A 576,716-nucleotide genomic window follows, 5' to 3' on the forward strand; every position below is an offset into this window, starting at 1 on the left:
ATCATTTTGGAGTTTTTTCACAATTATTGCACTGAGAATAATTAAACTATGGGAAATTACAGTTAAAGACCTTCAGTTTGTGATACCTAGGTACCAAAAAAAAAAAAAAGAAAAAAAAAAAAAAAAAATCACTGATCATCTAAGGAGCTCTAAGTTTTAGATGCTCTTGCAAATTTTCCATGATCACATAGTCCGACTTCAGGCCTGTGTTGCCCTAGAACACATTGGTTGTGGATCATTAAGCCGATCATGAGTCATGGTTAGTACCGTTGGCTCAGCTCAGACAAAGCTTGTTAACCCTGACACCAAAGCATTACACCAGGGTAAACTCAGCCACAAGCAGAGCAGGCCAATGTGTCACTAAGAAGAAAGCGGTTTACTTGTAAGACCAATATCTAATCTAATTACGTGTTCGTCATTTTTAATTAGGAAAGGGAACAGCTAGTAGCCTAAATGGTTGAGATAATGAGGTCAGATGAAAGTCAGGAAGAAGTAGTTATACTGGAAAGCTGAACCAAAAAGCAAAAAAAGCTCAAATGGGATAAAGAGATGAGAGGAGCTCTTAGTATTGTATTCCATAACGCCATGTTTTCTTGCCCTTCTTTAGTGATTCAGGACGTATGAGCTATGGGATTTGACAGGAATTTGTTATTTTCAGCTTTATTTTGTTGTTAGTAGAAGAAAATAGTCAAGTGTGTGAGTGATGGGAATGACGGAGGATGTAATGCAGAGATAACACTACGGAAGCACAGATAGGAGATAGAGATGAGAGTAAAGCTCTCGCCACTCCACAGTGCCCTGTTTTCTTGGCCTTATTTAGTGATTGAGGATGTATGAGCTAGCGGACTGACAGGCATTGTGGGTAATGAACTGTCTCCGCTCCACAGAACCATTATTTTGAAGGTCAATGGACGGGTCAAGACAACCATCGCTACCAAGTGATACCTTCCAAAGTCTGGTAATGAGTGCTCGGCTTTAGCGTCTCACTTGACTGAACTGCTCGAAGCAGAGAACGGTTCTGCACAGTCACACTGGGGACGTCTTACTGAACGATAACAAGGGGTCCCAGGAAGGTTTTACTTACTGTACAAAGCCATTAAAAGGAAATGCACATTTATTTAGATCTTTCTCAGATTTATTTCACAAACCAGCATCGATTTCCTATCCTTTTCCCATATTTCTTTCTGCCGGCGTTGCACTTCAGTATCACTTACAGGACAAAGTGTTCAGTACATGAGTCTTAAGAGTCAGACTGTGAAAATGAGCCGCAACATCCAGCTAATGAGCATGACACCACCTTGTGGAGACAACACAGAAGTCTAACAATGGAAGAGACATATTGAGAGGCTGTGCTCAGACTGTGTTTAAGCCACACCATTCATGAACACCAGAAACTCCGGCTGGGAAATTTTTAATTAGAGAGGAAATGCTTATCTGTCAAATGTAAAAATATGCTTGTGCCATCCTGAAAACTTCAACACCTCATATTAATCTTTTTTGCCTCGTGGTCACAGTCTATCCCACTTCTTTTCCCATATTCTCTGTATCAAGGACATAAGTTTTGAAATGTGCTTCGCTTCACTGTTCAAGAGACAACACCAAATCAAACTGAACCACCTCTCTTTTCTCCCCCCCCATCCCCCAAAATCCAATCAGGACTGATGAATCTGAAATTGATAGCAAATCTTTATGAGCGCAGGCACTTACTCAGGTGATGAGGGCCACTGAAAAATGAGAAATGATAGGAGGAGGAGTTGGAAGGAGAGATAGCGAGGGGGAGACAGCTCAACAGAGAGAGCGAGAGAAGAGCGGCGACGATACACTGGTAGATTTATGACTTCTTGTTTAGAGCATACTGCTGCAACAGACTCATAAATGTTTTTGATGGGCCGCAGATAAATAACTTGCAGCATGTCTGCTCAGCACACAATAAATAATCCTAAAAACTTTAATCATTTTCTATGCTTTCGATTTATTTTTTGGGGAAATTTATGCGAACTCGTTTATATAGTACATACAGCCGAGGCGGACGTTTAAGTTGTCTTTCCATCCTACCCTATGTGTCACCTTCAAATATGAGATTTTAGTGAAGTTGTATATTAAAGTAAAAATGTTGTGCCAGCAAGATTGCGAGAAACCAGCAGTGGAAAAGCTTTTGTTGCCGCATCTAAATCTCTATTCACTGTCTCTTCTGTGCAATAATTTCAGTGTGTTTGCTGAGAGCTGTGTTCACCCTTGAACCTCTTCCTCTCCCACAGCAAACAGCTTCCCACATGCACAGGTCAAGAGCCTCACTGTAAAGGTGCCCTTTTTATAACTCAGCACTCATTATAACACACTGGGCTCTAAAAAGTATTGCAAAGGAGACTGTATGGATTCGTTTCTGCATCTCATCTTCATAGGTGCACACGCAAGTGGCATGCATGAGTGAAACTGTACATGATGTGCTGTGGGTAAATGTGCTCGCTCTTATGAGATGCATTTCTGTGTGGGAAGACATTTGCAGTGATGCATGTGTTAGTGGGGTGCCAATGATTGACCAGTGTGTGGGTCTGCATGTGCATATGTGTGTGTGTGTGTGTGTGTGTGTGTGTGTGTGTGTGTGTGAGCTCATATGTGTTGGCGGAGGTTTCCCTGGAGAAGCCAAGCAGCAGAGCTGACCTTGCAGTAATAAAAAAAAAAAAAAGACAATAATTTATTCATTGGCATTGCACAGATTTCTCTCTATCTTCTTTTAGGTGTTCAGCTGTTATCTCAGCTGTTTTAAAGCATCTCTTCCTGCACTCTGCGGATTATTGATTTCTCCAAACCCTCTGTCTTTATGTTGGGACAGCGTGATTGCGATCATAATTTATCTTCTAATCAGTTTGCTTTCAGTAGCTTCTCCTTCATAGTTGGAATCAGTATTATACCTGTCGTAATTTTAAAAGGTCCTCACTTACTAACCCCACTGGCTTGTGTATTTTTAAACCCTGAAGCTTAACCTCGCTGTAAAAATGTCTCTTATCGGACAGGGTCCAGCTGGCAATGTCAAACAGATGGCTTTATACCCTCTAGGGTTTCCATTCAGAATAAATTAGTTCAATAAAATACCAAGAGGGCACTTAGAGAGCAGACAATTAAACACCTTGCATAGAACGCAGTCCAGCTGTATTTCAAATGACTGAAAGCTTATACTGATGAATGCAGTCATTAAAAAAGACAGCACTCAATACCATTTCAACAATGGTCAGTAAACACACAGCCAGTACAACCTTGAGGCCAAATGGACCAGAGTAAAGAAAGCTCCAAAACTCACTGCTTTAATGTATGATCAGGATTATAGAAAACACTACAGCTGAAAAGTGCCTGTTTGCTTTTTTAATGTGATCATACTTATCATCTTTGAAGCTCTCAATTTGTGCATAATGTATGATTACAAAATGTGTTGCCGGTGTTCTCGACAGCATCGTCTCTGCGGTGCGTAAATGCTGTAATTCAGTACAGTAATGGGACTCATCAGTCGTCACACCATGAAGGAAGATGGCTTTTAAATTGCTTTGACTAAATCAAACCGCTGCATTTTGAAGCATTATTTAAGGATTTGAGAAAATGTAAAATGAACCACAACACAACAAAGACAGTACAACAATTTTTTTTTTTTTTAATTGCGACTAATGGTGTGCTACTAGCGGCACTGAAATATGAAGAGACGCAACGCATTTTATTGTCCCATATGTTAACAGTTTGAGAAGGATTTTGGGAACATAAAGGTGTAAACAGACTATCACATAAAACCATAGAACAGGGGTGTCAAACTCATTTTCTTACAGGGGCCACATTCAGCCCAATTTAATCTGAAGTGGGCCGGACCAGTAAAATAATAGCATAATAGCCAATAAATAATGACAACTCCAAATTGTTTTAGTACAAAAAATAACTTTAAATTATGCCAATATTTACATTTACAAACTATTCAAACAAAAAGGATGTGAATAACCTGAAAAAAAATAATTTTTTTAAGAAATATAAGTAAAATTTTATCAATATTATGCCTTGACTTATCATTTATATTTATATACATGTGCATAACAGATCAGATCAACAAAGACACAAAACATTTAGTAATAGGCAGAATCTTGTTAAAATTGCACTTAATTTTCTTTAAGCATTTCAGGTTGTTCATATTTGTTCAGGTTATTCACTTTTTATTGTCAAAGGATAGTTTGTTAATGTAAATATTTTCATAATTTAATGTTTTTTGCACTAAATCAAAGAGGAGAAAATTGGTGTTGTCATTATTTATAGGTTATTATGATCTTGTTTTGGAGTTTGAGGCCCTAACTTGCACTTTGCAAATTCATCCCGCGAGCCGGTTTTGGCCCCCGGGCTGCATGTTTGACCCCTGTGCCATAGAAGTAATACAACTTTAAACTAGACTAGACTAGACTAGACTAGAATAGAATAGAATAGAATAGAATAGAATAGAATAGAATAGAATAGAATAGAATACAAAAGACTTTATTATCATTGCACGGTCAATGAAATTAGGTTGCACAGACAAATAATATGAAAGAGAACTAGTAGGGTAATGTTCTTTGTTTTTATTTTTTTTAATAATAGGGTAATGTTATGTTCCCTTCCTTCCTCAGGCTGAGTGGAGGAGGTTGCTAACTGCCAAGCCCCGCCCACCAGCTGGTCCTACTTCCTCAGCTCCAGGTGACTGTTCTGGGGCTGCAGTGTGCTTTTGCTCAGTTGCCCTTGGATACGTTTGGGTATGGTTGTGCTGCTTTTTGCTCCCTTGTGAACTCTGATTGTTCTGTATTGTTACCTTTAGCCTTTGTAAAAATTCAGCCTGTGTTAACTTAGTGACTTTGTCCAGTTCCAGCACCTGCAATGTATTCACAGGCTGCTGTGATTTCCAGTTAATTAGCACCTCTTCTTTGCCCTTTTGGTTCATTTGTTTAATCTTTAGAACATTGTTCAGTGTAACACTGATAGGAGTGGCCTTCTAGTGTAGAAGTAGCCTTTTGATGTATATTTAAACATTTAACTTAGCCACCAGGTACTGCCCCCCCACCTTGTGTTTGACATTGTTAGTTAGACGTGCTTCCTTTTTGTTGAGTCTTCTTTTGGGCTCCTCCTCTAGCCCTTGGCAGATTAGTTTTTACCTTTTTTTTTTTTTTCTTGGCAGTACCTGTTTGGCCCTCCTTTAGTTTTGTCATTTGTGCTATTAATTTGTAAATACTCGTACTGAGAGCTACAGTTAAATTGTTCTTCACACAAACTACCATTTTTCCACCTGGTTTTGTTACTTCCTTTACTTGCTTTTTCCCCTAGCAGAGTTTGGTTGTAACAGGTAAAAGGAATAAATGCACAGCTGCAAAAGATAGAGTGTATATTATAAGTATAATAAGTATAATTAAGTATAATGTATATTTTAAAAAAATGGTGCAATAATAAAGTGACAAGGTGCATTTTTATTTGATATTGTGTTCAGCGTCTTTTTATGATTATTCTATTTACTTAGCATGTCAGTTGGTACCCTGCAGAAGATCTTACCTGTAACATGCATAATGTGGTGTTCTTTTTTTGTGTGTGTAATTTTGTGTTACATCAAGGACCAAGCAGTGAGGTTCAGGACACGTGGATTAAGTCTTCAACAAAAATGGGTTAATTTCTAAATATACAGGGTGGGGAAGCAAAATTTACAATATTTTGAGGCAGGGATTGAAAGACTGTGTATGACCAATTAGTTTATTGAAAGTCATGAGAATTTATTTGCCACAAGAAAATTTACATAATAGAAAATGTTTTTATTCTATGTGTCCTCCTTCTTTCTCAATAACTGCCTTCACACGCTTCCTGAAACTTGCGCAAGTGTTCCTCAAATATTCGGGTGACAGCTTCTCCCATTCTTCTTTAATAGTATCTTCCAGACTTTCTCGTAATGGTTTTGCTCATAGTCATTCTCTTCTTTCCATTATAAACAGTCTTTATGGACACTCCAACTATTTTTGAAATCTCCTTTGGTGTGACGAGTGCATTCAGCAAATCACACACTCTTTGACGTTTGCTTTCCTGATTACTCATATGGGCAAAAGTTTCTGAAAAGGTATGGATAATAGTGTTAGGTATGATTATGACTTCAATATATGTTTGGTTTCAAAACAACTGACGTAGTGCCTGCTGAGAAAAAAACAACTAAATGTTCATTGTAAATTTTGCTTCCCCACCCTGTATATATATATTGAAAAAGAAGACTAAAATAAAAAGATACAATTAGATTATATGACATTCTTTTAAGGCCTAAAACATAGCACTAATCAAAAAGATTATATCTCAAATAACAGACCAAAGCAGGAACTTATGAACTACCTGACCACACCAATAAAGATAAATAGGGCTACATAACGGAGGCAATATCTGTAACTCAACAGAAAGAAAACCTAAATTTCCCCATAAAAGCAGACCAGTCATGGTCATGAGCCTCAGCATAAATTCAGGCTCCTCCCTCTGCGTCAACTTTTGTCAGACAAGGAAGGGCCACCACGTAACTCAAGACTAAGAAAAATGTGATTCGGTTGTAACTTCATCCTCGTTTCACCTGCTGCATGATTCTAAAAACTGATACAGAGTCAGAAAGACGCAGGAATGAAGGTGATCTGTTTCTGAATGTGCAGGTGTGGATGTGAGACAAGAGTAGTTCAGGGACATCTGTAAAACAGAGAATCACACAACACTTATGTGGAAGCATATGAGGCTCTGATATGGTTTTTATACTGGTCTAACCACCTGATAAAGGCCGCCTAAATATCAGTATCTGTTTACATTTATGCTATATTTTCATCACTTCTTCTCATTATTATCATACTGTCTTTTCTTGCATGGAAATGAATGCCTGAAGTGATCTTATACCTACCAAATTTCCCAAACAAAAAGTGTACTTTTGAAGCCTGTGTTTTGTCACATTGATGTTTTAATACCTTATTTCAGACTCAAAACCACAAACAAATCAACTGATCAAGGTAATGGTTTTACAAGGCCTGTGACTCAGGGCAGAGCGATAAATCAGTTTCAGTTCAACCTCTCAGAAAATTAATGAGGTTTGGGAGAATCTGACTGAAGAACAGGTGGAGTGAGCACTTCTAATTAACACTGCTTTGTTTAATATAGAACATTCATGATGTTGAGTTGTACTATAACAGTATTAAAAGTATGACTCTTTATGAAATGGATGGGGAGGCACAAATTGGTGAGTTGAGCCATTTTCATCCACAAAATATCACTTATTTCATATTTGGGGATTTTTATTTGGATTAATTCCAGCATTGATGTATTTATTTGTAACTGAGTCATATGATTGTTTAAATCTCAAAAACACATTTTAGTGTTTGTCATTTTAATAAAACTGAATCAAATCAGGTACCATATGTGACAAAAAAAAGTAAACTGTCACACTAACATCTAACATGGATATTGTTCTAAACAGATAGTCTTCCTTTAAAAAAAAAAAAAAAAAAAATCAGATTAGTTCGAGTCTTTTTTTTTTTCGTCTGTTTTTCTGTATTTGTGTATATTTGTTTTCTTCTTTTGGTGTTCTGTTTGCCCGTTTTGATACATGAGTGTTTATGTGGATGTTTGTGTTTGTGGAGATGCCACCTGAATGGGGTGGGGGGCAAGTTCACAACTTTTGGAAGAAATGCTTTAATGATATCAATGTTGTTATGGAAAAATGATAAATAATGTTATTAAAAAAAATAAAAATCTGTCCACACTGTCAGATAAATTTTAACATAACTTGATTTAAATCGTCTTAGTTCTGAGGTCAGTCTGCAGGTCATGGCGTGCTGCTGTCTGTACACTCTGTCCTTCATCTGCAGGCTGTAGCCCACACCCTGAGGTTCATAAACATATTTTCCCTAAACTGTCTGCTTCTGTCTCCTTTAGGAAGGTGCATACATGAGTCAGTTGCTGTGCTGTCCTTGAGGTTGGGCGAACAACTAGGTTATAGGTGTATGTACACTATAGACACTCTCTCTAGATCTGATATTGTACTACAGTCGAGAAAAAAATTATTAGACCATCAAAAGTCATCAAAGACAATGGTTTTACAATCAAGTACTAACTCCTGTGTGTATCATGTGACTAAAACAGACAAAAGAAAACATGGGATGCCTAAAAATACTGTTTTTGTCAGTACAATGTCATATTGATGTAAGAACTTAAGTGATGTTTGGTTATTATCTAGAAAACATGGAAAATGGCTGGATATCAGCTCTGAAATTAAACTCTTATGAGCTGTTTTTGTTGTTATCATTATATTTGTCCAAACAAATGTACCTTTAGTTGTACCAGGCATTAAAATGAACAAGAAATTGAAGAAAACAAGGGTGGTCTAGTAATTTTTTTCTGCAACTGTATATATCTTTGTACAATGGGAAGCGCATTCAGATGTAAATTTGTCAATCTCTTGTGAGTAATCTGTTCACATGAACTCATTCCAATAAATTTCTCCAGGGAAATGCATCCAGAGAGTCTTCTGAGTACTCCTCGGTCTTCACACATAACTTTCATCTCAGAAAATATGTGTCCATAAGAACCACTGCAAACTGGTACCAACACTTGGACAAACAAATCTTTTTTTTTTTTTTTTTTTTTTTTCTGTTGGACTTAAAACAGCGGACACTGATAATATTAGATGTGACAGACCCAGAGGCTTTAGCCTGTTGTGACGGTTGGCCACAATGACAAGTTATCAACTTGTTTTCTCAAATGCTGTTGTTGAAGTGAATCCTTTTTTTTTAAGGAGGATTTCATTATAAAAATGGTCAGGTCCGTTTTATAGAAATGAGTTATCAGTGTTGACCTTGATCTACTGTGGGTCATATACTGATTTATACAAATGGATTTGATGTGTAGGTTCATTACACAAAACAACAATGGACATGTGCAAAATGGGGTGTGACGCAATTGTTTTCCAATGTCTGTTTTCCCTGTTTACGCAGATACACACAAGCCAGAGTTTTTTTTGTTTTTTTTTTAATCTTCCCTTTGGGAAGAAAAGTCTGTTTTAGTGAATTAAAACACTGTTTACATGTAGTCGAGAGGCTGTGGAAACATAGAAAAAATGTCCATACATGTACTGTGTGTTTTATGAAACAAAGTGCTGATGTAGGTGATGATGACCTTTATATATATATATATATATATATATAAAAACATGTGTTAATTGATTTTCATTCATTTTCAGAACCCTCATTAGGGTCACGGGGGTCGCTGGAGCCTATCCCAGCTCCTTGTGGGTAAAGGTGGGGTACACCCTGGACATGTCGCCAGTTCATCGCAGGGCTGACATATAGAGACAAACAATCACTCTCACATTGACACCTATGGGCAATTTAGATTAACCAATTAACCTATCAGTGCATGTCTTTGGATGGTGGGAAGAAGCCAGAGTACCTGGAGAGACAGACATGGAGAGAACATGCAAACTGCAGACAGAAAGGTCCCACCACCATGGATTGGTGTTGGAATCAAACCCAGGACCTTTTTGCTGTGAGGTACAAATGCTATCCACTGCACCACCGTGTCACCCATTTATTGATTTTGTTTTAACAAGTCACGTCATAATACGTTTTAACAACGCATAATATAGTCAAATTTAAGTAAAGCTTAACCCCCCACCCCATAAACAAAACACAAACAGGGTAATGATATTACATAAATGGGATCTTAGAATAGCTTAGCATCATATAGTTAACATAAAAATTACACCAGCATTCCTTATGAATAAATCACCTTCAAATTTCCAGAGTCTCCTCAAGTTCCCACTTCTCCAAGAATGAAAGAAAGAGGATGCTGACCTTTTGACCTTTAATGTGTTGCTCTGGTCTCACATGTCAGACAAGTCAAAATGGAAGACCACTGTTGTATTAGTACATTGTCCCACATGAACATAGGAATGCAGCAGTGGTCCTTATATCTTAAATATGTTAGTAGGATGGAGGTTAAGGACTGTTTTCTTCCTTGACTATTGGGTTGTCTTCATTAAATAACCATGAATGGCTGTAACCATCATACAGCGCTACTTGTTGGCGGTGTGGCTATTTCACACTGCACTGCTCTGCCAGTGACCAGGGATAAGAATGAAACATTCATTGAATCCTACTCAACATAATTAAACAGTATTAACTTAATTACCTCTGCCTCTGTCACCATAATCAAATGGATTGAGTTCAGCTGTGTTCTAACCTGTCCCTCAGGTGTGAATTACACAGCACCCGAGGGATTGCATTACCATCACTGCCAAAGGCCCGTCTGTCGTTCTTTTGATGGCTTCATTCTTTTTTGTCTATTCTGCAGGCCCAGAAGGATTTTTCTGCCACAAGAATTACTGAATGCAAGTCTTTATCACTGCCCTCCAAAAACCAGAAAGAGGTATATTCTTAGAACAATGACCCAACTCCCCTGTGAAAGTAAGCCTGTACCTGATCCCTGCACATGAAGGTTAATGTGGGTGCAATGATCCAAGGACTGCCATCTGTCCGCGGGGGTTCTCCTTTATGCTGACAGCAATAGCTCATTGTGATACTTCTCATCATGACTCTGCTTTTGGACAAGGGCTTGAACCTGCGTGTTGCATAGAGGGCGTGTTGAGCTGAGTACTGTTTCCAGGCACAGCAAATGATGGATAAGGGGGAGGAAGTCTCAGTCCTAACACGATCTGTTCTGCTCGCCTTGCCAGTGGGGATTTGGAAGTGTGGGACTTCAGTAACATTTTCAAGTCCAGCAAAATCAATCAAGGTATGTTTCCTAAAAGTACCCTGAGGTGAGGATGATCTTAGGCTGTAAACTTAACAGTGGGGGGAAAAAGGGAATTTTGGCCTTAAGATGCTTTTGGACAACGATACCTTGTCTTTTACCCTTGAACAACTTTGGTACTTATCTGGCTGTCATCACCTCTCTGCTACAGAAAAGATCCACTGAGTATTGCTGAAGGAATCTATCACCGTGTTTTCTTTCTTGGCTCAGTGAGTTAACCCAATAGGTAAAGTGGCTAAAGTTTACTTTGACTGTCTTTATAGTTTATAACAGTATTTGGCCTCTGCCTCCAAATGGTTTCAGGTGGTCAAAGGGGGGTGGGGGGGGTGATGACACCTAAGAGGCTTTTCACAGATTTACAGTTTTAAGAAAGAACAGCACTGACCCCAACTAATTCAACATTCATTTTATTGCCATTGTATACACAGAACATACACAACAAAATTCTGATGCATTTGTAGAAACGGTACCACTTGAGTAAAAATAGGAAAAATATTTAAATTGTATTAACCCTTTAACTCCTGGTGTGTCTGTGGTGATCATTCTGAATGTATGGTTTATAGTCATAAAATAGTCATAAAAATTCAACAAAATAAAAATTTGCTCAAAAAAATTCAATGGACCTTGTGCTTTTCATAGACATCTGAGCATGCTCAGTTCAACCACCACCACCGGTGCAATGGGGGGTGAGTAACAGAGCAGCAAGTGAGACTGACTCACTATAAAAATGGAGGGTTTGGGCTTTTTTTTGTTGTTTTTTTACACATTTTTCCTTGTGTTTTTTTGTTTTGTTTTTACTGTTGTTTGCAGTGTTGTGGTGATTTTCCTTTTTTTTTTTTTTTTTCGTCTGTGTTTTTACTGAGTTTTGACCGTGTAACTGCTTTTTGGAGTTCAACCAAGTGCCAAAAACCATTTGGACTGATTTAGAAAAAAAAGAGCCAAAAACAAAAACAACTGGGCCAAAATTCAAATACTTGTTGTCGAGTGTGTTCCAGTTCACAGTTCATGTTCAACATCCTAAATCTCGATATTCTCTGAGTGCTTTATTTAGTAAAAACCTGTCAAACTTCAATTCCTGTCTTTGTCTTTTTCTGTTATTCCACCCTGTTTTGACCCTAAAACACACACTGAAACAAACGACAATTCACAGTAGAAATAATATCGTAGGGGTTAAAGGGTTAAATAGTTAAAAACAGTAAAAATTTAAAAAATAAATAAATAAAAAAGATACCCCCACCCCTCTCCCATTCTGTCAACTCACATATTCATACCTAGTTATGGTGCAGAGGACAGTGAGAGGGAAGTACAGTGGATATTGTACATTTTAGATTTTTGCGTTATTGCATATTGTTAATTATTATTATTGCACATTAGTGTACTGACTCTGACTGGTGCTTAAGAACTGGGCCATAAAACACCATGTGTAAAACTCATGACATGCACAAAACAAGCAGACCATTTTCTAAAATCATCCCACGAGACACATGCACACTTCAAAGCCTTATCTCTCCGTACGAAAAAGGCATGTCTACGGACATTCAGATAAAAGAGAGTCAAACACGATTTAATTAGATTGGATTTCTCCTAGTGAGGCAACTGACATTGATGTTAGGAAATGAATCACAATGCACCTTTTCCTCGACCGCCAGCCTAGAAACAAGTGCATGGTCATATTGATGGAGCAACTTGTGTGATATGAACAGAAAGGTGTGATAACTTTTCACACACTGGTGCTGAGGTAAACAATGCACTTCCACTGAAAAGAATTACCTGGCATCTTTGCTGCCCTGCCAACCTTTTGACTGTTGTTGCTGTCCCCATTTCTGAACTGTAACATTTAATACAATGCAACAGTGTGTGTTTGTCCACCACACATCGTTCTAATGTATTGAATGGGAAAGCATCTTTATGTTTGTACAGTATGTATCATGAGTGTGCAGAGGGAATGAGAATAAATACAGGGCTGTGGTATCTAAAGTATTAAAACGCTTGCGCAAGGGGAACACGGTGTACAAAAAATGAAGAGAAGAGGAGGAAACTGACAGCGGCAGAATCACTTGGTGCAGTTGATGTATAATGGCTCCTTACTGCCCGTCTGGCACAATGCCCCGACTGATGGTTCTCTTTTTTTCGGTAATGATTTTACTCCTCTACTCTAGGTTGCATCAAATTTCTATAGGCCCCATATTTTTCCAATTTTCTGAGTGTACAGCTTATTGTAAAAACTGTCAAACAACTGGCAACAGATCAAATTAATTTGATTAATTAAAACATTAAAACTTGTTTAGGACAAAAGAATCTCACTGGTACTCCTTAAAGCATCATGGTTAAGCTTTAGGGGGATCTAATAGCAGAATTAAATGTAATCACTACTCTGTTGTTATCCTCTTTAGTGTATTTTGACCTGAGAGTAAGTATTAGTATGTATTTTATTTACCTTAAAATGAAAATCTACAGTAGTTCACATCAAATTTCATCATCTTTTTTTATTACCTCCACCAAGGAGGTTATGTTTTTGCTGGCGTTGGTTTGCCTGTCTGTCTGTCCGTGTGCAAGATAACTCAAAAATTTATGGACGGATTTGGATGAAAATTTCAGGAAATGTTGATACTGGCATAAGGAACAAATGATTAAATTTTGGTGTGTGTGTGTGTGTGGGTGGGGTGGGGTGGGGCACTGTTCTACCTTGGCAGAAGTCTGCGCCAAGTTTTCTAGTTTAATAGTAGATAGCGTCCAGTGTTAACGTGCATGACGTCTCACTTTTTATGTTCATGATTTATTATCTCCAAAAAGCCAGAACAGACAAACTAAACACTAAAAAGCCAACATAAAGGCCAATGTTGGCTTTTTGGCTTTTTTGTGACCACTGTGGGAGCATTTGTGAGGTGTATTCAACTGGTTTTAATCTCTGATCCATGCACTAAATGCAGTTGCATATTAGATGCTTAACCTTTAACCCATAAATACCCATACAGTTACCTGTGTCCAAAAGCATCGACTGATATAAAATGTTTAATACCCACTGACCCACTAATCTTATCAATACATGTAAATATTTGGTGTAAAATGCAGTTTATCATCTTTTCATGGTCATCAGATATGACTCATTTGGACGTTCAGAGGCTTCATAGTGAACGTGGAAACACCGTCATCTTCTACAACAGGGGTTCCCAAGGTAGGGGTCGCAACCCCCCAGGGAGTCATGGGACACCAGCGGGGGGTTGTGAGATGATTTTCAGAAACTTCCTGATGTGATCCCTAAGGTGGTTATGACTGACTATGGGCAGTATTGTTACACTTGCACTTTGAAGGAAAGGTATTGATATTATAAATTTCAATGTGTGTAAGACATGTTTCTACTTCTTTATTTCTTTTTTTAAGAGCAACAACTTCATCATTACAGCATGAACAACAGCTTGATAGCCACAAACAGGCACAGCATTTTTCAGCCTACAAGTTTGACTAATGGTGTCACATCAATAAAAATAAAAATAGACATAAAAAGGCCAATAAACGTTGTAAAACAGACACATTATTGCAAATAAACATTAACATAAACTCCCCCTTGAACCCCTGCACATAAAACAGAACACAATGAGTAAAATATCAAGTACCCACCCACAATGCAATGCAGCAAATATAGTATCATTGTGTGACTCCTGTGAGCACATTTTTCTTTTTTTTTTTATGTTTCAGTCATTTCAGGGATAGTGGGGGTCGCCATGTCTTTGGCACTGTTATTTTGGGGGTTGCAAGTTTAAAAGTTTGGGAACCCCTGTTCTACAACAATGATTCATCAGTAAAAAATAAACATTTAGTTGGACAGTGGATGGAGACACTTGGTTTATCCTCAGTTATTGATATATTTATTGAAAAACTCACTTTTACTTCAGTTTTCTCCATTTCTGATATAAAAACCCTCAACTTTAATCTGAACATTTATGAGCATCTACATGAAAATGTAAATTAAATATCAGAAAATACATGATTTTTACTGAAAAAAAAGCAAAACACAGAGGATAATATAGTAAATGGGGATAAATCACTTAAGAATGGGTACATTTAGGCAAAAATGCATTTGGGAACTGCCACAAATGTAGCATTGGGTCTTTATGGGTTAATTTCTTTAAAAACCCCTTATCATGACACTTGATATCATGCTTTTGGGGAAGATATTTCTAATCACATTTTTAAATAAACGAGCTTTGACAGGTTAATTTGAGGTTGTTCCTGATTTGCCTGGTTGATGATTCGTGCTGTGCTGACAGTCCCATATGTTCCATCTTCCTGAACCCTGATGCTGCTGTAGGTCAATCATTGTGCATCTTAGGGGATCTGTGGGCGTCAAGGACAGAAGTCAAGATCGACACGTGTGACCTCTTTAATAGACTGGTTTAAATTAGACGCGAGGGTGTACCAGAGTCCATCAACTGCCCTGACACCTCCAAGCAGTTTGCATTATCTTTAAAGACCAATATGTGTAACCTTGAAGGACAAGAGTAAGATGAAATGATATCATATCACCACTGGAGGCTGATAGTTAGCGTACATATCAATTGTGTACACTGGATTGCTGTGCGTCTGTAACTTGATGAATTGGATAATGCAAATATCCCAAGGTTATCACTCACTCACTCACATGCACACACACACACACACACACACGGTCCAGTTGGCTGTGAGGATAGGTGGATTGAATGTCAGTGCAATGCCATCTCCAATATCTAAAGCCCAAAAGCATCACGCTGTTGCCCAATCTCCTCAGCGTGACCATGTCAGGAGATAAACAACAGTCTTAACGTGGAAATAAGATACTGAAACATCACCTGCTTCAGTTTGACCTCAACCCAGACAATGTATGTCACCAGACAATGTATGTCACCACACCATTACGTATAGGTGGCCCTATTTGTAAGCATTTGTCACCATTTTGTCTGTTCCCAGTAGAGTGCAGTGTGTAGACATAGGGATATTAACCAAGTAAATAACATCAAACATAATTTAAGCTATAAAAAGTAACATATTTGAAAATCATGTGAGTACTTTGGGATGTAAATGTTAAGGACAGGCAGTCTTTTAGCTGTTTCTCATTAAACTAAACCCCAATATGGACACACAGTACACAAAGTCCTGCTAGTCAGGCCATTTAAGACAGTGTCCACCTACCAAAGGCTAATTGGACCAGGAACACATCAGCAGTTAAGTAAGGTATTGATAGAACAGAAGGCTCTAACACCTTAGTTCAGTGTGTTACAGTGGTGTAGTGGTCCCAGGAGAAGTGGGTATACTCTCAATTTTTGCCTTTTTTCTTTTTAAGTAGTCCAGAAATATACCATTTTAGAAACAGTGACATGTAAGACTACTCTATTTAGTACACACAAAAGCCATTAGTGGTATTTACTCACTATAATAAAATATTCATGACTTGATCAGGAGAAGTATGTAGGTATTACTGGTCACACAAGCAGCTGCATGAATGTAAATGTATTCAACATGAGGAAAACATAGGATAACGTTAGCCTTTCATAACGTTAGCCTACTCGTGCAGTTTAACCATTGGCAGCAAAATCTCTTCTCCTCTAAATGTGCAGTCATATGGGCAGTAGTTTAAAATAGTGACTCATTCTGAAACCACCTTAAAACTTACCTCAGAATTATATTTTCCATGAAAGTAGGTTCTCTCGATATGTGTCACTCATTTGAAAGACGTTTATTCTGCCTTTCTCATTCACATTTCCAATAATCGCACATCTTTCAACGAGACGTGCAGTGACCTGTCAATCAACTGGGGCAGCACTGTCGCGTGAGATGTCCAATCAGGTTCCAGAGGTGGCCAGCGTTTAAGTTAGCAATATTTTCCTTGCCATGACCCACCTTACTCCATCTCTGATTGGCTCATCACTCCACATACCTAAAGTTAACCAATCTGATCAGTGACGATACCGAGTACTAGCCAATTAGAGGCAGAGTAGGGTGGGTCATGGCTTCACCATCCCAGGAGAAAAAATGGGCAATTTAGCTCAGATACTATTGAATGGTGCACATCAGGGGGGATTTAGAAGTGGATATACGCAATACTAACTGAAAAATAAGTAGATATACGCCGTATACTGCTGTATACCCTGGACTACACCACTAGTGTGTTACCAGCAGATTACAGAATCTTTTCCTGTGTTCATTTCCTAATTATTACCTTATTTCTTCACTGTAGATTTTATAATTCAAAGCTCAATTCCATTTCACCCCTTGGTCCTCCCCCTTACCCCTACCCCTTCATTTTGTGTGTTCATGTGAAGGGATAGGGGTGTCCCGATTCTCAGTGAGTTGGAGGGGAAGGGCTAAAGGGAAGGGCTGTTTGGACCTCGAAACTGAGATTTTTCAGGACAACACTACCAACGGAGGGGTATGAGAAATCTCCCATAATTCTGTTCAAATCATCAGCAAGATGGAGGTAAATACAGCAAAAAACTGCAGCAGTGTGATGAAAGAAATGCATAAATGTATGTATTTTCTTCATAAACAACTTAATCATTTGATCGACTGTTTAATGCTGTTTCAATGTGTAATAGACAGCAAAAAGATGACCAAAGCCCATGCAACAGAGACAGTTGCAGCTGCTGACGGCATGGTGAATACTTTCAGAAACAAAGTTGTCGCATCTGTTTATAGCGGCATTGATGACTGCTGATCATCATAATAGGTCTCGAAGGGTTGTCTCATTTCATATGGGAATGTTTCAACCCCTACCCCTTGCAATTCCGTTTCAAGGGGTGCCAAGTGCAAGGGCAAAGAGGTAGAGGTAAGGTGGAGGGGCAAGGGGTGAATTGGGATTGGGCCTAAATAATGTAATTATTTTCATTTCAGAAAACAGATTTGTGAAAACAGAAAGCGTAAAAAAATCCAAACTCATTATTACACAGAACCTGCTCGCCTTTCACTTGTGTTCATTTGTGAGAAGAGGAAAGAATTTCCCCATCACAGTATCCCTCCCAGGAGTGGAAAGTTTTGGTTTCCTGTCCAAATGATTAATCTTTCACATTATTTTGTGGAGGGACTCATAAAACCATAACACTACCTGTGGACCCAATTACACAACTGACAACAGTATCAATGCAATTCTCTGACTTATGGCGGCATAAACATGGCGCCCTTATGCTACATCAGCTTAAGTGATTTACAGAAATGATTTGCATCGATTAGCAGCCCAACACCAATGCATAAAGATGTATTTTTGTAATTTAAGCTTTTTTGTGTTGAAAATGCAAAACAGTATTCAGACTTAATGTGATACCAGTGTTAGACTCTAGTGTGGTTCACTGTCTTTACTCTGCAGGAATAATAGAGCCCAAGTCCTTCCCCTCTGGTTGTACCCTATGGAAAAAAAACATTACATTGCAGTCAATGGTGAGAGGCAAGTCAGTTTTTTGATCCCTTTGAATTATGCCACTATGTACACACGATGTTTGTCAAGCTGTGGAGGTGATGTCATTAAAATTGTCTCCATCCATCACTGTTCGCAGCCGCTGAAGGTGTGTTTGCAGCTTCCACATATCAAAACCTGTAGATATTTTCAGCTTACTCCTAAGATTGAGGTGACATACTCCAAGGCATCAGTAGCTTTGAGAACACCTAAGTGAGATACTCAGGTGTTTTATAGAAAAACAGACTTTTCTTTACCATCCTTGCCACAACCTGTGACTTTCTTGACTTGTAAAATTATCTTTTTAACCCATAAAGACCCAGTGCTACTTTTGTGGCCATTCCCAAATGGATTTTTCTCTCTTTTTAACCTTTCTTAAGTGATTTATCACCATTTATTATAATGTTATCCTCTGTATTCTCCATTTTTTCAGTGAAAATCAGGTATTTTTCTATATTTAATTTACTGATTGTAGCTGTTCATTAAAGGTCAGATTAAAGTTGAGAGTTATTATATCAGAAACAGAGAAAACTGAAGAAAAAGGGACTTTTTCAGCAAAAATGTCAATTACTGAATATCAAAACAAGTGTCTCCATCCACTGTCTTTGATCCAACTCTATGGGTTTTACTGGTGAATCAATGTTGTAGAAGATGACGGTGTTTCCATGTTCACTATGGAGCCTCTTAACGTCCAAATGGGTCATATCTGATGACCATGGAAAGACGACAAACTGCATTTTACACCTATTATTTACATGTATCAGTAGGATTAGTGGATTAACAGCTCTTAAATATTTTAGATCAGTAGATGCTTTTGGTCGCCAGTGGCTGTTTGGGTCTTTATGGTTTAAACTGCCAAATGTCATCAAACATCAAATGTGATAACAGTGGCACAGTTCAAACAGGATCAAAACATTATTTGTCTCTGCTGACCACTGTTCATATTTTTTCCAAAGTTCGGACCCATGGGGCAGGACTTCAGCTCTCTATAAGGGTGACTCATATGAGCAGTGTGGTGGTGTAACGTTAGCACTTCTGCCTCTCAGTTAACACTAGAAGGTCCTGTGTTGATACCCTGTTGGACTGGGTCTGTGGTGAGCTTACCTGTTCTCTTGTTCTCTCTGTGCTGTGTTGGTTTCCTCAGGGTCCTCCAAATTCCCCTCCCATCAAAACCAGGTATATATGTAAAAGTTAATTGTCTGGTTGGTGTGCTTGATCAGGGTACTTTTTAATATCGCTGTGCGATAAATTATTATTGTATGCTGTGCATACTTAGGTGTGTTAGGTGTTTTCAGGTTATTGTATTATATACAGTACTTGTATTGTACATATATATATAGATATATATAGATATATATATATCTTCTATTCTGTTTATTATTTATTTGTTCCATTGATGACTGTTTGTGGGATGTTCATGCGATGGGTCAGAGTGTTTTTCTTCTTGTACTGCTGCTGTTGTAACAAAGCAATTTCCTGCAAAGGATCAATAAAGTATCTATCTATCTATCTATCTAAAGATCTGGAGCTGGTCCCAAAGTGCCTTCATAAAAGAGCTGATGCCAGTTACTAATGCTAATGCTAAACACTGTGTGTATGAAGATGGTTAAAATGCAAAAACAGAATGTATTTATTTTTAGGCATTTTTAAAGACTTTTATTGAACAGGGACAAATGTATTAAACATTATTTCATATAAATACAAAACCGATGTCATGTATATGAGCTACTAGCCTTTAATAAAGTTTAACCTTTAAATATCTGTCACGTAAACTTCCGTCCACTGTCTTTGAAAGTCCTCCTGATACATGATAGAATAAACTCTGAGCTACAAATAAATGAAATGAAAATGGTACATTTTGATAGACTTGGTTTTCATTGGGTATTTTCTTTTGTAGGGGTTTCCACATGCACACATCTCACTTAAACAACTAGTCTCCCGACTCTATTTTACATGCACTGACACAGGATCCTGCACTTAGTGCTACCCAAGAACAAGCCAAACAACCCAGATAACTTTAACCCCTATTCCAGGATCATGGTAGAAGGTGCCAAACTGATCTACAGCGTTGGCACAGTGCTAATGAAGTGTGAAGAAGGGGAGGTTTGGCAATGCAAGACTAGTCAGTCCCTACACCTTAGTCAGAGGATCATGTTGTATATGTCACTCACTACAATTAATAAAACAAAGTAAATGTAAGGTTAGTTTGTTCAATAAACCTTTAAGATCCCCGTTAAATTCACCTGCACTGAACTGACAAACGTCGTGAATCCATGTCAGCCACAGACTGAGTGAACTGAATGGTCCACTCCAAGCCTGGTTAATATGACAGCTCCACCATAAGTGACTTCATTGCTATTCACACCATGGCCTCTCCTCCTCGTCTTTCATTTGTACAACACACAGTGATGAGTAGAACACACTTGAGGTGCCACACCTGCCCAGATTACATAAATGCTTACTCACATAAGACGCCTCTTGACAGTAGTTGCAGGTCAAATTGCCAGTCTGGGTGTTTTTCCTGCAATTAGACCAAGTGCATTATATTCACATTAACTTGCTGCCAAAAGCACTTTGGGTTAAGGTGCAGCACTGAGCATCTTGTCTACCCTGCAAGGCAGCATTATTCACACTGATGAATGCTGATGAGTATGGTGCAAACTACTGAAATTTGGAGGTTACACTGATGTCGTGCTGCAAAAGATGTAACGTTGTGTATCTGATCTACAAGGATGCTGAGGTGTCTGAGTCAAAGTACACTTCGGCATTTCTGTGTTTGCTTCCATTTGCTCATGGGAGAATGTGCGTGCTTTGCCGTGCTAGACAACGTGATTGAACCGGCAATTGACCAGCATTCGCAGCACAGATATCCAATAAAAATATAAATACAAAACAACACCCATTCAATTAGCGATCTGTGGCCCGGGCTGTATTATGCAAACATAACCAGTAGGACGGAATAGTAATCAATCATGTTTGTTTGTCTCCTGCTAACAGCTGCAGAGTCCTGTGACCACAGCACCATGGACTACACATATTGTATACAAAAGACCATGGGTGTGTGTTTTTCCTCTTTTTTTTTTTTTTTTTCTTTTTTTAAGAAATTGGTTTTAAGGCAATGCCTCTCTTTGCTATCAATCAAAGCGAGCCAACAATGTGTGTTTTGTCCTTCTCTGTGTTTATTGTAGAAAAGGACAGCAAACACACAGAGATACAGAGGGAGATGACATACAACAAAGGTCCATGTTGGATTTGAAGCAGGATTTTGTCGTCGCATGGTTACATGGCACATACTTAGACAGTTAAGCCCTCCGGACACACCGCTCACTATAGTTGTCTTTTGTACGCGCACATACCAAGGCATGTGGTCATTGTGTTGTGTATATTTTTGACACATTGGGGTTGTTGGCAGCATCAGAAGTGAACAGGTGTATTTCGTGGGATGAATGAAGAGATGACATAGATTAATGACTCGGGTCTGCAGCAGACCATTATATCGAAGGCCACTGCTGCCCACTGTGGGTGAGTGGTTGTGTGGACCTTGACACGGACTGCATCTAAAAATAGACAAAGAGAATAAACAGGCTGCCGCTATGGCGTGTTTCCTCCCCCTTATTGACAAAAACACACCCACAGATTCAGCCACACACATTAGTACACATTGTACCAGTGTGTACCTCCAAAGTCTTGAGACTCACAGTTGATGGCCTTTCACTGAGCCTGAACCAGGTCTTCCCCAACAGAGCATAATAAATGAGCACTTTGAAAATTATACTATTCCCTAGCCCTCAAAATATCTCACAGTGAGCAGCAATGAGAGAAATAGAGTGGGACAGAAGGCATGCCTGCAGTTTTTTTAACCTTACCCACCCACATTGTTTTTTTCCTTTGCAAGCAGTGAAATCTACTGCAGCATGAGATTGATTAAATGCTTAATATTGTCGTTCCATTCAATGTGACTTCTGCCCTCCCGATTCTTCACAAACTCACAGTAAATTTATGCATCCACATCTTTCTTCTCTTTGTCTTTACACCACACAAGTGCCACACCAAGGCAGCGTGACTGGAAGCTTATCACCTATCAACATATTTTAAGGTAAATAACTGTTTATATCCTGTAGGTGTATTCTGACACAGAAGTACATTTCATCAACATTTCTAGATATGTGTTATCTGTGGCAAATTATGTATGAAATAAGATGGATATTAGGCTGTATATATGAGTGTTAAAACCACTCATGGCACTTTTCAACCGTGTCTGTTTACCAAGCAGGAATAGAGCCACACTGAAGATTTAAAGAAATATGATATGTAAGGAATAAAGTTGTTGTATTTCAAGAAAAGAACTCTTCAAAAAATGTAAAAAGTAACAAAATATTAGCGCAACAGCTTGTGTTAAAATGAAGACTATAAGGCTCTCCTTAAATGACACTTAAATAAAGGTTTAGTGAAAAGCTGAAAAGATACTGACAGGATCAAACTTCTGTGTTCTGGTCATTTTGACAAGCTTATTTTTTCACATTAAATTTTTTGACTTTTTAATAGTAAAATTCTAACTACATCATAAAATTCTGGCTTTTTTCATAACATATTATGACTTCATTCTCAAAATATCTTACTCTTTTTCTTTTTTTTGCAGTGTGATCCTAATCTCTAATTCACAGTACACTGTTGCCCATAGAGTTGGAATCATTTTGTTTTCAGACACATTCCTCTTTTTACTTCTATTTCTACACATCACTTTTGACCAGATGCAATGAATGCATACAGTTACACTTTATCTATCCAAATAACACATTATCACAATAATTTTATGAGAAGAGGTAAACATATTTAATTCCATATTTAAGGACAACAGAGTATTTAACCATATATATGGTTAGGTTTGGTCAGTAGAAGGAAAGCCAGCTCTTATTGATGTGAAAAATCGCTTATTTCTTCATATTTAAGCCAACTCATCAATATTTAATCATTGTCTTGATCCTAATCAAAGCACTTTTACTGCAGCGACCTAACAAGCTACAAGAGCTGGGACACAAACTTTAGCCTCTAGTGACAAATGCTTGGATTGCCATCAGGCTGAACCACCTCCAGTCTGTTGATGAAGACAAAAAAAAGAAGCTGATCTAGCAAATAACAATTGCAGTTTATTTTATCACAGAAACACACAATGGGCAACATTTTGGATTTGTTTGCTAAAGAAAACATTTGGTTAATAGTACTTTTCTGTGTGATTATCTTCATAATATTAGTTATATAGATAGTAGTTATTATTATTATTATTATTATTATTTTTTTTTTTTTTTTTTTTTTTAACACATTAAAGTTAAAAGAAGCCTCAAAATATTTGTTTACTATTGCTGGTCTTAAGAATGAGCCTTGGAGTGTGCATAATGAACAGATGATGATGCGTCTCTTATGCGATGACACCATCAGAGGCAAAGAGCTGTGGGGTGCAAGTGTATCCTGGTGTTGTTTGGGATGATGGAATAGACACATTCTATGACAAATTGGAAAGAGAAAATACGGCCGGCAGTAGCAGCTCAAGGATGGGGCAGCTGATGTAGTCAGTCATCTCTTTTTGGTCTAAAATTGATGAGAATACACTTACAAAGAGGAAGGCCGTGACACATCCAGTAGTGGTATTCTATTCACATACTTCACAAGTTGTACTTTGTTCTTAAAAAGTATGAGACATCCAACAGAACAGTCAGTTTTCTTCGTCACCTCAGATTATATTGTGAGGATGTGTAATATATTTTGATTAATACAACACCAAAGGTTAATTGACCAAACGCTTTAAACAGTCACTGTCATGAAGATCAACTACGTTAGCTTGCAGGTCTTTCTGCCTCCATGGCCCAAAGTGTTTCTTCAGCATGATGCTACAATTTGGGTTGCTATGACAACAACCCACGCAAGCACACATGCCCACATACTGTAGTACAGCAGAATTAAAGAACCTCATCTCTATGAAAATGCCCTAGGAAAAAAAAAAAGGACTCTTTGTAACCTACAGTGCATGTAGACATTTCAATGTGGAAAGTTAGTAATTACAGATATCAAGCTGATAACTAGAGTTATTCCGCCCACATGCAATGGGATACAGGCTGGATTCAACTCCCCAGAGTGCCCGTGCATGCAGGTGGTGTTTGCAAAGAGCACACAGCACATTTTTCTGCTGTAAAGACTGTGATAGCACACTCTTACTCTCTTGATTATTTGGGGGCCACCATCACTGCTACCTCACACATTTTGACTCATTGGATAGCTGATTGGCTGCCAGTTTGACAATAATTAATGAGAGGGGACACGGTCAATTGCCCTTAATCATTTTTTTCTGTACCCTAAGTAATTAACAACTGTGTCATCAGCAGTTTTGTTGTCATCTGAAGAATAATTTATGTCTGTCAATTAGGAGTCAGTAGGATGCTTAACTATAGATCCGTCAAATGGCATTAAGTGATAAAAAAGAAAAAAAAAAGTAAAGCAAAAATATTCACTGTGGTGCCAGAACTAACCTTAAAACATTAATCTGTGCACCTTATATGCTTTTATGCCACTCCCATAACCATCTGCCATATTCATATAAAAAATGCATGGCAAAGAAATATAAGCTGCCTATGGGCTAGACAGCCAGAGTGCTGAAGACACATTCAAATAATTAATCAGATCCATATGCGATCGCCCTAAGTGCATTGGAACTATATCGGGAGCCCCATATGTGACATCTGGACATTACCAAAGCCTTTGACCTTCAAACTACAGTGCCTACAGAATTAAGACATAGTATACTGGCACACAAAGGCTCCGTTTAGTCAATGCAGCCCTATTGATCACTTGTCACTGGAAGGAAGGAACATGGCAGGGGAATCAATTACACATATGCAGTGTATAATCAAATTTCTGGAAAACGCTTGGCTAAGGGGAAATGTTCAACTGACACATAAGCTATAGTGGGGAAATATCATTGCTGTATTGAACACCATTCATATGAACTGAGAGTGAGGGATAGAGAGGAGAGAGGGAGCTAGAGAGAGCAGAGAACACTCCAGCAGTGTAGGTAACGATCTGGAGGATAATAAGGGATACATAATTTAATATCTCTATTTATTCATTTAAGACCAGGGAGTGGGGAGATCATTACATATTGATGGCTAATAGATAAGATGGGTTTGATTACTTGGAAGAAGGTGCAGTGGACTGACTTTATCACTGCCGACGGCTCTGTCAAGTGGTCAGAAAAAGACTCAGGCCATCTTGTTGTCTTCAGAGGGTTAGGTTACCGACTGTGGGTCAAATGCAGCGACTCAAATGGTTGGTTAGTTTACCTTTCAGGGTGTTTTCACTTGTAAATAGGTGGCAATCTTGTTAGTGAGTGTGATAGTGGGAGAATAGGGTTGCAAGAAAAAGCAATTTGCTGCTCTCCCTCTTTAACCCATAAAGACCCAAACGTCCAAAAGCATCTACTGATCTAAAATGTTTAATACCTGTTGATCCATTAATCCTATCAATACATGTAAATTTTTGGTGTAAAATGCAGTTTGTCATCTTTTTATGAGACATTTGGACGCTTAGGGGCTCCGTAGTTACCGTGGAAACACTGTCATCTCCTACAACATTGATTCACAAGTAAAACCAATGGAGTTAGGTCAATGACAGTGGATGGAGACAATGGGTTTATGTTCAGTTTGTGAGAGGTTTTGCTGTAAAAGTCTGTTTTCTTCAGTTTTCACATAATCGTTGAATTTACTTTGGAACATCTACATCAGGGGTGTCAAACTTATTTCAGTTCAGCTGAATTTGATCTGAAGTGGGCCGAACCAGTAAAATAATAACATAATAATATATAAATAATGTCAACTCCAAACTTTTCTCTATGTTTTAGAGTGAAAAAAAGTAAATTTACATTATGAAAAGGTTTATATCTACAAACTGTCCTTTCAAAAGATGTGAATAACATGAACAAACTGAAATAATAAGTGTCATTTTAACAATATTATGCCTCAGTTTTTGTTATTTACACATGTACATTATGACTTACAGATCACAGTGGATCTACAAATACACAAAAGATTTAATAACAGGCAGAATCTTGTTAAAATCGTACTTACTTCTCTTAAGACATTTCAGGTTGTTCATATTTGTTCAGGTTATTCACAATTTTTTGCAAAAAATTATATTTTGTTTTAGTGTAAATGCATGAAAATATTTACATTTACAAAGAGAAAAATTTAGAGTTGTCATTATTTATATGTTATTATGATAGTATTTCACTGAATCCTGCACACTTGAGATTGAATTAGTCTGAATGTGGAACCTGATCTAAATGGATTGTTAATATCAGTGTAATTTTTGCATTTCACAAATTCATCCCAAGGGCCAGACTGGAGCCTTTGGCGGGCCGAATTTGGCCCCCGGACCACATGTTTGACGCCTGTGATCTACATGATCAGTAAATTAAATATAAGAACAACACATGATTTTGACCGAAAAAACACAAAACAAAGTAAATGATATTACAATAAATGGTGATAATCACTTAGGAAAGGTTACTTATAGAGAAATATTAATTTTGGAATTGCCACAAAAGTCACACTGGGTCTTTATGGGTTAAAAAAAAAAAACACGCTTTAGTGTGCATTAGCACTTCGTGATCATTTCACCAAAATTATTGCAAAAGTGTTCACCTATTATCTGCCACCAACGCATTAAGACCAGCCTTTATGGCGCTGCTCATGAATGTTTTCAGTCATATGAATGCAAACGACTTGTGTGCATTTGTGTGTGTATATGTGTGTGTGTGTGTGTGTTTCCTAGAGCAGAATAAATACAATTCAAACTCTTTTTTTTTTTTTGGGTTGCATCATTCTCCTGCTCTTGGCAGAAGAACTGTCAAGGATGACTTGGGTTTATTTGGTTTAGTTTAAGTGTCTAATCTGCAGCCTCCATGCATTTAGGTTTTCACCTCTAGGATGTGGTGCAGCCCTTGTGCGCCCCTCTGCTCCTCCTTATGTAGTATACAGTGGGACACTCTGCAGTTCGCTTATCCCGTTCCTTCCCGTTGCCTTTTACGCGCACGACGTCTGCAGCCCCAGTGATTCAGTCAGCCCGTCTTCTCCGCACACTGCGAGCTTTTGGATGAAAGCAGGACTCTTTTCCATAGTGTTCCGATGGCGAAACACCACCGGTCCTATCCCGGCGATCCTATTTAAAGCCAGACATTTACGCTTTTTTCCTTTTTCTTTTCGACTAATTTCTAACACAATGTGGGACGCGCGTTTTCGCCGCGTCCCCGGAGTGCTCTCAGTGGTGGCCGCTTGACTAAAGGGGGATCCCGGCTCCCTTTTCATCCTCTGCTCCCTTAGGAAAAAGAGGAGTTTGCATGCAAAAGGTGGTTTATCTCGGCAAGGTGAGACACACTGTTTGCTTTTATTCTTATTATGACACTTTTGGAAGATTTGTAAGCAGGTTTTGTGCGTTTTAATCTAGGTTGTTTAGGCTTATTTACATGGAAGGTGTTGGATTATGCAGGCATCAAACCTCACTGAACACAAAATCCCTATGCAGTGATGATTTTTTTTAAATTTAATTTATAGGACTGCAGAACAAACCGTTTCCTATAGATGTCAAAATGATGTTGCTTTACATCCTTAGCTACTCACATCATATTATTATTTAGTAAAATTAGAATTGTGTGTCCATGCATTAGGCTATGGGCATAAAACAGACTGTCAAATATAATTAAAAACTGTTGCATGCAGGAACATATTTCACTTGTCTACATGGATAATATAACCATCTATCTAAATGGATGATTGAAGCTTGTAATATGAATAACTTTTTTCCTTTTTTCTTCTAAGAGCAGGGATTTTAAGACTAAATGTTAAAAAAAAAAAAAAAAAGAGAAAAGGCTGTGTTAAATTACACTTTCTGTGCAGTACTTTCTTTGATATGCAGGGAATTGTGTCACAAAGTGTGATTAACCTACAATTATTAAATGTGACAGGCGCAAAATATGTGAAAATGACAGAAAATGAAATTGTAGTATATATTAAAAAAAAAAAAAAAAAAAAACTGTCGCTCACTCCATCCATGAATGAATTTGAGGTCTGCTTTCATTTCATTTGTTTCCTGACCTACCACCGAGCCCCATTCTGACCGATGAGCTGCATAGAAAGTGGTGCTTCAGCAGGAGTTCATTGCCTCACTACAGCCATAACAATACTGGAGTAGAGTGAAAAGCAAAGCAGCCATATTGACTGTTAAAACAAAAGCATTGATTCTGCTTAATACCTTCTTAGAAATGTAATGGAAGGGATCGATGGTGTTGTGCAACTGATACTATTTTTACTGACAATATGAAGTAACAGGTGACACTTTGGCAACACTGTGTCTTTGATAGAAACAATTTAGATTCTGATCTTTTAATAGACAAACTAGTATTGTTGTACTTGTTTAGCTGTTACCACATTATGAATTCATGTTGTCAGTATTTAATCATCTCACCAACTGTTGTCTCTTTCTTTTACTCAGCCATGGAGGGACTTGCCTAAAGTGGATCCAACCTAGCAAAGACAATTTGTTAGACTTTTTCAGTTTGGTTCATTTGCTTCATCACAACTTCATCCCCCAGTAAAGCTCCTTCCCTCTGGCCTTTTCCACTTTTGCGTTAACATGGCTGAAAGGCTTGGACCAGCAGGGCTCAAGCCCACCAACATTAGAACCACTCCTTCCTTACCCCCTGAACCCATCGACATCATCCGCACCAAAGCCCGTTCCCGCAGAGTACGCCTTAACGTCGGGGGTCTGAACCACGAGGTCTTGTGGCGAACCCTGGACCGGCTACCCAGGACCCGGCTCGGCAAGCTTCGAGACTGCAACACCCATGAGTCACTGATGGAAGTTTGTGATGACTACAGTCTGAATGAAAACGAGTACTTCTTTGACCGGCACCCGGGGGCTTTCACCTCCATCCTGAACTTTTACCGCACAGGAAAGTTACACATGATGGAGGAAATGTGTGCTCTCTCGTTCGGCCAGGAGTTAGACTACTGGGGAATTGATGAGATTTACCTGGAGTCCTGCTGCCAGGCCCGATACCATCAGAAAAAAGAGCAGATGAATGAGGAGCTGAGGAGGGAGGCAGAGACAATGAGGGAGAGGGAGGGAGAGGGAGAGTTTGATAACACCTGCTGCCCAGACAAGAGAAAGAAGCTATGGGATCTCCTGGAGAAGCCCAGCTCCTCAGTGGCTGCCAAGGTAGGGAACTGAAACTAGAAGTGTGATCACACCGCCCCCATCTCACATTTCCTCTTCGCATTCACAGCCGAACACTGTGCCTGGATCATAACACAGTACAGAAACACATATTAAAGCCTTAATCCCACTTCTAAAAAATAATCACGAGTTCATCGATTTGAATGTTAAACAGGCCTGTACTGTACTCTCATCAGGTGTTTTCTAAACCCATCTGTCTGTTTTCTATCTTTATAAATAGCCACTCAGTTTAGTGGACAGAATACAGGAATAGCTTTGTTGTTTGTGGAAGTGTTCTATGAGGCTGTCATTGTAATATTAAAGGGAAAACGAGCAGTGCAGGTCATCGTGGTGTTTGTGTGAGAGGTTATTGAGATGCGTACGGTAAAAGGAGATGAGTTACAGTATGCAGCTCTTGTTACATTCGTGTGCAGTTTGAGACTTTCAATGATCACGATGAAAGTTTCAAGTTTATAACTGAATAACTAAATAACTGCAAGTCGGCACTTTTTGAGAAAAAAGGACAACATCGGCCCTTTGACAGAATCTGTGACACGATCTGGACAGATTGATGAATAACACAGTGGTATATTACCACAGAGCAGGAACATGTCCCAGATGACCATAGGTGTCACTGCATGAAGGCTGATGTCGTCCATTTTGTCACCGTGTGCTGATGTTTTAATCAATCTGACACAGAAAACCCACAAAAGTTTGAAAAAAAAAACAAACTGTTGATCTGCATACAAATTTAACAAAAGCTGCACAATTCACCTCTTTTCACCTTCAGTTCATGAACTTATCAATCATCCCATGAATTGCAAGAGAAAATATCAGGGTGAAGTAAAATTCACAGTATTTTCACAATTGATAAGCAAGTAGTGGAATCACTGCAGGAGCTACATTTAGAGCTCCATTTGCTTTGACAAAATAATTGGTAGGTACGTCAGTTTTGAACGTTGTATTCCTCACAAGGCTAAAATATAGCGGTGCAGATCTGTCACTGCCTTGTGACAGGGCACATCTCTGGGTGGGAATAGCATAAGTCTTCTGTTTTCCTTCAGTACTCTGATGTGTTAGCGTTAGGTTCGCTTCTTTCTGGATCTCTGTATGACTCAGAGAAATGATAGTTCAATATCAAAACTTTGTCTGCTGCAGGTGTACGGATGAGCAGCAGGTTTCTGAAGTGTTTACTATATCTAGCTGAGCACATTTAATGGTTTTGATTGAGAATGTCATCAGCACCTCTCCCGTCCTACGCACCACTGTTGTGTCAATCACATACATTCGATCATAATAAATCACATGACTGCGTACCAATGTCAAGGCCATACCTGGTAAAATGATGACATTTCTTTTTAACTCCTCCCCTGACTCTGACTCAGTCCTAAATTAGGTAGGTCAACCTTGATGAAATCCAATCACTGGTAATTTACGTTGGGTCTCCAGTATCCTGATCTCATCATGAAGCCGAGCGGGGCAGGGCTGGACAGGATTATATTCCATGTCAGAGGATCATAAACACAGGGTCCTGCGTGTGTGATCCTCACAGATTCATCCCCTTGTGTAATAAATGCAGCTGCTGTGTTGTTGTACGTGCAGTGTGGTTGGTTCATTGTTGTGAGCTCATGCTAAATTCAATTTTAGACCCTGGTGACGTGCTAAATTTGTTTTGTGGTACTCAAATTAGAAAATACCAAAGATATGGTAATTACACTGAACACACAAAGTTCACAGTCTAAAGTATGTGATTAAATATGTTTTGGTTTGCAGTTCTTTTATTTTTCTTCTTCTGTTTTTTTCTTCTAGAAGCAACTAGTGATTTGTGCTTTCCAAAGACTCCCCCTCCCCAGCTAAATAATTGTATTCAGACTCTATAGGGGAAGCGATATATCACACAACTCACTTATAAGGAGGCTGCCGATATCTAATTTAATGCAAACTCAGGTGACAGCGGTGGAGTAATTTGATACACTGTGCGATATTTAAAGTGATTTACATCCTTAGTTCAATCCCTCATTATCCAGACGCATCTCGGTGCTCCTGGCTTGCCTCGCTAAAGGTGTGGGGGAAGCCTGTGAAATCTAAAAGGGAAATCCCACCCAAAATCAAATTGCATCGACTGTTTTCTGCTGAGTGCTCCAAGAGGAGAGCTTGAATGCGATTTTAATGGTTCAGTCTTGTGATAGCATGAAGGTTATGCAGAGCTGAAAGTACATTTGGAAATAGACCACGAGGGCTGCTCGACTGTCAGATGGCAGTTCCCCGAGGTTAGGGAAGCCTTTTAAGGGGCATGCACCGTTCAGTAAGAATGCATGAAAGCCCTTGACCAAGAAAATGCCATTACTAAGGCAGTACATAGCTGTGTGCTTTTATACAACGCAACCTGAGCTCTTTGTCAAATGAAATCTCAGTCATATGGTATAGTCTTCTCTCCTTCTAAGTGTTTTTTTTTCCCTTTCTTGGCTTCTTTCTCACTCTGCCTAAATCGCATATTAGAGACCATTGTATGAATTTATGGCTCCTATGGCCTTCTCCGACCTTAAATAAAGGTTAAGCAGAGAAAGCTGACCTTTAACGCTGCAGGGTCAATCAAGTTGGGATTTCATTCACAAGTAGTGCTGTGGGCTTTTAGAGAATGGGTAGGCACTTACAGAACAGAAACCCAGAGACACAGCAGTGATTGCAGGAAGTAGTAGAGATGTTCAGAAAAGGGCCACAGTTGAGGTGATGCGGAGAAAAAGATAGCAGCCGAGGAAAGCCCTGAGAGAGAGTGATGTAAGAGGTTCAGTCATGTATGTTACGCCTCAGGATGCTGAGCTGGATCTTTGCAAACCTTTCCCGATGAATAATGAATGAAATGGTCAAAACAAAGAGGACACAAGCTAATGCAGTGGCCTTTCTGTACTACTGTATGACTTTTGGTTGAGTGCACGTCCTGTGAGGAACAAGAGCGCGGGAGGTATTTTGTGTTTGGTTTTCTCTGGTGTTGCTTCATTGCTGGTGAGCATCCAGGGGATAAAGTGAGAAGTTCATGTCAAAACAAGATCTTACAAGCTGTCGTTATATATGTGCGCCTTCAGTCGTTTCCAGCTCGCACCCGCAATGTGATTAGTTTGAATGTCTATTACAGAAGTGTGTTGCAAATATCATTCAACATATGTAATGGCAAAGATTTTAAAACATGTTTCTGGGTACTGCTCCATTTTAGCTACAATATAGATCACTCTGACATATCGTATAACAGGGGCAATCATGTTATGAAATAAATCTCAGATAGATATTTTCATTGTTTTGTTACTGTAGGCTATAATTTCCATTAATCCAGGAGAACGTGTCATCCTTGATACTGAGCCAGAAGGATTTGTGCTGCTCTGACCCTCTTTTGTTTACAATGAGTCATGGCTGCAGTTGTACAGCAAATACACTTATGACAAGCTAATACAAGTAAGCCATATCCAAACTGCAGTATCTCTTTAAAGAGTCTTACAGCCACAGAGATTGAATTTGGTGCATATTCTTTCTACCTGTAAGTGCAAAATCCAACTGGAATTTTTCATTGTCACTGTGAGTATTATAAATGCAGTCAGATGTCATACACATTGTTTTCTGGGTTCAGATGAACATAACGATATGCAGAAGACTGTAATAAATAATATTAGGACCCCCACCAACCATTAGCTGTAAAACTAGTGATTTAGTAGGAGCCTCAGCATTAACATATGAGTCTGGCTATTTGCTGGTGTCATAAATTAATGTTATTAGCTGTTGCATGAATGCTTGCAGTGTTCGGTTTGAATAAATGTGCAGTGTACTTGCAAGAACAGCATCTTCCTCTTTTGACTTGTGCAAAGCTCCCTTATAATATTTCAGAATATTAATGAAATCTAAACTACACCAATCATCCTTCCCGGGGAGAAAACATGTCACCTTTTTCTTCACCTCAGAGTCCATTCAGTCTGGGCAGCCCTGGAAAATAATAGCCAAGCATTCAGAGCATTTTAAAGAGATCAATGTCTCTACTTGCCAGACATCTCAAGTCGGCTTTTCTATCTCCCCCTCCCTATATCTGCCATGTCTAGCTCTGTGCTTGCTCTTAATGTGGATGTGCACCATTACTCTCTCCTTTATCTAATAAGCTAGTCTAGCTAGTGGGAACGCTAAGCAAGGCCTGCACGGCACAGACTACTGCTGTTTGGTCCTCCTACGCCTGGAAGCCGCCAAAGTCAGTCCACCACAGACACTGTTGATGATGATGACACAATGTGAGGAAGCTGTAGCATAACAAAGTACTGTAACAGACACCTCCGATGTCAATCTTCGTAAATGTCAGTGCTGTCATGTTCATCTGTTTTAATGCAGTGCACAAACTGGTGGAAGCTGTTGATTTTTTTTAATCATCGGTCTCTTTATAGAACGCTCCTTTGACAGTAGAAATTACAGTAATGATGTGAAGCATAACCTGCGACACAGGAAAATTCACTTAGCATACGGTTGTATTGTAACTCCACGGTGCTCTGAGGCAGTTGTTTCAAATCACCGCAGACAGGCTCTCATTCCCCATCTATCCATTTCCTCCCAGGCTTTTACAGCAGTGAGGGAAGTGTTCGGCCTTGTGCACATATTGATGTACTTTCTGATGCGAAGATGAAGAGAAGTGGAGATAGGAGGAGTGCGTGAGAGACCTTTAGTCAGCATTAAGTCATATGTTTTCCCTGGGTCAAAGTCAAGCACCAGGTCTGTTATCCCACGTTTCATTATCATCCTTTCATCTCTGCGTATATTGTGGTCACTCTGCAGAAGGTGGAATCAATAGGGGCTGGCATTTTATGGAAGACATGTTCTGATAGCTTGTTGGGTAAATAGATTTGAGTTACTTTTTGCTTATTCTGTGAAAAGCCTGCCCACTAGATGCTGACCTTGTGGTAGTTGGAAATGAGATTTTAGTGCTTGTTGATCTCATATAATAATAATCAAGCGTATGCTTTCCAGGCCAGTTCTCTCAAGGTGATGCCTCTGCACAGGGAGTGGACTGACTGATTATAACTGTAGCCTGTAGGAGTTATTATTGTACAACATTATCTTATTTGGCCTTTGACTATTATCAGGATGTATTACAGGAGTTGAGTTTGTCATTTAAGGAGAGCACACCTTCTCCTCTCCTTTAGACTCCTGGTTACATAAGCCTCCGACCAGGCTTCTAATCAGTGTAGCCTAGCATTTAGGCACCAGCACCTAAATCCTCTTTACCCCGCAATCATAATCAGATAAGTGAGAACCTCCTAGATTATTGGTGACATGAGTTCTTATAGTTCGTGCACGAGCAGAGGTTGCAGCATTTATCATCTGGATGTTCCAGGATGCACTTGAACCAAGTCTTCCTGTCCACCTCTGTCTCCTCTCCATAAGTCACTTGATAATTATATGAAAGTAAATTCATCCTTGCAGTTATTTGGTTGAAAAAGCACAGATACTTAGTAAGTCACAAGAAGCTCTTCGCTGTTAAAAGTGCACTTAAGTCTCACTGGCAGTCTCATCCCCAAACTGCAACTGCTATTACTTTTCAGTCTTAAATAATTTGCATCTATTCTGTATTTTTTTTAATAAAAAGGTGATTTGTTGTGTATACAGCAAATACTACTTGGATTTTACTAACATTTACTCACTCTAAACGTGGCTTTCCTCATATGGACAGCAAACTGCACTCATGTTGTAAGCAGTCGATATGACTCTTTCCACTCTCTGGTTATGTTAGTGCTGCCTGAATTTATAGTCATGTTACTAAGCAGCAAATATCAACTTTCAAAACAGCAGCACTGCATGTGTAGTGGAGTCATATGATAAAGTATTTAGAGCAAATCTGCCTATATAGTCTACAATTAATCTGAAACATAAAATTATGTTTTGTAGCAGTGCGTTTCTTTACACCACACGAGTTTGCGACCATGCTGTGGATACATTTAAAAGAGTTGATGGACTGCTTTATGTACAAAAATAGAAATGTATGTGGCAAATGAACATTAATCCACACATTATAAAGTATTTTTATAGCTAAAGCTCTTTTTTGTTTCGGATAATCTCACACTTGTCGACAGCCAACCAGATCCCATTTGGTTTTCCGGCAGTGTTATCCCGGGGTCAGACTGAAAATGAAAAGGGGGTTAAGAAACTGCAACCCTTTATCAATGTAAATAAAGCTTTGTTTTTGGTTTGAAGCATTTGAAGAAAAACAGAAGAAGTAGTTGAAGATATGAGCGGGGAGCTATCGATGCTCTTTACCCTTAAAATTGATCCATCTCAGTGTTGAAATCACACTGTTGTACATTTTTAATTATTTCAGAAATATTCATTGATCACTGGGTGGAGTAATTGCAAAAGTAGACATCCATCCTTCTCTCTTTTTGCTTTACTCTGCACAAATAAGCCCCTGCTGCTTTTTTCCATTTTCATGATTACCAGCGGGAACTCAGATGCAGAGGAAATGCAGTGTGGATGCAGTGACAGTGATGTCCCAGGAGACCCCAGTGGTCCGTCTGAGCGCTTATTATGCTTGACTAAGTACATAGTGATTCATGCGTGACGACATCATTAAATAAAAGTCATATGTGCTGTGATTTCCGCAAACTTTGAGGAATACAGATGGAAGACAGCAACAGGCTAAACTGTATTCAGTGGAACTACAGCAGAGCAAACAAAACTCATTTCAACACAAGTCTAGTGTAAACAACATGGCTGCTTCAACTCAAGGCTAATGGTTGGCCAGATGGTGTGAGAAACCCTATCGCTGAAGTTGTAATTCTACTGTCATCCCCCAGAATGTACCCTACATATGTTTTCCAAATGGTGCAAAAACAAGATTCACTGAATACGTAATGATGGGAAAACAGAGGAAAACTGAATATTTTGACATTTTTACGCCTGCTAAGGAGGTCATGTGATCACATCCATTTGTCCATCCATTCTTCATTTGGCTCATTAGTGTTCATGAAATTTGGCAAAAGGGTGCAGCGTGGGCCATTGTAGGGCGATTTTAAAACAAAATCGTATTTTTTAATTAGGACAATTTTTAAAAAAGGGAAATTGTCAAATCGATTTCATCTCTCTCGTGCCCCTGGGCTGTGAGAGCGGTTTTTCACTGAAGTCCGTGTAATGACCGCGGACGTTAAATCTGTGATGGGCCCGCAGCAGTGATACCAATGTAAGCCGTGGTTTCCTCCAATTCAAATATATGTGCATGGGGATCACTCATCTTATGTTGTTCCGCACGCCTCCATACCGCACTGTCTTTTTCTGATCTGGGTCTGGGTTGCGGGGGCAGCAGCCTCAACAGAGTAGCCTAGACAGCCCTCTCCTCAGCCACATCCACCAGCTCCGGGGGAATCTCGCAGCGTTCCCACACCAGTCCAGAGATATAATCCCTCCAGCATGTCCTGGGTCGGTCTCTTCCATGCACAGATCCCCCAGTATAAATACAAATTTACCCAAAGTCGAAACCAAAAATTAAGTTTTTAGAGGAAAAAATTGGGATTTTATTTTTGGCCAAAATCATGCAGCCCTAGGCCATTGAAAAACCTTTTCTATTTTGTGGTGCAACCATTAAAAATGACACATTTTGGACTTCTTTTTCACTTCACACTGGCATCAAATTAGAAGTATGTTAATTCCCAGTTACACCAACCAGTGGCTCCAGTACAAATCATGTCGTAATATTCACTAACTGACAAAAAGAAGGAAAACATCATCAAAGTCATCGAGTGCACTTTAACAAATTACTTCTTACACATATTTAAAATTTGGCTATATGTCTCAGAATTAGCATAAATGATTCATTATTTATTCATTCATTCATTTATTTTCTGAACCCACTTTATCCTCACTAGGGACACAGGGGTCACTGGAGCCTATCCCAGCTACTTATGGGCGAAGGCGGGGTACACCCTGGACATGTCGCCATGTTATCGCAGGGCTGACATATAGAGACAAACAATCACTCTCACATTCACACCTTTAGATTAACCGATTAACCTAGCAGTGCATGTCTTTGGGTGGTGGGAGGAAGCTGGAGTACCCAGAGAGAACCCATGCAGACACAGGGCGAACATGAAAACTCCTCATTATTTCTATATTTAAAAAATATATGTGGTAATTTTATGTGAATAATTCCATATATTTTGTAGCGGTGGACTAATGCCGCGTTTCCGCTACGTGGTACCAGTTCAACTCGACTTGACTCGACTCGGCCTTTTTGCAACCTGGAATCTAGTACCTGGTACTAGTTTTTTAGCATCACCTCCGCCGAGATTCCAAGACTGGGGAACAGATACTAAAACGTGACGTGTAAACACTGCAGACCACTGATTGGTCAGAGAGCTGTCTCTGTGACCCGCTGTTTTACAAAAAACAGATGCAGAAGTTGACAGTAAATATAGCGGCAGGTTAATCCGCAGGATGACAGCCTGTAAAACTACACCATGGTCGGTCAAGGAGATTAGGTGGCCAGCGTAAAAATTCAGCATGAGCTTGACGAGACAACACGCAATGAGCAACTTTATCAGCAACTCTCTGAGCAGATGATGCAGAAGTAACACGCCACATCGCTATGACGTCCAGGTACTGTTAAGTCAGTAGTGTCCTGTAATGGAAACGGTCTCCAGGAGTAGGACCTGGTACCCAAGTCGAACCGAGCTGAGTCAAGTTGAGCTGGTTCCACATAGAGGAAACGTGGCATAAGTGGCCAAAGAAATTAAGTCTTTTTTTTTTTTTTTTTTTTTTTCAAGGTTATGGATGATTTACGATTTTAAGATTAATTTCTGGCTACAAGAGCTGAAGACAAAACATGACTGAAAAATACATTCTACTGAAAGTATATACCATATGTGACTAGAGAAACATTATCACATTCAATATATTACAAGAAGCAAACAGGTTGGATTTTTATTTTTTTTATTTAGGAAGAAAGGTCCCCAGAGGAATTATCATTGATTTTTTCCATTATGGCTTTTTTCCATGATTTTCAGAAAGCAAAACCTTGATTCACTGAATTAGTGTGATACATTGCCCAGGCCTACATACATGAGAACTTCTTTTTTTTGCCACCACCTTTTTCTTATAAGGGTGCTTCTATGATACTGGGTTCATTTTGGTACCTGGCACTTTGCCTGCTTTTTAGACCCAATAATAAGAGAGAAATTTAGACTTATTTCCCCCCAGGATGTACCTAATGAATTAAAAAAAAAATTATACTATTGCTCTAAGCCATCCCAAAACTAATGATTTTTTAGTTAATATTAGGGCCAAAAATTGGACCAAAATTGGGACATGAAAAGCTACCTAGGTGTCAGTGCATTTTATCTTAAAAACATGGCTTGAAATGGTCTTATATACCACTATAAATAAAGACACTGTGTTAAATTTGATGATTCTACTGGTTTTTCTAATCCAGACATGCAGGTTTTTCATGAATCAGCAGTGTCACTCCAGGTTTTGTTTGTAACCCATCGTGTCCACTGGTGTTACATGCGGAACCTGCCCATTTAAACACAAATTAATCATGAGTGATTTTACAACAGCGGCCATTTTTGTCAACCACTCTCACTTGCATAATTAGTTTGATTACCAAAACGTACCTTCGAGAGAATAAAAAGATATTAAAAAAAAATAGTAGTGCATAATATTTGTGTCTTTTTTACCGTGTTACATGCAAATTTTTGTATAAAAAATAATATAAAAAAAGATAAAAATGTGTTTCATCTGAAAAACAGTTTCTCTTTTATATCAGTAAGTATACTAAGGGGCATTAGAAACGCAACAAAGTACAATATAGAGTAAAACTGCATGCAACTGCTTTGTACACAAAACCTAATTTGTTGGCAATCACTGGTGACTGTTGAAACAATGGAACCACATTTTTCAGCTCAGGCATTAAAATCACGTGGTGGACGGTGCCAATCCCTGATTTTTCAGGAGTGGTTCGATCTGACATTATTTGAACATTTTTAATGAGTTCTTTTGATTAATATTGCTCAACTAGCCAAGGCTATAAAAACCCGGAGGAAAAATGCAAGCTGTCACAGATGGTCACCATGCCACGCTTAGGTGCAACGGCGGACAGACCACGACCCGGCCAACCACATGTTACTGCCCGTGCACAGGATGGGCACCTACAAGTCATGCACCTGCGTGACCATTTTCTGCCAGTGACTCGTGCTGCTGCAGAGACAATAGGACATCACCAAAGGCCTATCAGCTCCAGGACAGTGCGACGTTGGCTATGAGAGGATGGCATCCGGTCATACCGTGCCAATGTGGGTTTGGTGCTGATGGACGTCTGTAGGGAAAATAGGCGCACATGGGGTCAGCGTTATTCCAACAGAATGATACAGAATATGATACAAATTGATGTTGCCCAATAAATTATGAAAAATTCAAATTAATATCACAAAAACACAATGTTGCGTTTCTATTGCCTCTTAGTATATTTATTTTTAAATTAGACCTTAAGTGCTTCCAAACTTGCTTCATAACATTAGTCTACATCCGGTTTGAATATTTAGCCCTGATGTCCTGCTTTTAGGGACCAGTTTCATAGAAGCACCCATAAGCATTATTAACTTTCCTTCTTCTTATATCATTTCTCGTGACATTTTTTAATATTAAAAGAACACATCATGCTGGTTCATTCAGCAAAAAAGGAAATGTAAATTGGCAAAAAGCCTCAGGTCTAAGCACCGTCAATGCTAGGCATAAATCCCACTCAGGGCTGGGAGTGGCTGGGAACTAGCGGTGAGCAGTAGCACCGGTTGGCACTGCCAGCTTGAGTGACACTCTGGGTAAGAGGCTAATGTGTTCCTTCCTCCTCCTGCCTTTCGTGTCTCCTTCTCGTCCTACTGCTCATTGCCTCCACTGTTGCCTCTGGTAAGGTTTGCTCACCCTGTCTTTTTGTGGTTTCCTTATCCCAGAAGGCCTCAGAAATAGGGGGAGATGGAGAGAGGACAGAGGCTAGAAGAGAGTCATCATTCTAAATGCTATGAACACCAGGTCTCTATTACGTGCTTCACTGATCCCCTTACACACACAAAGACGCACAAACAAACACTTACACACTATGTACTCATAGCTCACAGGCACTCTTCCACATCCCTGCACATACAAGCACACAATAATACACACATTATACCCTTGGTAAGTACTGCACACAAGCAGGATATGCAGACACACACACGCACACGTCGTATATATGCGCACACACTTCTTTATCTGAAAACCTTCAAATACTGCTGAGCCAGCTTTTCCTGGGCGCCACAACACAGTCCATGTCGTTGTCTCCCTCACTCTCTCCATGCCATCTCTCTTCCAATATCCTTCATCTCCTCTCTTTTCCTAGTTTACCACTCAGGCTGCTGTCATAGCCTCCCTTTACACTACTTTTTTAATCACTGCCTTCAACCCCCTATTTCCTCTTACACCTTTAACTTCCTGTACCCTTCATCTCTGCGCTTTCCTTCACTTTTCTTGTCTTTATTTCCTTCAGGTGAAAGCTGAATTGTAGTCCTGCTCACTGCTCCATCTCAGGCGCAGTGACATGAGAGTGCATTGATATTCACTGTGGTGTTTTTTACATTTGGCACTTTATCGATTCAGCACCACCGGTCAGAGAAGTACTTCTATAGGTGTCTCCACTTCCTGTGTATAGCAAAGAAGAAGCAAAGAGTCGCTCTAGCAGTTCGAGCAAAAAGAAATGAATGGCTTATCTGTCCAGGCACCTTGAACAATGACTTATGAGGAAACAAAATTCAGTGATGCATACACAGAATTGAGGACGCATAGAAATGAGGGATATCCTTCAGAGGCAGAGTCCTGGAAAGCTCCTCTGAGGAGCTCTTGAAAGCAAAAAAACAGAACGTGTAATCAACTTCATTTTACTTGTTTCCTCTGAAATGCTGTGTTTGCGTAGTTTCCATGGTGACTGTGGTGTGCCATGGTGACTTATCGACACCCAGGGAGCAATTCATCTCTATACAGGCTGTGTGAGAGGCAGAGCAGCTGGTACCTCAGCCCCCACAACAAAACCCTAATGCAAATCTAAGGGAAGTGCTTCTGGCTTCTCGTCTACACCACCAGCACAGTTCAGGCCTCAGTGTCATCTTATTGAGGACAGGTGGATCCGGGTGTTGTCTGTGAAGCAGCAGGCTTTAAACTTTTCATCGGATTGCGTGCTTTTTCAGCAACTTTTCTGTTTTTTAATCAAATGCTGCTACTAGCTGACGATTGCAGCAAAATATTTCAACGCTTCTCACTGACACCGAAAAGATCCCCTATCATGCTACGAGCATTTAAAGAATATGTAAATTAATTCAGGCGTACTCATAAAGTCAAATTCGATGCAGTAACCGCTGTGATGCGATCAGAATACCTTTAATTTAACTGCGCTAACATATAATAATCACTCCCCCTACGTCTGAGAGTGTCTGAGGAGAAGAAGAATAATGTATCTCCTTGTGGCCCTGGCTCTCCAGGCCAGTCATGGGGTCTCTAGAGTATTTGCAGTATAGCAGGGACTTGAGTTTTAGCAGGATAGCAGAGATTAATTAAAAACCTTGGCTCTCTGGAGGAGCCTCTGAGGATGTATAAAAGAAAAGAGACAGATAGTACAGACCAAAGGGCGGTGTAAAGGGTTGGGGCCACTTGTTAGCTATCGCCTGGTGGATTGTGTTTGTCAAAGCAGAATGCATTGTGATTGGGCAAACACGTTCCCTTCTCATCACCACCAACTCATTCTCCCTCTCTCTAGTCTCAGGCTTTTTCTGTCTCTTTCCAATTTTAGCTCCTCTGTTGGACAGCCTCCATTTTCATACACCGTCTTCCCCTCTTTCTCACTTTCCTTTCCTCTTGTGTCATCATGCTGTTGGCGTCACTGTGGGCTGTGCTACCAGCTGTTTGCTGTCTCCCCACACCCCAGGAAGTGACAGAAGAAATTATTATATCTTCACCTCTTTGTTGTGTATGCGTACCTCCCACATGCTTTGCTAAACCATAATAACTCTCCTTACTTAAAATGTTTCAATGCTCATTAAAATTTTCCATCATTTGCACATTTTGCCTCAATAAAAATAAAAATAAAAATTCTTTTGACTTCACTTTTGGGAAATAAATAAACATGTCATTTTTAATACTGTATTTGATTGTCTTTTAGCTTAACTTTTTCAGATAAAGTGATTTATTGTGTTCCTTCCCTACATTCTTTTGTTATTTAAAAAAAGAAACATTATTTTGCACAATCTCATAATGAACTTCTGCTGAAAAATGAGAACTGCAAACAATGGGGACTGATGACAAAATCCACCCACCAAACCTATTTTTTACTGACCAAGATGTATGCACATTGGGTGTGAAGTTAATATTTCACAATTTTAAAAAAAGCTGCAGTTAAAACAACATGATTTAAGACCTACTGTGCAAGAATATCGAGCGGTTTCTTCATAATTCTTATATACATGTAGCATCTTAAAGGTTAACTTCACTTGATATTGTGATGTTTTTTTTTTTTTTTTTACATATACACTCACAAAAAACTGATTGGATTATGGTCAAAGGTCAAGATCCTTTGTGTCAGTGGTGATGCAAGGATAGTGGGTGCATCTAATCGGATTTATGGCTCCTGTCAACATCCGTGTACATAAAAATGAGTGAGACATGGTTGACTTTGGCATCACATAGTCCAAAAGACTGTATTGAAAGAACATAAGGTACTAAAATGAAGGACAATAAATAAATAGTAAACTTTTCTGTTTTAAAGGGGTCATATTTTGCTAAACCCACTTTTGCTAAAACCTACTTTTATTAGTCTTTGGTGCATTTATTTGTGTATTTGGACCCTAATAGTTCAAAAAGTTTGAATTTGAACCCTCCAGGTGCTGCAAAGCGATCTTTATATTCATTTTGGCAAAATTCGAGTGGATTTCTACAACCCATTTCAATTCCTGCTTAATTTATTACGTTTTGTAACTAGTTACATCATGACACTTGCACAAAACTTCTGACCAACATTTCTCCAAGTACGCCATAATTGTTTGTCAGCAGCAGCGGTTGTAGTTAAAACTGAAAATATGTCCAAACTTCAAGCCGATTAACTAAAATATTCAGTTGTTGGTTGTATTAATGAACACAAGTGGCTGAATGGGATAGAAAGTGCGGTCTACGACCTGGAAGGGGTGGGGCGTGAAGTGGCTCATTTGCATTTAAAAGGCCAACGCTGAAAACGACCTTTCTGGTGTCATTACTCAGAAATAGGGTTGAAGATGGACCTGTGGAGTTGAATTAATGAAGAATTCAGACCCAAGCATAGCATTTACAGTTTATGTAGACCACAGAGAAATGTTTTAAAATGCATAATTCCATTTAAAAAAGCAAAATATCACTCCTTTAAATAATCGCTGTGGCAGTTTGAGCATATATATAGTATGTACCGGTTTTAAAAAGCACTTGAATGCACCATATTCCTGCCAATGCCCACATGCTTCGCCATACAATGCACTGTAGATTTCTGAAGTGGACATGAACGCACCATGAAGTCCCTGACCCTCTAAGATAGATGGAGGACACAAACAACAGAAAATGTACTCACATTTAGTGCTGGTTGGGTGTTCATTTTGGTCCATTCAGATTCAGTTTATATTGTTATGAGTGTTACTCTGCCAATAAAACTACCCTAAATCTGGTTAAACCACAACATGTATGGTCTGTGTTAATAATTGGACAGAAATACTGGCTAATTAGAGTATATTTTACTTATTTTTTTGATTCAGAAAAGTAGGCTGTTAACCCTTTATCAGGCAAGTGACTATTTTTGCTCATTTCTACACACATTGCAAGACAGTGACAGCAACAGTTAAAGTGAGGACAGTGAGGCAACAATCTCAGGTCCAATGTGGTCTACAGGGTCTGTAAGGTCCACCTCTGCATGAACAGTGAGTGTACCTGCTTTGTTAGGTACCATGAAGTAATGGTACTAATGTAAGGAATGATGTTCAAAGGGATAATGTGTATGTGGACAGGTGTCTGGACCAGCATTTATGCTGTTTTAATGTTCTAAAATACATGTTTCTTTCACGTTACATGTGTTTTCTCTTTTATTTTTTATAGTTACTTCTTGGATTTAATTTTTTTTTTTTTTGTCACTTATGGGTAAGGAACCAAATATGGTAACTTCCTTGACCTTGATTTTTTTATATGACAATAAAATATTTTGAAAAAAATTACAAAAGTAATAAAGTCCTGTTATGTCCTCCAATAACACACTAAGGTTGAGTATCTTTATGAGTGCCCTATAAGGGTTAACTGGAAATGTGCATCTATGTCTGTCCTTACAAGGTGGAATACACTGGCAGTCAAGGGCCTAACTCAGTGGTTCCCAAACTTTTTTGGCTCGTGACCCCATTTTTGATATCACAGATTTTTGGCAACCCCAGACATTCAAAATGGAGACTTTTTTTTCTGCTAAAATTAATTTGTTTTTGATTATGTAATAGTTTGCTATACTATGTTGCAAATAAACATTAATTTTAGACGACATTTAGTCTATATAATGTATATTATTATGGATGGAGGCAGAAAAGCCTGGTGTAGATTACTGCACAAAGTGAGAATTTTATTTTCCTTTCCATGTACAGTCAGTCCAGCTTGTATTTACAAGGCTCAAACTATGAATTATGAAAGAGCTGCAGCATCTGAATGAACATTTGACAGATAAACAGAACCACAGTGCTTCAGTTTCAGTGTTTTATGTATGTAATTGTCTCTCAACACATTATATATATTTTTATTAGTGCGTTTTTTTTTGTTTTGTTTTGTTTTTTTTTTTTATCAATTACTAGAAATCGCAGGTGACCCCATTTGAATTCCAGGCGAGCCCACATGGGGTCCCGACCCCTAGGTTGAAAAACACTGGCCTAACTGAACAGAGGGCACACAGGGACAAATGCCCAGCTTGACCATGTGATCTGTGTCAAAGTCATGGAACCAAGCGGCCAAACGGTGTGCCAGAGGATCAGGTTGTGACACGTGAAAGGTCACGCAAGGGATTAGCTGCTTCCTGTGCATATTCAGGTGAACTTGCACAGTGTGTTTTGAAGATCAGAGTCATCAGAAACATCACAAAACAAATGATGGGGTCAGGGGGGATTTTGGTCGGTAGGGTTTTGACATTTAGGTGGCTCGTAGGTGCTGATCAGTGTTCTGGAAGGCCCTCTGTCTTATTTGAATTCACAGCACAGGTCTACAAAGTGGTTTCATTCTGTCAACCAAAAAAAGAAAAAAAATGATAATAATACTGCTGCAGAAACGGTGTGTTTATTATTCTGAACTTGGTGCTGTATTTACAGTACCTCAGGTCTTTGTGCCCACACTGTCTCACTGTAAAGTTGATTCTCTTTATGCACTTTTTCATTATTCACATCTCATGTGTGAAATTTGCTTCTTTTCCTCCCCTTTTTGCCCTTTATTTTACTCTTGTGTCTTCCAGTAACTCCGCCCCCCCCAGCTCAATACATGCCAGTCAGCACCCCTCCTCCTTTATAGCTACGCTTTCATGGAAACCTATTAAAAACTGTAGGGATACTCAGTCTCTTTTTGTTAAATTTATCATATATGCTTCACTATGGTTCAGCCCTAACTCACAGATACACTGGCACTGGCTGTTTCTGGCTTAGAACCAACTAAAGATTTTTAAAGTATACTTGTTTTGCAATAAATCCCCCTTAAATAGTGTGACAGTATCTAAAGGCCACCTAGCACTCTTAAGCATCCCCAGTTTTCACCTACTGTTCCGAGGTAATGAATAAGGTGTCTGAGAGTGAATAACAATACTAATGTTGATGGATGACTGTTGATACAAGGCAAAGTAGCACCGGCCTTTGTCACGTTTCCAGTGTTTGCTGCTCTCACCTTTTTGAGCGGTTGCTTTCTCCCACTACTCTTAGCTGCATTACACTAATACCCTAAGACCACTTTAAAACTGCATTAATATTACAGTAAAGGTCATCTTATGCCAACAGATAGATATTGTAAAGCTTAGTATTAATAAAAAATGCGTAACAGTACATACTTGTAGTAGCAGATGTGTAGGAAAGCTCACCTCTAAAATACCAACATATATGGTGATATGAGCGTAATCACGCATAAAGAGTAAAACCTGAAATCTGATTCTAGATTTTCTCATTTCTGGTTAGTCTCGGGGTATATGAGTAGAGATTAGGAGGTCTCATTTAAACATATAGCCGCATTGTGAATGGTTAAAGACTAATGCGGATTATAATGGGAAGCATTAAATCGGGCAAGGCAGTAGATCATCTATCCTTTGATGCATGATTCATACTCTTGTGTTATTACTTCAATATGGATTTATTCCCTTTCTTCACATGTCACAGCTGATGAAACCCTGGTCTTTAATCATGTGGCGCTATGTGGGAATGTAAAAAGTCAGGTGCTTAATAAGGCACCTGGTAGCTCTGTGTATGTACTGCATGTATTTCTGCATGTATTAGTATGCGTATCTTTTAAGTAGTATTGCACAAATTTCATTTCAAAGTATTTTTAAGCATGTTTTACACTCACAGATACATCTGCATCATTGATGGGGGGAATATATTATTCAAAGAAGACAGGAAGATAGAATGCTGCTAGTTTCATTTCACTTCTTTTACAGTTTTGATCCCATGAAATATCACTTCTGTAGTTCTCATGCAGAGGTTAAAGGCATGTACAAGATAACAGATTAACATTAATCTGTATTTTCTTGGACATGTCAGTTTATTTAACATTAAAACGCTTTATTTATTTTTTGTTTTTGTTCCACTTGAGATTCTCCATCTAGCTCTGCTCTTATGTGGGGGTTTACCACTAGATTTACAAGTTTATCCCGTTGATGGATCTCACAGAGTTAGTGGAATGTGTCTGTAGAAACAACGCACACTTTAGCGGTGGAAAGTCGTGACAGAGGAATGTTGTTTATATTTAATAGTTTAAAAGTGTAATAAATATTAATTTAAAAATGTTTACCATTTCAGTGTGTTTAAGAGGCGCACTGGTTTAATCAAGGCAGTGTAATTTGTCTTGCTGAACACAAAAAAAAATTCTACAAATTACTCTTTCCTAATTGAAAGCCCAAGTCTGTCTTCGTTGGGATTAACTCTGGTGTCGAGAGGTATAAATCCAACCTCCTGTCTGTCTGACTGACAGGGAGACACACCCCCAACCTGATCTGCTGCTGTCCTAATCCCCTGTGACGACACCAGAGACTGAGAACAGAAATTAACATCCCTGTAACATAGTGTCAGCTGTGATGTCCTGCCTGCACGTCATTACAACAGTCATGCGTTCATGATGAGGGTGAATCAATTAACACTGCTGGCATATATCAGATTAAGGCTAAACAGGGTCAAAAGAAGGCTCATTAAAACAGTTGTCAGTGTGGCTTATCGAAACAAAGGCAAACCAGAAGCTAAATGGGGGAGGGTTGAAGTCATTAAAGGATACTGTGGATTGTTGGGGTTCACAGTTTAATCCGGAGTGATTGGCTTCACTCTGTCCCCTGCCTCAAGAAAAATCAGCAAAGAGAAGGGAAATGTAGACGTGGGCATCCTGTAAATGTAGCAAACAGTTTGTTCAAGTTTAAAGTTGTTAGACATTATTGTACCATTCGTGTAAACAAAAAAAAATGTTGAAGTGTTGCTTATTGGACCATGTTTCAGTTGTGCAGATATAAAGGTACTTAAAGATACAAAAATAAACATCTGTGAGCATCCCTTAATTTTTGATACTGCTTATTTATATAGCATATATATGATATCTATGTTTTGATCCAGAAAAAATGGAAGCAGGGGGGCACAGGAGAATGACTTCCAGGGTTGGAGCCCCAGTGGGGGTTTAAGGGAATGAAGCAAAGCAAAAAATACTTCAAATCACATAAAACTGTATTTTTTTATTATCATAAACTAATAAAATGAATACAGTTAAACCGCACTAATGTGGAACTGGGGGAGGGTTGAAGTCATTAAAGGATACTGTGGATTGTTGGGGTTCACAGTTTAATCCGGAGTGATTGGCTTCACTCTGTCCCCTGCCTCAAGAAAAATCAGCAAAGAGAAGGGAAATGTAGACGTGGGCATCCTGTAAATGTAGCAAACAGTTTGTTCAAGTTTAAAGTTGTTAGACATTATTGTACCATTCGTGCAAACAAAAAAAAAAAAAAAGTTGAAGTGTTGCTTATTGGACCATGTTTCAGTTGTGCAGATATAAAGGTACTTAAAGATACAAAAATAAACATCTGTGAGCATCCCTTAATTTTTGATACTGCTTATTTATATAGCATATATATGATATCTATGTTTTGATCCAGAAAAAATGGAAGCAGGGGGGCACAGGAGAATGACTTCCAGGGTTGGAGCCCCAGTGGGGGTTTAAGGGAATGAAGCAAAGCAAAAAATACTTCAAATCACATAAAACTGTATTTTTTTATTATCATAAACTAATAAAATGAATACAGTTAAACCGCACTAATGTGGAACTGGGGGAGGGTTGAAGTCATTAAAGGATACTGTGGATTGTCAGGGTTCACAGGTTAATCCGGAGTGATTGGCTTCACTCTGTCCCCCACCTCAAGAAAAATCAGCAAAGAGAAGGGAAATGTAGATGTGGGCATCCTGTAAATGTAGCAAACAGTTTGTTCAAGTTTAAAGTTGTTAGACATTATTGTAGCATTCGTGCAAACAAAAAAAAAAAAGTTGATGTGTTGCTTATTGGACCATGTTTCAGTTGTGCAGATATAAAGCTGCTTAAAGATACAAAAATCAACATCAGTGAGCATCCCTTAATTTTTGATACTGCTTATTTATATAGCATATATATGATATCTATGTTTTGATCCAGAAAAACGGGGGCACAGGACAATGGTTTCCAGGGTTGGAGCCCCATTGGGGGTTTAAGGGAATGAAGCAAAGCAAAAAATACTTCAAATCACATAAAACTGTATTTTTTTATTATCATAAACTAATAAAATGAATACAATTAAACCTCACTAATGTGGAACTAGCTTTAATGAGGTTGGCCTGAGTTATGACATTGAATTCCATTACATTCCAAGTCATTTAAAATTAGAAACAACAGGATACAGTAGAGGTATAGGCCTATGTTTGACAACTTTGTGTGATTCACTCAATCACTGGCTGTGTTCAAACATATTTAATATTCAGTCCATGCAGTTCTATAGTTCCCACTGCATAATAATACCTTACATACCTTCTGTGGCTGCCCGACTGTTTTTCATGCAGGTTTTTCATGCAGTAGATCCCCTCCAATCCGAGTGATAGGAGAGGGTCAGGACACATACATTTGCACAGCACTGGCACATGTGGATGGATAACTCAGTAGGTAATGCAATGGTTTATGAAGCAGGAGAACCAGGTTAACCCTTTCATGCATGAATTATGACAACCTTAATCAAGTTTTTTTTCCTGAGTGTCTTTATTTCTCTTTAGGCATGAAAAAAACAACGCGATTGAAAATTTTTTATGAACTTTTTTTTCATGGAGTTCCAAAAATGTCCACTGAGCTGGACACAATGCGTTTAATTTTGAAGCAAAGAAATATATATTTACTGATATATTGTGTGAAAACTATGAAATAAAAACATTTTTTAATGCTGCTAATCAGATGTTTTCTCACATTTTAACATACTCTACTACTAGTCATTACTCACTTCATGGAGATAATATGCAAAAAAACCCTTTTTGTTTAAAAAAAAACTGTTAATTGTAGTCTAATAACAATAACTAGCAATTGATTTGCACTCAAACATGTAAGTGCAGATCAGGTTTATGAAGAGCAGAAAAGTTACAGTAACGGTATGAATGTCAGTGTATTATGGGATGGTGCATAAGCGTCCACTGTGTTGGCTGATATGGAACTAAAACAATCAAATCCATGAATATACAAGAGAACAGCCGTGGAATAACTGTCCACTGTAGTGACCACTATGCATGAAAGGGTGAAAACCCACTGAGAGCACATATATTGTTTTCAACGTTTTACATGTTCAAACGGGGGGGGGGGGGGGGGGCACCAATAGGTAAATCCACCATTGGCCTCTATATCAACATAACACATGTTGCATGAATAATTTCAATCGGAAAAATCTGCTCAACACACAAGTGATTATACGAAGAAGATGAAAGCTATCACTTTGTGCTGGCTTTGCCTCAGATTTGTAAAATATTCCTTCTTGGCAAGTGTCGATCATGTACTGATGATGAAGCGTAGTTTAAAAGCTGTTAACCTTGAAATATTTTCATTTTCCTCTTACACCAGTCTTCAAATGAAAAACATTGTTTTTACATTTATCTCATTTATCAGCATTTTTTCATGATAAAATGTTCAACTGTATTTCCTTAATCCAATGCCAGTTTCCCTGTGAGTGAAATGTTTGTGGATGTGTTTGTGTCTATATGTGTTTCCATATTTGTCTGTTTTCATATGGGATAGCCTGCATGCCTGCAGCACCCGCCTGGGCCCTGTACTAAAAGAGGCAATGTACACAGCCTGCAGATTACATTAGAGCACACTGCATGCATGTGTGTAGATCACATATATACGTGCATGTGTCTGTGGTTGTGTAGGAGTGCAAATGCAGCAAACTGTAGCCACCCATGTAGAACATTGCACGGCCAGCAACATGCAAAGCACATTCAAGCTTCAAGTCTTCTGCAGTGAATGTAAAACTCCACTAATGTGAATATGTTGTGCTTCAACAGGGAGTGTCAAACAAATTTAGCTTTAATACCGTTCCTTTAAAATTAAGCATGAGCTAACATTTTGCTGAGGCTCTTTTCCTTTAGTCAATATGAGTAGTATGATAATGTAATCTCAATCTTATCATCCGTAGATATCTGCTCTGCTCTCTGACAGAGCATTCATTTGTATCTGGTTGCATCAAGAAAGCGCTATTCCAAAGCAGGAGTTAGAATAGGAGATGTACAGTGATATGAAATATTGATAGCTAGGACATTTACTTGAATTGCAACAAAGTGCTCACAGACAGACACGTGGAGTTTTTGCAGAAAATGAAAAAAAAAAAAAAAGATGGAGAAAGAACAGGGAAGTATCACAGTCAGAGGAAGAGGTGAACTAGGGTATGTGAATGAAACAGACTCCAGCAGTTAGAGGGATAAAAGCCTATTATGAAGAAGTATTGTAGACACAACTTCACAGGTTGTGACTCTGTGACCATAACAGGGAGGTGGTTCCTCTCTGCAAGATTTTACTGATGGCTCCGAGGCTCGTCTCCTCCTGCTTATGACTGCAGCCAGACTGTTTCACAGTGTGTTTGTTGCTAGGCCACATAGAAGACTGAATATGAAGGAGAAAAAAAAAAACACTACAGAGGTGCAATCAATAGCTTCTAAATAATTTCCTAACTCTATTTATTTGATGTTTGGTTCGACCCAAGAGTTTAATCAATTTTACTGTCAAATGAAATAATACTGTATTTGGAGATGTTAGATGGCGCCTCCCTCTCTCTCTCCCTCTCCCTCTCCCTCTCCCTCTCTCTCTCCCTCTCTTCGCTACTGCAGATGGAGGTAAATGTTTAATGACCATGTGTGTTCATTCCGCGCCTCAAAATGTACCACTCTTTGCAAAGCACATGTGCCACTCCTGATTTGTATTGTAGCTCAACAGAAAGCTGTGAGTGGACGCCATGAGAGTCCATAATCCCACAGTTTACCTGGCTCTCCTTTCTCTCTTGCACCTGTTATTTCAGAGCTCAAAGCCTGGGTTGTTCCTTGTCTTTCTGTTTATACATATTTGCATTTAGCTGACTAGGCTGAAAGTGTGATAGAGTTTAATGTGTAGTGGTAACAAGTACATGCAGAGCCAAGTAAAAGTGTCAGGTTTGATTTGGGACTGGGATACTGAGCCGTCTACACATCACAGACTATGTAAACATGAATATGGAGGAGTGATCCATCATACATTACCTTTATTATCAAAGATTCTTGAAATCACACTCTTTTATTTCACTCATTCCCTTTCATCTCCCTCCATCTTCTACTTTATCTCCTCTGTTTTTCTCTTTTCCTTCTCCTGATGTCAGTCGCTTTTTCTGGCCTCTGTTTGCTTCCACCCACATGCCCACCCACCATCCTCAGCTCCTCTATCCAACAGAGAAAACTGCCCTGCATTTCACTTCTCCCCTGTGGTGGACACTGCATGTAACCTCTATCATCCCAAATAGTATTTTATGTTTGCAGAGCGACTGAATATGTGATGCAGTTGTTTCGGAATTTTATTTTATTTTTTTTTGGACAAAAAATATTCATAAATTGCCTGATTTTGCTGTACTCTTTTGTGTACTCACACGCATCTGCCTTTTTGGGAAGATTGCAAGTCATCACACAGCACATAATCTTATGTCGCTGTGTAATACAACTTAGGCAAATTAGCAAGTGAGCCATGCGTGCGTGGTACTAATCTGGCATAAACACTGAGTGGGCTATTTAAAGTTTAGTTTCCACTGCAACGAGTCAAATTTAGCATAGAAGTGTATGGATATCACTTTATCATCCTGATAACTTAATCCCTTCTTTGTGCAGTCACGCAAGAGGCAGAGATGGAGGTGGAGGTGGAGGTTGGATGGGTGTGAGTGTGAGTGTGTATTAATCCATGGAACTCCGTTTGGAGCAGAGCGAAGGAAAATACCACATACTTCTCAAGATTTTGAAAGGTGATGGAGAGAGAATGATCGTGATGAGCTTTGATAATGACGGATGGCGACTTGTGTTTATACTTCTGTTAAAAATGTTCAGAGAGAATGTGAAACTTGTCTGGGGTTAAAGTTGAAACAGCTTCAAAGCAGGCAGCGGGAGTGCTTGCCTCACATAGTGGGGTGTTTAAACACAACGCACTCCCACACAACTGCTTCCAAGAAACTGCACAACCCAGTGAAAGTGATGTTTACTTTCCAAAATACACTCACAGGCTACAGGGGATGTGTGTGTGTGTGTGAGTGAGTGTGTGTTTATGTGTTAGCGCATATGTGCACTTTTCTCTAAGCTCCGTCACTCTCATACTGCAGCTGATTAGCATTTAATCAAGACTTTTTGCTAATATAATTATGCTTATGTTATCACGCAGGATCGTATCATTTGTAATTGAAGCGCATTTGCTGTAAAACTCGATAGGTGAGGTGGAGTGTAGGGATGTAATGTGGTGAAGAAAACAAAATATAAATGTGGAGGTGTACGATATGGAATGAGGAAAGTGTTCAGAGGAAGATCAGAGGAAGCAGCAGGAAGTGAAAAAGAGATGGAAGAAAGAGTGAAAGAAATGAGAGACGGAGGGGTGGGGTGGGAGGGGAGAGGGAGGGGCAGGGGGACTAATGTGTCCTTCATGGGGTGATGCTGGACAGAAATGGCTCAGCGTGGAGCTAAATTGACTCCATTACAGGAGCAGCGCACCGGAAAGCATCAGTGACATCACCCACCCATCCCAGATAGGCAGTTAGAACTCTCAGAGGGAATGATGGGAACAGCCTATCTGCAGGATGCAGCAACCGCCGTGGTTTACTGCTGCTTTGCATGGTTTACACACAGGAAGAACAACATGTAAGATGATTTCCTACATGTTTGTCAGCCGAGAGACACAGTAAACAATAAACTGACAAAGACAGCAGTCAGGACACACACGTTTTGGTGTACACTTGTTCACACTGGTGGAGTGTAATCAGCAGTAAAACACACAGACACTATTTAAATATTTGTTGTGCTTGTTGGACTGCAGACATGTATTTGTTAATTTAACTTGATATTGTTCTGCTAAACAATACGAAGAAAATGTTTTCTCCACTTGGATCAAAATTTTCTCAAATATTTGAATTCAGCTGCAGTTATTCTTATTATCCCAAGTCAGTATGGTTTTTTTGTTTTTGTTTTTTTAAATACTGGAATGGACATATTGGGTGGCATTTGTTATCCTATTAAACAAAACTAGAAAAACAGTTGGAGAGCACAGACCAAGACAGATCAGTCGTCTCCCCCCCATCACCACCAAAATTATATCATTTGTTCCTTGTGCCAGTATCAACATTTCCTGAAAATTTCATCAAAATTCTTCCATAACTTTTTGAGTTATGTTGCTAACAGACACACAAACAAACAAACAAACCCTGATGAAAACATAATGGCGGAGGTAAAAAAGATGTATGTAAATGAACTTGTGACACCACTGAATTAATGAACAGTTTCATAAGTTTCATAATAATTAAACTTGAAATGCACTTGGAGAGTGCAGACCTCCACCAAGGCAGATCAGCCCCCCCCCATCACCACCAAAATGTAATCGTTTGTTCCTTGTGCCAGTATCAACATTTCCTGAAAATTTCATCAAAATCCTTCCTTCTTGCCAACAGACAAACAAACAAACAAACAAACCCAGATGAAAACATAACCTCCTTGGCGGAGGTAATAAATGTAATACATTTTCATAAACAATCTTCACAACAATGGCTGACTCTTCACATAAAACAACTGAAGCTTTCCCATAAAACTGGAATACAAGGTTCATTATCGCATAGGCCTGAGAAATTTATCAAAATAATCTATTTAATCAAGGTTTTGCTTTCTGAGAATCATAAAAAAAACAAACTTAAATTGCTAAATTATGATTGTTTCCCTGGAGACATTTCTTGCGACATGTTTGTCTCATAATATATTTGTTGTGATTCTCCTCTTCTATATGACTTACAGATTTAGTATAGAAAGCGTTTTTTAATCATATTTTATCTTCAGTTCATTGAGCCAGAAAATCATAACATCAAAGAAAACTTAGACTCAATGTTTTGGCCATATTGCTCATCTCTATTATTACAAATTAATTATGTGCTCTTCCCTCATATGTAATTTTGCACATTGTATGAACCACTGTTGGATACACATATAAAAGATGTTACATAATGTGACATAAAAGTGACTTAAAAGATAATGTCCAAGCCTCATTTGTTGGATCACAGTCTACCTTTGTGTATTTGCGTGTGGGCGTAGCTTTATCTCCAAGCACACACAGTAGATAACTGATGACTCTGTATTAGTTTCACAGTAGTTTCACAGAAAACAGGTGCTGTAACACATTCAACCATCAACACCTACGCTAAAAGCAGAGTGACTAAATACAAAATGCAGTTAAAATTCTGCACTAAATCCTACCTGCCAGCCAGGATCAACAGCAACACACTAGAATTCACATCGGCTCTGTTCCAGTGTCGTATTGCTCATGCTCAGGCTTAAGAGAAGGTCACGCAACCACAAGTATGAGAATCACATGCCATTGTGTCACGTCGCTTTGTGTATTTGATGTCTAATGAGCTGCGTTATATGTTTATGTTCATTAAGCTTCATTATTGACACAGTGACAGACTGTCTTGTTTTAATAATCTCTAGTCCCACCTGACCCTTTAATCTGGATCAATACAGTTTATATTGTGTTGCATGAGCGTCAAGTGTCATTTATTATATTCTGCCATTCAGTTTTGCTACTTGATGCTTCACACTTTGTTCCAACTGTTGACTCATACCACTGGGGCTTCCTCTGAGTTCAGACCCCTCAGCATTATTTATAGCAGCAGAAAAGACAAGAAGGAAGATGTAACCAAGACAACAGTGGATACTTTCACTCTGGATTGAACTGAATGGAAAAGAAAGCATACAATTATGTCTTTTCTCTCACTGTGATACAGCTGCTTGATTATAGAGACAGAACATGCACAACCGGGTGGATACATCCAAACAGAAGCGACTGTAGAACAGAGTGTGCAGCATGTAAACAGCTTTCAGACAATAACACCTCGTAAAATAGTTCAGTCCGTGTTTGGCTCAGTTCTCGAAGCTGCTCTTGTATCAAGTTTGTGCCAAATTTATCGAAGCGACACTAGCATTAGCTTAGCCTAGTTATCAAAATCAGCTGACCCTGGTTTGTCCGTTGGATTTGCATCACAGATGAGCAATAGTCAGGTAATGAACAATGTACAAGGGCAGAAAAATATGGAATGCACCAGCGAGCCACTGATTATGGGAGGTTAGAGGAGTAATTATGCAGCTGTATGGAGTAGTTAATTAAAAGGAGCACTTGGCAGATCAAGCGTGTTAGACACACAGAGCACAAGATGGAGGCGCCTCGACACAGCCCTGGCCAGGACAGTGGGAACTGTGCAGCTGTGTTCTTTCTGGCCACTGGCCCAGGCCTTGGTTAGTGCCTATGGTCTCTCCTCCATTACCCCGATCAATCCTCAGCCATTCTACAAAGCCAGAGCACCTGCCGCCTGTTCTTTCCATCTGCTCATTTTGCATTTTCTATGAAAAGTAAGTGAAAGACAAACCAGGGGGACCTTCTCATGCTTAATGCAACAGAACTACGTTGTCTACAAGTCTCGTCTCTCTTTCCATTCTATTATTGATGGAATTGCATGACTCCTGATTTCAGCCAGCTGGTTTTGATCCACGAGTGACAGTCATAGATCATATATCTCCTTAAGAAAGAAGCTTTGCACGAAAGGTCCACCTATCCTTCATAGCAGAATGCATGTCCTGTAATATCATATTTCAGATTTCATCCAGCCTTTTCTTCTCCAATCTCTTGTTTCTGCATGACATTTGATACCTGCATCTACATTCAAAGCCTCCTGTTTGTCTCTGCTGTCATTTATATTGTGCCGGACAGACCAACAACAAAAGAGATCAGAATATGGGATTATATTTATCATTTTCTATTGTAATTATTCCATGCACTGCAAAAATCAAGATCTTACCGAGTGTATTTTTCTCATTTGTAGTCAAAATATTTCATCACACATAACCTCCTAAGACCCAGGAAATGTCAGCAAAGTACAAGCTTCTTTTGTTTTTATTAAATAAGTGCCTATATTGGAAACATCATGATGCAACAGTTTTTTCAGATGCAGTTTTTAAAATTTTTATGGAATGTCCTTTTGTGGTGGACAGTTTTCTTTTCTTTTTTTTTGTATAAAGTTATGAAACTCTTGTCCACAAATGTGGACAGAAAACCCATAGCTGGGTCTTAGGAGGTTAAAATGAGTAAGAAAGTAAGTAAGTAAAGCTTTATTTATATAGCACTTTTTAAAACAACATGTTACAAAGTGCTTTACATAAAGGAGAGATAGATAAGAACAAATAGGAAAGCCAAGAATAAGAAAACAGTTTCAACATGCAGATACAGACTTTCTGGCACAAGCAACACACACTAAACGAACACCATGGCCACATATGTCACAAACAACCCCTAAGACAGACCCATAACCCACACTTAATACACCAATACACAGACACAATGCAGATGTAAACAAACCTTCATACACAAATATATGCATATGCACACACACACACATTACACTGTCCTGATTTAATGAAATGCTTGTTTATAAAAGTGAGTTTTTAAGAGTTGCTTGAAGGTGTCTATGGAATCTGATGATCTGATGTAATGGGGAAGACTATTCCAGAGGGTTGGGGCCAGAATTGCAAAAGCACGGTCACCTTTTGTCGAGAAGTTGGAGCGGGGGATGGATAGGAGGTTAAGGTTTGATGAACGGAGTGGTCGTGAGGGTGAGTAGGAAACTAGGAGGTCAGAAATGTAACTGGGGCGAGGTTGTGCAGGTCTTTAAAAGTAATTAGGATAATACATAGTCACAGGTGCTCAACATCACTGGGAACGTCCTTCAAGACTTTTGGAAAACATCTCAGGTGACTACCTCATGAAGCTCACTGAGAGAATGCGAAGAATGTGCAAAGCAGTAATAAAAGCAAAATGTGGCTATTTCGAAGAATCTAAAATATAAAACATGCTTTGAGTTATGTCACACCTTTTAAGTACATGATTCCATATGTGTTCATTGATAGTTTTGATGCCTTCAGTGAGAATCTACAATGTAAATAGTCAGGAAAATAACGAAAAACCAGGTGAGTCCAAACTTTTGACTGGTAACGTATAAGAATTTATTTTTAGACAATAGATCTTGAAAATCTCATTTCAAGAAATCTTACCAAGATCATTTTCACTTGTTCCATTGGCAGATTTTTTTTTTTTGCTTAGTTCAAGCAAAAAATCTGTCAATGGAACAAGTGAAAATGATCTTGGTGAGATTTCTTGAAATAAGATATTCAAGTTCTATTGTCTTAAAATAAGTTCTTATATCTCACAAGTTACTCTTTTGGTGGTTATGTCTTATTTTAAGTGTGATGAGACATTTTGACTAGAAATGAGAAAAATACACTTGGTAAGATTTTGATTTTTTGCAGTGTGAAAGGAAGACAGAGGGACATTCTAGTCTTGACAATTCAGTTAACCTCCATTATATGCACTAATTTGATCTGGTCCCCTCCCCTCCCCTCCTTACATTCATTAGCAGCATAATTATCAAACAGAGCCTGAAGACACGGAATTGGAATGCAACATTTGGTGGAACAGGATAGAACCGTCATTGTACCTCCTTTAATTAGACACATCCACACTCAGCCGTCATTAGTAGGTTTGGTATGGTATACGACTGGAAAACCTCTCACACCTGCATCACTGTATCTGTGTTATAGTGCTATCAGTGTCCCTGCATCTCCTCATTTGCTAATAACACAGTGACCCTGCTGCAAGAGTGATTCCTGTGGCCCCTATCATCACAGGGCACCGCTCCATCACCACAATTAAAGCTTTATGTTTCAGGTCGCCAGGTCTCCCGCTTCAGAGGAGGTGAAATGAAAGACACTGCATGTTAAAGGGGGCTCATGGGAAGGCAGGCATTGAGGGGGAATGGACAGAGGGTAGTGTGGAAAAGAAAAGGTAGGGGGATTATCTGTCCTTGCATTTATGCTAATAAAGAAGTTTCCTATTTCACAGTATTTCACAGAGAGGGGAGGAGGTTATATTTCATCAGTGAAGAAAGTAAAAAGTGGCTGATGGTGGAAAAAGGAAGAGAGCAAGAAGTTTTTACAGACAAAAGGAAGAAAAAGTGGAAATGAAAGGCAGGGGACAGGACAGAGGTCTTTTGATGTAAAGTTGGCTTTGCTCCGGTGAGAGGCCCACCTTTATTGTTCAGGTGCACTTTGGCCAGATCTGAAACAGGAATGACTTGGATGGGTCTTTGGAGTTCTCACAGCCTTATTTCCTTATCAAAGAGCACAACCTCTTAGAAACCACCTCTGCAGGTCTGGTGTACTATCTGTCCTGTCAGTTTATTTAAATGAATCCAGCTTTTATGCATGCTAATCAGCAGAACGGGGCGGGCGTCTCATACAGTACATTTCCATTTCTGTCAAAGCAAAAGAGAACCCCTTTACTCTAAAGTTGATTTGTTGACATGCCTGACGGTTCTTTGTTTGCATTTAAAAGATTCAATTACATAGCTTAATACCCTTTTTAAGTTTTTTTTTTTTTTTGTAAAGCTGATAAGCCTCACCTTTTTAGTACTTTATCTAGCTAATTACAGGCTTGTGCCTTCTCAGAGACACCGTGTTTGTTAAGCCATTCACTGTTTAAAGCAGAAATAAAACAAGAGAGAACAAGGCTTTTTGGTCTAAATATATCCAGCTGAAGGTTTAGTGTATTCTAAGGTGGAAACAGACACGGCTGTCCCAGTGGGCGCTCCGTCCCAGGCTTTATTTTTATGTCTCGACAGCAGGACTGACTTTACTGTGCTCTACCTGTCCTATGAATGTGGCAGACTCCCCATCATCCTTCTGTGATCTCGCCCACACAACAGCAAGCCAACATGGCCATTGGCAAAGTTAGCTTTTCAGCTTCCATAAGAAAGAGAGTGTGCACAGTGATGAGGAATGAACGGCGTGAAGCATAACCTGCAACGTTAATAAAAGAGAAGAAAAGCTAAGAACGCAGAGGGAGAAAAGAGACGAAGTGGAGCAAAAAGGGAGAAAAAAAGGGAAGAATGGAAGGAAGAGATGAGATGTTAGAATACAGTAGAGACAGCTGAGTCACTTGGCTTCTGTCTGAATAATCAGATATTGTTATTCATGTGGAGCAAGCTGCTCCACACTGCCACGGGCCATGTGCAAAAGCTGAATGACTGTAAAGAAAGCGAATGACAAGCTAATGGACTTCTGTGGGAGTGTGAGGAAGCACTCTCACGGAAGATATGCGGATGTGTACACTGTTTACTTAGTGACATTTGCAAAATCACTGTGGCACATTATTGGGTTGTTTTGATGTTGAATTTCTTTTTTTTTTTTGCATGTGGATCAGTGGGTCTGTCTAAATAGCAAAGGAGTAATGAAAGAGAAAGTGAAAGGGGCGCTGTGCTTTTTGTCTGTTCTTCACCGGACTGGGAGTATTAACCTGTTTTCAGTAAGATGGAGTCGGCGGTTCAAAAAAGCAATCTCTTACCGATTATTCTCTTCTCTTGTATTTACTTCTCACAGAACAATAACTCTATATTACATGACCTGAACAAAGCTGGAGCACACACAGACGTGTCCAGAAAAAAAAAAAAAAAAACCAACAACTCCCACATCTCCATGTAGAAACACATGAAAGGTCCACAGTGCTATATTTAAGCAGATCATATAACTGTACTCTACGCATAAATGCACATGGCCCTATTACCTTAGGTCTTTTCTCTTTCATGTGCATACAGCAAAGTAAAGACACACATACAGTATACACACACACACACACACACACACACACACACACACATATATGTCTTTTCTCACCTCATCAGACCTCATAATATCCTGGCATTTCAACTAAAGCCCCCAGGAAAGGCAAGACCAGGAGCCATGAGCAGTGTGTGAAGCTAGAGTAATATCTCCCACTTTCTCATCCAATACAAACTCCTATCTATCCACAGTTTGTCTGTCGTTGCTCCACTCATCTTTCTACCACGGCAAACACTCTGCAGTCATACTTTAACTAAACAATGAAGCGCTACTGGATCCTCCTCATCAGGTCCCACGATGCTGCAGATTATCAATTATGAACCAACTCAGAGGTTTGATGTGTTGCTGAACAGCTTGAAGTGATACGTAGAGAGAGGAGCGCTGGCAAATTTGTTATTCTTTGTGTAGTGCGAATGAGCGCCGTTTCATCAGTCTCCTCTGAATTTCTTGTTTTAGCGCATACAGGTGTGGAGGAGAACCAAATATTGGAGCTTTTCATGAGTGTCGTCAGAGTAAAAAAGGAATGCAAGCGGTGGTTACATGTTGTTTTAGCTCAGATTTCATATGTATCACTGTAAAAGAAAAAAAAAAAAAAAGACGAACACTGCAAAAATCAAAATCTTACCAAGTTTATTTTTCTCATGTGTGGTCAAAATATCTCATCACACTTAAAATAAGACATAATCACCTAAAGCAGGGGTGTCAAACTCATTTTAGTTCAGGGGCCACATTCAGCCTAATATGTTCTAAAGTGGGCCGGACCAATCAACTAATATAAATAATAGGATAATAACTTATAAAATAATGTTAACTCCAAAGTTTTCTCTGTGTTTGAGTGAAAAAAGTAAAATTCCATTATGAAAATGTTTACACCTACAAACCGTATTTGAACATAACATGAACAAATATGAACCTGAAAATTCTGAAGAAAAAAATGGGCAATTTTAATAATATTATGCCGAAGTTGATCATTTATACATGTGCTTCACAACTTAAAGATTTAATAACAGGCAGAATATTGTTAAAATTCCACATACTTCTCTTGAGACATTTCAGATTGTTCATGTTTGTTCAGGATATTCATATTTTTTTGTAAAAGGATAGTCTGTAAATGTAACTTTCTTTTCTAATTTTACTTTTTTTTTAACACTAAAACAAAGACGAAAATTTGCAGTTTTCATTGTTTATAGGTTATTGTGATAATATTTTACTAGTCTGATCCACTTCAGATTGAACTGATCTAAAATGATTTCAATATCCTTGATTATTAATATCTTCAGTGTTATTTTTGCATTTCACAAATTCATCCCAGGGGCCGGATTGGACCCTTTTGGCGGGCCGGTTTTGGCCCCCGGGCTGCATGTTTGACACCTGTGACCTAAAGAGTAACTTGTAAGTGAGATGTAAGAAATTATTTTTAGACAATAGATCTTGAAAATCTGTTTTCAAGAAATCGTACCAAGATAATTTTCACTTGTTCCATTGGCAGATTTTTTTTTGCTTAATTCAAGTAAAAGTTATTCTTAAGGTGATTATGTCATATTTTAAGTGTGATGAGATATTTTGACTAGAAATGAGGAAAAATACACTTGGTAAAATTTTGATTTTTGCAGTGATTAAGAGCCCAACTTTACTTTTTTAACTTCAATAGTAAAGTTCAGAGGTAGTGCATGTCGTCAAACAGTCTTTACACCCTCTTGTGCCTTGCTAGATTTAGATTTAGACTTGAAACCTTTCAAATCAATTTGTACTTCAGTGTGGATTTTTGTTTGTTTCTTGCCTAAGGGCATAACATCATTAAAGCTGAGATCCACTGTGTATCTCCTGGGACCTCTCACAACTCATTGAATTGCCATTGGAAAAAAAAAAAAAAAAGTACAACCTGTATCTCTTTTGCCATAATAGTTTTTTTTTTTTTTTTTTTGTTACAAATCCCTCTGCAATATTCAGGTGCATGTGCTAAGTGATTTGTTATTGTCATTGCACTCAAAAAATGACTGGTGTTTGGGGAGCAGATGCAGCCATCAGTGGAGGCTGAAAAAAACTTTGTTCTCTTTTATTAATGTTGCAGAAAATTGGCAAATGAGTTGAGATAAATTCTCACATGTACTGCAGTTGTCTAATCCATTAAGAAAGGCCCAAAGTATACGGCAAAGAAGGACGAACTCTAAGTAGGCTCCTATATAGTGAGTATTAATTTGATATCCGGGTATAGAGGAAGGGTGTGTGCGTGTGATGGTGGGGGGGGGTGATCGTTACGGTATGAAGCCCCTATTTTCCTCCTCACAGAAACCATTATTCTGTTTCATTTGTCACATGAGGCGTACAGGACAGCCCCGTGATTAATGGGGGCTTTATGTTGGTGTGCACATCTCCTTCTTTTCTCCTTACATTCCTGTCTTCATTTCATCCTTCTCCTCTTTCCCATTTCCATACGGTCCTCGCCTCCTTCCATTTGTCTAATCCCTGTTGTGTGTGACAGTAACAGCCGAGCATTTGGTGAATGATTTGTCTTTCCCTCATTTTGGATGACACATAATAGTCATAATGCCCGGAGAACTTGAGCGATTATAATCAGTGTGTGTGAGAGAGAGAACAGACAGACAGGTGTCATTCCCCCCTAGAAAAAAGGAAGATAGATAGATAGATAGATAGATAGATAGATAGATAGATAGATAGATAGATAGATAGATAGATAGATAGATAGATAGATAGATAGATAGATAGATAGATAGATAGATAGATAGATAGATAGATAGATAGATAGATAGATAGATAGATAGATAGATAGATGGGACATTGCATGCCTGTCATGACCCTCCTTGAGCGTTCTCATCACTAGGGGATGAGAGGATAGTGACAGGGTGGCAGTAATTAGCCACCCTGTTGAGACTGAGGTGACATTATCCTCAGTCTAATTTAACGCGAGCTGATTATATGACAAACTGACACACCTGAAGGGTTTCATTGCGAGATTAAAGGATATGAGTGGAGTCTGTGAGATCTGCCTGGTCCTTTTTCTGATGAAAGCACTCACTGACTCTCTCATGACAAATGCCCATAAACAGTTTCTGAGGCTGAGGGTTATTAGCAATTTTGTCAGTGAACAAGAGGTTCAGAGAGGTAATGAGGTGCAGTATAGAGCGCAATATAACCTACACATTATAGAACATTCCCAAACCCACACCCCATCAAATTGCTTGCTGTTAAGAGAAGTAACCTCCTCTATAGATTTTAAATATGTGTGATATGTGTTCAGCCGGCTTTTTAATGGTCAAGAGGCCCTGCTGAGACCTTTATTACTATTGAATGTTGTAATCTGCGGTGTTTCCCTGCATGAAAGCTCTCATTAATGTGAGCGTCTAAAGGATACTTTCTTCCTGATTGCAGGAAGTACTGCGGAATAATGCAGTTATGCGAGTCCTCACTTTGAAGACCTTTTATAGACTAACATGCAAACCACACATGTATGTGTTCATTAGGTCATTATCACACTGGATTATCACATTACACACACACATAGAGCATAAACAACACTTATAAAAAGAGATTGTGATAGATAATGTGCAAGTACATAAGTGAGGCTCATTGCTGTCCCAGCAGTCTGTCCTAGGAAATATTGACTTTATTACTGCACCACTGATGGTTCCACCTACTGATAACCATCAGCTGCATCAGCTGCTGGTCACAAGCACGTCTCACTTCATTAACAAGCCCATTATCAGTGATGATGCTTATCGGAATGGGACAGACACAGAGCAAGGATGTGTATGCTACAGTCTATAGGGAAAATTATTATTGCAACTGTCAAGGACTTGATGACTTCCAGAGCCAAGGTGTCTGAGATGTGTGTACACTCCTGTCATGGTCTGACATATAGGTTGTGCCACCCCATTCAACACAGCGCAGCAGGTGTGACACTGCATGAAAGGCTCCGTTAACTGAGACAAAGAGTTTGCCTGTGTCCCATGATGAGACCCATTCCACAAAGTTAGAGAAACAAGCCATCTTCATAACATCACACCATTGTCCATCTCCACAGCAATTTTCTGATGCAGTCTAGTAAGTAGCACCAGCGCGTGACTCAGTGCAAGCCAATTGTGATTTATCCATGGCTTTTGCCATGTGAAAATGATTCATGACTCTACTTTATCCAAAGCCATGCAGCATGCATGGAGTCTGGCACACTCCCTCTACCTCCCTGCATTCATAAATCACCGTCTGAATATGTATTGATTTACCTTTATGGCAGAACTTCACATTGTTTATATATTTATATATCACCCAATGTAGAGTAACGTCCGCTGGTGTGCCACTACTGCCAGCAACTCCTTTTTTGTGGCATGCCATTTTTTAATGCCTAATTTGAAAAGGTTTGAAATAAAGGAAAATGTAATAACAGATATCCTTTTAGGTCTCGTGTCAGGACACAGCATCCCATTAGGATGTGCAGTACTGGAGAATGTACATCAACATCAGCTTACAAGAAGTGGCTGACCAAAATGTTTTTGTACACATTAATAATACACTCTGGTATCCATATGAGGGAGCGGCTAATTGTTAGATATTGGAGCCTCCCTAAAGTGTGTTCTGGGAAATAGAGATGGTAAAAGCTCTTAGAAATCCCTGCCATCACATATAGGCTCTTACCACACAAGGCCATATTCGCACACCAGTATAACTGTGCAACGTGTTGTTATGTAAACAAATGAAAAACTCGACAGTGCAGAAGTGGAGTCTTGCATCTAGGACATGGCTGGAGCTTTTATGTTGAGTATAAATATGTCAGGTCAATAAAGATAAAAAGTGATATAATAACATAACTTTCTTCTCCATACTTGTTCCATGTAGCTTCTTACCTTTATATCTATTCTTAGCGATTGTCTGTCAGAAATGTATGGGATTTTTATACATAAACCCTTGACTTATTAAGTAAACACATGAGCGTGATGATGGGGAAAAAATCATACTGCATTATTAAGTCTATTATCTGTTTATAACTGTGCTGTTACTGAGCTGTTTGAGGCAGGAGCAGTGAAGCATGCTTTCCAAGACTTCAAGTTCATCATGTCTTTTATGTGCACCATCACAGTGCCCTCCTGGAAAAGACAACAATGACAGTTAATAAGAGAATGGCTGTTGGCATCCAGCCTACCTGTCACTTTACTGAGGTTTGATGTAAAGTGACACCCAACACATACACGTTGTGGGACATCAAAGTCATCAAGCCATCAAAAGATGTTAAATTCAGTCATATTCACACTAAAACACCGATCATGTGTAGATGTGTACAGTACTGCATACGTATACCTGTGAAAGGATGAAACTAGATATGTTCATTTCCATATTCAGGAGCCCTCTGGGACCCATCTGTCATATATTTCTAGAATATGACACATACATCAGTTGGTGCTGCTTTGCTTTTTCAACCTTCACTACCGACAATAATGTGGGGCATCCATATTTTATAACGTATCTACACACGGTATTGAAGAATAATCACCCTAATTTCTGTGTGAGAGGAAGGGTTGTGTCATGTTTAACAGACATCATGGTCAGAGTTGCTGTACATCCCATCTGAGTCAGCATTGCATGCTCACTAAGTGCTTGACTGAGGTTAATCTAGTTAAACAGGATTGCACAGCGCAGTGTATACATGTGTATGGGTGGGGTACAGCAGTGTTTGTTGCAGCATTTTGTATAAAAGTTGTCAGAGAAATAAGGGCATAGCCAGAAAGTGCTAAATGTGTCGAACAAGAAGCCCAGTACACAACAGAGGGGGCTGATTTATAGACGCTCAACTGTATAACATCTATAAATCTAGGTTTATAGATGTTATACAGCACAAAAAAGGGACTTGAAACATGAACTGGGAAAAAATACTTGAGAGAGTTTTAGCTGAATCACTATCTCAAATGTCTTTATGCTCGAACAGGCGTTTCGTGTTTGATTGAGGAGTAATTTTGTTTGATCTTTTCAAGGGATGCACCGATGCCAATACCCGTATCGGGTATCGGTCCAGTAGTGAATGCGTGTACTTGTACTCATACACATAAAAGTACTCCGATACAACTGCACTGATACGACTTAAAGCAGCGTGACTTCGCAGTTAAGTGCAGCATATACGCGGCAGAGGAGTAATGTCAGCAGTGTGGAGATTTTTCAAAATAAATGACGGTGACAAAAGTAACACTGACTGCAAGTAACGTTAAAAACACAGATGGATACGAATGGACGTTCTGTCCATCCTCTGTGTACATTCCATCCGTTTTCCAGTGCTCACAGGTGCATACCCATACAGAATACCACCGGGAACCGTGGAGGTATCGGATCTTTTCAAAGAGCGACTGTGTGAGTTAGCGAAAGACTACTGACAGATTTATGCTATTAGAACTACCCTCATCAATATCAACATTAGTCTCCACATTAGTGTTGCATCCTCTGTCGTTTCTATGTTTGTTATTACTGACTTTCTTTTTCTTCTCAAAAAACATTGCTTTTCTTCGAGGTATTTGTCCAGTATGGTCAATTAAGAGCAGCGCCCCCTGGTGGATTGATTGAGAAACGCTCATACTAACGCATTAAATGTCAGTAGCAGCACTTTGTTCCAGTCAGACTAGTGATGACAGTAAAGCACATATTCAAAAGTAACTAAGAACTGTAATAGTATTATTAAGTACTCATGTCGGTACTTGGTATCAGCAAGTACTCAAATGTAAGTACTTGTACTTGTACTTGGTCTGGAAAAAAGTCGTATTGGTGCATCCCATCTTTTCATACTGTTTCATGCTCATTAAAGAAACTTCAGTTGCAACTTCATCCATTAAACAGGTCTGCATCTCCTTCCTTGTGTGGAACAACACCTCAGATGAGACTGTCTCTAATTATAGTAGCCAAAAGCCACAAAGGGGACTGATCTCAGGTGTCCCCTGAACCTCCTGACTGGCAGTGTATGCTTGGTTGGAACGCCGCAAAGCCCTTCTTGGAGCTGACTTTGATATCCTAGCGCTTCTTCAACATTTACAGAATGCTTCAGCTCACTGGGCTGAATGTGTCAGTGCTGCTTTGACACTTTGCCACCTAATAAACCTTCTCTTATGACAACCAAAATATGACCTGTGCACTATGACCTATACAGAGAAAACATGAATGACCTCTGAGTGTACCTGTTCTCACTCTTCACTTAACAATTCATGTTACTCTTTTATTAGCAAGGTGCTGATTTATTTGCGTACTATAGAAGTTACATGTCATCAAAAAGGGTTTCATTGACATAAAAAGATATTAAAAACACAGGTTAGTTTGATCAACAGGCAGCAAAGAAGTGTCACGTCAGCACAGAAAGAACTAATGCTTATGTTTTTCTTCATAAAATAAGTTTAAGAACAAAAAATGCTAGTGTTTTCTCTTAAACTTAAAGCTTTTTCTCACTGTCTCGCTTTCTCTCCTCGTGCCTCGGAGCTCATACACAACTCTAATCTTGTGTTCCAGTGGGGATTAGCCCAAAACTCAGAGTGTTCTTAAACCTCAGCCTCAACAGGCAGCACCACGCACATTATGCCTCAAGATTAACATGTGGCCTATATGCCTTATTCTCACAGTCAGCTAAGCCCGAAAACCCAATTCAATTAAAGAACAACTGCAGCCCTGATTGCATTCTAATTGCTATTGCATCACTGGCTTGTTGGCAGAGTCACTAAGATGTCTTGGTGTGTTTTTCCGGAAAGCTGCCCACCCGCATAACAAGGAGGGATTGTACCGGACGTTTTGAGTGGATAGACAAAGACCCACTCGGATTGAATTACTTTGCCATTACTGACCACTTAACAGTGGACACTTTGGCTTTCCCCCCCACACACAGTTGCATCAAGTTTATGAAAGTCTAGATGATAGGCACTCCATTTCACTTCCTGGAGACAGTGGTTGGAGACAGAAAAATAAGAAATACACATCAAGTTGCCAGAGGCTGCTGTTGGGATTTGAAACTCTCTAATGTAAGATAAAAGTCAGAACTACAGGAAACATTGAAAAGGAAAGTATTGAGGTCTGAGCCATATCTGACTTAATTGCTCTTGAATAACTTATTAAGAAGCATCAGTTCATCTTTAGGTTAATTTCCTTTTTAATGTCAGTACGTCAGAAGCGTCACATCAAGTACAGCATTACAGCAAAACCACTTGTCTTATATCACCTTTTTCTGCTCTGGAACCAATGACTTCTGCAAAGGACGGTGTAGATTTCTGTCAAGACCCAAAAAAAAAAAAAAAAAAAAAAAAAAAGATCCCCTTCAGTGAGCTTGTGACTTGTCGCCAGCAGGAATGATCTGCAGAAAGAGTGTCTTTCATATAATTTGGCAGATTAAATGCTGTAATAGCCGGGCTCTTGTACACCTCAGGTCAAACCCATGAGGAGAACTGAAGACACTTACAAATAAAAGGTGGTCAGCGGTGTCCAAAGATAAAACTGGTTCCCATGGTGACAAAGTCTAATAACCTTGGAGTTGTTCAAAGATGAGACCTGACATTGTTGCAGTGATTAGGATATATGATGAGATTAAACCAGTTATATTTTAAGGGGAATAGTCTATGCAGTACACAGAAAATAACAGTATATGACGACACATCTAAATATTGACATTGACTTTCTAACTAAACAATGAACCGCTTCAGATGTTGCAGCTTTTACACAAAAAAAACATGTAATGTTTCATTGTTATTATGGACAATTTTGCATAATTTTACAATATATAGCTGTAAATTTTTGGTATACTTGTCAATACCCAACAAACAGAAAAATTAGTTTGTTAAAGTTGTTGAAGTTTATGCTTTAAAGTAGGATTTACACCATTTGGTTTAGATTCTGAGGCTTTTAGTTTGATCTGAACTCAAGTTGCATGGTTTGGAGAAAAAAGACTTATCCCACTCTTGCCTTGCTGGTCATAAAAAATAAAAAATCCAATTCAGACATGCAAACTCCACTTCCACTTCAATTCCAATACAAACTAAAATTGTAAAATGTTAAAAAAAAAAAAAAAAAAAAAAAAAAAAAAAAGAAAGGAAAGGAAAAAAGAAGTGTGCTTTATTTTTCATTATACCTCTCAATACTTCTCTGCTCAGTGTCGCTGTCTCAAAATATCATCGTGTACAGACCTTTAAATTGCAGCCTCTTGCCATTATATATTGTCTGGGTTGACATTTCAGTTAAGATTGTGATTAACTGCAGCTCTAATCTGAACCATCATCCTCTGGACCACAGTCCAAATCAAAGTCAGACAAAAAGAGATTGTCCCAGTCATAAGGAAACTGTTGTTTGGGTGGTTTTGAGTGTGAAAATATTTTTTGCATAGTTTAAGATTAATTACAGTAATAGAGAGCTTTTAAGGAAATCAAAAAGGAAAAATTAGGAAGAGAGGAGAAGAAATGGCAAATTTTTAATTAAACTATTCTCTTGAGTTACACAAAAATGTAAATAAAATTCATTTCTTTGTTCATTCAACACCATTCAAACTGTAAGGAGGACTCACCAACATGACAATGCATCGACGTCAGACATACGTCTTATCAGTGGTGATTCTAGGATCAGAGGTGTAGGAGGCCTGAGCACCCAGAGTGCTGCCTGGCCAGGCAAGAAAAATTTCATTGTTTTGTACATTTTAACGCAATTTCGGACCATCGACCCACATTTGTGAAAGAAAAGCGTAACATTTTTTGGGTATGAGAAACTCTGTGACTAAACCATCAAATCTGATAAGTTATTTAAATGATGAGCCACAGTAAAAGAGGAATGGATTGGAATCATAAAAGAAATATTCCCTAACTCTAATTTCTGGTGGAAGACAATCTTCCATTTTGATAGAGCAGCTCCACAACATATACATATACGAGAGAATGGGTTTAACTCCAGAGGAATATTAGTGTCAGATCTACCAAATCTACGTCAAACACTGTCTGCACATGACAATACATGGACTGTACAGGTTCTATCAGTGGAATATTTAGACATCTGTTGTATTAATGGACACAAACCAACATATATGTGGAAGAACACTTTATCATATACTGTCAAAACATCAGCAAACCAGTTTTGATCATTTGTTTTCCTAATAATCTGATTAAAATACGTAACATTTAGCACATTTAATCTCTGACGCAGATCATTTGTAAAAAAAAAAAAAAAAAGTTGTAGACCAGTGTATATGTTAAATGTCTCTTTGCTCTCCTCTCTCTCTTTGTGCTTTAACCAAAAGGCAAATAACCAACCAATGTGTTTTATATCTAATAAGAGATATAAACTGGTACATTTATCCAACTGACAACATCAGTGTAATAGAACATTTGGTTGCTGTGGAAAATGTGGTTACACGAGTTGATCTTACAATCTTACCTGAATCTGGCTCTTTTTTTTTTTTAGTTTTAGAAAAAAAACAAAACAAACAAGACACTCACAGTAGGAGTTAATGGGCATCCAGTCAGTTATCCAGTCAGATAAAGTCAGTATCCCCTTGTGTTTAATCTGAACACATGCACAGACACAACAGCAGCTTCTGTCAGTCCAGGTCAAACAGAGGACAGAGATGGACTGAACCACATGGAACATTTCCTAGCTGGAAAAAACATCAGCTAACTCCCACCTAACAGCATAAACAGTGATCTATGTTTCAATGCAGCAAAAATTGGGACTGGTGATGATAATAATGTGTTGGTATTAAGTGGTTGAAGTAAAGAAATGTGTCACGTGTCCTGGTTTAAACCAAGTACTTACACCACTACCATATCCCAACTCTGGAAGGCAGCGCCTGTGTGCACTGCTCTATACAGGTGGAGCGCTCAGACTCTGAATCGAGGAAAGGAGGGAGGGATGGGGAGCATCAAACCATTTTCGAGACAAGGTGGGGGGGTGTTGTGTTTTTGTTGTTAAAATATTATGTTTCAGCCATGTACTGCGTATGGTTTTGACATTTTTCTACTATGTTAAGAATGGACATATAATAAACAAGAAAAAAGAAAAATTTCAGCAATTTTAAAATATTTTAGCAGTGCTGGGAATCATTTTAGGGGTGCATTAGCACCCCCCAAAATGGGCTAAAAACGGCCATGCGTTATCATACATGGGAACGGAAACCGCGTATGACAATGGGATGTCGGTACGTCATGCTAAGTTTAGTGTACTGAAAATATTGCAATGTAAAACCAAAACTTACAGATCCAATGTGTATACAATGGAACATCAGTTCAAACCTCAGTAAATAAAACAAAATCTTCTCTTTTAGAATCAAAAAGTGAACCACTTCTACTTTCCAAGTGTCCAAAACATGCGCACTTTTCTTTCTATTTATTTATTTAGAGATCTATGATGACTACGGAAAATAAGAGCATCCTGGGCACCTCGAGTCTTGCCTATTACTCGGTTTTGTGAACCTTCTACTCTGCCTCTGAAGTGATTTATTCATTAATTATCTGCAGCAGAGCAGTCTAGAGGCAGAACTTGTTAGCTGCTCTGCAGAATATCATCCACTCTGAGTGGGCCAGCTCTGCTGACCCTTTGCTTGCTGTGCAGATGATTGTTTGCTCCTTTCTTGGTGTAACACATTGTTCTATTCAGTCAGGTCAGCATGAAGACATACTTGTTGTATCGGTTATATAAGTGCTGGTTTTGGAGAATGAATATTTGATTGGGGCCCTTAATGCAGAGTGAGCGTTCAGATGAGGAGGCGGTCAGTAGGCGGAGAGCAGCGAGCTGCATCTCTGTCCAGGGCCTGGCACCATGCCAACACAGAGGAGAGCTTTTACTGTACCCACACTTCTACTCTGCTCTCCAATATTTCTCTCCAGTCCTCCTCTCCTCTCCTCTCCTCTCCTCTCCTCTCCTCTCCTCTCCTCTCCTCTCCTCTCCTCTCCTCTCCTCTCCTCTCCTCTCCTCTCCTCTCCTCTCCTCTCCTCTCCTCTCCTCTCCTCTACCCTCCCCTATTCTCTTCTCCTCTCCTCCTCTCTCCTCCTCTCCTCTCACCATCTGTTTTCACTCTTTGTGCTTTTAGTTTTCTCTTTATTGCTGATTTCTGTCTTTTTTACCTGCTCTAAAATTGTAGCACCGTCAACACAAAGTCAGGGAGCATTTGAATGTTTTCTAAAACAGTGAAGAAGAGTCTTTGCCTAGAGAGGGTGTGAAATCTGTATGGTGGGATGTGAGATGTGTGTATGGGTATGACTGCACAGTGCTCATGTTTATGTATAAGACTACATGTGCATCACAGCTGAAGAGCGGGATGGGGGAGTTCAGTCACATGTATGACTCGTGAAGTTTATGCATGTCATTTAAGGTTGTGCATGAGTAAGCTGAAGCTAATTACAATAATAGAATTAAATAAATTAACAAATTATATTCTGTACATGGGAATGGGTTATTGAGTGGTGCAAATAGAAAGCGAGTATTAGATAAGAATCATTCTTATACTAACAATACACAGAGGAGAGCTCAGTCTGGTGGTGCAGGGAAATCCCTGCAGGTCATAACTTCCGCTGAAAAAAGTGGCGAAGGATTGGCTCAGAAGAGGTGTGCTGCTGTAGTAATCTTTTGATGCTGTCCAAATCCTGGCCAAATAATGGAGGGGTAAGCCATGCGGGGAAGGAGAATGCGCCTCAGGGTAACATTCGGTTGTAGAATAATAAATAACTTCTCACCTGATCTTGAAAGAATGCTCTCCACAGATACCCTTCCTCTCAGCAAGGTAAAATCGCTCTGGAATAAGAGCTGAAATGATTTCTTTCACTAATTATTTATCAATTAATGAACAAGAAGATAACTCTTGGAAATAAAATGCACACCATTTTGACCTTTTTTTTTTTAAAATTTCATTCTACCTTTCAGAAAAGCAAGAAAAGCCTCAGAGTGATGACATAAAGATCACTTCTTTGAAACCACACAGTTTAGGTTATGGTCAGGTTTTCTGCAGCCGCTGCACTCGAAAACAAGCGAGATACAGCTATGAAATATTTAATTATTCTTTAATAAGTTATTTTGTCTCTGACTTCCCCATGGATACAGTTTGACAATTAGACAACCACAATGTCAAGGATCTCTTCCTTTTTTCCAGCTCTATGTTCACTTTTAGAGGTTACAGACTTTGTGGAAAGGTGTGTCAGTCTTTCAGCTCCCCTCTTTCGGTTCTCTCCTGGCTCGCCCGCCTTCCCCATGGGGGAGGTCGGGGAAAGAGCCAGTTTGGCGTGCTCATCTAATGCCTCCCTAATTGTCGCTCCCAGGTGGGTGAGTGTGGGTGATAGGAAAGCAAGGAGGAGGGAGGGGTGGGGATGGGACAGGGCGATGTGAGGGTCAGTTCTCTGAGAAAGGCACAGGCTAATGATAGCAGCCAGATGCCCAGGGAGAGCCAGGTATACGGCTGTGTGGCCAAATAGTCTGCTCTAACCGGTGGTTTTCAGACAAAATGGGTGCAAAGGGACCTTGAGTACCGCCCCACTGAGCAGACAGCAGGGAGACATATGGAGAGTCAGCACAACAACGGATGACCATGCATGGACAAGGAAAAACTAGTGTATGACAGGGAAAGAGGGGACAGAATGGGACAGATGGTGAAAGGTCATCGGCATCAAATCGTATATGGATTTATGGTTTTCATAGCACATCGGTTTACAATACTTGTTGTAATGTGCCTTGAATCATCAGTGACATCTCCAGTATTTCCAGCTTCACACGGCCTCATGTTGATCTCCTTTCCCCTCATGATGAGACCCTCCAAATCAATTTTCTCACAATCCAGATTTGTTAAAAACAGCTCAAAATGACACCGGTGTTTGTTTTATTTCCCTGGAGTTACAAGATACTTTATTTGAATATTCTTTTGACATTTAGTTGGATTTGTGGTGTGAGTTCCCAGTGGGTAAAATGTGCTCCACTTGTGCTGTGGCATTTAGCCGTTGCCATGGTCGTGTACCGTATTTACCGACTGCAAGCACAGTGAGTTTTTGACAGCTGTTTGTGTGTGTGTGTGTGTGTGTGTGTGTGTGTGTGTGTGTGTGTGTGTGTGTGTGTATGCACATAGAGGGTTGGGCTAGTGTATATTCAATTTACCCCTCACTGAAATATTGCTTTTCTTACAGGAAACGGCCCTTCTATGCCCTTTATATTCTATGTTTCTCAACCAGGCCATGTGCTACATGAATAACAATATTTACATAAAGATAAGGAGTCAAATTACTTTTAGATATTGTAATTAGGAGTGATTGATTCTCTGCATCGTTGTTGTGAAAGGATCATTATGCAAATTTAAAGGACTGCATTTCATTAAAATTAACTGTCAGCATGAGAGGGGAGACTCATTAACTGGAACTGCAAAGGTTTCTTGTGAATGATTTTTCTTTATCCCTTGGTCCAAAAATGAGTTATTCTTAGCTTTGGTAGCTCCAGGCAACTGTTGCCATGCATACATATCCATAGATACACTTAGTGGTGCAGGCTTTTCTTTTTTTTTTTTTCTTTTTTTTTTTCTCAGCAATGGGGAAGCACAGTGGTAAAGAGGGCGAATAGAAGGTGATTGGTGAAACGAACCCAGGGGATCATTGATTTCCGAAGACTGGAAGATATAGCAGTTTGTTTCCACAGTAGTTTATGGAACCATGAAATGTCCATTGTTTAACAGTAATGCTTGGATTGTCGGTGGGTCGATGTAGAAGGTCCCTTGTGGTGTGCAAAGCGAGAAACGAAGTCAGAAATAAAATTGTGAGACGTGGCGAAAAAAAAAAAAAAATACGGGAGTGGTGGCAGATTGTGCAGGCTGTGGGGCTGTGCAAAAGCAAGTACCTATGCTTGTGTTTGTGCATTTGTGTGTGTATTTGTGTGTGCACGCCTAGTCCACATGTGACTATATCAAGCAACAGCTTAGTTGTTCCTCCTGGCCTGGTGTGGGCAGATGTTTGTGGAAAGCTGCCCAGAAAAGAAAGCTCTCCCATGTAAACATTCAACAATACCTTAAGCTTCTTATAGACTTAAAGGCCATAGCTGTTTTTGACCCGCATGGCCTTAATTTACTTTCATTCATTTGCCATACGAAAGTCGATCATCTCTATTTCCACATTTCAGTGATGCAGTTGGAAGAGCAACGAGTGTCACAGAAGATGTAAAGGATGCTGCATGTACTTTGTAATACACTCCTCTGTACATTTACGTTTCCTGTAATAGAAAGTGGTTAGATTACTTTGTTTGTGTCCTTTTCGATCTGAAACTGGACACGTGTATCATAAATCTGACACCGGTGCCCATATACAGTCTATTCTGTTCTACCTGTCATCCAATTACAGCAACCTGAATGCAATAAAATCTTCCCTTTGAATCCTATGCGTTTTAGTGTCAGCATTTTATGACTGACAAAGACAGAAACTATACTATTCACTATTCAGTCGCGTACTCCAAAAGTGCTCGCTAACTACTCGTTCTCCTGCAAGTGCAAATCGATGTTGGACTTTTTGACTCCTGACAACATGGCACTTACATAAGTCCTCGCTATGCAGCTGACCTGAAGTGTGCTTGAAATATAGCAGTGAATACAAAAAGGCTGGAAGAGTCTCTCTTTTAAGTCTTTCTCTGTCTCATTGGCAACTCACACACTTGAAACTCTAATGGTGTTATTACTATTAGAGTGATGATGAAGAGGGGTGTTTCCAGTATAAGCCTCAGCGAGCCCGTCTAAAGATATTCAGATGAGGTTTTCTGTACTTTTTTGGTTGGTTGCTCTCTATATAACTATAGTGCAGTTGATAGATTGAAGCTGTATTGACTAAACCCTCCAATGCCTGATGGCCAGTGATCACTAATGGAAAGGGGAGGAGAGTAAAGCCAGTGTGTTAGCCTTTGTCTTAAAGGTTAGGACAGCAGATTGAATTTCCTCAGCTTTGCTTTATCTATACATGGATTTATCCCAGGCAAGCCTTAAGCCTGCATTCTTACCTCATTAATTTTGGTGTGTGTGTGCGTGTATATGTGTACGCTAGTGTTTGCTGATGTGACGTTCTACTCCCATCTTTACGTCAAAGTACAGGAGTGGACTTTGACGGAAGGCGGCAGCATGGGAAGTGAAGGCCACTTTTTAACTCATTGATTGCCTTCAAATCAATTTAATTTATTTTAGCCTAATCAATTTTTCAATTTCAATGAGGGTTAGCAAAGAGGAGCCAGAGTTCTGTCTGTGCAAAGAGGTGCCAGGGAGGAGGATGAGCAGCCCAGTTTCCCATTTCTGACAGATTTATTGCTTACTGTACATACCACAAGTACAGACAGATAAACCCAGGTTGCAGTGCTATTTGCAGATATCAGTGAGACAATTTGTTAAATGCGTCTTCCTTTTGCTATCTTTCTGAAGCAAATGACAATATTGTCACTTCCACAATGTTAAAACCATCTTCCTTTTTCCTACAAAGCAAAACACACTCAGCCAATCTCCCACAGGCTGTTAGATCAGTGTCTCTTGGGATACCACGTGGAAGTTCAGCAAGAACAAAGCTGGAGTGACAGTAGCCGCATTCGACTCTTAATTTAATCACATACATGAGAGGCTGTAATGTAGGCGCATGTTACGGAGGAGAAGATTTGCTGAGTGTCACAGCAGATTATGGTTTGTTTGTGTCAGGCCCTGTCCTGGTTGTGCTTTTTTTTTACATTTTATGGAGTTTTTACTCAGGGAAGCAGAATGAAAACATTTATCTTCTGACCTACATCAAGGGAAGAGTTGGTGTTTCCTCTTTTGTGCAAAATCTACCAGATCTTTCTGTGACCATGCCACTTAGGCTACATTCAGACTGTAGGCAAATGTGGCCCAAATCCAATTTTTTCGCCCATATGTGGCCTATATCCGATCTGTTAAGGTGAAGACACACCAACCCAATTTTTGGCGGTCGGAAGTTGTCGGGCAGTCTGGCGAGTTTGGTGACGAGTCTGGTTGGTGTGTTCTCTGCGATCGGCCGTCGTTAATACCATCGCCATTCTTTTCAGCCGATTCAGCATGTATAATCGGCCACTACCTATCGTTTTATCGGACCAATCTGATTGGTGGAGGGATAGCCCTTGACTAGTGAATCAGTGAACGAGAAGTTTCCGTGTGAATACAGCTATGCCAAGGTCCTTCACACTATTATTGTCTTCTATAAAAGGCCTTGAACTGCTCATATGAGTGCCAGTCAGTGTAGCATATGGACTTAATTCATTCCATGAAGTGAACACTGTTAGCATTGTTAGCATAATGCGATTTCATCTTAGTTTTTGCCTGCAACATCTTTCTTCTTCCACAAGAAGAAGCCCGAGAGCTGACAACGCCAGTATCTTCTTATTACTATCCATCCGTTCAACAAGTACAACAACAACCCTTCTTGACTACTCAACACTCTATGCTGACAACAACGACTGACGATAGCGAGCTCTGTGTTTAGAGAGATTTTCCCTCATTTTCCAGTTTTATGTCTCATCAAGCGCAGAACGTACACTGAAGTCGGTAGTTGATTTGGTGTGTTCTTCACATTTTTTTGACCCTGTCAGGGAGACGGGAGCCAACTAATTAGTCTGGCTACCTTTTCTGGTGGTGATCAGCAGTCGGGTTGGTGTGTCTTCGCCGTTAAAGACAGTTTGAACAGCACAAATCTGATTTTTTCAAATCCGACCCAGGCCACTTTCATATGTGTTCCTAAATCCAATAATGCGACTTCAGTCTGAACAGCCATGTCGCATTTATCCTACCTTTACTTCGTTGAAATACGACAAACATCACAATTCTGCATCCCAGGTGTGTTACTTCCATAAAACACAGCATGCCTCCGTGGTCACGTATTACATTAGGACCTCTTTTGCACATGTGGGTCACTTCAGGGTCGCATTCAGTTCAGACTCAAAGTTGATAGAAGTCGCATTTAATGTGTAATATGAACGAGCACACAAAAAAATTGGATTTCACCAAAAGATCTGAATTGTGCATCAAGACCTGCTGTCTGAATGTACTCTTATTTCCAACTTCTCTCCTTTGCTTTTCACCTCTTCGTTACTCTCACCTCACTTAAAGACACTGTCCAGAGCAGTTGAACATCTGCTAATCCTACCATTTCCATACTGCTGACTGTCTCTTCTTAATCACCACCCTGCAGTCTCGTCCCAGACTATGTAACCTGCCACGACCTCCTACCTTGTCAAGTACTCTTTAGCCTGAGGGTTGATTTCACCTCTAAGTTACTAAGTCTACTTCCATTCGTCTTCCATAATTCTCCATATCTGTCTTTTGCTATCACGAGTTTGAGAAACGGTTACATACATGTGATAGTGCTGGTAAGTTAGTACTAATGGTGCATTTGGAGTTCACACATACGACCTACACAATCATATCAAAGAGCTGGAGCCAAACACACCGAGCCACTAACATGCTTTTCCTTTGTATTAAACACCCACAACCTGAAAATGAAATGCCTCTGCTGCTTTCATCCACCCAACTTCAAAGTTCTGTTTTGAACTGGAAATGTGTTTTGTGCAGAAAGAACTCATGTTAATCTTCTTTTCATTTTCCGGCTGCTTCTGACAAGCTTATCATCATAAAACAAGACAGTTTTATGCAGCATTTTATGCAAATCAGGCTGGCATGAAGAGTCATAACTGTGTCTACTCATTATATTTATACTGCTGGTCGAGTGTGTAATATTTATAACCTATCACTTTTGATTTAAAGCATTGAAACCTAGTGCCAAAAGAAGAGGTACAATGTATGCAAATCCTGTAGACTTCCCAAGATGTACAATAAGACCCGTTTGTCTGCTGTGTTTGGTGTTATGGTGCCTTATGAGTTAAATACTGATACGGGCAAGTGCTATCCGGGGAGTAACTAACATTGATGCTGCAAATCTGTATTTATGACCGTTATCACTACTGTATAATGTTATGAGCATGCAGGGCTGCGGTTTGAGCTACGTTTGACTGTCTATGTCCAGCTGTCCTCTACTCTGAAACTGACAAACCCTGGATGGATTATGTGTCTTGGCACCCTGTACAGACACTTAAAGCTGTGTTATTTCTGAATCAACGCTGAATCAAATTACTCTCTAAAAATCAACAAACCAAGTCGGTGTCAGTCATAAAAATCTGGGCAGCCCCAAGCTCATATAAGGTGGTAAAATTCTACTTAAGTTCATCTTTATTTTACTCAATTCTTGGAGTTTTTTCTGACTGTAGTGGACCGTGCTGCAGCTGTAAAAGTTTAACAATAGGATAAATTGCTTTAAATTACATTATCTGGACTGAGGTAATTTGATGTGGTTGCTTTTTTTTTTTTTTTTTTTTTTTTTTTTTTTTTACAAAAATTACACTGATTTGACAAACAACGATATGATATAATTAGAGCCGGATGTGCCTGAGTAATGAGCCATAACAGTGCAGTGCAGTGAAGATTATTTAGTCAAATCTTCACTAAAGCTTCACTTGCAGGAGGTTTTTCCAGGAGTTGTCAACTTCACGAATGGTATTTTAACTACTGCTGGGTGATACGGGCAAAAAAAATAAATCTGGATTTTGTTTTTCAATGCAACATTTTTGGTTATAATCAAATGTTTTTTTAGCTATGTGAGGAGGATTCAGAAATATTCTTTCTTTGCTAAAATATGGCATATACACGTTGGAGAAACATTTTCACAATTCATGTATTACTGCACTACTTTTGTATCAGTTCTCAAATGAATTTTCTCTATATCGAACCTTTCTTAAGTGATTTATCACCATTTATTATAATATTATCTCCTGTACTTTATATTTTATCAGTATAAATCAGGTATCTTCCTATATTTAATTAACTGATCATGAAGATGTTCATAAAAGATCAGATTAAGGTTGGGGGTATTATATCAAAAACAAAGAAAACTGCAGAAAAAGTGACTTTTTCAGTAAAATCTATCATTAACTGAACATAAAACAAGCATTTCCATCCACGCTGTTTCCACATTCAATACAGAGCCTCTGAACGTCTAAATGGGTCATATCTGATGACCATGAAAATATGACGAACTACATTTTACACCAATAATTTACATGTATTGATAGGGTTAGTGGATCAACAGGTATTAAACAGTTTAGATCAGTAGATGGTTTTGGTTTATGATAGATGTATGGGTCTTTATGGGTTAAATAAGTTGCATTTTTAATTTTTCTTGGACAAGGAATATGATATACAGTTTTTTTAGAATGCAAAACCTCGATTAATTGAATCCATTTAATATATTCCCCAGCCCTAACTGTTACATTCTATTCATCTTTAATTCACAATTTTTAAAAAAAAAAAAAAAGCAAATTTTTATTGTTACTTTTATCATTATCAATTTGATTTGTCCTACAATGATATCAAATGAGACAATATTTGCATGATTTCAGCTACAACATACAGAACTTAACACTTTTTCAGAGAGAAAACATGCATATTTCATTACAACTGCATGATTAGCAGGATAAAACTGGTTCAACCTGTAAAAACTGACATTGCAGTATTTTTTTCCTATATGTACTGCAATGTAAAAAAAAACAAAAAAACAAAAAAACACTTTTTGCCAGATAATGTAAATGTGATTATTGAGGGATGATGATACTGAAACCTTAGATAAAATCCTTTTCCATTAGCAGATATCAGCAAAATTTAAATATTACTGGTAGAAGACACAGCTATGTTGCATATTTCCTGTCAACAACAGACTAAAGTAGGATTTGATATGTGTGTGAGATAAAACTCAATGAGGCAGGGGAAATAGAAGGCTGCCACCTCTTTTCCTCCTCTGAAACTATGAGCAAACACTCCAGTACCCCTGCAAATGGAGGACCCCGCTTGGCTAAACCTCACCTTAAACTGGAATTGACATATTTTACTTTAATTTCATTCTGTTTAAATGATAGCTGTAAGAGTATAAGGAGGGGAAGGCAGCCAAGCTTCCAGCCCAGTAGTACAGTCCCCTTACAGATACCCTGCCAGCAGGATAATATCGGAAAAAGCAATAGAAACCTGACTATATAAAGAAATATGAGCGTCACAGCCCATATTCCAGATACTTGGTCATCCTCATAGGCTGTAATACCCGACAGTAGCCACCAGTTCATAAGGTGCGATGGATTATACTGTTTTACTATGGACACCTTATCCATCCTTTGGCACAGGGAGCCGGAGAACAGCGTAACCATGGTCACCTCGTTAAAAGGAAGAAAGTGCAGGAAGAGAAAGGAAATCATAGCAGCGGAGACAGCGTTATAGCCCCACAGTATCACACACATGTGCACAAACACACACGTGAATACTCCTACACATTCACAGTTTTTCTCCGTGTTCTTAATCTGCCAAAGTAGTCAGCATGAGTTATTTTAAGGAAGTAGCTACAGGTATTGAAAGCAGTGATGTCAGTGCTATAAAATGTTACGAGACTTAAGGTCAGGGATATTTCTGCCTCTTGAATGGTGAAGTATTCAATCTTTGACTACATTAGAGATGAAGTTACAGAGGCAGTCCTGTTGCATTGCAGAACTGCTATAGTTATATCAGAATATCAGCAGCAAAGTTTGTTGAAATGTTAATGGGAAACCCTTTGGATCTTTCTCCAACAGTATCATCTCTCTTGGACCAAAATGTGGAAAATTCAATACGCCCACTTTGTCATTGTTCCTGGAATAGCTGTGCCAGTATCGATCATGGTATTCTTCGTTGTTTTGGCAAGGTTTACCTCACGAACTCCCTCGCTCTGGAGGACAGAGCACTCAAAAAAGTATTCCCCCAAAATACACCACGCTTCATCCTCACCCTCTTCAAGCGGTCTGGCTAAAATAAGTCCACAGCCAAATAATGAGATACATTTTCAGGGCCTTGACATTAGTAATGGATGTGAATCCTATTATCTATAACCATGTCAGCTGAGTAATATTTTAGTTACCCAGCATTTTATGTCTGAGCTGCTCTGTTGCTTCTATAAAGAATAAATAATGTAAGTGCCTGGAAAAATCAAGATGGATTAAAGTTGAAGAAACATCTGTAATAGAAATGTCTGTTAGATGTAAATTTTATAAACCCCTCAAGGGAAATTAGGAAATTGAAAACTTTGTAACATTTTCCTAAAGTCATGTGGGAAAAATCTTAAATTAGATTAGAAAACTGAGCAGTTAAGACTCTCAAGTAATACGCCTGAAAGTATTTCAACTCTGTTACAAATTGGTAGCAGCTCAATTCCATTTATACTAATGCGTGTAATTTAATATAATGTATTTGTAACAGTACATTAGTCTGTGCACAGGTTTTCTTTACTGTATGTCCTGAATTCCTAGTAACAACCATATGTCTCTTAATTAGTCATTGTGCTTTCAGGTAAGTTGAAGGATTTAACATGTGCTATGTGACTTCATTAACATTTTCTTGTGTTATATTGCTTTTGTTGCTGCTACACAATTTTAAGAACATTTGGAAAGCTGTAATGTAGCAGAGTGCTGCTTCTGACAAACTGTATGATGTGATATTTATGTAGAAACGTGTAAGGAATAAGAAAACATTAAAAAAAAAAAAAAAATCCATAAAATCCTTCAAGCCTCCCATAGCAACGCGGGTTATTTATCACTGCAGTCCCCTGACAAAATGTTGACTTCTGAGGACCCCTCAGATTTGTTATTTCACAATGAAGGATTATAAAGTGACATGGATGTAAACCCCTGTGACAGCACGGGTCAAGGAGAGAGATGTGCTCCTCCTCCACATATTTCCTTTCATCTGGAAAAGGGCGCTTGTCTATCATGACGAAGATGCACAGATATGGTGCAAAGGATTTTTATATTTTCAATATTTTTGTGGTCCTGTTTGTCAGTGTTATCCGCCACTTGGCATTGCATTTATTTGGAGGAAACCATACCCCGTGCATTTTGCATGAAAAGTCGCTGGTTGAATATGTCGAAACAGCTTGTTCCACACTCTGTACCTCACAGTGCAGGGAGGAAACAAGATTACTTTGCAGGAGTGATAAATTCAAAATTATGCATAAGCCATATGGTCATTTGGAAATACAAGAGAGGAGGGGGCTAAGTAAAAACGTCCATCCCCCTGCAGTAGCTGGCTAATGATCCTATTTTATGCTGTTTGTTGTACAAGGATGTTGCATGGACAAGCTGTTCAGAGCAGTCTGTGTGTGATGCCAGGGCACAGCACGGCACTGTGCTGAGATGCTGGATGTTCAAAGTGTATGTTTACAGTATTTGTGTGTGTCAAGGCTGCCGGCTTGTTAAAAGAGCTATAATCTACCATGTGCACACCTATTGCACCTGCCACCGTTATATAAGGCAGGCAACCAATTCACATAAATGGAAGCAGTTTGCATCTACAGTTGCGGAAAAAATTATTAGACCATCAAAAGTCATCAAAAACAATGGTTATGCAATCAAGTACAAACTCCTGTGTGTATCATGTGACTAAAACAGACAGAAAAGAAAACATGGAATACCTAAAAGCACTGTTTTTGTCAGTACAATGTCGTAGATATTGATGTAAGAACTTAAGTGATTTTGGTTATTATCAAGAAAACCATGGAGAGTGGCTTGGTATCAGCTCTGAAATTAAACTCTTATGAGCTATTTTTGTCGTTATCATTATATTTGTCCAAACAAATGTACCTTTAGTTTTACCAGGCATTAAAATGACCTAGAAACTGAAATAAACAAGGATGGTTTAATAATTTTGGTGCCAGAGGAGCACCAAGATAGCCAAATCATCATAATTGTAATCATAATGATGAGGTGCTTAAATTTAACAACAAGCACAACTACAATAGATGCCATTACCGTTATACATAATACAACATACATTACGCTCCTGTTGCTTCATTTTACAAATATTTTAAATCTCTGTAAACACAATTCCTGCACATGGCAAATGGTCTTTTTTATTTCAGTTCACAGATGCATTTTTTTAGACACCAAAACTATTATTGCTATTATATTATTATTGTTGTTGTTACTTATTGTACATCATTTAGCTAAGGTTTTGTCGATCATACTGAAAAAAAAAAAAAAAGTCCAGATTGCTTTTTTTTTTTTTTTTTTTTTTAACTATACTGCCCATTAATAAATGGAACACACCATCATGGTCAGGGGTGTAAGAAAATATTGTTTCTGCAATATATCATGATATTTCATTTCACAATACTGTATCGATATTAAAAAAATACCGTATCAATATTTTTAGGTATTTATTCAAATGCAGGTATTGTGGAGGTTCATTTTTGTTTTTCTTTTTTGTTTATATTGTATGTATTATTATTTAACATTCTTATTAAACAATGTTAGTTCCTATGTTGGGATTGCACAAAAACAATGTTATGATGTTAGTTATGAACTAATAGAATATGAACATTTGAGCAGGATCTTAATCTGTATTGTCTATAAAATGTAATTTAAGTTTTAACACAGGAAAATTTTGTGATATAGCATTAGATCCTGTTCTGATCAAATAAAAATATGTTTAGTATTTGTGCATATTTCTAGTGTAATTCAATTCTTCAATGAAATAATCATTTAAAAAAAGAAAGAAACAAAAAATGTCCTTTTTAACAGTATCACAATATATCATGATATATTGTATTGTGATCCTACTATTGCGATTTGTATCGTACCGCCAGATTCTTGCTAATACACACCCCTAATCACAGCGCACTTCACTACATATATACAGTCATGGAAAAAATATTAGACCATCAAAAGTCATCAGAAAGAATGGTTAAAAAATCAAGTACTAACTCCTGTGTGTATCATGTGACTAAAACAGACAGAAAAGAAAACACGGAATGCCTAAAAGCACTGTTTTTGGCAGTACAATGTCGTAGATATTGATGTAAGAACTGAAGTGATTTTGGTTTTTATCAAGAAAACCATGGAAAGTGACTAGATATCAGCTCTGAAATTAAACTCTTATGAGCTATTTTTGTTGTTATCATTATATTTGTCCAAATAAATGTACCTTTAGTTGTACCAGGGATTAAAATTAACAAGAAATTGAAGAAAACAAGGGGTGGTCTAATGATTTTTTTGGTGACTATATTTGTGCTGAATCTTGCTCTGTGAAATTTTGACAGAAGATACAAGATATAAAAGGTCGGATGGTGTAACGTGACAAGTCAGGATGTAGATTTTAGATTCGGTATCTAACACTGCAGAGGTGGGGCATATCGTATTGCTTTCTGTTGCGATGTTTTCTCAATACACTGGTGCCTAATATCAATATTTTTATTAAAACATGCAGGCGCTGTGCTGTAAATGAATGCTCCTGCCAATTTTGAGTTCATTCCATCTTGGAATGGAGACGCTGCAGTCTGTGTTAAAGAAATACTGAGCTAAGATTTTATGTCAAATTCTTACACCATAATCCTGCCTGGAACATGTAATTCAAGCTTTTTTGCCTTTTTAGGGGTATTTTATCATCTTGAGTTGTAAGAACATGGTAATGTATTATAGATGATTGTCCTGCAATTGCTGTATGAGACCGTTATCTTCAGTAAATGTGATTTTATCATGTTTTGAGTGGGGATGCGCATGGAATATTGATTAGTCACTTAGTCAAAACAGTAAGCAGTGTGGACAAGGAGATTTATGTTTTACTTCTTAGAGACATGCAACAACTGTTTACAGCACTGTTTCTGCCCAGAGCTGCATATGTTCAGTAAAACCTGAAATAGTTTTAAAAAGAATAAAATTATATCCTTGTGGTTCTCACTCCTTGACTGATTAGTTTTTTTATTGTTATTCTGGATTGGTAGGAGGGCATTTGTTAAAACAAGACGTTGGCCACTAATCAATTGATGAACTTAAATTGGCTTGATTATTTGACTGCAAAAAGTACTTAAAATGCCCATCCTCATTTGAATGGCTCTGTGATTCCCATCCCTAGTATATAAGTGTTAACCCTATAATGCCAAATGTATCATATTTGATGCATGAGTTTTTAAGCCCTCTACATGATCAGTGTCATATTTTTTTTTGCTTGAAAAACCTGATGTATACAATTAGATACATGTAATACATGTATAATCCACCAGGGGGGAGGAATTTGTTCACCAGAGGCCTTTCCAGTGACACTACAAGTCTGTCTTTAATGAGGAGGGAGGCAGAACTTTACCAATTTTAAAAAGGAATTACCAATTTTTTAGACGTGTTTGTGTTATTTTGTATTTTTGTTTGTTCAAAAATAATATATGAGCATTGAGACCTGACATATCAAATATGATATAAAATTGAAACTCACACAGAAAATGATATTTGAAAAAGCTTTTTTTTTTTTTTTTTTTTTTTTTTTTTTGGTTGTTCAGAAGGATCAATAAAGGCTCCAGTTTCAAATACTGGAATTTTCTGTCAGTGATTTAATGGTTCAGGCTTTACAGGGTTAAAGTGTGTTTATGCATTTGTTTCCTGGGGAAATGAGGGCTGTCTTTTGTAGCTTCATACATGTTAATATGTGTGAACCAAGGGGCCAACTTCAAAATTCAGTCTCTTTGATTTTTAAAATCATTTATGCATGAGATGTGGAAAATAACCCGTTTTTTTTGTTGTTGTTGTTTTTTAGACAAAACTGCGAGTGCAAAAACCACATTAAAAAACATTTAGTGGAAGAAAAGCATAGAAATATGATGCCATCCAAGACGATGGACTGTCCATGTTTGTCAAAGATACTGACAATATTTGGAAGTTTATCACTCAGATCTTTATTTAGGGTTTATTTATTTAAGACCCTGGTCCCAGAAATACCCTAAATCAGGGGTGTCAAACATGCAAACGTGCCAGAACTGGCCCACCAGAGGGTCCAATCTGGCCATGGGATGAATTTGTGAAATGCAAAAATTACACAGAAGATATTTAACGGTCAAGGGTGTCAAAATTATTTTAGTTCAGAGGCCACATTCAGACCAATTCACTCTCAAGTGGATTGGACAAATAAAAAATAGCGTAATAACCTACAAATAATATTAGCTCCAAATTTTTATCTTTGTTTAAGTGAAGAAAGTAAAATTACATAATGAAAATGTTTACAATTACAAACTATCTTTGCACAAAAATTTGAATCATCTAAACAACCATGAACAACCTAAAAATAAGCGGAATTTTAACAATATTTTGCCTCTTACTGAATGTTTTTGTACTTTTGTGGGTCCACTGTGACCTATAAGATGTAATGCACATGTGTAAATGAAAAGCTGAGACATAATATTGGTAAAACAGCTTTTTTACATTTTTGCACTAAAATAAAGAGAAAAATTTGTTGTTTTTATTTGTAGGTTATTACACGGTTGTTGTAGTGGTCCAGCCCACTTTAGATCATTTTGGGCTACATGTGTCCCCTGAACTAAAATAAGTTTGACACCCCTGCCCTAAATTCATGTATGGAAATGTACTTAAATGCAATACACTGGAGGTTTTGCATCCTATCTGGTCACATATTCAATGCATTTTTGAGATATGTCATTTTAAGATATTGGATGCAATTTAATTTACCTTTATTTTACATGTATTTTTTTTTATATCCTGAAAATGTAAACATACACTTAGCTAGCAATTAGCCATTCATTAAAAACACAAACTTAGTGTCATTTCTGCAGTTACTATATGTTAACTATATGGTGCATTAACTGCAAAACAGTGTCCTGAATTTAGGTTTTCATGTGTCTCTTAACCTACTCAACGGCAAATCCTTTTTGTCTCTCCGGCATTTTTTTTTTTTTTTTTAACTTTACAAACCGGATTTAGTTTGGTTTAGTTAATCTGCAAGATTAAACCTCTGCTTCTTATATATTGGAACTATTTTATAGGATTTATTTATTTATCACCATGGACCAAAACCCATGATAACAATAATGACTTTCAAAAGCATGCAGACAAAACGGATAATTTTGTAAATAGTTTTGTCTTGTTTTATGCTATTTTTAAGACACTTTCTGTCTTTTTTGTCTTTTTCACTGTTCTTCACATGGATGCACACATAGACCCTATACACACAGAGAAATACTGGAACACACTTATCTCTCCACCCATGCCACTAATTGTAACCGGCTGCACTATGAGGCAGTAAAGGGAAGGTCACCTTGTGTTTGGCCCCTGCTGATAAGCTGTAATGTTGTCTTTTATGTGATGCCACGCTCTCCAAGGACCCTCTGCAGCTTACAACGGCTGATCAATACACTAAATCAGACAGCCTCATTATGGCACCCATGGGCATGTGTGTGTGCGTGTGTTTGTGTGGCTCAGTACATGAGTGCCATGCGGAATTCAATTTTGTGCAGGATGTGGTTTATGCATTGTGTGTGTACATATGAGCCTTTTGCATATTATCATTCCAGTTTTGCATGTGTGTGTGCTTGCATATGAATGGTGATTCTGCTTGGGTAATGCAATTATTTGCTCAGCCTTTATCTTGTGAAGAACATACCAAATGAAGGCAATTTAAGGTTGCTGAGCTGGATTTGTCTCAGTTGACATTTCAAGATGTTCACGGCTGTTAAGATCAAACGAAATTAGGATTTTTGGGTAAAATGTCATTTTTATAAGCCATAACATTTGACATTCTTTAAAACCGTTCTTCAGTTCATCAGCAAATTTTATAGACCCCCTAATGCTGAATGGATGTTGAGTCTGAAATGGTAGCAAGCAACTTGACCTTTTCATGGCAACTGAAAAGTAGCTGTGTATAGGTGTGATTTTGTTTCTCTGTGTATGTTTATGTGTACATACGCTTGTAGCTCTACATGCACTTGAACGTATATGTATGTGTGCAACACACTCAGAGTCACGTGTTAGCTGGAAGAATAGAGTTCAGCCAAGTGCCCAGAGCCAGTAATAACTACCTTGAAGGTTCACCTTCAAAACTCCAGATTACAAGTTGTACCTACCTCTTTCTCTCCTTTGATTTCTTTGGCTCTTTTTATTCCCTTCTTCCCCAGGTTTTTCCATTTACCTTTGCTGCATGTCCTTAAACCCATTGCTTTGCTGTCTGGGAATATTACAGCAATGAAAACAGGAAATACTCCTAAGAGTCACATCACTGGACACTGTGCATGTCGGAAGAGCCATAAAGACATGAATTGTAATGTTTTGCAACCTCAGTATCACAGGTAGAGCCTATATTATAAAATCAGTACTACCGTTGTATAAGATCTCATTAGCACACTGGCGCTAGCATTTCATTGAACTGCAGGGACAGAAGGATTGATCATAAGTTTATGTCCCTGCTGACTGATTTTTATTTAGCTCATTGTGTCCTCATCTCACACACCCAGACACAGGCCTGTAATTTCTCCTGCCAGCTTGTTTTTATCTCCTCCATGAACGATAAACATAATTCTCCACTTCTAGTGCAGAAGCAGAGGAGGACTTCCAAATCTGCAGCCGGATATTTTGCTATAAACAATCATACGACAATATTTTATTTTTTCTTACATCTTGGTCTGAGCAGTGATACGTGCAGCCGGGGGCAGTGGCGGGGGCTGCGTGAGCGATCGTGAGCAAGAGGAGGAAGAGGGGGGGGGGGGGGGGGGGAGTCTCGTCGTCAGCCAGGCTAAATGAAAAGAAATCCAAATCTTTCAATTAATCTGCTTAGCTCCCCTGTGGGCAGATGTTGGAGAGACTGCAGCAGGGCACAGGTCAGAGAAATAAATAGAAAAGGGGAATAAAGAGTGAAAAGGAGAAATCTGGACTGCATTGCTGCCCAACAGTTCTTATATACCACTAATAGACCTCTACATAATCTTTTTCGCCCTTCCAGCCACCTTGTCTAAATCTTTTCTTGTGTTTATATTTTTCTATCCACACCCACCATCTGGGTAGTAAGGGGTAACTCACCAGTGTTGCCAATATTGCTGAGAATCTGTCTTTATGTCCTAGAAAATTACTCATCCTTGACTGCTTACAGTCTGTTGACCAAGGAGACAACCTAATGCAGACCATTAGGCTTACCAGATAATAGTGCATGTGCATTATGGCTGTAAAGTTGCACAATAAACTGACATTTCAATGTGGTGTTATGAAATCCATTATGATAATGTGCATTTAAGTGTTGCAATGATTTGGTAATTTAAAGAATCATTAAAATAAGCAGTAATCATCCTAAATATTGGATTTTTATACGTTTACCTCCAAAGACTGAAAGAGCTGCTGGCAACCAAAGGCATCTACTGGTCTAAAATATGTATAACTGTTGAACCACTAACCCTGTCAATACATTCAAATAATTAAGTAAATAATTCTCCATTTTTCACTGGCATCAGAATCATTATGGGGTTCTATAGAGAACATGGAAAGACCTTAATTTTCTGTTGATTAAAAAAAAAACATGACAGTGCTTGCAGATGCTTGTTTTTACTTTCAGTAGATAATATATTTTCCTGAATTCTTGCATTGTTTTTTTCTGTTTTTATATAATAATCTTTGAATTTACTCTGATCTATTATGAACATTTACATTGTTCAGTACATTGGATATAGGACAATTCCTAATTTTCACAGAAAAAATGAAAAATACACAGGATAATATAATAAACACTCATAAATCACTTATGAAAGGTTAGATGTAGAGAAAACTCCATTTGGAAATTGTGTTAGAAGTACAGGGTGTCCCATAAGTCTCCATACATAGGAAAAATAAACGTTTCTTGACATAAACCATTTTTCTTTATATAATATGCTCTATATGACTGCCATTTTGTCGGGAACACATTTCAATGCGTGTCTGCTGAAAAACTATAAAGAAGAAATATAAAGAAATACATGTTAGAACCATGTATGTATGGAATGTATTATGTCTCCTATGTATGGAGACTTATGGGACACCCTGTAGTTCTAGGTTAAAAGGGTTAAGGGTTGAAATCAGTTTTCATTTATCCTTTAGTTTAACTATTCATGGAGGTGACGACCTCATTTTCAATATAGCAGAGTAAAATATGCAATATGCAGACAAAAGACAAAGGCCATCCAGTAAGATAACAGGAAGGAAGATGAAAATGTAAGACATGAATAAACTAAAAAAAAAAAAAAAAACAGCTTGAAGTACAATGTGATGCCCAGTTATACATTTTTTATGAAGTATATGTTTTGATAAACACATAGAGCTATTTCTTGCATTTTTTTGCAGTGGGACATTGGGATATACATTGTCACTGCATTATTATATAGGTCATATGTTTAAATGTCTACAGCTATAGACAGAGTTTAGCATGAGGGGCGCTGAGACTTCAACTTTGGGAATTTTACAATGTATGCAACAAGTAAAAAACAAAAAGCCCTGTCTTTTCTTTTTCTTTTTGTGTAACCAAGAGACACTGAGCGGCACTCTGCCTTCCAATTAGCCACATGGTTCAGACAAAGAGCCTGTTCCCTCACCTAGCAAAGATCATCTCAGACTTTAATCAGCAGGAGGAAACTAAAAATGTGCATGTAATGATGAATACCAGATGATTAGCCACACTGTGTGTCGACGTGGGAAACTCCTATATTCATTATATTCCAATGCACAGTGTAATTTAACAAACAGCGGTAGTCTTTCATATTTTTAGGAGCCCTCCCCCACCCCACCCCTTACCCTCACGCAGCGGGGCTGGCTGTAATCTATGGTTCAATTTGTGTTTGCACAGAATATAGATTGTTCAGCAGCACTTTAATCAGCCCTGACACATGCACCGCTATCTGATAAACTGGATAACTTTATTTCAGGTGGACAGTACTGACAGGGACATCAGATAGGGAAGGAGGGAGGGAGGGAGGACAGGAGGGAGAAGTGGGTGGGATGAAATGAAGCAAAAAGAATAGACAATCAACCCTAATAGTCAGTGAGCATATAGACTTTGAGAACATTGACGAATTGTATGAATATCCTGTTATTTACTTTAATGAGGCTTGTGAATGATAGTAATTGAGTTATTTCAACCAACACGCTTTTAAAGACGCTCCTCACTCATCGCACTTGATTTTCTCAGTTATGAATTATGTTCATTTCCCTCGGCATAAGGTGAATTAAGCTGTTCAAACACTGTTGCTTTTGCTCAATTGAGCACACAGGAGTTTACCTAATACTGCAAGCATTTTAGTTCTTTCATAAGCAGTAAAATTGTGATAGGTGTATGAAATGGCTTTTCCTAAGGCATATATCTGCTGAGAGCTCACAGTGTATGGATTATCTCTTTGTGAATACGGCGGAGTAATACCCCCTTTGATAACGCACCACTGTGAAAGAACCTAGGTGTGACATTGGTATCGCTTCTGCTGGAAATATTTTCATGCGGGAAAAACTATTTAGAGGGTGTGGAAAGAGTGTCTTGAGTATATGAGCTTATGGTTCTAAATTGAGATAGATCAGGCCTGCAGTTGTCCTCTCACAGCAAATGGAAATGATTGATTTAGCTATTACATCTTATAGGAAATAAAATTATGTTTTTCTGACCCAGACTGTAAAACGTTCTCCTGTTAGGGTTTCCATTAACATTGTCTGGTTCCAGACAGCCAGTGTACAACATGCCCATTGTGGATCACTGTATGGATTAGAGAAAATCTGAGTGTACATAAATCTTTTCATCGTGGATTTCCTGTTGGCGTCACAGTATAATCTCACGTTAAGTAAATCGAGCATATATACCTTATCCCAAACTATCATAAGCATCACTTGGTTTGTATTATTTGAACTTTTTGTATGATATTCAATAAGTGTCCCCAAACAGATCTATTTTTGTCTCAGGGGACTTAAAGTCTACATGGGTGCTTCTATGAAACTGGGTTTATTTTGGTATCTGGCACTTGGCCAGCTTTTTAGACCCAATAATAAAAGATAAATTTAGATATATTCCCCCCTAGGATGTGCCTAAAAATGACCTCAGATAAATGCAAAAAAATTATACTCTTGCTCTGAGCCATCCCAAAATGAATTCATTCAGTTTAGTTTATTTCGAATATGCAACAAAACAAAGTAATCTTACTTTGTCCTTAGAAATAAAACAGATAGTAAGAAATCATGGAAAAAACAAAAAACAACTACTATATATACATGAAAGCAAAGTTTGACTTCATTTGCACATTTAAAAAGGAATGGAAGGAAATATAACTTATTTAATCCAACCCCTTCTCCACACAACAGTCTATCCTTTAACTTCCTATCAGCATAATATATGAAAATCAAGTCCCTTAGATCTCTTATGAGTAATTAACCTCACTAATCATCCTCACATACACTTACATACACATACACATAATGATTTTTTAATAAAATATTGGGGCCAAAAATAGGACCAAATATACCAATTATATGCAGCTATAAATAAAGACACTGTGTTAAATTTGATGTTTCTAGTGGTTTTCCTAATCCAGACATGTGGGTTTTTCATGAATCGGCAGTCTCATTCCAGGTTTCGCGTGTAACCCATTGTGTCTACTTGTGTTACATGCGGACCCTGCCCATTTAAACACAAATAAATCGCAAGTGATTTTGCAACAGTGGCCATTTTTGTGAAACACGCTACCTTGCATAATTAGTTTGATTCCCAAAATGTGCCTGTGAGAGAATAAAAAGATATTTGAATAAATAGTAGCACGTAATTTTTGTGTCTTTTTCACAGTGTTACATGCAGATTCTTATATAAAATTAATATAAAATGTGTTTTATCTGAAAAATAGTTCTTTATCTCAGTAAATATTTCTTTTTAAAATAGACCCAAAGTGCTTCCAAACTTGCTTCATTACATTAGTCTACATCTGGTTTGAATTTTTACCCCGTGTGTCCTGTTTTTAAGTTCCAGTTTCATAGAAGCACCCATATGCTTGTAATAAAACTGTTGCACTGTATTTGTATTTTAAATAGGGTAACCAGTAATCTGTAACCTGTTACATACTCCTTCTCCACACTTCTTGTTGTAATTAGTACATGCTGCACATTTACTACTGACTTGTGTGAAATAAGGTATTACCTTTAAAACCCTCTGTAGTGTAAGGTACTTCCTCAAATATAGCTCCCCAGCCTACTCTATCTATCAGCCAGCGGTAGCTACATCTGCTCCCTCGGCTTGGTGTGTAGCCATGTTGTGCTTGCTAGCACCACAGCTTGCAGCCTTATTAGCACCAACAAATTTGTTCTTGACACTAATTACAGCTTCGCAGTAAGCAGTGCAGTGGGCTAGACAAATGAAAGGCAGCAATCTCCTCATCACAGAGGCCTTTTTGTAAGCAGGAACAGTGACAGGTGTGGGGGAAGAGAGAGGAAAACAATAGATACTTCTCTGGGTGGTGGGTTAAAGGTGGCCTCTTTACAGGAGGAGGGGGGGCAGAAGATAAGAGGCAAATCTCTCCCAATCTCACCTTGAGGATAAAACACTAAACCCTCACACACTTTACTGATGTCATCTATTTTTATCGCTGGAGGTCTTGATTGTACAAGTTCATAAGGGCTTGAAATGATACGAAAATGTGTGGACAAAGGCGAACTGGATTATGCAACATATGGAGAGGACACAAACCTTCAACATCTACTTGTTGTGTTTTTAGGCTGTGTTTTAAGGCTGGAGATGATCTACAATGATACAGACTGTAGTGTGCCACCATAGTCTATTTTGCTTCGCTATGGTCGTAAAATTATCCAAAACTAGAAGCACTCGGAGAGCGCAGACCTCCGCCAAGGCTGATCAGTGCCCCCCCCCCCCGTGGGCCCCCCCACCCCCGATCACCACCAAAATTTTATCACTTCTTCCTTATCCCATTTCCAACAAACCCTGAAAATTTCATCAAAATCTGTCCATAACTTTTTGAGTTATGTTGCACACTAACGGACAGACAAACAAACAAACCCTGGCAAAAACATAACCTCCTTGGCAGAGGTAAATATTGACGTTTTGCAGAGTCCCACTTTGCTATGTTGCAGATGTTACAATGCATAGCGATGAAAATGAAACCGCATTTTACAATATACATATGTAGGTGGATACAGAGCCAGACCCTGAACCAGCAGCCTCCAAAACCATGACAGTCACTGTTATACTGGAGAAATCAGCCCAACTCAAGTAAATAAGCACAGTATAAATGCTAATGTCAACTGTACTGTAGTTTGATTTAGTTATCTTTGACCTGTAGCATCTAGGGATGCAAAGGTACAGGTTGTCCACGGTTCAGCACGTATTGTGGATCTTGAGTCATGGTTCATAATGTGGTACAGTTCAGATGCAGAGGTCACAGAGAGCCTTAAGACTCATTTTTGTTCGCTTTACATATGTAAATAGGTTTGTCCATTTCTAATGTTGTCATGCATCACTGTCGTCATACTTCCATGCACCATGTACGTTGGAATGGGCGTTTCTCAATCAATCCACCAGAGGGAGCCGCTCTTAATTACCATACTGGCCGATTACCATGAAGAAGAGTAATGTTTTTTGAGACGGAGAAGAAGAAGAAGAGGAAAGTCAATAATAACAAACATGATGACAACAGAGGAGGTTTTACTAATGTGGATACTAGGCCTGTAACGGTACACAAAATTTTCGGTTCAGTACGTTTTCGGTTTTCAAAGCCACGGTTCGGTTTTTTCCGTTCGGTACGGGAAGAAAGAAAACCCCTCAAAATGTTTATTAATGCATTTAGGAATTTTTAAAACATTTTCCCCAAATTTTTGGAGACAATAGAATATAGAAAAACAGGAATAATATAATTCTGCTGCTACAAATCAAATAGAAAATAAAATAAATTATTAATATTACTAAATGTATTTTAAACATTAGTATTGCACTTTTCCCTGAAAGGTAGTTTTGAACAAACAAGAAAAATCTAATCACAGTTCTGTCAGTTCACATTCTGCACAAAAATGACAAAAAAATTCCACATGAAGTGCAACATTAACAAGAGGACAAACTGGTATTCTGTTTAAACAAACTGAAGAGAAACACTGACAACACAATGAACCAAATTATTTATTTTAGGACAGAGAACAAACTGTGCTGTGTGCCTGTGTGCACAGGGGATTTTTTTTTTTTTTTTTTTTTTTTGTCGGAGCTGGGGGGCGGGGGGGTGCAGTTATATACCTGGGGGTGCGGTCCATAACTAACGTAACGAACGCTGTCGTGAAACGAAAGTGAAACTTTACATACTTTCAGCGTTCTATTTATTCCTCTATTATACAGCGTGTGTGACAGACAGACAGACAGACAGAGCTAGTGTCAGTGTTTCAGAACTACCGTAGTTCCTAGGGGCCGAACAACGTCCGTCTTATTAACGTCTCTTTCCTCGTTGTTGTCTTTCACCTGAACCTGAACTGATCCAAACAGGACTGTACTGATGGTGGAGGGTCTTCAGTCTCTTCCTTCCAGGTTCACATCATATTTGTAGTTTTTTTTAACCTTATATCATCTGCTATTTCATATTTTGGGTCAATGTGTGTGTCCTTCCATATGTCCGTGTGAAACTTGCGCGGATTTAAAGTTCCGCATCGAACGACGTCTTTCATTCCTTTTCTTTTTTTTCATCATACTGTGCCATTTTGGTACAGCTGTGTACCGAACCGAACAGGTGTGTACCGAAATGATTTGGTTCGGTACGGTACGTGTACCGTTGCAGGCTTAGTGGATACTAAAGTTAATATTGAGAAGAGTAGTTGGAAGTAGGAGGGCTGTGCTCCGCGTCCGGCACATAATGCTAAGACAGGCTCCGCATCTGGCTCCAACCAATGACAGTATAATTCCATAAGTCAGTCATCTTACAAAGCTCTAATATAAACACAAGTTGTCTGGAAATGTCATTTGAAAATGACAAATGAGCCATACCATGGTAGATGCTCATACCGAACCGTGAGGGGTGTACCTTTTGATACGACGGTACAACGTGTACCGTTGCACCCTTAGTAGCATCAGTAATGTATGACTTTTGCAAAACGTACACAGACAAATCTGACATCGGATAATTAGCGAATAAGTTATGAAGTCAACAGTTACTGTGTGTTTATTCCATTTGCAGAACCTAGTCTGCTCTAATATCCATTTGCTCACAAGGTAACAAATAACTAAATCAAAACTGCACACAAAGTAAGAAGTGAAGGTTAATTACCATGGTAACGGGGACATGCTACAGTTGTTTGTCTCTGTGCCTGTGCAAAAATTATGAATACCTCAATAGTGAAATGTAACAATGAAACAGCTACACAATAATTAAACGTATTTGTTACTATGACAAATGACGTGAAAAAATACTTAAAGTGACTCACAGAATTCATATTAGTGCTTCTTCTTGTGACCTTTTTTCAGTGCCATTAAGTGTCATTATGTGCTTCACACACCATGGGACCAAGTGCCAGAGGGGCACCAAAATAGCCTAATCATCATTATTGTAATCATAATGATGAAGTACTTAAATTTAACAACAAGCACAACTACAATAGACGCCATTACCGTTATACATAATACAACATACATTACACTCCTGTTGCTTCATTTCATAAATATTGTAAATCTCTGTAAACACAATTCCTGCACATGGCAAATAGTCTGTTTTATTTCAGTTCACAGATGCATGTTTTAGACACCAAAACTATTATTGCTATTATATTATTGTTGTTGTTGTTGTTGCTTATTTTACATCATTTAGCTAAGGTTTTTTCGATAATACTGAGAAAAAAAATATCCAGATTGATTTTTTTTTTTTTTTTTTTTTTTTATCATACTGCCCAAGCCTAAATGGAACACACCATGACAGCACACTTCACTACACATATACTGAAAAAATTATTAGACCATCAAAAGTCATCAAAAACAATGGTTATGCAATCAAGTACTAACTCCTGTGTGTATCATGTGACTAAAACAGGCAGAAAAGAAAACATGGAATGCCTAAAAGCACCGTTTTTGGCAGTACAATGTCATAGATATTGATGTAAGAACTTAAGTGATTTTGGTTATTTTCAAGAAAACCATGGAAAATGGCTAGATATCAGCTCTGAAATTAAACTCTCATGAGCTATTCTTGTTGCTATCATTATATTTGTCCAAACAAATGTACCTTTAGTTGTACCAGGCATTAAAATGAACAAGAAATTGAAGAAAACAAGGGTGGTCTAATAATTTTTTCCGTGACTGTACATTGTAAAAGTACCAAATCTGAGGAAAAATAAGAACTTATGTGGAAGTTTCACTGACCATTCAAGCAACTCAACAAATCATTAGCCTAATAGCTTAATTGTTTAGATCATATTTTTAGCCAATTGTGATATCTGTAGGCAGTGAGCAGTGATGAAATGAAGCAGCAGTGTTAGAAGAATAAAGTTATGCAGATATCACAATTTGGCCAAAAATATGACCCAAACAATTATGCTATGAGGCTAACGATTTGTAAAATTGATTGAATGGTCAGTCAAACTTCAACATAAGTTCATGTTTTTTCTCAGATTTGGTACTTTTTTAATATGTGTAGTGAAGTGTGCTGTTATGGTGAGTTCCATTTAGAATAGAATAGAATAGAATAGAATAGAATAGAATAGAATAGAATAGAATAGAATAGAATATATCTTTATTGTCATTGTACATTGTACAACGAAATTAAAAAGTGCAATCCTAAAGGGTAAAAAAATGATTAAAAAAAAAAAAAAGTAAACAAAAAAAAAATGTTATGAGGCTAATGAAATGTTCAACAAATAACACAACAAGCAAGTGGCTAGATATATGATATGTGTACAATTTGCAGGGCACATTACAATCGTATTCGTATATATTCAGTTTCATTATGAACCACATGCAAATCCCCATGGAAAGGACTCAGAAAAGGTGTAAAATAGCATCGAAAAGTTCACATCCGAGCACTTGATGACTTGAGACGACAGCCCTAAGCTCTGAGACTTAGCGGGAACATTCCTCAAAGTGTCTGTGAGTGTGAACACTGGGCCTGAGCCTAACAGTGGCAGAGGTCACCCAGAGCATCTTTTCATCTATATGGAGGTTTAAAGGAAGCGAATAGCAGGTTTCTTCAGTTTAAGTACTCCATGCATCACTGGAGATGTAATATATCTGTGTCAGGATCTGTCCTCCTTCTGCAAGTATGGGCGTCTAGGTTCACCTTTAATTTCATGCTCTCCATCTAACAGCCTTTTACAACCCACAGGAACAGAAGCTTAGCTAGTGGAAACAGTCTCAGGATGGCTCTGATTGTTGTTGTGTTAGATCAGTCTTCATTTCCTATTCGAGGTTTCGGTTCCACTCTGTGTAGGTATATCCCCATGTGAAGAGATAGTTCCCTCACAGACCACGCGCTTCAGTACATTCTGAGAGTCAGCAACGGTCTGTGACTATGCAAGTATCTAAAAATGGAACAGTTCCCCGATGTCAAGTTACTCTCAACCCTCCAAACATCCACTGTGAAGGCTTACGGTGGCAAAATGTTGGCATCTGTAATGGGCTCACTCACAGGACTTACTACTTTAGAGGAGTCAGGATGCAACTGATGATGAGGAAGGTGTGTGGGCGGACCCACCAACGCCGCTGCAGATCAGTGGAGAGAGCATCACGCAGGAAGAGCTGCAGTATACACACAGATACACTCAGCTATGGCTCCAAAGAGAAAACACTGGGAGATGGAGAGAAGAGGGTGTGCGAGTGTGAATGTGTGTCTTGGGGAGTTTAGATCATAAAGCAGATACCGGGGATTGTCCTGGTTTCTGGTCGGTGATCACAAGCCAGGCTGCTGGACGCCTGGAGCATTCTTTTAAAGCAGCTGGGAGGTCAGTGGCTCTTTTAGGAGGGCCGGCAAGCTTGGACAAGCCTGTTATTTACAGCTGAAACTGTAGTTTAATGTCACACAAGGGTTGTTATGGTTTGTTTGAGCTGACTTTGTTATATTTTCGTTGCCAAATGGGTTGATTTGTCACATCTAGCACCAGCCTGAGTCTCACAAAGTTTAGGCAATCTGTGGAAAGTATTTTAAAGTATCTTTATCATACTTGTGCGTGAACGGTGCATCAGAATAGTGCTGATACCATAAATGCCAACCCTCGGGTAGTCCAAACAGGGTAAAACAAACACTAGAAATTATTTGGAAAGGCTTTTTATCCAAGGTCTGCTGGATGTACACACTGTACTCGAAACTTGGCTTGACTGACAGCGGTACTCTGAAGCACCAAATATGGCGTGGATGCGGCACAGACTCTTGGGGAGATTCTATGGTCCTCCCACTTATTCTCCCACCTACAGCATTTTGTGGTAATGTGTGACTCCCCACTCCTCTCAACCACTATACACAGTGAAACTCATATACGGGAGTGTATGCACTTATGCAAACACACAGCACTGTAAACGCATCCAGTTTAAAGTTTCACAGCTGCTGTAGCCATAAGCATGTACTCTGCCATACAGCTGTACTCTATGAATTTTATAATGAATGACCGTGATAAAACAGGCAGAAGAAATGTTCTTAAAGACTAGTCCCTATTTCTGTCTGACTGCGTAGAGCAATGTGTGTTTGAGCTTATTAGTCACGAAAGAGGGAGTGGTCATGGATATTTATAGATTATTTTCTCATATGGTTGTGCACCTGACCTCTAGCCTTTCTTCACCAGTCTTATTTTCTCTCTTTTATACCCACCTTTCTTAATCTTTATAACTTGAAGATGCATTCCAGAGGTCAGAAATGATTTACCCACTTACGGGATTATTTCCAAATATCAAATAAACACTGCATTTAAATTCTGTATGCTTTTTTTTTTTATCCCATTCCATTCAGAGCTTTTCTAATGTGTCTGTTTTGCAGTTTTACAGTAAACAAACAACTAATGGTCAGACTGTGTGTGACCCATCTGCCGGCATCCACCTGAGCAGCGTCCGCAGCCTCCCAGTGGAATCCATGAAAAGTCTTTGAACATTTGCACTCCTGTAAATAGCCTACCTGTCCAAAATGCTGACCCAGAACAGGCAGCACCAAATAAAGATAAAACCAGCAAGGTGTATTTGTACCATTTCCTTGCAGACAGATCAGCATTATATGTCCATGTATCCATTAAGACCAAAGTAATGGCACACTTGGGAGGGACAAACAGAGAAAGTTGCATCTATTTCTTCTCAAATTAATAATTGAGAGAGATTGATTATTGAGTAAGGAATGCAATCTGTGCTGTGCGTTCCATTTTAATTGGTCATTTGTCTCCAATAATCACTGTCTGGTCGCAGAAAGGTCCATGAGGGTTAATTTTAGGATCATTAAAAGAAGGCACAAAAGGCACAGTTTACTTAATTAGAAAGAATAGAGCGGGAGAAATGCATGTTTCAGCACATTTATGGGGCAAGAGTGTGTTGTATGTGTGTATGTGTGCATGGCTGTACGCTTATTTGTATGTTTTTGTGCCCACATGCAGTACATTATATAGGCGTTTGAGTGTCTCATATGCTGCAACCCCCTTTGCCCCAAAGGCATCCACATGTTACATGTTTTCTGGCTTGCCTCATTTCCCAGCATAGCCTCACACATCATCACACAGACATGAGAGAAAAGAATATTTATACTTTATCAGCGCCCCAGAGTAAAGCCACATGCTTACATCCAGTGAAGCATATTTGAGGGGCCACTTCTTATCATTAATATCTGCCTTGTTCGTGTTAATAAACTTGACTTTGGCACACATGCATTCATTAAGAGGATTGCGTGTTAGGCAGCATTATTCATCCACTTGTCTTTTGTGTCGTCCTGGACAGAGGTCTTGTCACACTCTGTTGAGTCTTCATTTACTCAGTCCCATACAGATGATGATCTGTTAGTTTCTCTTAAAAGTAGGGTAGGAGATTTTTTCCTGGAGCCTTTTTAGTATATTGCTTGAAATCACCTTCACACCCCGATTACAACCAATCCATTCCAATCCAATCTATTTTTATTTATAAAGCACAAATTTAAACAAACACAAAGATTTCCAAAGTGCTGTACAGTAAAATAAATACAATAAAACATAATAAAAAGATAAAATAGTAAGATAAAAATGCAATGAAACATAATAAATAAATAAATAAATAAGTAAATATAATATAATATAATATAATATAATAAATAAGTAAATAAATAAATAGACTGTCCACCCCAGATAAAATATCCATTCACATAAAATCAACATCCTCTGTGGTGTGAAAAAGCCAAAGAAAAGAGGTGGGTTTTAAGAAGAGTTTTAAAATTAGATAGTTAGGAGGCCTGTCTAACGTGCAGCGGCAGTTCTTTCCATAGTTTTGGAGCTGCAACCAAAAACGCTCGGTCCCCTCTGAGTTTCAGCCTCGTTTTTGGAACCCTCAGGAGCAGCTGGTCAGCTGACCTGACAGATTGGCTGGGTGTGTAAAGGTGCAGAAGCTCACAGAGGTATGCTGGGGAAAGGCCATACAGACATTTAAAAGCAAATAAAATAATTTTTTACCAATTCAACCAATTAATTAAATGCTCTAACATAAAAATAAAAAATTTTAGTCACCTGTGCAACGGACAGGACTGAAAAAACACCATCCACTCATTTCAACCAGCTCATTGAAATGATGGAATGGTGATATGTCAGTCAAACTAAACTGCCATTTGTCCTTCCCCCCTCTGTGAGTTTAATCTCTGGAGGCTTGGCTTCAGGGGGAAGTCTGAAGAAAGGGGTTTGGACTTTTGAATTGTGTATTTTCTAAATGTAGCTTGGTCGAACCATTTTTCCAAGATCTTCTACCCTACCTTTAAGGAGGTAGAATGAAATCTGGAGAGGAATAGGGAGGAGGGGAGATAGAGGTGAAGGATGGAGGACAGATGGATAGGAATTGCCGTTAACAGCTTTTATTCCTACATGGAGCTCATAGTTAAAAAAAAAAAAAAAGAAAAAGAAAAACTTTCCAATTCCAATTGTTTTTTGAGAAATCAATTTCACCTCTTCAGACCTGTGAAACTAAAATTACTACTACACTCATATGCATATTGTAAATGTCAAAGAGCTCGTAAATAGACACGGGGTCTTTTTAATCTGTAATTGTAGTTAAACTGTGCAAACTCCCTCGGCTGTCATCTTGTTTTGTAATGTTTGAGTAGCTGGTGGGTATTTTTCACATTTAACATGGCACATTGTTTTAACCAGCGTTGATGATGAATAATGTACCGACTAACAATGACATTTTCTGAGAGCTTTGCTGAAATGTGATACCCCTGGCTGGGTTGATAAAGCCTGAAACAACCTCCTGTGTCCTCTTGTTCTTGCAAAGTAAGATTTAAAAGTGCAGTTTTTTTCAGAACATTGCTGTAAAGTTTGTAAATTGTGGGCTGTTTGTTGCTGTGTGCTAAGGCAAAAGGAAAAGGCGGAGAGGGTTGATGAATCAGGGAGACAGAGTGTTTTTTTCATTAAAGTTGTATCAGACACAGAGTGGAATGAGGATGGAAATTGAGCAGATAGTTCGAGAGGGAAGTGGTGGAGGAATGCAATGCAATCTGGGTGCCAAGGTTAAAGCCACTGTTCTTCATGTGGCAACTGTTCTTAGACCCCAGTGACATCAGAGTGTGGTCTGCTGTCCCCAAGCCTATTTTAGCCTGAAGCGTTGGCAGCCTTTTGCATCCTCTGTTCCTGTTTGTCAAGCAGGAATCATTGATGCCAGCGGTGACGTCATGACTTGAATGCACAGGAAATCTTTTAAACCAAAGACACGCACACACACACACACACACATATGCAGGACAGTGGTATCCAGTAGCCCCACAGGAATATTATCTTCACATACTACAAGTGGAGTTGGTGTTATTTGTGTTACAGTGGTGTCACGTGACAGTCAAACATGTTCTCACTTTTTTCAGACTGAAAACTTTCCAAAAAATATAAGAATCCAAAGACATGTACTGACAGGTTAATCCAGTGGTTCCCAACCTTTTTTGGCTCGTGATTCCATTTTAACATCACAAATTTCTGGCGACCCCAGACATTCAAAACAGAGACTTTTTTTTTTCTAAAATTAATTTGTTTTTGATCATGTAATAGTTTGCTATACTATGTTGTAAATAAGTGTTAATTTTAGACATTTAGTCTATATAATGTATATTATTATGGACAGAGGCAGAAAAGCCAGGTGTAGATTACTGCACAAAGTGAGAATTTTATTTTCCTTGGTCAGGATATGTACAGTCAGTCCAACTTGGATTTACAAGGCTGACAATTAATACTGAACAAACAAGAACTCAAACTATGAATTATGAAAGAGCTGCAGCATCTGAAACTGACCACAATGAACATTTGATAGATGAACAGTACCACAGTGCTTCAGTTTCAGCTTCAGAGTTTGTCATGTCTTTTATGTATTGTGATCGTCTCTCTCAACTCACCATATATTTTTTGTTTGTAAGTTTTTTTATTTTATTTTTATCAATTGCTAGAAATTTCAGGTGACCCCATTTGAATTCCAGGTGACTCCATGTGGGGTCCCAACCACAAGGTTGAAAAACACTGGGTTAATCGGTTAATCTAAAATTGCCCATAGGTGTGAATATGAGAGTGATTGTCTGTCTCTATATGTCAGCCCTGCGATGAACTGGCGACATGTCCAGGGTGTACCCCGCCTTCGCCCATAAGTAGCTGGGATAGGCTCCAGTGACCCCCATGACCCTAGTGAGGAAAATGAATGAATGAATATAAGGATAAATAATTTAGCTCTTTATAAAGAAAGCAATCTTAAGAAGATCTAAGGTATGATTTGTGAAACTAAAACAAGTAACTTGTCCGACCAATAATCCCCGTAGTGCCTCGTAGTTTAATTCTAATGAAAATTTCAGATAGGATTTACAGAGTGAAAGCTGTAGGCTTGTGAAAAAGAATCAATATTTGACATTGATTGTGGTATTTTTCTGAGAGTATGGTGTGGCTCACTGGGCTGTTCTGGGAGCATAATTTTTTTTTTTATAACTGGAGAATGAAGCAGAAAACAGTAAGGGGAGGTCAGCACAGGAAGTAAGTGCTCATTAGCACCGGCTGCTAATGGGCCAGTTACTAAAAGCTGAGTGATTTACATCCAGTCACACACTAGCACATGTCATTCACTCCTCCAGAAAAACATGCATACAGTACTCTACATTATTCTAAATCTTCCAGTAAAGCTGAATTTAAATCATTACAGATCCAGTGATAAATATCCGGTAAAAGTATGTGTTACAATACAACGACTACAGTAATTTTGGTGCTAAGCTATTTTCTGGTAATGAAATGTGAGTGTGAATGTGAATGTATTCAACCTTGTAAGCCAGGGGCATAAGTTTACACTCATTATGTGGTACATTATTCAGTTTTTTTGTGTGTGTGTGTCTAGAAAAGACAGAGTCTGCTGTTTCCTAAGACTCGCCCCAAGCGTATCAATCGAGTTAAGCTAAGTGTTGTTGAGAGTGGTTATGTTTGTTTGCTCAGCGAGGAATCATTTTGTGGTGTTAGCCCGATGTGCATCACTAGCGGGGCACGACGGAGGGGACTTATGTTCCTGTATCCTGGCTTAAATTATGAAGAGGAAGCGATCCCCGTGCTTTTAGGGGGATAACTGTTGTAAAGTGTTTACCTGCTGCTACACGGCTGAGGCGCTGTAGCGGAGAAAAGAATCTGTGACACCAGAATAGACTTGGCCAATTATTTTGACCTTGAGTTTCTCCAGCGAAGGCCGCCAAGTAGCATCACAGTATGAAGTGTTGTTCAACTGTTTTCAGAATCGCAGAGCCAGGGCAAAAGAGTAAATATAAAAAATAAATAAAACTTCAAAAAGGAGGCCAATTACTGTGAGCCTGAGTCTGAAAACTTTTAGTAAAAATCCTCGACTTTTTCCACATGCTTAGTCAGAGCTAAAACCACACTTATAAATTATACATACAAGAATTCACTAAACTTAACCATTAAACTTGGATAAGAGCACCAAGAGTTCTGCTGCCCAAAAGAATGAATGACCAGTTTCCCAGCAACCTTAACTTCTTTATATCATACAGTGTCATGTTTTTTCATCTGAGTTACTTCAACAGGCAGCTCTATAGAGGCTCACCTGCCTTTGTATCCTCGTCTCTTTGTGACTCTGCCTGGTTCTGATCTCTTTTTGATGTTCAGGATGGATGTTTTCATAAGGAAGACTGGGTCACTGAGAATGTCTGTTTTACAACTTTTGTGCAAGCCAAGAAAAGACTGTCTCCTATCTCCTACCTAATCATGATATAATTTAGCGTCAATCCCACATTAGCCCATTTTATGATGTTTTTTCTCTGTGCTACATAGGAATTATTGGGCTTTTAAAAATGTAATAGTTCCTTACAAGGCTTCCTTTTATTAGTCTGTGTAATAAGAATGATTAATAGACACTTAAAATCCTGGCAGCGCTTTGTTACATCAACAAAATTTATTTGATCCGACAGTGACAATAGATTTCCGCTGATCATGACATTACAGAGCGTTATACTATAAAAAGCATGTCGTCTGATCACTTCTATGGAAACATTCTTCAAGTGTCTTTGTTAAAGTCAAAGTAAGAACTAGTCCATAAAGTGAGGGGTTTTAGAGAGTTTAACCACTATGTTTGAGCCTCTGTAAAGCCATTACTCAGAAAGTTGTAGACAACTCGGCGTGACATACTGTACTTTGAGGCCGTTTTGGTTTAGCGGCGGGGTCATAGTGATCCCTGATTGCATTAGGTTCTCAGGAAGTGATTGGCAGCATTAGAAAAGAGTGGAGCTCATGTGCAGTTTTCATTTTTTCAGAACAGCCACGGGTGGTATTCTGTCTTATCCATCTCTGCCGGTTGTGATGAATGCATTCTTTCAGTAAATGATGGGATTGCAGCTTAAATATTGCTTTAACACCACCTTAGTTAACGTTGCTGATCCACTTCTTAGGTGTTAATGTAGCACAGGAGTCGAAGCTCTAATAGGATTACATGTCTGAGAATGCCAGTGTAAAGGTTTGTTTGTTCACATTTTATTGGATTTTGTATGAGTGCAATATGCCACCTATCAACAACATCTTAAGATAGAAATGCTGTTATTCAACTTCATTTTTCTACTGTATCCCGCTTTGCCAGCTGCTGGGCTGCATTATGGTAAGACGTCTTCACTCTGCAACGGCTCGCTGATAAATTTACAAAGAAAAAAAAAAATGATAAGAGCTGTAAATTCAGCATACCCACATTAACACTGTCTGAATTATCTCAACATTTTAAAAGGGTCTGTATTATTAGTCCACATCACAGCGCTAATATAACACTTTTTGTAAAGTTAGCATTTCAAAAGTAGTGACAAATGCTCCCAGAAGTAGTGAAACTTTACCAAATTTGGCTCATTAACCCTTTAATGCACAATGGTCCCTAGAGTGAATGATTATTCAAAGCTGTTCTCTTGTATATTCATGGATTTTGTTGTTTTAGTTCCATATCTGCCAACACAGATATGTGGACGCTTATGCATCATCCCATAAAATTCAATTCATACCATTACTGTAACTTTACTGTTCTTGATAAACCTGATCTGCAATAACATGTTTTAGTGTAAATCAGTTGTTAATTGTCAGACTGCAATTAACTGTTTTTTTTGTTGTTGTTTTTTTTTGCATATAATCTCCATGAAGAGAGTAATAACTAGTATTAGAATATGTTAAAATGTGTGAAAACATCAGATTAGCAGCATTAAAAACATTTTTATTTCATTGTTTTCATATCACTTTCTGATATTGGGTTTTAAATACATGTGTTTTTTTTTACTTCAAAAATTAATTGCATGGTGTAGCTGAGTGGACATTTTTGTAACTCCATGAAAAAAAAAAAAAAAAAAAACTTGATCACAATGTTTTTTTTATGCCTAAGGAGGAATAAAAACACTCAAGAAAAATCTTGACTAAGGTTCTCATAGTTCATGCATGAAAAGGCTAATAAAGAAAAACTAAGTCAAAAGTGTGAGTTGGCTATTGCTTTATTTGTTTATTTATTTTGTTTGTTTGAGAGTGACATTGTGCAGTCACATGATTGCACCATTAAACTGAATGAAACTTCTTCATAATTAGAGACTTTTTTTTTTCTATGTTAGCGTTCACTCACTAAGGTGTGAATTATATGTGAACCGTAAAATACATATATATATATATATATAGAGAGAGAGAAGACATGGAAAAATAAAAGGACAAAAAGGACTGTTGCACCTATAGGGACACCATCATGAGGGCGTCCCCATACCATCACGATGTCACCTTTTTTAGGGACACCATAACTTTTTGTTGTCCTTAATAAAGGACTTTTATTTTAGTATCAAAGTGCCTCTGACTTCTTTCTGACTGTTGTATTGTTGCACTTCATACTTTTTGAACTTTGATGAATGTTTTTTTTTTTTTTTTTTTTATGCAACAGTCCTTTGTGTCCTTCTGTTTTTCATGGATTCTGCTCCTGTCCTTGATGAGCACCTGTTTCTTCATTCACCTGTGCATTTGTATGTTTTTGGACTTAGTGAAGCACTTTCTGCCATTTATTTTAATACACATTCAACCATTTCTTTTTAAAATGCAGTAATTTGTGAGAAAAAGTTCATTACCTACTGCAAAAGTATGAAGTATGAGATATCTATATTAGGATCTAAAGATGTATTAAGTTAAAAAGTTAAAAGTTAAGTTACAAGTCAAACTATGGCTGCTGTATGAACCTCAAAACTGGACTGAAAACTGCAGTGCTATAATTAAGCAAATGTATCCTGTTCAGTTCCCCCCACTGGGAGCATCTGCATCAACTCTCTACAGACCTCAACTTGCACCGATATCCCCTGTGGGAGTGGGAGAGGGGTAGCTAGAGTTCTGTAAGATGCAGTAAATAACCTCTATACATAGTGAAGTCAATCTACTCAAAATGAGCCAAATAAGAAATAAAATCCAAAAAGAGTGAGATAAGATAAGATAAGATAAGATAAGATAAGATAAGATAAGACTTTATTTATCCCATGTGGGGAAATTTCACACTTAACAGCAGCAACATACAACAAACAAGTGCAGAGAACAGACAGGTAGAAAAACCACAAATGAGTAAAAAAAAAATGAAATGGAATTAATTTAGAATTAGAATTAAAATAAAAAATTATCTCTCCTTCTTGCACGGGGGGATGTACAAGTCTATATCCCAGAGTTGAATGGCCCTAACACTGCCAGCAGAGTTACATTTACCTTTAAGTTCTCCTAAAACGTCAGTGACACTTTACTTTATTATTAAATATTATGCACAAAAGCCTCGGTCTCATAGGAGAATAGTCAGAACAGTAGTAAATACAACATAGTTTGGCTGTGGGACATTTTTAATCAACTGATTGGTATTCTGAACGTTAGTTTATACATATATATTAGTGTTGTCTTATGCTTATTTTACAGGCTTTAAGACTGTGTTGCATTTCATCTTGATTAATGTTGTATTCCACAGAGACGCAGTAGCCTCTATAGTACGGTCAGTCACAGAGCTGGTTGGGATTTTTTTTGTTATCAAGCATGCTCAGCAGGGCCACAGTCTTGCCAACATGTGGGCTTAAAATGGGTCTTCTGTTTGAAGGGCAGGATCTCTACTTACTAAACCATTTCATGCCCCCACATGTGAATTTTTTTATGTATTCTGATTCGAGAATCTGCAAGCGAATCAGCCCTGGGGCACAATGACTATATTATTATCAGCGAATGCTCGGCTGTAATTTTTGTCTCTTGCTGTGTCTGCTTGTGTATGTTCAACCCTTCAATTCTCTCATCTTCCACCCTCAGCCCACACACTGGGGTGTAATAACTGCTCAGCAGTGTACTTAACCCACGTTGTGAAAAGAAAACGTCTTGAGTGTAGAGGATTCTTCATCCTTGTGTTGGTGCAACACCGGAGGCTCTCCTCACCCTCCTGCAGGGACCTGTGGTTTTGGATGCTGCTATACATGGACAGTCATATCATTCAATCTGAGGATGATTCAGGATAATTGTAATAGGATTTGAGATCTATCTTTAGTAAGGATATAAAGCTGTTGTAAGCAGTTAGTCACTCTTTCCCTCACATGAGGTGTAACAGACTAGTAATCTGGTAGCACACCTAGCTTTTCATCTTTACCCCCCCGCACACACACACACACACACACACACACACGCACGCATTTGTTCCTCCTCACTTGCACTGAGACACTCTTGGTGTTTGTGGAAATGTTGTGGGAGCTTATCTTCTTATACGTACAGATTTGTTAATCCCATACCTGCTCCGATGCAGCTAACCTGATTTGTCTGAGCTATGATGGCCACATAACACGTAAAAGTTGCATGAGGCGCAAACACTAAATGTGTTACAACTTCAAGCATATGATTGACAGTTTTATTTTGGTTAACATTTAGATGAATTAAAGTAAATCTGTTGTGAATTGTGAGTATATCCCAACCTGACCTGCTTAAAGACAGGTACCAGCCTTAACCCAGACTTACACAATGCTACCACCCACTCAGATGAACACACACACTTACACAGGCATACCTCATTCTAATACCATGGAAACAGTCACCCTTTGCCGCTCCCAAGCCTAGTGATCATCACTCTCATTTTCTGTGGAACAAAGGCAGTGAAATTCTGTCCGTTATTACAGCTCCCTTATCAGCGCTCCCTGCTTGCCTCCACCATGAAACAGCACTCAGCTCAATTGCCCAGTCATTCATACCACTTTTTCCAAAGTCACATTTCCATTGTGGTCTGCTGGCTGTTCTTTTGTTGCTGACGACCACTGAGTATGATCCAGCATGAGTCATTACTAAAGTAAACATCACGGTGCATTGCGAGGGAGAGAGCAGCATGTGTTGTTCTGTGTGAGGGGTAGCCCCAGCTAAGATAATTGCTCAAATCACCCAGCTGATCCATGGCTTTATTAAACCCTCCGGTTCTGCTTCTGTGCTTTTGTGTGATTATACATACCAGTGACAATGTGTTTTAGAAACCTTCAGTGATAAATCTAAATATCTGAGGCTTTTTTGCATTCAAAATTGCTTCTAATGTTGCATTTTTTTCTGTGATGACAGCAGCCTTTCAGACATGAAAACTAGGGATTCCATTCACAAGTTTCTATGGTTACAGAGACAAGCGTCAGAAGGTTGTTGACACCATATTTGCTAAGCCTATTCTTTTCGCAGGAGCAGATGGCAATGTCAAGGTGTTGCTTGCTAATTGGAATGAAGAGGACAAAACGGAAATTGATATAAAATAGGATCGAAATCTTGCATCTACAGTCATGTACAGTAGAAGCGCCTGCGTGATAGTTTTATCAAAAGACCAAACATCTTACTGCAAGGAATATTTAATCCGTTTTTTCTCTCTTAATTTTCTTGGACTTCTGTTTGTTGGTTTTTGCTGTTTGTTGTTTGACTATTCATTAACGTATTCACTTACTTGGCTGTTCTTGTGCCTGCCTTGTTTCTCCTCCTGCATTGGTCTCACTCATGCATATATTCATGCAAACATTATCAGGGTGAATCTCATTAAAAAAGGAAACCATGTTGTCAGTTCCTCATGGTAAACAGAGTTTGGTTCATATTCTTTCCTACCCTACTTTCCCAGAGGAGAGACAGAAAAAGACACAAAAAGATAGAGAATCCCCCCCCAAAAAAGTATAAGAATGTATGTGTGTGAACTTCTGTTTTGCATGGAAGATGTGTCAATGCAATAAACAGAAGGTGGAGGTCTGTCCTTGGAAATGTACCTGAATAACAAGAAATCTGCCATAATAATGAGTTTTGTACAGTCAGAACATGACTTGAAAGAGGCTTTGTTAAAGGTACAATTGAGATTGACACAATGCACATGTCTGAAACCAGTAGTCAAAACTGCCGCACTGTGCAATAGGCGACACTTTGTAATGATTGTAGTGGGGTGGATGCTGACTGCTGATGTCATGGGGAATATAAATTAGAGTCCTATAGGGTTCAGGGTTGTGCTTTCTTCTTCTTTATACTTGATTAGGATTAGCTGACTCCTCAGTGGCCAATAGCCTTCCTGCAGTCCCAAATGCAACACAAAGAAGGAGACAGCGAAAGAAACAAAATGCATATACAGAGGGTAGATAGGATAGTGGAAGTAGCCAAGGGATTATCTCAGCTCCTCCTTTGTGCATCTAAACCAGAGTTTTCCCCTCTACCTCCAACCGACCCTTTTGGAAAAAAGGAGAAAAAGTTAATTACAAAGTCAGAAAAAGACATTGGCACTAACTGGATGCAGATACAAAGGGAAGGAGGAGCTCCCTCTTGTGGTCTCGCTGTGTCCACATTAAAGTCCAGACCCCCATTGCCTTGAAGTTATGTGACCATTAGAGTAGTAATGCCAAGCTTTTGGGTTTTCCTCGACATGTAGCACTTGAAGCCACTTTAAACAAAAGTTTTCTGTAAATGTAATGGCAAGTGTATCTCATGTTGTTGGAATTCACTGAAGCATGCAATGGAGCTGACAGATTTTGCTTTGAATTCCAATATGCCAAGTAACCTCTCTTTACTCTGAAATCTCTCTCTGTCATCCTGGAGCTCAAAGGACTTCTGTGAATCGCTCAGCTGAATGGTAAAGGCTCTGCATCACAGAAAAAAACAGTGTTTCAGGCGCAAAGCTGCTTTCTGCTCGACTTGCGTTAGTAGTGCTGTGAGAGATCTCCATGGTTACAGAGTTTGACTCAGACAGCAAGGTGACGCGTAGTCATTGAGGATAACAGATAGAAGTACGAAAGGAGAGGGAGGGCGAGAGGGGGGAATTCTCTTTTTTTTGTGTGACGAAGTAGTGCCAAGAACTATAGGAGCCTGCTGAGTGTGGCTGAATGTAAGTGTGTTTTTTGGAAATGTAAAAAAAAAAAAAAAAAAAGATTATGAGAGAGCAAGGGCAGGGGATTTTATATATTTGTATGTGTGGATATGTTTGTATCTGCAGTTGCCATGTGTGTATGTTGCATATGTGGGAGCTGAAGGCGAGTTTTTCCTGTGAGGTTTTTCCCAGTCTTATCTGTGAAGGAGAGTGCCCAGGAGAGATGGTGGAAAAGTAATTCTTATTCTGAGAAAATTTCTGGAAAAGCCCCACAGACACTTCACGCTCTACCACTGCTACCCAACCATCCCATTCTTTCTCAGCCTCCAACGTTAGATGAATGATGTTATCAGGAGACTCAGGAGTAGAAGGTGAGCCGAGAGCGTGTAAGAGATCCTTCCCGTGTTGTTATCTGCATACGTACAGACAAGCTTAGGAGCAGCCAAGCACCCAGCCAGTTATTTGCAGCACTCAGCACATCATTAATATTAACTGTTACATAGTCCGACGGCCTGCGTGTTTGTTTCTGCTCCTTCCTCTGGTCTGTAGCTTGAGGAAGTGTTGATTATGGTGCCTTGGCCGTGTGATTAACACAGTGATCTATTCAGGCACAGCGTGCTAGCACACTTAGCAGTAATTACACTCAGCTCTGTTGACTGCTCTCTCTGGCACTCTTTCTCTGTCACACATGAAGACACACCCCTGCGGGAACAGTGAGCTGCTCAGCTGAAATTGACTCAAAACATAAGAAAGTTATCTGTTGTAATTAAACTCTTTGCTTTTCACTCCTTTTTAAAACCTTTATCTGTATGCAGCACTTCATTAGTAGTACCATGTAGCATGTAGACCGGACATATGAATAGAATAGAAAAACCCTGCAGCATTTTCATGTGCATCAGTGTGTGTGAAAGTACAGTAGAGGGTAATGACTGTATCTTTGGTCTGCCTGCTGTTCTCTTTTCTCAGGGGAGATGTCGGAGGCATATAGGTTAATAACGTTGTCACGCCATAAGGGCCAAAGGCAGTTCTTACTACGCTCAGAAACACATGCACACACCATGCAGTATACACACAACATATGCACACACTTCTTCAATGTCTACCACCATCTTACCCTCCAGTAAAAGGACATTGAGGAAGGACACAGTCTGAATTTAATCCAACTGTAAATATATATCATAAGGATTTATTTTCATGGTTTGACAGTGCCAAAACTGCAAAAATAATGGTTAAGGCACAACTTAAGGCAACCAAACAAACCTTAGCTCCAGATGTCACATTATGACAGCTTTTTACATATTTTTACCACTTAACAGAATAACTTTGTTGGATTTTCCTCCACCAGCAGCACTGTAGGTTTAATAACTTGTTGTAAATTCCCTTCATGTCAGGGAAGGATTTTTGCCCCCGTATATTTGTAATTTTGGCAATGTAAATACAGCTGAGTTATCACAACCTCCTCTCCAGGACACCGCAGATCTGCTTGTGAGTACACAGACTTTTTCAATGTTTTTCCTGATGTTTGTGTTGTGAAAGTCACAGTGCCTGATTGGCTTCAAGGTGTCTAAAAGGGCAATAGTGATGGACAGATTACATCAGAAGGACAGAGATAAAGAGAGTTGCAGAGATTGGTGCGATTAGAGCAGTGGTTCCCAATCTTTTTTGGCTCGTGACCCCATTTTAACATCACAAATTTCTGGCAACCATAGACATTCAAAATGGAGAAATGTTTTGTTACAATTAATTTATTTTTGATCGTGTAATATTTTGTGATACTATGTTTCAAATAGACGTTAACCCTATAACACCAAACGTATCATATTTGATGCATTGATGATGAGTTTTGAAGCCCTCTACATGATCAGTATGATATTTTTTATTCTTTGAAAAACCTGATTTATACAATTAGATACATGCAATACACAGATAATCCACCAGGGGGGAGGAATTTGTGCACTTGAGGCCTTTCCAGTGACACTACAAGATTGTCATTAATGGCCAAGGAGGCAGAACTTTACCAGTTTTGAAAAGGAATTACCAATTTGTTAGACATGTTTGTGTTATGTTATGTTTTTGTTTGTTCAAAAATAATAATATTTGAGCATTGAGACCAGATGTATGAAATATGATACAAAATTGAAACTCATACATGGAAATGTATGTATGGGTTGTGCAGAAGGACCGATAATGGCTCCAGCTTCAAAGAACTGGAATTTTCTGTCAATGATTTAATGGTTCAGGCTTTACAGGGTTAATTTTAGATGACATTTAGGCTATATAATGTATATTATTATGGACGGAGGCAGAAAAGCCAGGTGTAGATTACTGCACAAAGTGAGGATTTTATTTTCCTTGGTCAGGATATGTACAGTCAGTCCAGCTTGGATTTACATGGCTGACAAACCAACCTAAGAAGTGTAAATCTAAAATCACATGGGGGGGGGGGGGGGGGGGGGTCACCACTGAGTGAACGCAGGGACAATCTCTGCATTTACTCTGCTATTTAACAAAAAAGAAAAAAGAAATAACTAAAAAATCGGTCTGACTCCTTGTGTGTTACACTCACCACTTACAGTAAGTCTATCTGTTTTTCTATTAATAGCCCATCTGTAATTAAATCATTGAATGATCGAATTAAAGGTAAGCTCACTGAGCAAGTAACAAGGGGGGGGGGGGGGGTTATTATGGGCTCATTTTAGACCAGTGGTTCCCAACTTTTTTTGGCTCGTGACCCCATTTTAACATCACAAATTTCTGGCAACCCCAGACATTCAAAACAAAGACTTTTCTTTTTTTTTTGCTAAAATTAATTTGTTTTTGGTCATGTAATAGTTTGCTATGCTATGTTGCAAATAAACATTAATTTTAGACGACATTTATTCTATATAATGTATATTATTGTGGACGGAGGCCAAAAAGCCAGGTGTAGATTACTGCACAAAGTGAGAATTTTATTTTCCTTGGTCAGGATATGTACAGTCAGTCCAGCTTGCTTTACAAGGCTGACAATTAATACTGAACAAACAAGAACTCAAACTATGAATTATGAAAGAGCTGCAGCATCTGAAACCGACCACTTTGAACATTTGAAAGATAAACAGTACCACAGTGCTTCAGTTTCAGCTTCAGAGTTTGTCATGTCATTTATGTATTGTGATTGTCTCTCTCAACTCCCCATATATTTTTTTATTAGTAATTTTTTTTTTTTTTTAATTTCTATCAATTACTAGAAATTTCAGGCAACCCCATTTGAATTCCAGGTGACCCCACGTGGGGTTGTGACCCCAAGGTTGAAAAACACTGGATTAGAGGTTTGAAAGTGTGTGATTCACTAAGGCTAACCAAGTCATTTTTCTTCAAATTCAGTGTGTTCTTCGTATTAAATGCTTTATGGCGCAGTGTGCATGACTTTGCTCACTGCCCTTCCTGGGAGGCTTGGTCTCAGCGGGAAACACTTTTACATCCAACACTTAATTCGCAAAACTGCTGAGTCGGCCCCGGAAATAGCATCCCCACACAGAGCGATATCTTTTAATAGACTGATGAAGCATTGTTCAACCCCAGTCATATCTGTCCTAAAGACTACACTGTAAGAAGAAATCTGAGACAGAGGGCTATGTTACAGGATATACAGTCGAGGGAGCAAGCATTAGGTATCTATTTCAGTAAGCGGATGGCTCAAGGATCTTATCAGAGCTTTAAATAATTTCATCAATACACTGATTGAGGCGAAGACTTGCAGAATGTCTCTCAAGGTTGAGCTCTGAAATATCCCCCTGAGTCTGTGGCTGCAAGTGTGGCATTAAAACACTTCTAATGCAAGCATGACTCTGAATTTATTGTGTGGCAGTACTTTCATAAATGTTTAAGACTGCGCCCTAAAAAGCTAGTCAGTGTTACTCGATGTCGCTCACCAAGGCAAGTCTTCCTTCTGCTTGTTCAAATGGATAGATACAAAGTTTATTAAATCACTGAATATTGAGTGACCTAATCCAATGGATTAACTTTATCCAAATGATCACCCTTTTAGTATTCCATCCTGATCTTTATAATATCCCTGGAAGATGACTGTAGGGGTAAACAGATGTTGAGAACCTCTGTCTATGCTGGACCAAACAACATCCAACGAACACCTACATATTTATAGACAGTGCAGATTTTGTAACATGTTTCATCCTCCCATTGGTGTTTGATGTAGACTTATTTGTACCAAGCAAATTTCTGACTATCGCATCAATTGTTTCTTGAAAACACCAACTATCTATTTTGCTGCAGAATCATAAATAAAATCAAGCTGTCTGCTGCTGCCTTCTGTTTACTGTTTGCCAACTCTTGGGAGTCTCAGGAATTCATGCACTGGCACATTTCCCTTGCAATGTTATAATCAAAATGAATTAGCAGTATTCGTAATGGGATGCATTTATTGTGTCACCACATTAAATGTCACTACAGTCTATCTGCTAGGCTCTTGTTTTTGTATGTACAGGGGTTGGACAAAATAATGGAAACACCTTCACCTCAAGATGATAATGCCCCAATCCATACAGCTAGAATTGTTAAAGAATGGCATGAGGAACATTCTAATGAAGTTGAGCATCTCGTATGGCCGGCACAGTCCCCAGACCTCAACATTATTGAGCATTTATGGTCAGTTTTAGAGATTCAAGTAAGACATCAATTTCCACCGCCATCGTCTCTAAAAGAGTTGGAGGGTATTCTAACTGAAGAATGGCTTAAAATTCCTTTGGAAACAATTCACAAGTTGTATGAATCAATACCTCGGAGAATTGAGGCTGTAATTGCCGCAAAAGGCGGACCTACACCATATTAAATTATATTTTGTTGATTTTTTAAGGTGTTTCCATTATTTTGTCCAACCCCTGTATATCAGTTTACGAATCAGACTGACATCACTCAGTCCAAACTCCTCTGAGCTCACTGCCACATGCTGACAGACATGACTGTGCTGCCTGTTCTGTGCAGGCATGTTTGTCTGACTTCCCCAATGCAAGAGCACGCTTTATTAATATTTCATACAACCCCATTTTTCTCCTTAGCTCTACAACAAAGAAAACAACAGTCAAACATATGTAAGTCCGGTGTAAATAAGCTTAAGGTGTTAAGAAACAGAGGGAAAGAGCATTGAGTAGAAGGCTGAGATGGAGATGCAGTGCATGAATATTACAAGAATGTAAGGACGGAGGAGACAATAAGTCTGGCAATGAGGTCAGATTATAGTACAATATCCAGGAGAATACAGCCTGGCTCCAGAAACGCTAATACTTTCTTTGAAACATTGCTGTTTTGATCAAAAGTAATTTCAGATTTTTTGACTTGTGTATACTCATGTTTAGGAAGAAGCCTCATGAGTACCGTGAAAAAATTATTAGAATTTATATATTATTATTTATTTAAAGATTTCTCATTTGCTTTCCACTCTGAAATATTGAGGCTAAAAGTAACTCCTGCTCCCCAGAAAGTAAAAGGTGTAACATGCAAGCAGAAGATAACTGGATATTGATTAAAGTTTTCCTCATGAATCAGTGTGCTCAGTTTATGCCGAAAGGAAATCCAACCCTGCGGTGAACAACATGGGCAGAAACCCTCGACACACCTTCTGTTTCGTGCCTCTAGCAAGAATTTTATGATAGCGAATGTATAAGTTCTGCAGTATCCTCTTAAGGATTTCTCACCTGAGGCCTTCTGCACTTTAAAAATCAACAAGAAAAATAATTTACATGCAAAGTTTGTCTCTCATACTGATTGTAAGGCACCTCACTGAGTGTGACCCTGGAACTGTGACTTTAATCACATCATGCCTACACTCTTGACAAAGGTTGCCAAGCACAGAGGGACACATAATATAGTCTCACTGATTGATGCCAAATTAAATTGTAAGTGACACACGATGGCAATGCTGTGTTATGCCAAGACAAATGGGTTATATCCACTTGCAATTATTGACTACACTGAGAGCTGTCAAAAGTATATGAACAGCTCAATAGTTTTTCCTCTGAATAATAAGCCACCATTATTATTCACTAAACTCCCACTGGAGTTGCCAGAGACAGCCAGATGGACACTGGAGTAGTTTCGTTTATCTGATTTTTTTTTTTTTTTTTTTAATAAAGTTTGGGAAAACAATGCTTGCACATATTTGCACACATATTGTTCTAGTTACAAGGAATTGAGTTGGATCAGTTTTGTCATTTTTCTCCAAACCTTTATGAACTGAATTATCTTGTCCACAGACTAATGGCATTAGAATTGAGGCTGAAATTGTAATAACTGTGGCATTCCTCCAAACTTCTCTGAACCTTGGAGGAGCGATGGGACTAAACAGTGGACGGCCACCAAATAACACAATCATTGTTTGTTTTTTCTCCATCTTTCTCTATGAAGTCAAATTGGCGATAGAAAAGGCGTACAGCATGGGAGGGAATACGTCTGTCCTATTTTGTTGATTAATGTTGAGTTTTTCACAGTGTACGGATTCAAGTCCTAACTATCTATGCCTTATAAATCTCTTTTAACCTCCTGAGACCCAGGAAAGTAAAAGTTTTGTTTTTTTATATTAAATAATTGTCTCAATTGGAGACAGCATAATGCAACAGTTTTTTTTATGGAATGTCCTTTGCAGGGTTTTTTTCAATAGAGGACAAAAATGCATTGCTTGCTCTTAGGAATTTAAAATGCTTGTGGCAGGTTTCTTAACAATCCTTTATTCACTCAGTACCATCATTAATTGATGATTATGGCTCACTAACTAAATTTGTGCACATATAAGAGTCAGTTCTTTCCACTTGGGTCTTCTCAGTTGGTCTGAATAATAATAAGAAGTTCCCCACGGACACATGCAAGCCAAGTAGCAATTTATTAAAGTATAAAAATAATGTAGTCTAAACATATGCACAAAGCTGTGTAACCATAAGAACACTCGTGCATACTTTGACAGGTCATCATGCTGGAAGAGATACGGTCTCAGTAGATAAAATACCACGCAAGTCCTGGGATCAATCCGCATTACCATACCCATAATCGCCTGAATTGATTCAGCAGCAAAAAATTATCATACCTGAGGAATGGCTCAATTTGTCCAGAATAAATTGATGACATAAAAGAGGGAGGGGGTCAGCAAGGACCTTGGAGGTGGATCATGGTCCATAAGAGCACTGAGCAAGTGAGATCAATAGGGGCTCACTGGGCTCGGCTCAGTGTCCATAATGTGATGTGTACACAATCAATAGCCTCCCCCAAGCTGGCAGATGGACCACTGGTGTGGTTATTTTACTTCCCCACAGGATTTTTCCTCACTCAAAATAAGGGATGATGGGATGTTATGGAGGGGTGGGGTAGGTGAGAAGTGGTGTGGAACTGTTAGCGACCGCAGGGCTGTCACCGATGACAGGATATTTAGAAAGGAGTTAGTGTTCCTATTGACTGCTTTCAGTGGAAAAAGGTGCTTGGGTAATTTTAAAGATACCTGTGGAGATGACAGGTGACTGAAGGTGGAAATCAAAAGACATTCAGAGGCTCAAGAGAGCTTTTAACACAGTTTCCTCCTCTGGATCAACTTAACACTTCCTGCTCAGGTGTCCTAGAGGATTTAATAGTACTATAAAAGAGCTGTGGACTAAAGTTTTGAGTGGATGTATGTGTGCGTTGGTGGCTAAAGTAACTTCTGCTGACACTATTTTCCAAAGTGTCCCTTGTGAAATGGTTGTGAGGACATTTGTCAGGTTATTTTTATGATGTATTTAAAAATATGCCCAGGAGTAAATAGCTAAGTATCAACACAAATCCTCCGAGTACTGTATAAAAATAAAAGTTATGTGTCATTTAATAATTCTATTTCCCACTCCATCTGTCTTTCCTCTCATTGTAAAATTTCAAAACCAAGCAGCTCTCCAGTTTAGTCATGCGCTGTAGTGTCTTTGGCAGAGGTGGCATGGAGACACTAGCGCAGCCAGAATAGCCTCAGATAACCAAACCATGTCACACATCACCTAATCATCTGAAGACGGTACCTTCCTCTCTAAGCCACTCATGTCTTATGGCTGGAAGGGTCATGCCCTGATGGAGTCATCTTGAGGTCAAATCCGTAACAAGTACCGAGCAGCAGACAGAGCCACAAAGATACGGATTACATACAGTACAGTAAAACATATTAATCTAAGAAAAAAAGACTAGATTACTATGTATCGGGTAATACTGCTTTGAAGATTTGTGTTTGATCAGCAGGTATCATTGATTTCTTTAGTAAAATCATCCGGGTATGAATAATACTCCAATTGCAGCCCTTAACTCATTCAGCATCCCCAGATTTTAATGCTTCCAATATATTGTTTCATTTGCTGCCAGTTTTACCATTTACTTCCAGGTCAGCTATCGTGGCTGCACCCATTTCCGCGTTTCTAATCCGCAGTTCACAGCATTTCACACCGCACTCATCGCCACCACAGATATCAGGGGTCAGTGAAGACGGAGTCAAAGTAATTGATCTTCTTAACGTCTCATACTGAATTACAGTGGGTTAATACAGCCACCTCAGGATTGCTCATCTTGCTCAAATGACATTTACCGGTGTTCATCAGCAAGGGGTGCGCAGATGTGTGGGAGGTGAGCCTGCATAGGTGTGGGTCAGTGAAAACATTAATCACAGTTGCTCTCTGTCTGCGTCTGTGAACTTAAGTGTCTGTTTGTGTGCGTACCCCCAGGTCCGTTCATTCAACTGTTCATAGTACAGTTTTAAAGAGCTCGCGGAACGTTCAAAGATTAACTGTCTCCTCCGAGGCAGTTAATGTGAATCCAAACATAGAATAGCTGACCTCGGAACAACGAGTTACCTTTTGCTTGTAATATTGTCATATTTATTCTTTGAGCGTCCTGGTAAGCCTCAGCTGAGCAAAACCATTATGTCATGGTCTTATCTACTCTTTTACATTGAGCGCTGACTTAGTGCCAGGGCGTCCAGCATGAGAACACAAGCAAAGGTCCTCTGATTGAGTGGCCTTGCAGCAGGGGATGAGCTTCACGTCAGCTTGCCAAAAACTTTGGAGAAATCGAAGCAATCTGTGTCCTTACTGTGACTCCATAGTCTTTCAGCTCTGGGGCAGGTCAGGCCCAGGTTGCCTCACTTAGCTGCTAATAGGTTTAACCTAATCAGCACCAGCATTCACTTAGTGATAACACTTCCTTTGCTGAGCCATGACACCCTTTATCTCTATTCCTCTCCGTCTCTGTTCCCATCTTTCTAAATTAAAACAAGAGGTTTAATATTTGGAGTATATCTTCATACTGCCATCCTATTTGCACCCATTCTTGTGATCTTACATCAGAATGAGCTATCCTCAATACTAGCCTTTGTCCAGAAACCAAACTATGGAAATCTCTGACCTTTTAACTGCATCTCCTTCAGCTGCATCCCTCTCCTCATCCTGATGTTTACTTACTGTATATGTGATATTTGCTAAATTATTAGACAAGCCTCTACAGAGTGTCTCCAGACTGCACTGTGTAAATTAATGTAAGATGATGCGTTCTGAAACCCAATGTGGCTTGTGATTAGTATTCAGTGTGCCTCGTTTTCCTATATTGACTGAGACTCTTCAATCTTTGTTCATTAGATTTTAATAGGTTTTATATTGCACAGGTCATAGAGGACTCCACAAAAGATTGGAGATTTTTTCCATGCACTGGATTTTAAATGAAAGTTTGTACTGCAGTGTTATAGAAAGCAGGGAAGGGGACTTTTTACTTGTGTCCGCAGAGACACTGAGTTGAGCTGTGGAAATAAAGACACTGGCAATCCTAACGGCATCATAAGAAATTTTAGCTACGTTCTGTATACATTGTAGAGATAAAATATTGACAGGTAGAAGAATAATGAGGCATATGATGAGAGAGCTGTGTAATAACTCTTAGACTAGATTTAGTTTATGTCATTGTCTAACAAAACGCTTCATTCAAGAGTGGGTTCAGCTTATACTGCTGATGTAGTCATTTAATAAGTACCAAACCTCAGTCAGAATATCTAAGGCCTGCTTTAATCTACTGAGGTCAATAAATCCTAGTCACGGTATATAGAGCTGCAGTTGAAACACAGTCTCATGCCGTGCTGACTTTATAGGATTATGCAGGATGTTCTTGAGCATCTCCTTACTGAACAGAGGCAGATAAAATTATTTGAGTCCCTTACACGTACACTGGACGTTTTACAATAACGACAATTAGTTAAAAATGTTCTCCTCTTTTATTCAGTTGATTAGTGCAATGAACAGTATTTTAAGAAAATCTGACTTTCATACTGTTGCCAACAGGTGGAGCTAAAATCCCTCTATCCTTAAATGTGTACACACACGAACACAAACACTCTGTTCCAAATTAAATGAGATGTCTGTCATAGCTATTTGTCTTCATCTAGTTTCATTTAGTTCACCGGGCACCATTTTGATGGTTTACATCACATACTACTATTTTTTTCCCCTTGCTGCTGTGAAATGATTATATCTATACACATAAGAAAGGCTCATTTTCATTCAAAAACACACCCACACACACTTTTAAGCAAATACAGGCACTCAGTTTGATTCGCATCACTTTATCTCATCCCCGTCAGTATTCATTTATGCCTGTTTTGCTGGCTTAAACCAGACATCCATCATTATTCGCCGTCCCATGTTTGCCATAAACAACAATGCCATAGCACGCTGAATGAGTCACAGACTGACAGAGGCATAAATGATGTATATATTTTCCTTTTAAAGCTCATTCATTCATTCACGCTTCGGAGAACTTGCATTTGAGTAAATTTATTGCCTTTTTCTGTCTTTTTTTATTTTCATATGGTTTCCCTCTAATGGTTTTACCTCTTTTCCTTTCTTTCTAGATTCTGGCCATCATATCAATCTTGTTCATCGTCCTCTCCACCATCGCTCTGTCTCTTAACACCTTACCAGAGCTTCAGGTCACAGATGAGTTCGGCCATGCCAATGACAACCCCCAGTTGGCCCATGTGGAGGCTGTGTGCATTGCCTGGTTCACCATGGAATACCTCCTTCGCTTCCTCTCCTCTCCTAACAAGTGGAAGTTCTTCAAAGGCCCACTAAATGTCATAGACTTGCTTGCTATTCTGCCCTATTATGTTACCATCTTCCTGACTGAATCCAACAAAAGCGTGCTACAGTTCCAGAATGTGCGCCGTGTGGTGCAGATATTCAGGATCATGAGAATATTGAGGATCCTGAAGTTGGCCAGGCACTCCACAGGTCTCCAGTCTCTAGGTTTTACTTTGAGAAGGAGCTACAATGAACTGGGGCTCCTTATTTTATTTCTTGCCATGGGCATCATGATATTTTCCAGCTTGGTCTTCTTTGCTGAGAAAGATGAGGATGCTACTAAGTTCACCAGTATCCCTGCATCATTCTGGTGGGCCACAATTACGATGACGACAGTGGGCTACGGTGACATTTACCCACAGACTTTACTTGGGAAAATTGTGGGTGGGCTCTGTTGTATTGCGGGGGTGCTGGTAATTGCCCTTCCTATCCCCATTATTGTCAACAACTTCTCTGAATTCTATAAAGAGCAGAAGAGGCAGGAGAAGGCAATCAAGAGGAGGGAGGCACTGGAGAGAGCCAAGAGGAATGGCAGTATCGTGTCAATGAATCTAAAAGATGCCTTCGCCCGTAGCATGGAACTGATGGATGTGGTGGTGGAGAAGGGAGATGATAAAACTTCCATTGACAACCACCTGTCTCCAAGTCGCTGGGGTGGCTCAACCAGGCACGCCTCATCAGAAACCAACCTGAAGTCCCCAGATAGAAGAAACCCAGAGTCTCTGTTGAGAAGCTCACCTCATCACATAACTATCACGACCACTGGAAGTCCACAGCTGATGAACAAGACCCCACAGCACCTTAACGCTCAGAAACTAGAAGAAATGTACAATCAGATGACTAAGTCACAGTCCTTTACCAATCTCAACACTACAAGCTCCATGAGCACTGTGAGCACAACTATGACCGGCCCTGCCTCGCCTAAGAAAACTCACAGCCCTGAATCCACATTAAAAGAGGAGGTGGAGCTGGAGATGAAGGAGGTTCAACCTTCAGCCCATAACTCAGCTGGCTCATCAACGGACTTTAACAAACAGGGCTGCAACTCAGGTGAGGAGGACGATGGGCTGTGTTATTTGAGACATCCCAGGGCCCCACCCTTTCTGGATTTAAGCCAACTGAATGCCAGTGATCAGAGCTCTCCTAACGTACTCAAAGAAAACCTCTATGAATCTGTCAACCCAGGAGATGAGTCAGAGCTCCATATAGAGGAAGGAGAGAGCTTTAACAGTGCAGTAGAGAATATCCACAGCTCTCCGAGAGGAAACAACCCCCTTCAAATAAAGGGGTTAAAGGTCAACTTCAACAGAACCTCAGCTGAAGGCCCGCTTACACCGCCCAGCACTACCTCCCCTGGAGACATCAGCTCCAGCATTCTGGAAGACGAGTCCCCAGAGGGAGAGACATCACCCCTCATCCCCAGTTCAGAGAAGCTGGTCCCAACCACAGAGGAAGAGTCCTGTCCTTTGTCCCCAAAACGGCTGGTGGTGGACACCCCGCCTGGTGACGAGGATCAGTCTACGGACGACCATGAGGAGAAGCATCTAATGGAGGTGGCGGGTGCTGCAGTCGGGCCCTTATCACCCAAGATAGCAGCACAAAACTGCACCCAAGGTGTGGTTGGAGCAGGTGAGGACGTCAAGGCTGACAGCAACCAAAGTGGACACAAAGTAGAGAACCACATGTTTACATCCGATATCCATCTGATACCAGGGGATGGCAGCCTCTCTCCGACCTGTGAAACCAGCATGTGACTGTAAGGGAGGTGTGAACGGACAATAAACCCACTGCAACCTCAGCCTGGTGTGGGGGGGAGAGAGCAGAAAGCAAGACAAGGATGCAGTTGTAGTGAAAGATATTTTTGCATGGCATGACAAGTCCCTTTTACTTGTGTTGTTGTGTTTTGCTGAAAAAGAAACTGTGGTGCTTCATGCAGGATTGAGAATGACTTTGGGACAAACTGTAGGCTCTGAAGTGGAGGCCAGAGGGAATTCATCAACTACTACAGACTTTGAGTCCTCCATATGTATATAATGAGGTTTTTTTTTCTAGTAAAAGAAGGAAATGCATAGAGGGACTTATCTGTAAAAAGCATGCATTTAAAAAAGACAGATATTTTACGGTGCTTAGTTTGCTGAAAGCGCTCACTGTAAATACCAGGACATCTAAGGCAATGACAATGCACAGGATGACAAAGGAAGACACTCAAGTCACTGAAGGTACAAATATTTGCAATGTGAAAAGGGAGGGGTGGGGGTAGAATCGAGAGCCCTCAGACCGGGTGTTGCATCGTAGCGACCTATTAAAAAAAAACATATCATTACCTTTTGTGGAAATGCAATGTTCCCATGACGACCTTGTAATGTTTTTTGTGTGACAAGTGGTGTACGGAATTGTAATGTTAACATTATTGCTTTGGGTTTTCATAACAACTGTTTAACTTTCAGTTGTGCGTCCAATATTCAGTCTTTGAGTCGTTGGCCATGAGCAAGAAGGACAAAACAAAAACACCTTGATTCCTTTACAACCGCATACACCTGTAGTTGCCAAATATCTATGTAACCAGTAAGGGCAGGAAAAAAAATCACATACTACAGCTTTTAAATGTGGTTTCATAGGCCAGGATAAGGTTTAACATTTCACAGTTTATACCTTGTTCTGCTTTTTGATCCCATTGAAATCATAACAATAAATCTTATGTATTCTTCAACATCAGATATAATCATCCAAAAGTAGTTTTAAGTGTAAAATATGAAATAAGTAGGTCTAGATTGGTTGTAGGAGAATTCTACTGTAGGTAAGTGAGGTTCCATAAAACAAAATAAGACTATTAATAAATTCAGCACAGTAGATCTGGTCATTAATATTCTGGATTAATACTCTTAGAGGCTTTTGATTATCTATTTTGGCAATTGAAAAGAAAGTGATAGATTACCACAAAAAATGACAATATTCCTTGTGACATCAGTGGACCAAATCAAGCACACTGTCAAGCTTTTGTCTATCTCAGCTGCATAGTAACATATATTGTAACAACATGTATTATGACAGTAGTTATGTATTTTGTTTTCCTTAGAGTTTGTTTACCTGCATTGTGTTCATTGTCATATCCTCCACGCCCTGATGTCGTTGTTGACATTTGTTACATACTACTGCAAGTTTAACTGATCCTGCTGATGAAGTTAAGGCATCTTTTTTGTATATCTGTAGTGTCTTGGACTGTAATTTATTGTGTTTTATTGTGAACAAATCTATTTTCAGTCAACCTTAAACCCAAAGGATTTTTTTTTTTTGTCTTCTTTTTGCTTTTGTTTTACACTGACTGAAAATATCTGTTTGTATGTTGCCTTTTATTCCAATTTATTGCTGGAATTTTCTTTATTGTTTCAGCACGACACTTGGCTGAGTGTCCTAGTAGTGTGTTTGTGACAGCCACACAAACCAGAATGGTACTGACAGGAAGTAAGTGGGTGAATTCTTGTTTGTTTGATTGTTTTTCTTTTTTCTTATTCTTATTATTATCATGTTTTTCGTTCTCACAGAGAGGTGTGGAATGTGCAATACCGCATACTGCAATCTATGCAGGCCAAGAATTGTGGCACTTTATTTTCTGTCTATGGGATTTGTAAGTGTACAGGCAGAAATTACTTGTATTTTTCAAATGTTATATCTTTAATATGAGGCAAACAGTATTACAACTACCAGAATCTCACAAACAATGCAAATGGAAATCTGAATTTTACTTTTTCATATTGTACTCACTGGCATATGCTGTCATGCACCTTAATGCCAGATATCAGTGGACCTCAGATTTGATTATCTATGGGAATAGGGATCCAAATTGACCACTAGGGCCTTTTATATCACTGTTAGATTTACATAATAAATCTAACTAATGTCTGTGGGAGATATAATCTAATTTTAATGGCCACACACAAAGGATTTTATGTTTTTTGTGAATTAACGTTGAGAATGATTCTATTTTTTCTAAACCAAAATGGAGCACGACCACAATTTCCTGCCATATGGTGGTTGAAATGATGCGTGCCTTTTCATAACACCGCTGTTTATGAGAAGGTAGCAAGTCATTTTGCTTTGTTCATATAGCACTGTACAGAAAATTCTAATTTTATAGGAGAAATCAGGTCTTTATGTAATAGATACAAGTAATGTTATTGAGTTCTCAGGTTTTCTATAACTCTCTGATGTTCCGATTGGATAGATTCTCTGTTTTTTCTTTAACAGCTAATGTCAACTAGTTACTTCTGTACTTTTTGAAAGGTGATGTTGTCAAATCCACATTGATGTCTTGGCTCCCAGAATAAGGAGCGGCAACATTTCTCCCTCCTCCTGGGCAATCTATGTACCACATTCAGTATCCACCCCCATCAGTCTTCAATGAGGCAGGAAAGAGCACAAACAAAGGGACAGAGTTTTGACCATAAGGAGTTAAAGAAGTGAAAAATAGACAGTAGCGGACATAAGGGAGTGAGATAAATCTGATAAACGCCGGGCAGGAAAAGATCTCTACTGTCACTGGACTGATCCATCTGATTATTTCCCATGCTGATACCACTGAGTGCTCTGATCCCTACAGCTTCAGAGACCTCTAACCCCACGGTGTCAAGAACAGTGACAAATGGGTAAAAGAAAAGCCAGCAGAAGGAAACTATGAGAGTTAGGAAAGACCTCCCAGATGATTGCATCATTGCATCACATCAGTTGTGGTCCATATTTCCTTTTATCTGTGTACATACTGTAATCCCAAATCAGCATAATTTGATATTCATGTGAGAGCTCTAGGAGTTTTCAGTCCCTCATCAGAAACTCAGATTCTTTGGTAGCCTCCAAAGTAAACTGCGGCGTCAGAGGTGGTTATCATTTGGGGTTCTCATCTGTCTTTAACTTCACATTTTCAAAAGAAGGCTTAAAGATGACCTTCTAACTGAAGCTATATTTCCGTACCTGTATGTTCAGTTGAACGTTCTTCCTTCATCCCTTGTTTGTAGTTATCATGTCCCCATGTAAGCCTCAAGTAATCCTTCATTTTGACAGGTAGGGTAGAGAAACAAGGGATATGGATTGATCAGCTATACTCCCTTCGGATGATGTTTGTGTGGATACTGAAATTAATTCTGTGAGCTGACAGCAAAAGGACTGCACTCTGTCTTACTGTCTCACAATGGCATTATCATCTGTGATACTGTGCGGAGTAGAAAGGTTGTGTCTTTATTCTCCCTGAGAGAATGAGTATTGTCCGTGTCACTCATGCGTGCTTACCAAACCTTACTCCCTAAAATGCATCAAGCTACATTGTTTCTTCTTATTTCTGTGTGTTCTGCCTCTTACATTTCTTTGTTTTGATTTTTTTTTTTTTTTTTTTTTTTTCGGCTCAGCTTTGGAGAACATTATCATTAGACTCATTGAGCTACAGACTGTTTCTGTACAAAGCAACATCTTTGTATGCATGTAGTAGTCTGAACAATTATGTGACCACAGAACACTTTGTTATGGTACATGTATGTCAAACATTTCTGTAGAGCATTGTTCCCCATTACGTCTATTAGCATATGCAGAATAACAAATAAATGTGTATATAACTCGTGTGTGTGTTTTTAGTATTCTCCACAAATGATCTGGTGTTTAGAGGTCATATCTGCATTTTCTGGCCTGAAATGCTTATTAGGAATCCATTATTACAAATATACATTCATTTATGAATAATTTCTACTTTGCTCTATAAAACGGATATTGCATTTGCTTTGGGAGGGTATGCGGAGTTGTTTTTCATATAGAAAAGTGCAGACAACTCAGCAATCTGCCAAGACTGATAAATGTTTTATTACGGAAGGGAAATGTATTAGATTCCATTAGATATGTGTAATGGATCTTCACTTTCTGTTGTGTACTCTCACTAAACACTGATGCTCAACATAAACACCACTCCCAAACCTCAAAAGTGGAGGCATTAGCATGCTGGAACTTTTACACTTTCAGAGAGAACTTCAGTCACAGTGTTTATATAATATAAGGAGTGTACTGTATACCATGTAGGATTTTGGCGAATTACTTATGTTTACATTAATTATGTTCTGCAGAGTTTTGTAGCTTATTTTGGGGGAAATTTATACAGACTTAGATAAATGGAGAATTCAAACATATGTAGTAGAAATGTTATCCCACAGGGTGGTGTGTGCAGCCTACTGTGATTTAATATATAGATTCATAAAAAGTTGTTCAGTACATGGGAAAGTCACATAATGCACATTTTGCCCTCTGGGTTAAAGTCTAGAGTATTTATGAAATGGAATGCAGGAAGCAATGGAAAAAGTGGAATAATGGAGAAATGAATGAAAATACAACCTGTTTTTGTAACAAAATCACAAGTTGTATGCTTGTCTAAATGCAATAAAGCCAGGAAAATAAATGGGCAAGCACTAAAACAAGTTAAAGTTACTTGAAGTTCTTGTAATGTTTGACCTGATGTCAGAACACCGACAAAGTGAAAAATAATGCAAAAATGGACTGCAAAGTGCGTTAGAGCAAGTTTGGGAAACAAACATATATGTACTAAATATTTATTGAGCTTACAATAGAGAAATCCTAGGACGTTGGTCCATAATTTATATGCCTGGAGCAGAAACCAGCTTTTAAACGCTTGTTGGACAGCTTCATTCTCTCCAAATTTGTAGCAGACCATTTAAAACATCACTAGTGTCTGGAATGTCAGCAGAAGTGGGATAAATAATTCTGAGAATTAGAGGGGTAAAGAGAGGTTATACAAGACTGTTTGAAGCCCAATACATCTGTTTTGTTTTGAGGTAAATAGTGAACACGAAACTGCTAAGTGTAGGATATGGGATCTAAAACTACTGTTCCATTTTCAATTATACTTCCTTGGAAATATACCCACCCATGTTTGCAGCAAAATTACGAGAATTAAGATAAGGAGTTCCAAATACTATATTGGCTATGAGTGCACAGCTCATACTGATGTAGCAAGGAAAAAGAGAATATCACAGAATAACTTGGAAGAAAACAACTAACACTAAAGTATCATCATCAGTCCAGATAGCAAACATTATATCTGGAAAGTCATCATACAGACAGGATAGTGTTAAATCTTTCATGTGTATCTGAGGCTATCTAGCTCATCTCAGTTGGACTCTATGTATGAGGTCCAGCAACTTGGCGTGAGTTTTGTGGACTGCTGATTCCAACATCTATATTGGCAACACTACTGATGATGGGTCCCAAAATTTACATCCTTCCCATGTCTGAGATACAGCTCCCATCCCCCTCTCAACATCAAGTCTAACCTCATGTGCATATCATCTATTGGCACAATGGACGGTTTAACATCATGTCCCATGTTTCATGATTCTGGGAGGAAATGAGACAGCGAATTGGCTTAAAGATATATTAAAAGTATAGCTAATGGACACATATCATGAAAAACAGTAGTGGTTAAGATTATCAGTAATTATCATGTGTGTACAACCTGGCAGGAAAACTGATATATATATATATATATATATATATATATATATATATATATATATATATATATATATTCAGAAACAGGCAGTTATGGCAGTTATGGGCAGAATATGAGATGGGATCCTAAAGACATTGTCCCATCTGACATTATTTATGTACACACTGGAAAATCTCAAAAAGTACAAAAAGTAGTCTGAAATATTACAACAGGTGTGATGTTTATTATGCTTAATTTCCAGTTGTTAAACAATATTGCAATGGGGAACCTGTTAAGAAAAACACCATGGAAGAGAAAGTTTGTTTGTTTTTTGTTTTTTGTCACAGAATCCCATAGAGAAACACTTTTTTTCCAGACTGAGCATCAACATCAAACTTATGCTGAACAGTATTTATATAGAACATTACGTATAAAAATAATAATTAAAAACAATTTTTTAATTAAATTTAAATAAATAACAAAAATAAAGTCTGAGGTCGGTATCAGTGTTTTGTTTTGTTTTTTTAGTTTGTTATTTCATTCATGCAAATTGAGAGCAGTGGGTGGTTCTTAATATATCTTTTTTTTTTATTGAACTTGTGAAAAAAATACAGAACTCTCACTGAGGACAATAACATAGTAATATAAATGAAAATAAATACAATAAAGTACAAAAATCATGGGGATATGGAAGGCAAGAACAGAAAAATACATTCAAATACAATACAGTGTAAATAATCAGGCAGTTTAAATTAAAGTAAAGGAGCAGAAATGCAACATAGAATACTTTTTTTAAAAAATGAAAATAATAAGTAATGATCAAAGTTCTGGTTTATTTTCATTGCAATTTTGTTTTTTTCCAATTTTCTTAGGGCCAAGAAAATTTTTTTAAATTTGTTTGTAAAACCAGAAAAGGAGGGCTTGTTATTTTTCCATTTTGCACAGTGGATATGATATTTTCCTAATAATAAAATTATATTAATAATATCTGAAATAGATGAGGCCAAATTATCCAAATAAAAAATAATATGATATAATTCAAAACATGGAATATCATTAATTTTTAGTGAAATCCATTTTTTTTATGTCTGACCCAAAACCGTGTGAGGTTCTTAATAAATGTACACTACGGAAGGGAAAGTTACGTTTTTTCCAGCTGATCTGCTTTTCTACACTTCCATCCATCAGGTGGCGCTACTGCGCATGTAGCTTTGCAAACTGCATGTAAACACCAACGAAGAAGAGTTAGCGGAAGCGCGCCAAAATAATAAAGACGAAGAAGAGCTTTATGAAGCAAACGCCTAACAACAAACATGGATCCAGAAGTTAACTGTGAGCCTCCGGAAGATGTTGATAATACAGACACAAACGTAGACTTTTCACAAGTTAAAACAGTTGCTACAGGGTGGATGTTGGACTTTTTGTTTGTAAGTCTATGTCGCAGTTTTAAGGAAAATAATCTTGATGAGTTCAAGGACACCATTTCTGCTATCGAGGGTAAGAAACACTCTTAAAACTAAAAGTTATTTGCATTTAAGTGCCACATATAACGTATATAGTGAGTTAAATGATCCATTAGTCTGAGATAATGTATTGAAGTGTTCTTATTATTGTGGATTAACATTACTACATAACTAGGCCAAGTTTGAAAATGTAAACAATGTTGTATCGTACGACAATACAGAATAACCCTGTTGATATTTACCTTTGCTCACTGAAGCCATCACACCATTTGAACTTTATTCATAATTTGCCTGAAACTTTGCCACTAGCTTCATCAGAGGTCCTGGCATGAAGTCAATTAAAGAGCATACATTCTGTGACTTATTGCACAAACAAAATTATCACTCCACAAACTAAACAAAAGTATAAGTAAGTGAGATTTTAGAAACGAAATGGCTACGGATACGGAAATGTAGCAAACAACGGAAACACAAAACTAAGGCGGAAGTGATTAGCGTTTACTCTGGCATCTAGGAGTTCTGTGAAGTTAAAACCGCTGGTAAAACAATCCGGAAATTCTATAATAAGATTTCTTACCCCTTACTATTTTACAGGAACTCAATTTCACACATATTCTCAAAGGATACTATACACTCAATATGATCCAAATTTCAAAAATGCCCCATTAATCCAAAAGCCAAAGAAATTTACTAAAATAAAAAAATAACCAGTGTGTGTTTTTGTGAGGATATTGAGACTTGTGATATATATATATTTTTTTTTACTATGAATTTTCTGAAACTCTATGGTTTGATATTCATGACTGGTTTCATACAAAGATTAACCTGGAACCCTTCTAAAAAAAAAAAGTCAACAATTCATTTACAAGATACATTTTGTAATAGGACACCCCAGAGGCAGTCCTCAGCTGATGAGAGACACAATTTACATTATAATCTTTAATTAATTAAAATGTTCTAAATAACTACAGACATATTTTAAAATATTTACCTATCTACCCTCAGACATGTGATGAGAAACACAATTTACATTATAATCTTTAATAAATTAGGATGTTCTAAATCAGTGTTTCCCAACCTTTCTGAGCTGCGGCACATATTTTACATTAGAAAAATCACGAGGCACACCACCAAACAAAAATGTTACAAAAAGTATATTTATTAAAATATAATGCAAATCTAGTTTCACTTGACTTAGTGTGAAACCTGGGCCTGTTTACTTGAACACAAAGCTGATATTCTTGCAGGAATTGAAGAAAGACGTGGGGCGTTTGGAATGAGAAAGCTGAGAGGGGTGCGTCAGCCACCCCTAGGATGGACCCCCATCTTACAGATTGAGATCCATATAATAGAGGCATACCCCCCGCTCTAACCCAATCTGCAGGTCCTGCAGGTAACCCGCTGATCTGCGCATCACTAGTGAGGGGGGCTTTATCAACAGAATGCACCGCATCGGGGCCGGTTCACTTTCATTTTCACTTTGCAAAGGGAAACTGTTGTTGTAGAGAGGATCACTGGCGTGTGCAGTCATACATATCTATATCACACCACTCGCTTAGAGTACCAATCAGGTGAAAGTGGATAATCTTCCATGGCACACCTGATGATTTCTCATGGCATACTTATGTGCCACAGCACAGTGGTTGGGAAACACTGTTCTAAATAACTACAAACATATTTTAAAATATTTACCTATCTGTCTAATGATGTTTTTCTCGTGAAGACCTCATATTCGGACTGATCACAGACAATAAGGAAAAGGACTTTCTGATAAACAATATTATCAGTCTTGCTAAATTCCATATACACAAATGCAAATAATTAAAAACAAAACCCAGATTTCCATTCATTTCATTTATTTATTCATTCTAATCTAAATGACTGGAAATGAGCAGGATGAAGAAAACTTATAATACCTGCCCCTTTCTTAAAACATCTGCTTACATCAAATAAGTTGCCATTACAGCTATTACAGTAAACAGTTTACACAATAGTCAATGAAAATAAACAAATCCAAAAATCCATAAGTAAAATTATTTCATTACATGTTTTCATAAAGCTTCTCTATTCTCTCCTTATACAACTTCTTAAAATGAAAAATATTTGTACAGCTCTACTCTTCCATTGCTAAAGAAAGAGATTTTACATTTTTCATATTGAGTTACCTCATTTCTTAAAATCCCTGAAACTCTTAAAAATGAAAAATGCAAGCAAACTTTATAATATTGGAAAATATGACTTACAATATATGACTACAAAATATGACTTCTGTTTAACTTTATTTGTGTTATGATTTTTTTTTTTAAAATATTTTATTTATTTTTTTATCTCTTCTATGCCCCTTCCTCCTTTTCACCACTTCCTGTTCTGATTTGTTAAACAATGAATGTTTTGTACATTAAACTTGATGAATAAACAATCTGAATAAAGTAAAAAAAAAAAAAAAAGAAAATGCATACTCTGTACAGAATTTGTGCTGTACAAGTAGATTTCGTCCTTAATCATACGGAATTTAAAAGCATGCCGTATTCTTTGTCTTTCCATACGGTTCCGTATCCATAGGGAACTGCCTTTCAGAAAACAGTGACTCCAAATGTGAATACACCCTGTCAGTACCAGTCAATTATAATATGTAACTATGTCAATATTTTGTGTGAGATCCATTGTATTTTAAAATAGACTGGGTTTCTGAGGAGTTGTGGTGGTCTTTGCAGGTACTCACTAGTGTCCTCTAGTAGCTGCCAGATGTTGGCTGTAAGCACAACACAGTTTTCTTACCACTGCTCATCAGGTTGTTTCCATGCAGACATGATCAAGCTAATCTTTTCATTTCACCACAAGATATCTACTGTCTTGAACGCCCATGCAAAGTAACCAGGTGACATCTGCAAAATATAGTCTGCTTACTCAAAGTCTGACCAGATGTTGAGGAAATCTCACCAGTTATACTGGCAGCACTTTTTTGCCTGTCCTGAAAAGCCAACCTGAGGTGTGGTGAAAAGTACACACTGACATTTTTTCAGTTCTCTCTGGGCTGAATCACTGAAAATTTCTGCATTTTCTTGGCTAGAGTGTTCAAAGATGCATCATTGGAAATGTTTGTAAAGGGTATTAATGCTGTTGTTAAGATCTGTAGAGTAGTCGTGGCTATGAGATGTCATGCTGACTATTCATTAACTCCTTGTATAGTACTTCTGAGGTATATAATTCTTCTTTCATCTGGGTGAATATATCTTTTATAGCAGTACATTCTAGCTCTTAACAGCTATCTTTCCATGGTGGGTCATTTTCAAACCAAACCAAAGAATCCATTATGTAGCCTACTCACTTTTGTATTCACTGTTTTCACAAATCTCAATTGTATCTTTGTTTTGTGGAAAAGCAGAGGACCCCCGCTGCATATTACATTTCAACCCGGTGCCTCTAATACATCTACATCAAATGTGAATGTGAAAAATTTCCAAAAAGCAAAAGGTGTTCTTACTTTTGTGTGATACTACATATATGTAAGTGCAAGAAGAAACAAAAAGCTGATAGACAGTCACAGAGCTACAAGAAGTAATAGAGTAATGAAATAAATATGATAATGAAACTACTGATCAAAGGGGGAATCAGTCATTCAAAGAGGAGGGTGAACACTTACTGTAATTCTTTGTAAGGTGTTACAATAGAAGTACTATTTTAGTGTCTTGCAGGCATTTCTGAAGACTTTTGGTAAATAGTATCTTTCTTTGCTTTTTCAGCAATTTCTCAGAGTCCAGCTCTTAAAGGAAATCTTCACAATGAAAAAGTAATGATTTGTGGTTTCCTCGCCAGAGTTATGCATGGAAAGCAGTTGGGTAAGTTGTTGCTTTTGGGTAGATATGCAAACCTACTGTATAAGCTCCAGCAAAGCCCTAACAATAGAAAGTACTGCATTGTGGAGCTGCAGCTTTCTAGAAGATGCTGAAAACACACGGACTTGAAGTCTGCTTTCAGTTTATCCCTGGGGATGTGTACCAGTTTAATTTGATGCCAGTTAAGATGAAAGCCTGTGTTAAAACGGAGCTTATTGGCAACATTTCATCATGCATCCTGAAAACAGCTGTAATATCTGAAAATTAACTGACCAAAAATGTAAACAGTCCTACACCTTTTCATTTTACCTTGACCTTTTGTGAAAGCCTGTACATTTATTATAAGGTGTGAGTGTGACGTTTGTAGTGTGCAATATGTTTTTTTGTCTAGATGTCAGGTTTGACGATGACAACAAGGTGATGCCTCTGATGTCTGCTGCAAAGCTATGGACTACACTTAAAGACACTGTTGCAGATGAAGCTTTATTTAAAAACATCACCGTTCTTTTACTTGTTCAGGTAATCTTGCAAACTATTTTTTGCCCTTAATTATAATAATTGAATATAACAAACTTGAAGTAATAACCAAAATTAAAGCCCCGATGTCATATAACTCTTGAACTGATGTTTTTATTTGGATTGTAAAGTTAATGTCTGATGGCCTTGTTCCTAGTCTGTCGCTGTGTGCTTGGAAAAAGGCCAAAAATCATCTGCCTCCTCTGTCCTCAAGTGGTTTGAGGCACACCATGAATTCCCACAGGTCTGTATTCTTTCTGTCTTTGTTGTCTCCTGTCTAACAATTCAGGAACAATCCTATAATAGTTGGTGTTTTTAAAATGGTTGTATTATTTAATGATTGCCTTCTTCAGCAGAACCTGAAAACTAAACTTTCAACAGTCTTGAGCAAGAGTGACAGTTACCACCCGTTCATAATGAGCTTCAGCTTCAGCCGCCTGCTAGAGACAGTCCAGTCCTACTTGGATGCTTATCTGGAAAAGAATCCCTCAGACTACCTTCTCAAGGTAAAAATAAAACCATGACACAACCATGAAAATGACAAGTACTGTCAGGACATTGACATTTGAAATGATGTTCAATTGGCATAGAAATAACTGCAGTTAACAGTATTATTGCTTATTTTGTTAACTTTATTTCACCACAGTCATATAAAGGTCTTTACACACTGGGGTGATTTTTCATATGATTAAACCCATACAAATCCAAACAGCCACTGACAGCCTAAACCATCTACTGATCTAAAATGTTTAATAACTTCTGATCTACTAATCCTATCAATCCATGTAAACAATTGGTATAAAATGCAGTTTGTCATCTTTTTATGGTCATCAGATATGACCCATTTGGACATTCAGAGGCTCCATAGTGAACCTGGAAACACTGTCATCTTCTACAGCATTGATTCACCAGTAAAATCCATAGAGTTTGATAAATGACAGTGGATGGAGACACTTGGATTATGTTCAGTTAATGATATATTTTGCTGAAAAAGACACTTTTTCTTCAGTTTTCTCTTTTTTTTTTTTTGATATAATAACCCTCAACCTTAAACTGAGCTTTTATGAACATCTACATGATCAGTAAATGAAATATAGGAAAATACCTGATGTCCCGCACACTGTCTATTCAACTTGCAAAAAACTTTAATATTAAAGTTGAATGGACAGAGTGCGGGATACGTTTTTTTTTCTTCTTCACATGTCTAGTATTAAAATTTCAGGGACATAAGGAGGTAAGGTCCTCAATAGATTGTTTGCTCTTTAATCAGGAAATACATTAAGGTGTTCAGAGTTTAGGGCCAGATCGCAGCAAGGTTTAAACAAACAAGTTTTATCTTTCAGTAAATGGACTTAACACGCTCATCTTTGTGAATAATGGCGCTCCGACAAACTGAAGGTGCTGATGTGACACTATCAGTCATAGTTAATGAACTATTTGTCTTCAGATTAGTTGGAAGGGCAAACTGCTACGTTCAGCAGGGGCCTCCTCAGGTCTGGTTTATTCATGAAAGTCTCCAGAATGATTTACATAGTGGCTGTTGACCAAGGTGAGACTTGGAAGGGTACTGTAATGACAGGCTTCATTAATTTTTCTTTCTCATTACAGCAATACTTGAACCTGAAAGTTAATTGTTTTAAGGAGATTACGTTGGGTCATGTTTGGAAAGATGATTTATATTGGCGCTTTTGTTTACCTTTCTGATCACCAGGCAGCCGCGAAGAACGTCCGGTCATCAAAGAATCCGGAGCCTTTAAAGGACAGTGAAGGGCCACTAAGTGCAGATGAACCACCGGCAAAAGACAAACAGTAGGAAATAACTTTTGACCCTATTGCTACCTTTGCTTTGGTTTACACACAAAGGTGGGGTAATATTCCTAAGCATCATGATAAAATGTTATATCAGTAATCGTTATTTTCAGGGTTTCTGCAGCTCATTAAAAAGCATTAAAAGTCATTAAACAGAGTTTGTGAAATTTAAGGCCTTAAATGGCATTAAAAAGCATTAAAGTCAATGTCCAGAGGCATTAAAAATTAAATACACGTGATCAAAAAAAAGGCATTGTTAGTCATGATTTATTTTGATTACATAAACATTTAATAATTTTGATCAGAAGTATAGTGTGATGATTGACAGGCCGAACCCTTTCATTGGCTATTGTTTATGGCCGGTGCATGAAGTCATCAACACCGGATGTTTGGAATGCAATGTGATGTGAGCGTGCTCATGCTGTGGCGAAAGAGTGGAGGGAATATTAGCAGATGTTGGAAAAATAGGGAAATGCAAGTTTCAGCAGAAGTGATTGGAGGAGGAACCGTTCAGACCCTGGTTAAAGCCTGTCGACAAGTAAACTGTCATAAAACTATATATAAAACTGTATCTGCTGTTTGACAGGGGCATTAAATTTGTTTAAAGTGGCATTAAAAAGCATTAAATTAGATTTGCTGATACCTGCAGAAACTCTGATTTTATGATAAATAATATTCAAAGGCTGATTTTTGCACCTGTAGTTGTCAACTCTTATGTATTACTACTTTGAACATGACAAATATTCAGCAGAAAATACCACAAATGTAAAATGTGTTAATATTCCATTTTGTATGTTGTATTTTTTTTTTTTTAATCCTAACAGGAAAAGTAAGAATGGGTCATGCATGAGGTTAGTAAAATAAATCTCTGTTCAATTACTCTGAACCTCTGAATAAAGAGCATTACACGTGACTGAAAAACACACAATTTTGCCATATTTCCTCAGGACTAAACGAAAACTACTCTCAACTAGAAGTCCTGAAGTGTGGATGCCAGAGTCATGCAAGAAGGTTAAAGTTTGCCTCACAAAAATCCCCAAGAGTGGTAAGTTTTGTTTTGTTTTTTTAATCTCTGAATCACTCAACATCCTGTTCCACAGAATGTTTCTGTGGTGTGATTTATTAAATCACAGGGATTTGATCTTTTATTCTTTCTCATTATACACAGTCTGGCCATAGAAGAAGTCCCACACTACTATTTCATTTGACGGCCTTTAGCTTTGATTATGGCATCATTTCGTTTAACATATGCAACATCACAACATATATTTCCATCATTTTATGGACAGATGATGATGTTGCTCGACCTAAACCTGACCAACTGAACCAACCCCAGACCATAACACTGCTCCCACGTGCTTGTACTGTAGGCACTAGGCATGATGGGTAATCTGTTCATCTGTCCCTCTTGTCACCTTGATGCACCATCACTGTGGAACAGGGTCAGTCTGGACTCATCAGACCACATGACCATTGAAACACAGTCCAGTCTTTATGCTCCCTAGCAAATTCATAGTTGTGTAAGGGCAAAGACACACCAACCTGACTGCCGATCGTTGCCAGAATAGGTAGTGCAACTGATCGGTCAGCTCCCGTCTCCCCGACATGTTCAAAAAAGTGTGAAGAATATTAGGTGATCCTCAAGTGCTGTCTGCAATTCCCAAACCACTGAAAGACTGGATACAGACTGTTCTAATGACTGGACGACAAATTATTATGAGGAACTGAAAGAAATATGGAGACGGAAGTTGAAGAAGTAGCGGCGTATGAAAGAATGTCATATAGGATGCAGGACAAGACAGAAAAATATCATTTGAAATAGAGCAAATGCTTGAAATCTTTAGATCTCAAAGACTAAAGGCCAAGAGGATTCACACTGAAAAGACAATGATCACATACCTTATGTATGCATGTGTGTATATTATGATTAGACACCTCTGTGTTGATATTTAACTCTTTCGGTGCCAGACAGCTAAGGGGCTAATAAGCCTTAAAAGTGCCACAGAATTTGGCCGTTTTTCAGTATTTCGCGTCGTTTTTATAATCGAAGTCTGAATCGTCATCAGAACTCATTTTCTAGCAGATGGGACTGTTTTGACAGATCGCTGTGTTTACGATATTACTACAAAATGGCCATCTAATTTGCATATGATTTCATTCATAAATTCATTCATAAAATTTCCCAAGCAGAAAACGAAACGCGAGCTCCTCCTTGGTCAAAAACCGCTCGGTAACATCCGACCGATTGCTACTTAATTCAAAATGCACCGGACGCAGCCGATTCATTATTGATCGTAATTTGCAAGAAGATTTGAAAGAATGTCATCGAAATGTGAGAAAGAAATGGGGGTGGATGGTTTGTTTGTACACAAATATGGCGTGTTTTCCAAAGCTGATCTGATCGGCCCGTGGCACTTTAAAGGTTGTATTCGTAAAGCCGATTTAATCGGCCCATGGCATTGAAAGAGTTAAGGCGTGTGTATATATTATATACATGGATACTCTAAGTTGATGTGTATGGAATAAAAGCCACAATATCGATATCAAGACCCCTTCTGGATACGGGTGGGTAATTTACCAATGCTCTACTGTTAGTATTTGATATGTGATTATGTGATATGTTTGGAAAAAGTTAGTGAAAAATGAAAGTCATAAAAAAAGTGTGAAGAACACACCAAATCGACTACCAACTTGAGCGTACGTTCTGCGCTTGCACAAGACCAGGGGTGTCAAACATGCGGCCCAGGGGCCAAATCCGGCCCACCAAAGATTCCAGTCCGGCCCGCGGGATGAATTTGCAAGGCGCAAAAATTACACTTAATATATTAACAATCAAGGATGTCGAACTCGTTTAAGTTGAGGTTCCACATACAGAACAATGTGATCTCAACTAAAATAATAGCATAATAACCTATAAATAATGACTCCAAATGTTCTTAGTTTAATGTGAAAAACATATTACATTACACCTATATATAATGACGTCCAAATTTTCCTCTTAGTTTTAGTATAAAAACTTACATTAAATTCTGAAAATAAGGACATACAAACTATCCTTTAACAATAAAATGTTAAAAACCTGAACTTTTGAAAGTGAAATTTTTACAGTATTCTTCCTGTTGTTAGATATTTTGTGCCTTTGTAGATCCAATCCGTAATATGCATGTATAAATGGTAAGTTGAGGTGTAATATTGTTAAAGTTGTACTTATTTTTCCTCAAGAAATTTCAGTTTTTGCAGGTTATTCACATCATTTTGTTTGGATAGTTTGTAAATGTACATATTTTCATAATTTAATTTTGATTGCAGTAAAACAAAATGAAAAATTTGGAGTCGTCATTATGTACAGGTAATTATGCTGCTGTTTTCCTGGTCCGGCCCACTTGAGGTCAATTTGAGCTAAATGTGGCCCCTGAACTAAAATGAGTTTGACACCTCTGCACAAGACGTAAAACTGGAAATGCCGGATCATCTCTCTAGACCACAGGTGTCAAACTCCGGTCCTTGAGGGCCGCTGTCCTGCAGGTTTTAGAGATTTCCCTCTTCCAGCACACCTGGTTCAATTAATGATCAGCTCATCATCATGCTCTGCAGAAGCCTGATAAATGTAATGGCCTCCAGGTGTGATGGAAGAGGGAAATATCGAAAACATGCAGGATGCCAACCCTCGAGGACCGGAGTTTGACACCCCTGCTCGAGACCAAAACAGAGCTCCCTGTCATCAGTCATTGTTGTCAGCAGAGAGTTTTGAGTAGTCATGAAGGGTTGTTGTTGTACTTGTTGAACGGATGGATAGTGATAAGAAGATACTGGCATTGTCAGCTCTTGAACTTTTTCTTGTGGAAGAATAAAGAAGTCACAGGTGAAAACTAAGGCGAAATCTCACAATGCTAACAATGTTCACTTCATGGAATGAATGAAGTCCATATGCAACACTGACCTGCACTCATTCAGATACGATATGAGCAGTGAATGGCCTTTTATAGAAGACAATAATAGTGTGAAGTACCTTGGCAAAGCTGTGTTCACATGGAAACTTCTCGTTCACTGATTCACTAGTCAAGGGCTATCCTTCCACCAATCAGATTGGTCCGACTGAACGACTTGGTAGTGGCCGATTATACACGTTTAATCGGATGAAAAGACTGGTGACGGCATTAACGACAGTCGATTGCAGAGAACACACCAACCAGACTCATGTCACCAAATCTCGCCTGACTGCCTGAGGAAGCCCGACTGCCGAAAATCGGATTGGTGTGTCTTCGCCTTAAGAAATGACAAGCTACTGCATTAGTTAAAGAACTTGTTGCAGCTCAAACATATTTCCTCTGAACTATACAGGGTGGGGAAGCAAAATTTACAATATTTTGAGGCAGGGATTGAAAGACAGTGAATGACCACTTAGTTTATTGAAAGTCATGAGAATTTATTTGCCACAAGAAAATTTACATAATAGAAAATGTTTTTATTCTATGTGTCCTCCTTTCTCAGTAACTGCCTTCACACACTTCCTGAAACTTGCGCAAGTGTTCCTCATATATTTGGGTGACAACTTCTCCCATTCTTCTTTAATAGTACCTTCCAGACTTTCTGGTAATAGTTTTGCTCATAGTCATTCTCTTCTTTCCATTATAAACAGTCTTTATGGACACTCCAACTATTTTTGAAATCTCCTTTGATGTGACGAGTGCATTCAGCAAATCACACACTCTTTGACGTTTGCTTTCCTGATTACTCATATGGGCAAAAGTTTCTGAAAAGGTATGGATAATAGTGTTAGGTATGATTATGACATCAATATATGTTTGGTTTCAAAACAATTGACGTAGTGCCTGCTGAGAAAAAACAACTAAATGTTCATTGTAAATTTTGCTTCCCCACCCTGTACATTTGGTCAAATCCATGTAGGGACTTCCTTTTGGTCAAGCTGTGTATTTCCGCTTAAAAATCAAGTTCTTTGGATTTAATGTAGTCAACCTTTCATTTGGAGAATATAATACCTGCGCATCGTCTCATGTTTTTTATTTTTAAAACTTCCCCACTGGCAGAGTTATGTGAGATGACATCTGAGACAGTAACAGATAGCTCGAACAACAGAAGAGCAAGGAAGGTACGTTTCACTGCACAGCTCATTTAATAGAACATCCATCTAAATTAATCCAAATGAAGCCATTACATAAAGGGTCAGTCAAACACTGTCCTTTTTATTTTGACATTGTTGCTGAGTTTACTTTTATTTCTGTGTTTGTTTGTTTTTTTGTTTGTTTTTTTTAAGAAATGGACAGCCCAGTTGGACAAATACCTCAAAGATGGCGTCAGACGTCACGGGCTGGGGAAGTGGTCTCGCATCCTACAGGACTATGACTTTGAAGGACGCACTGGTGTCATGCTCAAAGACCGCTGGAGGATTCTCATGAAGGCACATAAAGTCAGCTGAAGAGGCATAGTGTCACTCTGAGTTGTACATATACCATATGTAGGAGCTTAATTGTAGTTTTACCATTATGTTATTATTATTATTATATTAATTGTGCTTGCTTTGTTGCTGCTTTTTGTACCAAGATAGTTTGCCACTAGAGGGCGCATAAGGCAGCTTTATTCATTTGGTTTGCGCTCATTGTCTTCTAAGAGGGAATGATTGTTTTATTTGTACATTTGACAAATGAATTGTATTTCCTTATTAAGTGCATACTAGACACTTAAATATTAGTATACAGTATTTTATTTTTTTTTACTGAAAACTGTTGAACTACTACAAAATTATTTGTTTTTAATAAAAAGTTGATTTGTGTTTAATGTGGACATGAACTAACCACAGGACTCAGTTTAAATACACAAGCAAAAAACATGTTAGAAAATTGTCCTAGAGTACAGTATATCTGTTAGAATTTCGACATACAACAGAAAAGGACTGATCTGGTGGAAAAATGCATTTATTTAGAATCACATGGTGCTTTTTCATTCATTTACATTGCAGAAAATAGTATAAATTCAGATATTTGAAAATATTTTTCAATGTCAGTTTTGTGAATAAATTTTTACATGGTCAAAATACATAATTATAATTAAAAGGTTCTATTTTCTCAGTTTTTTTGTGCACAAACTTGGAATAAAGTTGGAATTTTTTTTTTTTTTTTCAGACACATTCCTCCTTTTATTTCTCTTAATATGCATCAGTAATGCATAAGTGATAATTTACTTGCAAATCTTTTCCAGTGTGGACTGATATGGATGTAACCTCTGCATCAGATGTTATCCTATGTACATTATTTACATTTATAAATAGATGTTTACACAACTGGTTCCGAAGTTAAATACAAATGTAAAATCAACAGTTAAGCTTTATAGCTGAAAATTCACGAATAAGAATGCTTGTGCAAGTATTTATTTTGTCTTGGATCATGACAGTGATGAAATAGATTAAACCTCTCATAAATCATAAATGATGTACCAATATATGGCCCACATTCACATCCATAACGAAGACTTTATTTCCTAGCCATAGTTTACCTTGAAAAAATATATTTTTTATCCAACTTACTATCTATTCAGGTGAATGTTTTTTGTACATTTTCTCTGCAACATAAAATGATTATAAGTCACAAACTTTTGTAAGTTTTTGTTTTTCACTTAAATTACAATTGAGAAATACATTCACAAATTGAATACAAAAGTGAATTACATTTTATTTTTTAGTATGAAAATACTGATTAGCTTAAAAACAGTTTGTGCTGTGTCAATATTCCATAAGATGTAATAATAGGTCACAAAGTAATTTTAATAGTTTCCATTATGTTAAGTTACATTTTAGAAATGCATTTACAAGGTGAATACAACAGTGACTCTTAAATGAAAATTACACAAGTCAAGTGCAATGTTTGTATAATGTACATCAGAAAGCATTGTTGAAAAAGTATCTTGACTCAAAACAGGTCAAATATGTATACAGCTCTGGAAAAAAATAAGAGACCACTGCAAAATGATCATTTTCTCTGATTTTTACCATTTATAGGTATGTGTTTGAGTAAAATGAAGTTTTAGTCTCCAAACTACCAACATTTCTTTCAAATTCCAAAAAAAATATTATTTAGAGCATGTATTTGCAGAACATGCCCCATTATCGAAATAACAAAAAATGCAAAGAAAACAAGTTCATACTCATTTCTAAACAACACAATACTAATGTTGTAATTTGGGAAAAGTTCATACATCAATATTTGGTGGAATAACCCTGATTTTCAATGACAGCTTTCATGTGTTTTGGCTCCCCACCATTACTGTTGGATGACTTTATGCAGAGAAATTCAAGAAGCTTAGAAATGCAACATGTCTTGTGATCATCCATCTTCCTCCAGAAGTTTTCAAAGTGGGTTCAGGTCTGGAGATTGGGCTGGTCACGACAGGGTCTTCATCTGGTGGTTCGTCATCCACACCTTTATTGACCTTCCTCGGAGTTTGGGAACATTGTCAGAGCAGAAGTCCAGTAGTTTTCAATAGTTATTTTTGATTCCAATTACTTTTGCGGTACTAATAGCACTGTTTGTAGTCCTATTGCAAGAAGATTGGGATGGGCACAGTAGTGGTTTTTATACTTCTTCTTAAATAAGACATGGAACAGGTGTTTATTCAGTAGCATAAGGTGTGCTTGTGTTGGTATTCAACAGACACAGGAATAAAATGGCTGTTATAAAGGCAGACATGCTGATTTTAGAGGAAATTACAGTGGTCTCAATTTTTTTCCAGAGCTGTATGTCAAATGACCAAGATAATGGTCGTATGTTGTACTTGCAGAAGTTTGCATCAAACCTCTGTGTCATATTTTAAAACATGCTGTCAGAGGATCTGATGTGACCACATTCTTTTAGTGTCATTACTGAGAAGAGGTTAAAAATGTAAGATGTTATGGACACCAGACCAAACCGCAGATTAAGTATATGGTTCTCAGAGCCGTTCAGATGAAAACAAAGCTGTGTTGTGGTGGACAGTTGCACTGCTGGGTTTTTTGGATCTTCTTCCACGTTCCACTGCACTGAGGGTTCCCCACCGCCTGCCAGCGGAGCACAGCGTCTCTGCAACACAGTCACAGTGTGTGTGGTTTTTACATGCACTTTCCCAGAATTCTGTGCAGTACAATATGTCACACTGCAAAAAATGCCCTCTAGAAATAAGCCTAATATACCTAAATCTGGTTAAATTGGCTTCTATTGAGCAAAAGAATCTGCTGGTGAGGTAAGAAAAACATCCTGGCTAGAATTCTTAAAACAAGCAAAACAAAACAAAACACAAAATGTACCTTTTTTAAGCAAACAGTGCTCAGTACAAGAAATAAAATCACACTCATTTAAGACAGACTTACTTTAAATGAGGAATTTTAGTCTGACTGAGCTCGCTTTAACAATTTGAGGCCATAGGAATTTTTCAGTCATTTTTTTTAAAAATTAGTCAAGGGTCATGCTCAACTGTGTTATCATTTTTGTCATGTTTGAAGCCTGTAAATAATAAATGGTTAAAAAAAAAGTTAGCTGTAATTTCTTAAGATTCTTAAATTGAGAAGTTGTGTAAGTGGTTTCAGTCTTCAACTAAGGAAAACAATCTGGATCTATTGCTGGGATAATTTACAAATATTGCCATACCTTGTCACTAGTAAAATACGGCTTGATATTAGGTAGAAAATCTTATTAGGAAAATGTTAGATTTTTTTTTTTGTTTGTTTGTTTAAATAATATTTTTTTTCTTACGTTAAAAATTCTTGGCAAGTTTTTTTTTTTCTATTTAGATGAAAAATAAGACAAGGCTTTTTCCACATTCTTAGAAACATTTTTTGCAGTGCAATGCTGCTTTATTGATTTATGATAATTTATTGTCAATATAAGATGCTGTTTGTCACATTATTCTAAGCCAGACGTTTTAGAGGAACCTGACATTTACAAATCTGCCACCTTTGATGAAACGGCTTAAGGAGCACGCATGGAAAGGTTTAGAACTTCATACTTGTCTGATTCTTGACCGTCTCCTTGGCAGCTGCCACTATTGTTCCGCATGGCAGGAGGCTCACATGCCACACACACTTTGAAGCCCTCGGTTATGTAGCGCATCCAGTGTGTGTGTGGCCGGTTCTCCACCGTACAGTGGGGTGTCCGGGACTCCAGCGTAAATTCCACACAGAACCTGAGGGGAGCAGGAACAGGGTCACCAGGTCATGTCATTCCTGGGATATTTAGACTAATGAGTCAAAAAAGAGCTGCAGCAGACGATCAGTGAAGAACATGTATGTGCTCAAGTAATGCAGATATTTGAGGTACTTTACATGGGTGTTTAGATTTTTGAATTCCCTGCATCTTGTGACTGAATTTAGACCTCAGTGCTTTAGTGTAGACCAGGGGTGTCAAACTTATTTTAGTTCAGGGGCCATATTCAGCTAAATTTGATCTCCAGAGGGCCGGACCAGAAAAATAATAACATAATAACCTATAAATGATGACAACTCCAAATTTTTGTCTTTGTTTTAGTGTTAAAAAAAACAACATTAAATTATGAAAATACTTACTTTTATAAACTATCCAAAAAAAAAAAAACTGAAAAAACTGAAATTTAAATTAAAAAGCATAAGAAAATTTAGTGCAATTTTAACAATATTATTCCTCAACTTATTATTTCTACATGTGCATTATGGATCAGATCGACAAAGACACTAAACACTTAGTAACAGGCAGAAAAATTGTTAAAATTGTGCTTAATTTTCTTTAGACATTTCAGGTTCTTCATATTTGTTCAGGTAATTCACATTTTTGTGTTACAGGATAGTTTGTAAATGTAAATATTTTCGTAATTTAATGTTATTTTATGCACTAAAACAAAGGAAAAAAAAATTAAGTTGTTAATTCTAGATTTTATTTGGCTTAATTGAAGATTTTTTTTAACTTAACTGAAGATTTTATTTGGTTTAATTCAAGATTTTTTTTAACTTAATTGAAGATTTTTTTTTTTTGCTTTATTCAAGAGTTTTTTTTTAACTTAATTGATTTTTTTTGGCTTAATTCAAGATTTTTTGCTAAATTTCAGATTTTTTTTGGCTTACTTGAAGATTTTTTTACTTAATTGAAGATGTTTGGGGTTATTTTGCTTAATTGAAGATTTTTTTTTTTTTTACTTAATTGAATATTTTTTTTTGGCTTAATTCAAGATTTTTTTCCTTAACTCAAGCTAAAAATTTTTTGCGTAATTCAATTCAAGACTGTGGAATTTTTGCACTTGGCAAAAACATCCCAGGGGCCAAACTGGACCCTTTGGCGGTCCGCATTTGGCCCCCGGGCTGCATGTTTGACACCCCTGCTGTAGACAAAAGTCAGGGCTAGATCACTTTATTTATTATGTTGCTGTCCTCCAGCAGGTGCCAGTCAATCCAAAAACATACTGATAAGTCAGCAGACTGAGCCACAGAACATGGCATTTGTCGCCTGTTGTAACCGGTTAATATGAATCAGCTTTAACATAACAGAGTTAGAACAATTGTTTAGGATTCAGTACCAAGTGGGATCATCACACATGGATTCACCCCAGTTCTGAATTCATAGTAATGATAGATTATTGTGGTAATAGTAGTGAAGTAATGACAACAGCAGGGGCATTCAGAATTGGACTCGGCAATCACTGTATTGCTCACAAGTTTGCTCCATTTCCAAACTCTCAGAGGCAAATATTGTACTTTTTGTTCCACTGCCTCTGTCTAACATGTTTACTTACTAGTTTCTTTTCATATCGCAAGTTTTCATACCCTTCCTATCTAGTGAAAATCCCTAAATGTGGTGATTTTTGAATGTTTGCGATAAACTTTTTTTGTGTCGTTTAAGTTTTTATTGGTTTTATCATATTTTTTAGTCATTTACAAAAAGGAAAAAACAAAACAAAACAACCAACTTAAAAAGGCAGCCGCAAAAATCCTCCCCAGCACCCCCACAATTCTTATACACATGTATACACACACATACAGCATGTAAATTAACACAAACATACGCACATACTATCCACCAGCCCCCCTCCTGTACCCTCTCTAAGATGTTGCCCCCACAATATGACGTTATAAATAAACGTTTGCCATATTTGACTATTTTTATTTTCACCCTGGCAATCCTATTTTCAAAGGCAGCAGTCTCTGTCATGAGTTTAAGCCACTCTGTAAACTCTGGCCTATGTGCGCTCTTCCAATTATCCTCCTGAGACCCAGTAATGCATTTTGTCCTCTGTAGGGGACAAGATTTTCACAGTTTTACTTAGAAAAAAAAAAAAAAAACACCACTGCCCACTGCAAATGACATTCTATGAAAAAAACAACAAAAGAAAAAATGATCTGAAAAAATTGTTGCATTATGACATTTCCAATCCAGGCATTTATTTAATTCGAAAAAGCCAAAACTTTTACTTTCCCTGGGTCTCAGGAGGATATGCAGAATAACCCTGGCAGCTCCAATAGGACCCGCTACTATCAATCCGACTCTGTTTGCAATAAACTTAAAGATTAACTCTTTCTTTATTACCTGAGAAATTACCCTCTATCTTAAAGCTAAATAACAACACCCTCCTGTGATGACGCCAAGCAGAAAATAAGGTTCTCATTGGACATCGATGCTGCAAACATATGATGATCTGCTGTAATACAGTAATTTACAAAAAGTGGGTAAAATGAGTTCAACCTTACACATCTACAGCAGTAAAATATTAACAAACACACTGATACTTCAGTAAAAGTCAGTCTAAAAGCCTCATAGGCTAAAATTTACTCAGGGGGTCAGATGAGTGGCCATTTTTGTCAAATGTTGTGTTGTTGAAATCTCCTTTGGTGTGACGAGTGCATTCAGCAAATCACACACTCTTTGAAGCAAAATTTACAATATTTTGAGGCAGGGATTGAAAGACAGTGTATGACCAATTAGTTTATTGAAAGTCATGAGAATTTCTTTGCCACAAGAAAACTGACATAATAGAAAATGTTTTTATTCTATGTGTCCTCCTTCTTTCTCAATAACTGCCTTCACACGCTTCCTGAAACTTGCGCAAGTGTTCCTCAAATATTCGGGTGACAACTTCTCCCATTCTTCTTTAATAGTATCTTCTGGACTTTCTGGTAATAGTTTTGCTCATAGTCATTCTCTTCTTTACATTATAAACAGTCTTTATGGACACTCCAACTATTTTTGAAATCTCCTTTGGTGTGATGAGTGCATTCAGCAAATCACACACTCTTTGACGTTTGCTTTCCTGATTACTTATATGGGCAAAAGTTTCTGAAAAGGTATGGACAATAGTGTTAGGTATGATTATGACATCAATATATGTTTGTTTTCAAAACAATTGACGTAGTGCCTGCTGAGAAAAAACAACTAAATGTTCATTGTAAATTTTGCTTCCCCACCCTGTATATCGGCAAAAATTTACTTAGGTAGTCAAATGAGTGGCCATTTTTGTCAAAAAAAAAAAGTTGTAAGAAATGCATAGAACTGTGTTGAAATAATGCTAATACATTTGTGCACTGACTACTGATATTATTTGACAGTGGAAGCTATATTTCCAGAAATATTGGATTTGGAATAGCACGTGTATGTGAAAACTTTTGCTGGTGGACGGACGTGATATTACCCATGATGATCTGGTCAGTACCAGTACTTTATTAGTAATAAACTTATAGACTTACTATTGCTAATTCTCCTCTTATTCATAAATGTTAGTATTGTGGATCTAAAACAATAACAGCTGACACAAAAACACAAAATCCATCATACTGATGCTCGGCAGCCATGTCACCATTTCCACAAATGATCCCTGTGCAAAAACTAGTATTATAAATATTTATTGTATAGTTTATCATCACACTAAAGAGTAAATAACAATATAGAATTGTTATTTCTTTATAAAAATGCTTATTATTAGAAAACTGTTGATTTAAAAAGTGATGTGTGACATTCTTAATGTATGTGTTGGCGTAACATAAACAGGATGGATCAGCACCGTACTCCATATTGAACCTGTAAAAATAAAACATGTGATATGTGGTATATAATCTTGTAAGAAAAACTGGGGAATCTAAAAGAATAGAATATTTGTTTTTCAGGTAAATTCAGTTCAAATATAACTTGTCCATTTGTGACATGAAAATATAGCATTAATTGTGATGAAATTGGACATTTTTGACCTGAAAACATAGTTCATATGACCATCAACATGTTGCAACAGAACTGAAATCCTGTAAATTTGCATAACTTGCATTTACCAGCTCAAAGTTCTTTTGGGGATTCACTTATATTGATTTCTTATGCACAAAGACATAAATAAGACCTCTAAGCAAATTTTAGCCGTTATGTATAATAGTAAAACACTGACTTTCTTGACAAACTCCATTTTGCTGATAACAGTCACATAGATTTACTTAGATAAGGTTTAAATGCAAAACTTTACCAGTAGTGGAGCCTTTTCAGTGTGATATTGGTATCTTTACTTAACTTAAGTGAAACTTAAGTGAAGCTAATATACCTGCTTCTCTTTCTAATTGTCACAGAACTGAATCCACCATGAAAGGACTATGTGACCCCTAATAATTTGTTCCTGCAGTGCGTCGTGTACACACCCACTTATGTGATAGGAATAATGGAAATAGCAGAACAATGCCAGATCATACCTCACCTACTGCCATCCAGACCTTTGTGTGCATGTGCTTTTGATGTGACAGTCCTTATTAAAGTCAGAGTATTTAATTTCAAAGGCTTATGGGCTGGCCTTCAGCATTTCTGTATTTAACGCTCTGTGGACAGACATCCAGGTGAGCAAACACCTCATGGTAGTTGACGCAGATGGAGCAAAAGCTTGGACCGCTTTGTTCCACAAAAATAGGTTTGGATTACACAACATAACTCTAAAATGTTGTTAACCCCTAGCAGTACTCATGAACCTTTCAACTCGTGAGTTTAAAGATACCTGAGGTCATGTGTAGTTTCAGAGTACTTAGGAAGGCTTTATAAGAGCATGATATGAAACCTACCCGGGGTGCAGGGGGTTTCCATAGCTGTCATGTTTGGGCCTTCCATTGCCAAACTCCATGCTGGTGATAAACGCAGGACCTGTGAGGGAGCCCAACATAGTGTTTCTGAAAGTTAGTCCAGATTTTCTCAGTTTAACAATGTTGTCTTCACTTCACCAACACAATAAAACTGAAACAAAACTCATTAACCTATAAAGACCCAGAGCTACTATTGTGGCACTTCCCAAATTAAGTACTTAAGTGATTTATCACCATTTATTATAGTATTATCCTCTGCATTTTTTCAGAGAAAATAGATAGATAGATAGATAGATAGATAGATAGATAGATAGATAGATAGATAGATAGATAGATAGATAGATAGATAGATAGATAGATAGATAGATAGATAGATAGATAGATAGATAGATAGATAGATAGATAGATAGATAGATAGATAGATAGATAGATAGATAGATAGATAGATAGATAGATAGATTTACAGTCTGATACTTATATAGTTTTATCAAAAATTGTGACTTTATTGAAATTATTAAAATTATCTCTTGTTTATATATATATATATATATATATATATATATATATATATATATATATATATATATATATATATATATATATATATATATATATATATATATATCAGGTATTTTCCTATATTTAATTCACTGATTCACTGGCACACACAACTTTAAATTAAAAAATAGAATATAAATCTAACACAGTTAAGTAATAAAGATAATGCAAGTGTAAAAAAAACAGTCAAGTAAACAATGGCTGTAAAAAAAACATTTTACATCACCATTTATTGTAATATTATCCTCTTTAATTATTGTTTTTTTTCTGTAAAAAAATCAGGTATTTTTCTATATTTAATTCACTGATCATGTAGATGTTCATAAAAGCTCATATTAATGTTGAGGGGAAACTGATGAAAAAGTGACTTTTTCAGCAATATCAATAAGTGAATGTAAAAACAAGTATGTCCATCCACTGTCATTGATCCAACTTCATGGGTTTTACTGGTGAATCAATGTTGTGATAGATGACGGTGTTTCCACGTTCACTATGGAGCCTCTGAATGTCCAAATGGGTCATATCTGATGGCCATGAAAAGATGACAAACTGCATTTTACACCAATTATTTCAAACTATTTGTATGTTTAATGGCTCAGAAGTTTTAGATCAGTAGATGATTTTAATTGCCAGTGGCTGTTTGAGTCTTGATGGGTTAAACATCTAGTCAAAACCATGAAAACAATAAAACCAGGTAAAATGGATGTGTGTGTTTGCACCTGCATTAAGTCCACAGTGGTTGCCCTGGTGGTCTCTGTATTCTCTGCAGCCGGCACGTTGCTCCAGGCTTGGACAGGGCTCTCCACTGTTACTGGGCTGCTGCTCTGTATGACGAACACGGACTCGCACTGAGGGCTGGCAGGGCTTGGCACAGCCGCTCCAAAAGCTCCACTCACTCACAGCACAGTCCTGAGCTAGATGTTGGCAGATGTTGGGGTAAGGATCATTACTAAAACATATTCTCGGTGGTGGCGAACAGATTATTTAACTGAAAAAAACCTCACAGTGGGAACAACAGTGACAGTTTCCTGCTAACAGTATTGTTAACAGGCTGCATTAATTATAATTTTACTGTGAAACTGTATTCTTGCTGAATCTCCAGGAAATAACTTAAGATCAATGAAGCATTGATTGTGACTTGTAGAATTAGTGTTTTCTGCTTTACTGCAAGTGGTCTGAGAGCATGCCAAATGAACAACCCATTCAATCAGCAAGTCCTGTGATTTCCTCTTCTGTTACTCCTTGTGCTTGATAATCAAGCTTTGATGTATTAAGCATGCAGATTTACTGACTACCGGCCTATCTCACATATTATACGCTCGGCCTGTTTGACTGGAACTGTAATTGCTACAACTGATTGAGAGAATCACATTCCTCAAATATTTGTACTAATTCTATTATGTGGGCCAGACCTTCAAAATGAGGTTAGGCACCATGTCCCTAAGGTATTTGGTGAGCTGATTATTATTGTACTATGATGCCAAGACAAAAACTAGAGAAGAAAAATAAATGTTGGCATTGTTTCACTGCACCAGATAGAGGAGGTAGGATAGAATGCTTGCCAAGCACTGGAGTTTGACAGCACATATCTGTGAAGATGAATGTGCACAAAAAATTCCACATGTATGAGAAATTTTGGAACACATCCACCCTTGTCAGCTCGGTGTCATCGGAGATACAAGCACCCTTAGCAAACAGGTACAGAGAAGTATTTTTACCTCAGTTTTCTTCCTCTTCTCCATAAAAAGGCAAGAGCTATAGGTTATCTCATGCAACAGCTTATCTCAGGTTGTTATCCTAAAGTTGAGGTGTGTAAACAGTACCTCCTCTTCAGATTCACACTGTTCATCCCTCACCTGGACACTCTGTGAAGTAGTCAAAGCAGCAGTCCTTGGTCCTGACGCAGCCCTTGTCGCAGTAGCATGTGCCATACACTCTGTCCATCCTCCAGTCTGTGGACACACAACTCAAGTCTCTGCCCCGGCAGCATTTACCTGCACACCCTCCTGACACCAAGTGGTTCTTTCCCAAAGACGAAAACACCAGCAACAAGCAGGCAAACTCCACAGAAGATCCCATCATGTCATGTCAGGTTCAGGCCAAAAAGCGGCCACTGAAGCAGAACACTTGCCTTGTGTTTGCCCCAATTTGGGACTTTCCTCTGTGTGCTTTTCTTAATGTGTTTATTAGAACTCTGATCCTACTCTACCTCTGTCATGACCGAGAGAGGGAGAGGTTGGAATCCCAGCCCAGCCCAACCCAGCCAAGACTGTGCTCTGCCACAGGAGCCCTTGTGACCTGGAATTCCTGTGTCCGTCTCCTGTGTCCAGCCCCTCTGTTTCCCTTCCAGGAACAGGTTTGCAGAGCGACCTACAGTGCAGAACACCCCATTCCAGCTCTGATCAGACTCCCATGTCTCTCATGTTCTGTCTGAGACTGAGTTTGCGTCTCTCTGCCTGTTTCCAGCTGAGCACCTCCCTCCAGTCGATCCCTCACGGGAGGAGACAATGAGCACAAGGGAGGGGTCCACTGGTGTGGTGGTGTGTGTTTTCTTTCGTGCTCCTGTTCTAGTTCCCTTACCTCTTTCTCACCTGTCTTCATCTGTGTATTCCTTTATGGGTTTTTTTCTTTTTCACAGATTATATATGACCCTGATGCCAGTCTTGCCCAGTAAGCTCTCTGCCATCCCAGACCTCCGAGTCCTGAAAGAAAAGCAGGAATGTGAGCAGTTGGCAGGTCTCCAGACAATTGTGCCAGGGGGCCCGCTGAGAATTGTAAAGCCATCCTTTGGCTCTCACCTCTCTGGCTTTTCCCAATTTTCTATGCGTTTTCTGCAATCTGTCAGATTTTACATGATTTTCTCTGATCCCTCTTACATATATTTGGCTGCGTATTTAAATATTCAGTCATTTATCTCCTTTAATCCACTTTAATGCATAATGGTTGCTGAGAGTGGGATGGTTTGCATTCCACAGGTGAATATTTTCAGTGTCTCTCCTGTCACAGGGGTGTCAAGTAGTGGGACTTTACACTGCAGCTCCAGTGTATTTTACAATATTTGCAGACCAGGGTGAGGACTTAATTTATTACTCTTAGCCTAGACACAGGGAAATGAAAGATGATAGATTCATTGAACGTAGGATATACTGCTGCAAATTGTCTGTGACATGTCATACCAAGGCTAATCATGTTATGTCATTAGGATAGGGCTTATCACTGTTAGTTGATTGATGAACAGCACTATCAGACTATGTCCTACAAGAGAATATAAGGCCTAGTCAGAGTAAAATAGAGCTAAGGGGTTGTCAAATAACTGATAAAAAACAGATAGGCAAAACTACAAATGATTTCACAGGACACACATAAAAAACAATCACTGTTCCATTTATTTTAAGGGACTATAAAAAGTCCAAAGAGGGTCATCTCAGTTCCTCATCCATGTCAAGTGAAACAAAGGAGGCCTCTGCAGGGAGCAGTGGCATGTAGGGAGGCCTGCCTGTGCTCACTGCCACAGAAGGAGCTGATATTTGTGATAATCTGGATACTTTGCCTCCGCCGCCTTGCAAAACAGCTTGCAAAGAGCAGAGGGGAGTCTGTTTGGGTCCTTTGATTCTTCCTCTCACTATGGAGTAGGTAGGTCAAGCGGCAATAATAGTCTTCATCTTCACCATAATCATCAGCAGCAGCATCACTGGGCAGCTTGAGGAGCATGTGTCTGAATTAGTGCATATATAAGCTTGATGGACTGAACCCATACTGACCTCAAAAGAGAAGCTACTGCACTTTGTTCTTTGGATTTTAATCTATACGCAGTCCATTTTCATGTGAAAGATCATGTTTAGCAGGTCTTATCTGGTATTGAAATACCAGTAACATGATTATTATTTTAAGAATATTTACACTTGTGCCCATAAAGTTGGAAAAAAAATTTAATTCTGACCTGTTCTCATGAAATGAATATGAGAATGTCATTTATTCTTGATAGTTAAAGTGTAACTCAGTATGTGATCATTGCACCAGGTCAAAGGTGATTACTGACAAGTTCAAACAGGAATTAAAAGAGTATTGTGTCTGAAAACAAAATGATTCCAACTTTATATGCAACAGTGTGTGTCATTACCCCTCAGCCAACCTCTGGCCGAAGGGGTATTGTAATCGTTTTGTCATCTGTCTGTCTGTCCATCCGTTTGTCTGTCTGTCCATTCAACGACATAATTGCATTATCTGAAGAATGCAGTGAGATATCTGCACCAATTTATGCTGTGGATGCATCTTGGCACGGAGCAGAAGCCTATTGAAAATAGGAAAATAGGTCACCTTGACCTACTTTTTCTCGGTCTGACGGCCTTGTGCAGTTATAATATCTGAGTACTTTCAAATATAAATATGTATGTAATAAGTTATACACAAAGACAATCTAATCTAAATTATAGGGCAGTAACTTTCAACAGAATCTTACACTATATTTGGCCGAGGGGTATTAAAAGTGCTCAACACGTTATGTTTTTAGTGTATGTCATTCACACTTTAAATTGTAAACATGGAACGTTTTCATGCTATCACGTGGCACTTCTTTGTGAACAGCTGAAATCTGATCTGTGCACTGATTTGATCTGTCTATTGATGCAAGACTTAACAGCTGCATCAGTTTGCTATGTTTTCAGCAAGTTGAAAGTACACATCAAAGCATGTGTGTTTTACATCTGAGAGGCTCCCCACCCTGAACCTCCTGCCCTTACTGCGCACTTGTCAAAAATGATCAGCCGTCCCATCTCAACACACACTTCTGTAATATTCTTAGTGTACATGAAGGAAGGGAGATTAAGTCTGTGTTAATAGGCAGAGATGGTTAACTACCACACTTATCGTATACGGCAACAATTTGCGACTTCACATTCTAAATTCATCACAGCCACATTAACATAACAAAACACTGCTGACTAATACAAGGCAGATATAGTGAAAGATACAGAATATTTAGTAATCACTGTGTGCATGCCACCACCCCTTGCACTGGGTGTCATGGAGACGGCAGTGTGAATCCTAGCTCCATCTCGCCTATATGGGGAATGCAAACTGTGGCTGTCCCCATGGTAACCACTGACCTGGGTTTCGTTTCAGATGTTTTGTTGACCAAGGCTCAAATTCACCTTTTCATCTTCCCACTTGTTGTAAGGTGCTGTCGTGATGTCACCTCTGATCAAGATACCACCCTGTCAGTGTTACAAGCATGTCTCCATAAATGATTTACATAAGTAATACACAGACACAAGCACACACACGTAATTCTGTTTTATACATAGAAAAACATATCGTTAAAGGCTTCATTAAGCTAATAAGACCCAGTTTGTGTATTCCTGATGAGGAAGTTACTCTCTGAATGGAACCTTTTGTCTACTATCGCCTTAATTTACTGTTCAGCTGACTCCTATTTCCTCTCTCAGTGTGTACATGTGTATGTTTTGTGTGTGTGTGTCTGTTTAAGAAAGACACTGTGCAAATATTAACTGCTGTAAGTGTGTTTATTGTATCTGTACCAGTCCACGTCCCAGTTTCAGCGCCCTGTGTTGACATTCCCTGTAGGTGTGTATTTCTGTGTACTGGCATTTAAGCATATTTTTATCTCATTTTTTATGAATGATGTACCTGGCTATGACAAGGTGTATGAGTCATTATTTAAAGAGTTAAGATGGTGGATGTTTGACTTAGCTTGTGTCATCAGAACACAGATTTCAGACAGAGGCTGAGCTTAGACGCAAAAAAATACAGAGATTTGACCTAGAATGTGTAGAATTAGGTAGTAGTAAACAGTTTACAGTCACGGAAAAAATTATCAGACCATCAAAAACAATGGTTATGCATTCAGGTACTAACTCCTGTGTGTATCATGTGACTGAAAACAGACAGAAAAGAAAACGTGGAATGCCTAAAAGCACTGTTTTTGGAAGTACAACGCCATACACTGCAAAAAAAATCAAAATCTTGCCAAGTGTATTTTTCTCATTTCTCGTCAAAATATCTCATCACACTTAAAATAAGACAATCACCTAAAGAGTAACTTTTCAGTGAGATATAAGAACTTATTTTCAGACAATAGATCTTGAAAATCTTATTTCAAGAAATCTTAACAAGATAATTTTCACTTGTTCCATTGACAGATTTTTTGCTTGAATTAAGCAAAAAAAAAAAATAAAAAAAAAATCATGAATTAAGCACAAAAAAAAAATAAAAAATCTGCTAATGGAACAAGTGAAAATGATCTTGGTAAGATTTCTTGAAATACAATTTTCAAGATCTATTGTCTAAAAATAAGTTCTTATATCTCACTGAAAAGTTACTCTTTAGGTGATTATGTCTTAATTTAAGTGTGATGAGATATTTTGACTAGAAATGAGAAAAAATACACTTGGTAAGCTTTAGATTTTTGCAGTGTAGCTATTGATGTAAGAACTTGAGTGATTTTGGTTTTTATCAAGAAAAGCATGAAACATGTCTAGATATCAGCTCTTAAATTAAACTCTTACGAGCTATTTTTGTTGTTATCATTATATTTGTCCAAACAAATCTACCTTTAGTTGTACCAGGCATTAAAATGAACAAGAAATAGAAGAAAACACAGGTGGGTGGTCTAATATTTTTTTTCCACAACTGTATATATGATGTTTATGGCACTACCTGCCCTGTATCCAAATACACCGCAGCCCTAAGTAAGTGTCTCCCTCTTCACAGTTTTTTTTTTTTTTACATCGCATTTACAACAGATATATTATGATGAGCCATCTAGTAGATCCCAGTAATGATGCTCCATTCATTACAGTTCATTACAGTTTAATAGTTAATAGATGATACAGGAACCAAAGCAGCAAAATGGACTGATAACACTGTGACTCTGCAGGATGATGGCCTTGAAGGAGCGCCAATGTAATGACAACATAGACAGCGATATTGATGAAGGTTTTTCCCCCTGCCCGAACCTGACATCATCGCTGATAATTGTCCCCTCATCAGTCACCTATGTTGGCATATAGTTCCATATGTATGTAAATCAATGCGGACATTAGAAGTAACGACAGGCAGCTGAGGCAAGATGTGTGGGCGGGAAGTGGGGCTGACCTCTGTCTCTGAGAGGGATGAAACTTCAGGTAATGATAATGACTTGGAGAGAGGGTGCATCTATCACTGTGGATTTCATAAATCACACTGTGAAATGTCAGAGAGCAATGGAAAGGTTAGGCCCTTAAACTTGTGTGTAAACCAGGTGTGCTGCTCTGCAAGGGCAAAATATGTATATCCCACAATGCTAATTCTTTAGGGCTAACACTAAAAATTTTTTTTTTTTTTTTGCTTTTTATTTAGATATTTTCATTTTTCCACAAAACAGAACATTCTCTGACATAGGACCCTATGAATTAACCCTTTCATGCATGAATTACGAGAACCTTAGTTGAGATTTTTTTCCCTGAGTTTTTTAAATTCCTCTTTAGGCATAAAAAAAAAAAAAAAAAAATGCGACTGAATTTTTTTTTTTTTTTAATGAATTTAGTTTTCATGAAGTTACAAAAATGTCCACTCAGCTGGACACCATGCATTTAATTTTTGAAGCAAAAAAAAACCAAAAAAAAACCCCATGTATTTAAAACTCATCAGAAAATGAGATATTGTGTGAAAACTATGAAGTAAAAACATTTTTCATGCAGCTAACCTGATGTTTTCTCACATTTTAACATACTCTACTAGTATTATAATATATAATGCTATACTAGTTATTACTAACTTCATGCAGATAATATGCAAAAAGACAGTAATGGTATGAATTGCAGTGTATGGGATGATACATAAGTGTCCACTGTTGGCTGATATGCAACGAAAACAACAACACCTATGAATATATGAGAAAACAGCTGTAGAATAACTATCCAGTGTAGTGACCACTATGCATGAAAGGGTTAAAGCGCAAGTAAATGGAATACAACAGAAATACCATAAAGAGAAATCACATGGAAAATACATATTCAAAGTGGCTACTGACACAGTGCTGTGGCACAAAATATTGGTTTGTCTATTACCACAGAGCCAATCAGCACCCTCGTTATATCATGTCTAGACTGGTAACTTGTTGCATCTCGAAAAGTACCAAGAATAGGTCAGACAATGTCACAGTGGAGATTTAGCTCAGTTGGACTGCACTGTGGAAGACTCAGGTTCAGTTGGTCAAAGTAGCATTTTTTTTTTTTTTTTTCTGAAGATTTTCAAGCAGGGAGAGGCGGGGCATGGTAGGTAAATCCGACTTTAATATAAATTCACTACTGGAACAACATTCAAAGTGCAGAATTCAGGCCACAGCACTCAATACACAACTGACACAGCACAACTAACATGTAGCTCCACCCACCTTCTCCAGCTTCACTGACTGCACAGAGCAAAGAACACCATAAACAACATATAGAGCAGGGGTGTCCAATCCTGGTCCTCGAGGGCTGGTATCCTGCATGTTTTAGATGTATCCCTCTTCCAACACCTAATTCAAATGATAAGCCTATCATCAAGCTCTGCAGAAGCCTGATAACGACCGTCAGGTGTGCTGGGAGAGAGAAACATCTAAAACATGTAGGATACTGGCCCTTGAGGACCAGGACTGGACACCAAGGTTATAATAGTTTTGGATTTTTAATTATAGTTTAGTTTTATTTAGTTTTGACTTTTTTTTTCTCTAATTCAGTTAGTTTTAATTAGTTTTTAGAGCAGGTTTGCTAGTTTTTGTTAGTTGTCGTTTTTTCCTGAATGCTTACTTTTAGTTTAGTTTAGTTTAGTTTAGTTTAGTTTAGTTTAGTTTAGTTTAGTTTTAGTTTTTAGTTTTTTCATATATTTCCTCTTCCTCGCCATCGTATTCAAAGAAATAAGTGAGGTTACCCTGAACACTTTATTTGGGGGTTAGGGTTAGGGCGGCTCTGACTGAGCAGACACACAATCATATGTAAAGTACCATGGATAAATTCCCTATAGCAGGTTGGAGGGGGAAATGTAGGTGGGGGTGCAATCCATACACAATGTCACTTACGTGAAAGCGAAGCTGAAAATTTCCAAACTTTCACCATTGGCCTCCTGACTTCCATACCTCTCTTATACCGCTGATCTTAGACGAAATGTTGACATATTCTATCTTATATCAACATTGACAAAGACGAAAACTAAGGGAATTTTATACATAATTTCTATGCGTTTTAGTTCGTTTTGTAAGCACACAATACAGTTTCAGTTAGTCATCATTTTTTCCTTTTAATTTGAGTTTTTATTTATTTCAGTTAACGAAAATGTTTTTTCAGTTTTAGTTTTTGTCATTTCATTCGTTTTTGTTAACGATAATAACCTTGCTGGACACTCCTGATATAGAGTATTTACAACAATAATTCCTCTACTATACTCTTTACTATCACTAATTTGTTGTTTCTTCCATCAATTGCCACAGTACTGTGGTAGCAAAATGCACAAAAGAATGCACTGAAGTATACTCCGTATATCCCCACAGTACTGTTGTAACAAGAGGATAATGAGTTCATGTAACAGTATCTATGACTGGCTGTAGTACATACAGTATGCTAACATTTGATTGGATCTGTGGTAATAGACAAACTAATATTTCATGCCACAGTACTGTGTAAGCAGCCATTGCCATAAATATTTGTTTGTACCAAGAAAAATTACAGCTGTACAATATCAGTCATAGAGAGAGACATAACAATCTTATAATAGCTCCCATTCCTTCATCAGTCACCCAAATACAGAGTAATACAGTTCCATCTTTGTTCATAAGTGTCCATCTTTAATTGTAGACTTGTGGTCATTCTCTCCATAGTGTAGACCACAGGTGTCAAACATGCAGCCTGGGGGCCAAATCCGGCCCACCAAAGGGTCCAGTCCGGCCCTTGGGATGAATTTGTGAAATGCAAAAATTACAGTAAGATATTAACAATCCTTTTAGTTCAGGTTCCACATGCAGACCAATTCAATCTCAAGTGGGTCAGAACCAGTTCAATACTATCATAATAACATATAAATAATGACAACTCCAAATGTTTCTCTTTGTAAATGTAAATATTTTCATGTATTTACACTAAAACAAAGTATAATTTTGCAAAAAAATGTGAATAACCTGAAATGTCTAAAGAGAAGTAAGTACAATTCTAACAAGATTCTGCCTGTTACTAAATGTTTTGTGTGTTTGTAGATCCACTGTGATCTGTAAGTTATGTACATGTGAAAATAATACACTGAAGCAGAATATTGTTAAAATTACATTTATTTTTTTTAGTTTGTTCATGTTATTCACATCTTTTGAAAGGATAGTTTGTAGATGTAAACCTGTTCATAATGTAAATTTACTTTTTTCGCTCTAAAACAGAGAAAAGTTTGGAGTTGACATTATTTACATATTATTCTGTTATTATTTTACTGGTTCGGCCCACTTCAGATCAAATTTAGCTGAATCTGGCTCGTGAACTAAAATGAGTTTGACACCCCTGGTGTAGACCCTTTTCAGTCTCTGTACCCACTTTGATATGGTCGATGGTTTTGGATCCTTCCAGTTGACAGTTATCATTTTCTTAACAATCACTAAAAGTATCCATAACATGTGTCTTTGATCTGAACTAAACGTCTCCCAGTAGGAATATCAGTGGGTCTAATGGGGATTTCACTTGTAAGATTTTGTCTCCTTCTTCCTTGACTCTTCCAGAATCCTTGGATTACTAGGCAGTCACACTAAAAAAATTTACTTGCAGTTTTTTTTTTTTTTTTTCCCATTCCTCTTCATTGTCTGTTTATTCTCTTGGGTTTTGAGACTCACACATTGTTGGCAAAAGTCAAGTCTGAGCCATACCTTGCAGTAACAAATAGCTTTGAGGTTATGGAGTGAAACCTCACCTGGCAGCTGTAAAAACTTGTAAGCAAACATTCCCTGATGATAAAAATTTATCTCGCTGTCGTATTATCTTTATGTTCTTGACAGACGGTACAAGCAGAGAGGTCAGCGGATATTTGTGGCATAGTAAGCTCCATAGCTTTAGCTTTGACATATTTTGGGGCTTCGCTGTGTTTATAAGATGGTAAAGACAAAAATTTGACCTCTGGCTGCCCTTCTTGAATACACACACACACATAGATTAGTAATAGACCTGGGGTTTCTGTTGACACATGCCGATTGTTTGCTCCATCACAGTGTTTTTGATCACTGTGTAACTATCTTCAGGATCTTTTAACAAGCTTTTTTTTTTTTTTTTTTTAGCCTATAACCTGGTTTCACAACAAAGGGAGCAAAATATATCAGTAAGAGCTGTAGCCTCTAGAAAGAAGCTCTATTTATTGGTTGGCTGGAGGTGTTTTATGGTAATTTATTTCTTAGGAAATGGAGGATAAAATCTGTGAGGAGGCTGCGACCCACTTGATAAATTCTACATCTATCAGTATTAAATAGTACATTAAATGATGGTGTAATAAAATTCTGACCCGTACCCCCCCACACAGACTCAAGCTGGCTCTTTTCCTCTCATACTGACCCAAACATTTTAAGGCATTTTTTATTTGAGGCTATAATTTGGCAGAGTAGCTACATTCTCTGATCCCTGCTGATAGAGTAAACTGGCACATCATGAAGTCGGGTGAAACAGTAATACAGTTTGGCTTTTATTGGTGTACTGGTCTCACTGGGAATCAGCACCCAAATGTCCAAACCACTCAACCCATAAGGACCCAGTGTGACTTTTGTGTCAGTTCCCAAATGAATTTTTCTCTCGATTTAACCTTTCCTAAGAAATTTATCACCATACAATTGCGGAAAAAAATTATTAGACCATCAAAAGTCATCAAAAACAATGGTTATGCAATCAAGTACTAACTCCTGTGTGTATCATGTGACTAAAACAGACAAAAAAGAAAACATGGAATGACTAAAAGCACTGTTTTTGGCAGTACAATACCATAGATATTGATGTAAGAACTGAAGTGATTTTGGTTATTATCAAGAAAATCATGGAAAATGACTAGATATCAGCTCTGAAATTAAACTCTTATGAGATATTTTTGTTGTTATCGTTATATTTGTCCAAACAAATGTACCTTTAGTTGTATTAAAATGAACAAGAAAATGAAGAAAACAAGGGTGGTCTAATATTTTTTTCTGTGAGTATATATTATAATATTTATTCTCTGAATTTTGGATTTTTCCAGTGAAAATCATCTCTTTTCCTATGTTTAATTCACTGATCATGTAGATGTTCATAAAAGCTCAGAGTAAAGTCAAAGGTTATTGTATCAAAACAGAAAAAACTGAGGAAAAAGTGACTTAAAAGTACAATATATCATTAACTGAACATAAACCATCCACTGTCATTGATCCAACTCTATGTGTTTTACTGGTGAATCAATGTTGTGGAAGATAACGGTGTTTCCATGTTCACTACGGAGCCTCTGAACGTCCAAGAGGGTCATATCTGATGACCATGAAAAGATGACAAACTGTATTGTACACCAATTATTTACAAGTATTGATAGGAGCAGTGGCTCAACAGTTTAGATCAGTAGATGCTTTTGGTCAGCAGTGGCTCTTTGGGTCTTAATGAGTTAAAAAAGAAAAAAAAAAAAAAACACACATCCTGTACTCTTAGTCTGATGTTGTCCTGCGGTTAAAGAGTTCAGCCCGAGCTACAGTGAAATGATAAACCACTTGTGGGCAGGTCTCAGTGCAGCTCTTATTAAAGACCTGATTGTCGACTGTTTGTTCCAGGTCATTTTGTTTCACTACACTTGAAAGGGACAGTAAAAACCCTGCAAGAAGAGGGAGACCCGGCCCCGTTTGAGAGTGAATACAGCCCCTTCACGTAGGATGAATAAGGGGATGGCTCTGTGTTTCTAGGTCACTGTGTGTCCCTGAAATGCACACCTCACTATCCAAAGGGAGGGAGGGACACAAACAGAGCACAGCGTTTGACAACATTACATTTGTGTTTAACAGGAAGCTTAAGAAAACAGTTCAAATCCTTCATCTTATGCTCCGTCTGCTGTTGTTCAACTTTGGCTTCTGTTCTCTGTTGACTATCCTCTTCTTCACTCTGTGGACTTTTGTATCTCCACTTAATCTAATATGAATAATTAATAAAAACGACTCTGGAATGAGATAAAAGAAAAACAAGAAGTACTGATTTATTTGTTACTCTTAAGCCCATCAACAACAGAATATTATCCCTAAAATAGCTGTCGGCCCTATTTTTCTGTCCTCTCTGTGTTTAATATTATTTAATGATTCACCAAATGACACATACATTTTGTGTGGGTGATAAAAAGAACAGTGGATATGTGACCCCTCTATTTTTATTCTGTTTGGTGGTTTTAACACCTCAGGTCATGTCTTTGGCTGCAGCTGTGGCATCTTCACTCTAGTTTTGATCTTTAAAACACAAGAGGCTCATTTTGCTTTGTTTTTATCACCTATATAGATATCTATTGGCTGTTAAGTCTTTGCTAAGAATAGTTTTTGTCCAAATTAAATGTATTTTGGAGCTTTTTGAGAGAGAGAATGTGGTCGACTCCCAAAAGAAAACAACATGGAAGATTTAGAATAACAAGATCATTTGGTGCAAATCATATTAATGATCGTAAATTATAAAAGGACACAGATGACTCTGGTTGCTACATCTTCAGATAATGATGACTATTGCTTATTGCACTCAAACCACTTACAATGACTACTTTCTTTGTCAAAAGCAATGAACAACACTATTCAGAGACATGAGCTGTCCCCCATACAGCAACAAAACAATGTATTATGTGGGAAAGTACCACATTCTGGCATCTGGGGGCACAGTTTTGTGTCTGTTTGGTAGATATGGAATGCAGATTATGTTTCATTGCAACCTTTCAGACATTTGAATTACAGCACGGGTTCATACTATGCACAGCAAGACGACGACGCTCTGTTTAACTCTTAATGTTCTGACAAAAACCACACTCCACAATAATAAAAAAGCACTCAGGCTAATAAAAATAAATTTATTTACTTTCAGGAAGACCTTTAACAAGGCACAATAATGGCTATGCTAAACAAATTAATATATATACCATATATGCCAGACTGGTATTTGGTACTGATATTTTAATTTATGCAGCAGAAGGTTTCAGTAAATTTTAATTGGGAGATAACTGCAATGTTTGAAACGCTGTTGTAATAAGAGCTACACAAGGGCTGCAATAACTAACAGCATCTGTAACATATTGGTGATACATCAAGAATTATGGCAGTATTACATACAAGCCATTTCAAGTTATTAGGAAAACAAAATTATAATATTTTCATGCAGATGTTAACTGGGAGTCTAGGAACTACAAATTACTCATCATCTGCATACACTGTTCTGGCAAATGTCATAATTTAACACAGGAGACCTGTTTGTAATGTCAAACCACCACCGCAGGAGAGTACAGCTCAAGAAAATGTGAAGATCAGCCATGTTAAACAGCAAACTAATATCACTGTCGACAAACAAGCAGTTAAAACGAGCCACTGAAATGAACATGGTACCCATAGTGTTTGACTTTGTTCAGACAGCCTTGGCACAGAGCTAGAAGTTTTGACCCTGGAGTGCTGTGATGGGGAATGCGGTGATTGTCAGGAGGGAGGTTTTTTAGGTTTCCTCATTTTCTTGAGCTTTTCTTGTCTGACTGTCTCCCCCTCCAAAGACGACAGCTCAGATATCCTGTGGATAAATGAACGGGAGGCTCCGACCATTGGGTCTTGATAAGACTGAACTGTATGAGACAAAACACAGAAGAAGAAAGAAGAAGAAGAGGGAGAAAAATGAGACCTGTATTAAGAGAAATATGGATCACTAGTGCGTTGACCCCTGGGGAACCATCAGTCATATTAATACCGATATCTAGTAGGGACAGAAGTTAGTAAATGTGTCGTTCCTGTTTTTAACTTTATTTCCCATCATGCAGCGTGGTACTGCGCTTCTGATCAACTGAGCAATGTGACTGTAAAGCTACTGTATTCCAAAATGACTAATATCGCCCAAAATATTGGTCCTATCAACTTGCCGAGATATTTAATGTGGAGATAGGACTATTCCTCAACTGTAGGTACCAAACTGGCCAGTTAAAAACGTCTCAGTTTCTCAGAACTGCGCAAATACACACACACACACACACACAAAGAGATGCTCTGACACCTTGATTATTATGATAGAGATTATAAATAAACTAAATGATCTAATGTTCAGGTGATCTAAAGCCCTATTCGCATAAGACTAGTATAACCTGTGGACCTCTGTTGATTTTGAAATCAACCCTCCATGTATGTTTATTTATTAAGTTTATTTGACAGGGACAATGTAAATTACATAGTACAACTTCTACCTGTTACAAACAAACTATAGTAACTGATGATTCACATAAAGAGATTATAGCTATTGCTACTTTCCATCTCCAGTCCCTGGTCAGGCATGTGTTTCATTTGACGCATTCAAACAGGAAAAATCTAAAGATAAAGACAGACAAGTGTTTCTTGCTGTAGCTGTCATGGTTGTCATCCATCTACTTGTACACTTTCAGTGAATATCCATGCCATATCATGTCATGAGCCTCTTAAATGACCATGAAAACACCTTTAAAACTTTCATTTGTGATCACCGGTGCAGACTCTTTTGTCCTTGACCTGTAAATAGGCCGGATAAATCCACAGAGGAAACAAAAAATGCTGCAATACCGCTGTATTTGCTGAAATAGTCTAGGTAATTGTGGTGGGATTTGTACTTTACAAACTACAAACATGGCAGATTCACACAGAATTCAGATCACAGATTACCGCTGTGATTATTACAAGTCAGATGTGGATCACAGGTAGTACTAGTCCGGTATCAGTATGTGTTAAGAAGTCAAAACTTTACATATAATAACAGGCTAATTCTGTGTCATAGTGGTCAGGAGACACTTACTTTCTCCTTCTGGCCCCTTGTCCCACTTTGTTACGAATCACTTACAACATATTGCCCAGGAACAGACAATACTAAGGCACGGAATCCATGCTTTTTGTTTGAAGAAGGAAAATCCATAAAAATGACATGTTTGCTGGCTATAAATCAATGCCATAAACACCTGTACAGGTTGAAGGTTGGATTCTGTTGTTCACTGGCCACAAAGGCTGTCCTGACCTGACATGTTTGGGCCGCAAAAGCAAATACCTGAGTTTGGACAAACCATGTATTTAGAAGTCCTTTGGTTCACAGAAGTCAAAAGCATAAAAATGACTCACTCTTTTGATTGTCTTTAACAATCTGGAGGCTGTAGGTTGGGTAGGTCACCTTAGGCCTGCAGGACAGAGGGACAGAAGAAGAAACACACACCTGAGAAATAACTGACAGAACTATTGATAAGCTTGGTCAGATTTACTTTATAAGGTCAAAAATACCTGCTGATCTTGCAGTTCTCAACTGAGAAGGTGTTTCTGCCATTGAGGACTAAAGTAGAGGGTAAGAGGATGGCTGGACTTGTAGCCAGTTCATATCTCTCAGGGTAGCTGGAATAAAAATATAATAATTGGACTGCTAAATCATACATCACCATAGCTTGGAAAGAGTGTGCATATACAGTTGCAGAAAAAAATTATTAGACCATCAAAAGTCATTGAAAAACATGGCTATGCAATCAAGTACTAACTCCTGTGTGTACCATGGGACTAAAAGAGACAGAAAAGAAAACATGGAATACCTAAAAGCACTGTTTTTGGCAGTACAATGCCATACACTGGAAAAAAATCAAAATCTTTCCAGTGTATTTTTTTTCCATTTCTAGTCAAAATATCTCATCACACTTAAAATAAGACATAATCACAAGAAGAGTAACTTTTCAGTGAGATATAAGAACTTATTTTTAGACAATAGATCTTGAAAATCTTATTTCAAGAACTCTTACCAAGGTAATTTCCACTTGTTACATTTGCAGAATTTTTGCTTGAATTAAGCAAATAAATCTGGAATTAAGCAAAACAAATCTGCCAGTGAAAATTATCTTGGTAAGATTTCTTGAAATAAGATTTTCAGAATCTATTGTCTAAAAATGAGTTCTTATATCTCACTGAAAAGTTACTCGTTAGGTGATTATGTCTTATTTTAAGTGTGATGAGATATTTTGACTAGAAATGAGAAATATACACTTGGTAAGATTCAGATTTTTGCAGTGTAGCTATTGATGTAAGAACTTAAGTGATTTTGGTTATTATCAAGAAAACCATGGATTATGGCTAAATATCAGCTCTTTAATTAAACTCCTATGAGCTATTTTTGTTGTTATCATTATATTTGTCCAAACAAATGTACCTTTAATTGTACCAGGCATTAAAAATGAACACGAAATTTAAGAAAACAAGGATGATCTAATAAATTTTTCCATGACTGTACAATACAAGTGTAGGTTCAGCAACAAATGTAAACTATTATCTGACTTCTTGTAATGTTGTGTGTCCTAAGATCAACCCCTCTGTTCCACAATAACATGTACAGCTGCAAAACAGTATTCTTCTACCAACAGATGCCATGCGATGAATTAACATTTTTCTCCCTCGTGACTGAAGCCTTGCTGTTTGTGTTACCCCATTTGATATATACTTGTCTTAAACTGTAAAAGCAATCAGTCTGAAATCGTCTGTTTGTGACAGATAAATTGTGCGTGTCAAAATATTAATTGCATCTTCCTGCTGTTTTTGTATTTCAAACACTTTAATTTGCTGTGTATGGGAAAATGACATTATAATTGCTATAATATGCGCAGCTGTCTCTTCAGTTATGCGAACAGTAGAGATACAAGTACTAGATGTAGTGACATTAATCCAGAGCTTACCCTAGGGTGAAGGGCCGCACTGCATGGCTGTGGGAAAGCTCCTTGGAGAGACTGAAAGGATGCAGGTTGCCAGGTCTGTGCACATTATAGTCTCTTGGCAGCGGAGGAATCACAGTTCTAGTCCTCTCTAATCTCTCACCTGAACAAATTATATTTATCCGTTTAGTTACATTTGTGGTTTGTGCAATACCTATTTTTTTTTAATGTTTCAATGTCACACTTGCAGCAGGCACTGACGCTGTGTTCATTTTAGAGGATACAGCAACATCTACTGGTTGTTATAAAATGTTACAACTGCAGCAAGAGCTTCATTTTTACTGTGTGTCAATAAATAGTGGATTTAATTCAAAATGTTCATAAAAATCATATCTAATCTTCATTCAGCTATAGTGTATGTGTTAAGTATATGAAGCATTTGTGATTAATTTTCAAACATTTATATCAAAATACATTCATCTTATCATTACCCTGTCTGTGATGTGAGGAATAACACACGGCAAATCTGATTTCTTACATTTTTTATCAAAAAGAAAATGCCTCCCACAGACGTCCTTCTCTGGGTCGCTGTTCTCTGGCTCTAGTTTGTCATCTTTGGCTAAATGTGGAGACCTAAACCCACCGCAAAGTGGAGAAATAGAAAAACGGTTAATGTATCTTCACTCCAAGTTTCCATAAAGATATTCACCACTGAACACAATGAGAAAAAAAAAAAGATCTAGTATTTAGTGTGACCTCTCTTTGTACGTAATGTCTTGAACTCTTCTGTGCAGACATTAGGAAATCTACTGAACTAATCTTCTGGTTTTACACCAGATTCCATTCAAAACAATGTCAAATGTTTTTTACTATTCGTTATTATCAGAACAGACATCACTCTAAATACTGTTTCCTGTCGAAGCCATGTATTTTATATTTTTAGTGAGCTTTAATGTTGAGCTCAATATCCCCCTCTATTTTTCTATTTTAATAAAGAGACTGAGAAATAGATATTATACTCGTTATAGCTAAGGGTGGCCTGAGACTTCTGCACAGTACTGTAGCTTGTACTCTATTTTACTTGTTAAATGAAGCTAAAAGACTGTACTGATAGTTTTGAGGTTATTCTAAAACAGGGGTGTCAAACTCATTTTAGTTCAGGGACCACATTAAGCCACATTTGATCTGAAATGGGCTGGATCAGTGAAATAATAACATAATATTTCCTCTAACATAATATTTCCAAAACTTTCCTCTATGTTTTAGAGCCAAAAAAGTAAAATTATGCAATGAAAATGTTTACATCTACCCACTATCCCTTAAAACAATGTGAATAACATGAACAAACTGAAATTTCTTAAGAAAACTGAGTGCAATTTTAACAATATTATGTCTCAGTTTATCATTTTCAAATGTAAATTACAACTTACAGATCACAGTGGATCAACAAATACACAAAACATTAATAACAGGCAGAATACTGGTAAACTGGTACTTCAGACATTTCAAAATGTTCATATTTGTTCAGGTTATTCGCATTTTTGTGGAATGATAGTTTGTTTAAGTGTAAATAAAGTAAAATGACATAAGAAAAATTTGGAGTTGTGAGTTTTTATAGGTTATTAAGATAGTATTTTATGGATCAGACCCACTTGAGATTAAATTGGTCTGTATGTGGAACCTGAACTAAAATTATTAATATCTCCAGTGTAATTTTTGCATTTCACAAATTCGTCCCAGGGGTCAGACTGGACTCTTTGATGGGCCGGATTTGGCCACCTCCTAGACCTCTGCTCTAAATGCTGTTTTCTGTCAAAGCCATGTATTTTATAGTTTTAGTGGGCTTTAATGCTGTACTCAATATTCCCCTTTATTTTTGTATTTTAATAAAGAGACTGAGAAACAGATATTATACTCGTTATAGCTAAGGGTGGCCTGAGACTTCTGCACAGTCCTGTAGGTTGTACTCTATTTTACTTGTTAAATGAGGCTAAAAGACAGAACTGTTTGCATTTGGAATTGTACCTACAGTTGGATGATGGTTTGGAGGTTGTTCTAAGACAGGGGTGTCAAACTCATTTGAGTTCAGGGGCCAAATTTGATCTGAAGTGGGCTGGACCAGTGAAATAATAACATAATAATAATATAGGAATAAGGTGAACTCCTAACTGTCCTCTATGTTTTAGAGTGAAAAAGTAAAATTAAAAGACTGAACTGCTTGTGCTTGGAATTGTATCTACAGTTGGATGATGGTTTGGAGGTTATTCTAAGAGCATAACATGACAAAACTAACATATGCCTTCCAGAGGAAAGAGACAGCTTGACATTCTTGAAAGTGAAACATTTTTGCAAGATGAAAAAAGCTGTAATGTACATGATTGTGTTTTTTGTCATCTTATGTCTGTGTGAACCTGAGAGTGTTGTATTATGATTTATCAAGAGATTGCAGAGATTGGGGGTAGGAGTATAAAAGTTTTTACTACTTCCTACTCCTTTTTGAGCATGTTTAATTACCTCTGCCAAGAAGGTTGTGTTTTCATCAGGGTTTGTTTGTTTGACTGTTAGCAAGATAACTCAAAAAGTTATGGAAGGATTTTGATGAAATTTTCAAGAAATGTTGATACTGGCACAAGGAACAAATAATTAAATTTTGGTGGTGATCATGAGGGGGTTGTTTGTTTGTCTGTTAGCAAGATAACTCAAAAAGTTATAGAATGATTTTGATGACATTTTAAAGAAATGTTGATACTGGTACAAAGACCAAATGATTAAATTTTGGTGGTGATCATGGGGGGGGGGGGGGGGGGGGTTTGTCTGTTAGCAAGATAACTCAAAAAGTTATGGAATGATTTTGATGAAATTTTCAGGAAATGTTGATACTGGCACAAGGAACAAATGATTAAATTTTGGTGATGATCATGGGGGGGTTGTTTGTTTGTCTGTTAGCAAGATAACTCAAAAAGTTATGGAATGATTTTGATGAAATTTTCAAGAAATGTTGATACTGGCATAAGGAGCAAATGATTAATTTTGGTGGTGATTGCTGCCTTGGCGGAGGTCTCCACTCTCTGAGTGCTTTTCTAGTTTTTATATATATATATATATATATATATATATATATATATATATATATATATATATATTATTTTCTTTTTTCTCTTTTGTTTACTTATCAGCCTTTTATGTATCATTACTGATATTTTGTTGGTTGGTTTTGTTCTGATTTCACTGTCTACATGTTCAAAATAAAGATATCAATCAAACAGTCAATCAGTCTAATAAAACTACATGCTATTATCATTGAAACATGTATAAATACTAAGGAAAATGCAGTATTTGTTGGTAAATACTGCATGTGGCTGCCTGATCACAACAGAAGATTCTAAATTATGGGATGATGGAGATAAAAAAAAAAAAACCTTGAGCTCAAAAAATTCTATTGAATGGTGGATATTATTATTATTGTTATTATTAGGTTCATGCTAACACAGAGAAACAAACAGGGCTACAGTTACCATGACAGCCTGTCCTGGTGCGTGTATGCAGGTTCAGAGATGATACAGGCAGAAATCATGTGGTATATACACATTTTTATATATTTACTGAGCCAAATGTTAAAGATTTCTTACCCTTCGACTATGACACTGCTCAACATGGCTTTCCCATCCCGTGACTCTACAGAGGAGAATATTAGACATACCGTTAGCTAGCTGCATGTGGGTAACACTAACTGTGCTAAATGACTCCATAAACGCTTGTCACTGAGCTTACTCACTGCTCAGGGGTTGAATCACAGGATATTTTCTTCTCAGATGAATGTTATGTCTAATAGCTGCTTGTCTTCTACCTGCACCCATCCCGAAGTCCCTGTAGGTCGGATATTCAGGCACATCCGGGCCGCGGTGGCTGTAATTCGAGCTTCCCTCTGATAGCAGTGTCCTAGCTGCAGGAATCGACGTTTTAACCTTAAAAGTCATCATGTTGGTGTTGCCATACGAGCTCCGTTCTGCCTAAGCTGACTTCAGATCAGACGGAACACCTGAGCATCATAGAAGTTCATTAGTTCAACCTCCTAATGCTAGGCTGCGGCTCACGATGGTAAAATGCTACCGACTCACTGTGTCACCATGGAAACAGGTCTTGGACCATTGGAGCACTTACTCATGTAACTACATCATGGCATGTGGATGAGGAGCACAGCCTTCACACACTGGACACACACACACACACACACACACACACACTCTAAACTGCAGCTGCACACTTATGTATGGCACACTTTTCTAGTTGGATATGTTTTACAGATTATTTTGTGAGGCAGTGGTTTGGAGTGGAAAGTGTTTACCCTTAGGGGATTGAGTTGTTTTTGTTTTGTTTTTTAAGAACTATTTCACCAATAGGATTTGATCATTCTTTTACACTTTACCTTACTTTATCAATATATTGGACCAAAAATATACAAAACAAGTGGTGCCAGGCATAACAAACCCTACCCCTCCTTCCTAAATAGAAGGAAGGAAGGAAGGAAGGAAGGAAGGAAGGAAGGAAGGAAGGAAGGAAAAGTTTCATTGTATCCTGTCAGTGACTTTCCTGTTTTTATCTTACTGTGTTCTTTCCTTCCTTCCTTCCCTCCTTTCTTTCTTTCTTTCTTTCTTTCTTTCTTTCTTCTTCCTTCCTCCCACATTCCTTAAATCCTTTCTTTCTTAAAAAAGGAAGGAAGAAAGGAAGGAAGGAAAAAGTTTCACTGTCTATGTTTCATGTCAGTGACTGTCCTGTTTTTACCTTACTGTGTTCTTTCCTTTCTTCCTTCCTTCCCTCCTTCTTTTTTTCTATCTTCTTGCTTCCTCCCATTTTCCTTAAATTCTTTTTCTTCTAAAAAAAAAAAAAAAAGGAAGGAAAAAGTTTCATTGTCTATGTCTCATGTCAGTGACTGTCCTGTATTTTTATTTTACTGTGTTTTTTCCTTTCTTCCTTCCTTCCCTCCTTCCTTTCTTTCTATCTTCTTCCATCCTTCCTCCCATATTCCTTAAATCCTTTCTTTCTTAAAAAAGGAAGGAAGAAAGGAAAAAGTTTCATTGTCTATGTCTCATGTCAGTGACTGTCCTGTTTTTACCTTACTGTGTTCTTTCCTTTCTTCCTTCCTTCCCTCCTTCTTTTTTTCTATCTTCTTGCTTCCTCCCATTTTCCTTAAATTCTTTTTCTTCTAAAAAAAAAAAAAAAGGAAGGAAAAAGTTTCATTGTCTATGTCTCATGTCAGTGACTGTCCTGTATTTTTATTTTACTGTGTTTTTTCCTTTCTTCCTTCCTTCCCTCCTTCCTTTCTTTCTATCTTCTTCCATCCTTCCTCCCATATTCCTTAAATCCTTTCTTTCTTAAAAAAGGAAGGAAGAAAGGAAAAAGTTTCATTGTCTATGTCTCATGTCAGTGACTGTCTTGTGTTTTTACCTTACTGTGTTCTTTCCTTTCTTCCTTCCTTCCCTCCTTTCTATCTTATTCCTTCCTCCCTTATTCCTTAAATTCTTTCTTTCTTCTCAAAAAAAGGAAGGAAAAAGTTTCATTGTCTATGTCTCATGTCAGTGACTGTCCTGTGTGTTTATCTTACTGTTTTTTCCTTTCTTCCTTCCTCCCATATTCCCTAAATCCTTTCTTTCTTCCTAAAAAAAGGAAAGTTTCATTGTCTGTCTCATGTCAGTGACTGTCCTGTGTTTTTATCTTACCGTGTTCTTACTTTCCTTCCCTTCATCTTTCTTTCTATCTTCTTCCTTCTTTCTTTCCTTCCTTCCATCTTTCTAAGAGGGAGAAAGAAAGATGGAAGGAAGGAAAGAAAGAAGATAAATGGAAGGAAGGAAACAGTTCCATTGTCATGTCCCCTGTCAGTGACTGTCCTGTTTTTATCTTACAGTGTTCCTTCCTTCCTTCCCTTCTTTCTTTCTATCTTCTTCCTTCCTTCCTTGGAAGATGGAAGGAACAAAAATGCCATGAAACTGATGTCTAAGTATTGTTTTTCACGATCACACACCCCTTATGATAAGATGACAATTGACTTACATTCATTCCTTCATTTCTGCTGACCAGGTGTAACAGCATAACGTCCCCCCTGGACAACCCCCACCCCCCTTGGGGAACTCATCATAGTTTCATTGCTTGTTGTCTCCATGTTTGTTGCTGCTGTAGCTGTGTGGAATTCCCATTCCCACAATGCACTTCATGACAAAATTTCAGAAAACACCCTAGTGACTTATCGGTTTGGTATATAACCAAACGGACTGCTTGTGATTTAGGTGCATAAACACGGAAAGACTAATGGATTAGTGATAATTAGGCTATCACTCAAGTTTTACACATTTGAAGAAAAAATAGTGATGAAAGTCATGTGCTGCTTTAAATAGTGCCTTTAATGTTTATCCAGCTCCATATAATGACCAAACATGACCTTTGACCTGAACTCATTTGAATATCACATTGGAAAGTACAGCAGACTCTTTAGGTTTGACTTTTAAAATCTAAACTATTCTTGCCCACCTTGTACATTCTACTGCTTGAAATGTTACACTTTATTTATACTGACAATATATCAAGCTTTAGAATCTACCACAGTAAAATGTTAAATTGTAAGGCAATCTAAGGTCTAAAAATGACATATTATATGCAGAAATGAATGTAACATCCCAACTGATCACCTAAACAGGTCTTATTTACAAATGTTTATTATGATCATAAGTGTTAGTTGCTTTAATGGAACTCCTTCCCAGTTGAGTAAATCATGTCACTATTTATAGGGAAAAGAGTTCCATACTTAATATTACAGACATCACGCTAGAAGGGATCGATTTTGGAGATGTTTAATATTGTTTTGCTTCAGCAGCTGAGTCATACATCACTGACCATGGTCCAAAATTATTTTCTAAACATAATGGGCTCTATGCACAGCCCCACTACTTCCTGAAGTTCAGGATGCTCCTTTATTTCCTGTCTTTCATTATTGGACACACTGATTAATCCAGGTGTGTCTGCTACTTCTTGTTGTGACTGATTAATTAGGCACACCTGGATTAATCAGTGTGATCAATAATGAAAGACAAGAAATAAAGGAGCTACCTGAACTTCAGGAAGTAGTGGGGCTGTGCATAGAATTTATGTGTTTTACTGAGCTGGACACAGCCATTTTTAAAATACACTGAACAAAAATATAAACGCACCACTTTTGTTTTTACTCCCATTTTTCATGAGCTGAACTCAAAGATCTAAAACTTTTTCTATGTACACAAAAGGCCTATTTCTCTCAAATATTGTTCATAAATTTGTCTAAATCTGCATTAGTGAGCACTTCTCCTTTGTCCTTTGCTGAGATAATCCATCCACCTCACAGGTGTGGCATATCAAGATGCTGATTAGACAGCATGATTATTGCACAGGTGTGCCTTAGGCTGGCCACAATAAAAGGCCACTCTAAAATGTGCACTTTTACTGTATTGGGTGGTCCAGGGGGGTCAGAAAACCAGTCAGTATTTGGTGTGACCACCATTTTCCTCACAGTCTTCTTCATGAATTCTCTGAAACAGCTTTGGAGATGGCTTATGGTAGAGAAATGAACATTCAATTCACAGGCAAAAGCTCTGGTGGAGATTCCTGAAGTCAGCATGCCAATTGCATATTCCCTCAAAACTTGTGACATCTGTGGTATTGTGCTGTGTGATAAAACTGCACATTTTGGAGTGGCCTTTTATTGTGGCCAGCCTAAGGCACACCTGTGCAAAAATCATGCTGTCTAATCAGCATCTTGATATGCCACACCTGTGAGGTGGATGGATTATTTCAGCAAATAAGTGTTCACAAACACAAATTTAGACAGATTTGTGAACAATATTTGAGAGAAATAAACCTTGTGTGTACACAGAAAAAGTTTTAGATCTTTGAGTTCAGCTCATGAAAAATGGGAGCAAAAACAAAAGTGGTGCGTTTATATTTTTGTTCAGTGTAAATCCAAAGTGGGCAGACCAGATAGGATACCAGAACATGTCCTTTCAGGCTGATAGGAATTGACCTGACAAAATTAATTAGAAGTCATTGTGTAGCCTCTCTAGGAGTACCACAGAAAGTACATTTCAAACATTGACTACTTTCTGCACGCAGTTTTATAGTGTTCATAGTGGTTTAATTAATAGAATCCTTTCACAGGTTACAAGTGATGGAAATCTCAAGAGCAGCAGCTCTGAAGGCACTTTGCATTTACCTTGGTGAGGATGATGGCCATGTAGTTCAGAGTATATGCAAGTACATGGTTCTATGACTTTTATTAAAGGTTTTGCTATTCACTTTCACAAATGTCATGTTTGTGCAGAGGTTACTGCACAGAACAGGGCACCAACACTATAGAGTGACATTTTCAGTCAAAATAATTGTTTAAATCAGCTTCTATAAATCAATGCATTAAGTGGAATTTGAGCATCTCAGGGGTGAGCGTCAGGTTTAATCTAGATATAGAGGGTGTTTACAAAAAGCAACTGAATTAAATGACACATTAAAAACACAGGATGAAGACGTTTTTTTTTTTCCATGTTTTATTGTACAACTTGAGTCCTTTGAAAACCTGAAAATAGAAACAAAATAAAAATGTTATCCTTGTGTTTTACAAGTACAACCATTACAATTTGGCTAACAATTCTGTGATATGCCTGCACCACTAATTTAGACATTCATTGTAAAATAAATAGGTTAGATGTGGTTTCAGACATAACTGGCTTAGTTTGAGTTTGTTCTCACCATAGTCGATAAGACGGGGAAAAAAGATTATGCATCATTAACCACATCCAGCAGGTTATGTCTACTCTTAAAGCCACTGTAACAAACTCACCATAACTTCAGTTCATCCTCCTGATCATTCTGTTGATCTGATCCTCCCTGTTGCCAGCGTCTCCTCCCTCCACAAAGTGTGTGGTCTTCTTGTTCATACCACCACGGGGTGATGACAGCTTGAAGGGCCACAGGAAGTTGTTGGCAGGCTTGAAGTTTTTTCCAACTGTGTAAATCTCATGGATGAGGTCCTCAACACAGATGATGCCATATTTGCCTGGAGAATTAAAAGTAATGTGTTAACGAGTTGACCGCAATCACAGATCACGCACTGGAAGAATGAACAGAAAAGCAAAGATATGATCATCATCTGCAACAAGTTTTAACCCAGATTGTTAGGTAAAAAAAAACAAAAAAGTTTGATCAGAAATACTGTAACAGTTCAAGAATAGTGCGATGATTCAAAAATAAGTCAACATTTGACGGGCATGTGGTTTCAGACCAAACTGGCTTAGTTTTTGTTTTCTTTTCACCAGTGTCGATAAGACGGGGAAAAAAATTGGCATCATTAACCACAACACCCCACTGCTCCCTTTGAGTAGTGAGTGGTACTTCCCTTCATTTACCAAGTGTAGCTGCACATTATTATACCCCATCATCCTTGATAAATACTACTACATTCAACTGGTTTAAGCATGATTTTCTTCACATTCACCTGTAAGATATATTACATAATACTGGACATACCAAGAGCCTTCTCCACCAATGCGTTGTCTGTGAGGGCAATGCGCTGTTTCCTCATCCTGCCGTGGCCACGTTTGTAGATGAGCTCACGCACAGACTTCAGGTTGGGGTATCTGGGGGAAGAGTGGGTTTTCAGATTGAGTTAGGATATAGTTAATTTCATGTCATTGTGGGTACAGATCAGCATCTAGTTTTCTATTCTTTACATATTTGTGTACAGAAAGTCAAAAAGTATTGCTATAGTTCCTCAATGTCCTCTAAAGCAAACAAACTAGCAAAGGAAACATAGATGGACATGTTCAATAAACTGCACTGTGCATTTCATCCAACAATAAAGACAATCAAACACTTTTACCTTACAAAGACAGAACTGAACTCATTTAATATTTCAATCATGTACATGTTGACAATCCATTACCTGGCTGTCACTGTCAATGTCCAATTGATAATGTACATTAACTTGTTATGGAATGTGGTTTCAGACAAAACTGGCTTAGTTTCATTTGATTCACCATGGTCGATATGACGGGGAAAAAAATCAGCATCATTAACCACAGTCCAGTTTGAACCCTAACCCATCAACACAATGACTGAACAGTCTCATATCTGAGAACTGACCATACTGTTTCTATGCAGTTTGATCACATTTATTCTGAATATATTTATTTAATTGCAGTTAGTCAAAAGACTCACCCCCAGGCAATGTAAGGCTCAGCAATCCTAAGCATGTTGATTGATGCCTTATTCAGCTTGACGAACACACCATTGAAGATCTGACGGAGACGGAGCAGCTGCAGAACTTTGCGGACCTTAGGGCTGACGCCATTGATACTGGAAAATAAATGAGGATTGTGATTAGTATGAGAACTGTCCATTGGGTTACACACTTCTAAATGCAGTGTTGATTGTGGTTTCAGAAATGTTTGGCTTATTTTGAACATCTGTTTCAGCATAGTCGATAAGTCGGGGAAAGAATGTGCATCATCAACCACATAGCTGTATTTGCAGAGCCGGTGATTTTTCAACATGGATATATTGAGTAGTTTAAGTCACTCAGCTTTAATTCAACCACTTTTTAGAGCCACTCTTACACAGTATAAATGGCATTATACTGACACAAGCAAAGAAGTTCCAAAATGGATGTTTAAACCACAGGCACAAATTAACAGCTTACAAGTCAAACACTTAGCCGGCAGCAACATGGATTTATAGGTGGTTCTTTAAACCCATTCAATGTGTTGTGCTATTACACATCATAGCTGCGTTTACATTTTCCAGAGGCATTTCCTAGATCTGCTGGACAATGAAGTCTATTTACAGTGGCTGTATATTTTCAACAATCCATGTCAAAAATCAGATGTCACATCTTACAATTCATGCAGATGTTAGCACAGCTGTATCAAAACATTTTGCTGGGTATATAACCGTACTCACCCTCTGATCCTGATGACAAAAGCCAATTTAGGCTCAGATGGCACGTAGTAGTTTCCCACCTTGCGAGCAGTACGGCCCAGGCGAACCTCACGCCTGTACATCTGCCTGTACTCCTTGTGGTACTTCTCGGCCCTCTTGTAGATCAATTTCCTTGTAATTTTACGGGCCTAACAAAACGTCAGGTAGAGATGGGTTGATTAACATAGGAATGTAGTATCTAATGACAATTACACGCACCAATAACCGCCCATTATGACAAGCATATGAAGGAGGAGGATGATGATACCAGCATCCATTCAAGTCATCAGTTCCTCACCTTTTTTTCAGCCAGCAGCTTCTTGACGCGCATGGCCTTCATGGTGGCGTAGGCCTTTCGCCTTTTCAAAAGGCTCTCAGGGACCGCCGGTACTTTTTTTCTGTATACAAGACATAACAACATATATTAACTTCATCGCGTTACTAATGTGAACCCCTGCATAACTTGGAACTTCAAGGTAAGATAGGAACCTGAAGCCTGAAGCTGCCGTGCTAACCTAACACTAGCCGGCTTCCACAGCAGCAGCCATTCTTATTTTAATAGCTTGCTTACATGTCCAGGGCAAAATACTTAAGGTATAAACACAGGGCCCATCTCTGTGCTGCAGCCATACATTAGCTTATCACCAAATAGTTGAACTAGCTAGCTCCTGTATGCTTGAAGACTTTAGAGACAGCCATGTTTTACTTGTAGCTGTATGACTACCGGCAGTGTCTACAAACAGATCACAACAACCACAGGTACGATATCTAACGGCAATACAGCTACCATTGTGCTATATGTCAACTAAAGAACGAATCTAGATTGAAAAAATAACAAAGATGGCTATTTTAACACTAGATGTGACTAGATTGTAACACGGGAGTAGACACTCACTCTGCGTCCGCCATTGCGTCCACCGAGAAAGAGAAATTTTTCATTGCGCATGTGCGCATTAAAGGAACAAGGGCCCCATGGGTTGTCTTTCAAACTGCCTGACTTAAAAGTTTCACTAATATGAGCTTAAAACATCGTTGCGTCTTAACATCAACATAGCATTACTTTAAATTGTATTAATTGTGGCTATAGTGATCTAACATAGCGCATAGTGATGTTTGTGTGCGCGAGTTGTTTTGTTTTGTTTTGTTTTTTTTTTGGTCAATTTTGATTTCATCAGATTTTTTTTATTCCTTTCAATAATTCTGACATTTTTTTAAATAATTGATTAAATAGTCTCTTGTAGTACTGACGAGATAAGATTTTTTTTTTTTGTTTGTTTGTTTGAGAAGCTTTATGCCGTTCAATGATTGTCATGCGCTCAGTCCACCGGTAGAGGGAGGCAACACTACATTTTGCAGGAAAAAATGTTTCTCATGCTCATCAGACACTAGAGGGGTCACCAACCCTGGTCCTCGAGAGCTCCTATCCTGCATGTTTTAGATGTATCCCTCTTCCAACAACACCTGAGTCAGATGTAAGCCTATCATCAAGCTCTGCAGAAGCCTGATAACGACCCATCAGGTGTGCTGGAAGAGGGAAACATCTAAAACATGCAGGATAGCAGATCTGGAGGACCAGGGTTAGTGACCCCTGTTTAGATTCTTCATCTTAGTTTGACGGAGGACACTACCCTTTCTGATGGTAGAATACAGCTTTGTAGTGTGATACAAAGCAAGGGCTGAGTGATAATAATAATAATTTGTTGGATCTTCATCTGTATTCTCTTTAATTAATAAAGTTGATTATATTTTGTCTTTTTTGGTTTGTTTATTTATTTATTTATTCTTGTAGTTTCTATGTCTTCTTATTATGAGTTTATATTTATTGTGTCTTGGAATGTCTGATCTTTTGTATATTCTTGTTATATTCATATGTTTTGTATGTTGAATAATACATGCATTCTTCAATTTAAAAATAATAATAATACAGTCAATCTGCAGTATTACAGTACATTAGATTTACATTTCAAGTTCTTTTTTTTTTTTTTTTTTTACTTACTTATATAGGCTACAGGGACTTCAAATGTAATCTGTAAGATGTCAACAGTGGCTACATTAATGAGACTCATTAGTCCTTTTTGAACATTACTCTAAAATATTTTCTCGTCATAGCCACAATAACGATCTGACCAGTAAGTAAGAGCTTTGATTCCCTGACACGCCCCATCAGGAACTGCAACACATTCTCCTGCAAAACGTTACAAAACACCGACAACGTGATGTAACAGGAAAACGCACCCCAGTATCTCCTATGAAGCACCCAGGGGCGCTGTGTCTGTCTGTATAGGTATTTTTGACTGACTCTCACATGGTTGTGCATAAAAACAATATGTAATCTGATGTTCTTTTAGCGCATACATTACAGTTATGCCACATCTTCTTAATTGTAATTAATATTGAGTCCAAATCAGATAGATAGATAGATAGATAGATAGATAGATAGATAGATAGATAGATAGATAGATAGATAGATAGATAGATAGATAGATAGATAGATAGATAGATAGATAGATAGATAGATACTTTATTCATCCCATAGGGAAATTTCCTTTTTTTTTTTTTTTTTTTTTTTTTCTTAGATAGTCATTGTCAAATCATTGTCTGTATGTAATTATCAAAATCCAAACCATGTACTTAAAACTCAATAAATGCATGGATGAACTGGGTTTCTGTGGGTCTGAATGAATCATTATATGGATATTTATTGGACTTAATCACCATTCATATCAACACTTGTAAAAGTAGATGAGTATTTGACTGTTACTGTCCGTTACATCTGTTATTATGAATAACTAAGAAAATTAAAAAGAAAAAAAAAGAAAAAAAGAAAAGTCCAACTGAAAAACCGGTGGCTTTTTAAGGATATGATACAATCTATGATCTAAATTTTCCCCGGGGATGTTAAATTGGTCAAAGAAAATCGCCGCAGATTAGTGTTGAGTGAAATGTTTCAGGTTACATCACCTTTTAATGTAATGTGTGGAGTCGGCGTTTCATTGTGACAGGCGCTCCAGCCTCAGTCCTATTGGGTCCAGCATTGATGGGTGGATTGAATAAATAGCGAGTGAGATGCGGTGAGGATGAGTTGAGTGGAGGAGCGGCAGAGGAAGTAGGAGGCACGGGCTGTAGTAGGAGCTGCTCACAATTCATTGCAGGTCTGTGTTGCAGTGGCACCTGGACTCTGACTTGAGTTGCATCTTGATTCCTCTCCACTTCCATCCACTCATAAGCTGCGCTCATTCTTGCGTTTTGTCGCCACTTTTGTGCGTTGTTGGCATTTCCTGTCTTTCTAAGTTTTTCGCTGTTGCCCTGCCTATCTGCTGCAAACAGGTTGCAAAAGAAAAACCTTCCCTTGCGCTCCTGTTTTTTTTTTTTTTTTTTCCTTTTTTTTTTTTTTTTTTTTTTTGACTTAAAGAGTTGATTCAATCTTGGGCAAGATGATGATAATCATTGCGGAGTTCTTCGTGGTTATTCTGAAGGTGCTGTGGGCTTTTGTAACAGCCGGGGCTAAGTGGGTTGTGCGGCCAAAGGAGAAGAGCGTGGCGGGACAGGTGTGTGTGATCACCGGGGCTGGAAGCGGCCTCGGTCGTTTGTTCGCAAAGGAGTTCGCTCGGAGAAGGGCGATCTTAGTGTTATGGGACATAAACAGCCAAAGCAACGAAGAAACGGCGGAGATGGTGCGTCAGATTTACCACGAACTGGACGCTCCCGTAACTAAAGACGGTAAGTGTGGTTTGTTCTTATCAGTTCTGGCCATATTTTTACGCGTGGTCAGCGGAAACGCATGGGCTGTTTGTGCTGTATCTGCAGGAATAAACTGTATTCCACAAACACATGCGCAGAAAATATGTAAGAATGCGTATAAAGGATACGCTGATGTCTTAACTCATACCTTTAAATTGTCATTTCTGACTTCTGAGACCTCAATCAGGTGATCTTTTAATATTCCCCTGAGAGGAAACTTCTCCAGGTAGCCAAGATTACGCACAGCAAATACAAAATCATCCGTTGTTGTTTTTAATTTATTTGTTTAAAAACTTGGATCACAGCTTCCATCTGGGACATATTCTGATCTGTCTCCACCTCCACAGGTCCTGTTGGAGGAGTCGAGGAAGTGCCTCCTTTCCAGCCGCAGGTCTACACCTACGTGTGTGATGTGGGAAAACGCGAGAGTGTGTATTCCACAGCTGAGAAGGTGCGCCGTGAAGTGGGAGAAGTGGACATACTGATCAACAACGCCGGTGTCGTGTCTGGCCATCATCTACTGGAGTGTCCCGATGAACTGATCGAGCGCACCATGGTGGTCAACTGCCATGCACACTTCTGGGTGAGTTGAATCACAACCTACTCAGACTGCCTACTTTGGCTGAAAAGAGTAATTTGAGTGATGTTTTGATTTTATAAGGACTTCCAATATGATGATGATGATGTCCTTATGAAACAGGCCTATGCTTCAGTTTCCATGAACACATAGCTATCAAATGTGTTTACAGTAATGCCAGGTTTGTAGGAATGTTTCCACTCTGACTTGCATGCCTATCCATAATCTTATCCTTTCATGTGTCAAACTTAATAAGATAAGTGTGTGTCTAAGTATGCGTGTGTGCCTGCCTGTATCTGTGTATCAGAAATGAGTGAAGTATGACCATAAATAGTTGAATCTTCATATTTCAGCTTGACATGGTTTCATTTCGTCAGAGGAAAGTCACTGTTTTTGTCTTCCACGTCCTATCTTTTGCACTTTCTGGCAGCCTTAATCTGTGATGATTCCTATGGTATTTCAGCCCATCTTTGCAGTGATGTTTTGCACAAATCTGACTCTTGTGATGGAAGCGGGGTGCTCCGTACATGGGTTGAGTCTGTCTCAGATCGGCTCACCACATTTTGTTGGCAGGCAGTGTTTTGTTGTGTATTAGATTTTACCCTGGCTCTGTTCCTTGGACCTTTCAGCATGAATACTTATCTGAAAGGTTCGGTGGGTGATGGAGGGAATATGTTGTACTATAGATAAAGCACAAGCATTGAAAGGGCCAGGTGTTATTATGGGTTTTCGCATGTTTGTAAAATGACAGAAATTGAACTCTATCACAGGAATTACATTTTCATTCAAGGGGGGGGAAATCTTACAGATAAGACTGAGTTGTTTTACCTTTTTAAAGCCCCCCTCCCCTCTTGCATTCACAAATTAACCACTAATGAGAACAGACTGTATTGCTTAGCTATAGTTTCCTTTGTTAGACAACTTTAGATATGTTGCACAAATTAGTTTATAGACCTGCTGTGGCATAAATTGCAAGGATTGGGAATGTGCCTGATGGTACAGTTCTGAATGTACCATTTAATCTTTTGATTGTATTTGCCATGATGTACTAAATAATGTGTCAAATGAAGGAAGATGAAAGATGTTCATTTATGAGACTTTGGCTGCAGGCTCTTCTTTTTACGCAGAACTGAATTCTCAGTGATACCATGAAACCAAAGTGATTTGAAGCTCTCTAATTGAGCATGAAAATCTCTTGTTGTCAGTCAGGCAGGTTGTGTTTTTCCTCTTTAATGGATGATCCATTCAACTATTCATGCGCCTCTCCGCTGTCCATCTCCACATCCTTTTAGATCCAGGATTTGGAGTCAGGATCCAGTGGTTGGGTGGTAGATTTGGTGTTCTTAATGGGGGTCTGTATTTGTGTTCTCCCATATTCTGCAGAGAGGGTGGTTTCTTTAGGGTAGGAGGGGCAGATGAAAGAAGGACTTAATGAATGGCGACAGCCAGAATGGAGGATGTGGTTCATTAAAGACACAAGCTAGATGAATGGAGATTAGACTAACAGGGACCTGTCTGCTTTCCTCTAACACAAACACTGTACAGTTGGTTAATGCATGCAGGTGGTACAATAAACAAATGTTTTTTTTGTTTTGTTTTTTTCTTTCTAGTTTTTAAAATGGCTTAATTGTGGTTTATGACTTGAGCAAATGCCCCCATTTTAGGACTTAATCATACAAAGTGGATGTTAAATGAGCCTTTTTTTTATAGAATGTTTACACATAAGGGATATCACTGAGCAGCATGTTTTTAATGAGTAAAAAATTAGATTAGTGAGCCATTTAGCTCTAGTTATTTTGATTTACACAGATGTTTGCTTTGCCCCACTATTCTCCACTCTGCTTTTGTGATTTTCTTATTCTTGTGACACTTTAGCAAGGGATGTTAATGACTAAAGGTGTCCTCATTATTTAAATATGCAGCAGTGTTAATATGATTTTAATCAATCTGACGACAGAAATAACTGACAATCCAAAAACTTCATCCCAGCTCTCACCACATACAGATAATGAGCAAAGAGAAGGTAATTATTTTAACTGAACATGTGCATTCTCATCTTTTGGTAGTGTGACAGACTTAAGACAGGGATGGAAATGTGTGTGTAATACCTCGGCCCAGCTCAGACTTTATCCATCCTCCTTCCACAGCCCCCCCTTGACTCCTCCCAACCTGATCTGGAGGCAGTGGGTGCAGCTGCATGGGAGTCATGGAGGCCACACAACGGACTAACAGTGATGACTCAGTCCTTCTTTCTCTTTATGTTTTTATGAGGCAGGGGGGCATCACATTTAATTTGTCTGATGATGCTGTGATTAGTCCAGCTGGCAATTTTGTGATGTTCAATCCTTAGTTTGTAGTCATGCCAGGATGGGAAATGTGTAATTTCACCCAGTGTTACCAGAGTTTTTTGGTGCTTAGTGTGTGTGGTGGAATGACATGAAAGGAAGTCATCCTCAGCATCTTGAACCGGTTATCCAACAGGTGGTTTATGAACAATAAGCAGGCATTCCCCCTCTCATAGAAATCCTACCTCTCTTATTCGATGACATGAAAGCACAGAGCGCTCAGGAGTGACATGGCGGGAAAAGAGCAGGGGAAAGAAAAGAGGAAGGAAGGCAGTGTCGTCCCATCCACAGGCGAGGCGAGAGGGTAATGGTAAGCTGCTGCTGACCCACTTTATCTGACAATTGGTTTCTTGTCTGTGGATCAGCTTGACAAGATGCCAGGCGACAGGAGCCAAGTTCCGCAGGCCGCATTCCTGCTGTAGCCAGAGAAAGGAGGCAGCCAGGCAGAAGGGTCCTACTTGACTGGTTTTATATGGGCCCCCCCTTAGGCCTGGTGCACCTGTACCCCTCGGCTCACCATGACTAATCCGTGTTGGGTCTCTCGGTGTGCATGTACCTGTTTATAGGGATGGGAGCTAAAAATGAAACCCAAAATGTGTCCTTATTAATACAGCTGCGGGGTGAGACATCAGTATAGCGATGAATCATATTACTTCCTTCTGCGATAAGATATTGACACACAGGCACCAAATACTGAGGCCATTTAAACTCACGGCACATGTGGACATGAAGTTTCAGTCAATATATGATAAGACGCTAAGCGAAGACTCGATGCACTTGTATGTACATCATTTCATCTCAGTTGTCAATCTGTGAAACTGATACCGCAATACAATGAGCGAATACATGGTTCCTGCTTTTACATTATAGAGGGAGTTTTTTTGTTTCTTGTTCAGTTACAGACATAGATGTATCGCAGATCATTGTCTCGCGCTGTATCAAGTGTCTCAGAATCTGTGTCGTGATGCCATCATTGTGGGGAACATGCCGTGAGTTACTCCCCTATTGACAACAAAACTTAAAAAACATCAGTTTAATCTTAATTGAAAATTTAGTCTGCTGTCTTTTCCCAGAGCCAGAAGTCACATCTAAAAAGTACATTATTTGTTTGAGAAGGCGCTTAAGATCAAATGCTTAATACTGTGAGATCTGCACACTTTTGTAGTGTGGTCATAGCGCTTCCTTCCTGGCTTATTGATGTGTTTTCTTTTCAGGTAAATTGGACTGTGCAGTCCGCAGGGGGGGTGAGATTTAGTCAACAATAGCAGGGAGCAATCGACTGACCATAGCCACCACAACCTGACCAGTCTGCATCCCCGCTGGCCACAAAACCCAGCCCACTCAAATTCCATGATCTGTTGTAGCATCAGACGAGTTCCACACAGGCGTTTCTCTCCCTTTCCTTCATTCTTTCGTTGAGGAAGAAGTCAGCCCAATTAAATGGCCATCTGGTCCGACGCAAAGGCCAATATTTTGTTCATATTCCTGTTGGTCAGGCGTTAGCACTAATGCAGCCTGACACCCCAGCTGCAAGAAGCTTTGTGTGGCTTAAATGCTCCTGGGGGCACACACCAATTAGGGGGTGCAGCAGCAGGGCACCCCCACATAGGCCAAGGAGGCCCGGCTGTGTCAGTGGGTAATTTAGCGGAACAAGGGAGCGTTGAGACCCAATTACGGCTGCTCTGATGTAAGACACGAGTCCCTGGTCGCCTTCACACATTTTGTGTCTGAGAGGTCAGCGGGGGTCATACCCACATGCCAGAGCTGCCATGAGAAGCAGGACATCATGGGAGGGCGGGAGAGAGACGGGACACTTTGTCACGTTTTGCCCCGTCCTCCAGCTGAGGGAATCGGCCCGTTCTCCATCAGTTCCAGTAATTTTCAGACCACTCAGCAAAATTGTCCAGTTGTATCTGAATGTTGGCTTTGGTTGTGGGGTATTGTGCCAGATCAAGTCATTCCCTACTCTCTGAAAGTTGCTGTGGGAGTGGGAAACTTTGGCTCAAGTCAGGTATGGGCATATCTTAAGTTAATGCTTCATTTGCACGCAACTCCCTCCCTCATCCACTGCCATTCTGGCTCGCAGAGGCCTTTCTCAGCTTTTGCCCAGGCTTCATGTTCTCTCTCTCCCCCCTTTCTTTGGGCCTCAGCATACGATGAGCTGATTATTGCAGCAACTTGAAAATATATGTCCTGGAAAAGTGCAGATGTTTGGAGCCGAGTCAGATCAGTTATACCAAGGTATAGAGTCAACTCCCAAACAGTGAGGTCATCTTTACACCAGCCTTCCTCAGCTTACATATGACTTATTACTTCCAGTTTTATTTGCCGGAATAATGAGAAGAAAGATGTCTTCGAGCTGCTTCTTGTCAGAGACAGATGTGGAGCCTAAAACAGATATTACACTAGAAGTCAGTAGGTCTAATGCAGTTAATCTCTGGGTGCAGCTTTAATGAGGCCTTTCCTCCCCCTGCCAGTGGTTTCATGGCTGTACTACCTGGTACCATGCTCTTTCTGGCTCTGTGCTTCCCTCCAGCAAATATTCACAAAGGAGGTTGAATCACTTCATTGGCCAGGCTCTCGTACTGTACCAAGCAGCAAGCAACTGTTACCTTTTAAATTATATGACCACAAAATGATTGGAAACTTGAGCTGAAAATGTGAAAAATAATAAGCATTTTTTAGTCATGATAAGCTGGTAAGTTCTGCTGAGAATCCCTCAACAACCAGAGGTATTAATTTTTAGAGGCCACATTACATATTGGAAGCAGCAAATGGTAAAATTGACTTGGTGATAAATTTATCAAACCTAGGAAAATGATTAACGTCTGTTTTTTTTCAGCGTAACCTCAGTGACATTAAGGGGGCAGGCTCCACATTGTTCTTCACTATGGCAGCGCACATCTGACGTGAATGGCTCCAGTACTCCTTAATAACAAAAGGCCTGCTGGTTGTTTGCGGACCTCCTATTGGGAGAGTGATTGGTCAGTTCCTATCATTGCTGTCACATGTCACACCTGCTGATTGGCTCATGCTGTGTGCAGGGAAGCTCTACAGTCGTCAGACAGCCAGACTGGGGAATGGATCCATAGGTTAATCAACTGTAACTGTCGGCTTTTTTTTTTTTTTTTTTCTCCCCCTGAATCTCCTCCCCAGTGTTGCTCTTCTCACCACCTCACTAACCCTCATTGGATCAGCCAGTAGAACCACTCAGGCTCTCACGTGGCACCGGGGTGAAAGTCTTTCATCTCGCTGCTCATCTCACAAGCGATTGTTCTGCTGACTGCTGCTCAGGCAGGCTGCAAGCCTGTGTGGGAAGACGGAGAGGCTGAATTGCATTGTTGGACGTGTTGAGTGAACGGAAGCCCATGATTGGTGTTGTCACCAACTCTTTAGAGCCAGGCAACGCTGGGTATCAGATCTGTGTGGGAAAAGGACAGACTTGTAGAGTAGCGCACACTTGCACACCTCATACCTGACCGCTCAGTGAATACACACCTCAGAAGGGGAAATCCCTCCTACTTCTCTCCTTTCAGCGTCTAATTTACACCTACCACTTGAGATATTTTGTATTTTTTAATGCTGCCCTTCCAGTAGTCAGTCTGATTTTTTTTTTTTTTTTGTGCCCGTTATGAATTCTCATTCAGACGCCTCTCTCTGCATCACCATGGAGAAGAAGGAGAAACAGATAGAGAAGGGGAATGAAAGGGAGGCAGAGAGGATCAAAGGGCTTTGGCACAGACAAACTGCACAAGTGAACTAACCTTCTTTTTTTGTCTCTTGCCCTTCTGTCTCTTCTGTCCTTCCTCCAGACCACCAAGGCGTTTCTCCCCAAGATGCTGGAGCTGAATCATGGTCACATTGTGACAGTTGCCAGCTCCCTGGGTTTATTCAGCACAGCTGGAGTGGAGGTTAGTATCATATACAACAACTCACACATTCATCGTTCCCACCATCCAGAACCAGTGCTTTTCTCTACAGCCCTCCATGTGCCAGCTAGCACACTGAGATGGGGGAGGTTAGGCCCCCTTTCTCTAGTTGTCCCTCCACCTGTTAAATTAAGGGACACAGATGAGCATTGGGGAGCCTCTTACAGATTCCTCTATGTACAGCAGTGGGGGTGTGGGGCCCCTATTGGGCTCTGGCCCTGGGGCCAGAATGAGCTGACAGCTCCCCAAGGGACAGAGACATCTTCATCACTGCTTTGTGAACAACTTGGTACTCACTCAGTATTCAGCTCACAGCAGCCTTCAATGGACGAGGTTTTGGTTTTCCTCCTATAGCTTTTTTTTTTTTTTTTTTTTTTTAAAGTCTCCTCCTCCTGCAGTACAGATTCCTGTTATTTTAATGGATAAATGAGGTCATTTCATCTCTTTCCTAGCAAAGAGTAAATCAGTATCTTGAAGTTTTTATTTTGATATTCTTAGAGAATAGCGTTCCCTTTTTATCCGTATATGGTTGAGATTAGTGTCATTTTCAGATAGTCTGTGGGGAGTACTAGTCCATTTGCCTTTGTTTTTATAGCTGTGCATTTGCTTTTATTGTACAAGCATTCATTCATAATGACTAAGTGCTCCTTCAAAGGGACTCAAGTGTAGTCAGTTTTTATACCTATTATGCTTTTGGGAAATGCCTCCAATGTGATTTCAAACGTTCGTTTAAATTTCAGGAAACCAAAGCCTTGTCTATTATGTGGGCACAGTCAAATCTCTTTATCCTCCTCATTTTTATCGACGTGCATCTGTGTTTGCCCAAGCCTTTTTCTTTTTTTTTTTTTTTTTTTTTTTTTTTTAAAGTTTACTTCACGGCGAACCACATCAAACCCTTCCTGCCAAGCTGAGCAGTCTCCTGATGCACTGAAGAAGAATGCTAATGAAACTGTAGAACAGCGGACAGGCTTGCTCGGGTTTTGTGGCTGTATCATTAGAGCCCTGTTTGCCCTAGGGGCATGTTTGATAATGTTCTCTGTGGTCTCTGGGTGCAAGCAGGAGCTGAGTTTTACAGGGCTAACCTGTTCTGTCTTTATTCCCTCAGGATTACTGTGCCAGCAAGTTTGGTGCCATTGGGTTCCACGAATCACTGAGCCATGAGCTAAAGGCCTCGGAGAAGGACGGCATCAACATGACTCTGGTGTGCCCTTACCTGGTCGACACGGGAATGTTCAAAGGCTGTAGAATAAGGTTAGTGTCAGTAAGCTCTTTTTTTTTTTTTTTTTTTTTTAAAGCTGGCGTTCCCATGTGTTGAGTTTGTCATCTGATTTTCACTATATAAAATTGCCACACAAACACTATTTTGTACTTCAAAGCAGCCACTGATGTTTTGTGGTGTGTTCGAGGTATAAAGTCATTTTTATGCCATTGGTCAGCACTTTGCCTAAACAAAGACAGCAACTTTCCCAGGGAAACTTTACCAACAGGTGCACCTGGGCTAACCCCCCCCCTCCCTCTGCCGCTCTAATAGTCCTCACTTTGTTTGATGGTTACAGTCAGCAGGTGGCATGTTCTTTCGGTTTTACAGCTCCGACACTTAGGAGAAATGTCTCTGCCCAAACACGGAACCCAATACACAAGTTCTAAAAAAAAATCGTCTTCCAACCAGCGTTATTTAATTGTAGATAACTCGATCATGATTATTTGGTCTTTTCTAAATGTTCTAATTGGTGACATTTTGTGTGTTTGCTTATTTTCAGGAAAGAGATCGAGCCTTTTCTGCCTCCTCTGAAGCCAGAGTTCTGTGTGAAACAGGCCATGAGGGCCATCCTCACCGACCAGCCCATGATCTGCACACCTCGCATCGTCTATATGGTTAACTTCATGAAAAGGTGAACAGTCTTTATTTCAACACTTTTAGCTTTATTAAACTCTACATGAGTATTTTCTGTCATATACCTTACCTCTGCCCGCTCTTTTTCTTTCTTCCACAGCATCCTGCCCTTTGAGGCCATTGTGTGCATGTACCGATTCCTCGGTGCCGACAAATGCATGTACCCCTTCTTAGCTCAAAGAAAGGAGGCCATGAACAACAATGAGGCTAAGAATGGGATCTAGCGGGCGCTGTTTGCAACCCAAACAGGGGCACATAAAACCTGCAAGCATGAGGAAACAACCACTGAGGATGAAAATGGGGAAGAGGGAAGGAAGAAAAGACTGAATCTAGACTGGTGCACTTGCATTGAGCAAATGCAAAGGTTTACCATATTGTTCCTCTGGAACAAAGAAAGCTGTGTACTACACAAAGGATTTATTTGACTTTATTTTGTCTTTTTTTTATTTTAATTTGTTTAAAGAAACTGTCTATATTCTGTGTCACTAGTTTTTTGAAATCATACAAAAAAGGTATCCAATAATTAACTATTTACGTAATGTAGTCACCAGCCTTATCTAGTGTCATTGTGAAATATACAGTATGTTACTGTACAAACAGTAAAAATCTTTTTCACTTTTTTTTTTGTTTTTGTAGACATGCACTGTAATTTCTGATTTTTCTCTACACTGCCAGCATTCTCTGTGTAGGAATGGTTCAACACAGTATTTAACTACCCCTCTCCCCACACAGAGGCTCTCTGTCAGGCAGGAAGTCAGTCTGCATACTACAGATATACGCCATTTCAAATAAAATAATATCTTGCATTTAAGTTAATCATATTTTGTTATTGTTTAAAAAAAAGTTACAGACATGTAGCATGTTGATAATGAAGTCTACGCATTCCAAATGGGACATTTGATGGCTGCATTGTGGCTGGCTCTAATCGTCAAAGGAGCTTCCAGAGTAATGGGACTCGGTGTCCCTTAATGGTCCTGTTATTTCAAGTCTGAATTGATTAAGTTCTCAAATTAAAAGTGAACAAGGGAGTCAGTGTCCTGGGTTGAACCAGCATGTGTGACACATTCAGAATGTACTGCTTTGGGAGAAATCAAGAGGAAATAAATTTTTATTTCTCTCACTTGTCTTTATTTTCAAGATCTGTGGTGTTTATATTGTAAATGTATCTGTTACCATTATTATTTGTTAAAATAAAATAACCCTGCATAGGCTGTAACTACAGGCAAAACCGCTGTCGCAGCACCAATGTGTTGATGAGGGAAATGTATTAAGGCAGTAGCTTTCCGTACTTTTTTCCAAAGTAACACATTAACTCTCCTGTCCATTGTCCACCTTGTCCAGTCCAAGTGAAATGTAAATGTTTTAATGTAACTGTTGTGAATACCCCAAAATGATGTATGTCTTCACCATCAGATGTATGGATATTTTATATACCTTTGGGACAACTAGTTTTTGACTTTCAACTACATTCCAATAGGCGTCATTCCTTCAGTCACAGAGATGAGCCTAAATTCTCTACCTCTTAATTTTTGCCTTTTTTTTTTGACAGTATGACATAAGCCTTTTTTTTTTTTTTTTTTGTAATTTCTGAAGACTGCTCCAAAGCAGAGCAAATGTGGTTCCAATGTTTAGTGTCTCTACCTAACTTAAATTAATAAAGTGATTTAGATTATTAAAGGGTGTGTTGTCATTACCTATCAGTCAGCAGGTGAACAACCTGAAACCAGAATCCAGAATCTGAGGCTAATATCAAAACTGAAAGCACGCTGGTGCTCAGGAGAAAGCACCTCTTTGTCCAACGTCATTATCCCGAACGTCTGTCTACATGTGTTTTTCAGTGAATCACCGCAGTGAGTGACAGTAAAGAGGATCTTTGAAATGCTGATGAACTTCGTAGACTAAGTTTCCATTGTCAGGATGACACCCACCCAGCTCTTTCTCCTCTTTAGGACTAGTATCAGTATCACCGTCCTCCCACATTGTGCCACACTGTGAGTCAGGCAGCCTTTCGATATGGGTGTTGGCTAAAGGAGATGAGAACTGTTTGCCTTTGTAAGTAAATATCACACTGTAGGTACAACAGAAACAGACATGTGATTTTTAAAAGGAAACAGACTCGTATCCAGAGTCTGATAAAGTAAATGTCATAAAAAGTCGAGGCGCGTCAGACTGTAATCCAGTAAAAATGAAAGAGGATTTAAATGTGTCATGCTTTAAATGACGGAACTGTGGGAAGTGGGTCATGGTGAGCAGCACCGAATGTAGAGTCTCCTAATGACACAATATTAGTAAAAACAACATTCTCAAGAAGCTGAACAATGAATCCTTTTTGGGTCTTTTTTACAACTGACCCAGACATTTTACTTCCTCAAATGAGGACAAGAAAAAACTCAGTTTCCTGACTGGTATGACCAAGGAATCACATTAAGATATCATGAGCCAGAATTGGACTCACATGCTAAACCTGCTGAGTTGTTTGTCCTCTGCACAGGAAAACAGTTGAGTTTGAGGCCACTGACCTTTATATTTTTCAGAAGAATTTAGTAATTTAGTGCATAACTGATGGTTGAGCAGCATTTATTATAGTATGGAGGTTCATAGAGAAGGTTTGAAGTGTAATGAAAATGATCGTTTAATATGAAATAGTGGAGCAATGCAATTTTTTTTTTTTTTGAGAAAAACTAAGAAATTACAATATTCAGTAGAAAGAAACTCTTTTTTACAACCAGTATTTGTAGATTGTTATTTATAGATATTATATAGCCAAATATACAGTCGTGGAAAAAATTATTAGCCATCAAACATCATCAAAAACAGTGGTTATGCAATTAAGTACTAACTCCTGTGTGTATCATGTGACTAAAAGAGACAGAAAAGAAAACATAGAATGCCAAAAAAGCACTGTTTTTGGCAGTACAATGTCATAGATATTGAGAGTCTGGTTTTGACCGGCTTAATATGTAAAGTGTCATGAGATAACTTTTGTTATGATTTGGCACTTTATAAGTAAAATTTGACTGAGTGACTGATTGATTGATTGATTGATTCACCCATAAATAGCTGGGATAGGCTCCAAGTGAGCCCCGTGACCCTAGTGAGGATAAAGCAGGTTCAGATAATGAATAAATGAACGAATGAATGATTGATGTAAGAATTTAAGTGATTTTGGTTATTGTCAAGAAATCTACGGAAAATGTCTAGATATCAGCTCTTAAATTAAACACTTATGAGCTATTTTTGTTGTTATCATTATATTTGTTCAAACAAATGTACCTTTAGTTGTACCAGGCATTAAAATGAACAAGAAAACTGAACAAAACAAGGGGATAGTAATTTTTTACGTGATTGTATATATATATATATTTATAGCCAAAAAAATTGACTTAAAATCCAACAGCTAAATCTAAATATACTTCTGTCATCACTACCTTTAATCTGCAGTTAGTCACCATCAGATGAGTTCTCGGTTACTCTTACAAATAACATGATTCATGAGATCAAGCACTGATGTCACGCAAGATGAAAAAACCTAATGGGAGTATTCTCGTCAGGATGATAACATTGCATTCATAGAACTCACTGAATGGTTTGATAATGATGAAAATGGATTTATCATTCACACCTATGAGAGATTTGAGACTCTACATTCATCACCAAAACACCAAAGAACGGAATATATTGAAGCTGTACATGTGTTCTTAGGGCATGTGATGGACTAAGACCTTACAAGACACTTTAAGAAAAGATACTTTATTTATTTATTTTCTTGTTTTGTTTTGTTTTTTCCTTTGATCCTAGAAGACCCAGCCACTGGCAACCAAAATTATCTACTGATATAAAATGTCTAATAACTTCTGAACCACTAAGCCTATCAATGTGTTGAGATAATTCAGGTAAAATACAGTTTGTCGTCTTCTCATGCTTGTCAGATATGACCCGTTTGGATGTTCGGAGACTCTGTAGTTACCGTGGAAACACCATCATCTTCTACAACATTGATTCACCAGTAAAACCCATAAAGTTGGATCAATAACAGTGGATGGACACACTTGGTTTATGTTCAGTTAATGATAGATTTTGCTGAAAAAGTCCCTTTTTCTTCAGTTTTTTCCTATTTTTGATATAGTAATCCTTAACTTTACTCTGAGCCTTTATGAACATCTACATCACAGGTGTCAAACATGCGACCCAGGGGCCAAATCTGGCCCGCCAAAGGGTCCAATCCGGCCCGTGGGATGAATTTGTGAAAAATTGCAAAAATTACACTGAAGATATTAATAATCAATGGTGTCAAAATCATTTTAATTCAGGTTCCGCATACAGACACATACAGTCCAATTAGATTTTAAGTGGGTCAGAACCAGTAAAATATTATCATAATAACCTATAAATAATGACAACCCCAAATTTTCTTTGTTTTTTGGTGTAAAAAAAGTAAAATTACATGAAAATGTTCACATTACCAAAAAAAGTGAATAACCTGAACAAATATGAACAAATGGAAATGTCTTAAGGAAAATAAATGCAGTTTTACCAATATTCTGCCTGTTACTAAATGTTTTGTGCGATTGTAATGCACATGTGTAAATGATAAACTGATAAACTGAGGCAGAATATTGTTAAAATTGCATTTGTTTTTCTTAAGACAATTCAAATTGTTCATGTTATTCAGATTTTTAAGGAAACTTTGTAGACGTAAACCTGATCATCATATAATTTTACTTTTTTCACTGTTATTATTTTACTGGTCTGGCCCACTGGAGATCAAATCGGGCTGAATGTGGCCCCTGAACTAAAATGAGTTTGACACCCCTGATCTACATGATCAGTAAATTAAATATAGAAAAATACCTTTTTTTTTGTTTTTTAACAGAAAAAACAATAATTACAGAGGATAATATTACAATAAATGGTGATGTAAAAATGTTTTTTACAGCCATTTTTTACTTCACCTTTTTTTTTTACACTTGCATTATCTTTATTACTTAAATGTTTAAGATTTATATTTTATTTTTTAATTTACAGTTGTGTGTGTCTTACTTGAGCACCTTGCAGAATGTAAAACAACATTTCGTTGCACAGCAGAAAGATATTTTGCAATGACAGTAAAGCCTATTCTATTCTATTCTATTCTATTCTATTCTATTCTATTCTGTTTATGTTCAGTTAGTGACAGATTTTTCTGAAAAAGTCCATTTATTCTTCATTTTTTTCTATTTTTGATATAATAATCGTCGACTTTGTGCTTTTATGAACATCTACATGATCAGTAAATTAAATGTAGAAAAATGCATGATTTTCACTGAAAAAAAACACAAAATACAGAATAATATTACAATAAATGGTGATAAATCACTTAAGGATGGTTACATATAGAGAAAACTTCCTATTTGGGAGCTGCCACATAAATACCACTGGGTCTTTATGGGTTAATTAACTTCATATCTGTTGTTTAAGTACATGATGGTCTTCTGTACAACAAAGTAATCAAACAACTGTCATTTTACATTCAAAGATTCTCAAGCTGCTGATTTCTGAATTGGAGAACACACTAGTCTGGCAGTTGAAGCAATCTTCCACTCATCTATTAGTTAGTAATCACTCGTCTCTCCACAGAACAAATTGATTTCTTAGTTAGAGCCAGAGAAAGCACCACTTATCCATACTCTGTGATTGCTCACTTCACTGCACCGTTCTTCTAGACCCTCCTCGGTGCATTACAGAGAAATGCAGAAAGACGTCAGAGCTTCAGCCTCCAGCTCCGTGGTGCTCCTCTGCCGTGACTAATCGGGCCTGGATAAAGTTGCTCAGTGGCAGATTAGTTCTAATATGAGGGAGAGTTGCACTGACAGTTTAGATTCCTCTGTGTGCAGGAACAGTGTGCACCACCACAGCCACTTGGAGCTACTGTTAAGACCTGAAATGAGCTCACAAAAGGCTCTGTGGACCGAAACAGCTCCTTATCTTGGGTCTGCTTATGACAGTGTTTTTCAACCTTGGGGTCGGCTGGATTTCAAATGGAGTTGCCTGAAATTTCAAGTAATTGATAAAACAAGAAAAAAAAACATACTAATAAAAAATATATGGTGAGTTGAGAGAGACAATCACAATACATAAAAGACATGACAAAGTCTGAAGCTGAAACTGAAACATTGTGGTACTGTTTATCTTTCAAATGTTCATTGTGGTCGGTTTCAGATGCTGCAGCTCTTTCATAATTCATAGTTTGAGTTATTGTTTTTTCAGTGTTAATTGTCAGCCTTGTAAATCCAAGCTGGACTGACTGTACATATCCTGACCAAGGAAAATAAAATTCTCACTTTGTACAGTAATCTACACCTGACTTTTCTGCTTCCATCCATAATAATATACAGGGTGGGGAAGCAAAATTTACAATGAACATTTAGGTGTTTTTTCTCAGCAGGTCATAATCATACCTAACACTATTATCCATACCTTTTCAGAAACTTTTGCCCATATGAGTAATCAGGAAAGCAAACGTCAAAGAGTGTGTGATTTGCTGAATGCACTCGTCACACCAAAGGAGATTTCAAAAATAGTCGGAGTGTCCATAAAGACTGTTTATAATGGAAAGAAGAGAATGACTATGAGCAAAACTATTACGAGAAAGTCCGGAAGATACTATTAAAGAAGAATGGGAGAAGTTGTCACCCGAATATTTGAGGAACACTTGCGCAAGTTTCAGGAAGCGTGTGAAGGCAGTTATTGAGAAAGAAGGAGGACACATAGAATAAAAACATTTTCTATTACGTACATTTTCTTGTGGCAAAGAAATTCTCATGACTTTCAATAAACTAATTGGTCATACACTGTCTTTCAATCCCTGCCTCAAAATATTGTAAATTTTGCTTCCCCACCCTGTACATTATATAGACTAAATGTCGTCTAAATTAATGTTTATTTGTAACATAGTATAGCAAACTATTACATGATGAAAAACAAATTAACCCTTTCATGCATAGTGGTCACTACAGTGGACAGCTATTCCATAGCTGTTCTCTTATATATTCATGGATTTTGTTGTTTTAGTTCCATATCAGCCAACACAGTGGACAGCTATGCATCATCCCATACATTGTAATTCATGCCATTACTGTAACTTTGCTGTTCTTGATAAATCGGATCTGCAGTAACAGGTTTGAGTGTAAATCAATTGCTTGTTATTGTTAATAGACTGTAATTAACCATTTTTCTTAAACAAAAAGGTTTTTGTTTTTTTTTGTTTTTGCATATTATCTCCATAAAGTGAGTAATAACTAATATTAGAGTATGTTAAAATGTGACAAAACATCAGATTAGCAGCAGTAAAAAAATATTTCATAGTTTTCATTCAGCATGTCAGTAAATACATGTTTCTTTGCTTCAAAAATTAAATGCATGATGTCCAGCTGAGTGGATATTTTTGCAACTCCATGAAAAATAGGTTCATAAAAAAAAATTTCAATCGCATTGTTTTTTTCATGCATAAAGAGGAATAAAAACAGGAAAAATAACTTGATTAGGGTCAAAACATGATATTCAAAATCTCTCTGACGGGACATTTTAGAAACAATTTGACCCATATTTTTTACTATTAAATTAATTTTTGCTTTAGTTATACCAAAAGGGATCATCCAAAACAAGGTGCTACTTTTTATTGAAACAAATATTGGAATGGCAGTCAATTAAAGTTTGCTCTCTGATGGGACATAACTGTGTTTTGACCCATTAAGGTTCTTATAATTCATGCATGAAAGAGTTAATTTGAGCAAAAAGCAAAATGTCTCCGTTTTGAATGTCTGGGGTCGCCAGAAATTTGTGATGTTGAAATGGGGTCACGAACCAAAAAAGGTTGGAAACTACTGGCTTATGAAAGTACACACACAAATGCTAGTGACTCATCCAGGAGAGACAACTATTAGAATTTTGGCTTGAATCGTGTTATGGACATTTATCAACATCTATAGGATCCCCCCTCACTCTTTTATCCTCCTGTTAATACACCACTAATTTAGAGGACTTCAAGGGGGTCGATGGGATATAATTCAGATGGAAAAATCAATGGCTCTGGCATTTGCTTTTGCATAGTAGGGACAAGCTCCACAGTCGCATTGATTTTGTTCTATTTTGGGCAGTAAGGTTCACTTCCCATATTGGCTGGTCAGAGCAGAGCAATTCATCTTTGGTGTAACACAGCCTCAAGCTGGTCTGCCACTACCTGAACAAGCTTCTGGAATAGAGATCTGCTGCTAATGTGTGTGAACAGCCTTAGCGCTTCCCAATGGCTAGCAGATGTAGCTGCCAGCTGAGTCCATTAGTCAGTGAGGTTGAATTAGAGCGCCGCTGTCCCATTCGCTCATTCATCTCGCTAATGGGAGCGCAAAGAGAGCGTTTGGTGATGTGGAGGCGGTGTGTGTGTGTGTGTGTGTGTGTGTGCTGATGGGCAGCACAAGGAGATTGGGAAAACAAGTAAAGGTGATGGACTGATGCAACAAAGGTATGGCTCTGACAGGTCTATGTTTGTGCTACCTGCTGGGTTAAAAATTGCCTATTGGGAAATTTCCTTTTCCTCTGTAATGAGTAGTGCAGTAAATGTTTCATGCAGTATAAATTAACAGAATGTCATGACATCAGAAATTCCTTAGTTGGTCATTTAATCTGCCAATAACACAAAGGACAGCAACAGGGGATGATCTAATTTTTGGGTTGTACTTGTTACATATTAAACTGTGAAATATTTTTGGAGCCAACAGAACATCCTGGAAATGCCGCAGGGGAAGAAAAATACAGCTGTTGAATAAAAATTAACACGGATTTCACCCTCATGGACTCTCACAAGTCATCAAACAAAGTCAAACTGTTTGCATGCTAGCACCAGGAGTGGGATAAAGCACCCAGGGACATCAGGGACGTTTCACTAAATATTAAAGGAGAGGTAGGAGATGTTTTCCTGGAGCATTTTTTTTTACTATATTGCTTAAAATCCCCTTCACACCCCAATTACAACCAATTAATTAAATGCTCTAACACAAAAAAAAAAAAAATCTAGTCACCTGTGGAATGGACAGGACTTAAAAACCACCATCCAATCATTTTAACCGGCCCATCGAAATGATTGAATGGTGATATGTCTATCAAACTCAACTGCCATTTGCCCCCCCCCCCCCCCCTCTATGCGTACCCCTCTTCGTGCATGAATCGTGCGTTCTCCGAGGCTTGGAGCACTTGTACAGGAAACGAAGCCAGAGCCAGAGCTTGGCTACATTAGTTATACAGTGGTCCCTTGTTTATTGCGGGGGTTACGTTCTAAAAATAATCCGCAATAGGCGAAATCCACGAAGTAGTCAGCTTTATTTTTTACAATTATTATATATGTTTTAAGGCTGTAAAAGCCCTCACCACACACTTTATACACTTTTCGCAGACAGGCATTAACATTTTCTCACATTTCTCTCTTGTTTAAACACTCTCAAAGTTCAAACCTTCGTAGATTTTAAAAAATAAGTACAGCATTATAGAATGAAACCAAAGATCAAAACCGGTTTTCAGGCCCAAATATTCGTTTGAGAAATAAAAATATAAATGTTTTCCTATAAATAAATATGATAGCTTTTAGAAATAACAAATTTAATTTTAATGATCAAACTACGAGATTGGACACATAAGAAATTATTAATAGTGACTCACACGTATTTCACAGCATCTTCCTCTGCCTTTTGGGTGCGACCGCAGGTGCTTTTGTTGGTGCAGAACGTTTCGTTGACATTGTGGGTTTTGTCAGGGGAGAAAACTCGCAAACATACAGCACTTCAGAGTCACACTACTGCTAGCGATCGAACATTTGTGTAAATTTGGCAAGCCGAAGTATTCTGTACTGCATAGGAGACACGGCACGGAGGAAACTGATTGACAATGGTCTACAGTCCCTTAGCCAATCAGGACGCAGAACACAATACGCATTCATACGCTGTAAAAAAAGCATACAAAATTGCACAAAAAAAATCTGCGAAACAGCGAGGCTACGAAAGGTGAACCGCGTTGTAGTGAGGGACAACTGTATTAGGATGGAAAGTTCACCAGCAAACTGTTTTGTCACTAACATAAATCAGTAGGAAATGTAACGTTAGCCAGATAGGTTTGAACTGGGGCTGTTCTGTAAGAGTGGGGGTGTTGGAGGAGACTGGATGAGGTATGCATGGATCTGCAAACCGGGGCCGGAGCCGGAGCTGGAGCCGGGCAAATTGTTGCTGTGCAGCACTCGTGAACCCTCGGGAACAAGCATTGCACGTGCCAGTATTCTGGAGGCGTGGCTTTGGGGGGAAGTCTGAAGACATGGGTTTGGACTTTTGAATTGTGAATTTTCAAAATGTAGCTTGCTTGAACTGTTTTTCCAAGATCTCCTACCCCACCTTTAATTTCTGACCTCTTCTTAAGTTAACCCTTTCATGCACAAATTATGAGAATCTTATTCAATATTTTTTTCTTGAGTGTTTTTGTTCCTCTTTAGGCATGAAAAAACAATGCAATTTATTTATTTATTTATTTTTTTTATGAATGCGTTTTTCATGGAGTTACAAAAATGTCCACTCAGCTGGACACCATGCATTTATGTTTCAAAGCAAAGAAACATTTATTTAAAAATCATCATCAGAAAGTGATATACTGTGTGAAAACTATGAAACAAAAGCTTTTTTACTGCCACTAATTGCTAAATTGCTACTGTTTTCTCACATTTTCTCACACTCTAATATTAGTTATTACTCATTTCATGGAGATAATATCCTCCTGAGACCCAGGAAATGGACAGTTTTAGCTTTTTTACATTAAAAAATTGTCTTGATTGGAAACTGCATAATGCACCAGTTTTTTCAGATACATTTTTAAAATTATTTTTATTATTGATTGATTTTTTTAATGGAATATCCTTTGTAATGGACAGCATTTTTAAAGTAAAACTGTCAAACTTTTGTCGCCTATAGAGGACAAAATACATTGCTGGGTCTCAGGAGGATATGCAAAAAAAAAAAAAAAAGAAAAATTCTTTGTTAATTACAGTCTAATAACAATTAGCAATTGATTTACACTAAAACATGTTACTGCAGATCAGGTTTATCAAGAACAGCAAAGTTACAGTAACTGTATGAATTGCGGTGTTTTGGATGATGCATAAGAGTCCTGATATGGAACTAAAACATCAAAACCCATGAATAAACAATAGAACAGCCGTAGAATAGCTGTCCACTGGAGTGTCCAGTATGCATGAAAGGGTTAAAATATCAGCATTGTGTTTAAAAAAGATGGTTTTTTTTGTTTTTTTCCACAATTAGAGTTCTTTCAGCAAATAAACACTCTAAATGATAATATTTTATTCAGAATTATCCCTTTATCAGGCAAGTGACTATTTTTAGTCATTTCCGCACATATTCACATTACAAGACAGTGACAGTTCCAGTGAGGACAGTGAGGCAAGAATCTCAGGTCCAATGTGGTCTACAGGGTCTATAAGGTCCACGTCTGCATGAACAGTGAGTGTACCTGCTTTGTTAGGAAGTAATGGTACTAATGTAAGGAATGATGTTCAACTTACATGTGTTTTTTTTTTTTTTTTTTTTTTTTTTTGCCACTTACGGGTAAGGAGCCAAATATGATAACTTCACCTTGATTTTCCACATAATAAAATTTTTTGAAAAATTTCACAAAAGCAATAAAGTCCTATTATGTCCTCCAACAGCATACTAAAGTTGAAATGTTGAATTTCAGAGTATTTCTGTGAGTGTCCTATAAAGGGTTAAAGGGAGATGTGAATAGTTAACCCACCAAGTCCTAAAGTCACCAGCAACCAAAAGCACCTACTGATACTGATGTTTAATAACTTTTGAACCACTAATCCTATCAACAGAGTTCCATAATTCAGGTATAATGCATTTTTACAGCTTTTTAATAGCATCAGATTTGACTCAGTTGGACGTTCATCTTCTGGGGCATTGATTCACCAATAAAACCCATGTGTTTTGACAAGGGAAAGTGGTTGTAGATGCTTGTTTTTATGTTCAGTTAATGATAGATTTGCTGAAAAAGTCAACATTTCTTCAGTTTTCTCAGTTTTGATATAATAACCTTTGAATTTACTCTGAGTTTTCATGAACATCTACATCATCAGCTACTTAAATATAAGGGGAGATACATGATTTACACTGAAAAAATGCCCAATACAGAAGATAATACTACAATAAATGGTGATGAATCTCTTTAGGAAGGTTAAAGAGAGAGAAACATTCATTTGGAAACTGACATAAAAGTAACACTGGGTCTTTATGGGTTAAATAGGAAAATACCTGATTATTTAGCATTTTTCAGTGACAGGATAATATAACTGGGGATAATTTCCTTAAGAAAAGTTAAATGTTCGTATCAGTTTTAAGTTTGTTTTTAGTACTGACTTTCATTGTGTTTATGTGTGTTAGTGTGGATGTATGGCTGTGATTTCCATTTTGTGTAACTTCTGCTGCTGCTGCTGTCTTGGCCAGGACACTCTTGAAAAAGAGATTTTTAATCTCAATGAGTTTTTTTTTTTTTTTTCCTGGTTAAATAAAGGTTATAAAATGTAGGAAAAAATCATTTGGAAGTTCTCTCTCTATAAGGGCTGAATAGAATAGCTATAAATACAATGAAGTCAAATCAGTTTACTATAAGATATACCTAAAAATAGTGGTATTTTATTTTTTTAGGATTTAAGTCATCATGTATCATGACTTAAACCTAAAACAAACACACTATTATACACTGGAGTCTTTATGGCAGGAGTAATTTTATCTCTCGCAGGTTTTTATTTTTGTTTCACTACTGTTAAGAATCAATTGTTCATATCTTTTTACTCGAATATTTATCTGTTACTTATGGGCTAATTTTAAACGTACTGCTCACTCAGTCAGAGTTGCTTTTAACAATGCATTCCGTATTATACATGGTTTTTATCGTAGCTGTAGTGCTAGTGGTATGTTCTGTTTTAATAATGCTCGCTCTTATTATGACATGTTACGGAAAGCAATTTTGAATTTTATATTGCGTTTAAGTCACTGTAGAAATGTTGTGATTTTTACAATTGTTAACTCTGACTTTTATGCTGATTCTACACTTGTTAAATACTGGCACCAGCATCTTTATACTTGTTATTGAAGATAGGGTGTGTGCATGCATGCATGTTGTTTTTATATTTATAACCCTTTTTATTATTATTTTTTTTTAATGTTTATAATACTCTGTGGACTGTAACTTTTTACACGTCTGATACAAATAAATGAAATGAAAAATGAAAAAAATGTATTTTGGGCATTGGGTTGTAATTTTCTCTTAAAATACCCTTCTTTTTGTTATTATTTTTTTAATGTTTATAATACTCTATGGACTGTAACTATTTACATGTCTGATACAAATAAATAAATGAAAAATGACAAAAAAAAGTATTTTGGGCATTGGGTTGTAATTTTCTCTTAAAATACCCTTCTTTTTATTTATTTTTTTTAATGTTTATAATACTCTATGGACTGTAACTATTTACATGTCTGATACAAATAAATAAATGAAAAATGAAAAAAAAGTATTTTGGGCATTGGGTTGTAATTTTCTCTTAAAATACCCTTCTTTTTATTATTATTATTATTTTTAATGTTTATAATACTCTATGGACTGTAACTATTTACATGTCTGATACAAATAAATAAATGAAATGAAAAATGAAAAAAAAAAGTATTTTGGGCATTGGGTTGTAATTTTCTCTTAAAATACCCTTCATGACTGTAGTAGCATAGACATTTAAAAAGAAAACAAGATGCAATAAATATTCATTATATCCTTGTAAGTGTATGAGTCAAACACATTTTGTAGAAGGTGCAGAAAAACTGCCTTTAGAGTGAAAGTCAAGTTCCATTTTGCTCTTGGAAAATGTGCTGAGTGATAAAAACAGTTATGGTTATTTATACGTTGTTTTTTTTTGCAGAATAAAAAAAAGACACAAAGACACACATCTCTTTTCCACATGAACTGAGGTGTTTTTACTGCATTTCAGTAACAGAAACAGCCTTATTACACTTTGCACTCACAGCGAAGACGACACATCCTCAATGTCAGTGAACAAGTAACTCAAAGTGGCCTTTAGTGGAGGGAGTCTGCGACCCTAGCGCAGGCCCCCTCCACTTAAAAGATGCACTACAGACTGCAGGCATTAAAGCACCCAGTTGATGCCTTGGCGGGTCAATACAACACACACAATGGGTGTAGATGTGATCGACAAAACTGTGGGGGGAGAGGGGGGACGATCCACTGACACAAAATCACTGGAATGGAGAGGATTTTTTCATTCACTGGAGGACATGCGTTTGGCATGACGCCCCGTACAAAGCTCTCTGGAGGGTGGACTCTTTAAGTTTACTGGCATTACAGAATGTGCGCAATAAAAATTACCACCGTTAAATGTAACTGGCCAAATTTTCTGGATTAAAAAGTACGAGTGTGGCGGCGCCTTTGCCTCCGCTGTTGGTCAAAAGATGCTCCAGTGATGCTATGCCAGTGTGGGGTCATGTTAAAATGGGACAAGTCGACCCTTGAGGAAGTAAAGGTTCGCTTAACCTTCACTCCTGGGTGGTCACACTTCTACTGATTACTGCTAACACCAGTTTTGTCCTTTTTGTCCACATGAAAAAAACTTTTGTGTTATTTTTCGGAATATGATACTCTTGCAAGTCATACACATCCATATAGATAGATGAACTCTTTTTTTTTTTTTAATGTCAGCATACAAGGTAAGCTGGGTGACTATATATGAAGACAACAACTACAACTTTCACAGCACTGGCATTGGTTAATTTTAAATACAGTACTCAAGCATTGTTAGATTAATAAAATAACAAAAGAAAAAAAAAAAAAAAAACAGAAACATAATACCCCCGAAAATAAGCTACTGTACGCAAGTTGGTTTCTCCCCTTAAATGTTTCTTTTGTATTTCAATGGCATGATGTACATATTTGTTTTAACCATACCAACAGACGTTTATCCAAAGGGAAATTATCTATGCAGTGTATCACTTTGGATTTCCCTTAATTTCATACAGTACCATGCATTTATCTCATTAGCTTGTATTTCTTTTTTTTTTTTTTTGTTGTCCAATAAATTTGAGACTGAAATCATCAATAAATGTGTTAAAATAGCGTTGTCTTCACATAGACTCAGGTAATGGTGTTTTAGTCGGTCATTTCTCGGTGCACATCCACCCTATTGCATGTTGACAGGTTTTGCAGGATACAGTGGCAATCGTGGGGTGGGATCGGGTTGGGTTGAGGGAGATTCTGGGTAGTGGGGACACTATGAGGTTGTGGGGTTATTGAGGATTGGAGTGGTGGGTTTGTCAGGTTTGTGTTTGCCGAGGAGGGGTTCAGGGTTGTCAGCTCCTAGACGACAGCCTTTGAATCCTTGCAGACCTGAGTGGTGGTGCCTGAGTTAGTCTGTTTAATGTCCGTCCTCCCTCCCACAGGCTTCGCTGCTCTGTAAAACCAAAACAAAAACACTGTGTTAAAACAGATACTGTACAAGGCCATGAGCAACCTTTTATATTCCCTCCCCATCCTTCTATAAAATGCGATAAGCGATTCTTGTAAATGAAGACTTTCAGCGAAACAGAGCGCGCTCCGATTACGATCACAGACATTTACCAAGTCCCTGACCTTGATCTGTTTTAACACAAACTGATCTGTGCTAACTCGGCCGTGGCTCCAAACACGAGTGATTAACTGCTCAGGTGAAAGTCTAACTGCTACCATGTTTATCCCAGATCTCTATGCTGGTGTAAAAAAAACACAGCTGGGGGAGGGGGGTATTTTGAGAAAACGCAGAATTTCCGAGAATACGCACGTACATGCATGTAAAATATGAGAATAAAGTGATGCATAAACACATTAAGTGAACAATTTACAAATACAGGGTTTCTGCAGGTATCAGCAAATATAATTTAATGCTTTTTTTGTACTTTTTTTTTTTTATTGTTTTAGTATAAGGCACAAAACAAACAGAAATGGTCACAGGTACATTCAGACATTTATATATTGTTTACTGTCCACAGATTGAAAAAAAAAGTCCCATTTTTTCCAATACTTTACACCCTTGTATTGTTGTATTTGGTGATTATAGGTCATCATTTTCATTAAATGGTTAGATGTTGACAATTGGCAATTTTTATCACCAAGGAGATTGAGGGAGGGTTCTCTTTCAGCCAATATTTGGTGATGGCTTTTTTGCCTGCAGCACGCAGTATTGCTGCAGCAAGCAGTATTCTAAACAGATATACGTCACTTTTACATACTAAAAAACAAAGTAGCCAATGACATATCAAAATGAACACCAAAAACTGAATACATCAGTTTGATCATATCTCCCTAAAAGCCAACAATACCAGGACAGGACCAGAACACATGTGCTTGATCTGCCTCAAGTGTAATTTAATGCTCTTTAATGCCCTTTTTAATGTCACTTTAAACAAATTTAATGCCCACGTCCAACTGCAGATACAGTTTTATGATGGTTTACTGTCGACAGGCTTTAACCAGGTTCTGAACAGTTCCTCCTCCAATCACTACAGAGGCAATTTCTCATAGACTGCAAGGGAAGCCCGGCTTCCCCTAAAATTACGAAAATTAAATGGTTAAATATGTACGGTTGTGTTGACATTTCATTGACTACAAATGTGTTAGAACACGTTCATATCAAAGACAAGTTCGTTCAGAATCAGCTTTATCACAAATCAGCGGACTCGATGTTGTTCACTTCTCATACATTCCTGTTGCGCTGTTTTCTCATACGATCTCTGCTCAGTGCATTTGCCCGTAGACGCTCAGCGTCCATGCACTTCAATGGGACTGAGTGGAACTGTTTTTTTCATTGTCTCAAAACTGGACAGTAATTGGATAAATGCCACGATGTTGTCCCGCCCCCGGACGCTCAGCGTCTCTGGGGGTGAATGGAGCTGTGGGCGGACCTCGGCCGGGCTGGACGCTGGGGTTCCACATGCTGATTGGAGGATCAGTCGAAAGGCTGAATCCCATTTGATTGACAGCTATTTTGAGATCTGCTCCTTCACTGACACAGTTCAGTTTAATACCGTCGTGCTTTCTGCTGTGAAATCGAGAGAGAAACCACTACGAAATTACTTGTTCATTTCTTGCACTATAAATAAAACACATTCACTGTACTTCCTTGTTTCAATTTAACATAATTTCAATGTTTTCTTGTTTACTTGGTACGATAAGGTCACTGACCATAATCTTAAAAAGGAATGGAGGGCCGAATTTATGTTTAAATAACGACTTTTTTTTAATGTAAGCCGACAATGAGCTTCCCCTGTTTGAAAGACGAGCAGCCGCCACTGAATCACTTCTGCTGAAACTTGTATTTTCCCATTTTTTCGACATTTGCTAATATTCCCTCCACACGCATTCCAAGTATCTGGTGTTGTGACTTCGTGTATCGGCCATAAACAATAGCCAATAAAAGAGTTCAGCCTGTCAATCGTCACACTATACTTCTGATCAAAATTATCAAATGTTTATATAATCAAAATAAATCATGACTAGCAATGCTTTTTTTCGATCACGTGTATTTAATTTTTTTAATACCTCTGGACATTGAATTTAATGCTTTTTAATGCCATTTAAGGCCTTAAATTTCACAAACTCTGTTTAATGACTTTTAATACTTTTTAATGACCCACAGAAACCCTGAAAAAAGAACTGATGCATGGTGAAGCACAATTTATGAAAATCTATAGTGATTTATTGCATCTTCTCTACTATATGTTGGCATTCTGTGCTTTACTTCAGCTTTTCCCCATTTTAACTTCAATGCAGAGAAACTAAAAGTAAACTCAGATTTAACTAGCATGCACTCATACATTATTCATTTGCTATAATGTTCAGCATTACTGACGATAAGAAGTTCAGTTCTCACTTGTAAATGTATTCAATATTCAGTGTGCAAAAAGAAGATGTTCTCTTTCCTCAGTGGAGGAGATGAAAAGAGAAGAAGGTTAATGCCCGTAGAAAGCCAAATGAGAATACAGCCTGTGCTGTGACCACATGCTACGAATATCAAATCATGGGTTATTATAACACAAATAACTGTTGTTAACCCACATGGTTTTACATATTGTTGAATTTCTTGGTTTTATAAAACAGTAGTACCGTCTGTTTAAGGGACACTTCCCCTTGGATGATAAAAGTCTATTTCTTTTAACTTTTTTCTCTTAATTATAACAGGGTTCCAACAGGTTTCTACAAGTTAAATTTAATTATGGACAATTTAATTGTGGTTTCATACAGAACAGTTTTTTTTTTTTTTTTTTTTTTTTTACTATATATTGTAATGTACTGTAGTAGTGCTGTAGAAAAGCCCAACCAGGGACAGGAGTTGAAAATTACCACGAGGTATAAGCTCTATATGTATCACATCAGCTGTAAGCCTGTAACTATGTTTAACTGCACTGTCCCTGTCAAATAATTACATAAAATAAAATAAAATAAAATAAATAAACAAGACTTTTTAAGACTACTACTCCTAGAATTTAGGACAATGTATTTATTTATTCCAACGCCCTGACTCCCACTCTTCCAAGTTATTTCTCACCGGGGCTACGAAGTTAGCGAAAAATGGTTCCTAATTTTAATATAAATTGTCGGGTTGGAACGGGTGGAACTGAGTCAACTAACGTTACTTTCTTTGCATCTTGGACACATTAAACACAATACAGTAAACAAGTTTATGGCAACATAACTTAACATCTACCATTTCAAATTTAATACCTTTTAAAGATGTTTTTAAGGTATTAAATGCAGATTTGTAAATTCAAGGCTTTTAAGACTTTTTAGGACCCTGCAGGAACCCTGTATAACATCACAGAATGTTTACTTTCCTGTAAATTTGCCACTTCAATCTCAGAGAATATCTTATTTTTTTCCCATAAATGTACGGCTCTCTAAACCTAACTTTCCCTCTGCCACAGCTCCACGATCGTGTCTGTTTTCTACCTACAATGACTCTAATCTGCTGTTGCACATCTCGGCTGTAATAATGGTGCAGCTTTCCTGCACAGCTTGCTCTGAAGAAGACACATAAAAACAATGCTAGCTAAACTTTTCCTAGCACACACCTACTAAGAAAATACTCCAGAATATTGATAGACGTTTCCTCCCTGTTTCAGAAAACCCCCATGGCGACTTTCCTACTTCATTCTTCGCCGTCGACCTTCCTCCTTCCTCCCCTCCCTCCCTGTCTCATCACGGTCGAGATAGGAAATGAGGGGAAGGGAAGGGAGGTTCCAGTGGCTACGTGGGAGCAGTGAAGAAAGCCCTTTTTTTTTTTTTTTTTTGACTGAGCCTTGATGGTGATAGCCATCATGCAAAGTATCAGGTGCTGACAAGATGGTAGTGCATGTAAATATATACGCCTACTGTTGATTTCCTATGGAAGAAAAATGTCGAGAGGAAATGTTGGACGTGTGTGTGGGTGGGGATGGAGCTGATGAGGGGCTAGCCTGCAGCACAGACGATTTGCAAAAAGCCAGACTGACACACACTCATCACACATCGTGTATCTCTGCATCCTGGCGCTGCGATTGGCTATAGGTGCTAAAACATCACGCACCGGGTGAGCGTACGGTTTCAGCATGATCTTACCGTACCTTGATGGGGCCATCCACCGGGTCCAGTCCCTGTTCCGACAGCTGTTTCAAGGCACTTAGAGCAGCCTGAGAAGAGAGAGGACAACAGATGGTCGAGTGAGTGAGGAAGAGGGAGGGAGACGGGAGATTGAGTGGGAGGATAGTGAGTGTCACCCTTCAGCTGCTTTTCAAATAACACTTACTCTGGGAAACCTGATGCCAGCAGGACACTTTCCCTTCAGCTCCGTGTTGTCTTTGGCTCCTCTCCTCTGACTGTTTATCTGGCGTTATTGGGTTAACATTTCCACTTTATGTTTTGGCTACTCTGCATTTTCCTACATCAAGTGACAACTGTATTCTCAATGCCCACAGCTAAACAAACAGCATCAGGCCTAAACACATGTAAATACAAAATATTTATAAACACCATGAGATTGATTTGAACCCATAAAGACCCAAACATCCACTGGTGACCACAAGCATCTACTGATCTAAACTGTTTAATACCTGTTGATCCACTAATCCTTTCAATCCATGTAAATAATTGGTATAAAATGCAGTTTATCATCTTTTCATGGTCATCAGATATGACCCATTTGAATGTTCAGAGGCTCCGTAGTCAATGTGGAAACACTGTCATCTTCTACAACACTGATTCACCAGTAAAACTCGGATGGAGTTCGATTAATGACAATGGATGAAGACACTTTGTTTATGTTCAGTTATTGATAGATTTGAGTGAAAAAGTCACTTATATTCAGTTTTCTCAGTTTCTGATATAATAACCTGCAACTTTAACCCATAAAGACCCAGAGCAAATTTTTTGTCAGTTCCCAAATGAACTTTTCTCAATTTTTTTAACCTTGAAGGTTTTTTTTTTCCCTAGTATTACCCTCTGTATTTTGCATTTTAAGTGAAAATCAGATATTTTCTTATATTTAATTCACTGATCATGTAGACATTTATAAAAGCTCAGACTTAAGTTATGGGTTTTTATATCAAAAACACTGAGAAAAGTGAGGAAAAGGTGACTTTTTCAGTAAAATATATCATTAAGTGAACATAAACCAAGTGTCTCCATCCACTGTCATTGATCCAACTCCATGGGTTTTTACTGGTGAATCAGTGTTGTAGAAGATGACGTTGTTTCCACGGTAACTATGAAGCCTCTGAACGTCCAAATGAGTCACATCTGATGACCATGAAAAGATGATAACCTGCATTTTACACCATCAGTAAGTAATCGTATCAGTAAATAATATTGGTCACCAGTGGATGTTTGGGTCCTTTTGGGTTAATCTGAATTTTTATGAATATCTACATGAACAGTAAATTAAAAATAGGAAAATACTTGATCTTCACTAGACAAAACTTCAAAATACAGAGGAGAATATTGTAATAAGTGATGATAAATCACGTAAGAAAGGTTAAAGAGAAAGAAAAGCAAATTTGGGAACTGCCACAAAAGTAGCGGTGGGTCTTTATGTGACCATGGTTGCCTAAAAGCTTGACTGCGGCAATGTTTTTGTAGCATAGTAATCTGTGTCATCAGTGTATGTTTAATTAAATCTGCAGAAGACGCTGAGAGGATGATGTTCTGTCAAGGGAATTGTAAGTTTCAAATGTCACATTTTATTTCCTCCGTTCTTGTGGAGCAATGCAGCAGTCATTAAAACTATATCCGATCTGCATGTTCATGTTGTCACGCTGCAAAGCTTCAATAAGTCACTGTTTCCTTGTGCCAAGCTTGAAACAAAAATGCCATGATGTCATTTCCTTCCTGCTCATCTCCTGCGTGTCTGTGCCAGCTAAAGGGGTTGGTGGTAATGTGAGGGGGGTCCAAACCGGCTATAAAATAATATAAGCACCATGTGTGGGGATGAAGTATAGACTGACAACGCTGCATGTGAAGTGGGACTGGAGGCAAAAAAAAAAAAAAAAAAAAAAGAGGAAGTGGCTTTAACCGCATTATATTGACATAGTGCTGCTTGTTAAGTAACCGCTGATCGAAACCACCGTTACCCACACACAATTAATGTCACAAACACAAACCACTTGTGGGCCACTTCTGGAAAACAGGGGGTTCAAGTGTGCCGAGATGAACTGGTTGATGTGATCTTAACCAGGTTGCCAGTCCCGTCCTGACACAGATCCTGCCTCCATTGTAAAGATTGGCTCCAGATGTGCTCGTCCTCGCTCCCTTTCTGCCTCTCAGTGTGGGCTGAGATGGAGCAGAGGGGGGTCACTAGGGAATATATATCTCCCACCAGACCTGACAACTGTGGGTCTGGTTGTGCATAGTGGAACACATTTAATAATTCTACTCCTGCCCCTCGTCCTTCCGTGCTAATCACAGCTGCACGCACATGAGCCGCTATTCCAATGCTGTAGCCGTTAAATGTTACCATCTCAAGAAAACACGTCAGCCAGAGGGTAAAATCTCCTTTACTTCTATACGTTTGTCATTCAATACCTGCGTAAATACAGTCTAATATGCTATGGTGTTTACATGCTGTGCTACAAAGCTTTAAAGTGCTGCCAATGTTTGACTATTTGACTTGTGGCCAGTTTAAAGTGAAAACATTTAATATGTCGAATAAAATATTTTGACTTTAAATACATCGAATCTATTGGGCCCAGCTGGTGGCCCGATTTGTGGTTTGTTTCTGAAACACAGAACGTCAGACTCATTCATTTCAACACAGCTTTTAGATTTTGAGAAAAAACAAAGCAAAGTATAATCAAGTATATTAAATAAAGGAACTCCTTTCTGGCCTGGAAATGTCTCGATCGGATGAATGTTTCCTATTGAGGATGTTCTAAGTTAGTAACAGTTTACAGTCCATCTTTGATGTTGTAAATGCAATCCATTAGCATCTGTCCGTTGCGGTTGTCTCAGATAAATACTACTGTTTACATCGACTATAACCTACATCCTCTATACATGAGGAATAACAAGTACAGACACATATTTCTGTAACATTGTTTTGTAAAAATGTGTTCCGTCATTCATCACATTTGCAGTTCATTTTTCCACACATCTGGTTCTGGGGTCTGCGGTCGAATCGAGTCTGAATCCTTTACACTCCATCACTGGTTAATCAGAGCGAAGATAAAGCATAAGCGACACTGATCAGTAGAAGAGTGAGTGTGACATCTGGCGGAGTTTATCTCATCAGGAAGCCCACCAACGTTGTATGTACTTTATTCATATTCTTATTGTTTTGACAAATTCACACAGAGAAATCTCAACATATATAATGATTTATATTAAGAGAAGCCTCCATGTGAATGATGATTTATATTTAAGTCCCAAAACATGCAACGGACACATTCATCATGCTTTAATCCTAAGGAATAGAATTTGTCTGCATGCTATATCAGTGTGTCTCTATGGAATGCATATGCAGAGGAGGATGTTACAAACTACTGTGAGCTTGCGTCCAAAATCGTTTTCAGAGCGTTTAACTACAGATTATGAGAAACATAAACCAGGAATCATAATTTATGACTGGCAGGTGCAAGGGTCAAAATCTGGTTTGTATCCATCAAACTGAGAACCAAAAACATGATGCTTGCAGGTAGTGAAAATTTTGCAACAATATAATGAGACTTTTGAAAAATTGTGTCTGTTGGGTTAATACTTAAAACTTTCCTCCAGAGACTCAGAAATCAACTGAAGCCCATGTAAGTCTGTAACAGACAATTTATGGCACAATTTGTTTTTTTTTTTTTTTTTTTTCTTCTCCTTCTACTGAGAAGATGTGACAGCCGGTGAGATTTAGAGCTTGAATATACTTGCAGAGATTTAAGGTGACAACCCTGTAGAACATGACAGATAAGAAATGTTTTCACAATTACACTGTTAATAAACGTAAATCATTTCAGGGGACGCTTAAAGTACCCAACGCTTTTAAAGGTATATGGTAATAGGATTCCATTTGAGAATGACCAGGGCTATCTGCACATCACGAAGCGGAAAAAAGTAATTAAGATAAGCAGGAAACCTACCGAAAGAAGCCAGATTAATCTAGAGCGTTGGATCCGTGTCACACCTGATAACCAAAAGGGATGCCACGTTTTCTCTGGTGGCCAATAAATTGCAATCACAACCAACTTAAGCATAATCACCTCTTGTTTGTTGTATTTATTTAATCGGTTTGGGACCTTTCTCTCCCTGAGTAAATAGTCAGGGCCCATCTGTTAAAAGAAGGGGGTGAGATAAACAGCCATAAATCAGGGGCTTGACGGTGGCAGCGCTGGTGATATACGACAGGCAGGCACACAGACCAAAGCGGCCAATCCCTGAGTCCTGCAGCTCTGCAAAGGACACAGAGCCTAACACAAATACTGGGCCTATCTGTGAGAATGGCAGCCAGTTTAACCATTATTTTTCTAATGAGATAAGTTGGCCATAGTTAGGGGCTGATGCATCAACACCAGAAGAGTATGTTTAGTCTGAGGCCGTGACATGTAAGTTGGAGGTGCTCCATCTCTGTCATAGAATAAAGGCAGAGGCAGAAGTGGAATAAGCGTGGGTAAGAAAACAGAATCGAAAGGATGCGGCGCACACGAGAGAAGAATGGAAGTCAGAAAGTTGATCAGTATTATACACCTAACAGTCATTATGTGCATGTCTGAAAAGGATTTAAGACTAGGATAAATAACACTGCACAGGCCACAAAATATCAGTAATACACAGTGGATTAGGGAAGCCATTTCATTAAAATGTATGTAGAAGATAGTTATAATAACACAGATGTATTTGAAGACACACACTGACTCTGAATATTATTACATCTACAAGGTAGTATAGGTCATGGGAACGTATTGTGCTCGGATATTCCAAATTAGCCCTTAAATTGAATAATATATGTAAGACATGGGACTTCGCTTCACTAATCTAGGGTTGAGGAACATTCTTTGGACATGCATATTTGTATTCAGAATATGAGTTCTGCCTTTTTCATGTTTACCTGTAAGCTGGCAGCTCGCAAGTCTGGGGTAGAGGTGTGTACTAGGGCTGCATAATACTGGAAAAAACTGACATTGTGCTTTTTTTTTTAACCCTGCGATATATATTGCGATATGAAATAGCTGTGTGGTGCCGACGTAAATGGTCGAACAAATTAGCAGTGTTACCTGTCGTTGTGGCAACAATTGCAAGGCACTGTTGACTAGGGCTGTTAGAAAATATTGGTTCTGCAATATATCGCGATATTTCATTTCACAATACTGTATCGATATTAAAAAAGTACTGTATCGATATTTTTAGGTATTTATTCAAATGCAGATATGGCGGAGGTTTTAATTTTGTTTTTTCTTTATTGGTTATATTTTATTTATTATTGTTTAACACTGTTTTATTAAATAATGGTTATTTGAAGCATCTTAAAAGCACTTTTTACTGTCTGAGAGAGGCAGATCTTAGTTCCTTTGTTGGAATCGCACAAAAATAATGTTCTGATGTTACTTCTGAACTAACAGAATATGAATATTTGAGCAGGATCTTAATCTGTAATGTCTGTAAAACATAATTTAAGTTTGAACACAGGAAAATTTTGTGATATAGCATTAGATCTTGTTATGAGCAAAAAAATGTGTTTAGTATTTGTGCATATTTCGAGTGTAGTTCAATTCCTCTAGGATATAATCATTTAAAAAAAAGAAACCAACAAAAATTGCCTTTTTAACAGTATCATGATATATCGTGATATACCGTATCGTGATCCTAGTATTGTGATTTGTATCGTATCGTGAGATTCTTGCCAATACACAGCCCTACTGTCGACACAGAACACGTGTTTCACTATCATCCTTCCTGTAGCCGAAATAATTCCAGATAACTGACATTGTTTTTCTTTTTGGCACCAAGTCTTCATTTTCAATGTTATTCTCTTGTTTGTTGCTCATTTTTCAATGTTGTTACCAGCGTCTCACTTTGTGTGCAGGGGCGTGGTCTGCTTCGGCAAACTGATTAAGAACGACTGTGATTGGTGGATCGCTGTGCGCAGTGTGTGTCAGGTACCCAGGTTGAAATTACTTGAGAACACGTTAAGTTCATTTGCCTCCTACATTGCAGGACCTGCGATGTGACTTTTGCACACACGTACATCACAATAACAAAGCTCAAACGATATATTGTGCAGCTCTAGTGTGTACTCAAATAAAAAGTCCAAATTTCTAGATAGAAGCAAAACCACATCAACTCTTATTATTATGAAAGATTTATGTAAACATTCTTTTAGACATGAATGAGTATTGCATGTCCATCTTATCAAGACAAGGGGTTTAAAAGATGAGGCTGTGTTCATACAGTTCAACAAGTGTCCAGCTGCTGGATAATATTTTGTATATTAATCTGAGACTGCAAGGCTGCATGTAAATTGGACTGTTAGTTTTATGTTTATTTTCATTAGCCATGAACATTTTGGTAGCATTATTGCCCTTTTCAGAAAAGTAGTCACAAGCAAAAATTTGTATGTGGCCCAGAGGTGCATGTTTATTAAATCTTAAAAGAAAAAAAAAAAAACAAACAAAAGAAACTATATCAGTGCAGCTACTTTTTAAGTCATTACAGACGTTATCTTCATCTCTCCCTCTGCACCTACCTTCTTTCTTCACCTAAAAAGAGATAACAAACCACCACTTGTCATCAGTCCAAAACTGGAAAGCGCTCTTGCTTGCCCCATCATCCTGAGCCTCTACTTGACACATTGGCTCATTTATCTATTTCTCCAGCTGTCACTAGTTCAAAGGTTTGGACACAGAGGTTCAATACGATAGAGTCAGAGGAAGATCTGTAAGCAACGCCGAGCGCCTGATGTGGAGTGACAAGGGTGGCTCATTTTTCTGGGCCTGCTGTGCTCTTAATGGCTTCTCTGACAGAGGCTTCGCTTCCATCAGCGGCTTAGCAAAACAAAGGCCCAATCCCTAAGGAGTCACCGGCATCGGCCTGATGGACCTGATGGATTATTGAATCACACTGACCCTGACAAATCAGACTCCTGTGTCAGCTCTCTCGGTTTAACCGCTGGGATCCGCAGAAACAATAAAGGCATTCGATCCTGACAAGCTGGCAGATGAGAAAAGTCGGTAAAAGAAAAGGGGAAGAAGAACAAGACAAGAGAAGCCAAGGGCAATAAGGAGGAGAGAATGGAGAAAATACTAGTTTGGAGAGAAAATATAGTGGGAGCCTTCAAACCTTCCTATCTCCATCACTTGGTTCTATTGCCCTTAGCAGCCATATAAGACACCAGGGAGGTCCTAATGAGGTGAAGACCACCAGCACATCATTCAGTCTCACATACTTGACTCTGATTCCTCCTCAGTAGCAGAGAAAGACCCTAGTTTGTCTGTTTTCTCCTCTTTTATCAGATCAGATCCAGCCACTGCTCTGCTGGAGGCCAGATGAAAGAACAGACACCAGCTTAAAGTTTAACCCAATGCCCCCGTCTCGGTATATAGTGACATATTTCCGTCTTTGCCAAGCAGATCCAGATTCCCAGGGTTTTCTATGGCTCCGTTCAGCCCAGCTGGACAAATCAAATCATTCCCTAATCTTATGTCCAGGCCAAAAGCATCAGCGGCAGGCTCCCATCTATGCTTTGATCTTGTATCACTGTCTTTGTCATGTGTTTAGACATCCACATCTTCTATGGGAGCTGGAAGCAGGAGGCAGAGAATTCTTGGTTTCCTCCTCAAACAGATTCTTCTTGTAGTCTTTGGCAAGAAACAATAGAAACAACCCCTGAACAGATATGCATCTGTCCTGTGTTACTAGTGGCGCAGAGATGTATCATTGTGTAAAATTGGTCTTTACATTGACATGACAGTGAGCGCGGTAGCATTTATAGGAAAATTAATAGATGAGAAGGGCTTCACTTGTACCACCCCCCCCAGTGATATACATAGACCACCACATTGTTCCGCAACCACTTGTTAAATGGTTTTTCTTAGAACTTGAGACGACGCTGGGGTGGATGAACCGTAACCCAAACTGTGTACTTTTGTTAGCTCAATTGTACAATTACCATTCATGCTCTTGTTCTGCAATAAAACACCCACAGTCACATCTTAAAAACACTAAAAGGAATCCAATTAACATCTGGTGGATGGTTGTGATGACACAGGGCTTCTGCGAGGAGGGAGGACTTTGAACATGAAGGGGACGGTCAACAGCTACTGATGAAGATGATCTAAGGGACGTCTGCTAGACTAAACAATGACCAGAGTGGATTTCAAACAGGGTGTTTTACAGACGGCAGGGAGGGAGAAATGAGTGCCCTGTTATCAGAGTAGTTTTGAAGCTTGATATATTGTGCTGCAAAAGGGCTTGTTCTGTTTTCAAAAGGCCACATAAAACCTTGACAGTGCTCCCTCTTTTGCGCTCACTCCCCAAAGTGCAAAGAAATATGAGATTACCAGGGAGAAGAAACTCCCAGCCTTCTTTCTGTTCTGTGTTGGCCCTGCTGGCACTACCGCGCCATCACGTCACATCTTTCACTGATGTTCATCAAATTCTTCTTAACACTATCTTTTTCTGATTTTTCCTCCTTCTGTCATCTACTCTCGAGCTGCTTCTCCTCACTTGGCCTTCATTTCCTCTGAATTCTTTTCTGTTCCTTCAAACCACATCAAAACCCTGGAAAAGGATCACTGGAACATTCCCGGAAAGCTCATGGAGAACACCTGTGTATGCATGAGTGCTGGCAGTGTATGCTTCTATTTGTTAATGCAGTGTGATATGTACAAGGATTCTTGAGTAACTACAGAGAAAATGTATTCAGATCCTCTCACCAAATCTCTTCCTCACTTTCGCTACAGATTTCACATCCTCTTCCACATCAGACGCATTGATAAAAGAACCAGTGTGTGCCTGGCCTTGGCCTAGCTGTAGCCTGATATGACGTTAATCCCTCTGAAGTAGTGCTTCATGTGTGCCGCTTCACTTCTTGTGCAATGCTTTAGCAAGTTTGAGTGTGAGAGTTAGATTAAATAAACTTCTGTATGAGAGAATTTATTTGATTTTGGCATTCACTTAAGTTCTGCTGCATCAGAATTCCTACTGTGCATTGTGCATGTGTTTTTGTGTGTGTATTTCAGGGCCTGAGATGAGTATTTAGGGCAGACTCAGTTAAACTAACAGGTAACGGCCGTGGGGCTCCTCAGGGGAGCAAGCCTTCGCTGACATGGGAAGCCATAAATAAGGGCCCGGGGCGCAACACCATGTCATGCGTCATTTGGGCCAGAGAGGCCTGCTTTATCCCCCCCCCATCGTTGAGCTGCTGAGCATGGCACCTCCTAGGGCGTAATACAAAACATATGGGCGTAGGGCGAGGGGCAGAAGCACCTCAGCATACCAAACTCCTGCCTTGTCAGCAAAGCATCTCAGAGGAAAAGCAGATACAGCTAAGACGGCCTCTATAATAACACTGTGCTGTAGTAATAATATTCTAAAATCAAACTGTCAGGAAAAGTGACCTATCATTTAGCTTAGATATGCACAACCTGTCATAGCAATATAACTAACTATAACTACGGCTACGTTCAGACAGCAGGTCTTAATGCACAATTCGGATTTTTTAGTGAAATCCAATTTTTTTGTGTGCTTGTTGATATTACACATTAAATGTGACTTCTATCAATTTTTAGTATGAACCCGCATGCGCAAAAGAGGTCCTGACTTAAGTGACCACGCAAGCATGCACTGTGTTTACGGAAGTAAATATGCTTTTCCTGCCACTCCTCCTTCTGGTACACAGAATTGTGACATTTGTTGCATTTCAATGACGTAAAGGTTGGAAAAATGCGACCTAGCCGTTCAGACTGAAGTCGCATTGCAAACTATCAGATATGTATCGGACTTACGACCAAATATGAAAGTGGCCTATGTTGGATTTGAAAAAAATCAGATTTGTGCTGTTCAAGCTGTCTTTAACAGATCGGATACAGGTCATATATGGGCAAAAAAAAAAAAATCTGATTTGGGGCACATTTGCCTGCAGTCTGAATGAAGCCTATATGAAACATGTATACAATTCCTGTGTATTATCTGAAAAGGTATCACTTGCAGTAATTAACCCAGAGAAAATTATCCCCATGGCAAGACTTTTCCTCAATACTGTTCTGCTTCAGCTATTACACACCCAGCGAACACTGAACCGTATATCTACCCAACCCCAGCAGGCAGGGAGATAAGGTTAGCGATCTGTTGCATGTGCTGTGGGGGATTTAGCTGCTATAGTTTCAGTGGAGAAATACTGCATTTACTAACAATTTTACACCCATCTGTAGATGACTGACACACTTGCATAAGACCGCTGTTATCAGCTATATAACTAAACAATAATTAGCCCCCAGTGAGCTCCGTTGCTTGTTGCTGCTGACAAATGCATGCATTATCACTGCACAACATTAAGGAATCATTGGTAGGTCAGACATAAATGAACACTAAATGGATGATACATTATTTGACCAGTCAGATGAAGCAAGACACTTTCTCTTTTCTTTGGAGACCATGACACATTTTTACTGAGAAAGAAACCTGCCCACACGGAAGACACTACACCGGGAAACCCCTGTTTATCTATAATGATTAATCTAACTTCTTTCAAGGATACTGATGAATCAGCAACTATATTGAGCATGAGATGAGAGGGGGCCATGAAGAATGCATTAGTGATGGGACTACTGCTTAAGTAGATATTAGGTAAGAAAAACAAACCAGCCTCTAGGAGAATGACTCATCACCATGACAGCTGACCAAGATGAAATTCTACCCAAAAATATATGGGTTGAGTCTTTACAGGGAAATACTTGGTCTACATACAAATAAAGGTTATGACACAAAGTTAAGGATTATCACTTAATGACTCAACTAATGCTTTTTTTTTTTTTTTTGAAACTGACAGACTAAGAGTGGCTGTATATAATCAACATATTTTTGGTCAAACTATGCTGTAAAGGTCACTTAAAATGATGTTTCATTATTCAGGGGAAGATGACGAAATCATCAAATGTCAGCTTAAAGATTAATTTCCTGTGCTGGTAAGTAGTAAAGTCATGGTAGGAGATTTAGAAAACACCCTGTGTACTGTGTTGTATGGGTAACTTCTGCTTTCTTTCCATGTTCCTGTGACTCCACAGCAGTGTTATGTCACTTCAACTCCACCTGCAGAGATCCACCTTTCCATACCAGTGGGAGAAGCCTGTATAATCCTGAACAACTGGACTCAAATTGCCCTCGGGGAGGTATGAAAAGCTGTGGGAAGAAAGGCCAGCCTTCAGGCACTCGTTTCCTTATCAGTGGAGAGATTCAGATCAGTCCCGAGGGGCATCCCTTTTCTCTATCTCTTCTCTTCTTCCTAATGTTCCCTTCCTTTCCACTTTTCTATTCGTGTCAAACATCTAACACACAATCATTCATTTCCTGGTGGGTTTTATTCAAACAATTGGAATCACGCTTTGGTTAGTCATAACACAGAGTTTTATAAAAGCGGCCTTTAGGTGGGGATGCAAATGCAATGGACGTGGCTGTTGCCTGGCAGCTGCAGTATACACCCAAAGGAAAAGACCTTTCTATCCATAGCAGTGAAGCGTGAGTAGCCCACACCAGATGTAGAGTCCAAGGTCTTAATCACTTCCCAACATTTGCATAGATAATAAACTTAGTCAAGATACTGCACTGGGTTGTAGCAATCACTAGTGAGAATATCAGTTTTAGAAGAGCAATACTGACTATTATCAGCCCTCCTATAAAAATTGGAATTAAATTATCCCCCCATTGTTGGGTGGGGAGAGCAGCCAAAATACTGTTGGTAAAAAACAGTTGAATTTGATAATTCATTAGAGCAGCAACTTCACTTCACAGAGTAGTTACTGAACCCTTGTGTTCCACTGTGCTTGCTGGTTGTCTTTGCCCCAGTACATCCCACTTCACATTTAATAGGTAACATGATGTGTCAACCAGACTTTTATTAAGATGCAAAACTTCATGTGAACGAGCACAATCAATGGCACAGTACAAAGTCATGTTGATGCCATAGTCATAGAGAAGATTCAGTAATAAGTTCTATAATAATAATAATAATAATAATAATAATAATAAGTAGAAAAGCACTCAGAGAGTGCAGACCTCCGCCAAGGTAGATCAGTTGTCACCGCCCCCCCCCCCCCCCCCCCCCCGGATCACCACCAAAATTTCATCATTTGTTCCTTGGGCCAATATCAGCATTTCCTGATATTTTCATCCAAATCCATCCATAACTTTTTGAGTTACCTTGCACACGGACGGACAGACAGACAGACAGACAGACAAACCAATGCCACCAAAAACATAATCTCCTTGGCGGAGGTAAAAATAATAAGGATAAACAGTTTCACAGCCTCTTGGGACAATTATGGCTCTGCTTAATTTCTAGATACAAACAAGACCAAACATACAGGGGTACATCCCCCCAGCCTCTACAAAAGTGTAAAGAGGTATTTGTTACTGATGCTAGCTTAGGCTTGTTAATTTTAAGAATAAACTGAGAAAATGTTTGTTCTTTTCTGTTTGATTTCAAAATTAAATGAAAATAGCAAAAAGTACCACTCTGACAGATAACTTATATTGCAGCAAGTTTGGTAAAAAAAAAAAAAATAATAATAATAATAATAATACTGACTTAGAGAGACTAGGGCTGCATGATTTTGGCAAAAAATAAAATCTCGATTTTTTCCTCAAAAAACTCGATTCTTGATTTTGATTTCTGGGTAAAACTACAAAAGACAACAGAAGTCAGAAGTCGTTTTCGTGAGCAGCCCACAATGCAAGCCACTGCTCCCTACCTCAAATCTGTGATGGTCTCACATGATGAACCCGTAGAATTTTTTTTTTTTTTTCTTCATTAAATCTTTATTGAATGAAGTAGAGTATACAAACAATGTATACAAGAAAACAATGAATTTGCCAGGGGAAAACACTACAATACAATGTCCAAATCAGAGCAAATACTGATGGTTTTTATAGCCTTTTTGTTTCCAGATTTATCTAACAGCTTTAAATGACGTTCAACATCTTTTAAAAATAAATAATATTTGGTTTTGTGTTACAGAACTTACATTTGTGAATTAAAAATTTAGCAAGTAAGAGAACTAACTTAATTATTTAAAAAAATGTTATGTTTTTTTTTTTTCTTTTAGGGGTATCTGGGCCCACAGAAATGATACCAATGTAAGTCAGTGACAGGTATCAGTTGTGCGTGGACCACGTAATATGAGTGATCCCCATGCGGTTCTATTTAAATTGGGGGATCTGTGCATGGAAGAGACCGACCCAGGACACACTGGAGGGATTATATCCCCGGAGCTGGTGGATGTGTCTGGGCAGAGGGCTGTCTGGGCTTCTCTGCTGAGGCTGCTGACCTGGACCCAGATTGGAAGAAGACAGTACAGTATGGATCCAGGACAACGTAAGATGAGTGATCCCCATGCAGCTATATTTCAGTTGCAGGATCCGTGCATGAAGCCACGGCTTATATTGCTGTAAGTACTGTGGGCTCATTAACAGATTTAACGTCCATGGTCATTACACAGACTTCTGTGAAAGACCGCTATCACAGATAGGAGGAAGAGCCTATGGTAGCCCGCAGACGCACGGCCCGGAGGCAGGAGAGGGATGAAATCGATTTGACGATTTCCCTTTTTTAAAAATCGTCCTGATTAAAAAATCCTATTTCAATTTAAAACTGATTGTGTAGTCCTAAGAGAGACAATTAAAAAAAGTCAAATTGGAAAAATGAGAAGTTCCAACCTGACTTCTTTGAGAGTTTCTCATATGTGGCCAACCATTACCAAACTATGCCTAAAAGTCACAAGATTGTCAAAAACAGTTTTTATTTAAAAGCTACAAAACTATACCGTCTCCTTTGGTATATACTGAATGACTGACAAGAAGATAGTTTGTAGATATGTAAAGAGCAAATAAAAAAAGAACTTAGGAATGTAGTTTACAAAAGGGTTAAGACGAAGGGTTAGGGGCGAGAGGCTAGGTATCTCACTTTGACAGCTGCCAGCTGCATGCAATAATCCCCAATGCTCCTGCTCAAGCTCTTTATATATTTGTGTCAGAGACAGCAGTGTCTATGTGAGAATGATTGTCTGGTGGACAAGAACATCCGGTAACAAGACACGCTCTCAGACAGCGTTTTACACCTTCTTCCTCTTGTCTCTTCCGTCTTGCAGCTCCCTCAGCCCCTTTCTGCACTGACTTTTATACATTTCATGCACACAAAGGACAGGCCTGTAAAACCTACTGCTGTGTTCTGTAATTTGCTGCGTATCCTCACAAGGCCTGTGACTGTTTCGCATTACCCAGCATGCTCGCTGGGCCTGTAAGACACAGTTAGAGGTTTCATCTTATACCTTAATCCCAAGGAATTCTGTATGGGGCTGCAAACTGTGTGACAGGGGTTGATTGAGACCCATCATGCTGAAGGGAGTCCCTGAAGTGTTATGAAAACCCCACTATGTTTCCATGGTAACTTGGTGTGTGTAATGGGGAGACAGATTATGTATAAGGCATGTTTACTCAAAACAATAAATTCCAGTATGCTTATATCAAGAGGCGAGTCTTACTGGATAAGGTTCCTCCAACTAGGTTGGTTTCCTGATGAATAGGTCCAGGGGCCACACTAACTAACCAAAGATGAAAAAAAGTACCATATTGAACACTGAAAACACATCTTTCTTTATAATGCTAGCATAATTCCATTACTGTGGTAGATTAAAGCCAGGCTGGCCTGTCAGAAAGCGTTCATAAACAATGGGAACAAAGCCATGTTATGGATTCTATCTGCAAACACCAATGTGAGCCAAGACCAGACACAGAGTAGCTGACGTGATGAGAAAACATGGGCTGACGTACTTGTAGGTGTGGTGGCCCTCACAAGCTGTGTAAAAGCAGCAGGACACAATCTTCATCAAAAGGGAAATGAAACAAGTTATGTAATAACTCACTTTAATATGAATTTTCTCTCAATGTCATTCACTAGGGCAAAAAATTTTAATTAAATAGGATTGATTTGAATTAATATTCTGCTCAATGATTCCAAGTGTTTTAAAATGATCCTCAAAGATGTTTGCAGTGGCATCGTACTAGAGTCATAATCCATTATTTGTCAGTGATGCTGTGATTTTATCCACAAAAGGAGAGTGAGTACTTAATGCTCTGTGGATAAGTTTTTACAAGCTAGCTCACACATTTTTACAACATGGCAAACAGACAGTAAACACCAGGACGGCGCTGTGCTTTAACACGTGATTAAGACACAGCTAATTAGATTGCGGACAGTAAAACTGCGCAGGCCATCGTAAAATAGAGCACAGGGGCAGTCCCGAGTGAGGGATCAGGTACAAGCAGCAGACACAGAAGTCAGGACACTGCAGGTCACTGACAAATGACTAAGTTAGGGTTTCTGATTTCTGATGCTTTCTCTGGGTGAAAATGTAAATAGCAGACTTTTTAATGGCAAAAAAAGAAAGACCCCTTGACACACAAGCCCCCTAAGTCCACCATCCATCTATCCCTCCATTCTCCTCCTCCCTCGTCTATGCAGTGGTTGGTCCCATGAAACAGGGGTCAGGGTACTAATGGAGGACCTTGTGGCCTTGAGTGCCTCTGGAAACAAACCCCTCCTCTCCCTGCTCTCTTATAAATCAAGCAGGCTTCATTGAGAGTGGCAGAGTCCTCTGATGTCCCAGCCATGTCTCATTTCAAAGTCCTCCTGAAGGCTCACACGGTTCCACGTTTACTCACTGGGCACAAGGGAGATATGTGTGTGTGTGTGTGTGTTTGAATGTGTGTATGTGAATACCGGTTTGAAGAGAGAATCACAGGAAGTGAAAAAGCGTGCAAGAAAGAGTTTGGGTTAGAAAGAACTAGAGGGAAATTAGGAATAGAGAAGATGTCCCTGAGGAAAAGGGGGCCTCTATAACTAATGTTTATTTAGTAACTATGCTGCATTAGACCACTCACTTGAAAGTATGTACAATAAATCATACCACTTTGGAGAAAGACCAAGTTGTACTCACATGGACATAAGTGAGTGTACTGCAGAAAGAATGCCTTCCGCCGCAGCAGTTTACGACGTAAGCCGTAGATTTTGATTTGAAGTGCAATCATAACATAATTTCCCTCCCTGTGTGCGTCCTGTACAAGGCTGAGTGATTGTTGAGATAATAGCATGCTGTGGTTTTCTTTAGCCTAGGCATTATAGCAAAGCCAGACGGGTTGCATATAGACTCCTTTCCTGACTGCAGGTTTTGTTGTTACACATCATCTGAATGACATTGAAAGCACTTAATCAAAAACACTGACACATAAAAAAAAACAAAACATTTTGATGTCAGAAATACAAAGAGTAGAGCACTGAAACTATGAACTATGAGGTAACCTAAAGAAATTATTTTCTTGAAAGGGTAAGTAAATAAGTCAAATCAATGACTCATGTTAAACACTGCACAACAGTATAAACAACAAAAATTCTTGCAAAATTATTACAAATCTTTACATCTGTGAAAACTCTCAATATGCAAAAAGAGAAAGCAGAACTGGCTATGACATGCAGGAGAAGTTAATCTGCTAAAAAATGTTATGCATCTCCTGTTTCACCCATCATTGTGATGCCTTCCTCTCAGATTTAGGTAGTGACAGTGTGGTTTTCTTAATCTTTCCTTATCTCCTTTAAATGCAAAAGGATAGGCTGGTTTTGCATGTGAAACAGAACCCAAGGTGTCACTTGTGACTTTATTTACAGAGGAGATTTTGGAAGATCATGAAGATACTATTATGAGACCAGAAGGAAAACTCTCTCTCTCTCTCTCTCTCACACACACACACACACACACACACACACACACACCCACACACACACACACACACACACACACACACACACACTGTTTACTTAAACCGCAGGAGTGTGTGACACCTTAGTCGTAACTGGTGTTAACCCCCGATGTAGCTGTTGTTTTGAGTGTTTCAAAATGTCTGCTGTTAGAGACCTGAGAATGTGTTAACATCAAGATGAGAGGAAGGTGGTTTGAGGAGGGAGCAGGGAGGGGGGGTTCAGACAGACAGAAAAACATTCCCCAGTCGCTACGCTCATTTCCATAAGTCAGACCGCTGCCATGAAGCTCTGGTCCTAACATGGGATGTTAACGACCTGACTCCCACCACTGGAAGCATCGTTACCTGCTGCTGAACAGTAAGGGTCACTCAGGGCTTGATTCATGACTGTGGACACCAAGGTTCACTTCATTTGCTTGACTGTTGTAGTTACAACGTAAAAAAAAAAAAAAAGAAAAAAAAAGAAAACAGGGCTCAGTTTCAGGTGGGAGAAGCCTCGTCTTGTTTAGCGAAATCTGAGTGAAAGCCTGTAATTTCAGCAAGACCTACAGTGATCATTTGTGTACGGCGGAAATCAAAAACAACATTAACAACAAATAACCTCTACTGTAACCACTTGTGAGATTCATTAAGTCAAGAAAGCAACAAAAGAAGATAACTACAACCAACAATACAGATCATTGCATAGTGTGTGTGTGTTTCTGAGGTTGTATTTATGCCAATGAGGTAAACATGTATGCCTGCAATTACTGTCAGTACGTGATTTGATCTTGGAGCACTCTATGATGATTAATTCTTAGAAATTCTTAACCGCAAGACATGTGTCACATATCAGGTTAAAGGGCTTTTTAAAATCCACTGTGTTTCCTTGGAGAGGTGGGCTGCAATGGTTGCACAATAGACGTCAAATGTATTGTGCAACTCAGAGTAGGACAAGACTGACATGTTAGTGCTAACTTGTGGTCCATTTTTTGATATATACATTCTGTGATTGTGAGACTGGACAGCTTTACATGTACTGGCACATGAACTGTGTGTAAAATTGAGTATTTCCTAAGGGCTCATAAACAGGAATATTCATTACAGCTCACTTTCATATGATTGAGGTGTAGGCTATGCATGCCAAAGTATCTCCCTTACCATTCATCTGCTGACATGTAGTTTGTGTATTGGGGCAGTAAAATATAATAGGAGATGGTAAAACTGTTTGCATAATGCTAATTATGAAACCTAGCTGAAATGTTAACCTTTGCAGACTGAAGATATAACAACGCAGGTGTTAGAAAGGGTGTTTTCTCCACAGGCAACAAATCTCACACGTTGTCAATGTGAGATTGGCAAAGCAGAGAAAAAGATTAAATACCTGGCCCTTATCTTGGGGACCTTTTCAGCAAGGCGGACTATCACTCTGTATCAAATGACATTAAGATAATGAGCCTTAGGCGCTACAAAAAGCTGTAGGTAGCGAATTAGCTGGCTGGTTTGCTCATGCCTCCCATGGGAGTGATGAGTGAAGAGAGGTATGATTGGTTTACAGACTTTTATCCAAGCCAAATTTGTGTGTGGGAAATCACACGCTGAGCCTAACAAGTCTTGAGGCCACAAGGCCACTGCCAAAACATCTTGCTCCTCTTAGCATGGAGGTGATAATGAATCTAACACCTTTGGTTACTTTAAAGCAATCACACCGATCTGACAGGTATGAAAGCATCGAGGAGGGGGAACCCTGTATTTGTATACACATAAATACAGATGGCAATTTAAAGACCACCATCATTCCTTTTAACTTTCTCCTTCATTAAACCAAGCTATCTGCAAAAAATACAAACACTACACTAAAAATAAAACCACATTTACCAGTGATTGTGGACGTGTCTACAATTTTTTCAGCTCTCTACATAGTGTATCATATCTCAGTAATTCAGCTTTCGGAGAAACTCCAGGTTATGGAATTTAATCTGAACTGGCAGAAATGGTAACACTACCTATGATTAAAATTGCACTCATGCTTAACATATATTTGACTGACAATTTCTGACAACTATTAAGGGTCAAGTTACTTTCTAATGCATACTTTATAAACACATGTCAACAGCCTGGAGTACAGATGCCGGCATTTCAGTTTTGTTTTCACAAAGCCTGAACAGAAAGTATCATCTGTTATCATCTGGTTAGCCAGCACTTGTGGGTAAATAAATACTGTTTCTTGTGTGAGAAAGCAGCTTAATTATCTTGAATAAATGTTTGTTTTCTTACCATAGAAGATACATTGTGATACAAAGATACTGCTCAAATGTTAGAGAAAGTCATGAGTAAAACTCATGCTGGTGTTCCCATTTTGACATTGCGGCTGTTGAGGCAGAATATGTCAGCAGTAATTCATACTAACATAACATAAGGTCAACTGCTTTACATGGTGTTAATGGGTCAGTTCACCCATTTTAGACAGTCATCTATTGCTGTGAGCATCGTCTTTTTTTTTTTACAGAACAGAAGTAATTGTCTTTCTCCATTTTGTGTAACTTTAACAGATTATTTTTTTGTATATTTAGAGATTAAGTGTCACTTTCAAAGGTGGATGAGGGGATTAAGATATGGGGAACAGCATGCAACAAACGTTAACTAAATCAGGTCTCATGGTTGTTAAACTGTTAAAGAGACATTTTATATAATGTTACTATTTGCTTTAAGGTAAATCTAAATCAACTGAAGTGTTTGAAGTAGCGTGTGTCTGTGAGTTCAGTTCCACACCATGTCAGCTCTTAACAGACATGCTAATGTCCGTTAAGGGGCCACTTGAAGCTATCAACAGTTTCCTTAATGGGCAAGTTCATGTTTATTCTCTCCCCACTGGTCAGTGCTTCCTCTGGCGTGCAAAGGAGAAAAAAAGACAGTTACTTCTATCCTATTTTCTCATTCCCTGTCTCCATCAATCTTCCGTATCCCTACTCAATCAGTTTCTCTCCAGTTCCTCTTCTCATGTACCCCATCTCCCGCTCTGCTCCTCTGAAACATTTACCCCTCTCCCTCCTCCTCCATCATTCTTTCACAGCTCCTCTCTTCTCCCGTCACACTCTAATCTCCTGGTCTGAAAGGTGTTTCCTGAGGAGGGCTTGTGAGAAGACGGGAGGGAGTGATGGATCGCTCGGTGGATGCTTCACTTGGTTCTGCTCTACAGGGCGGGAACAAGGTGGGGTAGAGAAGGGGTGCAGCGGGGGTCTGGGAGGTCTGACAGTGGGAGTGCTGGGTAAGGTGGTGTTAAGGAGTTAAGCAAGGTAATAGCTCCTTTGAAAGGTGGTGTTGAGGCGGAACATAGAGGATCTCACTGCTCCCATCTGGTTGTGCCTGATGTGAGCTAATAATAGTGAAGAAGGCAAGTTGGGGAAACATGTGCCTTCTGTAAAATGTAGACATGATGACTGCTCATACTGTATAATCCATTACACTGAAATAACCCAACTGAGGACTAAGTCCCAAAACAGCAAGTGATAACAATCACTGACTTTGTAAACTTCAAACATTCACCAGCCATTTGTACAGATAAACACTTTAATCCTTCTCTTATGATTTCCAAGAAGTTAATGTGCTTGGCCCAGAAATAGTCCAGAGAATAACCAAGAGATTTAGAATTTAAACAACATTCATTACGCTGATAACTACCTGCCGGCTGTGGATTCATGTTCAGTCAGACTCAGTCTTGACTGTTCCTTTAACGCATATAAAAGTTCACAATAACCATTCTCTAGGCACAGCGATGTACCCTTTTTCACTTGCCAATTTTTTCATTTATTACCTCGGCTATAGCTGAAGGCATTTCAAAAGATGCCATCATCATGTGTGCTTATTGAAATCAATGGTAACATGTTGCTTTTTGTTTTGCACACATACAAATCAGAATATTGCCTCTCCCATGATCTAAGAATTTCGTCAGTCCCATTATTAATATCAGATGATAAAAAAATGTTTTAATGCTGCTCATAGATCCAATTACCTTAAAAATGTTTGCAACATTCTGGCAAACAAATAGGTCATCTTAATACTTTTGATTATTGACTCAGAAGAAGCCAAGTAAAACTCAACTCAAATGCAGATGCATGGTTAGATTCAATTCAGAACACAAGCACGACACAGTGAGATTTTATATAGCAAATTTTTCATTTATGAAAAGGTTCAACCTAACAGTTTTATTAAAACATCTTCACAAAGTTGAACATTAGAAGAGCAATGGATAAGAAGGTCTATGCTGTATGCATGTCATTTTATTATTTTTTTTATACTGGGGCCCAAACAGATAAGCCATGCAAAAAATTAATATGGTTTCCTTCGGTAGATACTGTAGGTAAACTTTAAATATTTGCAAAAAACAGCAAAAAGTGTGTGATCAGCCAGTCTTTAATATAAAATGAGCAGTATTAACACTTGCATTTCCACTGCTGCAGAACCCGGGAGTGTCTGCTGTGACGGAGGTTGTAGTAACAACAGATGGACACTCCTGTAGGCCAAAGTTCTGTTTCCGTACACTCAGCTGCGCTATATCTGAAATTAGGCCAAACATCTTAATATTTTACAAATGTTACTCTAAGCTTTCGACATATATGCCTATAACATATTCATTCAAAACTTTGATACCATGTTAATGCAGATAGTGTCCCACCTCCCTGTTTTCTCTTCAAACAGTGATTTAGTATGCGTCCAGGTGCTGTGTTTGGTTACACAACACTGACACATATAGAGTAGACAGACAAGACAGATAAGCAGGGAGGAGAGGCTGTCCGACAGCTGCCTGCCTGGTTGGGTAACACTCCAGTGGGACCCCCCGAGAGGAGCCCAGCTTGGGGTAACGTCTGCACTACAATCGGGAAGCGAGACTTCAAACAAGAGGCCTGTACACCCACCACCTCTACTGTTCCCTCTCCTGCTGTTCTCCTGAACCCCGCGGGGGATCTCTGAAGACCATCCCAGCAGTCAGCACACCATGAATCAGTCGTCTACGCTCTGACTGCCACCACACTCTCCTACCAGGTGTCGCTCTCTTTCTGGACTCATTTCTAGGCAAATGACTGAAGTCAGGAATGTGTGCTACATGTAAATAAATATGCTCCACTACACTGGCCCTCATTATCACCCCCTACAGACCTGCCTCTTTATCCTTTGTTGCCACATCCTAACTGTGCTGGAAGCAAAAATCCACACACCAGGGACAAGGTCAGATACCCAATTAATTTACAGCAGGGAGTTTTGAGCAACATGACTGAGCAGTTATCACCCTGTGTGTGTTAATGTGGCATAAGATAACAGAAACACTACCGACAGTACGTTGTAGCTAGGCAACAAATTGTGGGGAAGGAGAAAATGCCATTTTTAGAAAATAAAAGACTTGACAAACCTGACAAAATCCCCAAAAGCCAACCTCATTACCTGAAAGCATGTCCACAACAGATTTTAATCCTGATGCACTATGTTCACCATGTCATATCAAATCAGCTAAAATATGTTCTTGCTGCAGGAAACCGAAGCAGCCACAGCTGACACTCTCTGCAGACAGGGCCCCAGGGACTGGAGTGGCTCAGCTGAGGACATTACTGCACGCAAAGCAACCTCACATACACACACAGACTGGTGGCAGACAACAGTCACCCTGTCATCTTCGATTGTGGGCCGCTCATGTTGGACCAGCGACACCTCACACACAGCTCAGTGTGTCTCGGCCCCCCTGGTGTCCCACTGCCGCCACAGAGTGACTGCCAAAGAGTTACTTCAGCTCTGCAGAACAAACACAGGAATCCGCCTGTCTGAAAAGCATGTATTTGAGTCAAAAAATGCCTAAATACATCGCTGAGCTGAGGTCTTTAATTTGACATTGCATGTACATAAATGCACATTGATTTCGGTAGCAAAACTGACCTCACCTTAACATTTTCATTTTAGCCAAGAGCGAGACTCCAAGTGTTAGGCAACGGAATAAATCACAGAAAGTTATCTAACAATAAACCTGCAGCTAACTTTAGCAACTGCTGACATGAGACAGGAAAGATACATGTTAAACTGTTTTTATAGTGGTTCTGCTTTGTCAGAAAAGCAAACTATACTTGTTTTCTCTACCCTTTTCTCAACTCCTGTTTACAACGTACCCTAACATATGGTCTAAACTCGGCGAAAAAAATAATTCATATGCAAGTCGATGGACATATTGACAAACATCTTTGGCTCAGAGCTAGATTTTGCTAACGCAGCAGCTCACATATGTTTGGCAGATGGCACCATGTAGATGGCACAGGAGGTCAGAAAGAGCATCCAGCTGTATATCTCTCCCACATTCAGGCCCTCCAGGAATGTCTGAACAAGGACAAGGATTATGGCACCCTGGTTTGTGTTTATATGTAGCTGCTTCTGTGCATGCGTGTGTTTGCACGTGTTGATGAAAAGCAGAGTGCTGTTAAAATAAAACTTACAACACCTCTGCTTTTGATCATTAATGTTTACTGTCCAACTGAAGTACGAGCAAATAAATCCCACATGACCTAATGCAGTAGGACACGCACAAGAAAGGAAAAACCTTGGAATATTAAACCAGAATAGCAAAGTTTCAGGCATATGATGAAGTATGTAATATGCATGTTCTTTCTTTGAAAAATGATTACAATTATAGCATAAACAATTCTGCAATGTTTTTGATGTACAGTCACTGATCTGTGACAGGAAAAATTTTATGAATAATCTGCAAATTCTGACTCATTTCTACATCACCAACTCCAGTCTTTTGTGCTAGTATTTGATAAAAAAAAACTATTTATAATTAATAAATCCCAAGAATAACCAATTAAATCTTGTTATTAAAAATATTGGTTAATTTGGTTTCACTAAGCATTGATGTGTTTAATATTAATATTGTAATTTCTGTTGCCAAAAATTTCTAACTGTAGCTCATATCCCATCAATTTTTCCTTTATAATATACATCGTGGGCAGTAAAGTCTGCAGAGGATTGCCTCTGACTGTTGATAATTATCAAGTGCTCTGGTCTACCGGACAAACTATAAACCTCATTATAAGCACAGATAACAGAGCAGGAAATTCCCAGAGAAATGCATAATGAAACGCAATGGAATCACCACACGTTGTGAGGGATGTGTCTCTCCTGCACAGAGGCTCCAGGAAAGGTTTATCATTTCTTCGCCTGGAGATCTCCTGCTCTATCTCATCAGATTTACAATGTCTAATTGCACAGATACAAGTGTACAGTGTTTGTCTGTGTACCAAGGCCAACATGAGGCATTGCAAACACGTGGAACACCACTGAACAAATAATTGGAAACAGTGTGCCTGAGATTTCCCCGTCCACAAGAGAGTGATTCTATTGATTTACAGGTGACACTGAGGGCCTTATTAGCATGTCAACAACTGCCTCATCATTAGAGCAGCTTGCATCTCTGCTGTATTCATACATAGTAAAGTTGACCAAATGTGTGACGCCTTCAGACCTACTTTGTTCAACAAGTATTGGGGTTTGGGGGCTACTGAGGGTGACCCCTTATTGTTAGGTGCTCCCTTTGTGGTCACACTTCTCACTGTACTGAGAAGAGTAAAATAAAAGCTTTCTCTAACAGTCGGTCATGCCCGACTGCTCCTGGCAACAACAGGTCCCAAGGACGCAGACCTGCCTGGCCTATATTGGCTTGGCTCTCAGTTTGCGGTGGCGGCACTAGCCCCCTGTCAGCTGTCCCATTCAGGGACGGACCGACCCTTTATTAAAGCTTTGAAGACTGCTGAACAAAGGGGCGTCCTATGTTTAGATGATAGAATGTAAGCAACTGGTTTTCTGCTTGGGCAACACAAGACAAAGAGCCGCCTTCTGAATACAGAGAGTAAGCGAGAGAGAGAGAGAGAAAGAGTGAGAACGCTAGGGAGAGAGAGGAACAGGCCACGAGCTGTGAAGATAGTCCATCCCAAGACTACTTTGATGGATTGAAAATTACGGAGATCTGGCAGGTGATTGTGGATGAAATAGAGGCTATTCAAAGAGAACTGAAATAAGTGCTTATTGCCACCTGTGGTTCTGATGCCCTTAAGATTAATATTAAAGCCACTGAGCCATGGCTTCTGTGTTAATTAGAGGATCAGATATCAGTCATGCCCCATACTGCAGTAGTTCTCAGCATCTGTGGTACCCACAGTGCACCCCTTTCTTGACCCGCTAAATTCTGATCATATGGAGTCTAAAGTGTTTATAGAACCAATAATTATGTAAGAGTTTGTTGTTACAGACTGTTTAGTCATATATATATAGTTCACTCTTGTGTGTAGCTGGCTTTATGAAACACTAATACCTTACATACCTTACCTTACTAATATCTTACCTCTTGTGACCTATCTGGTAGTTTTAATGTACTCTTAAAAGCCACATATGGTGTTGAAACATTATAGTTTGTCTTCTCAGATGACTTTTATGGACAACATTTATTAAAGGTCACCATTAGCAGCAAGACATATATTTTTCTTTTGTATCAAATGCATGCAGATTTTTTTTTTATTACAACCCCTTTAACAAGTATCTCCCACCAGTTGCAGAAGTGTCATTGTGTCATTGCAATATTGTAAACTAATACTAAACATGGGTCAGTAGAGTTTGAATGAGACTGTGGCAGGTGAGTATTTGCAAATATCAAAGATGTCAGCATCAATAAACATGAGACGGATTGAGTAAATTGTCAGTACATTTATGAATATTAAATGTATGGTTATCTAAATTCTCTAATTAATCTCTGCCAGCCTTACATTCAGTAATGGTCGGCAAGGGTTGGGCCATGTAGTCCAAGTTTTCCATGAAAGGTGGAGACATACTGACCGTTACATGATTCACTGGCAACATAGTTCAAAAACAACACATCAAATAAATGGAACTGTCAAGGGCAGTTGCTTGTGAAACTTTTCATGCAAATTATTAGTCTTAGTAGCTGACGTTTATCTTCGCAGCGCTGTTTTATCTCCTGCAGTTTGCGGAAAACAATGTGCACATTTTGGATTTGTTCGAAATACCAAATGAAGTTCAGTAACATCAGCTTTTTAAGATCATACCACTAGAGTAGGTAACAGTCCACTGTCAACAGGTGTGACACACAGCACTGTCCTTACTTATGCAGACCATCATATGCATACCTGATCGTGGCTGGCTTGGAGGGTGCTCCCGGTGCCGTGGAAAGTCATTTGCACAGGGGAGAGGGTCAGATAGGTCACAAAATCCTTGCCACTCGGTGCATCACTGTACTGCACCTGGAGGAGAGGACATGGGTACATGAAGTCAGTTATGTCAATGGGAAACATAAGAACAGATGATTCAAAGCACCAAAGTCAAGTCCTGCGTTGAAAGCCTCTCAGGTTTTCAGTGGGATACAGTCTAGTGTTTTTGGAAGTGGCTGGCTTGAGAGTAAATCTTGCATGTCTAATTGCCACCGCAGAGCATTTGTGGACAATTACCCCACACCATACAGAGATGGCAATGAAGGGGAATGAATGTAAGGGTGTGTATGTGTGATTGTGTGGTGGTGGTGAGGGGGGGGCACCCGGGGGGGTAGCGATGACATCACCAGTGGCCCTTCATCACTGAGAGGTTAACTCTGCAGGCATTCCTAAATGCTGTGCAATCAGGACTGTTATGACATGATGCTCTTCTGGGACAGTTTGCTCCTTAGAGCCAAGAGCTTTGGTAATACTGCCTGCTTGTCTGCCCTACTTCTCACTGGCTCTCGCTCTGTGCACGCGTGTGTATTTGCATGTGTGTGTCTGTGTCCATGTCCATGTGTTTGCCTGGCCTACTTAGGCCTAGGACAGCTGCAGGCATCTTAATAAATGGCACAAATAAGTACGAAAACCGAACGAAGATGAATATCTGACAACAGGACAAATGAAAAGACAGAGAATACTACTGATTTAAAGTTCCACCTCAATACGGAAATGAAAAAAACAAGCTAGCAAGTATGAAGATTGTCTATGAAGTCAACATGCCTTCTAGCGTCTTCATGGACTAGACTTTAACTCTTCAGATAAACCAGGAATTACAAAAAAAGCCTATTTTTCTTATTTTGTGATTGCAGTTTTCTTAGTTTTGTCTGTTTGTGTATAATTTCACTTACTGCCAGCATTAAAGAAATCTGTACCAAACCAAGGTGATGTCACTATGTAATGAATTTATACATTGTGTGTGTAGTGGGTTTTTTTAAGCAGCAGAAAATGTGCATCTCAACTACAGGTGTATACATTTTCCTTTAAGTGCAGTAAGTTAATGTATTTCCGTCTCATTTAGGTTACAATTTGTTGGCTATACATCCTAAAAAGTGTGTGCAGTTCACTATATATGATCTGTGACTGAAAGCTTCCAGAGCGAGGTATGTGTGTCTCTCAGAATGAATTATGATCATAGGTGGAAAGTGTGCGTTTGTGCGTCTGTGTCAGTTCCAGCTCACCAGACACATGGAAGTCCGCCCATAAAGATGTAGACCAATCATAACATAGACAAACATACGGAGGAATGAAATTGTGCAAGCAACGATATGATCAAACATGTGATGCTACGTACACACACACACACACACACACACACACACACACACGAGGCTGATGAGGACATGGGCCCACGCTGATAAATTGTGGAATGCTATCTGTTATATGTATGAATGATGAATATAGTAAAGTGAGCCGCGGAGAAAGCCTTGTGACAAGTTAATCTCTAATAAATTCTCCAGACTTCATAAGGAAAAAGACAAAGAAAGAGGCAGAGAAGTGAAAAAGTAGTACAGGGAGGCTTAGAGTAACCATATAAATCTTGCTTTGTTTTTCTTTCGTGTGGTACGTACAGAAGTTTGAAGGAAGAATCCTATTTTAAAGATCCAAAAAGTCATATTGGAGTAAAAAGCAGATTACCACCAAATATTATGAAAAATTCGGAAATATGTGTATTGACATTCTCACTGGCAAAGAGCACTTTCCCTGTTTTCAGAATTCATGCAAGGAAAATCTCACCCCTCCTGACCATAGCTTTAAAATAACTGTAGTGATAGTGAATTTGTTTCATTCAAATCTTGGGAAAAAAGCAGTATTTTATACCAATATGTCCAACAAACCTTTTAAATCTTGAAGTTTTAATGTGCGTAAACAACCCAGTGTGTATAATGTCAGTGCAGAGATATGATTCTTTATGTGTGAGTGCATAATTGTCCATTACACTGGTTAATTTAGGCAGTATAAAGGCCTGTGTTGGAAGCTTGTGATGTATGGTGTAATCATGCCGTTTGATCAACAGGCGCTCTGCTTACTTCATCTATTGTGAGCTGTCAGGACTCCAGCCGAGGGTGAGGCACTTCCAGGGTGCTGCAGGAAACTGGCACTCTCTTTCAGTTTCAGACAGTAAAGAGATATATCTTTGGATAGATCAACTTTCCAATAAATCTCAGCTTTGCCTTTTGTCCAGATATGTGCGTCAACTAATAAGAAAGCCTCTCTGACAATAAAGGGAACAGATGAGGATAGATGTGAGGGATTGTATAAGTAAATGAAAATGTCTCCTTTTGGTATTATAGTCTGTGTCAGCTCTAGATTTGTTTCCAAGTACATCATACATTTTTAGAAAATACTTGCTGAAAACACAGGATTGTACACTATGTAGTACTTATTTGCAGGATGCCGCTACCATTCATCAGTTTATTTTTCCAAGATTTTTTTTTTTTTGAAGGCAATGGAGCAATAAACAGCAGAATTCGTCCTCACACACTGAAAGGCTATAAAAAGCAGAGTACAATTGCATGAGTGGTTCTCCCGCTCCATAGCTGCTAGGTTACGCTAGTCCATAAAGATTACTCACTGGTGTGAATGGAAAAAAATAGCTTGATAAAAGGGGGTAAAATTATTTGACATTTAAAAAAGGCTGCATCTTTCATCAGAGAAGCTGACAGGAGGTTAATATACAGGTTAAACCAAGCAGCCTATCGCTGTGAACTAAAAATAAGTGTTTCAGTCACCTAAAGAAAATCCATTTCCATTTAAGTGTACATCATATTTTGAAAATGATTACATATTCACCTTGGAGTAAGATAGCGCTTGTGTTTTGTGATGAAAACTGAATTGAATTGAATGAAAATTACTGGTGTGTCAAAGGGAGTTTGGTGGCTACAATGTGTACAATATAATGGCTTCAGCTTCACCAGAAAGCAGTGTGTGATGGCAATGTAATGCAGTGACAATATTCTAAATATACCTTAAATTTAAGGTTTATCATCAAAGTTTACTCTCAGTGGCAGAATGCAGTGAAATAAATAAAGAATGTAAGCACCTTCACCTGTTACACATTCACTGTAATTGTCTTTTCCTTGACTGTAGGTGGAGAGTTTGCTGTTGTTCCCAAAATGCTCCTAATTACATTGAAATTGGACAACATAAACAAACTTGACGCGCTCCAACCATCAGCCAAATTCATCATCAAATTTGGCAGAACACCAAACATCACCTGGAGGTTTTATTCACTTAGTGGTTTGTCGAAAAAAAAAATAGCGAGGCTGCCTGATTACTTTGAAAATGTCCTAGTGCCTCTGACCTGCAGGCAGGAAAGGAAGTTGCATGATGTTCATGGCATCATCTCAACTCCAATGATTTGACTAAAACCAAAATAACGAGCATCTTAGAAACAAACCCTCTATTCTCCTGTCCAGCCCGTCTGTTTTGAGTGCATGTTTGTATGCATCTGTGAGTGCATGCATTCTAAACAGGCCTAACTAATCATCCCAGGTCCCGACTCCAAAAAACGGCCTCTAATCCACTTCCTTTAGAGACAAAGAAGCAGGAGAGTTATGCAAGGACTGCGATTGATCGCCGGCACTAATGTGGAACGACCTCTGACATCTGGCTTCTAAAGCTGGATGGCTCCTCTTCAAATGCTCCTCTTCAGTGGAACAAACATGAACATGCACAAACTAAAAAGCAATTTCAGTCACAGTGTTCATGCAGATAGCAGATCTGCATGAACACGCTGAATATTAAATGACAAGATGAATGCGTATGTGAACAACCACAGAGAATGCATATTTCAGACATGAAGGGGAACACGTAAGTGTCGGCAAAATACATAGACGTGTATTCAAGCCGAGTTACACAATTCAAAACAAATACGTATTCAGGTGAGTTATCATGTTTCTCGCTCAAAACCACAGGACGCAGGCACTGCAGAACTAGGACCACACTAAGCCATGTGCAAGCTGATGAATGTCAAAAAACACAGAAATAACCTCAACTCTCCCATAAAAAAACAGCCCTTCAAACTGGGAAACGCTGTCATTGTTGGTGGAAAGCAATTAGAGGTCCATGGCAAGCCACTTCAGATTAGACCTCAGGGATCAGGAGAGTTTGAAGTACACTATTTATACACTTCACTTCTGTAGTTGACAGGAGGTTGAGGACAAACAAAGTTGTTACTTAATAAACTTTGAATGCACTTGAATGAATTGAATGAACTAACTCACACAGATACAGGACAATGACACAAAACCAGTTCCAGGCCCTCTTGAAACCAAGTCATTAACAGAACCTATCCAAAAAAAAGGACATTCTATTCTAAAAAAAGACATTTGCTAGACCACCACTAAACAAAAAGGATCACGCTGAATGACCAAAGGTAGATACTGTAAATGCAGACTTTTAAATACTGCTACAAGCAAAACACTTTCGAGTCAACTTAAAGCTTATTTTTAGGCGAATGTTCAAGAATGCAGAAAAACAAAGATTTGGTTAAAAACAAATCTGATAATAGTACTTCAGTAAACTCACCAGCAGCACCCTAAGTAGCCTGCTCTTGGATTAATCTGGGCAAAGATGCAGGGTCTTACAACAAACATGGACAATCATTACTTTGAGTCCTGCTAAAAATAACTGACAAATAAATGCATGATTTAATTTTATCAAACAAATATGCAAAAAAGAACTGTATTTGTGTTGTTAATGAGAAAACACTTGAGCTAAAGGTGTCAAAAAACTACTGGGAAGCAAAGTAATATTATGACAGTTTGTAGAAGTACTTATGACAAGTGTTTTTGTTCTTTTTTTCTGTGAAAAGAACACAATCCAAAGTCAAGAAAAACAATAAAATAACTGTGTTGTGTTTTTTGCTGAGTCAAATTTGAACTCTAAATCAATATCCAGAGATATTAGGGCACAGAAAATGGCACAAAAGCTTTTTTTAATATGTTATTATGCATCATTAAATTGTCATCAAAACACTTGGGACACTGTTTGCAGTTTGTGAAAGGGCTCACTCAATAGGGAAGGAGTCTAAATTGGTGGAAGAATGCAGGCCAGAGTGTTTCTGAGAACAGTGTCTAGTGTGCAGATAATGAAGAGAACTGTTTGGATTCCAAACAAAGTGCCATGTTAACACACCCTCCATCTCCCCATGCTGGGGCTGTACTGGCACACAACTGCTATCACTGCCTGGTGCTGTGAATAACATGAAATATGATCAATACTATCAAAATACAAAGAACAAAGGGGAGTAAGAAAAAAAACAGACGACAAAAGATTATGCTGCATATTCAAATTTGCAATATGCTGTGCTGGCACTTGAGGGTTTTTGATTTAAAGGTTTGCAAATGGGCTTGGTTGTGGTGTAAAAAACATCATCACTCAGTTTTGCCAAACACACACAGACACAGGCATACGCACCAACACGCACACAGAGGGCCACCATGTAAGCAGAGAGACCGAGTGCCAAGCCAGCACAGCATTAACAGTCTGATTTATACCACCAACAGAACTTGTTTTCAAAGATCGCTCTTCACACAAATATGCCGCAGAGCGCAGCTGGAAGCCATCACTGTGCCGCAAAAATCAAACGTAGCGGGATTAGCCATCCCAAAATGTATTTTCTAACACAAATCCCAGAGTAAACAGCGAGTAGAGGAATGAGACGATGACAAGAAGGTTGGAAACAAACCGTTAGAGTCTTTGAACGTTTGTACCAGATCAGGCGTTTGATGTTGATACAGAGAGATGAGAGTCAGCAGAGATCTGGACAGGAGGAAAAAAAAGAGAAGGTGGAAAGAAAGAGGGAAGGAAAAAAAGAGAGCAGAAACTGCCAGGCAGGGTACAAGGTGTAGTCGGTACCATTTGAAGTGGTTTTCCTATACAGCCAAAGAAGGAAGTGGAGAGAGAAGAACAAACACTGCGAAAGTGTGAGAAATCCTGGGAACTGCACTGAATGGATATCAACACCAGCCACCTGCCAAGGATAGTGTTTTCATTAACATGGGATTTCCAACATAGAAGTTCTGATTCCAGCACAGCAAAGACACCCCTCACCCCCTTCATTTTTCTCCAAATCCATCTCCCACGTCGATTCTGTTGTGGGTAGATAACATAACTCACCTGATCGTTATCTCACTCATGTTATTGCATATGGATTCAGCAGGTGGACAGAATTGATAGACAGATACCAGATCGCCTTTCAGACTGAATCTGAGTGTAAAAGCACTGTATGCTGATCACTGCTTGCATTTGCAACATTAATTGACAATCTCTAAAATGCTGTAACATCCTGTTTCATTAATAGTTCAAATCTGAACTACATGAACCTATATACATATTTTATGACAAAAACTGGCAAGCACTGAAGAGAGCAAGAGGTCATTCACTGCAACACTATGCATTTCACAAGCAGTGTATCCTAGTAATACATGCTAATCTATAAGGTTGCACTTTAACAATAAAATGAGGTTTTATCCCTACAATTAAAACTCTGCAGGCACGTTTAAAACTACTCCTGCACAAAAAAACCATGTCATATTTTCCATTGCAAAAACCAGAGCACAACCCTAGGAGCAGTGTAATTTCTAATTTATGCTGAAAAGGTGTTACATTCACTGTTCCTGCCAGTTACTTAGCAATATGGCTTTCTGTATTATGCAGGCAAAAATAATGAGATGCTTGATCGCTGTTCTTTGTCAGTGTTGTTATTCATGCACCTTAGGCATTACAAGGTCCACATCCTATCTATACACAGTATATGCAAAAGAATGGGTAGTGTATCTGTTGCACTAGCTACTGTGTGCTGACTTGTGTGTGAAAACATGTTATTGCCTAAAATAATAGATGTAAATTAAAAACAAACCATCCCAATTTCCAAATCATTCTCAGCACTGATCCACAAAAGACACCAGCGTGTGATGACACACACTCACATTCAGTTTCCACATGACACTGGCCTTTCTCTCTCAGCCAGTTTCACTCCCGTCCTTCTTCATTAACTCACTCATCCATTAAATCGGCCCTGCTCTGCCAACCCACATTCACACATGGACACGGAGAAAGAGAAAGCTGCTCTGCTAAGAATGCCACACTTCTTTACTTCAAATAATCAAGCCTGCATGAAAACCGCTTTAAGATGTGCTCTGGGAAGGCATGAGAGAACAAATCGATGTTGAAGCAGCAGGTGTGTCTTACTACAGATGTCTATTGTGGTTCCATTTGAGAGTGGAAATCATTATATTTCCATCAATCATTAATCTCTTATATAAAATTCCCCCGGTCACTTAAGAAAGGCTGTAGCTGCCTGCGATGCCTCTAATAAGTGATGTGATGGCAGAGTAAATGGGAAGCTGGTGACTGCAGTGCTACAGTCAAACCTTTGAACTTCCCCAAATTACAGAAACATAAAAAAAAACAGTAATGTTACTAAAAAGAAATCAAGCAAAGGATACCAATGGATGTAGAAAAAACCTGAAATACAACTGTGTTAAACCAACAAAAGGAAAGACAGCTACATGGATAAAGACAGAAAGAAAGAGGGAGAATCTGCTACATGGTTCTTACTCAGTGCTTTATCCTTGGTCCATGTGTTGTCTATTACCTCTTGCTTCTTTGTTTCTGCCCTACTTCCAGTCCACATACCCGCCGTGCCAACAACACGCCAGCCAAATTAATAGGAAATACACACACATACAAACACACTGGAGTAAGTGCCAGCATCCTTGCTCCAAGCTGGCGTGAGTACAGCACACTGCTGCTTATCCAGTCAGAGCTTCCACCAGAGGCTATTTTCCAATCAAATCAAAAGAAGGGCTTAGCAGGTAGGCCCAGGCCTTTGTCTGCAGAGCTGGATGGATGAAACAGACACTATGAGAATGTCCTCAGTGCTTGTTTAGTTGCTTTAATCCAGTGTTGGGCGGTCACTGTAATCCGCTCACTTGGATAACATAATTACATTACAAAAACAAAGTTACTAATCAGACCAGGAGATTATTATCAAATTACTTAAAAAATCTTACAGCGGATCAAAGTGACGCTTGTTGTTCAGTGTGGTCGAAAGACAGCCAGTCGGCACATGTGTCGTGTTGTAGCTCAGTGGAAATGCAGACAAGTGCAGTTTTTGGCAAAAACATTTTAAATATTGTAGTGGTTTATCCTTCTAAAACACATAAGAATACATAAGCCTCACAAAATCTGCCTAACATTGCTGTGTAGGCAACCAGAGGTTCTCGTTACAAACCCACATGATATGAAACATCCCCTCAATGGAACACATATTGTCTGCATGTCTCAATTACACCCTGAATTCCTCTCTTAAGAAATGGACACACACACACAGGGAAATTTGTGTGTACTCACTGGTTTGCGGGTTTATTTACTACCATAAATACACATAAGGGTGAATAGTCGAAAAACTTTACTTATTTACGTAAGGTGGTTTATGGTTTATACAATGTAAGAACAACATAGACTTAAACTTCACGCACAAGCTTAGCTCAACTCCACTCCACTAAACAGAACCTGCTGCGTGTGTGTGCATATGTACAAGTGTGTTTGGGCTTGGCCAAGCAGCAGAGCTCTCTCATGTTACACACACACAGGAAGGCTCAGAGCAATAACAAAGGCCTTTCAAAAGAACCCTCAGCAGGTTAAGATAAAATGTTTTCGCTCAAACTGATAAAAAGCATCTGCAGCTTAAATGAACAGGCGCTGGTATCACTGGCATGGTATGCACCGCAGATCGACCGGCACAGATTAAAACAGACACCAGGTTGTCTCTGTCTTACACACAAAGACACACACAGAGTGCTAAGAGTGAGGATATGTGTGTGTGTGTGTGTGTCCAGCCCAGTAATGACAGAAGCACCTGTGAGCTTTAGTTCCAACTCGAAATCTGTAGCCTGCCAATACTGTCCGCAGTGAGAGGCAGAAAATGGATATTGTGATATTGAGAAGCTCTGTACTCCAGACTCTTCACAAGTCCATTAGAGCTGTTAGTGTACTGCTTTCATTGCAGTCTTCTCTGAAAAGCTTTTCTAAGCAGAATTATTGTGCATTCCTTCTCACCTGCAAGATCCATGTGCTTGTCTATGTTTGTCCACGTGAAGCACAGGTATGCCCATTTTACTCATGAGCAGAGATTTTTACACACCGTAGGAAGCCTGTGCTTATGTACGACCACATGCTGACCAACACACCACATAGTCATTTACAGCAGCGGCCCAGAAAGACTACTTGGAAACAGTCATTTGGAATAAACATACCAGTTTCCAGTCTTCGTTCTCCTTCCATTCCATCATTAGCATTTTACCATTTGCAAAGTCATCGTTATAAAACAAAAAAATATTCTACTATAACAATTTCCCTTCCAACACGCCAACAAAGGTATTGCCGCTTTGAATTCTGACTGGTTTAAAAGTTCACTGAATGATATTTATTGATATCTATCCAAGGAAGAAATTACACATTGCAACCACCTGAATAACACTATCTCTTCATTCACAAACATGAAAATCCCTCACAGCAGCCCATGTTTGTTTCATCTGTTCTAAGCTCTTTAATTGAAGGGATATTAACTCTAGTCCACACTGAAACAGTGTGGGTGATCCATCTTGATGCTGGCTTCCACCTGCTACAGAAAAGGCAAAGGAGTAGAGGAAGTCGGTTTACACCTATGGCAGTAATAGTAGTAGTAGTTCTAAGGTATCAAAAAAGGAAGAGTACATATTTTTTTGTGATTATGCACTTATTGAAACAAAATTATGATTACATTTGAATTGTAAATGGTGTTTACTGTTCATAGATTCCCCCAAATCATATACATTAGCCCTTTAAAGAAAAACAACCTAAAGTGCTTTTACTTCTTATTCCAGTTTTTGAAGAGAGTTGAAGCTGCCTAAGAATAAAAATGAAGTATGGACGCAGGTATGGGTATAGAAATATATAAGGGTATCCATACTGATATGTATTGTCAGTCCCTGATGTATGACTGTTCCACCAGGTAGCTTTCATTAATGTTAAATTATAGTTTGTACAGTGTAATTAATGCCAGATAGAATGAAATACAAACTTAAATTTCACAACAAATAAATGAAATAAAAACAATTGTGAAACAAGTCTCTGACTTTGTTGCGGGACTGATCTGGGATGAGTCAATGTAACCAGAAACAAATGTGCTAAACTAATGTACTCTAAATAATAATTCCAGTCAAATAAAACACTCAGTTTTGAATCATTTTACAACAAACAAAATGCATATTACTTTGATGAACAAATGGGATGAAAGATCATTTATGTGAGTGCATAAAAAATAAGAGCAATAATTCCACATTAACTTGAATTTATGACAAAGACAAACCAATTGGATTGTCTGTAAACAGTGTTGTGAAATGATGTTGTCTTTTATAATTTAACTTCTTGTAGAGTACACATTTTAGTAGCAGATACACATCACTGGATCTCACCTGGAAGCCTTGGATGCGAGCCAGGTAGTCCAGCTGCTGTGCAGGCTGCACCGAGACGCCACAGGCAAGGGTTGAGCTCTTCCCCTTCATAGGAAGGGAGCCTTCAGCTGTGGGTGACTGACCATTCAGTAGCAGCTCCCTGGCCATGGTAGCAGTTGGACTGGGTGAGGAGGTTGTACTGCTGTAGTAGGGAGGATGTCCTGGGGGCAACGGGGCAGAGCAGGGTCCCATGTCTTTGGAAGTCATGTAGTTGACAGAGCCACTGTTGTTGCCGGGGCCAGGTGCACCACCCCCCTGCTTCCTACTGGCCTCCATCTCCTGGTAGACATCAGGGCTGAGGTGGAGCAGTCCTTTCTGGGCTACAGAGGTAAAGAAAGAGGAAGAAATTAGTTAATGAATGGAAGGAGAAAAAGAGTAAAATAGGAAGAGGAGGAGAAAAAATGAGAATAAATGAAGGTTTGATAAATGAGCAGATGGAAAGGCAAATGTCAAATTAGTCATAAAAATACACAGGTTGGAGATTATAGAATCAAAAAAGAGAAAAGGGTTATTATGACTTGTAATTACTGTCAAAATAACACATTCTTCCTCCATTCACTATCAGATATTGCCAGTACGTGTTTGTGCATTTGTGTGTCCCCTTGTGTGAGTACACACATGGGCGTTGGCTCCCAATGTGGCATTCCTTCACCGAACGTAGATGACAGTTTCATGTGGTTTGGCAGTTCCAAGCACTATCAAAGTGTCTGCTGGGAAACACACACAGCCTCTTTCTTTCTCGCTCAGAAACACAAACACTCAGACACAAATGGAGGATCTACCAATATCAACAGAGTAGCTATGACTTCATCATTGGTAGATGATGGGAAACAGCGCTGTCAGCTAACCGGCATCATGCTTTACAAGTATCACTTCTTCAGATGCAGACACACCAGAATTCGAAAGCAGGTTCAACCTCAGATGGTCAGAATATTTCGGTGACTTAAGGAAATGTCCTGAGTGATTTGGATCTGAAATGCTAGGGCACCATTGTTGTCTGTCCGGCTTTTCTTTAACAGGACGCAGCTCCATCCAGACATGTAGTGGTTTTAGCCAACTCACCACAAATTAGCTCCAAGGCTATGTTCCGATCCAGACCATTTGGATAAATCTCATTCGTTTATGTTGGCTTCCTAAACTCTGACATCACTGTCCCAAAATGGTCATGACAGGTGGAAGAGGAAAGACCAATGAGTTGAGGTTCAATTCTTTCGTCACTTTGTGGCTCCAGTGAAAGCGAGAGGAAAGAATATCAAATGTGAAAAAAAAGGAAAATTAAAGACGTGAGGGGAGAGAAAGTAAAAGATAAAAGAGAAGGATGAGCTGGGAGCCAGAGCGGGAGGTGGGGATGAGTGGATGTGAAAACCATGCGGAGCCTCCGAAGCCCAGCCAAGGTCACCAGAGACAGGAAGACCAGCTGCGTGTCTGTGCGTACGTCTGTGTGCTTGTTTGTGTGTGCGTATGGTCCAACAGCTGGGAGAAAGCACTGGAGTGAGCGCATGACTGACAGGCCACTTCCTGTTTGAGTTAACATTACCATCACACACACACACACACACACACGAATACACACACATACACACACAGAGTTTCAAGCAGCCAGTCTTGATACTCGTTGCTTTCTAAAGTGTAAGTTTTCTGGGAAGCTGTAGACAGCATTTCCCATTATGAACAATGAAGTTTAAGTTCCTTTCCAGAAAGGCTTAAGGAAACAACAATGAAATCCAGCACCTATTACTCATACTACAACAAAATGACCCATGCCAGCAATGACACAACTCCTAGGATTTTTTCCCCCCTCCCAATCATGATGACAAGTTTAATTTGAATTTACACAAGTAAAACTCACAGGCCTGTGCATTCTGTACCGTCATAAAAAAAATGAAAGGTGTTAGCCAGCATGACGTTAGCTGCGGACAGAATATTTTGGGGGGTGTGTGTGTGTGTGTGTGCATGTAATCTATTTGAGTGTGTGTGACCGTTGCTTATGTGTGTGTACATGTGCATGCTAAGATGTTGGCATGTTTGCATGTAACTGAGTGCTCAAAGCTGGTGTTACATGGCAAGCGAGAGCGTGAGAGCAGCAATGAGCAAGAGTGAGACAAAGGAGGAGAGACAGCGAGAGTGAATAAGTATGAGTGACGGAGTGTATTTGTGCGTGAGGCCATCGGACAGAGATTGTGAAATTGTGTACATAAAGTGGGATCAAGTAAAAGAAAGGAGAGAGCAATGAAGGAGCAGAAAGGGACAAAGTGAAGCTGAGAAGTGAAATGAGTGAGTGTGTTTGTGGTGTTGGTTCCAGGCAGTTTCTGAGGGGTCCCACCCAGACTCGGCGTCCGGTGGGCCAGGGGAGCGCTGGAGGGAAGCCAGAGCCAAGCATGAGACTGATCGAAAACAGATAGGGCTGGAGCCCGCCGCTATAAATCACCACAGTGGAGCAAGACCTTCGCATAGTTCACACATGCACACAACGCACAGACACACGTACGCGCACACACACATGCACAGCAGGAAATGAAATGTGGCAACTCAAGTGAAAAGCCCTGCTGCAATACCCATGGGAATAGAAGGAAGAAAAATCACTCTCTTCTTACTCCTTTTTCTTCTTCTCCCTTTTTCACGTTCTCTTATTGTGTCTTAGCCACCTTGTTTGTTGGAGCCCTGCATCCCACAGCTTTGCACAGAACAAAGGGCAGAACCACACACTAACACATGCACACACAATGAGTGTCTGTGGGTGCATGAGTTAGTTTTTTGTATAAAAAGCAAAGGACGGACAGTGGAATAAACAAATGGCCCGTGACACATTCAGCAATTTTCTCCCACTCTGCCACTTGATGCAGGGTGTAGCTGCCTTCTGAACACTTTGCATCTTGCAGAAAACAGAAAAACATGTACACATGCATCTTATTAACGGAGAAAATCCAATCAAACAGTGCTCCAACCTGTGGCAAATAAACTGCTCTGCATACTGTTCAGATGCTCTTCTTCTCAGAGTAGCCATTCACATCCTATTTGTAGTCCCAATGGTAAAACTAAGTTTAAAAAGAACTCCAGAACCTGTAATATTAGAACACCATGAACACTAGTAACACCAGTAACCACAGGTGCTGCCAAATCAACCCAGACGAAAGCTTTAACTTCCATGAAAAACTATACTTAATAGTGTGACATAACATTGCAGCGAAAGAAGTTCCTTTAATATGAACACTTGTAAAGCATGTATGTCCAGAGCCTTAGTGATTCACTGAGCATTAATCATATTGAAATACTTCATGACAACACATTTTCGGTTCATCAGTCTTCTCTAGAAAGGAAATTTCAGCACAAACTACAATAATCACTGTTTATCGCACAAATATAAATGTTTCAGCAGCCAACATTTTTTTTTCTTTTTACTGAAGTCACTGCAGTTGTGCAAACTGATGTAGCTAACCCCACTTCTATCCAATAAACTACGATCAATCAAAACAACAGACAAACCAGAAACATCTTCCATTCAGCATTACGGCACAAATACAAAACTGAGACCAGCTGTATCTGTTTGAGTTGTAAATGGTGTTTATGTGATAAACATTATTCAGACATTAGCATTGTGTGAATGTTGTGCGGTTTGGGAAACTTTAAAGAGCTAATTAGCAGATAGTTAAGCCTCATGCTGAGTGTGAGATAAACTATGAGTGGGAATGGCACAAGACCAAAGGCTCACTCCAAGCCAACAATGGGAATAATCACCAAATAAGGAAGATTCCGTTTCCCAGGGGGCTCTGCTCTGGAGGTATTGGACAATGCCTACAGTTTGGGCTACCATACAAACCACAACCACCCAAACTGTTTACCCAAAAGAACAATCATTTATCTATAAACATAATTTAGATGAAATACCACACAGAAAATTGGACTAAATCACAGATATGACCGCTATAAGAGTTGTGGCAGTGCCTCAGTCAGTTCTCATCTGGATTCTGTATTTAAGTTTGGACGAGCCATGAGCAAATACAATTCCTGGTGATTAGTCTTACCAGCCTGCTTTGTACTTTTCTGCATGAGAAAGCCGAAACACCACATCCATTCCCCCCTCAAGACTGTAGCTGGATACCTCATGTCAGGACACTGCAGTGCTGCCAGAAGTCTCCATTAGACCAGAGTGACGACAGCACATTCAAATCTAATAAGGCTATCTGTTTGTTTTCCACTCTGCTGCTCCACATCTCACAGACTATTCATTTGTCCCCTAAACTGCCCTTTTTCAAGCTGTTGGCATTTTCTTAGCTGGCATCCGGAGTGAAAGTACTCGCAGTGTGTCCCTTCTTTCAAGCTGTCTGGGACATCACAGTAAATCTAGCTCAGATATTTCAACGCACGCAAATGTGATTAAGCAACACCATGACTATGAATTCTCAGTGTAACTTATTATACATGTAATGAAGAACAACTTAACTCCCAGACCATGTGGAATAAATGGAAAAATACCATTTCTGCCAGACTCTGTGGACCAGACAAATAACTGAAAATAGAATGTGAAGTCTTGAAATAGCGTTTAGACTTCAGAGAAGGGAAGGATTTTTCTTTGTTTTATTTTGATTACACGACAAGACAGCCAACTGCACAACAGCTACAGCTGATAGAGAACAGCTGTTTCTTACAAAACTGCATCCCGACGCTTTTGGGTGAAGGGCCTTTTGAGCCCCACCCCGTCTATAAAATAAGATGTCCCGCAAGGCCATCATATTCCCATGTAAACTTGTACATAAATCCTGTCATTAAAAAATTTATTTGTATTAGTCTACGGTTACAAATCTCTGTAAGTAGAAGACTTGCTCCAGCTGAAGCGATGACCAAGGGGTCTGTCTGCTTCATATCTGATCAAATAAGTTACTGTCAGCTTTTTTTGTAGCAGGGTGATCATATACTGCATAAAAGCACTACAGCTCTAGAGGCTTTTGTCAGCTCTAAAAGTGGTCTGGCATTTTAAGCTATACTAGTTTTAATATACTGGGAGACAAAAGAATAACCCTCAGAAAGGCTGGATCATTCATCGCCCAAAAAAAGCTCCAAAGCCCAAAAAATCTAGAATCATAACTTAGAGGGAGTGGCTCTTACACTTGTGACATATTTGCTAAGAATAGGCAAACTGCATTAACACACACAAAGCAGTCACAAACTGAGGATTAGGGAAAACACTCAAGATGAAGTGCTACATGCATTCAATAGACAAAACAGTTTTTTTTCACGAGGTTGCTATATTATTTTGTCTGCAGATGGAACTAATAGATCTGCACATTTGAGTAACATCTTTACTTATCTCATATATAACCTCACATCATATGATCATGTATCACGGCTCAGTTGTGTTGTTTGTGCCTATGTGTGTAGTATTTTGGGTATGTGTGTGCACTCCATTATGCTTGTATGCTAATCCTGAGTGAAAGGCTATGTTTTTTGCACAGGAAGGCAGTGGGGGGACTCCCTGGAGGGCCCCAGTGTGCCGGCCCTGTAAGCCTGTGTGAATGAGACTGAATTCGCAGGCTCCCCACGAGGACGCACGGCCGATTAAGCTGACAGTCAGAAACCCATTGACCAGTCATAGAGATTAAACGCCGGGCCATCTCAGCAGCTAAAACCACCTGCAGGATGGAGAGAGAGATGAAGAGACAGAGGAGGAGGAGGAGAAGGAAATGAGGAGAGACACAGGGAGACGTGCGGATACTCACTGTTACTTGTTGCTTCGGTAAAAGACGCCTTTTGTCCATTCCAGCCTTTGTTGTCCATCTGTAGTGATGCGGAGAGAAGCGGAGAAGGGGGAGGTAAGAGAGATGTAGAGTTTTCAACAGACAGCTTCTTCACGCATGTCAGACAAGTTCCTTCCTACTGTTTGGCCCACAAAGAGACGAACGCTCACAGGAGGGGATGCTTAAGGAGCCTAGTGTCTGTCTACGCCAGCTACTTAATTAGGGGGGACTGTCAGTGTTTGGTACCTAAAAAAGGCTCCTATTCAATGTGCTACTTCTCCTGTGGTATCTGCGTCGGCCTGCACAAATACACAGTCAAACTCACATGTGTGAAATAGAGCAACAAATCATTTCTGATGTGTGTGACAGCTGAGGAGATGATGTGGGTGAAAACAAATGCATCCCCTTTAAAACCCCCTAAGTCTCTTTAAAGTTTACACAGATCACCCACAATTCCACTGTGGGAATGCAGAGCAGCAGCGCTAATGAACCAACAGTAGGGGAAGTAGGAAGGGTGGAGAGAGACATGGAGAGGGATCTGAAGAGAAACAACCTATCCTATGAAACAGGAGCCTGGCAAACGCTGTTTCATACATACAAACACACAATCACTGTAAAAGCTTGGGGTTGCCTAAGGATCTAGCAAGAAGTAGGCCATCCCGCTAATTCTTACAGAGATGTTTTTGGAGTTGTCAAACCAATGCACCAATGTGTATCAGTCTCTAATGCCATTGTGTTTAAATATTCAGCGTTGAGTGTAACCAGAAAGGTTTCAACGCCTGCCAGGAATTTGTGTAAACATAGTTACTAAATATGCTGCTTATTTCCATGACAGCAGGCTCTTATTTACTTCAAACCTTAGCCATGAAAACATGGTAATTTCGAGCATGACAAACAAACAGAATTTCTCTTGCTTGTGGCTAACATTTGATGTTTCCTTATTAACACATGTAGCAGGCTTAACAGTAAATGGTGTCTTTCACTGACAGACTGTACACTGTTAAAAATACAACCTAATTAATGCGAGCTCAACATAAGGACTGCAATAAAATGCCAGCTCTACACTAAGGATGCTACTAAAGGGGAATACTGACTGCAAACTGCACTGAGATTTCTTCAGTGTAAGAGTCAGCTTCACAGCTATTCTGATAAGAGCAACATGTCATCGTGTAAATTTATGGTATGGCAGACTGGATAAGATACATGCTACAGTATATATCTACCTAATGAGCTATCTAGGGAGAGATGCATATTCTACAGAGAGCTTGGTTATGTAACGTCTTGATCTGACTCCCCTTGACTGAATCCTCTAGGCTTAAAAACCAACGAGGTGAATAAAGATGATGGTGATCAATGGCTGCTCACAAACACGTTCGGTTCAGATGATCTGAACAGATTACATAATAGGCCAGTCATGTCAGGAGCACTGACACTTGCGATAAATCAGAGGATTGACTATCAGGTTTTCTTGAATTCTGTGTAGGGTTGCATAGACGAGATGACAACATAAGAAGAGCGTTTATGTAATGCTTCAACATACACGAACCGACATTACCATCTCTAGAGCTCTTCTGACGACAAGGATTGATTTACAATTGAAACTGTGCTCTATGTATAATTAAGTGTGCATCTGTTTGTGTAGGAAAGGTACTTAGAAACAATTGTGTAAGCAAAAAACAACAGGTGTTATATAATTTACGAAGAGAGACACATTTAGAATATAAAGTCATTGTCAGTTCATTTGCAGTACCAATGTCACTTTGTCAAAATGTGTAGATGCTTACCAGGAAAAGGAAAGTGTGAATTTGCGGATTTTCTGCTCATTAATGCTGTTTAAAATCTTGTAAGGAACTAGCTACACTTACAAGGGAAAGTCATTGGCCCTAACAGAGTGGGAATGATGTTTAGAAAGGTTAAGGCAGTGGTTCCCCACCTTTTTTTGGCTCGTGGCCCCATTTTAACATCACAAATTTCTGGCGACCCCAAACATTCAAAACTGAGACTGTTTTTTTTGCTAAAATCAATTTGTTTTGATCATGTAATAGTTTGCTATACTATGTTGCAAATAAACGTTAATTTTAGCTGACATTTAGTCTATATAATGTATATTATTATAGACAGAGGCACAAAAGCCAGGTTGAGATTACTGCACAAAGTGAGACTGCAAATTAATACTGAAGAAACAATAACTCAAACTATGAATTATGAAAGAGCTGCAGCATCTGAAACCAGCCACAATGAACATTTGAAAGATAAACAGTACCACAGTGCTACAGTTTCAGCTTCAGAGTTTGTCATGTCTATTATATATTGTGATTGTCTCTCTCAACTCACCATACATTTTTTTATAAGTAAGATGTTTGTTTTTTATCAATTACTAGAAATTTCAGGTGACCCCATTTGAATTCCAGGCAATCCCACGTGGGGTCCCAACCCCAAGGTTGAAAAACACTGGGTTAAGGTATCAGCTATAAAATACATCAGCTGGTACAAGGTGAAGTTCATACCTCAGTGGGGCTCTGAGGGACTGTAGAGGCCTTATATCCCAGCTGTAGCAGCATTGCCTCAGCAGCATTCCGCTTAGCCACCTTCTTGTTGGGTCCTGTTCCTGTGGCAACCTCGTTATTCACCTTGACCTATACAAGCACACATGCATGCCTGTTAAAACACTGTATATACACTATATTTACAGACACAGCATAGAAAAAAAATGTAGCAAACATCCATATAAATGCATGTAACTTATAGCTTTAGCTTTCACACTTTCCATTCTAGAAGCTTTTACACTGTGGGACGAGTCGGCCATGCAATTTGCATCATACAAAACGGATCCAACTTAAGTGTTTGTTTTTCAGTGATCTCAAAACATTAAATCTGTCTACACAGAATGTAAGCAGATATTTCCAAGAGAATATCAGCCGCCGCTATGTTATGCAAACAGACAATTACACTGTACAAATAACATTCTGGGAGCCAAAGCCTGTGAACAGCCAGGCCTTGGTGCACTTACTCAAAGTGGTCTGACATGTTCACTGAGTGCTCGGCTAAATGCATCATACACAGAATACAATAGAGAAGAAAAGCCTATATGAATAACTTCAACTCTGGCATTAATTTTAAAATGATTATAAGCCGTTCAGAGGAATGTGGAACCAAGAGGAGGTGGATGCTTTTTTTCTGTTACTAGTGATGTGTCCAGACAAAAGACGTGAAAACAGAGACTCATTTTAGCCTTGCTGCTTACCAAAGGAAACAATGTGGAAATTTTAGAAGAGTGAGCGGACTGCACAAAAGAAAGACACACACACACAGGACGCTAATGTGTGTATCAAAGAGGCATGGCGAATAGGTTTGAGGCTGAATTACTGCCTGATGCTAAGAGACTCCTCTGTTCATATGAAAGAAGAGGATTATGGAAAGACAGACAAAACCGTAAAAGCCTGACAAAGAGACAATTAAGATAAATAAAAATGGTAAAATTGGAATTTGCATAAATGATAATAAGTCATGCACTTGGTATCTTTGCAACTCTGACATAAGCGTGACATCTATGGCATGAAAATAGCTATGATAAACTGCTGATTGGTGGACTCCTAAAGATAACACAGACTAAAGCAACTTTACTTATTAGGTTTGAATAAAGCATTCACATGATTGAATAAAGCATTCACATAATTCCAATTCTATGCTTTTTGCTTGATATAAGGACAAGAAAAGAGAATGAAATAAAGGTCACATATTAAAAAAAACAAACAAAAACAATAACAATTTCTAATGTTTGGAATAATTATTAATCCGTGTATTTTTTTTTTTTTAATCTTGTTATGACTAAATTCTTAATGCACATAAGTGAAAACTGCTTGAATTACAGTAATGATGGCTTCAAATCTGAAGTATTTAAATGAATGGACACGCACATTTCTGTCACTAAACATCGGCATGCATTTATATACTGACAACAAGGAAATTAAGTGTTAATCTAAACACCACTATAGTGTCTAAATTACAGACACAGCGATGTACAGTCGTGGAAAAAATTATTAGACCATCTAAAGTAATCAAAAACAATGGTTATGCAATCAAGTACTAACTCCTATTAGCTATTTCAAGGTTCAGAGTTCATTTTTCATGTTGACATGTGAAAGAATGAAATTTGTGACTCGAGTCCAACAATGTAACATAAAAATTGCAGAATTCATCCAATAATTTCCTAGTCAATATAGAAATAACCTATGATTTATATATTATATTCTAAAATATACATATAAAGTCACGGAAAAAATTATTAGACCATCAAAAGTCATCAAAAACAATGGTTATGCAATCAAGCACGAACTGCTGTGTGTATCATGTGACTAAAACAGACAAAAGAAAACATGGAATGCCTAAAAGCACTGTTTTTGGCAGTACAATGCCATAGCTATTGATGTAAGAACTGAAGTGATTTTGGTTATTATCAAGAAAACCATGGAAAATGGCTAGATATCAGCTCTTAAATTAAACTCTGAGCTATTTTTGTTGTTATCATTATGTCTGTCCAAACAAATGTACCATTAGTTCTACCAGGCATTAAAATGAACAAGAAATTGAAGAAAACAAGGAGTGATCTAATAATTTTTTCCACGACTGTATGTCTTGTTGTTTTGTAATGACGTGGCTTTTATGTGCGACTCCAATAGACCTCATGCAACAATAAACAAGGCCACTGCACTATCTGATGAGATTTCTCATCATACAAAGTCCCTGCTTCATTTACTGGCTTAGTGATAAACAGCAATCATCCATAACTTATTTAGGGGTTAAAGGTCGCTACTTCAGCAAGACCGCGAAATTTTATTCAGTTAATGAATGCTAGCTCTTTTCTGCACAGCTACATTCTGATATCCTCCTGCCGTACAGCGTGCCGTCTGTGTGCTTACTTCAGAAAAGAACAAAAGCTTGAAATGGCAATTTAATTGCATAAAACAGCTGGCAGCTCCTCCACTGAAAATAAAACAGGGCTGTAAAGATGGAAGTTCATCTATTCTGAGGTTTAACTGCTTGCTATAAAATAGTGAATATTAAACAGAACATTTTAAGGTAGATCCAAGACCTTAACAGGGTACAGCGGATTTCAATTAAGTTATAAAACATGTAGTAAATAAACGGTACCAGAGCTAAAATTCACTTATCGCGCTTTCATATGTGTTTTAAAAAAGATATTGTCGGTAAATACTCGTCTATAGCCTGAAGGCATGAATTTCTCAACCCACTTCTACCTTACAAGTGTGGAGGTCATATGCAGGAATGGCCTCAGTCCACATGCGTGACAGAAATTGGAAATCACATCATGGTCCCTTGAGAGATCCAAAAACCTGTATTCTAGCACAGCATTATATAATAATGCTGCAGGCTGTCTTTGGCCAGGACAGATGGTTTATTCTTGGACTTCTCTAATCAAAAACATAGTCAATATGTGACCTGGTCTGTGGTTCAGGATTATCTAGACTTTATGGAGTCCCAAAAAGGTTATGGATCACCTTAACGCCAACCTATCTAGCCATCTATAGTCACTAATCCATTAGGGTAAGACAATCTAGTAGACGGTCACTGAGCTCCTTCTTTAAATACATCCTGTTAAATTTCTCTATCTCAGTCCTACAGCTGTGAGTTTAGGCTGCATTAGCTTAAACTGTAATAATCCCTGTAGGGAAATTACTTCTTCTGCATTTTCTAGTAGCTTTTAATTAGAAACAGCCATCGTGTCATTCAAGATTACACAACTGACACCAACTGTATTGACACCGTGTGCAAGTGCTAAATTATGTATATATAAAATTCTCACAAAATGCAGCAGCATTGTAAGATGATGAGACCGCAGTAACAATTTACTGATGTATACGATAGCTGATAATATGATCCCAAACCATTGTTTACCTGCATGATGAACTCTCTGCGTCGGGGCATCCCTCTCTCAGAAAGCAACAGGTACTCAGGCTCCTTCTCCTTCTTGGCCTGCTGAATCTGGGCCAGTCGGCTGATTGGGTTCATTCCTTGGCCATAGTCTGGTCCCGTCTATACGGGAAAGACAAGAGGTGATCAATTCCAGTTATTGCATACATCTTATCTTATTTTCACAATCGCTTGCCGTCTAGTGAGCCTCAACTGATATGAGGTGTATATATTCCTCCATAACTACACTATATACTTAGGAAATGAGACAAAATTCATGTGTTAGAGATAGGTACAAAGATATAGAAACAAGTAATAACACAGGAAATTAATCAGAAAAAAATATTTTTTTAGAATGCCTGACATGAGGTAAGAGGTTCCCAAGTTGACCTTTTCATATTTTGTCACGTCAAATGTATAAAATGGTGATAATTCTGTCGGCTTTGTTGCACAAGCTGTAAAAGCCTATATTTCTAGAGCCCTGTTTCCTATAGCACAGTCCAGCTGCACAACCTTAAGGATGGTCTTGGTACGTTTCTTGTAGTGCGTCTTGGGTTTCTCCACAGCAGGAATAAATGGCAGCTTCTTCAGGTCCTGCAGGATGGACAGAGCAGCACGCTTCTTGGACAGCTTCTTGCTGTTGCCCTCGCCCTCAGCAGAGAACTCCCCCACAGTGACTCGGGTCAGGAAACTTTTCATGTGCGGAGGGCCACTTTCCTTTAACACCTGTGAGCAAATATAGAGAAAAAAAAGTTGAAAATAAGACAATATGTAAAGGAAAAGTCCAGTAAAGTCCATCTCACAGGAGGTTAGCAGCAAGGGAGATTGTAGGTTAAAATGTAGATATATATTATGATAATATTAAGTCATAAATTTCTAAAAATATTACCCCTTCATACATGTGTGCAATAGCCCTACTAGGCTGTCAGTGGAAACAGACCCAAGAAGTACTCTTGGGTGTGTGTGTATGTTTATTGAGCTGTGCATACTGTACATAGTGAGCGCTTTGCACACCCTAGTAATGTGCGTGAATGGGTGTTTGTGTCTTTTTTGTGCATGATATGTATGAGGGAGTGTGAGCGGCGCACTCTGCTAGCAGCTACACCAGGTGGTCCAAAACATCTGCTCTCGACGGTCAGTGCTCCCCACCCATATGCACATGTTATTCATATACAAAAGACACACACGCACAGTGATGTACAAACACACATATGAAGGGTAACATGTTCCTAGATGACAGTCTCTGGTGATGAGGGCTCAGTTTCCTTCCTCTAGCCTCTGGTCACCTGGGAGACCTAAAACAAACACCGGCTAGCGTTAGGTCATGCTTCTGCAATCACATCTACTTCCTGTGAAGTCCGAAAACACTGTGTGAGTGTGTACGTGTGTGTGTAGCAGGTGGGGTTCTCCCAAACTTATTTAGGAAAACACACTTGAGAAAGAATTAAGTTTCACACACTTACTGAGTCCAACAGAACAAATACGTTTTCAATTCATATCTTTGTGTTTGTTTTCCTTCTCTCTCTATATGAAAGCCTTTGTTTTGACATTTTCAGAAATCCTCCTCTCTTGTGTGCCTCAGACAGCACAAATTGTAGCAGTCACATGCAATCTGGAACAGTTAATTTGAATCTAGTGTCCGATAAAGTGATGAAACTGATAAGCAGATCCATGGACATTCTTTAAATACTTTCAACATCAACACAGCTTAATACAAGACCTCAAGGAGAACAAAGAATAATGTGTTCATACCTCCCTTCACTTGTACACAGTACACCTGTGCTCACATAAACAAATAATGAAATTCAGATTTTTTTCAGTAAAATTGTAGTTTTAAAACTGGCGTTGAAAAGTTAGAAAAAAAGTTGATATTCATGTCCCTATAATTAACTGCATAATAATCTAACATGGTTGACATTGGCCCTGTGTTTCCTGTCAATGTACCTGTTGGTCTGTCAGCATTCCTGAAAAGTGACTCTAAGTATATGGAAGGCTGCGTATTGTTGGGAAGCCACAAAGCACTAGCTGTCCAAGATAACAGCCAAACTCACTAGAACCCAAGGGATCTGCTCTGGTCTTGCTCATCACAAGCAAAAGGAAATGTAACATGGCAGCCTCTTGTACATTACAGTATTCACTGAGACGGGATGCTTCCCAGTCCTAAACAACTCTGTCATTGGTGTCGATGATGACATTGCACATCAATGGCCACTTGTCAGCTGAGATCCTTCAGAGAAAATAAATGGGAGCGATTTACTGAATGTTTATGTGGTTCCAGGTATGAGTCTGATCCTAAAATGAATAATGGGATGCACAGGACAAGAAGCAAATGTATCTGTCTTCAGGTCTGGAGGCTTCTTCTCTCTGTGCACAGTCACTCAATCAATCTGTCTGTCTTTGTCCATCAGAGGCTCCTTTAAACATGTGAAACTGTTTAGTTCACATGGTTTAGCACCAATGACGCAGTAGACAATCAATTTCAGGCACATTTTTTGATAACTGATCAAGGGTGCACTTAATGTATGTCTTATTACTTTCCTTATAGTGATGTATCTGAGTAGGCCACAACTGGCAACCAAAATAGGATAAGTGGAAACACACGATGTGTGTATGTTTAGTTTGTTTTTGTGTTCCTTCACTGTGATTAGCGTGTTGCTATGCAGAACTACGTATGTCTGTACAGAGCTTGACTGAACGTTTTCATTCTGTTACTGAAAAGGGATTGTTTCTCTATGTAATAAAAGAGAAAAGAGGAAAGCTTTCAGAAGTTTCCACAATTTTAATTACCACATAGATGTGTCAGGCCAAACACTATTCCTCAGCATGTGGAGCAGCAGCCTGACAAAAAACACAGGAGGCACAGGTGCACATTATGCTCTTCGCATCATTCTCTCTGAGTATTATGTAATTTTTAGGGCTTAATGGTGATCCCTGTGTAAACTGTGTTAGGATAGACATCTTCACTTTGATGTATTTTTCCAGATGACCAATAAACACACTGAGGGGGGTGCTTGGCTTGATGTGTATATGTGAAAACTTTGGGATGCTTTCCTATTTTGTCATTGATTGCAATTTTTAATTGCGCCTGTTGATTCTTATTCTTTTCATAAATACTTCTTTAAGCCTGCGTGAGATCACAAATATTTTGTAACCACACAGGAATTAGAGTGCAGTTTGCACATATGTGGTATGGAAGCTGCTCATGAGATTATACACATCTCCTGGTCAATGGTGATTAACGTTGTTAACCTGTTGAGAGAATGGATGAGTGCGACAGTGCTGATGGAAATGTAACAATCATCAATAAGGTAATTGAACTTTTGTGTGTACCAGTACCTATACAGTAATGGAAAAAGTTTACATAATTTCATGAAATATTTGATGAAATCTTTTTTGTGTTTCAAAAGATGTGGCTCTATTAGACCAATACAAACAAATGCAATTTTTATTTTTTTTAAATTTACTGTTAACCCGAAAAAAACTTACTAAACTAAACTGACAGTTTCAACATGTCATGCCCTGGATGTGTTTCATTACCTTGCTGACACATCCACTTTTCACCTCAATGGAACAGTGCAGTGGAGAATGGAACGATACTTAGTAGAGTTCTATGACAAGTGATTCTTAATGCAATATATCACAAACGCATGGAGTGCCCATAAACTTTTTTCCACCACTGTATATGATTTAATGCAGAGTATATTATAAGGTTGATCTAAGTAGATCTTTTAGTGTATGTTGGTCATCCTATTTCACTCATCAAAACCAGTGATGAACCTCACACTTAAAGACATTGTCTTGCAAAGTCAGATGAAACATTTGTGTTTCTTATACTTCGGTACTAATGAAATGGTCAATGCTCTTTTTCACCTTATCTAAAATCCTCCTGCCCTTCTCATGTAACCCAATGGAAACTTCCAAGCCTGCAGAAAAGTGTGGTGGCTGCACTGATTCACCTGGCTGTCTGAAGTGACACACATGCCATTACCAACAAGAAGCAAGAAATCAACAGTGGCCCCTGAAGAACTTGAGCTAGAAGTGTGTAACTATGCACACATGTCACACACTCTTGGCCCAGGATGGCGGCAGACGAGCTGCAGTCAGTCTCCTGGCAGACGACACGGGATCTGCGCCACACCGATGGGATTTCACCACTTCCATTCATTTACACTGTCTCACACACACACATACAGTACATGCAAACAAACACACAAACACACCCGTCTCCTACCTAATGACAAGGATCAGGTTGTACACAGGAAACACTCTGTAATTCAATGTTGATTTTTTTTTTTTTCATTCCCCTTCTCATCTTGTCTCTTCATCTCTTCTTTATCTAACATGGGAGGCCTTCTCTTCGGCTCCTTATTGAGACATTAATACCCTGAGCAGTCTGAGGATCCATGCATGAGACCTCAGGTACTCTGGAAGAGGAGGCTATGGGAGCAGAATAGGACAATGGTAGAGACTGGTAAAGGGAAGAAAGGTTCTTTTGTGATGAGTGGTGGATGGACAAGCCCTAAGGGAAGCTGCCTCTTGTAAGATGGGTGGTTCTTGGCCCGGACCCTGTTCTCTTGTGTCCTCCTTGGAAAAGGAGCCTCCAATCCAACACACAAGCTGTGATTTATAGATTGGTTCCTCTTTGATGCTGACATCTGTTTGATATTGCCTGACGGGGGGATTAAATGAGCCAACTCTCTCGCTTGCAGGGTGGCGGCGACCCTCATCATTGCAGAGGGGTGGGAAAGCAGACACTTGCTATAGCAGTGACTCACGGGTAATTTCATGCCCTAGTGAGGGCAGGGATGAGATGATGTGAAAACATGGCTGCTGTGAAAGGCATTCACATGACATGACAGTCTACAGTTTTGTGGAGAACTCATAAATGTGTAGCTGTGTGTGTACAGTATGAGTTTGACTCTTACTGGGGGTGTGAGAACATACCATTTTTTCTCAGCGCATCAAAGAAGACACGGTAAAGGAGATGTGACATGGCAGTGCATTAGATGAGGCCAAACTCTGTCTAATGAGCTATAATGTAATAGACCCAATAGGAAAAAAGGATCCATAGAGACATGTATAATTTGCACTTGGTCTGTAGCCATTACATAGTGACAGTGTGAGAGCATATTGCATGCAACACACTGATTGAGGATGAAAGTGAATCTGTAAGACAGGCACCAGAGGTATGAGGGGGAGAGAAAGGTATGTTGTGCCAGGAGAAGAAGAGGATGACTGGATGATTGGCTCAGTGCAGGCTGGCCTTCAGACAGTTTAGTTTGACATGGCACAAGAAAATAAATGTGGTGCGACTGATCTGCACTCAGAATTATGAGTGTGAAGTAAATATGAAGATAACAGTCAGGGAAACAAAAACATTAGGCTGACCTGTTTCCTCATCCTTTTCTACTTTAAATCATGAAATCTCTAAAGAGCACAAAAAGAGGGAGAAATCACCAAGCTAAACACAGTGGTCACCAAAGCACACAAATCATAACTTGTGAAATGCGTAAAGAATATTAACTGTTGAGAGACAAGTTGACAGAAAGATTGATGGTGGAAAAAAACACAGAGAAAGCACATGGAGAGAAGTTACTGATTTACTGCTCATTAGACAGCAGTAATGAACCACCAGTCTCCACACTGACAGCGAGCGGTGGAGAGACTGTTACAGGAATGTGCCTGTGGTCTGCGTTTAAAACCGCCGCTCATTGCTTCCAATTTGGAAGGACTGAAAATGAAAGCAGCGTAACTGCTGACAGTGACAAAGACATGACAGATAATGAATTACTTCAATCCATATTTAGCTGGATGAAATTATTAATAGCAGTTCCAGGAAGGACAGCTATGTCATGCTCTGATGAGCAAATGTGTTTCGAACAATGAAGGGAGAGAAGGCAGGGGGTGGAAGGGGTGATTGGACAGCTTTCCAGAAAATTTTTCTAATGTTGTGTAAACTCTTATTAGCAAGCAAAGTCAACAGACTGAGAAGTGTTTCCCTCCCTTCCTTCCATCCCTGTCTCCATTTCCTCTCAACCTCATCCGCCTATCCCCCTAGCTTCAACGTGCAACTGCCCTCTGCGATTTTTGGGCGTGATGGTAGGAGAGGTGGAAGGGAGGGATTCTATAGAGGAAGGGAGGGGGTACATAGAGTAAACTGAGCCTCCCTTGTTTTTGGCACCTTGCAGAGTAGAGAAGAAGAAGAGGGGCGATTAGGGAGAGAATATTGGATGAGTCAGCTGAGATATGGTGAAAGCCAAGATCAGGCCCAAACGGGTCATGCAAGGACACACTAAACTTCTTCATGGATTTACAAAGACAGGGGGCTGTGACGGTCAATGATCAGAAAAGGAGTGCTGAAATTCACAAAACATGCTGAGCACTTCTTCTGGGGAAAACTACACCCTTGAGCAAGGTGAAGCAGCACACTTGTGATCAACCGTGTAGGTACTGGGCAGATCCTCCTCCCAGGATTCAAAGGTTAGACACCCACCACTGTAGCCGTAAATAAAAGTTTCAGCAACAACAGAAACCCCCGTGAATGAGTAACAAGATGCACATCAGCTGAGTGACACCCTCCCACCTGTAAGTCTGGACCAAGGCTCATGTTTTGTTGTGTTGTATGCATTATATTTGGCTTAGACTTGACACATCTCCCTGTCATCATCTACATGTGTTCCATCTCCCTTTATAGAGGGTTATGCATCTGACATAGACATGTTAATTTGCCTCCATTTTAATTTCCTCTGTCTTACATTTGTTTTTTTCTTTCATTTGTGGTTCATGACATCATGTGATTAGTCAAATGTGTGAATGGTCTGAAATATCCCAAAAGTATTTGCATTACACACAAACACACTCATGCTTCAGTCTGATCCGGACTGAATCCACCATTGAAAGTGCCCTGAGATTCTTTTTTTTTTTTTTTTTCTTTTTTCAAATAAACTATTAAGCTCTAAGTATGACTATCACACATGATTCCAGGTTTCTTGCAGCACTTAAAGGCAGATGAATGGGCCACTTCTACTGAATTATTAATGATAAAGACTGAAGACACTGTTTCATTGTCCTTTGTACATACATCATTTTGATCAGCTTATATTGTATTCAAATGTGCTCTACAAACAAACTTAGTTGATCCTAAAAACTAAGATGTGATAGACTATGCATGATGTGGTTCAGCAGATGACAGTGATTGATTGTTGGGTTTACCTACTGTATATTTGTTTCAAAAAACAGTCTTTCCAATCTGGAAATGTTGGAGGAAAACAGATCAATCATCCAGCTGGGATTGTGTGACGAACAACTTGCCGCACATGCCAGAGGAGTCCAACAATTTTTGGTTAAGCACTGAATTATAGTTTGCTTAGCCTGATTATCTCCAGCTGGAAGCAGTCTTTTTGTAATGCGTTTGAATCAATGTAATTTGAGGCTTGATATCTTGCAGCTACACTTAATTTTAATGTCAAGATTGTTTTAGAGAGGTGCACAGGGTCACCACTATGCCACCCTCTTTGCCCCTGTGCAACATCCTGTGGTTAGAAACCTCAATGGATCAAATATCTAACACACCAGATGTCGACATAAAATGGAACACACACGATAAAAAGCAGATTTTAGGTCAGACTCTTATTTTTATTACATTAGAATAATAATGTAAGAAAGTACACCCAAAGACCTTAAATTGGTTTATAATTGCGTACTCTCATTAGTTATTATGTGTTGGCAAATACTATTCAGGCTCACAAATTTAATCTCAAGTTTGCTTTAGAGCTCAAGGTTCCAAAGACCACTAACACGCAACGTTAAAGTAAGCAGAAATTACTGTACTATAAGGCTTTACAGAACATACACAATTGTTAAAGTGTGTGTTTTTTATGTTTGTTCTTCTTTTTGTGTACTTTTGGTTTAACTTTTGAAATGAGGACAAATTCTAATAATGGAAGTTTTCCTGATTAACTCCTCAATAAAAAGACTGACCAAAAAAAAAAAAAAAAAATCTGTTCAAAATAAAGTACAACTTTTAAGTGCACGTCACACGCCTGAATATTTAACACAGACTGATATAATTTTCTTCGTAAAAGGCAGCTGTATAGAATTGGATTGGTCTGGGATGTTTGCAAATATTTTATCAAACTTAAAAGGAATATTGGCTCAAACTGATGAGTAAGTGTCTATTAACCTATAAAGACCCAGTGATACCTTTGTGTCAGTTCCTAAATGGATTTTTCTCTATATATAACCTTTCTTACGTGTTTTATCACCATTTATTGCAATATTAAGTTTTTTCAGTGTAAACCATGTATTTTCTAATATTTAATTCAAAAAAATTTGGGAAAAGTTACTTTTTCAGCAAAAGTATCATTGACTAAACATAAAACCAAGCGTCTCCGCCCAGTGTTATTATCAAACTCCATGGATTTTACAGGTGAATCAATGTTGTAGAAGATGATGGTGTTTCCATGGTAACTATGGAGCCACTGAACATCCAAATAGGTCATATCTGATGATCATGAAAAGATGACAAACTGCATTTTACACCAATTTTTTTACATGTATTGCTAGGATTAGTGAATTAACAGGTATTAAACATTTTAAATCAGTAGATGCTTTTGGTCAGTGGTGTGTGTTTGGGTCTTCATGGGTTAAAAAAACAGTTTACTTTCTGAAACATACTGTACCAAATGGTGTAACCCTAACCCTAACCCAACCAGATAACACGAGCCACTATGGATAAGAAGTTTAGTCACCTACAGTTAGACTGAACCCATTAATTAATTTGGATATCCTCTATTAGCCAGGAAAAAGTCTGTACTACACACTCTTAAGGAATTCTTCAAATCTTAAAGGTACATTAAACTTGCCAAGAACACACTTTTTGACGTTAGTTCCAGATAAATGGCCTCATTTACTGGAAAAAAACTAAGCAAAAACACCATCCTTACGCAGTTAGTAATTTTCTCATCATGAGGCGACACAGTGTTATTAATGCGACTCCTTCCTCTTATCTGTAATGTACTGCTTAGGTTTTGAAACACTTACCGTATTCGCAGCCCCTGAAAATAAATTATGCCTACTCATACTTTTGACAGTGTTCTGAGAATCAAAGGCCTGTCCCAATTCAGCACTATGGGAAACAAAATTCTATTGCAGTCATTGGTGGGAGACACGTTATTTTCTGATCCCATTTGAATTATGCTATCATTTACACATACATTTGTTCATTTAAAAGATAATTTTACAAGACAAGAAAGTCATAGTTTGTGGTAAAAATGTTAATGTATCAGACTCTGAAATTACATAAATTGAAAAACTACACACCAATAAGTCACAGAGGTAACTCTCTTTCCATGATCTGGTCAGAGTCACTACAGATGTCTCTTCAGCTTCAACATAACCGGAATTATGATTTTCACCTCTTTTATAACTTTTCTTTGAACTTGTTTGTAAGATTAAGACAAAATGTGGCAGGGCATCAGCTGTTTTGGTATCCAAGATGTGTATCATGTGGCAAGCCATGCTGTCCATTGAACTGTTTAACCCATAAAGACCCAAACATCCACCACTGACTAAAAGCATCTACTGACCTAAACTGTTGATCCACTAATCCTATTAATATATGTAAATAATTGTTGTAAAATGCAGTTTGTCATCTTTTCATGGTCATCAAATATGACCCATTTGGACGTTCAGAGGCTCCGTAGTGAACGTGGAAACACTGTCGTCATCAAGTCACTTTTCTTAAATTTTTTTTTGTTTTGATATAATAACCTTTGACTTTACTCTGAGCTTTTATGACCATTTACATGATCAGTAAATTAAACATAGGAAAATAAATGATTTTCACTGTCAAAAATGCAAAATTCAGAAGATAAAATTAAAATAAATGGTGATAAATCACTTAGGGAAGGATAAATATAGAGGAAAAACTCATTTGGAAACTGCCATAAAAGTCACACTGGGTCCTTCTGGGTTAACATAAAACCAGGTGTTTCTTTATTATCTTTATAATAAATTGTGACTTTCTCGGCTTGAAAAATTATCCTTTAAATTCACAAACATCAATAATGTAAATAGTGGCCCAATTCGAACAGGATCAGAAAAATATTCACCTCTCACCACTGAGCACTACTCAGATGTTTTTGCAATGGTCCCATGGGGTATAGCGAAAGGGGCGGGACTTCAGCTCTCTATTTAGGTAAGATGAATTTTTCATCAATGGAAATCAATGGAAAAACAATACTGATATCCACAGCTGGCCATAGTCTGTGGTTGGTTGAGGTTATTATTTCATGATTTTGTAATGTTTAACTCACCTCAAAGTTCACAGATAGGTTCCTTTTGAGAGCGATTTCATAAACCAGGCTTATCTCTGATTTGCTGGCATCTGTGCCTTCCTCAGTCTCCCCTTTTTCCTCTGGACTCTGGAAAACAATTAAGAAAAACATAATAATGTAAAGTTCAAAACAGTGAGAGGGGTCACACCTGTTCCCACTAATGTTGTTTTGAGGTCACAGTTTTCCAAATGGTCCATTGTTGTTCATTACTAACAATCAAACAGCCCGGCTGAGCCAAAGCTGTAAGTGCTTTTCACAAATCACTGTTCAAGAGCATAATAATCTAATTGTAAATTAGAGTAATCCTGGACAATGACCAATGGACTAGACTTTATCGTCAGAATATCCAACATGCTGACTCTTTTACAATATTACTTCTGTGTGTGTAGAAAAGATGAAAGTCACCCCGATTGTGTTTTGGGCCCAAGAAATCAAAAAATACCATAATATTCCTGCAGCTATAATCAGATGGCCCAACATAATATGACCTCATGAGCAGATTGTTTTGTTTATAATTTAAAGTAATACTCACATTTTATGCTAGATTTAATTCAGTTTTCTTTCAGTGGACGTGCAGATAATAAGCAAGTAATAAGTATCATGGCCAAAGCGCCACTGGTTACAGAGAGGTGTTTCAAAATAAACAGTGGGGAAATGTATCTTTTGTTATGTCTGACTAAATCCAAAATTACCAAACCATGACTCTATGAGTGTGGCACATATCAAATCAAGGCTTTTCCAAATTACACACCCAGACAGTGGATGTGGGCCAAACAGCTGCAACTGGATGCCGGACTATTTTATGAGTACAATCCTTATCTGATATGGGATCCAAAACTCAGTATTACTGGTGGTCCTTTGTGTCTATACTATTACATTTTAAATTACTGTGATATATGAATTTTGTGAAGTTATTAAATGAAAATATTATATCAATCGTTACATTAGTTATATTTGAATCATAAACTTTTAGTACAGAGTCGGAATCTGATGTGACACGTGGAGCTAATTTACTGAAAATCCAGGGAAGTGGGAAGATTTTTGGATGATCATAAGGTTGTGATACAGACCATCCTAAGAGCTTCGTCAAAGGGATTTCAAAAGTTTTTTCAACCCACAAATCCTATGAGTGTTGCGTGAAGCAATTGCAACTGATAACTCATCAGAATCAAGTTTAACCTTTGGTCAGTTTGGTGGTTGCTACATTAAATGTTAAATGTCTATGGGAATTTTTGAGACGTACCAAATTAATTACTATTCATCTCTCAAAGGCTTACTATCAGTCCCTTCTGCTAATAAAGAAATAAGCGCCTTGCTCATTCCATACAGATCATATCACAGGCCCTACCACGAGGGGCTTTTTGGTGCCAGTTGTGTATGGAAATGTAGAATGCCGTCTCGATCTTTATCTCCTCATGTCCACCTCTTTGTCTGATCAGGTCTGAATGGCTCTGGTCTTTCCCTGTGGGCTCTTCCCTTCTCATGCCTTATTGTGTGACTTGATATGGCGCATGATTCATGCTGTGAGATCTCTTGTATTTCACAGGAAACGTTCACATGGTGGGATGAACGTAACACGTAAGACCTCACACTGATAAGAGGTGCTTGTCTGTCCACGTATGCCGTGACATAAACAATTTGCCCTCATAATATGGGTAGATTGCAACTGTAAGGGCCTCTGTTCATTCTTATTTTACTTCCTGTTTTTATTTGAGTCTATATTTATGATTTATGTTCATGGTTTTCAGGGATAAATGTCTTCTGCCACTAGTTTAAGCAGTCGAATGTGAGTGATTAATACTGTGAATCCCCTCTCAGGGCTACATTAACAGCACACCAAGCAGATAGACAACCTTCCTGTGACAAAGACAAATAGAAGGCCGAGTATGACGAAGCTGCTGCTACTCCTTATGGATAGTCTGGACAGAGAGTCCTGGGAAAAGCACAAGTGAAAAACTCTTATTTCTATGCGCCACCCTGAAGGAACTGTCTGAATGAACAGTGACTGTGGGCGAACAAAAAGCCTCACATGCATATCCACGCTCATGGCCATTGGATTGTGTAACATGGGAAAGTGTTTTACATCTTAGAATTGAATCAAAAGGATCTACAACGGACAGAACAACATGACCCTTTTAAGACAACCACTTACTATAGTTTCACAAATCTAAAAATGGTCTGCTTCTTTTCAGGGGATACTAAAGATGCCCTGGGCACACACAGATTTCTCCTCATAAAGATCCAACCATTGATTGTGACATAAACAACCTGCTTTGTTACAGACAAAAAGGGACCTTGTCATACATTAGATAAGATACGATCATGTTAGAGACACCGGAACCTCTAATTTTATTGCCTGAGGCCATTTGAGGTTGGAGGTGCTTTTCCGTGTATCCTACAGTTACATATTGCTATTTAAACTGAGTGTAAACACTATAATTAGACAGATTGTTATTTACTTGTAGTCTCAATGAACATTAAAGATTGACAGCCCATGTTGAAAGGAACACTTCAAGCCTCAGGGTGTCCACATATATACGAACACACATGCTCACATGGAGACAGAGCGACAGACATATAGTGTAGACACAATGTGCTTCAATTTGTAAAGCAAGACTCAGAAGCAGCAGCAAACAAAGAGCGCATTTATGGAGGCCGTCGCCACAAGACAGCAAGTGAGAGGAGCCAAAGCGTTTTGAATAACCATTGGTGATGCCAGGCAGTGAGGATATGGGGTAATTTGATTTCCGGTGGGAGATGATAACAACAGTTAACAGCTATGCCTGAGGGGAAACTCTGGAAAGGTATGGTGACATTGGGAGTGGAAAGAAAAATCCAACACTGCCAGGTGCAAACTAAAACTATCGAGATTGCTGGGATGATGCAGGGCTTAAATTATACATTACAGTAATTAGAGCTGAGGTGGATTTGGATTCAATCTAATGAAAGCTGGTTATGCAGCCATCTTAGTGACTGCACAAAAAAACTCCCAACTGCACCTGTCCAGGGAGAGCACCCACAGATCAGCAACACAAATCCCTTGACTTTTCATTAGCAGAAGAGTTCTCAAGTTGGAGGGGGCTGAGTACAGAGACAGGCATGTGGGGTGAAAGTAGTCAAAAGGTGGTGAGAGTGCTGAGGGGATGAGATTGCAGTGATTGAAGGACACAGTGAGAACAGACTGAAATAACATTAGCAAAGCAGTTTGGGAACAGCTTTGTGGGCTGAGGTGCACTCACACAGTAATACAATAAGGACACAAATAAGCAACAATATGTTTTATTTAGATAGTTTAAGCAGCACAGAGTCTGGAATTTTAACGCAAGATTATCTGATTGTATTATTAATATTAAACTGATTGTTCTGGCTCTTATTTTGATTGGCTAAGGCTTGTATGCAACACTCTATAAAACACACACCTGCGAACTGCCTAAAGGGACTGATATTTTGCTTTTTTTTAAAAAATGGAATTGTGCATTTTAAAACATTTCCCTGTGGTCTACATAAACTGTAAATGCTATGTTTGGATCTGAATTCTTCATTAATTAAACTCCACAGGTCCATCTTCAACTCTGTTTCTGACAAATGACAGGAGAAAGGTCATTTTGAGCGTGGAACTTTAAATGCAAATGAGCCACTTCACACCCTACCTCCTCCAGGTTGTTGACTGTGCTGCTCTGTCCTGTTCAGCCACTTGTGTTTGTTAATACAACCAACAACTGAACATTTTAGGTAATCGGCTCAAAGTTTGGACATATTTTCAGTATGGACTACAACCGCTGCTGCTGACAAACAATCATGGCGTACTCAGAGAAATGTCTGTCAGAAGTCTTAACCTTATGTGTGTAAATGTCGTGAGGTAACTAGTTATAGACGCAACAAATTAAGAAGGAATTAAGACGGGTTGTAGAAATCCACTCGATTTTTGCCAAAATGAATATAAAGATAGCTTTGCAGCACCTGAAGGGTTCAAAATTCAGACTTTATGAACTATTAGGGTCCAAATACACAAATAAATGTACCACAGACTATTTAAAGTGGGCTTAGCAAAATATGTCCCCCTTAAATCAGTATACCTGCATCAAAACTTTAGAAAATCAAATTTTGCTGTCAATTTTGATTTACTGAGTGAGACAAGTGGATGGATGAATGATACCACTGCATGAGAAGCACAAATCCTATCAGTGACAAATAATGATTAGTAATTGTCCCAGCCCAATTATTAGGAAAAAAAGAGGATGCTAGAGCAACATCCTTGCTTCATTAATACACGTATGTCCAGAGTTTACTAGCAAAGAGGAGCTCTAACACAATTAAAAACATCTACAAGAACTGCACAATTAATGGTAATGTTGAAAGACATGTTAATAACCACTCCAGTGTTTAATTATTCTTTCTGCTGCATCTCCTTGGCATCCACTCTTCGCAAATATCTACATTATTTGGCAGAACAATGGCAATTTGCTATGAAATCTAAAAATATTTATGAAATCTTGCCAGCTATATGCAGTAACCATTTTATGAAACCAATAAGCCTCACAAGGCTGTGATTTAGAGTACTTCCAGAACAATCAAGGAGTGTTGTTAGGCATGACGCAAAACTGAATAACCATGGCCTCTGGAGATGTATTGTTTTATTTAGTTCTGGTTGTGCAATGTAATGCTTTTCAATATGCCCATTTCCTGAATGTGGCACAAGTGAACACTTGCACTGACTTGACTTGAGAATGAAGGGTCAGAGGGGAGTACTGAAAAGATTTATAATTTAACCAAATCCCATGATATAAACACAAATAACAAAGCTCTCCTACTAATAAGCACTGCCTGCTATGAATTATTCCATTATTCCTTTAGAAACAATTACACAAGTCAAAATATTGCACTACAATAAACATGGGTGCTGTAGTTTATTTAGATTCAATCCCACATTCACCCTCTTACCATAATAAATACTTACTTACTCATCCAATGCGTATTAACTAGTTCCTCATTTGAAATTTTGAAGTTTTCACTTCATTTCTAACATTTTTTTTTTTGTAAAAAAAATGATGGCACTTGTAGTCACTGACTACGCTGACATGCAAAAAATATTTGTGATTTTCATTCATTCGTTACATTTTTTCCTTCAACTTCTTGATATTTGCACATATGCAAAAATTTGTCAATGTTTTTTTAAATTTTTTTCCCCAACCAAGAAGTATATATCTTTTCCTGAGAGAATCCTTCTCTCTACCCCTGCTGACTATAAACAGAGGCTGTGTGTCGCAACCTGTGGTAAAATCTGGAAATGAGACACGTATTCTGAGAGCAGTGTACACATGTCCAAAGAATTCTCATAAAACTGGAAAAATATCAGCATATCCCATTGACTTCATGAGAAAACACAATATTTGGAAAGGTACTTCCTTCAGCATATCCAAACAGAATCTACTGTTTACATGACACCTGTCAAACTCATAGTACTGGCATTTCCTGAACAATAGTGGACTATTAATGCAGATGTAAACATTATCAATGATGGTGTAAGCTTCTCTGTTTACTGTCTCCATCCTCTGCCAAGGTGGATTGTGATTCATTCCATCCATCCATCCTCCCATCCTCCATCCATCCATCCATCCTCCCATCCATCCATCCATTCTCCCATTGTACCATCTGTCCATTGTTCCGTTCGTCAGTCCATCCATCCATCTGTCCATCCATCCTCCCATTGTTCCATCCATCCATCCATCCATCCATCCATCCATGGATACATTTTCAAGCAGATCCACAAAATGGGGTGTAAACTAAAAAATTTTTTTAAACTTTCTCTCAACACTTTCAAATGTAGAACTTAAATGGAGCAGTTAAATTAAACAACTTACATTTAGCACTACCTGGAGGCAGCTGATGAATTAGAACTAAGACCTTTTTTTACCAGGGAAACAGTTCAGGTAACCAACAGTAGAGTAACAATCTAGTTAAAATGTGAATTTGGTTTGTAGTTTGATAATATTATGGAAGTAGACAGGTGGACTACTGCTCCTTGTGGAGGTCTGTGTGTTCTTAGCGCTCCATTAGTTTGATTGGAGTGTGTTTACCTGTGGTGGCCGCTCGGGTATGGGTTCATTGCGCAGGGCTTGCAGGGCCTTCATGGCAGCATTGTGTCTGGCTGCTTGGCGGGTGCGTCCCTCACCAATAAACTCATGACTCCCCACAGACAGCTGCACATAGAAGATCTTAGGAACAGGGTAATGGTACCTGGAGTAAACAAGAGCAGAAAAGACATGGAGAGGAGGGAATATTAATCAAATCAGGAGTGAAAGGATGTTGAATTTGTTTACACCCATAAGTGAACATTTGTATGTGGCTTAAAGACAAAAAGGCAAAGGGAAGGGAGAGCCTCAAGCATTATGAGCCAAGTTATCAATTCACACCACTCCCAAATTAAAGGCCCACCACTTCATCAGGGTCAATTACTACACAATAGCCAGTTGGCCGACCACTTGACGGATGTTTCACTATTGGATCTCAGCGTAGGGATGGCAAACAAAGCACAGGGACATATATATCCGCTCCTCTTTCTTCTGGCCCCGAACATAGATTTCCCTCTCTTTCTTTGGGTCCTGACAGAGTGGGACTGAGCTGTCACTGCGCAGATTTAGAGGTCTGAGAGTCCGCGTGGGTGATACCCCCTCCTGGGTCAGGGGGAGAAAGGCTGAGAATGTCTGCCGAATTGAGGACAAGGAAAGAGAAATAGTGGGAAAGTTAACAACGGAAAAAGTTTTTAATATCCGTCTCCCTGTCCTCCTCCCTTACTGCCAGTGTACATTTAAATTCACAAGGACATCCAGACACTATATGTGGTAGCCTCCTATGGATAGCAGCTGCTGAGATACATAGATTGGTGTCTTGACTGGTGCCAGAAATGATTCTGAGAAACCTAATATTTTCATGTTTAGACAAGGCACTGCTTTTAAATAAAGGATGAAGCTGAAGACTACATCTCACAACAGAAGAAAATGAAAACAAGATTCAGAGAAACGCAGCCATCCTATCGTTACTAATATATAGTGTATATATCGATTCATTTTCACCAATTCTAGAAGTTTCTTGGCAAGGCAGCCGCTCTGAGATATGAGATTTAATCCTTGATTGAGTCCATGTTGGAATCTAGGGAACCTGAGCAGCTCCAAATCATAAAATAAAAAATTGTGTGTTCTGGAAGGCCAGCCCAGCTTGGTACAAACTTCACAGTGCTTCTTTCATAACCAATCACATAAATACACGCATTAAACTGAATCATTAATCATTAAATAAAGGACCTTGAATTGCAGCAATAGATTTCAAAGCAGCTCAGAAAGTCTTTGTGATATTTCAAAACTCCATTGTGTGTACGCTGATATATTCAGGGAAATGCTGCAATTCATTTTTTATTGTTTTTCCTTGTGTATTACAGCATAAAAACTGTTTTTGTTATATTTCAAGATAATAATTGCTGGCCTTAATTTGAAGGCTTTGGTAGAACTTCAGAAAACCTCAGAAAATACCCTAAGCAAGCTCATGATAGCTACAGAAGTTCAGTTAAAGTTGTCAGAAAGAAAGGATACTGGTAGGTTTTACAAACCATTTTCAGTATTCATAATACAATACTACAATACTATTACTACTGTGGGTGATATTGCAATTGTTTATTAAAATTTAAAAAGTCAAGTCAAACATATAAACTTAAGCTATCATAAAAAGACAACTAACTTAGCTTAACAAATATGACTTCTATTGAACACAGCCCTTCTCTCTGGTCCATGTAACTAAATCCAAATATCAGCATAGAACAGAGTTTGTGTTCATATTAGTTCCATTTCTGCAATTAGATCACCCTAATTAAATTGAAACCAATTTAAAAGCCCTCCTAAATCTAGACCTTTAAATTGCAGCTTTTTGTGATTTTATAACTGCATAAAATGACATGTGATTCAACTAAATTTGCATCCAAACATTTTGCAGTCATTCTTCCTTAATAGCTTAGGGTTTTAACTAACACTTAACTTAGCCAAATTACGACAAAGTCACTGTTTTTGATTAAGCTGTGTAAAATCCAGTGACGGATTAATGCAGGCACGTCACGATGCTTAGCTGCTTCATGGGTATTCTTTTGCAACATCTTAACTAGATAACATAGGCTTCATATTTACATATGTACAGTTCAGTACAGTATTTCAGCTTAATGTGTATACTTGAGTAAAACCTGGCTTTGTTTGGTAGCTGTAATAGTAACTTTAATACAACATTTTTATCTGGTTAAATAAAGGGAGATTATGTAATTTACAATATTGTTAACATTTTCTTTACACTACAGATTTTTACAATATCGCTAGATTGTTTCTAGATGACAGTTAGTGAGTACTATTTTGAACAGCAGAAATGAAAAACATGGACAACCTACGCAATAATAAAGTTTAACTATCTAGTTTTACCTGGAGTCTTTGGCACCATTCTAATGGAACAGTGACTATAGTGTCTTTTTACTTACAGTAACATAAAACAGTGGGGATTAAAGTGAAGAAAGATGGATCTGACCAAAATGACTGTAAAAGCGTAATTTCTCTGAAATCCCCCTCCCCTCTACAGTCTCTCATCATGTCTTGCGCAGCAGGCCTAACAATGAGTCAGCATTTTAAGTCCAGAATTCCAGCAAGTCTTTCTCCAGCCCACAGATCCTCTCATCCGTCTGCTCTCAGCTCCTCCTGGCCACAGGAGCCTTCCCTGGGCGGGGGCCCGCCTGGCCCTCGCACGTCAAGTGTGGCCCCAGGGTCTCAGAGGACATGCCAAGTGCAACATGGGCTCAGGCCAACAGCGCTGAGCCGAGATGTGAGCAGCTGGGGCTGGAGCACTGAGTACAGGTGCAGAGAGGAAGACTGAGAGGGATAAGAAAGAGAGAGGAGGGAGACTGAAAGGGAGAGAAGGAGAGAGGAGAGAGAAGGACACGGAGGGAGGCCTGTGGGAGACCCTACTCTACAACGTGGGAAAGTAGTGGCTTACACACAAGCCTGCCAAGAAAACAGACAAGCACACGAACAGTCATCAAAATCACGCAGACAAAAAAGGCTAAAAAAAATCACGTCAGTGCAACATGGCCAGTACAAAAATCAGCACATGCTGGCTGGATCTGCCTGTTCTGTGTTATCAATTATTATTTTTGTTATTATTACTACAGACAGGGAACTGGACCAGGACACCTGTTGGGAGGGTGTGGAGACTGCTGAAAGTGAAGAAAAAAACAAAAACACCCACCCCTGTTAGTACTGATGTGTCAGGGTGCTATATCTGTGATTCAAGGATGAGAGAGAAAAACCGACTGATGTCGGAATTCAATCAAATAGCTCATCAGCCTTTAGCAGTGAGTAATGAAAGTGTCTTTGAAAGTCAAAGCTTCCCTGTAGGTGTCTTTAATGTAGACCATGTTAGTTAAGGTTACCATTTCATCTTAATCATTCAAAGACGCATGAACGAACACACACAGAGACAGACATAAGCCCACACACAGTCCCACTGTGAAATAGGAGATATGGCATTGCAATTATGACTTAAAATGACAGGGTGGCATTTTAGTTGGAAAACAACTCTATGCTGCAGCAAAGCACTTTCTTTACCAATACCTATGTAGAAGAAAAAATGCTGATTGCCTTACTATCTGTATCTGCGGCAATAATTAGTGTCCAGTTGTTTCTTTTTTTAAATTATTAGTACATTTTCTAGTGCATTTACAAAGAATTGGCCAGTTACACTGAAAAACCAAAACTCATATACAAAGACAAGATACACTTTGCTGAATACAAAAGCAACTTTTTTCATAAAATGTCAAGTGAACTGAGGTGAACTTCTGAAAAGCTGCGTAAATGAGAATGTGAATTATGTGCATTTCCATAAACTGGTTAGGAGTGAATATTTTAGGCTACATTATGTTGTGAGCAGGTAGCGATGCAAGCTATGTTACACATGTCTGTGATAAACAGAGTAAAAGACACAGAGTGCTCTGACATTGTTTTCCATCGAAAATGGCTGTGATGTCTTTTTTCAACGGACGAGGCAGAGACTTAATTTCAGTACATGCTTGTATTGTACTACCACACGTCTTCGCAGTTTTCTGTCAGCTGATCATTCATGTGAGATAAATGTTGAATACATCAGAATTTATTTGATAAAGGCATTTCCACTTCACTCTTTGGTGAAAAATTACAAAAACTACCTTCAAAATTCAAATTGTGCATTAATTATAATCATAAACCTAAGGTAGAAAAATGCCTGTATATTCCCCGAAAGGGCACATCATCAGAAAAGTAACCTAAGGTAAAAACAAACAAAAAAACAAATAAAAAAAATAATAATTGTATCTTTTCCCCATACACTACTTGGAGCAACTTCACAGTAATTAGAGAATACTTGGGGTTGTTTGTGTGTACACTATGGGAACATATGCAATCCACTACAGCAAAGACCAGCAGGCAAGGAAAAGTGGGCCAACTAAACACAGACAAAAAGAATGAGGGAGTGCACTGGCCCACTTTGTCCTCCAGCGTCACTGAGCTTGACCACCAAGACATCTACTGGCCAGACATGCAAACATACTTGTATGCATTAAACCACAATAACACACACACACACACACACACACATATATATAAACACACAACTGACTCAGAGAGTTGTAAAGGAGTGGGGGCGGCACTGGGAGCAAAAGGGTGACAGAGATTTGGGGGGAAAAAAACATGAAGAAACTTGGAAAGGTTCACTCCTCCACCAGCTGCACTTTCTTCCAATCTCCTGCCAGACCTTTACTTGTTTTCTCTTCCTCCCTCCTTCCATACTTCATTCTGTGTGTCCATCATTGATTGCTTTACTTCCCTTCTGCCTCACGCAATTGCTAATGCAGAAAAGACAGAGCAGTGTGAGAAAACAGCCAGTGTAGTCAAGTAAACAAAGTGCTCAAAACACCAACTGTCATGCTGTTGGGGGTTGTATGCAAGGATGCTTGGACCCCGTCTGAGTTTAAAAACCACTACGCCACATGGGAGAACTAGACCCAGTGTGTTGGTAGAGCCGTGGTTTGACATGAATTTTTTTGTTTGCTGCTTACTGCTCATTAAACAATATTCTTCCATGCAGCCTGTGTACACAAAACACAACCATAAAACCCTACGAGGTTGTTTCAACACAAAAAGGATCATTTAAAGTATTCAGTGAGAAAATTCGAGCAGCATTTTGCATCATTATGGAACAAAAGGAAATGTGAAAAGAGCGAAGAACGAAAATCCTGACATGCAGTCAGACCGCATGCAATTATTCATAAACCACCTTTTACCTCAAAAGGTTTAACAATGCAGCGTAAACAGTTTTAGCTTCACACAATGATGTTTTTCTATAGTTTACAAAACATGCAGAGGAAGTGTAATAAGGTGCTGATTCTACTTCAAAGTGTGAAAGGACAGATTTGAAGTGATAATGAGGAGTGTCTGGGTGTTACAGTGATGTAAGAAAAGCTGCAAGCATTAGTACCCAATATAACATTACCTAAAGCTACTGTCTAAGAAATGTGACAAGTGTCAAGGAGACGGGCTGAAATGGGTAACTGGGTAAATGTGTAATCTGAATACAAATCTTGTGGTCGGGCTTCGGTACAAAACTTTTGACTGTTCAACAAGTGGATATTGTTACCAGCACACATCAAAGAAGTCAGGTGTAAAAAGCATATGCTGGCTCATCCGCCTAAGCTTTCAATCCATTCAGTCCTTGTTTACTAACAACACTCATTTTATCGTTTAATACTACTTAATCTCACATTTTCATTAAAGTCTCTTATGGGAGCAATATTCTTAGTACCTCATAATCCTTTAGAGTTATCACCTGCTCTATTCTTATGCTGCAGACAGCTGGCGTTTGATACACACTTCTCATATCACTACCTTCATAAGCCCAGCTACTTATCAAGTATGGTTAACAGGCACCGTGCATAAAACAGAGGTTTCATAACGTATTTTAATTAAATTTTCCAAACTGACAGTGTTCATTGTTTATACTGTTTGTTGTGGTTCCAGTGTTGAATATGAGCTTAAAGCGGTCTTTGTGCAAGGTCTGTAATCAGTGCCCTCCTTCCATACTTGGCTCATGAGAAGTCCAACCTCACGTAAACCTATCCAAACTCTCTTGTCACACAGATGCCGATTAATAAAAGACCCAACAAGGATCACTTCCAAATGAGATAGTTTTACCATGCTGAAACTGACAAGTAAAACTGCACTTATTGGGTAAAAAATTTTTTAAAGCAGCTTCCACCATTTTCCCACCATTGCAACTGAAAATACTATAGTCTGTTCTTTCACCATCTGACTGAAAACAGGCACTGCGTGAATAGGCACAGAAAAATATCAGTGGTTAATACAAGACTTACCAATGTGTGCAACCAAATTATATCCAGTGTGCATTTGTGTGACCAAGGAAAAAAAATCTTAACCCCTTGGCCCTTTTAGTGCCAAATTAAAGCGGTAGCTGGCTGTGGATCAGTCTAAAATCAAACCCTGCTGTCCTCATTAAGAATATTACAACGTAACCTGCTGTTTTATGCTCATTGTCATTAAGAAGAGGGAACTAATTGCATGGTGTAACACTCCAAATGCTCCTGTGCCATTTTCTAAAATGAAAAAAATTGAATTTACTGTGGTCAGATTGTACTGACGTGGTTTGTTCAAGCATTTGGAAGAGGAGTCCAACCACTACCTTTATAATGGCACAGCTTATGTAAGGTAGCCTGTGTCAACATGCAACTTATTTTACTAACTGATGAGTTTGTTACTGAGCTGTTATGCTTTCAATTAGTCCTGAAAATTAATGCAGATACATGAACAGGCATTTCACAGAAAGTGCGTACCACAGAGAAATGCAAATCTGTATGATTAAAACATTTCCATTATCGCCAAAGAGCAGCAGTTTCTTTATTGAATAAGTGTGTTTTACGTTTCTATTTCATTTTGCCAGTCAGTTAAGGACAATTGCATGCAAATTAAATTGTGCTGCAAACTATCAGATGTCCAAAAAGTGTTTCCCTGAGCAGAAATGTGGTTTACACCACAAATCAAATGTAGGATGTCAAATACAGTTGCCCAGACTCAATTAATTCATTCTGAGCTCTCGGCTACTAAGACCACCAAAGAAGGAGTTCAGCATCACTTACCAGAACCAACTTTGTTTTGACTTTCCCAACACTGAAACATATTATAATGACATAATATGACAGGTTCCCAAACTGTAACATGGCAGTACGAGCCCTAAAAACAACCAGTTGGAACATCCAACAGTGTATCTTTTGCTGGTGTGACTTAAAACCACAGTAAAAAAAAAAAAAAAAAAAAAAAAAAAAAGGATACATTTTGGATAGTAGTGTGTATTTCTCGTCATTTCTCCCAGAGATACTGTAGATTCAACTGCAGGAAGGTGACTGTGGTGCAGAGAGACTGTATCAGGCTGTTGAGAAATATGGGTAAAAGTTAAGACTCTGTTCCCCTAAAAAAAGTGACCTGGCCTCTTTAAGGATTACAGGAACTGAGGATGAGAATATGAACTCACACCATCACATCATGGACAAAATCTTGGACAAAAGACTGGACTTGAAAATTAATACACAGTTGATGGAAAAGAACAATTCAAGGTTCTTATACACAAACCTTGAACTGTGAACATGGTGTTCTTAAACTGGAATGATGCATGTGATGCAAGTGATGTGCTAAATGCATCACTATGCAGTAGAGAAACTAGCACAAGAGTGATTTCACAAGTTTAAATGAGATCATAAAAAGAGGACAGATGGCTGAAAAAGGAAATAAATACATATATAAAATGCTCATTTTTCAATGAACAATCTATATAGACTTCATTTATCTAAATAAGAAAGCTAAGAGTTCATACTACAGGCACTTAAATACAAAATGCTACATGTGTTATGAAAGGAGTGGTCTGTGAGGTGCAGAATACCTACAGCTACTGAAATGTCCAATGTCTATGAGCAGGTGAGTTTTGTTTTAAAGTAGACAGACGTCACTACTGGAAGGAACATTTATGGAATACCCTGATGAGTTTACATGAATTATCTTGCGACAACAAAGTAATAGAGAAGAATGTCTGCAAAGGATGTACGAATACATTTCAATCAGGAAACTCTCAAAAAATTCTCCAATATTCTGCCATTGAAAAATGGCAACCAAACAAAGCTCTTCACAGACAGAAACATCAAGCTGTGATGACTGTCGGTGATTGCTCAGGACTGCAGCTTACAAGAGGGAAAGGGGAAGTGATGAAGCAAAAACGCTCCAACATCCCATGAAAAGGCAAAGATAATGGGTGTGTTTGTACCAACATCAAAATATGGGTTCATGTGGAGACGCAGACTTAGTTGCTTGACTCACCCTGCCAGACAAACTGCTGAAACATGACATTACAAAAGGTGCTTTTACTGCTTTGTCTGTGGTGGTCACAGGTCCATTTTTATATTCAGTACATCAGGGCAAAAGAAGAGAGGAGGACACACAGGGATACACAAACACACAACTCCACTCAGAGGACAGAAGATGAAAGGAGAGAACAGACTTCTGTGTCATTGAGTGTACATAGCTCTCTGTTGAGTACAAATCATTCCAAGCGTTTGTTTATGTTGGACCTGTATTCCACTCCTCCACCCCCAGTCTCCTCAATAAAACACTGCTTTATGAGTTTACACCCATTTGTACAATTTGGACAGATTATCCTTTGTTCTGGCATGTTGCCATAGCAATTTATGTAACATACTGTCTCACAGTTCATCTGACTGAAAGCATCTCAGTAAGGATCTCTGCAGACGCATTGTAATTATTAAAAAAAAAAAGCAAAAGCAATAAATAGATATTCTTCTGAAGTCTCTACCTTGTGGGCTTTGGCAAGCCAGAGGAATGCCTGAGTGGACGATAGAGCACAAAGTGTCCCAATTATGCTATATGAGATTTTAAATCCCAAAACGACAGTAAGTTACTTAAAAAACCTGGAGTGGGAGAAAGTGAGTTGGGGGGAGGAACGCAAATGTGTATGTGAAGAGGACCTCAGAGGATATCTGATCCCTATACATAGGAAGAGATGAGAGGAAATGTTGAATATAGAAAAACCCTATGGGCAGATTTGTCTTTTCAGTGAGACAGACTGGCCCAATTAGACAAGTGGATAGCAAAGTACACCTGTGTATGTGTGTCTGTTAACAATGTGCGTCATTTTTTGTGTCATCCTCACAATTTTTTCTGATGTTATTGTAATGTCCTGCAGGCATGACAAAGGTATTCATTTTTTCAAGGATGAATTTCTTTATATTTCACATGCATAAATAGATCCCAACGGTGCCAGAATATGCAAGGCTGTCATTGAATTAACAAGGACACTGTCTGGCATACTGCTAAAGGCAATTAGAGGTGCATTTCAACTCCGACAATCAGCAGTCAAGGGACCCTGCAAATGTTCAGGTTGGTACAGTAATTTCTATCTGTATTTGCTGCTTATATGGAAGCAAAAACTGAGAAGAAAAATGACAAGTGCACCACTACACCTTGAAAGCAGTTCTTTCTAACAGCTTGCATTGTATAACTGCAGTCCACTGCATTAAGCCAAGCATGGCGTATCACCTGGTAAGTGGTCGCACAGTGGTGAAAATAAACCTAGATGAATTATCTCTACACAGTATGGCTGAGTATACATGTGGTCAACAGTAAAAACAGAGATCAACCAAGATTGAAAATACACTATGCATTAACTCCTTTATTTCTTCACTAATCAGATAATTGAAGATCTTAGTTCAAGTAATAAATGCCTGAATAAAGAAATCATTGAGCATCAAACAAACATCAAATTGATGTTCCTGATGGGAGTGATTTTTGAACCATTATCTTCCCCTTAAACTCAGACTTCCGTGTCAAGGTCTAATATTAGTCAGTGGCCAGTAGGAGCACCAACTCGTAACGATAAAGATTTTGTAAAACCTCCTAATTGCCAAACCAACTCATCAGATTATCTGTTAAAAAAAAAAGCCACAACTGAAGGCAGGGAAGGCCTCCGTCTTAAAAACAGGTGTGTTTTCTTAAGTCAGGTAGCTTGTTATATTATTTCAATGTGCAAATGACAGCTTAGGTTTGTTATATACACCACCTCCATACCTTTATAGACCTATTAAAGGTTAACTGAGGTAACACTGATTTAATACATAGGCTATTAGTACAGTGATGAATAATTTTAATATCCCATCTATTTTGCTCTGTCCTTAAGTGATTCCCCCATGAACAGTGTAATAAATCCGGCAGCTGGCATAACACCAGTCGTACTGTGTCTGAAAGAGGCATCACTTAAAATATATTTGACCTCTTGATAGCGGAGAGCACCTCCAAAAAAGTGAGAGAAAATGCAAATGGGATGTTGATAAAGTGCAAAGTGAAGAAGAGAGTTAATAGAGTTAATGACGGCAAAAGTGAATCACACTTCCTTCCTTTCCCTACAGAGAAAGCAGTAATGTCCAGCTCCATATCTGAACATCATCTCAGGAGGAAATGTCACAGAGGAAAGCACCCTCAGTTATTCAGCCCACTGTTCTTCCAGCTGACATATTGTTACCGTCATAACCAAATGAGGGCTAGGAGGAGGTGGGTGGCTTCACACTGCACAGCCTTTTTCTAACAGGGATAGTCCTTTCCAAAATTCCAACTCTGAAAGAATGCCGGACGGAGACTCTGCCCCCCTGAGATGAGGAGGAAAACTGGGAGCGCCACGGGTATATTGGAAGAGCCCACAATGAGTCACTGGAAACAGGTGTTCCAATGATAACACAGGAGTTGGGGATTGTCCATGAGGTGAGTGTTGATGTAACCGCATATCTTGATAACCCAAATATTTTCCTAATTCACTGGTCATGTCTGTGAATCATTTTGGCCGTATTTCCTCACAATGTTTCACATCACCTTCGTCATGTATTGAATCAGTTGGAAAACATGCATAATTGTGAAGATATTCATGGAATCAGTATTAAGGATGAACAATGGTGTGGTTAGGGCCTGTGCGGCAACAGAGATGAATCACTGATTTAAACATAGACTTGGATGGTAAGAAATTATGCACAGACCCTTCACCATAAATAAGATTCATTAAGACGCTGATTAATGCACATTTCATATTATCGCTGTATTTTCTCATCAGGGCACTTTCTGAATGAATCAATACTGGTCTTGGTGGTGATTAGAGCGCTGATGGATCAGAGCCAGGCTGCCCTTTTAATGGTAAGATTCTCCATCAACATGACTCTGGATCACTCTTATTCATCATAATAGGTAAGGACATGGGCATATGGAAACCTTCGCTTCCCTGCAGCATCATTAAGGTGAGTAATAGTGGACATAGCCTGTCACTCCAGCACATAGTCAGTCATCTTATGAAGAGAATTCACATTTGCTTTCATTAATAAAAGGCTTGACCACACTAAAAGAAAGACCTTGTAAAAACACGAATGACCTTGGAATAACATAAGTCTTTTCTGTGTTTCAGGCTCACACACGTACAGACATTCCCTCACCACTCTCTCCCTTATAGACTGGCATAAGAAAACAAAACAGGGATACTGCCTGTCACTTTGAAAACCCATCACTGTGACATATGACATTGACAGACAGATCCTGGAAAACAGATTTTCTCCTCTACCCCACAGACATTTGTCTTGCACCCCCTGTTTGTTCCTCCATGGATCAAATAGAAGAAGATGTGAGCCAGATGCTAGACTGTCTGCTGAGTACACTCAGTTATTCAACACTGCAAGTGTATCACTTTTCTGGCATTGCACCTACATTCTTTTCTGTGATCCACACATTTGGCATCAGAATGCCTTACGTTAGGATTTTAAGGAGCCAAAGTTTACGCAAACAGCAAAACAGAAGCTTCTCCTTTACATTTTTCTGTTGAACTCTTTCATAAGATTATCAATGTGTGAAGATTATGTGAATTAAACTGTAGACAATCTATAGAAAGTCTGAATGAAAATTTTCATCAGTTCACTACATTCCTGAATTGCATGTTACAAAATGGGTGCTCAATCACAGAAGTTTACTGGGTAAGATTTTTAAAATGAGGAAACACTGCCATCTGGAGGAACTCGTACTCTATCCTGAAAACTGATATGGTTTTATTAATTGAAAAACCTAAAAAATACATCTTTTTTTTAGAGTGTTCTCTCTGAAGTCTCATAACTCTTTCATGGTTTAAGTAGGAATAAGATGCCTCTATCATTAAATTAACATTTGGATCCCTAAGGCGTCACAAAATACGTTGTCAGTAATGTTCATATTAGCCTGACATGTCATTAGAACAATTAAACAGGGCAAATCTTCTGTATTAGCACAAAAACAGAGATAATATTTCCCTTGTAACTATAGTGTTCCAAAACTTGCTGTGCATAATATTCTTTTGATAGTTTTCTTGATGTTCATTAGTGAAAAAAAACAACCCATCTCTACAATCCAACAAATCCACAGGTACAATAACATTCCTTCACTTGAGAAGAGATCATTAATTGCAACTCCGTGGCATTTTTATGGGGCTAAAAAATGTCTTGATGGCTCCAGTACGGTAGACAAAAACTAAAAAGGAAACAAGAAAGCTGACAGAGACTAAGTGCAAAGGGACCCCATCAGGGCACCACATTTCTTCACTTTAGAGAACATATGGGTTGGAGGGGCCATCCCTGACACACATCTGAGCCCGTGGGATCAAAGAAACAAAGCTGTTTGAGGCCATCAGAAATACATCAAGACGACGTCCACACAAAACCAGTCCCAAAGTTTGCCTTCCCCCCTCCACATTTCAGTCAACAACTCATTCAGCTCTAAACCATTCTTACACCAGAAGGTTAACATACAAACACCAATCACAATATTGCATTTAAACCAAATGTAGGTTTTAGAAAGTCAGGTTGTAGCTCACCTTTGGTTGAACATCCCTCTGAAGTTGTAGTTAGCTCTGTAGTTGGGCATAGGCTTAGGATCCAAAGGCCTGTAGATAGCGGGCTCCCCTCTCTTCATGGCAAGACCATTGAGCTCTACCGTCGGTGTTATACTGCCTGTGGGAGTACAAATAAAAGAGAAATAAAAAATAAAATGTGTAGTATAGTATATGTAAAAAGCAAACTGTAAAGTAAGAGGCATAACAAGCTTGAAAATTACAATTGTGCCATTTCAATTGAGCAAAAATATAAAGAAAAATCACTGTGAAGAACCTTTAACTGCCAATATCTTTCAGATTTAGTTTACAGAATATAAATCCAGCATTGACTTTACAAGCTGCACTGTATGCCCCAACTTGTAGGTACAATGTTAAATCATAAGTCAAAAACATTTACTCGCTGTCAGACAACGAATAATACATGTTCAATTATTCCACAAATCCCCCATTCATGTTACATAACCTGGTCTTTCTTAATCCTGTTTATAGTACAAGCCTTTCACTACAGTTCCACAGGAGGCCACAGGAGTCTAGCGATATTAATTTGGCTGGAGAGAGAAAAAAAAAAACCCACAACCCTTCACTTAGGCTGTGTTTTTTTGCTCAGGACTGCTCTGGCTTTGTTCTGAACTTGGATTATTTAAATATATTCAGTACCTTAAGAGTTGTGTCTCGAAGCCAAAACTCCTCAAAGTAAACACTCAAACTTCACATTAATGATGGAGAAAAAGGGGCACTGAAAGCACCCTCACTGTACAAATGCTTCCTTGTGTTTCTTTTCCCGACCCTTAGTCTCAGGCCGGTATTTTATGCGAAAAGAGGGGATGTCAGTCTGAGCTTTCTATGTCCCTTGGTTGGCTATATTAGGTTCTTCTAATCTTAGATCCCTAAAATACTCATTGAGGAACAAGGATCAAGGACCGAGGAGGCTGGCCACAAGAGTTACTGACGTCTTTTTTATGATCACATCTGTGGTGAGTAATTGACATTTGAGACACATCTGGATAATACAAACCGTGCAGGATTTATTCAGTAGTTATTTACAATGCTGGGGTTGTTGTTTTCTGATATTTGTGACATCCCTACACTGTAAGACACATTATATCAAGTCATGAATTGAATGATAAAAATACTATGTACACATAACATGAATATCATCGAAGAAAAATCAGCTGAAACTGTAGCAAAATAAAAGATGATACAGCTGTTGCATATATCACATTTAACCAACATCCATTTAAAAGGATGGCATGTTTCATTTTGTTCAATGCCTGTTGCCTCAGCTCCCTTCTCCTTGTGTCTTCTCAACTTGTCCGCTCACATTTCAGGTGGGAAAGACTAATATGCAAGCTGAGGAGTTGAGGAGATATGATTGGAATCAATGGATCATCAATGTTTGTTAGACAGGAAACCATTATGAGGATCTGCATGTGAGTTCATCATTATTAACTCACAACAGCTAATCTCTATTTGACATTTTTGCCCACCTATCAACTAAGGTCAAGGCAGTATACCAACAAGGGAGTAACCATGCTTAAGCCAAAAAGTAGATGCAATCTGACAAAAATTCTTTGAGAAATTAACAAATAAAATAATAAGAGTGGATATGGTGATTTACTGCACCTACATCGATCCATAACATCTCTACGACAATCCCTGTGGACTATGTTGAGTGTCATTCTCTGCTTCTCTACTGTCGCAAAAATACCCCAAAATGAAGCCTGAAAAAACACCTGAACTACTTGTAATGGTAGTGATCAATCTGGGCTAAGGATTAATGTTTCCATGAAGGCACATTCCCATTAAAATCAACAGAAAATGAGATTTTATTCAGTAACAGTACCTGGGTTGCTGTTGATATCCACCTTTGGGGAGCGGGGCGCTGGCCTGGGGAGGACACTCTCGGCCAGCGCTTTGGCAGCTGTGGAGTGCTGGGCCTTTTTAATGCTGGTGCCCTCTGCCTCCCACACCTGCTCCCCAAGAGTCAGCTGCACTGTGAAGATCTGGAACAGTGACACCCAGAGGGAGATACATTACCCAACAGCGACTACATTTTTACCAACATCCCTGTGGAACCCACATAGTAGGAACTGAATGTACTATGTATGACCAACATTCACTTAGGAAAAGTACAAATTTAATCATAGCATACTTGGATCATCACTTTCGTTATAGTTTTGTTGATCTGTATTATTGAAAGACAAATAAAAATTGTGTCCAGTGGTGTTTACAATTCACAAATTAAGACGAAATGATATGACATATTTTTAGGAAGAGACGGCTATTTTCAGGACTATAGAGTTAATCTAAAAAAAATGTATTCACATTTTGTGGCTAACTGTCCAGTGTTTCAGCTTCTTTAGCCGATGTATTAATTATTGCATAATTGCCATGTCACAATTTAGTGGGGTATTGCAATTACTTTACAAAATTATGATACTCTTCTCAATTCACCTGTATTAAAACAGTTATAAGTGGGCAAAGATAATAGAAATACACTCCAAAACATGTTATTTAAACATTATTGACATATCATGTGCCACAGACCAACTAGTGCTCTTTCAATGGCATCATCTTGTTGCATGTTATTCTCCAATTGCTATAAGTTAAATGGAAAACTAGCATCACAGTGGCTTACTTTGATTTTGTAGCTGGGGCCAATATTTAAGTAAAAGGCTCTTAAGATTTAAATTATACATTTGTTTTTAATTATGTCCACAGTTTGTTCTGACTTTGTACTTTGGTTAACAGACAGTAAAATATACCACAAAATGGCACTTATTCTGCATTGGTGTATGTATATAATTACACTACTTTTAGAATTATACAGTGGCAGCTTATCTTTAACAGAACAGACAATTACGCAGTTGTGTGACAACAGAGAACTCAAATTTCAATATTATGGCATATTGTGGAATGTCTTCTTTTCAACACAAACCAAAGACCTAAAATCCTTACCTTAGCATGTGCAGGGCCTCTCTCATTGAGGAGCTTATACTGTGGTTGGATCCTATTGAAACGGGCTAACTCATTCACCAAACACATTGGAGTTTTCTCTTTAGGGTTTGCCATGTTCTCCTGGGGTGGGCCTTCACACAGAGGACAAAAAAATACATATTAAGTGTCATAACGTGTAGTTATGTTCTTACTACTCACAGAATACAGACTGACATGTCAGATGCCTGTCATATAATAGCTGTATACAGAATTATGATGTGCATCATGCAACATAATACATAAATAATGAGTTATTATTATCCAAAGGAAAAGAAATTCCAACCACAGGCATACACAAACACAAAAAAGCCAATTTGGAGGAGAGACATGAGAACTCATTTAAGAAACTGTCTCTTTTGCAGCTGTGTTTAGAGGTCTGGGTGGGTGTCATTTGTCTACAGGATGGAGGCTCTTACAGCCAAGTCTGAAATATAAAACTATGGATAACCAACACAATATGAGATTCTTTATAAAGAATCAGATATTGCAGGGATCAGATTCAGACAATGGCATGGCCCATCACCCAGACCAGTTCAAGAAAAAATGACGATGATGAGTGGCAAATTTGCCATAATTAGTTTGTACTCACAAGAACTAATTGTCATAAATAATAATTACGACTGGGATGCAAAATTCCCCAGAGGGAAACTTTCAATTCATATTGTACTACCTGGTGGTGTGGCAGACACAGGGGCGTCCCCATATCCGACTGCAGGAGCAGGGCAGCTGGATGTGGGGGCCGGGCCTGTGCCATTAACAGTGGGCTGCAGACCCAGGGATCCTGGGCTGGCCATGGCCGCAGGGGTAACTCCGGGGGAGAGGCCAGGACCAGCCAGGGGTGCTGAGGTCTGTACTTTCACTTGAGCCATGCTCTATTCCTGAAAACGGACAACAACAGTTAAACAGAAATATACTGATGATTATAGACTGTGCAGTTACTTTAATCCTAATACTAGACAAAGTATGTGTAGTAATATGTGTAATAATGATAATAGTAATAATAATAGTAATAATCACATTTCCAGCATCCAGAACATCATTAGTAATTAACCATGTAATTGTTTCCCAATAGGAAACAAACTCAAACACGCATCAACCCAGGCTATTTTCACACAATTTATAGTTGTTTAGTGTTATCTGAAAGCTGACTGTGGGTATGGCAGTAGAACAGACTTCAGACTGAGCTGCCCTGGGCCTATCTCACATTCTGATCCAAAGGCAGCTAATACAGCCAGACAATGAACCTTTATTTGAAGGAGCTTTGCTCATGTTACTGCTGCTAAGCTCCCCGGAAAAAGAAGGAATCCTGTGATAGCAGCCTGAACAAGACAATGGATGTTTGATCACGTTTTATATGAGACTAAAGAAATATCTATTTGGAATTAGCATATTTTAGCATGGGTAGACAAAAATGTGGGCATGGCCCAGGAGTCTGCTCTTCATCTTTTAATGTATGTAATATCTGGATAAATGTTTCACATGCACACATCATGTCTTGTGGCTACATAACATAATAAGCAGCTACATGTTTATCATCTTTGAGAGACAATGATTGAGTAGGTAAATGTAAAACCTAATGCAGGATGGCTTCTTTATTAGCTCACATTAATATGCAGCAGGTGAGCAAATGAGGGACATTCTTTTCATGTCCCCAAAGGTCAGACCACAGGGTCACCTGCAGATCTGAACCCCTGGTGTATGCACTTGGACACTTGCTGCTGCTGCATGCTGAAACGTGGGCTATTTAACCTTGTACCTCCATAGGGAAAACAATGTTTTTAACCCTTATACAATGTTGAGATCATGAAATACGTAGACTAAAAATCATCACAAGTTAATGTTTACTCAATACAGCAAAATTAGTGTCTTCTTTCAACTGTCAAGTGTTTTCTTCCACTGACTGAAATCACGTCTGCTTGCAGATTGAGGGGCCTTATGTTCCTAAGGCTAGACTGATGTAAACAACAGAGTAGTCCACCATTCATGCAACAAATGATGCTCACTATAGTCAAGTAATAAATGCAATTTTCATTCGAACGTGTCGCCTTAATATTCTACATGAAATCTTACATGTTCTTGCTTTTATCATCGGTGCATCCTATGTGCCCCTGAGGTTCGCAGGGTCGAAATTTTTTGCAGTTTGCCATTTCTCCTCGCACTGACATTCAAAAGTTCACTGACGACCGGCGACGTAAATGCATAGTTGCTTTGCACAGTAACATGAAACGTTCGGGTTGACTGGCAGAGCTACTGGGCTGTCTGCAACCCCTGAACCTACATTAGAGCTACGAGTGTCCAGCTTAGCAGGAAGCTAACGTTACCAGCAAGCAAACGGTATTTCCTGCAAATGTCAACTACTAAAAACAAGTCAGAAGAATATGGAAGCATGAATGCTGACAAGAATTTATTAATGTGGTTTTCCCCATTGAATATACAGTATGTAGCCACCCTCAGTTACGCTAGTTTAGCCGGTTAAAGCTCATCATGGCTGATCGGCCGAACACCCCTCTTGCTAGCATCTCCATACCGCCCCATCCTCCACGAAAGTCTGGGGAATTTTAGTCAACCGCAACAAGATAAATGGACTGACAACAGCGTGACGAATAATCAAAAGGCCACCCGACAACAAAGGGACAAATATTTAAGGGTATTTTTACCTTTATCCAGGGCCAGACCCCAGTTACACCTCCAACATTGGCAAACACTAAAGAGAACTGGATGGAAGTGGGAACAGACCACCTTATTTTCCTGGCAAATAATGAAAATACATGTCAAAAGATGCCACTCGTTGTCACTTTTGACATTTTCTTAGTAAGGTAAGTGTTTTCCATATATGACCAACGGGATATATCGCATAGCTCTTCCTTAACATTATCAGAGTTCGAGTTGAATGTTGAATGAATTAACACCCCCCGCATTGCTGATAATGGTTCAGTCCGGGTTTGCTTCTTCAACAGCATAACTTTGATTCAGACCGTAAATGAAGCCACTGACCCTACATGGTTGTGTTTGTAATGTGTTTTCCAAAAAGCACTTTAGCACGCCTTAACGAGTAGTCCCTTTAGAAATGAGATTTAATGGCTTTGCCCAAGTGCTCTATGGCAAAGCAGTTGAAGTGGACTGTAGTTGGTGGTCTTGGATCATGCAGCACTGATGACAACAGACTGCATCCATGGTTCCTGTTTCTGCTGGTGGATGGTATGAAATAATATACCTGAGGTCCTCAGAAAGTCTACGGAAAACATTTTACTACAAAGCATTGCTGGAGTTAAATGGGGTCACAGAGGTCATATCTACATCCTAATATTCACAAACTTTATTCTGTTGTTCTTTATTTTTGAAGAAGAGGAAGCAAAATAGTGAATCAAGTGTTACCAGTGTTTTACCTGTTACATTTTTCTTTTCTTTTCTTTTCTTTTTTTTTTTTTTTTGACATTTTAACAACTTTATTAACAACATTTGAGTATACAGTACAACATTTTAAACAAACATCAAGATTTCAAAAGAGAAAAAGCATTTGAACATATAAGTTTAAGAAAATAATGCATAGATTTAAAAATACAAAGCATAAAATACAAATTATAATTAAAAAAAAAGTAAATAAGTAAAAAAAATAATAAATCTGACAAATATAAATAAATAAATGCAACAGAGAGTTCAGTCAGTATTGAAAAATTGTTTATAAATAGCCAATGTGTTAGTGCTTTATATATATATATATATATATATATATATATATATATATATATATATATATATATATATATATATATATATATATATGAATTCTAAAGATTTAATATAATTTTCAAATTCTAATAGGAAGATTTTAAAATTTGGGTGTGTTTTAGTATATTTGTTTTGATGTATATGAAATTTTCCAAATATGAATAAATTTACAATAAATTCTAGATTGTTAGTATCATGTTTAAAATAAGTAATTACATTTTGGGATGTTATATTTATTTTATTGTTACTTTTAGATATTATATAATTTTCAATTTTGGACCAAAAATTAGAAGAATGTTCACATAAAAAGAATAAGTGCAAAGTGGATTGAGATTGAAATTGGCAAAAGTTGCATATTTCTTCCACATCATAAAATTGACACAAAATAGCGTTGGAGGGATATATGTTATGTAAAATTTTGAGATGTAAAATTCTAATTTTGTTTGTAACACAGTATTCATATGGTAATGACCATGCTTTTGACCACTCAATTTTAGAAAAAGTTGAATTCCATACTGCTTTACCTCTGGGGGAGATTTTCTTCTTTTCATTCAATACATTACGTATATGTCTGTTATTACAGCTCAAACTGAAAATATCAATGCCATTAATCAATAAGCAATGTTTATTTGTCTGTTTTACCTGTTACAGAAAGATGGGTAGTTGTAAGTCAAAACGTCACTGGCATTGTTGATCTCAGATGCAGACTAAAATACTACTGCAGTCTGGCCAATAGATGGTGCTAGAAAACTACTTTTTGTGTGTGATCCTCTTCACGAGTGGAAATTCTACATATTTTTCCTATCTTTGATAAATTACACATTTTTTACTCTAGGAGTTTTTAAAACCCTGTCATTTGTAAAGGTAACAACTTAACTCTGATTTAAATAAAATGTAAATATATGTATTTTAGAATAAGTAGGTGCACCTTTCAGCGTTTGACATTCTATGGACTCAAGCATATTTGAGTATTGACCAAGGATTACTTCTAAATAGCACAGAAAATATATAATAGAAAAATAAGACAGTTCTTTTGACTTCCCAAGTACTAAACCCCCATGTAGTGTCTGAAATGTATGTTGTTCACAATGTGCAAGGAAACTTGTTTTGCAATGAAAATATTTATTACTTTAACCATAAGGGTCAATATATAATTGAGGAACTTTTGAAGTCCGTAGGATATATCTTGCATACATCTTTATTAAAATTTAAAAAAAAATATAAATATATGTTTTTTGTGTTCATTGTGATCATATCTTTAAAAATTCCATAATTATTTAATTACGGAGACAATCACTTATTAATAAATGATTAATAAATAATTAAGAAATGACTAGATATGCTAAAATGTCTACTAAATAACTGTCCAGATTTAACAACAACCAGCCTCTAATTAGCTAAACAATAATTTAATTTATTTATTTATTTTGTTCATGGTTGTGCATTTCATCAGTAAACATTCAATAATCATCAAGTAAACAAACATGTAGACACCCATGCTCGAAAAGGAGCAGGATGAAGAAAATCTAATATTTCCTGCCCCCTTCTAAATAATAATAACCTTAATGGTTAGCCATACACAACTAGCTATAAAATCATACTGTATTAAGTCAGACAAACCAACTAAATACATCCAAAGATAGTACCAAATGAATACAAAACCAAGTGCAAAACTACATATCCAGAAAGTGCAAAACATAGATAAATATAAACCTGATGAAATGATGCAAAACCATTTTACCAGTCCAAAGCGAGTAAATAAATATGTCACAAAATATAAAACAAATACGAAGCCAAATGTAAAACTTATAACTGTTCATATAATCTCGTTGTTCTTTCTTTGTACACTTTTTTCAGTTGTTCACTCATAATAAAATGAGCTTATTAAAAAATTGTTTTGATTGTGTTCTTTTTATTAAATTGAGATAATCATGACAGATTTTTATTTTTTGGCAATATATTAAATTTCATTTGGATAATAACAAATTGCATCTGTGTCCGTGAAATCACCTTCAACTAAGTTACCCATTACAAAAACCCTTAAGGAAGTCTATTAATTCCAGATCACATGACCTGCCCCACATGATGTCATTTCCTCCTGAAGAAAACACTGGCAAGACTCCAAGATATGTTCTTTCTCCTCTTTCTTAGTTATTTCATGTGAAGTAGTGTGAGTCAAGTATTTATTTATTGTACTTTTATGTCCACAGTGTTACTACAATATCTTTATGAATAACTTTCAATTTCAATTTTACTCAATTTTATATTTAGAAGAATCTTTCTGTAAAAATGGCATGTGGTGTTATGGTTATGTTGATTTTAGACCTGAAAACAGCAAAAATGTCAATTATACCTGTCAACTATGTTACCCTGTAAAAGTAACTCAAAAAGTCCCTCAATTATATATTGACCCATAACTTTATCACTGTAGGAGTTAATCTCAACTGTTAACATAATTTTTTCTACCAAGCACTCTCATACACATTTCATCAGACAAGAGGACAGTAAAATCCAAAAAGATCTGACAGGCTACAGTAATGGAGACAGTAAATATGAACATATCCCAGACACCAGTTTTGAATAAAAGTGAATCTTTGCTTTTATTATTGATTATGAAAATGAACAGGCACCTATTACATGGAGCTTGCACATCCCAGAACAAAATTTCAAATATAAATAACACACCCTCATTAGTGTTGATCACTCACAACAACCTGCAAGGTAAGAGTTCAAACTACATTGAAAAGGAAAAAAAAAAAAAAAAAAACATGACACATCCAAACCCTTGTAACATATTCACTCTCAAGTTTTTCAAAACTCTACTGAACTACTGCCCACAGAGTGAAGGCTTTTTGTCCCCGCACAAATGCTGTTGTGACTGCATGTACACAATCATTTCAGTCCTTCCATGTCTTTCCTCACAGCACGGTGACAGCAGACAGACAGTTACCATGAGGCCAATAAGAAAAAAAAAAAAAAGTCATTGGTTAAATAGAAGTCTTTAAGTTATCAATATAGTTTTGAGATAGCGGTGTGCTGTGGTAATCTCCTCTACAGTATAGAGCATCATCACATTCACGCAAGTTCATTCAAGAAACTCAACTAGACCCTGGAAAAAGCAAATGCAATACATGATGGAAAATTCAAGTATCTCTGACTGGATGGCGATAAACATCTCTTTAGGAATGGAGTGATTACAGCCTGAAATGACAAAAAGCCACACAGCCTCTGGAGGTGAGGTTTGTAATATCCATTCCATAAACCATTAGCAAAGTTATGGAAAGACTCATAGCTGTCACAATGTCTGATGCCAATAAGAAAAAGTAGGGTTTAAAATTGCATGCACCCCCACTGTAAAACTACTAAACTTTTTTTTTTTTGTTTCTTTTTTTTTTTTTTTTAAACCAACAGTAATATTTGTTGCTTACTGTACACATCTTAATTAGCAAAAGATGCAGACTAACTTCCACTGAAATAAAGCACTCTTATTATCATTCTGCTATAAAGTAAATGCATCCTCTGCTAATTTCTTTCACATCATCCAACAATTTAAAGACTTATATACAATAGTTTCAGACGTGTTATAATTTTACAACATAACAGTCTCTTTTGGTGAAAATATAGGTAAATTCAAAATATCTGATAGGTATCTTTTTAGAGGTGATCTCTTTATTGAAAAAGTACCTGAGCCAAAACTCTGACCAGGGGGAATCACAAAAGCCTCATATTCGTGACTTCTAGAAAGACTCTTCATTAAGTCATTCACTACCATTCTGGAAATCAATCACAGACTTAAATATAAAAAAAAAAAAAAAGTCAATACCATACTGACCCATCAAAACACCCCAACCCCCTTTTCAAAGTATCAGCTGTGTGAAAACAGTACAAAAAGAACTCAGGACATTTAAAATCAGACATTTTAGAAGATTAAAGCATGAAATTAAAAAAAAAAGTATCTATCATACAAATAAAAATGGATCTTGTGACGATGTTCTCTTACAGACATTCTTTAAAAGGAAGAGAGGCTGCTGCACATCTTCAAGGCTGGACAAGTGAACACTACACGAGTTCAGCCCAACTTTATGAGGAGATGTACACTGAGGTCATCAGCTGACAAAGAAATCTATCGTCATCATCATCTGTTTTATTCCCATCTGTACCGACATTCTGTCCAACGGCAGGACAAACTGCAACCAGGTCTCAAGTTGGAAGATGAAGAAGAATATTATGATTACTTTTGATACAATGGTTACAAACTAAAACCATTTAACCTGATAACGGAGTGGAGGACTGCTTACAGTATAACTGCAAGGTGGGAATAATGCTCTAGTAGTGCCTTTAACTAGTTACTTTCACAGTGCATATAATAATAAGAATAATCAAAAAGAAAAAAAAAACAACAGATGAAGCATTTTCTTGGGGTTACGATGGTCAGATCCCTTCCAGAAAACGATTAGATTTGGATTTCTCTTTGTAGGCCCAAGCATGCATCCATCAGTTGTTATTGCACAACACAAGGACCTTAAAATGCACCCACACAGAAACAAAAAAGTAACAATAATAATCTTAAAAACAAGAATCATAATTTTCTCACTATAAATCCACCTTGCTTGCTTGCTGCATAACTATCTCTTGCCAAACGATCCATCTTGGGTGCATCTAAACGTTCCATTATATTCTTTCTCTACATTACAACCGGCTAAAACATGCATCCAACCGCCCATGGAGAAATGCAGTCAAAAGCATCCAGCGCATGGTGTCCACTGTTCCAGTCAAAGGTCAGAGTTCAAAGACTGAATGATTAAAAAGTGCTTTACGTAGGTCAGTAGGACTCCTTTATTCTACGACTATTACAAAGTTTGTACATTAGCATGTATCATCTGTGAAAGAGAAGAAAGGCAGTAGAAACGGTGTTAGCATAACAATAAAATGCAGTTTAATTGCCTCTTTTTCAGTCACTTCATTTCTACTGAAATACTGGGAAACAATTTCGAAGGTTAAAGGTACTTACCATGATACCACCATTTTGTCTTCTTTGGATTTTTGTTACACGTTCTTACATAAAAGGAGTTATCTGGCGGTCGTCTCTGCAGAAAAAGAAACCGGTTCAGCAAACATACAGTTTATGCAATGACCATATCTGTCTACTAGAGTAGCATTACAGGCCTCACCTTTTCTTTGCAGCTTGACAACATGCTGATAATGCTAAGACAAACTGATTGCACTGAGAGGGCTGGCGACCAATCTTCCGTTAGAATAGATAGACAGATGTGACCATTGCTATACACATGTGGATGGACAGGTATATTCTCTCCTGTGAACATTACCTGCAAAACACAATAAAAACAAATGCTTATTTGTATTACTCTGTACACATTATAAATTACATAACTGTTAGATAAACAATACAGAGAGTCTTACAAACTACCAACAGAAGTTGGTGCTCATAGGCTTGAAAATAATAGCTCAAAATCTCTGTTCTTCATGTTAATTTGATATTCAGTCCACATTTATTGATTAATTATTTTGGAGTTTGATGTCCAGTGTTCCAGATTTATTTATTTATTTGATCAATTTCAGCCCAAAGGCTATTTCATTTGTAGATAAGTCAAAGATTAATTTTGCAACGTCAATTTTTCAGGGCTTGGTATAGTACAATTAATAGCGTACTGGCGTCTCAAAAATATCATTTTATCAGCTTGTCCCTAAAAAAAATAAATAAAAATAATAATATAAAAAAAAAAAAAAAAAAATAATAATAATAATAATATCAGATACAAATTAGTGGATTCCATTATGTTTAGATATGTTTGCAGTATACCCCACACACAGACAGATGGTAGATAACTGAAACTCTTAAGTTAAGTTAATTAAATATACTGTGACCAAAATATTCTGCATATAATGTGTTTTGATCATGTACTTTTTGAGCCTAAAGGTGATGGACAGATTCTAGATGCTTTTAACAGTGTTTTACACTGAACTGAGGCCATTCTGGTGGTCAGGGACACACATTTTGACATTAGTTGTCTGCAAAATGTTCAGATTTTCTCATTAATAGCTGAAAATAATGAGACTTGCTGTCTAAGCTCGGGCTTAGTCCTCCACAGCAACATGAGGCTCCAGGATTAGGACAGAGGGGCCAGGGTGGGGTGAGAGAGGGGCTAGAGAGAATGGGGACTGGAGACCAGGAGAGGAAAGTAAAAAAAGAAAGCATGCATTAAAAGAGTCCACAGATAATAGCCATTAAAAGGATGCTAGCATCAGGGCCAGACAAGAAGATACAGGAAGTGTGGTGAGAGGAGCACAAGATTGTGGTGTTGAAGCAGAAAGAGGGGGGGGGTCATAGTGGGAAAAGAGGGTAATGAAGAGCAACAATGGGATGAGGCAGTCTGGCACCAGATAGGGCCTCACAGGAGAGGACAAGCCTGACATCGCGAGGGTGGGTCGGTGAGGGGGTGATGACAGGATGAGTGTTAGAGATAGTACCAGAGAAGAAAGATGGCACTAAACGCAAAACATCATGACAACTGAAAACTCTTAGCCCGTAGTAGGTTAGTCAAACTTTTGACAAGAATCAAGTCAAAAAAGCATTGACAAGGCAGAAATACTTGAGTACCTGTGGAAAAGACTTGCAGTGGGAACTCAAAATATTAGGTACCGAATAGAAGCGTATATGAGGGAAACACCTGCAGGCCAACTGCATATGTTGTAGGAAAGGAAGTAAAACCTGTCCTGTAAAACCTACCATGTCTTAAAAATGCAACACACTGTCATTCTCACAACTTTACACTTCAGTGGTTAGCACTAAATGTCACTGCTCCCCATATTTTCTCCCTATTTTCATTTTTTAGATGGGCAGAATGAGTTAAACTAATCCCCTCAACATGGCTTCATTGGGGACTTCTATACTGCTGCCTCTGTTGGTGATTTGTGGCTCCAGTGTTTCCAAGCCCATTCCACTCACAACTGTAGACCCTGTGTGTTTCATGTGACTACTGCAGGCATCCAACCTATTTACACAGGTCTTCAGAAATGAGCACCTCTGTACGCTCACTGTACCTTCAAACAAGAAGCATGTTTTAACTGACTGAACTATTACTGACACACTGACATAACGCCTCACATTTGACCACACATGCACAGTGACGGGAGAGGAGGGTCTCTGGCTTACCTGAGGTGAATCAAAAGGATAACGACTACTAAATTTGAAAAGCAGCTGAAATTTCTCTCCTTCATACAGTGTACCAGGTGCTCCCTCCATGTCTACAATCCACCTGAAAGCAAGACACAAAATTAAAACATTAAACATCACCTGTTAACGACAGCAGTTACCTGTATATCACCATGGTAACAGTGCAGATTTATCATCCAAAGTTACAGCAACCACTGTTAGGTTAAAACATGAATAGTATCCAAAAATCTAAGAAAATAAATGTGGAACATTGGCTACAGATCAGATCAAAAATGTTGAGTTTATAATTACTAGACTCAGCATTCCCAACAATGTCTAATATTGTACTTCTACAGTTTTTAATCTGTAAATCCTTATGTCATCAAAGCAATCAGCAGTTTCTGGCAACAAACTCCATTGCTGTTCATTCACCTTTCTTTTGTTAACACAATGGTGCAAAATGTTCTCAAAAGTCAAAACAGTAATGCTATAGTCATCAAATTTCTTGTCAAGTCACTGTATCAGGTTTATCACTTCCTTTATGAAGAACCTTGAGGACATGCTATTGTTTTGGTTTGATAATGATCTTCATAATTCTGGGTAAATTAGCTGGAAGCACATACAGAAGGACTTCCATGGATAACATCTCATTGTCATTAAAAAAAAAAAGAGTCCCAAAATGTAAGCTGCCAATGCTGCAGTCAGTGTGTAATCAAACGCTTTGAGTCTGACTCATTCCAATGACATTCAACACCCCACTGGGTTATGACAGTGGTTTAGTAATAATGTGATACTCTATTGATCCCAGTGGACAAAATCTATTTTCGCTTATGTAGCCTGCCTACAGAACTGTGCTGAGTGAGCTGGTAGGAATTTGGTGTCATGCTCAGAATGTCAGATGACAGTAAACACAGGGACTTCATCTTGGGTCTTTGGGATGAAGGACAGGCTACCTGCTCAATATGCCCTTTATGCACAAAAATCACATGATAAATATTTTGGTCCAGTGCAGATCATTTATGGGGATTGCCTGCTCGCAGCAGAAACCTCAGAGGAGAAGAAAAAGGAGCACTGATGGCAGCATCACAATCTCTGACCTAATTTCTTCCAGGCAAGCAGTGCAGATAGGACACCAAAGAGACTTGTGGCTGTTGTTCGGGTTTATAGCCTTGTGTCTCTTTCAAATTTGGCCTTAGGCAGTTTAGCATTTAGGCCTCCATATGAGGTCAGTCCGTCTTTAAATCTTCACCCTTTTAATGCCCAGTGGTCAGAGTATCTGAAAAAAGCTCCCATTTTCTCCAGGGGCTGAAGGTTAGATGCAGCTAGAACTGATGCCTGAGCTACACCTGATTCAGCCCACACTAAATAGAGGCAAGGTCTCTCAGGACATTATGCTCAACTTGCTCAAATTCCCCATAGTCTGGTGATTATATGATCCAACCAACGAAAATAACACAGTCATTTAGTGAAAGCCAGGAAAGGACAAACTGAACAGGCTTTGAGAGATCTGCACTGCGTTAAAGCAGCAGTTTCCTTGTTTGCAAAGACTGACAGCATTACCCCATCAAGCTAAGCCTTCTGCAGTGTAACAGACAACTGAAAGATACTGTAATCTAATGTACAGCACAGAGAGAGTGTACTATACAAACAACACCTATAAAACTTACAGCAAATGGTTACCTTATCGCTGTTACATGCACAACAGTGTCACCATTGAGCTTTTCCCTGTATTTGTTTTTTTCAATGAGGATATGGTTACTTGAATGTCAAGCAGGAACACTATTTGTGGGCATCCCCATTGCTGTCACTCACAAAACATCATACTGACCTTTCCACATCTAAGTCAGACAATGGCACACCCATACATACCATCTATGAGACATGGTGCATGCTGAAAGTGGAAGCTAGCTGAACTGGTTGGGAGGCTTTTCAATCATGCAAAACACAGACACTCATTCAATCTGACCAGACAATTGTTACATAAAGACCTGTCTTCTAACTTGCAAAAAAGCACAGATGCCTACCAGTAATGCTAGAAGACACTGTAAAACATGACATGGCAAAAGCATTCAAAGTCAAAGTAATGAGCATGCAGCTGAAAGACATTTGAATGACAGCCAGAAATGTGTCTGTGACCCATAAGCAGTAAGGATGCAGAGATCTGGTGCTGTTAATCAGACACAATTTGACTCACACAGTAACAATAATGAGGGCAGTTTAAGGAGACACCAAGACCCAGACAGAAAGGTTTGCTAAGCAGTCTCTGTTCCTTGCTACCCTAGCCCAACTCACGCATGCCAACTACTAAATATTTTATAAGGATGAATAGTGACACTGAGCATTAGAGACACTACTGAGGGGCCAGAGCTGTCAGTCACTAGAGTGACCCCGATTCCTCTTCCTCAACAGTAACTGCTGATGCTACCAAAGCTTTGTATCTTAATAACTCCTACTACTGTTTTCCCTGTAGCTGCCTAGTTGACATGTGTATTGTATACCCACCATACTGCCCTTTAACATTGTTGGAATAGGACACCTTACACAATATACACATCAAGAACAAGTATAAGAGGATGAATGAATGACATCTTACAGTATGCCATGCTTTCAACAATAATAAAAAAACACTCACTGTGTTATGGTGTTCTGTACACTTTTCTCGTTGAGCGTCATTCCTGGGGGTGGATCATTTTGCAGGGCTAATAATTCCTTTTGTAGCCTTTTCTGTTGGGGGAAGGTGACGGAATTATAGCAAAAATGCTAATCATAATCATAAAACAGGCTACATAAAGAAAATAAAATATGGTGCATTTTATTACGGGGATCCAAGTTATCATTCTATTATAAATCTCCTTAAAATATTAATAACGTTTATATATATGACTTAATGACTGTGTTACAGCGAACGTCCTGGAAGTGAGGCTTAAAGCGAAACTCCACCCTGAGCAATGACTCACTTACACTCGCTAGGTGGCAAAGACAAAACTGATTTCACGTCAAGTAACCCGATAAACAACAGGTTTAACAGTACATTAATATTGTTGATTTCTGTGACTTTACGTTCAGACAACTCTCCCTCGATGTGACATAACGTTAGAGCCTATTCAGCCGATGCACCTGTTCAGCTTAACAGGAAACTAAAACTGGTCAATCTGCGCACTATCTCGTTAGCTAGCTAACCTCAACGTCAGCCGAAATACAACCAGGACTCAAATACATACATTAAATGAACTTCGATTCATTATACAACACTCCTTGGAATTATCATCGCTATATTTGTGCCAAAAATATATATCAGTATCTACAACAATGCAGCTACGGGACGCTAGTTGCGTTGCTAGGCTTGACTTGGTGCTGTTGATGATGATGGCTAGTTGTATTGCTAGCAGAGAGCAAGCGCTAACACTGAACAGTTTGGCGTAAATAACACTGTTTTTACATTAATGTCGTGACTACTTTCGACAAATGTGTGTAGGCGAATAAATACGTTAATTCTATTTTAGGAGAGGCCAAACTGAGTGTCAGGTGAATCTAAATATGCGATCGCTGTCAATCGTATTCTTACCTGCATCGACGCCATGATGGAAACCCCCCTGCATCAGCGCAGAGAGGAGGACTGTACGTCAGGGAGTCACGTGAGGAGAGAAGTTGTTTTGACAGAAGAAAACAATCCACAGACGTGCACCAACGAAACCGTCTTTTTTCATAACAAACAGTCAGCGGACTTTTTTAGGATCTCTGTTCTGCTAAAATAAAAAACGGCATATAAACACAGCAGTCCAGCAGGGTTACAGAGAACATTCGAGAGCATCAGTGACCTTCTCCAGGACAGATGCTCTTCCTGACATCACTGATACCACGGATTTGTTAAGCAATTCCCAGTTTCTCTTGTAAACATGATTTAACATCAGTGCATATTGGCCTACTTATAGAACCACACCTCTTCATCCTATTTAAAAGCATTATAACTGAATTGTGCTGTTGCAGTTCCTCAGTTGTGAAGAAAATAGCCTATATCTTTGCCTACTTCTTTCCATTTGCATGTCTCCACTATATACCAAAATCAAATTCCCAAACTTTGAAGAATCACAGAAATATCCTCTGTAATATGAAAGAAAACTTTACTTGCTTTCTATCGTCAAAGCAGAAGAAACAAGCTCATTGATCAGTGTGGAAGATAAAACTTGTCAACAAGGATTTGCACCTTTTATCCAACTCAACTGTCATTTGACTAGGCCTCTTTAGGTTTCCCACTAAAAATAGAACATCATTCTGCAGCCTATGCATGACTGAGATGTGAGCTCCAAACATATATAACTGATACTAACAGCACCTCAACAAGCTATGCTTTAGGTCAGAAGAAACTCAATATACATAATGATCTCTCATTAAAATATGCAGCAACAAATAGTTGTATCTTTGAAGTCACTTTTCAATTAAAAAAAAGGGTTTGCTCTGGTTTATATCATGTCCATCAGCTTGTATTTGACTGCAAAAACGTGAAGCAAGGACACACCAAAAATGTATCATGTAGCTATCATTTTCAGCCAGAGCATAGAGTCGTTCTTTACTGCCCACATGTTATAGTTTGTGTGTAATAATCGTGTTTTCAACAAGGAGTGTAGGCCCTGAACATGTACTGAGAAAACAGTGTAAGACATAAAAAGGTCATGCTAACATTTTTGCAATCGCAATGCTAACAAATTCAGAACAATCTACACACAATTAAGACATGTCCAAACATGTGATGACATAAGGTAAGCTGTAGTTTTAGAGGTGCTACTAGTGAAAAATTAAAACCTCCACTCATGTCTACCAATGAAAAGTTCATTGTGCTTTATGAGGAATAATGTAGTGACTCCCTCCAGAGTTCTCACCAAACAGACTTTTATTTAGATGCAGAGGTGAAGAAAGATTTCTGGGCTCACGTCGGGCACATAACATTCCAAGACAAGCAACACAGCCTGCCATAGGTTATATAAAATGAAATCCTTTAATACTAATAAAATGAGAAAAAAAAAATTGACAAAAAAAATCTTTGTGACATACATAGTTGTTTTATATGTTGTACATAGCAAACCAAGTTAAATAGTCAAAAAATCTAAAACTGTAGCTGCTACATCATGCCAATAACTTTAGCAATCCAAAAAATTTGCAGCCATGAGTAGTTCCAGTGCAATCTCCGGGGCGATGGGGAATTCAGGTATTTCTGTTGAGCTGTTGGTGTAACGGACCTTGTAGGTGAAGTACATGCAGACCTTAGAAAGAACATGAGATGGAATCTCTCTGAAGTTTACTTCATTGGTTTCATTTTCAGCAAATTGACCTGCAGGTGGGGCAGAGCAGTTGATGTCATGAGTAAAATTAACTTTAAATACAAGACTTACAGTACATTCTTGCCTAACAGATAATTCCATACAAACTTGCCTAATCTTTAAAAAAGAACATGCATTATTGTTAAACTGTACCCCAAATACTTAATTATTATTGATTTTTAGCTATCATGTCTAAATATGTATGTTAAATGCCTTCATAGTTTTTGATTTTTCATAGGATTGAGTTGCAACCCCTAAGGAGACATTGCAGTATGTACTCGTGAAAGTAGTTGAGAAAACAAATTATGTGCTATAGAACAAAAACATTTTTCATTCTGATGGATTTTCATTTTCTTGCAGTTAGCACAATTTTGATTCTGTATAAAGCATCCATAAAAAATGACAGAGAAATTGCTAAGTATATATGCAGCACTGAAAAACCCACATTTTGACTCATACCTTCGCAAGAAGCAGGGATCTGTTTTTTGTTTGTTTTTTCTACATTTCACAAGAAACTATAAATATTGCAGATATATACATATTTCAATAACTATTCGTTAAAATTCATAGTACAACATTTTGTGAAGAGCATTGAATTTTCCCATCCATTTTTTTTCCCAAGAAAATTCCTGACATGAGGCTAGATAAGTTAGTAATTACGCTCACACAATTAATGAAATGCACCTTTTAACATATGGATTATGGATAATTGTACACAATACTACCCATCAACATTAAATGAACAAGGGTAGGCAATCATCAAGAAAGTTAGATATAAAGTTATGAAAAAAATACCACTTCACCATTTGTTTTGGTAGGAAATAATACAATAAATGTACATGGGAGTGGAATAGTGCCACCAACTGGACAGGCGAACTTAACTAAACCAAATAAACTAACAACTGAACCACCATCCTAAACCACAGCAGACTTAATCTAGAGTCTACTGCCTACTTCTGAATAAACCTAATCATTAATGAAATTATAAATGGAAATAAAAGATCGATTATAACTTACTGTTAGAACCAAATTAACATCTGAAGTAGTTCCCATAATTATCTACATCTGGAGGTGTTCTATCTTGACATTAGTCAGCAAATATTTTAATCTAAATTCTTACCTGGCCCACTCAACATGGCTTTGATAGTTCCAGATGTTAGGGCGTGTTCTCGTTTCACAATGAATTCATGACCATCTGAAGAGATCAGCTTAACATACATGGCATCTGGCCCTTCGCAGCCACCATAGGTTCTCTCTTCCCCATCTGTGAAGCAAAACAAACTGACATTCTCAAACAGGTGTTGGCCAAATGTTAGATGTCACAAAGGCATATTAGAGCAACAGCACTAATTCTATCAATCCTGGAAAACAGATTAGGCAATTGACGGAGGGAGTCAGTGAACAGTTACGTGAACAGAAATTTCACGAATATCAAATGATGTTACGCAATCTACCCATCATATTTAACTGGAATAGGATGATACAGAGCAGATGCCAACTCACCCATATTGTTCCGGTAATTCAGTTAGTCCTGAGAGGAAACACACAACACATTATCATACAAACACATTTTTTATAACAATAAAAAACACCATACCAGGCTTTTAGCTAGTGACGATAACTAAACGATAGCTATGGCCCTAACAGCTAACTAATGATAGCTGTAAACGATAGCTATAAAAACAAGTGTATCATTTAGCTAACGATAGCAGCCATATCAACGAATAATAAAACATTCGTCAATAAAGTAAGTACTGTACAATTTTGACCCTCACAACACATAAAGACGTATTCTACTATAATTCGTGGCTGTGATACACACACACCAACATGAAATAACATACCATTAACGCAGTTCCTAGCCGTCAGCGTTAGCTAAGTTGCTACCGGGCTAACAGTTATCTTAACAATCACGTTAAAATGTAACCTTTCTGGTATTTAGGGCTTTACTAAAAAAATAATTTACTGGTCTGAGACACAATAACACACATCAACGTCCAATCTAAGCGCAAAATGATATCTTACCACTCTGGGGTGTAATGAGGAGTGGAGATTACGTTTGTGCTAACGTTAGCCACCAGACTGTTGTTACCCGGAACCAGTTTGTGTGGACACCGGTCCGCAATCAATTTCTTCCGTGGAATTTTACCTACAGAATTAAATTACCCGCTGTAATGAATATATGGTAAACATTGTTAATATTATTGATTATTTAAGAAACACATACACTATAAAACAATATGTTTCTCAATCTTTCCCATACTCCATGGTGATACTAAATAATACTGAATGAAAATGAACACTGTGGTCAGATATAGTTTAATGGAATATAGTGACATGGCTCAATACATTTATTTACGTGAAGGAAAAAATATTGTCATAATAAGATGACTTGTCTTATATTTTCACTGGTTTGAAGCGCAGGTATTTTTTTTTAAATTTATTTATTTATTTATTTTTAGATAATATTCTCATTTTAAACCTAAAGGTGGCGCCTGTGTTTAAGGTTATGTCTGTGACTGTTCAAGTTGTGACGAGGGAGAGCAGGTGCTGATTGGACACAACAGAGATACTCTGCAGTCCCATAAATCTGGATTCAAGAAGGAATGAGGGAGAAAAGGAGAAAAACAAGGAAAGGCATGCAGTGTTGTACCGTCAATTTTCACAAACAGTACAAAATTAATCAATTATCCATATTATACAGTGTACACATTGTAAATGTTTTGTGGGACAATAATCTGACCTATTCTAAATATATGTAAACATTTTAATGGTATTACCCTGCAGTCATGAAAAAAGATTTACATTTCCAATTAGTTTAACAAACAGATATTAACATTTCCTGTTTTTAACAACAGCCAGAGGTCAAGTTTTCTGTAATGGACAAAGAGTTATCTGTGATAGATTAGAGTCAGTTGAGGAGTTGAGAAGTCAGGTTCAGAATGTGACTTTGCCCTGATCCTGCCTGAAGTTCTGTCATGCAGGAAAAGTGATGACTGTTGAAATCTGAGGCTTTCAAATGGATGCAGAGTTATCTGAGCTGTGACATTATGAGTGGAGTCCTGAGTCCTGAGAAATGCTGTTTGACCCAGAGGTCCTTAACAGAGAAGTACAGTGCTCCTAGGGGAATTTTCACATTTGTATTTGCTTGCACTTTTGTTCATATACACATAAATACTGTATTAAAGGTCTACCACTAAATCATAGGTCAAAGCAAACAACTTTTCTAAAAGCCTGGTCTCAGCAGTCTGGTCAATTGCCTGTACTTGTTGCAGAGGTAACGTCTGACCTGGTATTTGTCTTACAGTAATTCCAGGTTTAGCTATGCCGTCACTGTGTGTTCCAGAAAGTTCTAGTGGACTCCTGTCTGTGGAGAGATCAGACCCTCTCTCTCCCTCTCTTTCTCTCATATACACACATGCACACACACACACACACATACACACACACACTCAAACTTATATACACACAAATACACTCACACACAACCAAAAACAATCACTGACCTTCCAGTCCCCCATTACACCATTAGTGCTTATGATCAGAGCGGGCGGGTGGCGGCAGTTGCTTTGATGTCTCTCTGATATGACCCACCCCACTGCAGCTGCTCTCAGCTCTATTTTTGGGGAGGCTGCTGTGGGCCCTTAGAACAGGGCTTCCTTAATACACACACAATACATGCACCCACTCTTACCATGCCAAGTGATATGTATCATCCAGCCTTGAGACACCTTCTTCACACCCAGAGGCCAACTAGGAAATGGTGAGATGTAGTTAACTTGCTAGAAAAGGCGCTTGTCCATCTGTATGCTTGTTGGTGTAATTACTCATCATGGTTTGTCTTACTATAGAAAATATGTCACAGTGAGCATGGCCTACATTCTGTGAGACTGAATGGCAGATACAGAGGGAATTTAATGACGTGCATTGATCACCGCACATAAATTTCCCATTCGTAATACCCTCACTTTCAGTACCACTAAATCAGTCAAATGTCAATAAATAGATCCATAGTGAGGCTGTAAATGAAACCAGGTCAGAGTTTAAGTCTTGAATGATGGGGGAGGAATGGCTTTGGGCATTTCTTTTCTGAAAAGTAGGAAAGGCATGTCACAATGAATTTGAGGGTACTGTCCTGTTTGCCTGCAGTGGAGCACAATGCCCTTCAAGTCTTATATGGCTCCTAATTGCCTGAACCTTGAGAGAGCAGTGTCATTGACTTACAACATGTAGGACATGTACAACAATAGTTTGTCATTAAAAGGAAGGCAAACATATACAGAATGTGTTTTCATTTGTTTTTCCTTTGTCATTTGAAACAATCTATCTTTGTAATATTGCATTTGGATGACTTTAACCATAAGGACAAGAAATTGCTCTATATTTCATTGGCAGCAAGCAAAAAAGCCATTACGAGGAGATGGCTTAAACCTGAACCACCAACTAAAGAAGACTGGATCAACATTGTTCATGAGATCTACGTCATGGAAAAACGTTCTTTTACACTCAGATTACAGAAGGACACATTTTACAGAATATGGTCAAAATGGTCAGAATATGTCAAGCCTGTGGGATCGAATTTTTTGAAAATGCTGCTATTTGACTCAATACATATACACTTACCCTTATACCTATCTAGAAATTTAGGAAACGAGTGGCTACCCTGCCCCCCAGTTTTGTTTTGTTTTTTTGCTTTGGTTGATATTGTGAAAGAGCTAAAAAATAGAAAAAGCAATAGCTTTATAGATCTTTACATTGTATTGTAGACTCGTCCTGCTCAATATTCAATAAAAATGTAATTATAAGAAAGAAAAAAAAAAGAAAAAGGAAGGCAAACATTAAAATAGAAATGTCTATTCAATAAATAATCTATTAATATCATGTATGAATTCTTTAGGACAAAAGTGATGATATACCCACAATATATATACTATATTTTTAAAATAACCATAAATAGGTTTTTGCCTGTCTGTCAAGCCTAGTGAACAGGAAAGTATGTACTTATATGGTGTCAAAAATATTAGACATGAGTTTTCAGCTTGATATTAAATCTGGACCCACTGAATTGTATAAGCTTCTACAGGCTGCCACCTCACCAGCAACACCAGACACTGCAAATCAGTCGGAACACTGACTCACACAGCACACACATCTGGCAAATGAGACTCTGTAATGGTCACAACAGCTGGTAACTTGTTAAATTAACTCTAAATCTTTTTACAAGCTGGTAGTTGATTACAGCATGTGCAATTCATTCAACCATTCACTTCTTTTTTTAATGTTTTTAGTTGAAACATCCCCAGCGGCAAAGATGTTTATCAAATAAACTTGTATTGGAATTGATTCATTGTGTTTTTGAAAATTACAGTTGCAACCGTTCATTTGTCGCTGAGGTTACTGAATCAACATTATTATAATCCAGTCATTTATCGTATCTGACACTCTGCAAAGCAAGAATGATTCAAAACCAACAATATATTTAGCAGAAAGAGCTTTCTAAATCACAAAATAACTACGCGTTCTTGTGTATCTCTACAAAACTGTTATTATTTATTGCTCCTTCTCCACAGACGATGACTGCTTCAAATGGTATAACAGACAGATAAGTGGAAGTGACAACCAGTTACTTTCAATAGCTGGAGGCTAATGCACTGTTAAGGCCTTGTTTGTTTGAACTAAAATGACTCATCCTACAGACCTTCGCCATAATTCACGTCACTAGATAAACAGGACATGAAAAGTCTCATGGTTGAATGGCATCTAAGTGAATTGTGTTTGTTTTTTAGTCATTGCTCAGGAAAAAAAATGTTAACAAATGACAAAAAGGACGTGGGTTGTAAGACACATAATAGTTTACTTTAGATGACAGCGTGATAGGTTTATGGTTTTTAGAACAGTGATTTGTTTGTGTATATATAACAGATGAAGTGATGCTAAGCTAAGCTAGTTATGCATGGCATGGAAAGGGGATATGCCTAATACTGATGTCTTAGCAACAGTTTTGAAAAACGGTGGAGACTGATATCCCCTCACTGCTTACAAGCCTTAATCCAATTTTAGAAGCACAAGCGAGTTACATTTTAGCTAGAAGTGGAGGCTTGCTCTTAGAGAGGACAGTTAAATTTACACAAGTTGCAACTATTGCTTTTGACTATATGGAAATTCTACAGGTATATTCACATGTTAAATCAATGAGCAGAATATGGTGAAACAAATCCATTCCTGCTGCTTCATACCTACTGTATATGTATATTTGTATGAGACTGTAACTTAAACTGGTTATATGACACGTTTTTAAAGCATCACTTATCTAATACAAATCAAATTTGGCATCTAAACCAGCCATGAGCATCTAAAGCTGACTTTAACACTGACAGGACTTTATAATACTCATAAGGCCAGTAGTAGTGGAAAAACTCTCTGTTTTATCTGAGTATTTATTGTATAAGTTTTTACATATTTATATTAACTATTGTGCTGGTTGGGTGAAAAGTAACTCACCATTAGAAATTGCTTCTAGAATTTTTAGTATCACTGAAGTCATGACGAAAAACATTTTTTAAACAGACAACACTAATAGGGATTTCTTATTTTCTTATTGTCTTATTCCTTACAAAGTTGTTCATTCCATCCCTTGCTGTTTGAGGAGACTGGTTGACATCACCAGTACTAACGCTGAAATATCCTTGTAAAGCCTGAATCATTAAATCATTGACAGAAAATTCCAGTTCTTTGAAACCGGAGCCTTTATTGGTCCTTTTGAACAACCAAAACCTTTTTTTTTTTTTCATATATCAATTTCCACGTATGAGTTTCAATTTTGTATAATATTTGATACATCGGGTCCAAGGCTCAAATATTATTATTTTTGAACAAACAAAAACATAACACAACACAAACATGTCTAACAAATTGGTAATTCCTTTTCAAAATTGGCAAAGTTCTGCCTCTTTCCTCATTATTATTGACGATCTTGTAGTGTCACTGGAAAGGCCTCTGGTGAATGAATTCCTCCCCCCTGGTGGATTATCCATGTATTACAAGTATTTAATTGTATACATCAGGTTTTTCAAGAAAAAAAATATCACACTGATCATGTAGAGGGCTTCAAAACTCATGTATCAAATATGATACATTTGGTGTTATAGGGATACGAACATTTACTTTCGTTTTCCCATGTGATTAAGAACATGTGTCATTTGTTTCAGTAACTTGGTAATAGGAATTTGGATTTTTACTACCAATTTTTAATGCCTAGTTCCTTTTTACTCACCCTATATATTAAGTATTGAAATATTAATTATTTCATTTAAAGTTTTTAGAGAAAACCGTGTAGTAAAAGCCCTAGAGTTTACTTTTAAAATACAAACCATTTGTATTTTATTGCAGTAAATTCACTTCTGTATTTTAGGTACCTACATCACACACAACCAAAGTAAAACAAAAATGCTTCTGTGTTGCTCTTTTGTTTGCCAACCCCACCGTAGTGACTTAGTGGTATGATACTCCTACTGCGCTTTTACCTTCAGAACATTACAGTAGATTCTTCACTGTGGTAAGAATGTATCTGTCCCTAAATTCTGTTAAATGCCCCCTATGAAGGTGTGGTGCACATAAGGTTTTGGTTTATATTTGTCCAGCACTGCTGTGCAATACAATCTTTCCCAGCATGCTCTTCCATATTAGAATAGTGCCAGAGATATTCTACACTATTATTGACAAGTTCAGCTTCACACAGAGGTTTTAAATGCCAGGATTTAGCACTCTCTAAAATATTCCTATTAGAGTAAGACACTCTGATTGCTTATTTAGAAAGTATGAGATGCAATAAAGGTCAGTGCTGGTAAGAATCAATGATATTTAGGTTTTTACTGGTTGTCTACGTAACATACACAATAACAAAACCTTAACCTGTTTTTGAGATGAGAAAACTCTGCAGGTTTTGCAGTGACTCTGGGTGTCAGGGCAGAGGGCACAGCAAGTGCATGACATGGTGTTGCAGATTCCAGGCAGGTGCCGCTGCTGGTGTAACTCTACACTAATCCGAGGCTGATCATCAGTGGAAACAGTACGAACTGACCCGAGACAAACTGGGGCACCTGCCTCCACTCGCACCACTAATGTGAGACCCTGACGAAGATACTTTGATTTCATGCCTAGTCTTTTCCCTCTGGGTCTCATTATGAAAAGGTCACCATGAGGCCATCATTGCTGAGGGTAAGCACAGCTGAGATGACGTACCTCTGCCATACACAGAATTGAACATGAGACTGGAATCTAAATCATTCTTATGAGACAAGTGAAATCCTTACAAGCATTAATTCACATCCATCTGTGCATATCATGGCAGTTTACCTGTATATTCTGTTGAGAAAGTGGATCGAGGAGAAGATCAGTGACATCAGAAATAATCAAATTCTGTTTTACAAGGCATAACATCTTTATTGTTATACACATAACTTCATCTCCAAAGACTTTGCACAAATCAGTGGGGTAACATGAACTTTGAGATATCAAAAGTCTCCCGCAGTTCCTCGTATTTTCGAAAATACTCAAACAAGAACATCTGCCTTTCACATCCCCAAATGGTACATACAGTACAACCAATTAGAAATAAAGTATTTTTTCACTGTCAAACATTATCATATGTGCATTACATTACCAATTACAAACAAGTTATATTCATTGTCAAAATACAGGTGTGCAAATTGTTAGAAAAATACCAACTCATACCAGATTCTGGATTGTGCTCTGTAAAAATCCTTACAAATAGTATATAATAATCTATATATAAATGTCTCCATCATGCAATGTTGCATTTCAAAAAATATTCCATAAACAGGCTGTTCTGTTTAACACTCAGAATCTCCATTCTTCACCATGCTCGGGTGAAGACTGTTTTAACAAAAAAAAAAAAAAAAAAAAAAAAAAAAAAAAAAAAAAAAAAAAAAAAAGAGGGTGTGGCAAAGAAATGGTGACACATCCTACTTTATATTGTTCAATCTGATAGCAGCTAGCTGCATCACATTTAAAATACAACCATATTTATTTGAGTAATTTAGTGTCTTGGTCTGCGTCTATTGTCTATTCTGAGCAGATTCAGCAGTTAGTTTAATTGTTAATAGTGATTATGCTGCTGATCCAAATGTGATGTGCTACTCATTTTTTAGCATATGACACAGTCAAGTTTAACTTCAAAAGTCAATTACAGCAAAAAAAAAAAAAAAAACCAAAAAACATGGCCATATTAAAGCCCTTTTTCATGATGACCAATGTTCACAAACACATTTCCCATAAGTTGTACAATGAATAATCTTTGTAGCAATGACATTATGTCAGCTACATAAATAACCACTTCTAAAATCAAATAAACTCATGCCATACCTGCAACATAGACTACAATCAGCTACAATGAGGCAAGTTAGAAGCATGATTCAGGTGATGACAACAGTCAGAGTATCCTGCACACAACTAAATTAAGACAAGGATGGCATCTCAACCCACCCCCCACCCCCTCATCTTTTTCTGAGGTAAACAGCAGTACTGTTAAAGACATATAAAGGCATCTCTCCTTTCCCCTGGTGCCACATCTCCCATGGCCTCAACCTGAATAAACTCAATACCAACTTTCACTCTCCACAAGACTGATCCAGTCTCATTAGCATGCAAGCTTTGTTGGGCCTACAAAAGCATCTTATCATTGCAACTTAGTGGTATACTGGAACAATGAAAGCAAAGAATAAAATGAAGGAATTCAAGCAAAAATGGTCTTGGCATGTGTTGTAACACAATGAAACATTTATCCTTCTGATTTAATAAATAACATAAGACATTTGTTTCTTCATTTCACAGAACGAGCTGGCTTTTAAAGAGTGACCTCCTTCCTAAACACAATGCTATTGACACTCTATCCAGTCCAGTTAAATTCAAATCATTTACTTATATAGTGACAAAATAAATGCAACAGAGATTTTTCTTTGATATAATGATAGAAACTCTTTTTTGGCAAAATATATTATAAGATTAACTTTTGAAAGAAACATAGAATATATTGCACTTTTAGTAACATGAATGTGTAATGTCACGTTACAGCTCGATTTTTAGAAATGAGTACAATTTCAAAATTAAAGAGAAAACTAATTTATTCTGAGAAGAGAAGAAATTTCCTTTGCCACTACAGGTGTATGACTGCAAGTAACCAACATTCAGGTAACAACGATGAACAAAACTACAATAAAACAAAAAACAAACAAAAACAATATGTTAAAACTGTACCATGCACGGGGAGTGTTTCAAAGCAGTGTATCCTGGGTTACAGTGGACAGAGCTTGAGAAATCTGCGGTGATGAGTGGTTGACAGAGTAAGACTGGCTAGTGACCGTGCTAGCACTGACTGCTGGCAATGGCCATGCCCAGTTTCCTGCAGCAAGAGTGGTGTGAACCCCAGAAAACGCTCCAAACACCCGAGCATGCTCCCGCTGCGACTGTCCCCCCAGCCGCTGGGCTCACATCTCCCCATCAAAACGTCAGATGGCAAAATAGAAAGGCAGCTGTTTGCTCCCATCATCTAAAAGTGCATCTCCATACTCTCCGGCAAAGTCCGTCAGCCCACCGCTATCTCTGCCAAAGCAGTGGGAGTGGGCTACAGAGACCAGTGCTTGGATCAGCATACATGTGGGTTTCAATTACTTCTTTTTTCAGACTGTGTATGTTCGGTTGCATTTTTAAACTTTTTTATTTTTTTTATCTCACTAGACACGGCATGTCACCTCAGCTTTTCGACGAGCCAAAGAGTGCTAATTCACGGGACTGGCCAAAAGAAGGCCCATGACAGGTTGGTGGTAGCGTTGCCTTCCTCATTCTCTCTAGTGTCATGCTGATTCCCAAACACCTACGGCTGCCCCCGTGTCTCACTGGCGCCATTTTCATTTTTCAAGGCCGGCGATGCAACTGTACCGGTTGCCATGGTTTCACTGCAATATAAAATTGTATGTTTAAATTGAATTGGCTTTTAGTCACATTTCATGCAAACAGATTTTCACACACAGGACACTCATTTATTTATTTTTGTTAAAGCGTAAATGTCTGGGAAAATAAAAGAACTTACCTGAGAGATAACATCATCATGTCAGAAAATGGACAAATATAATTGCAAGGCCAATATTCAGCAGCATTACCATAGCAACAAGGACAGAGTTAGGACCCTGCAAAGACATAATATAGCAAAAAAGATCAGATATCACAAAACCATCAACAATAACACCAAATGATCAGTATGTCCTTGATCATGAATCATGAAAATAACTGTTTGAATGAAAAAAAAGGTAAAGTCTCTTGGATTGACACTGATACTTAACTGTTTCTTCTGTATTTTCTGCAAGCTCCATACTGGCTTTCTTTGTGTCTGCGAGGCTCTTTGGCTTTAGGGAATCCTGCTTCCTGAGTTTCTGGTCGCTCTTCCCCTCCCGTACGGAGGCTGGCTTTGGAGTGGGTGTACTATAGGATTTGGGAGGTTGTGGGGGCATGCGTGCCAGGGCCAGGGCACTAGGCTCTTCCTCAAAGTCCTCCTCAGGATCTGGGGGTGGACGGACCTTTGTTGGGGCCTTGACATAATAACTGTGATACTCAGAGTGGAGCTCGCCATTGACTGGAATAGCAGGAGGTTGTGGAGGGGGAGCGGATGCAGGGGTTGGCTGCTGAACTTTACCAGGTTTAGGGGGAGCCTTGACTTGAGGTGCACTTTCAAGCCCATCAGTAATGGCGGGCCTTTCTTCTTTACTCAGCTTTCTGCTAGACCGTTCATCTTTGCTTGTCTTATGACTTGACTTCTCATCTTTGCTAATCTTGCGGGATGATTTTTCCTCCTTGCTCGTCTTGCGGCTCGTGCTGTTGGCAAGCAGACCTTTCTTCTTGCTAGAGTGAGGCGAGGGGGGAGGTGAGCCTCCGGGACTGGTCACAGGTGAATGAGGAGGAGTGGTGCCTTTACGGTAAAAGTGGGGAGAATCTCTCGGGGAGGTTTCTTTCTTCTCAACTGGGACCTCTTTAATCTCAACGGCCTCCTTTAACTGTTGTTTAATGTAGTCTGGTCCTGCAGAGGTGAGACAGGGAGCACACTTTAACATACAGAACACCTGTACATGCAATCATATTCAACTCTGTAATATTAATATAGTGATAACACATGGGATGCACAAACAGTAGTAAACACCTTAGCACACACATACCATATACTAAAAGTACAACCTGCAGGCTCATATTATCTGAGGTTCAGGCATAGTTCAGTGATGATACAGGAGATTAAACCCAGACAGAGCCAGAGCCACTGTCCAAGAAGCCAGATTATGAAAATAGAGCACTCTTATTTTTTTTTTTTATCCACCCCGCCTGACCAGATAGACTGTGAGCCAGATATATCCCAAACTGCTGCAAAGCCTAGTTCAACTTTCAAATTAAATATTCATATAACAATATTATATGTGTGATCATTCTGCTAAGCCCGCAGGAGAGAGACAGTGATAAATAGACTGATTAATGCAAGGTCACAAACACCATTTCACAAGAATCATCCACCTCTGCATCTTTATCACCACTCATCGTCTGTTATCAGTATGTTGTTTTTCTTAGAAAGTCCCATGTCACATTAATTCTCAGCAGCAAGGCTTTTTGGATAACAAAAAACAAACAAAAAACTCAACCCTATGGTGCAGTGATGCGTCTTCTTTTCATGTGGCTCACAAGTTTATAGACGGGGGTTCAGGGTTAGTGGACACTGATGCTACCCTCTAAAATGAGCAATCTGCTTTTGCTTTAGTTCGTTTAATTATTCACTGCGGACATTACAATAAAGTGTGAATTTGAATTTAAGTCCCATTTTGCATGTGGGAAAAATTACACTTTATTTGCGCCATTGTCCTGTGCTGAATTAATATTTATTAGAGTCATCGGGCTCTTTGTTTGCCTGTTTTTTTTTTTTCCACCTTCGCCTAAATTAGTCTGTGTCAGAGTGACTAAGACAGGGACAATGCTGCTTTGTACAAAGAACATCAGATGGTCTGAGGACAAAAGAATCCTCTGCATCCTATAGGATATAAATGATTAGAAACGAGAAATGCAGATGATGATGATGACTTGATATATGTACTGTGTGTGTATATATATATATTAGGTGGAAAAATTTTGCTTATCCCAGTAGTTGAATAAAGTACAAATCCATCCTTCAGTGTACGATCTGATTAGAATCTTTTTTCACATTTCTATGTGAGGATCATCCAATGGAAACAATCTAATATTGATTTAGATTTAACACTTATTCTAGTATGCTAACTTCAAATCCTGACGGAAACAATATCCAATCCCGTTCTGGCATAAACAGCCTTAATGCGGAATCTTTTAGCTCTCAGTACGCATAAGCCTAAAGTATTTTTCGGCTGCGTGGCATTCATAATTTGTTTCATAACCGCCACAACCAATAAGACCCACTACAAAGACATGGGAGACATTTGAACATCTGAGGGGCTTAATATATCTGCTGAGTTTAATTTTACACCATAACTCAATAAGAGTTAAGGCTTTGTGGGCGGGCCTGAGCAGTTTCACACTGTTTGGGGACAGATTCCTTTGTGGGGGTTCCAGGCATTTTCTAAATAGTTCTCATCACTAAAATGACCCCAGCCACCAACAGTTAGCAACAACTTCCAGTACACTTGTGCAGCCTTGTTAAAGTCCACTATAAGCTGAGCAAGAACATAAACACTCTATTCTTACATTTAGAAATACTGGATACATGCTCAAATGATTCCGAAATTCTATTTGGGATAATCTCATGTAGTGTCTATGTTACTGGAATTGTTGAGTTGATACTTTAGCATGTGTAGATCCTTCACTGATGACTGAGATTTATTACAGAAGTACTCTACCAAGGAATCCAGCCAGGTCAGCTGGAACATGTTCTGGGACTCAATTACCCAAATGGTCGTGGTGTTTCTTTCATCTTATCATTGATCATCTGGGCTGAGTCTGCAGCCTTCCAAATAGTGTCATTAAATAGGCCATGGCATTAGTTATGACCAGAAATGAAAAATACTTAGCACATCTCAACCTAAATAGATAAAAATAAATACTGGAATTTCCACATTTGAAGGATTTTCGTCCCATTTAACTACGAAAATGTCAGTCAAGTCTACTGATCTCTCTTTATTTACCAGATGCCATTTTGTTCTGTCGTTTACTTCTAACCTTATCATTGTCTCTTTGAGGTTATTAGAATACAAGCTTTTGTTTAAGCTATGGTTGTCAGCTCTGTTCATGTTAATCCACAGCACATTTTCCGCTCCAATGAACTCTTAGCAAAACACACGCGTTGACACACACGTACACATTCATGTGCTCACACAAAACGTGGTGGATCGGCTGTGTAAAACCCAGCCTAACCCTTCCTGACCTTAATTTGAGTATAGAGGCCTGGTATCTACATGCCTACATGTCTATGTGAACTATAAGTGTGGATGGTGGGGGAGGCAGTGGGAGGGGTACAGTATACGTCGTTATTGCATCTGTTGCTTTTATGCTTCAAACTGGTCTCAGCAGAAGATTCATAGGGGCAGCAGTGTATAATCTGAGCCCCATATGAGCTTCCAGCATCTCTGGCCTCAAATGCAAACACATGTTTTCACCAGTTGTAACTCAATTTTCCATGCTGACAATCAAAGACTGACCTCAGGCAGCTAATACATGAATGATGACAAGTGTTGGTTGAAGCCTTGCTTTTACATTCATGTCAGATGAATGAAGCAACAGGAACTGAAATAAACACTTCCTAAGGCAACCTGTTGGCTTAAGTGTACAATAGTGTCTGCATGTCATCTAAAATTACATACCATCCAAATGGGAGTGAATGGAAATTGAATTTCTGGGTTTGCATTTGTGCTTTTTTTTTTTTTTTCACTTTCTTATTCCAGAATGATTCTTTACATTCTGATATTGTATATAATATTTAGCTTGTTCTGTGGGTTGTGATCTCAGCGTGTTCTTTGCACAGTTAAATTTAAGATTCATGACTCAATTTGTAGCTTTTAGATTTTCTCTTTCCTCCTACTCACACTGGCAGATGGGCAGGGGGAGCTGTTATTGTTTGGCCAGATTACATCCACTACTGTTGCATACTCACATACACACATGAATATAAAAAAAAACAAAAAACTGCATGTGTAATCACTGTTTTCCTGTTTGGTAACATGCAAAGAAGTGTCTGCAAGGGATCATGTTCTCATGTACTGAAATGTGATTGATGGCAGTGATGGTATGCTGGACGACAACCACAGCAATACTAGTATTTTAACAGTAAATTTACCTTATGTAACTTTAAAAACTACTTCCATAAATGCAACCGATGACACTCCTTTAAGCTTCGAACTTAAACTTGTCTCTCTTCGTGAAAGTCATAAAAAGTTACTGAATTAAACTTGACTTGAACTGCTGTCTTGTACCTTACAGAACATCTGCTGTCGTGAATATCAAGCGACACCTGCTCATGTCTAGTTTTTAGTACTGACATGTCCAGGTTTTTATGGCTTCACCTGGTCCAAGTGTACCTTGACTGGGTAAAATAGGGTGGAGGAAGATCCCCAACAACCCTCACCCCCCATGTAACCGGCTGAAGGAAGGGACAGCTGCTGCACATCAACCCCACAGAGGGGTGAGCACGGAGTCGAGCTCCTCTCAGTGCATAAGGATTCCAGCTATGTCTCCATTAGACCCCAGTGAACACACATCAGCCCCAAATATAGCCCAATTAACGTCACCCCACAAGCCACGCCCAGCTAACCCTCACTGCTCTCCCTCCAGGGTGTTGTGTGTAAACCAATCATAAAGGTCAGGGTCCTGTTCCCTGTGACCCTCTCCACCCTTTTGAAGTACACTCTCCCAATCTGGGTGATAATCTGTTATGAGTCTGAAATGCCAATTACAATCAACAAGGGGTTTAGACTCCAGCTTGTTACCCTCTGGGACTTATTAAAAGCTAAAGTATGGAGATAAGTGAGAATATTTCCACTGTAGAGGTAGACACTGAGGAAGCAATGCAGAATAGTTCTTGCAAAGTTACACAACTTCTTTTAATGTTGGCCACCTGTGCTTCAGTGCATGATTGTAACACAAAATAGTGATCTATGACAGAACAGAAATAAAGGGAAAACGGGTGTAGAAACAGTACATTTCTCTTTGAGTTTAACACTAGTCATTTTGCCAAGAAGCTGCAAATAGAGGAGACTGTTTACACTCAAACAGTGTATAACATGCCAAGGGACAAACACTGAACCAGCAACAAACCAGAAGTAGGCTGTTCTTTGATATTCTTTAGAACCAAAACACCTACTTTCGAACTTCTACAGATTTAAATAATTATGGAAACTGATGTATGGAAAATGGCGTTCAGCTCTTTGCAGTTGCCTGTCCGGCTGGGCTCACCAGACACACTTACATAACTGAATGTCTAAACGCTACGGCTCAAATGTCGCTCCGCATTGCACATTATTATGACATCGGCCACTCTCTCATTCATGATCTGACTTATAAGGCAAAGACGCTCTCTGTGCAGACTTGTGAACCTGGAGATCATCCTGCCTGCCAAGCATGACCACTGTTTTCCACAACACAAACAAGCCACAGGATGTCACTGGACTGGGCTGGCCATTGCTGTGGCTTAGCAAAGGGACATGCTTGAATGGGTCCCATTGTCAATCTATTTGTCACCCACTATTTTGTGGTGGCTTCTGGCAAGGGCCCAAGGTCAGCTAGCTCATAGACCTAAATATATTTCACACAGCGGAGAAGGCGAGGCTCACTGGTGTACCTCTTACACACCAAATAAAAACAAATTACAAAGGTATGACAGAGCACTTTCAAGATGGATTAATGATACCTATCCAAAAGTAGATGCTCTATTACAAATCCAAACTGAAGTGCTCTTAAAATAGTATCATAATTATTTGAAATCAGAAAAACAAGATAACTTGAGTAAAACGTTTTGTCGTGATCTTTGCTTCGTGTTAATGTCCTCCCTTTGACCCTGTGTTCCACCTCTGACCTTGCACAGCACAAGCCCTTTAACCAAAAAGGATCTGAACTCTTCTCTATTTATGTTGTATTATATGTCCAGTACTGCCCTGTAAAACTCAACTTACCTTGTAAACTAACCACAGTTGAGTTGAAACCCTAGACTGCAAGCTACTGTGTAGCATGGCACAGTGCCATTTAAACCTCTACGCAGAGAAAAACTGAGAAGGTCTGGGTAGAGGAGCCAGCAGGCTTTCTTGTCCATCACATACTCTATACCTGAAGGCTATTTCTAAATGACACTAGGACACAAGTTTGATGTGATCTGAAAAAACAACATTTCAGAAATAGGAGGCATTTCAGTTCTCTCTTTTTTTTTCTCCAGCGGTTTATGGCTGCGGACTTGAATAGTGTTTCAGAGCTGTTACAATGGGCCTTTAAAAGCATAAACAAGGCTTCTACCCAGAGTACAGTAGTCTCCTTCAAACGGGCACAAGGACAAACACAGCCTTCTTTGTGGTGTTGGAAATCATCCTCACTATACCTAGTCTTAGATTACAGTCCTGCAACACCAATCCCTACGCTTTTGTGCATCCAGAACAAGCTTATTACTGACTCAGACACAGCCTGAGTAAACAGCTCTAAAACTGTGCAAACATCATTATTCATAGAAAGCAAACCCCCCCTCCCCCCGCCTTAACGGTTACCTAATTCTTAAAAACACAGATGGAATGGATACATTGCTTGCTTGAGGATGTTGTAGTAAAAAGGACGGATAGAGGCGAGGGGGATTTTAGAATAGCTTGGCTGGGTAAATGCCCTACCACTTGGGGAAAGTCATTCATGTGTTAAAGCTCCCTTGAGGTCAGTGCAACATTCTCAGCAAGAGCTGCAACTGGATTTCAGTTAGGCCATATACAGTAAAATTCAATAAACTGAGATTTATTAAAGGAATCTAGGAAAGTGTTTGCCTTGTTGGTCAATCTCAGTATTTTCTCAAGGTGTATTTATTTTATGTTCACCATTTAAATTTTAAAAAATAGCGGTGTTTTCTCTTTTTTTTTTTTTGTGGAATTGTTCCGTAAACCACCATGTACATACAAGTTGCCATTTTTTAATGTCATATAACCCTAGTACAGTGGTTCACAACCTTTTTTGGCTTGGGACCCCATTTTAACATCATAAATTTCTGGTGACCCCAGACATTCAAAACAGAGACTTTTTTTTTTTTTTTTTTGCTAAAGTTAATTTGTTTTTGATCATGTATTACTTTGCTATACTATGTTACAAATAAAGGTTAATTTTAGACAAAATTTAGGCTATATAATGTGTATTATTATGGAAGGAGGCAGAAAAGCCAGGCTGAGATTACTATACAAAGTGAGAATTTTATTTTCCTTGGTCAGGATATGTACAGTCAGTCCAGCTTGGATTTACAAGGCTGACAATTAATACTGAACAAACAATAACTCAAATTATGAATTATGAAAGAGCTGCAGCATCTGAAACCGACCACAATGAACATTTGAAAGATAAACAGTACTACAGTGCTTCAGTTTCAGCTTCACAGTTTGTCATGTCTTGGGATGGACTGGGACTGTCTCTCTCAAATCACTATATATATTTTATTAGCAAGTTTTTTGTTTTGTTTGTTTGTTTTGAATCGATTACTAGTAATTTCAGGCAACCCCATTTGAATTCCAGGCGACCCCACGTGGGGTCTCGACCCCAAGGTTGAAAAACACTGGCCTAGTATGTCTGACTCAACACTACTTTAAGAATGTGTTTGCATGCAAAGCTAAGTAAATGTTCAAGCTGCAGTGTTTCATTGTTGTTGTGTTTTTTTTGGCATCACTGTACAAAAATTTCATAATTACCTTTCAGAGCGTGAACCCATTTAGAAAGAATAGAGACATTGCCAAGGCTGTGTAATGTTTGCACTTTGCCTGAAGAAGCAATCCTTATATTTAATTTATATGTGTTGTATATGATAGTTTATTTATGAAGATTACCTGGTTGGTAGAAGTTGGGTGAAAGCTCCCTTGCAACTGCCCTGGCAATTTCAGAGTCATGCACAGCAGAGATGGCGGCCTGGTCTGCAGCCTCACTTTTTGTCCTGGCATGGGCCGTTCTGGAAAAGAATAGATAAATAGAAACAATAGTAAAGTTGCATGTTAAATCGATAGTGACGACATGATCAGGATAGTGACTGGAATAAAAGGAAAACAGTTAAAGATGAGCAATTTTACAGACACTAGTAGACACACAAGTACATATCTGTCGATTTCACAGACAAAAAGATATAGCATTTAGATTGTGTAAGACACCCTCTCACTATCACTGATGCAACTGCTTTCCTGTGTTATCCTTGTCTGACCTTCCATCATTCCCTCTCTTTCCTCAACTTTGAGCAGTATCACACGGTCTGTCTCTCTTAGGGATAACATAACACCTCCCCTTGTGCTTCTATCTCAAATCCAAATCCTGATTTTCCAAATGGAGCACAGCCACATCCAAGCAAGACCTTAATCCAGTCTGGGGCACTGCGTTGCTGCTGGATCACACGGGAAGAGCACCCAAACTTCATGTGTGTACACATACATGCAAATAAGATTATGTTACATATTATGATTGTTGAAACACAGACCTTCAGTAAAAAAGAAATAATACAGAATATGAATGACAGTGACACTGCAGTAGATAAAATAGAAAGCAGCAGGTAAAACTAACATATTTAAAGCAATCATGTTCTTCAGTGTATTTGTCTGCATCTACTCTACTATGGTGATGCTCAAAAACCAAAAGGGAGAAGAGTAATACGTATTGGGATCAATGTAAGCTTAGCATTAGCACTGAGAGGTATTATGGGAGCACACCATGGTAAGACAGAGAGAGGCCAGGGGGTGACCTGCTTAACAAATCCCCTGAAAACTTTACTGTGAGATATTGTATATGCATACTGTATGTTTGTTTAACTAAAGAAGAAGATGCATAGACCGGCAATGGAAGACGTCTCTTTCTGATACACCCGATATTTAAAAAAAAAAAAAAAAAAAAGATTAAATTCTGCAACATGCAAAAAGGCATTATTCAAAGCCAGTGGATTAGTCAGTGAGTGTATGAACAGATAGTGAGTGAGGCCTTTGCTGCAAGTGCTCAAACCATACATGACAGTGCAACATGGAATGCAAGAATCCAGATGGGCTGACCAAGTATCATTGTAAGTATTGACAGCTGTTCCTGGTACCCTGCTTAATCCCACTCATCCATCTTCTCTCCCCCTCTGTTTTCACCATCCCTCCTCTCTTTCAATCAATGCTACTGTTCTCCATCATCTGTTCATCCATTGATGCTGCATCACTTGATTCGGCCCCGCATTCCCACTCCCCCTTCATCTATGTCTTCTGTCAGTGTGACCCCAACGGACAGATGTCTCTATTTCAGCCTTATTCTCTGTCCTTGGACTCAGGGCTGTCTTGTTTTTGACAGGCTGCAACGGGGAGATATTAAAATGCATGAGGAGCCATATGCTGGTGCAAGAGATGGGCTGTTTCCTATCCAGAAATAAGACCCAGCATTGCTCAGAGACAAGGAACACAGTCAAGCTGCATTTACACCACAGCCTCTGGAAAATATCCACTGACCAGCTGCAGACAGACATTTAAATTTAGGAATTTCACAGGAACTAAGTCACACACAGTGCATTGCTTCTTGCTTTGAGCTATTAAAATACAGTAGTCGGAAAAAATTATTAGACCACCCCTTGTTTTCTTCAATTTCTTGTTCATTTTAATGCCTGGTACAACTAAAGGTACATTTGTTTGGACAAATATAATGGTAACAACCAAAATAGTTCATAAGAGTTTAATTTAAGAGCTGATATTTAGCCATTTTCCATGGTTTTCTTGATAATAACCAAAATGACTTAAGTTCTTACATCAATAGCTATGGCATTGTACTGCCAAAAACAGTGCTTTTAGGCATTCCGTGTTTTCTTTTCTGTTTTAGTCACATGATACACACAGGAGTTAGTAGTTGACTGCATAACCATTGTTTTTGATGACTTTTGATGGTCAAATAATTTGTTCTGTGACTGTATGTAGCCATTAAACATGCGTAACTAAAGTCAGATCTAGCCTTATAGACTTTGGAATTTTGCTGTTAAAAATTTACCTTAAAGCATTCAAGTTACATCACACTGCTAATCGGTGCATTGAGGGCACACACTTACCAAAACATCTACAACAACGGCATGCAGGCTTCTATTTATGAAATGTGTGAAATGTGCAGCCGAGTGAAAGGAGGCATGAATGTGTCATGAATGTATAAAGCATGCCCATGACTTATTGTAAGGATCTTAACAGTTCCCTTTAGGTAGAGTGGGCATAAACTTACAGGCAGACACAGGAAGCGATGCAGACTGTTCCCAGACAGGATGTCTGCGGGTGGGAGGTGACAGGCAGAGAATGATGGGAGTAGAGGTGTGACAGAGCAGTAGGACAAGAGGAGAGTGAGTGAAGAGTGAAATGGAAGGCGAGAAAACATGGGCATGTGGAGTGGAGAGACGAAAGGCTTGGTTGCTTTTCCTGCTGGCATTGATAAATATCATTCTACAGACTCTTACACCTTCCACAACGCATGAAGTGTTAACTGTGATGGGTTCTATCACTCAAACAGGAGGTAGCAAGCAGACATGAAGACAGACAAACATGTTTATTGTGATGTCGCACACATAAGGAAAAGGGTTGAAGAGGAATAGTGGTCCTTCCAGAGCGTTTAGGAAGTTAATTTCTTTTGATGACAGATTCAAGGAAAAACTCTGGATAAAAAGTAACAATATGCAGGGTCATGACTGACCTTTGGAAAAGTTTGAGGTTTTATAACTTGTCAGACAGCCTGCAACGTCTCTGCTTGAGGCCAATCTGCCTCTGAATATAAAACAACACCTGTTCATGTCTAGTTTGGGGCAGTGCAGGTGCACCTGTCTGGTGTTGGTGCTAGGTCCAGGCAAATCAAGCTATTTGAATCCGACATGGACACAAGCATGCATAACACAAATGCAAAATCCAACATGGACATAAGCATACATAACACAAATGCAAATGGCACACAAAAACACATGGCTTGTAAAGATTTGGAAAAAGGTGGAAAGAAGTACGTTTAAAGTAAATCCTTTGAGACAGAAGTTCCATTTGAAAGACAATATTGATGAAGATCTGGTGACATCCATGGCTGTTTCATTAGCGTGACAGATGAATTGTGTGAAAAGCATTGAGTCACTTTGGCAGTAATTGTGGAGAATGTTCTTTCTCTCTGTGGAACATGTGTGCATCTCATTGTGCATGCTTGAGATAGAAGGAGGATGAGAGCAGGAAAAGAAAAGTGAGAATAGGAAAAGAGCACAGACCCTAAGGTATGTAAATGTAAAAAAGGGTTTTGGGAAACTGGAGAGAGACCAAGTGAGAGAGTCAGACAGAAAGAGAGAGAGAGTGCCCCTCCGAGGGCTCCTGGGTATTTAGAACTGCTGAGGTATGCATCTCAGCTTCTCTAATTTTACTGTAGGGTTAAATTTCAGACCCAGGCTCCTAGGCTGTCTATTGCATCCTCTTTAGGGTTAGTCATATGTTAGCCTGCTGGAGAGTGTGTGTTTTTGTATATGTACACGTCTGAAAATTGCGTGTGATTGCACGCCGCGTGTATGCACATTCCCCTGAGTGAAGCCTCAGTCCGTCACTCCCCAGGCTATGGCCTATTTGAGGAATCTCTCTCACATATGCTGACACAGATCTGTACCCCCTTCGCCTCATGAGCCCACCCTCCCCTTTCTCTTTCCTTCATCTTCCTTCTCTCCATCACAGTGGGCCCCCCCCGCTTCCCCCTCAGTCCAAGCATGGTAACTGGAATGCTGACTGGTACAGTATATAATAAGACAGAAGAGAGTCTTGACCTTGTCTGTGGTAAACATCAACGTTTAACTATATTATATATATATATATATATATATATATATATATATATATTTTTTTTTTTTTTTTTTACATCATCACCCTCTTTTATCACCCACATCTAAAAGAAACTATCATCATACAGAAAGGCTCATACTTTAAGATGATGATGCTCTTACACCGAATGCACATAACCTGCTTAAGAAAGTTAAAGTCCTGTATCTTGCTCAACCAGTCCCTTGGTCCTGAGTAGCAACACAGAAATCTGTACAAATTAGCACTTAGCTTGCCCTGCACATATCTCTTATATCCGAGCAGGCCTGCTATTGAATTCCAGGCTGGTGCTAATTCAGGATTACTCAAGCATGACTAACACCATTAGTGGTTAGCTAAAACCGACTCTGAAATTATTCAGGAATTATTCCTGGGCTGAAGTCTGGGCTCACATTACCAGGGGCTGCAGCAGTGGGGACAATGGCTCAAGCAAATAAGGCTTTAAATGGGAGACGGGGTGGCTGTTATTATGCGATAAGCTAACTTTATCCTGAAGACAGAGCACTGGTGATGTATAATGAGGATGTTAGGGCTTGGTCGTGTCTAACAGATTCCACATACTATAATTGAAGTATTTTGGATTTCAGGACACCCTGTTGGTTTTGGCAGGCCGGAGCTCTGTGTTCATCCCCCTTCTTTCTCCTTTCTGTACTGCCATGCTTTTCAGTAACTGTAGCAGGGCTTAAAATAGAAAAACAATATCACTTTCTCAGATCAGTTAGGCTTATTAACCCATAAAGACCCAGTGTTACTTTTCTGATAGTTCCCAAATAGATTTTTCCCTCTATTTAACCTTTCTTAAGTAATTTATCACCATTTATTATGATATTATCCTCTACATTTTGCATTTTTCACTATAAATGATGTATTTTCCTATATTTAATTTGGATGTTCATGAAAACTCAGTAAATTCAAAGGCTATTATATCAAAACTTTGTATCAAAAATGAAAGAAAAAGTAACTTTTTCAGCAAATATATTGATAACTGAACATAAAACAAGTGTCTCCATCCGCTGTCATTGATCCAACTCCATGGGTTTTACTGGTGAATCAATGTTGCTGAAGATGACAGTGTTTCCATGTTCACTACAGAGCCTCTGACTGTCCAAATGGGTCATATCTGATGACCTTGAAAAGATGCCAAACTGTATTTTACACCAATTATTTACATGTATTGATAAAATTAATAGATCAGCAGATATTAAACATTTTAGATCAGTAGATGGTTTTGTTTGTTTGTGGATGTTTGGGTCTTTATGGGTCAAATTCTCCCTAGTCTTATAAGCATGCACAACAATCCAAAGCACTTCCAAAATGTTTTTTCCTCATGTTTTACCTATACACACAGGTATTGTTTGGTGTATAAACAAGCCAACAAAGTATGGTATTCAAATTCAAGTAGGCACTCAGGACACTGTGATGAGCAGCAGCATAAAGCAATGAAGACATTTGAATAAATTGAACATGGCGAGGCAATATGAAAAACACTTGCAGGGGTGAAAACATAAGCTTGGGTGCCAGGAAATGGGACAATAACTGAGTGTCTGAACAGACCTGACAAGTGTGCAAGAGAAAGGATGGAGACAAGTTGATAATTACATATTCTGCAGAAGCTCTGAATCAAATCAGTTAAATTTACGTCACTGTAAGACACGTGGCTTTAGTAAATATGTGTGTGCACATATGTCAGTGTTAAGAACTAAAATCCAGGCTTACGTTTTCAGTATCATTTAGCTGTATAACTTGCGGCTTCAGCATTACTTTTAATCCTCACATATGTTTTACTCATGATACAAATTCAGAACTGGCAAAGAAGAACAGATTGAAACTCAGCCTCTCTAACTTCATTTCTGAGAAGAAGAATGAGTAGAATCAGATTTGATTAAACAGAAAAAAAAAAAAAATCCCCAAACTCCTCTGACATTTTTTGACTGTGGATTACAAACAGACCTAATCTTCCATTAGTGCTTTCTACTCCAGACCCCTGTACTGAGACTTCATCTGGCCTGTAACAAAAACACAGGTTTGAGTCTGTGTGTACATCTGCATCAGGATTTTAGCATCGTGTAGGTGCTTCTCACAAATACAGGAATTAGGCCTGAGGACATGAAGAAAATATGCAATATGTTATAATATGTTATACAGTTGCGGAAAAAATTCTTAGACCATCCAAAGTCCTCAAAAACAATGGTTATGCAATCAAGTACTAACTCCTGTCTGTATCATGTGACTAAAACAGACAGAAAAGAAAACATGGAATGACTAAAAGCATTGTTTTTATCAGTACGATGCCATCGCTATTGATGTAAGAACTGAAGTGATTTTGGTTATTATCAAGAAAACCATGGAAAATGGCTAGATATCAGCTCTGAAATTAAATTATTATGAGCTATTTTTGTTGTTATCATTATATTTGTCCAAACAAATGTACCTTTATTTGTACTAGGCATTAAAATGAACAAGAAATGGAAGAAAACAAGGGTGGTCTAATCATTTTTTCCGCGACTGTATACGTTATAGCAATATGTTTTTATATATATATATATATATATATATATATATATATATATATATATATATATATATATACACATATATATATGTCAGGGTAGAGACTGCGATCTGGTAGGATCGGCGATTCTACCAGTAGAGACTCCGATCGTAGTCTCTACCAGTAGAAACTCCGATCAGAGTCTCTGACCCTAACCCTAACCCTAACCCGATCGGAGTTTCTAGTGGCAGGATCAGAGTTTCTACCAGTAGAGACTCTGATCGGAGTTTCTACTGGTAGAGACTACGATTGGAGTCTCAACTGGTAGAATCGCCGATCCTACCAGATCGCAGTCTCTACCCTGATATATATATATATATATATATATATATATACTGACATAAGTGAATCTAAGGTTACCTGGTGGCTATCTGAATAGCCAAATGGTATGAATGCATCTGATAGGCCACATGCTTCATCTGAATGCATGGTACATACACTGTAAATAAAATAACTTTCCTATGCATCGTGTTTCTTATATTTTGTTTATTGTATATGTTCCTATCACATTGACAAACTGTAATTTAAAGTGCAACTGTCTACTATAGGCCAATGACAATAATAAGTATGCATTTCATTTCCATGTTTGTGATGGTCTAATTTGTTTTTCCTCTGAGTGCTGATGTGAGTCTTCATGGGTGTGATGAGAGAGTGACACAGAATCCTTTGCTGAGATGATCCCTCTGGTTTTGGTGAAGGGCAATGGCAGGGATTCAGACCTCAGCTCTGTGCTCTTTGTGTCAACACTGCTGGTGAAACATGGCCACAGCTGATACAGCTAATGACACACAGGGGGAGGGCAGTGATGGCGGATAAGGATGAACTACACTCTGCAGAAAAAAAAACATGGCTGAGATGTTTTGAATCTCAGATTTTGGATTCAGTGTTGCTTCTCTATCTCATATATGCTTTATTTCCCTGTATGTGGACAAACATCAGATCTTCCATGAAAGCACAGTGTGAAATATTGTTTATCCTTCATTATATCTTTTTATTATCTTAATGAAAAATAAAATCCTTTTCATTAGACTCAGACTGACTAAATTAACTGGTGATGTTTTCATTCAAGGATTAATTTTACTTTGTGGCTGTCCAATAAAACACGTAAAACAGATGAAAAAGCTATTACTGTTTATTTTACTATTTCCTTGGCAAATTTTAACAGCTGTAACCAGATAATGTGGTATCCTAGCTGGAGAGCTGACACAAATTTTGTGAAAAATGTCACAATTTTTCATCAGTTACATAACACACTGCCTTTTTTTTTTTTTTCCAAACATGAATTTGGAGAAAAGCCCAACTTCTAAAAAAGTCAAAATCAGAATACTAAATGAAGCTCTGAATGGGTTACAATCAATGTTTCTGTCAGAGGCAGCATCCCTCTACTGTTAACCAAGAAGCCAAAATCTGATAATGAAGCAACTTAAACCTGTGTTGTGTGTCATTAAATATGCATACATACACACAGATACAGACACACAAAGTGGATCTACTTATACAAGTCACAGTAGGCTATCCTATGATATGGAAGCATTACTCATGCATGTTTAAGTCGTAATATAAACACAGAAAGGTTTTCATACATGTTACAGTGAAGTGCATGATGTGTAAATGATGTGGTAAGTGATTACGATTCACTTTGTCTCTCTCTCTCTCACGCATGGTTCAAATCTGCATAAGAAGGTGAAAGGGCCATTACTGAAACAGGCCATAAGTCAGCCTTCAGCACGGAATGACAAGGATATTATCTGTCATGTTTACACTAATATTTTAATAAGCCACATCTCTGGTACATAAGTCCAAAAACTATGTACTATTAGAAGTCTACCATTAGAACAAAACTTATCTCACAAACTTCAGATGGAAGTGGCTTTTCACTTTACTACAGCTAAAGAAAATCAACAAATGGCTGACACGATGATGATGGCAATGAGGCAGTAACCATGGTAACCTCTAGAGACACTTGAGCAAGCTGTCCAAATAGGCATCTGGCCATACTGATGAATTTGCAAATGAACAAACCCACTCTGTACAATAATCTTGTACAGCCTTAATACATTCTCATCTGCACACAAACTAACACGGACACTTATAATCACACATCCACAATTTGCCCTTTTGAAACTATTTAGACTGTCGCAAATGTGACAGATTTACAATTCAAAAGGCAACGCATACACAGAAAAAAAGAACACACACACGCACATAAACACACCCCCGCTCCATGGTGTGTCTCATTTAACTACAAGGCTCAACATCCGAAGCTGAACCTGTGTGAGTAAAGGTCACATTGCCTGGCAACCACTTGAGCTTAAGGAATAGTTTTAATTATGGTCTGTGCTCTCTCCTCCAATCTCCTGCCACCATTCATCCCACTGTCTGCACACACACACACACACACACACACGCACACACAATAATATACACACAACCATCAATTTCCTCTTCAGTGCAAAGCCAAAAGAAGCATTAGCATTAGTTTACATCTGCCCACAGCTGAAAAACTGTGCTATGATCTTTATGAACTACAAGAAAATATGCAAAAACAACACTAATGATTACACAAATCACAGCTATTACTGTAATGCATACAATAAAGTGATATCGTCACGTAGTGAATGTAGTGGTTTTAGTAGCCCATATCCTACTGAATTCTGTAATCCAGTGGATTATTGTAAAAAGGTGAAAGCTTTGTTGCTGCTACCAATTCTGATGAAAATGCATCACAAAACATGTGAGTACATTAGGTACAGTAGCATCTATGAATGTGATTACTGGAGTGGTCGCATGCTTTATGAAAGGATTCCATTTGGAAAAGTAATGCACCGAATCAACAAGAGAAGTGATAATTCCATAATCCAATCCGTGAACATCTGGAGTGAAAGCAGCCTAGCTAGCCAATCAGAGTGGCTGAACAGATTTAGCAGAGCACATTAGTTTTCAGAGGTTAAAGATGCACGACTGCATTAGCAGGTACAAAAAACAGACTGGTTTTAAAACAGGTGATGCTAAGGGAAATGACTTGTGTTTGTTTTGCTAAACAATATTTTTCTGATATTACAGAAAAATCCAGAGACACCTTGGATTTTATAAAGAACTTAGAAAGACCTACAAGACATCATGAATGTGCAATAACAGTTAGGTACTTTTGGACCGCACCAGTATCCATTATAAAACAGATATACAATATATGGAAAAAAATAACAATGGGACACCTCACACATAGAGCTTGTAAGACCTCCAGTTCATGTTGATTTGAAATATTATCAAATATAATGCATTATCAAATAAAAATTTTCATGTCAGTTGTTGTCAATACTAACCACATTTTGAAAGTGTTTGGTTTGTTGTGTCTTTATTTGTAGTAACTATGTCTATATCCTCCTGAGAAATTGAAAGTTTTAGCTTTTTTACATTTAAAAATTGTCTTGGTTGGAAACTGCATAATGCAAGAGTTTTTTCCAGATACATTTTTAAAATTATTTTTATTTATTGATTAAGTTTTTAATGGAATGTCCTTTGCACAGCACAGCATTTTTTAAGTAAAACTGTTAAACTTTTGTCCCCTACAGAGGACAAAACTGCATTGCTGGGTCTCAGGAGGATATACTTCTCTGTTGGCCAGGTCACTCTTTGGAAAGAGAAATTGATGTTTTATAAGGATTTCATGTGGTTAAATAAAGGATACATATAAATGTCATAGAAAAATTTCCCATAAGATTTTCTTGTTCTTTAAGTTTATTATTTATAGTCATAATGTGACAAATATTTTATAACTCTACCTACAACATTTAAATAAATTATAATGACAAAAATACAAGAATGAACGCTGAGTAAAATTAAGTTATTTGTTAAACAATATGAATAAAACTATACCCTAAACACCAAAATAAAAATGTTTATTGCTAAAATCTATATCATAATGTAAATGTCTATTATGGAGCCCCTACTACAAATGAACTGCCAGATTTTTCTTCAGTGCTTATTGATGAAAATAAACAGGAAAACAAATAAGATTTCCATGTCTAGTTGTCTATTCTTCAGTTTTATATAAACTCCACAGGGAAAAAGTAGCTGAACAGTAAGGACAAAAGAGGAAATGAGATAATAAAAAAAAAAAAAAAGGATGTATGCAGGAGAGATTTAAAGGAGAAAAAACACCTGAATTTAATGTGTCCCAATACTTTTGTCCATACAGAAAAAACTAATACTATGAATGAAGAGGCACACAAGTCATTCATCACCACCTCATTTACAATATACAGAGGGTTACATGGCTAAACCTTGCCCTGCAATGAAATGAAATAAAATAAAATAAAATAAAATAATAATAAAATTTTGCAACTGATTTTAGGTTTTATTTCATGCTCTCCCTTTCTAGTGCATATCTATTTATAGACATCACCACACAGTCACAGTCTACATGCTGTGGACACTCTTTTGAGGACAGTTTATTCCCAACCATTGATGATGTCTGTATCATTAAGTTACACTACATGTAAGGCAAGGATTGTTGGCATGCTCTCCATGAACCTGCGATTTAATTAGAACACAAATAAGTCACGATAACTGCCATCAGACATCCTAATGTAATGAAATTGAGTGTTAGCATACTGAAATAAGGTTGAAAATATGCACAGATTTAGACATTTGGGAGTTTTTTTTTAAGTTTTTTTTACATAATGTCTTGTCATATCACAAGAAAATTCTCAGGAGGGTAGCACACACACACGGAAATCCTTAGAGATGAAGATTACTGAATAGAAACACTCATTATCTCTATACATCTGAAATGTCTAATATAAAACATAACACACTTCATCGAGCCTGACTGTCATTAACCCCGAATTCATGCTCTATTAAGACTAAGACAAGTAGATGTGTAACAAGGTAGAAGAAATACAACTTTATATGATTACAGTGGGAAATACCTTATGGGAAAATCTTCATAAAATATGTCAAAGAGCGGCTGTAGAGGAAATGTAAGAGTGGGTAAAACCATCTGTACAAGCAGTACTTCTACATTTTTTATGACTGCAGGTGAACCACTACATGAGTTAACCTCTTCGTAACAGCCTTGGACTCAGCGTGACTCTCTCCTCTGCCTGAATGCCCGCCCGCCCGCCCGCCCGGCTGACTGGCTGACTCATCCCTGAATTTCTTGAGGAGCTGCAGGAATATGTGCCATTCTCAGAGAGATTACAAACCACGGCCACACAGTGTAATGGCATGTCGGTGAAACCCAATCCTATCACTGCCGCTCTCCACAGCCACATTTACACACAGCCATTTCCCACAGGCTGTACTTCTTCAACCCCTGGGGACACAGTTTTCATGCAATATTTTTCAGTTGTTATAATTATAGATTGCTTGGTCACACAGATTATACACTACATTCTGAAAAAAAAAAAGAAAAAGAAATCGAAAATCTCTTTTTATACCAAAACAAAGCAGTCACCCATTACTGATTTCTTTTTTACATTTTTCTTTCCACCCTCTGACTTACTCTGGGGAGAAAATTATAAGGAAGGAAGCCAAGAGGAAAAAAAGCTTTTTACTCTAACTGTGAATATGTATTTTGTTTCTTTCTCTAACCTCTTATTACATCATACCTACTGACTCAGATCAAGCATGTTGTCAAAATATTTTGCCCCCCTGGTACACCGTTCTATTGTGTTTTATCTTATCTTGCTGTTTTTATTGAGATTAGAAAATCACATTTTAGTCACTGTGCATTGCAAATTGGAACAAATGAGATTTTTAACTCACCTCATTTTTCTTTTATCCCTAAGGTAATTTACATTGATCACATCTTCATTCTGATTGTTTTGTATTTCAATGACTGTGCTCATTCTTAATGTTTCATTATATTACTGAATTCCTTTTTATTTTGCATAACTATTGTGATGTTTTGCTCAGCTATACTGAACATGTGCCCTTGATCTCATATATTCTGTGTCAAAATAGAAGCAAATCAAAGAATAAATGAATCAATCAAATATATTTTAAAATATTTTACAGTCTCACACAGTGTGTACAGCAGGGGTGTCAAACTCATTTTAGTTCAGGGACCACATGCATTCTGAACCAGTAAAATAATAACTGTAAAAAAAAAAAAAAAAAAAAGTAATATTACATTATGAAAACCCTTACATTTACAAAGTTTCCTTAAAAATAAGAATAACATGGACAACCTGAAATTAGAAAATAGGAAGAATAAGTGCAAATTTGCCAGTTTGTCATTTACACGTGTATTATAACTTACAGATCACAGTGGATCTACAAATACACAAAACATTTAATAAGAAGCAGAATATTGTTAAAATTACACTGACTTCTCTTAAAACATTTCAGGTTGTTCATATTTGTTCAGGTCATTCTCATTTTTTGTGAAAGGACAGTTTGTAAAACTAAGCATTTCTATGTAATTTTACTTTTTTGCACTAAAACCAAGAGAAAAATTTGGATTTGTCCTTATTTATAGGGTATTATGATCATATTTTATCGGTCTGATGTATTTGAGATCAAATTGGTCTGTAGTTGAAACCTGAACTAAAATGATTTCAAATCCTTGATTGTTAATATCTTCAGTGTAATTTTTGGATTTCACAAATTCATCCCGCAGGCTGGATTTGAGCTCAAAACCTATCTTTTCAGACAGGCATTTTGCCTGGGTTGATGTTTTATGTGTTTGTGTTAGTGTCTGTTTCTCTGTACTACTGTCTTGTTTTTATCCTGGTGTATGTATGACATTTTATTTATGTTATTTTAAGCTTTTATTAACATTTTATTCTAAACTGTAAAGCACTTTGTGATTTTATCTGTGAAAAGTGCTATAGAAATAAAATCTACTTACTTACTTACTTACTAATTTTTAACATTCATTTTGTGGTAATACTTGCATCTGCCAAGCTCTAATAGAAGCTCTGACGTATATCATCTCAACCTGGTTTGACCATTGACGTCTTTCAAGATGGGAACTGTGACTTTATATAATGATTATGTGTTGAAGTACAGAATAAGATTACATTACACAGTGTAATTTGATTGCACTGTGGCTCATTCGAAAACTGCAGGACTAACCCATGATGCATGCGCCGTTGCATCAGCTACATTATTTATAACTCTTTCGTATGTACTTGCTGGCTGTGACTCTGGTCTTTAACGTTACTGATATATGTAACATGAGGCCTATGTGGTTGTTTTTTTTTTTTTATGTCTGTGTTTGTGCGTGTGTGAGTATTTGATTCTGTCAGCAATAAATGTTGTGGTTACCTCACACCATCACATTGTCATTAATATGAGACAAGGAGCAGTTCATGTCTGGGGATAAATATACTGTCTGATGTGGCTTGCTTTACTCTGAATGCTTACTTAGCTACTGGAAGTTCCCAGAATTACTGTAAGCTTCATTCCTCTTCACTACTGTACATTTTGTCACTTCAGACAGACACTTCAGTTGAAAGGTGTGTGGTGTCACATACTAAAGGATCCAGCAGAGGTGGAACTAGTATCAGATGCACACATTTACAGACACACAGATGCACTGCTGTCGAGGGACAACCAAGGTAGCATCCTACATGTTGTACTGAAGGTTGGGATTATTTGTTCACATGTTGAAGCGCAGGATGATCTATAACTCTCTTCAAAAAGGGCAGGTGGTGAGTGGCTGAGGTCATCCCACAGCAGGTGACAAACAAACAGCCCTGGACACAAACACACTACACACAGCGTCTCTGTTCTCCTGCCAAATACATAGAAACCTTATCACATCTCTCGCATCTAAGCAGACAGTTTCTCCTATTCTCTTTAAATATTTCCTCCTATTTATATTGGCTCAAATACGCACACACGCAGGAGAGATGATAGTGTGAGTGAGATGGCGGGCTGCTATATCAGTGGTGGGACGGGTATATATTCCTGGCGGGTGCTGATAAGCCAACTGATGCCTTGCCTTATTTAGTCAGTACTCACTGCTGAGTAGCACAGGCCACATGCACTTTCACTGTATGCGTTTGTCTAACACCATGCATGTGTATTATAGTTTAGATACGTGAGGTGTTCCTGTGCGACGGGGGGCATGTTCTGATTAAGTGCATGAATATACTGTACATAGAAGCGTGTGTTCACTTGAGAGAGAGAGAGAGCAATATGTCAAGTTACTAGCATTTCCCTGCTGAGAGCAAGAATTAAATATAGTGATGTTTATTTTGATGGTGTCAGAATCCTAGGGGTTTAAATGACAGATTTTTCTGTGTTACTGTTTTTTCAGAAATGTCTGATGGTCTCTAAAGTGCTGTAAGCCGTCGGTCATCATCTTCTATATTAGTGGCTTTGAGGGGAAATAAAAGCTTGAAAAATATAAATTGTTCCCACAGATTTTTATAGTCATATTTATATTTATTTAACGTTACTTTGAGTTGATGTTCAGTGCTATAGCTTTGTTTATGTATTTATTACTTTTAGTTAGTAGCTTTGGTAGTTCCACAGCTTCCACAAAATCTATCATCTTTGTGGTTTTTCTTATGACTTACAATTTTTATTTCCTTTTTCCAAACATATCACATCATCACACATCAAATACTAACATTAGAGCATTGGTAAATTACCCACCCTCCTGCCCACCCGAACCAGAAGGGGTCTTCATATCGATGTAGTGCCTTTTTATCCCGCACACATCAACTCTGAGTATCCATGTATATAATACAGGGGTTGGACAAAATAATGGAAACACCTTAAAAAATCAACAAAATATAATTTAATATGGTGTAGGTCCGCCTTTTGCGGCAATTACAGCCTCAATTCTCCGAGGTATTGATTCATACAACTTGTGAATTGTTTCCAAAAGAATTTTAAGCCATTCTTCAGTTAGAATACCCTCCAACTCTTTTAGAGACGATGGCGGTGGAAATCGACGTCTTACTTGAATCTCTAAAACTGACCATAAATGCTCAATAATGTTGAGGTCTGGGGACTGTGCCGGCCATACGAGATGCTCAACTTCATTAGAATGTTCCTCATGCCATTCTTTAACAATTCTAGCTGTATGGATTGGGGCATTATCATCTTGAGGTGAAGGTGTTTCTATTATTTTGTCCAACCCCTGTATATACATAGACCATAAATATCTACACAGAGGTGTCTAATCATAATATACATATATGCATACATAAGGTATGAGATCATTGACTTTTCAGTGTGAATCCTGTTGGCCTTTAGGTACCTTTGTGTTTTTCATTCAAAAGCTCATTATTTGTGTGTATGTACGCACATGTCCTTAAATATGGTCAACTGGTCCTAGAAAACTAGGATGTGGATGACCACCAATCTAATTTGTTATGCAAAGCCATATTTGTCCAATGAATTTCACAGATGTCTGTAGAAGCAAACAGGAATGAACAAAAAAGGCCAAAACATCTGCTTTGGTGGAGGTAGCAATTTGATACAAGTAAACTCTCAGAAAAATATTCTTGGACATCATCAGTCAAAACATTTTGCTGATTGCAAGGAGGAAGAAATAAGCAGCATATAAATATCTTTTTCCCTTCTAGAGGATCTGCAGATTAGCTTCTGGTTAACCTTTTACCAGAGCCTGCAGAGCAAACAGTCCGACCAAATGGAAACACACACTTCCTTCCATGCACGGATTAGTTTACAGTACAGTCGTTGAAAAAATTATTAGACCACCCCTTGTTTTCTTCAATTTCTTGTTCATTTTAATGCCTGGTACAACTAAAGGTACATTTGTTTGGATAAATATAATGATAACAACAAAAATAGCTCATAAGAGTTTAATTTAAGAGCTGATGTTCCATGTTTTTTTTTTATAGTAACCAAATCACTTAAGTTCTTACATTAATATCTATGGCATTGTATTGACAAAAACAGTGCTTTTAGGCATTTCATGTTTTCTTTTCTGTCTGTTTTAGTCACATGATACACACAGGAGTTAGTACTTGATCGCATAAGCATTGTTTTTGATGACTTTTGATGGTCTAATAGTTTTTTTCCACGATTGTATATTTCTCTGTTGGTGGTGGTGGGGTGGGTAGGAGGGCTTACATGTCACACACACCATTACGCTACATTATATAATATATTTACTGCTACATCCCTAATCCACTAGTTAACTTAAAGCAGATGATCTCTAGCAGGAAGGCTTTGTGGGAGTAGAAAATCCTCAAAAGCATAGCAAACATATCACTTATCTGACATCACAGGCTCCTGACACAACCACACCTTCATGCACACACAAGCACTCATTCACACACTGTACGTGATGTGTGGAGATGTCCGTTTTTAACAGATAAGAGACAAAATAACTGTGAATGGGGCTTGTAGACAGCATCAGATGATAGAGAACTCCACTCCAGTGCATCACACTAGCGTTCTATCGACTGGCTGATGGGATACTCTTCTGTAATTCAAATGGGACAGGTGGGTGTGTCCCCTTGTGCCCTCTTTATTCTGCGCTTTTTTCATTTCTGTCCAACCAAGACTAAACTACGTGCTCAGCAAATCTGCTCCATTTCTAATCTGATTCAATCAACGTTTATTCTCTGGATCTGTCTCTTCAATCCATTTCCACTCTCTCTCTCTCTCCTCATTCCCTGTGGGTCCACTGGATACGCTCCACATCCAAAGACACGGAGTCATGTGACTAGAAGTGGATCGATACGAGTGCATCTTTTGCAATGCACTGTATAATGAGTCTTACATAACGTGCTTACACGCAACCGCCACAGTCTGCCAGTCTCCTGTTCAGAACACAACCACACTCTTAACTGAATAAAAAGGAAAAAAAGAAAAAAAAAAAGATTTCAAATTTAGTCAGGAGAACAGAATCTTGTTTTGACATTTCCAGCAGGCACATGATAGAGCGGCTTGAACCAGGAGGTAATTTGATCACTTTCTTACAGTGCAGTACAGTGTGCTGTATACGGCAGCAAACAGTACCTTGTTTGCTGCCATAAACACTTTGTATCAGCCTGAATGCTTTTACTGTTGATGCTTTAGCGCTATGCATTAGGTCATGTGTTGCTTCTACTATAAATTGTTTCTGTAATGCATGGCTGAAGAGATCAGACAGCTCTTTCTTTTAACACATTATCCATTTTTCTGTTTTCCTACACTTTTTTTTTTTTTTTATCCAAACCTCAGAGGCATTCACTGACACAGAAAGAGAATCATAACATCATGGGTCGTCTCTCTGGAACAAGAAGTATGCAGGGGTTTTAATATTATGTTAAATCCACCTTATGTAATCTTTGTCTTATATCCTTGAAATCTGCAGAATAAAGCTCTCTCCACTCACCAAAGAGGAATTATTATATTATAAAAGAATGCCTGGTTATTATAACAAAGCCTGCCATTCACGGAGGCAGCTATTACTATATTGCTGGAAACATCTTGGTTCAACTATGAGTAAAATGTTGTCGGTCAGTGTTCTCTAACATGCATGTGTATATATAGATTTTTTTTTTTTATTATAACCTTTATTTAACCAGGAAAAAAGCTCAGTGAGAGTAAAAATATGTAGCAAAAGTAATTATTTTTAATTTATGAACCTCAAAGATTGGTAATGTTTCTAAATACACTACTAAATCGATCATATTTAATTGCATATTTAATTATAAACCCTATTTATTTTAATTACCTGTGGAGTAATTATGAATTCTATGAATAAGAGCATATTTTTTTAGGAGTGAGACAGGAACAAAAGATGTCCCTGCTTTTTTCTTTGACAAATATTGCTAAACAAAAGCAGAGATGTGATTTTCCTAAATGCTAATTTATGCATGTCGCTCAAGAAAGACAAAAAAAAAACAAAAAAAAAAGCTCTTGATTGCATAGAGACCTTTTCACACCTTGTGCCTGTACGGCCAGTCTACAGTTTAATAATTCCCTGATGCAATGAAACCAGAGGATGTCAAAGTGATGCTGCATACCCTGAACTGTGTCCCAGTAGGAGGGAGGCTTTAAATGAAAAGGTCACATCTCATCCACCTGTTAAAGAGCAGATGCCACATCAGAGCAATACTTGGCAGGAGGAGCAGGTATCGTTATTGGGCACACGAGATGCACTTGGCAGGGGTGCAGGTATGGCTATACTGCTCACGCACATGAATTCACAGACACACAAATCTCCCTCACACATCAACACACACACACACACACATACACACAAGATGCCTAACCCCTCTCCCTGGGAATGAAAGATATGGGCAGAGAATAGAAACAGAACCTTTTCCAGGGATGATCACACTGGCCACACAAAAGCCTTGACTGTTGATGATGTATAAAGGTCAAAGCTGTTGTCATGAGACTCCACTTACACAGCCTTCACTCTGAACAGAAGGTGTTGGTCAAACAGGCCTATATGACTCTTCAACAAGCTACAATTGACAATAAACTCTGGAATATGTTCACCGGTTGTAAAATGCCTTATCATTTTTGTGTGCTTACATAGTATACACCCACAGGCGCCCACATGTAGACACATTACCTGGAAGCTGCTATTTCCACTTTACTCCTGGCAATGGCTGCTGCTCTCTGTGCCCCCTCCACAGCACGATCCACCTTCTCTTTGGTTTTGGGGTTCTTAAGCGGAATCAACTGCTTCCTAATTCCACGCACCAGCACGTTATTTTTGTACTTCCCTTCTTCTTTGGTGCCATCTGGGAAAACTGTGCACCCATAACCATGCCGCTTATTGTTAAGCCATTCTCCCTCGTACTTCATCCCGTTGGATCTCTCTGAAACACCAAATCCATTGCGCTTGTCGTTCTTCCACTCGCCCATGTAGCTCTCAGTTGTGGTGGCATCCACATGGTCCTCCAGAGGTAGGTCCTCATCTGGCAGCTCACCATCACCAATGGATATGGTAGAGTTGGCATCACTGGAGCTGATACGGCTCATTGTAGCATCACTGCGTGCAGAGCTGCGCTTGCTTGAGATTGAGGTCCGAGAGTCAGACTTGCGTAACTGCCGGAGGCTGCCGAAGAGTGAACCCCGACGGAAAAGGCCCTTCTTCTTTCCAGTGACGACTTCACTGTCTGAGTGGAAGTTAAGGACAAAGCCGCCACGGCTGCCTGTTGGTGTATCTGCAGGGGAGGAGAGGTCCTGGAGCACTGTACCGTTGCTCTGCTCAGAGCGCAGAGAAGCCAGAGACGTACGGAGTGGAGAGCGGATAACAGTGGCCATGCCATAGGGAACACTTTGACGCACGCCATAGCCATGTCGCATTCCACCCATCCATTGGCCTTGATAGGTACCTGAGGAACAGGATGACAAGAGTCAGTACTGAAGAATCCTACTTATCATATTCAACATAGATCATTGAAACACAGAGACAACCTGGTCATACCAGCTCACATGAATAGCATTATACAAATGCATTCATTCCCCTTCTATTCTCCCTTGGTTGTACATACTGCATCAACAAGTAGAAAAGTAAAAACGATAGAATGCATTATTTCTGAGCTTAAAAAAAACACATTAAACAATTTGTTCAATGTTCCATTTTCAGAAAGGTAACATTCCATGTTTAATAGTACCAGGCATCAGGCATATTGAATTAATCCTCTCTCCAAAACATTCTCCTCATTTCCAGTGAGTTCCAGAAAAGACAGTTGGCAACATAACAATGCACAGATTTCAGATTTCTCACTATCTTGTTACTAACAATTTTCAGACCCAAATGTGCAGGAACTGGTGCTTATATGTTATGTCTCTGCTCGTGCACATATTTTGGCTTCTTTCACACTGCACTGCTTCAAAACTAGGGTGCTTTAGTTTAATCTAAATTAAAAGTCTTTCTTGTAAAACATTAGCAAACTATGCACATTTGAGATTGCAGCTAGTTCTTTTTCTAATATCGCAATGATTTATGCAGTACTTTATCATCACGATTCTGCAGAGTCACCAGATTTCTCTGTAACCTCTAATGTGTGCCTTGCATTTTGCTCTATATCAGCACAAAGTCACAAACAGCATTACCAAAAGAGGAGCCTTGCTGTGGGGGTGCAGAGTATGTCAGCTAATAAAATGTTTTCTCTCCCTCCCCTCAGATTTGTGACTGCAAGCATAACTAACTCAATCACAGAGATTTGATTAAGGTACTGATACTGAGGATCACTTGAGATGAATGTGAATCACTCAGCTAGGAGCCTATTTTCAGGCAGCCACTAACTCCCCCACTGACAGTAGGCACATTCACCACCGTCCGTTTGTCTCTGACGACAGGGAATTGCTATGAGTCACATAATGAGAGGAATATTTCATTAATCCCATTTTGTGCTGCTGAGCCCAATGAGCATGTGCTGGCCTACTGTAGCTTCTTCATAGCATCAAATTACAATTGTCTTCCTAATAAAAAGAAAAGCTTGTTTATCCAGCACTTGAAACTCAATGACCAATACAATCAAATAAGTCATAATAGTCAGACTGTGAAAGAAAATCATATACGAGCCTGGGCAGGAATTTAGATGGATAAACAGTGTGAGATTAACAGGCTGGCTCTGCGCTGCAGTTCAATTTGGTGACCCTGCAGATCAAGTTATCAGGATGTTGCAGGGTCAGACAGCCAGATGTTGTGTAGATCCTCTAGGATCAGCTGATTTCCCAAGCCCAGCCCTCTGCAAGCATCATATGTGAGGCATTTATTCTGCACCATAAGGCCAACTTTACTGGAGCTGATGCTCAAATAACAACCCATGACTGGAAAAGAAACTATACATAAAAAGACAATATAAAGACAGCAAAACACAACAAAATTAGGTTGTTTTTTCTCAGATTTCAGAAGTATCCATGCACTAACCTCTCACTTACAGAGAGTCCTGGAGTGTGTCTTGTTGGTGACTTAACAGAAGTGAACTAAGATGGAAAATGAGCACTGCAATGTGTATATTTTCAGAAAAGCTATTTAGAAAATGCACTCAATGAGTAAAGGTGAGAATTTGCTACTGGTGCAGATGCACCTGTTGGTGGGTTTTCTAGAGTGTCACTAGAAAATGTCAGTGGCAGTGTTAAAGAGACACCGGAGAAGTTCATTTTAACTGTAAACAGTTGCATATGCAGACACTCCTCAAAAGATGTTTCACTGAGGCAAGGTTCACATGTGAACAGAAAACTAGGTGATAGTAAGAATATGAGTGGTTCCAAATAGATGATTTGCTCTGATTTCTAGTCTCCGTCTGCACAGGGGCTTGGTGCCACAGACAGAGCTGGTAACTGGAGTCACTTTCCTCCCACTGTTACATGAGGAGCAACCTGTAATTGCCAAATTAAACGCTCTTTGAAATAAAGTGAAGAACTGCTGTCTTCAACCGTATCCAAGAAGTGACCATTACCAGGGTCAGAAGTCAAAGTGTTGAGGGGTAGAAGTATGATATGCTTAATCACGCTGCGCAGTGCGCAATCTCAGCTTCAACTTCATATCGGATGGAGATTCATGCACGGATTCACTTTCATTAGCCTCCCTCAGTCATCTGAGCATCTTTACACACAGTGGCTACATAACACATCATCAGTCACTGCACTTAAAGCGACACACACGTTCTGTACAAGCACTTGTCATATTTGAACACAGGAATTCTTACCTCCATCACCGTACGTTTCGATTCCATATCCATCCTGCAGCCCGTTGCTCCAGGTACCGTCGTATCTGGCAGGTGTGTTGTGGCTTTGCCGGATGCCGTACCGACCCTTAAAACCGTGACTCCACTCTCCTCGGTACATCCACTTGCCTTTATTCTCCACACCGAGCCCATGCCGCTTCCCCTGAGACCAATAGCCTTTGTAGGTATTCCCACTGGGCCAGGTGTAGACCCCTACTATCTCAAAGCCGTGAGACCAGGACCCGGCGTACTCGCCCTGGCCCTTGGGTCCAGTACAGATGCCGTGTCCGTGGGCTTTGCCATCCTCCCACCCCCCGCAGTAAGTGCCTCCGTCGTCGAAGTCAAACCTTCCGCCCGTCATTCAGATATAGGCTGGAAATAAAGCAGATCGTGCGCTGCTGCAGACTCAGGCGTCTCCAGGACCAAGGCAGGGGGATCCAGGACCGGTGGTGTGATGAAAGGATGAGCCAACAAGATGATGACTAAGGGAACAACAAATAGGAGGATGAGGATAGTAGACTGGTACTCCCAGACACTGACATGTCATACAAAAGGCATGCGTAAGGGTAAGTGGAAAGGTATGAATGGTGGGCGTCATTTACCGGAGGTGCACGCCGGGTTCTCCGCTGTGTGTTGCTCGTCTCCCCCCTCTCACCCACTGATCACAGAGGTGGAGAGAGAGGCATTGAGTCCCTGCCGAAGAAAGACACTGGGCCAACCGCAACGTCACGCAGTAGGGACCTCCCACTCTCCGCTTCTCTCCACCCGCTCAGTGGAGAGTCTGGGTGCGTTCAGGGCACCTAACCTGAACATTTGAAAGAAAGCCCACTCATCCCATTCATTTTACACGAGTGGGATGAGTGACCGCAGGAAATGAAGTACAACTGTGATTATCAGTCAGTGTTCTTGATGTAGGATACTGATGTACGTTTTCAGTTTGATTTAAGTCATGCGTTGGTCATTCCTTCTCTGACAGAAAGAAAGAAAGAAAGAAAGAAAGAAAGAAAGAAAGAAAGAAAGAAAGAAAGACTACCTGTGTATTTTATTATGATTATTCTGGTTGTTATTATTATTATTATTTCTCATGCTTCTACAGAAATCTGTTAGCCCTGATGCTTTATTTTTTTTTGTGTTGTTTCCCATAACATTCATGCCACTAAAACAACTACCAAGAATTTATCATATTATGTGACAATGCAGGACTTTCTATCTGACTTTGTTACATAAAATGCATGGAAAACAGTGACCTCTGCTGCACAAATGTGTTTGTTGCATGGATAAGAAACAGCACGGTGCAATGTTGTACTACAGAAATGTTTATTCTCTATAAATGTAAAGTAATTTTAAAGTAATTATTTTTTCACATCACATTTTCTTCACTCTGTTTAAACATAAATAAAGAATGGGAATGATTTGACACTCACTCCCATCCTGTAGGGGGTGTATTTCCTTCACTGTGACATGGTGCGCCGTCCTCACTTGTCCCCTAAAAGCTAATAGATAAAATGGCGTCTGAAAACAGCTCAGAATCCCAAGATGAGAAAGCAGCCCTTTTAGAAACGGGTGCAGAGGGAGATGCTCTTTCGCAATGTGATGTAGCAGCAAAACAAAGGGAGTCCAAATTAACGCTCTATCACTGGACGCAGTCTTTCAACTCCCAGAAGGTGAGTGACAGCGCGTTTCAGCACCACAGTTCCGTGGACAGCTCCTCATTAATGGTCTGATTGGAAATCTGCTAAAATGGATCTGGTTTTAAAGGATAACAGTGGAGTATTCAGCTGTCATGCTTTGAAGCAAGCATCCAACACTCATTTTGTATATGTAGTATTTGCCAGAGGTATAGTTTATGTGCCTTCCTGCTGTAGCTGTTGTCATAGGTGGAGCAGAGTAACATTTCAGCACTACACTGCACTGGACAGCTCCTTAAGGGTTTGATAAGACATTTGGTCAAATCTCAAAGTCTCATCATGACACATTTAGACATCCCTCATACTTCTGGGTCCTACCACCCTTCAACAGTTCAGTCTAAACTCTCATTGCCATTCACATTTCTTTCTTTGTTTTTGTGTTGTTGTTTTTTTTTATTTGCAGGTGCGTCTGGCCATAGCAGAAAAGGGCTTACACTGTGAAGAGTATGACGTGAGCCTTCCTCTCAGTGAGCACAATGAGCCTTGGTTTATGCGTCTGAATCCTACAGGTGAAGTTCCAGTCTTAGTCCATAATGACAACGTTATCTGTGACCCGACACAGATTATGGAGTACCTGGAGCAGAACTTTAATGATGGTAAGGCTTAAAAGTGGTTCTAGTGACACTCTAAAGCACAGGTGTCAAACATGCGGCCCGGGGGCCAAATCCGGCCCGCCAAAGGGTCCAGTCTGGCCCTTGGGATGAATTTGTGAAATGCAAAAATTACACTGAAGATATTACCAATCCTTTTAGTTCAGGTTCCACATTCAGACCAATTCAATCTCAAGTGGGCAGGACCAGTAAAATACTATCATAAAACATATAAGTAATTGTCAAGGTCCAAACTGCAGCCACATCTTTTGAAATACAAGAACATTTTTACATAAATATTTCATGATAATATTTGATATTACATTTTAAAGGTATCAAAAACCCTTTTTCCACTACTGTATGTATTTCTTGTTTGTTGTAGATTTAGTCATTCTTTGTTTGTTTTTTGATTTTTGTTGCTTAGTGGTTGTTTTACTCTTTCACAGTTGGTGTGTTGCCTGTTTTATACTGCATGTTTTTATCATAAAATTATGCTTATTTTGCAATTTTTGATGATTTTCATTCATCCTTAAAGCTAAGTTCCACTGTATGGGTCTGAATCCAATCAGCTTTTATCTGGTAAGCATGAAACTGTTTACTTCATTAATTCCCTGTTTGTTTTGTTTTGTTAAAATATGTGTTTTCTTAGCTCTGTTGTTTGTAGTGGATAATCCTTTCTTTTTTTAATTTAAACCTATAAATGGCATAAAAGAACACAATTACATAACTCTGCCTGCCTATTCATGACATTTTTGTCTTCAGATGGCACACCCAAGCTGATCCCTGAGGAAGGCAGTACTTATTATCACAGAGTGCAGCACTACAGAGAACTACTGGACTCACTACAGATGGATGCTTACACCCATGGCTGCATCCTACATCCTGAGGTCACTGTGGACTCCCACATACCAGCATATGCAGCCACATGCATACGAAGTAAGACACACTGTGATGCAATCCAGTAGTAACATACAGGTCTGAACATGCATGCATATTATACTATACAATATACTGAAATTAGACAAAGACTGTGTCCTCATTTATTCTTAATTTGCTCTGTTAACCCATAAAGACCCAAACAGCCACTGATGACCAAAACCATCTACTAATGTAAAATGTTTAATACCTGTTGATCCACTAATCCTATCAATACATGTAAATAATTGGTGTAAAATGCAGTTTGTCATCTTTTCATGGTCATCAGATATGACCCATTTGGACGTTCAGAGGCTCTGTAGTGAACATGGAAACACCGTCATCTTCTACAACATTGATTCACCAGTAAAACCCATGGAGTTGGATCAATGACAGTGGATGGAAACACTTGCTTTATGTTCAGTTAATGATAGATTTTACAGAAAAAAGTCACTTTTTCTTCAGTTTTCTTTGTTTTTGATATAATCACCATCTACTTGAATCTGAACTTTTATGAACATCCACCTGATCAGTAAATTAAATATAACAAAATACAAGATTTTCACTGAAACAATGCGAAACACAGAGGACAATATTACAATAAATAGTGATAAATCACTTCAGAAAGGGTACATTTAGAGGAAAGAATCATATGGGAACTGCCACAAAAGTAGTACTGGGTCTTTCTAGGTTAAATGTATTTTTTGATCTAGGTGTTAACCTCTCCTACTACAGCCTCTTTTACAGTAATATGTTTCACGTCATTCAATTTTAATCTGACCTTTTATGAACATCCACATGATCAGTAAATTAAATATAGGAAAAAACATGATGTTCACTGAATAGGATGCAAAATACAGAGGATAATGTCATAATAAATGGTGTTAATCATTTCGGAGAAATTAAATATAGAGAAAAAATATATTTTGGAATGGCTATAAAAGTAGCCCTGGATCTTTATGGGTTAAATTTTCTCATGATTAAAGACAGTATAGTTCTTTGTTGTTAATGTGAAACTGTTTTTGACAGCACAGATAGGAAACACACAATCAGAGCTGAAGAAACTGGCTGAGCAGAACCCGGAACTTAAAGATGCGTACATAGCAAAACAAAGGCGCTTGAAGGTAAGACTCCAAGATGTCAAAGAGTCAGATGATCATTATAACATGTTTCATCAAGTAAATTCTGCTACAAATGAATGCATTAATATATAAAAATGGTTCTACAGTCCAAGCTGTATGACCATGACAACATGAAATATCTGAAGAAGCTGCTTGATGAACTGGAAAGTGTGATGGATCAAGTAGAGACAGAATTACAGAGGAGGGTGGAGGAAACACCAGGTAAGTACAGCAACCTGTTATGGAAAGATTATTCATGTGCCAGTGGTGAGACTTGGTCATGTCACACCGTCATAATGACAGTAGCATTTTAAATATCATGTTATCTATTCCCTACATCCTCCGCATCACCTCGTGTGTTTCCTCACAGAGGAAGGCAGTCCATCCTGGCTGTGCGGTGAGTTCTTCAGCATGGCCGACGTCTCTCTGGCAGTCACCTTACACCGTCTCAAGTTCCTTGGCCTCTCCCGTCGCTACTGGGGCAACGGTAACCGCGTCAACCTGGAAACATACTATGAGCGTGTGGTAGAGCGTCCAGCCTTCAGGAGAGTTCTGGGCCATGTCAACAACATCCTGATATCTGCTGTCCTCCCTGTGGCATTTCGTGTGGCCAGAAAGAATGCACCAGTTATCGTTGGTACGACTCTGTTGATAGGCATTCTGGGAGGAGCTACATACCTTGCTTTTCTTTACATGAAGAAAAGGCTGACAGTCTCCATCTGAGTTACATGATTTTGAACTGAAATGGGGACTGGGTCGCAGAAAGATGATGCAAAACAGGTTATATGTGTCTAATATCTTAATACAAATTTACATGATGGAGTGCACAGAAGTTAATATAACACAAAATTAAAACCCTACGAACCTTAAATCTTAATCTGTCTTAGTCTGTGTTGCTTGTTGCACAACATGCCCTTTTAGTCATCCCAAAAACATGACTGGAGCATTTCACACCAAAGGATTGACATAAAGATCTATACAGGTGTTGTTATCTGTTTTTTATTTTGTTATAAAGCACATATAAGCCGACAATATTTGACAAGTCAGATATCAGCCTGTAAACAGCATTGCATTTGGTAGGTGCTGATGCATTTTTGGAAATACACAGTAGATGGTCTGAGAAGCAGGAGTTTAGACTTTTATTCCATGCTTTCATAACTCAACTTTGACACAAATATGAAAAACGTGATGTGTGCAGTGATATGCACCTTTTGTGTTTACACCGGACTGGAATTAGTTGAAATAGTCTGGTCTTCTAGAGAAAATGGAAAACACATAAATATGCCCAGGAAGAGTATGATCTTTGTTTTTTGAGTCAAACTAAATTGAAAATATCATGAAATACATTTTATGTGTGAGCAAATAATTGTGTGCTTTCTAATCGAATTATCGTCTAATATTTGCATGTCAGAATATGTGAAAAGTCCACTGAAGGCATGCTGTCTGCTTAATGTGAGATGTTTGTACCGCATTTAGTTTTTTCTCAATTCAACATTATATGTACTCCAGGTAGCATCTTTCATCACACTTTCTCATATGATGTTCTGAATGACTTTGATGCATGTTTTTCTTTTTTTTCCCCTCAGTTGACCTCTTCTCCAGATCATTGTTCATCTACATATATCAATTAAACTCATCCCAAACAATGCACAATGTTCTCTGCATTAGGTAGAATTAAGGAAAGCATTAAAAATAAAGCTAAGTTCCCTATAAGAAGCTCTCCAGAGTCATACAGATTTGAAATATTAACAGAAAACCTCATGTTGGTTAATTACATTTTCTATTCTCCTGTTGTAAGTCATCCTCCACAGTAATGTGTTTGTGTAGCCAGGTCCACCAGGCCAATACATACATTTAACAAAGCTCGGTTTTGTCATGTGAGCTGACCCTCATATAAAACAGACACATATTAGACCTTTCAACAAAGTCTGGCCTTGGTTTTTCAGCGTCCACACTGCTGGGTAGTATAAGCTGTCAAAGAAATGCCTTACACGTGTTAAAGCCACATGTGAGCTGTCAAAGAAGCATAACATCATACTGGTGTGTTACCTCCAGAAAATCATATTCCTGCAAATGCTGCCAGTCACACCTGTATATCACACACAGGTCTGAATTTTAATGGTCAAACTCCAAAATAAAGTCAAAGAGACATGGTTAGTGACCAATGTTGCAAACAATTTTGGTCTGTTTTAAAAGAAAAAGTGAAATGCATGGGGTTTTTTTTAACAGAATTTTGGTATTTATCTATCCTTAACTCAAACATTTCACATTATGGTGCAAATACACCCCAAAGGCATTATCAAACACAGAATGTTAATATATACCAGACGCACCAATGCATAAAAACAACAACAACATAGTAATATCAATTTCAAGACCTAACAGTGCTGTATGTTATACGATCATCAGAGAAAATAAACTCAACTGCTATATAATAATAAAATATCTTCAAATGTTTTTTCCTCCAATGAGCACAACTGAACTTGCACACATTTGTCCACAAGAGGGCAGTATTTCCTCAAACAACACCCATCACTTTTAACGGGGGTGATCCTGCTCTATCCTATAATTGACAGAGGCAACTTCAGCATCTTTCAAAATACATGTTTTTTGACAAAAATACTTATCATTACCTGAAGTTGAGTAAAATACATGTCAGTCATTCAGCACAGACATTTAAATAAACAGAGCTGAAAGTGGCTCAGTCAGTCGACAATATAAACTCCTGACAGACCTGGACATGCTCATGTACTGTCCATATAATTGGTCCTGACATCTCACAGTTTGGTGTTTTTAAATTCAGAAAGGCGTTTGTAGTAATTGCACAATGTTTTCCCTTTTCAGACAGCAAAACAGTGGTGAGTGGTGATTCTCTCTTCTGGCAAAAATCAATATCTTGCAGCATAAACCTGCCTTTTTATTAAATTGTGTTTCTATAGCTATAAAACACACCATGGTCCTGATCTATAAACTATATTGTGCACACTGTAATATCTGATTTGCACTAAATGCTGAGCCTATGTTTGCAGCTGGTGATATTTTAATGAATTAGTGAAAACTTTAAAGAACGTTTTTGTAAAGTTAAGAATTAATGTCAGTTGTGATTGTGCACTGTTATGAGCTGAAGGGATTTTAATCATTTCTTGGAACAATTTATTAAGCTATAGGTGCTTGTGTGTACCCAGATAAAGTCAATGCTTCAGCAATGAATAATACTTCAAAAACAGAGATGTAATAGTTTTTGCTGACATCTGTGATGATGTGGCAAAAAGAGCTGAGTCACCTTTTCACCAAAGCTTCTGTTGTGAACTGCTGCAACACATAGGCCAACTGGTAGATTATTTGTATTCCCATTTCGGGGACCGTTACACCACTCTGGTGCACATAAGAGGCATTCCCTGGCATCGCGTTAGACCACTAAAGCAGGGTTGTGTGTAATCCCTTTGTTGCAATTCAAATAAACAATATCAGCTGGAAGTTAAGGCATCAGCAGCTCCATCACATTCTGACAGTGTTGAATCCTTGTAAACCCCCCCCTGCACTGAATACACTCCTCTTCTGCTCTTCCCAGTAGGGAGTGTTTGCGTCAAAGCACTGGGTGGCGTTGCACAGGTGTGTATAAGTTGCTGTTTTGGGAAACTTCAAAGGGAGACTTGCCAGAATACCCCCAGCAGACATGCATGTCCACAGACAGTTAAGCAGACAGTGGAGAGAGATGAGATGGAGGCTTGTGGTGGAGTTAGGTATGGGTGGCTGGGATTGATGGAAATAATGTAAGACAACCAAGAGAGGAGGAGTCAGGAGGAGAAAATAGACACAATTAAAAGAAAGCCATGTTAACAGTGTCTGAAAGTCCTTGTTAGAGTAGTGCTTGCTTTGTCTGAGCCAGCATTTCTTGCTTGACTGACTCCTTTGTAAGAGAGGTACAGTATATGGACAGTAGGCTGGTGGTGTGTGAGCTGCGTTGGATGTCCAAAGACAGGCAGGCTGGGTAAACAGAAACCCACGCAGCAGTAGCTGACAACTAGGCCAGCTTGATGTGGCTCCCACCCCAGAGACTGAGTGAGTGGGACCATGGAAACTTCCACAGACACTTCTTATAATCACGGACTGCAGGGGTAACATAAAGAGAGAGGCCGTGAGGTAGTGGATGAGGATGGAGGAGAGAAGGTGGAAAGATGGTAGGAATCGGTAGGAGATGTCAAATGTGAAAGGGAAAGTGTGATATAAACCAGAGGAATTATGAGGCAATTGGGAAAAATGTGAGAAGTTTTAGTGATGCATCATCTAACATTCTCCATCACATCTGCAAAACCAATAGCAGACAATTCATTGCCCTCTGACTGGCAAAGAAAAATGGAAAATGTGTTGTGCATTCTCTAATGAGCTCCTTTTGTTGCTGTCTGTACAGTACCATTATGTAATGACAGTGTGATGAAATAAAAGGAACAGCAGCTGCCTTACCTTTTGTATCACATCATCAGAAATTCTATCGCTATTATCAGCCCTACTTTACAATAACTCATCTTTACCTTATAGTTACTTTGGAGACAATACTCAATATCAACAAAGACGGATGTCCAAGGTCTGTTGGCACCATCAAAGGTGTTCTTAGAAGACCACAAAGCCTTTCCAAAAAGCAGCCATCGCCGCCTTTCAGAGTGTCTGCAACATAGTGTTTGCTGAGTCGACAGAGGTGGGATCTCATGATGTTGACACTACTGTTAAAATGACCCCCTGCTGGTTTACCCTTCACAGCTTTATGATGAAATCCCGCGCCACCATTCATCCCCACATGTGCTCCTCAAATATTTAAACTCGGCCTACATAAACACTGCTGCACAGGAGAGATGATACCCAACGCTGTTTGGAGTGAACCTGCCGCAGTATAAATCTCCAGTTCAATTGGCCAGATGTGGCCAACTCAAACACACATCAGGTTTTTATCGTGTTAATGAATTTTTCTGTGTATGATAGGTTTGCTACCACCTTGCAAAATAACCACAGTGATCTCAGCAGGGATCTATGGTGATGCGAGGAATTATTTTTCCAACTTTTGCAGCTCATCTGTGTCAGCATTAAAGAAGACCAGGTCTGGCAGATGGTGTTAAATTTGGTACTGTACAGTATCAGAATCATTTAGAGAAATTCCACTTGTCATCGAGAGACTGGAAAAGAAGTTAAAATTCAAATCAAGGAATGCAAACAAGAAAAAGAGCAAGTAAGGACGTCAGTGTGTGAGGGTTGTGTGTATGCTTCTTGCATTCATGCATCAGTCTGACGCAGATTAATGTCACTGTTGCTCTAATGTATCACCTGTCCCGTCCCTAAGGTCGGTGAAGGTGGTTCCACCTACTGCGTGTGTCGCTGAACAAACCTCTTGAGGGGGCTGGACACTGCAGAGGTTCCATAGACAGATATCCTCATGTAAATACTACGTCTCCATCTCTCACTAAGAACACCTCCTCTCCCATGACCCACCTGGGCAATAAGAGCTGCCCTTCTGCACAGGAAAGAAAAAGTGTTATATGATATTTATCATCTGCTAAAGTAAGTCCAGTAGGTCATGATATAACAACCCAGTCAAGGTCTTTATTGTGTTGTTGTGTATAAATCTGCATTTGGGGTTGGGATGTTCAGGAACAGTGAACTCAATGTCAGGCAAAGCAAGGACAGGAAACTTTGTTTATATAAAGCATTTCATATGCAAAATTCAGTGTCTTTACAGAAATAAACAAGTCTTTAAACACTGAAATATTATCATCATCAACAACAACAACAACAACAACAACAACAACAACAGATTTGATTTCTATAGTGCTTTTCAAGGCACCCAAAGCACTTTATATTATTGATCCATTTTTCATTCACTCACACATTCTCCATCTAGTGGTGGTAAACTACATTTGTATCCACAGCTGCCCTGGGGCAGGCCGACAGAAGCGTGGCTGCCAATTTGCGCTAAACAGCTCATCCGACCACCACCGAACACTCACGTGCATTCATACACCAGTGTGAGTGACACTGGAGGCAGGGTGGGTGAGGTGTCTTGCCCAAGGACACAACGTACTGACTAGGACAAAGCAGGATTGGAAATACCAACCTTTCAGTTATTGGACCACCTGCTCTACCTCCTGAGCCAAAGATTAAAAGATGAACTTACAAGAGATTACATCATAATAGAAAAAACTGAAATAAATGTTAAATCTATATTAAAATGATTAGAAGAATATACAGTCCTCCATTTACATTTCAAGAAGGGCCTCAGCGTGCTAAGAATTATTTAAGATTTACAGTGTGTTAAAAAGAAAGAATAAGTTATAGACTTTATTCATGGACGCATCAAATGAGAAATGTTTTCAACCTAGATTTGAAAATGTCTACATTGAGTTAAATCTGATTTCTACAGGCAGTTTACTCCAGTTGTTTGCAGTAATAGCAGCTAAATACTGTTTCTCCGTCTTTATTCTGGTTCAATTTGCTGACTCAAGTCCACAGATGTAAGAGTCCTATTTGCTTTATTTTCCTTATACATATCACAGATTTATTCTTGGTCTAATATCTAGTGTTTTGAAGACTAGAAGCTGCAATTTAAAATCATTCCGTTACAAAGTGGAAGTTGATGTAAAGATTTTAGAACTTCTGTGAAGTGGACTGTTTTCTTAATTGTTGTTTTAAGAGAGATGTAGCTGTTTAATGCTTTTTTTTTTGGAAGTCCAGGTAGAAAATTGCTGCAGTAATCAGTTCTACTGGAGATAAAGGCATGGGCGAGCTTCTCTTGGTTGTTTTAGGACACAAACCTCTTAATTCTGTTTATATTACGAACAGAATTAATTTACAAGTATTTGTATATTTAGTTTAAGTAATAGATTAAATGGGCTATATGAAGTATTTCTACTTGAAAATATAAGAAAACCCTCAACACATACAAATACATTCAAATCATACCAAGTAGGATTAGAGTGTTTAGAGTAAAGAGATGTGAGCAAGTGTTAAATATCCAAATGTATTGGATTGTAGGAAATATATTTACCAGCAGGTGACCTCTAGAGGGAGTAATGAGTCACTCTGTCTGTGTCCCTCTTGACCTTTGACCAAAGTGTCAGAAAATGACTAAATGAGATGAGAACCACAAAAAAAACAAAGTCTAAAGTCAAAGAAAGAGAGAAAGTGATTAAAGTTAGAGCCACTGTTGTTGTTTTCTCCACTGAACACAGCTCTAAATAAAAAGAATGGAGTTTCTTCTACACAGGTGAGTTTGATTATGAGGCTTATGAAGGTATAAAGTTATTGTATGATATTATCTTTGCTAAATTGCTGTTTGTTGATGTACGGTTCAGACTAAACTGTGACAGTTCTGACCTTGTGAGGATGATTCTGAACAGATATTGACAACACAAACCATAGACAAAATGAACAGGATTTGTGGTTTTGCCGTGGCTGTTTTCAGTCTAAAAACAGAGCTAAGCGAACAGAGCTATAATGTAAACTATCAGCTGATGCAGCACATGGAGATTATAAAACACAGTGTTATTTTGTCCGACTGTCAAAATAAATGATGAGCTTTAATGTGAAGGAGAAAACTTGAACTCTCAATACCACTTACAACTCCTTTAACTGTATTTTTCAGCAGCTTGCTGGTGCAGTTACATTTTTATTTGTGCAGTGATTCAAGTACTGCCATTTTTATGCAGTTAATTATTAAATCTATAACCTAGACATAAATTGAATGCAATGATTTTACATTTTAATATATTTTGCATTGCTTTTTATTGTGATAGATCTTTCTCTGCCCAGCTTTGTCACCTTTTTCTTTCAACTTAAAACTAACCTTGAATATTTTGCCATAAACATACACATGGTCTTTTTCTTTTTACAACACAGGTTTAGTATTTTGTAGTTTCCCCTGCTGATTTGCCCTGTGTCATTGTGTTGCAGCGCTGGTGCTGAGCTGTAGTGTAAAATCTGTACAGATTGTAGAGGTGAGGGGGGGAAAGCACAGCTGCACAGAGCTGGTTTCAATCAATCACCGTGGTTGTTGGGAAGGTAGTGTGGCCTCATGTTCTTGCTGTACCACCACTAATTGGTTGGTGCCCAAGAAAGGAGAGGTGGTATTAAACTTCCAGACGTGTCAAAATGTCGCTGTGAAGCACTTTGTCGGAAGACGATGAAAAGCAACTTGTAAATTCAATGTACTGGGGGATATATTTGAGGGAACACATTCACTCCAGATTGAGGGGGCAGCATCAACAGCAGCATCAGCTGTTCAACATGTCTGCACAGAACTTGGATTTTCTCAGACTTTAAGTTAAATTGACAGGCTCATTTAGTCCCATTCCCTTAGTGTGGCTATTAAATGCTTTGCTTCCACCTCGGGGCAATCTGAAATAGCATTTGAATGGATCAAACAGGAAATGCAGACAGAAGAGAGGCTGAATGGTTCTGCACTGGCTACAAGGAGATATGCAAACTGTTTTGTTTTGGTTTTTTTTACTTTCACTTTTATACTTTTATTCTTAGCAGTAACATAGGGACACAAAGCAAGGCAGGGTTTTTTTATTGCAGAGATTTGCCCCATATTTAGCCCTATAAAGCCTGAACCATTAAATCACTGACAGAAAATTCCAGTTCTTTGAAACTGGAGCCTTTATTGGTCCTTCTGAACAACCAAAAACCTTATTTTTTTCAAATATCAATTTGGCTCAGATATTACTACTTTTGAACAAACAAAAACAAAATATAACACAAACATGTCTAACAAATTGGTAATTCCTTTTCAAAATTGGAAAAGTTCTGTCTCTTTCCTCATTAATGACAATCTTGTAGTGTCACTGGAAAGGCCTCTGGTGAACGATTTCCTCCCCCCGGTGGATTATCTGTGTATTGCATATATCTAATTGTATACATCAGGTTTTTCAAGAAAAAAAATTACACTGATAATGTAGAGGGCTTCAGAATTTATGTATCGAATATGATACGTTTGGCGTTATAGGGTTGAGTGTCTTTACTTCATTGCTGGACTTTTTCATTAAAAACACATCAGAATGCGAAGATTTGAGAGGATAACCGCAGGTCATGTGCACAGGAAAATGCACAGCTACATTACCACTATCAATACAAATTGCTACATATCCAGCTATGATCATATATTTGTTATTTTGTTCAGTTTTACTATAATACCATAATAGTGGCTTGAAAAACATACTCCTCTTCATCTTCCATCAAACATCAATGTGAGTGGATTTCATGCTGACAATTCATTTTTTTTTTTTATAAAACCACATCATGTTTTGGTTTCCAATTCCTTAGAAACAGCCTATATATATTGCCCCTCAATTGAGGAAAAACATGAATACTGGACTAGAATGATTGTAAGTGGTTTACTTGCTGAAATCCCTTGTGGCCCATCTGATATGCCACTGCTGAATATGCAAGACAGGCACAAAAATAGTCAAATAAGATAGTTTGTTGTTGCATATTGGTTCGGTGCAACAGGCATTTCTCTTCAATCAAAGATGAAAGCTGACTGCTACATAAGTGGAAAAGTTTTTAGAACACATGCATGAACAAACCCACAGACTCAAAGTATTCTACTGCCCTTTGGCTCTTTCTAGTAAATACACAATTTTTTTTGTTACACTATTTTCTATTTGATTTTAAGTGTCCACTTAAAACTTGTCTGCACTAAAACAAAATCACTTTTGTTCTTTTTGTCCTCATTGTTTTTTTTTTTCAGAACAGTCTTTGCGAGCCAGTGAACATAATGGTTGCAAACTCAAAACATAGTTAAAATTAAAAGACTCAAGATGGTAAAAATAAATAAATAAATATATATTGTGAAAGTGAATTGATCAAAATCAGCTGAGGCACACAGTTTGGGCTTCATCAGACAACTTGTCCTCTGCAACCAAAACCGAACAATACAATGTGGCTTTGTTAGTTGAAAAAAATGTTTTTTCCTAAAAGGATTTGAGGACAGTAGTGCTTTGTGTGTGTATGCAATAATATTTGATTTATTTGCTATGTTGACATATTTCGGTGCTTTACAGTAATTTAATACGACATGTATAACTGGTGGTATAGTTCTTTAGGTGTCTTCATGTCTTCAAAGACACAAACTATTTACAGAGTTGGGTCAAAGCTGAAATACTCTCATCACCGTGTCACAAATTCCACATCTCTGTTACAAACCAACATGCTATTTTCAAGATGACTGCTAGAAAAGAAGCTTCTTGGGGAACTGAGCAGTCACGTTAAATACACGCAAACAATATAATAAACATTTTTAAATTATCTATTGATGAATCCATATAATTTTATATGTAAAATTACCTGTTTGGATGAAAGCTTGGAAGAAAGTGGTTTTAAAAAGTCACTGAGATTCAATATAAGCTCATAATTGGATGCATAAACTTTAATGACATTTCAGCATCTCCATGCTAGTATTCTGCACTGACATTCACGTCATTGGGGACAAACTGGGACGATCTGATTTGCATTTGGTATGATAAAAAAGAACATTTTGAACCAATTTCTAAAATGAAATTATATATACATGCATGAACCACTTTATTTCACAGGGTATCAGCCATAACATGTGTCTAAGAACTTAACAAAGGCATGAAAACATGCTGACTATGTGGATTATCTGTGAGAGCTGAGCAGGATAACAGGTGAAACTATATATGGTATTCTAAGCAGGCATTGGAAAGCAGATTTTGCATTGGCAGGATTTTGGTGGTCGCCTTGCCAAGCACAATACTCGACATAATGAGAAACACTTGTTTCAAAATGAACAATTCACAAAGCCACACAGCACACAAAGGCAACTAAGGGAGCTCATATTTTACTGTATATCATTATCACTGATTACGTTTGGTGGCCTTGGCTTAAAGCCATAGAAATATTCCCATAAAACAACTCATAAAAATGTAAGGGCTGCCTGCTTTATAGATGGCTGAGAAGTGTAGATCATGGATGGTGAATAGGAAAAGAAGAGTTTTCCACATTTAAAAGTGCCACCAAGTAAACCTGCTCTTTAATGTCAACTCCTCTTCTGAAAATTTCTGTGGGATAAACACATGCCCGGAATGACAGTGTTGTGGAAAAAAATAAAATAAAATTGCTAAACAATATGCTTCACTAAGGCTGATCATTGTTCAAGAACATGTAAAACATACATCTATGTAAATCCTGAAAAAATCAATGCAAAACAATGTCCTCCCCACTTTAAACATAATGTAAAAATAATAAATGGAATAAATTGTGTGATCTCTCTGTTAATGGATTTGATGATGCCAAAGGGCAGGTCAACCTACAGTTTCCAAAACTGTTTCCTAATCACCACACTGGGCTTTCAGAGTTAATGGGCTGGTGGGAAAGAGGAAAGTTACATGGTAATACTCTTCAACCAGAGAAAGAGATCCATACACAGTTGGTCTGTGTTTGTTACTTTGATGCCAATATCAATTCTGTTGACTTGTAGAGAGACATGCTGAATCAACTGAAAGGCAAAATGGCCTTTTAAAGTTTCTCATTTGGCTGTGTATCTCAGCAGTATTTCACTGTTACAAAGAGTGGTATTAAATTGCTGAGGGTTTTATTGACACGGCTGTATCCATGGAGGATTATAGAGGTCTGTTTTCTCTGAGTAGCCTGAACCCATTAACACCAGCCAAGTGGAGAGAAACTTTTTTCCACTGCTTAGAGTTCTCAATCTGAGGACTATGGCCAGGGAAGTGAGGTGCTAACTATGACCTTATGAGGATAAGGGAAGTGTTGATAATGATTTTCCAGTTAAATTCTTCCTGTATGGTCCAATCTACATTTAACTGAAACACATGGATTTTATTTTTAAGAGAAAACACAAATGTTAGCAACAAAATCTCATAGTGAACCGACTGTTTTCAGCTTTAGACAGATGGTAAAGCAGCTGATAAGAGATACTGGTCAAACTCTGTGGCAGAGACTATGAGTAGGAGTCCAGCTGTATGCCGGTTTGGTTTGGACTGCAGTCACAGAAGATGACATTTATTTATTTATGGCTTCTAATAGATCACTACACAGTGGAACTACAGCAGTGGTTGAAGACAGCATGCATCTTTGAGCTGTCAAGTTAACATCATCACGTTCTCATTCATAATGAAAGGTGACACGCTGACAAACATCACACTTGCTTCTCATTTTGCACCCCCCCCCCCCCCCCCCCAACGTGTTTGAACTTACTGCAACCATGACTGGATTACAACGACAAACACCACAGGCTGAGGAGGTACTGTAATAGGTGGCTACTTATCCACTTCTCTGCATGTAATAAAAACAAAACAATAAAACTAATAATAAGAGTAAAAAACCTTCAAAAATATCTTTATCCTGTTGTATTTTCTATCAGGAGTAAAAAAGACAGTTATTGGGAAAGCATTGGCTGACATGTGACTAAGGACAGAAGCAGCACCGCCCTCTATTGGTTTCAACTGGCATGCATGTTGCATTTAAGGTCAAACTATCATCATATACAAATTATGTTATTCCCAAATAAAAAGATGTTAGCAAAATTCCTGATTTATCACCATTTATTATATATGATTCTCTGCATTTTGCATTTTTCTGTGAAAAGCTGGTATTTTCCTATATTGCTGTGGCTCAGTTGGTAGAGTGGGTTGTCCTTTGACCAAAGAGTCGGCGGTTTGAATCCTGGCTCCGACTGTCCACATGTCGAAGTGTCCCTGGGCAAGACACTGAACCCTAAATTGCTCCCAGTAGGGCCTGGCAGTGCCTTGCATGGCAGCAGCCGCCTACTGGTGTGTGAATGGGTGAATATGAGGAATTGTAAAGCGCTTTGGGCACCATTAAGGTGTATAAAATGCGCTATACAAGTTCAGTCCATTTACCATTTGATGTACAGCTCATGAAGCTGTTCACAAAAGCTCAGACTAAAATTCAACGCATCAAAACAGAGAAAACTGACCTTTTCAGCAAAATATATTATTAACTGAACATAAAATAAGCATCTACAACCACTGTCATTTGTGAATCAATGTTGTAGACAATGACAATGTTTCCACGTTCATTACGAAGCCTCTTGAGCATCCAAATCCAAACCATAGTTTACCTGAATTATTACCTCCGCCAAGGAGGTTATGTTTTTGTCAGTGTTGGTTTGTCTGTCTGTCTGTCTGTTTGTGTGCAAGATAACTCAAAAAGTTATGGATGGATTTGGATGAAAATTTCAGGAATCTTCTAGAAAAGCTCGCGTAGAGCGAAGACCTCCGCTAAGGCAGATCAGTGGGCCCCCGAGGCCCCCCCCACCCCCAAAATTTAATCATTTGTTCCTTGTGCCAGTATCAACATTTCCTGAAATTTTCATCCAAATCCGTCCATTAATAGGATTAATGGTTCAAAAGTTATTAAACATTTTAGATCAGTAGATGATTTTAGTTGCTGGTGGCTGTTTAGGTCTTTGAGGATTAAACAATAAAAAAAGCTATTAAATAAACTGAAAACCTTGAATTCTATCCCTTAAAACCTGATTTTTGCATTGGATTTTTATGTGCTTCTTTTGTTTTAATTTTTGGACTTTCTATTTTTTTTTTTTTTTTTTTTACTTTTTGCACTGTATTATTAATTTGTCAATTAAAAAACAGCAAAGAAAACATATAGCAAGCATAAAATGATAACTCAAAAGGGACTTATAACTGTCCCATTCATCATACCCTCAAGGCGCAAAACTCAACAACTCCTAAAGACATTCTTTGTAAGTATTTCCATATGTTTCTAACCTTGAAAATAACTGCGGTCAAGCCTCAGCATTAATAGACACAGGATGAAGAGCTGAAGTGACAGTGTGTGTCTCAGAAGATTAGCCGTACATTTTGTGTCATATTCAGTGATGAATTGGCGCTGTTTACCTCTGTTTTATCACCATGGCAGTCGGGCTCCACAGTGGAAGACCTGCATCAGGGGCTTTATGCTTTTGGAGGTTTGGTGTGAGGACTCCATTTCTGGATGGCAGCACTGTAATAACAAACATTTGCACTGATATGGAACTGCAGTCAAACCATCACACTGTAAATGTGGTGTTCCAGTCCTCTTAGTCAGACCATACACTGCTGCCATTTAGGTAATTGCTTCACACTGTTGTGTATGCAGGGTGTATTTGAGCACATTTGTCTACATCATCTGGGCCTAAACAATGACGAAAATTATATTTAGAGAACATAATACACAGGGATTTCTGTGGTTAATAAACAGAACACAACTGATGAGCATGAATAGAAAAAAATCAATTTATAATATAAGTTTGAGTAATGCTAGTGTGTGTGTTCAGTTAGGAATGCGTGTGCCCATGTTTTCTGAAAGTAACAGGATTAAGGTCATAAGGGATCAAACACAAACACTCTTCCCATTCATCATTCATCTTCACACCCGCAATGTGACAGAAGAAAAGCAAGGAGGGAAGTGTAAATTGGCAGCATATGATAGGAATCTTTCTCCTCTGATATGTTGGAATAAAATACAGTAACAACCGCAGCCGCCGTATTAGAAAGAAGTTGCAGAATAATACACAAACCACGAATAATAGCATTAAGAATGAACCAAAATTGTAAATTCACTGTGTTTAATAAAAGATGCCCACACACAGATAGTCAAAGAAATAGGGCTGATCCACCGTGATCTCACTTACACTAACACCTCTAACTTTTGCTCTTAAATCCCATCATGCGTACAGATTCTGCGTGTTGATGTTTCACCTATGCTAAAGTGACAGGCTTCTAAGCAGTATAAACCATGCCAGAGAAAAACAAATGTCAACATGGACAGAATGACTGAGACCGAAACGCTTACTGTCTTTGAGGGTGAATCCACATCTTGTTAAAAAAAGTAAAACTGGACATCCAAGAGTTAAAATGAGGTAAGAAAGGGATTGTATATCAGGCAATTAAATCTGTGTTTGGCTTTATATGGCCTAAAATGTAGGTAACCATTATTTTGATTTGGGGTTGGATTGTGTATTGTGCTGGATAATTTTTATTTCCATTCCACTCATGCACACTGGCATAGTGAATGGATTATTACTGTACAAATATAACCATGTCCACGGCAACAACCTGCTTCCAGTGTTTAATTTGTTCTCAAAGAAGAGCTTATGCTGGCTCTGAGAAGGTCAGCTAGTTCATAATACGTCTTGAATTACTAAGGTATTTAGAGCTTCACTAAATAATGCGAATGCATTTTTAATACTTCCAAAATCTTGAATCTTGAAAATTGTGTAATGAACAGGCTTGAGTAAACACAGTTCTTTTGGGGCTGGCCAAGCGGTAGCGCAGTGTTTTTCAACCTTGGGGTCAGGACCCCACGTGGGGTCACCTGGAATTCAAATGGGGTCGTCTGAAATTTCTAGTAATTGATTAGAAGTGAACGTGGAAACACTGTCATCTTCTACAACATTGATTCACCAGTAAAACCCATGAGTTGGATCAATGACAGTGGATGGACACACTTGTCTTCTGTTCAGCTAATGATACATTTTGTTGAAAAAGTCACGTTTATCCTCAGTTTCCTCTGTTTCTGATATAATAACCCTGAACATTAATCTGATCTTTAATTAATATCCACCTGATTAGTAAACTGAATAGAACAAAATACATGATTTTCACTGAAACAATCCAAAACACAGAGGATAATACTACAATAAATGGTGATAAATCACTTCAGAATGGGTACATTTAGAGGAAAATATCATATGGGAACTGCCACAAAAGTAGCACTGGGTCTTTATGCTTTAAATGTGTTTTTTGATCTAGATGTTAACCTTCCCTTCTCCTGCTTCTTTTACAGAAATATATTTCATTCCTGTTTTAATTGTGAAATGAATAAATGGTAATACATGAGTAACCTGTGACTAGTGTAGTTACCTAAACTGCTTGAACGCACAAGACTAGACTCAAGTGCACACACATTTGAACCAAACGTTTGACTCCCACAAATCCCCACAGGTCCATTTAACAGTCTGTCTCTCATGGACTTCATGTGCCTGTGTTTGTGTGTGCATGTATTTTACTACACCAGCCCCGGTGCCAGGCTGCGTCATCTCTAATGGCTCTTTGCAATAACACCGGCAGAGTTACGTCAGTTACATCCACAGGGAACTGCTGGAGTTCGGGAAAAGGAGCAATCATTGACACTTGGATTCAGTAAAAGCCCCCTAATGAGACACTGTGAAGCAATTGTTAGAGCTGACATTTTCTGTATACGTTTTTAAAATATTGTTCTTATGGGAAAATGCCCAAAGCTGGATAATTATGAGGACTGTGTGCAGTATTTGTCTTACTTACAATTGAGGTGCTTGGAATATTGGAAAGAAACGTGACATTGAGCTAAGGTGAGCACATCTGTGATGCTCATCCTGTTTAGTTTTTCTGAAGCATTTCTTTGAAGCAGAAGAGAAACGAACAGAAAAGACACAAACATTCCCTACTAATATTCTGCACATCAACTCACCCAACTTTATCTTAATTATAAAACCTAACTGATCTATTCAAAGTATGGTGCAAGCTAAAAATTCCTAACCTGAGGCTGCCATGATAGAGGAAGCAGAGAAGAAGGGAATGTTGTTTTGAGGGTCTTAATAGTATGTTCTTTGAGCATGTTTTACGTCACTACCACCCACTGCTTTTCCTCCACATATGGTTAAGTTCCAGGAATGTGTTTCCTTAGCCTGTTCTTGATGACATGGGTCACTTCACTGACACTGCACATGCTGAGGAGAGATGGGCCGACAACAGAGGACTGAGCGCTGGAAGGGTCCATACCCGGGACTGTTATTGGAGGATAAACTTGAAAAAATAATTAATTGCGGGAAGGTGGCATAGCTATAAAAATACCATGTAGGGAAACTTATTCTGCGTCTTGTCTGGAGTTAGAAGAGCGGCTTGACCCATGTCTAAACATGAAGCTGTTAGCTTAGCATTAAGGCTGGAAGCAGGGGTAGACAGATAAACTGACTCAAACAGTGAACTGTAGTTGCATTTGGGGTTTGTCCCTCAGATGTGTAACTTCCTGGAATTTTGCCATCAGTCTGAGACTGTCAGGCAACTAGAAGACAACAGCTTAACAGTTTCACACTGTCCTGTTTTTAACTGTTATCGGTTTTTATATTAACCCATGAAGACCTAATGCTACTTTTGCGTCAGTTCCCAAATTTTTCCCCATATTTAACATTCTTAAATGATTTATCACCATTTATTGTAATATTATCTTCTTTATTTAGTTTTTTTTTTCTCAGCAAAACTCACGTATTTTCATATATTACATTTTCTGATCATATCGATGTTCATAAAAGCTCAGATTAAAGTTGTAGGTTATTATAACAAAAACAGAGAAAACTGAGGAAAAAGTTACTCGTTCAGCAAAATCTATCATTAACTGAACATAAACCAGAGTGTCCATCCACTGTTATTGATCCAACTCCATGGGTTTTACTGGTGAATCAGTGTTGTAGTAGATGACAGTGTTTCCACAGTAACTACGGAGCCTCTGAACATCCAAATGGGTCATATCTGATGACCATGAAAAGATGATAAACTGCATTTTACACCGATTATTTACATGTATTGATAGGATTAGTGGATCAACAGGTATTAAACACTGTAGATCAGTAGATGGTTTTGGTCACCAGTGGATGTTTGGGTCTTTATAGCAGGGGTGGCCAACCCTGGTCCTGGACAGCTACTATCCTACATGTTTTAGATGTTTCCCTCTTCCAGCACACCTGACAGCCGTTATCAGGCTTCTGCAGAGCTTGATGATAGGCTTATCATTTGAATCAGGTGTGGTGGAAGAGGGATACATCTAAAACATGCAGGATAGTGGCTCTCCAGGACCAGGGTTGGCCACCCCTGCTTTATAGGTGAAGATAATCGTCTTTTGTTTGCAGCTTCATACTTTGTTTTCATTTTAATTGCAATTTTTGTTATTCATTCAACACAACCAAAAAAAACAGTGTCTTCAAAGACTAGACACACAACAAAAACATGCACAACAGCTCTTACACCAGAAATGAAAAGCACTGGCTTACAATGTACAGGTGTCACATTTATGAATACCATTCAAGTGCACAACAGTCCTTGTAATAGGGTGGAGGAGAGGTCTGGTCCGATGTATTGTCCAAAAATGCACTGTAACAAATTTGTGGTAGAATTTACAGGAAATACTGGACAAAAAAAGTTGCCAATAAAGTGCTGTAAAATTGTTTGCCAATTACTGTAAAAATAATTACAGTATATTACTGGGTACTTTTTACAGGTTTTTGCTATATATAAACTACAGCAATGTATTGTTGCTTTATATTAGAAACAAACTAACGGAGCCTGGACTATCGGAGACATTTCTGAATGGGGCTAATGCACACAGCTAGCATTAGCTTAACTTAACCAGTTTTTCACTAGCTAGGCTAACATTTGCAAAAACAGTGCATTCAGAGTCCCACACCCCGTATATTCTGCATAAAATATGATGAAGATAAATAAAATTATGTGAAATACAGTCACTCACACTAATAAAGAAACATTATTCTTACTAAAATGCTGGTTTTGACATGTCTACATTACATGCTGAGTTAAAATAGATGTCTACACGGTCAAATCTTATTGCATGAAGTTACTCCTTGAATCACATTTTAATTTTGCGGGCTAATAATGTCTTACTTACACTTTATTGAGTGCATGGATGGGGGGGTTCACTCCCTTGTGTCCGCCTTCATGTCCTCTTTCATGCCTTCTAACACTAACAGTGTGTAATGGGTTCTATGCACAGCCCCACTACTGCCTGAGCTGCAGGTGACTCCTTTATTTCCTGTCATTATTGGACACACTGATTAATCCAGGTGTGCCTAATTAACCAGTGGTCACAACAAGAAGTAGCAGACACACCTGGATTAATCAGTGTGTCCAATAATGAAAGACAGGAAATAAAGGAGCCACCTGAAGTTCAGGAAGTAGTGGAGCTGTGCATAGAGCCCATTATCCCACCCCCCAAAGGGGAGGCAAGGGGGATTGGTTTTGTTTTTGGTTTGTTTCGGCCTGATCACAATCAAGATGTACAAGTATATTTGCATTAGTTATTCATCAGTATTGCAAAAAGATCCCCCCAAAACCATTCCCAAAATGTTTCTTTGGCCAACTTATTACTAGATCTTGCAATCCTCCAAATTTGAAGAAAATCGGATAAAAACTGATAAAATGGCGACCCAATGAGCGTGAAAACATGTGCACAATTTCATTGTTATAAGAGAGCAAAATTATTGTACATAATGTTTTGTAACACAATAAATAATTCCTACTCAACTCCTGTGTCTTTTTTATTACAAAATACACACATCACATTGCTTTTCATTTATTGATCATTTTTGTTGAACAGTTGTTTGATTATCAATTCTTATTTTCAGTATTAAGACAATCAACCATTTTGTTCTGAAAACCCTTCTTTTACAGCCCTTCAACTGTAATAACAGAATGGGAACCTGTTATTTAAGTATTATTATGACTAAATATGCACAACTAGACAGATTTTGGTATGCTACCTGGCTGCAGAAAATTTGGGAACAATGTGGCAAATGGATGTTTATGTGGAACTGCATGTTTTCAATGGTGCGTTGTTCACCAAAATTCATGTAGTGTCTGTACACCAATATACTTCCATCAATAATATGGTGTATATGTCTTATAGATATATTGTTATAACTTGTTCACAAATGTTTATTTACTCCTGTACCAGGAAGACTTAGTTACAGATCGAACAGAGATGCGACCATGTGGTAAGGCAGATTTCCATTCCAATCTTGTAGTGTCCGTACACCATATTCAAAATATGTGGGTCTAATTTTATTGTTTCTGTCAATATATGGAATTTTTCAGCACGCATGCTTTGGACACGACATCTATGCAATAAAAAATGCATGATTATCCCGAGTGCTGAAACATTCGTGTATCTTTGTAGGCTTTAAATATGGAGGCTATCAGGCTGTAGTGTCCGTACACCAAATCATTTCTGATTTGACAGGGGCAAGCCTGCGAAATGTTTAGTAGACACCATAATACAAAAATATTTTGGACTTTAGAAGAGAAATATCAGACAAATATAAAATGGCCTGTCTGATTTTTTGATAGAGCATTATTATTTTTTATCTATATGTGCACCCTTTCTGGTACCCTTGAATGTGATCAGGCCGTTTGTTTGTTTGTTTGTTTGTTAACACTCTATCACCAACACTGTTGGTTGAATTCATACCAAATTTGGTTTATAGATTGCCAGTGACCCAGAATAGATGTCATCACATTTTGGGTTACAGTAGGTTTCCATTCTTTTTTTTCCCCATTTACTTATAATGGGAGAAATTTAAAATGTCTGTAGCAGCAAAACTATTGGTTGAATTCATAGCAAATTGGGTTTATAGATTGCCAGTGACCCAGAATAGTTGTGGTTACATTTTGGGGAAAGTAGGTCAAAGTTCAATTTTGTTTAATGAATTTTTTTACATCTTTTTTTTCTCCCATTTACTTACAATGAGCAAGACTTCACGTCTATAAAAACATCAATTTTGCTTCAATTTACTTCAAACTTGGCACATATATAGAGGCAATTGATATGCTGACATGATGACATCAGCTGGATCGATGCCAAAATAAACTACAATGTGTGCGAGGGGCGGGGTTTGTTGTACCTGGCACCACTTATTGTAATTTGTATCGTTTACAATCAGGACCAAGTGAAAACACGACCATCCTGTAATGTTACAATATGCTACTGTGAACAAATGCTTGAAGTTACCGTAAATATTTTTTTTACCCATAATGCATTGCAATATACAGTTACACCTTATAAATTGTTAGAACAAGAAGCTACTGTAATTTTTTACTGTAGAAATTACAGAAATGTATTACAGTGTGGGTGCCACACTCTGTAGAACTAATCTACACTGTCATTTATAATATTAGTAAGATATTCTAGAGGGATCAGTTCAAAAATTACTTTGCACCAACCACAGACAAAAGGAGTCTTGTCACTGACCGACTGCAAAAGGATATTTTTAGAATATTATGGTCTTTTACCGGCTTTTGTTTTCACATATTTACTTGGAAGACCCAGGATCAGGGACATGGTTTGTTTATTTGTTAGATCATTTATTTAATTTGAATATTGCATTAAAATCAAACAACAAAAGAATTATATAAAAAGAAAGTCAAACATTTGAAAAGATGAAGTTTAATTTATAATCTCCCGCCCCCTTACCCCATCCTTCACCTATCCTAAGTTCCTATGTCAGATTCCCACATATCAGACTAAATTCTGACTATGCAAAAAACACAAAATTGCTGTATATATCAAGAATAACATGGGGTCGCAGCTCCATACTTAACACACACTCACACACAAATAAATAATCCGATAATTGAAGTATAACTGTGAAACTATCATTTGAGATTAAATTCAGTGCAGCTACATGAAGATCATTGTGGCAGTTCAGTGGTTTGAGGGTTAATATGGATTTACTGTTTGAGTTCTTTTCCATGACTGTTCAGTGAAGGAGAGTGATGGATGAAGACCCAGCCAGGTCCCCCTCCTACTGGACGGGTGGCTGCCTTTATGCCTTTTGGCTAGACATTTAACTTTTTTTCTTTACTTCATATGTCAAATGAATATGTTATGGTCACTTAACTATTAAATTCACAGATTTCAGAAGCCTGGAAATCCCCACTTTGTTGTGCTATAACCCAAATCCAACACAATTTTATTCCTTTCCATATTACAGTATTATCTCTTACCCTGAAAGCATATATAAAACCAAAAAAGAAAAAAAAAAAGTTGTCTCTGTGTCCAGCTGGAGGGGATTTGAGGTAAATCTGGAGCTCAAAGACCTCCAGTTAAAACAGAATGCAGCAGCCTGTGGATTCCCACTTAGATGGCACTTGGATGCAGCTGAATGCTAAACTGAGATATTCATGCACAGTTGGCCTGTGTTTACATACTGTGGTGTCTACACTTTCCAGATTCTACACCACATTTGTAGGATTGACTAATATGAAGAGCAAGTGTTAAAAAAGAGGGATTTTTTTTCTGGAAACAAAGAGACAGTCTGGAAAGTCCTTACACTTGGTTATAAAATGGAGTACATGCTGCGATTGTAATGAGGCTCACTGTGGCCAATAAAAGAATTACTCAGAGAATGGTAATTCATTTATTGGTGGTTTCAATTTTAAAATTATATCTACATGTCATTTAGCTTTAATACGGAACAGTTGGATTATTCATTTATATTTCTGGATTGCATTCTTAAGTAGGTATTTTACCCTTTTAGCACGATTTCATTTCTGCTGAAGTATTTTGGCTTCATATCACAGCAATCACAAAAATATGTGAATCTTCAATTCTCATCACTGTATGAACCCTGCTATTACTAATACTTTAACCCTTTCAAATCTAGAGCTGTTTATGCTGTGATTTCCAAATGAATTTTTAGTTACACATAATATTTTCTAAGTGATTTGTTACCATTTATTTTATCCTCTGTGTTTTATACTGAAAAATCAAGTATTTTCATATATTATTTTAGTTATTATGTAGGTGTTCATAAAAACTCAGAGTAACTTCATAACTTTTTTATATAACAACAGAGAAAAAGCAACTTCTTCAGCAAAATATATCATCAAACTGAACATAAACACAACTGTCCATAACCACGTCCATTGGTCCAACTATATGGTTTTTATTGGAGAATTGTTGCAGAAGATGACACTGTTTCCACGTTCACTACAGAGCCTCTGAATGTCCAAACGGGTCATATCTGATGATTATGAAAAGCTGAGAAGCTGCATTTCATATCAGTTATTTCAATGCATCAATAGGATAAGTGATTCAAGGTTATTAAACATTTTAGATCAATACACTGTAAAAAATGCAGTGTCAATATTTCAGAGTCAAGCTATTGTAACCTAGACAGAGTATTTGTAGCTCTATGGAGAGTAAACCAGCTCTAACAGCACAGATGCAGTGTAAAATTCAACTCTGCTGAGTGATGATTAGTGCCAGTCTGCCGCATTGCATTGTGGGTACTGGACATTTCACTCATTACCAGAACAGGGGCGTCCCTTCCTGTCCTAGCACTTTCAAACATTCCATTTTAAATGTACTATCATGTCTATTCTGTTGTTTCTACTTGGTATTTTTATTTCACTGTTTTTAATTGTACAGCTGCTTTTATGTCTTTTTAATCTATTCTTGCATTTAGTCTATTATTTTGCTTTTTATTCTTCTGTACAGCACTGTTTTAATTGTACAGCTGTTTTATGTTTTTAATCTATTCTTGTATCTTTCTTTCATTTTTGGTTTTTCCTCTGTAAGTCGCTTTGGAAAAAAGCATCCGCCAAATGCATAAATGTAAATGTAAATTGTGTTTTATTTTATGTGCAGGGGTTCAAGGAGGGTTTTGCATTTGTGTTTATTTTGGTTAATATGTCTGTTTTACGTTTATTGGCCTTTTTATGTTTTTTTTTTTTTTTTTATTAATGTGACACCATTAGTCAAACCTGTAGCTAGAGCAATTTGTTACCTGATTGTTGCTGAAATAATACTACTTGCTAGGACGACTTTGAACTTTCAAAAGAAAAGCATGCTCTAGGAAAATTGAATCACATGGAACAAACTGAAGCCCTTCAATTATACAATGTTTCAATATTAGCATAGGGTGCAAACTGATGAAGAAAGTAACACTACAGAGAAAGACCTATAGAAAAAAATTATAGTCATATTTCAACTAAATTTGGAGTAAAAATAACTCTGTAAAGTGCAATCATATTACTCTTGACAGTGTGAAAACACCACATTGTTAAATATTTTAGCACATTTCATTGTTAATTTTGACACTGAGTTGAGTAGAATTAACTCTGAAAAATTGACACTGGCCGTAGAGTGAATTTTACTCTAGTTTTGAGTTGGACCAAACATTATCTGAAACAGAGTTAAATTCAACTCTGTAAGAGTGAAACTGACACTGTTTTTTTTTCACTGTGTAGATGTTTTTGGTTGCCGGTGGCTGTTTAGGTCTTAATGGGTTAATCCTGATTAATTTGCAGTACCTCTAGCACAGCTTGTTCATAACATTTTACATAAAGATGAACATACCTGTTGAAGTCCTCTGAAACTGCAGGCTGAATTTGGCTTAGTTTGCAAAGAAGGAATAACTAAGAGAGAGAAAAAGCTCTTTATTGGTATATTTTTGTCTTTATTTGAGTTCATGTGCTTTGAGCAGTGTTCAGTGATACCACATCTAAATGAGAAAAGACATTTATCACCGACCTTTTCAACTTTTACCACAAATATATACCCACGGCATGCCCAGAAGTGAGCACTAACCCATCTGGTGTCTGATTCATGGAAACGTTGGTGACTCAGACTCAGAGTCGTACCATGCATTAAGAAAATCCATTGAAAAAAAAAAAAAAAAAAGAAAAGAAACAGAAGTTCATTTTGCCAACTGATCTCATTGTGAAATTTTAAGAGAAGGTAATATTACATAATTTGTTGAGCATATGCATCCTCACAGCAGTTGACACCAGCAGGATTTGTGTCCAAGAAAGACCAAGTTTTCCCAGTGATTTTTCCAGCCAAATATGAACACACACACACACAGAATTACAGTGAAAGAGAAAGTGAACGCTGCAGATTGAATGATCGCTGTCGAGACTTTTAGAGTTTTGTTGGAAATGTCTCTTCCTCCTAAAGGTCACCGGGGCTGGGACCACCTCTTTCACCACTAACCACAATCACGGCAACATAAGTGCATTCTGACATGTGAATACCGTGAGTTTGAGCGAGCACCTGTTTTTCTTATTGATGGGCTTGTTTATATCATTAACATATCCTCAAATGTTGGCCTGGATTTTGAGGAAAGTTCACAGACTGTGTTTTTGGCACAGGGGAAATGTAACTGGGTGAGAAGTCATTTGATAGTGTGGACTCACTGCCTTTCCTTGAAAACACTCTGCATTGCACATTGATTGGAACGACTTTCACAGAAGCTAAAGTTTTGAGAGAGGAAAAGAAAAACCGTCTCTTTTTACATAAAACACCTGGTAATGTTTAAGGTAATGGGTTTGATTGTCTGCAACCCTGCATCAATCAAACAGGTCATGATGAAATATGGAAATTCACTGTTAAAATAAAAAAAAATAAAAAAAAATAAAAAAAAATTAAAGAAATTGAATGATTTTAACTATTAAAGATGAAACTCCAGCAGATATTGGTTTAAGTGAAACTGGTCACTTGTTTTAAGAAATGTTTGTCTTAAAACATTTGTCTTAAAATGCATCACAAATTACAACAAGAGCATGAAAAACTAAACAAAAAACAACAAAAGGGGGGAAAACTGATGTAATACATTTATAATACTGGAGCACTAATCACAAGGAGGCCAAACACTGCAAAAATCTAAATCTTACCAAATGTATTTTTTTCATTTCTAGTCAAAATGTCTCATCACACTTAAAATAAGACATAATCACCTAAAGAGTAACTTTTCAGTGAGATATAAGAGCTTATTTTTAGACAATAGATAGAAATCTTGAGAATCTTATTTCAAGAATTCTTACCAAGATAATTTTCACTTGTTCCATTGGCAGATTTTTTTTTTTTTTTGCTTAATTCAAGATTTTTTTTTCTTTATTCAAGCAAAAAAAAAAATCTGTCAATGCAACAAATGAAAATAATTCAAGATTTTTTTTTTCTTAATTCAAGCAAAAAAAAAAAACAAAAAACAAACGAACAAGTGAAAATTATCTTGGTAAGAATTCTTGAAATAAGATTTTCAAGATCTATTCTCTAAAAATAAGTTCTTATATCTCACTGAAACGTCACTCTTTAGGTGATTATGTCTTATTTTAAGTGTGATGAGATATTTTGACTAGAAATGCGAAAAATACACTTGGTAAGATTTTGATTTTTTTTCCCAGTGAACTGACAATCAATAACTAATTTACCTTCATCATAAATATTCATCACTGAATTTCATTTTAAAAAAATTACCAAATTATGGTGATGATGATTATGTTTTGACAATGACACGTTTCCTCCTCTCTCCTCCAGACTCCCTCCATCTGGAATCACTCTGTTACTGTGTGTCTGGGGACTGAGCTCTGAGGGTCAGAGGGCAGCGAAAGGTTTGTCATTACAGCAGAGCTGAGAAATACCTCTGAAGGACATGTCCGCTCTGCTTAATGCCCATCCATCCAATAAAAACAATGCATTTAGAGCAAAAGGTGTAATGTGACCTATGGGACTGACAGTCATCTGTAGACAGTGTGATAAAATAAAATTATCTGAGAAAAATACAGGGGGTTTTGTATAAGGCCTTTTTTATAACTTCTAGAGGACTACGTAGTGACATGCATGGTAAAGTGGGTATGCATTTCAGGTGTTTCCTGTAAAAAATGGATCTTAAAGTCAATGCTGCAAAGACATAGGCATCTAAATGTGGACCTTACTCCATTTGCAACTCTGCACCATTGGTGATATCCCATTTGGTACTGCATTTTAAGCCCGTGTTTTCATCAAACTACCAAGCACATTTGGCTTAACTGTTCATTTTCAAACCACCTGTTCATCAGAACCTGGGGCTCCTCCCTCCACTGATTCTGACATTAGCCTATTTACAGTCCCTGCACAATAAATAGGAATGTTGTGGTTGTCTTTGGTATGTCTGATAATCAGTGTCTACAAGTCTTTATAAGGAAATGACAAGTGCTAAAGTAAAAAAAAAAAAACATACAGTTGTGAATAAAAGTAAACAACAACAATAATCATCATCATCATCATAATAGGGTGATGGGGGTGGGACCTTTCAGTGTGGAGTCTGCATGTTCTCCCAGTGTCTGCGTTGGTTCTCTCCGGGTACTCCGGCTTCCTCCCAGCATCCAAAGACATGCACTGATAGGTTAATCAGTTAATCTAAATTGCCCATAAGCATGAATATGAGAGTGATTGTTTGTCTCTATATGTCAGCCCTGCGATGAACTGGTGACACGTCCAGGGTGTACCCCGCCATCGCCCATAAGTAGCTGGGATAGGCTCCAGCGACCCCTGTGACCCTAGTGAGGACAAAGCAGGTTCAGAAAATGAATAATAATAATAATAATAATAATGATAATAATAATACTAAAACTGAAGCAACAGGTCTTACAAAAGCTAAATTTGTGTTACTGCCAAAACATATGGCCATTAATGTATTTAAGAGACATTAGAAATAGTAATCATGGTATCACCAGGCATGCACAATTACAGAATAGAGGGACATTTCCCATTTTTATTTTCCAACCTTTATAGAAGTGAGATAATGAAAGATCAAACATTTTTTTTTACAGGAAACACCTGCAATGCCTACATTTTTGCTTGGCAGATTGCTTTATGTTTCACTCTTGTCTTCTTGAAATGTAAAAAATAAAAATGGAGAGTTCAAAGAGCTCAAGATGTAAAGATCTAATTTAATAGTCATGTTGACAAGCAAAACTGTAGCATAGTCACAATCAAATACTTTTACCATGTCTAAGGTGCCTGATAGCTGGGTTAGTGGGAAGAAACTTGAAGCATGTGTAGTATTCTGGATAATTCAGATTTGGGAAGTTTGAAAACCAGGCAAAAGCTAAACCTGAAACACAAGATGGGTTCCTGTTTTTTGAGATGAGGAGTAAAGAGCAGAACAGAGAGCTCTAACCTGTGGAGGAGGAGGAGGAGTCAGAAGAGCAAAGTAGCCCACCAGACAACCCTGATGCTGGGCAGTGTCCTGAAGTGACATCCAGTGTATCTCATGAGAACTAAGAAAACACTAGTTTGAAAAGCATAAAAAAATTCAATGAGGATTTCACAGTATTGCAAATCATACAAATGATTAAGCCTGGATTTGACCTTTTTTCCCCCTACATCTTAGATACTGTTCTCAGATCAAAGAATGGGGGAGTTTAAATAAAAAAAAAAAAAAAAAGAAAAAAAAAAGGAAAACATAACCATCCTGCAAGTTTCTTGAAAGATCAAGTGGTATTGCCTCAGGTTCTGTCTTAGTTGGAGCACTAATGAGATGAACTGCCTACTTGGGTTTTAAAGCATATGAAGGAACAAAGGAAGACAGAGTAAAATTGTAATAATTCACATTTACATATGTATATGGGGATAAGCCTCATGAAAACTGCCTCTTGCACGGACAGGAAGCTATTTTCAGGCGGGCACATTTTCCAAACTTTGAGTCTGTCTTACAAAATTAGATGAAGACAAGCAAAATGGAAATCAGTTGTAATGTGTGTGTCTGTATGTGTGTGTGTGGTGTGTGGCAGGGTGGGGTTGAGTCAGTCATAACAACTTGATGAGCTGTGAGGACAGTTGTGGATATTTTGGCTTGAAGGAAAGGAAATCACTGTTTCACATCTGTCAGGGAAATCACCATAAGTTTTTTTCTTTGTCATCTTTGGACAAATATCAGCTTATAAAATGACAGACGAAGTTTGATTTAGCGCAGTGAAAAACGAGCATGGCTTCAATTCCTTTGCCTTTCCATTTTTCATTGAGCTCCCACTGAACGGACAGCTGTAGGTTTCTTGGTACGTTCACATTGCTCCACTGAGGACCGCAAATTCTTCCGTTTCCCGGCCTGTAGAACCAGAGAGAAGGTATCTGCAGTTTAGGTTTCCTATACTTTTATTCCTATGTGGCCTCAATTTCAGTCTTGCAATCTGAGATAAAAACAACCAATAAAACAAGAGAAGAGAAGACCTTGCGCTAATTATAACCATGTGCAGTTCGAAGAAACACTGTCCACTTGTGTAGCTGCAGTTTCTCTTGATGAGTCTCTATAGCACTTTGATATTCAACAGGAAACAGGGTCAGGAAATGTGCATTGGCTTAGGGACGCTGGGATACCTTGTACACAGTCACCGCTGTAAAAACCAGAGCAGAAAGCAGCAGCTGGTTGGATTTGTTTTGGCCCAGGGCTGACCAATCCAGGGCTTAGCAAGACCCAGACAAATTTCCTGGTTGATAACAAGCAATTTCTGTCACAACAACCGACACAGCTTTGGGGGAATTTGAGCGCCATTTAAGCCTTGTACAAGGGTATGTAAAAAAAAAAGACCAATGGCTATGACAAAAGATATACATGCACTTTGTGACCAGACATAAATCATAAAATAGGAAAAAAAAAAAAAGTGCAGTCTGGGGGTTATAGGAAATATCTATTGGCAGAAATTTAAAATATGCTCAATAATTATGTTTTTATTTGTGTATAATCACCTTAATGTAAGCTTAGTTATATTTTCTTGTCATTTACACTGAGTGTGGGTCATCTTTCATGACCATGTTGCATGAAACCAAAGCACTGGTTACATAAAAGCATTTTTTTCTACATTTTTAGCACACCCCTTTAACCCATAAAGACCCAAACATCCACCGGTGACCAAAAGCGTCTACTGATCTAAACTGTTTAATACCTGTTGATCCACTAATCCTATCAATACATGTAGATAATGGATTTAAAATACAGTTTATCATCTTTTCATGGTCATCAGATATGACCCATTTGGACGTTCAGAGGCTCCGTAGTGAACGTGGAAACACCGTCATCTTCTACAACATTGATTCTCCAGTAAAACCCATGGCGTTGGATCAATGACAGTGGATGAACACACTGGGTTTTTGTTCAGCAAATGATATTTTGCTGAAAAAGTCACTTCTTCAGTTTTCTCTGTTTTTGTATAATAAACTTTGAATTTACTTAGCGTTTTTGTGAACACCTAAATTAGATATAGGAAATTTAATATAGGAAAATACATGATTTACGGTGAAGCATGCGAAATACAGAGAATAATATTATAATAAATGGAGATAATTCACTTAACCCATAAAGACCCAAACCTCCACCAGCGACCTAAACCATCTACTGATCTAAAATACTTGATAAGTATTGAACCACTAATCCTTTCAGTACATGTAAATAATTGATATAAAATGCAGTTTGTTGTCTTTTCATGGTCATCAGATATGACCCATTTGGACGTTCAGAGGCTCCGTAGTGAACATGGAAATACTGTCATGTTCTACAACAGTGGTTCTCAACCTTTTTTCAGTGATGTACTCCCTGTGAAAGATTTTTTCAGCCAAGTACCCCCTAACCAGCGCAAACCATTGTTGGTTGAATAAAATGACTTAAAACAGAGTGCTGTGCCATCAGTGTCTGATTTATTAAACTTTGGAACTCCATTTGTAGTGGTCTCTCTTGAACTATTTGGAAATAAAAAAAATATAACTGAAAAAAAGAAAGAAAGACTTAACTTAATTATAAATAAAGGTTTGTGCACATAAAAATAATTATCAACATAAAGTGTCCTCCTTTGGGATCATAGTAAAGATTTGTTCTCAAAGAGAAATAATTAACTTAATTATAAATAAAGATTTGTCTTCATAAAAATACATTTTAATATAGTGTCCTCTTGTGGGATCAGACAGTTTCCCCTTAAAAAAGTCAGGTGGCTTACCAACGTGACATCCATGTTTTGTCTTTAGATGACGCTGCAGATGTGCTAGCTTCATGCTACTGTTAGCTAGTTTCTCCCCACAGAAAAAACACAGTGCCTTGGGTGGGCTGCAACTTGTGGACGTAAATCCAAATAAAACATAATCTTCAAGATGCAGCCGGAATTTTGCCGGCTCTGGTTTGGCCTTCTTTGCCACTTGTCCCTCCGTGTTTTCAAAAGAATTACATTTTAACCACAACTCCATTGTTTGAGTTTTCAAGTGATTGACAGGTGACGCTAGGCGGTACGTGACAGGTTGGGTCGAACCATTCTGGTATGGGGGAGACTCTGGGTTTTTAGGATGATGAAATTGAACAGCCTACTGAATATAAAATTCATTTTATGAACTTATATATTTTCCTGAAATATTTAATTAGTTTAATAATCATTTTTCAAGGATTTTTGCATGGATGCTACTTATTAAATATATTTTAACATCTCACGTACCCCCTGGAGTGCCTTCACGTACCCCGGGGTGCATTTAAGAACCACAGCTTTACAACATTGATTCACCAGTAAAACCCATGAAGATGGATTAACTACAGTACATGGACACACTGGGTTTATGTTCAGTTAATGATAGATTTTACTAAAAAAAAAAAAAAGTCACATTTTCTTCATTTTTCTTTGTTTTTGATATAAGAACCCTCAACTTTAATCTGAGTTTGTATGAACATCTATATGATCAGTAAATTAATTACTGGAAAATACCAGATTTTCACAGGAAAAATACCAAATAGGGAGGAATATTTTATAATAAATGGTGATAAATCCCTTCAGAATGGTTAAATATAGAGAAAAAATTCATTTGGGAACTGCCACAAAAGTAGCACTGGGTCTTTATGGGTTAAACATTCTCTGTTATGCTTGACAGGGAAAGAGGTGAAAACTATTGATTTGTTTGCAATCTACCTCTTGACCACTAGATGGCACTAACTTTTATTCACTGCCACTTTACCAAAACATAACAGGAACTGAAGCCAAGAACATCCAGTGGTGGGTCACATAACCAAAATAATCCATTAAACATTATTATAGCCGAAAATTTTAAAGTGTGATGCCCATACCCTCATAGGGTAATATAACCACAAAACACACTTTCCAACATCATTAGTTTGTCACACTAAAGTTGTTATTTGACTTGTCAGTTTATTGCTTTGGTACTTCTACATGTTCAAGTCGGCCGCACTTGTGCATTTACCATTACATTTGTGTTGGTATATTTTTAACTTGATACTCTTCTTATGGAGTGCACACATATAAACACTGTTTTGTATTGATTTGTTCTAGTAATTTGTTAGTTATCATATTATTCTTTTGTTGTATTTTTGAGTTAGCAAGTTTGGTTGGTTGTGATGTCCATTTGTAGTCACCAGACGGTACCGTGGGCTGTGATATAAGGGGGGGGGGGGGGGGGGGTAGTTTTAGTTGTTTTGTATTTGGTTAGTATCAATGTCCATTTGGTTTTCCCCTTATATATAATTTGGTTTGGCCAAGCTGCTATTGTTTCAGGTTAGGTTACTCTATTAAGATCTTTCTTGCTGTTATTTTGAGTACAGTCATATTTTGTTGCTGTCTTTTATAGGCCTAGTTATTATATACTCATCTGCCACTTTTGAGTACACCATGCTAGTAACCAGTATACCTAATAAAGTGGCCAGTAATTGTATATACTACTGCTGTAATCCATTATATGGGTATATGTGTTACTGATGCCATTCTATCAGCCCAAACCCATCAAACTATTCTCCTCTGATCTTTGGCATCCGCAAGGTATTTTCACTCAAAGAACTGGCATTCACTTGATATTTTGTCTTTTTCAAACCAATTTTTGTATAACCTAGAGATGGCAATGCATGGTCAGCAGTTTCTGAAATACTCAGACCAGCACATCTGGCACCAACAACCATGCATTGTTCAAAGTCTCTTAAATTACCTTTATTCTCCATTCTGAAGCTCTCTGAACTTCAGCAGACTGTCTTAACCATGTCTACATGGTACCATCTGATTGGCATAATAGATAAGGGTGTTAGCGCTGAATGGATGTACCTAATTTAGTGGCCAATGAATTTATTTCAGCTTTGTTTTTGGCATTTTAAGGGGGGTAAACAAAGAAAAAACATTGTTGAATCTTTAATCCCATGTCCTCATTTCAACACTGCTTACAATACTTTTGTGGCTGTTCCAAAATATTTTTTTCTCTATATTTAATTTTTCTTAAGTAATTTATCACAATTTATTATGACATCATCCTCTGTATTTTGCTTTTTTCAGTAAACATCAGGTATTTTCCTGTATTTAATTTACTGATCATGTGGATGTTCACAACAGTTCAGATTAAAGTTGAAGATTATTATATCAAAAATAGAGAAAATTGAAGAAAAAGTGACTTTTTTCCGCAAAATCTATCATTAACTGAACATAAACCAAGTGTCTCCATCCACTGTCATTGATCCAACTCCATGGGTTTTACTGGTGAATCAATGTTATAGAAGAAGACAGTGTTTCCACGTTCACTACAGAGCTTCTGAACGTTCAAATGGGTCATATCTGATGACCATGAAAAGATGACAAACTGCATCTCATACCAATTATTTACATGTATTGATAAGTTTAACAGTTCAGAAGTTATTAAACATTTTAGATCAGTAAATGGTTTTGGTCGTTGGCGGCTGTTTGGGTCTCTATGAGTTAAATAAGTTACCAATAATTATCAAAATACTAACCTAATAATCACAAATCACAAAATGCAGTCTTGAAAAATAAATGTCAGATAGTTTGCCGCTCTTAAGTTTGCAGCTGTAATTGGGTTTTTAAAATTCTGTGGATTCTTCTTCCACAGATGAAGCAGATGAGATGTGGATAATTTCTCGAACTGTAAATAAAAAGAGAAAAGTAATAAAAAATAAATGATAAACTAACCTATTTGTCAACAGAATAGCACAAGGAATAAACTGCACATTGCAAACTGAGGACCTCAAAGTATAAGGGCATCCAAAGCTCTTGCATGATAAAACACTTACAAGTTGTCAAGCAGATAAAAAAAAATGCAGTCATTTATTGAATATAATGAAGCATGCCCTCAGATTCGCTGCAGAACTAGATTTAAGAAGTGGTTTGCAGTTATTCAACACTGACATGAAAAATAATAATGAACTCTGGATGATTCTTGTCGTAACCTGGCTTAGTTTTCGTATCTATGACGAACCTTTGGATGTTCAGTATTGTGGCAGAGAAACATGATCTGTCAGTCTAATAAATAGGTCAAAAGAAGGGAAGGTTAGTTAGGAAGTGAAGTAATGAAATGTTTTGTCCAACCCGATTGATAATTCGCTTTCACCCGGGAGCGTATGCGAGTGTCAGTCATCTGATTATATACATGTGCATGCATAGGATGATTTGAAATTGGCGTGCTGCATCTTTCTGATTAAACTTCACTTTGTGCTCTGTGGAATTGCAGATGGGATTACCGTGAGAACCAAGGCCAGTAGAAAGAAATGAACTGGACTGTAACCAAGTTGTGGAGGAGAGTCAAAACACTTGCTGATGCAAAGCAGGTTAAAACCACCGCAGCAATCCACAACAGGCAGACACACACCCTTATTCACGCCACATGGTTCAAAGGTTTATGGAAACAAAAGAGTGAGTTTACTATACGAAGAGATTAAGAAGTGTAGAATTACAAAACATTTCCCAAATGATGTAAGGTTTTGAATGAAAGTTTGACAGTGCTCATTAATAATAGAAGTTTTAACCCAGGTTCAAGATGTTGATCATATTCTACTCTATTTCATATTCATGTAAACAGCAGAAATGGGACGAGGGAAAGAACCCATCCACACAAACATGACAGAGTGATTGATTTTTTTTTACAAAGGAATAAAAATGCATTGAACTTATGAACTCAAGGCTAATGTACACATGACCTATTCAGGATTACCGCTCTTATTAACCTGTTCCTGTTTGCTGCAGAGTGCTACTGTGTCCAAAAACAGTTATAAACAAATATACTAATGCACCAGAAACCAGTGTGCTTCATTAGGATGAAGTTGGGAATTAGATTTTTTTTTTTTCCGAGTTAGATCATTGCATGTACACCACCTACATGTAAATATATACAAGTAAATACTAAAATCAGAATCAGAATCAGCTTATTGGCCAAATACGTGAACACATACAAGAAATTTGGCTTTGGTTTTTCTTAGCTCACGTTTCAACATGAACCCAAAACAACATGAACCCAATCACACTTGAACATAGACCTAATACAGACAAACATTCGACTAGACACAAAGACAACAATGGGACGAGATTTACAATGAATTCATATTGTAATATGTACAGAGTGCAAAGTGGAGTTTTATACAGTGAGAAGATGTAAACAGGGATCTGGTCTATTAAAATATATGAAACTATATAATATATAAAATACATAACTAGAAAACCACTCGGACAGCACAAACCTCCGCCAAGGCAGATCAGTTCCTCTCCGATCATCACCAAAATTTAATCATTTGTGCTTTATGCCAGTATCAACATTTCCTGAAAATTTCATCCAAATCCGTCCATAACTTTTTGAGTTATCATGGTAACAGACAGACAAACAAACAAAAAATCCACCCCACCCCCTGTCCGCCCCCCCTCAATCACCACCAAAATTTAATAATTTGCTCTTTGTGTCAGTATTAACATTTCCTGAGAATTTCATCAAAATCTGTCCCTAACTTTTTGAGTTATCTTGCTACCAGACAGACATTCAGACAATGAAAACAAAACCTCCAACGTTACACTTGGCAGAGGTAAATACATATATATTTTTAAAACTATAATATAGTGATCCCTGACAAAACCTGCTTTTTCCAGTCCATGACTAGCAACTAACCTAACAGACTTAATTCTTTCTGATACCATTGGGGTAAAATGTGTAAATCTCCATTTGTCCATCAAACCCATCCTGAATGCTTCTACAATAACACCTCACATGTACATCGGTTGAATAACACCATATTTCTCTGTCCTGGTACAGTCAAACTGCAGCAACGATGACCTCTCAGTATTTGCTCCATAAAACTTGGTTTGTTTGCACTGAACCAGAGGAACCAAGCAGTAAATTCTTACGAGCGATGCCACCTGCCGCAGTGGGTTCAGTCCTTACAAAAGGGGAGGCAGAGCAAGACATCTGACAACATCTTGTTTGGTCAAAAGCAGCACAAACCAGTGATTTTGGTGAGAATTTCAATTCATCCACATTTTCTCATATTGTCAGTCTAGTCCCTTAAGGATCTGACGTTTGTTGTTAACGATTATGACATATCAAATTAAACAGAAAAAAAATTAGAACAACCTCTCAAGTCTTGGCTCAAAACAACTAGTTTTTTCTGGCCCCACATTCGGGAAATGTTCAATAAAGTATGAGACACTTTGACCAGTCCCATCAACTGCACTTCTGAGAACTTGGGAAAACCTCGAAATTACACAAAGGCTACTGTAGTAATGACGAGGACGAGAGGCCAGACGGGGACTCCGAGCAATCCACCGGGAAATGGTTTCATCTTAACTGAAAATCCATCAAGTCCATGGAACACAGAGCACAAGAAAGCTCTGAGTGTACTGATAGGACGGATCCAACAAAAACAGTGATATCATCACAAACATGGCCTGGGTAAAAGCCTGCTGATGATGGATGGATGATTACTCATTCGACGTCATTAATCTGATGGGAAATTTAAATGAGATAAATACGCAAGAAGCCTGTCTGATGCAGAACATCGTGTGTTTCTTTTATGATATAATTTACACACAAATCAAATATGAGCTGACAGACTGCTTGAATTCCAGTATTATTGCTTCGTTAGTACACAGCCTTCTGAACTCTCCTTCTTCTTTGTGCTTGTTTTCCAGTTTTCTGTCATTCACAAGGCCTGAAATCCAGAAAATAGACAGCAGAAGAACAGTCAAAATAATGAAATAAATCTAAACATATATATTTACATGGAAGATATTTTTTTATTTATGGTAAAGTCTGTATAAGACAGATGAAAATTTACAATCAAACTGTAAAAAGAAATATATCTATTTAGATCATGAAAGTAGCAGCCACCAGTGTAACAATGGTATCATTTGTGTTATTGTACTGTGTTGCATGGTTTTCTGGCAGTTACCTGCTTCAACAGGCACTAATAGGATCAAGAAAGAAAAGCTGACATAAAAATAATCCAACGTAACAATTTGCATATTCTTTAACGATGAATGGTACAGTTCACCAGATGTCACCGCTGCTCTCTGGGTGCAAATTCTGCAAGCTGCAGCCGGAGCCTGTGCTTCCCAGCCTTAGAAAAGCTCTTACCAGGTGCCAAGTGAGCAAGGATCAAGCCTAAAACCACCCACGTAGGGATCGAGACTCAAGCTTTTCCCCCACTTTGTGATCATGATCACTTCTTCAGAGCAGTAGTATAGAGGTGGAAGTCTAATCATAAATCCTTGGAATGTTTTGATTATAGGAAAAACACTTTATTTTAATTTAAGAGTATAGAATATATATAAGTACTAGAGAGTTGACCCGTGGGGAATCATGGTGTCTAGATGTGGTAGTTTTTATGCTGGGGAGAACTTTTGGGAGAAGATGTTAGCCTATATTTTATAAGTACTGACATAAAAATTGTTTGGTAAATCATTCTTTAAAATTTAAGCAATTAATAAATATATTAATACCAATATCTAGGGACTGAAGTTAGTAAATGCATCATTCTTGTTTTTAACTTCATTTCCCATCATGCATCATGGTGTTGCGCTTCTCATCAACGGTCATGGGCATAGCATCATGATTGTAAGGCTATTGTATTCCAAAATTACTAATATCTCCCAAAAATATTGGTCCTATCAACTTGCCGTTTTTGCTAGTCTCTTCCTTGACCAAAAATACATAAATATGACAAATAGCAGCAGTCAGATCTTTCTGGATTTTGTGTGATGCCTGAGACACACACACAAACACACACACACAAACAGAGTCCACTTCCCTTTTATAATATGCAAGTCCATGCATATAAAAATCCTATATAAAAACTAATCAGTATAATGTATCAGAAACCTAATGCTGGGATGTTTTGACCTCAGAATAAACTGCTTAAACTAGTGAATGTAATATTTCTGTCAGGGACCGGAGTCCCAGAGGTGCTGCCCTGCCCAAGAGCGTCCCAGCCACAGGACAGTGTCTGCCAGGGCCAAGCTCATTGCTCATCTGCTGTCTAGACTGCCTCCAGGCCTACCCAGCCACAGCCTGATCCAACCAGCCATCCAGGCAGCATGCATCGAACCATCTTATTTGCTCCCAACTGGCCCGAACCGGTCACAAAAAATCCATTTTATGCACATATCACAGCATTCTAGAAAGTTCTCTATAGGTTATTTTGGTTTGGCAGCTCACTCCTGATTCCCAGGTGATAGTTTTTGTTACCTGCTGTCATGAAGATACATCATAAAACGTCTCAGCTCTAACTTTAGGTCCTGCTGGATTTTTCATGCTTGCCTGTCTCTCTCTCAGCTGACATCTGAACCTCTTGAGAAATGTCTGTGTGTGACCGCAGCCCCGTCTCTGTCCAGTCTTACAAGGCCTAAGCATCAAAGATGGTTGTAAATGTCTTATAGATGGGTGAGAATATCTGGGGGCAAAGGAATGTAACATGTCAAAAATAGATACACAAGCTGAACTGCTTATTCCTGAAGAAAATGCCCCACACTGGTAACCTCTCGGGTTTTTTTTCCCACACTTTAAATAGCATTAGAGGAAAAAGCGTGTTTAATGTGTATGTTCTGCCGACATAATGTTTGTAGAGATTGTTTGAAGCACTTTATAGATTCTTACATAAAGCTGATGGTATAGTAAGTCACTGCCTTTTTCTGTCGTCTCTACGTTATTGGCATAGATGGGCTACCTTCTGGACCCGCTTCTGAATTATTCATCAAAGCTGGAAGTGAAGTATCGATGAATAATACCGTTTTTGCTGGATCTGAACCCGCAACCTCTCACTTTCATTTGCTGTTTACTCTTGATGTTGCTTTTGTGGTCTTTATAGTCTGCTTCCTTCCTTTGACAGAGGTCACTTTAGATTACGACGAGCAGCCAAACAACAGTCAGACTTGTATCTAGACAACACTGGCGGCAAACATCCAGCCTGGAATAGAGCGTCTGTGGTGATGTTTGTGGAGGTAGTTTTGTGATGAAGCTATGTGGCTGTGGGTTATATTGGATCCTTTCTTAGCTTCAGGTGTTGCATTTACAGTATTTAGCAACCGGCTTTGTACTCTTTCTCAGATGGATTCTAGAAAAATTGCTTATCGGTGGAATTATACCAGCACCTTGGTGTACATACAATCTAAACACAGCTGGAATTTAATTTCGAGTAAAATTGAAGCTCAGCTAGGGCACTCTTTGATCATAAGACTCGGATATTTATTGACTTAATTATTCTGCTTGTTACTCTACACTTGTGAATTTCTGTCAGGGACACAGGGTTACAGCTTTCTCACCCCAAGGTTTTTTCACTGTCAACAAGCCTCTGCCCTGTTGTAAGTTAGCAGACTGTGTGAAACATACAATATTTGCTATGTAACTGTATATTCCACTGATACAATGTTTAACAGCTGTGTGTGGAAGAAAAGCAGCCTGGACAGCTTGAAGTTAGAGACTGGGCTTCTGACCAATGTAAACCACTCTCGAAATGTCACAATTTCTTTTTGCCCCCGGGCCAACAAAAACCAACTCATGACATCACAACTTCCCAGCATTAAAGATGCCTCCAAACTCAAAAGCCAAAATAAAACTGTTTTCGCACATTTGCAATCCAACATACAATCAGTTTATATCTGGCTTCTTGAATTTACATTGATAATATCCATCAGCATGAACCAGAGTTAATATCCAATCTGGCTCTCTGAAGTTAAACCTCTCTCTCATCTGCTCATTTACACGCTGCTGATCTTTTAGCCACTTTCCCATGCACGGTGGACTCTGCCAGCTCCGTAACAATAGCCTTGGGTGGAGTGCACAGCTGAGCTGGAGTCTACAACATGTGCTTTGATTGCTGGAATAGCAGACAGAGGCAGGAGCCATCCTTAGGAGATTCTATTACTTATTGAATTGTCCAGGTCAGTATGCTCTGATTCAGTCCTAGGTTGAATTCTGTTTGCTTAAAAAAGGCAAATAGTTGTTTTGGACATTTTATTTGATTCTCTATGAAGCTATCTAAAAACAATTTCAGTTCAGCACTTGTTGAGTCTAGATCTGCTTCAGTCTGTATTCTCCTTCCATGCTTTCCCTTTCGCTCACTACTGCACCTCATTCTCTCTGTACTGGCATCAACACTGGGCTTCGAGAGGCCTCCGGAGAGGGGGAAGCATGGGGAAACTTGGAACAATGTGTTGTAGGTAAATAAATGCTCTGTATGAAAAAGAATGCCTTTCCAAAACAGACCCAAGGCCCTCTGAGCACCATGTGCCCCAAATAATGCCCTAATTACTCCTCTGATAATATGATAATAATGCTTCGACCTCTTCGAAGTCACTGGGTTCACTGTGAAAACAAGGACCAGCACTCTGAGGCTGAGGGAATATCATCTGGGGCCTTGAGGAGACTGCACGTGAAGAAAATCTGTGTGTGTTTGTGTGTGTGGGATGGAGAGAGAGCAACAGAGCACCGCACTCCAGAAGCATTGTATTATGGTCTATGCTGGTTCCAAGCTTTTCACAAAGTAACCAGAGGTTTGACGTCACTGTAACATGTAGTCTCTGATCAGACGCTTGGAACCGAGTGAACATTAAGATGTTGTGACATTCTGCCAGACATGTGTACATTAGCTAATCTGATGATATGGATTATCGTATGGTTACCAATCTTAGGACAGGATCTCCCTACTTGCTTGTGTTGATCAGAGTCTTTGGCTGGTGGACCTGGTTGGCTAAAGAGTGGCCAGACTATTGATACCAGATGAGAGGATGAGTCAAAAGACTGAGCAGATGTGAACGTGCACAGTCATAACAGAAATAAAATCACCTCATCCCCATCAAAATATATCGAATAGGTTAAATTCATGTGTGAGTGAATATATGGAAATTCTTGCTTTGGAATATCTGCATAAACTATAAGACACAGATAGACTAATCTTGACATATTTGATATAAAACAAGTGTTCAGAGAACGCAAACCTCCGCCAAGCACCCGAATGGTTTGCATGTGTGGATTGACTGTTTCTTTTTAAATTAAACAGTTTCAAGGTTGTTCCATACAGCAGAGAAAGCTGAAGCTTGGTAACAGTCATGTGTATGTCAAATTATATTAAATGCCAATTAATATTTGTTGAGTTATAATGAAAAATGTGTCGTGAATGGGATTTTCAGTGTTAAATTGAAATGTCCACAGAGTCCACATTCCACAGTGGATGCGGACAATTTTGTGCCAGATACAAGATATTGTTATAAGCTACAGGTGTATCAAATTGGAAGCTAATCGGAGTTGTTTTGAATTTTTTATGAATTTTGGAAAATTGCTCAATGATGAGAGATAAGAAAATTGTAGATTTTGTGACCTTGCTGTGACCTTGAACTTTGACCTACTTGGCCCAAAATTTAATGCATTCATCTCAGGGCCTAGGCCTATCTGTGGGTAAAATTTGGTAAAGATGGTTGTAATAGTTTTCCCGTAAAGTTGCTAACAATCAAACAAACAAACACTCAAACAAACAAACACACAAAGCAAAGTGATCACAATACCTTGTGGTGGAGGTAATTAGCTACCTCAAGGTATTTAGGCTGAAATAAAGCCATATGTAACACATTCCTATTCAAAAATACAGGATGAACAGGAAAAGGACATTCTTCCTCAGTGTGTGGGCACTGAACACAGTATTAGAGCTGGTCTAACAAGATGAAATATATAAAGCAGCGTATGACTTTCATCACAATTTTTTTTCAAATTCGTAAAACCCCAGTGATAGCCTAATTAGATAGATAGATAGACAGATAGATAGATAGATAGATAGATAGATAGATAGATAGATAGATAGATAGATAGATAGATAGATAGATAGATAGATAGATAGATAGATAGATAGATAGATAGATAGATAGATAGATAGATAGATAGATAGATAGATAGATAGATAGATAGATAGATAGATAGATACTTTGTTAATCCTGGGGGAAATTCAGTTCAATTCAAATTCTATCTAATTATCACTAATTCAGTAATCTTTCCGTGCTTACACACCTGAACTACTTCCCTCATGGTGAACAACTTCAAAGACGACTCCATCATAAACACAGTCCGCTTGTTTACATAACAAACCCAAGTATCACCCTGGCCTTTTTGGACATTTTGTCACAAAGTGCATTGTGGGAATGAGAATTCCACACAGGGACCTAGCGAAAGCAGTTTCTCACAGATTTGGCAAAAATATGAGCCGAATCGCTGCAACGTAAAATTCTCCAGTCCACCAGGGTTGTTTTAAAGAATAAGTATAGTTGGTTGATGGAGGTAAAGGCAACATTTGGGTTCAGCACTCACGAAGGGACAGCAAAATTACTGATGCATGGAATTCCCATTCCCACAATGCTTTTCATGACAAAATGTCCAAAAAGGCCCTAGTGATGTTTGGGTTTGTTATGTAAACAAGTGGACTGTGTTTATGATGGAGTCATCTTCGAAGTTGTTCTCCATGAGGGAAGTGATTACGGTGCATAAACATAGAAAGACTAATGGATTAGTGATAATTAGACTGTCACTCAAGTTTTAGAAATCTGAAAAGAAATTTGTGATGAAAGTCATATGCTTCTTTAACTATTCAACCATGATTTATGTTCAAATTCTGTCAAACCTGCATCAGTTTAACCTTTAATGTACTGAGGATGTGCACCAATGCAGAGTAAAAAGGCTGAAATATATGGATAGAGTTTAAGTGGAGAAAAATCTTTGGTGTGCACCACTCAAGTGATATATCCCTTTCACCATTCCAGCACCTGAAAAGTCCATCACTTCCAAGAAGATTTTTGGGAAAGAACCAGTTGTCGGCAACGGGAGAAAAAGAGCAAGAAAAAAAAAGGGGAAGGAAAAGTGTTCCTGCGTCACGTTGCTTTAATTTGTTCACCAGCTGCCAATGAAAATGACGAGCTGCAGCAGAAGAGATTTTTTTTTCTTCTCTTGGCTCAGCATCTGCCCTGGCAAACCACACAGCTGGAGCCACACACCGAACAAGTGTAATCTTTATAGTATAATGAATGCCACAAAGAAGACTGATAGGACACATGGAACCGGCTCACACTGATCTGACTCATGAACCTGGCTTCTTCCATCCTTGAATCTGAATGAATATTCCTAACACAAATCAGTGAAGAAGAGAGTGGGGAGTGCAGATTTCATCACCTGCACATGGGAATGATGTGATAGGTTATATGTTTATTACCATCAAATGGGCCCAGAGTGTCATTTCTGTCTGTTTAACCCATAAAAAGCTAAACCTTCACCGTTGACCAAAAGCATCTACTGAACTAAAATGTGTAATACCTGTTGATCCTTTTTTTTTTTTTTTTTTTAATTTAAAGGTGGAACATTTAAAATCATAGTCATGGATAAAAAACAAATCAAAATCAATATTGAGAGAAATTAAGTAAAAATCATCTCTGAGGCATTTTGGAAGCAAAGATAAGAATTTAACCCATAAAGACCCAAACATCCAAAACCATCTATTGATCTAAACTTTTTAATACCTGTTGATCTACTAATCCTCTCAATACATGCAGATAATTAGTGTAAAATGCAGTTTGTCGTCTTTTCATGGTGATCAGATATGACCCATATGGACATTCAGAGGCTCCATAGTTACCGTGGATACACCATCATTTTCTACAACATTGATTCACCAGTAAAACCCATGGACTTTGATCAATTACAGTGGTTGGAAACACCTGTTTTTATGCTCACTTATCGATATATGTGTGAAAATATCCCTTTTTCCTCAGTTTTCTCTGTTTTGATATAATCACCTTGAATTAACTCTGCGAACATCTAAATCAAATATAGGAAAATACATGATTTACAGTGAAAGATACAAAATACAGAGGATAATATTATAATAAATGAAGAGAAAAAAAATCAATTTGGGAACTGCTACAAAACTACCACTGGGTCTTTATGTGTTAATACTGTGGTTTGAATATTTTAAGGTAAATATTAAGTCAAATCACATATTCCATACAACATATTTCATTATAACGATTCTGCTGGGTTTCCGTAAATTGGCTTAGAGTCTGGTTTGGACCAACTCTATATGTAAAGTATCATGAGATAACTTTTGTTATGATTTGGTGCTATATAAATAAAATTTGATTGACTGATTGATCGATTGATTGATTGATTGATTGATTGATTGATTGATTGATTTGATTGGTTTTCCCTGTAAATCGCTTTGGAAAAAAGCGTCTGCCAAATGCATAAATGTAAATTATACTGAGCTACCAGGTTATATTCTAATACTTTTTTTTTTTTTTTTTAACATTTGTGTCATTTGAGATTTCGACTTTTTTGAACCCTGTTACTCATTATTCCTCCCCCTCTGATTGAATATGAATTGTCTTATCAAAAGTCGTGCATCTGCTGAAAATAAAAGCAGATGTGTTGATGAAACAGCGCATCATAATCCAGGAGAGGGTTACTGAAACCAAACACGTCTCCAGATGATGCTGTGTTTCAGGTGATAAGGAGGGGCTGTGGGTCTACCTCCGAGGCAGGCGCACTTCCTGTATCGTTCCACTGCATTATATAAACCCACTAAAGGCGGACTTCTCCGGTAGCCCTCACAAAGTTTGCAAAGCGCAAAAACTCCTCACTTGGAGCCCTCCCTCCCTCTCTTTCCCTCTCTCTCTCTCTCTTTCTCTCTCTCTCTCTCCAATCCATTACAGAGGCTGTGGAGGTGATACACAGCCTGGCAGACGCAAAGCAGGGACAAGGTACGCAACTAAAAGGTAAGTGCGCTTCTGTGTGGGAATGACACTGGGGTTTTTGTCCTGCACTTTTCATGCACAAGAGGTTTTAATCTTGTTTTTTTTTTTTTTTTTTTTTTTTTTTTTTACTAGATGCAGACCTTCTGTAGTCTTGTGCGCACAGTGACATTGCTTTAAGTCTTGTCCTGTTGGTTTCTTTTTCAGGTCGGTCCAGGACGCAGGATATTCTGTGAGCAGTTTCTTAAACCAAACATGAAATCTCACTTATTTGCCGTTGATCTAATACTTCTGTGCATATCTGTCGGAGCAAGTGCATTGGCAACGACTATCCCTGCTGTGTCCGCGTCCTTGCCAGCCGCCAATTTCACCAATCTCGGCGCAGCGCACAGCTATGGACCAGACACCACATCTATTTCTAAAACCAGGAGGAAGCGTTATATTAGTCAGAACGACATGCTTGCCATTCTTGATTACCACAACAAAGTGAGAGGGAAAGTGTTTCCACCAGCATCCAATATGGAATACATGGTAAGTGTAAGCTTTTACTCACACTGGAATAATTCATTCCTGTTAACACACTAGTATTTATACATTTACTGACTTTGTATTATTATCATAAGGCTCTTGTCAAACTGCAAGAATCAAGCAAAAATGATTAGCAAGCATTATTATTATTATTATTTTATTTTTTATTTTTTTTGCTGCCAGATGCAATGGAAAATAGTTGATTTTATTAGATGTGTAGGTTTGTAACAAAGTAAGTGACAAATGTACTTGACACCTTCAGCTGTTTACCAGATTGTATTGCAGTAGACCACCAAAGAAGTCACTTCCAGAGAAGGGTCATATTTGGAACCAGTAGTCTAAAGGCAGTGGTCAGTTGCAGGACAGACTGCAACTCCAAAAATTGCTTAAGAATACTTAGTCTCATAAACAGTAGAAAAATGGAGGATACAAACATGACCCTGAGACTTTTTCATGGCTGTGTTTTGGAAACTGAGGCTGATATTTAGGGTTTTATCCAGAAAATTGACTATTTGAGGTCATATGAGCCATATGTGTGAACAGCCTGGATACATATTATTCTCTAAATGAACATGTGATACTAGCCAACCCTCTGTCACCACAGCGAAGGTCTGTTCATGAGTTGTACTGGTTACTAGGAAGCACAACCATCTCTTCTTGTGTAACTAATTTGATGGATGAGCTGATGCTTCTTGCCATGGGAGCACCTGTAACAGTTAAAGAGCCGACTCTTATCTCACATATCGCTGTTGAACAGGTCAAAGATGGAGAGGGTCTTGTGTATATATTTTCCTTCCAGTTATGTAATTGGTTTCCATGTTTCCCTCATGTGTCCGCGTGGTTAGGTGTGGGACGACACCCTGGCGAAGACAGCCGAGGACTGGGCTCATGCCTGCCTGTGGGAGCACGGGCCGTCACACCTCCTTCGGTTCCTGGGTCAAAACCTCTCTGTCAGGACAGGACGGTGAGTGAACCTTGACACCTTCCCTAACATCTGCTGCGCCTCTCAGGGATGACTCTCTCTGTCCGCAGTCATGGTCGTTGCCTTGCAGCCCCCTTCTTCTCTCTTCTGTCTCCTTAAAGTTTTTGCACTGTGCCCCGGTTACAGCTTGTGGAATGCTCCTGTGACCCTCCAAATAAACAAAAGCTGTGTTGCTAGCCGTGACCCATGAGGACAAAGGTGCATCCTTTTAGTGGGTCTTGACTTTCCATTTGGCATCTTCACATGTTTATTGAGGAACATCATGAGACTCAAGGGAATTCAGCTTGTTAACCTTGTGATTGGCAGTTCTTTAAGACAATCTGCCAAAACAAAACTAGTTAATGGAGTTTACTTGGAAGGTGTTAGAAAAGTTCCTCTGCTGGAGTTCAGATATTTGTAACTACAATTCTCTGATATTCTCATATGTCATAAACAGTGAATGACTTGGAGGGTTGAATTTCCCTTTTTAAATGCAGAGATAGCACAGGGATAGTGCTATAATGACCTTTGACCCTCAATTAGAAAAGCAGAAATAAAAAACATACATATTCCATTCCCACATACTCAGATTCAAGGTCATGAGAGGTCAAAGCTACACAAGCATGAATAAAACTCTACATACCATTGAAGTCTCTAAGGCGAGTCAGCATTTTGCAGTGCAGAGCATGTTGTGGTAGCTCACACACAAAAACTGAGCCAGGACAGCGTAAAAAAAAAAAAAGAAAAAGAAAAAAAAGGATATTGACAATTTGACCATTGCTCAAGCATTACAAATGTTTCTGCTTGGCAGAAAACAGTAAAGCTCTAGAGTATATCTTTAAAATGACCTTGCTAACATCCCCACATGTGGTCGGTTTTTCAGTGTGGGGGAAATGCCAGTGGGCTTTGCTCATATTACTTACAATTGTTAGTGTGGTTTTGATGCTGCTGACATTGTGCTGTGTATTCCTGAACCCCAGGTCATTTCATTATAACTGCAAGTAAAGCAGAATTTAAGAATTTATCAGCCTACTGTAAATGTCCTGAATACCATAACAGAAAACTTGACAAACCGTGACAACACAACAGGGTTGAGACAACAATTTAGCAGAAATATTGAACATTTGAAGGATCTGCATATCCTGAAATACCAGTACTTTCCAGATCAATGTCTCAAAAATGTGTGTGGTTACTCACCACTGATTGCTCCCAGAGATGAACTGTTCACTAAATACTTACTTTTTTCCCCCTAAAATGTAATATGAACAAATCAGGCAACTGTAATTTTACATGAAGTATAGCTTACTGAAACTGTCTGTCTTCTGTTCACAGATATCGATCCATTCTTCAGCTGGTGAAGCCATGGTATGATGAAGTCAAAGATTATTCGTTCCCATATCCACGTGACTGTAACCCTCGATGCCCCCTCAGATGCTACGGTCCTATGTGTACCCATTATACACAGGTACACAAACAACATTAACAGCCAAGTGAAGCCTCTGAGATGCCTTCACAATGTTATTGATTAATCCCTCATTTATTTGTTTTGCAGATGGTGTGGGCCACATCAAACAAAGTGGGCTGTGCAGTTCACACTTGCCATAATATGAATGTATGGGGTTCAGTGTGGAAACGAGCAACATATTTAGTTTGCAACTACTCACCAAAGTAAGTATACTCAGTAAACGGACCTGTTAGTGTTTGGCTGGTGTTAGTTCATCACATAGAGTTAATTATATTCTGTGAGGAGGTCTGCTGATCCTGGTGAACCTGTTAACCTGATGACGATAGGATGACGGCAGGCTTAATCCCGCCGCAGCCTACTCTGTTCTGTGCTGAGCTGTGACATGCCACCCATGTGGTTACAAGATTCAAGTAACCCCAATACAAGCCTGTGAACCGGTACCGCGGGAAAAAAAGAAATCTCAAAAAAATTCCAAGGCTCAGATTCTGTTTGGACTTGTGACAGACTTGTGACCTAGGTTTTTTAATCCCATTTGAAACATATCTAAGAGTGTAACTAGCCCAGGATATCCATGACCTATTTAAGTTAGCTATGTGACAATATAACATGCAGTCATTCACGTTCATATTTGTGAGAAAGTTGGGAAATGATCCTGGTTTCTGGTCTACAGAGGTCAACGTCATGACTCATTAAAAACGCAGTCCTTGAGCTTATTTGACATAAAAACTCTTTTACAGTCACCTTCAGGTTTATTCATTCTACCTGTTTGCTTATTTCTTTCTACCAGGGGTAACTGGATCGGAGAGGCTCCCTACAAAGTAGGTGTACCCTGCTCCGCCTGCCCTCCAAGCTATGGGGGCTCCTGCAGCAACAACATGTGCTTCCCCGCTCTCAAGACAAACTACCTGCACTGGTTCAAATAAACACAGGTTTCCTCTTCGCATAAGCTGACAGTCGACAGTACCACAAAGACATTATTTTAATCCCGTACGGATTTGCACAACAGTCTTGGACCACATTATTTTGTATATATGGGCTTATTTAAAGACACAAACATACATTTGAAGGCAGCAGAAGATTTAGCATTGATAACTTGTAAATAAACTGTAAATGAATTTGTTATGTTTTTACCTGAACTTATAACTTCTATGACTATTTTAATTGATGAGATATAATTTATCTGTATTATGGGTCCTTAAACACAGTATTTACTGTATATGGTGCTGCATACACGCGTACATGCGTTTTGGTTTACCATTAACAGTGTGGTTAATTGAGGACATAACACCATCATAGCTGCTCATATTCACTCACTATGGTGCTATGGGCATCACACCTACATGTTGTGTGAGCTGCCTTCGTAGGAATGTTGTGATATAAAGATCAAAGCTTTCGACCTCAGAGGGGAGAAACTGCAATGGCGGTTTCACCTCAGTAGCATCTTTAATAGCTACGCATACAAAATGAATATATTATTAGTCTGTGAGGTCTAAAAAGACCTAATGTAAGGACAGATGACACCTCTCTGTTGTCTAAAGCTTTTGCAGTTTCAACATTTACGCGTCGCTTTTTGCAGTTTCAATCTGCACTGATTAGATTTTGTTTCATCTTCTGGGGCATTTCACAGTTTTCAGTCATATTTCACATGATATTTCTACTGGAGAGAGCACATTCAATAATCTGTTCTATAATCCTATTCATTCTGTGCAGTATATTGTATATTATGCACCAATATATTGATATATTGGGGAACTGTGTTTTGATTACTGATGTAGGTTTTTGAGCATTAGGCACTCAAGTGCACCTTAATTGTTTGTGCTTTTCCAAAATACAAGGAAATTTTCTGTGTTTGTACGTGTAGATAATCATTATAACTTGACTATCCTTAAACGTCAACTATACCATAAGTTATTCATTTTTATATGGGGAAATATTTAATTGATATTAATTTTTTATTGTTTTGTAAAAGGATTGTACATATCTAAATGATTACAAGGTACAATATATGGTTCATTTGCATGTCGACTTTTATTATGTTGAAATTAACTATAATTTAAATGAACTTAATAGATTTCTGTAAACTAAGCACTAGTACAGTATTGGCAGTACTCTTCAACAAGAGAAAGACACAAGCACATATCAGCAGCAAGAAGGTAACAAAAATGTTGTAATTTAGAAGAAAATGATGCTAAATTAACATTTTTCAGCACTGACTGTATTTAAAACAGCACCAACAAACTATTTATGCAATGAACAGCGCTTTTCCTGTTGTGTTTTGTATTTGTAATAAAGTGCTCTATTTTGATTGTGTTTTCTCTTGTATAAGTCCATCTGTGTCTTTACCTCCGGCGCAAACACTATCCATCCATTGTCTGTTCTGTATTGTCTGAAATGTCTGATATTGATTAGAGGTTCTGCTCAAAGTATGAGGGGTTTTTTTTTGTTTTTTTTTTTAGTTTTCTTTTTCAATTAAACACTGCCATTGCAAAGTCTCACATCCTGCACATCAAAGACTGAGAAGGAGAAGAGAAAAACATGCCAGGGCTACAAGTGAATCCTTATAAGAAAAGGTTGACTTTGGCTTGGTCTACCCGAGTCTACACAAATGAACAGAAAACTGATAGGGTTTCAAGGGAACCTCTTTGAGTTTGTCCAGTGAAACCACTGACCTCAGGGAGAGGAAAAGACAGAGTAGAATCAAATACAAGCAGAGATAAGGGAGAAAATTTGTCATCTTGGACACAAAGAAATTGTGTATTTATGCATTCAGCATTGGTGAGAAGAATAATCAAATAAAGAGGAGATGGGTCAACTTACATTAATGTTATACGCAGGATCACAAGACTATCAAAGGGCCAGATCAAGCGAAAGTGAACATCAGTTTCAAAAATTTAAGTTTCACCTATTATTATTATTATTATTATTATTATTATTATTATTATTATTATTATTGTGTGTGTGTGTTAAGAGATATAAAAATATAAAATAGTAATGTAAAAGGAAGCGGGATATATATATTATTAATAATAGTTTATGGCGAGGGGGTGGGATTAAATAAGTTGCACTTCTTCCCACCCCTTTTCGGGCATGTAAATGGAACTGTTGTGCTCTTCTTCTGTCTAAGACTGTCATGATTGTTGATATTTGTACTATTATGTATGTTTTGCTTGTTCGCGTTTATGCTAAATTTAATTGCATGTTCAGAATAAATCACTAAATCAATCATTAGATTTCTCAAATAGGCTCATTTTTTAGCTTCAGAACTCTATTTTATGGGACTGATTACAACATTTCAATATCACTTGTAGAAAAAAAGATATAAAGATATAATCAATATAAAATGAAATCTAAAAAGGACAAGAATATGTAAATGCACTATTAACTTTAATAATAATATTTTTTCTTGCTTGTATAAGTGATATCTTAAGTCTGTGAATCTGTAAGAACTAATTATTCAACAGTACAAGAATATAGAAAGGTTATGTACAATCCAGTTATTTGTAAAATATGCTCAGATATTAGCTGTATATATCACTTCAGTTGTAATATGTATGTTAAATAAAAGTTTATTAGCACATTTGTAATGTTTTAGTTCCAGCATAATCTATTATTATGACATAAAAACTTATCATTTAAATATTTTTATCCAATATTGATCACAGTTATAGTTTAACATCATAGCTAAAGCCCTATGTTTCATTTAGGATCAGTTTCTTATGAGAACAGCATGTTTTGTACGTTTACATAAAGTGAAAAAATAAAATAAGATGTTCGTTTTGAGTCCCTATGTCACACAGCAGTAATTTAAGCATTTTTACCCCAAAATTTTATTTCTGTAAATTGTAACATGTGTCATGTGAAAGTACTCACTGGGACCTAATCATACATGTATTAAACATGTATGCGTGATTTGTCACCGCTTGATCTGACCCCAAACAGAAAAAATAGCCCAAAACAGAAAAAATAGCAAAAAAGAAAAACAAAAAAAGATTTTGTTTGTTAAATCATTAACTGCAAAACATTTATTCCTTCTGGACTTAGATATTTGCTGCACACAACATGAAAAATGGATGTACACGTAATCAGTGCTCACATTTTCATGCAAAACATTTGGATAACATGTTAGCGTCAAACTTTTCCTCGCACCTTATTAAGGAGCTTCATTTACGCAGCCTGAACAGACTAGCACACTGCTTGGAAGCCAACCAGCTGAGAGTTTTCGAAGAACACATTAGTATGCATGGGAAAAATCTCTTTGTCTGAGCAAATGCCGGACCTCGAGCCAAAGAGATGATTGGTGGATGCTTAAAAGGCACATCAGCGAGATGAGAAACAGGATGCACTGATGAGTCAGACAACCTGCTGTCGACATTTACCTGGCTTATCCATCAGTGGCAGAGGCGGAGCGATGGTAAAGGATATGGGCTTGGGTCAGTATGAAAGCAGCTCTGATGGGGCAGGGATAAGAGCAAAAACACCTGAAAATGGAGGGTAAACTTGAAAGGCAACAACATTAAAAGTCCGTGCACTCCTTTTCCTAATAACACACATGAATTACTGACCTGTCAGATAAACTGTTATTGCTAAAACAGTTTTGTCTCCCTCAAGTGTGAAGGCGGTGAAACGTTTATTTGGAAAGTAGACAGAGACTTCAAAGGACCACGGCAGGGTGATAGATTATTAACAGGGAGTTGGTGAGGTTTGGGGAGTCAGCTTCCAAATGTGCAAGCAGCAATCCAACTCCAATAATGTGGAGAAGTATGAGAAAGTGAGTACAATACTGAAAAAATGTGATTAATCTGTCATGAATCGAGCTAGGTTACGGTTTAGAGGTTTGTTGATGTTTGCTCCGCAGCTGCAGAAAAACTCTCCTCTTTCCTCTCCTCTGTCCTCTCCTCCTTACTTGGCCTCCTCCTGCCTTGTAGGGGACATTGGGAGCAGTTTTAATTCACCGTATTTTCCTTCTTCTTCTATCCCTGTTGGATGTAAAACAACTATGTTTGTTTTGCTCCCCTTGCAGTGCAGCATCGGAAATCTACCCTGTGCCCTCTCAGAGCCTCAACGCTGCAGCTCCAAACATCCATTATTTAGACAGAAAGATCTGAATTTATGTCTTTAATTTAGTTTATTAAAACCTGCCAACTGCAAATTCAGTCACAGACATTACTGATATTTGTCTTCCATTCAGGTATAAACTGTTTAGCTTCAGTTGAGTTTAGATGGGCCTGCAGACAGTGTAAGAGCCAGCATCTGGATCTGGTTTTAGTACCTGTGCTCATCGAAGGAGGATGAAATAAATGGGACAGTCAACAGTTTCCCCTTCCTCAACAGCAGAGGTCTTAACCTGCTAAAGCCCTTGATAGATAAACCAACTATTTGGGCAAACACTTACCTAATTTGTAGGCCTGTAACGGTACACAAAATTTTCGGTTCAGTACGTTTTTGGTTTTCAAAGCCATGGTTCGTTTTTTTTTTTTTTTTTCGGTTCAGTACGGGAAGAAAGAAAACCCCTCAAAATGTCTATTAATGCATTTATGAATTTTTTAAAAACATTTTTCCCCAAGTTTTGGAGACAATAGAATATAGAAAAACAGGAATAATATAATTCTGCTGCTACAAACCAAATAGAAAATTAAAAAATTATTAATATTACTAAATGTATTTTAAACATTAGTATTGCACTTTTCCCTGAAAGGTAGTTTTGAACAAACAAGAAAAATCTAATCACAGTTATGTCAGTTCACATTCTGCAGAAAAATAACAAAAAAATTCCACATGAAGTGCAACATTAACAAGAGGACAAACTGGTATTCTGTTTAAACAAACTGAAGAGAAACACTGACAACACAATGAACCAAATTATTTATTTTAGGACAGAGAACAAACTGTTTAGGACACTGTGTGTATTTGTGTGTGCCTGTGTGCACGAGGGATTTTTTTTTTTTTTTTTTTGTCAGAGCTGGGGGGTAGGGGGGGGCACGCAGTTATATACCTGGGGGTGCGGTCCATAACTAACATAATGAACGCTGTTGTGAAACGAAAGTGAAACTTTACATACTTTCAATGTTCTATTTGTTCCTCTGTTATACAGCGTGCATGACAGACAGACAGACAGAGCTAGTGTCAGTGTTTTAGAACTACCGTAGTTCCTAGGGGCCAAACAACGTCCGTCTTATTACCGTCTCTTTCCTCGTTGTTGTCTTTCACCTGAACCTGAATTGATCCAAACTGGACTGTACTGATGGTGGAGGGTCTTCAGTCTCTTCCTTCCAGGTTCACATCATATTTGTTGTTTTTTTAACCTTATATCAGCTGCTATTTCATATTTTGGGTCAATGTGTGTGTCCTTCCATCTGTCCGTGTGAAACTTGCGCGGATTTAAAGTTCCGCATCGAATGACGTCTTTCGTTCCTTTTTCATTTTCTCAACATACTGTGCCGTTTCGATACAGCTGCGTACCGAACCGAACAGGTGTGTTGAAACGGTTCGGTTCGGTACGTGTACCATTACAGGCCTACTAATTTGCATTGTTCTTCATACACTCACAGTCAATGAAAACTTTGAGATCATATTTTTCGACATAATTTTTATTTTGAAACCCTAAACTGGAATTTTTTCATATGAATAATTTATTTAGGATATTGGCATACAGAAACAAAAATCTAAAGTTTCAAGAACAATTTCAAAACAAAAAACTTAACAAAAGAAAATGGCACCTGCCAAACACAAAGTCACAACAGTAGCAGTCCTGGTCGGGAGTTGTCTCTGGCCCTCTATCGTCAGCAGAGCCTGTGGTGTTGTGGTGTTCAACCAGGTTTCTGATTGTGGGTTGGGAACAGCCCAATATACGCCTGGCTATATCACTGGAGCTCAAACCGTGCCTGGAGATGTTGTTCACGTGATAGACGTGGCATGATGCCGTTCACTGGACTAACAATGGTGGCCTTTTTTGGGCCTTTATATAGGCCTTCAAAACCAATCCTCAAATTGTGCAGATACCCACTGAGTATTGCTCAATGTGTATTTGGTCCACTTTTGCAAAGAGACCAACCCATGTGCAATGAACCGTGACAACATGACAACTCATCATTATCTCAACTACCCCAGCACTAAGTCATCAATAAATCCCCAATGAATAATTACAACCCCCCTACAAGTAGAAATATCCATACATTTCTACCTCAAAATTTCCATTGACTGTCAGTGTGCTTTGCTATGTCTTTACTAAACTAAAACCCTCCATATCTCCAACACGTGCATAGGTCTGATAGGAGCCTGTTGACATATGTATTTCCCAGAGACTGATGTCAGCTACTTGAAGCATGTTTTGGGATCTCTTCAAGTGTTGACATGTACATGTTAAAACCCTTTTGCTACCATAAATCTCCCGGGGGGCAGCTGGGGAACCTCTGAGTTAACTGCAGGGCACTCCTTTTGAGCTGGATGCCCTTACTTCAAACAAGGAGTAAAAAATAAAGCTTCTCAGGTATACAAATCATTTGCGGTGTCTCAGGTGCCTATTTTAGGTCTTTATTGTTGTTTATTTAGGATGGTGTCACCATAACATGTGGGGGAATGTGTCATCTTTCCCAGATTTTCATGGCTGAACTTACATGTACTCCTCTTTCTAGCAACATGCAAGAAAGCACGGCTGATGTCTGATGTAATCGGCCACAGTGAAATAAGACACCTTTGGGTTTGACCTGAGTTGCTTATGTTATGGTCACTTTTCTCGTCTAGTGACTTTTCCATGGCAAAGTAAGCTTTTCACATGGTCTAGTAAAATAAAAATAAAGCATATTTGGCATACCTTAGTATATATTTACCATGTTATGACAAAGGACAGAAGTTGGCCTTACGGTATGACATAGAACTGTATAGTCTATATTCACCTCATATGTGACATTAAATGTAATCACACATTGTTGGACCAACATGTCTGACCCTTGAGCTGTGAACCTACACCACAGGGGCAACAAGAATAAATCTACCCCCCAAGACAAACTACACCTCTTGTGCAGTCAAAGATCTGCAGCAGAGGTAGCCTGTGTTGTGTTTACCTTCCATGTCCCGCAGCAATCTGAGTCTTTAACCCTTTCATGCATGAATTATGAAAAAAAAAGTATCTAATTTTTTTTTTTTTAATTACTCAAAGTTAGGCAAAAGTTGAAATACATTTTGAATTTTTAAAAAGAAAAATATGGTTTTATTAAGAAGATATTTAACCTCCTGAGACCCAGGAAAGTACAAGTTTTGGCTTTTTTTTAATTAAATAATTGCCTATATTGGAAACATCATGATGCAATGTTTTTTCAGATGCATTTTTTAAAATTATTTTTATGGAATGGCCTTTGCAGTGGACAGGGTTGTTTGTTTGTTTTGTTTTTTTAAAGCTGTGAAACTCTTGTCCACAAACAGTAAACCCTTTGCTGGGTCTTAGGAGGTTAACTTTAGGAGATCACAGAACAGTCCAAATTCTAAAATCAACATGATCCTTTTTTTCATTGTATTTCTTAGGGTCTATACCAGGGGTCACCAATCCTGGTCCTTGAGGGCTGGTATCCTGCATGTTTTAGATATTTCCCTCTTCCAGCACACCTGACAGGCGTTATCAGGGTTCTGCAGAGCTTGATGATAGGCTTATCATATGAATCAGGTGTGTTGGAAGAGGGATACATCTAAAACATGCAGGAAACTGGCCCTTGAGGACCAGGATTGGTGACCCCTGGTCTATACAGACTGCACGTATGCGGTTTGGAGAATATTGCCTTTATAACCCTTTGGGAAGTGAACTTAAACTATGTGTCCATAAATGTGGACGTCATGCATGAAAGGGTTAAAGGTCTTCATTAACCTCATAGCAGGGCCTAGCAGGGTCCACAGACGAGTGACATCCTGCGGCAAGATGCAGGCCAAAATCAATGTCTGCTCAGAAACATAGCTCTGGGAAGGTGCTGCATAATCAGATGGGCTTCCCTTCTTCAACCCTTTTTTTAGCAGTCGACAAGCTCACTGTGGCTTTGATCCTTATTCTGACTCCAATTACAATCATCCATTTTCTTCCATTATGATTTTTCATGTTTGCTTAAATGTTATCGTTGTACCCAACCATTATGCCATCTACTAAAAGACAGACACATTTGCCAAAACTAAATACTGTTTGTCTGTTTCACAAATTTGTTGATTTTTTTGGTAAAAACCACAAACCCTTCATTAATCACTGTTGGCACCAAGTGTTGGCACATTATATTAAGCCATCACAACTCACACAAAATTGCACAGTTCTCAGTGCGGAAAATGCTAAGAAATTGTTCGCACAGAAATCAGAATCTCAGATAGATAATGGAGCCATGGGTCTGTTTGTTTATTTTGGATCCACAGAGACTTTAAGGAAGTGGAAGAGGAAGAAGAAGAAGAAGAAGAGCTGAGGAGAAAAATAGCTCCTGATGAGATTCATGTAACTCCAGTTGACCATGTTCTTGTCCATGGGACGTCGATGAGGGGATCTGGACAAAGAGTGCAGCCAAATGTGAGCAGCTTCACGATAATCCAGATCTTCAGAGAGGAAAGTATGTGCATAATTTATATTCTGCTTTGTACTATAACTGGGGAGAGCTGGGTTCTGTCTTTTCTAAAATCTGTGGCCTGATCCAGAACAGAGACCTGATGCCGAGACACAATAAATTCTTTGTTTATGAGCTGTTTTTTCTTGCATTGGTTTATATCGGTACATACACTAACATTTATTTTACTCTGGTGTAATTTTTTTTTTTTTTACTATCTTGAATTTCCTGAAATATACAGTATATTCCAGTGTTTTAACCTCTAAACATCACAATATTTTGCACTAATGTCACTTGTGATATTAATGAAAAAATCAGTTTGACCCAAAACCAGAGACTGAATGTTGAGACAGAATAATCTGATTTCTTTGTTCATGTGGAAACTTTTTTTTTTGTTTTTTTAAAGACATGATAAAGACATGGGTCATACTGTATTATATGGTATTTATCAATGTAATACACTCTTTCAGTCCAACTTACTGTTGTAGTTTGTTCTACTTTGGTAGACTGAGGAAATCCAAATTTTTGACTGAAGATTTATGACATAATTTTTAAAGGAGAGTTTGGTTTTGAAGGTTGACACGGTGGTGCAGTGGATAGCGCTGTTGCCTCATAGCAAGGAGGTCCTAGGTTCGATTCTCTGCATGTTGTGTGGGTTCTCTTTGGGTACTCTGGCTTCCTCCCACCATCCAAAGACATGCACTGATAGGTAAATTGGTCAACCTAAAATGCCCATAAGTGTGGATGTGAGAGTGATTGGTTGTTCGTCTCTGCATGTCAGCCCAGGTTATACCCTGCCTTCACCCAGAGGTAGCTGGGTTAAGGTCCACCCCCCACCCTAGTGAGGTTAAAGAAGATGAATGAGTTTGGTTTTGAACTGAACGTTTGAGGAATTGCAATCAAAGAAAAAAATTTACCCAAAACAGACTTAACTACTGAAGTCAGTGTTTTTTAACCTTGGGGTCGGGACCCCACATGGGGTCGCCTGAAATTCAAATGGGGTCACCTGAAATTTCTAGTAATTGATAAAAAAAATAAAAATAAAAAATTCTAATAAAAAATATATGGTGAGTTGAGAGAGACACTCCCAATACATAAAAGACAAACTGTGAAGCTGAAACTGAAGCCCTGTGGTACTGTTTATCTTTCAAATGTTCATTATGGTCAGTTTCAGATGCTGCAGCTTTTTCATAATTCATAGTTTGAGTTATTGTTTGTTCAGTATTAATTGTCAGCCTTATAACTACAAGCTGGACTGACTGTACATATCCTGACCAAGGAAAATAAAATTCTCACTTTGTGCAGTAATCTACACCTGGCTTTTCTGCCTCCGTCCATAATAATATACATTATATAGACTAAATGTCATCTAAAATTAACTTTTATGTGCAACATAGTATAGCAATCTATTACATGATTAAAAACAAATTAATTTTAGCAGAAAAAAAGTCTCCATTTTGAATGTCTGGGGTCACCAGAAATTTTTGATGTCAAAATGGAGTCACGAGCCAAAAAAGGTTGGGAACCACTGGATTAAGTGTAAGCATAAATGCATACACTTACACATTCCCAGTCATTCCATGCTATAAAAAAATGCTGCTATTCATAAAAACTCAGTTGTTATATTCATGACGAGGTCAAAAAAAAAACATTTCAAAATCCCATATTGCAAACCAACCCACATATCAAATCTGGTTGCAAAGAACATACATCATTATTGCATTCCTTGTAAAATGTGAAGATGATATGGTATTAGATGACACTGAACCACATCATATTTAGCTTTATTGTGAAAGTTCTCAGTGTCAGTTTTCATGCACCACAGGCACATCCATCACATTTTCAGCACAAGGAAGCAAAAATGTCTTTGAATAGGTAACCCTGGAAAAGGGTTTCTGGTACAGTTGCTTAATTTGTAGATTTAAGCAGTTTGACATAAAGCAAAGCGCTGTTTTGATAACCACAATCCCCAGCACTGGAGGTACTACATCATCCGTTTACCAAAACTCAACTCCTTTTGTTTGTTTAAGATCTCATGATAAGAGTGAGATGGATATACTTAAGTTTTGGCAAACATTTATGCAGCGTAGTCTTTTGTGGTGGAAAAATGAACATGCTGAAGTATATCAGTTTATCATCATTCGTTCTAACCTGAACTACTGATTGGTTCATGCCACACTGGTTGTATGTTGGAGGACACTGACACCTGGTGGTTGAATGGAGAATCTGCTATTACCAGTTAATTTAAGAATGAAAAAGTCCATTCATTTTATGTCAAATTTTCCTTTTTTAGACTTATGTAACATTAAGAAACAATATCATATGATGATACAAGTCACATTTCATGTTGTTGTAGAACATACACACTGTGGATGTTTTTCCATCTTATACCCAATACTGCAATGAAGTTCAAAGAATGTTGTATAATGCCAGGGGAAAAGCTGCATATTATAGTGAATATTAATTATTTTAAAATGGTTACTGTGAATAATAAATGAATCTATTTATATGGCATGTTTCTGTATATTTTTCCATGTTCCATACAGAGATCGGATGGAACAGATCATGTTAGTAGGCCTATATAATGTGTCACAGTGGAAAATCAAACAGAATTTGCAAATGAGAAAAAGTATTGTTGATTTGCTCTAAACCTCATGATTTATTTAATGTTAGGTATCTTGTTGTATTTGTGTCACAATAGCATGCACAAGAAAAAAAGGGGAGCATAAGTCACCAAACACTGCACTTACTTACATTGTTTTGTTTTTATTGCCACCAGATGCATTGATATCTACTCACCACAAGGGGGTGGAGGCAGACAAACTAAGTCAAACTAACCTGAGGTGGATATCTGAGGCAGCCTTCTGTTGAACACTGCTGATAATGTCACAAAAGCAGTGATGTCGGACGTCTGCCAAATGACCTTGATGCTCTTTACTCCCATTCTCACCCCAATGCCGATCCAATGCTCTGACCTCAATTCAGCTCAACCAGAACCATTAGAGAGCAATGTGCCAGATAATGTGGGCTAACAAAAAGTGTTCTTCGAGACTGTTTGTGCGGTTTGCTGTTGTGTCCAGAGGCTACTGTTGTGTGGATGCGGGGTCTGGCACAGCTGATGCATTCTGCTGGGTTCATGGGGTTTCTCGCAAGACCACATGCTGAATGGGGGATGTACCGAATGGAGCATCTGGACCCGTGGCTCTGTAGTGACTGTGTGGGTGAGATAGAACGTGTAAAGGGGGGGGTGGGAGGGAGAGAAAGACAAGCAGAGCAGTGGAGAAGCAGAGAAGTGAATGTTTATGTGGACACAAACTGACACAAAAAGCGGATAGAGGGAACATGGGAGTATACACATGCCAGACACCAAAATACAAGGGTCAGATAGTGATGTCCAGCACCAGAGATACTGATTAGAAGAGGAACAGTGACAGCACAGCAGCGGGCAGCCATCCAAAACAATGGATAAAGAGGGGAAAAAAAAGAAGGGACGACTGAGAGAAACTGTATGAAAGGCTACTAACACAAGAATCAGAAGCATGAAATCATTTATAGTGCTCTCTCTCCAGTGCAAATAATATATATTTACTGGCAGGCTGTGTAATAAACATTAATCAGAGAATGTCTAGTCTGTTACAGATGGCCTGACCTGAATTACCACACTGTAAATCATAGAAATCCCTGCACAGTTGGTAAATATTTCCTTTATCCACACAACTTCATTTTTATAGTCGAGGTCAAAGACATTGTGTTATGACACACTCACAGTCAGTCTTTGTGCGTTTCAGCTGTAATGTAATATAACTCATTTCATATCCCAAGACCATAAAATATATCGAGTGTTTAAAATAATTACATGTTTTATGTATTGACTCATATATTTTTGTTATGAAGACATGTATACCATTGCACCCATTTGCTGTCATTCCATTGCTGTCTCACCTCTCACACTCTCACTGTCAAGCAGACACACACTCATATGTGTGCGCTCTCTTCCCCTCTGTCACATAACACTACACACAACATCTAAATGTAGTGCAGCATTAATTCTATAGCAGATGAATGACTTTCCTCGGTGCTGCTTGCCTCCTGGGAGTTTTAAGTAAAGCAAGAGTGTTGCTATTTCAGCTGCGGTGTAAGAGGGGGGAGCCTGCTGGGTCTGACCGCAGAGAGAGGGCCGCTGGTGGAGCTGTGGCCGAGGCCCCTGCTACTGACCCAGGAAGCAGACAGTAAACCCTGGGTTTATGGAAGTTCAGAATGTGGTGGGTCCCCAATGTGAGAGCTCTTGTGTCACATTTTCAGAAGTAGGTTAGACAGCAGAGGCACCTTGGAAAAGGAGGATTGTACTGTATATATTTATATAGTGTCAGTACACACTGATCCTGTCAATCTAGTCACTACATTTTCCTAAAATATTAACTATCCTGTCTATATCACTTTTAATTGCAATAGCATGACATTTACCTGTGACTTCCTTATTAAACCTAAAAATATCTTACAAAGTTATCAGAAATATTCACAAATAACCACTGGCCAGGTTGGTTCATTCATTCTATAACAGAGCCTTAAAGAAAAACAAAGAAACATGTTGTTGACATGGAAACAAGGGGATTTACAGAGAAAAGACTGTGCAAAATCACCAGTGACATGTGCTTTTATTATGTTTGTCAGGTAAAATACAAGAAAATGGTGTTTCCGTTTGGAAAGTCTGCACAGGGGGTGACACACTGAGTTTGGCTATTAGCTACTGTTTCCACATGTGCCACAGCTTCCAGTGAAAATGACCAGACTGAGAAAAGATAAAACCTGCCTGTGTCCATAATGGAATTTGCTCAGAATTGGAATGGAAGGGAAACAGTGACGACAAGTTGAGAGTTTGGAATTAACAGAGAGTTGGTTTGTGTTTTAATCCCCCCAAGGAGTCACCTGTGAACAGTTAGACTCGAGAGAATGGGGCCATTTTTGCAGCCAGACCCCCATGGAGGAGGCATGTCTGGTTTAAATTAAGGAAATTTTAAGTATTTTTGACCAAAGTGGGGTACAAGTAAAGAGGGAAACAGTGAAAAACAACCTTTAAGTGCATGTGACTGCTCAGAAGTCATAACCACTAGGCCCACTAATGTAAAAAAGTCATATACAACAGAATATTATGCCCACTAATGTTAAAAAAAACTAATATACAACAGAATATTATGCCCACTAGTTTAAAAAAGTCCTATGCAACAGAATAGTATGCCCACTAATATAAAAAAAAAGTCATATACAACAGAATATTGTGCCCAATAATGTAAAAAAAAAAAAAAAAAGGAAAAATTAAGAAAAAATTAAAATTAAGGAAATTTTTGACCAAAGTGGGGTACAAGTAAAGAGGGAAACAGTCAAAAACAACCTTTAAGTGCATGTGACTGCTCAGAAGTCATAACCACTAGGCCAGTGGTTCCCAACGCTTTTTGGCTCATGACCCTATTTTAACATCCCAAATTTCTGGCGACCTCAGACATTTAAAAATGGAGACTTTTTTTTTTTTTTTTTAATTTTTTGCTAAAATTAATGTTTTTGATCATGTAATAGTTTGCTATACTATGTTACAAATAAACATTAATTTTAGACAACATTTAGTCTATATAATGTATATTATTATGGATGGAGGCAGAAAAGCCAGGTGTAGATTACTGCACAAAGTGAGAATTTTATTTTCCTTGGTCAGGATATGTACAGTCAGTCCAGCTTGGATTTACAAGGCTGACAATTAATACTGAACAAACAATAACCCAAACTATGAATTATGAAAGAGCTACAGAATCTGAAACCGACCACAATGAACATTTGAAAGATAAACAGTACCACAATGCTTTAGTTTCAGCTTCAGACTTTGTCATGTCTTTTATGGATTTGGATTGTCTCTGTCAACTCACCATATATTTTTATTAGTAAGTTTTTATTTGTATTTTTATCAGTTACTAGAAATTTCAGGTGACCCCATCTGAATTTCAGGCGACCCCAGGTGGGGTTCCGGCCCCTAAGGTTGAAAAACACTGCACTAGGCCCACTAATGTAAAAAAAATAAATTAATTAATTAATTAAAACAAGTAATATACAACAGAATATTATGTCCACTAATGTAGAAAAATGTCATATAAAACAGAATATCATGTCCACTAATTTAAAAAAAAAAAGTCATATACAATAGAATATGCCCACGTATGTAAAAAAGTCATATAAAACAGAATATTATGCCCACTAATGTAAAAAGGTCATATACAAAAGAATATTATGCCTACAAATGTAAAAAAAAAAGAAAAAAAAGAAATATACAACAGAATATTATGTCCACTAATGTAAAAAAAAAAAAAAAAAAAAGTCATATAAAACAGAATATTATGTCCACTAATATAAAAAAAAGTCATATACAATAGAATAGTATACCCACTAATGTAAAAAAATGTCACATAAAACAGAATATTATGTTCACTAATGTAAAAAAAAAAAAGTCATATACAATAGAATAGTATACCCACTAATGTAAAACAGTCATATACAACAGAATACTATGCCCACTAATGTAAAAAAAAAAAAAAAAAAAAAAGTCATATACAATAGAATATTATGCCCACTAATGTAAAAAAAAAAAAAAAAAAAAAAAAAGTAATATACAATAGAATATTATGCCCACTAATGTAAAAAAAAAAAAGTCATATACAACAGAATATTATGTCCACTAATGTAAAAAAGTCAAATACAACAGAATATTATGTCCATTAATGTAAAAAAAAAATTAATATACAATAGAATATTATGCCCACTAATGTAAAAAAAAAAAGTCATATACAACAGAATATTATGTCCACTAATGTAAAAAAAAAAAAAAAAAAAGGAAAAAAAAAAGTCATATACAATGGAATATTATGTCCACTAATGTAAAAAAAAAAAAAAAAAAAAAAAAAAACCTCATATACAATAGAATATTATGCCCACTAATGTAAAAAAGTCATATACAACAGAATATTATGCAAAAAATGTAGTATGAGACAGAAATGACTGAATAATAGAATATTCAGCTGATATACTGTGCGTGAAACAAAGTGCAACAGGTTAAACTCTCTGCTCAAGATAGGAGAGCTTCTAAAAATCTGTGAGCACAGGATCTGACACATCTGAGAAAGAGAGAGAGAGAGAGAGAGAGAGAGAGAGAGAGAGAGAGAATATATATATATATAGTGCGTGTAGGTTAGAGACCCATGCGCGCAGAGGTCTCGGTGTGAACCTCCAGTGGGCCGTTTCCAACCTTTAAAGGGGCGTGGTCAGGGGCGTGGTCAGGGGCGTCCGCAGGCGCAGCCAAGTTGGGGATAAAATGTGCATAAGTGATGCTTTAGCGGCTTTGGTGCAAGAATCCCGAAAGAAGACAGAGCCACTCTCTCTCCCCCTGCTGAAAACGGAGCGCAGCCGCCTCATCCCAGCTTTGATTTACGGCACCCGGCAGCCAGCGCCAGTCATCAGCCGTCCACCTGAGCTCTGCAAGTCACTTTGAAGGAGGATTTCTTTTTCCTTGCTGCTGAAGTTTTCACACAGCCAAATCTCAAGAAGAGCGTGGGCTCCGTTCCAATTCATTAAAGGTAAATTATTTCCAAAGTCTACATTAAATCACACCACTCCATTTCTGTTTCAATATGCGTTACTCTACACATTCTTCATTAGGTGTTGGCTCGTTATAACAGCCTCTGTCAGCAATGCAGCATGCATACCAAAATGTTCCACTAAAGTTCTATATATATTTATATATACACTACCCTGTGCACTATTGGGGCTATACTTCTTAATAAAACTTGTCTTTTCAATGGATTTTCCTCCTTTTTCTGATTTTTTTTTTTAAAACTTTGTTTCTTGTACTTCCATGCAGTTTGAACCCACTGAGTTTACCTGTGATGTTGCACCAGACTAGAGCTGCAACCGATTAATCGACTCAGAGTGATTAAAAAAAAAAAAAAAAAAAAAAAAATCATTCAACCACAATTCTCCTGAATCAAAGCTTTGTTTCCCTCATTTCTCTGCTGTTAAACATTGGTTCCACTGTTGTATTTCACACGGACACTTATTGTGATGCACAAAGAAGCTTCAATTCAGGAAAACTGCAATAGAATATCTCCCTTCAATCGATTCGAGTCGATTAATCGAATTGGGACTTTTTGCACTAACTTCAAGCACCTAGTCCACAGGTGTCAAACATGCGGCCTGGGGGCCAAATCCGGCCCACCAAAGGATCCAGTCTGGCCCATAGGATGGATTTGTGAAATACAAAAATTACACTGAAGATATTAACCCTTTCATGCAGGAATTATGAGAACCTTAATCAAATTTTTTTCCTGAGTGTTTTTATTCCTCTTTAGGCATGAAATAAACAATGCGATTGAAAAATTTCCTCTGAAAAATAAATAAAATAAAAAAAAAATAATAAAATAAAAATAATTTAAAAAATTCAAAAATACAAAAAAAAAAAAATAATTATGAAAAAAAAAAAAAAAATCTTATGAACCTATTTTTCATTAAGTTGCAAAAATGTCCACTCAGCTGAACACTACACGTTTAATTTTTGATGCACAGAAACATGTATTTACTGATAAACTATGCGAAAACTGTGGGGAGGGCTTGTGACTCTGGGGGTTTATGCTCAGGAGAGATCTACATAATGTTACCAATTCATGTCAGAAAAGATATGTAGTGTCTCAAAATTTTTTTATAAAGATATGTGTTAAAAAAAAAAAACCCCAAACAAAACAAAAACGAAAAGAACAACAAAATCCATGAATATACAAGAGAACAGCTATAGAATAGCTGTCCATTGTAGTGACCAGTATGCATGAAAGGGTTAACAATTGAGGATGTCAAAATCATTTTAATTCAGATTCCACATACAGACCAATTAGATCTCAAGTGGGTCAGAACCAGTAAAATACTATCATATTAAACCAATAAACAATGAAAACAGCAAATTTTATCCTTGTTTTAATGTAAAAAAAAAAGTAACATTACATGAAAATGTTTATATTAAAAACTGTTATTTTACAAAAAATGTGAAAAACCTGAAATGTCTTGATATAAGTAAATGCAATTTTACCAATATTCTGCCTATTATTAAATGTTTCATGCATTTGTAATTGGAATGTAAGTTGTAATGCACATGTGTAAAGGATAAACTGATAATCTGAGGCAGAATATTGTTAAAATTGGACTTGTTTTTCTTAAGATGTTTCCAGTTGTTCATTGTTATTCAAATTTTTGTAGATGTTAACATTATCATAATCTAATTTGACTTTTTTCACTTATTATTTAACTGGTCTAGCCCACTTCATATCATATTAGGCTGTATGTGGCCTCTGAACTAAAATGAGTTTGACACCCCTGACCTCGTCGATTAATCGGTTGCAGCTCTACACCAGACCATCACTATTACTGTCCCTTTCCCATAATCCTGTTCTTCCTCCTTTTCCAGCTGATATTATAGATGCAGAAGGGTGTGTTCCGGACCAGCCTCCACCCACTCACCTGTCCCACCTGAGTTTGAGAGCATCACCACCATCACTACCACCCTAACTGACCAGGATGAGCTTTATTTCCACGCACTGGCTGAGGGGCGTGTTCCTGCTCCTGGTCCTGCTGCTCCAGACGACCACTTCCATGATGATGCTTCCAAACTCCACCGGCTGGGAGGGGATCCTGGACAAATATCTGGACGAGGAGGGCGACTGGTGGGAGGCCAAGCAAAGGGGGAAGAGGGCCATAACAGACAGCGACGCTCAGCTCATCCTTGACCTGCACAATAAGCTCAGAGGCCAGGTCTACCCTCCTGCTTCCAACATGGAGTACATGGTAGGTGGGTGAAGGATGAGGGAGGACTGTCTGTGTGATTGTCAACATTCCTGTGAAATACTGCAATAATACTAGAGGTGGGACAAAGTATGAATGTAGGAATATTATTATACAGTATATCCACTTACCATTCATTATTAATACAAGCACAAAGTATCAGTATTGTTATTAAAACCCACTGCATGTGTGTTTGTGGAAGTTATAAATGTGTTAAAGAGGGGTTAAGGTCACGTTAGAGGTCAAATTGCGAACCTGATCCCATAATGCAGTGCGTAAATACATAAATCCAGCTTTTGTGTTTTTATCAGGGGTATTTTTTATTATATTAATATCCCAGACATCCAGATGACTGTCTTGCACTGGGTCTTATATTACAGAATTTCCATTATCGAGGCGACATATCATTGATAAGATCGTATCGTGTGCTACTCTGTTATTCCCACCCCTCAGTAAAACAGTACGTCTGTGCAGTTTATATGCATTGTGACACAGAACTGGCAATGCTTTGACCCCATTCCGAATTCCCCATGTGCATTTTACAGTTGTGGACCATATAGCTTAGTGAATTGACCCAGTCACCAGACTAGCTGGCACTTGTCCCTCTTGGCTCTCACATAAGCAGCATGCCAGCATCTAAGCACCGTCGTACATGAACCCTCCTCACACACACACACACACACACACACACACACACACACACACACACACACACACTTGCACAACTCTGTACCCATGTGACTTTGGTTGTTTTGCCAGAAGAGAATTCCACCAACCTGCCAATGATCACATTACTACTGTGTTTTTTTTTACTCATGCTAAGAGATTTGTTTGACTTTATCCTTTGGCCATCACGTGTGTGTACAGCGCCAGATCACTTTTCACAGTGCAATTAGAATCAGAGCACGGCACCAGGGCTTATTTTACCAGCTGCCCCCCCCACCCCCCACCTCCCCTGTGGAACACATACACTACATGCACACCACACCTTGTGAAAATCAGTGTTTCATAGCCAACCATCTGGAACTTTTCCAAATAACATGTAAAGGCAGTGCTTGACCGCTACAGTGCATTGCCACTAACTGTACTTTGGGGGGTAAAAATCAATACAGTGTGCAGAAGGTAATGAGGTTTTATCATCATTTCACCTCCACTCAAAGAGCTAAAAAACAAAAGGCTGTATTATTCTGTGGTTATGGCAAATAAACAGTTCCTGCTGGGGGCAATTGCTGGACTGTGTAATTGTATAATTGAGAGGTTAGACTTAACGACCCCTTGTGTGTATACGTGTGTGTGTGTGTGTGAGTGAAAGCTTTGCTCTGCCTGGCAGGCTTCTGGTTGAGGCACACTCTAGTGGAGAAATGCTGAGCCAGCAGGACACAGCTCCTTTCTACTGTCTCCTGTTACAGTTGGCTGGCTTTTTTAGCTTCAGGGGCACCCAGGGGTGAAATATGGAGAGGCATGCAACAAGAGGACATGAGGTGAGAGAAAGAGTGTGAAAGTTTGCCAGGAATAGGTAAATAGAAAAAGAAGTGAAAGAAAGATAAAGTAGATAAAGGTAATGAGAGACGTATTAAAAGCGAGATAGAAATGCAAACAGGTGTTGTGAAAGCTGAAAAGTAGATAAGGGAGTATAATAGGACTAAAATCAGATGGAGACGTTTAGAATGGGATGTAACTGTGAAAAGACAAGGACTTGTACTTCTATATCTTTCAAGCGTGGAGACTTGTAATATATTCAACTCACACATGAAGTCGATTTTCAGGATTTTATGTTGAAAAAGGCTCTGATTTTCCCTTCTGTTTGAGGCAAACTGCCGTCACCTTTCAGAAACCTCACAGCTTCACTGTACTGGAAGACTTCATAGACATGCTCCCCTGCTCTCCTTACACATTCATGCATGCAGATACACATATGCACGCCCAAATAAATCCTGGCACACATACACAGGCATTTACCCATCAGTCCTGTTATTGTCTGCCGTTGTATTAAACCACAACCCGAATGACCCTCTGTGGCAATCATCACAGAGACTCTTAGATAACATCAGTTCAAATCCCTCTCTTTCCTCCCCCTTCATCTGTTTCCTCTTCTTGCCCTCTCCCTCTCTCTCCCAGCCTCCCTCTCCCTTATCCCTGTGGCTCCGTTCCCATTCTGTCATTATCCAACACAGAGGCCCAAAAATTTCCTGGATAAGCATTCACACTACGTAGCGATCCACAAAACTTCAATGCAGCTTCAGTAGGTGACAGCGGTTCTGCCTCTCACTCAAATGTTGACCCACAGGTATAAACAGAGAAGTGTCAGTGTTTGAAGTGCTGCAAGACAAACAGATGGCATCTTGGGAGAAAGGGCCCCACCTGCCTCGATGTTTACCTTGGCTTTGCCGGGCAGTACTCAGGTCTAAGTCGGCTGTGCTTTTAGTGGTTTCAGATGAAGCTGTATTGACATTTTTCTGATCCTGATGATTCAGAATTATGCTGCAAGTGTGGATATCTTTATTTATTGTTGGATAAAGTGGTTGTTACATTTTACAGCTCGGGAAGTCTAATGAGATCATGAGAAGTAATGTCTAGACTATTTAATATGCTTTGGATTTCCTTACCCAAGACTTTTAGTCAGAACTCTAAAAGTGAAGAGCAGTTTAATTCTTGTGTTAAACGTACAACCAAATTTCCTACTGCATGTTATGGTTTAGTAAACCAAAAAGAGCCAAGAGAAATCTTATTATGGCCTGATCTCATTTACATTTAACAACAATGAACAACATAAGGCATAAATTGAATAGAAAACAATTTAACAGGATAATCATAATAACTAATATAAAGATGGAGAAAAAAATACGCATAAAAACTCTATGTATTCCTTTTGGATATTGGCAAATAAATACATATAAAAAATGTGTGACTCTTCGTACTTTAACAGAATTGCATGCATATATAACTAATTTATAGTTTAGGGCTTAGGGCTGTAATTGATGGTGGCTAGTGCAAACAAATTTATTTTGCATTAATCATCCATATACTGTCTTTAATACAGGGAGGAAGATGATTTCAGATATGAGGTGCATGGAAAAAGATAGTCCTGCAACAAACTAATCCTTTTTTTATTTTAGGGATGGCGGGCCGACCAGAATTTTGATCTTTTAGATTCTTATGCGTAGCAGGTGGAGCAACTAGAGGTGATAAGTATGATGGTGTAAATCTGTGTAGTGTTTTTAGAGATATAAGTTGATTACAGAAGTCAGATCTTGAGAAACAGTGTCATGGGAAATGTTAAATAACAGACATATCTGCTGCTTTAGGTACATGTTATTGTCTCCAGTGTCTGTGCATTGTCCCTACACCACCTTACAGGGGTTATAGGTAGTACTGGGGGGGGGGGTCACATATAGAAAACAGCCACAGTAAAACCACAAATCACCTCTGTTTTCTGCACTAAAGATCTGTCTGAAATAGAAATGTAAATTATCAATTAATCCATTAATCATTAGTTGGTTGACCTTATCGATGGCTTAATGATTAATTGATAAGATTTTCCTGTGAACCTGAATTTCTCTTTCGATAGGGTCTATAAGAATAAAAGCTAAATATTGTTTATATACTTCATGAAAAGAGCATGTCATATTCCTTAATGATTGATTTATTGTACCATTGGATACACATTTATGAAGTAGATCTGAACAAATTCTGCAGAGAAATTCAATAAAATAAATAGATCTGAAGAGGGGCTGTTTACAAGAAATGGGCATTTCTGATTTTGCGTCACTACCTGACATGATGGAGTGACATTTCAGCGTATATGTGGCCCCCCCGATTTTCCCACGGTTTTATTCAACTTCAGCAATGAAGCCTAATTTGGGCAGTGGCGCCCCCTACTGTTGACACCACAAATCCCGCCATGGAAAAGGGCAATTTACCGACAAGTAATAATTTAATCAAGCAAATTCTTATCGACAATTAATTGATAGTCGATTAATTGTTTACATCCCTAGTTTGAAATCATCCAAACAAAGTCAGAACTGTCACAGCTTAGTCTGAACCATGGATCAACAAAAAGTAAACTTATTAAAGAAAATAACATCATTTAATAACTTTATATCTTCATAAGTCTCATAATCAAACTAACCCATGTAGAAGAAATGCTGCAATTTAGTCATTAAACTCTGTTCTTTTCATTTAGAGCTGTATCCAGTGGTGAAAACTATGGCAACTGTGGCTTCTATTTTTTATCACTTTGCAAGTCATCTTCTTTGACTGTAGAAGTTGTTTCTTATCTGTTCTCATCCCATCTTGTCACTGTCTGACGCTTTGGTCGAAGGCCCCGTGGCGTTAGTTTTCCTCACCACAGGAGACCGGCAGAGTGACTCACTACCCAGTCCGGTGGTCACATAAATATCCAGCACCATCAATGTGAATATATTCAGTTCATGTTTTTGTAATTCAACACATTGATGTCTTTGGCATAACTTTGCAACTTTTTATTCTGAATACTCTACTGAAATTTTAGGACGAAAGAAAAAAATTCTACTCTACACTTGTAGCTTGTAGATGCAGGTGTTTAGTCTCAAGCCAAACACCTGTATCTCAGACGTGTAGTTTCTGGATGTACAGTTCCAGTAGTGGCCCCAGGAAATCTAATTTAAAGTGATGTAGGTTAACAAAAAAAAAAAAAGAAATAAAATAAAACACACAGAAAGACAGAAAGACATGTACACAATTTTCTTATCATTTGTTATTTCAATTATCTACTATGATTTCTCAGTTTGACTCCCAATTCCCATATCATTCCTCTGTTTTTCTGTATTTCTCTCCATGCACAATTGATTATGAACAGGAAACCCAAACTTACAAAGGAAGTACCCCTCTATACCCTTTGGAATGTAACCAGATGACTAAGGAAGAGAAAAAAACCTGGCCGCAAATGAAGTGTTAAGCGAAATAAACAATTCAGTGTGCACAGCGCTGAAAGACTTTAGCAGGGGAGGTGTTTTTCTTTACGGGCCCCAGCAGAAGTGCGGTCAGGGTGGAGGGGTGGGTGGGGGGTCTTGGTTACAAGGCCTCCCCTGCTGGGCTAACTGTGCAAACAACAGCAGCTTGACAAGCCGGCTGTCCTCCGTACCAGATCCAACAGCTGAAAAATATGTGTCTAAGTCGACACTTTCTGAGCCTGCTCTTTCAAAGTAATGACATGCATTACTGGAAGAGTGCTGATTGTATAGATTAGAATTTAATACATACTTCAAAACCTCCCAAATCATGTCTTTGCGATACATACCATAGTCAGCAACTTGGCACACCAAGTTTCCTAACAAGTTTTGGTCATCTTTGGCTGAAAACCTACTGTGGCTTTAGTCTTTTCTGAGCCAAACCCATTTATTAATGGCCAAAAACATTGTGTTGACCCAGCAACTGTACAAAATGTACAATGTGCTGTGGTTTGCAGACCTTATGGCAATTACTACAACTCAGCGTAATGTGTTCCTCTTTGCTTATCGGTGTTAACACTGATTATAATTTGCTCAAGGAGATTCATGATTTAAAAAAAACAAAAAAAAAAAACAAAGAGGAAGATAAACAGGTGCTATCAACAGCCTCACACTCTTCTTGATAACTAGACTTCAATCTCCTCAGCGTTTCTGTTTTAACATCACTAGCTGTTATAGGTGCCAACATAATGAGGGTTTACTTCATGAATAGTCAATACTGTTATATTCTGTCTCATTGATTTGAAACCCTCTGCCAAAAAAGGTAATTTCTGAACAGATATACTCTACACCATAAAATGCAGTTGCAGAAAGGATGGTACGCCACACTTCCAATAGTTAATTTGCTCTGCATGCTAGCTTTGTCAAAGACAATGTCCTGATATCTCCAATCGTGGTAGAGTTAGCCAATATTATGTCTGTGTTATTGATTTAAACAAATATATCCACTCAACAGCCAACAGGATTCCCAGAAGGAGCTGAAACTCTGAAACTGTTCAGAGTTAACAGTTAATTTGCAGCACTGCCAGACATCCTGTTGTTGGGTAGGTGTGTGTTTCAGGAGTAATGCGCAGAACAGCAGTTGTTTCTGGTGGAACTCAGAGTGGGTGACGGACGATTGAGGAGAAGGTTGTGGTGGAAGCAGGGGAGTTATTTTAGTGTCTGTTATGTTATTGGTTGGGATTTCACCGAGGGTAAGTTATGACGTCCATGGTCCAGTGTATGAAATGTGAAAACTTCTTGACACCTCTGCATGCATGCACACACTTGCACACATGTAAACTAATTGACCTGTTAAATTAGATACCCCACATCGAAGGTGAAAGTGAAGGTGTGCAATTAAAGGAACATACAGTGTCCTTCAGAGGAACTACAGCTGGTGTTATTCTAGCATTTTTTTATGGTAGAATGTAGGTCAGCAGAGAGGAAGGACACTCTTTGCATTCTCAGAAAACCCCAGAATGGGAATATGATCCTTTAGTATCCAACCAGAGCCGAAGTGAGAGGGCAATTCAGAGAGGGGTAAAGAGAAACAAAAGCTTGCACCAAGACATCTCACTAGGGACATATGGAAGTTATTACTTAAGGGAAAAACAGCTTTGCATTTCTCGAATAACACCCAATGTTACGGGAAACCCAGTCAGGACGAATCAGCTGAGCAGGAGTAAGAAGTTAAAAACCTCTTTACACATAGCAGCATGTCAGCATAGTTCAGATTATAGCAGTAAACACATATATTTATATACCAACCCACATTATTTTTACGTTATTGTCAGGTGAAGGATATTACTCATCCTGACATTCTTCTTTTATGATCCCTTAGTACAGTGGTTCCTAACCTTTTTTGGCTCGTGACCCCATTTTAACATCACAAATTTCTGGCGACCCCAGACATTTAAAACGGAAACTTTTTTTTTTTTTGCTAAAATGAATTTGTTTTTGATCATGTAAAATGTTAATTTTAGGTGACATTTAGATAGATAGATAGATAGATAGATAGATAGATAGATAGATAGATAGATAGATAGATAGATAGATAGATAGATAGATAGATAGATAGATAGATAGATAGATAGATAGATAGATAGATAGATAGATAGATAGATAGATAGAAGCCTTTATTGTCACCATACACATGTACAATTAGATTTAAAAAAGCAGCTCCTTTCAGTATAAACATATGCTTAGAATAAAAAACGATAGATTTCAATAATAAATTGAGGCTATATAATGTATATACTGCACTTTTTTGGTGTCTGCTTTTCAGTTTCTCTTGGAGATGTCTTAGTGAGGCCAAGCAGGTGAAGAAATCTTTCCATTCTCTGTTTGATCCGGTTTTCTGACTGCGACTGTTGCAGGTTGAAGCATAGCAACACACACGGTCACATGATCGGGTCAAAAAATATGCCCTCTCAGATGTTATATCCTGCATTTTATTTGAACCTGATTTTTTTTTTCTTTTTTACTTTTTTTTTTTTTTACACTTCATTTTTATTGTTTGATTTCTGTACAATACAAAACAAACATAAGGGACATTTGGGATACACTGACCATAAAAAAAACCTTTGTGACTAACAATTGGTTTTAGTAATGTAACGTTGAAATGAAAATTGTCCATTTCCTCCATTTATCATGACACTGCTCTTCTTGAGTCCTCAATCTATGGTCAGAATCTCCACTGAACTTGATTTTTATAATGAAAAGTGTCTGGTGTTTTAATTATAACAAAATATGTATTGAATCATTTAAAAAAAAAATATTAGTAATTTTTTTTTTATCAATTACTAGAAATTCCAGGTGACCCCATGGTTGAAAAACACTGCCTTAGTAGCACAGTTTTTATCCATTTGTATCGTCACTATTTATGACAATAACAACAGTCTTACAAGTAATGGATTTTATTTTCCCCTGTGCAGGTGTGGGACACAGAGTTGGAGCGTACAGCAGAAGAGTGGGCAGAGACGTGTCTGTGGGAGCACGGTCCGGCCGGCTTACTGCCTCAGATCGGACAAAACCTGGGAGCCCACTGGGGAAGGTGGCTAATAATTTGTTTTATATAAATAGTTTACACACTCATATATTGGCATCATCCTGTAAATCATCGATACACTGATTTTGTTTATCCTTTCAAGGAGTTTAAAGTGGCAATATTTGCTTGAGTTAATTTGGTTCACTCAGAGAACATCTGAAAACGACACTTCATTACATAAGAGCCTCTTGTTGTTCATCTAATCATATCACTCCACCACCAAGATGTCCACTTGGTTGTGATCAAATTAAATGGAAACATCTAGTGCCAGAGAAGTTGATCCTTAGTTACTACAAGTTGCTCAGGATGCACAACATGTTTGATTGCCATTTAGAGGCTTAATGAAATTTATGACAGATGTGCATCAATAGTACGGTTAAAAATAAATGCAAAATAGAGATTAGAGCTGTGTTTGTTTGCATGGGAGAGTTTCTGGCAAATTATTTTATCTTTTAACCCAGTGGTTCCCAACCTTTTTTGGCTCGTGACCCCACTTTAATATTACAAATTTCTAGCAAACCCAGACATTCAAACCAAAGACATTTTTTCTGCTAAAATTAAGTTGTTTTTAATCATGTAATAGTTTGCTATACTGTGCTGCAAATAAGCATAAATTTTAGTCGACATTTAGTCTATATAATGTATATTATGGACGGTGGCAGAAAAGCCAGGTGTAGATTACTGCACAAAGGGAGGGTTTTATTTTCCTTGGTCAGGATATATACAGTCAGTCCAACTTGTATTTACAAGGCTGACAATTAAAACTGAACAAACAATAACTCAAACTATAAATTATGAAAGAGCTGCAGCATCTGAAACCAACCACAACGAACATTTGAAAGATAAGTGCTTCAGTTTCAGCTTCAGAGTTTGTCATGTCTTTTATGGATTGTGATTGTCTCTCTCAACTCACCATATATTTTTTATTAGTAATTTTATTTATTTATTTTATCAATTACCTGAAATTTCAGGTGGCCCCACTGGAATTCCAGGCAGAACTCAACACACTGTTTTAACCTATATACGATGTACAATGAAGCATAGAGTTTTTCCTAGTAATGTGCAAGATCTAAGCACAACATTTTGCAAATATGACTTCCTGTATATGTTGTTTGTCTAATGTCTGTATTTTAGAAATAAAAGGAAACAAGCTGTGGTTAATGCACAGCTTTGAACAGTCATATACTTACAAGTTGCATTAAATTTTGTTGCTAGGAAAGCTTAAATAATGCATAATACTAGCTAAGATAGAAATGCTGTTTACAACTCTGCCATCATAGACTTTTTTACTCATCTCTGCAGGTATCGTCCACCTACGTTCCATGTGCAGGCCTGGTATGATGAAGTGAAAGACTACTCCTTCCCCTACCCTCAGGAGTGTAATCCTTACTGCCCCTTCAGATGCTCCGGCCCAGTTTGCACTCATTACACACAGGTAGTGCAGTATAGTATCAGAAAGTCTGTAAATTCAACACTTCATTGAAGAGCTCTACAAGTCTGCGTGTCATCTTGTGCGTTGTCATTACTTTATAGCTCGTGTGGGCCACCAGCAGTCGGATCGGCTGTGCCATCAACTTGTGTTACAACATGAATGTGTGGGGGCAGATTTGGGCCAAAGCCGTCTATCTTGTCTGCAACTACTCGCCAAAGTAAGCACAATCGTTCTGTTGTACTTTCACAGCTGCACGACTGACATTTCAAGAGTATCACAAAGCTTCTGATGTATTTGGATGTGACTGTTATTTGCTGATGAATTATGAAAAAGTTTCCACCCCTGTCACCATTAGGAGTTTGAAGCCCTTACTATTGTTGTTTAGTTTATTTCTGCTGTGTAATAAGAGAATGTGCTTGCCTTTGTGACCCAAACAGGGGAAACTGGTGGGGTCATGCTCCTTACAAACACGGGACCCCATGTTCTGCTTGTCCGCCAAGCTATGGTGGAGGCTGCAAGGACAACCTCTGCTACAAAGGCACGTATCAACAACAGAAATAGACTTAGACTAACCCCAAAAAGGCTAACTCTACTCTGTTTTGTGACTTTACTTCAAGATGACAGCTCCAACTCTCCACAAGAGGAAACGGAAGAAAACAACTTCATTGAGCCAGAGGCCCCCCGTACTCCACAGAAGCCCCGAACTCGGACCTCTAAGCCAGAACCTCCCAACCTCCCTGCCCCAGCCCCCACCAAGCCCCCTACAGAGGACTTGCAAAAGAATGAAGTGGTCAACACACAGCAGATGTGTAAGCTGCCATTTAAATGTTTATTCTGGATCTAGTTTCATCTCAAAATGGGGGTGTAGGATCTGGTTTTAGGTTTGGGAGGTTCAGAGAGTGGTAAAGCAAGAGGAAGGACAAGATCTGAAAGGGAAAAAAAAAACAATTTATTTTTAAAAAGTGGGTCAAACTCATGAAGAAATTATGAATAACCGCTTGCAAAGTGCTGAATAAGCAATAATGAATAACAGGAGCAAAAAATTGTCCTTGACCGGAAATATTTTTCTTGCAATTTATCTTAAATTGCCTTGATGTTCTGTAGGCTTTATCTGTCATCTCCCTGATTAACCCTGACAGTTTCTGAAGTGTACTTAATATTGCAAGTCACTCTTTAGAGCAGGGAGGGGAGCTCTATTTTAGCATGATCCCCTGAGTGTGTGTTTGCTTTTGGCCGGCTGAGAAGGGTTGAGGGGTGAGAGGGGCTTGCTGTGGTTTTTAAATGGCTTCCTCTCTGCAGTGCAAGGGGCCTGTGCTTGTAAGCTGAGACATTTCCTCTCGTATTGCTGACCACCCTCAACCTAGTTGCAGGAATTTTTCTTTTTCAGCCCTGTAGTATCACAACAATAGCCTTAACTCGCTTTCACTCATCGGAGCCTTTTAGAAAAGAGTTGTCTGCATCGAGGCCACCTGTTGATGCATGTTGGTTCATGTTTGAGCTCTCAAAGGATTCTGTGTTTATGTTTTTCAGCGCAGCTTGTGACCTGTGACACTAAGCTTCGAGATCAGTGTAAAGGAACACCGTGTAACAGGTACCGTTGAGGTGAAATATAATAAAGGCTGCGGCAATACAACTAGCAGGAACATTTTCGGCTTAAATTGTATAATATTCTACAGGTATGAGTGTCCAGCTGGATGCCTAGACGCTACGGGAAAAGTAGTTGGGACAGTGTACTATGAAATGGTGAGTAGATAAGTTGATGCACATGTTCACTAGCTGAGCCTGTGGTCTGTGGTCGGGTTAATTTTGGTCAATATTATCCCAATTAACAGCTGTGTGTTGTGTCAAAGTGTCCTTGACCAAGCCATTTACAGGAGATATATTATGAAAAATCCCCTCTTTCATAATATGTCTCCACATACATTTGGGTCTCTGGCAGGTCTACCAACCCACAAAATGTGAAATGAGATGACTCAGACCGCCTGGGTCAGGAAAGCTACTTGGTTATTACTATGTCAGCAAAAAGGCCGCCATATAAATGTTGTCAATGTGGTTTTTTTTGTAGCAATCAAGTGTGTGCAGAGCAGGTCTACATGCCGGTGTCATAGATAATGATGGAGGATGGATGGATGTGAGCAGACAAGGAAGAAAGGACTTTTTCATCAAATCTAACAAGAATGGAGTGCAGTCTTTAGGGTGAGATGATACATGAAACAACTATTTCATAGATTTTTACTGGTAATTAATAGGAATTCTGTTTTAATAAGCTAAACTGTGCTTTTATTTGACAGTAAATACCAAAGTGCTAATTCCTTCACAGTGTCCAGAGTAACAGGTGAGTCTGGCCTTATACTGAAATTCTAAGTGTTTTATTATATAATTGTTTTATTTAAGTAATACAGTTGTGGAAAAAATTATTAGATCATCAAAAATCATCACAAACTATAAGCACTCGGACAGCGCAGACCTCCGCCAAGGCCGATCAGTGGCCCCCCCCCGTGCCTGCACCCCCCCCCGATTCACCACCAAAATTTAATCATTTGTTCCTTGTGCCAGTATCAACATTTCCTGAAATTTTCATCCAAATCTGTCCATAAGTTTTTGAGTTATCTTGCACACGGTCGAACAAATAGACAGACAAACCAACGCCGGTAAAAACATAACCTCCTTGGCGGAGGTAACAATGATTATGCAATCGAGTACTAACTCCTGTGTGTATTATGTGACTAAAATACACAGAAAAGAAAACTGAATTTGAACCCTCCAGGTGCTGCAAAGCTATCTTTATATTCATTCCGGCAAAAACTGAGTGGATTTCTACAACCTGTTTTAATTCCTGCTTAATTTGTTCTGTTTTATAACTAGTTACGTCACGACATTTGCACATATAAGGTCAAGACTTCTGATGAGCATTTCTCAGAGTACGCCATGACTATTTATCAGCAGCAGCGGTTGTAGTACAAACTGAAAATATGTCCAAACTTTGAGCTGATTACCTAAAATGTTCAGTTGTTGGTTGTATTAATGAACACAAGTGGCTGAATGGGACAGAGCAGCATGGTCAAAAGCCTAGAGGGGGTGGGATATGAAGTGGCTTATTTGCATTTAAAGGGCCAGTGCTCAAAACTGACCTTTCTGGTGTCATTATTCAGAAATAGGGTTGAAGATGGACCTGTGGAGTTGAATTAATGAAGAATTCCGACCCAAGCATAGCATTTACAGTTTATGCAGACCACAGAGAAATGTTTTAAAATGCATAATTTCATTTAAAAAAAAAACAAAATATCACTCCTTTAAGTGATTTTGGTTATTATCAAGAAAACCATGGAAAATGCCTAGATATCAGCTCTTAAATTAAACTCAAACAAATGTACCTTTAGTTGTACCAGGCATTAAAATGAACAAGAAATTGAAGAAACAAGGGTGGTCTAATAATTTTTTTCCGTGACTGTAGATCATGAGGAATACTCAAATGCATTTCATTGCTCTTCATCCTCACAGTTAAAGCCATCACATGTGAGACCACAGTGGCACAACTGTGTCCATACCAAAAGCCTGCAAGACACTGTCCAAGGTAGGACCCTGACTGACTGCCAGCATGCCTCTCTAATATCATAAATTCTATATCCTCAGTTATGTTTGAGCTATTGGGCCATATCCACCTGTTCTGTTTTTAGGTTATACTGTCCACGAAGTTGTAAGGAGGAGAACCCCCACATTTCAAGAGTAATAGGCACCAGAATATACTCTGACGTAAGTTGAAGGACAGTTTTTTCATGAATATATGTACAGTTCATATCTAAACTGGTTGCAACAAAAATCAACCACATTATTTATTTTTTCTGTTATGTAGAGGTCCAGTATATGCAGAGCGGCGGTCCACGCTGGGGTCATCAGGAACGATGTAGGTGGTTACATTGATGTGATGCCGGTGGACAAACGAAGGCATTATATCGCTTCATTCCAAAATGGGATTACCTCTGAAAGGTATGGGATGTCTCACAGGTCAGCTAACCTAAGTACTGTCATGATACAAACAATAAACAACATAAATAACCACTGAATATGACAAATAGATCTCAAAAACATAATTAATTCACAAAAAAGGGCCTCTGGTGTCGTATGAGTTACTTTAGGAGATGTTTTAGTCTTCCTTAAACTTTTTTAGACTAAGAACTTTGGTGGAACCAGAAGAAGTTAATTTACTGGGGCACAGCGAGAAGTTAAAAATCAATTGCTCTCAGGTAGAGTTAAATTTATCCACTCTGCTTTCCCTTGCGGAACTAATCTTTTCAAGATGCGGCAGTTCATTACATCTCTCATGCAGTGCACATGGGAGGGTGATTAGCATGCTTCCAGTTTAAAACAATTAATTACTTGGCAATTATGGTGCTGAGGATGAGGCCATCTTTATGTTGTTCTGAGAGGGGTTTGTTTTTTGGTAGGAAGCCAAAAGGGCAGCCAGCGTACAAGGGTTTATAGCTTAAACTAGTGGCCCAGATGAAAACAAAGAAGAAGAAACAGAGTGAGGAAAAGCCAGAAAGTATGGATCGATAAAGTGATGCATGTCGTGTTTTGGCATTTGAATAGAAGCTGAAAACATTCTTTTTAGTCGCTAGAAATGCAGTAAACTGTATGAAAAGTAGTCAGATCAAAACTAAAAACTGTGTAAAACAATGACTCTTTTTTCATTCATTCATTTTAATTTATTCATTTATTCCAAGCAAGTTAAGCATTTACAACACAAATGACCTGCGTCCAACAAATGCAATCAACAGCATACATGCAAGTACAATATTTTAAATACATTCATTTGTCCTTCCTCTTGTGTTAGGGTCAGCACCGCTATTTTAGATTTTAAATGCATAAAAGAACCACATAAAATTTGTTTATTGCATCAAGGCTTTTTGACTCTGTCAGGAACCTCTATTTCAACAAAATAATACAAAAAAAAATGTTTTCACTAATTATAAAATGCTCTGGTTGAAATTATGACCTTTGTTTTGTTAGGGTCAATTTCGGCCCTGTTATAAAAATAAAATAATAAAGCAGAAATTAGAGCCAAAACTGAAATCCTAAGTGCACTGTCAGCCAACACACTGACAGCCAGCTCCTCTCCCAATCATGTGAGCTTTTTGGGATTCTTATTTTGCCTTGTTATCCAGTATACCTGCACAAAAACAACACAAGCACAAATGGGCATGTCCACACATTTGAGGTCAGTTCAGTATAGAGCTGGTGACTGACAGAGTGCACATCGAGGGGTATACTGACAAAAAAAAAAGACCCAGAGGTCCACACCAAAAATATTAAAACCAATATTTTTATGGATAAGGAAGTCTAACAAGGAAACCAAGAGATGAGAAACAAATTGGATGATAGATAATTGTTTTTAGTGTATTTTACAGCTGATTTAAGACATGAGTTAAAACCGACCCGTTAACGTGAGAGATGGTAACAGAAAGCTAACACAAGAGGAAGATTATGCTCGAAAAGGAGCGGGAAGAACAAAATTTATTTAATCCCACCCCCATTTCTCATCAATAACTTAACATAGTTTCAAGCACTCACTCCTGTCTTTAAACTTCAAACCAAGACAATGAACTATACCAGATGCCTATACCAGATTATAATAAACTCATTCAACAGTATTTACATGATTTAACCAAAATATGTGGGAAAAATAGAAACAAAGTACATTCATAGTGGTGTTACCACAGGTAACAGTTAACTGTTAATTTACATTATAATAATAATTACATACCAACAATGATAAAAAACTACAATATCACTAATGGTAAAGAACAGCACATACCAGCAACAATACCAGAAGATAAAGGACAACTTAGTGAGGAACAACAAGCACACATCAACACAGTAAGAGAGAATATTGATGCAACATCAATATTAAGACCCGTGATCTTTATACTGTGACCAGACCATATGTTTATATACAAGTTTAAATCGGTGAATATTTTGGCATTGCTTGTGTTGTATATCCAGACCGTTCCAAAAGTTTCACTCCACATACAGACACACAAAAATGCTTGCAAGTGGTTCAAAATTTAGGTAATGTAAACTCTAAAAACTCTAAAAACAGTAAAAAAGAAAAAAAGAAGAGTAATTATTAGGGTAGAATTACACTCATGCTGCCAGGATACCCGCCAATCACATTAATCTTGTTAAAAAAAAGAAGAGGGAACCAGGATTAGGCTTTAAGATAAGATCTGCAGTCATTAGTTGTAATGTAGAATGACCTTTAAAATGTGTGACCTAAATACAGCAAGATGAATTTCTGAGTCCAGTTTCTTGGGAGACCATGTAGAGACAGTGGTATTTGCAAATGAAATCTATGCCACTGAAATTAAGGCAGGACTAATTTTATTGAAAAAAGGAATTTAGTAGGGGAAAGTTCATTTTCTGTTTGTAGTACTGTAGAAATTCCATATATTTATAGATAAAGAACAGTGGATAGGACACTGATATGCAGATAAATCACAGTATCGTCAGCATAATGTTGTATTTGGTTCTTTAATCAGATTTTAAATTGCCACAATGGGGAGGGGGGAGAGTGGATATCCTCATTTAGTTAGTTGTGCTTACATGGACTACAATATGAGAGACATCATTGGTTTGTACGGTGGCTTTTGGAATGTTAAGAAGCTTAACACAGGCCACAGTGAAAAATGTCCTATTCTGCATAGTCGCATGGCTGTTTTGCATCACAAAGAGTGAGAACCTGTGACTTTTTTGGATAAACGAATAACTGAAATTGTGGCCTGCAGTAGTCCCTGCACCAATGTTAAAGAAGGTAATACTTTTAATTAGTAAAAAAACTCTTGACTGTGAATTACTTCTGAACCCAAGAGCAAAGATTTGAGTGATGCTCCTGTGATAAAAGATAGAGGGCTTTTGGCTACTGCTATGAAGTGGGTGTCATGATGGTCATTCAGGTTCTTTTTCTGTAATAAGGCATTTAACTTGACAAAAAAAAAAGAGAGAGAGAGAGAGAGAGAGCTCGTGATCGCTGAGAGAGTGGAAGTGCTAATAAATTGAGAGCGTGTGTTGAATCCATGCTGTACCAGTTTACAGCAGCATTAAGGTTACAGGTTTGTACCAGCCTCTGTTACGTGACCCACATACTGTGTAGCCTGTTCCAGTTTTTTTTTTGTAAGATATTAAATTACAGCAACTTTGGCCTCTTCTGTTGTCTGCAGAATGACTGTTGATAACATGACCCGTGTAGAGGACAGAGATGCACACAGTCTCATTTATTCTGTGGCCTCTCTTCTCTCTCTCTCTGTCCTCTCCCTCTCTTCCCTTGTCTTTCGCCACTGCATTTATCTTTGTCAGACTGCTGAGGTGCCTGACGTCTGTTAGTATCTGCCCATCATTTATCTGTCTCCCTTTACTTCACAACACGTCTGTTTTTTTTTTTTTTTTTGGATTAACACATGAAGTCCCCTGTGTTTGTGTAAAAATGGTGGTTTATCTGTTTTCTACGGGAGCTTCAGCCTCTATCCGCTTGCGTCCTATCTGTCATCGGACTGTCAGACGACACAGTGATGCGGACATTTCTGTGTAAAAGACTTGAAGTCTATTTGTTTGGGTCTGTCTGTCATCTGCGTCTCTGTGCAAAAAGGCGAGGACATGTTCTGTGTCTGACACATGCCGCACCCAGACTGACTCTCCCTCTTGTTCTCTTCCCTGCAGCCTTCAAAACCCTCCTGGAGGGAAGGCGTTCCGGGTGTTCGCTGTGATTTGAGTGGCCCCAGAGGGCAGCTTCAACAAACAGAAAGCACACTTGGGCTGTTGAATAGGTGGTAATCAAGCCCTGTTGTCAAACTCAATGACTGAAATGTTTCTTGTTTTGCTACACTCCAGGGGTTGAAGGTCGTTGCCGTGACAACACAAACCAAGCAACACAAACACACACCATATGAGTCCGGTACACACTCACATGGAGTTCTCATCCGTAGCGGTACATTTTATATACTGTAAATACTGTATCTCTGACTGGTTTGCGAATATTTTGTTGTACATATTTGTCAATAATATTACTTTTTTTTTTGTCTTTGTGCCATTATCTTGCCCTTTTAACAAATACCTGTTTATGAATACTGATTATAGGAATCCTATGATGTAACATTATAATGGCACTTATGGATGAATATCATTTTTATTGTCTGGCACATTTTTACTGGTGCTCTTGAAAGGTATTTTGTCATATTTTGTACTTTTTTATGATTGGGGGAAAAATGTTATGCTTTATTTTTATATGATAATGCTTTATATCAGTATGGTATATAAAGGATGCTGCTATATGTGTGTGTTCTATTGTTGAAATGTCAGTGTCGTGGTTTTAATTGGTTAATGGTTTATTGCAGATGATTTTGTTTAGTTTAACTCCCTGCAGGCCAGGAAGTACACTCACCTGTCTGACTTTTGTGTCCCAAACACCGAAGCATTTTATTTCACTCAGCGTTGCTACTAAAATGACAGTTCCAGGTCATTTTTTATTCATGTTCATTTGATCTGTTTTAACAGAAACATGATGATAATTAATATACCTGATGTGTGTTCTTGTCCAGCATTCATTTAAGCTGCAATCATCACCGTAATGGATAATTAATTGTACTGGTGTCTTTATTGTGCATTACATATATAGATATATATTTTCCTACCTCAGGTTGTTAGGAAAAGTTCAAATAAAATATTACAGCCAAACTCTTCTCTCAGATGTTCATTCACATTCAACAGAAACACCTGCACATGCAGCGATAAATGTTTCTTTTTTGAATCAGTTTGATGTTTTAGAGATGATTATGGGTTGCTCACATGTGAATTTAATATTATATATATGTATACTGCATACGAATGGAGATTAGGTTAATAAATTCTTAATATTTTGCAGTAATTTTCTTTCAAATGAAACTATACATTGTACAATAATACTGTTAATATTTAAAAAAAAAAAAAAAAAAAAAAAAATACTTGAAATAGCTCTTTTAGACTGGCTCGAAGGCATAATCTCATGAAATATATAATTTATTTTAGATAAATGTTTGTATTGGATTTCCTGCAGAAACGTTTGTGGAGAGTTGGTAGATTTATTTTTACTCTTGGAGAATTCTTGTAAGTAACATGGCCGTAGCTTTGATGCATGTTCACTGGTATTGACTCCCACGCACAACAAAGCCTCAGGATCCTCCCACCCATAGCAAAGTCAATTATGAGTCTGAGATAAAATGCGATACTGTGGGAGGAAAAAAAAAAATCCTGTGAATAGTTTTTTTTTTTTTAAAGTTGCAAACTTTGACTTGAAATGGAAAAGTTACTTAAAACACAGTGTAAACAGGGTAAAAATGTGCCAAGAGGGTTGTGGTCCTTTTAGGTTTAATCTGATATGGATCATAATAATCTTATATTAAAGCTGACAAACTGTCTTGAAACTTTCTTGTCAAATAGTCATTTCATATTTTCTCAAATCTAGTGGATAAGTGGGCAAAAAACCAAAGATCAAAGTACCTCATAGAGTCACTAAAGTAAGTTTTGTGGCTTGGATGAATAGTTTTATGATTGAACCCAATCCTCCAGACATGTGGGTCCGCTGGGCCACTTGTGGGATTAGCCTGCTTTACTGATGTGAAAATCTCTCAGGATGTAGCTCCACCAGTCACCCAACATCTATCCATGTTGTTCATTCAAAGTGTTTGATTTTAATATCCCAGCTTTCCTCTTAAGGTCTGTCACTGGGGAGTAGAGTCGTCACTCCTCATTTGCCTCTGAGAAGCAATGGAGCGAAATGACCAATTCATAATGGCTTCCAACGTATCCAGATCCAACCTTGTTATGATGTTTGGAGGGCTGCAATAAGTTGTAACTCAAACTGCCAGTCTCTGTTATTCCCTAGACAAATGCTTGTGAATCCTAAATAGTGGGTTGAATATACAGCCCCTGGCCTGGTGACACCAATGTGACACAGTCTAAATGCAACCTTGTAAAATGAATTTTCCTCATTGTACAGGTGTCAGCAGGCGGGAAAAGTAATTACATACCTATCTTCATCATTGCACATGTGGGAAAGTGTGCCTCATGAACTGACCCAAATAACACATGGAAAACAACTTATTGCTTGAGAACTGGGGAAAAGGGTAAATAAATGTGTGTGAGTGTGTTTGGAGGAAATTGACAACTTCTGCTACTTCATTTTAACCAGAGTCGCCCAAAAGACATGCAGTAAAACAGCATGCATGTATAAACAATTCAAAATGCATGCGCAGATGTGTGCATGCAGTGCATTTACACATGTGTCTTGATTCAAGCCCATCATTTGTTATTGAGTTCTGCAGAATAAAGGGATGTGGAGTGATTGATAGGCTTTCCATGTGCACCCAGGTCCTGTGAGAGAAAAGAGAGGCATACATCAGACAGGTGTCAAAATTCACAGCAGGGTGCGGTGATAGGTGGGGTTTCAAGACTCTGAAGAATGAAAGGCAGGAGGACGAGGAGGATAAAGACAGCAAGAAAATGGGGGACAGAGAAAGGGCAGAGAAATAACCTGAAAGCTACAGAAAAGTCAGAAGACTCGAGGCTCACAAATTGTGGAAATAATCCCAACCCCTGCAGATTTTACTTTTTGTTGCAAAGTTTTGCAGGTGCAATATCTGAACTGAATCTTATAAAAAAAAAAAAAAAAGTATCAGCTTAACTTAAAATAATTAAAGGAGAGGGGCAACATGTCAGCTGATAGTGATAGATTGTTGTGTGCTTTCATATGTGAACCCCCAGACAGATGAAGGTGCATTAAGAGCAAACTGACAGAGCGACAGGCACAGGCCCATTAGGACCAAGGAGACTGAGCGCCGTAAAGACAGATGGGATGAAAGACAAGCTTGCAGCTAACAGGGTCTGCATGGTGCCACCAGTGTTTTCAGACTGTCGTTTAAAATAAGGAAGGCCATTAATAACCTCCTCACTGTGCTCTGCTCAGCTGCAGTCTGGCGCTTCTTGCAGAGCTAAATGTGGCGCTGCATGGCAGCAGACTGGCAGACTGTGTCAAAGAGACCATATATACCTGAGGAAAGGGAAAGACAGAAGGAGAAAGGCAAGCAGACAGAGTTTGTATGTGCTTCTGCATTTGTCTGTGATGCATATGCGTGTGTAGGTTCTGTATATTTTGGTTTAATTGCATTACCAGTGCAGCTTTTTTCATTTATTCACCTATTTGTTTATGTGCTATGTCTGTGCCGCTCATCCTACTATGGTTGGATGGGAATCAGATACCAGTGATGCAGTCAGGGAAGCCGTCAACACTGAGGTGAAAAGTTATTGGTTGCCAGTGGTAATGACTGTGTTCCTTCTTGTCAAACCTTTACTTTGGCAGATGAACAAAACATAAAATTTGACAGGGAGTGGGTTTTTTCCCCTCATGATCCAAAAATATTACATGTACATAGCCACACTATGAATGTGTTTTTGCAAAGATGGAGTGGTTACTCCGGTGGAGAAAAAATAAGCTTTTCCTGAGTGGCAAGGTGACTCATATAATTATTGAGTTATTTTAGGCCTCTGTGCTTTTAAAACAAACCTCTGACAAATCTTAGACATTTGATTTATAATAACCATTCATTACCAACTGACCAACCCACTCGACTACTTGAGTTAAATTGAAAATCTTATAGCACACGGTAAATTGCTGCTTCTGACCATTATGTTGGTGAATTCTAGTCAAATACCACATATTGAAATTGATTGTTGTTGTAGAAATCAGGAATCAAAACAAGTACTATTAGTGGGATAAATTGTTGAATGACATGATTTCTGAAGAGGAATGGTACCACATGTGTGAAAACTTACAGACATCAACAAACTCTCTTACATGGAGAGAATTCAACTGGAAAAATTTAACATGTTTCTTTATTACACCAAATTTAAAAAGTAAGCGATTATTAAAAGAACAAACAACAATAAATGCAAACCATGCACATATCTTCTGGTGTTGCCCCAAAATAAAACCATTTTGGGACAAAGTAAACTCTGTGATAAATGAGGTACTAGAATATATGGTTACCAAGAATTGCTCCACCTTATATTTGGGAACTATAAGTACAGTTGTACTGAAAGAAGATAATTACTTGGTCAAAAATGCTTCTCACGGCTGGCAGGAAGGCCATATAACAAGAAACTGGCTAACTACGGACCCACCTAGATACGAACAATGGTTAGATATAGTCCAGGAAATATGGGTAATGGAAAAAAAACAACTTATACCTTAAGATTAAAAAAAGATGAGTTTGATAGAAAATGGGACAAATGGACTGGATTGAAAAACAAAGACATCGGCACTGAAATGGTATTGGGATGCCCTTATTTTCCTTTTATTGTATTATTTATGGATATCTTTTGTTGAATACTGTAACCCTCAACTGGCCTTCCTGTACTGTTGTATTTTATGTTCATAAACATGTGAAAAAGAAAACAAAACAAACAAATAAAAAACAAGTACCATTGATGCCTGTAATGTAAATAATTTTGTGCATCCTTATGTTAACCAACCAATTATCTCCCTATGAAAAAATAAACGTAGCTGTCCAAAGGGTTGAGTTGGAAATGCATCCAGTACGACTATAAGGAGAACTGAACATTAATGGTTCACTGGCTTAATCAGCAATGTGCACCTTAGTGATGCATGAATCCCAATAGGCTTAGCTGTTGATGTTTCAGTAGCTACACAATGTCAACAACTTGCTATTGTGCTGTATCTGGTTAATTGCAGAGGTCATTAGCAGAAGAAATGCGTGTTTACCAGTCTGACACAGATAAACAAGTCTTTAAATAGAAGAGATTCCTTTGTTTTGGTAGAAAATTAAGGTTTTGCTTCTGTGAGATTATTTGTTTATTTATTTTTCAGGCTCACATATACTCAGGTGAGAGGAAAAAACAATTAAGAACATCTGGCAAAGTTACTCTTTTCCAATTACACACACAATATTGACCATCTGTATATTTACATATTAGCTGTTGAGGTGTCTCTCACACAGGCATCTCTGCATGCATAATGATGAACATACATTCATCTTACTTCAGCCATGACAGGCAGGGCTACACCCTTCCTTTATTACAGAAGGAAAAAAAAAAAGCACATCAGGTGATTTATTGTTAAACTTGTGCATAATACACTAACAGTGACATTTGTTCTTGTATAAATGGTTGTCAGTGAAGCAGTTGTACGCCCTGTATGCAGATGTGGTCCACATGTAAAAAGTCTTCCTAAAACAAGCACTGTGGAATAGGGAAAATTGTGCTTACAGTACTTCTCCAGGAGGGGCTGGCTGCCTCCCAGACTGCACTGCTGTTAGATCTGCCCCTTAGAATAAATAATGACAAGTTCTCATCAAACCTGGACATTTAGAGAAACGAATTCAAAGCTTGCCAATACAAGACTCCGGAGTTAAATATGAGTCCAAGTAGCCCCTGGGATAAGCAGTCTTAAATTGACAGGGTGTATTTCGTCTGGTTAGATGTTCAAATGGAGATGTTTCCTGTTTTCCCTCCAGATGTGGATCAGTTGAAACTGTGTTAATAATGACAACATTAACATGAATATACTCCAGGAATGTGGCATCGGTTCACACAAAAAAGCCATGGGTAATAGAGTTTCAAGAAACCATGTTTAGTCATGGTACAATCAGATGACCTGCATGTAAAACAAACGCTTACTTGCAAAGAATGGAAAATAAGTCTTGAGAAAGAAGTGGAATGCAGTATGAGTGTATAAGTGGCTGGCAAGAGAATAAGGAAAAATCTGAAGAGCTGCATACAACTGAGTGTCACGGCCAAATAATAAGGTCATGCATGGTTGATGGGCACACACACTCCTTTGCAGTCAGTCATAATACGAGGAGAAAGAAGTGAGGGACCAAAGCAAAGAGAGCACAGGGGAGTGGAGGAGAAATAAAGTAAGAAAAAATGAAAACTGAAAAAGAGAAACTTCAGTTCATGGTAAACTGCATCAAAAGGAATCCCAAAATAAGTTTGTTTTTAAGTTTTTTTTTTTGCAAGTCAGCAGAAATTATTCCTTTTGTAGCTGGTGCAGCACATGGTACAGTAGGCAGACTTATGAGGGGTGGGCAGTATACCAAACACCATTCTAAGTGTACTACTATATTTATATTAGGATCATGGTCAGAGAGCACAGGGTGCAAAATATAAAGAGCTGCAACGAATCAGGCGCCGACGATGGGCCGCAAAATCACGCAGGAGGCTGTCCCCGGACTCTGACGTCATCGCTGACCTTTCGTGTATTTACAGAGGAGGTTTGATTTCCACTCCTTTTCCATGCTCACACATGAGTCGTTGTGAAGCGAGCCCTGGAGGTAAAAGAGTAGCTTTGTCCCGACCTGGATGGTGAGCTCTGCAGTCATGTGCCTCTGCCAATCCCGAAGAAGGGCCCACAAGCCACGGCCATTGAGAAAAGCACAAGCATCACCTGTTTTATATTAAATCTGTCAGATTAAATAAGGAAGCCAATAACCTGCAGCGCTCAAGATGCAGCTTTGGCCAAACTTGACGCTCTCTTCTACTGATCTTGGTTGTAAAAACTTTATAAATTATTCATGTAGAATCCTTACTTGACCAGGTGATGCTCCAAATGAGGTGAATGGTGCTAAAATCATCAAATTTTGTAATTTAGGAGAATGAAGCAACAAGAAAACCATTTGTATTTGAGTTTATGCTGTTGGAGTAGATTAAGAAAGAATGTCTCAAAACACTTGGTCTGGAAATGACTTTTGTTTGCACAAGTTGAAGCTGTTATTTCCAGAGTTTATATGTTTAACTTGTGAAATGACTGGATGTTTACACAGATCTCATTAACATACAGTTGAAACATGAGGACACTTAAAATGCCCTTCCATAGAAAAGTCCTTGTAACGCAGCAGACAATATTGCCCTCTACAGGGCATACATATTAGTCACGCTTGTCTGTCTCCACTGACTTTTGTAGGAAGAGACTGTGATTAGAGAGGATGAGGTGTTATGAGGTGTCACAGCAAGGAGAGACTGTCTTAAAGTTCAGATCGCAGTTCACACACTTCCTCACCTGTACTGCTTTGGAGCTGCCCTTTAACACAGTTCTCTACGTGTGCTCTTCTACTGTTGACCCTGACCTTTGACCTCACTGCAGAGCAAGAAAAACTGTGAGGAAACAAACACGATGCAAGCATTTACCTTCAAATGAATGTGTTGACAAGAAAAATAATAATGCTTTAATGGTGTGAAATTGAATAAGAAAATTGATCCAGAGGATTAATCAGAGTATTAACTCAAAAGACCTGATATAAATTCATCCAACTGGGGCTCTAATTTATCAAGTGTCTCTGAGGATGAAAGACAATTAAAATGAATGAGATGGTCGCATGAAGGGCCTGGTCAGTGATCCAAGACCAGCCTCTCTCTCACTTAGAAAGTTGATGAATTCAGCTCCTGGTCTCCAAATTAGCTGTGTGGTACAGAATGAAAAAGCATCACTCATGTGGGAGTGGAAGGAGGCTCCTATTTTACTCCTCTACCTTCTATGAGGAGCCGAGTGTGATGAACTGTGGATTCAGCCTCCCCCGTTTCTCTGGGAAATGCCACAACAGCAGAACAGCTAAGTCTCCAGAGATCCAGCCAAGGGTTCAGCCTCACTGTGACTCAAGATGGACCCCAATTTAGGACACAAAGCCCAGGTCAAACTAACAGGAGGTACAGGCCTTTCCAGAGAACGATCCAATCCTTTTCTATTCAGAGTGTCTGTACTTTTACCTCTTTTATTCCTCCTATTTTTGTATTTTCTCCTTTTCTCCTGCATCTCCCTGTCTCTTGTTCGCCCCTGAGCTTTCCTTTCCTTACCTTTCCTTTTCTCATTCATTTAACGGTGCATTGAGGCCACATCAGGGGAGAAAAATGAAAGAAGAGAGACATTATTTTATTTTGCATTCTGTGAATAAAGACGAATCTTGAGAATAATGTCAAAATGTCACGAACAAAGACAAACCTTCAGTATTATTACCAGACATAGGAAGTTTTTTTTTTTCCTTTTGAGAATGAGAATAAAGTCTAACTTTATTTTCAGTATTCTAACTTTCTCTTCTGATTCTTGTTTTCTGACATCTGGCACTAATACTGATACTTAAGTTTTTACTTTATTTCAACTCAAAGTACACTGAATGTACGTATAATGCTTTTTCTCCTTTACCGTCAAAGACTTAAACAGCCCTCGGCAACCAAACTCATCTACTGATTTAAAATGTTTAATAGATTTTGAACCACTATCCCTATCAATGTAGTTAAATAATTCAGGTAAAATGCAGTTTCTCTGCTTTTCAGTGATATTATCTATGACCCATTTGTATGTTCGGAGGCTCCATAATAAACATGGAAACACTGTCATCCTGTGCAACACTGATTCACCTGTTCTGTTTATTTTTTAAATCACTTTTGATGCTATTTTCTGTGTTTTGAGATAGATAGATAGATAGATAGATAGATAGATAGATAGATAGATAGATAGATAGATAGATAGATAGATAGATAGATAGATAGATAGATAGATAGATAGATAGATAGATAGATAGATAGATAGATAGATAGATAGATAGATAGATAGATAGATAGATAGATAGATAGATAGATAGATAGATAGACTGTAAAAAGAAATAAATAAATAAAAATATTCCGGCGGCAGGGGTGCCAAAAAAATGCTGTAAAATAACAGAAAAATAACCATCTCATAAAGATACGGTAATTTTCCATGGTTAAAATACAGTTTTTTGCCCTAACTTTACATGAGATTTTGCTTTTTCTTTTTTTTTTTGACTTTTTCATGTTTAATAAAGAATATTTTCATGTATTAAAACAATCAAATTATCTAAAAAAAAAAAAAAAAATCAATCAATCAATCAATCAATCAATCAATCTATCTATCTATCTATCTATCTATCTATCTATCTATCTATCTATCTATCTATCTATATATATATATATATATATATATATATATATATATATAATTTTCAATGACACTATGTTGTACATTCCACTGATAAAACTGTATTTTGACAGTTTATCAGTGCTTATACATGTTATACATTCACAAAAATACATTTATTCAACATTTTTGTTGTGAAACCTCCCGTAATTACACAAGATATTTGTCAATTAACAAACAAGTCTTGTTAAACTTACAGAACAAATACTTCTTTTACAGTTAATTGTCAGTAATTTTAACTCATTTTCTTAATTTTTTTTTACGGTGTTAAACTTTAAATTAACAGTTTAATCTCATAAACAGAAAAGAAATATTTGTGAAATTACGATACATTTGCAAATTTATTTTAACTGGATTTTTCTGCGAAAAAAGAAAACATTTCTTTTAAAAAATAAAAGTTTTTGGTTATTCACAGGTACAGTTTTTTCATGTTATTTTACATTTGACATGTAAAATCACAGTCTATTTTTGCCATTTCATTGATATTTTCCTGTATCTTAAAAATACAGGAAAAATAGATAGATAGATAGATAGATAGATAGATAGATAGATAGATAGATAGATAGATAGATAGATAGATAGATAGATAGATAGATAGATAGATAGATAGATAGATAGATAGATAGATAGATAGATAGATAGATAGATAGATAGATAGATAGATAGATAGATAGATAGATGTACTTTATTTATCTCAAACTGAGAAATTACAGTATATATAATAACCTTTATGAACATGTACCTGGTCAGCATAAGAAAATACCTGATTTTCACTGAAAAATGCTAAATTCAGAGGATAATTTATAATAAATATTGATAAATCACTTTGTAAAAGGTTAAATGTGGAGAATAATTCAATTGGAAGTTGCCTCAAAAATAGTTTTGGGTCATTAAGGGTTAACATGCTCTAGTGCTCTGTTGTGCATCCAACCTCTTCCATAATCTTAATAAACATAAATGCAAACATAAATTAAATCTATAAATGTTCAGATAATACAAGAGTACATTTCATCACATTTGAGATGGCTATGATTCAAAATGACAGTCGTGAACGGCGTATCTAGTAGATTACTTGGCAAATTGATTTGCACATGAGGCGCTGAAAATTAAATCTTATCCTTAGCTCCTCAGAGAAAATTTGGAGCTAATTTTATAAACATAAGAACCCTTGTAAAAGGCTTCTACTCTTCAGTCGTTTTCTCTACTCATCTGTGATTGAAGTAAAGGACCCTTTCCGATTGCCCACTCTCACGATTCACCTTCTGTGGAAGGACGGAGAGGCCCTCCAACCACTTCTCCTCCTAACTGTTATGGAGTAAATCACAAACATGTCATGGCTGAATCCTCTGGGACTTCATACAACCTTAACTGTCCCATATTGTGCACCTAACCAATGTCCTCCTTACATCGCCAAGGACCCTCATGCAGAGCCCAGAACAGACCCCATCTCTTATTCTGAGAAATTAGCACTTTTTCCCTTTCTGCACAAGCTTTTTTTTCCTCCAGGCATTGACATTTAATCAAACTCAAATCCCATTGTGCCTATTAACATATCAGGCTGATACGAGTTGCTGTAAAAAGCTTGAGTACAGGAACCCGGAGCAGAACATTACCATAACTCTGCCTGTGTGATCTCTTTTTTTCTCTTCTCCGCCCACGTGTAAAACTGCTTACCTGGCAAACAACTAAGCATGAAGAGGCCTCTCTCTCACTCTCTCCCCCCTCCGCTCATTCACCCCTGCTTATCTTTTTAGAATGTGTTAATTATTTAGTTGTTTGTGCTTGTGAAAGTTCACCCAATTGCACCGAGACAAACTAAGCATCTAATGCAAAAGCAATTTTAATATTTCACCAGACCATCAAAACTATTTAAAGTTTGCTTTCGACTCAGCTGAAACTAACTAAACAATTTATACTACATTTTAAGAAAGTGCAGCAATTTAATGGATGGCATGGGTTTTCTGCAAGCAGCTCAGTCTTCTCAGTATTAATCATCATAGACGTGAAGGGACTTGGATACATGATGCGGAAAGTCTGTGAAAAATGGCGATGATTATGAGGTCAATACCTGATAAATTGCCATATTGGACAAGAGCTACTTTTTTTCTCCTTATTTTTCCCTTTTTTTTTTTTTTTTTTTTTTTACAGCTCAGCAGATATTGGCTGGTTTACTTCTGACCTTGGTGAAGGTCTCCCCGCTCTTGAGTGACTCTTTCCACATCTGACCCTATTGGCAGCCAACCATGTATGCCAGTGCCATATGCTGGTTTTTGTGGCAGCCTATGCGATGATCTGCAGGAAACCAACAGGGGCCAAACTGGTTGTTGGTCTTTTTATCATGATAGAGAATTGCTTCCAGTCTCTCCAAAACTAGGACATTTCTCGGTAATGACAGTCACCAGAGCACAATATTTAGTGCAATGAAAAGACATTGTTGCTGTCAGCATTGTTTTCTTAGAGAGAGGATGACAAGGCAATTGGAATGGAACGGGGCCATGTTGTACAAAGAGGATTATGAAGACAAAACAGCTCTGACACGTCTGAAATTTGAGGACACTTCCAGAGAGATATGAAGACTATCAAAGTCAAGCTGTTTGTTGGAAGAGTGGCAGCGTGCTCTTTGTGTGTTGTTGTGAATACGAAGAACACGACTGTAAACACAGACATGATAGACGTGAGCGTTACCTCTGGACTCAAACGCTGACACTTGACAGAGCAGCAATTCTCAAAGTGGCAGCTGTCTATGCCACGCTGAACAAAGCGCTCTTCTACCTCAGCGGAAGACAATTTCTATCAGCAAAACGCAAGAAATAAATAAATTACTGAGCGTAATAGGATAATTGTGTGCAACTACAAAAGGCAGACTGTGTGGAACATTTGTGTCCTCATTTAGAGAAGAAAATCTGTTTTCCGATACAGCAGCATTAGACTATGGTACGTCTCTTTGTTCAGTTGAAAGCTGCATGACCCTGTGAAGATGTATTCTGCTAGTAAAAGATGCCTGATATCCACTTAATCATATAGATGTTTACATAACTCTGTTACATAAGCCTTCTTTCTTCTCCACATTTTAATCAACATAAGTAATGGCAACCCTTCATATCAATACACCTGAGCCATCTGCTGTCTAATACCAAGAATTTCACTCTCTGCAATTGCACAACCTGGCTGCATCTCTCACTATATCCCGATCAGGATTAGAGCTCTGGCAGGGATCAAATTTTGTTTCTGTGCTTTTATTTTCAGCATGTCTTTATAGCCAGTCTGCGGCATTGTATACAAGCTGCCGGCAGTGTGCATTGTTCATTCTGGTTCGCTTAGAATTTATTTAATCCTTTAATAGGGTACTGGACTATCTGGTTTTATTATTCAACAAATCAAACGACATCACTTCAAGGCTGCCTAATAATGACAAAACATGGTGCTCACACACTAGCTATCTAAAATTGTATTTCCTTATTAGAGGGCTGTCTGGTAAAAATATGGAAATAATATTCACACTTAGACAGGTAATAACCAAAAGGCAAGGTACAAAGTGTGCTGCAAATTAGTCTGAACACAATGCCCTGGTATGCATTAGCATATTTTCTTTGAACATGGTGGTCGGGGGGGAAAGGGGGAGATCAGAATCTGAATTATTACCATAGTTTTCAAAGTTACATCAAAACTTGTTGAATAAATAGTCTTGTTTGGCATGTTGAGTGTTACCATTAAGTGATTGAGTGCAGTCCCCTACCTGCTAATGCATTATGAATGAAATCATGAAAAAGATGAATGACCACATGCGACCAGAGCGAAAACATAAATATATGCAGTTTTATCAGTGCAAAATACAGTAACTGTTGATCGAGAATTACAGAAACAACAGTGCCTGCCAATACACTCACTGGCCACATTTTTAGGTACACCTTTTCAACAGTATGTCAACACAGTGATCTAATCGGTTAATCACATGTAGTCATGTTATGTAGACCTGAGAACGGGAGAGAAAATGTGGTTTAAGTAACTTTGAATGTGTGGTTGCTACTGCCAGATGGTTTGGTCTTCATTTTATGAAACTGCTGATCTACTGGGATTTTCTAGGGTCTGCAGAGAATGGTCCAAAAAGAGAAGATGTTGATGCTGGAGGACAGAGGAGAGTGGCCACACTGGTGCGAGCTGATAGAAGATAGGCAACAATAACTCAAAGAACCATGGTTACATCCAAGGTGGAAGAGTATGATGAACAAAAGCAGCACACACGCTCAGTGGCCACTTCATTAGGTACACGTTGGCACAAGCAACATGTACCTAAAAGTGCAAAATCATCTACACACCACAACAGGGCAGCACAATTGTTTATTTCAATAAAAGCACTTGATAATCACTTCTTTTTATTTATTTATTTATTTATTTGGCACATGATTTTATTAATGATTTATTCAAATACACTTTTCAGCAGTTACTATCCTAATATTGTTGTGTAACTATACTATGACTATAAAAGTTCTCTTCTCTTCTCTTCTCTTCTCTTCTCTTCTCTTCTCTTCTCTTCTCTTCTCTTCTCTTCTCTTCTCTTCTCTTCTCTTCTCTTCTCTTCTCTTCTCTTCTCTTATCTCATCTTATTTTATCTTATCCTATCTTATCTCATCTCATCTCATCTTATCTTATTTTATCTTATCTTATCTTATCTCATCTCATCTCATCTTATCTTATTTTATCTTATCTTATCTCATCTTATCCTATCTTATCTCATCTTATCTCATCTCATCTTATCTTATCCTATCTCATCTCATCTCATCTCATCTCATCTTATCTTATCCTATCTTATCTTATCTTATCTCATCTCATCTCATCTCATCTCATCTCATCTTATCTTATCTTATCTCATCTTATCTTATCCTATCTTATCTCATCTCATCTCATCTCATCTCATCTCATCTCATCTTATCTTATCTTATCATTGACAATATTCTTGTAACAAATAGTGACATTTATGAAAATGTTTGTATGTATACTCATCTGAATTGTATTATTGAAATCCAGTGACCAATAGCTCTGGGTTATTTTATGACTCAGCTTTTTCCTCATGAATGACTAATCATGTGTAAATGTCACAATCAGTGTCGACTAAGCAATAAGCAACCCTAATTAGATAGTATTTATTTATTTAGTTTTTATTTATTTATTTATTTTTACAAACTTTATTAAAGAACCACAACATTACAATCAAATTACAAACAAATGGAACAAACTAAAACAAAATAGACAGCACAATTATAGAAAGGGGGTGCAATCATTCCATGTAAAGAATTCTTGGTACATGCTAGAGGATTTTGCTGCTTTTTGAGTTTACCGGGGCTGGATTCACACATGAAAATATAAATATTTGGATCTTTTTTCCAAACATATATTTATGAGTATGAAATTTCCATAATGGAATTAAAAAAGTGTTGATTCTAAATGATATTTTAGAATTTTGGTGGTCAAAATTTTGTAATTATATTTCTATAATTCAGTGTTGTTTGTTAAATTGGAAAAAATGCAATGGTAAGATGGGTCCAAAAAGAAAAAGAAAATGGCAATAATGGAAGATGATTCTGATCCTTCATCTCTAAATTTACATGTCTTTTCAATATTTCTAAAAAAAAAAAAAAAAAAAAAAATACAGGATGGTGGGATATATGTTAGGTCAAATTTTTAAAAAATCATGTCCTTGACCTTTTTACTGATACACTAAATTAGATCACATTTCATTGATTCCCACCGGAGATTGAGTTATCTATGGAAGTAAATCTGTCTCATCAGATTTTGAATTGTAAAAGCCATTGACTTTCTAGCACTGAATTTTTTTGCACTGAAATTAAGTATCTGAATTTTTTGTCTCTCAATTTAACTATGTTCATAAATTTAGAATTAAAAAAATTCAAATGTAAAAAATTCAGAAGCAAAAAAATTCAGATCACACATCTGGGACACCAAGGATAAGCAATCACTTCTATCTCAAGTCAAACTGACAGCCTACCAATCGAGTTACGTTAGGTTGGTCATGTGACACCAATGCAGGAAGACGGTCAGCACAGATGTGTGATCTAAATTTTTAGCATTTGAATTTTTTGCTTGTGAATTTTTTGCTTGTGAATTTTTTGCATCTGAATTTTTTGCTTGTGAATTTTTTGCATCTGAATTTTTTGCATCTGAATTTTTTGCTTGTGAATTTTTTGCCACTGATTTTTTTGCTTCTGAATTTTTAGCATCTGACATTTTTGTGTCTGAATTTTTTACTTTGGAATTTTTTCCTTAAAATTTTTTGCTTCTGAATTTTTTGCTAGTGAATTTTTTTCCACTGGATTTTTTGCTTCTGAATTTTTAGCATCTGAAATTTTTGCATCTGAATTTTTTGCTTTGGACTTTTTTCCTAAAAATTTTTTGCTTTGGAAATTTTTTGCTTCTGAATTTTTTGCATCTGAATTTTTTGCTTTGGAATTTTTTTCCTTAAAATTTTTTGCTTCTGAATTTTTTTCCCTCTGAATTTTTTGCATCTGAATTTTTTGCTTGTGAATTTTTTGCCACTGAATTTTTTGCTTCTGAATTTTTAGCATCTGAATTTTTTGCATCTGAATTTTTTGCATCTGAATTTTTTACTTGTAAATTTTTTGCATCTGAATCTTTTGCTTCTGAATTTTTTGCTTCTGAATTTTTTGCATCTGGATTTTTTGCTTCGGAATTTTTTCCTAAAAATGTTTTGCTTCTGAATTTTTTGCTTCTGAATTTTTGGCATCTAAATTTTTTGCATCTGAATTTTTTGCTTGTACATTTTTTGCATCTGAATCTTTTGCTTCTGAATTTTTTGCTTCTGAATTTTTTGCATCTGGATTTTTTGCTTCGGAATTTTTTCCTAAAAATTTTTTGCTTCTGAATTTTTTGCTTCTGAAGTTTTAGCATCTGAATTTTTTGCATCTGATTTTTTTTTGCTTGTGAATTTTTTGCCACTGAATTTTTTGCCACTGAATTTTTTGCTTCTGAATTTTTTGCATCTGAATTTTTTGCTTGTGAATTTTTTGCCTCTGAACTTTTTGTTTCTGAATTTTTTGCATCTGAATTTTTTCCTTCTGAATTTTTAGCATCTGAATTTTTTGCATCTGAATTTTTTGCTTGTGAATTTTTTGCTTCTGAATTTTTTGCTTCTGAATTTTTAGCATCTGACATTTTTGCATCTGAATTTTTACTTTGGAATTTTTTGCATCTGAATTTTTTGCTTGTGAATTTTTTGCATCTGAACTTTTTGTTTCTGAATTTTTTGCATCTCAATTTTTTCCTTCTGAATTTTTTGCTTGTGAATTTTTAGCATCTGAATTTTTTGCTTGTGAATTTTTTGCTTGTGAATTTTTAGCATCTGACATTTTTGCATCTGAATTTTTTCCTTCTGAATTTTTTGCTTGTGAATTTTTAGCATCTGAATTTTTTGCTTGTGAATTTTTTGCTTGTGAATTTTTAGCATCTGACATTTTTGCATCTGAATTTTTACTTTGGAATTTTTTCCTTAAAATTTTTTGCTTCTGAATTTTTTGCCACTGAATTTTTTGCTTCTGAATTTTTAGCATCTGAATTTTTTGCATCTGAATTTTTTTGCTTGTGAATTTTTTGCCGCTGAATTTTTAGCATCTGAATTTTTTGCATCTGAATTTTTTGCTTGTGAATTTTTTGCCACTGAATTTTTTGCTTCTGAATTTTTTGCATCTGGATTTTTTGCTCAGGAATTTTTTCCTAAAAATTTTTTGCTTCTGAATTTTTTGCCACTGAATTTTTTGCCGCTGAATTTTTTCCTTCTGAATTTTTTGCTTGTGAATTTTTTGCATCTGAATTTTTTGCCTCTGAATTTTTTGGTTCTGAATGTTTTTGCATCTGAATTTTTTTGCATCTGATTTTTTTGCATCTGAGTTTTTTTTTTTTTTTTCATTCTAAATTTATGAACATAGTTGAATTCAGAGACAAAAAATTCAGATACTTAATTTCAGTGCAAAAAAAAAAAAAAAAATCTGTGCTAGAAATCCTGTGGCTTTTAGAACTGAAAATCAGATGAGACAGATTGACTTCCAGAGTTCTCGTCATCACTTCAGCTACAGGTCTGGTCAAGTCTAAGTTAATTACTATGTATAAATAATAATGCCACAAAAAGAGCGTGGATTTTTTTCATGTGGGGGATGTAAATGGGCGCTTTGATGTAAAGACAGGCTGTGGACTCCCCCTCCCTCCCTCCGCTGCAGCCGTCCCCCCACCCCCTCGGTGTTTCGGGGATGGTGTGGTCCAGGAAGCGCGCCTCTCCTCTCCTCTGCTCTCCTCTCTCCTCTCTGGCTCACATGAATCAGCTGACGAATGGTATCTCCCTCCTCCTCTCCTCCTCCTCTCCTCCTCCTCTCCTCTCCTCCTCCTCTACCGGATGGATCGCGCCGCTGAAGCCGGCCAGCCCGTGCGCTGACACCGGAGCAGGTTCCTCTCCGCGCGTCCGTGCGTAACGCTGGATTGTCGGAGCGATCGAGACCCAAGTCAAAGCTTCATCCACCTTTAGAAAAAGAGGTTTTCATTTCCCTCTCGGACTGGAAGCCACCCGCTTCCAACCCCTCTCCCTCCCTCCTCACCATGGCTTCCAACTTCAACGACATAGTCAAACAGGGATACGTGAGGATACGGAGTAAGAAACTGGGGGTGAGTACTGTTGCACTTGCTGTTTGGTGTTTAAGGAGGGGAGGTGGGTGGTGGGAGAGGTGAGAGGAGGAAGAGGAGGAGGAGGAGGGGAGGGGGGGTTAGAACTTCCAGTTGTTTGGGGTCTTTTGGGATCAGGGGAGGTTGGATAAAAAAAAAAAAAAAAAAAAAAAAAAAGAGGCTTTAATTGCTCCATAAGCAGCTGTCCTGCTGTGCGCTGAACGGCCAAGTTTCACTTACTGAACTGTGCACAAACACTTGAACACTTTCTGAGTGGAATGTGGAACAAAGTCACAGTGAGTGACAGCTGTTGTCATGTTGTGCATGTGGATGGAAATTATGTAACTCTTAGATGAAACTTTATTTCCTTCTGCGATCAACTTCATCCATTAATATGACTTCATAAACAGACATAAAGTTTAATACTACTGGCTGTAATAATACTCTACTATAAATGCGGTTTATCACCGTACAAATTACCATCAGTCTATTACCAGTCATTAGAGCCATTGTAAGAGTTACTCCCATTATTGAAAGAAAACAAAAAACTGCTGATTTAGTGTGATGGCAGCTCTTTACTGCCTTGATAATGGATTTCTATTGATACGCAGGCAGGAGAAAAATAGCTTGACTGCTTAAACAGAAACGAATGATATATATTCAATTATGTGTGCCTTATTGTGTGACTCATAAAGCCATCTGCTTTTGTTCATACTTCCAGCTCATTACACTAAGAGAGCGGGCACACTCCCTCTTCTGATGTAGTGTGATGATGGAGGCTAATGATGTCTGCCTCCTCACATCATCACCTGGCTTCATCAACACTGTTCCACCGCCGCTTGCTGCTATTGAAGCTATCTTTGATTAGTCTTCAAGAGTAATTGTTGTTGACTAAAAGAAACCTTTAGAGCTCCTAAAGGACCTCCAGAACATAAGCAGGACCCCAATAAACAAGTAACAAATGAAAGCACAAGGCATTTGTTGTTGTTAACATGCAAATTAGCTTGCTCACTAATACAGTTGGCTCAGTTTATTTATCCGTTCCAAACACTATTAGATGCATTCAGGGAAACATTGCGAGTGTGCGGAGAGTATATGACTTTGCAAAGCAAGTGAGGACCCATGCTGTGTTGGCTGCGCTTGAGGTATGGATGCCATATCTCTGCCGGCTCTAGATCTCATCCTGCTGTTTGTGGTGCTGGAGGAAAACAGTTTGTGTCCTGACCGCCCACTCCTTCAACCCTCCACTGCTCGCTGCCGTTTCATCATGGAAAAGCCATGCTGCGATGGCCTCAGTGGACCCTAGTGTGGGTAGCCAGAAAGTATTTATCGGTCCATGTTGGGGGTAGTTATTCCAGACCAATTTGAATCTGAGAAAAAATCTAACAAGTGTCTTTATGCCGGTTTACAGTATTTCGTTTTAGACCTGTTGTCTGATTATTTTATGTGGAAAAAAACGCCTCATCTTTGCTAAATGGCGTAATCTCAAGTAGGGGTGTGTATTAGCAAAAATCTGGCGATACAATGCAAATCGCAATACGAGGATCACGATGCGATATATCACGATGAATGTAGGACGTTTCGGCCTTGGACGTTTCGGCCTAGGACGTTCCGGACTAGGACGTTCCGGACTAGGATGTTTCGGACTGCACTTTTTGCAGTCCCTAACCCTAACCCTAACCCTAACCCGAAAAGTCCTACTTACGTCCTAGGCCGAAACGTCCAAGTCCGAAACGTCCGTCCACCATCACGATATATCACAATACTGTTAAAAAGGCAATTTTTTGTTTCTTACTTTTTTTAAATGATTATTTCCTTGAAAAATTGAATTACACCAGAAACATGCACAAATACTAAACACATTTTTATTTAATCAGAACAGGATCTAATGCTATATCACAAAATGTTCCTGCGTTAAAATTGAACCCTTTCATGCATGAATTATGAGAGTCTTGATCAAGATTTTTTTTTTTCCTGAGTGTTTTTATTCCTCTAAGAATTAAGAAAAAAACCCAAAACAATGCAATTGAAGCAAATTTTATGCAAATATTTTTGATGGAATTGCAAAAATGTCCACTCAGCTAGACACCATGCACTTAATTTTTGAAGTAAAGAAACATATTTATTGATATATTGTATGAAAACTGAAAGAAAAACATTTGTAATGGAGCTAATCTTACGTTGTCTCATGTTTTAACATACTCTAATACTAGTCATTACTCACATCATGGAGATAATAGGCAAAAAAAATAAAAAATAAAAATAAAAAAACCTGTTAATTATAGTCTAATGACAACAATAAGCAATTGATTTTACACTCAAATATGTTAGTGCAGATCAGGTTCATCAAGAACAGCAAAATTACAGTAATGGTATGAATTGTAGTGTATGTGATGATGCATAAGTGTCCACTGTGTCGGCAAATATGGAACTAAAACAATAAAATCCATGAATATACAAGAGAACAGTTGTAGAATAGATGTCCACTGTAATGACCACTATGCATGAAAGGGTTAAATTATGTTTTACAGACATTACAGTTTAAGATCCTGCCCAAATGTTCATATTCTGTTAGTTCATAACTAACATCATAACATTGTTTTTGTGCAATCCCTACAAAGGAGCTAACATTTTTTAAATAAAAGATTGTTAAATAATAATAATAAATATAATATAAACAAAAAAGAAAAACAAAAATGAACCTCCACAATACCTGCATTTGAATAAACACCTAAAAATATTGATACAGTACTTTTTAATATTGATACAGTATTGTGAAATGAAATATCACGATATATTGCAGATATTTTCTTACACCCCTAATCTCAAATGTATGATTTGGAGAGATAAAAATCTAAATCCGTGCGTGCTGGACTAATGCACTCATGTGTGGGCTGACTGTAAAGATGCACACCTGGGAGGAGGAGAATGATATTCATGTCTGGCCAAAATCCAGGAAATAGTTACACTTTGCAAACCTTTTACATCATAAATTCAAATTCAGACATCGTATTTTCTTTTCTTTCCTCCTTTTACTGTTAGTTGTGAGTTAATACTCCATCAGTATTTGGGGTTGAAGGCCTCATTATGCTCATACGTTGGACCAGAAGGATGAATGAATGCACAGACTCATATTTAATGGCGTAGACAGGGAGATGCACTGCCTTCTTAGCTTCGTATAATTCCTCATCACAGAATCAATCACGATCCCCAAGCCAGAGAAAGAAAATAATGGCCAAAACGGCACAATATACTTTCTCCTGGTGTTGAAATTTTTTTACTGCTAATAAATCAGTTTTTTTTTTTTTACAATCTCAGAAGAAGGTATATGGATTGTTTTCTTTATTCAATTATTTTGTCCATTTTGTCAATGAATAGTTTAAATATGCCTTTCAGAGGGCATGGTGAGAGCTGACGACACTCATCTGACGGTTTCAGATCCAATACTGATACTAATATTGATTCCCAGGCTTTGCGTATCGGCTGATGGCAGTGTTAGACAGGGATCACTCAAAAATGTCCAAAGCAACATCAGGTTTGACTTTTATTTACATTTATTACATTCTCACTTTGTAAATCAAGCTGTAGCAAATAAATGCATAATGTACTGGATTATCTTTTAAATAAAAAAAAAATAATTCTGCACTAATAGCATGGTAAAATATTGTTTGTAAGGCTGTGAAATATCTCTAAAGTGCAGACTATGTGTTGGTATAAGGTAATTTCTGAAGTAATGCAACGAGGCACATGTTTTAATTATTTAGCATTATTAGATTTTATGTCAGAACATTATTTGTTGTGTGTGTGTAGATTGTTTGGTAATTAGAAAACTGGTAGAATACATTGCACACACAAACAGAATAAGATAAAAATCAGACAAAATGCATCAATCATTAGGTCAGAGTCAGTATCACCAATACTTGATCTTATTGTTTGGGTCAGCAAAAGACTGGTATCAGATCAGTACAGTCGCGGAAAAAATTATTAGACCATCAAAAGTTATCAAAAACAATGGTTATGTAATCAAGTACTAACGCCTGTGTGTATCACGTGACTAAAACAAACAGAAAAGAAAACATGGAATGCCTTAAAGCACTGTTTTTGTCAGTACAATGCCATAGATATTGATGTAAGAACTGAAGTGATTTTGGTTATTATCAAGAAAACCATGGAAAATGGTTAGATATCTGCTTTGAAATTAAACTCTTATGAGCAATTTTTGTTGTTATCATTATATTTATCCAAACAAATGTACCTTTAGTTGTAGCAGGCATTAAAATGAACAAGAAATTGAAGAAAACAAGGGTGGATTAATAATTTTTTTCATGACTGTGTAAGTAAAAAATGTTCCTTATCGTGCTATGTTACAAGACAAAAAAATGGGCGTTTGTTTACATTATGGGAGGTTAAACCATTGCATTTTTGCTTGGAAAATGTATTTTTTAGTAGCTTTTGTAGAACATTTCCTTGGGTTATTAACCCTTTCATGCATAGTGGTCACTCCAGTGGACAGTTCGTCTCCAGGTGTTCTCTTATATATGCATGGGTTTTGTTGCTTTAGTTCCATATCAGCCAACACAGTGGACACTTATGCACCATCCCATACACTGACATTCATACCATTACTGTAATTTTGTTGTTCTTGATGAACCTGATCTGCACTAACATGTTTGAGTGTAAATCAATTGTTATTTGTAAGACAAAAAGTTTTTTTTTTTTTTTTGCATATTATCTATATGAAGTGAGTAATAACTAGCATTACAATATGTTAAAATGTGAGAAAACATCAGATTAGCAGGATTAAAATGTTTTTATTTCATTGTTTTTATCTCACTTTCTGATATTGGGTTTTAAACACGTGTTTCTTTACTTCAAAAATTAAATGCATGGACATTTTTGTAACTACATAAAAACAAAAAAAAAAAAAAACTCAATCGCAATTTTTTTTTTCATGCCTAAGGAGGATAAAAACACTCAAGAAAAAAATCTTGACAAAGGTTCTCATAATTCATGCATTAAAAGGGTTAACATATTGATTAGATGTTAAATTTGAAACTGATCAATCAATAGAAATGTTACAGAAGTTACGATGTGGCCAAATTCATGCTGTAATGTTAAATAAGTAAAGTAAATGTACCATTAGACATGAAATTAACTATTTAAGATTTTTTTCACAATCAAACCGGTGATCTACTGAAGAAAAAGAAATGCAAAAATGACCATTCCCACTTAAAAGCATAACAGTTGTAATGTCTGTGAAAGTAGTCTTTTATCTGTACGCATTAATCTTATTGAAGAATATGTCACAATTTTGGAAACCTTCTCTACACCAGCTACATTTTTCATTTGGAAGTGGGAAAAGTATGAAAATTTTATACAAAGCAATGAAGATCTATGCAAACTATACCTGTTCGCTTTGCGGTGAAGGGTCCTGGGTGGTTTCCTCCTCATGTGATGGTTATTTAATGTTCTTTTAGTGCTTTAAAGGTCTCTTAAATATCACATATCACGACTTAGCATCACAGTTGACCTTCTAATGCTCCCACCTCGGCCTCTATTGTAATGCTGTGCCATTTAAAATGTATTCTACATTATTTTTCATAAGAAACCAATATAGTTGGAACGGTGCTCTTCATGCAATTTGTATTAAAGTGGCCACTCCAACAGCTTTGGCTCAACGCATCAGCATCAGTCAATATGATTGGCTCATTTCCAAACCCCATCATGTGTGAAGGTTGAGGCCATGAGGTCAGGTATGTGTTCTGCAGAGTGATCAGAATTACCAACCAGGGCTTTTTCTCTGTAGTTTCACTCTTTTTTTTCTTTTTTTATTCTTTTTGTCTTTTATTCCTGGATATTTGCTTTTTATTTCGCTTTTTTCCTGCTGACATAGAGTGATTTTCTACATTAGCGAACTTCTTGGTTTCTTTGTTGGTATTTCTTGAATGCACAAGAAGTCTCATTCCTCTTTTCTTCTTTCTTTCCCATTCCTCTCCTCTTCCTCACCTCTCCACCTATTGTCTCACCTCTTGCCTCCCCTTCGTCTCACCTCTACTCCCCAGTCTTCACAGTGTCGTTCTCATCTCTTCTCCCTTACTTTATCGCTTTTCCTCTTTTCTTCCCCTTTATCTGGCTATCTCCCTCACCTTACACCCCCCCCCCACACTCCCTCCACCTCCTCTCTCACCTTCTCTCCTTCACTGGTTCGTAGACAGAGACGGAGCACAAAAGCATCCTATTCATCACCCCACGCTGCACCCTCCATAACCCCAAAAGGCTATTCCCCCTGACACAGTGCAAAGACACACACACATACACACACACATACACACACATAAATTGGCTTGGTTCAACACTGACGAATTGGCACACACATGCACCCGACAAACAAGTAAACAATCTGCTGCCAAAGAACAGTGTGCAGATTCTCAATTAATTTTAATCCTGTGGCTTTGTACAGTATTTTTTTTACCATATGAAGACAAACTGAATGTTCACAAGAGCCAAAAACAAGCAAAGTGTTTCTACAAAGAGAAAATCTTAAAATCTGGCTGGAGACTTAAAAAAAAAAAAAAAGTAGTGATATTTCCATCATCCATGTGGTGCTTTTTTCTCCCTTTCAGTGAAAAGCGCATGATGTTATCATGGGCTTCTTGAAATACATGACCTTTGAGTAATTTGTGTGTCAGTCTCACTTCAGGTACATGTTTCCAAGGTTTAGGATCGCTGCGGTAAATAGAAAAGGTCAGGTGCTTAATATTTTCCTTGTCTGTCTAACTTTTCTTCAAACCTTTAAAGAAACGGTCAGTTTAAGTTGGCTCCAGGTGAGGCTGTCTGCCATTCAATCTGTTCACAAACATGTTTTGACACTTCAAAAGAGATGTATTTTGAATGCTGGCTCAGAGGTAGATGTGTAATATGTTAAAAGAACGAAAAAAGCCACTTTACGCGCCGACTTCACACATAAATGGCTCCTTACTAAGATTTTATTTCCAACTAAAGCAGCACCAGTACTTCCAGCACAATAAACACCCCACACTCATGTCAGGATTAGCCTCTTTTACAAAATATGCAATATGAAAAGGAAGTGCAGATCATCAGTCACTCAGCTTTAACCCACATATAAACGTATAACCGTACTTACAAGAAAAGTGCATCTGGGCATGTTTAAAATACCAGTGACTGCACTTTATTCCACTTTATTTTGCCTGATCTTTAAATTTAAGCCCAAATTAAATTAAAAGAGCAAACCAACTTCAAATATAAATATGACATATTTAATATACTGCTCATGTACGAGTCAAACTGAACCGCTGTCTAAAGTGGGCTTATGAAAGCGGCTTGGTCATACCACAACGTTAAATGTCAACGCTGAAAGCACATTAAAAATGCATTATGTCTGGTCCAGAATGAGGAGGAGTGAAAATACAATCAGCCCAAACTGTGGATGTAAACAAATAATCAGTAAACCAATAATCGTGGCTGCAACGGGAGAGTTATTTATCATCCTAACACAAGGATATCATTTGCAAAAAGATGGGTTGCAGTGTTGTTTACAGATTTACAGAAGTGATTTCAGGGTTTTAAAATTACTTTTTTACAAGTGAACCATTTCACACACTTGGATATGTTTTGTTTTTTTTTCAGTCAAATAACTGTCTAATTTAAAGAAGTGAGAAGTATTGTATCTCAGGGCTCATAGCTTGGTTGTGTTGAAGGGAAGGTTTTGTTTGTGACATGGTGAGACAACCCTGACAGCTATATTGGATTGTTGGTTAGATGATAAATACCAAAATCTATTTAGGTGATAAATATGATTTACAGGTATCAAGAGAATACATTAAGTATGTAAATGCAGTTAAAGGATCATTCCAGTGCCATTCACTTCTCTAACGTTGGCATTTCTGACTGTTTTAATTGCTTTAAATGTTTTATAGATGCATACCACCACATAAAATAAATCAAACGCGCTATGACGTGTAGGTTTGTCCACTTGCAGTCAGTTATTCACTGCGTAGTAAGCAACTTCCAAGGCTCATTCGGCCGTTAAATATCATCCATCACAGAACATGAGCTCATATTTCACAAAATTTACTTTTCATGTATTTGCCTCGACTTGCACTGAAACAGTAAAGGGTCTTAGGTAGAAGCACCACATTTGGGATAACTGCAATTAACCCATAAAGACCCAAACATCCAAAACCATCTATTGATCTAAACTGTTTAATGCCTGTTGATCCACTAATTCTATCAATACATGTAAGTAATTGGTGTAAAATACAGTTTGTCATCTTTTCATGGTCATCAGATATGACCCATTTGGACATTCAGAGGCTCCATAGTTACCATGGAAACACCATCATCTTCTACAATATTGATTCACCAGTAAAACCCATGGAGTTTCAGCAATAATAGTGGATGGAGACACTTGTTTTATGTTCAGTTAATGATATATTTGGCTGAAAAAGTCACGTTGTCTTCAGTTTTTTTCTGTTTTTGATATAATAACCTTTGAATTTACTCTGAGCTTTAATGAACATCTACATGATGAGTGAATTAAACAGAAAAATATCTGACTTTTAATGAAGAAATGGAAAATAAAGAGTCTAATATTACCATAAACTGTGATAAATCACTTAAAGGAGAGATATTTTGCTTTTTTTAAATGAAATTATGCATTTTAAAACATTTCCCTGTGGTCTGCATGCTATACTTGGGTCTGAATTCTTCATTAATTCAACTCCACAGGTCCATCTTCAACCCTATTTCTGAGTAATGACACCAGAAAGGTCGTTTTCAGCGCTGGCCCTTTAAATGCAAATGAGCCACTTCATACTCCACCCCCTCCAGGTTGTTGGCTGTGCTGCTCTGTCCCATTCAGCCAACAACTGAACATTTTAAGTAATCGGCTCGAAGTTTGGACATATTTTCAGTATGGACTACAACCTCTGCTGCTGACACATAATTATGTCGTACTCGGAGAAATGTTCGTTGGAAGTCTTGACCTTATATGTGCAAGTGTTGTGACGTAACTAGTTATAGATGTAACAAACTAAGCAGGAATTCAAATGGGTTGTAGAAATCCACTTGATTTTTACCAAAATGAATATAAAGATAGCTTTGCAGCACCCGGAGGGTTCAAATTCAAACTTTTAGAACTATTAGGGTCCCCAAATACACAAATAAATGTACCAAAGACTAATAAAAGTGGGTTTAGTGAAATATATGACCCCTTTAAGAAAGGGTAAATATAGAGAAAAATTTGTTTGCAAACTGCCAGAAAAGTAGTACTGGATCTTTATAGGTTAAGAACAAGGATAAAACATACACTTTGTTCTTTCCAAGCCTGTCTGTCCTCTATAGGAACAGATAGTAAAGAATTCAGAATTTATTTTTGGAGGCTTGTGATACATGAGTCTGACACTAAGCTTGAAGCTTAGAGTGGAAAGTGATAAAGACATTAAGCGTGCAAATAAAGCAGCTTTTATCCCTCTCCTCATTAAATATGAAGACCACACCAAGAGTTATTACTCTTAAAGCACTTTTTCGCACCTTTGTGCTCTCCACCCATCTACTTTATATCTGCACTAACATCCTCCATTAACAGTAACTGTTTTATCCCCACTTTGTCTCACTCAGCTGTTTGTGACTTACAAGTGGGTATTTGTGCTCAGCTTCCAGTGGCTTTTACGTGGACAGTGTGTATTGTAATGGTGTGGGTATGTTCCCCATTTCTGGCATGTAAACACCCACCAAAGCCGACCCAAAGAAGTGGAGAACAATGTGTCTATTGTCCAAGATGGCACAGCCATTTAAGATAGGATCTTCCCACTTCCATGCTCTCAGTATTAACAATGACAGGCCGTCCAGAATGGTGGATGTCAGGAGATTTTTCATCCCAGAAACTGTACTTGTCGGTGGAGCGTGGAAAAGACACAGTCAGCTATGTTAGAGTTTTAGCATTCGGGGCTCACTTTCCAAACAACATGGATAAATGGGACGCGGATTGTAAAAAGAAATCAGTTTATATCCGTTAGCTAATCGTTAGATTCTTTCATCCAGTGGTCACAATTAGCTTTGTACTCCGCTCTATCTTTCTGATTGCCAAAGAGAAACTAAAGCTCAAGCAGACAGAAGATTCTGAATCTGGCAAGATTTCTGTTTAGACTTTTATTTATGCCTTGTGGCTGCACATAGCCTACTTTTCAGCTCCTTTCTGTGATAAATGCGCGTGAATTCAGCGCATTAATTCACGGACATGCAGGACTATGCTTCGTATGGTCATTTCCTTTGCTTTTCATCAGCTTCCTCCATCAGACAAAGACCTGAAGACAAATTACCAGCTCTTATTTGCCCTGATGAATTGCGTCTCTAGCAGGATATGGGAACAACAGCCCAACAGTCGTTATTCACAATGAAAAATGTGCCTCTATTATATAGTCACTTTCATAAATAAATCTCTGCCTGAACCTTACTCAAACATCTCACATCATTGATTCCTGTTGTTCTTAATTATCAAAAAAGCCTTTTATCGTGAACAGGGACAAATGCTGTTATTAGCACTTAGCAATATCTAAAAGTAAATAGATTGAGTAATGCAGCATACAAAGACTTGTGGTTAATAATGCCCTATTGTATCTACACTCTCCTCTTGGCCTCAAAGTCGTGCTCTCCAAATACATGTCAGGACTCTACTTTTAGCCTCTGTTTTTTTTGGGTTTTTTTTGGAGTTTCCTTTGCTTTCGGCTCTGTCTAAAATCCGCTCACAAACACATGTTACAGCAAGTCGGCTCTGTCCATAACAGCTTTGTGTTTCAGTGTTTTCTGATGAGCTGCTTTGTAAAGTGCAAAGTTCTCTAATCCCATTGGGGGAGAAGTCACAGCTCAGTAGTACAGGACTCACTTCATGACTGTTTAATCTCTCCAGTCTTACAGATATTGCACCCTGACAACACACATTTATATCATAATGTATCATAATGTAACCTTAATGTATTTAATATGGTTTCTATTTTTAATACGTAATTGGTAAGTAGATTTTAATCATTTTTGTCTATAAAATAAATGTCGGTTTTAACCTCAAATATCACTTTTTTTTTTTTAATCTTAGAAGTGATTACTTTTTCTTTTCAGTAAATATTTAATGTGATGCCATTAGATATTAAACCCAAATTTGCTTCCCTGATGTTAAATTTCAGATTGAATTCAGATGAACAAATTTCCTGTCAGTGTTGTGGATGTGTTAGTCATAGATACGCCTCCTGTGTTCTGCCTCTTTTCTCATTTCAGATGAATCCTTTTCCAGTAAATGAAACTGAATTCTTCTTTTGTTGAATTCGTTGTAAACATATTCTAAACAATTCGTTCATTTAAAGATGTTAGCTCTAGGATTTCCAAAGGTGTGTGTATTTTGTTCCATATTCAAGGCTTTCCTGTCCACATATTTCACCTCCCACATGGGGCTGAGCTTTACGCGTGTCTGTTGTACTGTAATGCTACATTGTGCGGATACACTGGAGACTCACCTATAAAACACCATGCCTAGAGGAATCTATCATAGCTCCATTAACACTTCTGCTTCATCCTGCTCTCCTCGCCTTCCTCCCCTCATTAATCAACAGACCAGCCCTCAGGGCTCTACTCTGCAGCTAAACTCTCATTCAGTTTGTGTGTCTGTGTGTGCGTACAGTGTGTCGGCATTGTGCGTAGGTTTATTAGCATATGTGCATATTTGTGTGCATGTATATGAACATAATCAGTGTCCAGACCAATTTCCTTCCTTTGTAGTTGTGCACAGTTAAGTATAACTAACATTCACTGACACATGTGCTCTTCATCGTACGGTTTTGTGAAAATATTCATACATCTCCCCTTAAATTGTTGACAAATTCAATTTATTCATTCATAAAATTATATCAAATTGCGTCTTAGGAGTTGAGTTGTCATAGCTGACAGTCACATGTGCGTTCTTTATCAAAAAAAGGATCAGATGAAGCTATTCTTGTACAAGAGTCTTACCTACCTTTTATATTTGAATCACCATCTACTGTATAATGAGTTCTCCTGCTGTTACCTTTCATCAGCCTGCTTGCCAAGCACATTCGGTACAGTGTGCAGCCAAAGATAGCCTCAGCTGTGCGTGTGTGTGTGTCTTTGTGTGTTATGGGGCTTGTCTTTGTGTCTGAGTTCTTAATTTACTCGACGTGATGCATAGGTAAACATTATTATGGTCTTGTTAAAAAAAATATTTAATTATTACACCTGATCTGCTTTAAATGCAAGCAGATAGCCTTGTGGAATAATATAAATTTGCCCAAGCTGTCGACTAAACAAGGTTTTTGTTATGCAACCACGACTGCTTGGTGCTTCATTATTAATGTGTCAAAATAAACCCTTGACCTTGCATTCTAGTGTAAGTTTGGGGAAAAAAGCAGCCAGTTCATGTCACCTGTCTGTGCGAGAGCTCTCTTTGCTTCTGTTTGTTTGGGGACGAATTTGTACACTCCACTCTCCTTCCTTCTCTCTTTCTTTCTCAGGGGAGTTCTTTTAATAGTAAGGAGGTGACAGTTTACTTCTCTCTGAGTACCCGGGGTGGCAGTTTGGTACCTGCCCAGCTCCGTACGCCGTGGCTTGAACCGCTACAGCTGACTCTCTCACATTGCATACCGGCTTTTAAAATGTGCACTCCCTTTTAATGAGCCGAAATGACCTAAAGTGTAGGCCAACCCAATCTGATCCCCTTTCTATTACACAGCTTTTAATATTTCCCCAAGAATTATTGTTCAGGGAATGAATTTTGGATAAGGTCTGCCAAGGGAAATGGAGCACACAATGGTAGCCTTGGCACTGGCACTTTGAGTGGATCATTTAAAGGTCATAATGGAGGAAATAATGGCACTTAGCAGTCATGAAACATTGAAAACATAAGGTTATTGGACATTTTTGAAGTGAAATACATAATAGTGGAAAAGGAATTAATATGGCAAACTTTTGACCTAGAAGGAATTTTGAAGTTCAGAACAGGCATTGGGGTCAAGATTAACTAGTGTTAGCCCTCGTTCCCACTCCCACACATACACAGCACACTCTCACCCACACTTCCCTCCCTGTCGCTTCTCTCTTATGTTCCCAGTTGTTCACTCTCATTTCAGAGAAATGTCTGTTGGGCAAAGTGATAATTGCATTCCTCAATGATTTCATGCTGAGACACACAGTGACACTGAATCACAGCCCACTTATTCCAACGGAGTGTGTTCTTTGGGAGGAAATGAGACAAAAACAATATGACAAACTCTATCGGACCTTATTCTGTGACATAAAAGTACACTGCCAAATGCTCCTCTTTTGCACACACTCGTGTTTATTCTCTTGTGTAGCCTTTGATTTGCAGACCAAATGTGGCTGAGTTAAGTTGGTTCCAGCAAGCACAAATCTCTACTTTCTGGTTGTGAGGAAAGAGTTGTTGCAGACACAGAGCCCTCTGCTCTCCCAGCTAACCGTATCAGAGAAGCAGCCCAAACATCAGTGAGCGAGTACCTCTTTAGAATTAATCCTCAGGGGGAATGACTGCACCAATGCATGAGGATTACTGCTTTTAGGGCTTCTGATGAAATTCAAATAACAAACGCTTGCACAAAGTGTCCTGGAAAACACTTTGTTTCATAATATCCTGCTAAACATGCAAATATTTGCTGGAACTCAGCATAGCGGTCTGTGCCTCATTCAATTTCACAGTCCTTATTGATATGATAATCAAGTGGTCAGCTAATGGTAATCAAGCTGGACAATTGGTGGAGTTGCATGATGGTTGTGGGCAGGGGTATGGAGAACTCCTTTTATCCTCCTACTTTATATTCTCTTCTCACTCAGGCTAGCCGGTCACTTCTGAGGTACCATATTTGGTTTCCATGTAACAGCTCTCACCTGTTGGCCTAGATGCTAATTCTGTTTGTCTGCAAGCCAGTGGCGATGCAACCACCAACATGCAAAAGTGAAAAATATCACATATATTACAGCTAGACCTAAAGGATATTTTGTGCATTCGGCCCATATTCTCCTTCATTTATGGATTTAGTTCAGTTTAACATTCAGCCTTGCTAGAGGATACAACTCAGTCCTGACTTATGAAGAAAATAACACTGCTTTGTATTGTTGCTCTCGGTCTATGGTGGTCTCAAGACGCTTGTCAGCAAGGGTATTCTGCTATAGTCAAATCCTTCTTTGTCTGTGTGTTATTGTCTGTGAATGCGTCACTCATGTACACGGATTAAATGGAAATTGCAGTATGTGTGTGTGCGTGCGTGTGTGCAGAGGATTGCTGACCAAAGTGCTAATGCATAAAGAGGTTTGGATGTGATTTAAAGAGCAGGGAATTGACATTATAGCGACTTAAAGCAAGTTTTCTACATGCAAGCTCATATGCAGGAGCCAACAGTACTGACAGCTAGTAACTGCCCAACACCGTGTCACAATGGGATAACCACAGCAACATTATAAATCTGTATGCATAGATCATAGGATTATTATGGTGGTATAATCCTGTCTCCCACTCCTCTCCAGTAAAAACAAAGCATCTCTCTTCTAACCTTTATCAGTTCTGGCTTTAACTCTGGCCAGTTTTCTAGGATGGATGCCAGTGAAGTGTAAGCTGACATGAGCAATATATGCCACCGTGTTTACACCATAACCCCTCCTTCCATTCCTCTTCACTCCCTCACACCTGAGAGAGAAACTTCAATATTGACCTACATCTCCTTCAGAATAATTTGGCTGCTATTTTTATGCCATGCTTTAAAAAAAAAAAAAAAAAAACTCTGCTAGCTGTGATGGCTAGATCTGCACAGTGTGTGACATTTTAACTAATGTTTTCCTGCTTACGGCTGCGAGCCCAGCTTGGGTCAAACATTGCTTTTGTCTCCGCTGTTTTCACAAGAAACAACAGTAAAGCGCTTTTCATGGGCTGGTGTTATTTGCATGAAAATTGCACATTTTGTTGGGCTGCAAAGAAAAAAAACCTCTTGCTTATAGCTTTGTCTAGATTAACAAACAGATATGAGGTAATGAAAGACGGATTCTTCAGGAAGTTTTTATGCAAAACGTAGTCTGCATGCTGAATTCGACACCATGATCTATCCTCGCTGCTCTGACCACAAGTCCTATTTAAAAGCACAATTTATCATGAATCCTAATGGAGGGCTGCAGCCAGTTGCCTTTATAGCTCTGGCCTACTCCGACACTCTACTTTTTCAACAGGCACTCTCGCTAGCTCATAATCAGTTTCACTTCTCCAAACTTTCCTCTTTCCTCTCAGCCTTCTTTTTGGTCTCCAGTTATTTGCTTCTTCCTCTTAGTCTCCTGTTCTCTCAGTTTCTTGATTATTCTCCATAATTTCTGCCTGTTAAATGCTCATTTTCATACCACCTGCCCTTGCAATATTGGTCACATTTAGTAGACAGACTTCTTGGTTTTGGCTACGATCCAGCTGGAACCTGTTGTCCAACATATTTCATGCCACATTGTGACTGGGATCGAGTTTTCAGCGATGAATACTTTGTAGGTAATGCCAGACAGCCACTGCCAAAGCCTTAACAAATGAAATAAGGGTTACTAATACTATGATATTACATTTCGGGACTAGTTTGGGTCATGAATGTTTGATGAGAATGTCCAATCATGCATAGACACAAGCATTGCAGAAAGTGATGAGCGGTGGGAGGGGGGAGTGGAGGCTAACAACAGACAGTCAGAGGGAGAGACAGAGACGAATCAGACTGAGAGAAAGAGGGGAGGAAGGGGGGTGGGGGGGGATTTGTGTGTGTGTTTGGAATGGAGCGGGGGGCAGTGATTACTTGCTGCTGAGGTAGCACCGCATTACACATGAGGATTTGGAATGGCCCAGATAAAGTAATCTATGATTAACTGGGGCGCGGCTGGCTTGCCACCCTGCCAACAGCTGTAGTCGGGGGCGAATTACAAAATTATGGGATGTCCAAACATTTTAGATGCGCAGGGTGTGTGAGTAACGTACGAAGTCAAAGGTGAACGCCGGCAGCTGGGGAGGAGAGTGACAGAGGGAGCAAATGTGCAATTAAGACAAACTTTTGTATATGTCACATTTGGCAGGGAATTGTTGAAATGGCGGAACAGCCCTGGGAGGATTGAGGAGGGGAGCTGGAGGCTGGGGTCGTGGTCGGCGGAGTGATCGCTGCAATGATTGCTGTAACAACTGTCCGATGGGATAACAAATCAAATTATAAAGATGGACACCACGGCGCAGACCCCGCCGCCGTCTGAAATTGATTGCCAGCACCAGGAGCAGATATTGCCGGGCCTGGTCTGTCATAGTCCATCAGGCCTCATTATCACCAGGGGAACACTAAACCGTATGCAGAGCAAGACTTCATCCACACTACGGCAAAGGGGAAAAGAAAAAACAAACACTGGCAGAAACCTTTAAGCAGATGCTGTGGACGCTCCAGTGATTATACAGTTAAGCATTTTCTCGTCAACATGCTAAACACCAGCTTAATCGGCGCCGTTACCATCGGGTCTGAGTGTTTTAGGGCTACCTTGATTGGAGTGCTCTCATGTCATGTGTTTTCAGTAAAGTGCAGCAGCAATCATCTTTAAACTGTCATTTTCAGAACACATGAATCATCCAGGGGTTACAAATCCTTCCCACATTTGTCCTTTTTTCTTCAAATATCTGAGAAATAATAAATGCATCTGCACCTCCAAGGTGTTGCGATTGCGTTACTAGTGCTCCTGAGAGTCTAACACACTGCTATTTTTATTCTGCTGTCTGATTAGTCATTTACGTGAAGCGAGATGTCATTGGAAATCATTTTCATGTCTTTAGACAGTTCCTCAGTTCATCCAAATGATGAGAGCGTTGTGTTTGGGGTGAATGGGGCTCGCATTTATTGAGGATCTAGACAGTTTCTCAATAACGTCACAAGTTTGATAACACTATGTGAAGTGTATGTCGTTTTGTATGGGATCCACTCGCAAAATGTGACTTTGTTTTCAAAGGCTGCTCATTACTGAACTCTACGGTGTGTCTGACTTCATAAGATTTTTACTAGACCTCTCAGACATGTTTTACACACTCTACCATGTGATGTGAGCTTACAATCCTGGCTGTCAGGAACCAAAGTATTCCTTTTAGTGTGCGCATTTGTGCTTAAAATATCAGTATAAACTACCGTGAAACATCATAATTAGAAATTTCAGCGTTTTTGCTTGTTTACATAGATCTGTTCTCTGCTTTTGAGTGCCTGTCTGTAATCATACTTAAGCTCTAATCCTACCTTCAGTTGCCTTATTTTGACTGGAGTAGCTGAGCTGATGTTGATGAACTTGCAGCACCTTGCCAAGTACCTCCTGAAGTGTTTTGCCACAGACCTCCCTAAAAGTGACAGGATTACCCTTGAAATGTTCTCTCCAGCCCGTTGACTTTGCTACTCCACACTGTGTGACTGTATGTGGTGATGAACTCTTTGTTTTTTTTTTTGTTTTTTTTTTTACACTGTAGTTATGTAGAGATGCACTTCATATCCCACTCACATAAACAATATATAACACAGTGCTTTACAAAGATGTTCTGACTTTCAAAAGTAATCATGAACAGGTCCAAAACAGATTCCTTAATGCTTTGTTAATAGCCTTCTCAGCCACATCATGACTTAATGAAAACCACCTATTTTAAGTTTTGGCCATTTTCCTATTCAGCTCACGCATTTACTCAAGGTCACCCGAATTCTGTGGGTAATGTTGCTCCTATTTCAGTGGAATGTAAATTTCGGTTTTGGCTAGTCCACTTCACAGACACTTCATCACTAGTTAGCTAAATGTTGAGAGTCATCACAATCAAACATCTCGGACCGTTTGAAGCGTGTTCTCATCAACAGTTTGTCTGAAATGATATTCATTATTTCCATCATCCTCCAAGACTCTCTCAGTTTCCAAAACTGATGCCATCACCGCTGTTCTCCATAAAAGGAAACTTACATGAATTATAAATTTAGTCATTTTTTTTCTTCATACACACTTTGCATGACAACTGAAGATATGAAGATATCAAACTGTGTTTAATCTAAAATAAAATCTGATCCCCATATAAGAGTCCTTGACCTTTATTAATGCATAGAAGGGTAACTTGTATTACAATATTTTACAGTTACCAAGCTGCAGACATAAAAATATAGAGAAGTAAATGGAAATTTGTTCTCCTCATATTTTGTTTTTATGTCTGTTTTCTTATTTATGAATAGGACACACATACATACCCATACACCTTCCACACACCGTATGCACACACTCATTGAAAAAATTATTTTCTTTAATAAATCATTCTAAGATTGTGTTAATGAAGTATTAAATTTTAATGACCCAATCTCATTTGGATTCCAGCGGCCCATGGGTTCATCCCACCTCCAAGAATATAAATGAATACACAATAAAACGTCTACTTTAAATCTACATGTAAGACTTCTCATTTTTATGATCCTTATGACCTCCAAATTTTGGCTGTTCATATAAAGTTCCATTTTGACCATGGCACCACATGAATAATTCCATCTTTAAGAGACTTAAACACTGAGGTTACATTGGACACATGAGTCTAAGAAGTTGGGAGATGGCGGTAATTATGTGTGTTTCTGTACGGGCACATATTGAATAAGAGCCGTATGCCTTATCCTGCTATTTTTTAATGATAAGCCTTCTACCCATTTGGCTGTCTTTGAGATGGTAACCTTCCAATTACACCAACAGAAGAGCAAGAGGCTTCAGAGTTCATATTCGTTCTGTAATGGGATCCCTGCTGAGAAGCTGCTTACATAAAGTGGAGAGAGCACGTGGTGATTGGTCCTGGGGCGTACTGTGATCAGTAGTTGAATGGATGCCTTTAGTGTGTTTTCAGACAGCTGTGAGTCACTGTGCATGAGCTTGTGCCAACAAACCTTTGCTTTTGGTGTGTTTGTATGGGAGACTGCTGTTCTTGTGGATTTTGCCAGTACACCACCAATACTACCATCACTATTAGGCTCATTTCTTCCACTGCTCTGGTAGATTTCTGACTGGTTGCTATGTGGGTGCATCTATGAAACTGGTCCTTAAAACAGGACGAGGGGCTAAAAATTCAAACTAGATGTAGACTAATGCTATGAAGAAATTTTGGAAGCACTTTGGGTCTATTTTGAAAATAAATACTTACTGAGATAAAAGAGAAACTATTTTTCAGATAAAACACAATTTTATGTAATTTCACATTATATTTAATGCAAAAATCTGCATGAAACATGGTTAAAAATGACACGAAAATTACACACTACTGTTTTTTTTTAATATCTCTGTATTCTCTCACAGGTACATTTTGGGAATTGAACTAATTATGCAAGGCAGTGTTTCACAAAAATGACCACTGTTGCAAAATCATTCGCGATCTATATACGTTTAATGTGGGGCAGGTTCTGCATGTAACACCAGTGGACACGATGGGTTACATACAAAACCTGGAATGAGACTGAGGATTCATGAAAAACCTGCATGTCTGGGTTGGAAAAACCACTGGGATCATCAAATTTAACATAGTGTCTTTATTTATAGTGATATATAAGACCATTTTAAGCCATGTGGTCTATATCAAATGCACTGACACCTAGGTAGTTTTTCATGTCCCAATTTTGGTCCTATTTTTGGCCCCAATATTTTATTCAAAATTCATTAATTTTGGGATAGCTCAGAGCAAGAGTATCATTTTTTTGCATTTATCTGAGGTCATCATTAGGTACATCCTGGGTCTATGGCCTATGTCTAAATTTCTCTTTTATTATTGGGTCTAAAAAGTTGGTACCAAAATGAACCCAGTTTCATGGGTGTGTATGTTAAATGACACTGGTAATGAATTAGAATAGAATAGAATAGAATAGAATAGAATAGAATAGAATAGAATAGAATAGAATAGAATGCCTTTATTGTCATTATACACATGTACAACAAAATTAAGAGACAACTCTCTTGTGGTGTGTAGTGAAAAACCATTTAAAAGAAAACTTTAAAATTATATACTGTATAAAAACAAGCATGTCAGCCAACCAAAACTGGTAGAGATAATAAACATATATTGCACTTTGACCCTGGCTGAACACTGAGGATATATGTTAAATATATATCCTTATTCGAGGAATTAGAAGTGTTAAGTAAATTAGTTTAACAAATGTGTGTATAACCAAGAATTCTTGTTTTAACTTTTGATTATTTCTGTAATTAATTGTTGTTTTTCAAACGCCAATATGATGGTGGTCTGAAACCAAAAGAAATTTAGATTACTAAAAGAAAGAAAAAAACTAAACAAAATAAAAAAACAGAAAATATTCAAGTTGTAGGAACTTGAATGAGAAAATGTACTATTTTTGCTCTACTGAATCAGATAAATGGAATGTAAAAGTACTTGATGAATTTAATAGTCACCAACAGGAATGTAACGATATGAAAATTTCATATCATGGTTATTGTGACCAAAATTATCACGGTTATCACTGTTATCGCAGTATTGTTGAAATTGTTCTCAAAATGTTCAAAAAGTACTTATACACACACTCATGTAATTTAACCAAGTTGTATTTTGGGAAAAAAAAACAAACAAAAAAAACAACAAAATAAAACAAAATAATTGGCACAATGCACATTCTGTCGGCAGAAACATTCACGTATTAGCCCTTAGTGGTCTGAGCCTATTTTGTCCGTTTTCTGTCCTTTTGAGTTTGCCTTTATATACTATATAAAGAAATGTTTATTATACCCATGTTTGGTATCTTTTTTTTCAGCACAACTTCATCTGTATCAACTGCCTGTTATTTTTTTCACTTTAAACAAAACACAAAAGGACAAAAAAAACACAAAAATTATATAAAATCTGATTTAAAAAAGGAATATAATTTATTGCATAAATAACACACAGATTTAAAATTGAATATTGGTTCCAAATATTAGGTATATACAATTAAAATTGTAATAAATTAAAACTAAATTCAAATATTTGACATAAAAGCATATCTTTACATAGGCGTTTTCTCCGGAAAAGTGCGGTAATCAAACACGGTTATCATGATAATTAGAATTAAGCGGTAACACTAACCATTGGCAATTTCACCGCAGTTTATCGTTATACCGGTAATGGTTACATCCCTAGTCACTTATGTTCCTGCAACAGCTAAAAGCCCAATGCATTATACTTTCTCTTGACAAATTTGCCATTTAGCATCTCTGTGGAGTTGACCATATATTTATAAGGTTAGCAGAAGTGGATCAGCTTTAGTCAGCAGTAACTCAAGTAATCAGCAGTCAGGACAAACACCAAAAACACAGGGGAGATTTTGTTTTCACCAGACCTGCCCTTTTCATCACTACTTGATTTTTCTTCTATAGTTGCTAAGGTGCCTTGGGGTGCCAAGAAGCATATTCTCCATTGTTCTGGCATTAAATGAGTCACACCAAACTCGGCAGAGAGTCTCATTCACATCTGTGTAATTACAATCAGTGTAAGAGTGTCTCTGAATAAGACCCACCAGCAGCCTGAGAATAGGACTGCCTTGACAAAGCATTGACAACTGCGAAACAGGCAAAATTAAGCCCTCTCCATTCATACCCCCTAGTTCTTATTATGCACCAGCTATCTCACTGCGCTTGCTTTTGTGCTGGTATAATTACTTAATCTGAGCACTACTAGGGTGAATTACTTTGTGTGTGGCACGCAGGCAGCATTGCTTTGACTCGAGCTCCCTGAGGGAATTGAGGCTAGCTTTAATTTTACTGTTTTATAGGAGCAAATGTGGTAATGGCCATTGTCAATAGGCAGTCATATCTTTGTAGATATTTCTGTCAAAGATGCTGTTTTTTTTTTTTTTTTCTTGAAATTGTTGTGGGAGTAAAATACAATATGGTCAATTTGAAATAAGAGTATATTGCCCCTTTGTTTCCCTTCTTTTTTAACACATTTTTAAGGATGGTGTAGAGAATGATCCATAGTGCATTAGAGAGTGTCTGCTGTGCTATTTTGTGTTGTTTGCTGTTTATAATGGTCCTGGGTAACACTTAACTACAATGGAAGCCCATCACTGCAGACCGATAAGGACCTAGGGATCCACTCTAGTCAATTACTGCAAAGTGCCAAGTTCAACTCAGTGGGCCTTTTATGAAGTACACCAGCTGAGTAAACAAATTAATCGTACATCCATGGTTCCCCAACACAACCATGCGGCCCAGGGCAATCATACATCAGGCAGACTGATAGTGGCTGTCTCCACCAGGAAATAGAAGGGTCCTACTACTATTAAAGATAGACAACCACATAGGACTCATAAGCTATTGGCCATCAGACTTATTCTACCTCTCATCTGGTCTGCTCTATGTTGTTTTTTTAATACTGTGACATAAAAACATTGGTTATTTTATTGTGTATCTTACTGCGGAAAATGTTTAATTGAAGGAACAAGCCTAGATTTTTTTTTTTTTTTATGGAGTAATTCACTAATAGACCTGACATACTTTTACATGTTGACATGCATTATGTCTTTTCTGTGTTGAAAATGCTGCACTTGGAAGAAAGAATAGTGCAGGGAGAAGTATTCCAGGGCTTTTAGTGGTTTTCTGTTAACATGAGCTTGCATGCTCATTGTAATGGTTTCACCTTGAAGTCTATTTTATACGACACCCAGTGTTTGTGTTATCTCAGACTGGTAAATGGGTCTAATTGTGGTTTAGTAATCAATGCAATGTGCAGCTATCTGATACATCAGAGTATAAGTGTGTGTGTGTGTGTGTGTGTGTGTGTGTGGTTACACATTGTGTGGGAAGAAAGAACAAGACTATCTGCATGTGCTTTACAGTGTTTAATAAATGAATGTGCGTTGCTAGCTTGAAACTAAGTAATAGTTGTTACGCTCTGAGTTAATCCAAAACTCTCAGAAGTAAAAGTCCTTTGGTGAACTTTAAAGGATGAAATCTTTGCTCCAGTTTCATCCATAAACAATGCATTTGTGCATTTACATAATGCAGTTTAAATGCAATTTAAGAAGCTGAATGTTTTATCTGTCCTCTTGCAGATAAATAAGTAATGTATTGAATAAGAAATTGGAAAATGAATAAATAAATAAATTATTGGGTTGAAAATTAATCTATATGATAAAAATATTAATCAATAATTTAAAAATGGCAAGTAAATTTGTTAACTGTTTATACTAACCTGTTTTCTCATCTTTCTTTTTTATTTTTTTCCAACTGACCTATATCCTTGTGTATTTTTTTCCTTTTAGCAGTACAGTGTGCTGTTGAGTGGGCATGGCTTTAAGATTTAAGATGACTCATCCTTTCACTGCTAGTGAAACTGGGGTTTTACTTTCACAGATCAAATTCAGCCAATAATAAGAGCTCCTTCGGAATATAGCAAAATCATTCATGAGAGATAGATGTTTTCTTAGTTTGGACTCAATTCAATGCGTTGATGTGTGTGACAGTTCTGCTGTACTTTGCATGTCAGGATTGTATGTGCCCAGTGTGAAACATAGCTACATGGATCATCTTTACACCATCAAATCCTCAGTCGCTGTCAGCATTTGAATATAGGACAGTGAAGACTTAACATGAAACTGTTTTGGTACCAGTACTTTATTACCACATGTACATAAAGGCTCAAGGTAGTGACAGAGTACAAATCTAATTTTAGATACTATAGATCTATCAGTGCATAAAACGCAGGAAGCAGTACATGTTAGTCTTTTTCTGTGTTACTGTACGCTTTGTATTGACCTGGCCGGTCGATAAAACTATCACATGTTCACGCATGTGTTGGAAAAGATAAGAACCCTTTTTTCCTGGAAATCTATATTTTTAATGTCTTTCTTTTCAGCATATCCACTTAGATAGAGTTAGAGAACCAAAAATACACATATGTTATCTTTATGACCTGTAAGATATCAGTGTCACCAAAGCCTCCAAATGCATCAGTATCTAAATGTATTAGTAATGATATTTAATACGTGGAATGGGACTTTTGAAATGGTATCTTTAACTCATAACACTACTTCCAAAGGAGTTGGGATGTGTAAAATGTAAATGTATATAAAACAGAATTATGATATAACCCGTATTTATCCATATTTTATTCACTATAGACTAGGGCATTAGTGACTTCAGATTTTTTCAGATCGACTTATTTGTCAATAAAGTCGAAGTCGAGTCGACTAGTCGTATGACGATGTCATCACATTGACAGTGGAGGAACAACACAGACACACAGCTGATCAACAATGAGAAACTTGTACTAATGTTCCCTGTAACATTAACAATGTACAGTAAAGAGTGGACTAAAAAACTTGCAAGAAACTAAGGATGTAACAATATGAAAATTTCAAATTGTTGTTATTGTGACCAAAATTATCACGGTTATCATTATTATCGCGGTATTGTTGAAATTGTGCTCAAAATGTTCAAAAAATACTTATACACACACTGAAATAATTTAACCAAGTTGTATTTTGAAAAAAAAGAAGCCAAATAAAATAATTGGCACAATGTACTTTGTCTTGGCAGAAACGTTCATGTATTAACCCTTAGTGGTCTGAACCTATTTTGGCTGTTTTTCAGTCGTTTTGATTTTGCCTTTATATACTATATAAACAAATGTTTACTAGACCCATGTTTGGTGTCTTTTTTTTTCAGCACAGCTTCATCTATCTCATCTGTCTATTTTTTTTTTCACTTTAACCTACTGTAAAAACATAAAAGGACAAAAAGCACACAAAACATATATAAAATCCCATTTGAAAAATGTATAGAATTTATTGTATAAATAACACACAGAGGCTTAACGAACCTTTTCAAAGACTTTAAAAGTGAATATTGGTTCCAAATATTAGGTATATAATATCACAGTTGTAATAAATTAAAACTATACTCAAATATTTGACATAAAAGCAGATCTTTACATAGGCGTTTTCTCCAGAAAAGTGCGGTAATCAAACATGGTTATCATGATAATTAGAATTTAAACGGTAATACTAACCGTTGGCAATTTTACTGGTTTATCGTTATATCGGTAATCATTACATCCCTACAAGACACAAGCGTCATCAGTCCTTCTCAGACATTTTAACCAAACAAAACACAGGCCAACACCTTGAATTTTCTTTTAAATTTAAGTGAACTTACTTTTCCAGCCTTTTGTCACCTTTCACTACATTTTTTCAGTTAAAATATTTAATATGTTTTTCATGTTCTGTTCTGAATAAAATACGGGCGTCCCAAATTTGCGGGAATTGAGATTTTATTTAAGGAGACAATTATGATATAAATCATCGTTATCATCTGTATGTCAGTGCATTTTCATTATTTTACAACTGATAACTGCATATGGATAAACTGCACTGCTACTTTGATGTGAAGACATTTAGCTGAGGTGGATTTAAGTTGTTACCAGGCAGCTTTAATTCGAGGATGTAGCTTAGCTGGCATTGATTTCTCTCTGCTCTGGTATACAGCAGCGCTTTTCTGTTCCGATGTCCGATGCCAGCTCCAGTACTCCTGGTCTGAGCTCGACATCTCTGGACAGTCAGTTTGTGTTTTGCTGTAGTCTGTATCTCCAGTTACCATAACCTATTTCTTTGGTCCAAGGCAGTAGTGTTTCTGTAACCAGGCTGCAATCGTTCTCTGTTGTCAGATCTTCCGGAGGTGTTGGCTGGTTTTCAAGAAGGCCTCTAGTAAAGGACCCCGGCGGTTAGAGAAGTACCCAGACGAGAAGGCAGCGTACTTCAGGAGCTTCCATAAGGTAAATTATCTCCTGACCTTTCTGAATACGTGAAGTTCTCCTGCACTTTTGAGAGTTGAAAGATGGAGCTGTAATGGGATGTCTAAATACTGTTTGTCCATCTCTATGGATGTAATGGTAAGTCATTTTTAGCTTTCCGGCCGACAGGCTGTAAGCTATTGTCGTCATGCGGAGTCCGTCATCGTCGTCTGTCATCGTCTGTCATCCGTTACAAAAATTTCAATCATCTTCTTCTCCGAAACCACAATTCCAATTGACTTCAAACTTGGTATACAGCTTCTTTATGATGATGTCAACAAAAGTTAGTGAAATTATTTGGATCCAGATCTGATTCTGGATTTAGTGCGACTTTGAAAAATTTCCCCATTATAAGAGATAGGAAGTGGATCGATGCAATAACTCAGTAAATATAAATGATATCAAGTGCAAATTTCTACAGTCCAGCCCTAATGGGGAGATGACCAAAACATAATGCCCACATTCTGATCAGGATCTTCTTCTGGATCTGGGAACTTACGGAAAATTTCACATGGGCTCTTATGGGGAAAACATTTATATCGTCTTCTTCTCTGAAACTACAGTTCTGATTGACTTCAAACTTGGTATACAGCTTCTGTATGATGATGTCAGCACAAGGTATTGACATTGTTTGGATCCGGATCTGATTCTGGATTTGGTGCGCCTTTGAAAAATTTTCCCATTATAAGAGATAGGAAGTGGATTGATTCAATAAATCAGTAAGTATCAATGATATCAAGTTGGAATTTGAATTTTTTACAGATCTGATTGGAATATGACCAAAACATGGACTATTTCTGTAATACAATAAATACACATAACTGGGTGATAATAAATGGCATCTGGATACATTTCCCAAAGCTTTTCATTTGGCTTTTCATTATGCTACAGGGCCATTGGTCCTATTTTTACAGATAAAATGCCTGGTTTTATGTTAGAAATGGTAAGTATTTGATGTCTTTCTTAGTCTTTTTTGTAGATTTACACATTGCATTTAATCACATATAGATTGTCACAGTCTCCAGAGAATCATGATTATAAAAGTTTGTTTGTCCACACTCCTTATTACCAAAATGAAATTAAAGTGGAGGTGTTTCTCCCCAGGGTGTAGTCCATTTTAGCCTTCATTTGCCAGACAACAGCCATGGATTTAATTTAGCAATTTAACCAATAAGAGGAATCAATTATCTTATGTGATAAAATCTAATCTGATCCCTTACTAAACATCGCATTTAGGTTTGAGCTTGTTTTTTAACTCACCAGAAATGTGTCACTAATAGATTGAGTGGTATCATTGAACCCAAGATTGAACCAAGTGATTTGTTCTTAAATGACATTCTATTACTGGAGAAAAAAAAAACGGCCACTTTTGATAAATGATGTTAGATCACTTTACTGGAGTTGGGGGCTTTTTACTTCCTATTCAAAGAAAGACTATTAAACGGAAATAAATGTGGTCACATGAGCTCTAAGCTGTAGAGTAATATACAATCCAATAAGTGCCCTGTTTTTATCTTCATATAAGATGTTCTGTCTATTGGCCGCAGATGATGGAGTTAAGAGTCCATTAAGACACATTTTGTAACTTTATCTCGTCCTCTGGGTTTTTTTCCTCCCTTTTGAAAGCAATAATCCTGTATATAATATATCTCTCTCCTCCTCCTAAGCCCTTTGAAATACTCCAATTATGGCTCATTATCATGGTGAGGGGAGATGATGTTAAAGGAGTAGCACAGTGAAAAGTGTTTTATAGCGGTGAGAGGACATAACAGCAGATAACAGGGTGCTGTGATACGAGGTTTCTTATGTGGAAGTAGTTAAAGAGCTGACTCTGTGCTCTTTAATAAACTGTCTACAAGCTTGTGATGAAATCAAGATGGGGATTTCTCAAGTGGAGTGGCTGTTTTTTTTTTTTTTTTTACCCAGAATGCATGTGAGCACAAGTTTAAACCACCCGTATGAGATAGGTAGATGATGTTTTGATCCACTTTGTTAGCATCCCTAGCTACTACGGTGCCAGCCATGTAGTTTGTATGAAGCGACTTTCTGCTTACTACATCATGCTGTCACATGGGGCGTGCTGTGTGGCTGTTACCCTCCCCAGAGGCACCTTGTACAGCCAGCGCTGGAGTGAGCGATGAGAGCACGCATGCACCAGTGCACCTGGTAATGCATCGCCACAAAGATCAAGAAAGGTCCCGTCTGAGGGCTTCATTCAATGCTGCAGTGCTTTGGGAGGAAATAGGCTACTGATTTACAGAATCAACACAAAGCGGATTGGCTTTCTTTCCCACTTTTTTTCTCACTCTCCCCATTTCCTCCCCCTCTCCCTCCCCCTCCTATCTCTTTCTCCCTCCTTGTCTGAGGAGCGCTGGTCCACACAGTAAAACAATCCCTGAATATTTTTAGAAATATTTTTAGCCCTCTGAGAAGTTGTTTTTGTGTGTGCTACATTTCTCAAGCTCTCCCGAGTTCTTGACAGCAAGCGGGAAGGGGGAGTTGTAGTTTAACGCCTAAATATGTATGTCCATAAGGAAGTGTATATAACCTGTCAAGCAAAGAGAAATAATTTTTTTTTTTTATATATATATTGGACTATATGAGATTAAACGCCTTTAAAAATAGAAGGAAGGAGTCAGATTGGGAGTAAAACAGAGGAGATGAGGAATAGGTCTCATCACAAATGACTCACTTTTCTGCGACTTTAGTGCCTCAGGCTGGGAATGCACCCAAATCTTTCCTTTAGACACTCATCCACACACACAAAAGGAGGAAGACTAAGATATGCGCTAAACACAAACAGAAAAAGATTAGGGGCTGGAGAAATTTACAGCTCAGAAATTCCCACTGTCTTTGTCTTTGTGTCAGTTATGTGTGAATAGTCTGCCTGAGGACAAATATATACTAAAAAAATCACCTCATCTCATATAAAATATTTAAATATGATCACTGAGGGGCTAAGAAATCACAAATGAAAAATGTTTCATATCTTGCAATATCCATGGCCTCCTCACCCTTTTCCTCTAGTCTTATATTCCGTGGGTCTCTTGTTAAAAATCCAACAGAGACTAGATTGTATCTGAAAATATGAGAGGAATTGATTATATGCTATGCTATCAAACAAAGAAATCCATGGTGCACATATGTTCTGTGTTTTATTAGGTCTGTTCTTTTAACCTCTAACAGTCAAGCTTTACTATACGGGCACTGAGCCCAGCTAATTCATTCCCAACAGTCTGGCAAAGGGCCCACGGTTAGCACACAATGGACTACAATAATGTAATGGGCCTTATCTCCAAGGCAGAGTGAACACAGTGAAGACTGTTGAACAAAATGGCCTGTAAATGCGGGTGATATTCAATTAAATGTAATCTTTTCTTTTTTTCATTTGCGATCAATCTCCTGGTAAAGTGATTTAGATGCTTTTGATCGCGCTGTTCTCTATTGACTGGAGGAGCATTTTCAAGGAGAGCCACTTGATCAGCGGATGCACAGGGTATATGTAATGATCAGATCACATTTATCCACAAAATGCTTTTAAAATAAATAGCAACGCATTACATACCGTACTAGTCTGTAGAAAGTAATATGGTGAAAGAGGCTGGCCTTCTGTGTGATTTCTTACACTGTGAAAAGTGCTTACTGCATTCAGCCGCATTATTTTGCATTAAATTTATGATTTTCTTTTTTTATTTAATCATTTTGCATCATAGAAAGCTTATAGAAAAGAAGCAGGTACAGCTGGTTATACCCTGCACCAAAGTGCACGGTTGGATTTAAATCATTGACATCCCAGTTACGAGTTGAGTGCTGTAACCTTTCTTATACTTTTGTCATTCCCTGTATTCCAAGCCTCTAACTACAGTGCACAGAGCAGAGCAAGATGGCAGTTAAGTCTTGCCGCTGCTACGCTGCTGGCTGTGCTCATTCAAGGTAATGTGCTGCTGCCACTCTCTCCTACCTCCTTAGATCACTGAGCTCCATAACATCAAGAACATTACCCGGATGCCGCGGGAGACAAAAAAGCACGCTGTGGCGATCATCTTCTGTGATGACACATCGAAGACATTTGCGTGTGAATCAGGTAAGCACTTTTCCTCTATTCAGAAAGAACTTTTTAAGTACAGTAGAGATGAAGATCTGACGGGTAGGGTGATTTTGTGAGTTGTTTTTTTTTTATTATTTTGTATGCATGTGTGCTTGGTAGGAGGTGATAGGTGAGAACTGGAAAAGTTTGGCAAGTCATGGATGGAGGAAGAAATAGAAGTGAGAGGTCAGAGGGAAGAGAGGCAATATGAGAGAAAGACAGGTGAAAGAAAAGAGTCAGTGGAGGATTGGAGTTTAGCCAAGTGATGCTCATTTGCCGCTGTATTAAGAAGTGGGAGGATCTGTTCCGAGATATTGATTTTCAAACAGCAGGTATGAAAAACGATAGTGGGCATCATTTGCAGTGTATTTCAACCCAATTATGGAGTATAACAAAAGAGATTGCCTCTAATACGTGGACAGGAAGCTAAAAAGGTGCGTGGTCCACACATAGGGTTGAGATGTCACAACTCATGCTTTACATAAAAGTTGCAAATGGACATATATATATATATATGTATACTTAACACCATTAAAGCACACGGTCCAAACATGTGGTGCAATGTCCAGAAAATGATTTGCTCAGGTGCCTATTTTGTATATGTTGCTCACGAGATGACTAAAACAGCTAACAGTTGTATTTTTTTCATTCCTGATGTGCATAACATCTGCGTTTAGACTAATCCCTTAATGTCAGACATTGACTCAAACCTCTTGTACAGGGTCATGCTTGAGGGCCTCCTTAATCCGAATGACAAATGGCATGAAATAATGAATGACCTAACCCTAACCCTAAACCTAGCCCTAACCCTAACCCTAGTGGTCATTCGTTATTCCATGCTATTCGTCATTCAGCTTAGGGAAGCCCCATGCTTGACTGGTAACTTCAGGTGTGGCCAGTAGTCTATATAAAGGTAGCAAAGAAAACACCAAAATGTTTTTGCCAGCTCAAAATGCCATGACTTACGATACAACAGAGAGAACGTGCCATTGTCATGTTACGAGCAGGTCTGAGCCACAGTGAAGTCGCTTGTCGTCTGCGCTGTCGTCGCAGTACAATCAGTCGTCTGAGTGACAGATCGGTGCTGGATTGGATCCCTTAGGACAGGATCATGAGACTTGTCAGTTCCATGCTTAGTCGCTGCACTGCTTGTTTGGAATTCAGAGGCGGACACACCCGATATTGAATGATGACACTCTCAGTTTCTGAGTACCTGTATTCAGTGACTGAATAAACCTGTTAAGTCGACCACAGTTTGTCCACAATTCATTCTCTAATGACCAGTGCTTCCCTCTTTAATATGAAGGTAACCCCAAACTAATTAATTTAATATATCTCCAAATATACATATTATTCTGACCTGTGCCTTTTTAATGATGCTAAGTACACATATATATTTACAGGATGTCTCAGAAAAAAGACCAACATGGAATACTCCAGTTTACTAAAATTTTTAAGGACGTGTTTCCTGTAAAAATGAAAAGAAAAAAAACTATTTCAATCATTTCTATACAGTTCATCAAAATGTGAACCCCACCCTGTTCTGCACATGGCTAGTGATACCAAATTACTTTCTCCTGAATATATTTCTTAGTTGTTGTATTTGTAGCTTCCTGATAAGGATTAACAGACATTAATTATGAGGTATATAAAACAACACATTTAAACAGAATGCTCCTATTTCATTGGACAGGGCCAGAGAATATCCTAATGTTAGCATAGCAGCTTGGGTGAATCAGTGCGTGGAGGGGCCCTGGGTATTGGTGAATAGAACGTGTGAAAAGAACCAATCAAGCTAAACGCGCTTGGCAGGTTGACCAAAAAACAGGGTTGAAACAGGGTAGAAAATCCTAAAGTGGGGCATCACCAGCCATGTGCAGTTGCAAAATGGTGTGGGTTTCACATTTTGATGCCTCGTTCAGTACATAATTGACTAGAAAAGCCAGTTTTTTATAGGAAACACCTGAATTGAACAACTTGCATGTTGCTATATTTCTCCCTCTGGAGCTTTCAAATAAAATAAAAAGGGTCCTGTGTATATAAAGAAGCAGGAGACAAGGATGAACATCTCAGTCCTCGCTGTTGCTCTAATTGCGCACCACTTCTCCCACTCCCTTTGGACATTTCAATGCCCAGAGTCCTCCACCTTACCCTGACCTCCCATCATCCTTTGCTTCTTGTAGCACCTTCATTTACACCGTTCATTCAACAATCCCTCCTGTGGGAATTCACACTTACACAACCTCATATATGGCGGTACAGTATATCCAGGGCTTTTATAACATGCGTTAAATGTAATTTCTGACTTATTGTACCACTTTTTGTAAGCCATCAAAGCTCATCCTAGGAAAAGGCTGTACATTTTTAGAAGTGAAATATAGTAAAGTTAAAAAAGGAAACAAGTATCCCACAGTCAGAGTTGCCAGTTCCAGCTGGGTTAGATTACAGAAGAGCTTACCTGCATTGGATGTAAATTTGGCGTGCTGCTCTTCCACTACAGTGCAATGTCAGTGGGTGTTTGGATTTTGGAAAAGTGAACCTGGCATTTAAGAAGCACACTGAAAGCTGATTTGAAGACCTGTATATAAATATGCCAAAAAAGTGTAGACATGTTGACTCCAAAAACAGGTAATTAAGTCCCATGAAGACCTCTTTATATGTCATCTTAAAAGAACCATTTGCGTACTGAAAATGAGACATCAACGCTTGACAGTGGATTTTAGATGCGTGACAGTCATGTGCTTTGGGTGCATCTGTCTACACTACACTACAAAGAGATATGAAAGTGTGACCTGAGGAGTAGAAGCAGATGAGATACAGATGGATCCAGGTGGGATAAGTGCATCAGATGAATGAGACAGTCTTCATAGTGTGATATCTTGTATAGAGTTGTATCAGGAAAGACAAAAGATCCATACTGCCTTCTGCTTCAATTGTCATGCTCTGTCACTCTGAACCCAATCTATTTTTTCTTTTCCTTGCACCCCCATCCTCAATCCCATTCCATCATACACCTCCACACTCACAGACATCCTCCTACATTATTTGGTCATACATGCACAGACCAGCAAAACTGCCTTTGTGCTGATAAAGTGTTTGTTTAGCTGATTTTCCACTCAGTGGCCTTAAAGGTGTGGGAGTTTAGATGCACTTAAAGGCTAAAGCAACTCTGAATGAGAACGGCTGAATCTGGGGAGGCATGAGCAGGGAGCTGAAGTGCAAAGCTGCTGCCTGTGAGTCTATGTGCATCTGTATTTCTTTCCTCTTGTGTGTGAATGAAATGCTTCAGGCTGCAACAGACCTTTCCTTCACCCTCCAAAGTTGTATAGATATCTCCCATTGGACACTAGAGTTGATTTGATAAACACGCTGTCTTACTATGCCAATGATTGCACAAGTAGGTTGGAAGTGAATGAAGACAGAATATATCTATACATATATTCAATTCAATTTTATTTATATATAGGGCAGAATTGCAACAACAAAAAAAAAGTCATCTCAAGGCACTCCACCAGCGTGTATGATGACATATGATTAATATAGATAGAAATCCAGTTGTTTTCTTGAATTTCCATACAGTATGTGTCTCTGTACACATCATTGGTTATAGTGGCATATCCCAGAATTCCACTGGGTTTAGAGTTGAGAAGGTTCATAAAGATAAACAACCCCAGTATACGCCTCATTTCATACTTCAGTAACTCTCACCAAAAGCTCACATAAGACAACTAGAAATCTTCTCCATTGTAAACACCATTTTTCTGGCTTAACAGAAACAGAATGGGTATCCACAAACAGGCTGTTATGTAGACATCTGGATTTGATACATGAAATTTGTCTTAGAATAGTCTCCAATTTAAAAAAAATAAAATAAAAAAAAAAATCATTCTTATAATAAATACCCCCCCCCCCCTTAAGAACCTGCTGTTATGTCATGTGCAGACATAAGAGCTCCTGCTTTGAAATGACTCAATAATCATTAAAGTTTCTAATTAACACCTAAATTCAACAAAATGTCATTCCGAGAGAAACGATCACCATTTCACGCATGGTGGAATATAATTTGTTTTCTTTCATACATTCTTTTTTTTTTTTCCACAATTACCAAGCTACAAATAAAGACCTCCTTCAATTTGTAAAATAGTTTATTGATTGCCTGAATAGATGCTCGCTATAGTTCCAGACGTTTTTGTTCCAGCAGGGTTTCTTATAGTGCACGCTGCATCCCTGAAACTCGTGACGAGGGGATAAAACCTCGCTTTCATCTGTGGTTGGCTGTTGCTGAACCTGCTGCCTCTTTTAATCTGCACCAAATCAATCAAATTGATTTTTCCTCCCTCTGGTTACTGTTAGCTGTACTCATGTCCAGTACACACAGCATTTTATTCTGAAATTCCTTGGGCAGCACTTGTGTGTTTATGTGTATGTGTGTGTGTGTGTGCAGTGTTTTGACATATGTAAACACACTATAGGCAGCCCAGCTCTGATAGTAAAGTGTGGTTAGTACAGTGGAATCTTTGCTATATGCACTCAAGCTGAGTTTTTTTTTTTTTTTTTTTTTTTTTTTTTTTTTACATGTTACTGAACATAGTCTTTCTATTTTCCTTCTGCTTTTTTTCTATTTCAGCTTTTGCTTATTTTATTAAATTCTCAGAGGGTCAATCATTCACATAAAGTTTATTTATATTTAGTGGCATTTCCTATAATTTCTATAACTTGAATGTGTCAGTACAGATAGCCTGTCATCACCTTGATTTACCACTCAGCAATGACTGTCATATTCATCCTGGCAGAATTTGGGCAACTCACTCAATGCACTTTTTCAGTTGACCACACTTTCTATTGGATTAAAATCATGGCTTTGTGAGGGCACTTCAGAATGTAAGACATGCCATTTTTCATCATTAATCCAGTGTTTTTCAACCTTGGTGGTCGGAAGCCCATGTGGGGTCGCCTGGAATTCAAATGGGGTCACCTGAAATTTCTAGTAATTGATAAAAATAAAAAAATTAAAACTTACTAATAAAATGTACAGGGTGGGGAAGCAAAATTTACAATGAACATTTAGTTGTTTTTTCTCAGCAGGCACTACGTCAATTGTTTTGAAACCAAATATATATTGATGTCATAATCATACCTAACACTATTATCCATACCTTTTCAGAAACTTTTGCCCATATGAGTAATCAGGAAAGCAAACGTCAAAGAGTGTGTGATTTGCTGAATGCACTCGTCACACCAAAGGAGATTTCAAAAATAGTTGGAGTGTCCATAAAGACTGTTTATAATGGAAAGAAGAGAATGACTATGAGCAAAACTATTACGAGAAAGTCTGGAAGATACTATTAAAGAAGAATGGGAGAAGTTGTCACCCGGATATTTGAGGAACACTTGCGCAAGTTTCAGGAAGCGTGTGAAGGCAGTTATTGAGAAAGAAGGAGGACACATAGAATAAAAACATTTTCTATTATGTCAATTTTCTTGTGGCAAATAAATTCTCATGACTTTCAATAAACTAATTGGTCATACACTGTCTTTCAATCCCTGCCTCAAAATATTGTAAATTTTGCTTCCCCAATTTTGGGTGATTTGAGAGACAATCACAATACATAAAAGACATGACAAACTCTGAAGCTGAAACTGAAGCACTGTGGTACTGTTTATCTTTCAAATGTTCATTGTGGTCGGTTTCAGATGCTGCAGCTCTTTCATAATTCATAGTTTGAGTTCTTGTTTGTTCAGTATTAATTGTCAGCCTTGTAAATCCAAGCTGGACTGACTGTACATATCCTGACCAAGGAAAATAAAATTATCACTTTATGCAGTAATCTACACCTGGCTTTTCTGCTTCCGACCATAATAATATACATTATATAGCCTAAATGTTGTCTAAAATTAGCATTTATTTGTCAAAAACTAATTAATTTTAGCAAAAAATGTCTCCATTTTGAATGTCTGGGGTTGCCAGAAATTTGTGATGTTAAAATGGGGTCACGAGCCAAAAAAAGGTAAATCACTGGGTTAAACTGTCTTTATATGAAATGAATGGAAATTGTCTAAACTGTTACCATTGATTTTATTTAGTGCAAAACAATCCCAAAACATGATGCTGCTGCCCCATGGGAGGGTGATGACAATATGATAAGATCAATAAAAGCTGAAATAAAATGTTCTTGCCAGTGGTTTCCTGAAATTTTAAATTAGCATAATGAAGCTGTTGCACTAACTGAACTAATAGAGTGCAGAGAAAATACACACCCTGGCCAAAAAAAGTCCCACACTGTCATTTTCTGTTGGTCCGCCTTTAGCTTTGATTAAGACATGCATTCACTGTGGTATTGTTTCGCTAAATTTATGCAGTATTCTCCCAGACCCCGCAATGCATTTTTGTCCTTTGTAGAGGACAAAAGTTTGACAGTTTTACTTAAAAAATGCTGTCCATTGCAAAGGACATTCCATTAAAAAATAAATAAACGAATAAAAATAATTTAAAAAATGCATCTGAAAAAACTGTTGCATAATGCAGTTTCCAATCAAGACAATTATTTAATGTAAAAAAGCTAAAATTTTCACTTTCCTGGGTCTCAGGAGGATATGAAAACATTTATTTCCACTCATAGTTGCATTAATTTTAGGCTAAGATCTTGTATTGATGATTTGAGTGTCTGACTACTGCATGAAGTGGTCCAAGTCCAGCATGGGTTCAGGTCTGGACTCTATCTGTGATGTCCAATCCATGTATAAAAATGGTGTCTCATGCTCCCTGAACCACCCTTTCACAATCTGACCCTGATGAATACTGGTTTTGTCATTCTGGAATATACCGGTGTCATCAGGGAAGAAAAATCCACTCATTCATTCAGTATATTCTCGTAGTCAGCTGACCTCATTTTTGGAGACATAACATAGCTGAACCTAGACCTCAACTCACAGGCTTGTACGGTAGGCACTAGGCATGATGGGTAATCACCTCATTGGCCTGTGGTGTCACTGTCTGGAACAGGGTCAGTCTGAACTCATCAGACCACATGACTTTTTTCCATTGAAACACAGTCCATTCTTTATGCTCCGTCAACAAACTGATGGTTGTTTAATAAATGAGACGCTGCTCACTGCATCAGGTGAAACATATTAATCATTGCAGTAATCATCAATTATCCAATGGAAGGCTTGTACTTATTTTCACAGTTAAAACCAGGAGGCAAGTTTTTTTTTTTTTTTTTTTTTTTTCGGCCTGGCAGTGCATGTAGAAAAACTGACTCTGACTGCATTTAGCCAAGGTCTATGTAAACGTCCAAACTAAACTGAATGATTTATTTTGTCTGCATCGCTGTGTATGTGTGTGTTTTGGTGTCGGACATGCCTTAACGCTGTGCTGCTGTGTGACTGTGCGCAGAGCTGGATGCGGAGGAATGGTGTAAGCTGCTGTGCGTGGAGTGCCTGGGCAGCCGTCTCAACGACATCAGCCTGGGAGAGCCAGACCTGTTAGCAGCGGGGGTGCAGCGGGAGCAGAACGGTGAGTGCCCAATTAGTCCCTGCTAACACAGACAGCTATTCAGGGTCAATCTCTCTCACTCCTCCCGCCACCAGGCAGTTAGCGTTTGCAGTCTAGGCCGGTATGTGTTAATATAGCTGAGTGCTCACAGGGTTAGGGGAGCAGAACAGCTACTGTCTAATTAGGCCTTGGGAATAAGGGTGTTTTTGTCAATATCTGATCCTAACTCTACTATAAGAGTTTTGAGTTATATTAACATATGTTCAAGTTGAGTTCTGTGGATGTGTGTGTGTGTGTGTTGTAGGGAACCTGTGTGTGAGTTAGAGCACAGGTCACAGGCTGTGTTCGGGGCTCTGTTCCAGGCCTAATGAGAAGTGCTGTGCATCACTTGCTTCCCTCATAATGAAGCTTGTCACAGAGATGGATGAGATTATGGCTCCTAAAGCCATGTGAAATAAATGTGCTTCCCCACATATCCCACTCACAGGAAATGGAAATGGAAAAAGAGAGAAGACAACAGGGCGCTGCTATCACAGAGGAGCTTATTCTCGCCGTAATTTGTAAACTCACAGAGGAAATCGAAAAATCAACAGGCAAAGAAGAGCAGTTCAAAGTTGTAAAAGTGCAAGTAATTGAAAAGAATCTGCTGTCATTCCAACCCATTTCATTTCGGAAATTGTTTTCTTTTTCCAGCATAACTCTGGTATATTTATTTAAAATTTCAATACACATGTTTTTGAGTGTGTGGTGCTGACCTAGCTAAAATATCACCATAAAAATCCTCCACTGTTTTTTATGAGAGGCCCTCTTGTTTGGTGTGTGTACAGAACTTGCAGCAGGGTGTTGTGGAATGAACTGAACCAGCGCCTGAGTGAATGAAACAAGAGGCATGGGCCTGCAACCATGTTTCAATTAGTAGCCCTCCCCAAACAGCAGGGACTGGTAATTAGATTGGAGTTCATTTTCACTGTCCCTAAAAATACGCCACGCTATGACATTGCCATTTTATATCCACTGCAGACACATGGCTTATTTTGAATCATTAAGCGTAATTAGTAAGAACTAATTTAGATTATGGAGAGCTCTCTAGCCCTCTGTCTCTCTTGCTCTCTCTGTCTGTCTCAGAGAGTTAGTTTAATGCGAACGGGCAGATCTGGCTCCTTGATCCCGGTCCAGTTCAATGGATGGCTTGTTCGGCCCACTGTAGGTGAATCTAAGTAAAGTGGTATTAAAAGGATCTTCCAAACCTCCATTTCTGTCAACTTTTGCAACGCAGGATGAAACCACAAAAGTGAAGGTTTTGAGTCTGGAAAACAACAGAGGGTCAAAGTCAGGTTACTGTACAGTCGACACTTATGAGATACCAAAAGAAATTCAGTGTTATTTATTAAAAGCCTACACAGAAAACAGATTCCATCGCACTGTACAATGGTATTTTGACTGACAATAAAGCCTATTCTATTCTATTCTATTCTGATCTATTCTATTCTATATCCATTTTCTGAAGCCGCTTTATCCTCACTAGGGTCATGGAGATCGCTGGAGCCTATCCCAGCTACTTATGGGTGAAGGTGTCTATTCTATTCTATTCTATTCTATTCTATTCTATTCTATTCTATTCTATTCTATTCTATTCTATTCTGTCCTATCTATTCTATTCTATTCCATTCTATTCTGTTCTGTTCTGTTCTATTCTATTCTATTCTGATCTATTCTATATCCATTTTCTGAAGCCGCTTTATCCTCACTAGGGTCGTGGAGATCGCTGGAGCCTATCCCAGCTACTTATGGGTGAAGGTGTCTATTCTATTCTATTCTATTCTATTCTATTCTATTCTATTCTATTCTATTCTATTCTATTCTGTTCTGTTCTGTTCTATCCTATCTATTCTATTCTATTCTATTCTATTCTATTCTATTCTATTCTATTCTATTCTATATTCTCTATGTCAAACTCATTTTTGTTCACAGCCCAGTTTGGTCTCACCCATCCAGCGACCAGTAAAATAAGAGAAATATTTAGAATTGTCATTATTTATAAGTTATTGTGCTTATTGTTTTAGTACAAAAAAGTGAAATTACATTATGAAAATATGTGAATAACCTGAACAACCTGTAAATTCAACGATGCAATTTTAACAATATTATGCCTCAGCTTATCATTTACACGTGCATTACAACTTCCAGATCACAGTGGATCTACAAAGGTACAAAACATTTAGTAACAGGCATCTGGAATTGAAAAATACAGCATTTAACTTTACAACCAATATAACTTGACTGTCAATGTCTTGTGTGTAATTTTTGGACAAATTCTTGCCCTGGATTGGCTGGATTGAAGTTTTTGGATCGCTGGTTTTGACCCAAGGCCCTTATGTTTGACGCAGGGAGTGAATGATTTTGTTTTATTCTATTTTTATTATCTTTTTTTTTTTAAATACAGACAATACATATACATATTGTGTCATTGAAAAGTATGCAACAGAGGCAATGTGTTCAGGTCTTGTAGCCATAGTAACTAATGAGCAGACCTTTTCCCTACGTAGGCTTTTAAGAAATAATACTGAAAGTATGACAGAACAAAACCCAAAATACATACAGGTTGAGACAAATCAGGAAACGAGCAAATTAAGAAGCTAAAAATAACTACAAAAACCAGCTGAACATCACAAGTTTAATGACAGCTTAGATCAGTGCTGGGTGTGATTCAGTGTTCAGAAATTTTTTTTTTAGCCACAGTTTTGCCTTATTTTTAAAAATCTTAAAACTAGTCAATGTTTTTATTACAGATGGTAACATATTTCAGATCTGAGGACTTTAAATCGAGATAGAGGTCTGACCAAATGCTGGTTTTCAGTCCCCACTAGCAGCTCCCCTTATGGCACCTCCTTTATTGTTATTTATTAATATCATTCGACTTAATGTTTGTGGTATGTAGGGCTGAAAGATATATCGTTATCGTATCGATAACTAGATATGAACATTTAAGATATTAATATCGAAAAAGCAACGATATAAACGATATAGATTTCCCCTGCGCTCACCCTGCATGTACAGCTCTGGGAGTCACAACAAATTTCATTTATTTGTACTTTATGTTAATGTTGATGACTGGCAGTGAGTTCTTATAAATAAAACTGCACTTTCCACATTCTTTTGTATTATGATGTTTGTATTTTTCTGAATGCTTGGTTTTCACCGTTATCGTATCGATATCGAGATATCTGGCACGAATATCGAGATATGAAATTTTGTCCATATCTTTCAGCCCTAGTGGTATGAGACCATTCACAGACTTAAAGATCAATTTCATAAAATGAGACAATTATAAAATTGTCAAAACTTCTCAGATTGTACAATACTGATATTTTATTGGCTTTTGGTCCAATATTTTACAGACTTGTTTATATCGTGACTCTATAGGTTTCGTTGTTGTTTGGGTCGTCCAGCCTCAGATGGTTTCGCAGTAAGAAAAATGTCACATGTGAATCATCTGTCAAGACGTTGTTTACATGTTGCTTATCAGTATGGTTTCAGTGTAATGCACCAAGTATATATAGCAGGAACACATATAACAACAAGTGGTGCTAGCCACAACAAACCCCGTCCCTCGCACATATTTCACCCATTATAAATAAAAGGGAAGATTTTAAAAATGTATACAAAATTTGAACTTTGATCTGCTGTTCCCAAAATGTAATGAGATCTATTCTGGGTCACTGGCAATTTATAAAGTCAATTTGGTATGAATTCAACCAATAGTTTTACTGCTACAGACATGTGAAATTTTGCCCATTATTTGTAAATGGGGAGAAAAAAAAAAAAGATTTAGAAAATGCATACAAAATTAAAGCTTTGATGTACTTTTCCCAAAATGTTGTGACATCTTTTCTTGGTCACTGGCAATCTATAAACCAAATTTGGTATGAATTCAACCAATAGTTTTGCTGCTACAGACATTTGAAATTTCACCCATTATAAGGAAATGGGGAAAAAAAAAAGATTTTAAAAATTCCTAAAAAATTGTAACTTTGACCTCATTTCTCAAAATGTGATGAGATCTATTCTGGGTCACCGGCAATCTATCAACCCAATTTGGTATGAATTCAACCAGTAGTTTTACTGCTAAAGTGTTAACAAACAAACAAACAAACTGAACTGGGGGCGGGCGGGGTAATAATACAGAAACAGGAAATTCTGTGTATGTATGCTGCTGATACCGGGTTTGATGCAGTAATCTCAAAATATCAAACCAGAACTAACCACTTTATTTACATGTAGGTGATGGAATGTGTTTGTTATAGCGTCACATCCCAGTCGTCCCACTCTAATCAGCTCTCTTTCTCTTCCCAGAACGTTTTAACGTGTACCTAATGCCTACTCCTAACCTGGATATCTACGGGGAGTGCACCATGCAGATCACCCATGAAAACATCTACCTGTGGGACATTCACAACGCTCGCCTCAAACTTGTCATGTGGCCCCTCAGCTCTCTCCGCAGATACGGCCGAGACTCCACCTGGTTCACTTTTGAGTCTGGAAGGTGTGTGCCAGCAGATAATATGTGTTTGTGCCGGAGCAATTGAAATGTTAGCTGTGGGAGGGAGAAAAGTAAGTTTTAAAAATATTTTAAAAACTTAAACAAAGCAACTTTGGATACCCCGAACATCCCAGGATATCAACATTTGCCGCAGAGCCCTTCAGGCGATGATGTGACAGCTGCATGTGTGAATGCGCGTCTTTGTTTGTGTACTGTATCCACACACACACACACACATACACATACACATACAAACATGCACGTGTCTGTTTGACTTTAGTGGATTATCAGTGTGTCTCTCTGTAGGTGCACATTTAACCATGCGCATTTGTAAATCAGCAATCCAAGAGTGAGCATGATCAAAGTGTGTGTACTTCTCTCTGTCTCTGTGTGTGTGTTCCTGGCGCAGGATGTGTGACACAGGAGAGGGTTTGTTCACGTTCCAGACGCGGGAGGGTGAGATGATCTACCAGCGGGTCCACTCGGCCACGCTGGCCATTGCCCAGCAGCATGAGAGGATGATGGAGGAGATGGAGAAGAGCTCGCAGGTACATACTATATTTATATGTTTGGTTGTTTATCCACAGCAGCTCACAATAAATCCTAAACCGCCAACATTACAAATAGTAAGTGCAGGGGCCAACGTGTCATTGTTCCACAAATAATTAACTTTAATGAATACGGTTTGTCTCTTTCAAATGCACCTAAAACATCCTGATGTATCTCATGCCAGTAGGATCTTGTAAAACGATAATTTGCCCAAAAACTGTGGTGCTCAAAAGCACACTCATGCATAGAGTCAGTGTGTTGTTTAATAAAAAATAAGCTTATTTTGTTGTCACTGATTGGCTTAATGTCATGCTATTTTTAATTAAACGCATCACACAAGCGTTTCAGTCCGTTTTTTTTTTTTTAATCTGATTATTTTTAGATTCTAATGACCACAAAGGCATAAATGATGATTTTTACACAAAACCTTCACACATGCAAGAATACACATTTCCCTTCAGGCATTGTTGCACGGCCTTGTCTGAGACACGCTGCCTTGGACCAGGAAGCCCCCCGACAGTCCACGGTCTTGGCCTCCGCTCCCTCCTTCCATCAAAACACCTTCCTCCTCCTTCCTTCCTTCCTTCCTTCCTCCCCCCCCCCCCCCCCCCCCCCCCCCCCCTCCTCCTCTATCATCTGTATTCTTTATTTATGTAGGCCTGCCTAGTGTTTGATGAGCCTTGACCATATGGCCGTGCTCTTGGACCCCACCATTTGGGAACATTTCCAAATGCAGTATTTACCCTCAGTGCTATAAATCAGGCGGAAAGCTATACAAAACTGACCACTCATACTTGCAGTGTGAAGAAAGTTGTATGTTTGCTAATGCTAATTTTGTCTGGCTTTTTATTACAATGATGGATAGCTTTTTTTTAATAGAATGCATAGAGTTTTAATGTGTTTATGCTTGCAAGAAATGGCATACTCTCCAAAGAAATCTGTAAGTTTCATTGGTCTTCTACCAATTTGTCATAATGGAGAGAGCATTGTTGGATAACTGTTGTTAGATATTTTAAGACATCTCACCAGGGTAAATACAGAAATGGTCCTTTTAAGTGTTGGAGACAGTGGGGATCAAAGGAGGCCAATCATCTTTATGTGTTCTGGGACTGTCCCAAGATGCACCAATATTGGAGTGGTATCCAGGGGGCTTAAATATCGGTCTTTAACCCTTTCATGCATAGTGGCCACCCCAGTGGACAGTTATTCTACATCTGTTCTCTTGTATATTTACAGGTTTTGTTGTTTTAGTTCCATATCAGCCGACACAGTAGACACTCATGCATCATCCCATACACTGACATTCAGTGGATGAACCTGATCTGCACTAACATGTTTGAGTGAAAATCAATTGCTTGTTATTGTTATTAGGCTGTAATTAATAGTTTTTTAAACCAAAAGGTTTTAGTTTTTTGCATATTATCTCCATGAACTGAGTAATAACTAGTGTTAGAGTATGATAAAATGTGAGAAAACATCAGATTAGCTGCATTAAAAATGTTTTGTTTTGTTTTCATAGTTTTTCACAGTATATCAGTAACTATATAGTATATTGGTAAATCCATTTACCATTTTAAATGCACATGGTGTCCAGCTGATTGGACATTTTTTTCAACTCGATGAAAACTGAGTTCATAAAAAAATTTCAATCGCATTGTTTTTTTTCTTGCCTAAAGAGGAATAAAAACACTCAGGAAAAAAAAAAAAACTTGATTAAGGCTCTCATAATTCATGCATGAAAGGGTTAAGGGTCATATTACCTATAACTGTGTAAATCTATACCTTGGTGATGTTGCTGTCCTATTATTACAGGCGCTTTTAGCAGCCAGCAAGAAATCTATTATGAGAAGGTGGTTAAATCCAACTCCACCAACAATAGAAGATTGGTATGAGATCATCTTGCAAATATTCAAAATGGCAAAATAGACTTACTCTACCAGAATCCAGAGGGATAAATTTTATTATATTTGGGACAAATGGATTAAGTTTGTATCCTCTAGCTCAGAATTTGTATCACTCCTCTAAAAATGTCCTCTTTTTTTTTTTTTTTTATAATCTCCCTGTATTTATTCTTTGTTTTAAGTTTTTCTGCATAAACATGTGTAATGTTTAAAGAACCCAGAGGTATTGTAATGCTATGATTGTTTTTAAGTGAGAAATATCAAAACTGTAAGCACCCAGTTCATATGTTTGTTTTGTTTTTACGCTTTTGTATGTATAAAATAAGAAATATGAAAAGGGTTGTAATAGATCACAGGTGTCAAACATACGGCCCGTGGGCCAAGACTGGCCCTCCAAAGGTTCCAATCTGGCCCGTGGCATGATTTTATGGAGTGCAAAAATTACACTAAAGATATGAACAGTTAAAAGTGTTGAACTGGTTTTAGCCCAGTGTGATTGAAAGTAAAATAATAGTCTAATAACCCTTACAATAAAATGTGAACAACCTGAAAATTAAGTACAATTTTAACAATATTCTGTCTGTTACTAAATGTTTTGTGGCTTTGTAGATTTGCAAGTTGTGTTCATAAGTTGACACATAATATTGTGGACATTCTTGTTTTAGTTACACATTCCAAACTTGAAAATTTCAACAATATTATGCTTGTGTAACATTGTGTGTAATGCACATGTACAAGTGATAAGTCGAGGTATAATATTGTTAAAATTTAGCCTATTTTTCTTCAGAAATTGAATTTATTTCTGGTTATTCACATCTTTGTTGTGAAAAGATAGTTTGTAAATGTAAATATTTTCATAATTTAATGTTTTTTATTGCACTAAAATGAAGAGAAAAACTTTGAGTTGTCATTATTTATAGGTTTTTTATGCTATAATTGTAATGGTTTGGCCCACTTGAGATCGAATCGGGCTGAATGTGGCCCCTGAACTAAAATGAGTTTGACACCCCTGTAATAGATAATATCTGAATGAAGGGTAATGTTGGAGATATTTTGTCTCCTTTTTCATTAAAAACAAGATAAAAAAAAAAGAATGCATGGAGTTATAAGCTGCCTTTAAATTACCACAATTCTGCACGCAACCAAATGAATCCTAATCTTACACACAAAAGAGCCATTCACAGTTCAAGCGCGCCATTCAGCCACCAGTACACTACGCCTGTTTACTGTTACACGCCGTTCAGTTCCCCCTGTTGTGAATGAATGACTGAGAGTGACAAAGTGAGAGACATTGTCAGCTTCCTCTGTCTGTTTCAGATCCACTCCAGAGAGATGCTAACCAAGTCCATCTCCCTGCCACGCAGCGCCTACTGGCAGCACATCACGCGTCAGAACAGCGTGGGAGATCTCTACAGTTACCAAGGTACAGGCATGCAGTTACTAATTATCATATGGACTGTGCTGTGGTTTTCTCCACCTGCTTTTGTCAACAGCACAGTAATTATTGCAATACACAGTAGATGGTGTAAAGAAAATGTCCATGGAGACAGAAAAAGAGAGAATTTGGTCCCTGAAGCTAATCATAAGCACAGCATACAAATATGGACATTTTTGTCATATAAAACAGTAGTAAAACTGTAAATTATGGCATGCATAATCTTAGCACACATTGTAGAAGTATATTGGCTCTTTATTAACCACTGTGAAACACTTTTGCCTTATTTGTATGACTTCATCTCTAACTAATGAGCCATTAATGAACAGTTTTCCCCCAATAATCTCTTAATTACTGCTAATTGATAGTAAAGAAGTAAAGATCTTAAAGTCTTTTGCTGTGAGTAAATATGGTCTACTCTTATGTAATAGATTGTGTCCCCATTCTAAATACGGCTCTGCAAAAAATTAAGAGACCACTGCAATTTCCAGTGAAATCAGCATGTGTGCATGTATGACAGCCATTCCATTCCTGTGTCTGTTGAATTCCAACACAAGCACACCTTATTCTACTGAATAAACACCTGATCCATATCTTATTTAACCCTTTCATGCATAGTGGTCACTACAGTGGACAGCTGTTCAAAGGTGTTCTCTTATATATTCATGGATTTTGTTGTTTTAGTTCGATATCAGTCAACACAGCGGACACTTATGCATAATCCCCAACACTGCAATTCATACCATTACTGTAACTTTGCTGTTCTAGATAAACCTGATCTGCAGTAACATGTTTGAGTATAAAAAAAAAAAATCACTATAAATGCTGTAATTAACTGTTTTGTTTTGTTTTAAACACAAGGTTTTTGAGGTTTTTTTTTTTTTTGCATATTATCTCTATTATCTTTAAAAAATATATACAGGGTGGGGAAGCAAAATTTACAATGAACATTTAGTTGTTTTTTCTCAGCAGGCACTACGTCAGTTGTTTTGAAACCAAACATATATTGATGTCATAATCATACCTAACACTATTATCCATACCTTTTCAGAAACTTTTGCCCATATGAGTAATCAGGAAAGCAAACGTCAAAGAGTGTGTGATTTGCTGAATGCACTCGTCACACCAAAGGAGATTTCAAAAATAGTTGGAGTGTCCATAAAGACTGTTTATAATGGAAAGAAGAGAATGACTATGAGCAAAACTATTACGAGAAAGTCTGGAAGATACTATTAAAGAAGAATGGGAGAAGTTGTCACCCGAATATTTGAGGAACACTTGCACAAGTTTCAGGAAGTGTGTGAAGGCAGTTATTGAGAAAGAAGGAGGACACACAGAATAAAAACATTTTCTATTATGTCAATTTTCTTGTGGCAAATAAATTCTCATGACTTTCAATAAACTAATTGGTCATACACTGTCTTTCAATCCCTGCCTCAAAATATTGTAAATTTTGCTTCCCCACCCTGTATATTTCATAGTTTTCACACAGTATATCAGTAAATAGAGGTTTCTTTGCCTCTAAAATTAAACACATGGTGTCTAGCTGAGAGGACATTTTTGTGACTCCATGAAAAAAAAAAGGTTCATAAAAAAATCAATCACGTTGTTTTTTTTTCATGCCTAAAGAGGAATAAATACATTCAGGAAAAAAAATCTTGATAAAGGTTCTCATAATTCAGGCATGCAAGGGTTAAGAAGAAGTATAAAGGGGGGGTTTGTCTATATGTTGTTTTTTTCTTCACCTTTTTAACTTTGACTTGTGCTATTAATTTTCTTCCTTTCCTACTTGGAATCTAACTGGTACAGAAACTAACATTGTTAAATGAGCTTTGTTGTCAAGGAGTGTTCATGATTGTATGTGATCAGTGTTTGACTTTGGTGATCAATAAAACTAGTTAAAAAAAAGAAGTATAAAAACCACTACTGTGAATATCACTATCTTCTTACAATAAGACTAGCTGGGTGGCAAAAACAGTGCTATTAGTACCATAAAAGTAATTAGAATCAAAAATAACTATTGAAAACTACTCGACTTCTGCTCTGACAATGTTCCCAAACTCTGAGGACTGGTTTTTCTATCAGGACAATGCTCCTGGACTCAGCTAGGTCAATAAAGGTGTGGATGACGGACCACCAGATGAAGACCCTGTCATGGCCAGACCAATCTGCAGACCTGAACCCACTTTGAAAACTTCTGGAGGAAGATGGATGGATGGATGGATGGATGGATCATAAGCCATCCAACATTGCTGAGCTTCTTGAATTTCTCTGCATAAAGTCATCCAACAGCAATGGTGGAAAGCCAAAACACATGAAAGCTGTCTTTGAAAATCAGGGTTATTCCACCAAATATTGATGTCGGAACTTTTCTCAAGTTACAACATTAATATTGTGTTGTTAAGAAATGAATATGAACTTGTTTTCTTTGCATTATTTGAGGTCTGCATCTTTTTTATTATTTTTTAACCATGTGTTCTGCAAATACATGCTCTAAATAATATTTTTATTTGGAATTTGGGAGAAGTGATGTTGGTAGTTTAGAGAATAAAACAAAAATGTTCATTTCAGAGAAAGTCATAATTTTGCAGTGATCTCCTATTTCTTTCCAGAGCTGTATACACAAAACTAATTCACTGTTATAAAGTATGTGTTGATATTTTTTCCGGCTTTTTCACAGTGTAACCCATCACTTAAGAATAGCACCTACGAGAGGTGTCAAAGTGCCAGTGAATCAGTTATGAAAAGGCCTGACTTTATTATGAAGAACATTCTGACTCTTGTAGTTTTGTTAGAATAAACACAGTACTATTAATCTATGTTAAGCATATTATATGAATTTTGGCAAGAATGTGTATTTTTATTTTATCTTGTTATATCCAGCCCAGCTCCTACATTAAGTCTTAAATACACTGATTAGAAAATAAAAGTTACAGTCATGCTGTTAAATGCGAAAAATGTGCCATTGAAACCCAGTCAAATCAATGTACAGGGTTTAAAGTTGGTGTAATTTTATTTTCAGACACATTCCTCTCTTTAGATATATTTATACATTGGAAAAAAACTAAATCTTAGCAAGTGTGTTTTTCTTATTTCTAGTCAAAATATCTCATCCCATTTAAAATAACAATAGATCTTGAAAATCTTATTTCAAGAAATCTTACCAAGATAATTTTCACTTGTTCCATTGGCAGATTTTTTTCCCTTGAATTAAGCAAAAAACAAAAATCTTGAATTACGCAAAACAAAAAAACAAAAAACAAAATCTGCCAATGGAACAAGTGAAAATTATCTTGGTAAGATTTCTTGAAATAAGATTTTCAAGATCTATTGTCTAAAGATAAGTTCTTATATCTCACTGAAAGGTTACTCTTTAGGTGATTGTGTCTTATTTTAAGTATGATGAGATATTTTGACTAGAAATGAGAAAAATACACTTGGTAAGATTTAGATTTTTTCCAGTGTGCACATCAGTAATCACCTTTAACCTGGTGCAATGATTACATACTGAGTTGCAGTTAGACTTTATCTGTCATTTCATGAGAAGCTAAAAAATATTTTGTTAAAAATATTTTATTCTAGCAATATGGGCTAAAGTATATTAATAAAGAGCCTATTTTTGTGCTTAGCAGTATCACTGTCAGTATCTGACAATGCACAAAAGATAAGAATGCTAAAATGTCAGTGTTGCTGCTTATTATTGACATATCCAATAATAATTCAACACAAAAAAATTATGTTTCATATATAATATTGAAAATAATTCATATTTTGTTTTTTCATCTGCAATTTAGAGGGTTTAAATACTTAAAAATCAATTAGTATCTGATGTCAATATTTAGGTCAGATGTATGTGGAAAAAAATAGCTCAATGAAAGTAGAATATAATATTAATGTGTTTATGCTTTTAGATCTTGTTTTTGAAAAGCACATTTTTAGTGCTTAGCAGTACGAGTGTGGGTACCAATAGAACCGGCCCTAAGGGTTAAAGCTGCACGAGCAAAAATCAAGAGTAAAAAAATGCTACTATTTGATTCCTTTTGTAGCTTTCTCTTCTCGGTCGGAATCAAAAGACTAAAAATGAATGCAGATGACAACATGTTATGGAAAAGTGGCTTCACTTTTCCCAAGTATCTGAGTCATGGAGTAGATCATTAAATTCACATTCAGGTCATGTCAGACTGATCTGACCCACCATTGGCAATTACAGCTGTCAATCACATATTTAACTCCCCCATCTGTCTAAAAACATGTGATTAGCCAAAGTTGGGGCATCATGGGGTGCATTTTCAACAGGTACAGTGTAGATGCAGAAGTGTCATGTCCTCCCAGACCACTTCAGTTACAGTATGCAGAGAAGTAAGGATGGAATTTTTGCTGAAGCTCTGCAGCTTTAAGGGAGAATGACTTTTTGAGGTAGTACCACATTATAAAACTTTTAGCAAGCAAAGGGTGTGAAGATTGTAATTCATCCTCACCATCGATAAGCAGTAAATGAGTCTGGTATGCAGAATAAAGCATTCTGAAGTGCTTTATAATGATGAATAAAGAGCCAGTCTGCTTCTATGTCTGCTCAGCCTCTAGTTCACAGTGGATATGTGGATCTTAAAATAAAGTGTTATCCAATCTTTAAATATGTCTGACATATGTCTTGATGAATTCATCCACATTACAACAGTATTTAGGCTCAGTCCAGCGCCTCCTTTACGCGCACTTAACGTAAACACATCGAAAAGTGTGTGCACAGTTGTGGTTGTTACCGTCTACATGTGGAGCACAGGCAGAAAAGGTGATTAGTGAGCTGATGAGATTATGCTGTGTCCATGGTATTAGTTGATTAGTAGACTTATCTGAGGATTACGGGCCTTTTGGCTTTCACTGATAGAGCCAAATAGAAAGCCAGGCGGAGATGAAAGTCCCTCTGACGTCATATTCTTCTTTGAAAAGCTAAGGCATGATTTTTTTTCATTATCTTTTAATTGTAGGCTGATAAGCTTAAAAGCAAAAATGGAGTCTTCCCTTCCAAACATCAACATGTTTTCACTCATCAACGCTCGGCGGTGATGCTCGCGTGAGTTCCGCATACAGGAATCCTTCGACCCCAGGGTCATTATTTATAAACCCAGTGTCTGTAAACTCTGCTTTAAACTCTTCCTCTCCAAACTCTGGTGAGCAGAGGAGCTTCTCTCTCATCCATCACCCTGGCACCTCCACTGGTCCTCCCACTCTTTCCTCGCGTGTCCGTCCGATTCGGAACAACCCTCTACCTTCTTCTACTTTTCGGCGCTCATACACATTCAGCGTTGCCATTATCTTTCCTCCTTTCCCATGAATAAATTGAATGCATCGCTGTGTTTGAGGATGCCAGGAAAGGTCTCGTCAGACAGGGGGGAAGACAAGGTGATTCCAGCGAGTGACAGGAGTTTAACTTCTGTTGTGACATGGGATGTTTGGACTGTGAAAGGCATGTCAGGAAAACCTCCACACATCAGGCGTTGATGAGCAGAACAGTAATTGCTTTGATTCCTCATTGACAGAAGGTCTTTACCTCCTCGGATCTCCTCTTTACATCTTGTTTTCTGTGTCACACTGAGCCAGGAGTAAATATGAAAACACGAAATACACATATTACATACAGAGAATTGGATTAAAATGACTAAAAGAGCAGTTATTGGAATGCTTAGTGTTAAAATATGTTTAATATTGGGTATTTGCCTTAAGGATTTGGAAAATAAAATACTATACTTTCAGTGATTTTTGAATAATCATTTCATTTGTTTGTTTATTTTGAGCATTTACAGAATACATGCAAATTCAAAATTAAAAAAAAAAAAAAATCATTCATCTATACTCGAAAAGGAGTGGGAAGAAGAAAAACTTATTTAATCCCACCCCCATTCTCATCATCAAATAACTTAACATAATAACATTTTAAATACTCACTCCTGTCCTTTGACTTCGAACCAGAACAATGAACAAAATAGGCCGAAACCAAATTAGAATGAACTCATTTGACAGTATTTACATTGCATAACCGAAATGTGTGTAAAAATAGAAACAAAGTACATTCCTGGTGGTGTTACCACAGGTAACAGTTAACCATCAACTTACATTATAATAATTACATACCAACAATGGTAAACACAAAAAACTGAAATACCACAAGTGGTAAAGAACTGCAATAATTACACACCAACAATGGTAAGAAGAAAAAAAAACTACAACAATAATACAATAATAATGATGATTTCATTTCCTGGGAAAATTGCTTGGTTATGAGTAGTGGTAAAAATCCGGTTTTGGACCATAATGCCTTGCTGGGTTTGCTTCTTGGCTGTATCGCTGCATGCATGATGAATATCCAATCAGCACAGTCAATTTGCTGAGTCATGCTCGGGTTGCTTTCAAATACCCTGCGGGTCCGTGGGAATAATTAAGGAACACGGTTTCCTGTCCCGTTGAGGTTTATTCACCTATTTGTTTATTTCTTTTCCTCAGTTAATGGGGGACCTGGCAGTGAAGTACTATACCTCCTTTATTTAAATATCTCTCACATCTACTTTTATTCAGCTGGAAACGTCTCAGAAAAGCATCTCAGAAGCCTTGTTTGCTGTAAGTGAAAAGATTAGAGAATAATAACTGTCAAATGTTTTTTGTTTAAAAGAAACTGAGAGGTATTTTGTGTAGAAAAGCACTTAGCTTTTACCACCCCCCAAAGAATTTACCTTTAAAAAAGAAAAAAAAATAGATGTTTTAATCTCCAGAAGTTTTACACTAATGACTAATGTGTCTACCTTCTACTACCTTCTGCCTCCTCTAAATGTTATTCACTCTTTTGCATTTCACTGGAACTGCTGTGTTCTCAGAGTTTGCTGATGCATAGAAATAAGTGCACTTTAAAGTTTTCGGGTTGAAAAGGCAAGGCGCCACGCCTGTCGGAAATGGTTCAATTACCAACCCTAATATTGGAATGGAAAAGGGACAAGAATGCTTGTATTTTCTGTGGACACATTTTTATGTAATTTTTTTTTTTTTTTTTTTTTTTTTTTTGCTATTTCACACACACACACACACACACACACTTTCCCGCACTCTGCCTCTCTCATTTCATTGTGCTCCACAGTTTAGTGCTGTAGCATTAGCAATTCTAATGGAATGGAGCGCTGTTCTTAGTTTGATCGGCTGGAAGTGATACGAGGGGATTTTACAGAGTGGGAGCAAGTATCAAAGGCACAGGGACAAGATGATAGGAGAGCAGGATGATAACAGTATCTTATCTGCAACAGGTGACAAGGAATATAGTAGATGTAGATGCAAAAAAAAAAACCTGAATCCCATGAAAAATTCATTATAGTCAGGTAAAACTGAGTTCAACTGTTTTGGGCTCTTTCCGGAGAATGTAGAGGAAATTTTCATCTCATTCTTCAGTGGTTGTTATTTGAACGAGAACCTGAATTTGACCCAATCTTCAGTGAGTTCGATTGATCTTTTTTTTTTTTTTTTATTCTTTGCAGTGCAGTTTATTGTCCCGTGACTGCAAGTACACAAAAGATGCAAAAACTGGATGTCAGCACTCTTGCATAATCTGGACTTTGTGGTGGTGGCAGCTTCTCTTTCTCTGGTTACAGCTGTTAGTAACATGCCATCTGGGTAATCGCACTGTGAGGAAGGTGCAGACAGGTGTGTGTGTGTGTCTGCATGAATAGCTGCTTGTGTGTGTGTGTGGGTTCGGTGTTGTGTCTGTCAGTGTGTGCGAGTGCCCTCCCTGCCTGTCCTGTCTGCTCCGGCCCAGCAGCTGCCACCCCAGGCCAGATAGGATGACATGACCTTCCCTGGTAATGAAAAGGCACTGACAAATCACTGTCTGCTTCTCATAGGGATAGACGACGAGGAGGGATGCTGACACCGCCGTCGCTCTGTGCGTTGTTTTTCTTTCTTTCTTTCTTTTTTTTTTTTGTATTATTATTATAATTTTTTTGTGACTGCTGTCCTAACGTGTGGCTCTCGTCAGGGGTCTGGCATCGCTCAACAAACACTGCTGTTTATGACTGAGGAGATGATGAGATCTGCTTCACCCTCTCTGTCAGCACTGGGCTCCCTGCCTCTTTTTTTTTTTTTTTTTTTTCCAACCCAAATTGGCCTTGGTTAGGGAGAGGGATTGTCTTGGCAAAGATGTGAAAAGGATATGCCTGGTTGCGCACCAGTCGTCTCAGCAATCTATTAAGTACAAAGGGAGGGGAGAGAAAGTGTCCCCTTTTCTCAACCTGCGCAGTCTTGGTGTTTTTCTAGAACATGGGCTGGGCTGTGTTTATAATCTTAAACTCGTCTTTAACCCTTTCATGCATGAATTATAAAAACCTTAATCAAGATTTTTTTTTTCCTGAGTGATTTTATTCCTCTTTAGGCATGAAAAAAAATGCAAAACAATGCAATTGAAATTTTTTTATGAACCTATTTTTCATGGAGGTGTAAAAATGTCCACTCAGTTGGACTACATGCATTTCATTTTTGAAGCAAAAAAAACAAGTATTCGCGGATATATTGTGTGAAAACTATGAAATACATTTTTTAATGCTGCTAATCTGATGTTTTGTCACATTTTAACATACTCTAATATTAGTTATTACTCCCTTTATGGAGATAAGATGCAAAAAAACCTTTTTGTTTAAGAAAACTTTTAATTACAGTCTAATATCAACAACAAGCAATTGATTTACACTCAAACATGTTAGTGCAGATCAGGTTTATCAAGAACAGCAAAGTTACAGTAATGGTATGAATGTCAGTGTATGGGATGATGCATAGACAGTGGACGCCTATGTGTTGGCTGATATGGAACTAAAACAATAAAATCCATGAATATACAGGGTGGGGAAGCAAAATTTACAATGAACATTTAGTTGTTTTTTCTCAGCAGGCACTACGTCAATTGTTTTGAAACCAAACATATATTGATGTCATAATCATACCTAACACTATTATCCATACCTTTTCAGAAACTTTTGCCCATATGAGTAATCAGGAAAGCAAACGTCAAAGAGTGTGTGATTTGCTGAATGCACTCGTCACACCAAAGGAGATTTCAAAAATAGTTGGAGTGTCCATAAAGACTGTTTATAATGGAAAGAAGAGAATGACTATGAGCAAAACTATTACAAGAAAGTCTGGAAGTGGAGGAAGCAACAAAAAACATACCAAAGCTTTTATTAAAGCTCTCAAATCCAAAATCCTAAAGGATCCAACCAAATCCATGAGAAAAATGGCAATTGAACTTGAGGTAGACAACAAGACCGTTAGAAATGCAGTAAAATATGATTTGAAGATTTAAATTCTCATGACTTTCAATAAACTAATTGGTCATACACTGTCTTTCAATCCCTGCCTCAAAATATTGTAAATTTTGCTTCCCCACCCTGTACAAGAGAACAGCTGGAGAATAACTGTCCACTGTAGTGACCAGTATGCATGAAAGGGTTAATTCAGAGGGAATTCGTGGTGGAAAGGACAGCAGACATGTGTGTGTATGTGTGTGTGTATATGTGTGTGTGTGTGTATGACTCACCTGTTATGGCTGGTGGTGTTTTGGTCTCATCTTTACACCCACACAGGCCCCACTCTGCTTCCTCCTGCAAGCTGTTCTCTTAACTCACACAGGAAAATGCTTTTTCTGTTCCTTTCTCTTTACTCATACAGCATTTGCTTCTCTTCACTTTTTCACCCCCCCCCCCCCCTTTTTTTTTTTTTTCTAAACTCGTTCTTCTCTCTGTGACACACACTCACACAGCCACTTGACATTGATTGCCACTCTGACTGGGTCATGTTTTATATTCCACGTCATGGCGAGTTGCCACAGTGTCTCATGGTCTGCGCCTGATTCCCTTTGGTGGCATCATAACTGGAGCTGCTACACAAGCCAGCCTGAGTGTGTAGATGTGTGTGTGTGTGTGTGCTGTGTATATTAAACAAAAGATCCATATCCATATACGGAGCTGGAATAAATGCTAACATGAGCATTTTTTGCACAAAGAGCAGACGACTAAATGATCTCTGTCAGTTTCGTCAATATGACCCTGGAATAAAATTGCTCAATGGAAACAATTTTAACTATTTTAATTAGTTAATCAAAATTCAATTATCCCCTTGAGGTGAATGAATTTGAGAAGTATTAAATGTATTGACGATCAGGGCTGTTTTATTGCCTCTCTTGTGTGTGTGTGTGTGTGTGTGTATACAGTATGCTGTTGGTCGGGGGTGGCGGTTAGAGTTGATTAGTGTTTTGTTGGGTTTTGCACCTCCTGAAATATTGATCACTGGCCACTTCCCCCTTGTTCATTGCATGATCAGCAGCCTGCCAGCCACTTTATCCTCAACCTACCTCGGTGCACACATCTCCAAACAGCATCCTAATATATTATTAATAGCCTCACAGTTGCGAAGAACAGTCCTCCACCCACAAGGATCCATTACTCCCTCTGAGTGCAGTTAACTAATATGAAGTGCAGAACAAATTGGACCAATTAATTTAGAGTGAGGTAGAGATGGAGTAGGGAGACAGGAGACAGTCGAAGACACCGGAGCATTGTACGTCACATAGAAATAGGTATTTTAAAGATTAATTTACTAGATTGCTGATGTATTTTTGCATCTGTGAACCACCCACATGAGAGCACCTCAGAGGATCTTTGAACCTAAATAAAAATGTCAGTATTATTCTTGTATGCCAGATTTGTACATTAAAAGTACCAGCATGAATTGTAACCAAGCAACAGTTGGAATACCATGAATATATTGTCTTAGCTCTTTTTTTTTTTTTTTTGTAGGAGAAAGAGATGAGACAAGTGTACGTTTCCTCAGTGCAGAAATGCTCCACTGACTCTTTGCCCCCTTCTTCCCCCCTTGTAGGAACCGGCCTGACAATGACTTTTATCCCTCGAGCACAGACATTCCCCAGCTTTCTGTCTGATGAGCATGAACAGGAAAGAGAGAGGCAGCTCCAGGAAGAGGCACCATCACCCTCTAGTGGCTGTGAGTCAAGTTGCAGCCTGAGACCTCTTCAATGACAAGAATTGCTCAACCAAAACTGGACACTTAACCCACTGTTGTAGAGAAGATGTACAGTAGAAATATGTATAGTGACATGTGTAATATATAACTTCCCAGTGATCCTTAAACAAATAGTGTCAACTGTAGAGTGAATGGTACATGAAAAAGTTCCTGAAAAGGAGGATGTCCTGTTTTTGTATGTTGTCTGACAGCAGCAGTAGCTTCAACGATTGCACCAAAAATTCTTTAAGTGTAGTTTTTAGTATGCTGTTGAGGTCAGCATGACTCTTTCTTTTGTTCCTGTACTAGTTTCTAGGTACTAATGTGCTTAAATTGACAGTGAAACACTGTTGAGAAAGATTTCTGTTCAAAAAGTGATGAAATCACATCAGGCTCATTCCATCAATGTGCAACCTCAGCAACCATCTGAAGAGAAACTCTAGGGTTTTTTTTTTTTTTTTTTGACAAATAATCCTCCCACACTTTAGTTTCTCTCAAGAATGTGAGATTGATCAATGCCTTACACAAAATTACATGACTCTGATGGCAGTGATAAATCAGCTAAAGCCTGAAATCGGTTCCAACCAGCAAATGGATAAAGTCACACAGAAATGCGCTTTAAGAATATAAGAGTGGTCTGCTTTGTGTGAAATGATAGAGAGAGACCTTTTCACTGCATCTACTTTCAACTGCCGACCTTACATTACACTAGCAGAGCAGTTTAGATTTAATCATTTTCTTGCTCTTTGTCAGTCTCATATACAGTTTCTGATAACTGGCAGTTTTTTTTTAGAGGAATACAAGTAGAGGTTGGCCTTCAATTTCAATAGAATCTGAGACGCACATAGACAGAGACACAGGTCAATAAAATACGATAACATTTGAGATCATAAAAATACAGAATCTGATCATAAACCAGCAGATCTTTTTGTTTTTTATACATATAGCTTATGTCATTTCCACTAGAGGGAAGAACCAGTACCATTAGAGGCCATTGTCAGTGAAATAAACTCAGCAGATAATTTATAATTTCACTGAAACTTTTTCTTAAGCATAAATAAAGCGTCAGATACACAGTTGCTGTGATGATGTTGTCCTCTGCATCGTCCTCCTTGAGTAAGAAGTGCCTTCCGACACAGACCGCAGAGTGTGAGATCTAACCAAACCGACGTCTTTGAGTTTACTGTTGTGGACAGAAGAAGTAGCTCTGTATCTTCAAAACATTATGTTCCTCTTAAAATACAATAGACCCAGCTGTGAAATGTGGAATCACACATTAAATATTTGGCAACTGTTTGTTTCATGTTGGTGGGTGTCAGTAGGTTTTTATTTATCTGTTGTTTCTGTGGTAAAGGTACTTATATTTCTCATCTGTTGCATAAGTATGTCGAAGAAAGGCATGATCATTTCGAGAGAAATAACGACAATCAGTTTGAGGCAGCAATGTAGTCCTTCATTAATTTAGTCTGTTTTTCTTTGTTGTTTTTATGTTTTGTCTTCAGTTAAAGGACAAGCACATGCCTGTTGAAATTGAGATACAAGTATAAGTTCTTATTTTGTGTCAAACTTTGCCACTTTATGTTGAAAATGTATTTAACTGAACCCAAACCACGGTGTACCATCTACAAATAGTCTGCATTTCTGACACTTTGTTGCAAGTATTGTGTAAAAAGAACAGTCCTCTGCCACATTTCTACCCTCGTTGTTTCGAGTCTTTGCTCAAGTGTGGTACATAAATGTGTGTATAATAGTCCCACTACATCTGAAGCATTAAAGCCGTACTAAAATGAAATGAGCGGAGGAAGTTTTAGTTGGCTGTGCTACAGCTTTAGTTGTTTTTTAATAGTCATTTACAGTATACCTTGTTTGTAGGTATGTTGTGTCATCATGTTTTCTGTTATTGTTCCTAGCCGATTGTGCTCGTGTCCACTATGTTTTATGTTTTATTATGGTCAGAGTATATGTTAATAGCACTTTCAATACCACTGAGTGTAGGACTACAGTTTTCACTAAATGTACATATGTAATGTTTTTGATGATAAAAAAAAAGGAAATAAATGAATGTTATATCATATCTCTGCATTTTTTTCTCAAGAAGTACTCGCAGTAAGTCAGTGGTTTCCAACCTTTTTTGACTCGCGACCCCATTTTAACATCACAAACATTCAAAACTGAGACATTTTTTTCTTGGAGATATCTTAGCGGAGCCAGGCAGGCGAAGAAATGTTTCCAGTCTCTGTTTGGTCCAGTTTTCTGACTGCAACTATGTCCGGGCAGGTTGAAGCGTAGTAACGCACGCGGTCACGATCGGGTCAATCAAGATATGCCCTTTCATATATTATATCCTGCATTTTATTTGAACTGGATTTTTATTAGGAAAAGTGTGTGGTGTTTTAAATATAATGAAATATATATTGAATCATTTAAAAAAAAAAAATTATTAGTATATATATATATATTTTTTTTTATCAGTTACTAGAAATTTCAGGTGACCCCACATGGGGCCGCAATCCCAAGGTTGAAAAACACTGTAGTAAGTATTCTTCATGTTTACGGGAAATTGTTCACAAATGTTTCTAGTCAGCAGCTCAACCATTTACATGCAAATGCTTTCTGTTTTGCTTTAGTTGAACCAACTCCCACATCATAGGAAATCAATGAGGTAGGCGGTTTAACTCTGCTTTTTTATTTGTACCACAACATGCCTCACACATCAGTTTCATTATTGCTGGTCACACACCATATCACACAATCAGATTTACATTTACAGCTTCAGGACTAGAGAATGATGGCACAAAAAAAACAACAACTTTCCAAACATTGTCCCTTAATGTTCCACATTTGCGTTGTCTCCACATATCCATCACTCCCTCTGCCACTGCCTCCATTTCTATGGAGATACGTGACTTAAAGTTACATTTACAGCAAAATCTTACTCATCTTTAAACAGAAGTCTTAAATACAGGCAGAAATGACAAAAAAAACAAAACAAATGTGACTGTAGAAAATCTGACAAATAAGAACAGTTTAATTACGGTTTTTCAGAAGCAAAATGTACAAAAAAAAAGACAAAAAACAAAAAAAATCACCAATAAACAGAAGACAGAGAAAGTATATGCGCAGGAATAGCTAATTAGGGTTTAGCTTTCATAATAGGACCGTGCTGTAAGTAGAAAGCAGTCGTCCCAGACAGAGAGCCCTCTGGGAAATGCAACAGTCTCAAGTGATGGTACAGTGCTGAGTGACTGCTTTTCTTTTCCGTTAGATGATTAGACACCATTGTCAGGCTTTGAATGGAAACCAGGAGGGATGAAAGTAAAAGGAGAGCAATTACACAAGCTTTTGTCAATCCTTTTACTCGGGGGTTAGGGAAGTGAAAGGAATGATTATACAGGCTTTTGTCTGCTCTTTCTGCATGACGGTTACTGTCAAATATTGTTTTGCCTAAAACAAATATGTCCTCAACAGTAATTATGCAGTACATACCACATTTAATTAGCGGGACCCTGGTTGGACCCAGACAACCCTGTCAGCTTCCTGAGACTTACATGAGGACCAAGTTGTTAACTCACATCACTCCATGAATATTGATCATTCTGCAATTTGATTAGAATCGGTTTAAAAGACTCAAATAAATAACTCCAAAGACATTTTTTTTTTTTTTTTTATGTACACAATCTGTTTTGTTTGTGGAAAGCTGAGAATGCTCTGACAGTTTTGACAGATACAGACTCACATTATGCAGTACATTTCATTCAGATTCACTCATTTATCATGAGGCGGACGGAGAGTTTTGTGTGATCGTACAGTGGGTAAGTTGGCGTACACTGGGCAGTCGCGTATCTGTCTGGGCCGCTTTGCAAATCTGGGACACACTGAGACGTTCTCATAGAAGTTTGGCTGTGAATATGTGGTAGAATGTATTAGTGTTTGATGAGTTAGACAAGGACATGAAGCAGGTGATAATGTAATGATTGGTAGCAGTTTGGCAAGATGTAATAAAAAATGTCTCAATCTAAATCTCAAATATTCTCTAATAATGTGAAATGATATTTAAAACCATCTAAAGAGGAGCACATGTCACCTAAAACCTACTTATTACCCTCATATGAGTGACACTCAGTTCTTCTGTTGAAAGAAAAAGGCTATTTTACATAATTATCATAATAGCTACATTTCACCAAACTGATGAGTAAAATTATTTTTAAAAAAAAAAGCTGCTCTACAGTCAGTCATTATAAGGCAAATTAGTTCAATTGGTAAGCAAGAATGAGAAGAAAAATCAGCTTATGGGTCCAGTCAAGCAGTAACAGGTGGACACATTTCATGTTCCACAGTCTCTGTCATGTAATCAGAGTAACTTATATGCATGTATTATATATATATATATATATATATATATGAGTAGGTATGAGTATAAGCACTTTAACATTATGTATAACAAAATTTGGGGAGATAAAATTTTTAGGTGAAAAATGTCAGATAACTGCTCGGTAACGTGGACTTGAAGCAAACATCAATTTTTTAAACTTTATGCAAACATTCAAAACATGCGGTTCTCGACAGAAATTGATATCAAGTAGGACAAAGCCTTTTAGATATTATGTTCAACTATGCTGAAAATAAATTTTGGAGTAAAATATTGAAAAGTCTCTGTTTTATTGACATGAGAATGTGGTAACATGTGGGTGACTGTTTACCATTGTATGCATCACCCAAAATGTATCAAAAGATCATTACTTTCTGAAAGTTTCACTCAAACACCTGAATTATAAGTAACTTGAAAATTTAAAATTGGTATTTTTGTGGTAACACGTAGACAGGGCTTTTTAAGCAACTCACAAATGTTCAAACTCATAAATATCAATAATATTCACAAAATAATGAAAATCTAATACTTGAAACTTAATCATCTATATAAAAAACAGATTAAATAAATGCTTGAATTTTTAACATATAATTTTTAGCATCAAATTTGAGCTATGGCTAAGGTGTAAAAAGTACAATTGAAAAAATCTGTTGTAACTTTTTTTCTACAAGTGGTATTTTAAAAAGGATAACAGTGCCATAAAATAAAGATCTTTAGCTTAAAAAATGAGCCCACTTTATAAATGATGTGTGCAAATTAAATTTTTCATGCTGATGTTCACTTTTGCTTGATCGGACCCATATATGATGGAAAAATGTGGAGAATCAAATAAAATTCAGAAGATAAAGGTAAGTCAGTTCCTCTTCTACTTAAAAATAGATATAAGATTGAATAAGTTAAGACTCACCTGTCTCTGCGATGGGTGCAGTTTGACTCTGTACTCTTCTCTCCTGTTCCTCTTCCTGTGGTAAATCATTAAACAAAAATAAACAAAAAGAAGACACAAACCCCACTTATACTCTGCACAACATACACTAAAAAACTGGTTAAAAAATGTATGTCTACACACTGCAGGATCTTACCTGTGCCTCGCTGCAACTATGATGATGACAACAAGAAGAACCAGAGAAGCAGCTCCAGCCCCGAAGTAAATATACAACATGTACGTGGACAGGCTGAACCAACCTGGTTAAAAAATAAAGAGAGACATGAAAAAAAGACAGCTAACAGCCTCAGAAATGAGGTTTCCTGATCAAATGAAAGGTGAGAAAGTGAGAAGACAGTGTTTTTTTAATTGTGTTGTGATAATTTCCTTAGTTTTGAGAGTATGACTCATGGGGAATAATAAAAATCCCATTACTGTTCCACATACAAACACCCCCAAAGCCCTTGTTTCTTTTAAATAGTATTCAGTGATATTTTACTTGATGTTGTGGTTCAGAGACTGCGGGTATTCTGTTAAACCCACAGCGAGTCACATGCTAACTCTTAAAGACCTAGAACTATTTCAGCGGAAACTTCTAAATGAATTTTTCTCTACATTTAACCTTCAATGGGTTAATAATTACCATTTATTATTATAATAGCATTCTCTGCATTTTGATTTTTCAGTGAAAATCATGTGTTTTCCTGTGTTTAATTTACTGACCATGTGGTAAAACTTGGAGTAAATTCAAATATTGTTTTACCAAATCTGAGAGAAGTGATGAAAAAGCAAAATATATCATAAACTGAACATATAAAAAGAGTTGACATCCACTTTAATTTGTAAAACTAAATGAGTTTTACTGGTGAATCAAAGCGGCAGAACATGACAGTGTTTCCAGGTTCACTACGGAGCCTCTGAACATCCAAATAAGACACATCTGATGCAGATGAAAAGCTGAGAAACTGCATCTGACATGATTTATTTAAATGTTGTGATAAGATTAGTGGTTTAGGATATTAAACATTTTAGATCAGTAGATGCTGTTGGGCGCCAGCAGCTGTGTAGTCAATGAGAGTTAACTTCACAAGATTTGCTTTTCATTGTGTTTTTTCCTTCGCCGCAATCTGTGAAGTGTGTTTGTATCATTATTTGTCTTTATGAGCTTTGTGCACTTTTACCTGGAGCAGTCACAGTGAGCGTCACAGTTGTGGTCTGAATACCCGTGTCGGTGCTGAAAGTGCAGCGGTAGAAACCACCGTCTTCCTGCTCCACATACACCAGGTGCAAACTGACATCCAGACTGTCTGCACAGCCAATACGGCCCCTGTCGCTGTAGTCTTCACCTACAAGACCCCCCTCCACCTTCTTACACACTCCAATGATGCTCCACTGTTGCTCATGAACCATCTTCTCCATAATGACCTGGAGAACGGTAGCGTTGTGTGTGGGGTTACAGCTGATGGTCAGGTTGTCATTCAGCTCAGCTACCAACTCTGTGTCTGTCTTTAAAACCTCTGGGGTGGGAGCCTGTGTGAAATCATCTTCTTCTTCTTCAGGGGGCTCATCTGTCAACACCGGAAAACAGAGATTAACAAGTTGTTTCCTGTGTGAAAAAAAGTAGAGAGAATTTTAAGAAATCGTGACAGAAGGAAAATAATGAAAATCTAAAGTTTCATTTCCAGCATCAGATCACAGTGACGTATATTGACTCAGAATTTCCACCCCCGTGTTTTCTTGTAATGAAAGCTATTGATATATTATTTCCAATTAATTCAAGCCATTTCTTAATAGTGACAATACTGTAGACCAGGGGTGTCAAACTCATTTTAGCTCAGGGGCCACATACAGCCTAATATGAAATAAAGTGGGCCGCACCAGTAAAATAATGTAAATAATAGGATAAGAACTTAGAAATAATATCAACTCCAAAAGTTTTCTCTATGTTTTTAAGTGAAAAAAGTAAAATTCTGTAATCAAAATGTTTACATCTATGAACCGTACTTAAACGTAACCTGAACAAATATGAACAACCTGAAAATTCTTACGAAAAATAAGTGTAATTTTAACAATATTACACCTCAGTTTATCATTTATACATGTGCATCACAACTTACAGATCACAGTGGATCTACAAATACACACATTTGATAATAGGCAGAATATTGTTAAAATACTAAATATTTCTCTTAAGACATTTCAGGTTGTTCATATTTTTTGTGAAAAGCCAGTCTGTAAATGTAAAAATGTTTGTGTAATTTTTCTTTTTTGACACTAAAACAAAAAGAAAAAAAAAAAAAAAAAAAAGCTTTTTTTCATTATTTTATAGGTTATTATGATAGTATTTTACTGGTCTGACCCACTTCAGATTGAACATCTTTGATTGATAATATCTTTAGTGTAATTTTTACCATTTCACAAATTCATCCCAGGGGCCGGATTGGACCCTTTGGCAGGCCGGATTTGGCCCCCGAGCCGCATGTTTGACACCTGTGCTGTAGACCATAGTAAGAGTGTCAGCTAACTTTACCTAAATCCTCCACCTGAATGTTCCTGGTCCAGGGTCCTTGAGGGAATGTCTGAACAGAGCAGTGGTAAATCCCAATATCCTGATGAGTGACATTCTTCAAGGAAATACTTCCATCCATCGGTGTTTTCCTCAGAAACTCTATCCTTTCTCGGTACTGGTAAGAAAACGCCACTCCATACTCAGGATGAAAAACAGCTACGGGGTCTTTGTCTGGTATTTTGGTCCAGGACACCATGCTGAGGTTGCCTTCCCATGGACATAAACAGTCCAGAATCATCCCTTCCTCCAGACGAACTGTATGGACAGCCTCTCCCTGCTGGACAGCAACTGGATAGTGCATTTATTCATGTTTATTTCGTTTTTCAGAATATTGACAAAATATAGAAATGATCATTTTTTAATTTAACTACTTAAACAACCAATTATTAACAGGGTGCCACTTTATACATTAAAATGTAATATTTTACATCCATTTGGTGAGAATCAAACCTATGCAATGTCTCTGAAAAAGTGTTTTCCCCCTGAATCTCTTCCACTTTAGATGAACACAAGCCTTCACAGCTCTGAGGCCATCCCCTGGGTAATGGTAATTAGGCAAATTTGAGCCAGTACACATAAACACAACTGACAATAGCTAGTGATCAAGCCTCCAAGTTTTCAAAGCCTTTTATCTGAGCTGAATGACAACTGATTCTCAAGTCCGGTGATGCCCTTGGGAGAGTTCTGTTAGGTTTGGAATATTAATGCCTCAAAGTAGTAGAAGTGAACTCACTATATTCCCAGGCAATGTAACCAAACAGGATGAGTAAAGGATTATTACTGCTTTTTAACAGTCTGTTTACACTGACTACAATATAAATACATTAAATACTCTCAGTAAGTACTCTAAAAGGCAAAATAAATACTTTCCTATGCAAACTTTTAAATTGTTATAGGATTTTATTGAAGAATATCTTTTAAAACTGCTTTAGAAATAATAATAGAGCCATACCTTTAAGAAAAGGGAGAAAGACGAGTACCACGAAGTACCAGTGGTCCTTTTTCACAGCTTCCATCTTGCCCCGCTGAGGGAGAATGAAAGCTGCATTGATGAGATGAGTAGAGAGGCACCCAAGCTGCACTTCCTGCTAGCTCTCTGGCTACAGAGAAGCACTTGAGCCATTGGAGCACACTTCACGATAGGCCAGTGTTAGCTTGTTCCACAAAGAGGGGAACTGCAAATAGGAAGTAAAAGTGCCATAATGCTGCTTATTTGGTTTCTAGATTGTAATTTTTGTTGCTCTAGGCTCTTTAGTAATTCTGCACAGTAAGGTATGCAAGTTAAAACGCCTCCATTGAGAACCTGACTTTTTAATTTTTATTTTTTTTAGATATTTCAAAAAAGAAAATCATGATTGCAAGTTCCGTTGTCACCTTATTTTGGAAACCATCTTTACCCCCGCTGAGCTTTTGTAATCTCAGTTCTCCACTCTCAAAAATTGTTGTTTGCATTGTTTTTTTTTTTGTTTTGTTTTGTTTTTTAAACACAAACAGAGAAATGAGAAACAAAAATCTGCCACTTTGCTTTAATATTCGCACTGAAATTTGACAAATATGAAACATGATAAAAAATAAATACAACAGCACAATCAGTTATTTAGCAGCTGGGAAAGGTTTTCAAGGCACTTCAACAGGTAGGATCTCACAGGCTCCTGCTTCTGGTCTGTATCTGTAGTTAGAGGGAGAAAAAGCAAACAATTCAATCTGCAAACCACATTGTTCAGACACAGCGCCAGGAGAGATGCTGGCTTGCCATCATCAAAGTGAATAAATGCATACCCTTTTTAGAGTTGGTATAAGCCTCTTCAAGTCTCAATCGAATCGAGGGACACTTCAAAGTAGTCTTGGCCTTTGAGGGGAAATTAGAAAGACAGATTAGGAGAAAGAAGAGGTTGGTCAGCTGTACGCCAGAGGACAATGAAGCTTTCAAGATGATTTATCAATGTCTCACAGGCATAGAATGAGACAGTGAAGACACTATCTATTTTAATTTGACATGTATTGCCAATAAAGTAGCCAATAAATGCACAGTCGCTAAAATAAAGATTTTATGCTTGGCTGCATGTGTGTTTTATGTGTGTACCTTCTGATTGTTATGAAGTAAAGCCCAAAGTGCAGAAGCTCCAACACAACAGGTTTCTGTGTCTTTACTTTCCAGACATGAAAACAGCACCTTCATGGCTTTGTCTGAGGGAAAGACAAACAGGTAATTAGTGACATCGATCAATAGTCAAAGAGGGAAAACAAAATAAGTATCTGAATACAAAAAAAAAAAGGCCAAGGTCATAGAACGTATATACTTTACATGAAAGGAAAGAACATAGGCATGTTTCACTACCCTGGAAATGGTCTCAGTTATATTATTTTCATTTTATTTACTACTTATTAACCCATAAAGACCCAGTGCTACTTTTGTGAGAGTTCATATATTAATTTTTCTCTCTATTTAATCCTTTCTTATGTGATTTATCACTATTTATCGTATTATCCTATTCATTTTGCATTTATTTCAGTGAAAATCAGGTATTTTCCTATATTAATTTTACTGATCATGTACTTTAATCATCATGCTGAGATTGCATTTGAGGTTTATCATACCAAAAACAGAGAAAACTTGGCAAAAAGTGACTTTTCCAGTAAAATCTATCATTAACTGAACATAAAAATAAGTGTTTCCATCCACTGTCATTAATCCAACTCCATGGGTTTTACTGGTGAATCAATGTTGTGGAAGATGACAGCGTTTCCATGTTTACTACAGAGCCTCTGAACATCCAAATGGGTCATATCTGATGACCACGAAAAGCTGACAAACTGTATTTTACACCAATTATTTACATGGGATTAGTGGCACTAAAGTTATTAAACATTTTAGATCAGTAGATGCTTTTGGACCCTGGTGTATATTTATTTGTATCTTTATGGGTTAATTTATATGGGAACTAAAAAAGCACTTGGAGAGTGCAGACCTCCACCAAGGCAGATCAGTCCCCCCCCCAGATCACCACCAAAATTTAATCATCTGTCCCTTGTGCCAGTATCAACATTTCCCGAAAATTTCATCCAAATCCATCCATAACTTTTTGAGTTACCTTGCTAACAAACAGACAAAGGCCGATGAAAACATAACCTCCGCCGTTCCTTGGCAGAAGTAATAAATATGCCATGGCTAATACAGTCATATCATTCATTTAAATGGAAAAGGATATACCGATTGAGATCAAAATACATGTGTATCAAGTAACGTACACAGGAAATGTGATCTTTCCACAGGAAAGGGAAACAAAATGTTGTGACCTAACCCACCCACCTGGCCCCTCCTTGCATGTGTGTATGCATGCATTTGCAAAGATGTAAAAAGACTTTGTAGTGTGAGTTTAGTAGCTTTACTAAAGTTTGATCAGTGGTACTGCTACATATTTGGTGATCTAAAATGGCACAGTGGTCTGTTAAAGGAAATGAAAAAAGAAAGTGTGAAAATGCTGTCATGTTTTCCACATATAGTAACTCTTCTTGCCCTTCCATATGCCTACATTACACTTATTGATGTACCATTGGCGATGACATGTGACTTGTTGGCAGGGCAGAAGCAGAGGTTGTGAAGGGTGAGCAGAGCGTGGCGGCGAGCCGACGCGAGGTCTGCCAGCAGTTCTAGAGCTCCCTTGACCCTGAGGATACTCTGCTGGCCGTCCTCTGTGAGGGACAGACTGAGCAGTAGCCTCAGCCACGAAGCCACTGAGCTCCCACCACCAGAGCCTACAGATGAGGCCTTAACTCCTGCTTTGGGCCCTGGCACAGACGGAAAGGCTTGCAGGAAATTATTCTGTGTGTAAAGAAAATGAGACAGACATCAAACATGTGATACACAAGTTTTAGCCCGACATTTACGGATTATTAATAACTGCACACAGGTTTGAAATATAGAACCTAAGAGACATGATCTAAGTGTGAGGGTGAAAATCTGTCAGAGGTGTCAGAGGAGTGTCATTTATTCCCAGTGCATATTACAGATATTCTACTATTCAGTTTAATCATCAACTAATGTACTACTCCATTCACTGTGAGACACTGAGCCTGTTTACATGGCCATAAAAATGAAAATAAGTGAAAATAATCAGATAATTGCAATAATTAGATCTGATGCATTTATATCCACTTCATAAACAGAATAATAAAAAAAAAACCCTGATGTAGACGTTTTAGTCTATTATTGGATTTGTTTCGGAGTATGTACAGTACATACATAGTGATGGTAGAATCTACGTTCTATTATTCCCTTCCACTCATGTTTGACTATGTTACTCCTGTTTTTTACAATTTTTTTTTTAAATACACGCACAGATGTAAAAGAACAAAATAAATCAGATTAAGGGGTATACAAGCATGAATACATCAGAGTATTAGACAGAAATCCAGGTATCTTAATCCAATTTCTCATAATCTGATTACTGCTGTTGTCTGATCAGATTATCCTGTTTATATGATCACTTAAATGATCTGATAACTCCAGAAATCAGATCATGATCAGCATTTTAGTGTGCATGTAAACGGGCTCACTGGTATATCCGTAACACTGAATACACCGTGTATCAGACTTTTACCTTCTGCAGAAGACCCCTGCATTCCCGTGATGTGGACAGGTTGGCTAAAAGAGAGAAGGCCAGGTTCTGGATGGGACTGTTGTCAGGGGCGACACCGGAGGCCAGTTTCATGACCGAGTGCATCAAAGAGCTACTAGAGGAGCCTTTAGATCCTGATGCAACACCTGGACCACTACCACAAAGAGAACTGCAAGCTGGGAAAGGGAAAACATCTGTAATCAGCATTTAGATTTACCTTTTTCAGAACCAACTTTTAACCAGGATAGTGCTTTTTAGGTTATAATGGATAGAATAAAACACATTATCCTGGTACTAATGGTACTAGAAGTGGTAAACTGGTTAATCTTGTATATTGCACTGCATTTTGGTTACAAACATATAGCCAGATAGTTTAAATACATGTGAATTACTTTTCTCTATTTTATCTCCCTTGATTCCCACTAGAATTAATTTTACTGTATACCTGATTATAAATGTAAATACAAATAAAAATGCGAATGGCTCAAAAACATCTCTCCTTTAGTTTCACATTCATATCAGCATAACTGACATGACTAATTGCTGCAGCTGCATATTACATCGAAAATGTAGAAATCAACGAGCTTAAGACGGGGAGCCCTGATCACACGGAGTCTGACATGGATTGATGTTGTATACTGAAGAACATGACAGCTTGCTGGTTATGTTAATCCTGGAATGTAACATACAGCAACAGGCGTATGCTGATGTTAGCCTGAGGTTATCTCAATAGCCGTCAAGAAAGTTGGTGTAATATGAAACTGACAAGTAAGGTCTGCTTAATGATGGATATGCTCCAATGACGTGACTCATTGCATTAAATTGGATTAATTTCAATGAAACATGTAGAATGGGTTATTCTGTATGAGTGTAGACAAAGCTGGGGCTGCTACAAAAATATCTGTAGAAATATGTGAGGCATAAATGAAAACGACAGTCTGACTTGAACTAGCAGTGCAAACAAAGCCTTGGATGAAGTAGGCAGACTTAAAGATGAAACATTCAGTAGAAATGTAGCCATCTCCGGAGACTAAATGGTAGCCTGAGGGTAGATGGTGTAATACTAAGCCTGGCTGCATGCAGCCTGAACACAACCTGCTGTTCAGTTAACCTTTAGGGAAATACTGTGCCTGACTTCACTCATTTCTGGCGTTTCACAGCTTGAGCTTATGGGGGGGTCTAAAACGAGTGAGTTTAGATCAGAGCACAGGCACCCACTGAGGAACCAGTGCCAATCAAACAGACGTACACACACAGAACCGTTGCACATGAAACTTCCTTTCCATCACTGATGAAACTGAATTCCATTGCAAACAGTTGGAGACATAAACATTCACACATGCAAACAGATCAAAAAGACCACAAGCTGTTTATCAAAGTAAAATCTCCCTATTGTATCCGCCCCCAAGTATACTTTCTCCTCTCTAATCAAAAAGATTTTTCTACACGTCTTTTGCAGCTCTGATTTCCACATACACATGTCAAACATTTGCATGATGGAAAAACAATCTCTCAGGCAACACAGAGATGCTCTGTGACTCTTCACATCATCTCCCACTGGTCTGAAACCCGTTGCCATACACACAGTGAGACAACCATGCAGCTTGATCCCTGGATCCTGACACTGTGTCCATTGTGGATGGCAGGCAAGCAGGCACTGGTCTTATACAGTGAGACACAATGTTGTATAGTACACACTGGGGAGGACAATGGAACTCTTAGTGCAAAGTGTGTGTGACTCAGTCAGATTGCTAACCGCAGACAGAGGCGATGGGCAGGCACGGGCCAGGCACAGTGCCTGTACAAATACACAGACTTACAGACAGACAGAACAGACACACAAACTACACGCATACTGACCTGTGGTGAAGTTGGCCGTATAGACACAAAGAAGCTCCAGCACCGCCTCCATGGTGGGGTCGTCCAATAGGAGCCAAGGCCAAAGAGCATAGAGTGCCAGTGTTAGGCGAGCATCTGTGGCTGCCGCCTACATAGAAAAATGCAAATGGACACATATTATTCTCCTACACACACAGTACATGCACTTGCATAAGAAAAGGCCCACATACATGATTACAGATGCAAATTTGGCTAAAGCAATAACATACTTTAGAGAAACCCTGATTTATACAACAGCACAAACACAGATGGCAGTAATCAACATTAAACGGCTCAGCATTTTTGAAAGTGTGCACCAAAAGCATATGAAGAACAGAATAATGGTAGGATAAACATTGCAGTAAAGCATTTCTGGCTATAAAATGCAAGGTAACCACCAGTGACTGAAAGGCCACTTAGAAAATGAAAACCAGCTAATATGCTCCATAAGTAATGCCATTACAAGGTTTAAGAAGCTAAACTTGCTGAGACGTAAGCAGGGCTGGGCACATTTAGGTGAATTTCATTTACAGGTACAGCACCAGTACTCTGAGGTTCCATTAAAAACCAATTAGCAGTGGGGAATTAAAAGGCAGACACAGAGGCTCACTTTGCATTCATCGTTGCGGAAAAGAGCACTCCGCAGGATCTCCACAGTCAGCTTGACTTCCCTTAAATAGCCATCTTCCTGATAACAGAAAAAAAAAAAATGTGTTTAACAGCTTCAAGTTAAAAACAACTTTTACTGAGACAAACATTAGCAAGCTGACTGCTGAGAATTACAATGGCTGTTCATAATATTTATTCAATATCTCTTTCATGTTACTTTCAGATTATTATTTTATCCAGTGGGGGTGGGGGGGGGTGGGGGACCAAGGCTGCACAAACTACACAGCTCAGACTGGAAAGTCCTGGTCAGTCTCTGCTCACCTTTTTGCGATGGAAAGCCTTGCCGGGTCGGACTGATTCCAGGTTGAGCTGGGTGTGAGCTTGTTTCATTTGCTCCACACAGCTGTCAATTAGCCCGGCTGCAGAAAAACATGTGCAGAATGGACTTTGATATCATTACATTGCGCATGACATTATTTAAACATCTCTCAACACCAGAATTCCCCCAAAAACTTGTGGGTGGATGGTTCCATCAACAAGTGAGGTTTACGTCCATGTCTGGCCAGACTCAAAACATATAAGTTTTCCAACCCCTACTAATTCTGAGGTGCAGCACAAGCTTAAAAAACTTAAAAAAAAAAAAAAAAAAAAAAAGAAAAACTCAAAACTGGTCTATCACTGAAAAGAAATGGTATGTCTGAGTGTGTTTTTTTTCTGCAAATAAACTTTTTAAAAGTAGCGTTTTTATCACTTAACAGACTGTGCATTTCTTCAAGCTTTTTTCTAAATACTGTGATAGTGTATTTTCAAGATTCTGCAACAATGCATTGTTTTTAGTCAAATAACAAAAAAAGCCAGCACAGCAGCTAAGCTCTCCATAACCAAGAGAAAACCATATAGACAGACAGACAGACAGACAGATAGATAGATTGAAGAGTTTCAAGGGATTTAATATAAAATTTTATTGATGTGTATTTTTCATAAAAATGTCCTTCCTGTGTGTCGTCGTCACTTAAGAGTGATGGAAACTCAACAGTGGTGACAACAGTGACTATAGCACATACTTTGAATAGTTTGTCACCATATGAGAATAAGTTAGACTCATTCTAGGATATACAACTATATGCTGCCTGTAAAGTTGATCTACAATATTTTTACATTTTCTCGTGAAATGATTGTGACAATGTGATTTATTCTTGATATGTAAAGTGTAACTGGGACTAAGTATGTAATCATTGCCCCTGGTCAAATGTGATTACTGATGTGTAGAAATAGGAAAAAAATAGATGAATGTATTTGAAAAAATTACTCCAACTTTATGGGCAACAATGTACACACTTAACCTTACTCCCCTGTCCATCCCTTATACGTGTTATATATGTAACACAGATCTTAACAATCTGTTTCTTCCACTTATCGCTGAAAAAGTGTTGTTGCAAATGTTAAACGAGACGTGATGCAGCAGCTTCAATATATCAGATGTTATTATTTCTAATCTTAGTCTTAGTGATGCAGGTAGTTTTGTGGAGTTTGGCTGCTACCATTCTCACACTACACAAACTCTGGACTATAAACTTGAATACAGCACATTGTTGTATTTAAGTGCATAACAACACTGTTACAAAAGTATTTTTAGATGTGACTGACAATGATAAGTATTTATACAAATATGACAAATGTAAAGAAATCAACCAATAACAAAATGTGTATTTACTTTTATGGATGTAGTTCAAATACTCTTTTGTATTGTGTATGGATTTCACACAATAGCCTAGTGAGCCATTTAAAATTTTCAGCCCAAAAAAAAAAAAAAAAAAAAAAAATAGGTGGTAAAGTGCCACCTGTGGTTTGGGGAAATACCTCTGGCTGCATGGTTCTGAGCTGTGGGGCTGCAGGCCAGCAATGTCGCCAGAGCTTTAGCTGTCTGCTCCTTTAAAGGGTCTTGAGGTGTCTTCTTCTCGAAACTCTGATGTAAACAGTTATAATCAGGTTTTAAAGGATACAAACTTAACCACCAGCACACATAATATAGTCATTCATACTACACTGCAAAACTCTAAATCTTTCCAAGTGCATTTTTCTCATTTCCAGTCAAAATATCTCATCACACTTAAAGTAAGACATAATCACCTAAAAAGTAACTTTTCACTCAAGATAATTTTCACTTGTTCCATTGGCAGATTCTTTTTTTTGCTTAATTCAATTTTTTTTTTTTTTGCTTAATTCAAGCAAAAAATCTGCCAAGGAAAAGAGTAAAAATTATCTTGGTAAGATTTTTGAAATAAGATTTTCAAGCTCTATTGTCTAAAAATAAGTTCTTTTATCTCACTTCAAAGTCACTCTTTAGGTGATTATGTCTTATTTTAAGTGTGATGAGATATTTTGACGAGAAATGAGAAAAATACACTGAGTAAGATTTAGATTTTTGCAGTGTATGCACTGATGTTAAGCAAGACTATGGGATGTAAGCAGCGCCGTGTACCTGCAGTAGCATCTCACACAGATGACTGGCTGATGGACCATTCAGGACGTCGGACAGAGGGGGGCCATGGTGCGAATTCAGGGCTGTATCTGCTATTTCTCGTCTCTTTGTCTCTTCTGTAAAAACCGCACTAACAAACTGTAGAGCTGCTTTGTGCAGAAGGGGATTCGTGAACTTCTCATCCATACACACTGACAATGTTCCTGCAAAATACACAGCATGCATAAACACTTAGAGTCAGACAAAAAAAAATGAATTAATAGATTTTTCTTGTGCCAAATGAAAACAACATATCAACATCTCAAGTCTCCTGAGAGGTTTGCTCATGTTTGCACCAGTGCGGTAGAAAAAACGCTAATCCCCTGATGTGAAAAGCACAAACGCGATATAGTCATAAACACATGCACAATGGCTCCGAGAGTATCTTTTACTGGACTTATCAGATTTTCCTGCTGCAGTATTAATCACAGTAGAAGAGGAGTGGGAGGGGGAGCGGCAGCATAAGCACAGGATGCAATTATCCTATCCTAACATCTGTTCAGTGCAGTTAATAGGCCCAGTCACGAAACAACCAAAGTGTTAACATGATATCTATGATTTGTATTATTTTCCATCAGAATTCATGATTATATTTGTCAAATGCTGATCCTGATTACTTACTGTGCAGCTGACAAAATGATTAATTTTGTCACTTTTATCTATTTCCTTTAATGTATGCACATTTCACACATACACACACAAAACGAGCAGAGTGCTTGTGTACCTGCAAATGTCCGCCAGCGTCTTCCCAGCGCAGCAGAGACAGATGGGTATGCTGCTGAGCTGTCCCTCCTCACCAGAGTAGCCAGGAGCATAAACACGTCTGCCCAGCACATACAAACCACGTCCCGGGTACCTGCATCTGAAGAGGGGAAAAAGTGAGTCACAAATTTTATGACACGAGGCATCCACAAAGCCACACACAGATCACACTCTGCACACACAACAGCCAAACAAATATTTGAAACTGTTAAGGCCAAGAAGATTTGCATAAAAACAGATGTCTAAATGTGGGGTACATATACTCTATATAGAATATGTATTATTATATATACAGACCTGCACCTGGGAGTCGCCTGACAACCCCCCCAAAGAATTTGAGATTTTTAACACATAAAATTTTGTGTCCTGGTGTACACTGAGAAGAAAAGCCAGAGAAACTACAACATTTGCTTCAAGCAAAATAAAAATATTTATTTACACCACAATCAACACTTGACAAGTATTGTGAGAGATCAAATAATCACTCAAAAGAGGTAGCGATAACACCATAATGTAACACATTTGGTGTGGGAGAGCGAGAGAAGACAGAAAGAGACATAGAGAGAATCAGACTGCTAAAGGGGGGAAATTATTTTTACCCTCATTAACTATGTAGTTTTGAATATCCAAATAAAGTGAAATTTACTAAAGTAAATGATAAATAAATGACAAGACTTTCGGGAAAAACATCAGTACAGCTTGAAGGGGTATGTATTATATATGGACGTATAAAGAATATATTTTTTTTTAGATATATGTAGCAGTAGGGCTGCTTGATTATAGAAAAAAAATAATAATCGTGATTATTTTAGCAATAATTGAAATCACGATTATTAAAAACAATTATTTGTTAACCTTAAAGTTGTTTATTTTTTTCTTGCAAAACAATGTAAAATATACTCTTTAAACATAAATAAAGCTTTTAAACACTAAAACAAAGTATGTTCACTTGTGTACGAAACAAAAAAAAACTTTGAATGCAAATAAGTATACTGGAAATTCAAGCATGTCCCCTTTTGTAAACAAATAGTGCACTGGAATTAAACTGCTATAGACTTGCCATAGAACTGTAGCAATAAAAAAAAAACCAACTTACATAAAGTGCAAATAATAAATTCAAGTATGTTCAATGTAGTAGCAACTGGTGTAAAATGATGTCTTGAAGGCAAAACCTTGTGTTTGTCCCATGTTTTCACCATTTGTCTGCAGCCCCAGTTGTCAGTGGTGTTAATGGAGCACATACCTTTAACCAGGTAACGGCCAATGGATTCTGTTTTCTTTTCTCTCCGATGTTGATGAGTAGGAAGTTGCAGCATAAAGAGATTCGGAGATTGAAGATTGCATTGCAGATGAAGTTGTAGACAGAGTTGTTTTGTTTTTTTTGTGTTTTGGTTTTCATCAGATTATCATAAAGGTCGCAGTGGTTAAACTTTAGATGGTTACAAAGGTTTGTTGTGTTAGCGGTCAGTGCAGACACAACTACCAAACGCTTTTTGCACGTGATGAGTTTTTGCTCTTCGTCTTCTTCATCAAACCCAAAGTGATTCCATACAATTGAATTTGACTTGCCTTTTTTGTTTACCAAGCACTTCTGCTGTGATTCTCCTGCCATTTTTCAAGACTGCTAGGTACAACTGTCCTCATGAGGTGGACCTCCCGGCTAGCTGGAAGCTGTAGCTTAGAGGGGGTTGGGGCGGAGCAGCTCATGGTAGCTTGCGTGCGCATGAATTAAAACTCAAAATTAATAATCGTTTTTTCTTGATTACATAATTTTTGCAATCGTTGAGTGTAATAATCGAAATCGTAATTGAATTTCGATTAATTGCACAGCCCTATGTAGCAGTGTTATTGTAATGGGGTATAGTTAGCACAGGGGGGTAAATTTAGTACAGCTAGACTGTAAATTCAGCATGTAAAAGTAATAGATGGCCTTAATTGTAGTGACGCAAATACTAGTATGCAGCAACTCATCTCAAGTTGATCACAATAAACAAACACATCTAATATCATGTATATTGGAATTTGCAATTAACAATTACTGACTGTGTAACTGTAAGAGCAACACAGCATGCAAACTAATAATCATACATCCATTGACTTTTATTTGATAAAAACGATGCCAACTAGATAAATAAAGTAAACACATGGTTGATTGTTATAGTGATCTGAATAATATGGAAATCAACTTGCCTAATTTTTACTATTTTCTTCGGAAAATCTGCACTGGAGTAATTTCAGTTTCACTACCGGATGTTCACATCGAAAAGAATGCAGTTGCGCATGCCCGACGGTTTGGAGCATATACAAAATTATTTTAAAAATCCAGGGGTAAAAATTGTACGCAACAGTCGCCAAAACACTTGTGCGATGCGTTCAATCAACGTCACTGAAGATTCTGAAAGTCCATTTTATTTTTATTGAGTGGGTTCAGACAGTCAGATGTAGGTCTACAGTGATGTTTTTCAACCTGTAGCGCTCAGTGTGCTGCCTCCAGAGGCCTATTTGGCAATGATTCTCATCAGTATCAGTCCCCCCCCCCACCAAAAAAAAAAAAAAAAAAACACTCTTCGGATTTAGATTATCCACAAATTTCACCAAAAGGCGACCAGTTTGCAGGTATGTATATATGTTAATAGTTTTACTTTAATTTAAAAATACATTTCTGACCTAATCCTTTTGTATCCAGCATGAGCACCGCGACCAGAGAAGCCAGCAACTGTTTCAGGAAGTCCATTTGCCCAATCAGCTCCTGGCTCACTGTGACACATGACTGCAACAGCTTAGAGAAGCTTGACTGGAACTGAAGAAGAGTCACAAACTAGAAAAATACACACACATGAAGGAGAGTACCTTAAGAAAACATTTACACAAACAGAAACACAAATGTTCATCCTTAGGCAGGTTAAAGTTTAAAGAGAAGGGTTGAAATCAACTTAAAGTAAAACATAACTCTTTGTTAAAATTTGTTCAGTAACCGAAACAATGATATGCTTTGAATATAAGCTTGTTAAGTATTCCACCCACACTAAAATCTGGAGGTGCAGACAACCTAGTGCTGCATGTACTGTACCAGCCCATATTTTTGTGGTTAAGTCTTAATAACAAAAAGAAAACTGTTCAGAGCTGTCTATCACAGTGTTCTCCACCTGGCTCTTTATGTCTTCTCTCTCCCCTGGTAGGATGTTGGGTGTCTTCAGCTCACTCAGACATCTCTCAGTGGGCGCAGTATCCACCAGACTGAGGAGAGAAATAAAGATGATGGAAAAGTATGAACATGAATGTGTTATATGGGCTACGACTGACAATAATTTTTCCAGTGAATGTTATGTAGTGGAATTTCTTCCCTAATTTCTAAATTGACAAGTGGAGAGAATTAAAGAGAAACATCAAGATCATCAAGAATGTTTTTGTAAGCAGACAGTACTTATTTAGTACATTAATATAGTTTCTCTCCAGGAAGACCCTTTTATTATGATTATTATACTGTATAAGTCTTTAGGCAAAAAAGCTGTGTCTCATTCATTTGTATGTGTCAGGACGAATTACTGTGCTCTGTCAGTTTTTGATGTGGTCTGACCATGTGGCCTCTTACCCAGCGAGGGCTGGCAGAATTTGGTTGTGTCGGATGGCTGTGAGGGTGAAATCAGGAAGGATAGCCAACAGGTTACTCAGCAGGCCACAGTGGGCTGTCAGGAGGTCAGGAGTTACTATGACAACAGGTTCTATGGCCGAGGGCTCTGGTTGTTGGGAGTCATGGGAGTTAACAGAGTCACTGGTGTCTGTGTCACTCTGGCCTGTGAGACACATCAATGGACGGTTATTAGAGATGGGGCACACACAGTATGAATCACATCTCTGTCTAGACACTGTAATCACATAATCAAAAATATCAAACTAAGGGCAAGGTGTTACAACATTCTGCTTTTTATTGATCATTTAACCTAGAACCATGAATACACAGATGGAGGAAACAGTTTTACTTTATACTGTAATTATCACTGACTACTGAGTCTTTACTTACATAGGGAAATACTGTGATGTTTTGTATAGTGTGAAGAACTAAATCATGCTGTTGCTAGTATATATTATATATTATAAATGCATAGGTGTACAAAGAAACACACACTCTGAAGTACCTTGAGCCATCAGTCTGCTCACAGGGGTATCCTCTGTGATGTTCAAAGGGGAGAGAGCCTTAGGGGTGTGTGGCCCTGAACCTCTAATCTGTAACGGAAAACATGAAGATTTGCCATTTGAACTACAGCAGCTGGTAATTTGCCAAATTTTAGTCTGTGTGCATGAATTTCTGTTGATACAAGAACTTTGCTAACCTCAGTGCTAGAGGTGGAGAGGGAGCTGGAAGGTCTGCTAGAGTTGACAGTAGGTGCTGGTGGGGCACATCTCCAGAACCACAGGGAATTTTCAGAATCTAGAGAAGAATACAAATATACTGACTTGTAAAAGAAGGGCAGTTGTACAGAGTGTTGTGGACAAACTGAAAAAAAAACTGAAAAAACTACAAGGTATACTGCTTTAAATACTGTCATATTCACATGTTCAAAGATATTTATATATTTTTTTTATTCATTATAAACAACTTGGAACTGGTAACTTGGTAACTTGGATAAAAGTTCAATCAAACAAAAGCCTACCCTGTGAAGTGCTTTCCTGAGGACTAGGGCCACCTGTAGTACCAGCATGAGATTGTAGGTGGAATGTGTACCTGCCTCGGTAACAAGTGGATGCAGAGAGTACCACATGCTGAAAATACTGACAGTGGTAAAGCAAAGCCTGAAGCGCCGGAAGACCCACCAAAGAGACACCAGATACCTCATCGTGAACACATGGGTGCTAAAAAAGAAGAGGTAGAATGGTGAAACAAAGCAGAGAAATGAAGATGCAGCAAACTGAAAAGAAAAAAAGAAAAATTAGATGATAAAAAAAAGATAGAAAATTAGAAGGTAAATTACAGTTGGGCTTAATCATATCATTGTACATCACATATATTTGAAATACTTAATATTGTTTGTTAAGTTGTGACAGTAATATAAAACATTAGATCACTTCCACTTTGACAGGATGACATTTCATGTCCTATTTCTTTTTTCTAGCAGTTCCCACAAGGCAAACATCAAGTCTAAAATTATATTTTCCTTTGACGTGACCTGATTTATGCTTTGCATTACTGTCTGTTTTGGCAGTTATAACTAGTTTCTCATTTTCTAAACAACATTTGTTTTAAGGAATGCGTACAATTCATCTGTTTTGCTATCCAGCCCAGTTCAAATTAAGATGCTGCTGCTGCTCAGACAGAGATTTAGACTTAATTATTTGAAATGTGAGAGCTGGGGGTCTGAGCCCCTGTAGAGCCTTAATTATAGTAACACCCCTGGTTTGAATCCTGGAGGGCTCAACAAGAGAGGACAGCTACGAATGGTGGAGAGGGAAAGAGAGGGGGTAAAAACAGAGAGAAGCAGAAACAGTAAAGGGAGAGACAGGGGAAACAGTTCATGGTCTATAAAAGCTTTTTAACTGGCTGGCAGAGCTGCTGACCTGCCAGTGGGAGTCCTTGGCCTCCTCTGCGTTGGCAGGCATGGGCATCACCAGCAAATTCTGCAGGATAAATGCAGCCTAGACACACAAATCACAAGAAGAAGAGAAGCACACACATCGGGTCAAGTTAGATTAGCAACAGTGCCATCTGCCTGAGTTTGGCTGGTAATACATAAAAGTTCTAACCTCAGCCAGAAATCAAAGTGTACTTGTCTCACTGTCATTATTTTTAGCATTTTTCACACATTGGGTATTGAGTCCTGACAATTTGCAAAGTGTTCTATAATGAAGCTGATGAATCCTCAGAGGAAGCTATTTATTTCCTGTGTAGCAATATGGAAAAAATGTGTTTCTTAGTTGTACAGACAGAACAGAGCTGCACTTCAACACTGTACCTCTCTGCGAACCATGCTGCTCTCCTGCTGATCCAAAAGGATATTAAGCAATGTGCCCCACAGACCTCCACTGATGTTCTGACAGCTGGCACACAGAGCCTGGCACCCACTGGGCACCGAGGACAGAGCTGCACCAAGACCCAGACTGGCAAACCTCACCTGGTATGAGACAAGATGAAATGAAAGAAAACAAAAGAGATAGGAAGGGAAGGTTGACTGGCAATGTGCTCAACCGTGGATTGTAGTCACACCAGTGGACTAAAAAGTGATGGACCTTTAATGACACAAATGCTCCTTCTGTTCTGGGAAACTCAGCAGCTGCAATTAAATGTGAATTTGGACATTTGGCCACTAAAATGAAAAAACACATTAAAGTTGACTAAGATTTAGACAAAGGATGACAAAGATAAAGTCTTCCTTGTCAAGGGAGTCTCTTAGAATGACTTCTATAAGAACCCAATTTTGGGAAAATTTAGTCTGACTAGCTGTCATCTCCCTCTCTATATACAGTTGTGCTCATAAGCTTATATACCCTAGTAGAATTTGTGATTCTTTGGCCATTTTTCAGAGAATATGAATGATAATACAAAAACTTTTCTTTTGCTCATGGTTAGTGGTTGTGTGAAGAGATTAATTATCAAACAAATGTTTTTGTTCTTTTTAAAATCATACTGACAGCAGAAACTATCCAAATGACCCTGATCAAAAGTTTCCATACCCTAGTTCTCCTCTGTATTGGCCCCTTTAACATCAATGCCAGCTTGAATTGTTTTGTGGTACTTTGTGGTAAAGACACTTTATTTTCTCAGATGGTAAAGCTGCCCATTCTTCTTGGCAAAACACCTTCAGTTCCTTTCAAGATGTTGGGGTTTCTTGCATGAACTGCATGTTTGAGACCCCCCCCCCACCCCCAAAGTGGCTCAATGATTTTGAGGTCAGGACCACTCCTCCACCTTCACTTTTTCCTGTTGTAGCCAGTCACAGGTCGACTTGGCCTTGTGTTTTGGGTCATTGTCTTGTTGGAACATCTAAGACTGTCCCATGCACGTTCTGTCAGGGTATGTAAACTTATGAGCATAACGGTTATGCTCCGTATATGTTACTTTTTACTCATTACTTCTTACTTCTTGCACATCTCTTATGGATTTAAATTTGTCCAAAAAGCCAAAATCAAGAAACTTAACTGCATGACAAAGTAGTTCATGGAGGAGAGTGGTCCATTTAACAACCTAATACAGATGTCTCATACAGCATATATAAGGTATAGTATATTTATATACTATACCTTACATATACTATACTATATATATATTTGTGAACAGGAAGGAGCTTTTAAACCAAACAAACAAAAAAATCAAACAAATCAGACACTAGAGATTATCTGTACCTCTTTATCTCGGTCAACCCATAATGGGACAAGCCAGGCTAAACCAAGGTGAGAGGCATTAGCCTCCTCTGTAGATGTTTCGTTCCCCAAAGACCACTGTGAGATGAAGTCCTGGTATAGACAAATGGGAAAGAAACAATTTTGGTCAAATTCAAAAATGTTTTATTTGTTTGCAGTATTATATTCACTTTCTATGACGAAAACAATAAATACTTAAATCTCTTGTCTTTTCTTATTTTAACCTTTTTCTAAACCTGTTTCTATTAAGTTAAGCTTAAGTCTGTTTTTAAAGTATCAAACTTTTTGACTAGTCCCCCCATGAAGCAGTGTTGCTGACACTTGCCTTGTCTTTGTTCTCAGCCATCATCTCATGGGACAGGTGGAGCAGACAGATAACAGCATTCTTGGTCACACCTTTGCCCATGAAAGACATAGAGTTTCCTCCCCACTCTACATAAAATGAGGAGATCACCTGTGCAAAGGACAGATTTTATAGGGAATCATGAAGTGAAGCCCACCACAGTGCTGTCATGGGTACAGATGACAGGTGCAGCCAAAAAGTCAAAAGTCAGCACTGAAAACCACTGCGATCACTTGTCTCCTGGTAAACTGATGTTGTATTTTTGTTATGCAACTGGATGCATTTAGAGGAAAACTAAGAACATCTGAGACCTGATTATTTTACTGATAATTATTAAGTCATACCAGGGTGTGGACCGGCATGGAAGAGATACCCAAGGCCTATGGAGTCACGAGGTTGGAAGGGTGGGATTGAATGGGGTAGGTATCTAGTTGTCATCAAACACATGGAGGTAGCCACCAAAGATCTTGACTGAAAATGGCATTAACTTAATTCAGGGCTTCTGCAGGTATCAGCAAATCCAATTTAATGCTTTTTCATGCCCTTTTTAATGCCACTTTAAACAAATTTAATGCCCATGCCCAACTGCAGATACAGTTTTATATATAGTTTTATGACAGGCTTTAACCAGGTTCTGAACAGTTCCTCCTCCAATCACTTCTGCTGAAACTTGCATTTTCCCATTTTTACAACATTTGCTAATATTCCTTCCACTCTTTCGCCACGGCATGAGCACGCTCACAGCATGTTGCATTCCAAGCGTCTGGTGTTGTGACTTCGTGTATTGGCCATAAACAATAGCCAATTAAAGGGTTCAGCCTGTCACTCATCACACTATACTTCCGATCAAAATGACTAAATGTTTATATAATCAAAATAAATTGTGAATAACAATGCTTTTTTTTTTCCATCAAGTGTATTTAATTTTTTAATGCCTCTGAGCATCAAATTTAATGCTTTTTAATGCCATTTTAGGCCTTAATTTTCACAAAATCTATTTAAAGACTTTTAATGCTTTTTAATGACCCGCAGAAACCCTGTAAATCATGTTCATTAAGGCTATTGATGTAAAACAAACCAAGTGATAAGGAACGGGTGATATGTAAAGTTAACAGTCTATTTTCTCAGGGGTGTGACTTCTGAAGCAAAAATAAAAGTTTGGACACCTCCACACTGCACATTCTACAATGTGTTACGCCACTCTTTTGGACTGTTAAACAACTGAACAGATGGTGGTAGCAAGGTTGATTAATCTCATCAGCATCTTCACAGTGTGGCATATCTAATCAATGAGATTTTTACCTATTCCAATTCATGTCCCGTAACCATATTCTGCTTAATTTTAATTAATTCCACAGAAAGTACTGTGCTTTTCATTTTATTCATTTCTTTAGGCGGTTTCATCTCTGAAGATAGAACAGGAGGCTTACATATGCTCATGAAACACATGGACATATGCACACATACTGTGCAGACAAAAACTTCACACATGCCACAAATACACACACACCTCTAAAAGCCCGCTGAGATACTTGGAGCAGAGAGACATGGGTTCCTGGTCAGGGCAGTGGGAGCTCCAGCCAGGCTGGGCTGTCAGGTTGACCATGCCCTGCAGTGTCCTCTCCAGGCTGGGAAGGCCATAGAAACGTGGGGCATCGGACACCCGCAGGCTTTGAAGCAAACAGTCTGCCAACTGGCTCTTGAAGGGGCCTGCTAATGCCAAACATAGCCTGGACAGACAGGAAAGGACAGAGCGAGAAAGAGTGAGAAACAAGCAAATCAGAGAGACAACAGGCAGAAATGGGAAAAAGGGCAAAAAACAGAATTGACTGTTCATGAAATCAAGTAAACTACGCGTTATTAATTGAAAAATATATCATAAATTGCCTGGCATCATTACTCTAAGTAGGATTTAAAAGTTTAAAGTGAATCCTCCAGCTTGTCAGTGCAAAATATAATATGCGTAGACAAAACAATTTCCTATTAAAGCTACCCTGGAAATGGAATTTATAGTTATTATTCATTTAAACCTAAGACGTTTTTAGATTTTTTTAAATTCAAAATACACACATCAAGGCATGAAAAAAGCACAGAGGGTCACAATAAAATTGATGGTATGAGCAATCTACCTACTTGTCAGATGTGTTTCTTAGACGGAGGAGTAAGGTGTTAAAGAAGGTGGTGAGTTCTCGCTGTAGTCTCTGGCTCACTTGGTTCTTCATTTCCTCTTGCTCTCTGAGGTTTTGAGCTGAGGTCTGTATCTCTGCCCCAAGCAGCAAATTGAGGAGGCATGCGGTCTCCTTGATGATTGATAGACATAAACTTTATTGATTTAATTTTCAATTTATGCGTTTTCATTTAGATTTCATTCATTCTTTATGTACTGATTTTTCAACCTTACAACAAACACTAATCCATTTTCAGACCAATAAGTATTAGTTGAACATTTTGTGACAAACAAAAAAAATCCAAAACATGACGTTTGCATTTCATGCTGGCTGTTCTTAATTTAAAGAAACTAACTGTGAATGGAAAATGAGCAACCACATCGGCATACAAGAAAACCTTTGTGAGCCATACATACAGAGTAGATAGTTAACACAAGTGTGGAGAGCGACAGATGTTCCTGAAACAGCTCAGTAATTACAGAAAAGTCTGAGCAGAGCTGAGCAGCTCACCCCTACCAGGCATTCAATCCGAGTCTGCTTTAGCTGCCAGGGGAGGGCTTATTGTTTACACACACATTAATGAGAAAGCCAAGGTGAGACTGATTAAATCCTAAAAGTAGCTCTCCCCACTAAAACAGTGTGGTGATTCTTCTCCTAAGGCAATATGAGGAATCCAACTTTGTTGCAAGAGCTCAGGAAGTAATGCATGTTGCAGGTCTGAGGTACTACAGTGTGATAGTATTTAACTGTCATTATGAGTGTAATATGCTTGATGTGGTTTAAGATTTATCTATGCTGTGATTATAGGTATATAACCCTCTATGTTGGAGAGTATTAACAGATTACTAAGTAACAGAGATGCACACACATACTCTGTAGTTACTTAAGCACCAAAGGGAGGCTATAGTAGCTCACAGAAATAACATCATACATATTGAGTTGTCTGTGGGCTGCTTAGTAGAATACCTCTAAGTATTTCTACCAAATGAGATTCATAGAGTGATGTAATACCAGTGCACACATACCTAAAACTTACACCACTCAAATAAACTCAAAATTCTATATTCTATATCCTACTATAAATTTACTGCTTGTTCAGATAGTTGAAATAACTGCATGGCTGTATTTGAAATAACACATTACTGACCAAAAATAGTAAATAATAATGACAAACCACCATTTTGTCTAATGGTGGATCAAAATTAGTCCACTTAGTGCATTGTTGCCACCTGCTAAGCAAGAGCTTAGAGTAGAGTTCAATATTTCCATACATTAAATGTGAATACATATGTAAAAAAATGTATGGCCATGAGTTGCGTGGGAGATGAACGACAACAATGTAAGTGCATAAAACTACTGTTGTATGATTTGTTATGATAAAGTGATAGTTTGCACCAAAAATATCATATACTCTTATACTTTGAAATATTAGCCAATAAGCAAAATAACAGTAGGTAAATGTTTTGTATCAAAAGATTCACAGAGAATTCTATATAAAAGCATACCTCAAACCTCTATAAACATCTAACAGTGGCCAGATAAGTGTTTCCGTACTGATATGCCTGGGGATCATGTGATTGTTGTACTGGTGTTCACATGTGGCAGATCACATAGAAAACAGTGAGCACTATACAGTGTCTATTTCCAAAGTATTAAGTGTGTGCTATGCAGTATATGATTCTGAAAACAGCCAGTGTGCACCTGGTTAAGAAGCAGCTCCAGTATCCAGCGCAGGTCCTTGTCCTCCTGGTCAGATACAAACTCTGTGTGTACCTGCCTGAAATAGGCATTCAGAAATGCAACAATGCCCACTAGCAACTTCTCATCCTCCACACAGGCCGGACGTACCTGGAGAAACCTGCAGGGAAGAAAAAAAATGGCAGTGGGAGAGTCAGGAGCCCAGCATAATAACTTCATTTTTTTTTAATTACTGAAGTAGGTTAACTACTTTAACTTTTACTTTATCTATAAATTGTATTTAGTGTTTCCTTTTAATTTGTAGTGGCTAGTAAATCAAAAAACTTCAAAGATAACAATACAAAGCAACAAAGATGGGCTTCAATTATTCCCATTCAGGTAGGGTGATGTGGTGGTGCAGTAGTTGGCACAGTCGCCTCAGACAGCTGGGTTTGATACTAGTGTCCTTTCTGTGTGGAGTGTGCATGTTCTCTGCATGGGTTCTCTCCTTGTATTTCAGCTTACTCCCACCATCCAGAGACATGCACCGTTCTAAATCACCTAAAGGTGAATGTACAAGTGAAAAGCTTTTTATCTGTATATGCCACCCTGTGATCAACTAGTAATACATCCAGGATGTAGCCTGCCTTGGCCTTTTGGTAGCCAGGATAGCCTCCAACACCCCTGTGACTCTCTCAAGCACCAAGTGGTTCAGAAAACGAATGAATGAATGAATGAATGAACTGTTCAGTCAAACATCTTGTACCTGTTCACATATTTGCCTGATTCAGATTCTGATAAAACATGTAGCCCGGACAGTAGACAGTGCTTCAAGTATGAGACAGCCAAAGTGAGACTGACTAAATCCTAAAAAAGGAACTCGCACAGACACTGCTTAAAATAAGCTTCAATATTATACCTTTGAATCCAAAAATATGAGTTCATCCTGAAATTCAAATTTGAAAGAAATTCCCTCAAGGTGTTTCTGAGCTTCCACATTCCCGAATGAGAGGAATGACAGTAAACACAAAAAAAATAATAACAAAAAAAAGGTCCTTAATGAGAGCATTTACTAATAATATCATATTGTACTATTATTTTAGGGAATTTTTAATCTTCTATCAGCAGAGTGTAATAATCAAAGCACACAGCATGAAAAGCACCATGAATTCTAATTAGTTGTTTGACTTCATACTGGGTCATTGTTCTACAGAGCTGCAGCAGCTAAAATACTTATGGCAGTCAGAAACCTCTCATAATTTTCTTCATTCATTAACTTTAACCAGCTACATTTACTGCTTTTATTATGCAATCCTATGGTACATGAATCTTTTAATTGAATTTGTATGTACTGTACCTGGTCATTGCTGGATGCCAGCTTAGGGAATGCAGAGAGTCTCTGCAGCTGCTAATGGAGATGTGAGGCAAAGCCAGTTTGTCAATCAGTAAATAGAGGGTGAGTCTGGAAAGGGCAGAGGTCACCGAACTGTGTCCTGCTGCTGTGACGATGGCCTGGATGCAGTCCTGCAGCGCAGTGGGGAAGTGTACTGCCTGCAGCGCCACAACCTGCACTTCTGACAGCTTTAGGTCAGCATGAAATCTGCAGGGAATTAAATGGGAATATATGTGTTGAGGTGTGGAATAAAAACATTACAAAACTACTGATGTGGTGACAGGTAACATCATCAAAAAGATACAAATAACAGCATTAACAAACTAGAGACCAACCAGGATAAATATTCAAAAAGACCTTGACTTTGACCTATGTAAATAAACATACACACGGCATAAAGGCTTGTGCAAATGTATTTGAAACAAAAGAGTCAGTTCCCCATTTTTATAGAATAATCCATCCTGACCATGTACTATTCTCCTAAAAACAACATGGAATGAAACTTAGTTTCAAGTGGATTGATCCATTGATGTGGTGCTTTAAGCATCTGAAATGTAATAAAGCTGGTTAAAACAATTTGAGAGACAATCTCATCCTTTTGAATTAGGTCACATTACAAGTAAATGGAGACAGATGAAACACAAGACGCCAAGCCTCAGAAACAATATGTTCACTACAATTCGCCTCATTTGAGAGACACTGCATAAGGGTGACTTGTAACAGGGACAGAGCTGAAATATTCTTCGTCTAAAACCAAAATGACATGCAGGATAATCTTAAAACAATACAGCAATGAACACAACATCAAACCAACACAGTTTAATGTGTATAAAATATCCAGGTTAGTGGATTTCTCAATTTTTTTTAGTAACCATCCTTTTTACCACGTTTTGCACCAAAACAAATTATTTTGGATTATATAATAACAAAAGCTATGTCAATATTTCCCTTTGTGTAGAGCAGTGAAAAACTGTAAGGTTCTTACTCAGTAACATAACTAGAGTCATGCAGTCCCTCGAGGAGGTTGTCCACTCCAGAATGCCATGCAGTGTTCCAGGCCACCTGCAGGGCTTGGCGTGCAGGGCCCAGGGTCCAGAGGTCAGAGGAAGGGGGCAGGACACAGCAGTACGGACTGACAGCATGATGAGTAGCTGTTTGAAATGGGATGTTGTACCTGGAAGAGAAGTTAGATGTTAAATGGGAGAGGCTTTCTAAAAAGACCACAGTACAAAGGGGTGCTGACCAGTGACCTTCACAACCTTACGGATGCTGTTACCTGTGTATTACTGACAGCGGTAGAGAGAACAGAGAGAGATTCACATCAGTGCTGGACTTGTCTGACCTGATGTGATAGAAAGAAACCCTGGTTTGTATAGATAATTATAATATTTGAATCTTGATAAGTTCAAAGAGAGAAAAGACTCACCACATTTCAAGGCTGGCAATCTCATCAAACAGCAGTAAACTCATCAGTACAGTGACTTCACTTCCATTGCCTTTGTTTTCTTTCAGTATCAGGGATGCTTTGAAGAAGCCAAATCATAATACAGATATAAATATGAAGAATTTGAAAATAACCGTCTCAACTCTGAAGTTTAGGTCTGAATGCAAGTGGATGCATTAAAAATCCATAAATTTGTAATGTATTACATCAAGTAATGTTAAATGAACTAAGAATAAACACCTACAGCAGGTGTACACAGCTGCCACATTCAGCTCAATAGAGACATGTTGCATCACACCAATATGCCATTTTATACTGTGACAACATCATTAAGAACTATGCACCAATGGATGATTTGTCATCTTCTTTTGAGAATGTGCCCCCAAGCCACATAACATTGCATGTATCATTGTTACTTAATGAGTTGTCTTGTGAATGTACCCCTGAGCAGCGTGAGGAGCAGGAGGTTGCGCTGTGCCAGGCAGCGCCTCAGAGAGGGATCAGCATACACAAGCTTCCTCAGGATACACACACACGGCTCCAACAGGCAATCCAAGCTCTGGGGAGAGCAACAACATGTGCAGTTGGTGTTTAATTGCAGGGAAAATATAAATAAATACACATATTCTCTTTCCGTCTCTTTACTGTCACTTCACATAAACTGGATCCAAATCCAGTGATTATGCAGGGCAAAGGAAATTGAGGGTCAGGACACAGATAACCTGCAGGCATCTCTTATACACACTTGTTAGCTGAGAAAAGTCATTCTCTGTGGGTCTGTTCCTCCACCTCAATGTAGCCAGACATACTGGACCATTACCCCTGTTAGCGGTTTCTGATTCAAGGCCTGGGAATGATCAGCAGGCTGCAGTAACTAGAAGGCAAAAATCACTGCTGACCAGGGCCTGTCTGACATTATTAACACAGGCCATTTCATCCTTCCAACATGCACGCTTCAGTAAGTTTTCTCCACATCCGCTGGCAACACATGTACGTACATATAAACGAGGACATGGACTCAAATAGTAGCATGCAGACACACACGCTTATCACCTCCATGCTGAGATACAGATTTATTGTTTTATTTAACTTTGACTTTGCCTAAGCAGTTTTTTGGGGGTTTTTTGTACCTTGTTCCCGTTTATACTTTCAAGAATGAAAGAAATGACTTTGTCTGTTATTCCAAGATTCTTGAGTACAGGGTGCATTGTTGTGTCTGCAGGGAAGAAAAAGAAAAATTCAATAAACTGACAATAAACATTTGCATAAGCCTCAACTGTTTGCTCAACCAGGCTGTCTTAACATATGGTGGTGGGAAGGCACCCACTCTGCACATTGCAGACTTCACAAGGGCGAAGCTGTCAGTTATCACAAACTTTTGAAGTTAGTTTTTGATTTAACAAGTGCTTACAATGCAGTCTGAAAATATGATTAGGTCTTTCATGTCTCGTGTTTAAAAACAAGTGACTAAAAATTCAGACATTAAGCTGAAGCACTATGAGCAGAATTCCCAATTAATTTATTAGATGGAAGTGAATAGTTACCAAATTTTTAATCTTAATACCATCTTCACACATTGGCAGGTACTTGTGAATCATAACTATAAAAGCAGGAGTCAAAGGGCATATACATGAAAGAAAAAAATGTGGGTGCTTTTAAATGCATCACAGTAAAAAGGAAATGGTGTAAAACATAAACCAACAGTATAGAATAAAATACCTTTTGACAAAACGAAACGTTATAATTATCTTTAAAAGAAAATAGTTCTAGGTTGATGCCTAACCTTGAAGCACCACAGATAGCTGTTCTGCAGCTGATCTTCTAAGGGAGATGTCAACAGTATCCGAGGACAGGATACAAAACAGCTTCTCCACCGACTCCACCTAGACAACATAAAACATATGCAACATATGCACATACACTCAGATACCAATGATACTGCAGAGATAGGATGGAGGTCCACATTATAATTATATTATTGTATTCATATTGTTTTCTGGGTTGCATAATGAAAGTTGCTGGGGTGTGTGCATTTTTCCCCTCTGTATAAAAATGTATACCTTTAGGATGGACTTGCTGCTGGTATCAAGAGTGATGTCTAAAGGGTTTCTGAGGCAGTAAATATTTGGTAGTGAGGAGATCAGTGATTGTTGTTCCAGGTCCAGTCTGGCCATTTCAGCCCCATCAGAACTGGTTAGGTGAAGAAGAATTTGCTGCACTGCTGCTATTCTTACACTGTTAACAAAAAGCAGAATACAGGCAACTGAGGGTGAAAAAGCAGAGAACATTATGCAGTGCTCTCAACACAGATTAATTATAATGTAAACCGGAAAATAACTAACTGGTCATAAAGCAAGCCCTGACATAGAGATACATATTTCCCCACCTTTTATATACAGCCTGGCCACAAAAGTTCCACTCTTTTATATTTAATTGGACCAGCATTAGTTTTGATTACAGAGCACATTCACTATCACTATATTACTACACTAATTTCTGTATATACATGGATGCATTATTTTTTTGGGCCTAGAGTTTGTGCTAATGATGGGAAAGACAGAGTTAAACATATTAATCACTGTAGTAATCATCCAATGGAAGACTCTTCTCTAATTGCTTAGTTAAATCCAGGTGAGGGTGTTTTTGGCCAGGCTGTATATTTTTAAACACTTCGTCGACATGATTGAAAGTCAGTACTTGAATATACAGATCAATATATTAGTTTCTGCCAAAATGTACAACAGCCTGTCACCTAGCCACTGCCTGGAGTTAATTTCCATCTCCCTCAAAATTCATAGGCTGGGACAGGTAAGCTTTTACACAGGCCTCACATAACATTTCAGTGACTTGAGCAATGCACCTGACAGCATCTGACAGTTATAATATGTCTATCATAAGTGAGCAAGTGGAACAAAATATTCAGACTCCGAGGACTTTATCTGGTTTGCTAAAAATCCTGAGACCCACTATCAAACTTGTCAAACAACTTCACAAAAAAGACACAAAGAGAAACACAGCATTATAGACATACATTATAAACACACAGTTGTCTAATAACACCAACTGCACACGTACACCAACACAGACACAAGAAACACCCAAAGCCTGGACTCACGAGGGCTGTTTAGTGAAAAGGAGTCGCAGCGCTGCTTTTAGCTTGGCTGTACTTGGAAACACGTTGTCTCTTGCCACGTCCGACATGTCACTTATCAGCAGGACACATTTTCCCAGTGACTCTTCAGTGCTGGCATAACCCTGCCACACACACACACACACACACACACACATACACACAGATACAAACACATCCACAAATAATTCTCAGACTGCTTTGGCAGACAATAGGGTGAACAATGGGGAATTCCTGCTAAGCAGCACAACAGTAAATAAAATATGCATTGCTTTGATTACGGGTGGTTTCATTTCGTCTCTTGTTGACATGGCGGGCCCATCTCCGAATGGCCTCCTTGAATTAAATCACACTTGACAGGCTAGTCAAAATCTCATGTATATTCATGAAGAATTTTCAGGCTTTCTGTTGCCTGAAACTGAACAATTAATAAAAGCATGTTTTTTCACCCAAAAAAGGAAACAATATAACACAGAATATGTAAATGAGAGAATAACTAAATTTTTCTCACTGGCAGCTCAATATGCAGTCTTTGTGGTCCAAGAGCGTTAAAATTGCAGTTTTGATCATAGTTTGCTTTGAATGTGGAAACATACACCACCTCCTCTTGCTCCATGAATATAATGTAATAAGTTTCAAATATTATGAGCTTGACAATAAAAACACAAAGCATTGTCCTCAGGGAACACACTACCTGTAATATGGGGATGACTGGGTAAAGGGCCTCACTGAATCTGTCCCAGGTTGATGTTGTCATCATCAATTGCCCCTTGAGCAGGAATAGCAGGATATCCTTGGCAGCAACATTCACCTATAGATCACAGGTAAACTGCTGAGTTAACACACATAGTACTGCTGATAAAACATTTAATATGAGGTACTATAAGATACAGACTTAAATGTTTAATAATACGCAATACTGCTGAAACCAGATGTTCAGATTTAAAAAAAAAAAAAGCTTGAAAAAGACTCAAATCATTTGGGTTGGTTTGTACTTTTATTCTTATTGTTGCCTGTGTTTGATTGCCTTTATTTTCTGAACCTGATCGCAACTAACATCTTTAAAAAGTGAAGGATGGCCAGTTAAACTTCACATCAAATAAAATCAATGCTCTCACTCCAAGTCTAAAAGGTGCTCAAATTGATTCACAAAGAAGTAGAAGTACTAGCCCACCTTTTCTGCTGAGTCCTGCAGTCCAAAAGCACTTATTTCATACAGCACTCTGTGGTGGAGAAGAAAGTTGACTTCACTGCAGGCTCCTGGTTCCTGTCGTGATACGTTCTGGATGCCAAGGCAGTCCTAGGGGTGAGTGTAATCACACCAAATCACCTCATAAATTATCACTAGGCTCCCACTTGTGCATGCATACCTAAGTTCCACTTCACTTCAAACGTAGCAATGTACCCTTAACAGTAGTTGGTAAAATGGATGGATAATAGTGGAGAGAAATGGAAAGAATGTCTGATTGCAAATGTCAAAAGGGTTTTTTATTGCACACTGTCAAAGATCTGTGAGCTATTCATCTTCACCCTACTTATTTACATATGGTTTCCCCAAAAGAGTCCCATTTTATGGCTACATTAGGTTGCATGATGCATTTTAGCCATGATCCTGCTTATAAAAATGGCTTGTTCTGACCTTGACCAGGTTTAAAGTGCATGCATATGTTTCTGTCTTGACAGGCAGTAAGGGATGAGACAGGAGCTTGAGGAGAAGGTTTTGGCTCTCTGTTTGGAGTAGTGGACTGGGATGATCAAACTTCCACCTAATAATGAATATTAAAAGAAAATAGTAATAATATTTAAAAGAAATGTAAGGCAGCATTAAAATACACTATTCAAGAAATTAGTGTCTTTACATTACAAGAAACACTGACTGTAAAGTATCTTACAGGTAAGAGCAGATGTGAACACATTCTTTTATGATGGGTAAGTGCTGGTGAAATGGGAGGCCATTAATGGCTTGGTCCGCCAGTTCCAGCAACTCCAACCAGTTCTTCTCTCCCTTCATAAGGAATAAATCAAATAATTGATATCAATCAGAGACAGAAAGAAAATGAGTGACTTTAATGGAAAATATTAGCAAAAACGTTAAAGTCTTTCTAGTTAGTCTGTTCAGTTCCAGATCTATAAATTACTTTGTGTTAGATGTCAGTTCTACAGTTACCAATTGTCTAAGAAAAAAGTCAATGACGGTTCATTTCAGACAATTTTTTCAATTTTTTGCAATTTTTTCATGACAATGTCCCATAAATTTCGTTGTCTGATTTGTCCTACTCCAAACTATTCTAGTATATCAGCCTTTAAAAATCAACAACTGGTGTGTAATTAAAAAAAAAAGATGACTGCTGCTCTAGAGATTATAAAGCTTCTTTTGGCTTTAAAATAAAAATGTAACATGCAGCTTATACCTTAGCCTGTGATTCCTTGAGGAAGTTGCAAGTTGATTCCATCCAGAGGGTAGCACGGGTCACCCGCCTGTAGAGGTCATGGCTGTCTGAATTTACCTGCTCCAGGTAGGCCACTGCTGTCTCCTGCATGCTAGGTAATAAACTTCCCAATGATGTGTCCAGACAGAGGTGAAAAATAGCTGTTGCAGTGTTTTCTGGAAGATTGTCACTAGCCTGTTTGAGATTAAGAGACCCCATCATAATTTTTACATTTTTATAGAGTGGTAGCAAAATAAGTAATTAGGTCACACATACCTTCTCAGGAGGGAGGACTGTCTGTAAGAGTTTAATGGTGAATAAGGCAGTGCCTGTGTAGGCCAATCTGTGGTGAACATGAGAATTTCGGGAAATGTCTGCTGAATAGCTCTGGTGGAGGCTCAGGATATCCCCCAACAGTTCCATGCACGCTTGCAGCCTCTCCTTCTAAAATACACACAGAAATAAATGTACACAATGGCACACATGCTTCACAAACACATGCACATGTACTCACATCATGCACATGTTCACACACACACACACACACACACACACAGACAGACACTCTCGACTGCACAGTTACTGGCTGGGAGCCAGGAGAAAAATTGTTCGTTCCAGGGGTTAGGAATTGAATGTAATCAGATTTCAGGGTTATTTTGGGACGAGATACAGATCCACCCTATCGCAGTATGAATAAATTGGAACAATCTATTCTAAGCCACTTTGTTCTAGGAGGAAAAATTAAACAGTTGAGGAGAAATACCAGCAGGGGGCAGTACATGAACTGTGCATTGCTCAGCTGGCATGAACAGTTCAGCCCATTCCCATAGGAAAAACCTAGAGGTCTGGCACACAAAAGCTGCTCTCCACATAAAGATGACAAAACAGTTCTCAGGCTGCAAGGCTCTGGGCATGTATTAAACAGCAGAGGGCCAGAGGGGCTTGAGCTTGACAAGTGTATAAGTCCCCTAGCAGAGGAACATACTCTTTAAACAGTCAAGGAGGATAACAAATGCATAGTAGCTAGAAAAAAACACCAGTTTAACACAATCCATTTTGTTGACTTTATACACATAACACAAGAAGACATTTACTAATCAAAAAAATCTCTGCCTGTATAAACTCAAGGTTACAGATAAACAAGCACACACGTGATGTATGTGTGAGTGCTCTTTTGAAACCAATAGGAAGCCTTTGTAACCTTATATAACTTATTCCATTCAATCACACGCATACAGCTCTCCTTGACAGTTGAGTACCGTATGCCTGTGTGTCTGTGCTAAATTGTCTTGTGGCCAACCCAGTTCGCCTTTTCAGTGAAGTGTATCCATTCATCTACATAAGAGCCTGTCATGAATTGTGTTTTGACTTGCCAGCTCCATCCCCACCAGGCTGCGATCATCCCAGACCAGCTCACAAACACTGTCCCCAAGCAGGAGGACGGCGTCGCACAGCAGCTCCAGAACGCGATGGAACACATGTGAACTCTCTAAGGAGAGAAACAGAGCAACAGCAAGAGATTTTTTTGACAAGATCAAATAACTGGCAGAACATTTGGACGGTTAATGTTGCAGCAAAACAGGCGAGAAAATATTTGCATTACCTCAAACAGTAAAGAAGCAAAATTACAAACACACATTTACAAGGATTACAACCCCACCTAATGCTCCTACCTGTTTTAAGAAGCGGTATTGCATGCTCCATGGTAGCTACAGTGAACTGAGCCAATGTTAGCTGCTGTAACTGAAGCTCCAAGACATCTTCCACACCAAGATCAGGTAGTTCCAAATGGGCCACATCTGCAGGTGACTGGGGTGTCTGTCTGGGGGCCTGGAATGCTGCTCCACCTCTATGCGAACTGCCACTGGATGCATCACAGACAAGTACAGAAAAGGCATGATTTGTACTTGGACCTCTCAAATACAAGATGTGATGAACGAGCTGCACAGGAATGGATCATAAAAACTGAATATGCCATCACTTTTAAACACTACAGATCAGCCTCTAGGGGGCTTGTGGTGTTATTCAAATGTAGGCAGACGAATAAAATCCTCCACAGTCTTTCTCACATCGTTTTATCTTCATGTGCAGGCTGCTGGTGTCAGTAGCAATTTTGTCATTATCAAAGCCACAAAAAATTCCTACTGTGTACAAATTTCCAGAAGTATACGCCTCTCTACAACCTCTTGTTAAACGCAATGTATAAAGATCAGAATTGACTAGAGAACTGAATCATAGAAAACATGTCGAAGAGAGAAAGACACATTAAAATAACACCATTTGTGAGTAACACTCAGAAGAAGTGCAATAAAAGCCAAACTGGCAGAAATCCATGCACTCACTACTAACATGAAGAAATACACAGGCACAACACTCTAGCTAGCAACATTATGAACAAATTTACACAGAGTGATGCAGTGATTGTGCTCTTAAATCAGCTTATTAAAACATACACTTACACACTGATGTGGGATTATATTTATGCACACACCTGTTAGAAGTTGCATCCCCATCTTGGCCATCTCCCCGTGCTCTCTGGCCTGGGCGTCCCAGTACAGAGGGCCTGGGGGAGCACTCTGCTGCAGGAGATGAGGCCTGGGAACGTTGGGTACCTCGCACCTCATGGGAGTAAGAGAAGGAGGAGTTTTGGGATACTGGATCTATATAACATGTAACAAAAAAGGACAAAAAAGGAAATAGTTAATGACGATAACATGACATGTGATTAACTACAGTTACATTAATACACCAGGTAAACTAATAAACAGTGCTACCTTGTTTTGTTGAGTAAAAGCTTGGGTCTTGGTGAAAGCGCAGTCTCCTCCTTAGCCCCATACAAAGTTGCCGCAGGCAGGAAAGAGCTTGCAAGTGGAGGTGGGCGGCATCGCCTTTTCCTGAGCCCAGCCTCAACAGTGACAGCAAATTCTGAAAAAGGAAAGTGAAATGAGACGGCACACATTACGCTGGGCAAAATGATTTTGAGAAAATGAAATATAAATAATGACTAATTTCCATCGAGAATAATATGCAGTTGTGTCAATATAATGTTTAATGTAATGGGGAAGAATATGCCACAGTTGTGTAAAAGCAGGGCATTAAGTTAGACAGTGATAGAAAAGTTGCAATAAAGTTCACTAAATAAAAAGGGCAAGTTCTATTGAATTATTGAAGCAGCAATTTGTTCCATGTTCAAATTCCCTGCCCTCTGTATCTAATGACGTCAAGTCTCTAAATCTAACTCTTTTAATTTAGCTTAATAGCTCCAGTAACTCAACAAAGGGACAAGTAAAGCCACCACAAGATGAAGGTACTTTCCCATAATGATTTCTTTTTTATCATGAGACTGTTGGGTGACAGCATGCTAATACTGCTCTGAGACCGATGTAATAGAATGCCATCACTTTATTAACAAAATAGTACTGTTCACCATGGCTCATCAGGGCAAAATGATAATTCCTCCAGCACTTTGTTGATTACATTAAAATTAAGGGCTCATTTACTTTGCACTCATTCAATTTGTTGCTGACAGGATACAACAAAAAGTACAATAAACTTTTGCAGACAAGGAAAGAGAGAAAACCAGTTTGAAGCAAAGCATATTTGTTCAAAATAGAGTTGGGCATTCTATAACTTGCACAACTGCACAGCATTTGCTTTTTTTCAAACCCACTAACATTAAAACTTTTCTAATGCCTGTGTACCTAGTTTTACAGACACTCTTGATATCTAAGAAAGCAATAAAAGAAAGAAGCAATACAAAAAGGACTTCCACACCCTGTAAGATGTATATCATGACCCAGCTGCATCCTCACGGCAATCCAGTACCTGCTCAAGCACAGTAAGCCTCCAGAGACCTCCACCACTCTTACAGGATCAGGGCCATGGAATTATAAATTGGTGTTTTGTTCAAGGACAATATTTGACAGGTTATTATTTTTGTCACAATGGCTAGAGTGCCCATCCTATAAATTCCACAAAAGGTATGATCATTCTAGCCTCTCCACCAAATACACTCAATATAAATGAACAAAAATATTAAGCATCATGAACAAAAGTTGTCAGGGGACCACAACAATGGGTGTGAAATTCTCATTGGACATCACAATATTTTAAGAGAAGCAAGAGCATATTTTAAAGTAAAGACAAAGCAAACACAGTGTTTGTCTGAGCCCTAAGTGAAATGTCTAATAGTTGTAGACTACTCAGATGAAGCAGCACAAGTGTCAGACAAAAAAGTACACCACCCAAATTTTCATCTATAGACTGAATCTTTTTTTGTTTTTTGTTTTTTTTTATCCCAATTTGTAATTAAACATTACCTTGACAGATACGTGAAGCTAAGATAAGTTAAGCTAAGCTAAGATAAAAGACAGGAAACTTTATAATAACAGGAGTTGCCAACCATATAGTTTCAGGCTTGGTCCCAAAACTTACATACTTCAGATACATGAGTACAGACAAAGCAGTGTGTGCCTTCCTAGAAAAAAGGTAATGTAATAGAATAGTACCTTAACAATATTGGGCCTCTGCAGGAAGATCTCTGCGGGAAAGTCTTGCATAATGACATCACGTAGAAGTTCACATGTGGTCCGGACCAAGTTGGTGTTGCTGCTCCTTAGTGAGCTGTTTAAAAAGAATCAAAATTACACACATCATGTATTCAATATTTAATACAGCAAATATAATGACATTATGACAACACATAATTTATCTGTCACCTCTCATTGGATGAAAGTATGTGTCTGTCTGTGTTTGTCAAGGTCAACCACGGAAAGACTGAAAACTTCAGGCATCTCACATTCTCATGCACTGCATGGTGTAGAGGGATAAAGACATATTTTCAGATAATGCACTGTGAGACAAAAAAAGCAGGGGAATATAAACTAAGGGACTAAAAACATTGAAAGTATTGAAAATACCTTTTATCTTGTGAGGTGGTACATCTGTTTGACTTGACATGCTCTTTTGGAAATAGCCCATTTTTGGAAAAGGCTCTTCAGATTGATCTATCGTTGGGGCTAAACATAAACATATTTGAGATTCAAATAACCATTTGCACTCTGCAAAATTGTTACAGGGTATGTGGAAAGTGGAAAGACAACAAATCATCTCATCCCATCTCTGCACTATGATTACAAAATACTTAGCGTATTGTATATCAGACTCTAAACACAGCCAAACACCTGTTACAGTAGTAGCCGGCTGGTTATGAGAATACACTATTGTATGGCTCGGCAGTAGTTCAGGTAGGTGGAACAGCTGGTCCAGAGTCCCATCAATGACAGCTCGCAGTCTGGGTTCCACATTAGGAGACAGTTGGGTGAGGAAGTCCACCGCCCCAACATCTCTTAGCATCTGGGCTGCACTGGGATGCTTCGAAGAAAAAAATGACAAAGTAAACGTTCTTCCTGCAAACTGCAGTGTGGCCAAAAGAAGTCCCTACAGAAATTTTGATCTATACTAAAATGTTGGAAAATCTTTTTTTTTTTTTTAGCTACAAGCGCCCATCCTCCCATTCCACAGCCCTAGATGTAAACTATTAAATCTAATGTTACCTTGGATAATGTGTTGAGCAACTCAAGGACCTCCTCCTGCATTGGCACCTCGGGGAAATTGAACCACTCCAGCAGATACACAAACAACATCTTTTCTTGGACAATATCACAGACGGAAATCAGGGAATGGTCCAGCTTGCACAGGATGTTTTTTAATGCCCGAACTCGTATCTCCACTAAAGAGTGGCCTAGGGTTAACAGACAACAAGTAATGTATGAAAACGGGATCGATGTATGTAAAGCAAAGTTTTCGCTAAACGGTAACAGAGATATTCGGTAAACGTCACCTTCTAATTTGTTAGCTAACATCAGCGTTATGTATTAGTTATTTCTGTAAGTCTCCATACAATTCTAGCCTGCCAAACCCTGCTAATAGTAGTGTTAAAGTAAAGGTACAGGTTTGATTAGTTAGCATAAGCGGCTAATGTTAGTTAAGCAAGTGAAAGTTCAGGATAAGTCAGCCTTCTTAGCTAGATTTGCTCATGTAATTTAGCCTACCTATTTTCTTTATAATGGGAGATAAGTCCATGTTCGCCGTCTTCAAGAATGCTCTAGACAGGTTTGTCAGTTTGGTGGGCAGTTGTCTGCTACAGTCATGTCAACAACGCCTGCTCTGCCCGGGTTTGTTTTCAACGACCGCGCCAGCGTCACCCTACTTCCTGTATGGATCAAGATGCGTTCAAGGCCTTCAGAACTTCAGGAGAAACTGGATCAGAGCGAACTTGGTACTGTGCAGTGATGCTAGCCAAAAAATCTGATCATAATGAAGACTGTAATGGCTTGTCACAAATCATCAAGACAGATTAAAAAAACAAGACCAAACAAACCGAGATATTATTTGTCAAAAGGGCTTCACAGTTGAGGTTTCTGACAACGAAGCTTCAAGTTTGTTCAAATTTAAACCTATTTTTTCCAGGTGCCATAAATATTTCCTTGCCCACCACTTGTAGGCTCCAGCACTTGTCAGTGACTCAGAGTGCTCTGTGTGGCATACCACACTCAAGTCATTTCTCTCGCCAAGATAATCAATGTTTCAAAGCAAGTTTAAAACGACTGAAGGTGTTTGCTTTGCCACTGTAATGAAGTTTTGACATCCTGTCAACAATCTTTTCAACCACTGATCCTCTCAAAATCAAAGTTGATGTTCCATGTCTCTCCAGTGAAGTGTAGGCATAGGCTACATTATTTTCTCACACTGCATTAATGTATTTGCACAAGATCTCACCCTTGAGATGTGATGTAGGCTTGATGCTTAGAATGGGGTGATAAGCACAGGGTGATAATTAACAAACTCAGTAAATGATAAAATGACAATAAAAAAAAAAAAATCACATAGCATTTGAGAAATCTGTGGAGATATGACACCATAATTAATTTGGTATCCTGCTGTATAATTTTACAGTCTGAGACACAGGGAAAATTGTGTGTTATGATAGTTTCATTTTAGTCCTTGAGTAATTACAAACAATTTTTCTTCACAATTGTTTACATATCAGTTAAGGCCACAATTTATATAATCATTTTCCATATGCATTCTGAGCCAATTATTCCCATTCACAAAATCTTTGTAATTAAGTGTTGTATGTACAATACATATATACATATAAGCATTTCAAATATTTGCCTGCTGACCAGAATTGTGAATAGGTTTTGTGTTTAACTAACTGTCTGAACAGCACAAAAAGGATAAAAGATGTGTTTCATCTACACTGAGCTCTGATACAACGGAGGACTGGAGTTTGTAGTAATGTTTTGACAGTCCAGAAGTTAGAAAACATTGCAGTGTTTCTCTCTGAAATTCAGCATTACCACATCATATCTGTTGAAGGAGGGCACTGTCTTCCAAATAGGTGAGCAGGCCTTTTCCTGAGAGAAAACTGTATTGCCTTAGGTCAGACTAGAACTTCTCAATAGCTGTTGAGTGTTTGAAACAGCACATTGAAATATTTCATCATATCAAACATGCCGTAAGTTGTAGGAAAACACCACAAAATGCTTTTTTTCCCTACATATAAATTATATGTACTAGGTACTGAGGGCTGTCAACCTCTTTTTTCATTTTATTTAATGCATTACCTTTTTTTTCCAAAGTGAATTTAAACATTTTATCATAACAAACTGTTTTAAAAATGTGTTATATTGTGTCAGGTTAATCCGTGATCTGCCTATGAGTGTTCTTGAATTAATCCTAACATGATATGAAAATCAAAATATTTTAAATACTTTGAAGCTAGGTTTACCGTCTGGCATGATCTCAATCTTAAGACTAAGATGCTTAGAGCTAAAGATCATCATCAAGGTCATCAAACTCATTTTAATGTATTTGGCAAATTGAACAGAAACACTGAGCTGCTGATGATCATGAAGCAGCTGTCTGTCAAAGGCAGGAATAATCTCAATTTGTTGAAAATTGATCAGAGTATGTAGAATAAATAAAACGTAAATAGGAAAGGTTTTTCAAGTTAAGTCTAATATCAGGAAAATTTACCAGGCAAAAAGACTTGCCTGTTAAAGTTATAGCTTTTAAAACAAGGTCAAACGTGTTAATTAATCATGGCATTATCATAATTGTCCACAGTGCACCACCCCATATGGTAACAAAATACAAGGAGAAACTACCAGAATTAATAATGTGAAACCAAGGGTGATCAAACCAATCCAAAGAACGTACTGCAAGAATAGACAATTTATTCATTGTTTTAATCAGGAAGTCATTTGGAGTGAGTTCAAGTCTCAATAGCTGAATCACTATATTGTATGTAGACACAGATGGTGTAACAGTAATTAATGCACAATCTTTGAAGACCTCTTAAAACCTCTAATAAAGGAAGAGAAATCTCATATTAATGATTCATTTAGTCATGAGTTACTCGGTGATCATTAAATGTAAAAGAGAATTACAATGAAATCACACTGTGGCAGCATAACAATGAGGGGTATGGGCATAATCCTTTCCATAAATGTGCAGACTGTATTTTGAGGCAAACCCTTCCCTTCCTATGTTATTCCACAGTCATTCCTGAAACAAAACCCAAGTGGTCCCACTGGTCCTGTCACTGTTTGACATGCCTGCTGTACCCGTCTTCCGCTCCACTGCAAGTGTTGAGGATATGAGGGTAGGCACCGAGGGGCCCCCGACAATCCCCTATTGGCAAAGGAGTCAAGTCAAAGGACTGAGTCAAACTACAGAAAGGGCAGTCATATTGTGCAAATAATTTATGGCTGATACAGCATTCATTTGAAGTTAATATGAAATAAGAGGAGCTTCCCCATGTGTAGAGGTGTGTCATTAGGGTGTGTGGCCTCGTGTGACTTGTGCTTTTAGTTGTGCTTTTATTCAAATGATGCTGGATGTATGGGTCTTTAGTAAGGCACATTTTCCTCTCTATGGTGTTAGACAATACAATGCAGATACTGTCAGATAATTACTATCAAACTCTTAAAGTTCAATACATATATATACAATTGTTGACTAATAGACTGCTATTAGTAATTGTTTGATTTGTTTATCCTGTCATGACCAAACAGAAATGATTATGCCCACAGCTGAATATTTACTTGTTTCTTCTGTCGTAAGCAAATATCAAACAGACTAAAGTTTGTTTGTCATGTCTAATTTAGCTTGTAGAAACACTGCATCCTTGCTTTGCCGTGTCCTTGGTGCTATATCTAAGAGCTGCCAACCCCCCCACCCCCCCCCCCCTCCTGTGCCAACACATCAAGTGAAGGCAGCTTGATCAACCCTAATAGGGCCTGGTAATTAGAGGCTTTGCATAGAGCTTGTCTGCACACAGCTGCCCTAAGCAGGTTGGGGAAGGACTGCCATACACTTGACAGTGTGGAAAAAACAATGTAATGTTCAGAATATAGACCAAATTAGCATGGCAGTGGTAAACACAATCTACTTTAAAACAATACTGACACTAATTAGGCAACCAATGTATCATTTCAAAGTTCAAGTTTTTTCTGCTATATCAAACACATGGAAGTCTTAGAGACTCAATTTGATATTTCTGGAATACAAATTAGAAAGACCTCCTGTACAAAAGGCTAAACACAACCAAAATTTAGTTTAAAATATTATTACTTACTTCTCTGATAACTAGAGTGGAAAACTTTGCCATCCAATTGTCTGAAATGAAAGAAAAAAAAAATTAAATAAAAAGAATAGCAAGCACTAAATTTCCTTTACGGTCTTTACATGAAAAGCCCAAATGAATTGGATGATGCATTTAAAGCCTGCTATTCTAAATCACTTTAGAGACTGCATAACTAATTCCATGCAGGACAGAAAACCGATTTGAATTGATCCTTCAGAGATTTTACAATATGTTTTGGCAGAAAAGCATTTTTATTTGTTCTCCCCTTTCCTATGTTTTAAACAATACCTCAATGAAAGTCTGTGGCAGAACAGTGGTAGAATCAGGTGTAATGTAAATTGATCCAAATTTTAAATTAACCTCTGTGTGCAGAATTATCTTGTATAATGTTGGAGTTAGAGATTATTCACAGCCTGGTATAATTTTGTATCTATAGTTTTTTGGTTTTTTTTTTTTTTTCAACAGCATAAATGGTTTTAAATTAAGTTCCCTTTTTGTTCATTTTTTTTAATGCTATCAAACACATTGTACTAATTTTACATGATTTTTTTTTTATCTGATAGTTTTAACCATAGACTACCAAATTAATTTCCCCCTTGATTTTTAGCATAATATAAACGCAGTTTCTTAATGCCTGGGCTGCTCAAATCTAAGCGATATGAAGGATGTAAACCTAACAGCCTAATACATCCATGTGTAAAAACTTGATGTCGCTTCTCAGTGTCTGATTCGCTGCATCTGCATCTGCTCCCAGAATTCAACAGGCAACAAAGGAAGAAAGGAAGAGGCCGTAGCTACAAAGTGTTAGCCAACAAAGGCAGAAAGATGTCACCTTATTGTGTCAGTCTAGTCGACTATGTATACTCGCAAATGTAGAGAAGTACTAAATCCGGCCATATAAATACGTTGTACCTTCGTATCAACGCAGAAGACGACCCGAAGAAAGGTAATGATATTTATTTCCGACAGCAAATGTTAACAAAGCTAGCTGAATTATATAGGTAGTGAGCTAGCTCAACATTAGCCAAGCTAACATTAGCTAGCAATCGTTATGGAGCGAATCTTCCATGGACGTCTCCTACAAAACAAATGTCAGCATCTCCGGGATGTTTTTAACAAATAAGGAAACAAGACATGATCAGAAAAAGACGGTGCAAGTTGGGCGTTAATTAAAAGCTTATAGACCATGAATTGGCTCTGTTGTGGATATGCTAACAAACCGAGGGTTAACTATTAGCTGGTTAATGTTAGCAAACAACCAAGCAGGGCATCTGCTAATTTAGTAGTTTATATTGAACAACCATACTTTGTTTCATGCGATTTTAAGATATAGAAGTGTTGTATTTTCTCATGTGTTATTCTTTGGCTTATATTGTGTCATGTAAGGTATAGTTTAAAAAGCGTAGGTAGGAAAGCTAAATGCATGCTGTTGTGTGCGCAGGCCTAACCAGGTTGGGCTAAATCTTGCTAGCGTTACTGTATAAGTCTTATAACATTTTTGGTTAAAGGCAAGATATAGCGATTTATCTGTTGCAGACGTCATGTGTAGTTCAAACACTTAAACGATTTGCCTTTGTCGTTTCATAGCATCAAATGAAAGGTGGTGGAAGTGGAACTTGACCTATCCATCTGAGTCACCATTTTCCTGCACATAATGGTGAGTAATCAGATTGCAGATGTCTTGCTTATCAGCTTTATTTAGGTGCATACAGGGATGCATGTCTGACTAAGTTAGTCACGGAGTTACAGAAGCTAAAGGTTAACATTAAATAAATTTTATAGGCTGTTAGTATAACAACTAACACAACCTTCATAAAATAAGATCAGTGAGTATTTAAGAGTGATATGTTTCCTAATGTAGCCTTCGAAATCCAGCAGCCCGGATGAAAAACAAAATGAAGACTGAAGTTGTGATGCAGGATATCTGCTCAGGTTTTTTAAGTCTGTCATAGGAAAACACTGAGTAAAGTACACCATCTTGATACATAGTCTATAGTGATAAATGCAGCAGTGCACTGGTCTTCAATACAAAAGCAATTATATCAAAGATGTGTTACGGCAACATAGACTATCCAAAGCATGTACGGATGTCTATAAGCAAATAATTTTAGTACCAATTGCTTATGCATGACTTGCAACCAGAACCAGACAATGCATATAAACTAAATTATCTTATTTGTCTTTCCTTTTATTCCCTTTACAAATTTGTGTAATATGCACAACAATGTACTTGCTCATCCAGTATGACCGTAAAAGGCACTTATATACTCTACCCTGTCCCCGTGCCCAGGGATTGTACTTTAAAGCTTTGATTGTGGTCGAGTGATATGGCAAAAAATGTCACCCTACTGAGTATTATATTTGTCATGATGTATGAGTCGATAATATTTCCAGTCCAAAGAGTATTCTAACAATGCCCACAAGCTGATGAAAAGAAGTCTCAGAGGATAAACATTAAAGTTTACATGGGAAGCAGTTTCATACTCTCATTGTACTGACACAGGGACTTTGTCAGTACAATATAAATCTTTGGAGATTTAAAAAAAAAAAGTTAAAACTTAAGTCATTCATCCTTCATTGCATTATCTTTCAAATACCACAGATTCAAACATACAGATTTATGACAAAACCTAATGTTTAACATGACAGAGAAATATCGGCCACTGCCAGTGATGCTGATACATCTGCTATGCTGATACCAATATTGGCTGATAAACTGGTATATCCCCTATTGTATTTACATGGGAAGACAAGAACCAAAATAAACCTAAACATGATCATTTAAGTACTAATTTGTGAATTCATTGATTGTACATTGGTGCAGAGTTACACCTGTTTGTACATTTTACTGTTCAAAGTGATGGTGATTTCAGGGTTTACAATGTGCAGTAAATGCCTCCCTGTTCCTGTCTCTGTTATTTTAACACAGACAGTAGCAGGAACAGAAGCAGTACATCTGTAAACAAGACCAACACACAGACACTTGACATAATTGTTACTCCATGACTACTTCAGTACAAACATTTACTTAAACACTGTGCTGAATAGCCGTCACAATTTACTTGCCAAATGGAAAATCTATCTGCTTATTATTATTTGCTTATCTTTGTCATCTACATAAATTTTATTTTCCCAACCTTAAATCTTTGAGTATATAACAATTAAAATAACTGTAACTCTTTTGTCTTTCCAAATTTCCAAATCATATTGTAAATGGGTAGAAGGCATTGTTATGAATATAATCTAATTTTCAATAATGTGATGTGCTTGTAGCTGAAAATATTTATATCTGTATTTCTTTCTTTTGTTTAGGGTTTAATGGTTCAACTGTATGCATGACTTGTCTCGTGTGGCCTGATGGGAGGGCACTGTGGATAGTACTTTCATCAGGATACCAGGAGAGTCATCACATGCCCCCAGTTTGGAGGGCCTGTCAGAATGAAGAAGATAAGCCTTAAGACCATCCGCAAGTCCCTCAGCATAAAGGGCAAAGAAGAGGGGGACTTTGTCATGCTCCAGCAGCCCTCGGTCACCACAGAGTTCTCTAAAGAAGAGCCACTTTTTGGCGGCTGCTACACCAAAGACCTTTCAGGCAGTGACCTTGGTGGAGAAGAGGACAAAGGGGGACAGAATAAGGGCCGTTCAAAAAGCGAGGGCCTGATGGGATCACTAAAGAGAAGACTGTCCACGAAGCAGAAGCCAAAAGTGAAAGGTGGTTCCTCAGCCATTGGTTCCTTGGATGATGAGGATACCTTCTCATCTTCTTCTGTGCCGATCAGCTTTAATGAGGTGAAAGCTCAGAGACCCCTTAGATCTGCGTCCCTACGGAGTCACCATTATAGCCCCTCACCGTGGCCTCTACGGTCAGTCAACTCTGATGAGGCGTGCATCAAGATGGAGGTCAAAGTTAAAGCCATGGTTCACTCTCCTAGCCCAAGTCCCAACTTAAATGGTGTCCGGAAGGAATTTCATGATTTCCAAATGGAAGGGCTCTTTCAGGACCAAGCAGAATCTTTAAAGAATCTCCAGCAGCCACAGAATGGTGAGCTGCATCTAAATATTGATGAAAATGATGTGCCTGTGGTACTGGGGTTGACGCCTCAGGACTACATACAGTACACAATGCCTTTAGATGAGGGAATGTACCCAGAAGGGTCTCACTCCTTCTGCCTGGACAGCTCCTCTCCTATGGAGGTGGTGACTGAGGCAGACAGCGGGTCCCTTCACACAGACCAGGGACAGGAGGAACATGAACTTATTAGTGGGATGCCTCCAGATCTCTTCATGGAAACCTCAGTTAATGGTCTGCTCCTTGGTTCTTCTGGTGTTATGCTCCAAAGCTCTAGAGTTGAGGTGCCACCTCCCCTTTCTCCACTGTTGCCGCCCATTACAAACAACGGACATATTCCCAGGACTTTTTCAGGCTTCAGCTCTTCAGATAGCCAGGTAGCTGAGAGAGTAAGGCACCACCTCAACTTTGACCCAAATTCAGCTCCTGGGGTCAGTCGGGTGTACGACTCAGTCCAGAGCAGTGGGCCCATGGTTGTGACCAGTCTAACCGAAGAGCTGAAGAAGCTGGCAAGGCAGGGCTGGTACTGGGGCCCAATTACACGCTGGGAGGCTGAGGAGAAGCTGGTTAACTTGGCTGATGGCTCATTTCTGGTCAGAGACAGTTCAGATGACAGGTACCTGCTCAGCCTAAGTTTCAGGTCACAGGGCAAAACTCTCCACACCCGCATTGAACACTCCAATGGACGCTTCAGCTTCTATGAACAACCAGATGTGGAGGGACACACATCCATTGTTGACTTAATTGAACACTCCATTAGAGACTCAGAGAATGGAGCCTTCTGCTATTCCAGGTCTCGCTTACCAGGGTCTGCAACCTACCCTGTCAGATTAACCAACCCAGTATCTCGGTTTATGCAAGTACGCTCCCTGCAGTACCTTTGTCGCTTTGTCATTAGACAATACACAAGGATAGACCTGATTCAAAAACTGCCCCTGCCTAACAAGATGAAAGATTATCTGCAGGAGAAGCACTACTGAGGACACAGACAGGACAGTGATAGAGCAGTTTTGCACTTTTGTGTTCAGTTAAGAGATTTAAACAAGGTTTACAGACAACCGTAACTTTGAGATGATTGATTCTGGTGGCTCTTGAGTTGTGTTCAGGTGACTCTGTCACTGTCTGGTCCTCCATTCCACTCTTCTGGGTTTATTTTAGCTGGTTTTAGGAGGCCCTACTTCCAGAAATATAGGGCAACATGTTATCTATTGCAAATATAGCAGAGGTATACAGCCAAGTTTGTTAGTTGCATACACTAAGTGCAGATATATTAGACATGCATTGTGATGTACGGTTCAGTGCATGTGAAGCAGGTTGTCAGGAATCTGTCATCTGCATTACAGTTGGGCCTGAAGAAAACTACAACTCTACTCTTTATATTGGTTCTTCAAATACTGAATTTAAAACTTATCCAGTTCTTATCCACTAAATTGTATATGTCAAAGATTAAGGGACAGAAAGGCATTACTGCAAAGTTTTTGTCCCATTGAAGCTCTGTGCAGACTGAATTTTGATCATCCTTTGCATTTCAAATTGTGTAATGTCACATTATCTGTGCTGTTAGAAAAAGAACAAAACTAGGCTGGAATTGCAAGCGATGTGATGGCAACCTTTTGTTTCCATGTTGACCTTTACTGAAAGGAAAACAAAAAACTTTCCAATGGTTTTATTGCATTTCAGCTTTTGCAACCCTCACTTCTTATTGAGTGGTTGTATTTTCATTAAGAAGTATTTTTTTAAGTGTTGGGTTACTGGTGACACACTACAAATGCATTTAATATGCATGTTTATTTTTTGAGATTCATACTCATTCAAAGATTGTACCACTTAATCAAAACACCATTTCAAGAAAAACATACCAAATGGGTGAGATACATGATCAAAAACATTTCGAGCAAAAGATGTGCAAAATTTTCCAGTCTGTCAGATGCTTTCACAGTGGGATCACAGTAGTAGGCTCAAAATGATATGGCTGCATGTAGCCATTTTAGAATGTGCAAACCTAAAGGTACTGACAATGCTGGATTTTCACGTTATGCTGTTTGTAAAAACAGCATGAAGTTGTATAAACATTTTCAAAACATGTTAATAAAGTTAAAAAAATTTTTGCATTAGGAATGTTACAAAATCAGCACTGCAGCTCAGGCCTAACAACTTTGTAACTATCTGTAATGCTTGTACCTGCATGTAGTAAAGGCTTTAAGACTGTCGATTAAAAGCTCTGTAGACCTACTCCAAATGAGAGAAGATGTTACAGTAAAAGTGGAAAAGATTTTGCCTTTATTAAAGTACAACTCTAAGTAAAAGGCTGTTTAATGAACAGCTGCATTTATTGTAGGCAGTTTATATGTAAAGAAAATTGCCCTCAATTACACTACAACAAAAAAAGACCTCTAGTCAATTGACCCATATCTGTATTTAGGGATGGCTGTGTCTTAGTCTCTTAATACCAGTAATAAGCTGGACCCAGATCAAAGGAATCCTGAAAGTGGTGTGAGCTTAGGTAAATGGATTTGGGAAAGCTAGTGTTAAGTCATCCTCACCATCTTGGAGTGATGCCACGGTTTCAACAGATGACAAAACTTCTGTCGCAGCTGCGTGGCGTCCTAAGTGTCATGGACATTTTACAAGGAAAAAAAAAAAACACTTTTTTTTTTTTGCCATTGCTTATTCACATTTTCCCAGTCCTCACAGAACTGCACTACCCCCTCAGATTGTCTCTCTTCTGGGCTGTTCATGCCAGAGTAAAGGGAAGAGCACACATTATGCTACGCAAGTGCTTTATATGGATAATTTGACAGGGAATTGTGTTTTTACATTATGAATGAGCATCATTTTAACATCAGTGTCCTTAAAAGTATTCGGAAAATGGTCTCTCGGACAACTTCGGTAGGATGTTAGAGCATAGTTCTAGTTTTAGTTAGCTGGATATGTTGGTGTCTGAGAAAGTTACCATGAACCTAGCACAGCAGAAATTAGATAGGAACTTTGAATGGTGTTGCATGTTTAAAGACTTAGAATTTAAAGCTTTGAGTTGTATAGGAATGAAGGATCTAGGTCGTGTGTTTGGCTGTGTAGAGGGATGTCTTTTATTTTTATTTTATTGTCAGAAAACAAGCATTGGCTGGACATTCTGTGTACAAGAAATGTACTTTTGTTTTAAAATCCTTTAGTGAGTTTTTTTGTGACACTTGCCATCTGGGGGATGGGGCTGTACAAAAGGAATGTACGCTTGTTTGAGGTATCCATTTTATCTGCCTGCAGACCAGTTTCAGAAAGCATGAGAATCCTAAAACCTACATGGACACATTTTTGCACTTGAATATTCTCCATTGACATGCTTGGATCCTCTCCTGCCAAGAGCCGTCCTTCAGATGGCGGTTCTTAAAAACAAAATACTGTCACTCATTTGTCCGTCTCCGTAACCGTTTAGATTAAAATCGAGGTCATTTTGTTATCGCCATATCTGTGGGATATAAAGGGTAAGGCACCAGCATCATATCAAAGCCTCTGCTAATGCTTGTGGGCTGTCGAGCAATGGGATCATGGCAAGAATGTGGATGTAAATTTTCCTCTTTCTTTTGGGTGCGTGTTTTTTTTTATTTGTTTTTTTTTTTCAGTTGAAATGTGAAAGTAAAAATGTTAGTCTTTTTTTTTTAAATACAGTGTTGTTTTAATTGTATTTCCATTTTAATTTGCAAGTTGTCATTGAATTTTGACAAGCAGTTTCATATGGTGTTGCTGCTGTGATTTTATTTTTCCTAATTACTTACTTAGTTCATTATTAAGCATTATTGCCTTCAATGTTTGATTCCACAGGTTGATGCTTGTTCAGACCGCTGAAACATTGAATTAACAGCTGTTTAGCACTTAACAAGCTCCAATGTTTTTTGTGTGCATCTCGGTGAGTGAAGGTGATTGTTTACAGCATTATGTTCTGAAATGCCCCTCTTTCTTGTTTCGTTTACCCTCACACATGAACATATTGGTACAATTTTTTTGAAAACTCTTTCATTTTAATGTGTTATACACATTTGTGCTGCTTTTGGATATGATTGCCTTTCTTGTATTTAACAATGGGGAAATAGAATGTCACCATTTAGATGTATCTACACATAATGACTTTGGTTATCATCTTGGGAGAGCAAAGCAGATTTGCATTTTGTTAACAACTGTCGTCAGTTAAAAGAACATTAGTAGCGATTAGTAAACCCTCTGTAGAATAATCAGTTCACTCCAGTTTACATCGGTTGTCAACTGTCAGTTTTCCAAAGTAGGTGGTCTTTTTGTATTTTTCTTTTGGAAAAAAATCAGCAGTGATTTATTGCACATTTTGGATACAGTTCAAGAGTTTTTTGTATCTGCCAATTATAAATTATAAATAAAAAAACTATATTCTAAAAAAGTCTACTGTGGTGATTGGTATTTTCTTTAATAAAACTTATCGTCGTGTTCATGAGGCACGTAGGTCGGTGAAGCATTACTTTAACCAAACCTACATTATTCATGTACTGACTTGGAAACACTGACAATAGTAGGACTTAATCATGCTTGCAGATGTGTTAATGAATAAAATCACAGAGGTCTTAAGGAGTTTCACTCTTCTGTGGGTAAGAATTGGCAGCTAATCCTTATGCTCTAGTGACTTCATTTACAAAGACAATCCAGGCGGTCTTTAAGTACAACTGACTGAAACGGGCTCTGGGGAAAGATTAGCTGCATTGCCGCTACCACTGCTTTAACTTCACTTTAAGTCGACTCTGGAGGAACACTGAGTGAGTTTTTGTGTTGTAGAGTGGGGAGGAGAGGACTGGGGTGGGGTGGGGTAATGGTGTCAGATTTGGACTTGGATCTGCTGCAGCATGGGCCGCATGATGATGAGGAGGTAGGCTTTGTTAACTGGTGTGTCTGACAGGCCTCTCCAGGCATCTGAGGTGAAGATACACAACTGTTTACTCTCTCTGCCCGGTTCAGGATGGTTTATTCATGGCACACACTAGTGGTCGCGTGTCATATGGAGATGCCTCCATCATAAAAGAGCTCATCTCTGCCTTTCGACTCTTACTTTTTAAAAATTTGCAGCTTTCCCAACTGTTTATTTTCAGAATTTAGCATGAGAGGCTTTACTTTTCTTGCAGAGTGCAACTTGTCATTACGTGACACGGCATCTCAGCGGTTTTGAATTTTTCTGCAAACATTGTGATATTCACACAGCTCACTTTGCCACCTCACACTCAGGATGTTGCCTACTTACTCCGAGTTTTTCACTTGAGCATGGTTGTTTTGAAGGGAAGCTGTCACTTAACAAAATATAACTCTGGTGCTCTTTCAGCAAACAGTCAAAACATTCAGTGAAAAAACACAAGTATTAGCATATATTGCCCCATCAGTTCACCTTTTTAATAATTTACATGCATGACAAGGGATATGTGCCACTGAAGTTTGACCTTATATAATCTAATTTGCACCTGTAGTCTGCTGCAGAATTGACGGCAATAGAATTTTTTATTTTTATTTTTTTACTGTTGTCAGTTAAAGCTACAGGAGCCAAAACAAATGGAAAAAATACTACAATTTTAGAATATACATATTTATTCTGCAGCTCTGGTAGAATCTTAACAGTGATTTGTAATTACAGCTGTCAGCCATGTATTTGACCCCTTACCAGTCTGAAAATACACATGAGCAGCCAAACATCCCTTCAGACTGAAGATTTTCTATAGTCCAAAAAGTTGAAAGAAAGGGACGAGCACTTGATTTATGCTCAAAGATAAGTATGGAATTTTTTGCCCAGTGATGGCAAAAAAAATTATGAAGTACTGTAGCTTTAATATCAACTTTTTTTTTTTTTTTGCAGTTAGATTTTTATATAGGACTTCAATCATTGCATTTCAAAATAAAAGCCTTTTCCCAGCAACAACAGGTCAGCTCCAATGCCCCTTAGTGTTCAACTTCTGTTTCACTCTCATTAAAACACCCATATTTTGTCGGTCATTCATTCTTATTAGGATTTTACCTGCAAATGTCAGGGCTGAATCACATATATAGTCTTTACATTTCTTTGAGAGGATAATGTCACCACAAACATGCTCATTTGTGAGCAAATTTCTTCTCAGTGTGGTTCTTAGTTTGAAACTGTTTACTCTGGAGAATCCATCCATCACATGTCTGCTGTCTCAGATTGATGATCCATTTCTGCCATCTGGCGCGCTGCGTGGTGCACCCATTTTTCACCTACAAACAGGGATGATGTTGACAGCTTGAATTAGCCAGCAAACATATATATCGCTTTAAATTGTCATGCCAGGAAAACATCGGTGGGTCTAGCTGGTAATGATAAAGCTGAGGTTACCTGCTGGCAACAGATGTCTTTCAGCCCAGAGTGAAAGGTTTGGCTCTATTAATGCTTGTGATCTCATGCCAGCAGTGCCATACACCACTGAGACCCTCTCCTCCTCCATCTATCATGCATTAGATGCCTCTGAACCCCAATTAGCCCTGTTAGGGAAGGGACTGCCTTCTTCATTACCAGGTCCCTAGTGAAACAACAGCTCATTGTGGTATTCATTGTGATCATTCTTCACAGTTTCCTATGTATTCATGGTGGGTATGTTTGTTGAAGTTCAGCTTGGTAGCTACCACTTTGTGTGTCTTACTGTTGTGCTGTATGCTTGCAGATCAAAACAACTTTGATCTTGGTTCTCATCCAAAAGCAATGCTAATATTTCTCCCACGCCAAGCAAACACAGAATTTAGCAAAACAAAGTGGCTCTAACTGTGAACATGGAGTTATGAGCCCTAGTTACACTTTCTAGAGAGAGTAAGTACTCCAAGATTCTTGAGAAGTGACCATGGTTAATGACCAGAAAATGGCTATTCCAGATGGCCTCAGCTCCAGGGTGTCAGGAAAAAAAGAAGCTGGCACTTTGATATTTGATTGATAATCTGTCACTAATATCATTCTTTTTTTTTTTTTTTTTTTGAGGACCGTTTAAATCTTGATCAAGACTTATGATTAGTGAATTAATCTGAGGGAAAGTCAAGTAACTAAATGAGCTGTCTTTCAGAAACATGCCTATATTTACAATTGCATAGGCAGGATAACTTTGTATTATATATGCAGGAAGAGTGTATGCTTATGTGTGTGAGTATTTGTGCAGTGAATGTTGCCTATGGTACAGACCCAAGGCCAAGGGGAGTCGTAAGATGGTCATAATTATGTCATTAAAAAGAGTGACATCTGGAACTTTGGGGCCATCGAGTAACACAGAGTATGCACCTTTTTTTCTCCTTTGCCCCTGGTGACAGTCACGATCCACTCTCATCTCCCAACAATCTGCCAATCCTTCATATGGGTGTGAGCTGCGTGTGGATGTGGTGTTGTGGTAGGAAGGGAGGGGTGAACAGGTGGCGGCCATCAGGAAATGGATGGGGAATGTTTTGAATGGGAAACTTGCCTTCATTCCTCACGGAGTACCTGGGTGTCTGCCCTTCACCAGTGGTCCAAGACGCACAGCGAGGACT

The 576,716-nt window shown here is 38.2% G+C and overlaps 17 protein-coding genes and 3 non-coding genes across 27 annotated transcripts; 8 read left to right on the forward strand and 12 right to left on the reverse strand.

Moving 5' to 3' along the window:
- The first annotated feature begins 27,247 nt into the window (after positions 1 to 27,247).
- Positions 27,248 to 130,679, forward strand: kcnb2b (potassium voltage-gated channel subfamily B member 2b). Its single transcript, XM_030123097.1, has 3 exons — positions 27,248 to 27,635; positions 28,760 to 29,485; positions 124,845 to 130,679. The coding sequence occupies exons 2-3, from the start codon at positions 28,901 to 28,903 to the stop codon at positions 126,825 to 126,827; spliced, it is 2,568 nt and encodes an 855-aa protein (XP_029978957.1). The 5' UTR covers positions 27,248 to 27,635; positions 28,760 to 28,900; the 3' UTR covers positions 126,828 to 130,679.
- A 3,120-nt stretch (positions 130,680 to 133,799) lies between these two features.
- terf1 (telomeric repeat binding factor (NIMA-interacting) 1) lies at positions 133,800 to 147,127 on the forward strand. Of its 2 annotated transcripts, none has more exons than XM_030123098.1 (10): positions 133,800 to 134,047; positions 137,757 to 137,852; positions 138,241 to 138,368; positions 138,523 to 138,609; positions 138,719 to 138,871; positions 140,077 to 140,174; positions 140,999 to 141,025; positions 141,122 to 141,219; positions 145,223 to 145,284; positions 145,450 to 147,127. In XM_030123098.1, exons 1-10 carry the CDS (start codon positions 133,864 to 133,866, stop codon positions 145,609 to 145,611), a joined length of 1,095 nt encoding a protein of 364 aa, XP_029978958.1. In that variant the 5' UTR covers positions 133,800 to 133,863; the 3' UTR covers positions 145,612 to 147,127. The 2 variants fall into 2 exon arrangements, with proteins under 2 accessions (XP_029978958.1, XP_029978959.1); XM_030123099.1 differs by having other exon boundaries at positions 138,722 to 138,871.
- Positions 147,128 to 147,364: 237 nt separating this feature from the next.
- sbspon (somatomedin B and thrombospondin type 1 domain containing) lies at positions 147,365 to 157,400 on the reverse strand. The gene is made up of 5 exons (XM_030123100.1): positions 156,636 to 157,400; positions 155,499 to 155,693; positions 154,204 to 154,282; positions 149,166 to 149,342; positions 147,365 to 148,243 (listed from the first exon to the last, which is right to left on the reverse strand). The coding sequence occupies exons 1-5, from the start codon at positions 156,859 to 156,861 to the stop codon at positions 148,126 to 148,128; spliced, it is 795 nt and encodes a 264-aa protein (XP_029978960.1). The 5' UTR covers positions 156,862 to 157,400; the 3' UTR covers positions 147,365 to 148,125.
- Positions 157,401 to 168,805: 11,405 nt separating this feature from the next.
- Positions 168,806 to 176,759, reverse strand: c20h8orf89 (chromosome 20 C8orf89 homolog). Its single transcript, XM_030122779.1, has 7 exons — positions 176,414 to 176,759; positions 176,268 to 176,313; positions 173,177 to 173,271; positions 172,663 to 172,801; positions 171,236 to 171,343; positions 171,080 to 171,135; positions 168,806 to 169,575 (listed from the first exon to the last, which is right to left on the reverse strand). The coding sequence occupies exons 1-7, from the start codon at positions 176,616 to 176,618 to the stop codon at positions 169,436 to 169,438; spliced, it is 789 nt and encodes a 262-aa protein (XP_029978639.1). The 5' UTR covers positions 176,619 to 176,759; the 3' UTR covers positions 168,806 to 169,435.
- A 4,425-nt stretch (positions 176,760 to 181,184) lies between these two features.
- On the reverse strand, positions 181,185 to 184,587 carry rpl7 (ribosomal protein L7). The gene is made up of 7 exons (XM_030122981.1): positions 184,523 to 184,587; positions 183,926 to 184,025; positions 183,610 to 183,776; positions 182,869 to 183,006; positions 182,179 to 182,288; positions 181,493 to 181,708; positions 181,185 to 181,228 (listed from the first exon to the last, which is right to left on the reverse strand). Exons 1-6 carry the CDS (start codon positions 184,579 to 184,581, stop codon positions 181,500 to 181,502), a joined length of 783 nt encoding a protein of 260 aa, XP_029978841.1. The 5' UTR covers positions 184,582 to 184,587; the 3' UTR covers positions 181,185 to 181,228; positions 181,493 to 181,499.
- LOC115411752 (small nucleolar SNORD12/SNORD106) lies at positions 181,357 to 181,449 on the reverse strand. Its single transcript, XR_003934260.1, has one exon. It is a non-coding gene; the product is annotated as a small nucleolar SNORD12/SNORD106 (small nucleolar RNA).
- LOC115411754 (small nucleolar SNORD12/SNORD106) lies at positions 181,919 to 182,010 on the reverse strand. The gene has a single exon (XR_003934262.1). It is a non-coding gene; the product is annotated as a small nucleolar SNORD12/SNORD106 (small nucleolar RNA).
- Positions 182,645 to 182,733, reverse strand: LOC115411753 (small nucleolar SNORD12/SNORD106). Its single transcript, XR_003934261.1, has one exon. It is a non-coding gene; the product is annotated as a small nucleolar SNORD12/SNORD106 (small nucleolar RNA).
- Positions 184,588 to 186,683: 2,096 nt separating the features above from the next.
- Positions 186,684 to 197,233, forward strand: rdh10a (retinol dehydrogenase 10a). 2 transcript variants are annotated; one of them, XM_030122979.1, is made up of 7 exons: positions 186,684 to 186,989; positions 187,034 to 187,347; positions 187,716 to 187,951; positions 194,103 to 194,201; positions 195,325 to 195,470; positions 195,980 to 196,111; positions 196,214 to 197,233. In XM_030122979.1, exons 2-7 carry the CDS (start codon positions 187,062 to 187,064, stop codon positions 196,335 to 196,337), a joined length of 1,023 nt encoding a protein of 340 aa, XP_029978839.1. In that variant the 5' UTR covers positions 186,684 to 186,989; positions 187,034 to 187,061; the 3' UTR covers positions 196,338 to 197,233. The 2 variants fall into 2 exon arrangements, with proteins under 2 accessions (XP_029978839.1, XP_029978840.1); XM_030122980.1 differs by having other exon boundaries at positions 186,684 to 186,985; positions 187,021 to 187,347.
- A 13,081-nt stretch (positions 197,234 to 210,314) lies between these two features.
- On the reverse strand, positions 210,315 to 299,284 carry stau2 (staufen double-stranded RNA binding protein 2). Its single transcript, XM_030123333.1, has 15 exons — positions 299,159 to 299,284; positions 297,172 to 297,379; positions 296,463 to 296,593; positions 295,348 to 295,507; positions 293,487 to 293,622; positions 280,565 to 280,724; positions 274,467 to 274,574; positions 264,664 to 264,876; positions 264,136 to 264,273; positions 260,727 to 260,855; positions 258,202 to 258,259; positions 252,449 to 252,807; positions 241,860 to 241,973; positions 215,835 to 215,900; positions 210,315 to 211,651 (listed from the first exon to the last, which is right to left on the reverse strand). The coding sequence occupies exons 2-15, from the start codon at positions 297,368 to 297,370 to the stop codon at positions 211,616 to 211,618; spliced, it is 2,007 nt and encodes a 668-aa protein (XP_029979193.1). The 5' UTR covers positions 297,371 to 297,379; positions 299,159 to 299,284; the 3' UTR covers positions 210,315 to 211,615.
- Positions 299,285 to 302,804: 3,520 nt separating this feature from the next.
- On the reverse strand, positions 302,805 to 311,037 carry ube2wb (ubiquitin conjugating enzyme E2 Wb). The gene is made up of 6 exons (XM_030123187.1): positions 310,970 to 311,037; positions 310,037 to 310,128; positions 307,405 to 307,507; positions 305,402 to 305,557; positions 305,242 to 305,317; positions 302,805 to 305,110 (listed from the first exon to the last, which is right to left on the reverse strand). Exons 1-6 carry the CDS (start codon positions 310,982 to 310,984, stop codon positions 305,097 to 305,099), a joined length of 456 nt encoding a protein of 151 aa, XP_029979047.1. The 5' UTR covers positions 310,985 to 311,037; the 3' UTR covers positions 302,805 to 305,096.
- A 1,232-nt stretch (positions 311,038 to 312,269) lies between these two features.
- Positions 312,270 to 314,842, reverse strand: eloca (elongin C paralog a). The gene is made up of 4 exons (XM_030123189.1): positions 314,745 to 314,842; positions 314,223 to 314,250; positions 313,840 to 313,983; positions 312,270 to 312,730 (listed from the first exon to the last, which is right to left on the reverse strand). The coding sequence occupies exons 2-4, from the start codon at positions 314,224 to 314,226 to the stop codon at positions 312,540 to 312,542; spliced, it is 339 nt and encodes a 112-aa protein (XP_029979049.1). The 5' UTR covers positions 314,227 to 314,250; positions 314,745 to 314,842; the 3' UTR covers positions 312,270 to 312,539.
- A 7,974-nt stretch (positions 314,843 to 322,816) lies between these two features.
- On the reverse strand, positions 322,817 to 354,623 carry jph1a (junctophilin 1a). 3 transcript variants are annotated; one of them, XM_030123567.1, is made up of 7 exons: positions 354,541 to 354,623; positions 353,921 to 354,420; positions 350,827 to 351,595; positions 331,784 to 331,902; positions 324,077 to 324,807; positions 323,827 to 323,923; positions 322,817 to 323,692 (listed from the first exon to the last, which is right to left on the reverse strand). In XM_030123567.1, exons 2-6 carry the CDS (start codon positions 354,297 to 354,299, stop codon positions 323,843 to 323,845), a joined length of 2,079 nt encoding a protein of 692 aa, XP_029979427.1. In that variant the 5' UTR covers positions 354,300 to 354,420; positions 354,541 to 354,623; the 3' UTR covers positions 322,817 to 323,692; positions 323,827 to 323,842. The 3 variants fall into 3 exon arrangements, with proteins under 3 accessions (XP_029979427.1, XP_029979425.1, XP_029979428.1); XM_030123565.1 differs by having other exon boundaries at positions 353,921 to 354,612; XM_030123568.1 differs by having other exon boundaries at positions 322,817 to 323,705; positions 353,921 to 354,612.
- A 794-nt stretch (positions 354,624 to 355,417) lies between these two features.
- gdap1 (ganglioside induced differentiation associated protein 1) lies at positions 355,418 to 359,905 on the forward strand. The gene is made up of 6 exons (XM_030123889.1): positions 355,418 to 355,602; positions 356,030 to 356,222; positions 356,979 to 357,152; positions 358,161 to 358,255; positions 358,360 to 358,474; positions 358,623 to 359,905. Exons 1-6 carry the CDS (start codon positions 355,444 to 355,446, stop codon positions 358,973 to 358,975), a joined length of 1,089 nt encoding a protein of 362 aa, XP_029979749.1. The 5' UTR covers positions 355,418 to 355,443; the 3' UTR covers positions 358,976 to 359,905.
- A 42,781-nt stretch (positions 359,906 to 402,686) lies between these two features.
- On the forward strand, positions 402,687 to 408,110 carry pi15a (peptidase inhibitor 15a). Of its 3 annotated transcripts, none has more exons than XM_030123949.1 (6): positions 402,687 to 402,870; positions 403,054 to 403,377; positions 404,220 to 404,338; positions 405,668 to 405,800; positions 405,888 to 406,003; positions 406,588 to 408,110. In XM_030123949.1, exons 2-6 carry the CDS (start codon positions 403,102 to 403,104, stop codon positions 406,721 to 406,723), a joined length of 780 nt encoding a protein of 259 aa, XP_029979809.1. In that variant the 5' UTR covers positions 402,687 to 402,870; positions 403,054 to 403,101; the 3' UTR covers positions 406,724 to 408,110. The 3 variants fall into 3 exon arrangements, with proteins under 3 accessions (XP_029979809.1, XP_029979810.1, XP_029979808.1); XM_030123950.1 differs by having other exon boundaries at positions 402,687 to 402,867; positions 403,052 to 403,377; XM_030123948.1 differs by lacking the exon at positions 402,687 to 402,870 and adding an exon at positions 402,885 to 402,934.
- A 14,647-nt stretch (positions 408,111 to 422,757) lies between these two features.
- On the forward strand, positions 422,758 to 443,418 carry crispld1a (cysteine-rich secretory protein LCCL domain containing 1a). Its single transcript, XM_030122712.1, has 15 exons — positions 422,758 to 422,976; positions 424,851 to 425,227; positions 433,128 to 433,246; positions 434,543 to 434,675; positions 434,774 to 434,889; positions 435,110 to 435,210; positions 435,290 to 435,481; positions 436,203 to 436,263; positions 436,349 to 436,415; positions 436,738 to 436,868; positions 436,964 to 437,007; positions 438,174 to 438,246; positions 438,350 to 438,425; positions 438,526 to 438,659; positions 442,386 to 443,418. Exons 2-15 carry the CDS (start codon positions 424,961 to 424,963, stop codon positions 442,435 to 442,437), a joined length of 1,566 nt encoding a protein of 521 aa, XP_029978572.1. The 5' UTR covers positions 422,758 to 422,976; positions 424,851 to 424,960; the 3' UTR covers positions 442,438 to 443,418.
- A 16,691-nt stretch (positions 443,419 to 460,109) lies between these two features.
- Positions 460,110 to 519,353, forward strand: dok6 (docking protein 6). Its single transcript, XM_030123358.1, has 8 exons — positions 460,110 to 460,389; positions 486,104 to 486,211; positions 490,199 to 490,313; positions 497,713 to 497,832; positions 502,165 to 502,354; positions 502,761 to 502,899; positions 506,119 to 506,224; positions 517,139 to 519,353. Exons 1-8 carry the CDS (start codon positions 460,324 to 460,326, stop codon positions 517,294 to 517,296), a joined length of 1,002 nt encoding a protein of 333 aa, XP_029979218.1. The 5' UTR covers positions 460,110 to 460,323; the 3' UTR covers positions 517,297 to 519,353.
- A 591-nt stretch (positions 519,354 to 519,944) lies between these two features.
- On the reverse strand, positions 519,945 to 526,426 carry cd226 (CD226 molecule). 2 transcript variants are annotated; one of them, XM_030123584.1, is made up of 6 exons: positions 526,095 to 526,426; positions 525,104 to 525,430; positions 523,755 to 524,141; positions 522,731 to 522,833; positions 522,556 to 522,610; positions 519,945 to 521,179 (listed from the first exon to the last, which is right to left on the reverse strand). In XM_030123584.1, the coding sequence occupies exons 1-6, from the start codon at positions 526,156 to 526,158 to the stop codon at positions 521,045 to 521,047; spliced, it is 1,071 nt and encodes a 356-aa protein (XP_029979444.1). In that variant the 5' UTR covers positions 526,159 to 526,426; the 3' UTR covers positions 519,945 to 521,044. The 2 variants fall into 2 exon arrangements, with proteins under 2 accessions (XP_029979444.1, XP_029979445.1); XM_030123585.1 differs by having other exon boundaries at positions 519,945 to 520,169; positions 526,095 to 526,424.
- A 227-nt stretch (positions 526,427 to 526,653) lies between these two features.
- Positions 526,654 to 561,651, reverse strand: rttn (rotatin). Its single transcript, XM_030123583.1, has 49 exons — positions 561,522 to 561,651; positions 561,024 to 561,211; positions 560,652 to 560,841; positions 560,388 to 560,486; positions 560,187 to 560,277; positions 559,977 to 560,091; positions 558,243 to 558,393; positions 557,960 to 558,128; positions 557,142 to 557,332; positions 556,842 to 556,957; positions 555,745 to 555,912; positions 555,451 to 555,663; positions 554,932 to 555,044; positions 554,679 to 554,805; positions 554,214 to 554,339; positions 553,734 to 553,850; positions 553,025 to 553,164; positions 551,970 to 552,144; positions 551,693 to 551,792; positions 551,040 to 551,125; positions 550,351 to 550,468; positions 549,892 to 549,988; positions 549,742 to 549,807; positions 549,451 to 549,639; positions 548,430 to 548,672; positions 547,097 to 547,253; positions 545,361 to 545,527; positions 544,738 to 544,957; positions 543,210 to 543,338; positions 542,867 to 542,977; positions 541,480 to 541,638; positions 541,085 to 541,162; positions 540,184 to 540,382; positions 539,863 to 539,960; positions 539,668 to 539,755; positions 539,124 to 539,325; positions 538,678 to 538,768; positions 538,199 to 538,349; positions 535,494 to 535,631; positions 534,731 to 534,933; positions 534,109 to 534,214; positions 532,570 to 532,667; positions 532,250 to 532,327; positions 531,622 to 531,748; positions 529,744 to 529,937; positions 528,695 to 528,965; positions 527,226 to 527,329; positions 526,922 to 526,991; positions 526,654 to 526,811 (listed from the first exon to the last, which is right to left on the reverse strand). Exons 1-49 carry the CDS (start codon positions 561,550 to 561,552, stop codon positions 526,732 to 526,734), a joined length of 6,738 nt encoding a protein of 2,245 aa, XP_029979443.1. The 5' UTR covers positions 561,553 to 561,651; the 3' UTR covers positions 526,654 to 526,731.
- A 4,233-nt stretch (positions 561,652 to 565,884) lies between these two features.
- socs6a (suppressor of cytokine signaling 6a) lies at positions 565,885 to 571,040 on the forward strand. Its single transcript, XM_030123450.1, has 3 exons — positions 565,885 to 566,069; positions 566,711 to 566,780; positions 568,436 to 571,040. The coding sequence occupies exon 3, from the start codon at positions 568,562 to 568,564 to the stop codon at positions 570,170 to 570,172; it is 1,611 nt and encodes a 536-aa protein (XP_029979310.1). The 5' UTR covers positions 565,885 to 566,069; positions 566,711 to 566,780; positions 568,436 to 568,561; the 3' UTR covers positions 570,173 to 571,040.
- The last annotated feature ends 5,676 nt before the right edge of the window (positions 571,041 to 576,716 follow it).

This window comes from Sphaeramia orbicularis, chromosome 20, assembly GCF_902148855.1.
Source record: "Sphaeramia orbicularis chromosome 20, fSphaOr1.1, whole genome shotgun sequence".
NCBI classification, from domain to species: Eukaryota; Metazoa; Chordata; class Actinopteri; order Kurtiformes; family Apogonidae; genus Sphaeramia; species Sphaeramia orbicularis.

Coding starts and splice junctions, on each gene's coding strand:
- kcnb2b (XM_030123097.1), top strand. CDS start 28,901: ATGGCTGAAAGGCTTGGACCAGCAGGGCTCAAGCCCACCAACATTAGA. Junction 29,486..124,844: donor GCTCCTCAGTGGCTGCCAAG/GTAGGGAACTGA, acceptor CTTTCTTTCTAG/ATTCTGGCCATCATATCAAT.
- terf1 (XM_030123098.1), top strand. CDS start 133,864: ATGGATCCAGAAGTTAACTGTGAGCCTCCGGAAGATGTTGATAATACA. Junction 134,048..137,756: donor CACCATTTCTGCTATCGAGG/GTAAGAAACACT, acceptor TTGCTTTTTCAG/CAATTTCTCAGAGTCCAGCT. Junction 137,853..138,240: donor TATGCATGGAAAGCAGTTGG/GTAAGTTGTTGC, acceptor TTTTTTGTCTAG/ATGTCAGGTTTGACGATGAC.
- sbspon (XM_030123100.1), bottom strand. CDS start 156,861: ATGATGGGATCTTCTGTGGAGTTTGCCTGCTTGTTGCTGGTGTTTTCG. Junction 154,283..155,498: donor CCACTGTGGACTTAATGCAG/GTGCAAACACAC, acceptor GCTCCCTCACAG/GTCCTGCGTTTATCACCAGC. Junction 149,343..154,203: donor GGAAACCCCCTGCACCCCGG/GTAGGTTTCATA, acceptor TGCTCCCCTCAG/GTTCTGTGTGGAATTTACGC.
- c20h8orf89 (XM_030122779.1), bottom strand. CDS start 176,618: ATGATGACTTTTAAGGTTAAAACGTCGATTCCTGCAGCTAGGACACTG. Junction 171,344..172,662: donor GTGCGGCCCTTCACCCTAGG/GTAAGCTCTGGA, acceptor TTTTTATTCCAG/CTACCCTGAGAGATATGAAC. Junction 171,136..171,235: donor GAGAACTGCAAGATCAGCAG/GTATTTTTGACC, acceptor TCTGTCCTGCAG/GCCTAAGGTGACCTACCCAA.
- rpl7 (XM_030122981.1), bottom strand. CDS start 184,581: ATGCGCACATGCGCAATGAAAAATTTCTCTTTCTCGGTGGACGCAATG. Junction 183,777..183,925: donor AGCTGCTGGCTGAAAAAAAG/GTGAGGAACTGA, acceptor ACGTTTTGTTAG/GCCCGTAAAATTACAAGGAA. Junction 181,709..182,178: donor ATTGGTGGAGAAGGCTCTTG/GTATGTCCAGTA, acceptor TTAATTCTCCAG/GCAAATATGGCATCATCTGT.
- rdh10a (XM_030122979.1), top strand. CDS start 187,062: ATGATGATAATCATTGCGGAGTTCTTCGTGGTTATTCTGAAGGTGCTG. Junction 187,348..187,715: donor CGCTCCCGTAACTAAAGACG/GTAAGTGTGGTT, acceptor CCACCTCCACAG/GTCCTGTTGGAGGAGTCGAG. Junction 195,471..195,979: donor TTCAAAGGCTGTAGAATAAG/GTTAGTGTCAGT, acceptor GCTTATTTTCAG/GAAAGAGATCGAGCCTTTTC.
- stau2 (XM_030123333.1), bottom strand. CDS start 297,370: ATGGCTCAAGTGAAAGTACAGACCTCAGCACCCCTGGCTGGTCCTGGC. Junction 260,856..264,135: donor GCAGAGAGTTCATCATGCAG/GTAAACAATGGT, acceptor GTGCTTGTATAG/GTCAAGGTGAATAACGAGGT. Junction 258,260..260,726: donor TCCCTCAGAGCCCCACTGAG/GTATGAACTTCA, acceptor GCATCACTACAG/ATGGACAACAAAGGCTGGAA.
- ube2wb (XM_030123187.1), bottom strand. Junction 307,508..310,036: donor GTACAGAACACCATAACACA/GTGAGTGTTTTT, acceptor TCTTGCTTTCAG/GTGGATTGTAGACATGGAGG. Junction 305,558..307,404: donor ATCCTTTTGATTCACCTCAG/GTAAGCCAGAGA, acceptor TGTGTTTTGCAG/GTAATGTTCACAGGAGAGAA.
- eloca (XM_030123189.1), bottom strand. Junction 312,731..313,839: donor AGCCATGTTGAGTGGGCCAG/GTAAGAATTTAG, acceptor CCCCACCTGCAG/GTCAATTTGCTGAAAATGAA.
- jph1a (XM_030123567.1), bottom strand. CDS start 354,299: ATGACGGGCGGAAGGTTTGACTTCGACGACGGAGGCACTTACTGCGGG. Junction 351,596..353,920: donor CGAAACGTACGGTGATGGAG/GTAAGAATTCCT, acceptor CCTGTTCCTCAG/GTACCTATCAAGGCCAATGG. Junction 331,903..350,826: donor GTGGAAATAGCAGCTTCCAG/GTAATGTGTCTA, acceptor ATTCTTTTCCAG/AACGGCCCATGCCAGGACAA.
- gdap1 (XM_030123889.1), top strand. CDS start 355,444: ATGGCGTCTGAAAACAGCTCAGAATCCCAAGATGAGAAAGCAGCCCTT. Junction 355,603..356,029: donor AGTCTTTCAACTCCCAGAAG/GTGAGTGACAGC, acceptor TTTTATTTGCAG/GTGCGTCTGGCCATAGCAGA. Junction 356,223..356,978: donor GGAGCAGAACTTTAATGATG/GTAAGGCTTAAA, acceptor TTTTGTCTTCAG/ATGGCACACCCAAGCTGATC.
- pi15a (XM_030123948.1), top strand. CDS start 402,893: ATGACACTGGGGTTTTTGTCCTGCACTTTTCATGCACAAGAG. Junction 403,378..404,219: donor CATCCAATATGGAATACATG/GTAAGTGTAAGC, acceptor CCGCGTGGTTAG/GTGTGGGACGACACCCTGGC. Junction 404,339..405,667: donor CTCTCTGTCAGGACAGGACG/GTGAGTGAACCT, acceptor TTCTGTTCACAG/ATATCGATCCATTCTTCAGC.
- crispld1a (XM_030122712.1), top strand. CDS start 424,961: ATGAGCTTTATTTCCACGCACTGGCTGAGGGGCGTGTTCCTGCTCCTG. Junction 433,247..434,542: donor CTGGGAGCCCACTGGGGAAG/GTGGCTAATAAT, acceptor TCATCTCTGCAG/GTATCGTCCACCTACGTTCC. Junction 437,008..438,173: donor CACAGTGTCCAGAGTAACAG/GTGAGTCTGGCC, acceptor TCATCCTCACAG/TTAAAGCCATCACATGTGAG.
- dok6 (XM_030123358.1), top strand. CDS start 460,324: ATGGCTTCCAACTTCAACGACATAGTCAAACAGGGATACGTGAGGATA. Junction 486,212..490,198: donor ACTTCAGGAGCTTCCATAAG/GTAAATTATCTC, acceptor CTACCTCCTTAG/ATCACTGAGCTCCATAACAT. Junction 506,225..517,138: donor AGATCTCTACAGTTACCAAG/GTACAGGCATGC, acceptor CCCCCCTTGTAG/GAACCGGCCTGACAATGACT.
- cd226 (XM_030123584.1), bottom strand. CDS start 526,158: ATGGAAGCTGTGAAAAAGGACCACTGGTACTTCGTGGTACTCGTCTTT. Junction 522,611..522,730: donor ATAGTTGCAGCGAGGCACAG/GTAAGATCCTGC, acceptor GATTTACCACAG/GAAGAGGAACAGGAGAGAAG. Junction 521,180..522,555: donor TGCACCCATCGCAGAGACAG/GTGAGTCTTAAC, acceptor ACATATTCACAG/CCAAACTTCTATGAGAACGT.
- rttn (XM_030123583.1), bottom strand. CDS start 561,552: ATGGACTTATCTCCCATTATAAAGAAAATAG. Junction 560,092..560,186: donor ATACTTTCATCCAATGAGAG/GTGACAGATAAA, acceptor CTTTTTAAACAG/CTCACTAAGGAGCAGCAACA. Junction 543,339..544,737: donor ATCTCAGCGGGCTTTTAGAG/GTGTGTGTGTAT, acceptor TCCTTTGCACAG/GTGATCTCCTCATTTTATGT.
- socs6a (XM_030123450.1), top strand. CDS start 568,562: ATGAAGAAGATAAGCCTTAAGACCATCCGCAAGTCCCTCAGCATAAAG.